General features: G+C 41.2%; 2 protein-coding genes and 1 non-coding gene across 5 annotated transcripts; 2 read left to right on the top strand and 1 right to left on the bottom strand.

The window, feature by feature from the left end:
- The first annotated feature begins 18,977 nt into the window (after window positions 1-18,977).
- LOC141463548 (solute carrier family 12 member 7-like) lies at window positions 18,978-85,532 on the top strand. 3 transcript variants are annotated; one of them, XM_074146025.1, is made up of 26 exons: window positions 18,978-19,104; window positions 35,416-35,510; window positions 37,784-37,906; window positions 40,441-40,587; window positions 41,307-41,361; window positions 43,237-43,367; window positions 46,881-47,122; window positions 49,582-49,793; window positions 54,518-54,685; window positions 56,079-56,177; window positions 56,864-56,921; window positions 57,909-58,083; window positions 61,300-61,418; window positions 62,064-62,162; window positions 64,375-64,494; window positions 66,545-66,649; window positions 68,876-69,044; window positions 71,913-72,108; window positions 72,428-72,597; window positions 72,746-72,877; window positions 74,490-74,597; window positions 77,530-77,646; window positions 79,955-80,136; window positions 81,293-81,307; window positions 83,957-84,090; window positions 84,566-85,526. In XM_074146025.1, exons 1-26 carry the CDS (start codon window positions 18,978-18,980, stop codon window positions 84,655-84,657), a joined length of 3,390 nt encoding a protein of 1,129 aa, XP_074002126.1. In that variant the 3' UTR covers window positions 84,658-85,526. The 3 variants fall into 3 exon arrangements, with proteins under 3 accessions (XP_074002126.1, XP_074002125.1, XP_074002127.1); XM_074146024.1 differs by having other exon boundaries at window positions 18,978-19,143; XM_074146026.1 differs by lacking the exons at window positions 77,530-77,646; window positions 81,293-81,307 and having other exon boundaries at window positions 84,566-85,532.
- Window positions 85,533-190,926: 105,394 nt separating this feature from the next.
- TNS3 (tensin 3) lies at window positions 190,927-454,000 on the top strand. Its single transcript, XM_074145629.1, has 32 exons — window positions 190,927-191,022; window positions 270,463-270,574; window positions 288,026-288,063; window positions 303,403-303,441; window positions 314,518-314,559; window positions 324,522-324,574; window positions 325,431-325,602; window positions 333,369-333,419; window positions 334,705-334,827; window positions 336,394-336,458; window positions 339,381-339,464; window positions 340,845-340,957; window positions 342,096-342,156; window positions 342,316-342,391; window positions 344,470-344,599; window positions 345,719-345,784; window positions 349,774-349,878; window positions 377,197-378,456; window positions 393,565-393,743; window positions 394,078-394,195; window positions 394,295-394,378; window positions 428,340-428,511; window positions 430,874-431,508; window positions 432,144-432,230; window positions 434,490-434,621; window positions 437,037-437,132; window positions 439,529-439,606; window positions 441,316-441,393; window positions 445,017-445,185; window positions 446,439-446,507; window positions 446,640-446,666; window positions 447,643-454,000. The coding sequence occupies exons 1-32, from the start codon at window positions 190,927-190,929 to the stop codon at window positions 447,785-447,787; spliced, it is 4,755 nt and encodes a 1,584-aa protein (XP_074001730.1). The 3' UTR covers window positions 447,788-454,000.
- On the bottom strand, window positions 250,861-250,967 carry LOC141463582 (U6 spliceosomal RNA). Its single transcript, XR_012463232.1, has one exon. It is a non-coding gene; the product is annotated as a U6 spliceosomal RNA (small nuclear RNA).
- Window positions 454,001-571,043: the final 117,043 nt, after the last annotated feature.

Here is a 571,043-nt window from a genome sequence, read left to right as displayed (position 1 = left end):
AGTCTAGACTTACGTCTTGTTCTGCCACCCCAGGAGCTACTGTTTCCAGCACCTTTAATTATTTTAAGTCAGTGTATCCGATGTTACACTTTTATGGAAAATACAGGTCTCTCTCACAACAGAAGATGGGTTTTGCCACTGAAGGGGTCTTTTTCAGAGCACAGACCGGGGGCAACCCTCTGTAAATTGATTAAGCTCCATCATTTTATGACCTACTGTTACCTGCTCTGGAGCTCTTTTCAGTGAGGGGAAGGAAGAGTGAAATGTGTCTGTTGTGTGGAGATCTGCTTTGCTTGCCCCTCACAACTTTACTTTCTGTGAAATCATGTTCGGAAACTGCCACCTAGTAAATGGTTCAGCTTTCTACTGGATCCAGTATTCAGTCTTCTTGCTACATCCACATTTCTTCCCTTAAAGGGTAGGAAGTTTACTCTAGTCAGAGGACTGGAGGGCTTCATTCGTAAGGAGCTGTAACTAAACCAAATATCATGATCACTGTAAAGAAAAACCTACCTTAATAGAACACTTTTTATATAGTAGGTAGGAACCAAAGGGCTGTCTCTTTCAAAGTTGCATGTGTGGAGCAAGCTTACATCTCTTACTACGGAGCATTTTTTATAAATTTAAGTTCTAGGAAATAAAAGGCTGAGGTGAAACCTGAGCAGCGGGATGTGTTGGATAGCTGCCGATCAGACAGTACAGTCAGGAAGGTACGTTCTGTCCATTCAAGGCCTGGAGAGCTTATCTTTTTTTTTAACAAGCAATTTAAAGAATTTCTGCATTTACTGCTTACCCAGTAGGTTAGATACCTCTTAACAGATATTAATAAATTGTTTCAGGAAGCATTAATTAAAATCTTCAGTCAGAGCAGTAACTCCCAGGGTAAGTAATGACTTAGATTGGTGTTTAAATTCAGTCCGTTGGCATCAAATAAATAAGTGCCAAAGTTCCTAATTAAGTATGTGTCTGTGTGATTGCATAGGAAGGACAGTTCAGCTTCAATCAAAGGTTTATGCAATTCTAATTATATTCTATTGAAGTAGGCAGTGATTAAACAGGTATTGGATTCATGCCACTGAAATATCAATGAAATAACTCATGAATTTTTATTTAAGGTGTATTTCTGGTAACTTTATTAGACATTTGATTGGTACATCTTACCTGATAGCTGCCATCCAAGTACACACTAAGTAACGTAAGTAATGTATTTACTAAGAAGTAGCTGATAAACCCTCTCGGAAATCAATGAAATTTTTACCTCGTTGTTCTCCCTTTTTTTTTTTACCCTGTTCTGATTGAGAAATTATTTTAGCCTTCAGCCTAAATGTACACAAAGCCGTGCAGTGGGAATGGAATAAACCCAGGCAACTGTACTGTACAGGCTAGAGCCCGTTGTCTAGAGAGTAGCTCCGTGTACAAAGCCCTGGGGGCACGGCATTGTGGTGGACAGCAAGTTGAAGGTGCGTTGGCGGTGCTCTCTGCTGGCAAAGGCGGCCAGCCACCTATTGTGCTGACCTGTTCATGGTCAGCTTAACCTCTGCTCTTGACTCAGTTTTGTCCTGGAGCTTTAATGGTTCTTTTTCTACATACAATGTTGAGCTGTATTTCTAGAGATCAGTTAATCAGATTCTCGCCCAGCAAAGACATCTTGGCTGTCTTGATCTCCCCGAGTTTCCTTTTGAACAGGCTGTTGACTGTCATTATTATCTTAGTCTGGTCCATTCATCTTTCTGACCATTGTATGCAGTTTCCAGAAGTCGTGAGCAATTCTATTAATACGCTAACCTCTGCGCTATATTTTGTCTTTTTCAAAAAGACTGCGATTGGTTAATTTTTAAAAGGTATAATTCTGCAGCCACATTGAAGTGTTGGATTCTGATGGTTGGTTTGTTCCAAATTTGATAGTTGTTAATCTGTTGTTGTTGTTTATCCTGTTACAGCTTTTTTACTTTTCTAATGTCTACCATTCAGTAGGTTTTACAAACTTACAGGTAGAATTCTTCTAGAACAGAATGGATTGAATCAAAGGAAATATAATTTTCGTGGTTTCCTAGGAGCCTATAAACTGTATGTGCAATTTTGTAACTCACTTATGATAAGGCTGTAATCCTTCAGTTACTACAGTGTTTGCAGATTCGAAGATGCTTATACTTAAATATTAATTTTGGGGATAATAATGTTAAGAGCGGCAGATTTTTAACCGGAGATTTATTTTAAGTGAATGAAAAAATTACTTATTTCAGTACTTCATAATAGGTTTCTTTTAGAATGTCTAAAAATAAAATAATTTAGAAAGGCATTGGCTTTTTCTTGCAACCCTTGAAGAGAGAGCTCTTCTTATTCTGAGATTAATAAAGCATTCTTTAAATATTACATGACGTTCAATTCCTTAACGATGCAAATACTTTCAATGGCCACACAGCTTCTATGCTCAGAAACTCATCAGAGCAGTCAGTCGCTTCTGTGGAATGGGCATCTTACCAGCTACATCAAGAAGTTACAGAAAACATTTGTTTTCAGAAGCAGAAGGATTTGCAAAACATACATGAAAGATTCAGGTGAGCAGTGGCAGATGTGTTACTCTTCAAGCGAATATAAGCTAAAACCAGTCACCCTGTAAAATATTTTTTCAAAACATTAGCCAGGTCTATAAATTGAAAGTGTTAATGTGAAAGAAATTAATATCCATAAAAACTACTTTAGAATTATGCACATTTAGAGTTAGGACTTCCCCTTTTTCCCACCAAGAAACACAGCTGAAGAGTGCAATTTTGGATTTACCCCCGAGCTCGCTGACTCAAATCAGGGGCTGATCCCTGTTTGGTTGTTCAGTTCAAATTCACTCCTCCAGCCAAGTCTTTCCCCTCCCTAGGTACTAATGCCCAGGCTGTGACTAGATGGGAGGTTTGGCCATTCCAGGTGCCTCTGTCCTGGGCACTGGTGAGGCCTCACCTCGAGTGCTGTGTTCGGTTCTGGGCCCCTCACTACAGGAAGGACATTGAGCTGCTGGAGCGTGTCCAGAGGAGAGCCACCAAGCTGGTGGGGGGTCTGGAGAACAAGTCATAGGAGGAGAGGCTGAGGGAACTGGGCATGTTTAGTTTGGAGAAGAGGAGGCTGAGGGGGGACCTCATTGCCCTCTACAACTCCCTGAAAGGAAACTGTAGAGAGGTGGGTGTTGGCCTCTTCTCCCAAGGGAATAATGACAGGACCAGAGGAAATGGTCTGAAGTTGGGGCAGGGGAGGTTTAGATTAGATATTAGGAAGAATTACTTTACTGAGAGGGTGGTCAGGCACTGGAACAGCCTGCCCAGGGAGGTGGTGGAGTCGCCATCCCTGGAGGTATTTAAGAAACGTGTAGATGTGGCAGTTCAGGGCATGCTCTCGTGCCAGGGATTGTGGGGGTCTTTTGTGTGTGTGTATGGTTGGAGTCGGTGATCTCAGAGGTCCTTTCCAACCATGACGATTCCGTGTAGAGTGGGCATGTGGCCCCATACGAATCCATGACAGGAGGAGTTTTAGGAAAAGCAGATTGGGTAGGAGAGAGAAAAAGGCATGGACTCAGGTAATGACTGGGGATTTTCATCGCAGAGTTCCTGATACCGTATTATAGCTGGCAGTTTTTTGTTATAAGGGTGCCAAACGGATGGAGAACACTGGAAGGGAAGGATTTATTTCTTCATGCTTGAAGATATGAAGGTAGCAAGGAAGGCAGCATACCTCTGCCACTGCAGATGAATGACACTGGAAACTGGGCTGGAACCATATACCTTGTGCTGTTGAGCTTGGCCTCCCAAGGACAGGCACAGTAGTTGCTCAACAGCTCGTGCAGTCTTCAGAGCAGATGAGCCCAATGCTAGAATGAGCGAAATCAAGAGACTGCTCATGTCGCACGTTGTCCTAATGACTTTTTATTGGTTGTGCAGCATAGTAGGATTGTGGCTGAACTCCTGACATTTACAGGGCAGCAGATTCCTGCTAGCGGAAAAGACGACAGCTGTATTGTTTGAATACACAGGGAGCCCCAGGACAAATTCCTCACTCTTGGTACTGGAATTAGAGAAGAGAGATGGCTGCACTCAACTAGCAATCCTGCCAAATGCTTTAGTTTTGCTGCCAAGGGTAGTAACGCTTGGCAGAGTAACTGCTACTACAGTGGTCTGAGCCTTCTCAGGGCTTAAAAAGCCAGACGGTCACAGGAGAACCTTAGGTTGTACGGAAGTCCTTAAGAGACGCTTGCGGGCAGTCTAAGCCCGAAGGGCTGCTTGTGAAAGACCACACGAGCCGGGGCTGTGAACTGAAGTCAGGGTAGATTTCACTCAGAGAATGTGGGTTGTGGGGAAGCAGCTTTTACCCACAGCTGTGGTGGAGCTCACAACTTGTAATACTACTCATAGTTGGGTTGGAAGCATGTGTTTCCTTATACTTAGGTTGATGGTGCAAATGAAAAGCACAAGACAGAATCAAATGAAGACTCTGCTGTTAGACCATGGTTACTGTGGAAGCAGCAAGACTCAGGCTTTGGGATGCAGTCTGTAGACACAGGTCAGAGACCACAGCTATGGCTGAAAGACCAAGGGTGCAGAAAACAAAACAGTCTGGGTTTCGCAGATCTGAAGACTGTGGTTATCGTTGGGTATAGAGGAGTAGCAGGCAAGGCAGAGGGTATGAAAATGCTGGTGTTGCAGATAATTCTTGGCCCAGCAAAACAGAAAACACTCTTAAAACAAAGACTGCTCATTAGTAAAGCTAAACAATTTCTGCATTATTGTGAGCATCTTGCTAGAGAGTGTTTATGGCAACCACAAGTCCTGCAAGTGCAGGAGTCTGCTGGGCGGTGGATGCGTGTCCTGCTAGGGCAGAAGAGCATCCCATGGAAGGGACTTCCTTGACAGTGCACTCACCCTATAGAATGAGGAGCTGTACCCATTGTGAACAAGTTCACAATGAGGATGTCTACCAGGAGGAGACCCTGGCAGCGCACCCAGGTTCTGAGGGGGGCGTTTGAAAGTGCAGTGTCACCTCTGCACCCAAATGCAGCAGAGGAGGTTGAGCGGGAGGCATTCATGGAGGATGGCAATGGTAATGGCACATCCAGGGTTTTGGAGCCAGGCACTGTGTAGACGAATACAGATTTGTTAATTTAGGCCAGGTATCACTACAAGAACTGTATGAAATGTTTGTTTTAACCACTCACACCAACTGTGAACCTAGTGATTATGCTCAGTTCCATCTCGAAGCTGGGAGAATGCACAACTCTTTATAGTCTCCCACTACTAATTTAAGCAATAAGAAAGAGAGAATTTTTGACTGCACCAGTACTCTCCTACAGAGTAAATGAGAGCTGTGGTTTTGATCAGACTTTCCTATTGGCTGTCATTACTATAAAGGCAGTTGGGAGCACAGGAGACAGAACCCTACAGTCTATTCTAAAATCATAGATAAAAAGTGGTACTATTTAATTGATCTTAATAATGGTAACAATAACCTCTGTTTTGCTGGGAGTCTCACAGGGCTTGAAGTAGTGAGGGATCTGACAGATGCACAATTATTAATAGGTGCAAAAGGGATGCCTCGCAAGCTGGAGTGATCTGTGCACAAGAAGGTCATACTGAGTGAGATCACCTTGCCTGAAGACCTGCTGCATGTTAAATATGCACCATCTTCCTGTCTGAGGGGAGAAAATTTGGGGGTATTTTTAAGCCAAGCAATCACCAGATACTCCAGTACCTCCTTCCTCCTTTCACACAGTGCGAAAGTGCTGTATTTGTCACAGGTGGTATAATCACTTCTGTAACTATTCTGTAAATATTGTCAGCTCTGCTTGTCACACGCCTGTGCAGTCATATGGACATGAGAGTAAGGTGCCCCAGCTGCAGACTGATGCGCAGGTCTGGGAATGTTTGCAGAAGCACAGGTTTGTTAAAAAACAAACTGTTTATTTGGCTGTGAATTATTTTTTGTGTGTGTGAGAAGTGCAAAGCCTGCATGGAAAGCATCACGGATGGGAAAGCTGGAAGAGTGGAATGTGCTATGGATGGATCTGTGGTCCTAACAAGCACCTGTACTTCATGCCCATGTTCAAAAATCTAGAGGCAGGGAAGAGCTATGCTTTTGGTGATGTAAAGTGTATGCAGAAAACAGGGATATATGTCCCAAATGGCATTTTTGCCGTGGAGTTACCAGCAGAACCACAGTAGGATGCTGCTCACTCCCAGCTTCTAGTCTGCTAAGAAGCTGCTGGACCTCTTAGCCAGCACCAAACTGCCCACACTTATGGTCCCCACAAACATTCTGGTTTTCCATTTTGGTGTGCAATGTTGCCTGTATCTTGCAGCACAGTGCAAAGCCCAAATGCTGCCCCAGGAACCACCATGGTCATCCTGACAGCTCGGCTCAGGGCACGGGGGTCTCTTGGTCAGACTCACAGGATTAGCCTCTTTGCGTACAGCAGGGCTTGCTTTGGGATCTCTTGGTGGCCTTCTAAGACTGGGACATAGCCCTCCTGCATGTTCTAATTTGTTGGTGTTCTCCTCTGCTTTTAAGGTTAGGGGACCACCCTCTTCGATTGCTGTTATTACTGCTAATACTACATCTACTAGACAGTGGGCAGGCTTGCAGTGGTCTTGCAGCGGTGTCACACAGCAATCGGTAAGGACGAATGGGAAACGTGTACACAGTTCAGTGGTTTAGGAAGGAAGAGGACGGCAGCGTGTTAGCTTACTCTAGCAGCTAGAATGAGGTCAGACATGAGCCAGACATGGATAAAGCCCAGCCAGAGGAGACAAAACAAAACAAAACAAAACAAGATGGACAGAGATATGATTTTTTCAGTTACAACCAAGAATACATTTGGTGAAGCTGGCATGTTCCAGTGAAACTAGCCTGGTAAAGGAGTGGGGGTTTGGCTGTGGGAGCGTTAAATAGAAACAGCAAAGATGGTACGGGACTGGCCTGGCAGACTACAGAAAACGAGCGAGCGATATGTCTGTGTTGAGTTGTGATGAAGCACTGGCATGCAGTGGGCTGTTATATAAGCAGATTTGAATAGAGAATACGCTAGCAAAAAGAGAAAGCGGCAGGTCACACAAGTGGCTGTGGGCAGTGAAGCCTTCTGGTTGCAGCTGTGCGTACTCTATGGACGTCCTCTACTGCTTGGTTTTGATCAAAATTCAGCCCTGTGAAGGAGTCGTATAAAGAAACAAGGTCCAGAGCGTGAGCTGTGACTAAGGGTCAAATGACACTGAGGAGAACTGAAAATCAGGAGCTTTTAGTCTTGCAAAAAAAGTGGTGGAATCTACGTGTTTCAGAAGTGCCAGAGGAAGGGCAGAGGTGTAGCCCTGCACTGGACTCGGCAGGAACAACGCGATGGTCACAGCTGCAACTCTTCTTCTTTTCCCTGCCCTCACTTAAATCAAGGCTGAATCTATTCCCTGGCTTTTGTAGGTTTCCCATTCTCTCAAACTAGACAGGAACTCACCCATTTCTGTGCAATTCAAGCCCAAACACAGTGTATACAACTATGACAATTAATTCCTCCCAGTCTCTTCTATGTAATCTTTCTCCTGGGCAGTTTATTCCACCTATGTTCCTTTTCTCTCTTGTCCAATTGTGAGGACCGGTCTTCTTCACACAGTCTGTATTTAAAGGGGAGACCTTATAACAGCCTTCCAGTACCTGAAGGGGGCTACAGGAGAGATGGGGAGGGACTCTTCATGAGGGAGTGTAGTGACAGGACAAGGGGTAATGGTTTTAAATTAAAAGAGGGGAGATTTAGATTAAGCCCCATCCCTGGAGGGGTTCAAGGCCAGGCTGGATGGGGCTTTGAGCAACCTGGTCTGGTGGGAGTTGTCCCTGCCCAGGGCAGGGGGGTTGGAACTCGATCTTTAAGGTCCCTTCCAACTCTAACCATTCTATGAATCATAGGATAATGAAAAGGAAGAAAGATTAACTAAAATCTAGGGGTTTTAATTTCAGCATTTGGAAGCAATTTATATATATATTATTAATCCTCTAGTTATTATCATCTACAGAAGATGTAAGATGGATAGATTTACTGTGTCAGTCCTAACCATGCCTGTGAAGTCTCTGTATAGGTGAAATATTCTCAGTTGATAGTGATGGACACATTACAAGATAGAATAATGTTTGGGTAAGATGAATCCTTGGTATTATTTAAAAAAAAAAAAAAGTAAATTGGCATAATTTATGGAGGGAGAAGGAAAATTGCCACCAGCTGATTCCGACAAATGATCCAATCTTTTAAAGAGACGATTATAAACAATAATGAACTATATTAAGGCCTTGTTCCTTGGCATTTTATACAACACGTGGGAGATATTCAGGTGCCTGTGTTCAAGATGGCAATAGAGAAGACATACTTCCCCGCTAACGCGAGAAGTGCTTTGCTTGATTCAATCAACATCTGATTTTCAATTTGAAAAAATTCCTTAACGCTGGTATTTGAGCACCTTCACATATGAAGAATCAAATCAGCCTGTTTGCATAGATTCACTGCCATTCAGACAAAGAAGAGAAACACCTAATTTTGCCCATGTCCTCTGAGGGGTCTCATCCAGCAGCTGTATTGAATATAGCGTGTAACAGTCAAAAGTTAGTTAATTAAAAACAGGAAGAGAAAGACCTACTTTTAGCGTAATAACCTGTTATTTGGGGTTCTCCTCCAGGTAGATTCTAAACATTTCTTGCCTGAGGGGATTCAACTGTGCTATTCCCTTAAAAGAATATCCTTAATGAGGAAGCAAGTAGCTACTCCCTGCCCGTTCTATTGAAAGCACAGCACTGTCCGGCAGGAAACTCACTCTTCTGAGGGAGTGCACATCAGACAGTGCTGCTGCTCCGTGAAGAGGGGTTCCCACTGGACAGAAGGGACTCCCAGCATTGAGTTGAGCATAGTTTCCCTTCAGAAGAAAAGCGGTGCAATTGGATTATGTAGGGGTTTTTTTCTGCCAAGTACTCTGTCAGCAGAATAATAAAACACAGTTAAAACCAAGTAGTGTTAAAGCAAAGGTACTATTAACTTCTATTGTATTAACTTAATGTTTGTACCTGCCGCTCATTTGACAAGGTATTGCTCTTTAAGAATTCTTTACATTTTTTCTAATATGTTTCTATGTTCTCCTCACTTAGTTGGCATTATGAAACTTGTTTCACAATTCATTTAAAGCTTGGCAATGATTAACATGCAACGTTAATGCAAGTCAGCATCACTGCATCTGCTAGCAGATGCCATTGGGAGGGCAGAAAGGCTATTCATTTTGGCAGAGGATGAGTTCATGAGGCACAATTGCTTTAAATACTTCCACGATGAGTGAAGTTTTCCTTCCCCCAGCGCAGTGGTTTAGCAATGACAGAGAGGAATGGGCGCGTGTGAAAGGTATGCTAGTGTAGGAAGCAAACACGTTGGTGTTCCTACCTTCATCCTGCAGAGAGGTTTGCACTGCAGGGTTTTTCTGCCAGTAAGGGTGGTTTATTTCACCACTGGCTTATTTCAAAACCAGCTCCAGCAGGCACATACTGTGCAGACAGAAAAATCTACTATGCATCTTCTAAGGGTGCATCTCTGCAGTTTTGGCATCTTTTCCCCACCACAATCTCTCCTCTCAAGGTATACGTGAAACACTACATCAAGTGGACAAGGAGCAAAATCACCCTAGTGCTATAATGAATTGAACTGCTGTCTTTTGAAAGAACAAGCCCTCTGTGGATGGATCAATATTTAACGCAGAGGCCAAAGAAGACCTACTTTCCATTAGGAATTTTGGCATTGTCTCAAAACGGTCTATCTGTAGCTGCTTGCAAACATGTGAAAGTGGTGTGCCAAACAAGCTAGAAGATGCAAAGCCATAGTTTTGTGCCTTTCATTTCTGAAATCAAACAAAATCAAACAAAACCAACAAATTATACGGTTGCACATTAATGGTTGTAGGAGCTTAACTGTCCAAGGAGGCATCCATGTCCTAACCCACTGAGCCATGCAAGCCGAGCATGAGTCAACAACTATTAACAGCTTCACAGAGTTGTAGCAGAGAGATAAAAGAATTTCAAGATGCACTGCATGCATTAGCTTCTCTTAAGAAGAAAAGCTACCTAGAGAGTAAATAGAAGTACAAACAATAGTATGAAAAATGCAATGAGACAAGCTGAGGAGATAGTGTGTTTATTCTGTGACGTATTGTTAAAGAAAGCACAGAGAGAGAAAGGATTGGAAAGTTAATTCTGCAAGTGGTATTGAACAATGCAATAAGGACCAAAAGAGATTGGAGGTCGTAGAGCTCTAAGACAGCGGTGTTGTTATGTGCACTGTCACACAGGCTTGGCCTTTTTCATCAGGGGAGATGGCTCTCGTTTTATTTTATCACCAGAAAAGATAGGACCTGTTGCAATTAATATTCCTTTAGTGTTTCCTATATAGCATGGCAAACCACAGGAGCTAAGTCTCATGATGTCTGCACACCACAAAATACTGACAAGGAGAGGCAAAAGTAGAAAGGAGAGAGCAGATGTAGAGGTTGAAGGCAACAGATAATATACCAAGCTTTCTAGTTCCCTTCAATTTTTCTGTTCTGTTAAAAAGCAAATTCTGTTGTGCCCCGTTAATGTGGGCTCGTGGTTGCATTTGTGTGGAATCAGAACGAACTGGTTTGTGAATGACCTCTGGAGATCATTTAGTGCAGCCAATCTTACACTAAAGGCAAACTTCAAGGGTAGACCAAGTTACTTAGGGCCTCATCCAGACACACATCAAGGAACCGTCAAGACTGTCTGCTCCCTTCAGGAGAGAAGCCAAGCACGGTGATAGGACTAGAAGGGCAGGAGCTCCACCAGTTGGGAACTGGTTCCACAGTACCCAAGTGAGGCAAGCGAGCCAGGCTCTGGATCAACAAAGCCTACAGTGAAGCATAGCTGCAATAGAACTGGAGGCAAGTATGCCTCTGGCATAGACCAGACAGGGACAGAAGGCCCAGGCCTGAACTTCAATGGAGCCCCTCAGCCCAGGGACAGAGGGAGTGCAGGTAGAAATGTCTCAGGTAAGACTGGTCAGTTCAATTAAGGCCTATTAGTGCACTCAGGGTCCTGACAGCAAGTTGTAGATATCAGTAAGGATGGAAGCAATAGCTGCCTTTGCTAACTTTCTTCATAAATGAGGATACCAAGCTAGAATAAGCACTCTCCAAATAGAGGAATTTCGGCTCTGCTGGTTGGAACAAATTAATCTGAAGTCCCAAAAGAAATTTCCGTCGTGTGACCTTTTCAACAATCCTGTTGGACAATTCAGAAACTTTATATGGCATTCCTGGAGTTAAAACACATCATGTAGTTTCTTTGCATCTATTTCTTCCATAACTTCTAATCATTGACCAATGGTACTGCTCCCTGTGATAATCGGATCCCCTTATCTTTTGGGAGTTTCTCAGCAAATGGCTTCTCCTTGTGGGCCTGCTATGTCTTCCACTTTGAAAACTTTTCTGTCTTGACCAGTCTCAGTTACTGTCTAGAAAGGCAGACTCCCTATTCCAGGCTCCAGTGTCAGAGAGGTCCATGTGAAAAATACTGCATTGGCTAAGCCAGGTAAACACACATCTGGCTGACAGATTGACACATTGACAGGCTGAGAGAGCTGGGGTTGTTCAGCCTGGAGAAGAGAAGGCTCCGGGGAGACCTCATAGCAGCCTTCCAATATCTGAAGGGAGCTACAGGAGAGCCGGAGAGGGACTCTTTGTCAGGAAGTGTAGTGACAGGGCAAGGGGTAATGGTTTTAAATTGGAAGAGGGGAGATTTAGATTAGATACCTGAAAGAAATTCTTTCCTGTGAGGGTGGTGAGACACTGGAACAGGTTGCCCAGGGAAGCTGTGGATGCCCCATCGCTGGAGGGGTTCAAGACCAGGCTGGATGGGGCTTTGAGCAACCTGCTCTGGTGGAGGTGTCCCTGCCCATGGCAGGGGGGTTGGAACTCGATGATCTTTAAGGTCCCTTCCAACTCTAACCATTCTATGATTCTATGATTCTATGATCTTTTTGCTTTGCTGCTTATTCATCTGATCTTTTCAACAAAATAGACAATATGCAGGTTTTCATACAGTAAACTGAAGACACAAATTGAAGAAATGCTGTGTTCTGTCATAGCACCTGAGGAGTCTGCCCAGCCTCACGGACTAAAAAGCATCATAAACTATCACTATGTAAACTAATGATAGGATAAAGTGGCCCATCTCATTCTGAGGATTTCTACAAATCTCAGCCATGGAAAACTTTATCAAACCAATAAACTCTTGAGTTTTGCTCTTATTACAGAAGCCACAGGAGTTTACTGAAGGATAAAATTATGTCATGTAAAGCCTGCCCATGAGCCAACAGCATCGCTCTGCTAACAATGCACATAGAATCAAGAGATGCGTGTTCATTTAATGCAAACAGACTCATTACAGGATTACAAAGCAAATCTCAGTCCTGTTAGAAACCTATGTTCTGATATCAGCACATGCTCCAGCATATCGTTACTGAGTAAGTATGCTGGCATTTTAACCGTATGTGACACCCCTCATTTCCCCAGCCTTCGGTCAGCTAAAATTCTTATATATTCTGAATGGAGAAATAGTTGTTGAATCCAGTTGTGTTCTGAGCCTTTTATAAAATATTTGCCACTATTTTTGCACATACTGTTCAATAATTATGCATACCCATTTTTTTTGTGACAGTATTGTAATATGCTCATACTGTGGTGGATACAGTTTCCTAAATCATTCCAGGAAAGGATGTCCCAGAATGTTCTCTATCAATGATTTTGTTATTTAGAAAGAATGAGGAATCAACCGTGCTGCCAGATGCCATATTTCAGCAGCACTCCGCTTTCATACCAGTATGTGCTCTTCTAGCAGCGTGCTCTGACCCTGGAAAACTGTAGCCAACTTCTTTCATAACAGAGAAGTCATACAGGATTTCTGGAGCTGCTGCTGGATATTCCATATCCACAGAACAGTGTGATTACAGCACTGTGGTCTTGTTTAGCCTGCCTAAAAAGCGCCAGTTCACTACTTGCATTGACTCTGTTGGTGAGGACTAATGTCATCAGGTTTTCATGGGCTTCCATTTCTATGTACTCTGAATGCCAGATAGACACACAATCTGGCACTTTGCTTCAGGTGTGTCTTAATGGATCACCATAGATGTGAACAGCTACTGCAGGACCTCTGGGGAAATGCCCTGGGTGTGAGCACTTGGGCGAAGGAAACTCTCTGGCTCTCACAAAGTTAGAGCGATGAGTCCAGTCCCTTGTGATGGGCTAACCTGAACTGTGTTCTAGAGGACAGTGACAACAGACTGTACGGAATCAGGTGACGGCAGGTTGTGATGCCCCTCTCCTCTCCTCGAGGAGAGACAAGTAGTCAACAAACTTAAGTCTGAGAACAGTACCACTTGGCATGGGACTCTAGGAAACACTTGTTTGTACCCAGGAAATAAAAATCACTGTACCTGGCTTGCATTTTCCTCACAGTATGAGACAGAATTATTTGAAGAGTCAGGAAGGTCTGGCAAAGGTCAGATTGGGAAGGTGTCACTCTCAACTTGGGTTACAGTATGGAGTCAACGCTTCAAATAAACGTTCACTTCCCACAGTCCTGATCCTCAGGTGTATTTATGGCTGCATTAGAATGCCTTTATCTGTTTGATTCAGATTACAAACATTTCCCCCCGTTACTTATTATTGCAATAATTGTCATCCACAGACAACTAGAGAATCTAAATGGCTGATGAAAAAAGAATCAGAGCAAATCCTAATTTTCCTTGCTTCCTGTCTTACACTTCATTGTCTTTCTGCCTCTGCTAACACCTTGAGATCTGCCAGGAAGCAGTTTTGAAATATATGGAAAGTATATGGAGTTAATTCCGTAGAAATTTCCAACCAAATTTCAGCTGGGACCAAATCAAATGCCTTGGCTACTTTCATGTGGGCTGTAAAACTAGAACAACTTTAACTGTTCAGACACGTCATCTTGTTCCCCTGAATTTATATATCACGATCATCTTTCCTCAAAACAAAATTGTCATTGAGCCGGTTATCTCAACTTTCCTGAGTCACTCTTTTTCCTCTTTTTAGGTATTCATGACTTGATATTGATAAGAACAATCATCCACTCGTTTTGAATTTTCCTAGTTTTTCAAGATATCTAAAAATTTAACATTCCCGAGTCCAAAAAGTCACTGACTAGCTTATTTCTGTTTCATGTACACAGACTGCATTAGTCCTGATGACTTGAAAATGTGTAATTTTAAGTAACATTTTTATTGTCAGTCTCATAGATTATGGTCTGGATATATTAAGCATTTTTCTTTCCTTCTTTGCTATTTCTGATTTTGCTTTTTTTCCCTGTGATAATAACTGTATTTTTTTATTACTTATAGTGATTTATTTCTAATAACTCAGTAACATCAAAGACAATACAAGTGTATAACGTATTGGTGTCTTAGTGACATCATTAATTTTCTTAGGCAAATGTCTTGTTTTAAATCGTAACATACTCATCGTTAGCATTAGTTTAATCCTTTTTCTATTCTCAATATGTAAACTAGCTTCATTATACTTTCACATCTCTTCACGTGTTCTGTTTTTTTGGAGGGAGGATGGGGTGAGCACTCAGTAGAATATTCATGCCCCAAATCAATTTTTGTTAACAAGAAGACTGCCTTCTACAGGTCCACCTGCACGTATCTGGTTGAATTGCTGATGTATCTGCTGCATTTCTATCATGCCAAACAAAAAGATGGCGATGGTCCAGGCTCTGTGTTTTCAGTGAACTTTCTGTCACAAACAGAAAGGTTTGTTTGGGGGTTTTTTGTTGTTGTTGGGTTTGGGGTTTTTTTTCAGGAAAACACTTATGTTATGAATCCAGCACTGTGCTCTTTAGACACAGATTTATGTAATGTCTTAACCTTACTCTACTTTTGTCCTTTTTTTATTTCTCATTCCTAGAAGGGTACCATCAGAGCAGTTTGTTGTTAAACCTGGCATGTAGCACAATGCTACTTACCTCATGCTATTTGAAGGGAAATGTCAGTAAATCAACGTAAGAAGTGAGTTGTTAATTTTCCCAGTCCCAAGCCCTCATTGTGCAAAAACTTTTAAAGGGCTCACAAATCATAGTTCGTAATGGGGGACAACCCACAACACCCTATGAATTGACCATCCTTGCTCCACAGAGCTGTACCTATTTTTCATCAGATGGTTACAACAGAGTGTCCTGGTTTGGCCTCAGAGGGCACCAAAGAACCAGCTGCAGCTGCTCCTTTGGAGGGGAGAATCGGAAGGAAAAGGCAAAACTCATGGGTTGAGACCGCTGCCCCCCCCCCCCCCCCCCCCCCCCCCCCCCCGGCACAGCTCCCAAGGGATGGGATACCTGTGTCCCTGCTAGAGCCTGGGGAGAATTAACCCTGTCCCTGCTGGACCCAGGACACAGAGGAAACAGAAGAGAGTTGGAAGAGGAAGTGCTGCCTCTGTTCATTAAAAAGTTGTTTGGTCCAAAGCTTCTCTTTCTTTGGCTCTTAGCTATTTCAGACAAAAAAATTTGTATCAGGTTGAAGTAAAATTGAAGGCTGCTGTCCTAATCTCTCCCCAGTCAACCTTCTGTTTAAGCGGTATGATAGCTTCCATCTTCATCACACATTAGTTTCTTTCAATAGACTTCTACAGGCACCAGATGGATGGTACTTAAAAAATGACTATTTAAAATTTTCTTCTCAATGCTCCTATGTGATCCCATGCCATACACATTGCATGCTGTTCAGTCCTCGTTTTGAAGAGGGAATAGTGATATTTTTTGTATATGTTTTAAAATTATATTCACTATTCTCATTTATCATTGTATCTAGTTCATTAATACCATTAATTTTGACAATAGTCTGTACCACGGCAAAATGTGCTTTAACATTAGAAGTGCCCCAAAATATGCATGTTGCATTAAAGGGTAAAGGAGTTTGGCAGAAAATAAACTCCTTTGCATTCCAGCTTGTCCTCGGATACCAGAGGGGCTGGGGGCGGCTGGGCTTAGATTCCGAGTGATGCCCAATTCAGCACTCCAGGTCCGGTCACGTTCAATGTGTTGAACTACTGTGATTACAGACGCACGATAGCACAGGGCATTTTCAGTCTAACCACATTCAATGAACTAGCATGGCCAGATTTAAGGAGTTTGGTCACGTTCAATGAGAGCTCTCACGGCCAGATTAACGAATAGTGCAGTTTATTGAGGCAACAGATTCCAGATTCTTTTGGATTGCTGGTGATAATACACTGTCTGCAAAGCATGTGCAAGTAATACAGCAGCATAAAACAACTCTATATAGAGATTTCTGTTCCCCAGTGAAGCACTCAGTATAAGCCAAGTGTTCGAATCTCACCCAATATGTGTCCCTATCGGGGAGAAGAGAGGCTCAGCCCGTCGACTGGTCCCAGAAGTCAGCGATGCTTCGTGATGGTGTCATCCTGACTTGTCTGCAATGGTATCTTCCCTAACATCCCTCCATTCTTAATCTATTTTTATACTATTTTTTACCTTTCAGGTGGAGCTCGAGTGACTCAAGTCATAGATAGCTTTGTTATGATCGGTGTAAAATGTCCTTGCTTCATGTTTAAAGGTATAGACTAGCAGAAAATCAGAGTGCAGACTCAGTGAGGGCTGGTCGCACCTTGGAGGCGGGTAGCTTTTGGGATGGAGGTGTGTTTTGGTATTATAATGACATTATAATGAGCAAAGTTCAACCTAAGGACATGACTTTTACAAAAAAATAAGAAACTGCTGGCTCATGGTAACAACTATGCAGCTTATTAGTCTTCATAATACCATAAGTTCCCATTCCCTGCACTGATGCACAGAGTTTGGCTACGGTATCTTCACACCACCCCACTCTCCATGCTGGGTTTTTCCCACCTTAGAATCTGCTGACTCCAAGGTCGCAGGTTCTGTGGCCTAGGGAACTACAGTATTCCACTCATATCAGCTGCACTCCACCCTGGAAGTTTCTTCAACACTGTACCTTTTCTTAAAATGTGAATATAACCTTAGTTTCTAAGTCACCTCCAGCAGTTATCCCACGTAGCCTCTACAGGTAACATCATTAACATATTGGAAATCTGCTATCACTAGCAAAGACACCATTCCAGTCACTTTCTTGAGCTAGGGAAAAGGCAGGGGGAGGATGAAGAAACATACCCCCAACACAGAAATTCCTTTTTCATGCAGCCACCATTCTCATTATCGTAGTTACACCACGGTTTGAATGGGGGATGGAACTGGAAGCCCATGTGACCGTTCCTCTCACCCTCTTCTCTTCTTGCTGCCCTGCCACCTCCACATCTGCCACTTCACTGCCGCCTTTGATGGCCAGAATCACTTTCCCCACCCCCTTCTTTGAAGGCCTCTACACAGTGGGACAGACTGTAGTGTTAGGTAGGCACCTTCCATCCCACTGAGGTACGGGACCCACAAACCCGCCAGAGTCCCCTTCCAAAAGCCTGACATGAATAGAGTCTTTCTGCTCTATTCTAGCACTTTGCTGTGAAGGTAGAATAGCAGGAGACAAGAAAAAGGTTTCTGGCTTCCAAGTTTGTTTTCTCCACTTTAGGAGTGGAGATGATACAACCTTCTCTGGGAAGGAAGTTTAAGGTAACCAAGAGGTACAGCTCATCACTAGTGCTACATCATTAATATTTAATTTGGTACACTGCCCATCCACTGATTCATTGAATCTGCTTCACTTTGGTCAGAGCTTACATGCTGACTCCAACCTGAATCACAGGGCCTTCAGCTGTCCCATGCAACCCATGGCTGATGAGTAGGACAGCAGATTTCTGGGAACCATCTTCATTTCACAGAATCACAGAATGGTTTGGGTTGGAAGGGACCTTAAAGATCATCGAGTTCCAACCCCCCTGCCATGGGCAGGGACACGTCCCACCAGACCAGGTTGCTCAAAGCCCCATCCAGCCTGGCCTTGAACCCCTCCAGGGATGGGGCATCCACAGCTTCTCTGGGCAACCTGTTCCAGTGTCTCACCACCCTCACAGGAAATAATTTCTTTCTGGTATCTAATCTAAATCTCCCCTCTTCCAATTTAAAACCGTTACCCCTTGTCCTGTCACTACATTTCCTGGTAGTCCAACAGGTACACTCATACGAGGTACACTCATCCAACAGCTGAACCGCAAAGCTCCTGCCATCTGGATGCTGCCATCCCTTTTGAGACCTAGAAGATCAGGGCTTTACAGTCTGGTTCTGGTTTCCTTTGGAAGACAGTTTCTGTCTGCTGGGACCTGAGGAGAGGCAGACTGGTGGTCCTACTGCTGCAAGGATATCTGCGAGGCAAGGTCTGAGAACGAGAGGATGCATTTTTTTTGTGCCCAACAGCCACAGCTGAAACCCCATAAAACAACCCAGGGCGGTTCTGATGCATTCAGACACCCGCGCACCGCTTCCCGGGCTGTTTTCCCAATGGCACCAGCCCCACTCACGGCGGAGGCTTCTTCCTGCCCGTGGCCCTCCTCTCCCCCGCCGGTGGAGGGCAAAACCTCCCCCCGACCTGTCTCGGTCCCGAGCTGGGAAGTTGCGTGTATGTGAATCACAGCTAGTCACAGCACCCCTGCCCTGCCCTTGTCCTTGTCCTTCCCTTCCCTTCCCTTCCCTTCCCTTCCCTTCCCTTCCCTTCCCTTCCCTTCCCTTCCCTTCCCTTCCCTTCCCTTCCCTTCCCTTCCCTTCCCTTCCCTTCCCTTCCCTTCCCTTCCCTTCCCTTCCCTTCCCTCCTCCCCCCCCCGCAGCGCCGTCACTCGGGCGCCGAAGGGGCGGGGGCTGGGGCCGCCCCCCGCCGGGTGAGGAAATGGCTCTCACGTGAGGAGGCGGCAGCGCCGGGCTCACCCTGCTCCCTGCCCTGGGAGGAGGCGCCAGCGGGTCCCGGGGCCGGCCGCGCCATGCCGACCAGCTTCACGGTGGTGCCGGTGGAGGCGCAGGGCGAGGAGCGGGGACCGGCGGAGCGGGATGGGCAGCGGCAGGAGAAGGAGGAAGAGGAAGAGGACGACGAGAGGGACCGGCGCTCCGGTGAGAGAGAGGGGAGCGGGGAGGTGCGGGGATGCGGGGGTGCGGGCAGCGCCCGAAGGCGCCGCCGGCGCTTTGTCTGTGGGGGAGCGGGGCCGCCGCCGGCAGCGGGCGGGCTCGCCCCTGCAGGGCTCCGGTCGCCGGCGGAGGGGCCGCATCGCCCCCGCCCGGCGGGCGGCGCCGGGGCTACCTGCCCAGGTGGAGAAGCGCCTTCGGGAGAGGGCGAAAGTCCGGCGCCCGGGGTGGCGGGGCGCCCGTCTCTCTTTGTTTCCGCAAGGCACCGCCGCCGGCCGAGAGGAGGAAGTGCCGCGGAGCGGAGCCGCCCGCGGGCCGGGGCGGTCGGGCTGCCTCTCGCTTGCAAGAAGGAGCTGGAGTAACCAGTGCCGCTGGTAGTTCACCAGGCAGATATAAGAGCCCTGTTGGAAAGCCGAGTCCTGCTGGAGCTCACCAGAGAGAGGAAGGAGAGCGCTGACCCAGGCTGTGGGGAAGAGCACAGCCGCACCGGCTCGCTCCAGGCCAGCCCTGTGCTTTTGCACCAGCGACCGTGTCTTGGGTTAATCAGGTGTTTGGTACCTGGCGGCGGGACGTGAGGAGCCTTGCCTCCTGCTAGGCCTCTCCCCTGAAGCTGCCTGGAGGAGCCAAATGAAGCCCGAGGTGAAGCTCGGGCATCAGGAGCGAGGGTCCGGTCAGGGCAGCGGGATGAGTATCTGTCTGCAAGCCGTGGTGGGGAAATAAGTTGCTTTTATCACTCGGATGACACGGCACTGCTCGGGTAGCAATAACTCTTTCTTCCTTTGGCTCAGAAGCCCTTACTTAATGCTTCCTCTTTCTGAAGTGTGTTGCGGCGGCAGTACCAAGTATGGTGCTTGAGTCACCGCTAGCGCTCCGGGAGCTAGTTGGGTCTTGCTCCTGATTTTGGACGCAGTGTTACAATCAGTACCCGTTCTTAACGGATTGGGTTTTGTTTTTTTTTTCCGCTAGGTGATCACGGGTGAGAAGATGGGCTTTTGTAAAAGGCACCTCATAACGGTGTCTTCTTTTTGTGGTGTAGATCACAGCTAAATAAAGCTAACACCACGTGATGCGGGATGTGAATGTAAAGAGATGGAAACATGTTTGATAAACTTAAATGTATTTACATTATTTTTATTTCTTTTTGCATAAAGATTCTTTAGGAAGATGATCCAGTAAAACACTAAGCTGCCAAACTTGAGTGGTTTTCTCCCAGAGCCAGAGCTTTCCCCCTCAAACCCCTACCTACCTGTAAGATACACGCTACATGTAGTTGCGTTTCTTTTGGTATATTCAAGCAGTGAGAAAGTGTGCTAATAACTGCCACTTTTTTTTTTTTTTTCCCCAAACTAAATGAAATAGAAAAAAACAAAATAGGAAAAAACCCCTGTTGCCACAGTGTATGCTGTACTGGATGGATGACAGCAGTACAGCATTAATCTCTTTGGGTAGTTTTCCTTATGGTAGAAGAGCTAGTCAGAAAGGCATGGAGTGTTGTGTTTGGTCAGATGGCATCTCAAAATACTGAAAATAAATACAGGCATAGTTAGGCAGGAGTTATTAGGCCATGCATAGCATCTGGAAGGCTTGGAACATTTGGAAATCTTGGGAGGGTGAGGGAAAGAGTGGAACTGGCACTCCCTTAGTGGCTTATTTGGCTTATTTCTAACTTTTAGGGATGTGACTGAAAAAAAAAAAAAAAAAGAAAAGGAATAATTCTTCATGCAATTAAATAGAATTTGTGTGGACTAGCAGTTACATTTGCAAAATGTTTAAATTTTCTGAATCTGTGTCACTTGAGCAGATGAATTTAGTTATGACTTTTCCTGTTAATGTGCCTGTGAAATAGGAAGTAGAGAGGAAAAACACTGAAAAGGGAAGGCTTGACTTGTAAGCAAGATGTAGTCAGGGAGCTCTGACTTCATTAAGAGATTAAATACTGTACTCGGATACAGAGGTTTGGGAAGTGAACGGCATGCTTAGTGTTGCCTCAGGTATTATACGGATGGTTGTGGTATGTAAACCTGTAATGCATAAAATTAACTTAATGCTGTGTAATCAAATAATTTTCCTTGACTTGTTCTTCTGAAAAATTTAGAGAATTATAAAATATAGGTACAGTTAAATGCTGTTGTAGTTAAATCCATCTAAAAGCCTGCTGCCGTGAGAAAAAGGCTAGGGCGTAAATATTTTCTTTCCTGCCCTTCTCCGCATCCCTGGGTTCCCTTCTGTTTTCCTGTACTTGTCCTTGGTGCTCATCGGACGCTTCACTGGGCTGGTTCAACGTGCTAAACTGGCAGAAAACTAAACTCCTCCAGAGAGAAAAATATGCTTCCCCTCTTTTGGAGTTAAAGTGAGCGAGTGCTACAAAAAGTCTATAGAGTTGTGTCAAGGTGGGAGGAGGGTAAAGCTGAGAGCAGGGATGGAATTAAAAAAACCAGGGAGAATGGGAACTTCCCCTTTGGCTCACCCTTAGCCTATATAGCTCGATATAAATTTGTTCCAGTTTTTTTGGAATCTAGAATTTTAGCAGTTTTGATTGACTTGTATGGCTTAAAAACCAAGTAGGTGTTCTGGAACTCTTGACTGTACTAGTACCCTGTTTAAAAAACAAACAAAATCCCCCCCAAACCAAACAAACCCCAACTGAACAAAAAACCCAAACTAGTAAAGTAATTCTGCTATCTTGTAAGCAAGGCGCATGTCAATTATTCTGTGCGTTTATCTCTTTTCACGCATTCTTATCTGATGCTCTTGTATGTAATAATGGACTACGCTGGGATGTTCTTCCTCTATTCTATACTCTATGAACTCCTTCATAGTCACCTGAAATTCTATAGCCTTGTATTTTCTTGGTTACGCGACACTCTCACATGTGTGAGGAAGGGGAAGGCTTGGGTGAGCGGCCCTTTGGCTGGATTATAGCATCAGCCAAAGTGGTCCTTGAGAAGAGTAGGGTGGTAGGCTGAAAATTAATCCTTGGATTGAACAGTATAGTTGAGGGTTGGAGCCTGCTGACCCACGTAATGGACAAAGTAGCAGAAAGCATATGTGCCTGTACAGAAACATATGTCTGTGTCTCTTAATGTGTTTATAGTACGCTACAAGGGAAGGGTAGTCAGGAAACAGTAACTGATTGAAGAAGGAGAGGAAACAAGGAGCCTGTTGTAGGCAGTAATGGGTGAAATTTTAAGAGAAATTCTGGCTCTGATTTGTGTTGGTTTTTTTGTTTGTTTTCATCACACATATCAGTAAGTGACTGTCTATTAGATAGACCTGTCAAAACTTTGTAAAGTTGATCTCTGTTTCGTTAGCAGCTCTGCATGTCAGGTGTTTCAAAGCATAACTTTTATTTTGAGCATCCCATAGCATTATTTACCTAGCCACTGCAGTGTCTTATTTAGAAACCAATGTGAGAACCAACTCCTACAAAATCTTTTTAAACTGAAGACAAAGAAAACCAGGTTTGTCATTGATACTCCTTGTAATCTATCAAGAAGTCATCATATAACTAATGAAGCACAAATGCTGTGAATTTCTGTAGAATGCTAATTCTTGAGAAGAGTGATCCAGAGAGGGACACACGCATAGTTTTTTATAAAACTTGTTTAGTCTTAACTCTATCACATTTTTCCCTCCCCTAACTGAATATTCTTATTTAGTCATTGGTCATTCTTCACACAGAAGGTGTTCCATACTTCTTGTTCTACTTTCTGTCTTTCTCTGAACTTTTTCCACTTCCGCCCTGATGTTCAGGCTGTGGTTTGAAAAAGTGTTTATTGAACTGGTGTTTTTATGAAGCAGTGATAACCAAAGTATCCCATTCATGAGAGGTGATGATCAGTTGGAGCCCAGCTGGTTTAGGATTGTTTTCCATTGTGTATGTATCTACTCTTAAATTCTACATCAGATTTTGCTTGTTGGTTTAACATTCATTTAGTATTGGAGATCTGCAGCTCTCTGCAGTTGGCCTGTGCCTTGATTATCCTAAATAACTTCAAATAGTTTCAAACTGTCACATCTTTGATCATCTCATGTTTTTTACTTCCGTTGCTGTTTATTAATGTGATAGAGCGTGTGTCCCAGCAGAACTTCAGTGACCATCTCCATTTCTGAAACCAGACCGCATTTGTCTTCTATTTTATTTTCTTACTCAATTATTTACCTATGGCTTATCTAATATCTTCTCTTTTATTCTATGGCTGCTTTATTTCCTTAAATATGTTCAGAGAAGGACTTCATCAGAAGTCTTTTGGAGATCTCAGTAGACTGTATAAATTAGGTTTCCATTATCCATGTGCTTTTTGATTACTTTTTTTAATTTTTTTTTTTTTTCCAAAGAACTCTTTTAGGCACGTGAGACAGAATCTCCCTTTACAGAAGCCACATTGGTTGTTCTTCCTTGTCACCCCAGTGTCATATTGTATAACACAATGTTGGGATGGAAAAATACTATTCCTGTTGCAGATAGATGCGTATCTGATGTTTGCTTGTAGTTGTGGGAGTTACACGCAGGGATTGTCTTTGCTCTGAGGGGCACTGGCTGTCCGGGTCAACTCCTGGTGGATGCCCCGCTCTGCTGGGTGCTCTGGCTGTTCCCTTCACTGTTTGACATGGCTACATGTATTGCTGTGCATATAGGTGTTCCTCTGAGCTATTGATAGCTCCCAGGGAAATGAGGCCAAATAAAGGAGCAGAGTATGGCTAATAAACTAAGTAACTTCACTGCAGAGTAAGTAGTCACTTAGCATTCTGTAACTGTTTAAACATTTCTTTTAGACTGTTGCAGTTTTGACCTTTTTTTGTGAAGGAGAGGATCTTCATGCTTGAAATGAAAAGAAGTTATTGTTTTTATTCCATTGTGTTAATTTCCTGTAAAGGAAATGCTGACGTTCTCTTACTGTACTGATTGCCTAAGAGCGAAATGTGAATAATTCTAGTCATAAAACAACTTTGAAAGTAGAATATTTCAGGAGTTTGATGAGAACATCAAACATAATGATATCAACCCTTATAATTTTAATTTCTCTGATCCTGTAATGAAAATATTATTACTGAACTTTTTAATCTCTTATTGCTGATTTTTCTTTTCATGATAATACTTTTGCAGCCATCAGAATATGGGTGAGTAAAGGTCTTTGGGTGTAACTGTTTTTTACTGTTTTTCATAATGGAACTCTTGCTTGTAATGTTTTGTTATTTTATATTTTTAAGGTGACCATTGTTGAGCTGAGAGCTCACAGGTAAGCGCTGTGAAGGCTGCCTTTGGTAAGGGACACAGTTCGTTACTGCACAGCAGATCTTATTAGCTGCTGCTGGGAAAAAAGGTATTTCTGTTTTTTCCAGTGCTACTGCTTATGGACTGTTTTAGGGAGCCAAACTGTCAGAAAACCAGCTATGACAGAAAAACAGTTGTCTGTAAAAAGTTGTTTTAAGAGGATTTATTTCCTTGAACTAGCTAATTGTGGAGTAAGTGTTGTTCCACCCCCACGCAGAAAACCACCCCTTTGGGCAGCACTAACCTGATTAATTTTTTCCTGTATCTTTGAACTGTGTTTTACACAAAAATAAATGCTTTACATAAAAATAGATACTAAAGCATGGGGAACGAAACAATTGGCACTGTTTTTATTTGCTCTCTAGACTAATGAACTATAGCGTGTTATCACAGGGGACTTATTTTCTGAATCCTAGTAGAAATATTAAAGCTTGATGGTGTCCCATCCATCATCCCTCTACTCTTCCCCCCCCCCCCCCCCCCCCCCCCCCCAAATGTTGCTTGGTTTAAATGAATTCTCCTACCAGTTTAAATGAATTCTCCTACCGGTTTTATTTTTTTTCTCCACACAATCCTTTTGTGACTTATGTGGTATTTTTTACATAATCAGATAAATTTCTTTTCCTACTTGATTCAATGTACCAGTTGAACAAGGAGCATTTCTGGTACAGACTATAATTTGTATAACTGGAATTATTTGTATGCCGTGGCTTTGTGAACTGACCAGAGAGTAGCTAGCAGAATTTTAATTTGGCTAATAGTGTATCTTATCTTGTCAGGTTTCTGTTTACCTTCCCCTACCCCAAGGTAATAAGAGCAGGTTTGGAATATGTTTTCCTTGGCTCTTTGCACCTTTGACACAGCACAGCAAAGACAAATTCAGTGGAGAAGGTGTCATAGCTCTCAGCAAATGGTTGTGAACGTTTCTTCCTTCCTTGCTGAAAGAAAAATACATGGTGAAGCACATTGGGTTTATGTGGCAAGGTTCTGGTAGAAGGGGGCTGCAGGGGTGGTGGTGAGAAGCTGCCAGGAGCTGCCCCTGTGTCAGACAGAGCCAGTTCCAGCCAGCTCCAAGATGGATCTGCCGCTGGCCAAAGCTGAGGCCATCAGTGATGTTGGTAAGAAGGGGTTAAAAAAAAAAAAAAAAAGACTGCAGCAGCAGTTAAGAGATAGGAGTGAGAATATGTGAGAGAAACAACTCTGCAGACAGTAAGATCAGTGAAGGAGGAGGGGGAGGAAGTGCTCCAGGTGCTGGAGCAGAGACTCCCCTGCAGTCTGTGGTGAAGATCGTGGGATGCAAGTTGTCTCCTTGCAGCCCATGGAACAGATATCCACCCAGCAGCTTGTGGAGGACCCCATGCTGGAGCAGGTGGATGTGCCGTGAAGAAAACTGTGACCTGTGGAGAGCCCACACTGGAGCAGGCTCCAGGAATTGAGCCCATGGAGAGGAATCCGTGCTGGAGCAGGTTTTCTGGCAGGACCTGTGACGCCTTGAGGAGACCCATGCTGGGGCAGTCTGTTTGTGAAGGATGGTACCCCATAGAAAGGACCATGCTGGAGCAGTATTTGAAAAACTGCAGCCCATAGGAAAGACCCTATATCAAAGAAGGTCATAAAGGACTGTCTCCTGTGGGTGGGACCTCATGCTAGAGCAGGGGAAGAGCATGCGGAGGAAGGAGCAGCACAGACAGCATGTAACGAACTGACTGTGACCCCCTGTTCCCCGATCCCTTGTGCTGCTTGTGGGGGGGAATGTAGATGAGTTGGGGGTGAAGTTGAGCCTGGGAAGAAGGTAGGGATGGGGGGGAAAGGTGTTTCTAGATTTGCTTTTATTTCTCATTACTGTCAATTAAGAGAGTAGGATAAATGAAATTAATTTTCTCAAGTAGAGTCTGTTTTGCCCCTGATGGTAATTGCTGAGTTATCTTGCTGTCCTTTTCTCAACCCACAAGCTTTTTTAATCTTACTTTCTCCCCCTGTCCTGTTGAGAAGGGGGAGTGATAGAGAGGCTTGGTGGGCACCTGATCAAGGTTGACCTAGCCAAGGTCAACCCACGGCTTGAAGTCTGTGGAAACTGCAGTCTCTCTGATTTCATATGCAAATTTTCAAGTAGTTGCAAAATTGGATGTAGTTTGATGCACTAGGTTGTGCAACACTAGGGTTTTGCTATGCTGCCGTGACTCTGCTTTACAAGAGGTATAACTCTTTCGCAGCTTCTCAACCCTCAAAACTGCTGTCCTCAAGTTTTAGGGCATCAAAAGTGTTACCTACTTAGTTTTAAAGGTCTGATGATAATCTTCAGAAATGGATTCATGAGCAATTAGTAGTATACAAAATTAAAGATGATCCCTTAATAACTTTGCTCTTGTATCAGAGCTATAGGAAAGCAATGGCTTTGCCATAAAATAAAGGCTTAATAATGTCTGTGTCAGTTGGACAGTATTTGTTATCCCCTTCTTGATTTCAACAGACTTCAATAATTCTTAATTAGGTACCTTAATTAGCTGTATTCTTTAGCTAACTCATAACAATCAAAAATAAGCAGCACTCAACCTGTTTAGGAAACCATTCTGGGAGCTTCTAGGAGATGAGGTGTTGAGTGGTAACTGCTTTGCAAAAATGGGTATTTTTTCTTTTTAAAGCTGTGTGTCTTCTTAAAAAAAAAAAAATCCGCTCTTTCTGGAGGAAGAAATAAAAAAAAAAAAAAAACCACCCACAACTTTTTCTGTTTCTTGCATTCTGACAAGGAGCACACAAGTTTGAAACTTTAAAATCTTCCTGAAAGCTTACTTTTTAAAAGAGAATAAAAACTTTTAGCACATTAATTCCAATCTTGAAGAATGGGAAGCTTGAGTATTTTTTTTCTAGCTTCAGAAAGGAAAGTTTAGAACATCCTTGAAAATATGTCGGAACTTTGCTTTGTTACCTGTAGGATGGTCCTGATAGAAACTTCCCAGGAGAGGATGTGCACACAATAGCTTGCTGCCATTGATTAGAGACCAGTCCTATCTCTAGCCCTCTACTGGCCCTTCTTGTTTTGTGGAACATGTGCTGAGGACTTGCACAAGCTGCTTTATTTTGCTAGTGAGGAACAAGAAGCAGTCCTTGGGGGGGGGGGGGGGGGGGAAGAAAATAAAATTCAAAATGGTGAGATACAGGAGGCAGGCTTTTTGCAGCATCGGTGAGCTAAAGCAGCCCTTTTAGGGGCCTAGTAAGCGCTAGAGCTGGTTCTAGGAAGGCAGAACTTTGGGAAATAAATGGGTTTGGAAGGAGCCTTCGACCCTTCCAGCCTTTCCACAGTTGACCATGCATTGTGGCATAGGTGTTAGGATCACAGAGAAGAGTAGATTTCGGATGCAATGTAAAGATTTGACCACAGGAACTAGTCCATCCGAAGCATAACATCCATTTAATAGAATTGAAACAGTTTGTATGGAGCTGTTTAAAGTATAGAATGTATGAAGATAGTGATATATCTAATATCTAAGACAGTTAACAGATTATGCAGCCAGTCTTAAAGAGGACCTATTTAATTTCAAAACACTTGTTTTTAGAAAGTGTTTGCAGTTACTAGAGTTATATTTAAGTGTTTTTTATCTGCTATGTCTTAAGTACAATTAATGCAAGCTCTATGTAAAATCAATGTTTAGCAACTATACTTATGGTTAATTTGCTTAAGATCTGCTAATATGTACTTGATGCACAAAACTGACTTATTTAATACATAGGTCTTTGGAATAGGCTGATACTGCTTGTTGCTGATGAATGCTGATCTGCTTAGTGCAAGTATTTTTAAAGTGCATTTATTTTATGGAAAGAAAACTTTAAATGTATTTATTATTAGAGGGAGACATAGGATGTTTTAATAACTTGACCCTGCCCGTTTCACTAAGCATGGTGTTTGTTGCTGACGGAAATCCTCAAGCTTAATTCTCTTTAGAGAGTTCTGGCTGTCAAGCAGTTTGGCTGTGTCATGTGCGTGCTTCACACTGCATGAAGCCTTAATGACTTGTTTCAGGATTAATCCAATACTAGTAAGAAACAGGATTTGAAGTCTTAAACAAAGCTGGGAGGAAGCAACTGTCAGTTTCCTATTTCAATTCTTGATACGTGAAGAATCAGCAGAGGGGAATAACTTGACTTTCCTTAATCATGAGCGAACAAGATTATGAAGAAAGTGGGCCAAATCCAAGTGAGTCTCTTTAAAAGACAATACCGTAGTTCTAATGCCTCTTACTGAAATAGCAGGTTCTGTTCTTCCAGCTATGCTGTAAAGAATTTATAAAGAGCTTTCGCAGTGCCTTTTCATTAGGAGTAGGCTGTGCTTAATCATAATAGTAGCCTAAGTAAAGGAAAACTAAAATTTAGTGACGTTGATAAGGTAAGTGATGGATGTAGTACTAGAGTCCTCCATTATGTAAAGGGGTTTAGAAGGACCTTAAGTATATCTTGTTCTTTTCAATATAACTTGCATAAATTGTGCTAGTCATTGATAAAAATAATGCAATAAATTGGTGATATAGTAAATATAATTAGACATTTCTTTACTAAAAAACCCTAACTTTGTAACTTTGAAGTAGATTGCACTGAATTCTTAAACCCATCTGATGCAAAAATTCAGAGGCAAGATGTATTCAAACAAGGTTATTGATGCCTTTTATAATTTGAACTAAAGCAAGGTAGTGGCTTTTGAAAACTTGAGTTTGTGTTAGAGCTCTAAAGAATACTTCTATATGTCTTTGGATTAGGAGTGGTAAGAAATTAAATTTTTAAGATTGTCTGAGTTCTCTTTAGTTGTCAATCCAAAATTTGGACCTATAGAAAGTAAATATGCATGATAGAGAAAATAAAATTACAGTTTTTGCCCCAGGCAGCTTTCTTGGATGTGACACTTCTATACGTTGGTTCTAGTGACTTTTAAACTTTATGTATTTTTACCTTAAAATTTATTTATATTAACAGTAAATGCTGCTTTACCCTTGTGCAGACAGGACCTCATCTTCATATTCTTAGTTTGTAATGGTTTGTTCTTAATGTGACTGAATACTAACTTCAAGAAAATGTTACCATAGTTTTTATTTTAAAACTGTTATTTTTCACCTATAATTGGAACCTTAAAGGTACATGGACTGTGACTGAGTTGCCCTTTGGAAACTATGAAAGGTTAGGACTTTTCTGTGAAGTATTATTCTTCAACTGTGTTCTGCTTTAGACAGTAGCATATAAAGTTAGAAATTTCTAGTGGGAAGCAAAACTTTCTGGTTTTACACATGTATTTGTTTAGAGAACAGCTATACCTTATCATAGTCAAGCTGTCTTATTTCAGGCCATGTTTTTCAAAAGTTTAGATCATTTCACTTCTTTGAACACCACCTGTATTCTTTTGCTATAAAAAAAGAATCTGCTTTTATTTTTCAGATAGATGTTAAACTCTTACATGACAGGAGACATAGATGCTTGCTTTTTTGGACAAAAAGTGTGGTTGAATATAAAGGCAAATAGGAACATTTCTTGAATGTGAACAATAACGACAGACACAGCGCAGGACAGCAAGGAAGCAGTGAATTTGGAAAGGATTTAGGGGTCAGACTGGAATAGAATAGCATGAGCTTGGTTTAATGCTGTGGTAAAGAGGGCTAGCCTGATCCCTGGAGCAGAGAGGTGATGATTAGACTTCTGTAAATAGCAGGATTGAGACTGGTGTTAGAAGGCTGTATTTGATTTTTAAAGTTTGATTTTTTTTATTTTTTTTTTCCCCTCCCATAACTTAAACTGGAGAGAATGTTGCCACAAAAACGATGAAAGTTTAGGAAAATGTCTTATGAATTTAACTGTTCCAATTTTTCAAAAGAAAGCTTGAGATGGTTTGATAAGTATAGTTACCTTCACAGACAGAAAATACTAAGTGCGAGTGGTTAAACTTGGAAGGTGTACTAGGGTCTTACAGGTAAAGTTTGAAAAGAGTCAAATTTAAATAGAAATAAGGAAAAACTTGTTTGGAATATTCCCACTAATTGAAAAAAATAATGTTTATAAAGGTAGTCTTTTTCCTTATTTCAGTTCTGAAAACATCAAGAGATAGACTGGTCAAATCTCAGTACGTGTTTTTTTTCAAAGTTGTAGAGCCTAATGCAGAAATGAAATTCTGCAAGTTGTGGAAAGACAGGAAATCAGATTAGATGGTCTAATATTTTTGTCCTTAATCTCTTGAACGGGCATCCTAGGATCACTTAAATGATCATTTCCTTCTACCCCAAGCCCTGCTCTACCACTTGCCTGAAGACAATACACCCATAACACTTTTTTTTTTTTTTTTTTTTTCCCCCCATGCTCTGCCTCTTTTGATTTGGGGAGGAAAAGGAGAAACCAACCACTATAGTTCTATGGTTTAGTAATATTGGCATCAATGCTAAGGAAGTGGTTCTGCTGACACCGATAGCTCATTCCTACATTGGTGGTGTCTCTAGTCACAACAGAAGCATTTGTGTAGTGAACACAAAAACTCGGTTGGATTAAAAGTAGCAGCAAGAATAAAAACAAAAGCAAAATGACTCTCTCCCAACTCAGCATTAAGCACACACCACTGTTAGATTTACAATATATGGTTGTGTTTGTGTGAGATACAGGGACGCGAATGGGTGAGTAGTATGTGTGAGAGGGGAATGACAGGGCCACCTCTTTGGTAGCAAAGGTGGCTTCTGCCTGTTTAACTTGTGCTGTTCAGTTCTGTTTTACACTGTATAAAATGGAATGATTTGAATCAGCTTAGAAATTGTTAACTGCTAACATGCCTTAAAATTTTCTACCTGTCAGTATTTGTGAGGGTTGCTGCTCTGAAACTTCTGAGGAATAGGAGTTTGAACAAAGTCTGTTGTGTCTATGACCAACACTTTGAATTGTGCTATTGCAGACATGTTTCTGGTGTAGGTTTTTTATGGTGTGTGGAAATGGTAATGAGAAATCACCTGTGGCATTGACAGCTCTAAACTTAAGGCTAGCACAACTCTGGGATGGTTTGTGATGACCTGTGTGGGTTATGCTGCGTTTGACAGTTGGGGGGCTGGGGTGTATGGGAGTACACATTGTGATCATCTGCACAAACACTCTGAATATTACCTTCCAGACTTAAGATGTCTCATACTTTCTCTGCTTGCAGCTGTTTATCTCGCATAGAAAAGAAATGTAATTTGATGCAGCTAATTTCCATGTAAATATAGCTACAACCATCACAGCGCTTGAGTATCTGTAGAAATCATGAGTAGGAGTTTTTGCATGTCCCGTCAACATGGAAAATGCCAGTCAGGCTTCTAGGAAAGGTACGTTAGTTATGGCTTTAGTTTGTCTACTGGTCCATCAGTAAGCACAGAGTTGTGCTATGGTGTTTGAATTTTCCATAGCAGATCAAAAATAGTAGTAATTTTTAAATTACTTTTAATTTAAAATTTTAAATTTGTACTTGGGGGGAGGGGAAACACTTATGGAGCTTAGGCTTTGATCATGTCATATTGGGTGGAATGGAGTGTCACATCAACAGGTGAGCTTTTTTGTGTGTGTCGTAAGACAGAGGAAGCCTTATACCATAATCAAGCCCATAGATGATTTTTGTTGTTTTATTTTTCCTGTCTTTTGGTTCTTTTAATTTTTCTTTTCTTATGGGTCTTTGGTGGTCCAAGATGAAATACTGACTCAGATGGACTACTAATCTAGTCCAGATCTAATATTTTTTGCCCATAAACCCTGATAACTTGAATTACTTTCAGAAATCAAATAACACTAAGTATAGATTTTTTTGGAGTGGTTTAATTGGATTCCAGAAGACATGTGCAGCTTAGAAGAATGTCTAAAACTACGTTGGAAGCTATCACTTTTATTGTATGTTTAACTTGCCTGTACGCCTTAGAGGAGTTTGAGTTGGTGCAATTTCAAAGAAGCCTGAGGGAAAGAGAGGTGATTTCCTTGTCAATCACTGGAACAGGCTGCTCGAGAAAGTGGTTGAGTCACCATCCCCAGAGTTATTTAAAAGACGTGTAGATGTGGTGCTGAGGGACATGGTTTAGTGTTGGACTTGGTAGTGTTACATTTACAGTTGGACTCTGATCTTAAGGGTCTCTTCCGACATAAATGATTCTATGATTTGATTATCTTTATGCTTCTTCATAGAATTCAAGGAAATAGGGTTAAAACACAAAGCTGTAAATGGATTGAGACTTGCTAGTGGAGTGGCATACCTACTTCTATATTCCACGTTACCTCAGGGGAAGCAGCTGAAATAGAAAAAACTATTTGCTCTATTTCACTTGATGCTTCAGTGGTGATGTTTACAGCATTTGTGAATATGTAAATCCTGTCTGTCTGTTTTTTAAGTTCTGTTTTTTCTAATGAATCCCTTATTTTGAAGAAAAGATGAGCTAAAGATTGGGATAGTAGCTTATTTTGTTGACCTCATTATAGTTGTTGACTGTGTGTTGAGATCCTAAAACTAGTTCTTTCTACTGGATTCTACTGTATTTCTGAGCATATTAGAAAAGCATTCTCCCAAAGGTGGCATTTTTAATTTACAGGCAATGTGATTTTGTTGACTGAAAACTCAAAGGAGCTTGTTCAAAGGTGTTCATAATTGTAGGATTGCTCAAAAAACTGCAGATGAGAGAGTACTAGTCAGTACATTTTTGTGGTCACTTTTTCAGCATTGATCCTCTTTCAAACAGAGCTGAAATAGATAACGCTGATCGTGTTAAATACTGTACCAAACATTTACAAAATATGAAGAGACAACTGTATTAAAGAAACAGGAGACTTCTATAGTCTGGTAGTGACAGGCTATTTTGAAGAGTAGCACTGGAAAGCTTTAAAATAGGTAGAACATTGGTTGGAAACGCTGATAAAGGATTTGAAGAATCAAAACCCCAAGTTCTGTGTTTTTTGCCATTCGAAGTCTGTTGGGTGTATTTGACTAGATTTGTTAAAGACAGTGTGCCCTGAGCTTTTTTTTTCTATTGGAGCGACACCAAGTAACTTTGTTTAGAAACACAAGCATATAAAGGAAGACTTCACAATTCACCTACCCACAGTTTAAAAGACTTAATGTACAATGCTGAGATGCTGATTTTTTTTTTTTTTTTTTTTTTTTTTTTTTTTTTTACCTCCAGAACTGGTAAGACAAAACTACATTCTTTAACCTCAGAATTGCAAATGCTGATTCACATTATTTGTTTGGCTACCCTTTTGATTAGTCTCATGATACCCACTCCAGTGACTTTACACTCCTATGGATGCAAAACAGTACTTGAAATTCCCCAGCTTACTTGAAGAATAACCCTTTCTGAAGGGATTGGAAGTACCCTGAAGGGAGTACTAATATTTAGCTAGTAAGTACAGCTACCAGCTGTCGGTAGGCAAGAAAATCAATAGGACTGTGGTCTTATCAATACAAATATCAAGCAACCTCCTTTTTATTTTAACTTGGGAGTTTGCCTTGTAACGAATGCATTGTGAAAACTTTAGCAAAAATAACATGGTCACTTCAAGGAATGGATATAAAGAAAAACAATGTTCCAACAATATTGGGAAGAAAGTGCAATGTCTTAACTAAGAAGTTCTAGTGCTTGTTGCTCTACACTCTAGTTGCTCAATGCTTTAGCAAGAAGATGAGAGGAATCAGCACGTATTTGCTTGGGGACAGAGTTGCTCTTTGTTGTCTATGGAAAAGCTAACTGAACCTTTCTCTAAGTACCGTGGCTGATTAAAGAATAAATGCCAATTTCTCAGACGGTCTTCTGCCAAACCAGTGTGTTCCATGCACTGGAAAACATCTTGAGGTGCTGTTCCATGAGGGAGAGTCTTTTGTGTTCACAGTGCTTCTTCTGCTGGCCTTGCATTAAGCATTGTTGGAAGAAGGGCACCAAGCCAGGCTGTAGGACTTGAAGCAATAGGGGACCAATTATAGTCTGTAGAAAACCCGAAAAACGAAAGCTGGAGGATATGGATACATTGGAGAAGAACAGTAGTTGTGGATGAACTCATCAACAGTTCTTCTCTGAATCATGGAATTAATTCTAGAGCCCTAATGAACAATAGCTGCCTTCCAAGTCTCTTATGATAGTATGTGGCTTCTATGTCATGATATAGTGATACTTTGGAGAGTCTGTCGGACAAGGGAGCTTGTAGAGCATGGTAGGGAATTTGTCAGGGATGTAGTCTCTCGTCTGCTTGAGGAACTGAGATCTATTTCTGTCTTTATTACAACAAAAATAATACTTTGTTCTGAAACGGGTGCCCATGTTTGAAAGAGCTTTGTTCAGGGACTTCATGTGGAGAGAAGTGTCCTAAAGGGACAGGAGTGGAGGGCACAGGGAAAAGAATACAACTTGTTCTCCAGATGTTCCTTAGTTTTGTAGAGAAGAGACTGTGTAGGTGCTGTTGCTGCAACTGGTGAATATAAAGGCAAAAGTGGCGTAGGCAAGGACTTGAGACTACTTGGAAACGTCAATGTTGTGACAGTATTGGCATGTAATAGCTTTTGTGTTACTTGGGCTGGAAGGCAGTGAAAGTGATGCTATATTTTTTTGAGGTATGCCAGAGGAGGTATGGGGAGCTACAGTTTAATGAGATTAATGAGATTTATTCTATTCCTTATTGAAATATCAATGTAGCATGTCATGGAGGAGGCTCCACAACCTTTGCAAAATAATTCCTTTTACATTGTGGTGTTTTTGTTTGTTTTTTTTTCATAAATTCCTGCCTCAACTACTGCATTTTTTTTTTGAGTGAGTCAGTAAAGTAATGAAAAGGTAGGTTGGGGTTTTCTGTTGCTAATGTGAAATTCTACTATCAAGTGCTTTTAAGTAAACTGAAGAGATGGGGCAGGGGAGAGATCAGCATACGTATTAAAGAATAGTAAGTAATAGTTAAGAGGCAGCCACTGCCAGTGTTATTTAGAACCAGCATTTTCTACTATTCCTTTTATTGTATACCTTGTCTTTTTTTTTTCCCTTTTTTTTCTGATTGTTGCACTTTTCCACCAGGGGATGGGATTGCCAGGGAGAGTAGTCCGTTTATTAACAGTGCAGAGATGGACAGAGGAAACATGTATGAAGGAAAGAATATGGCTCTCTTTGAGGTAAGTTAAATACTCCAAAAACATGTTTTACCTTCGATTGAGTCTCTGGTAGTAAAATGAAAACAAGTAAATCTCTGGGTTTTTTTTCTCTTGAAATTTAGGGGTGGGGGAGATCAATTTTAATAACTCTTCAGTAGTTTAGTTCCTGCTGACATTACATTTCAGTGGATTTGAATGATGTAATAATAAAAAAAGTGCTACAACCTTTTTTCTTCTATATTTCAGTTTATCTGTGTAGGCAAGAATGGTACCTTTGTTATACATTGATATGAAGATATGAAATAAGCCTTCTTGCATTTAAAATTTTTGGACTAAGATCTAGAAATTGTTGTCAGAGAAAGCTTCTGAAAGTGGGGGTTTAGCAAAGTAGTATCCAGCTTTAAAAGGATTAGAAAATATAAGTTGAACAGGAGAAATACAGACTTCTCTTAAAGCAGCAAAACTATAAAACTGGCTGTAATAGCTTATGACATATATCATATGTAATATTGTCCAATTACAGCGTAGAGCATACCATAGCTAATTCCACTTTCCAATATAAACATCTACTTTATGATACAAGTTTAATACCTGTTTAATTCCCTGAATGACTGCAAACCTTTTCAGAAAAGAAAAATATATTTATATGGTACATCTAAGTGCCACTTTTGCAATGAAATAGTACTTTTAGTAAAGTTCAACCTAATTTCTTCTGCTCTAAGCAACGTCAACTGGTCTTGCTTTGATGCTTGCTATTAACAATGACCAAGATCCTTCCAACATTTTCTGCTTAGCCATCTTGCTGTTGCATTCCACCCACTATTTTCTTGTCATCCTCTTGTGCTCATCTCTTCTTCCTTTCAAATATCTTTGCATAGAGGACATGATCTTTCAGTTCGCTCTTTCTGCATGACCCAAATAAGGAGTGAAAAATAGTATTTTTACTATTTTTCACTAAGTTTTAGAGAAGATTGTGCTAAGGATCAAAGTAATGTTGGTCACTGATTGTCTTTGTCATGTATGGAATTTCTTATGATTTTTTGGAAAGAAACCATGGCAGTGGAGTTCTGTCACTGAATTTCTCTCCTTCAAGCTCTGTTCTATAAAGCAATGACCACAACGCCCTGTTGTTCAAACTAGCTGTCATATACCTCAGTGTTGATAAATTTGCCATAGCTGCTTTTTGTCCCTAATCTCCTTTAAATATATGCTTGCATCAGTTATTTTGAATAGTGGCTAACGTTAAATCCTCAGCTGATGATATAATGATGACTATCTTTTACATATCTGGGATTATAGATCATGCTGTTACAGTGTTGCCCTGAAAGCCTTCTAATGACTTCATCACCATTGCTGTTGCAGTGGTGAATCTTTTTGGTAGTATATATGTTTCATAGTATGTTTCCTACAATCTAATTCTTCTCATGTTTTCAGCTGACTTGTGTTTGAGTTTTTGTATAAACTGTTACAAAGAAGTTTGGCTATTATAACCATGATTATCATGACCTAATGCCTCAGGCAGAGATGCCTTAGTTCTTGTCTCTGTTTGCAATCCTGATATCTTGTCTTCCTTCCAATATTTGATGTTGCATACTTGATTGAATTCTCTGGTTCTGCTTTTCTCAAATACTTTTATTATATATGCTTCTCCTGGATTTTATTGTTAGCATGTTTTTGTGTTGTAGAGGATATTTGGCTAAAGGAGGATGAGCTGACTTCTGTGTCAAGTAATATTACAAATTATATGTGTATGTGCCTGTGTTTTCAACAAATTAATACTTTGGAAGTAGTATCCATGGTTTAAGATAAAATATGTCAGCCTGCAACAGTAGGCTTGAGAGTGATCCTTAAATATTTTGAAGCTTGAGAGAATTATTTGAGACCACTCTAGACATAAGCAAGATGTTAGAAAAACACCCTAATGATTCGATCCTGCCAGTACAATCCCTAAAAACCCTATTGTGATAGGAATAGATTTTTATAATTAACAATGTCCCTTCTCTAGATTTCCCTTTCTATTGCAGCTCTACAAGCTGCATATTGTAAGGCAGTGTAAAAAAGTGAAAGAAATATTGCAAGATAGCCTCATAGTGTTAAACTTCTAGAAAGATGTGGAACTATTGTTTGTTGAAAGCTGACTGGTTTTGTCATGTTAATTTTTGGATTTAGGTGAATTGGGTGAATCAAATGGTGAATTGAATACCCTGTTGAGTATGTGTCTGAAGAAGTATCATAAAATCATGACTTTTGAAGAAAATTATTTAATAAATGCAGTATTCTTAAAATCCCAACAGGAAGAAATGGATAGTAATCCTATGGTGTCATCTCTTCTTAATAAACTAGCAAACTACACTAATCTGACTCAAGGTGTGGTGGAACATGAAGCAGATGAAGACAGCAAGCGAAAGGAAGTCAAGGTATTTAAACTTCTAATAAGTCATTGAGACAAATCTAGCCACAAAGAGGAACATTTTTTCAACCTAAAAAGAAAATATGTGGATGCCCAAAAAGAGGAGTGAGACTTGTAATATTTAATTTAAAAATGAAGTGCTTATAGTAGGGCTTGTGTTGGTTCAGTGTTCTCGTTAGCATGTCTTAGTGAGACCTTGCTGTGAAAGCCCTAGATAAAAGGCATGCAAAGCCAGGACCTGAAACACACAGTGCACCCAGTTTCCTTTTCGTTTCTTTTCTTCTTCCTTCAGTCCTTGTATGAGTGTCAGTACTTTTTGTCTACCTCTAGTGAGGATACAGTATGACTTTTTTTTTTGTCTGGTTTATTAATGCATTTTAATTGGCTGGATTTTTACCTAAAGTTGAAATTTAAGGAAAACTTGAGATGAAACGGATCACTCCTAAATCCATAAGGATATTTGCTTCTGTTAACATGGTAGCAGCTTTTCTGAATAGCTCTCTTGTGTCTGTGTGTCGGAGTAAGTATTTTTAAAACCTAATGGACACATTCCAGTAAAACATTTTGTTGCATACCTCAAAAATATGATATTTCATGGGGGGTGGGAGAGAAGGAAGGAAAGTCAAAGGGTCTTTTTGGCACATCCCAAAACACACTTGCTAGGTGACAGCAACTGAATTCTTCAAGGGTTATCTACTGGATAGCTGAAGTGCCTATCCAGGCCTCTGTAGAAATGGAACGTATGCAACAGTCAGTCTGCAACGAGGTGTTGGATTGATCCCTCTGTGAGCAGGGAGCTGTTTCGTAAGGAAGAAGCTTGGATCAAAAACATGTGACCTGACAGAGTAGAAAAGCTCCCAGGCAAGGAGGGATGATGAGCTGGAACTGGTTGAGCGTGGTGTCTGAAACTAAGAAATTTACAGTGGATACTGGGAAAACGAGAGTACTAGGAGTCACTTATCTTTGTGTATAGGAGAAGGGGTGCTGTTACTGAGTTTGTATGCTGAGCTATGGAGAAAGGAGAAGCACATAAGAGTGAATGAAAGGAAATAAACATATAGCAAAAGAGACAGATATGAAAAGGTGCTTGAAAGTAAGGTTACGACTGGAGCTCGTTTGACTGGAAGAGAGACTTATGGTATGGTAACTGAATATTTGCAGTAGAACTGTTCGCGTTACTGCAGGAAGTTGGTACCAGGACAATGGACAAGGGTGAGGAATAAAGTCCAGCTGTTTGTTTTAGCTTTTTGCTTACCCTGCACTTGTTTGTATGTGGTGTTTCTTTTTGTCTTATTGTGCTTGTTCTTTTTTTTTTGTTTTGTTTTTCTATTTGTTTTTTCTCATCTGAAGATACAGCTTGAGATAAGTGAAAAAGAACACTGATTAACTCACACTTTCGTTAGTGTGATCCCTGTCCTCCATTCAGCTGTTGTGCAGAGGTTTTTGTTAATGCAGCACAGTGGTGGTCCCTCTGGAACCGACTAGCCAAACGAATGCTGCATCCTCACTTGCATTTCATCTCCTTTGAGCACCATCTGGTGGCCTGAAAACATGCCTGTGTCTTTTTTCAGCCTCATGTCTGAAATTAAGTAATGGTTAAGCAGTAGCTGGGCAGAGTACCGTTTTTGTAGTGCAATTGAGACAGTATCATTGATGCTGCACATGAATATTGCCCAAGAAGCTAAAAATAAGATTATAGTCTAAATGGCATTCCATGTTTCCTTATAAGTACTTGGGAACTTGGTGTTTCCTTACTAATTTTTTTAATTTACAAAGCTTGCTTATTTATTTAAATTGATAACCTTTTTTCACAGCTTGAATTGTGATTTAAGAAGAGCTTCTGTATTCTATTCTTCTATTGCTTCTCAGTTGAGTATTTCAAGGCCTCATTTCTTCATAAGTGTAGAAGCCTGGAACTTAAATGATGAAGCCTGAATGCTTTTGTGTGTCCTGATGATGATCACCAGCAAATAAAAATCATAAACAAGTATACTAAGTTGTGGCAGGTTTTACAACTTTTGCAAAAATAATTTGTAGTTGGCTCTGCATTTTTTCTGGCCTTTTCATAATATCTTGTCTGTTTGTTTTTTTTTTTTTTTTTAAAAAACTGAAAACACTTATTGTTGAATATCATTTTGTGGGCCAGCTGCAGGGCAACTAGTGGTCAACTTTTTGCAGAATATATTTCGTATTTTGATTATGGCAGTTACTTCTCTTCCACGGTAGTCTATAACTGGTATTTCGGAAGAAAGTTTGTAAAGCTTTGCAATCAACAGATAAAGGGGCTTCCTACTCTATCAAGGTTTCATCCTAATTCCTATGGAGCAAGAAGGTTTGCTATGACAAATAGCTTTCTGTCTTTTCAGGGACCTTTCTGCATAAATAGCCTACAAATGTTTGTGAAGCTGGACACTCTGAAGCTATCCTTCAATTTCACTTGGCATTTGTTCACGAGGCATTTGTGATGTGTTTGTGGAAGAGAGTGCTTATGGACTTAAATTGTTTAGTGCAAATGAATTAATGTTCTGTTTTTGTTTCCAGGTTCCACGTATGGGCACTTTTATTGGTGTGTACCTGCCCTGCTTGCAAAACATCTTGGGAGTCATCCTTTTCCTACGTTTAACATGGATTGTGGGAACAGCTGGAGTTCTCGAGTCTTTCATCATTGTGTTCATGTGTTGTGCTTGTGTAAGTTGAACTTTTTCTTTTGTTGGCCAAGCTGTCTGTTACAAGAGTACTGCTGCCTTCTAATATATGATCAGCAGAGAAATAGTTCTCCCTAATGGCTAAGCATTAGTGCAATTGAGAGACGTGGAATATATATATATATATGCACTGAGTGTCATGTGTCATTCTAGCCTCTATGGAGTTTCTTTGAGCTGATCGCAGTAAGCTTTTGTATAAAGTATTGTATTGATTTTATAAAATCAGCTTTTAGCAAATATTTCATGATTTATAATGAATTTGAACTGTTCTGCTTTTCACAACTTAAAACAAACTGAGATAAACTACAAATCAATCCACAGCACTATGTCCGTAAATTAATATTTTGAAATGTAAGACTACTATTAGATGATATTGTCATAACAATGACACTTGATCAGTTTGTCACCTGCTATTTAATTGGAAGAATGAACTTCTTATTTTAAGTGTATTCAGTGGTCTGTACTCTTCCAGTTCTTTTTAAAGACTGTCTCGAACATCTAAATTAACTGAATCTTCTGCTGAAAAATGTAGTATTTAATTTACATGAATATCCCTAAGCAAAGACATGATAATTTTTGGTTGTTGTAACATCTTAATTTAAAAAAAAATAAATTCCTAGTTTCATGTAATCACTTTTTCTTGCCCTATCTTTCAAAAAAAGTTTCAGTATTTGAAATTTCCTCTATTTCATCTTTCCACAGACTATGCTAACTGCAATTTCAATGAGTGCAATAGCAACAAATGGTGTAGTTCCAGGTAATGAATAATTTTCTCTTAAATAGTGAATAGTCAAATGATGGAAGTTTAAAGTTGGGATAAGACATCACTCTAGCTTGAAGTATCAGAAGTCATGTTTTTGTGTCAAGTGCATATTTCCTTTTATCTGATTTGCAAATGACTTAAGGTGAAATGCAATCTCTTTACTGGACCTTCTAGGAATTATGAACTGTAGCACACTTTTGTCATCAATCATTTGATTCTGTTTGAATGAATGATCAGATGTTATAATTTGAACTAATAGAGACTTGTCTTCAGGAGAAGCAGGTTTCTTTATAAACTTACAAACAAGGCTGCTCTTTTTTTTTTTTTTTTTTTGGCTGAATTTGCCTGGACTCCATTTCTAAACACTAGAGCTAGTCATGTTGTTTTGTGCAAGAATAGCACCCAGTCTGCTGGCAGAAATCTCTTTCTAGATAAGTGCTCTAGGTTATGATCATCTCCTTAAATTTTCAGGATAAACAGATGAACTTGTACCTCTTTAATTATGAACCTGATTTTTATTTTTTTTTACACAAAATCAGTTAGCCTTTGAAGCTCTTATCCCTTTCAGTTTCTCAAAACATTAATTGATAATACCAGTGTTTAGATGTTGTTGTGAAATCTGAAGAGCTCACCTAATTAAGTTAGAATTCTTCACTTGCATAGCTTCTCTAGCTTAATAAGGGTTTCCAGAACTGATGCATAAGTCGTTGGGCAAAAGTAAACACTACGACTTGTGCGGAGTGTAGAATAATCACATTTCATGGATACAGTACCATATATGAAATATAAATACAACAGAAAGTTGTTTCAAATACTTATATTTTATAATGAAACGTAGTTATTCTAATTGGTGTTCAGATAACTAAAACGTTCTGCTCTTTTCCCTCTCATATTTTTCAAGTTCATTGAAAAGGTTTTGCTTAACATCTGAGTGTAACAGAAATCTTTGGAGTTGGTGGGTCTTACACTAGACAGGTCTTCATTTTCACTTTTTTTTGTTGGTGCCAGTTTCTTAGAGAAATACTGCTTATGCTGGAACATACGGAGAAGGCAGGAAGCACAGACAGGAATCTAGGATTGAAAGAGACCCGAGCAGCAGGATCATGTTTCTTGCTGTTATATGCAGCAGCATTATGTTTAGTTAAAGGATTGGTGATGCATCATGAACTTTGTGGTTAGTTTCTCATTTGTTCATATTGAAAAGCAGTTTCTTATTTGCAGAGTAATTTTATACAAGGTTGGTGTATGTTTATTTAAAGTAAAGCACTTCCTTTCTCTGTCTCCTCTTTCTTCCTCAGTTGTCATGAGTGGGAAAAGCATCATGAATTTAAGAGAAGATTGAGAGGGAACTGGAAAGGAGCATGCCTTTTGGTGGGGGATTAGGGGGAAGTTGAGATAAAGAGATTGAAACTTAGAACCTTATTGAAAGGGAAATGGTACAGTGGAAATAAGGGGGAGGAGGAGGAGGAGGGTGTTACGTTCTGGGGCATTACTATTAGTATGTTAGTGAGACAAATTCTATTTTGTCTGTATCTCATAAAGACATTATTCTGGAAGTTTGTTTGTGAACAGTTTGAGGTTAGAAACTAAAGATTGATTCACATCTAGTTATACCTGTATATCCTCTTCTTAATTTACTTTTAGATTGTTTAGCTTGTGGATTTTTTCCTCTTTTTCCTTGGTGTTTATTTTCTGTTCCTCAGAAAAATGGACATGAAGATATTCACTATGAAATGTACATTTGAACTGCCTAGGTGGTATAGACACTGAATACAGTTTTGGTATGAACATTTCAATGAGAATGCATGCAGTAGTTATCTTGATTATGTTGATTGAATGGTTCTCTACTAATTTTTGTTAAATTCACAGCTGGAGGCTCTTACTACATGATTTCAAGATCTTTAGGGCCAGAGTTTGGTGGAGCAGTGGGACTTTGTTTCTACTTGGGTACAACTTTTGCAGGAGCTATGTACATTCTTGGCACCATTGAAATTTTATTGGTAAGTACCAATAAAAGTACTTAAGATTAAATGTATTTGGGCTGGTTTGGGAGATTGCTGAGGAAAGCACTTGGCCTAAAATTCATTCTAGTTTGGTGACTTTTAATATTTTGATACTATATTTCCAGTATGTCACTACTTATTCTTACTCTACTTGTGACTATTTGAAAAAATTCAAAAAATTCTGATCAGCAATGCAAAAATAAATTAAAGTCTGTTTAATGTTGTCCTGGTTAAAGTAGTAACCAAACAGAATTAGGTAACTGACACTTATTAATTCATACTAGATATATCTGTTGTCACTGGTTTATAACATGTTCTGAATACCAGATGTCTCATAAATTGTGCCTGTGCTACTGTACACCTACAGAGTTGCAAGTAAAGCTGTATTTATTTTAGTAAGGCATATCTAAAATTCCAAAACTAAAGCTATAGGACCAAACTGGAGACATAAACAGGAGATGAAAAATAAATAGGAAATATTTCAATAAATTATGCAGAAAAAACCCATCATATCAACAGGTAGACTTTGTAGACTTAAGATTTAATTCAATGATTTTTGTACCAACTTAAAACTACAACTTCTGTATCAAAAATGAAAAAAATACTACAAGAAATAATACAGTCCCTAGTGAAATGTCACATTAGGTTGCAGATTAAATCATAGTTGACATTGCATATTTTCAGGGCCTCTGAAATGTCGTTTGGATTTAGTGACACTTAGCTATTCTAGGTTAAAAATAATTTATTTACAAACGTGAAGGAATTAATTTCTTCTTTAAATCTTTGTCTGCATATGTTCATGGTGCATCACAGCAAACTTACAAAAAGTTTGACCCATATATTATGCTGCTTTTATTTTCCAAACACCAATGAGCAGATGCATATAGTACTTCCTTTAGGTCACCTTAGACTTGGAAGCTAAAGATGCCATCTTTATAGTCTATCTTTTTTGCTTTAGCTTTTCCCTTCAAGTCTGAATGATGTCTTACTCTTCCCATCCCCCCCCCCTTCTTTCATGTAACACAAGAAGGTTTTGGTTCCTTTCCTTGTGACTCAAGTTTTAACAAGGATGTGGATTTCATGGTATTACCTATCCTTTGTCTTTTCAGCATCTCTTTTTTTTTGTCTTCTTGCTGTAACTTCCCAATATATATCTTGTTTCATTTTTCCCAGGCTTTGAGCTCTGAATTCTTTAGTGAGCTCTTCAGGGGAGCTTCCGCTTACTTTGTATCTACTGGAATTAATTTTCCATTTTACTGTACTAGTTTTGAGATCATGACTAAAAGATTTTAAATCTTACTTTATAGTAAGCAGTGACTCTACATTTCTGTTGGAAGAGCTGCTTACTCTAGGTAAGTATGGCATAAGTCCTTTTAAGCCATAGGCATAAACCAAGGCATAAACCTTGAGGTTTAAGAGGATTCCTTCCAGATGAAAGTCTTTGGACTCGGCATCAGACAAGCATTCCCGATATAACTCACAGAAACTTTTCACCTTCTACAATTCTTGATACTGCCACGTGCACTGGGGAAAGCTGCTGCCCAGTGAAAAGTTATGGAGAACATGAAGGGCATATCTTCCATGAGGCAGGAATTAACAACCTGTCCCAATTCTTCCTTTTCAGACTACTAGCTTTGAAATGTCTTATTCCTGTAAAGATGCTGTTGAAGACTGCCTCTATGGCAATGGCCTGTTTACTGTGGCTTTGCCTCATCCAGGAAGGGCCAGACAGTTACTGACCATCGGATCAGAGACTGTGCAGATATGCACAGGAGGTAGTTCAGAATTCCTCCTACTACTTATTTGCTGTGACCCATGTCATAAATTCAAAAAAGTGTGGATTTGAAATTAGAGATAGCAGTAGTGAGTGAAGACTACCTTGTGAGGTCTGATCTATATTAACAACACCAGCACCATGTGACATTGTGCGTTGGATTTAGTGCACTCTTCTCCCTACTTAAGAGGCGTGTATTGCTAATAAATGTTTTGTGTATTGCTAATAAACATGTATGGAGTTCAGCTATGCAATTTAACCTCCCAGGATGTCATATCTGGCAGACCTTAGAACAGAACCCTGTCATAGCTGCAAGGCAAAAGTACTGATTTTTTAATATTATTTTTTTTTTTCCTCCACTGGGACATGAATTATTTGGAGGGGCAGGAATCAGTCATCTGCATGTGGCTTTCCCCAGCAAAAGCTGTTAACAGCAGGGCAAAAAAGCACACCTTCTGGAGTACCTCTGTACTGAGACTGATACTTCTGCAACATCACAATGGAGAGGATTTTTTTAATAATGATATGTAAATACTCTGTCTGTAATGAGTTTTTCATTTTGCTTTTTTGTTTTCTTTCATGGTGATGTGATGATTTTCATCTCTTATTGCATTCTAGTAAATATTAATTTACTAGATTTAATTTTAATTTAAAAATTAATTTAATTTAAATTAAGTTAAATTAAAAAAAATTAGCAAGGAATTGCCTATGTCTAGTATTGGATTTTGGTTCTGAACACGCCAGGATAGCCTCCTGCTCAAAGCTTCTTCCTGCCTTTAGAAGGATAGTCAGTTTAGCAGTTGTGTTAAAGGAGCAGAATTGCATCAAGCCCCAGTACTCTCCTAAAAGCTGAGCAGAGATTTTTTTGTAAAGGTGTTAGAAGAAGGAGTAAAGATATCTTTACCTTGTGGTGTAATACAGAAATGTCTCTCAACTATAGGTCAGAGTTTGTCTTTTCATTTGCACCAGTGTAAGTCCTATAACTGTGCTTCCAACTTCTTTTAGGGTAGAACACAGGACAAAATTATATAAAATTGAGATCTGTAAGAGAATACTGTTTGAAATTACGGTTGTTTAAAACATCTATTTTACCCCAGGACTAAGCTCTGTCACACTAATCTGTAATTGTGCAGTTGCAACTTCAGATTAATAATAAGGTAAATTCACCATAAAACATTTTTCAAGGTACAATGTTTAAGGTATCTTTCTTGGAATTTTATTGAATATAGAGCAGGGACTATAGTACTGAAAACATTTTTAGTTTATTATTATGGTTTTGTTTGCCTGTTCATATTTTGTTTCAATCAACAGAATTATTAATCAGCAAATGCTTCAATTGAGTCTAAGGATATATCTGGCTTGAGCTGAGTCTTTGACCTAGTTTTTTGTTGTGGTTTGGTTTTTTTCTTTTATTTTTTGTCAGTAGCCCCTGCTGCCCAGGTCCTTAGTGTTTTTTTCCTGTCTGGTAGTGACATGACTTTGAGGAGCAGAAACTCTTAAAGGGGAGAGAAGCTGGATCAAAAGCAGTGCTTTATTCTCAAAACCTGTTTCTCTTCATCCCTGCCTCCTCCTTCCGTTTACCTCTATGCTTTCTAAATGTCTATGTCATCTGGTTGAACTGGTCTGTGAAAGAATAAAACTGATACTGTAATAGAACTTTAGATTTTGAAGTTCAAGTAAATGATTTCTTAATAAAATGTTATTACATGTATGATAGTTTGTCATATCTTTTGCAGACCTACATTTCTCCAAGTGCTGCTATATTTAAAGCAGAAGAGGTCGGTGAAGAAACAGAGGCTATGCTGAACAACATGAGAGTTTATGGAACATGCATTATCATTCTGATGGCCATAGTGGTTTTTGTGGGAGTAAAGTATGTCAACAAACTTGCGTTGGTCTTCCTTGCCTGTGTGATTCTTTCCATCATTGCCATATATGCTGGAGTTATTAAGACTGCTTTTGACCCACCTCACTTTCCGTAAGTGCAATATCTTAAGTAGTATGGGTAATTTAAACAAAAAAAAAATTAGGGGAGGGAATAGCTACTGTAACCATTTCATGTTTTAAGTTAAACTTCAAAATAGAAGCACTTTGGCTTTAATGTTGTTTTATGAGTTTTAGGCAATTATATGCTCATATGTTGTTCTGAGTTATCTATCTGAATCTTTCATTGCTGATAAATGATACTCTGGAAAATGTTCTTTGGTACTTAACAGTTACTGACTATTAATCCATCCGCACCTAAAGAACGGGAAGGTTTTGCTGACAGGAAATATAGCTGCTTTATCTAAAGAATTAAACTAAAACCCCATAGAATAAAGTGAAAACTTCAAGAAAACATTCTAGCTGTGACCCATAGTTATGAAAGAAACATACTTTCAAACTTTCTTTGTCATGAGGAATCTTGAAACTTCCATTTCTCCCTACTTAAAATGGAGACATTTCCATGTTAAATTAAATTGTATTTGTGAAGGTTTTCTACCTCCTTGTTAATAAATTTTATTTTTGTCACACACTGCATATTGCTTCTCAGCACCTTTAGCTCTTATCTTTCTTAGCTCACTAAGAATTATTTTTGTCCTATTTATTTGGTCTATTTATTGATCTGTGAGTTGCGTTTTTGTGCATCTTTTTCTGTTTGGAGAGAAAACAAAATGATACCGTTTAACACGTTAACAAAAGTTAGCAGGCTATTCTGCTATGAAGTGCCATCTGTTAGGCAGGACCAAAGTTATCCTTTGCTGCATGATTGTTACAGATTCTATAGTACTTTGAAGTGTTGATGGTTGTGTTACAAATGGAGCATTAAAGCAGTATTTGTGGACAGTACTGTAAAATGATATCAAGTATTCTATTGAAAAAATTAGTGTGTTCAAAACTGACATTTTTTCTGAAGAAAACTTGAATTTCTAAGAAACTGTAACTTCTAGCAGGGAAGTACTTAAATTTTTCAGTTACCTATATAGGTAAAAAAGGGTTTATCTGGATATGTAGGATAGGTGAACCTTATTAGCAAGTTTCTGGAAACCTTGTCTATAGAAACTGCTTTGATATATTATTGTTTGGGACAGGGCGGGAGAAAGGTTATCTTCCAATAAATGTAGTTGTTCACATTTTGGCCAATCTGCCTCAAGTGTGGTTTTATATTATGGCAAAGCTGATCTGGTGGTAAGCTGGTCACAAAAAAAACCCCCAAAAACCAGCTTCCACGTAGCTGGTTAGTTAAGTTGGCATCAGTAACCTCTGTTAGCTTTGGCCATTGTATAGATGGTAAAATACTTACCTCATCATCTCCCAGTTGAATCAAACTGGAAGAAGTTTCCATGAGTTGAATCCACTCACCCTGCTGCTGTAGGGTCACCAGATCAATAGCGATTAAAAAGAAAAATGAGCAAGGCAAGTGGCAAGATGATCTTTTTCACAGCAACTTTCTGTTAAATCTGTTTGACTTCCGTGTGATGCCATACCCTGAAGCTGTACTGGTGTCCTGTACTCTTCTTGAGGCATCTATTCTTAATTGCTATCAGAAATGGGATATCGTGCTAGGTCAATATTCTACTTGGCTTAGTATACTCATTCTAATGCCAAAGTGGTATGTTCTTACTTTTTGTTATCAGCTTCTTCACTGAGCTCCTTCAGAAGTATTAGATGTGTATTAAGTGTTCTTTGTCTTATCTGCCTAACATGAATGTTTTATTTCATCTTCCTCCTTTCGTCTTCATAGATACTATATATCACTTCATTATTAAGCAAGCCTGGAGTAGGTATCTCCTCAACATCTTTTGTGTAGCACAGCGAAGAAACTTTCCTAGATCCTTAGTATCCTTTCTGTTAGGAATCTTCTTTTTGCAGGCTGTTCTGAGTTCTCTAATTTTCTTTCGTTTCTGAGTGTTTTAATTGCTTCCTGCTATGTGACTCTTTAATTTGTACTCCCATCAATGTTTTTAAATTTTGCTGTTTAACCCTCCTGGCTTATTTCCTACCTTTTGGATTTTAATATTTTTGAGGGCCATCTAAGATATGTCATGCCCTTTTCTAGCAAATAAATACTTCCTTAACCTTACTTTTGTATTTTCTTGGTCAGGCTCATTGTTACATTAAGTATTACTTAATTTCAGTTCTGTCATGTAGGACCGAATGAATCATGATCTCTTTTAGTTAGCAGCCCAGCTGCTTCAGTTGACTGTATTTTCCAAAGAATAAATCAGAAGGCAAAATAGCTATTAATACCTTAAAGTAGAAACGTTTGATTGGTGTTTTAAAGATTATTTATGATCGTTAAGTATGCAGAGACTCTATACTGTTTTAGTAGGTGTAGTATAGGCCATAAGATAGGTACTGTAAGTAATGGGTTTCTGAAGAAGTCTAATGGACAAAAAATAGTTTAATACACAACACTATACTGAGGATCTCTGTTTTTATTCTTTTTGTTCATAGTATCTGTCTCCTTGGAAACCGTACATTGTCAAAACGCAGCTTTGATGTCTGTGCCAAATTTACTGAAAGCAATAATGAAACAAGGACTACAACTTTGTGGCGCCTATTCTGTGATAGTCCTTTGCCTAATGCTACGTGTGATGACTACTTCAGTCTCAATAATGTAACAGAAATTCAAGGGATTCCAGGAATAATGAGTGGAGTCCTAACTGGTAAGTTGGAAAGCACAGTGATTTAAAAGTTTTTGGACACTGTTAATTTGGTCCGTAGCTATCCAGTAACGTAATGGTCTAGCCTGTTACTATTCCTTTAGCTCTAATATGTTTTTGTGAAAGATTGCTTTCTCCTATGAAGTTTCCATCTGCTTTTAGAAGCTTAGTATCAAATACTTTAATTTGCGGGTCGTTAGAGTTTTATAGGCACTCTTTCAAAAGCCATTGTTCTAACAAAAAATAAAAGAGGAAAGCGTTTATCACAGCTAATGTTTTGCAAAGTGTTTAGCTCTTTTGTATGCCAAATACACTTATTTCAACAAGCTCTTCATTAAACAAGCTCTTCATTAATACATTCTCAAAATCTCCAGAAGGAGAACTTATTTCCAATTTACAGGTTGTGCATTGAGAAATGAAGTCCTATGTCTTGTCCAATATGATACAGCAAATTAGTGATGGGTTTGGAGAAAAGCAGTCTTTCTAGCTTCCAGGCTAGCATTTGGACAGATGTTCTATGAAGCGTATAGGTTTTCTTCAGTTTACATTCCTGCACAGTTGTGGCAGCTTGGGATTCCAATTGCACTGGCTCATAGATTCATGTTGAGCATGTAATGGATCGTGTTGTATACAAACAAAGAATATTTCTAGGGATGAAATGGATGTTCTGATACCTCTCCCCCACTTCACCTTAAAATAAAGTTTGATTTATATAAATATGCAACTCTACATAGGGACACTAGGCACTCACTACTACCATAGTAATTCAGTTTAAAATATAAAATATATAAATGAAGCATAGGCTTTTCTGAAAATAAATTTGTATGTTTAAAAAAAATAAATCAGTCAATTTCCTCAATGACAAATGAAATTTTCTTTGATTGGAATGATTGTTACAAGAAATGTGACTTAGGGTTTGTTCAATGCATTTTATATCTTACCACATATATATCTACATTTTTTTCTTGAATAGTTTTACATTTCCTACCCCAGCTCAGAAGACAACTGTATGTTGTCTCTTTGAACTAGCACTACTAGTACTAAAAGTGCATTTCACTATTCTACTGTCACATAATGCTAAAATCTCCAACAACCATTGAGAGTCTGCTGAAAGCTCAGTGTGAGGGATACGCGTTCTGGTGTTCATTGCTCGATGCTTACCTACAGTGAATTTCATCGATTGTATTTGGTTCAGTCACAGAGTCTGATACCTTTTTTTTTCTTTTTTTTTTTTTTTTTTAGTTCTTTACAGTTTTTGCTTCTACAACTTTGATAACTGAGTAGTACCAGTAAGCTTTCTCATCTTGCTACTAGCTGCTTTTTCCAGGCTGTTTGAGTGTACTGGAAAGAACTGGTTACGTCCTGCTATTGATTCTTGTGGAACTTAGAGGTGGCTTTGCTGCATTATAAAACTGTATTTACATTTACTCTTACCTGTTGCTTTCTGTCTTTGAACCATTTCTTCTCCATGTGAGTTCTCCTCTTATCCCGTGGCTACTATAGATTCCTTAGGTGAGGAATCTCTCAAAAACATGAGAAATCCAGGTGGACTGAATTAAGTGGATTACCTTGGTTTATATTCCCCTTAAGGAACTTGAATACTTCTGACAACTTTCGTTTACAAAAGCTATGCTGAGACTTCCCCAGTTCCTTGAAACTCAAGAAGAAACTGTGGATAGGTGCTGGTTTTGTCAGAACTCAAAAGATAACACCCCCATGTTTACTACCTCTCTCTGTTGCTAATGTTGCTATCAGCTGTTGATGTCCAGATGCTATTTGTGGGCCTTTAGTTTCCTGATCTCTCTGAAACTCGCTTTAAAAGTTGGCCTTATGTTTGTCACGTTTGAGTGCTTGGATAGCAATACGATTTCAGGTAAACTCACAGTTATCACCTCGGGTCTTTCAGTATTCTTGGAGGTTTCAGGCTGAGTACTAAATTTTCTGCTTTTGGAAAAGTGTGCTCTGGTTCTGTTCCCTGATTAACATTTCTTTGAATTAGCACTACTGTATAAAAGTGCATGTCACTATCCTAGTGTCATGTAATGTTAAGACTAAATAAAGTGGGTCACCTGCCCCGCTTGCTGTCACATGTTCTGATATCTAATGTAAGTTTGAAGTTGACTTGCAAAGATTTCTCAAGGAGGATTGTCCTCCACTGATGGTGTATGTTCTGCTTTGTGTGAAGGCTTTGCAACTGCAGACTCTGCACATCTAAGTTTCTTGAGCTGTGGCTGGGAATACTCAGTTATCATTCCTGGGTGTCTCAGGAAGTGTGTGCTAAGTCCTCACACCATTTACTGGGTACTTACATACAGTAAGTACGCATCTCTTAGGACAACATTCATGGAAAGTGTGTAACAACAATAAATCATTTTACAAATAGCTTGTGAATGTGGCCCTAACAATAATGAAATAATTCTGGCAATAGCTTTCATCGACATCATTCTGCTTCATGGTAGCACGTTGTTGGGCTAAATAAGTTGTACCAGATCTTGTTTATGTGTCCCCAAATGTTGCTAGAGGAGCCTCAGCAACTCATGAATGGTCCTGAAAGGAAAACCTGCCTCCTCACAGATGTCTGGACTCCTGAAAAGTGACCCTTTTTCCCTACCCTAACTTTCAAGTCTGCTTGGATTATCACTTTTGGGAAAATGAGCATGGGAAGTTAGTGTAACAAAGCTCTGCGTGACAGATTTCTGTTTTACAAGATCTCTAAGCTGATTGTACCCACTCGTGCTGCATGCACACTTCCACAGTGAGAGCTGTATGCATTGGAATGCTCAGGCCACTGTCACTTCTGTGTCATACTGAATAAAGGACACGGGCTATTGAGTCCTCATTAAATATTTAGTCCTTTTGATTGGCAATTGCAAAGTGATTTTTGGACTCTAGCATCCACTCCCCATGGAGCATAAAAAGAATGTGGAGATCTTGCCTTGCTTTATGTTACTCCTCAAATCTTTGCTAAAATTCCTGAAGTTTACAACCCTCTTGTTTCCTTTATGCTTTTTTTGTGTGGCTTTGGTGTTATCTCTAGGCCAGTTTGGTATTCTTCATTCAAATGAACTAATACACAGCATTCTGTAGCAACTCATACTTACTGTCCCTCTAATCTTTGTTCTGCTGTCTCTTATGTTTCTCATGCATGCTTCTATATGCACTTACAGATTGTAAGATTTCTGGTACAAATTTGGATATGAGTACCCTGTCTTTGGCGAGATTCAGAGAGAGATTATGGAGATTCAGAGTCAATCTCCTATTGTGCTTAAGGTAACCTTTTGCTGTTGTGAAGGCAGAAGTACAGAGTGTACAGAGAATACTGTACTTAAGGGAATTAAGTTGTACTGGCTGGCTGATGATTGGTTAACAGATCGATCAACCTGATGGCCCATGGGAATTGTCTAGTTCCCTGGTGTAAAATCCTTTGGCTCTTTGACAGAGCAGGAGAGTATCTACTTTGTTTCCTCACATGTAATAAGACAACTTGTCTCATTTTAAAATAAGAATCAGTGTTGAATGTTCTTGCCATCTTGCCAAGGGGCACCACCAGTGTTTCCACCAATGTAAGCTCTCAAAAGCTACTGGTTCTTTGACCTGTCAATTTTCATAGAACAAGCGTCCTAATTTGTTGGGGAATTTGAGCCACATTTTGCTTGCTTTTGTTTTTTGCTTATCGGTTCTCTTTTGGAGTCTGGTTAGTCTGCTTTTTGTCAACATATGGAATACCTTCGCCATGAACAGTTGAGTCCTGAACTGTTGTACAGGGTTACTCTGTATAGCGGGCCTCAAAGAACTCAAGTTACTGCTAAGCAGGATTTCTTTTTGACCTGCTCCTCAAAATTTAAGAATGAGAAATATGAATATATGCTAAGAGTTGTCTGAACCTGGAGATAGTTATTTATTCACAATACATCCTGATAACGCATCCATATGTCTGTGCAATGTAAATGGAGATTCCACAAATATAATACAGCTTTATTCTATGACTAAATCTTTTTTTAATCACAGAATGGTTTGAGTTGGAAGGGACCTTAAAGATCATCCAGTTCCAACCCCCCTGCCCTGGGCAGGGACACCTCCCACCAGACCAGGTTGCTCAAAGCCCCATCCAGCCTGGCCTTGAACCCCTCCAGGGATGGGGCATCCACAGCTTCTCTGGGCAACCTGTTCCAGTGTCTCTCCACCCTCACAGGAAAGAATTTCTTCCTAATATCTAATCTAAATCTCCCCTCTTTCAGTTTAAAACTGTTACCTTTCATCCTATCACTACAGGCCCCCTTTAGGTACTGGAAGGCTGCTGTAAGGTCTCCCCAGAGCCTTCTCTTCTCCAGGCTGAACATCCCCAACTCTCTCAGCCTATCTTCATAGGAGAGGTGCTCCAGCCCTCTGATCATTTTTTTGGGCCTCCTCTGGACTCGGTCCAACAGATCCATGTCCTTCTTATGTTGGGGGCTGGCTCCAGAGCTGGATGCAGTACTCCAGGTGGGAAGAGGATGGAAGAGAAAATCTTGTATGACACATCCCATATTCTGCTGCATTTCTCCTGGCATACAGTGTGAATGTCCACCTGTTCCAATTGGTAGTAATATTATTGCTGCTGCGTTGTTGGAAATGTTGGGAAATACCATGTTTTTTGTGTAAGAAAAGCCAGCTGACTCTTAAGATGCTCACTGCTTAATATCATGAAACAGAGATGACGCTGGCCTTTGTTTTTTTCCTTCTTGTAGATAATCTGTGGAGTACTTATTCAGAAAAAGGATCAATAGTTGAGAAAAAAGGTCAGCCATCAGTTGCTGGATCAGAAGAGATTAAAATGGGTGGACTCCCTTATGTTTTTACAGACATCATGACCTACTTCACAATGCTTGTAGGGATTTATTTCCCGTCTGTGACAGGTAGGTACAACTGTTTTTATTGAGTGAGGATGTGTACTTACGGCTGAAAAAAGATTAATTTTGTGTGTGTGTGAATGCTTATTGATGATACATGGTATTTCTGGTGCTAGGGAGACATAGCTGGTGGCTGATTATTTAAGGGGGTTATAGGACTTAAACAAGGAATCAATTTAAGTGCTATTTTCTATGTCTGGAAGGAATACAAAAGCTCCATGTGTTACTAAATGCTTATTCAAAATAAGATACGTATCTGTATAATACTTTAATCCTCAAATGTATGAGAGAACAGTTGAGAATTAAGATGATGATTTCAGGTGTTCAAGCCATGAACTGCCTGTGATTTGTGTAAATGTCCAATATTTTTTTTTGTATCTCTAATAGAGATGTTTTTGTCAAGCTTAAAGGTTACATTAGTTGTATATAACTTTCCTCAGGTCACATTAAACTGAAATAACAAGAAACATTTTTCCTCAAAAGTCCTAGCTCAAGCAATTGTAATATCAAGTAAAAAAACAAAACTTTGACATGAAGTTGCAGTGGTGTTTGCTAGTAGAATTACCCAATGAAGGTGTCTCTGTGTTCTTGTCTTCCACTGTTCCCATGTCTCTACTTCAGGCTGTTTTATTAACATTTCATCATATCTGAGCCCCTGGTTAGGGTTTCAATGCATGGAGTTTGACAATGTTTTTGCACTGAAATGTCTTTATATTAACTTCCACGTATTTTTTTTTTTTCCTCCAATAGTGGTCAGGGCAATTCTAGAAAAGATGATAGAATTAGTCAGTTATTGTATGATTTTTTTTTTTTGCCTTCTATCACTATCACAGTACGTGCTAGAAAATATTTTTGTTCTCTTGTTAGATTCAAACAGGGATGTGTACATGTGATTTCCTAAACATTCTTCTTGTAGTTCTGTCTGCTTCTTTCTTTTTTGTTTAGATATTTTTATTACTTAGCTTATTGATTTGCTTGAATATCTTATGTATGGTGTGTTTAGTGGAAAGTTGGTGCGTTTGGTCACACTGGCTAAAATTGCTAAATTCCCATTAGTTTATAACATCCATCACTAACATTTTGCTGCTCCTCTATATTTCCACATTTTAAAACCTATATGAAATTGTATTTGAAAAATAACTTTTTCAGTTACTTTATGTGTATCTTTCCTGAGCTTTCCAGAATTTTTCAGTCAACAATGGGTGGTAACACAAATTTCTGAATAAAATTAAGGTATAAATTGAGGAGTTGTGCAGTACTATAATACATTTCTGTAGCCTGCTGCATTGGTAATGATGTGTTAAATCAGGCTTAAAGTTAAATGTTTCTATTCTGTTAGATTTTTACATGAAGCTAGTATTAATTGTTTTTATGACATAATAATTGGTCTCTCTTTAAGGCATTATGGCAGGTTCAAACAGGTCTGGAGATCTTAAGGATGCTCAGAAATCTATTCCTACTGGAACAATTTTGGCTATTTCAACTACGTCTTTTATTTGTATCCTTTATGCTGTGACTTTTTTCATAGTGCACATTCTGTAGGTATGACAGTATAGTTTTTTTCATTGAAAAGTCATTAGAGTTGCCTGAGTATAAAATTAATCAAACTGAAAAGAAATATTTTATAATTGTCTAAAATATAAGTGTTATTTATAAATAGTATTTATAAATATCAAAATTTATCTGTATATATAAATATTTCTCTATATTCTATTTGTGCTTCAAATTCCAAGATATAATTGATGGTTTCAGTTAAGTGATGCTGAGGCTTTTAGCATCATGCTTGAGTTGGCAGATTGCTTTGTTCTTATACTCAGTATATCAAGTGAAAACGTTAGAGCAAGCTACCAGCAACAGAAATTGTTAGTCCTTCAGCACCTAGAAGACATAAATGCTTGCTTGTATTAGAAAATATCTGTTCTGTTGCATGATGTATAAACTGGCTACTTCCAATACTTCACAGATCAACTGTGCATCGAATGCAGTTGTTGAGAAGATAAACTGAAAAGTTGTAGCAGGGAAGAGTTAAAAAAACCAACCACAAAACAATAAACACCCCCCCCCCCCATCTCCCCACTTCATTGTCATGGATGCTTTCACTTCATCCCTAACTGAAAAATCGTGTGTTTTCTCATTGTGTATATGATTACTTATACTGTAATCTTCCTTCAGTCTCAGTAATAGATCTCTCCTGTATAGTGTTGTTTGGTGCCTGTATAGAAGGTGTGATATTAAGAGATAAGTAAGTCATATTCAACTTCTAATTTTACAGGGAGTATGTATGATCGTGATTACGTTAATAGGACTTATTAATGGCTCTTCTGGAAAATATCTGATATATTTTTCTTTTGCTTACGTAAAAACTGGAGGGAAAATCTATCAATTAACCTGACCTGTTTCTGCAGCCACCTCAGTTTATCAGGCTGCATCCCTTCAAGAAGTAGAAGCAAAATATAAGATTAATGTTTGAAGTGCAACTGTCCATAGTAAAATGATCTTGAGAAAGAAAATAGTATTTGTGGAGCTGATGGGTAGGGGTAAGGGGAGCGTTAGTACTTTGGGAGAAGCAGCTCCTGAGGAAGAAAGACAGAAAAAGAATTTTGACAGTTACTAGACAAGGAGAGCTCATGAGAGAGACTGCAATGTACCATCAGGCCTATAATCTCCACTGGCTGTATGACTATTGTTTGCTTTTAGAATATCAATTGTAGATCAGGAGTCGTGCCAGTTTTCATCCATGTGAATATCCTAGGGATATTTGAGGCAGAATATGAAGCATGAAGGGAATAAATGTAGTGGAGAGAAGCATGAACAAAACCTCCAAATTTTGGTAGATTTCTCCCTTAGGAGAAGTTGAGTTGGCCAAGATTAATCTGTTGGCAGGTTCCAGTTTTGTTTCCTTGCTCGTGTCCATTTCTATCTTCTAAGGCCCAAGTTAGCTTTTGGTGATGAAGCAGTTAATTCTGTAAAGTTTGCCAAGATCCAGATAACTGCTGCATGTCTGCTTAGAGGCAGCAGTTAAAATGAATCAATTATAATATGTTTTCTTTAAAACAGCAGAATAAAGAGAAACTGGTTGGGAAATCATATAGATCATATCACTGTGATACAGTGTGTGTTGTTGAAAAGTGCCGTTGTCCAAAAAGATTGAAGTGTGGGTGTTGAAGCTATAGTAAAACTTATTTTAATGCTTACTAACTATTTTTAATTTTTCCCCCCCTTCTCTAAGGTTTGGAGAAGCAGTTAATGGGAATCTAGTGGTTGGAACGCTGGCCTGGCCTTCTCCATGGGTTATCGTGATTGGTTCATTCTTTTCAACATGTGGTGCTGGTCTACAAAGTCTCACTGGTGCACCCCGTCTGTTGCAGGCCATTGCAAGAGATGGGATTGTACCGTTTATTCAAGTGAGGTTTTGTTTTTCTTTCTTTACAGTACTTCAAATGAGGCTTATATTCTGACAAAAAAAATAAGGCATTATTTCTGCTATTCCTGTAGAACTGTGAGGAAAAGATTTGGAGCTCAGCTCGAATTGTGTACAACGATAGATCAAGCTATTGTAGCACATATTTTGAACTTGAATTTCTGTGCAATTTCATTGTTTTTGTTCTTACACATAAAAGTTAGTGGCTCAAAACTGAGAATGTTAATCTTCTATAAATGGAAATAAACAAACTGAGAAGCAACTAACAACTGAACACCTTGACTCCAGGCTGTGTTTACAACTTGTATTTGTGAACAGAGTTGATTTAATCTCACTGTGAAACTGCATGATATTGCTTATATCATAGAGATACAATTCTAATTTTTATTCATTTTTGTAAGCTAAATGAAGTCAAAGATGTAGCATGTCACAATAGGATTCTATTCTAGTCCCATGACTCCAAATATTAAGATTGTTCTGACATCCCTGTGCATGTTTTTAAAATAAATAAATGAGATTTTTCTCAAAGGAAGTGAGTAAGGGAGCTGGCAAACAGAAGAAAAGAGAACTCTTGCTGGAAAATATTTAATTATACAATTGCTGGCTGGGCTGCATCTGTAAAAACTAGGCAACTAGACTTGACTTAAAAATAAAGAAATAAAAATCCAAAAGATGATAATGTCTAGAGAGCAAAGCTGTGATTTCTGTGGTGAAGTCTGGAGTTTGAAAGCTTACCTCAAATTGCCAAGAACAGCCAACAGTTGCACAGCACAATGATAACCTACCAAGAACAGGTTCAAGTATAAAAACCAGGTTTATGTCGGAGTAACTATGAATATTTTGGGAACAGAGTTAAGGGACAGTTGTCAAATTTGGAACACAGAAAGAAATTGCAGATAGCACAGACACTGAAGGGTTGAATTTAGGAGAATAGGCTGTTCTGTATGGAGAGAGTCCTGAGGATGATTTGGAACACTTGCTTGTTTTTATATATCTCTCTGGGATTGTGATACCTAAGTTATGTGACCAAACTTATGTTTGGGTAAAGTGGGGAATACTCATGCTTACCTCTGGAGTATTGATCGAGTACATGCTGTAGATCAGTGTCTCTCGTCTGAGGTTGGTGTAGGATACGTTATTAAAAATGGGATATTACTCTTGATGAATAAGCTCTGTTCAGAGGTACCTGTAATCTGTCTTCAGTGAAGGCTGAGTATAGAACAGCAGCTTGGTTTAGTTCCTGAGTTTGGGGAAAGCCTACAATGAGTCAACACGTGGATATGTGAATAGAGGAGAAAATTCCTCAGCTAGGATGTGCCTAGGAGAATTTGAGTGGGTTTGCGGGGGAAACATCTGAGGAGGAGGGAGATGTGCAGAATATGTGGTAATAGAGAAATAAGGGAGGAAAGCACTTCTGTGAAGAGGGGGAAGGAGTGTACAGGGTATGAGGAGATGGTTGGAAAGGCTGAGAAGCAAAGCAAAATGGAAGAGCTAATGGCTTGGGGCTAGTAGCTTGTCTTTTGTGTGTTGTGGGTTTGGTTTTGTGTGGGTTTTTTTTCTGTGTGTTGGTTTTTTGTTTGTTTTAAAGGCAGATCATACTGCTGTTGCCAACTTTTTTTCTCTTCAATCACTTGGTTCCATTCCACTGCTGTTGCTTCCCTGGTCTGTCTGCTAGTGCCTAGGCTCAGTAGGGCTATATCCTTGAGATTTTGTCTTGGGTCCTTCTTTTCTCTTGGGCTGGAGGGAAGACTGGTCACTGGAAATGTATGCTAGTATTGCTGCCGGGAGTTAAAAAGACAGCAGTTGCCACTTCTGCAGCCCCTCTGCTGCCTGAATGTTCTCCAGGAGGAAATGCAACTGCTGCATCTCTAATTCTACTGGCTTGAACTGCTGTGCACCTACACTATTGGCAACTTGTTCATTGAGAAAGTTATACCATTGTTCCCCTGGTGTGATGGAAGAGCATCTCTTCTACCAGGGGTGGAAAAGGTGATGAGGATGTACAAGGATGTGGATGTACCGCTGCTGCTTACTTTCATAGTTGAGAGCAGTGACATGTTCCCTGACTTGCAAGACCTATATCTGTAAATGGAAGTAAATACACTGAGTGTGCCTGGGTCGGGGGGCAGAATTATGGAGTTTGACTTGTGAGAGGGAAGGGGCTGTAATGCAATAAATTGTAAATGTTGGGTTGTATTGAGAGAGACAAATGAAAAGTCTTACTTTTATCTCAAGTAAAAACTTGGCACTTGGTGAGAGGCTGGCAGTATGATTGCTTCTTATCGGGGTTAGATTTGAAATGAGTGAAGAATTGGAAGAAAAAAAAAATTACATGGCCTAGGAAGTGAGGGAAAGGGAATCCAGGGGAAGCAGGATGTTTGAAGAGGGATTTGAGACTTGAAAATTGCTTGCAGTTTTGGAATGATATACCTGCTGCGTGGACAATCAAGGAAATGAAGGCAAGGAGATTAACGTAGGGGCAAGAATATGACATATTTAATAAAAAAACAAAAGACTGAAAACATTAGCAGAAAAAAATGGCATTTTAATGTAAGAGAAGGAAGATTGATGGAAAACAAGAAGCTAAGGGAAGAATACAGTATGGAGAATGAGTGAGGTGAAGAACCTAGATGTTTGGAAAGGAAGCCGTTGTGGCAAATGGGAGTGAGGGTTTGTCTTTATAATTGTATGGAGGAGAATAAATATGACTGGAGCTTCAGGCGAGGCATTTTGCCATCTATCACCAGTACAGATGGCTAGGATTCTTTACCACGTGCAAAATGATTTTTAGTAGGGCTCTGTGCAGGATCATATGCTTAGCTAAGTTCTCTTTAAAGATCAATATTTATGTTCATAAGTACTGAGTTGATGCCTACTTTGTTACAAAAAATACTGCCCTCAACTATATTAGTTTTTTATAGACTAAGCATAAAGCTCCAATGCATGTGGATTTGAAGCAACTGCAATAGTATTCTAATGTTATATAGTCGTTGTTTATTTTAGTTAACATTTTTCTTATTGGAAATGGGTGGTTTTGAAATTTGTTTGTAGCTTTTTCTAGTATAGATCGCTTCATTTTCCTTTGTAACTAGTGACTATTTTTGGTTCCAGTTAGAGTTAGATATGGTGCAGATTGCAAACTCGTAACTGTATGATGAACAACTTTCCCTAATCTTACTGTTTACTTCAATTGAACTAGGTATTTGGTCATGGAAAAGCAAATGGAGAACCAACTTGGGCTCTGCTCCTCACTGCTGGTATTTGTGAAATCGGAATTTTGATAGCCTCATTGGACAGCGTAGCACCAATTCTTTCAATGTAAGTTTGAATGTGATGTGTTATTAAGTTAAATAGAATTTTATTCTTAAATTAACTAGGTAATGATTTCTCTTTTTGAAACAATGCATGCTAGACTTTGTCTTCTAACAGGTTGTATTCCTATTTGATCCTGGAGATGATATGAAACAACAAAATGTTTTGGCTGAAACTTATTTCTAGGCATAAATGACCTTTTCTAGGACAGAGTTCTTGAATGCTATTAATAAAACGTTGAAAGAAAAACAGGGAAGGCCTCAATGCTGTGTAAGCACTGCTCAGCAACAGTTTAAACATACTTGTGTTATCAACACTGTTTAGGTTACAAATCTAGAACATAGCACCATATGAGCTACTACAAAGAAAACTAACTCTGTTCCAGCCAATGGGATACACTGTGGTTGTCAGTTGTTTGCTACATTTTTTCTGAAATCTTTGTTTGAGGCTCTACATTATGCTAATACCATGTTTTGAGGCCTAATACTCTACAAGTATTAATTTAATTGATGTCTTGTGTTCTGTTGGCTACTGTGAACATGGTGTACAAAGTTCCTATGGCTTTTGGATTGTGTTCAGCCTTTTAATGCAAATTTGTCTAGTTAATTTCCTATTGGAAAATGCTCTTTTTTCTTTTTTTTTTCTTAACAGGTTTTTCCTTATGTGCTATATGTTTGTAAATCTGGCTTGTGCAGTTCAGACACTCTTACGGACTCCCAACTGGAGACCTCGTTTCAAGTATTATCATTGGTAGGGAACGTCCCTTCATTCAGAAGAGTTAAAACTAATTATGCAGCCCTAAATTGTTGATTTTCTTACAATAGTAGAACAAAATCTCCCTTCTGATTTAAATGAGTTTTATTAGATGATGTATGCACTGAATATTCTAACAACAATGTTTGTTTTGATGTGTTTAGAATAGGGCTAGTAATAGCTGTGATCAAGAAGGTGTGGCTAATGTAGAGGATTTGGGAAGGGGCTACAGTAGGACATTTAACGTTGCTTATAAGCAGAGATATCTGAATATGTGAGACAAAGATAAAAAAATATAATCTGTCTTTTATGTATAGATAAGGAGAACTGGTAAAAATTTTCAGGAAGGTTGATAAGGTTTTCACTGCAGTTATGTGAAAAAAAAAAAAAAAACCCAAACAAAAAACAAACCCAAAACTTGTACAGGAAAAGACTCCCTCATTTAATATAAGTCAGTTGGCTCTTTAATGATATAATCACTGTTTTTAAGATTTGTCATGCTTTAGACATCGCGTTTGATAACTGCAGCAGATGAGTGGATATTGACGAAGTCAGTAAAGGTCAAATATACAAAAAATAGGGTGTGGCTTTTTGTTTAGATTTTTTTTAATGGCCTAAGAGTTCAAATATTAGGAAACTTTTATTTTCTACCACATGTTAAAAATACATATACTTACTTAAAAAAATATATACACAGTAATTCTATTGAGAAGCTTTTAGTGCTGAAATGCCTTGAAGACTAGAGAGTTTAGGATACAAGCTGGCCTGATTCTAGGATATAAGAGTTGCTTATTGTTTTTGCTTTTAAAGAACTGAGTGAAAAGGAAGCATCACAATTCTAGCCCTGAAAAATCTTTTTGAATATGCTCACTAGGTGCTTACTAGTTTGGCACCTAAACCTCCAAATACATCAGTGCCTGTCTCCCAGTCTTATCACTGCAAACACCTAGCAGTATTTGCAACATGAAGAAGGAAAACAGGGGTTTTCTGTCTTTTGGGGGCTTTTTGTTCTACCACCCATGAATAATCTGATTGTGGAAGAAGTATAGTAGGAGGTACGAAGTAGCTTAAAAGCTAAGGCAGGTGGATAAGATGGAGGGTAGCAAGAGGTACAGGATGGATGATGGTGAAGAAGAAAAAGCAAAGGGTTGTGACATAGCAGCAGCAGAGTTTGTAACCGTTTGGAAATAATTCTTTTTTTATATTCTTCCTAGAGAGATCAGGGAGCCAACTGACTCACTGTGTACCTTCGCAATCACTTCTAGCCAAAGCAGGTATCAGAATGCTTGGCCGGAACTGGGATGGAACTTTATTTTTTGAGTGAAAGTAGTCAGCTACGTTGGTAGAGTTGGCTAAGTCAGGCATGAAAGAGCAGCTGTTGTTCTTTTAGACAAATTACATTTAGATTCATGTCCTTATAACAGGTAGAAAGCATTTCTTTGGTTTAAAACTTGGATGCATTTGGACTCAAATAATTGAATGGTACTGAAGAAGCAAACTAAAGGTACCAAGTGAAAATTGAGTCTGCTGACACTCTTCATCAGTACAGTGAAAGCTAGCTCTAATTTGGAAATCTAAGGTGTTGTGACTAAAAGTAGTTGCAAAACTCTGCAGTTCTGAGCTGACTTGCACCTATCTTGAATAATGTGGGCAAACCAGACATAAACTTTAATTTGTAAATGCTTCTGTAACATTTTCAGCTCACAGTAATTCTTTCTTTGTAGCCTTTGAAAGACTGTTGTCTGTATTCTCGTCTGCTGTCGTGTGCTCTTGCCTAAGAGACAGGACACAATGGAAGTGGAGAATAGAATTGATGAGTAGAATTTATTTAAACTAATCAACTATTTTTGCTGGAAGTAACATAATGTTGTTTAGTATTGTTGGAGTTTGGTTAAATGCAAATCAACAGTGAGAGATAGCAATGTATTTTGAAACTGACCTTACATGGAGGTACTGATAGAGTTTCAGAACTGACGTGTGTAGTGTCTGCTGTTAATATCTAGTTCAATTGTATTATGTCACACACAGATTTAGAATGTAATTTTTTTTATAAACTAAAACTAGGACAATGTATTTCTATTTATGTAGTAGCTATGAAGTGGCCTTTGAAGAAGAAAGGCCTTTCTGGAAGTTAACTGAAATAAGAAATTGACTTTGTAGAACGTTTGCATGCCTATTTAAAAAAATGGAAAAACATGGTTTCTTTTAGGACTCTTTCATTCCTGGGGATGAGTTTATGTCTTGCCTTGATGTTCATTTGCTCTTGGTACTATGCTTTGATTGCCATGCTAATCGCAGGATGTATATACAAATACATAGAATATAGAGGGTAAGACCATATATCTTATTTATTCTATATTTAATATCTTTAATGTTAAGCAAAAAGCACTTTTATATAAAAAAGACGCAACTGAAAATAGAATTAAGAGAGTTCCTTGAAACAAGGTAAGATCTCATCTCTGTTAAGGGTTGTAAATTTTCAGGTTCTAATTTCTCTGGAAGCTCTGTTCCAAAATTCTCCACAGCCAGAACTGATTAAAATGTGAACCAATAAGGTTGGGAAACTTTAATTTGAGCAGAGATTATGGTGTAAAGTTTTGGTACTTCAGGAACATCGCCTTTTAATAGCAAGCAGCAACTATTACAAATCTGTTACCTTATTATGCACTTGTGCTAAAGCCCAAAACCTCTATTCTTTTATGTGGACTTTAGCACTTTTACACATGAATCTTACTAAACAATCCAGAGAACCCACTGGAAACTATCTATTTTCTGAAGGCTTAGATAATTTTTAAATTGCAACATACTTTGCACTGTACACATTTGACAAGAGACACTATATATAGAGCCACACCTGTAAGAAAAGCTGTGCAAGTAGGAGACTTAAAGAGCATGCTGAGTTTATTTAAAAACAACCAACCAACCAACCTCACCCAGCAACAACAACAAAAATAACCCAAACCCAAAACCCAACCAAAAAAATCCCCAACTGAACAACCTATCCGAACGCTAGAGATGCTTGTGATCAGTAGCATGTGTCTTTCCCTTTCTAAAGAAAGATACCCAATGCTGAAAGAGTCTAGTCAAGACAAATTGTCAAGCAGGGAATTGAAGTGAGGCCAGTTGTTTTGATGAGTGATTAAGCACAGGTCTTAAGTGGATCAGCTGGTATAAACTGCTCCACGTTGTGGGTTCTCCATCTTTTAATATCTCCATTTCCAGATTAGATGCTTTCCTGGATTGTAACAGCTCCATTTACTGGATTAATTATAAGGAAATTAATGCGCCTATTTTAGCCAGGAAGTCAGGTCAGATGATAACAGTTCTGCTTGCGTGTGTGTATGTAAGTATGCACGTACATCCAAATCCACATACAGACTGTACAAATGTTGGCACATAGCCAGCACATCTACCCTGGATGAAGAGATTTTTTTTTTTTTCTGAAACTTCTTTTCCCCCTGCCTTTACAAATTCAGGGGCTGATTTGGCAGTGGGGCAAAACTCATCCCGAAGTGTTCTAAAAAGTGCTGTGTGGAGAAAACCTCAGTTTTTATTTTAATTTGTTGATAATTAAGTAAAAGAAACTTCCATGACTATGCTGCCTGTTAGGATACATTTTAATTGCCACATTGTTCTTCATTAGCTTTCGAATTCAGTTTAGCTTATTTAATCTCAATTTTGAACAAAGGCTAAAGGTAACAAGTTCAGTGAGAATTCATGAATAGAAATAAGAGGGAGGGAGGGTGGGAGAGCAAGGGAGATGGACCCCTTGCAGTAGTAGAATCCCCGCAGAGGAAAATAACGTGTTAGCCTAACGGTTGTTTCTTATTTGGTTGGCCACCTGGCATATAGTGTAGCTTTGTATTGGGAGAAAGAGGAGTGGGAAATGTAGGGTTGAAAGTGGTTGGGAGGGTGGATAAAGCTTTAGGCTCATCTGGGAGAGAAGCTGGGAAAGAAAGGAAGTGGAGAAAGCTGGATTGTGGTGTTGGGGGAAAACTTATAACACACTAATTCATAGGAAGTCGTCTCACTTATTCATTCTGCTGCTTTAAAACAGTTTCTTTTAAGTAGCCCTCACTCATTCTAGTGCTTAAAAGAAACTTAAGTAACTCTCAGGATTACAAAAAAAGCTTTTGAAGTATGAATAAAATAAACATAATGAATATTTTCAAATACTTAATAAATAGTTCTCTTGAAGGGACTTGAGACTGCTTCAACTTGGTTAGTCTTCATTCTTGATTTAAATCTGCGAGATGAGTTTTTTCATGCATTCATGCAAAAAGCATTCATTTTTTTTATGCCCTTTATCCCTCACACGAGAAAATGTACTTTATAAATAAATGGGACCCTGTTAACTGAATCTCTTGTACACCCCGAAGAGCGGAAAAAGAATGGGGTGATGGAATCCGAGGACTGTCCCTGAATGCAGCTCGCTATGCTTTGCTTCGTGTTGAAGATGGTCCTCCTCACACCAAGAACTGGAGGTAAGCCCTATGCCTTCCAAGGTCACGTAATTCTTGAAATATGTAAATCTCTTGCAAATACTGCTGGTATAGCTAATGGCCAAAGTGGAATTCACTGTTAAAATAACATTTTACCTTGGGCATGGCAATGTTGTTATTACAATAGTATTATTTTACTGCAATAGACTGCAAGTTATGGTTAGTCAGTAACCAACTTTGCTGGGAATATGGGCAAACTAACTTGAACTTAAATCCATGTGGTATTGTCACAGTTTTCCAAAGTGCAGAAGAATTTTAATATTTGATTACTTAAAGATTTTTGGATTCAAAAGAACTGTTATCATTGAATCCCACTGTCTCTATGGAGGAAATGCTGCAATTCCTTAAGGGGGGGATTGTGCTTCTATATATGTTCCTCCTGAAATACATTGTATAAATATATAGAGGATCCATTACTTGTTTAAATTCATTTTCTGGCGGTTTTTTAAATATAGCTTCATTTAATCATAATACTTTCTAAATTGCTTAGATATCATTAAAACAAAAATCTTGCATTTGCTGTCCATTTATAAGTAATGAGGTTAGATGTCTGCTACTATTTTTGAAATGTATTCTCTTTACTTGTTAAACTACTGATTTTTCTCAAAGCAAACACAAAAAATTACTTAGCATTTAAAAAAGGGCATTTGCACGCTGTCGCTTCTGATGAATGTAATGCAAATCAGTGGAACACACCAAAAAGAAATTGTCACTAAATGTGGTACTGTCACACAGCAGTGACTATAATTAAAGTATCCCCGAGTGCATGCACATGCGATGTTTTGTTGCCCTTCGGTGTCATGGCATTATTTTACCATTTGTCATGGGTCTGATGCACAGAAGCAGTTACTTGGAATACATGAGCCACTGCCAGCTGTCGGAACACAGCATCTCAGAGACACCAGTGTGATGTAATGTTGACTAAGAGAATTCCTGTTAAATGTCTGACATCGCTTCAGTTCTGGACAAGTTATTCTGCTGTTGTGTCAAGTAGTTGCTAGAACTGGGCCTTCTTGTTAAGTCTTAGACTGTGTTGTTTTTGAGACAGGATGTATGCTCCAACTCTTCGTCGTTTTGAATTTGTAGTAATGACAGGAAAACTATGAAATGTTGGTTTGGGAAAAGTAATCAGGTTGGATATTGATTAAAGGAATCAATGCATCCTCATCAAATATTCAGTTGAAACTGAATTTGGCGTGCTATCAGTATGGCTAAGGGTATGACTATCCTTTTGGAAGGACCTATGCAGGTAGAGCAATGGGTTGACAAGAACATCATGATAATCCAGAAGGACAAGTCCAGCACCTGGGCTGGGAATTTCCCAAGGCTGGGAACCTGCTTTGGTGAAAAGGACCTGTGGTTCCCAGTAGATAGTAAGCCAACAGTGTGCCTTGGCAGTGACATGCTGGACTGCATCAACAGGAGCATAGCTGGTATATTGAGAAGTAAATATACTGGAAAATAATATTCCTGTTTGCTTAGTACTTATTAGAATACATCTAGAATATTTCATCCAGTTTTGGGCACCCTAATGTAGGAAAGAGTTCAATAAGCTGGAGTGAGTTCAGCAGGGGGCTGCTGAGATGGTGGTGGAGGCACAGGAGTGTATCTCCTGTGGGGAGAGGCTGAGGGAGCAATGATTATTCAGCTTGAGGAGGCTTAAGGGGAGCTTTAAGTTGTAAGCATCCAATACCTAAAAGAAGATTACTGAGAAGATGGAGTCAAAACTCCTTACAGCAGTATATGGTAGAAGAATATGAGAACAGGATAAAAATGAGAAGGAGAGATGATGGTAATTAAGCATTGAAGCCATTACCCAACAGTGGTAATACCTCTGTCTCTGGAGATCTTCAAAATCCAGCTGGATGGAGCTGTAAACAATCTGCTGTGTGTTTAGTGTTTACCCACTTGAAGCAGCAAATTGCACTAGATGACCTTGGAAGGGTGATAGTGTTGATTCAATAATTTTCTTGGTAAAACTGTTCTTTAAGGTAGCTTTTCTGAAGATGTTATGGTGGCTCATGTAGGAATTCTGTACCTAAAGTCTTGCTGCTATTGCAAATTATGACTGACTTGCTTGATAGGTGAATGTTTTCCATTTAATTAAACACTTTATCTGCATTTTATTAATAGTTAATTTTAATTTTTGAATTCTTTCTAGCTTTTCTATATGTATATGTGTGTGTTTAACTCTTCTTTTATTGGCAGACCTCAACTTTTGGTCTTGTTAAACTTGGATAGTGAGCAGTTGGTGAAACATCCTAGATTGCTTTCTTTCACCTCTCAGTTGAAGGCTGGTAAAGGACTGACTATTGTGGGCTCTGTGCTTCAGGGAATCTACTTGGATAAATGTACAGAAACGCAGAAAGCTGAAGAGGTATGTAAAAGTTTACATACACTTGTAATTTCCATTAGTATTTAAGTGTTGAATCTGGATAACTCATATAATGAATTAGAACAGACTGTTGTAAAAATTGATTCAATACCTTACTATATGCACAGTGATTATATATATATATATATAAAGAAGAGGTTGGTGTGTCTAGGAAAACGTTTATAACACTTCCCAATAGGATGAGACAATGCTGATATTTCATAGCTTTTTTTTAATATTGAGAGCCCTGGACTCACAATCAAATTTACATCTTGAAAAAGGCAAGTGCTAAAGTTGTTTTAGTTTTTTTTTTTTTTAAATAAATTACATTACAAAGACAACAGAATTATTTAACAGAAATTTTAACATTTATCTAACAAATGCAAATGCATTTGGCATAATTTCACCCTCTGGATGTATACACAGTATTTTCTGCATTGTCTTAGATATATGTAGCGGAGCCAGGATTAGGAGCAGTCTTTGCTGGAATCCTACTCTGTTGCTTAACTGTGAACAGCATACTTCTTGAGATCCCTTTCTTTCTCTTTTTTTCTTTCCTGTTTATCCCATATCTTCAGAGAAGGTAGGATGAGGTAGAAAAAATAGTAATTTGTCAGTAGTTTAAGATGACATCTAACTGTGCTTACAAACACAAGTGAATTTAATTGGAATATTTTTCTTTGTTTTCCTGGCAATTTGTCAGTATTTGACTGTGCTACCTGACTGGAAATACATCAACGTTTTTGTGGGAAGCCCTTGAAAACACCTGAACTTAATTTTGAATTGTCCCCTGAAGGAAAAGGGGAAGTTAATAATAGACTGAGCTTCTGAAGATCCATTGTTTGTACAGCTTGGGCTTTCAGTGCAAAGCAAGTTTCCCTTTTTGTTTGCTCTTAAGCAACTTGTGTACTTCTTTGTTTATTCCAGTATTGGGATAACTCCATATAGACAATTTGCTTATAATATTTGCTTACCTATGCACACTTTCCTACTCCTAGCTTTACAGAGTGGGGAAACATTTTTATAAAATACTGTTTCATGTATACTATTGAATGCTATTGAAAAATCTGTTATCTTTAGAAAACTACTGTAAAGTCTACTCCAAAAGTAGGATATGATTGCCATTATAACTTTCAAAATTGGTTAATATCTTCAGTGTTGTTGAAAAGAGTATCAGTTGAAATGTCTAACATTTTGATCTAGGTTGTCTTCAAAGCTGTGTAAAAATGTCTGTGACTTATTCAGATTTGGTATCTTTAAAATAGATGAGTATTCAAGATGTTGAAATGCACTTAAAGCTAACTACCCTTTTTCTCACATCTTTCTTTTTTGTTTTTCTCTCTCGGTATTCAGACTTGTCCCTAGTGGTTTTTAAAATAACAAAGTATGAAGCCAGGTGGCCTAGCTGTTATCACATGAAAAGTCTCCAAGAGAGCAATTAGCTTGAAAACGCGGCTGAAAAAGTCTAGCAATGATCTATTGTGAAAATGATTGTTATTAGGCTGTTATTATCAACACATGTGAGTAGGAAACAAGGCCAACAATACAATCAGGCCTTGATATAAAGCAAAGAAAACCTTTAAACAGAAATTATTTACCCATGAGGATTTGAAACGTTACCTATAGTTGGCTTAACTTGAAGTCAACTACATTTTTGAGATGCAACAGGAATTAATTTAAGGGAAAGAAAAGAGGTCTGACTAGAAAGTCAGACCTAGTGTTAAGATTGGGGGAAGTGTTGCTTTTAAAATGGAAATGAAGATGAATTGTAAAAGTTTGAGCATCTGAAGGCCTCATTGGTTTTCGAAAAATTCAACTAGAAAATGTTTCTAGAAGATTTGTAGGAAATCAAGATTTCTCCTGTCTGTATTTTTAAAAGGGAAAAGCATCTATTTAAACTGATGTGCCCCCGCAGATACTGGTTGTACAGTGACAGACTTGTTGGCTCTGCTACCAAATTCTCTGAAGATTTTCTTTTTCTCTACTAAACAGAATTTCTTATGTGAGGCCACACTGAGCCAGTGCCAGCCATTCTGAGATCAAATCTGTTCCTGGTGGTTTTTGATAAGAATTTTGGTGCTTCTGAAATTCCAAATTTTGATATGCTGGTTCTTCCTTGTGTAACCATGCTGATCTCCCACACAAGTCAGTGAGAATGATGGGATTTTTAAAGTCATGCCATCAAAACATAGTAAATACCAAAGCTGATGTTCCCTAGTCAACCTTAATAGCATTTTGAATGCTACTTTTAAACTACTTAGTTATGTGTCTGTGTGTTTTTTCAGTGTTTAAAGGAAAGGGAGCCATCTTGAAATTAACAGGGTGTGGGAGATTTAATCTAGTCGGTTTATCTTGTCATTTTTCAGGCAGTGACTACAGTTGTCTTCTACACATCTATTTTTCCATTTGGGGAGCTGATAAATAAAGAATCAGCTTCTTAATGTCAAAGTTGTTTGAGGAGCTTTGGCAGCCTCTTCTGAAGTCCTTGTCATGTTTTTTCAAACCCTTCCAATTCCAAAAGAAAGGACTTGTCATTCCAAACATATGATGCTTTGTCAGTCAGCAGTTTTGACTTTAACTGAAGCAGTGTTACTTTGTCAATGTGGTTTTGCTCATATCTTGTTCATTCTTCTTTGGAAATAAATGGCTGAATAATTAAGGTAATGAAAAGCTTGTGTGTGATGTCTTTTGGGGAGGTGCGTGGTTTAGGTTTTGGTTTGTATAGAATCATGTTCACTGTTTGGGAATTTGTGGTTTCTTGATGTTGGTTGTACATTGTAGCTAATGTTTTGCTCTTATTTAGTGCTCCTTATGGTGTTTATTACCAGTGTTGATGATTGTATTTCCCCATGTGTAATCTTCCTTTCGCAGAATGTTAAGGCCTTAATGGGAGTAGAAAAGACTAAAGGCTTTTGCCAGATTGTGGTGTCTCCAAATTTCAGAGATGGAATATCCTGTTTGATTCAGTCAGCTGGTCTGGGAGGGATGAAGCACAACACAGTCCTGATGGCATGGCCAGAGTCATGGAAGCAGACAGAAAATCGTTTCTCATGGAAAAATTTTGTTGGTATGTGTTTATTGACTTTCTCCTATGCATTTGTAATACAATTATGTATTTGCTGTGTGGAGGAAATATGATGCTGAGCATCCAGTGGACAACTGAGTACTTCCCCACATGTGGTTTCATGTGGAGTGTGTTTTCTCAGCCCTCAGTCTCTTCAATCATGGCTTGTCTTGTTCTCCTAAGCAGTTGAGTCACTAAACCCAGGATGTTCCTCTTTTGCCTCAGCAGAATCTGAGAGGATTAAGCTTTTGAATTTAAAACAAAACCAGAAGCTGTGATTGAAAACTAGAAGTCCTTGATCAAATCCTGCTTTCCCTTGCAGACACTGTTCGAGAAACAACAGCAGCTCAGCAAGCACTGTTGGTGGCTAAAAACATTGACTTATTCCCAACAAATCAAGAACGTTTTACTGAAGGAAACATAGATGTGTGGTGGATTGTTCATGATGGTGGTATGCTGATGTTACTGCCTTTTCTCCTACGACAGCACAAGGCAAGGACAACAAAAAATGGCTGGGATTTCATTTTCTAGCAATTAATAGTTCTAAGATTTTCTAACGAAATATTATTTCACATTGATAGTTATGCATGGTGATAACAATCACTGTGTTATGGATTGTTATAATGTATCTTTTTGTTAGGTTTGGAGAAAATGTAAAATGCGTATCTTCACTGTCGCTCAAATGGATGATAATAGCATTCAAATGAAGAAGGATCTTCAGATGTTTTTATATCATCTTAGACTGAATGCTGAAGTGGAAGTTGTTGAAATGGTATGTTACTGCATATGTTTCTATTGGTGCCATTGAGGCTAAACATTTCTGAAACTAGAGATGTTAGCCCAAATAGAAAAATGGAAACTTCACAGTCCCACCAAGAACAAGAAGGTTTTTTTTAAAGCAGCATTATCTCACCATATCACAATGCTAGTGTATGTGGTAGTGAGTTTAATGATTTTGTCAAGTATAATTGAGCCATTCTGATGTGTTAATGCCTACTTTATTTGTGAGGACTAGTCCATAGTGACAGTTCATTCAGGAAGGGGAAAAAAAAAAAGGAAGGCTGAATGTGGTTAATCTAATAAGCCATGGCATCCAGCATGGAGAGGATGAAGGTGTCCATCTCTCCAACTGCTGTTTGAATACCTCTCTGGAATAAGGAATCCATACGCCCTGTGAAAGTATGTCAGTTTGTTTTTGGCATTGCAAGCCTCTTTGGCACTGAATGGCAAGATGATATAGCTACAGACTTACAAGTGAAATAGTGACAAAACGAATTTTTTTTTTCCCTTTTTATATACTGGTCATAAACTGCTAAAGAGCGAGGACTGAAACTGTAGTCTGTCTAGACCTGGTTTTTTTGGCAACTAAGGAAAAACTTAATTTCCAGCACTTAAGGTGACCAGCAAAAATGCCTGACATAAGCCAGAAAAACCCCCCAAAAACCTTTTAAACTCCTGAAGTGAGATGAAGATGGGTCAACTGGTTCAAAACTTCTACCACCACCAGTTCCTGGAATGAACAAAACCTATCAAAAAGATTTATCGTGCTAATCAGTCATAAAGCAAGTGTTAAGAATGGTTTAAATTATTTATGGAAAAAAATTACTTATGAAAAATTTGGTTAGCATTTTGAACTAGGAAGTAAGATAAATCTATTTCTTTTTAGTTTTGTTTAGAATATTGAATATGAAAGGCTAAAATGCTGTGGCATGTGCAGGTGAAAGAGGGCAAGCAGTGCCATAAAAAAAGGCTCAGCCTTGGTTGGATTTTGAGCAGAAAATGCTATACGAAGCACAACTTATTCTTTGTGGATCATATTTTATCCCGAGAATCTTCCAAAAGATAAGAGACAAGAATACGAATCTGTGACAATGCAGATGGCTGCTGTAGACTTCTATGTTGTATTTTAGCTTTGAGCTAATGTCAGAATATATGCCGGAGTTTCTTCATAAATGCTTCGAACTGTTGAAAGGACAATGTCTTATTTTGTGGCTCTAAACAGTTTTTAAGGAAACAAGTGTACACACGTGCTCAGGAGGCAGCAATGCAGACCCAGTTTAAATAAGTGCTTTCAGCCCTTTCTTGTTTCTGCAGCCTAGTTGGAACAGAACAATGGAAAGTCTGTCCCAAGCACCTCAAATTTAGATAAAAATCACACTGATATTGATGTAGTAGGATAGTTCATTGCACAAGGTTGCGGTTTGAAGGTGAAGTTTTAAGAATGAAGGCAGAAATGATGGATCAATTATATGCTTGGGAATACTCTAATGCCATAAATTCATCCAGGACTGAATGAATGCAGGAATGAACGCTGCATGCTGTGTAAACGTTATTCTCTTGAGTAGTACTTTTCTTCTGATGTTTCTAATGCCAATCTCTTGCAGTTTGAAAATGATATTTCTGCGTTCACGTATGAGAAGACACTTATGATGGAACAGCGATCTCAGATGTTAAAACAGATGCAGCTATCAAAGAACGAAAGGGAGAGAGAGGTAGGGACCTTGGCTTGACAGAATGCTCTGTGAAAAATCTGAAAGTAGTATTTCTTGTCCGGGGCTTCTAATCGGCTTCTGACTAGTCAGAAGCTTTTACAACTGCATTCTGTGTTAGTTTCTCTACAGCAGGTATCACTTGCAAGGTTAAAATAACGTGGAAAAAAATTTTTATTTGAATAGCTGTTTAGAGTTTTTCTGTTCTTCTTAAGATTAGTGCAAGTATTCACTAGCAGAACATTTGAGCATCAGTGTGGAATATGTCCAGAGTATTCTGAAATTTGACATATATAAGTAGCTAAGGTTTGTGATTATTCAGCTGGGATGATTAGCTTTGTTTGTGACTTGGTCTTGTTCAATTCACACTGACTATTTTTTAGTTTCTGCATTATTTTGAGTGTTTTATATATCAACTAATTATTGTTTCTGGAGCCAAAATTAAACTGACTAACCTATAATCCTATGATATCCACATGGGAATGCAACATTTGCTACTTCCCTACCCTTACTAGTCCCTGGTGGTATTTTGCATGATGTAGTGATGAGATGAGCATTTTTGTGAATGTTTGTAACTTTTCAATCTTTTACTTTCTTTTTTTTTTTTTGGCTTCTACCTCCTCATTTATTCTGTTAACTATCCCATTATTATCAACACTTCTTAGTGATGTAAAAGGAATTCGATGCTTTGGCTTTGCTATCACTTGTAGTGATTTCTCTCCCATGCCAAATAAGAGATCTCCACTGTGTTTAATTACTCCCATTCATAAAATAACCAGAATTTTTTTTTCTTGTGGCTTTTTTTGTCTACTGATAATTGTAACTCATTTTATGCCTAAGACTTGCTGCTGTTAATCATACAAGTTTCTTTTTTTTTTAATCTCTCCTTATTTATTCTTTTTTCCATTTCTCAGGAATTTTTTTAAGGTTCCTAAAGATGCCTTGTATTGCTACAATAATGTCCTGCTCAAAATCCTCTTTCTTCTCGTCTGTGTCATGGTAGTTTTCTTTTGATTTGAGTCTGCCTAACATCTTTTCAGTAAAAAACAAGCTCTCCTGTACTCCTTAGTGTTTTAGCTTTTTCGTAATTATTTATTGAACACTAGTATTTTTCCAGTGAAGTTTGAGTGATTAATCAATCTACAGTAGGCTTTAAAGGATTTAACTTACTCAGAAATGCTTTATAAGTAGCCAAAGAACATAAGGCTATAGCATGTAAATTGTAGTGGAGCCAAAAGAATTTATTTTCAGCTCATTGAGTTGGCTGGAATCTGCACTACTTCAGAGCGTTGTTTGCTTGGAAGTTTTTAATTTCCTTCTTCTCCCTCCCATGACTTGGGTTTTTTTTATTACTTGCTTTTATCTGAATGTAACCATCGCCATTAGAGCTTCAGTTTTTTCCTTCATATCAGGCAGGTTAAATCTGAGGTGTTCAAAATACCATTGAATTTATTTCATGGTTAGAAGTAAAATCCTTTAATTTCAAGAACATCTAGTACGTACTTCCTGCATTGTCCAAGAATAAAAGCCATATTCATCTGTTGTTTCTGGTCAGGATATCTTAATTTACATTGTTGTTTTGTGTTTTCATCAAAACACATTGTTTAGTTACGCCTTCACTTCCTCTGGAGCTACATGTTGAGTATATGCGCTCAGTGTGCCAGGCCCTTTTGCAATCTGATCATCTGCTCTTAAAAGAGCTGAACCATCCCCTCTGGTTTTATGACGAACTCCAAATGTTTCTCTTGCTAGCATCACTAATTTAAATTAGCATTGATTTTGCTTTCATTATCTATCTCCAGACATTCAAGTATAACCCTAATATTCCGACTTTGAATGGTGCTTGTAGTTTTGTTTCCTGTTACCACCAAGACTAGTATTTTAACCTCACTTCTGTGGTTTACCTCTTCAAATGAGGTTCAGACATTTGCAAAGAGGAGTACTTGTCTTTGTACAGTGTTCTTTTGTTGTTTCCTTTGTAGGCATGCTGTTATGCCTTAGGAATCACCTTCACCTTCCCCTCTTCTGCCATTTTTTAAAATGGAACTTTATTTGATCTTGCCCCTGGGCTTTCTTGTGGAACTGGGGCACGGGGACTCGTCAGATTTTTGTTTTTTTTTTTTGAGAAACTTGGTTGATTTGCTTCTATTCAAGTGTAAATATGATACATTCCTGCAAAGTGTAAGCTCTGCAGACTTGGGTGCAACTGTCAAGCATTTATTTATTTGACTTGGACAACGGTGCTGCAAAGGTGAAAGAAAAAGTAGAGCCCTGTTTGCATCCTTGCTGCCCTTCCTGGTGGTTGTAGGTGTCCTTCTCTGGCTAGTCCTGAGCGATGACTTGGGCCAGGCCAAAGAATACTGCTGGAGCTGCAAGAAGGCAGTCGTCCATCCCACCACTACTTTGTGTTGGGTTGCAAAGCGCAAGTGCTGTTGCACAGATTGCGGCTGTGAGGTAAGATTGGCAGAAATATGGGTGCGTGTAGGTAAGGAGCAAAATTAGTTTCTGAATCATTGGGAAATAAATCAGTGTTTGGAGTTGGAAAGCAGCTTTCCCGTCTGCTTGATTTTTTTTTTTTTTATACTTTTGATTGTAACTGCCTAAAACAAATTCAACTGAATCATCACAGATATGAAGGGATGTTACCCTCATGAACAAGTGTATATGTGAGGTTCCCATGTAGACTGAAGAATTCCATTCACTTCATGTTTTCACAAATCTCTGTAAAGAAACTTCATAACTGCTAAACATTTCAAAAAGAGTCCCATAGTATATATAAACAAATGGCATGTTAGCAAACTAAGTTTATAACAAGCTACAATACAAAATCTCATTTATTTAAGTGAAGCCAATTTTTGTTTTGAATAATATGATCATCTGCTTCTTTCTGTAGACTAGTGGGCTTTTTTTGTCATTGCTAACCTTTTTGTCCCAGATTCAGAGCATCACTGATGAGTCTCGAGGCTCAATCAGAAGAAAAAGCTACTCCAGTCCACAGTCCATTGGCCAAGATGCTCAGGCACTGCTGACTAATGATTTTCGAGAAGAGGAGGTAGTTGGACGCAGTACTTGCTAGACATTTTCCCATTGCAACACTTGAAGTGCCACTATTGCAAACAACTACAAATGAACAACTTGATCATTCATTGCTATGGAACAGTTCTTCATAGATTTTAATTTTACTATTTTTTAAAATAATTCTCTTACCCTATATTATTTTTTCTCTAGATGACACTTCTGTGGCATGAACTGCATCCTATTTCTCACACTTAATTTCCATAAAAGAAACACTTATGTTTCTGAGAGTGCTTCTGGCTCTTAAGAAAAACTTGCAAAGATATTTCTCTGCCTTCTATCTCTTAAAAAGTCATAATACTGGGTGTTTCATTAATAAGTATATTTCAAGCTTTCACAAAGCATTGCCTTCCTTTATAGTTCTTATACTGAAGCTTCTCAGAGACCATATAGATATACTAGGGCTTTTTAAGGAGACTTCTATGCTTATTGACAAGCCATTATTAACCCGTGAGTGCCGTTTCCTTTCAAACTCACCATGTAGAAAGCAGGAATGAAATAATGCAATCAGTGGTTTTAGTGTGCACTTGAAGTGTTGCTCATGTGAAGGCTTGTAGCCTAGTTTGTAGAAATGCTGTATAACTTTGTGTTTCTCTTTCTTCGTGAAGTATGAGAAGAATGTGGGATTTTTCCATATAATCTATTTGGTATCAAAATAGCGCTAACAAAAATGTGCTTTTGCTGTCTTAGCATTTTTATAAGCATGTGCTATATATAGGTCCAGAATTTCTCTTGGCCTCACTGTCTTTCTAAAAGTAGTGAACTTTCTTACATTGAAGCATAGTTGTACTGAACTCACTTGACAATTGTTTGTTTGAAATTTTAGTTTGTTGGATACTGCTGTATGATACCTATAGTATCTGCATGTATTTATTAGCTTTTTCCATTCTCATGATAGAACTGTATTCACAGTTATGTCTGATTTGTAGTCTTGACTTGTGACTTAATCTTCTGGGAATATATGACGACTGTCAAACAAATAGATATTTATGTGAACCTCAGAACTGAACTCAAGGATTTGGGAATCCTGAAGGATAGGGACTAGGGAAATAATTTAGGAAAAATACAGAAGCTCTTAGGCATGTAAAACAAGCTGCAATTACAGTTTGTGAACCACTAGGGAAATTCCTATTCAGAGACAGAAAGTAGTTTTCTCATCTGCTTTGATTTTATCCATGCTTTTGGTTGACCTGAATGAAATGAATTCTTCTGAATCATCACATATATGGAGAGGAATGACCATCACTAACATGGGAATAATTGAGGTTCCCAAGTGGAACAGGAGCTTCAACTCATGATTTAACAAGTCTCTGAAGAGACTTCGTAACTGCTAAAGACTTAACAAAGAAACAAAAAATAGCAGCTAAAAAAAACCCTGGCAAAACAACAAATCCCCAAAACAACTAACCGTGTGCGCACACACACACATATATCTCAAAAGGAAAACCCAGCCCCCCCCAAAACCAGAACATGGCAAAATGCAAAAACAATCCTCCCCCCATACCAATTCTTTTATGATTTTAAGAGTCTTTGGTACTGTATTTGTGTTGCTTTTGATGGAAATACAGAAGCCTATAGACAAAGTTTTATGAGGGAGAGTAAGTAAATAATGTGTTAAATATTTCTTCCTTCTTTCCTCAAGAAGACCAAGGGGAATGGGAAATGGAAAACCCAGTATGCATGTGAAAACAACAATATTGGTTTCTTAAAGTTGTGATTTGGCTTTCTGCTGTTATAAGGGAAGAGAAGGCCCCTTCATGGTTAGATTGACTGACTTTTGTTATGTGAGATGCAATTGCATGCATAAATAATTTAATGGAACCATAGCTAGCCTTCAACGGGTCCAATTTTGTGTTACTAGGATCATGAGAGTCAGGCTGGTAGATCAGCTAAAGGCATGTGAAATGGGCAGTGCTTGTGACAGTATGTGAGAAAATAACCACGTACCTGATGAAGAATGAGAGCACTGCCTTTTAAATTTTTCGCTGGTGAAAATTCCTGGTGTTAATAAAGTACCTTAGGCTACCTTCAACTTCGGTTCATTACAAAAATAACATCCCAGCCCAGCTGTAATCCTGGAAATATAAACAAATGACTGTATTTTTACAAGCAGTTTCATTTCATGCTGAAGTCAAAACAGTTTGGTATTTGCTCATGAAGTAAGGTGCATTTTTCTGTATCTTCTTTTGTTTCACTGCTGTGATATTCCTTTTCAAAATTTTAATAACGTGCACTCTACAAATGCTCTTTTTGGCTGAATCTTGGGGTGATTGTTTTGTGGCCAGGCTCAGCTGATCCACGACAGAAACACTGCCTCGCGCTCAGCTCCCGCGGTCAAAGCCAGTGTGGCTGCTGCTGTGCCAGAAAAAGTGCAAATGACCTGGACTAAAGAAAAGTTTGTTGCTGAAAAGTATAAAAACAAGGATTCAAATGTGTCTGGCTTTAAAGATATTTTCAACATGAAGCCGTAAGTATACATGTGGTGTTTGGAGTTTTGTGTGATTGCGTGTTTTTTAGTGTGTGGTTTTTTGTTTGCTGTGGTGGTGCTGTTCTGGGTTTTATTTTTTAAGAGATTCTGGCTCATTTAAAATTGAGCACAAGCACGATCTTTCCATGCACTTCACTTAAATGCCATCCTTATGAAACTAGCATGGACTTGGGTGGAACAGCAACGACTGTGAAGAGTCATTTACAAGAATGCTGTGATGAAGCTTAAATGTGACAGACTTCAAGCTGTAAACTTAACTTCTGGATTGTACCAGGAAGCATATATGTTAAAATGCTTAATAATAACTTTTGTGTTTTCTCACTTCTGGTGGGTAACAAACTACTGTATATCATTTACCTGTCTCATTGTGTTTTCTTGGGGTAGAAGGTCTACCAAAAGCACGTAGACTCTTTCAAGACATTTAGTTTATGTTTTGTTTTTTTTTTTTTTTTTTCAAATGAACACTGGTCCCTCATCATTAAATCAATATAAAATTTGTGGTTATATATATGTCTTGTTATATTAAGTATTTCTTGTTGAAATATTCCTTAATGTCCTCACGCTGTGCTTCAAGCACACACATGTATCTCCTCTGAGTTCTGGAGGAACGCAATTATAAGCATGGCATAGACTATTTTCTGCACATGCCCAAAGCAAAACTGTGGATGTAAAGGGAAATTTTAATATCTAAAGGGAACATATTTTAAGTCTAGGACTTGTAGACAGTAGAGTTAGAAGGCAGTACAATTAAAATTGGTACCTTAAAATCCTAGGTTGTTTTGTGGATTTGCTCTGAGCTCTTCAGAAACAGTTTGCCTTCTGCAAATTCCAAACATCATCTTGCTCACGCTCTAAAGCACGGGTTTTGCTCCAGTCTGTATTATACTCTAAGAATTAGAGGTTTGTTGTTTTTTGGGGGTTTTTTTGTATCTTAAAAATATTTCCTATTACTTCTTTAGAATTGTGCAAGACACAGCCTTCAGGTATTATTATTTTAAAACTACTATATGTGGTTGGTCGGTGGAAATTACAGTTCAAACATAGTGCCTGTAGAATATGTTAACATCGTTGAATTTAAAATGTACTTGATGGCATAAATATTTTTTTTCTGTACATTTGCTTCCCTTCCATGTAGAGAGTGGGGAAATCTGTAAGTCTCAATTTCATTTTGCTTAAGCAACATAAGCTGTGTTCCCTGGTTCTTGTGGTCTTGTACATTGTATGTGTGTTTCCTAAATCATGATTTGTAGTGCATGTATTCTTTTGTACCTTGTTTTATATACTGTGATTTAGCATTTATCAGTGAAAAATATTCTTCATTGTGACTTGTTAATGTATTCTTCTAAATATTATCAACTTTCCATTCAAGGTAAGTCACAGAACATGCATTTTAGTTTCTGTAAGAATGTAAAACTTGGCAGTACTCCTCTGCACCAGTGTAATATTGAGTTTTCTAATTAACTGCATTAAAAAATGAATATATTTTTTGTTCTGGAAAAATAGCCCCCATTGTGATATAACTAATTGAGCAATAAGGATGAATTTGTTCACAAAGGGAACTTGCACATTTTATCAAATGCCAGTTCTTGTCTCCTTTCTACCAACCCATGCACGTGTAGAAATAATGTAAGTTCAGATATACATTGAGTATGACAACATATAAAAATGGGACACTGGTTTGCTTTTTTTCAGTGCCCACTATTGTCTTCATTATGTCTGTTTAACAAGTTGAGCTTCTTACGAAAACTTAGAAAGCTTACTTTGTGTGCCATGTATGATTTCAGTTCTACCGGTGCTTGAAGGTGAAATCGAACTTTTCAGTGCTGAATTCTTGCCCACTCCACCACAAACACACACCCTCCATATTGCCCTTGCATTTTGTCCTTGGTTTAACAATGTTTCTACTTCAGTGTTTATACACTTTTTGAGTGATACGCTATTGCCTCTCTCTTCATAGCTGTTCTTGGGTCTTCTCAAGCTGTTGTTCTGCTTCTGAAAAACTGACCTTCAAGTATTCTGTTGTTCCATATATGATTTTTTTTTTTTTTTACAGTTGGTTCTTAGGACAGATGGCTGCTGTGACAGAAAATCCCCCAGGAGGGACTGATAAACTCAGTCTTGAAAATATCTTGGGGGTGGGGGAGAAGAGAATCAATTTGAATTGATAGGGCTGGTCTGCACTGGCCACTAAACTTCAGGCAAAATGCCTTTTTTTTTTTTTTTTTTCTAATTGTCCCTGCAAAATCATGGATGAAAATACAACATGAAATATGCTACTTGTAATAGTATCCCGTTAATGGTTTTTCCCTTCATAGTAAAAAATGGGAACTTAGTAGAACGCAAGTACGTATGCTCCCAGCATTCTCCATCTTTCTTGGTCCCCTGTGTTTGAATGAACCTCTATCTGGCTGCTGTTCTCAACTCCTCATTTGTTTGTCATCTGAGGGCAGCCTCATGTTGCTAGAAGATTCTAGGAGTGTGTTGGTGTAGTCCCCGTGAAATGACCTCTGGTGCTACAAAGTTGTGTGTTTCCTTTTGTAAATTTTGGCCTCCTAAGTGTTTTTCTTTTGGGAAAAGAGGTCTCATTAATTTCTATTGTTTATTTGAGCTGATACAGTGCTGCGGTTTGTGCTGTAATTTTGATTGCTGTTAGTGGAATTCAAAAGATGCCAGATTGATCAAGCACTTCAGAAGATGCCTTCTGCCCTGCTGCTACTAACCTGCCAGTCCTCCCTCTGCCACGGGACAGTATGTGAGCCCAGATGAGCAGGATACAGTCGTGCTTTTACCGTGAGACCTAGTTGCAGTGCTAAGAACAATGCATGGGATGGAGCGATACAAGTGTCTCACATCAGCATGCCAGTATCTCCATTCTTGAGATGTGCTGTCACCCAGTATTTCCAAGATTCCCTTTGAAGTGACTCACTTCACTTGTAAAGAATCTACTTTGGGGCAGCAGGCCTTTTGGATAAAAGGGATTAGGTAGAGTCATACAACGTAGGGTATTACTCGTTTCCAGTCTTGGCTAGTTTTACACAGATGGCAGTTTCTCAGGAACTATAAGAAAGCTATTCTTTTGTTCTGTTCTGAAAAACAACTAAATCACCCAAGGTAGATCCTGAAATAAGGAAACCTCTGAAGTCCTAGCAGTTTCTTCCTCTCGTGCACAAATTTACAACAGTTATATTTGTGGACATAACAAGCAAAGCAGTAGTTAATTTTAATAATGTAAGGGGAGAGACTCAATTTCAGTTCATTGCTTGCTGCCTTACTCTTATGACATGAGAAACTAATAATTTTTTGATAAATTCTATGCTGTTTCCTAACTTTCTTCACCAGGCTTATAGTAATCTTGTAATGTTTCTAAAGGAGCATGAGGGAAATCTTGTACTGTACAACATAAATACTGTAATCTTTCCACTGCAGTCCTGTAATTCCTTTCTTTGGAATTTCTTATACAAATCCGTTTTTTTTATATAATTCAATACACTGGATTCTCAGCCTTTTTGACTAAACTTAAATTCTACTGAAACTAAATTTTTGCTTCATCTTTGTGAAAAATAACTGACAATTGGAATATTTGTGCATTGTTGGCAATCTCTTTAGAATTGCTTTAATTTCAGAGTTAAATGTTCTTTTCAAAGGGAGAAAAATCACATTTTCTCAAACTTTTATTTTGAATGTGTACAAATACTGGTGTCCATGAAAATAGCTTATTCTACCTACCTATAGATTAAACCTATAAATTCAAATACATAAGTATTGTGACAATACTTAAAAATGTTTGCTTGCATGCTAGGAACCAGTCAAACGTGAGAAGAATGCACACCGCTGTGAAGCTCAACGGAGTGGTGCTTAATAAATCACAGCATGCTCAGCTAGTTCTCCTGAATATGCCTGGACCTCCTAAAAACAGAAAAGGGGATGAAAACTGTATCCTCTACTGTATTGCTTCCATATTTCTTGAAATAGGGAGTTTGATTTTTTTTCTGATTGTGCCACTGTCTACTTGTTAGGATAATCATTTGTAACCATATTAAGCATAAGTTTGCCTTTAAGAAAACGACTTTTGATTCCACAGACAAAGTTTTAAGAAATGTTGATAGAGGTGGGTTTTTTATTGAATTGATGTAAAGCACTCCTGAATTTTGAACTTATTTTAACATCTCTATTTTTAGTTTTTCTGTAGGTGAGTAGGGCAGAACTAGAAATTTCTCACAAATTAGTCCACCCTTCCCCTTGAGCGAGCGGGTGGATTTCATAATGGGACGGCAAAGAGTGACACAAGAAAACTCCTTGATGAAATTGTTTAACTTGCTTTTTTTGCATTGTATGTCAGACCTTTTGAGAGATTAGTGGCTATTTTATTTCTTTTCTGAATAAATTCCTTGACTTAATGATATTTCAGACATGGAGTTTTTGGAAGTTCTCACGGAAGGTCTAGATAGAGTTCTCCTGGTCCGAGGCAGTGGACGTGAAGTGATCACCATTTATTCTTAAGCTGTTTGCACATTTTGTTTGACACACCCATCCCCACAATGAGAAAACAGTTATTTTTGCCATGATTTGAACAGCTTCCTTAAGAGCTCTAGCACATTGAAAATTACCTGCAAGCTGAATCTTCCCACAGTGTGTTCTGTTTTTTCTATAAAAAAGTTACATTTAAATTATATTTTAAGAAGATTTATGTAGAAAACATCTCTGTAGTGAATTAAGAAATGGTGGATGGGTTAGGATATTTATGTGTAGCACATTCTGACACTTGTTAAACTGTGGTGAAACGCAAGAAAAGAAATGTTAATGCAATGGTATTTTTAAACATGAGCAATTTCTGATTATTTTAATCTTTGTTCTGTATCTAAATAAAAGGGAAAGGGTTTAGGAAAAGTTGGCTTCCTCCCTTACCAAAATGCTGCAATGTTGCTTCTGTTGGGATTCGTTCTGATTTGGAAAACTTCATTCAGAAAAGTATACAACCATTCAGATTTGTAGATTATGTGCATAAAATGTTTCCATGAAGTTCATGATTTGCCACACTTGTTTGAAATAACATTTCTCTATTTAAAATACTTAGTCAGGTAGCTGAAGCCTCCAGGTGACAGTAGTATTAAACTGACAAGTTGTGTGGGTTTTTTTCATGAGCTATTAGCCGTTATAGCATATTGCACAATTATCCCAATGAAACCTAAGAGCATCCAACTCATAGGAAGGCTATGATGCAGTAACTCCACCTGGTTGCAAATACAGCTGTAACAATTGATAAACCACAGCAAGTTGGTTAATGAAGTGCAGTCTTTTGTTTTCAAATATGTATATTTTGAAAATGTTGTACGTATGTGCTGGTGTTTAAAATAAAATCTGCTTTTTCTGAACCACAGGAGTTCCTAAGTGTGTGTTTTTTTTTTTTTTTTTTTATGAAATTGTTGAGCCCCTTGTTGGACACTGCTTGGTTTTGTAAATATCATTTTAAGAGTTTTTGGGTATCAGAAGATTGATCTACTCTAAAAATAATGGTTTTATTTAAACATATATAAACTATTCTCTTACAATACAATCAACGTCTCTGTTGCTCAGACTGGGACGAGAGTGGTGCAAGGCCCAAATAGGGCTAAGGCCAGTGACCGTGGAGTCAAGGCAGTATCGTAGCACTCTCAGGCAAAACCAAAGAAAGTTAAACAGCAAAAACTAAAAGTAGCCATTACCAGTCCCTGCAGTTTGATGCACAGCAACAGAGGGAATGCAAAGATTAACAGATGACCCACTGAACTTCAGATGGCTCTTGGACACTGCTGGTGTGCACCAAAAGGCACCTGCGGAGCACTGGGTGTGGGTGTAGGCTTTGGATGAGGTTTATGTATAGGCACTCGGGTACCCTGGGGGTCCACCAATGGCACTCGAGGGGCCTTTAGGTACGAGGAAAGACACATGGAAGCCCTGTGGGCTGACCAGAAGGCATCTGAAGGTGCTAGATTTGCACAGCCTATCAAGAAGCGCATGAAAAAGCATTCTCAGATGACTGGGGAGAAGGCAAATGTAATTGCATGCCCCTGGTGAACTCCAAATGGTTTGGTTCCTGAGTTTGCAGGAAACTTACAATAAGTCAAAACATTGATGTGTGAATTTAAAAAAAAAAATGAGATTTTTCTCAAAGGAGATAAGGGAGCTGGCAAACAGAAGAAAAGAGAACTCTTGCTGGAGTTCACTTTTTGTGTGTTCCTGGTGGCTTTTTTCACTCTCCCCAAGGCCTGGTTAAAAAATATCAAACATCTGGAGCTTGCTTCCACACCCAAGGTGCCACAAAGGGAACAGTGTGCTTGATCTCACTGTCTCTGGGAACTGCTTTCATTGCACTACAAACCTTGCCGTTTTTTTCTTTCCTGGTGCCTTCATCCTCAAAACCACTGTTTTTCACTCGCTTCGGAACTGAGCTCAAAAATCTCAGACCTCTGGAGATTGCTCCCACACCCAGTGTGCCAGGAAGGGAAAGTGGTGCTTGTTTGCACTGTCTCTGGGAACTGCAGCATTGCCCAACCAACCTTGGCTTTTTGAGCTTTTCTGGTGTCTTCATCCTCAAAATCATCTTTTTTCACTCTCCCCAGGGCCAGGCTCAAAACCAGCAAAAGTCTGGAGATTGCTTCCACACTGAAGGTGCCAGGAGAGAAAAGCGTTTCTTGTTCTTACTGTCTCTGGGATCTGCTTTCATTGCCCCTGTCCTGGTGCTGGCAGGGATAGGGTTGATATTCCCCAGGCTCTGGTGAGGGACACAGGTATTCCGTTGCATATGATGCCATGCCCAGTCTATAGCCAGGAGCTGGCCGTAAGGGCAATAAGTTGCCACTCGGGAGCGGGCTGGGGTGCCTGGCTCTAGCTGGTGAGCAGTGGTATCATAGTCATGTTTGTACATCCCTTTCTCAGTGGTGGTGGTGTTCTTTTCCTGCTCCCTTTGCTGTTCTGTTAAACTGCCTTTGTCTCAACCCTTGAGTTCTGTGGGTTTTTTCCGATTCTCCCCGTGGTGGTGGGGCGCTGAAAGAGCAACTGTGGAGTTCTTTGTTGTCCTCTGAGGCTGAACCACGACAGGCCTTTTTGGTGCCAAATGTGGGGATCTGTGGTAACAGATCTGACCAGAGTGTCTTAAAACAAATTTGTTATGTGCATTTATTATATTAGTTAAATAGTCACTGGTCACAATGTTGCTTCGTTTATTCTCATGGCTGTATTATGTAAATTATTACACGCTCTATGTACCCACTGTGATGATGTTTATCACCTCTGGGAGAGGGATCAGGACCATAATTTTCCTGTCCTGTGTGGTATCAACTATGATACGATAGCATCACTGGTCAGATGGTTACGTTGGGGCGTTTATGCAGCACTGCTGTCCTGCCCATACCTCAGACACCATCTCTCAGAATTTATTAATAATCACAAAATAATATATGGGGGAGACAGATGGGGATACTTTCCCCACCTCTTTCACCTCCCTTTTCTCCTTCGGGCTAGGCATGACAGCTTTTGAGAATTCTGAATGCTCTTGGGACATGCAAACCAGCTTGGTCCTATTGCTAGGTCTCCTGAATGTGTTTCAGTTCTTGCTTAGGGTTAAGCAACTATTTAGGACTACCTCCCAGAGATCTGCCCCGAGGCTGGAGAATCATGGGTGACATGGGATGTGGGAGAACATGGGCAGGTATATCTCCGTGCTTCGGTCCTTCAGCTGTGAAACAAGAATCTTTGTACTGTACAGCTGGGTGCAATATGTGGCGATTAAATGTGTGAAGGATTTCTTGTGCATTTGCCTTCTCTGATAGAGGCTTAAATCTAAATTCTAGCCTTCTAATTTGTAGATATTTACTCGGGGACATCTTTATTCATGTGCATGTCTCAGTGAATAATCAAGGAAACAAATTGTATGAATGTCTGAGTTAGTGCCATAAATGTTTGGCTCTCCTTTCCTCGGGTGGGAGGACACATGTTCAATTCATAGTTAATTGATAATTAATCTCTTATTTCATGATGTACTATAGATGACAATCTGAAGCACAATTTATTATAGTTCACTAAAGGAATGTTGGACTTCCTCACTTTTTGTACCATGTTAATGAGCTTGGTTGATGAGTAGATATTTCTTACACTTAACCGATTTAAAGAGTGTGTTCTATGAACTTGTATGGTTTAGTCATGTCATATAACTGTGGAAGATGCCAAACTGAATCTCCGAGCAATGGACTCTATGGGATACTATATGTGATCAGTCAAATTCCAGGAGTCTTTTCCAAAAATGAATACAGGCAGGAAAAAAATGTCTGATGTTATACAAGCAAAAGTTAAATCACACTCAGATCTTAAAGCCTGTCTAATCCAGTGCTGTCACTTGTATAATTTGCAGCAAAACCCAGGAACAACTTTAGCCTTTGTTTCACTCAAAGTATCTGGCAATGTTAGTAATTGCTAGAAAAATTTTACCTGCCACTATCACTTTGGTGAATTTATTACTGCTCAAAGAACATAGAAGCAAACTAGCAAGTCAAGAAATTATCTCTAATTTTGTGAAATAGTATGGAATAACTTGTACATGGGTGTTAGACTTCTAAGCAGCTCATAAATATTTGTTAATTTACAGTGGCCAGCTCTCAGCTGGCATAAATTAGCTTAGTTCATTTGAATTTGGTAGTTATGCCAGTTTATGCCAGCTAAACAGTACAGCTCCGTGAAGCTTTCAGTAATTCGGATCGGACAGGTGGTCTACCTGGTGGCATGGGAACCCTCTTCATAGATCTCATATTGTGACATTTGTTTTGGAAGCTGAAAATAAATCCCAAATTCCATTCATGACACTTGAATTTCCAGAAGGTGCTGGCGTTTCTCATGAAGACACAGACATCGGTGTGCCATTGGCATGGGGTTTTGTTTTGATTTGGCTTGGCTTCTTACCCCGCAGTGGTAGCTATTTGATCTGTGGTGTTTGTGGGCCTGGATGGCTTCAGCACAAGACTGAATATTAACAGAATGGAGGGCACTTAGTTCTTCTAGAACAAAATTAATCCTCAGGGCATTTTTGGTAGACAAAAAGTCACAGAGCACCTGCCTCGGGTCCAGGCTAGTGTGCTGAACCTTGCTGGTTACCAAAGGTTTTTCCACTGCTCTGAGGCAGAGCTTCTTCTCAGGGGCTGGGACTTTGTGAAGTGCTCGTTTTTCAGGAGGTGGTACTGACCTTGTCTCCCTAGAGGTCATTTCCATTGACAGAGTCAGAGATTCAGGATGGCATTTTGGACAGGAGAGATGTGTTCAGTAATGTAGGAGTAGGAGACATGGGACATGCAACACATTCTTTGCTTCATTCTAGTATGGAGATGCTTCTTTGTAAGTAAGTAGGCAACCCATATTTAGGAAGTTGAAGTGTTTACCTTTAAAGAAGTGGAGATAAGGAAGAGCACTATGGTTCACTACATCTATACCATGGAGCCATGCTGTCTCCAAGTCTTTCCAGAAATAATTCTCAGAATTCTATTTTTTTGGCCTTCTTCATGTAATGTAGGCATCTGAGATCCAGCCCTCCAGGCAGAGGTGGTAGCATCGTCCAAAAATTTAGCTACAGCTTCAGTGCTTAAATCAGCCAGAGGATAAGAATGCAAAGTGTCCTGCATCTGTAACTGATGCTGTTAAAGGCAATTTCTGTATTGATTTTTGGATTCTTAGAGAACAAGAGTCATTACAGTGACCCTTTCCTGTCTGCCTTACAGTCTCTCTGTCTCTGGGAGGGGTTTTGAACTTACTCTATCATATCAGAGTGCCTTCAGGACAGTTTCTGTGAGTGAGCTTCCTTTCCAAGTCTTTGAACTTTTCCCTCATTTGCAAGTTCATGATCTGACTCTTTAAAGTTAAGGCCTCAGTGGGTGAAAACCTCTTAAGTTTCCATGAGAGAAATTACTGTTGGCATCAGATGGGCCCTTAAATACTACCACAGCACAGAAGATAGTAAGGGCAGATAAAAAATAGGCCCTTTAGGGGGCGAATGAGTGATTGTCTCAAGTATAGTATATGTTGCTACAGTTGCCAATATTTTAATAAGAGATGACCACAAAAGCTTACTTCATGTTGTGATTTAGATCTGTAGGGTATTGCTTTTTCAAAGGACTTCAACACAATGTTTTCTAGCCCAGTTCAAGCATATGTTTAGGAAGTCCACTGATTTTAATGAGTTAAGGAACACTTCGAGTTGAGGATGAATTTATTGCCAGGCTGAATGTTTTGCCAAATAAGGTCCTAAAATACTTCAGCATGGAAGTTCAACATCATCTTTGACATAACTTCCCTTGTTTTTTAAGTGTAAACCACACATTCAGACTGAAGGAATATTACCAGATCACAGAATCACATGGGGTTGGAAGGGACCTCTGGAGATCATCTAGCCCCTGCCAGAGCAGGTCCACCCAGAGCAGGTTGCACAGGAACGTGTCCAGGCAGGTTTTGAATGTCTCCAGAGAAGGAGACTCCACCACCTCTCTGGGCAGCCTCTTCCAGGGCTCTGCCACCCTCAAAGTAAAGAAGTTCCTCCTCATGTTTAGGTGGAACTTCTTATATTTCGCGTTTGTGCCCATTTCCTCTTGTCCTGTCACTGGGCACCACTGAAAAAGACCGGCCCCGTCCTCTTGACACCCTCCCTTGAAGTATTTATAAGCATTGATCAGATCCTCCCTCAGCCTTCTCTTCTCCAGACTAAAAAGACCCAAATCCCTCAGCCTTTCCTCATAAGAGAGATGCTCCAGGCCCCTCATCATCTTTGTAGCCCTCTGCTGTACCCTCTCCAGCAGTTGCCTGTCCTTGGTGATGTCACTTTTGATGGTGATGTTACTTTTGTAAAGAGCTTTCACAAGAATAAGAAAATACTGGAAATAGTTTTATTTTGTTTACTAAGATGTAGGAGGATTGTTGCTATAATGCCAAAGGAGAAAATCTCATGGATGTGGAAAGAAATCTGTTCTGCTGATGTCGTTCTCCAGCTTTATGCCAACATGTACATACTTTGAGATCCACCACAACTGTTTCCCTGCCAAATAAACCTGCAGCTTCTATACATCTGGAAAGTTTCATGTACTTGGTTTGTGCTATACTACAGCAATCCTGTCAGCGAATTATTCACAATTTTCTCGTTGTTAAATTAAATCAGAGAACTCTGTCACACAATGAATTAGAATGAGTGAATTTCATCTTCCTGTTGCTGGTAGTTGTTACATGTATTATACAAAAATGACAAGAATCTATTCATGGAAGGTTTGTAGGGACTGGACTTTGACAGTGACGCTGAGTTCTTGAATTTAGTAAGTCTTCTCTTTGACAACGGAAGGAAGAAGCTGTCAGAACCTGAGAGGAAACTAATTTTTTTATGCAATAACTGGTTTATGCTAGCAAGACCAAGCCAGCAGAGGAACTGTTTAAAACCTAATAATTTATATCTATCATCTAAGTTATAAAAAACAGGAGATAATTTATGCTCTGGTGGTGTAATTTGGTGCTGCTCTATTGAATTCAGTGCAGTTCAGTTGACTTGGACAGGTTTGATTTCTGATGAACTGTCCTTACCCTGAGAATTTCTTTATCGGATTTCCTTCTTTTTTTTTTTTTTTTTTCCTTCACTGTAGGCAGTAGCAGCGTAGTTAATAGGAGGAAAAAAAATTATTTGTGAAAAAATAACAGATTTCCCTCAGTTTTACATTCTGGTATCTCCTTTTCTTTAGCACCTCACCTCTCCTACTTCTATCTGATTTAAGAAAGCTAAAATGTCTGTCAGAGAATGTGCTCTGTGATAATTTACAATGTCAGTATTTACTATAACAATTCTTTCCACAGTTAATTGTCATGGTTTCAGAGACAAGATTTGTTTCTACTTGTGGTCTTAATTAGATTTCTCTGACATCTTTATACTCTTAAAAGTTACAATGACAGTAAGGACAGCTTTTGTTTTTTGTCTTTTCATTTATAAAGGCTAATCTGTTTCTGATGTCTGATGGATCCAATTGGTCCCCTTCATATAGTAATTTGTTGCGGGCAGAGGGATTAACTTCACTTGTAAGAGAGACGTAGTGAAATATTTATTAAGGTGAAACAGTGATTTAACAAAATTAATAACAAATGCGACTGTTTTATGAAATTCGATGGCAAGGTACACTCTGTTATTTCCTGCAGAGAGGAGAGGGTCAGACAAGCTGTCAGGGAGACCCTCCCGTTGAGTCACGAGGTTCAGAAAGGACCCCCTTGCTTTCTAAACTCCTTCTCAGAGAGGAGTCTGGGTGCGGCTGGATCCAGTCCTAGTCCCAGACTTGGTCAATGGTTTATGTCTGAAGGATTATATATGCGCAATCAACCCTTTATATTACTTAGCTAAGATTTCAAGGTTTAGCATGCTATTAGTTGCTTACCGAGAATCTGTTGTGGCAAGGAATCTCCCCCAGGGGTCAATACTTGGTCCAGTCCTGTTCAATATATTCATCAGTGACCTGGACGAGGGGACCGAGTGTATCCTCAGCAAGTTCGCTGATGATACCAAACTGGGAGGGGTGGCTGACACCCCGGAGGGCTGTGCTGCCATCCAGAGAGACCTGGACAGGCTGGAGAGCTGGGCAAGGAAGAACCTCATGAGGTTCAACAGGGAAAAGTGTAAGGTGCTACACCTGGGCAAGAAGAATGTTAGGCACCAATACAGGTTAGGCGTGGACCTGCTGGAGCCAAGCTCCGAAGAGAAAGATCTGGGGGTCCTGGTAGACACAAAATGACAATGAGCAAGCAATGTGCTCTTGTGGCCAGGAAGGCCAATGGAATCCTGGGCTGCATAGGGAAGAGTGTGGCTAGTAGGTCGAGGGAAGTCATTCTCCCCCTCTACTCTGCACTGGTGAGGCCACAACTGGAGTATTGCATCCAGTTCTGGGCTCCCCAATTCAAGAGGGATAGGGAACTACTGGAAAGAGTCCAGCGAAGGGCAACAAAGATGATTAAGGGATTGGAGCATCTCCCTTATGAAGAAAGGCTAAGAGAGCTGGGACTCTTTAGCCTGGAGAAGAGAAGGCTGAGGGGAGACCTTATCAATGCTTATAAGTATCTCAAGGGTGGGTTGAAGGAAGAGGGAGCCAGACTCTTTTCAGTGGTTCCCAGTGACAGGACAAGGGGCAACGGGCACAAGTTGGAACACAGGAGGTTCCACTCGAATATGAGAAAGAATTTCTTCACGGTGAGGGTGCCAGAGCCCTGGAACAGGCTGCCCAGGGAGGTTGTGGAGTCCCCTTCTTTGGAGATTTTCAAGACCCGCCTGGATGCAGTCCTGAGTAGCATTCTCTAAGCAATCCTGCTTCAGCAGGGGAGTTGGACTAGATGATCTATATGGTCCCTTCCACCTCTAAAAAAAATTCAGTGAAATTCAGTGAAACCTTGAGGAGTAGAACCTTAAGTGAGCATCCTCACAAAAGGGGAGATCCTTTTGTACAGCTGCTGCCGTGCAGGAGAGCTCCAAGGGCTCCTGGGCCGTCCACTATTTATGGAGTGAGATGATTGACCTATAGCCATATTGTCATGGGAACAAAATATCTAGGTCCCCACTCCAGACAGTGTTTTGGCTGCATTGCCAGCCATCCCCCAAAGTCCAGGTGCAACTTATCACAACTGATGTTGTGATGGCCGTGGTGGCCATGGCCAGAGCAGGAGCTGGGGGGGGGAAGAACCGCCACATAAGTAAATGTTCAGTTGCCTTGGTGTTGGGCCATGGGGAGGCTTACCTAAGCCCACTACCTAAGAAAAGTGTCCTGTGTACTAAACACTGCAATATCTGCAAGGGTTCTTTGGTACAGTATACTGACAGTATAGTCTGACACAAAACAGTGGTTAAGAAATGGGATATGTTAACTAGACTGGGAAAATCCTGAGGAAATTCATTGTAGCCATCTCAAATTCCTTAAAATTGTGAGCTTCAGTTTATACTTGGATTTTGCAGTTTATGGATTCTCCTGGTATTTAACATCTCCCAGGAAGCAACTGGCAATTCACAGAACCAAAAACCTAATAATAGACACTGGGTTTTGTTTAGTCTTGAAATATGCTGATTGTAACAAGTTAAATTTTGAATTCAGGTTGGTGTTTTTTTTTTTTTACAGTTCTCACAAATTTGACCTACTTTTTCCTGTTGTGTATTTTACATTTATAATGTTGATATGCTGTAAGTATTAATTGGCATATTGTCAATGCCTATTTTGTCAAGGTAAAAAACACGCAGCAGGTAAAACACATGGCGGTTAATACTTTAGTAATAGATTCATAGATTGGTCCAGGCCGGAAGGGACCTCCAAAGGTCATCTAGTCCGACCTCCCCGCAGTCAGCAGGGACACCCCCAACTAGACCAGGTTGCCCAGGGCCTCATCGAGCTTCACCTTGAATATCTCAAGGGAAGGGGCCTCAACCACCTCCCGGGGCAACCTGTTCCAGTGTTCCACCACCCTCATGGTAAAGAACTTTTTCCTAATATCCAATCTAAATCTCCCCTTCTCCAGCTTAAAACCATTGCCCCTCGTCCTGTCGCTGCAGGCCTTTATAAACAGACCCTCCCCAGCCTTCCTGTAGGCCCCCCTCAGGTACTGGAAGGCCGCTATGAGGTCTCCCCGGAGCCTCCTTTTCTCCAAGCTGAACAACCCCAGCTCCCTCAGTCTGTCCTCATAGGAGAGGTGCTCCAGCCCCCTGATCATTTTGGTGGCCCTCCTCTGGACCCGCTCCATCAGGTCCATGTCCTTTCTATATTGAGGGCTCCAGACCTGCACACAGTACTCCAGGTGAGGTCTCACCAGAGCAGAGTAAAGTGGCAGAATCCCCTCTCTGGATCTGCTGGCAACACTTCTTTTGATGCAGCCCAGGATGTGGTTGGCCTTCTGGGCTGCGAGAGCACATTGCCTGCACATGTCCAGCTTCTCGTCCATCAGCACCCCCAAGTCCCTTTCCTCAGGGCTGCTTTCTAATACCTCATCCCCCAGTCTGTATTTATACTGAGGATTGTTTCTTCCCAGGTGCAGAATCCTGCACTTGCTTTTGTTGAACCTCATGAGGTTCAACTGGGCCTGCCTCTCCAGCCTGTCCAGGTCCCTCTGAATGACATCCCATCCCTCTGGTGTATCGACAACACCACATATATATACACACACTAATAATGTAGCTTATCCCACCATACTTTTCTTATCCTTGACTTATTTCTTCTGATTAATTTAAGCTTCTAAATTAATCAGATTGTTCTTGATGTGTGTGTTTAGAGAAACACTCAAGTAATACCTTTGTTTATGGTTTTGTGATAGATCTCTGTTTGCCCTGAGAAAAGGGTCTTTTCTTTTAGAGAAAAGAGTCTCTAAAGTGTAAGTGATAATTGCTGGAGAACCTAAAATTGAAAGCTATGCTAACATGTCTTTTAATCATAAGAAAAGCCCTAATTTTAGTTGTACCTTGAAGGTCTTTCTTTCAAGAATATGGGAAAAAAGGGAGAGTGGAGGAGGTGTGGACGGGGTTGCAATTTCTTATAGGAAGCAAACCTTCTCCTAGTTTTCTGTGTCAGTAGTACATATGGTACTGACTGAGGTATTCCAGAAGTATAGAAACCCAAACACTTATTTGTGTCTAATTATTGTCTAAAATAGTGCTTAGCAGTTAAAAATAGACAGAGTGCAAGTGCACACATTTATGCAGCAAATCTGATTCCTGAATTCTGTTCAACTCTTATTAAGAGTTGAACATCTGGCTGCATCTGGCTGTGCACGGACAGCTGTGGCCAAAACCAGAACGAACAGAGCTGGGCTGTGAGGAAGCGGTACAATTGCAACTTCATGACATGTCCTGGGAAGCACAAGTTGCACAGCGAGCAGCGCTGACAAGAAAGAGGCACCAAACCTCCTTATAACATTACCTTCGTGCCAAGAGGTAGCATGTCCACCTTGAGAATTTGCTGGATGCCACTTGATGAAGCTAGCTCAGGTTTCATCACAACTGTGTTATCCTGTAAAACACATATTGAATGCTGTTAGTACTATGTAGTGCTTAACACCATACAGCTCAAAATTGAGTATTCTCACCCAGGGTTAAATTTCCTTGAGGTACACACTGAACTTCACCACTCTTCAGCATCACCCACCAAGTACATCCAGGTCCTTGAGTGAAATCAGCCACATGAATGGGTTTGCCTTTGTCCAAAGTAGGAAAAACCCAAACAGTTTTCCTTTCAGTATTTCTCAATGTTGCCCAAACAGCATTCCTTTCATGCACCACAGGGACTTTATCCCCTTCTAAAGCATGTAAAAGGTCTAATTGCAGAGGACCAGCTTGATTGATGGATCCCCTGGTGTTAACTAACCAGGTAGCTTGCACTAAATGCTTCTTCCAGTATTTAAAAGTTCCACCACCCATTGTTTTCAGGGTAGATTTTAACAGTCCATTGTATTGTTCAATTTTCCCAGAAGCTGGTGCATGATAGGGGATATGATATACCCACTCAATGCCATGTTCTTTGGCCCAAATAGTTACAAGTTTTTAAAATGAGTCCCATTGTCCAACTCAATTCTTTCTGGAGTGCCATGTTGCCACAAGACTTCCTTTTCAAGGCCCAGGATAGTATTCTGGGTGGTGTCAGGGGGCACAGCATAGGTTTCCAACCATCCAGTGCTTGCTTCCACCATTGTAAGTATGCAGCGCTTACCCTGGTGGGTTTGAGGGAGTGTGATACAGTAAATTTGCTGGACTTCCCCATACTTGTATTTCAGCCATCATCCCACAAAGGTCTTAACCATTTAGCTTGCTTGATTTCGGCACGTTTCACAATCGTGGATAACCTGTGCAATAGCATCCATAGTTAAGTCCACCCCTTGATCATGAGCCCATCTATATGTTGTACCCCTTGATGATCTGAAGTGTCATGGGCCCATCGAGCTAAAAATAGTTCACCCTTATGTTCCCAGTCCAAACTTATTTGGAAAATTTTAGCAGCCTGATCCACTTGTTGATTGTTTTGATGTTCCTCAGTGGCCCAACTTATGGATACGTGGGCATCTACATGATCTACCTTTTCAACTAGTTTCCCTAGCCAGTCAGCAATATCTTCCCACAATTCAGCAGCCCAGATGGGTTTACCTCTGTGCTGCCAGTTGCTCTGCTTCCACTGACCTGATCTCTTTTTACAGCAAAAAAACTGCTTTCAAAAGAATTCTAATTATTTTCTTACCTTTCTTAAAAACTACTTCTGCTGTGTTACCCCACACAATGATGTCACCAATGTATTGCAGGTGTTCCAGAGCTCCACCCTTCCCCAGTGAAGTCTGGATCAGGCCATGGCAAATGGTGGGGCTGTGTTTCCACCCCTGGGGCAGTCAGTTCCAGGTGTACTGGACACCTCTCCAAGTGAAAGCAAACTGGGATCTGCACTCTGCTGGTAAAGGAGTACAGAAAAATGCATTACCTATGTCAATTGTGGCATACCACTTGGCTGCCTTTGACCCCAGTTCATATCGATGTTCTAGCCCATCTGACACAGCAGCACTCAGTGGGGGTGTGACTTCATTCAGGCCACGATATCCTACTGTTAATCTCCAGCCTCCATCAGATTTTCACACTGGCCAAATAGGGCTGTTAACGAGTAAGTGAGTTGTGCTGATCACTCCTTGTCTCTCTATGAATGTCTGATGAATTTGGTTATGGATGGGAATCAGGGAGTCTCAGTTTGTGCAATATTGTCAATACACCGTTGTAGTAGTGATTGGCACCTGCTGTTCTTTAACCCTCAGCAGTCCTACAGCAGAAGGGTCATCTGAAAGATCGGGCAAGGTAGATAGCTGTCTAACACCCTCAGTCTCTGCAGCTGCTATACCAAAACCACACTGATACCCTTTCGGGTCCTTAAAATACCCTCTCATGATGTGGTCTATGCCAAGGATGCACAGAGCATCTGGGCCAGTCACAATTGGGTGCTTCTCCCGTTTATTCCCAGTTAGGCTCCCTTCAGCCTCCAATATAATCAGTTCTTAAGACAGCCACCACCCCCCATCACTCCAGAGATAGTGATGGATTCTGCTCCTTTACGATTACATGGCAATAGGGTGCAGTGTGCACCAGTGTCCACCAGGGCTTTATACTTTTGTGGCTCTAATGTGCCAGGCCATCAAATCCACAGTCTGATAAACTGTTTTTCTTCTCCTCCACCTGGCTGGAGGCAGGACCCATCTAATACTGTCTGTATTAACTGTATTATAACTATAAACATCAGACATAATCTGCTAGACACTCCCTCTTTGGAGATTATTTTAATTTTCATTACTTTCCCTTAAGTCACATTAAGTTAGTTATATCTCTTATCCTGCCTCACTACAACGCTGCCCGCTAAGACTGCTTAAAGCAGCATCTGTGTCCCTTTGTGAAAAAAGTAATCCGAATTTAAACTACAGCGATGAAAGAAGTTCCTACCTTCTGCCTCAGAAATGCTGGAAAACAAAGCGGTCAATGGCATTCCTTTATCTGCTGTACAAATGTGCAGTTTTTTCAGGCACTGGGAGACTGTTCCGGTTGTCCAGTCAGACCTGAAGTTTAACACAGGGTCTAGTGGGTCACCAAGTGCTTTCCATGCCAGCCCACAATGCATGTTCAAGCTATACAAATCTCTTGGAGACAGTCAGCCTGGAGCATTTAGACCAAAGAAAGCTAGAAGGCATTAAAATTCACTATTTATAAAACACTAACATACAATAAACAGAATGTATCTAGATTCACTAAAGACACAGAAGGAAAGGAGGATTTAGTTCATGTTTATATAGGTCTGGTTCCAATACAGCCTATGGGAAATATTCAAACATACCCAAAACCTGAGAATATGACATTATTATTGACCTTATGACATGGTATAGTGATTAGGAAGCTTTAGAATGGTTGGCAGGAGGAAGTCTTTTTACTATTCAATATCTGGCTAACTGCATTGGAGCATTTATGCTACAGAAGTTAAATTGATTATACTTTTTGTTTACCTTTTAAGTAGATCCTGTTTCTAGAGGGCAATTCAATATATCTTAATTCATTTACTCTCATTACAGACATGCAAACTAAGTATAAATGCTAAATTAGTGGAGTGGGGCTGGCTGGGGTTTTATAAACACAGTTATCACAGAGAAGCAGTGATGTCCAGCCCAATGGAAACAGCCGAGACTGAATCCAAGTTCCTGTAAGTTTGTTCTCCTTTCCTTAAAATGTACATTGTGTTTTGCATCAGAACGACCACACGCTTGAAGAATAATATGACTGCTTCAATGTGTGGATTGTTTCCACATTTTAAGAAATTCATTGTACTGATATAAATAAAAAGGTACTGTTCCTTTTGTTGATACTGAATATTTCAGGATGTCATGAAACTCAACTTATATACAAAACTTAATTGCACACAAATGTATTAAAAGTGTGAAATGTTGCCCATAAGTGATAAAGCATTCCACACTGTTCCCCTGTATCCTCTTCAATGAAAAAATGGGACTGGTAGATCAAAAGATTTTATAGGTGAACTTATTTAATCTCAGGTTTTAAGGTATTTTTGTTGCAGAATCAACAGCTACTGGTTCTTAGTTACATTAAATTCTTCCCAGGCAGACACAGCGGTAAGTGCCTTAAAAATCACAATCAGTACCTTTCCTGTGCAGAAATGTAACCAAAGGTCTTTGTGTCATGTACGTTCTCTACTTTCAAGAGATCAAAGGGATATCTTGAAAGACTCCATAAAGCTCATGAGCTGTATAACTATAGCAATTAATGTTTTACTGCAATTTTATTTTTGTTAGTCTTTCCCACAACAATTGCTTATCCACCACAACCAAATCATTTTAGGGCTGATTTTGGAGTCCTCTCTGTCTTCATCAAAGACATTTGTCTCTTAGACAGATTATGATTCTTCCTAAGGCTACAGGTCCTTGGCCATGGGGAATTTACAGACTGTTAATGAAGGAGCTCTGGTCTGCTATGTCTTTCACTGGGGTGATGGTATTTTCCTGTCTTCACTGGCTTCCGATGCTTTTTTTAAACTGCTGTATATGTCACATCTTCAGTTTTCATGACTTTAGCTTTCTGTTCACAGAGCAGCAGAGATTTCATTCTGATGGAGCTGGTTGAGTCGGTCAAACATTTTTTCAAAGAGCACTTCCCCAGAAAGTCCAGTCTGTTAAAATTAAAATTGTTCTTTTTAAACCTTATTTATGATAGAATTTTATTATACATATTTTAAGGGGAAGTCTTGACACTGTCCAATGGACTTCAAGAATTAGTAACAACTTTTTTGTTACCATTCCTACCCAAAGTAAATGCTACATGCCATTGCCAGTAGCTGGTTCAACTTCTCTTCAAAGACCTAAAGCCTTAGAAAGTTCCAGAAAGTCAGTTTCAGTTCTTTCCATGACCTAATCCTTTCATTCAAAAGACATTGTTTGTAACAGCTGCTAAAGTATTTCAGGAAAATAGCTGTTTCTACTGTGTTATATTATGTCTGATGCATCCACACAGCCACCCAAGAATGATTGCATTTACAAGAATAACAGTAATAAAGAGTTATAATCTGTGTTTGGATGGCAATGACATCATTTTTAAACAATTCCAGAAATTTCTTTTAATGCAATTTCTGCAGCATAAATTGGGGGCAGACTTAGAGGATTGGATGACTGTTCTACATCTGGTTTCTGTTACCGAGAAGCTGACAGACACCATTTGCTTGGGCCATCTGCAGAGAAAAAGGCTGGTTTTTTTCTTTTAAGACAGACCACTTTTGCTTTCAGCATTTCAGGCTTCAAGTAACACAAGGCACATGTTACTTCCTGATAAGTGTGGGAATGGTATTGTGTGGGAATGGTATTGTTAAAATTGTTCTGTGTAGCACTTAGCCGTATACTTGACATATGAGGGATACAGTCTTGAGAAACTGAACGTCTCTTTTTAAATATTTGGTGTGCATTAAGGGTATATATATATACACATATATATGATATAAAGCCTGCTGTAATTGGTGTGTGTCTCCCTGCTAGTAAAGCATGTATTGGATCCTCAGGCCTTTTTGATATTTGCTAATAGACCCAGATTCTGTGAAAATATTAATAATTTGTCTGCCTTTTCACTTGCATCACTCTAACTAGGTTAAAATATTAATGAAGGCTACAGAACTCTTTATCCTAGATAAGAAAGAAAGTTGCAGCAGTGACCCAGAGGCCAAAGCTCTTGCCACACGCCAGTTCTTGCCAGCAGAATGAGACCTCTAGATACCAATGTTGACTGCATCTTCCAAAGTTGGGCATGATGTTTGGGGCTGAAGTACACAAAAAGATTAAAAGATTATTGGTCCTTCCTGCAAGGGACTGTCAAAAAAATTTATCATCAGCCCCTGAAGACAGAGAACAAAATCTTCAGCCCCTGAAGACAGAGAACAAAATGCTGGGTAATAAACTCCACAAATACATGAATTCTGTTAGATTTGAGACCAAATTCAGAGAAAGCCACATCCAGTCCATGGACAGTCAAATGGATATGCTACAAAATTATAACTATTTTATTAATAAATTTATGAAACAGAAACCCTATCCCTCTTTCAACTGGTTTTCAGGGTCTGAAATAGAGTAAGTACCAGATTTACTTTTGCCACTTGATTACAAAGATTTTTTTTCCCCCCTTTTATTAAAGAGTCTTTCAGGAATATCTGATTTCTTTTTTAACAGTGTAATAATATCCCCCCTTACAGATGCAGTATACATTAGGGCAAAAGACATAAGCTATATGATAACCCTTCACACTTTGAGACACACTCCAATTACCAACAGCTTTGCTATTTGGATGACAGAGCTTGTTTGGGAGTATGCAGTGACCATGCTTGAAGCTGTATGCCGGCAACCAGCTACACCCACCTACGGCTGTGCTGTCACTTAGAGCACACCACTTAAATTTTTTATACAGCCTGCCCTTTGGTATTTTTTTTAGTCCTTGGGATAGGAGGTTGACATTGCTAGTTTTGGAGGCTGAAAGCCTGCTTCTTAGAATCATAGACTCATTCAGGTTGGAAAAGACCCATGTGATCATCAAGTCCAACCATTGACCCTACTTTACAAAGTTCTCCCCTACACCATATCCCCCAACACCACATCTAAGCGACTGTTAAACACATTCAGGGATGGTGACTCAACCACCTCCCTGGGCAGCCTCTTCCAGTGTCTGACCACTCTTTCTTCCTAAAAGTAATGAGAGAAGGCAGACAGTATTTCCTCCTGCAGAACAAGTGGTGGTAGAGGCAAACTTTCCCAGCTATCTCAGTCTTGTAGCTTAACGTCCATCCAGATGGACTAATTAGTAAATGACATGTACCTCAGCGCTTTCCACAGAGACAATCCACAGGATGTTTACTACTGTCAGTGATGGTAAGTTTTGCTGCACTGTATTATTCCTAAAGTAGTAATATATTTGAATGTTAGACACCTTCTTTCAATATAGGTTAGCTATTTACAGGTGAAGAAGAGCTAAGAACTGAAAAATGAGAATAAGCAGGAGGAATGCTATCCAGGGATGCAGAAAGTTTTTTGTGGCTCTCAGTGTCAGTTCAGTAAAGTGGAGACAAGTAGAACAGGTTTAAGACACATTAGGAAAAAGTATTTTAATTTTTTTGGCAGCAACACCTGTTTCTATTCTGTCTCATAGGAAAAATAACAACTGTCTACACATGGCAGTTGTTTTAGCAAGTGTTTTAAAACACTTGTTTTAAAGTGTTCAAAAAGTGTTTTAGCAAGTACTATTGCAACACACTGTGCTCTGAAAACCACTATTCCCTACTGCAGACATAAAGCGTAATTTTTTTTGCAGATAGTCTTCAGACGAGTTTCTGACTTCAAATATTTAATTTGACTGTTGTTAGAATAACATGGACAAAGCAGACCACCATCTACCAGATGGAATTCTCTTTACTTATTTGGTTAAGTACAGGAAATTCTGTGCTGCTTATTAAGAAGAAGAAGAACAAGCTCCTTTATCACTGTCTTATTTGGATTATAAATCTCCTCTCCCCAATCTGTTTTTTTTTCAGAAACATCACTATTATTGTCTGCTGTCACACCAGCTTGGGCTATAATGATCTCATATCCCAAGCAATGTTAAACCTTCTCTGGGACTGGCTGGGTGAATTCCAAGAAAAGTTTAAGGTGCCCCAGAAGCTGATTCTGATGTTTTCAATATGTGACCTTTGGCTGATCTTGAATTGTACCAATAACCCAGTCTGGTGGTAATGATATCCTCTTCTAAATCAGAAGTAAAACTCAGATTTTGATCTTAAGAGATAATGAGGGAGCCCATTACCTAGTTTTGACTTGACTTTTTGGCCTCCGTGTTTTCCAGCATCCCACCAGGGGCTTTGCACTCAGCCTACAGCATTTTACCCACAGCCTGCAGTACTGGAGGCTTTATATTTTAGCACATGTGCACACACACACACACAAATCAGTTTCATAGAACTCGGTCTTTGTGCTGTACAGCATCAGTCAGCAATGCACTGCTCCACTGTGACCAAATGGGACTGGATGATAGATTATTTGTTTTACTAAACAGACAAATAAAAGGTAAATCTATGCATCATGTTTATTTTGGTGTTTCAGCAATGTACTTTATATTTACTTACTTTGTATGTTTATATGTTACATACTTTATATACTTTACATACTTTATGCACCATGGTGTTTATAAAATAAATTCCTATAAAAATATAGTGATATTTAGTAAGGAGCGTTATTGAATTTTTGGCTAACAGTGGCTGAGAAATAATTTTTGTCTTCAAACAAAGCCCTTTCCAGAAGTATTACTAATACAGTTAAGACACCTGACCTTCCAAAACGCCAAGGGAGTGATGCGTACTGTGATTCTCTGAACATCTGTAATTACACAGAAAAATGAGTCTGCTTGCTTGGATCAGGAAGGTGCTCTCCATGTGAATCTCCTGGTAGCCTGCTTTTACAGCTCTTCAGTTCACATTGTGATATTGCCTTGGAGCACATCAACTGGATTCGTTCTGGATGAATCTAAGTAAGAAGACGAGCCTCAATTGCAAGTGGGCGTTTGGTCTTTGGGACTCCTCTGAAGCTGGTCCAAGAGTGGGGAATGCCCTGTCCCCAAATGCAATGTATTAAAAACTGCACAGTGAGGATGCCAGGTTCTCAACATCGACTGTTACACTGTTCAAATCTGCTCCTACTGCTCTACTCTGTCTGCTAAGATAGATGTACACTAGGGCACCACTTTGTAGTTGACAGCATGGGCGTGCTATGGGCTCTCTGTGCGCTGTGAGCCCTGTAACAGGCTTTGAAGCAAACAATCTTTGAAGCAAATTGCTTCCACATTTGGTTCTGCAGGCATGCTTTCCATCTGAAAGGAAGGGAGATTTTTTTCTGAAATGTTGAGGTTAACAGACAATTTCTTCCTGTGCTGTGATGTTTTTCAAATACCAGCTGCACCGTATTTTGGCATGATCCTGATTATAGTGTTCAAAGCCACCTCTCCAAATCTCTAGTTATAGACAATTCACATTTATTTATTCAGAAGACAAGATGAGGTGAGAACACTGTACTTATTCAGGTATTATTGGCTGCTGATCTGTTATTGCTGATCATGTTACTTCTGGTCTCAATGAACTTTACTTTTACAAAGTTCTTTCCAGTCTTTAGACCTCCAGCCTTTAGACCAGTCTGAGAAATATTTGGGACTCTACCCTGCTGTGAATCCTCAGACCTGTATCTTGAGTTGAAGCTCTCCGGTGCTTAGGAAGGCTAACATCAATGCTAGTTTTAATTACTATAAAACATATGTTATCAAATTACTGTTTTAATTACATATTCTGATAGTATCCAAAGCACTTGAGAGATTGAGCATTGATTTATCAACTGTCTCCTTTGAGGGTGTTCATGTATAGAAAAAGGAAAGTGTACTGCACTGAATCTGCACTTCAATTTTACTTTCTAAAGAGCTTTGCGGAGATCTTAAAAGCATTCAAAGTCTAGACTAATTGTGACTGTCAATTCATTAAAATACTACTACAGCAGAAAAAAAAAGTCACTACATTTTGAATAAATTGTCACATCATTGGTACTTGTCCGTAAAGAAATAAATCATTTGTGCTTTATTTCCCAATTATTTCTGAACAAGAAATATAACATATTTCAGGAGTGGTTTGCAATTTTTTTTCTTTGTTTGTTTTTAGTCAGCCATAATTTGGCCAAAGCAAATGTAAGTCAATTCCATAAAATATTTCTCGCAGATAATACCATCTTCTTTGTGCAGGATAAAGCACGCTGTTACTAATGGCGTGGGGGGTATTTCCAGTGCATCACCATGGCTTAACATGGTATCAACTTTTGCATACCCTGACAGCTTACCTTCCCTGTCCCTCAGCAATTCATAGGAATCTGGAAAGTGTGAAGGATTTGTACGTTTTTAGAAGAAATTGTGCCTGTAGTTACTTTTTTTTTGTAAAATGAAGGTTGGAAGTTTGAAAAAAAAAACACCTGAGCAACTACTTTGCCTTGTGCCCTGGCTTTGACATTAGGTGTTTGCCAAACTGTTGCAACAACTGTTGCAGAACTGCCATTAACACAACTTCCAGCCAAAGGAACAGTCGGAGTTTATTTTTCTGAAGGCAATTTAGTCTTATAAATCTCTGAAAGGAAAGAGTATAGAAATTCCCTTCTGCTTTGCAAACAGGCAGTCTAAAGATAAACTTGTCTCATGCTCCACAAAGGTTAAATTAAAAACCAGATGGCTAGAAGTTGTCCTGTGCCTGGCTGAGGAAACCATAGAAACCAGGGATGCTTACCCCTTTCTCTTCCTTGCCCACGGAATATCATCATATCCACTGAACCTCTAACTTTACCGGTGAAATAAATGGGATTAATAATGTTCTGAAAGAGGACTTTTCAATGGATTAATGTAGAGAAAAACCCTCCTCCAACACCTTAAAGCTATTGGTATAGAAAGCATTCTGTGTTTGTATTACCTGTTTCTATTCACTGAAAAAGCTTTTTCTCTTTCTTTTTACATTTGTTTTTACTTTTCTTTTTGGTTTTCCTTTTTATTTTTTCTTTTCTTTTTCTTTGTTTCATTTCCTCTTTTTCTTTTCATTCTTCTTCTTTGAACATGCAAAAACCCATGCAAAAAATCAGATTACAGCAGCATTACCAAGATCGAAAAATCCAGCCCACCTAAATTAGGCAATGTCAGACTTAGAGGTACTATACAAAACTGCTTTGTGTGCTTGTGCACATCTAGTATGATACAGTCAATAAATACATCACTGAGTTCCTGCCAGTACATGGACAGAAGTTGCTCACTCAAGGAGTAGTAAAGTACTTTTCTGGCCACCATCATTGTGCAGGGCCAAAATCCCTGCCTTATTTACCGCACAGCAGTTGCCCTTCAGCGCAGGGCTTGAATTATTTTGAATTATTTCAACATCTCATTTTATTTTTTTTTAAAAGCAGCCACAAGTATTTTGTAAAATGTTGTTGTTAGTGACAGCTTTTTATGCAGATATAAAAGCAAATGTAGAGATTCATGTTACAACGTTTTATTTTGGGCACCTAGTTAAGATCACTGAAAACCTGATTTTCCAAGGGAGTATGTGATAGCCATGCATATATTCAAAGTGTAGCTTCCAGAGTACTTAATACCATTTGGAAATTTTTCCACATCTTATACTGAAATAACTTCCATTAGATACTCAGCCAATAAGGATCACAATTAGTGACCACATGACGTAAGTTTGATTTACACAGCCTTGACTCCTTGCAGTTCCTTTGGTAGATGCTGAAGTGGAATAGTGTTTTTTCAAATAACCTATAAAATTATATAGTGCTTTCTCTTCATGCACTCCTCTGTCATTATTTTCATAACTTTGAGATTCCTATAGTCAAGTCATCTTCGTTGTATAACTTTGACTTGTGTCCAGCATTGTTCCAGCCCTTAATGGACAAAAAAAAAAAAAATCCCTACTTATCCTAAAACTGTCTTATTGTCAATCAATAGAGAAATTCTTGACAATATGACAAACCGACAGCATGCAAACTTCTTTTTGTTTTTCCTGTAAGGACTATAAAAGGCACATGCAAGACATTTTTTGTTTGAATGCCTCAAACAGGACCACTCACAGCTCTACAAAGAAAGTCGGTTTTAACAGGGGAGGAATGTGTTTTTCCTTCTCTAATTCTGCAAAATTGCAGAAAATTTTCAGGAAAGTTTAGTCTGGGGAGATAGAAAATACAAAAACGATCATCCCAAAAATTTAAACCTTGGGAAAAATTAAAAGCAACTTGTAAAAAATTATCAGCGGTCTTGACACTTAAGCCATAGTGTTAAATCAGCATAATGAATGTACTGTTTTCAAGGGAGATGGTGATAGCTGTATCCTGACTAACATGGGATGAAAGAACTCTTCACTGTTAAGAGATAATCATCTAAGTGTATTAACAAGTGCTTGTTTTGTTTTATAAAAAAAAAAAATTGAACTGTGTTCAAGATAATCTGGAAAAGTCTGAGAAGCAGGCTTAGCAATTGTACAACGATTGTACAACAAGAGGAAGTAGCAGAAAGAAGTTGACAAAGCCTGAAACAGAGACTAAAGTTTCTGTATACATATCTTTCAGTTGTGTTGTCAGGCTAATTGCTATGTTTTCAGGGATATAACCCATGGTGTTAAAAACAAACATTTTTTTCATCAGTGGTAGCCAAGGTTATAAATATGCATGATATATGCAAGGGGGAGATTCCTGAAGACCATCTCTTGTACAGGAGTGCTCACAAATGTCCTGGTCTTTGGTCCTCTCTAAATCCACCATTTGCCCTATCTTCAACTCTCCTTTGCCTCCACTGCAGCAATCTTCTAGGATTTCTAAGGAGGCATCTCCATCCACAGCTGCCTCCTCCAGGACAGCCTTACAGCTGCAACAGGTTATATATATATGTGACCACCTATCTTCAAGAAATGATATTTTAAAGGGCTGCAAGTTATCCATGTGAAAATACATTAAGTATGTGACAAACTTGAATATTAGCTGAAACAATAAATTATCCTCATAGGTCTTTCCAATCAGCAGCAACATCTGACACCTGACAGAGGAGAAAAAATTATCCACCTGTCCCTTAGGCAATTTACTCTTTAGGACTGTGTAAGTCTGAAGATAACTTAATCTGCAGACAAAGTTAAGGAAATATAGCCACAGCAAAAGTAAATATTACATAGGTTCTTTGTGCAAATTAGTGCAATCAATTATGGATTTAAAGTAAGGGAGGTAGCCTTTTGTCATTATTTTTGGAAATAGTTGTATATAAAATCCAGATAAAATCCAGATCTACCAGTGACTATCTTATGACTGTAATCGCTCTGTATGCGGTGTGCAATACACACAACGGACATTTCTCTGCCGAGTTCATTGCACACCAAGGCTTTCTCAGGAGTATCTGTCCTCAGCTCTTCATTTTGCTCTAAAGTTGCAGGCAATGTTTGAACCTATGGCTTTCCCTGGAAGCTGAAACGGTGCTGCTTACAAACACAGCCTCTCCTTTCAGGCTAGGGGTTGGCTGGACCTGACAAATATGGGTAATAATCAGGCCTCTGTGGATCTCCAGGCTAGATTACAACAGTTCGTACTTAAAAATAAAGTACTACAGTTAGTCACAGACAGTTTCTCACATCATTTTCCCCACAGCAGCTGGCATCTCAGTCTTTAGCTGGTAAGATTGGCTCTGCCACACAAGCTGGATTTCACTCAGTACCAGAATTTTCCAGGCAGATGGAAAGCATCCAGTCAACTTAGCCTGAATATTCCTAGGATGAATGTCCTTGGAATAGCTCCCTCTTTCTGCCGTTCTGATTCTCAGGAAACATAAGTGCTCATTAATTTGTGAGGTAACAGTAACTGTGAATCTCATACCCCCAAAATTAAATGTAATATTCACTGTATAAGTCTTGCTTTCCCACAGGAGGGAAAGGAAAGTTGAAGTCAAAGAATGGGTGAGAGTGAGACAGGGAGAAGGGATAGAAAAGGGAGACTGTGAGGAAAAAAATGGAAGTGAATCAATCATCAAAATAAAGATTTATTTAATTTTTGGTTGCCAGTGAGGGGAGCTCAGGTGGAAATCTCAAGCTATTGGTGGAGTGTTTTCAGATCTTTAAGAAGCACTGCATCTGGTTATAAGACTGATGGAGTCAATCTTATAAAACATGGATGGAGGATCTTCTCCACCTTGCTCAGAGCTGACATATTTTGCAGTCTCTCAGTAAATCACTTTCCTTTCACCATGCAGCCGCTCAGAACAACAGGCTGCTGGGGAAAGGCAGCTTTCGCCATTACTTGATGATCACTCTATGCTTCAAAGCACAGAAACTGGCATTGCTCATTATTGTTTTCCTTTGAACTCTGATTTAAGTGTAAATATTGTTTTTATGCCTCCTTGATTAGACAGTTGCTTCAATAGATCTGTTTGCACTCTTTACTTTCCTATATTGCCTTTCATACCTATGAGCAAACAGGTCTGATACCAGTAGAGTCATTTGGATAGAAAATCAAAGCAGGAGGTCTTCAGGGGTACTTGCTCAAGTGCAAGCATTCCTGTTACTGTGCTTCAAAGCCCCCATTTGACATACTCGGACATCACCACTGTGCAATGGCAGAGCTATGGGATGTGGCAGGCCTAGAGGGCAGCTAAACTGAAACAGAGCAAGTGCTTTTACATTAATGCCTGCGGAGGTAAAATTAATAGGCATACAGAGTATGTAACAGAACAGTTTTTCCCGAAAAGCCTTGGGGGTTAATACAGGCACTGCTGGGTTGGCAGTGGATTGTCACTGGAATAACATCCTTCCTTTTCACTGAGTGTTTGCTCTAAAAACCCAAACCTTGCTGTTTGCTCTGTGCCTCCAGAAAGGCTTTGGAAATCACAGTGTTGAGTGGAAGTGAAAAAGCAGGATGTTTTCTTTGTGAGAAGGTGCCCTGAGTACACAGCCTATCATCACTATTCAACTTTTAAAACAGGGGTGACACGGTGGGAGAGTGCCAGGGAAAGGTCTGGATGTTGCTGTCATCATCTGTCGTGGCTCAGCAGTGGTAGAAGCACCAGGCAGATGTGACCCTGGGCAGATACCCTGGGTGACTGGTGCAGCAGTGAGGTGGCAGGGTTCTCCAGAGCTCCAAGGAGGCTCTAAAGGCAAGTGCAAAGAGCAAGTCAATTCCTAATCAGAAAATTTCCCTCCGTTAAAAATACAATATTTTGTAATACACAGTAACTTCATTTTATTTTATTGTATCTTGTACTTTCCTGCATTCCAACTTCATTTCATTCATTATTACTGACATTACTGAATTACCTCCAGGTTAATATGCAAAACCAGGTGTGATTCTGGACCCACAAGTTTAAAAAAGCAGGCTTTACTTTGAAATAGCTCTACAGAATAATCTCATTTTCTTACACTGCCATCTACATGGCATATTCGCAGTTAGCAGCAAAAACGTTGTATGTGTTTTTACCTCTCTGTAGCACATAACAACAGTGGTTGTGGCAAAGTTTGCTGGAGCCTCTTCCGTGGCACTCACCAATGATGCAGTTATTGTATTTCATTCACCAGGCCAAAGCCTTACCTCACTTAGATGTGAGCAGTTCTATTGAGAAACTCAAATATGAATAAGAGAAATGCTGATCCTGCAGAACTTTCATTCCAAAAGCATTGCACCGCCTTACTTAAGGGTGACAACAGGGCTGACAGTTAAAACAGGTCCTTGTTTTGAGATTTGAGTACGTGTGCTAAAGAACCATGAGAAAAAAAAGTGTGGAATGCCAACCTGCTGTTGGAGCAAAGGTTGCCTCCTAAATTGCCTTGAAACAATGGCATACACAACAATAGAAAGTGTGTCCTGCCTCTCCTTTGAAATGTCACAACATCACAAAAAAGCGTAACATAAGTGTTGATTTGTGAGACAGATCTGGAATGTAAATTCAATAGTCCTTTTTTTCATCAGTATTTTTTTCATCATAGTTTTTTAATCTATTATAAATGCCACAGTAGACAATAGAATACGTGCCTGGGTGGTGCAAATGGTAAATCATTTAACCACCTTCCTTTCCACATCCTTGATTATTACATAGGACCTGTGAGGCATAATATTTGGAAGTGCTAGACAACGAGTTAAAAAGTATTCTTGTTTTGTTTGATCCTTTCCATTAACAGATGGAAATGAACATTCATAGAAAATGGTGGCTTGCCTAAAGTACATTGGACTAGAATTATCCACATAATTTACAGTATCTAGAAATTAGGATTGGATGATCTCAGTAGATGCATATTGATACATTTAGTAGTCTGGCAGATCACTCTGGGGAAAAGAGACAGGAACATAGTTATTTATCTCCTTGTTGAGAAGACTAAAGACAAAAATCTGCAAAACAAAGGTTCAAATTTGGATTTCAGGTCACATATTAACTGTTACGGAATAGCAAAATTAGTCACCTCTCCAGCATTAATCTAAGAGGTGTCATGGCACTGGCGTGCCAGAAAACTTCTGTTATTCAGAAATCTGAATATAGTTTAAGTAATCAACTTTAAAAATATGAACGTCAGCCCTCTCTCCCAAGGAGGAGGAGAATTATGAAGATATCCTTAAATGTGCATCTTTTTGCATTTGCACTGGAAAAAAGAACAAGGACTGTGATTAACCTCTTAGAGACTCCACATTCTGAACCTTTAAAAATACCCCAGTAGTTCAGCTGTCTCCACAGGTGTTTGCTTCTTATTTCTTCTTTTTTCTTTTTTTTTCTTTCTTTTTTTCCTGAAATGCTTTTTTCCCATGGAGATGGACTGGGGGCACAGCAGACAAAAAAAAAAAATCTATCTTGCTGCTCACACCAGCTTGACCATTGACTGCAGGGCAGAACCAAAGTAACTTGAGAAGCTGTCAGGGTTGCTCACAGCAGACAGCAGCAGGAAGACAAAAAAGGCTCCGCTTCTGAGGTCTGTTAATTATTAAAGTGCTTGCTAACAGGCTCAGCTCCTTCACTTGCTGTTGCTATGAGCCGCTTGCACAAGCTGTGTAGGTTAGTCTCTGCTGGAAGTATGTAGAAATTCAGTAAGCTTGGATACAGAATGACCACTGAAATGCAGAATAATAATTATTTAGCGCAGCCTCTGTCACATTGCACAGAAAATAGGGAGTGACACACTTTTAGTGTCAAGGTCCCTATGCTTTGCTGAACTTGTCACATCTAATGAAGTGAAGGCGCCCAGGAAGCCTGGTGGTTTCATTGGTTTTAACACAGGGTCTTAGTTTAGTGTTTTCAGAAGTTGTAAGAAGGGAGGGGAAAAAAGGAGATGACCTGAAGGCAGAGAAGTTAAGATTTTGAAGTCCAAACTCTGAAACTTTACTTTTCCTCTTTTCATGAGCTACATTTAATCAACTATTATTATCATAAAAATAAAACTAGTACAAATATAATGGAAATGTGTATTAGCATGTTAAACTTTATTTGTATTATGAAAGTGGTGTAAGAGTCTGGTTATGGACTTGGACCCCCTGAAATACACGTGTAGGTGCTGCAGTTTCTCTCCAGTTAATAATGCAGCTGAGAATAGTATTTTGCTCTATGAAAGACCTGCTGTGAGAGCTGCTTCTGAAGTGTAATGAAGATTACGTTTCATGTACTATAACTATTTCCTTCCAGGTGAGGACACCGTACTGCAGATTACCCCAAGAAAAAGGGCGCAAAACCAGTCTTGTGATGACTCAGCTACAACAGCTGCTTTGTTCTTTCTGTTAATGAAAAATATTTTTTTCACCTTAATTGAATCAATCTGTTCAAAAAATAACAAAAATTTCTAACAACTATCCGCATCTCATTCCGAGAGTGAGCTATTCCTGCAAACCACTCCGGCTTATAACACTGTTAAGAGTAATGACTGTTCCACCTGTAAACCCTTTACCTATTCTCTTTAAGGAGTATTTAATATTTTTATGCTGTAATTAACGTCTTCCAAACTTATAAAAAGCTAGCAATTAATACAAACTATGTGCTTGGAAGTTGCATAGTGCATCAATAGGACTCAAGCTTGAAATCAAGTCCACGTGGAAGTATTTCACAGGCTGAGTGTGTCAGATCAATTTTTATTATTATTTTTTGCAATATGGCAGGACACTTGGAATAATCTATTTTATTTTGCAGTAGCTTTTCTTTGAAACATATTTGACATCAGCAGGCAAAGGGAAGAGAGAAATACCAGGGCAGAGCTTTAGTCATCAGCCTCTCCGAGTCAGCATGGATCGGCAGCTCCCTGAAGCAAGGACCGGCTCTGGTGTGTTTATATAGCGCCTTAAACAAACGAGCTCTGCTCTCTGGCAGAGGCCCCAAAAAGCCACTTTAATACAACCAGTAGTAAGTTACTATGGTGTGGTATTTCCATTCTAAAGATAAGAAATATTTCAAATGGGGTGGAGGTTTAACTGGGTGGAATACTGCCCCACCGCTGATTTACTGGAGGAGAGTGACGTGTTAGGATAAATGGTGTGGGAACGCAAGTTTTAGAGCCAAGTTGCTTTTGGGTGCTGTATGGAGCAAAACAGTGCTGGTGTCAGTGTACCACAGGCATATCTGTGTAACGCTGGCTGTTTTCCAAACATCTCACCGCTAAAGAATCATACTGCATACATGTATTTATTTTTAGAGGTGAATATTGTTCTACTTTCTTCTACCATTTTCTCTCCGCGGTTTCCTTGGTTTCTTTGGTTTCTCGGGTTGTTTGATTACTTTCAGGCCATACTGTCAGGGTAACTTAGTGCAGAAACGTCTGTTATGCCCTGTATACATCACATGGCATTTCATGTAACGCTTCCTTTTGACACCATGTCAAAATGACCTTTACTTCTCCAGCATGGGGACTGACATGAAAGAGAGGTTTTAAAGCTAAACATGGAGATTATCCGGTAATGAAACTTGCGTTGATCTCTGTGTTACTGTACTCCTCCCACCCTCCTCAAGCCTGAGCTACGTTGCACAATTTGCAGCTAGGATTACCCACACGTGGCCACGTGAACTAGCCAAAAGGGTGTTTCTGCCTTTGAATTAACACCAAGATGGGCTTGCTCCTGGTGTGTGCAATGCTGACAGATGCTCACTGTTGACAACGTTGTCCCCGCTCGTTACCGCATGCCTTATAGCAGCCCTCAGTCTGTCTCACAGCACTGACCGCTCTTGAAACGGTTTGGAAACTTAATGACACTATGTGCCAATATGAAGGTCTGTTTTTTCCCCACTTTGAAAATCTCTCTTTACTTCCTAATACATGTTTGTTGACAGAAGGGTCTGGTTTCACATTAAAAGAGCCGATTGCTTAATAGTCTGCTCCTGCCTGATCTGCCCATAGAGATGCTGCTGGGTGTTTGGGTGGCAGTGGGAAGAGCCTGGTGGTCCGGTAGAACAGCTATGGGGTTAGCAGAGAAACAGGGAAGCAGAACAAGGGTTTGAAAGCAGCAGTCGCCAAAACAAGAGTACCTGTAGCAGGCTGACCATTGGGCAAGTCTCTAAAGCAGGAGATGTGAAGCTGCCTCCAAGACATACTCTGCTTATGATGGGCTGCATAGCAGACATGGATTCCAGACATGATGGGAAACGCACCTTTTCCTTGCTCTTTTCCATGAGCGCTCAATTAGTATCTCTCTGTGAGAATACTTAATAGGCATGATGCCAGGAAAATGCAATTGGTGTTTCAAAGAACAACTTGCTTTCACGGGAACCAAGATGAGAAAAGCAGGGAAGGGAATGGAGGGGAAACTCAGTTAATTTCAACCATGCATTTCCTGACACATGTATTTTTAATTCATGTCAGCATCCCAACCCTTTCCTCTTTATTTTAAAGTGCTACTTTTACATGTAGTCACAGAGCAAAAGGATAGGCGATTCTAAAGAAAGGATTTTATCTTATAAAAATATATTGGCAATGAAATAAAGTAATACTACAGAATCACAGAATCACATGGGGTTGGAAGGGACCTCTGGAGATCATCTAGACCAACCCCCCTGCCAGAGCAGGTCCACCCAGAGCAGGTTGCACAGGAACTTGTCCAGGCGGCTTTTGAATGTCTCCAGAGAAGGAGACTCCACCACCTCCCTAGGCAGCCTCTTCCAGGGCTCTGCCACCCTCAAAGTAAAGAAGTTCCTCCTCATGTTTAGGTGGAACTTCCTATATTCAGGGCTGTGTGGTAGAACTGAATCTGCTACAAAACAGCATCATCCCAGAAAGCTGTTACATTGCTAAGGGAGAGCAAGGAAAGTACCTTTACACTATACACTGGCTATTACAGGAGCATAATTCATGTAGGTAGATGAACTCCTGTGTCTAATACTGATTCCGTTGCTTCTTCTCCATTTTTTCTTTAAAAGGAGAAAAATGTAAATGTGTTAAAGACCATGTCCCATTCACAAATTAATGCTCTCAGACAGCACTATGGTGCTCCTTCTGGTAGACCTGGGCCAAGCCAACCCAGCCCCATTTTGCCTTTGCCAGTGAGGACAAGGAAAGCTCTTATCACACACAGATACAGACCAATCTTTGAGTATTTGGCTCCAGGAATGAAAGCAGTAAAATATTTTCTTAAATCACAGCAAATTATTTTTATTTCTAGCCAAGTATTGGTACTGTGCTAAACCATATTTTCTGTGTTTTAAGAAAAAAAAAAAATTCTGGCTCAGTAGCAACATTTTTACAATATGATCTTTCATATATTCAGCAGTATTCATACTGACCCACAATGGATGGTTGCATATAACTCCTTATTTTAATTCCAAAATTTTGTAAGTTAAAACATTAGTGCAAAATTCATCTTGCCAAACTCTTCCCTGGCAGAAATACAGACAGTTTAAATACAGCCATTTATCATACTACAATGAATATAGATAAAATATTATAGTTATAACCCAGCAAGAGTCATATAACTGTTTGCTTTACAGAAATCTGTTTAAATGATGGGGCATTACATGGCAGTTTGCAGTCAGCCAAAACCATCCTGCATCTATTTAAATGGCAGCTGTATCCTTTCTAGCAGCTGCCTTTTTTTTCTTTTTCGGTTAGCCCAAGCAGACATGTGTGGGCAGGGGCCCTGGAATCATTGAGGCCATCTCCTCATCCCTAGTGAGGACCTCTGCAGGCAGCCTTTCCAGAAACTTAAGGTTCATCATAAGAGATTTATGTTTTTTCTTTAGCCAGCCAATGTTCCTGGCCTCCAAAGTTCTCTGCAGTTCATCAACAGCTGCATACCACAGAACACTCATCTTTTCTGTTTGTGCATCTGAAATAGGATACTTAAAATCTCTCTCTTATTTCCTGTGCACTGACTGGGTCACTGCTCAGCTAGACACAGTATTGCTCAACAGGCCGTGTTTACCCTTGTAGCCATTGCCTCATTCTGACTTTCCCCAGACCGAGAGGTCTTGTCATAAGCTCTTGGGACTCTTTGGTTCCAGAAGCTGGCTGGAAACTCCCTTTTTCAGTATCAAAGCAACACTTTCTGGTGACTTTAGGTTGAAGGGCTGGAGTTAGCACACTTGCAGTTAGGCTCCTTCTATCTATTGTGCCCTTCTCGGGCTCCCCACATGGTTCCTGCCTGAGGTATGCACCAGTAAGCACCTAGGGCAATTTGGGACGTTTAAGCATTTACTGTCCTGCTTCTTCAAGTGTCCAGGAGCAGTGCCTTCCTGTTGGAAGTCCATGGCACTGCACACTAGAGTCTGTGCTTCAGAGAGCCCTAGCCAGGGGTATGCTCCTTGCAGCACATGGCCATGGAGAGGGCATGTGAATGGTTCCTCTACTGAACAGTGCTCTATAACAACAAAAAACTCCTCAAAGTGAATCACTGTCCTGGGTGGCCAAGAAGGCCAACGGCATCCTGGCCTGCGTCAGGAACAGCGTGGCCAGCAGGAGTAGGGAAGTGATGGTGCCTCTGTACTGGGCACTGGTGAGGCCTCACCTCAAGCGCTGTGTTCAGTTCTGGGCCCCTCACCACAGGAAGGACATTGAGCTGCTGGAGCGTGTCCAGAGGAGAGCCACCAAGCTGGTGAGGGGTCTAGAGAACAAGTCATACAAGGAGAGGCTGAGGGAACTGGGCATGTTTAGTTTGAGGCAGAGGAGGCTGAGGGGGGACCTCATTGCCCTCTACAACTCCCTGAAAGGAGGGTGTAGAGAGGGGGGTGTTGGCCTCTTCTCCCAAGGGAAAAATGACGGGACCAGAGGAAATGGTCTGAAGTTGCGGCAGGGGAGGTTTAGATTAGATATTAGGAAGAATTACTTTACTGAGAGGGTGGTCAGGCACTGGAACAGCCTGCCCAGGGAGGTGGTGGAGTCGCCATCCCTGAAGGTATTTAAGAAACGTGTAGATGTGGCACTTCAGGGCATGCTCTGGTGCCTCAGATTGTCGGTTTGCGTCTGTTTGTGGGTGGGTGTGCTGCGTGGTTGTGGGTGTTTTGTTTTTGTTTTGGTTTTGGTGTTTGGTGGTTTTTTTTGTTTTGTTTTTTTTGTTGGTTGGACTCGATGATCTCAAAGGTCCCTTCCAACCAAGAAGATTCTGTAATTCTGGGTCATCTGCACTACACCCTTGCTTGTTGTGGTAGTAGACATTTTAATTCCACAAGTGAGTGGAAATCCACCACTTACCTGCAAAGCAAAACTGGCAAGAGAAAGTAAGTCAGGAAACAATAGCACAGCTTGCAAATGTAGACAAAGGCCTAGGCTCCTTGGGAATGATATCTTTAAATTTTCATTATGTTTCATCACTAAAAGCCTACTGAGAGGAACAAAAAGTCTAGATAAATGAACAAAGAACACCTTCCCGATCTAACTGTGCCAGAGAAGGATGTTTCAGCCAAGAGCACTATGTCATCGTTTTCTGCCAGAGCTACTGGCAAAGCTGTGAGAGTAAGAGCACCAACCCATACTTGCTCACCAAGTCCATCCATGCCAAGATTGACTATGTCAGCTGTTCCAGGTAATGCAGGTTTGTTTGGTTTTGGTTTTGCTGTTGTTGTCGTCGCTTTTTAAAATAAACTGGCCAATTAAAGGGTTTATATCCTTTGGTGGTATCAACTGTGATGCTGAGCAGGGAGCCACAACCAGCAAGAGTAGTGTGCAGGGACTGTGCTTATTGACAGCCTGGTTAATGGATGATGCAAAAGAAGCAAAGAGGACTTGGATAAAGATGTGTCCTGTCCGCAGCTAAAGTGGAGCAGAGCAACAACTGAACTCATGCCGTGCTTGTGCCTGGGAGCATCAACAGCATCCAGCAGCGCTGTGACCCCACTGCAACAGGGAGAGCAAGCATCTGCACACATGCCATCCTAAATGAACAGCTGTTGGCTCCTTGTCTTCAGAGAAAGGAGGCATGGGAAAGTTAAGAACAACATCTGCTTTTCTGTTCACCTATAATCAAGGTTAAACTATAGAACAAGAGAACATATTACTGTAGGTTTTTTATTAAAATTTTCTTTTTAACTCAATACTTTTAACAAGGAATGGCAAAAATAGTGTTAGAAATATTCAGTCCAGTACTGACTAGTTTAAATCACTTAGTGTATTTTAGTGTACAAAGCCAGCATAAATTTTATCATGAAATCAAACAATGTCATAGCAGTACAGCTACACATATTCTTAAGTATTTTCATGATGACAGCCTAACAATCCATTGCATATAGCCAACCACAATATTTTAACAGCAATATCCAATACAAAATTTGGCCACTTTCCAGGAGCGGGGGGAAAAGCTTACCAGCCATGTCTGTATTAGTTTCTACTGCTCTGGATTTGGTTATAGTATATAAATACTACTGTACCTCTATTATCCTGATGTGTTAATAACTGTCTGAATATTATCAATTATTACCATATATGAATTATATAATTAATTATTAATATACTAATAATAGTAATAAGTATGTTAATTGACCGATTCTACATTTAGAGGTAGAACGACACAATCATACTTTGTCCAAAAGGTGGAGCCAATGACACTCTGAGGTCTCAGCTTTGTTACAGGTTGTGGTTCGATATCGAAGTCCCTCCGGCAGCTGGGAGATTCTGACTCCCTGGGCACCACAGCTGCCTTGGAGGAAAGATGCAGCTTCATCACACTGACTTGTTTCCAGTTTTTTCTAACAAACGGTGGGAGATCTGCATTAAAGTATGTGTGCGTTTATGTAGTCTGTCTCTTTAGTGGGATAAATCAGATCTGATCCTTAACTTACACTTTCAAAATGTATAAAAGCATGTAACTAAATGTGTGTAGACAGTCTGAGTCACGCCATCTATAGCAGAAAGTTAGGTGAAGTAAAATGGCGTGCAATTTGAAGTTAATTATATTATTATTATTAATAATTATTAATATTAAACATAATTATATATGTTTGTGTATTGTATATGTTGACTACAAGTCATACTAATCTTTATTTCCTCTTGTACTGTATATCTTACTTGAGTCACCTTCACTTACCTGTAGGGAAAAACATAATCTTCTGAGCAATCACCTAATGGTGGCATGATCTTAAAATAAAGAAGGCGGAATATATAATAAATAAGACCACGCGGAGAGCGACAGCAGCACCGGTGAGTGCTGCGACATTAAATTTGATTTAGATCGAGGCGGAGAGGGGGCTTCCCGGAGCCGGAGAAGCCGAAGGAGAGCGGAGAGACCCGAAGCGAGTCGGGAATCTCGCGAGGGAGCCGAGAGGCTGACGTAGCTGGGGGCGGGCCGGGCGAGCCGCGGCAAATTTAGAAGCGGCTACGGCCGTAGCAGGGGCAGAGCGCGTGCTGGGAGTGCGTGAGCGCAGGGGCGGGTGCATTAGCGCGCGGGCGCACGTGCGCAGAGCGTGTGGGGCTCGTGCGCAGGAGAAAGAGGGAGAGTCTGAGGGCGAACGGTCCGTTCGGGCTCAGGAGAGGAAATGGCGACGAAACGCCCCAAAGCCCCCGTGAAGGAGAATGTGGGAACTCAGACCGAGCTCCCGCGCCAGGACGCGGCCGTACAGGGCCCCGGCTGCACCGAATGCCTGAGCCTGGCTGTGGTACCACAGGGACCCAGGGACACCCATTGTGTGCCATGCGAGCAGAGAAACGACCTGCTCAGGCAGGTGGTGGAACTGAGAGAAGAGGTGGAAAGGTTAAGGAGCATTAGAGAATGCGAAAGTGAAATAGACTGGTGGAGCCGTACCCTGAGGCAAAGGCAGCAAGAAGAGGCTCTAATAAAAGTAGATGATCCCTCCCACCCTGTCACCGGGCAGAGAGAGGGGACTTGATAGAAAGTGGGGAATGGAGGCTGGTCCTTCCTCGGAGAGGCAAGCGGAACCCCCAACAGCCTCCCTCACCTTCCCAGTTACATCTGCATAATAGGTTTGGAGTTCTGGATTTTGGGGATGAGGTAAATGAGAACGAAGAGGACGATCTACCCAGTGAGGCACCCAGGACTGGTCACCCACCCCCATGCCTCAGGACCTCATCAACCAAGAAAAAAAGAAGGGAGTCACCTATTACAATCACCTTTCTGAGTGGGACAGAGGGCCCAATCTGTAGACCAGACCCGTCCCACAGGGAAGTCACCTGCCTCCCTGGGGCCAGGATTAAGGATATACAGAGGGAAATTCACTCTCTGGTTCAGCCCTCAGATTATTACCCACTACTGATATTTCAAGTGGGCAATGATGAGGTAGCCACCAGAAGCCTAAAGGCAATGAAAAGGGACTTCAGAGTGCTGGGACGACTGGTCAAGGGATCAGGAGCACGAGTGGTGTTCTCTTCTATCCCACCAGTCACAGGGATGGATGGGGGGATAAATAGGAAGAATCAAAAGATGAACTCGTGGCTGAAAGACTGGTGTAAATGGCAGGACATTGGATTCTTTGATCACGGGCAGATCTACAGGTCACCAGGCATACTGGCAGCAGGTGGGGGAAGCCTAACCCAAAGGGGAAAAAGGATATTGGGACAAGAATTAGCAGGGCTCATTGAGAGAGCTTTAAACTAGTTTTGAAGGGGGATGGGGTTGGAACCAGGGTTACTAAAGTGGTGCCCGGGAATAGCGTGCCAGTGCTGGTAGGTAAAGGTGCCAGCAAGGCCTTGCAGCCTGTTGTGGCAGTTGATGAGGGAGAGAAGGACACATGTGGCGGTGAAGACATGAGTAGTGGTAAGATGGTAACTGCAGAAATGTCTGCACATGAACAGGTGGGAATTAGTGCTTGCCCTCCCAGAAAAATAGTGGGACGATTAGCCCAGCTGAAGTGTATCTACATGAATGCACGCAGCATGGGCAACAAACAGGAGGAGCTGGAGGCCGTCGTACAGCAAGAAAACTATGATCTGGTTGCCATCACAGAAACGTGGTGGGAGGATTCGCATAACTGGAGCGCTGTGATTGATGGTTACCAACTTTTCAGAAGGGACAGGCAAGGAAAGAGAGGTGGTGGGGTGGCCCTTTATGTTAAGAGCGGTATTGTATGCCTCGAACTTAGCAATACGCACGATGACAGCGTTGAGTGTCTATGGATAAGAATTAAGGGGAAGACCAATAAGGCAGACATCGTGGTGGGAATTTGTTATAGACCCCCAAACCAGGATATAAAGGCAGATGAAATATTGTATAAGCAGCTGGCAGAGGCCTCACGATCACTCCCCCTTGTACTCATGGGGGACTTAAACTTCCCAGATATCTGCTGGAAATATAACACAGCAGAGAGGCAACAGTCCTGGAGATTCTTAGAGTGCATGGAAGACAACTTCCTAACGCAGCTGGTGAGGGAACCGACTAGGGAAAGTGCCCTACTGGACCTGCTGATAGTTAACTCAGAAGGTCTTGTGGGGGATGTAAACGTTGGAGGTCGTCTTGGACAGAGTGATTGTGAAATGATACAATTTTCAATTCTTGCTGAAGCAAGGAGGGGGGCCAGCAAAACTGCCACCTTGGACTTCCGAAGGGCAGACTTTGGCCTCTTCAGGAGCATGGTTGAAAGTGTCCCTTGGGAGACAGTCCTGAAGGGCAAAGGTGCCCAGGAAGGCTGGTCGTACTTCAAGGAGGCACTCTGAAAAGCCCAGGAAAGAGCCATACCCAAATCCCAAAAAACAAGCAGGAAGGGAAGAAGACCAGCCTGGCTAAATAGGGAGCTTTGGCTGGAGCTCAGGAACAAAAAGAAGGTTTATGATCTTTGGAAAAGGGGCCTGGCAGGCAAGGAGAAATACCAGGAAGCGGTGAAGATATGCAGGGGGAAAATTAGAAGGGCCGAGGCTCAAGCCGAGCTCATCTTGGCCGCTACAGTTAAGAATAACAAAAAGGGTTTTTTTCGGTATGTAAACAGTAAAAGGAAGATTAGGGATAATGTGGGCCCACTGATGAATGAGATGGGCACCCTAGTGGTGGAAGACACGGAGAAAGCAGAGTTGCTGAATGCCTTCTTTTCTTCAGTCTTCACTGCTAAGGCTGTCCCTCATGAATCTCTGGCCTTGGAGGCAAGGGGGAGGGTATGGAGAGAGGAAGTTTTTCCTCCAGTAGAGGAGGACCAGGTTCGGGACCACTTGGCCAAACTGGACATCCGTAAGTCCATGGGCCCTGATGGGATGCACCCACGAGTGCTGAGAGAGCTGGCAGATGTTATCGCTGGGCCACTCTCTATCATCTTTGAAAGGTCATGGAGAACAGGAGAGGTGCCTGAAGACTGGAGGAAGGCCAACATCACTCCAGTCTTCAAAAAGGGCAAGAAGGAGGACCCTGGGAACTACAGACCAGTTAGTCTCACCTCCATCCCTGGGAAGGTAATGGAGAGACTCATTCTAGATGTCATCTCCAAACAAGTTGAAGAGCGGGGGGTTATTGGAAGTGGGCAACATGGGTTTAGCAAGGGTAAATCATGTTTGACCAATCTGATAGCTTTCTACGATGCTATAACTGGTTGGTTGGATGAGGGGAGGGCAGCAGATGTCACCTACCTTGACTTCAGCAAGGCTTTTGACACTGTCTCCCATAGCATCCTCATTGGGAAACTAAGGAAGTGTGGGCTGGATGAGGGGACAGTGAGGTGGATTGAGAACTGGCTGTGTGACAGGACCCAAAGGGTAATGATTAATGGAGCAGGTTCAAGCTGGAGGCCTGTAACCAGTGGTGTCCCCCAGGGGTCAATACTTGGTCCAGTCCTGTTCAACATATTCATCAGCGACCTGGACGAGGGGACCGAGTGTATCCTCAGCAAGTTCGCTGATGATACCAAACTGGGAGGGGTGGCTGACACCCCGGAGGGCCGTGCTGCCATCCAGAGAGACCTGGACAGGCTGGAGAGCTGGGCAAGGAAGAACCTCATGAGGTTCAACAGGGAAAAGTGTAAGGTCCTGCACCTGGGGAAGAAGAATGTTAGGCACCAATACAGGTTAGGTGTGGACCTGCTGGAGATGAGTTCTAAAGAGAAAGATCTGGGGGTCCTGGTAGACAGAAAAATGACAATGAGCAAACAGTGTGCTCTTGTGGCCAGGAAGGCCAATGGAATCCTGGGCTGCATAGGGAAGAGTGTGGCCAGTAGGTCGAGGGAAGTCATTCTCCCCCTCTCCTCTGCACTGGTGAGGCCACAACTGGAATACTGCATCCAGTTCTGGGCTCCCCAATTCAAGAGGGATAGGGAACTACTGGAAAGAGTCCAGCGAAGGGCAATGAGGATGATTCAAGGATTGGAGCATCTCCCTGATGAGGAGAGGCTGAGAGAGCTGGGGCTCTTTAGCCTGGAGAAGAGAAGGCTGAGAGGAGACCTTATTAATGCTTATATGTATCTGAAGGGTGGGTTGAAGGAGGAAGGAGCCAGACTCTTTTCAGTGGTTGCCAGTGAGAGGACGAGGGGCAACGGGCACAGGCTGGAACATAGGAGGTTCCACTCAAATACGAGAAGAAACTTCTTCACAATGAGGGTGACAGAGCGCTGGAACAGGCTGCCCAGGGAAGTTGTGGAGTCCCCTTCTTTGGAGATTTTCAAGACCCGCCTGGATGCAGTCCTGAGTAACATGCTCTGACATGCTCTGGGCAATCCTGCTTCGGCAGGGGAGTTGGACTAGATGATCTTTATGGTCCCTTCCAACTCTAAAAATTCAGTGAAATTCAGTGAAAAGTTCCTATGGGCAAGGCATATCTACTTGTTTGCCTGTGTCAGCAAAATTCATACAGAATAACTGATGTATGTCAAATTTACAGACCACCTGATCTTCCTGATCTCGCTTTATATCAAAAGCAGCACCACTGAAATGAGGTGTGTACAATGGTTTTCTCTCTTCAATATGAATAACAGAATTAAGCCTAAAATAAGGGACATTATCTCACACTGAAATTTCTTGTGCAATAAGGGAATTTCTCTTTCAAACTCCATCAAGCTTATGGCTATAGTGTATAATGTATCATTCCTATGCCTACTGCAATGGCAGACAACTGTGCAGTGGTAGCCTAAGTGCATGACCCCTTCCCCTCCAACACTCACTAGAGCAATGCTTAATGCCTTTAGTGCAGGAGAGAGGGTCTAGAAAAGGAAAGGTGGTAGGCTTATAAAGTTCTATTTTAAAAAGCCCCCATAAAAATATACAAAACTCAAACAACTTGAAACACACCAAAAGCTGTGTTTTGAGATCACAGTGTTGTGTTTATAACTTCACAGAACATCTGAAGCCAAGGTATCAGGCCACCATGATGCATGCTAGGATTAAGTGACAATATGAGCAGCAAACATGTCTTAAGATACGTTACTTAGCACCTTAACAAACTTCAGAGGACCTTTCAGTCACATTCGGATAACTTATCTGAGTGAACATAGCTCAGAAAGCATAATTCTGCAGCTCCTCAGAAGGCAGCCTCTTAATACTGGCTCAGCAACAAGGCAACTGTTGACCTTTAACAATTTATTCATATTTCTGCCTGGGGATAAATTGTGGGTATATATTTACACACACAAACACACACACTCTTATAATCCTTGTACCATTTAACCAGATTACACAAAAAATGTTCCCCAAGGGAAACGAGATAAAAACACAACATTTATTGTTTGCAAATGTGGCCACAGAAACCTCAACTGTGTGCACCGTGCAGCCTCAACTCTTGTGCCCTGAGGAATGCTACTATTGCTCTGTAATTTATAGGTATAGGAGTGCAGAGGGATTGCATGTTCAACATTTGGTAATGATATATCTGAAACTAAACTCAAGTAAAGAAAGGGAATGCCCTTGTCCAAAGGAAGGCTACTGTCTTTGCCTTGATTTAGATCCCAGGGCCAGGTTTAGTCAGCAGTGAAGCACGAGTACCCTACTGCCGTTCTGCCCAGGTACTTCCAGCAGCAAAAGCTACTCAATAGGGAAGGTTATTTCTTCCATCAAAATCTCAGCCCATTCAACCTCATCTCACCATTTGGATGAAATAGCTGAAACACCAAAAATGGTAAAGAAGCACCATTTCAGTTTGAGTTTTCAATAATCACTCAAAGCAGCCACCTGTTCACTAAGAACTGTATGAAGGTTATTTTGCATAGATGACAGAGCAGTGCTGATCAGAAAACAGCATTTGCTTACAGCTAATCACAATACCAGTGACTTGAGGTAGAATTAAATCCATGTCTTTATTCTTACATCCAAAGCATCCTGACATTTTCCAGTGAGTTATCACGGAAAGTGATATACAGTGAAGTAGACTGACTTCACAACTGCATACAATTTTTTCTAGCACAATATTAACCCATGCCACGTCTTGTAAGACCCATCCTGTCAGCCACGTATTCATTTTAGGATTAAAATACTTTCAAAAATTTTGGAGAGAGGAGTTTTTGTCCCTTTTTCAGAACATCCTTGACACGGATAGAGAACTCAGGGAATCATATAAAGAACTAGTTTGAAGCGACTGACTCATTGATCAATTCTGAAGAGTGCTATGGTTTGAAATAAGGTTTACCCAACAGTGACTGTTTCATTTCTAATGGAATTTCCTGTTATGCTTTTTGTGTTTTCCACCATGAATATGCTTTGGACTCAATACTGGTTCTTATTTCTTCTGTATTTACTTTGTTTCCTTTCTTTATGTCACCTTTTAATTATCTTCAGCTTTGATCACTACGTATCATGGGTAGTATGCACAAAACAACAAGTAGGACTGAAACCTTGGATTTCAGGAGGGCTAACTTTGACCTCTTCAAGAAACTGCCTGGAGAAATCCCATGGGTTAGGGCCCTGGAAGGCAGAGGGGCTCAAGAGAGCTGGTCAATATTCAAATATCGCTTTCTCCAAGCTCAGGATCGGTGCATCCCTAAAAGCAAAAAATCAGGCCAGGGAAGCAGGAGACCTGCGCGGTTGAGCAGAGAGTTTCTGAAAAAGCTCAAGTGGAAGAAGGAAGTTTACAGTGCGTGGAAGAAGGGACTGACCACTGGGGAAGATTACAGGAATGCTGCCAAAGTATGCAGGGATGAAACGAGGAAAGCCAAGGCCTCTTTGGAATTAAACCTGGCAAGGGACATCAAGGTCAATAGGAAGGGTTTCTTCAAGTATATTGGAGGCAAAAGGAAAACGAGAGAAAGCATGCGCCCGCTGTTGAATGGGACGGGTGCCATGGTGACAGAGGATGCAGAGAAGGTAGAGTTGCTGATTGCCTTCTTTGCTTCAGTCTTTACAGCTCAGGCCAGCCCTCAGGAGCCACAGACTTTGGAGGATCAGAGAAAGTCTGGAAGAAGGAAGACTTCCCCTTGGTTGAGGAAGATCAAGCTAGAGAACAAGTTAAATAAACAGGATATCTGCAAGTCCATGGGTCCTGATGGGATGCACCCACGAGTGCTGAGGGAGCTGACAGAAGTCATTGCTGGGCCACTCTCCATCATCTTTGAAAGGTCCTGGAGAACAAGTGAGGTGCCCGAGGACTGGAGGAAAGCTAATGTCACTCCAGTCTTCAAAAAGGGCAAGAAGGAGGACCCAGGAAACTACAGGACGGTCAGCCTCACCTCCATCCCTGGAAAAATGAAAGAGTCCAGCGAAGGGCAACGAGGATGATTCGAGGATTGGAGCATCTCCCTGATGAGGAAAGGCTGAGAGAGCTGGGACTCTTTAGCCTGGAGAAGAGAAGGCTGAGGGGAGACCTTATTAATGCTTATAAGTATCTGAAGGGTGGGTTGAAGGAGGAGGGAGCCAGACTCTTTTCAGTGGTTGCCAGTGAGAGGACGAGGGGCAACGGGCACAAGCTGGAACATAGGAGGTTCCACTCAAATATGAGAAGAAACTTCTTTACGGTGAGGGTGACAGAGCGCTGGAACAGGCTGCCCAGGGAGGTTGTGGAGTCCCTGTCTCTGGAGATTTTCAAGACCCGCCTGGATGCAGTCCTGAGCATGCTCTGAAATGGGAGCTCTTGATGGGACTTAAGGAAAAAAGGAAGGTTTACCACCTTTGGAAGAGGGGACAGGCAACTCAGGAGGAGTACAGAGATTGTGTTAGGTCATACAGAGAAAAAATTAGGAAGGCAAAAGCCCAGCTGGAACTCAACCTGGCAATTAATATAAGGGACAACAAAAAATAGTTTCTATAAATACATCAACAAAAAGAGAGTGACAGAGAATGTCCATCCCTTACTGGATGCGGGGGGAAACCTTGCAACCAAGGATGAGGAGAAGGCTGAGATAGTTAATGCCTTCTTTACCTCTGTCTTTAATAGTCAGACCAGCTACCCCCAGGGTGTTCAGCTTCTTGGGCTGGAAGATAAGAATGGAGAACAGAACAACTCCCCTGTAATCCAGGAGGAAGTAGTTAATGATTTGCTTATGCACCTGGACACGCATAAGTCTATGGGGCCGGATGGCATTCACCCAAGGGTACTCAGGGAGCTGGCAGGAGAGCTCACCAAGCCTCTCTCCATTATCTATCAACAATCCTGGTCAACAGGAGAGGTACCAGATGACTGGAGGGTGGCCAATGTGACGCCCATCTACAAGAAGGGCCGGAAGGAGGATCCCGGAAACTACAGGCCTGTCAGCCTGACCTCGGTACCGGGAAAGATCATGGAGAGGATCATCCTGAGTGAGCTCTCAAGGCAAGTGCAGGGCAGCCAAGGGATCAGGGCCAGCCAGCATGGGTTTATGAGAGGGAGGTCCTGCCTGACCAACTTGATCTCTTTCTATGACCATGTGACCCGCTTTCTCGATGAGGGGAAGGCTGTGGATGTTGTCTACCTGGACTTTGGTAAGGCCTTCAACACCGTCCCTCACGGCATTCTCCTGGAGAAACTGGAGAATCATGGCATAGACAAGTGTACCCTCCGCTGGATAAAAAACTGGCTGGATGGCCGTGCCCAGAGAGTTGTGATTAATGGAGCAAAATCTGGTTGGCGGCCGGTCATCAGTGGTGTCCCTCAGGGCTCAGTTTTGGGGCCAGTCTTGTTCAATATCTTCATTGATGATCTAGAAAAGGGGATTGAATGCACCCTCAGTAAGTTTGCAGATGACACCAAGCTGGGTGGGAGTGTTGATCTGCTTGAGGGTTGGAAGGCCTTACAGAGGGATCTGGACAGGTTGGATCAATGGGCCAAGGCCAATGGGATGAGGTTTAATAAGGCCAAGTGCCGGGTCCTGCATTTTGGTCACAACAACCCCAAGCAACGCTACAGGCTTGGGGCTGAGTGGCTGGAAAGCTGCCCGGCAGAAAAGGACCTGGGAGTGTTAGTGGACAGCCGGCTGAACATGAGCCAGCAGTGTGCCCAGGTGGCCAAGAAGGCCAATAGCATCCTGGCTTGTATCAGGAATAGTGTGGCCAGCAGGAGCAGGGAAGTCATCGTGCCTCTGTACTGGGCACTGGTGAGGCCTCACCTCGAGTACTGTGTTCAGCTCTGGGCCCCTCACTACAGGAAAGACATTGAAGTGCTGGAGCGTGTCCAGAGGAGAGCCACCAAGCTGGTGAGGGGTCTGGAGAACAAGTCCTATGAGGAGAGGCTGAGGGAACTGGGCGTGTTTAGTTTGGAGAAGAGGAGGCTGAGGGGAGACCTCATTGCCCTCTACAACTCCCTGAAAGGAAACTGTAGAGAGGCGGGGGTTGGCCTCTTCTCCCAAGGGAATAACGACAGGACCAGAGGAAATGGTATGAAGCTGTGGCAAGGGAGGTTTAGATTAGATATTAGGAAGAATTACTTTACTGAAAGAGTGGTCAGGCACTGGCACAGCCTGCCCAGGGAGGTGGTGGAGTCACCATCCCTGGAGGTATTTAAGAAACGTGTAGACATGGCACTTCAGGGCATGCTCTAGTGCCCGGGATTGTTGGTTTGTGGTGGGGTGTTGTGTGTGAGGTTGTGGGTGTGGGGTTTAGTTGGTGGGTGCTTTTTTTTTTTTTTTGGTGTGGGTTTTTTTTGTTGCTGTGGGTTTTTTTGTTTGTTTGCTTGTTTGTTTGGTTTTGTGTGTTGTGGTTTTTTTTTGTTTGTTTGTTTGTTTTTAATGTGGTTGGACTCAATGATCTCAAAGGTCCCTTCCAACCACTAAGATTCTGTGATTCTGTGAAATGCTCTGGGCAATCCTGCTTCGGCAGGGGAGTTGGACTAGATGATCTTTATGGTCCCTTCCAACTCTAAAAAATTCGGTGAATTCAGTGAAATTCAGTAAACTTAGGACTAATGTAGACTTGAACATAGGCTGAAAGAGAGATTAAGACTTCGGCATTTTAGTCCTTTAACTAAATTACTTTTGCCTGAAAACTTCCTTCTGTTTGGATTTTAAAGATGCATCCTCTGATATGATAAAGCTCTGGCTCTCCTAAATATCCCTCAGCTCTCTTCCTGTTGTGTTCTGCAGGTTGAGAACCGGCATGAGCATGTTATTGCAAAGGTCAAGCTGGAGAGAGGCCATGGAAGAGGAGTACCAGTCCCACTGACCCCACAGTGAGGCCATTTCAGTATTTTCAGGGACCTTAAGAATCTTTGTAAAACGGCTGTTAGAAAGAAAAGGAGATTAGTATGGGTGCAATCCTGAATCCCAGGTAGCAAAAGAGTTCTAATTGTGGTGGATATTCTGCAGGAGCAGAATAAAAATATAGCTAAAGAGAAAGAGTAGTTGTTTATACATAAGAATATAAATAGAATGTATCAGTGCTATCAATGTGACAAGTACAGAGAGGTGTATCACATAATGCTGTATACAAAATATGTATGTCCTTCCATGCTCCTCAATTCATTCCAGTACACCTAAGGAAGGTACTTGTTTTGCATTTGTTTGGCTACCTACATCTATTTATATATGTTGATTTTTAAAAGTGGTAGAGTTGTCACTTGAAATCCTTCTGTCTCCATCTCTTCAATAAAGATGGGCAGTGCAGATTAAATATCCTGGTTTTACTTAACTTTGGCCCTTAGGCAGCATCTCCTGCCTGGAAGCTCTCCTTTCAATAAATACATAAAATACATCTGTGAATATCATGCAGACTGCTCAATCAACAGAAGGTGAAAAGAGCAGTGTGGATGTTAGTCCTAAACCAAGCAACCTTGTGGGGTACAGGCAGCCAGTATACCCTGGTGATTATGGTGACATAAGGCAGTTTGACAGCCTCAATGAAGGAAATAATGGATTTCCCAAGTAGATGTCAAGACTGGCATCTTGCAGTATTTCAAACTCAAAAATGCCTTGCATCTACACAGGAAAGCTTCCATCTCACTGCAAGCTTAAGCCTCAGGAGTCCTGAGGCTCATGTACAGTATCTAAATCCACATGAACACAAAGCGTGTGCAGGACTCAGGCTTGAGCAGGTTCACTAGCTCTGTAGATCTCTGCCAGGTGTGTAAAGGGATCTCTAATATGTCTGTCTCATTAGTGATCCCCAAGAAGACTTTCTGAAATTATAAGCAGTAGTGTACAGTAAAAAGAGTATGCATTGTATATAAATAAGCAAGCAGAATTAATACTTAAAGTTGTTAGAAAACTCATAGTGTATGATTGCTGCAGAAAATATTTCCTGGTTTTGGCATTTTTGCACCAGCTAAATTTAATATAAGACTATGCATATTAGCTATGTAGACATAGCTATGTTCCTCAGGGCTCAGTGTTGGGACCATTTCTGTTTAACACCTTTATTGATGATCTTTGTAAGGACATAGAGTGTATCATCAGTAAGTTCGCAGACGACACCAAGTTAAGCAGGAGTGTTGATCTGCATGAGGACAGGGAGGCTCTACAGAGAGACTTAGATAAGTTGGATCGATGGGCCAACGTTAACGGTATGAGCTTCAACAAGGCCGAGTGCCGGGTCCTGCACTTGAGCTACAACAGCCCATGCATCGCTACAGGCTTGGGGAAGTGTGGCTGGAGCTGCCTGGCAGAAAAGGACCTGGGGGTTCTAATTGACAAGTGGCTGAATATGAGCTGGAAGTGTGCCCAGGTGGCCAAGAAAGCCAATGGCATCCTGGCTTGTATTAGAAACACTGTGACCAGCAGAAGGAGGGAGGTGATTGTGCCCCTGTGCTCAGCACTGGTGAGGCCACACCTGGAGTATTGTGTCCAGTTTTGGGCACCTCAATCCAAGAGAGATATCGAGGTGCTGGAGCGGGTGCAGAGGAGGGCAACGAAGCTGGTGAAGGGCCTGGAGAATAAATCATATGAAGAGCGATTGAAGGAGCTGGGACTGTTTAGTTTGAGGCAGAGGAGGCTGAGGGGAGACCTCATCGCTCTCTACAACTACTTGAAAGGACATTGTAGAGAGGTTGGTGCTGGTCTCTTCTCACAGGTAATCAGCGATAGAACAAGAGGGAATGGCTTCAAGCTGCAACAGGGTGGGTTTAGACTGGACATTAGGAAACAATTCTTCACAGAAAGAGTGGTCAGACACTGGAAGAGGCTGCCCAGGGAGGTGGTTGAGTCACCATCCCTGGATGTGTTTAAGAGTCGGTCATGGGTTGAGAGACACAGGACTAGCTTTTCTTCTACTGCTGGGGAAAATTGCACTTTTAGAAGACTCTAGTGTCTGAATTTGTGACAATATTTACTTTATAGCCAGCCAGGCTCTGTGGGATTCAAGGTCTCAGTGTTTTCGAGCCTTGCCAGGGGCAGGGACAAGGAGGAGCAAGGCCTGGGCATTTGACCCAGGCTGGCCAACAGGATTATTTCATACCATGAACGTCACATCCAATATAAATTAGAAGAGTTTGCTGCGTAGCTCTCTCTCTCCCTGATGGCGGTGGGTTCAGGCAACTCCTTGCCCCGGTGCCGGAGCCCTGAGGCCTTCCCTTCCTCCTGAAGCCATTGCGCTCCCAGTGTCCGCCATTTGCTGTCCCTGCTGGGAGTGCACAGCTTCTGCTGAGAGAATGGGCTGAGTATAACTCCTGTATATCTTATATCAGTATCGGGGTTAATACTGGTTCTTTAGTGTTATTGTTAATTATTTAGTCTTAGTCTATTACATCTATTTATATTTCAACCCTTGTGTTTCTTTGTGTTCCCCGATTCCCCTTTCCAGGTGGGGAGGGGTCATCGGGTGATAGGATAATTGTCTAACGACAATAGATTGTTATGGGTTCTCTCAAACCATAACAGAGTCGCTTAGATGTGGTGTTGGGGGATGTGGTGTTGGGGGATATGGTGTAGGGGAGAACTTTGTAGTGTAGGGTTGATGGTTGGACTCGATGATCCCAAGGGTCTTTTCCAACCTGAATGATTCTATGATTCTATGAATAGTTGCTAGCACTGATAGTGACTGCTTATATGGACAGATTCCTCATGTAGCTGTATGGGGGGATCTAAACTTAGCAGTCATGAAAGAGTTGTCAAGCACTGGGACAGGCTGCCCAGAGAAATAAGTGAGTCACCATCCCTGGAAGTATTTAAAAGGAGGTGTAGATGTGGTGCTTTGGGACATGGTTTAGTGGTGGACTTGGTAGTATTAGGTTAATGGTTGGACTCGATGATTTTAAGGGTCTTTTCCAACCTAAATGAGTCTATGATTCTATGAAATTGAAATGAGAATAACAGAAACAATATGCTATCTTTAAGCTGATGCATATAGCTGGCTGAAGCTACATTAATTTCAGTGAGAAAAAAATGTGTGGAAATAGGCAAGTTTGGAAAGGTAAAAAATCGCTACAACATTGTTGAGAGTCTCCAGCAAGAATCTTGGTTTATTCTCTAGATCTGAAGGGGGTGGGTGGAGGTTTTTTTTTCCACAGGGAACAGCACAGGTGCAAATGTCCCTACGTCACAGAAAATAAGCAAGCAATTGTCTGAAAGGCCATTTATGCCAAATGGTTTGTGAAAAGGTGTGCTACATAACTAATGCAAAAAATATACATAGTAAAATAACTAATTATATAATACATGAGCAATTTAATAACAATTAAAATAAAATGATTGCATAAAATTAAAGGCTTAGTTGCACTATGAAGACAAATTTAGAAAATCAGAATCCATACATATTAGAGATACTTGAAATTCACATGTATTATTCAATATATGTTCTGACATAGATTGACTGCCAGTCTGACTGGGTGTTCAAAGCCTGACTGCCAGTTGGGGCTGTGTTCCCTTTGAATGTATGAGGCTGAACAGAAACCATTGACTCCAACACATTTTCATTTTGGAGTGTAAGTATTTGTTTCTGAACCTGTCTCAACTGTAAGGGGTTACGAGGCACTCAAACTTACACAAAAAAAAGAGGTAAAAAATACCTCTGTGTTTTTGAAGACTTACCAAACTAACCCCTTTCTGTTTTGACTATTTTTCATATTTCTGTTCCAGCTTGTGGTCTGCCTCGTAATTCCTTGTCTGGCTGTGAATGAATTAACCCTGTTAATACCCCTTTGACCTCTTATTAATCAAGAGGTGCACCTTCCACAGCTCTTTCCCCCACTGCCTTTACTGCTGATCTTCAGACTACCACAGGGACACCTCTCAGGATGCCTGAGCATCACGAAGATGGGAACAGCTCCATAACTATCTGCTCCTCCCAAGGCAGCATGTCCTGAGCCAGCAGCAAATGGCAGTTTCTAGCAGGCAAAGTGTTGCTGTTGGTTATTTTTCTTTCCTCCACATATGCAACTGCTGCCCTTCCCACTTGAATAGAAAAACAAATCCCTTTTAATCCTCTCTTTTGCTTTGTCTTGTGGAAATAGAGATAAATGTATTAGCAACGACCTCCAAGAAGATTCACATGATGTATGTATCAGCATCATCTCATACTAGTCCTTTTCTCTGCATTTACAAAGATGCTGCTGGCTGCTGGTTGTAAATATTGGCAAGTGGCATGTTACATGCTTTGTTTGTGATGAGCAGGAGAAAACCTGAATTTGTGTATCCCACTGTAATTCATGGCATATATTTTATACCATTTTAATTAAGGTTCTGATTTTCTTCCAAAGTTTGGACTGACAACACAGTAACACTGAGCAGGTGCATTGGTCCTGCACACTCCAGCGAGGTACCTCCCTTCTTTGCAGTAACACCAAGTGATGGAGGTTTTGCTGAGTGGGAATACAAAAAGACCTCCTGCATAATACATGCAGATGAGTGAACCTGAGAATGGTAAGCACATTTAAGATTATACTTAAAGGAAGTATAATCAGTATACAGGAAGCTGCCAAGCTCAACCAAAATAAAATGCTGAATAAAGGAGTACATAATAAATTGTCCTCCTTCCTGGTACACATGCATTAGAGTTAGATTCAAAGAGGTGCACCTGTTTGAACTGGTTTTCAGAGTACTTCCTTCTAGGGTTAGATGCTTTTACCATCTATTTCTCACTTGGTGCTGTTGAAGAGAAGGTGATTTTGCATCACCAAGAAAGATCTAACTACTCAGTCCCTCTTCTAGAAGCCATTTCAACTTCCAAAGGGTGCTATTAACCACTTCTCGAAACAGTTCACTGGTTATCGTACAGATTATAGGGGGAATACTTGCATTTCAGTCTTATCCAGTTCTTTATTAGCATAAAAAATTGCAATATATGAAGAAGCAGGGTCTGGATCCCAGGACCATCTATCTCAGGCAATGTGGAGTTTTTAAGAACAACCTGCAGTTACCTTTTACTGAAATCTAATGCGGTTTTGACTCAATTTTAATAAAAAGACTGTGAACTTTCCAAAGTCCCATCCAAAAAGTACCTCTGGATGTAGTCCAGTAAAATGTGATGCACTGTTGCTTAATATTTATTTACTGTCAGATATATTTGCCTACTACTTAATATAAGTATCCAGAGATTCTTCCAACAACTATTACTGCAAACCTCTATATGTGATTATTGCAGGGATTTTTTAAATCGAGTATCAAAATGATAAAGAATCTGGAAAGAGGAATAAAATAGATACTTTTTTGCTTTGTTTATCTTATTTTTAAGGCGGAATAAAATGGAAAGTGCCACTGCTTGGCAATGTTAACCATAGACAAACAACATCTGTATAAATTAAAAAAAGCTGTTATGAACTTATGCATATATGGCAGGAGATGTTTCATCTACTAGAGAATATAGATTAAAAGTACTACATGTTTACATTTTTTGCATGTGATTTTCCAAACTGCATTCAGGAAAGATAGCAGACCATAGCATCATAAACACAATGAATACTGGGACAGGCTTCCTGGAGAGGCTGTCAATGCCCCGTGCCTGTCAGTGTTTAAGAGGCCTTTGGAAAATTCTCTTAATAACACACTTTAACTTTTGGCCAGCCCTGGAGTGGTCAGACAGTTGGATTAGATGATCATTATAGGTCCCTTCCAACTCAACTATTCCCTCCTCTCCTCTCCTCTCCTCTCCTCTCCTCTCCTCTCCTCTCCTCTCCTCTCCTCTCCTCTCCTCTCCTCTCCTCTCCTCTCCTCTCCTCTCCTCTCCTCTCCTCTCCTCTTCTTCTCCTCTTCCTCTTCCTTCTTCAGGCTTTAAACTGAAGGACTTGGGGAGTGGGGTCCAGGGTGGCAACGCTCAAGCCAATTGGGGAATAAGCCAGGCCAACCACAGCAGTGACCAAGGTTCCTTAGCTGACTCCCAAGATGAGATCCAGAGGGCCAACCACCTCAAGGGTGTGAATGACTGTGGTGGATCCTCTTGCTCCCCTCCACGGATACCTGCATGCTCAGCTGTCTCTCTGAAATGCCTGTACGCCAACGTACAAAGCATGGGGCATAAACAGGAAGAACTGGAGATCTTGTGCGGTCACAGGGCCATGATCTCATTGCAATTACAGAGACACAGTGGGATAGCTTGCATAACTGGAATGCTGTCATGGATGGCTACGTCCTTTTTCAGAAAGACAGGCCAGCAGGGCATGGTGGTGGAGTTGCTCTCTGTGTGAGAGAGCAACTGGAATGTATTGAGTTCTGTCTAGGGGCAGATGAAGAACCTGTTGAGAGCTTATGGATAGGAATTAATGGGCAGGCTAGTATGGGAGACACTGTTGTGGGTGTTTACTATGGACTACCAGATCAGGAAGAGGAAGTCAATGAAGCCTTCTACAGACAGCCAGAAATAGCCTCATGATCACAGGCCCTGGTTCTCATGAGAGACTTCAACTACCCTGACGTTTGCTGGAAAGACAGCACAGCCAGGCACGCACAGTCCTGGAGGTTTCTGCAGAGGATAGATGATAACTTCTTGACACAGGTGGTAGAGAAACCAACGAGGAGGAGTGCTCTGCTGGACCTCGTGCTAACAAAGGAGGTCTGGTTGGGTATGTGAAAGTCAGGGCTAGCCTTGGCTGCAGTGACCAGGAGATGGTGGAGTTCAGGATCCTGTGTGGAAGAAGCAGGGGAAAAAGTAGAATTACAACCCTGAACTTCAGGAGAGCTGACTTGGGCCTCCTCAAAGACCTAATCTGAGGACTCCCATGGGCTAAGGCTCTAGAAGGAAGGTGGATGCAAGAGAGCTGATTAATACTTAGGCACTACTTCCTTCAAGCTCAAGATTGGTGCATTCCTAGGAGCAAGAAATCAAGCAAAGGAGGCAGGAAACCTGCATGGGTGAGCAAGGAGCTCCTGGAAAAACTCACATGGAAGAAGGAAGTTTACAGAATGTGGAAAAAAGGTCTTGGGAGAAGTATAGGAGCACTGTCAGAGTATGCAGAGATGCAACAAGGAAGGCTAAGGCCCGCTTGGAATTAAACCTGGCAAGTGATGTCAAGGACAATAAGAAGGGCTTCTTAAGTACCTCAGCAGTAAAAGGAAGACTAGGGAAAATGTGGGCCCACTGCTGAATGAGGTGGGTGTCCTGGTGATGAGGGATGCAGAGAAGACGGAGTTACTGAATGCTTTCTTTGCTTCAGTCTTTATTGCTAAGGTCAGCCCTCAGGAATCCCAGACCCTGAAGGTAGGAAAGAGAGCCTGGAAAAAGGAAGACTCTCCCTCAATCAAGAGGATCAGGTTAGAGATCATTTAAGCAAACTTGATTAAAACCCCAAAGTGATGCACCCATGACTGCTGAGGGAGCTGGCAGATGTTATTGTGAAGCCGCTGTCCATCATCTTTGAAAGATCATGGAAAACGGGAGAGGTTCCTGAGGACTGCAGGAAAGCCAATGTCACACCAGTCTTCAAAAAGGGCAAGAAGGAGGACCTGGGAAACTACAGGCCAGCCAGCCTCACCTCCATCCCTGGAAACGTGATGGAACAACTCATTCTGGATGTCATCTCTAAGCATGTAGAAGAAAAAAAAAGACAAGGGAGCGGTCAGCATGGATTCATGAAAGGGAAATCATGCTTGACCAATCTGATAGCCTTTTAATGACTGACTGGGTAGATGAGGGGAGAGCAGTGGATGTTGTCTACCTTGACTTCAGCAAGGCTTTTGACACTATCTCCCATAACATCCTCATCGGTAAGCTTAGGAAGTGTGGGTTAGGTGAGTGGACAGTGAGGTGGATAGAGACCTGGCTGAGTGGCAGAGCTCAGAGGGTTGTGATCAGAGGCACAGAGTCCACTTGGAGACCTGTAACTAGTGGTGTTCCCCAGGGGTCAGTACTGGGTCTGATCTTGTCCAATATACTCATCAACAACCTGGATGAGGGGACAGAGTGTACCCTCAGCAAGTTTGGTGATGATACTCCTCCCACACTGGGAGGGGTGGCTGACACACCAGAAGGCTGTGCTGCGATTCAGCAAGACCTGGACAGGCCAGAAAGTCGGTCAGAGAGGAAAATAATGAAATTCAACAAGGGCAATTGTAGGATCCTGCAGCTGGGGAGGAATAACCCCCTGCACCAGTACAAGTTAGGGCTTGACCTGCTGGAAAGCAGTTCTGTAAAGAGAAACCTGGGGGTCCTGGTGGACAACAAGTTGACCGTGAGCCAGCAATGTGCTCTTGTGGCCAGACAGGCCAATGGCATCCTGGGGTGCATCAGGAAGAGTGTGGCCAGCATGTCGAGGGAGGTCATCCTCCCGCTCTGCTCTGCCCTGGTGAGGCTCCGTCTGGAGCACTGTGTCCAGTTCTGGGCTCCCCAGTTCAAGAAAGACAGGGAACTGCTGGAGAGAGTCCAGCGGAGGGCTACAAAGATGATCATGGGAATGAAGCACCTCTCTTACGAGGAAAGATTGAGAGACCTGGGTCTGTTCAGCCTGGAGAAGACTGAGAGAGGATCTCATCAATGCTTATAAATATCTAAAGGGTTGGTGTCAAGAGGCTGGGGTCAAACTCTTCTCAGTGGTGCCTGGTGACAGGACAAGAGGCAACAGGCACAAACTGGAACACGGGAAATTCCATCTGAACGTGAGGAAGAACTTCTTTACTTTGAGGGTAACAGAGCACTGGAACCAGCTGCCCAACAGCAGCTCCTGATGGTGCAATAGGCCTGGAGCCCTTCCAAGCATAGGCTGTTTTGCACAAGCAAAAGCTCCTGGGGAAATACAGCCAAGCGAAGAGCAGAGCTCATTCCTGCTCCAAACTTGCAATGGGCAAGAGAGACCGAGAGAACCAGGGCATGAATGGTACCTTGGAGGTGCCAGAGCAGTGGGCAAGAACTGAGCCGAAAGGGCCCAGAGGACCCCTGACAAGGGGCTGTGTTCAGTGCTACAGAGGAAGAGAAAAAATCTCCAGGGACTGTTGCCAGCCTGCCCTGGGGGCAAAGAATATTTCCTTTCTACCAATGCAGGGTGCAAGGGTTACCTTCATGGAGCATATTAGCAGCCTGCACCTAACCAAAATGGCCCAGTGGAGCCCTGGGAAAAGGCCATGCTCAATGCAGTAGAGGAACGCCAAAAAACCCCGTGGACCAGTGCTGGCCAACCCTGCGGGGAAAAAAGTGTTCCTATCCCTGACTACAGGACATGAGAGGCCATCTTTGTGGTGCATGAGCAGCAGTAACCTAGCCAAAATGGAGCAGAGGAATCCTGACAAGTGGTCATGTTCAGTGCTGCAGAGGAAGCCAAAAAACCCCTGAGGACCGGTGCCAATCTGCCCTGGGGGAAAAATTCCTTCTATAAACCCAGCACTGGCAATCACCTACTCCCTGAGCATGTGAGCAAGACCTGCCTCTTTGTCCAACAGGGTGGTTTTGCCTCACAGGAGATGCCCAAGCTTTATTCTCTCTCAACCTGGAGCCATCTCAGGGGCTTCTGAGAGTATTAAAAGGCCCCCAGCCTGATTGAGCATGGGGGCAAGAATCCTTCCCACACCTGGCAGGGCACCAATGGCTGCTCCAAAGCGCTGGGACCCCTTGCAACAAAAGGATGTTAAGGTTACATTAGTGTGTCCTCAGAAGAACAACAAAGCTGCAGAAGAGGCTGGAAGGCATGTCCTCTGAGGAGCAACTGAGGGCACTAAGTTTGTCTAGTTTGGAGAGAAGGAGGCTGAGGGGTGACCTCATTGCTCTCTACAGCTTCCTGAGGAGGGAAGTGGAGAGGGAGGTACTGATCTCTTCTCCCTGGGATCCAGTGCCAGGACACGTGGAAATGGCTCAAAGCTGTGTCCGTTAGGGGAGGTTCGAACTTGACACGAGGAAACATTTCTTTACTGCAAGGATGGTCAAACCCTGGAACAGGCTTCCTGGAGGTGGTTGATGTCCCATGCCTGTCAGTGTTAAAGAGGCATTTGGACAATGTTCTTAATAACGTGCTTTAAGTTTTGGTTAGCCCTGCAGTTGTCACACAGTTGGAGTAAATGATCGTTGTCGGTCCCGGCCGGCTGAACTATTGTATACTAGTCTACTCTAATCTATCCAACGCTATGGCAAAGACTCATCTACCCTGCTTCAGTTTGACTTACCAAACTCCAGTTCTCAGGTAGGACATCATTCTTCATATCTGCTCTCTGCCCCTGTGCTACATTCATCACAGCCTTTGGGAATTACTGCAAAACTGAAAGCATCGGTTTTGACAAATGAAGAGCAGCTTGCCAGGAATAGTTTAAGCTTCCTCTCTCTTCTCAATTGATGTTACAAAAATGCTTGGAAACCTGCATTCTAGTGATTTCTAACCCAGATTCCCCCTGGTGTTAACTGTTGTTCTGAAGCTGAACACGCCAACATAGCACATTCACAATATCCACAAGCTGTCTACCTGCCCCCATCTAACATTATTGAGCCATGTATTTAAACAAACACACACATGCAAATAAAATGCATCACCAACACAAACTTTGTTGAACTATATGAAAAGCCAGAAAATACAAAAATATAACTGAATAATGTGTAGGTTCAGAGGGGGAAGATTTATAAAATACAGAAGTGAGTCTTTCTGAAGATTTTTTTTTTTTTTTTGGTAATTCTTTGGTCTCTACTAATTCTATTTATCTTTCTAAATGACTTGTTTTAATCCTATGCTCTCTTCTGTGATTGTTCCCTTAAAGATGACCAAGAAAGGCAGCTTCAGCTATTTTGTAAGGGCTTGCTTTTCATTCTTCTTTTCTGTGTAGTAGCTGCTATTTCTTAAAAAGAGGCAGTTTTTACAGTTCCTCATGTAAGATTGCTGCTCTACATGTATTTTGATTTTTCGCACATAGCCTGGACACTTCAAAACCATCTTCTTGAGCTGTTTCTCTCCCTGTTGTTCCCAGGGTTTTGAACTTACCGTTCTCATGAGATCTTAATTGTAGGAAGATGAGGTCAGTTTTTTTTTGTAGCATGTTTAGCCTACGTTAAGCATTTTCTGATCTGATTATTGCAGGAAAGAACAGGATATCTTGCAGTTTGGCAAAATGCATATGATTATCTCTCCTTGCACTTTATACCTACTGCAATTGCAGCAGCTGACAGTTTATGTGTCTAACACCACATCTGGGTTTTTAGCAAGCATCACACGTGCTTCAGTGGAGGAAATTACACAGTGATAGTCTGTCTCCAGCACACAGGCATTGAAGGTCTCCTGCCTCAAAATTTGCTGGTGAAGGTGGGAGGCCAAGTTTCTCTCTCCCATCATAAATCCAAATTACTTAAAATTAGAGCAGGAAATAAAAAAGCCCTTGATCCTTCCAATGCCTGAAAAGTGGTGTGCTTTCTTTCTGAAGTACCCCTTAAAGTAGTATCAATATATTTTGTGCATTTTCTCTCTTCTTTAAATGCCATTCATACAGAGAAACAACCTGGATTCACATTTCCTCTTTAGCATTTTAAGAAGTCTTCACAGGTGTCTAGAGTTTAATAGTTTCAGCTCAAGAACTAATATAAAAATAATATGTTTCTAGTCTGTTATGCAACATATGTGGATTTAAGGGTACTGCATCTTTGCCACATTAAATACTTTCAGGAAAAGATCGCAAATTTAGCTCCACTGAAATTAAATTTTTCTGTTGTTTTCTAGGGATGATAGATTTTTTTTACATACTGTAATACATCCTCATTTTCTTTTCTAAGAAGCCAGAATGTGTAAATTCTGTAAAAATGTCCTAAACTCTCTGGCAGCACTAGTATAGTGAATATTCCTTCACAGAGCAAGTTTCTCATCCTAAGCACTTAGTTTTATATTTTACTGCAACAGGAATTTTAAAAAATAATAAGCAGAGTGATAAAAATACACAGTATATTTAATTTAGAAGGATCAAATTTTAAGAGAATAACTTTTTTTTAAGCTATGCTATGCTTTTCTTTTTTTCTGTAACTTTCTGTCCAATTAAAAATGCAAGGTTATTTTTCCTTGACTCTGTTGTTACATATTTTGTCCAATCTCTTCTTTGTAAGACAAACCATTTTTATCTTAATCAGATATAGAAACTGGAGTCTGAAATTAAAAATGCAGGAAGTACAGAAGCATATATTGCTAATCTAGGTATTTGTGCCTTGTAAATAATGCCAAGTATGCTCCTTTCAGGAACAGAGTGCACACCAAGGCAAACTATTCTTTCTTAGATGATATGGTATGTTATTCACATCTGTTTTACTATGCTTCCTGAGCATGGAACAGACTGTTCAGTATAAAAACATTGCAGGAAAACAAGGACCCCTTCGCACCAGGTGGCCATATTCATAAAGGTATTTAGGTACCTATTGGGATTTAAACTAAATAAACTAGGCAGCTCCAACATCTATTCATCTGAGTGCTCAGACTTGCTGAGCTCAAACTCTAACAGTCTGAAATGCAGTATCTAACTTCCCAAACCTGAGGATTCCTCCAACCTCCATCCATGGGAACGAGCTCACAATTCAGCTCTTCACAGTTTCTCAAGGCAGACATTTTAGTTAGTTAGAGCAAATCTATCTAATATCAGTAATCAGCTAGAGCATGAATAATGCTGATTACATGGGTAGCCTCAGACTGACCCCCCTTGTCTGCGACTGCTCTGAACGGAGTCATTTGATGTCAGCCCAACAAATACCACCTTCAGGTTGCCTGGCGTTAATCTAGAGAATGACTCCACAGTGTTTCACTAATCCATCAAATTTATATGCTCAGGCACCACAAAAGGAGAGAATAGGACTCTGAGTTTTACGTTTTTATACCCCAGCTCCTGTGAGGTGGGGTAACCAATATATCCTAAGAGGAACTTGATAAATGTACATGTACCTGCCTGTGGCCCTTTTATAAATGGCAGAGAAGCACACACTATGGCATGTACAAAATTGATTAAGCTGCAAACTTCTCTATGGAATTTGAAAAACTCTGAACTCCTCCTTTCAAGGCACTAATATACTGGTACCATTTTAAAATAAAAGGGAAACATGTTTAGCTTACTAGTTCATTTGTGAAAAATACACAAGCTATCACTTGTTTTTTACAGATGAGGTCTCCATCTGCTCCTTATCTGGAACTGGACTTTAAAGTGTTCATTTCTACATAGCAGCCTAAGGCAAGAGCTCCTCTGTGAAGTTCTGACATCTGTTCAAACCCCAAGTGGTGGTAAATGGAGATCACATTACCTATTTGTGTCACTGTTTATAGTAGCCTTCGTGGTGCAGTCTCTCATGGTCTGTGAGGCTTTTCATGGTATATGCTATGATTCTTGTACTCAGAAAATGGCAATGGCATTTGTACAGTTCCTGGCAGGTTCTTTATCTGCAGTGGCATAGCCATAACTGAAGCTAGGTAAGTTCTGTTAAATTCATAAGTTCAAGAGCTTTGATAGGCAGTGAATAACTGCCAGTCAGACCACTGCAACCTACATTTCTTCAGAAATGTGAAAGGAAGGAAAAGGTAAAGGAAAAAGTTTCGCTGCTGCCACAATAGCATCTTTTGAGAAGGGACTTTAATGTGGTGTTTATGCTGCTTGTGAGAAGGGTGTTCGGTGTGGTGTTTATGCTGCTCTTGTCTTTGCATGCACACTCTGCATCCTTTAGTGATTTCTTTGCTGAAAAATGAAGCACTTCTGTGTGCGGTACCATGTGTACCTGAAACCCAGCACACATGTATCTGGCAGATGTTGACTATGAAAACCATAAAAATTTGTCAAACCCTTACAAAAAACAAAGCATAGTTTTAAAATTCCCAGTCTGGGAAGCAAGCACAAATAGTTATTCCCATTTTTTTCTACCATTTTCCAGAAAACAATGAGTATCTATAGGCTTCTTGAAAAGTAATATCACCAGTGGGAAAGTAAATCTTAAATTTTAAGCCCTCTTGCCTCATCTAAATAAACCCGGAGAATAACATGGGGTGATGAGGAGCTCAGGTGGACCCATGGATGGGGGCAAGCCGAACGCAGCTGGCAGGGCAGCTGTGGCAAAGGCACGCGTGGAGCTTTTCTCCACAAGTGGGTGCTCAGTGACATGTCGGAAATGCGTGGTGACATCTGAAATACCTCAGGCAGCCCCTGGGGTTAGGGAGCCAGCCAACCCCTGGGCAGAGTGGGTTAGGCTGGGTGGGCTGGGAGGGGTCCGTCAGCCCTTGGTTAGCTAGCAGAAAATGAGGCCACTGCCTTGCGCCACCCAGAATGGACTAGGAGGTTATGCTGGAAGGGTGGGTTTTCCTCAAGCCCCCAGCGTGCGAGATCTCCCCAGAGAAGATGCAAGGGGTGAGATTTCTTTGCTGCAGGAAGAGCAGCAGTAAGCTCCCCCTGGAGTGTTCTCTGCCTTTGCTGGAACACAGCCTGAAACAGGTACAGGGGAGACTGTCCACCGCAGCTTTGTGTGCAGGGCTCTGCCCATCTCTTCCCTTTTGTCAGCAAATATGACAAGCTTGACAATGAGGTTCCACCTGTATGTCTGTGTTGGGCTGTACTTTCCACGCATTCACATCGCAGCATTTTAAATGACGTTCAATAATCCTTTTTCTCTCCTTTTATATCTTGCAAGTTCACTCTCAAATAGTAAGGCTGCTGCTGTCTGTAACAACAGAGTAGATGCTGAATGAAAGATTTAACTCGTTGTTTTTCTCATGCCTGTGGAAGTGTTTGGAGAGAGAAAAGGTTGTGCAGAATAAGAAATGGGTTCTGGTTTGCTTTCAGCTAGTCACTGTTTTCTCAGAAGGCAATGTGACTGGCTGGTGGGATTTTATTGAGAGAATAATGTTGGAGTAGCCCTTTAAATTAAGATGCTTACAGTAAGGGCTGCAGTCCAGGCTGTTTGATTTTGCACTAGCAAATAAGCACTATAGCATATTTAGTCTCAGTAACAGTGCTGCTCATTGTGTCTCTAGCTGAAGGTCTATATTCGAGAATGGGGAGAAATGGTGGATCGCTTTCTCCTCTAATTTAGAGTATCAAACTTTATAACCTTTCTTGAAGTTTATTCGTGCTTCAGCTTTTACTAGTTCAGGATATTAGCAAACTAATACTGAAGGAAATGCCTGCAACTGGAGTCACATTACTGGAATACCTTCTGTATGCATATGAGTGTGTGTATAATATATATAGGATGTGCGTTTGTCTTCACAGAATTTTTTAACAGTATTTATATTTACGTCTCTTTATGATGACAATCACATGGGCACAGACATATACAGTATGTTGTCTTAAACTATTTATGTCTAAACTTAAACTACTACAGCAGTTTCTGCACAGCTTGCCTGATATTCCATCTGTTGGTCATCCCCTGTCACAAAGCTGTTGCTACACTGCAGGTTTTCTGGGTTTATTTTGGGTATGTTCCTTTGGTCTTCACCTAAAAGTTATATAGAAACTTACTCCATACAGCATAGATTCTATTTTTCTCTCTCCTTCTTCTCCTTTCTAAGAGTAAGCATCATTTACACATTTAACTAAACAGGATGCTTAGACATTATTATGGTTAAAAGCAGAGTTGGTAGCATTTCAAAGACATGTGTCTTCTAGGAATACATAGCTGTACATATGAAGTATGAATACATATGAGGTATTCTGATTTTTATTAACAAATCCTTATATAATGCAATACTTTGCACAGTTTCTGCTCTCCAAGATTTCCAAGTCCACTACTGTTATAATCAATAATATTTATTGTAAGGAAGTGACTCATTACAGCAAAATACAGAATCCTGTTTGATACTTTTTTTTTGAAGGATAACTATTTCTGAACTAGAAATCCTCCATAAGCATCTGTGCCTGCAAGTAAAGCTTTGATTTTGTGCAGCTATTGTTATGATTATTGCTTAACTGAACCACGTGGTGGGATCTTGAAAGGAAAGTTCCTGTCATCCGCAGATTTATATAATCTATTGAATACTCCACTCCGAAAGTGCACCCTATCTTTAACTGAATGACACATAACCTAAGCCTGTGTCTGCCTGTTCTGACTTTGGGTGGTGATGAGACAACATGTTTCCGTGAGCTGCACAAGTATTTCAGCATGCAGCTCCAGGGAATGCTTTGGAGCACCATACCTGGGATGGTAACTCACACATTTCTCAACTATCTTTTTCTGATCTCAAAATCACAAACATAATGTAAGAGGGCTCTCATGTGTTGTAAGGACAAAATGCAGGTATATGCCAGACTTGTGAAATGAGCTCTTTGGAAATATTCTACAAACTAACGTACCATCTGAAAAATGTGTTCTGTGAATTGGGATAGGTATGGATTTAAGAAAAATCATGGTGTATTTAAAAAAAAAAAAAAAAGCTGCATTTTTGGAGCTATGTTTTTAATAATATGATTTTTGAATATTTCTTCAATCTTTTTTCTCTGTTTCTTTTTAGTTCCTAATGCAACAGGGTCTTCACCCAAGATAGATAGTGATTCCTCTGCTGCACTACTAATTAAAATGATCCCACACTAATGAAAAAAGGAAGTGAAAGCTGTGGAATTAGAGGTGGCTTAGATTAATTCTAAAAACAAGCATCAGATACCCATGCTCCAGAAAGAGTGACATATACCTTAAATGAAGCTAGAGCTCTCCTCTTTGTCAATCGGGTGGAAAAGGTGTGAGTTAAAAGCGTGTATTCAAAGCTCCTAGTACAGCAAGTGGAAAGCAAATCTATTTGTATCTCAACTCAAAAAACCAACGTTTATAGCTTTTTTCTCCTAACTTTCCAGCTCATACCTTTAAACGTCAGTTGAGTTTTGTCCTTGACCTGAACAGGATTTCATTTTTGGTGTTATTGTGGAAAATAATGTTGTACAATCATTTGAGTTTTCTGAGAAATTATGCTGTTAATATATTTGTGAAACATTTTGAATGTCTAAACAGTGAATTTCACTGTCCACAATGTATCTAGATTTAGGTTTTTCTTCTAACATCTTCTCACTTGCTGTTAATTAGAAAGAGGTATTAGAAAGAAATATTACTATTTGGAAAAAAGTAGCAATGAAAAAATTAAATTTCCAGATTGAGATTTTTTTATGGACTATACGAAGAATTCTCCTAGGTCTGTTACATCTATTCATTCTTATGCACACCGATAAGCCGTGTTAACACTGGTGTTTGAGATTTGTGAAAATAATCTTTTTTTTTTTTCCTTTAAAGTAATATAGACATGGTTTATAGCCAATCTCATTCTACTATTAAAATGCATAGGAATCTTCTAAGATACTTACCATGTTGATGTTAAAAGTTAATTAAACACAGTAACATATGTTTTTATTTCTTTATCTTTCAGAAAAATAAGCTGTACATTTCCACCTATTGATAGGGTGTATCTTGGGGAAAAACTTTAGTGTTTGCAATTACTTCGTTACAATACAATTTCACTAGCAAAGAAACAGGGCATAACTAGCACAGATGGTTATTCATTATTACTTGCCTCATCAATCAAGTGAACAGTCCTACCAAAGGCAGTGTGCCATGTGAGGTTTGAGGCAAGCTTTTTTTGTTATATATTATGTGAATGACACAATTTGTAATAATAAAAGCATAAAAAATGGCCCACGGCACCCAAAATACCAAACAATGATTTCTAATAGAGAAGATAGGGAAAAAAACCCACATTTTTTTTTTTTTTTTGTAGAGAACTGTGCATATCTATTATTATTTCACAAAGTGACGGTGGGTTTCCTGAATCAACGTTTTTTTAAAAACACAACCACACTAATCCTTTTGCATATTAGTGTGAAAACATGTTCTGTGGTGCTTTATTATTTCATTGAATAAAAGTTAAAATATCTTCCTGCTTTTCGGAGTGCTACTTCATTACTGGAACTTTGAAATAGGTAGGATAAAATGGTACGAAGAAAGATGCTTTCAGGAGCATGATGCCACACAAGACAAAAAATGCATATTCGAAAGCATGTGGGTTGTGTCTCCTCAGAGAAGCTGTGACATTTCTTGGGACCCTTCCCTGAATATTTGGCTGTTTCCACTTGAAGGCTGGCACGGTGTTATGACCACATTCTTGATGAAATATCTATTTAAAAATGGCACCTCCTGACTTCCTGGGTCAAGACTCTTCATGCTAACAGCAACATTTTGTGGTAACTTCTTGACTCCTTTAGTATTACTTGACCTGTACACTTAAGAAAGCAGGAGCTGGAGTCCACTATACGCTTTGATATCTTCACTACAATTGCTGTGGCTAGTTACACATGTAACTAGGAACTGTACAGCAGTCTTCGGACATATTCTGAGAAAGAAAACTCTCTTTACTCAGTGATACATGAGAATGAATGAACACAACCTTGGCTTTTAGCTTCAGGCTGAATTTGCAAGGCTTGGCACTGGGAAAGACAGTTCTTCAGTTACAAGCTGTGCACACGCAGGACAAAATCCCCGTTGCAGTCACAAACATGAAATCCCACAGCATTTTTATTTACTTTTTGAAGTTAAACTCTACTTTTAAGAAGGAGTCTTAAACTGCAGCATGTACCATACTGTCTCTGATGTAGCCTCCTGAGGCCTCTGTGCCCTTTTATTTCAGGAAACCAGCATTTTGCATTGATGCAACTGTTATCACCTGGGTGATTTATTTATCCACTGTCTCAGCTTTCATTTATTTTTGGGACAAAGGAGGTGTTCTTAACATAACTTACATGTAATGCTGTACATCTACTTACATGTAGTATACTATTATAAATGCATTTATTGGATCTAGCACTTATATTGCAGGTACCTACGTAGCTGCTTCCTGTTGGGTTTTGTGCTAAGGTTGATGTATTATCTGAAATTTAACAAGTTTGTTATGAAACAGGCTAATGGGGATAATTCTTACCTCACTGTGATGCCTTATTAAAGCCATGAAGAGAGGTCAGTGGGAGGTATGACTTATTTCAAACAGCTATTCATAACGCCATAAACTGGTCTTCAGGAGTGCAGGTTTTCAAGCTGCAATTAAGGAGATTTTAATACTGGGTTTCTCTCCAGGGCAAATTTCCCTCTTTGCAAATGTACCTCAGAATGGTGTCTTTATGCAAGTTTTAAATGCAACTTGAATAATGAACTGGCTTTGCGTGGCTTCCACCCCAGAACTTGAATTTTCCTGTTTAACTACAGCTGCTTGCTGGTTAATAAAAATAACGTGATTATGAACAATAAAGTAATTGTCGGAAGTTCAAAAGGGACAATTCTGTTACTAGCAACACAACTGATACTGTCAACCACATAATGTTTCAGATGGAAGTCCTGTTCTCTCTTGATATTTTGGTGTAAATACAAATAGTAATCCTTTCTTATCATCGTGCCTTTTGTTATCTAAAATCTCTCTTATCTCCTTTAACTCACAGAACTTTACTCACAGAATTCAAATTTTTCATGACCCTGCCCTTTTGACTGTGTTGATCCCATCATGTTGATAACATGGTTGCTAGTGATTCTCTTAAACTCCTCGTGGGATTTATGTGAACATTTTGGCCAACTCTGAAAAAAAGTATGTTTGTGTTCTGTAGGGCAGTAGGAAAAATCTTGAGTAACTTGGAAAGAGCAGATAGAATAAACCAATGTTTTTTGTGTAGTGATAAAGAAAGTGGTGGTATGCCAGTGCTTTGATATCTTGTGGTTTCCTTGGTTTTTTCCAAAATTTAAGATGGCTAGTACCGGTTCCCCATATTGACTACCCCTATTTTCAAAAACAGATTAATGCTAAATCTCTTTCAGAGTTTCCTTCTTCTATTGTGTCTTAGTAATAAACTTCATATCCCCCTTTGCTCACAGTGCAGTAACAGGATGTTCTGCACTTCTCAGCATGAAAGGTACATCAAGATTAAGTGAGAATCACTAGGAAAATCAGAAACATGGGTGGCTATGAAACTGAATATCTGAGATAAACTTTAAGAACATCAGTATTGATACAACACAGTGCATCAAACTGAAAGATGGCCAAGTTTGAGGAAAAACAAAGAATGACTGCAGGGTCATCCTTTTGTACAAGAGGATTTGCATTGCTGTCTTGCAAGCTGGAGCTCCCTGGATGGAGAAATTCAGCCATTAATGATTTACAGATCAAAGTCAGTAGCAAGACAATCAAATAAAGTTATTTATACCATCAAACCTGGGAGAGGCTTAAATCTGACAGTCAGGCTGTTGGAGGTCAATCTGTTGTGTGACAATGATAAAATGATGCATTCAGTACTCAGGCATAGGTGTGCTAACATAGAAAATGGCTAGCAGTATTAAAAAAGCAAGATCTGGTGTGCTGCACAGAAGCGTGCCAGCCAGAAGCTGTAAGGCAGGGTCATATTTAGCTGGCTGTTGACCAACACCCTCAGCTCCTTTTCTGCTGGGCAGCTCTCCAGCCACTCCACCCCAAGGCTGTAGCACTGCATGGGGTTGGTGTGACCCAAGTGCAGGACCCGGCACTTGGGCTTTATGAGTCTCACATGATGGGCCTCGGCCCATCCATCCAGCCTGTCCGTCCTACCCTCAAGCAGATCAGCACTCCCGCCCAACTTGGTGTCATCTGCAAACTTACTGAGGGTGCACTCGATCCCCTTGTCCAGGTTATTGATAAAGATAGTAAAGGGAATTAGCCCCAATACTGAGACCTGAGGAACACCACTTGTGACCAGCCACCAACTGGATTTAACTCCATTCACCACCACCCTTTGGACCCAGCCATCCAGCCAGTTTTTTACCCAGCAAAGAGTATACCCACCCAAGCCATGAGCAGCCAGTTCCTCCAGGAGAATGCTGTGGGAAACAGTATCAAAGGCTTTACTAAAGTCCAAGTAAACAACATCCACAGCCTTTCCCTCATCCACTAAGTGGACCAGCTGGTCATAGAAGGAGATTAGGTTAGTCAAGCAGGACCTGCCTTTCATAAATCCATGCTGACTGGGCCTGATTGCCTGTTTGTTCTGTCTGTGTCACGTGATGGCACTCAAGATGATCTGCTCCATAACCTTCCCTGGCTCCTTCCAGCCCTTCTTGTAGACAGGTGTCACATTTACTTTCCTCCGGTAAACCGACACCTCCTGGATTAGCCAGGACTGCTGGTAAATGATGGAAAGTGGCTTGTTGAGAACTTCTGCCAGGTCCCTCAGTACCCTTGAGGGGATCCCATCCAGCCCCATAGACTTGTGTGTGTCTAAGTGGTGTAGCAGGTTGCTAACCATTTCCTGTTGGATTATGGAGGCTTTGCTTTGCTCTCTGTCTCTTTCTTCCAGCTAAGGGGGTTGGGTACCTCAAGAACAATTGGTTTTACTATTAAAGACTGAGGCAAAGAAGGCATTAAGTACCTCAGCCTTTTCCTCATCCTTTGTCACTATGTTCCCCCTGACATGGAATAAAGGATGGAGGTTCTCCTTAGCCTTCCTTTTGTTATTAATATATTTATAGAAACTTTTTTATTATCTTTTAACGCAGTAGCCAAATTAAGTTCCAAGTTCTCATGACATCTTTGTAGTATTCCCGAGTTGCCTGTCCAAGGCAAAGGTCTAGGCAGTCAAAACACTCCCTAACATACAGAGCCACCCTACTGCCTCTCCTTCCTTGCCTACCCTTTCTAAAGAGCTTATAGCCATCCGTTGCAGCACTCCAGTTTTGTGAGTCATCCCACCATGTTTCTGTGATTGTAATTATATCTTAGTTCTCCAGCTGTACAATGGCTTCCAACTCCTCCTGTTTGTTGCCCATGTTGCATGCATTGGTATAGATGCACTGCAGTTGGGCTATTGATCCTGCCACTTTTTCTGGGGGAGAAGCCCTAATTCCTATGTGACTGTTCTCAGGTGCTTCCATGGTTTCTAAAGCAACAACAACCATTGTGTCTTTGCTGCCTGATGGATCTCCATCCCCTGCCTCTCCTGAGGTGGCTAAGAAGTAACCATTGCTGCTCTGGTTTGCTTTTTACCCTGTTGCATTCAACCTCACATATGTCACCTCTATGGATCCCATCCCCCAGGCTTGTCAGCTAAAAGCTCACTTCATCAAGTTTGCCAGCCTGTTGGCAAAGATTCCTTTGCCTTTTCTAGTCAGGTGGATCCCATCTCTCCCTATCTGCTTATAGTCACTGAAGACTGTCCCATGACCATGAAAGCCAAAACCCTGGCAATAGTATCAGCCGCATAGCCAAGTGTTGATTTGCATGATGCCTCTGTTCCTGTCTGAACCCTTTCCTTTAACTGGTAAAACAGAGGAAAAGATAAGGTGAGCACCAAGCCCTTTCAAATCACACCTCAGAGCTTTGTAGTCTTGCTTGATTCTGCCCAGGTTCTGGTTTACCATGTCATTCGTGCCCACATGAAAGAGTAATAGTGGGTAACCATCTGTGTTTCTAACAAGTTGTGACATCCTCTCAGTAATATGCTAGACCTTAGCACCTCGAAGGCAGCAAACTTCATGTGATTCCCTGCTGGGCCAATAAATGGGTGCTTCAGTGCCCCTTAGCAGAGACCCAGCCCCTCTGAGTACTCATTGCTTCTTTTTGTGGTTTCTAGTGTGTGCTGCTGGGATGGTTTCTCCCTGCAGAGCTTGCTTATCAGTGTCTTCAGCTGTTAAGATATCGTATCTGTTCCAGGTTGTTATGCAGAAGGGTGGAAAGTGAAGCAGACTCCTACTCTTGTGGGTCATCAGGGTCCACAGTGCCTCGTTCTGAGTAACGTCAACTGTAACAGGCTGGTTGTGAAACCATTCATTTTTTCTTCTTCAGCTCCTCTAGCACCACACAGCCTTCTCACTGTCTCCTATAACTCTGCCACCTGGTGTGACAGACCCTCGGCCTGCTTGCATCTTTCACAGGTACTTGCTTGTGCCTCAGGAGGCACCCACAGCAACCTGAGGCCTGTACCTCAGTCTCCTTCCTGAGACAGTTCTGTCTGGGTGGAAGCATCGGACATTTTGGGCGTTGTTGCTGCAGAAACCTTCTCCTAAGAAGGGCAGATGAAGCCAACCAGTAACAGGAAGGAAATGCCACATGGCCCTCTGGTTGCTAGCACTCCCTAGGGCTGCCTGTTATGCTGTGGGGGTTTGGCCGTGGTTGCCCTGGTCTCACCAGCCTCCCTCATGGAAGCTGGCGGCTCATGGGTCCACTCGCTGAGTGTCTCCCCGGCCGAGGAAGCCCACCTGTACACTGCCTTTGGCTGCTCTGCTGCGGACCAAGCTGGCACCGGAGCTGATCGCCCTGATGAGTGTCTTCTGCAATTTCCCTGAAATTGCCCAGGAAATCATTCCTCCCTCAAATTTGGACGATCTCAGAGGATATTTAGGAGATCAAATGACCTGCATGAAGGTTTTGGTTCTTTGCAAGGCCCCTGCATCTCCTTAGCAGTGCACTAACAAAGCAGTTTCTTTTCTAGTCTCTGTCTAGAGGTGTTTAGCAGAGTTCTAATCTCTGAAGACAGAGGCATTTATGTTATGAACAGAAACAAAACCAATGTTACACACCTCAGGCTTTTGGAAAGGAAAAATGATAAAAAGTCCTAAACAAAGTCTCACTGCTTCTGCTCATGCGTTTTACTATACGCTATTATCAGGCACATCTAAATGTGGAATAATTGATTGGCTGCTTTTCCACATAGAGGCCCCGGGTGGTAGAAAACCCCACTGCTAGTGGAATACTAGAAAATGGAGCAAAGAAGCTTAGTTTGTTCAACTTAGTCCAAGTTATTGTCTGTCCCAATCCCAAGGCTTGACTTTTCCCTTGGCATAAGTGACTAGTCTTTCTTTGTACAGTCTCAAGGATGTGCAGCTCTGCCCATATCCCCCTGCCCAACAGGACCTGTGAGATGCAATAAAACTTGCAGTCCTCCAAGATCAAATTCCAGGGCACACGACAGCAAATGGTGGGCCTGCTAAGCAGTGCAATGAACTGGAGGAGATCCTCATTATCCTTCCCCCTCTCAGTTCTCATTTCAAACCTCCACACTGTTAGTTCGTATCTTTACCTTTTTTTTTTTTGACACAATAAAATAGTCTTGGAAGTTTCACTGGCAAGATTTTAGTTATAATATTTAATTCGTATTTTCTTTGCTTTGCCAGCAATCGTCTATAATCCTTTAAAAATTGTTTTCTGTTTAGAATTGCTTCAACGACTTTTTTTTTCAAACTGGATTTATTTCTTCATCTTTGCATTGAAAAGAGATCTGTGCCAGGCCCCTGTGTGTCTTGAGATTTGTTCTGAAGTATCCTACAGATGAATTAATGTGCCAGCCAGAAGCCTTCAGTGACTACATGGACATAGGAGCTTTTCTCAGCCAGCTGGCAGAAGAAAGAGAAACATTCCAGAAGAGCTTCTTGCCTCCAAATGTCCTGTGCTCCCACCCCCACTTCATCAAACAAATAGCTTTTGCAGCATGCCTGGAAATACATCAAATTGAGGCTATTTTGAACCAAGGGAAAGGAATAAATTCCAGACTCCTGGAGCCTCAGTTGAGAATATGCAGCTGCCAGTGCCCTTTCTCGTGGTAAGGGAGGGCTCCAGACCAAACTCTGCTACTGACCACAGCTGTAGCAATATTATATTTTGTGAATTTCTCTGCAGTATTTGCTTGGAGCAGTTTGTTCGGCATTCACTATTCAGAGGGTGGTATTCAGGCTGAATGAACTGGTCTCTTTTTCTACAGTAAAGATTATGCTTTGGCTGCAGCTATAGAGCCCAGCTTTAGAAGGAAGTCAGGTGCATCACACTGATGATAAGAGTTACAGATTAGCTCAAGAAATTCTGAACTGGAGTAGGTGTTGGCATTAACATTTTGTTTTCTTGTTGTCTAGTAGGAAGGAAATCTGCTTACATTCAAATAATTCCATGCTTTGACTGGACTGCGAAGGCTGTCTCTAGACCCATGTTCACTTAATTGCATGGACTGTGACCAGGGTGAAAGTCTGGCTCCTGCAGTTAACAGCAAACTTCCAATTGATTTTGAAAGAGATTGACCAAAGATCAAATTTACTCTGGCAGGGAAGGTAGAAGGGCTACTACTTACACAATTTTGCCTACCTAGTGGTGATATTGTGGCTGCATCTGACCTTTTCATTGTACTCCAAGACTAGGGTTACATTTCAGAAAGTACTCTACAACTACGAGATATATCATGCATAGCCCTTTTTTCCATATGAACACATTCAATGCACAGTTGTGTTTGATCTCCATTTTCTATGGCTGTTTCTTACAGCTATTCTTCCTATCCTTACAACCACTCTCATCAGCAGGCCAAATTCACAGAAACAGGGCTGGCTTCATTTGGATGTGGTACCATGTCTCACTAAAGTGTTGGTCGAGAGGAGAGTTGATAGCCAAGGCTAAGTCCAAATACTTAAAATATAATCACAGCCTTCACATCCTTCTAATATTTGAAAATTTCACTAATCAGAGGAGAGGGATGAGCTTGTGACTACAATTTAAGGAACCTAAGTGATTTTTTTAATCACTGGAATACTATTTTTAGTTCTGTATGTATACTGTCACTTCAGAAAGCAGATGCATAATGTTGTTCTTTTACTCCTAATGGGCTTTCTTGAAGAAAAAATCTAGGGGAAGAGGTAAGTGTCTTTGTAAAAATGGTGGCACTTTCGTCCTTCCTCAGTGCCTGTGCTGGAGCATTTGTGTGCCATGCATCATAGGGCCAGTTTGCTGAGATGGGCCAGTTGACCTGCAGGATATTGGTTTCCCCTGGTGATTACAGATACCATCTATCTTTTCTTGTTCACAATTTCCCTTTTCCCTTGGGGCACAATCAGATTCTAATTAATAGGGGTTAGAAAAAGCAGTGATTCAAAAAACACAGAGTGTGTGCCCAGATGTTCTTTTCTTTCAGGGCATCAGTGATCTAGGTTTCAAATATAGCTCGGCAATTCCTGCTATGTTTATTGCTTTCAGCTTTGTAACCACTTTACAGATAACATTGCTGCCACTGCAGTGGAGCTGCAATCTCCAAGGCTCTCTGTAACAGATCTAACTGGATCTTGACAGTGTAAACCTTTCAGAAAAATGATGCTACTGCACGATAACTTCAACACTTCATTATGATAGACTAAGAACTCAGATTTTCCGAAAGAACAGTATGTTTTAAGAGTTTGTACCCTGATGCTGCAATTCCAAGTTTTGCCTTCTCTCTACTTCACTTTTGGTTAGACCATGCTTTGGTTAGGCTGCACAAAACCTCATCCTTCCCAGGGTAAAATAGCTTCAAGCACCTACCTGATTCTGGCTACAGTACATGGAAAAGATTGTGAATTAAGCAATCGTATAGATTTACCAAATGCTAACTATAACTCTTGGGACCTTATCTCATCGTAACACATTGCAGCTTGGCTCACCTTCATTTGGGGTAAGTTGAGGGTAAGTTGCCGTGCAATCACCTTCAGGCAAGAGCAGTCACATGGACAGTTACAGTGCAATAAATAGTTCTCTGAGATATCCATACAGAAAATTTCTAAGGTAGCCATACTGTGTAGTACTGTTGTACTGTATGGTATGGCCATGTTGCATGGTACCAGTAGAGGAATTGTTCCACTATAGACAGTAGTGTTTCAACCACATGATTGCATGGCAGGAAATTTCCCTCATAAAATCTTTGGCTTCAAATACCCACTTGAGCTGGAGACAGGGATCTCTTTTATTAGGGCTTGGCCAACTGACATAGTTACTTGATTCAGAAGATGCACTGATCTTCAGTTGTTTAGCTGTTGTTTGTTCTCAGTTATTTCTGGTTTGTTTTGATTGCCTAAATATTTCTCACAGGACTGAAGCATTTCATTTTCACTTTACTGGGTAAAAACCTGGCTGGATGGCCAGACCCAAAGAGCTGTGGTGAAGAGAGTTAAATCTAGTTGGTGGCTGGTCACAAGTGGTGTTCCCCAGAGCTCAGCAGTGGGGCCAGTTCCATTTAAAATCTTTATCAACAACCTGAATGAGGGGATGGAGTGCACCCTCAGGAATTTTCTTGCTTGAGGGTGGCATGGTTCTACAGAGGGATCTGGACAGGCTGGACAGATGAGCCGAGGCCAACGGGATGAGGTTCAACAAGGCCAAGTGCCGGGTCCTGCCCTTGGGTCACACCAACCCCCTGCAGCGCTACAGGCTGGGGGCAGAGTGGCTGGAGCTGCCCGGCAGAAAAGGACCTGGGGGTGTTGGTGGACAGCCAGCTGAACATGAGCCAGCAGTGTGCCCAGGTGGCCAAGAAGGCCAACGGCATCTTGGCCTGTATCAGGAACAGGGTGGTGAGTAGGACTCGGGAGGTGATGGTCCCCCTGTACTGGGCACTGGTGAGGCCCCACCTCGAGGGCTGTGTCCAGTTTTGGGCCCCTCACCACAAAAAAGACATTGAGGGGCTGGAGCGGGTCCAGAGAAGGGCAACGGAGCTGGTGAGGGGTCTGGAGAACAATTCTTGTGAGGAGAGGCTGGGGCTGTTCAGCCTGGAGAAAAGGAGGCTGAGGGGAGACCTTCTCACTCTCTACAACTCCCTGAAAGGAGGGTGTAGCATGGCAGGGGGTTGGTCCCTTCTCCCAAGTAACATGTAACAAGAACAAGGGGAAATGGCTTCAAATTGTGCCAGAGGAGGTTTCAGATGGATATTAGGAAAAATTTCTTCAATGTAAGGGTTAACAAACATTGGAACAGGCTGCCCACGGAAGTGGTTGAATCACCATCCCTGGAGCTATTTAAAAGACAGGTAGAGTGGTGCTGAGGGACATGGTTTAGTGCTGGTTTTGTCAGTGTTAGGTTGATGGTTGGACTCAATGATCTGAAAGGTTCCTTCCAACCTAGATGATTCTATGATTCTGTGATTCTACGATAGCGAATGCTGATCTTTGTATGTGCATTCATGCAAATTTCTTCACAAAAATTATTCAAATTTCCTGGATTCAGAAAAAAATATAGGTATACAATTGTTCAAATGTTTGTTTGTAATGGAAATTAAAGCAAAGATTTTGTCTTAAGATTTTAGTTTTGGTTACCTGCCCTACAAACTAAGATCTGAAAAAAAAAAAAAAATTATTTGCAGGCTGCCTCTTTGGTAAGTGATAGAGATATCATTAGAATTGTTTAGGACTTAGACAGAAAGCTCTTTTCTTTTTCTGACACCTTCTTCCCCAAAGTCATATGCCACCACATACCACGATGCTTTGGTCAGTGAGGCCCATGTTCTGCTGTTGAGGGCACGTGTGTCCCTCACACTGGTGTCTCTGGGAGGGATTTAGACAAGATCTGTCCTGACTAGACTGTCTGGAGATGATGGAGACTCTCTCCCTCCCTGAGATCCCACCATCCAGCTGAATCGCAGCCTCACCCTCTTGCTCTGTGCAGGGGAGCCCACACTGACTTCAGCAGGCAACAGAGTCACTCCATGTCATGGTTTTGGCCAAATTTACCAAAACCGGACCGACAGATGGCCCTTCCCCTCCCCCCTTCTCCCCCCCCCAAAAAGAGGAGAGAGGAGGAGAAAGAGATAAAGGAGATTCAGAAGTTTAGAATGAATTAAACTACTTTAATGAAGAATTAATATTAAAATAAAAATAAAGAAGAAAATAATGAAATCGATACAATATATACAAAACTGTATCAAGCTCCCAGGATGACAGTCACGTCACCGGCAGGCACTGGGGAAGTCCCAGACTGGACTCAGTGACGAATGGGAACTGGATTCCAGCTCTGGAGTCAGGAACACACGGATCGGGATCAAAGGCAGATGAACAGACAGAGTCCTCTCTGGACGTCGGCCATCGCAGGAAGGGGCTGACCCTTTGATCCCTCAGCTTTTATACTGAGCATGGGGCAGATGGGATGGAATACCCCAGTTGGTCAGGTTTGGGTCACCTCTCCTGTCCCCTCCTCCCCACTGATGTGACCCCTCTACGTTTTTTCCGTTTCCGACCCTCTAAGGGGCAAATAACGAAATGGGCTGCCCTTGGTTGTTATAGCAATAAGTATAAGCAAGGGCCTCCCTGCACACCATCCCTTGGCATGGAGCACAAACATTGGGCTGATCATTCTGAGAACAAGCAGTTTTCTCCACAATATGCCGTTAATTTCAGAGAGTTAGAGGAGGCCCAGCTAGGATGTAAAGTTACAGAACAGAAAATTGGTTCTCTTTTACTTCAAACCGGGACACTCCACCATGGAGGTTGGCCAGGAGCATGCCTCTAGTTCCTTGTTTCCTTTGTTGCTGGAGGCAATGCAGCTGGCATGACATACAGCTGGCTTGATGCTTGTTTATAGGTACTGCCATAGCATCTGTACATTTCCCACTACTATTCCAAAGGGGATTTATGTGTCCCTGTGGATACTCTAAATGGCTTCATGACTCCATGATGACTGCCAGGTGTATTGGAGATCTACTGCAGGAGGAGCCTAAGGCATGAAAAAGTAGCATTTTGTCTAGTAAACATATGTGTTTAATAGAGGGCTTTGGGGAGATTGCTGCCTCCCGGATGTCAACACCACCCTAGATAGAATAACTGCGACAGTGGGGAGGCTTAGGTGGCTGGTACAGGTGAAAGTTACAGAGCTGTGGCTCAGGCTGGGAGGGAGGGAGCCACATGTGGGGTTAGGGGAGGAAGGACGAGGAAGCTAGTTTCTTCAAATAGTATTTTGTCAATGATTATTATTCCTATGTGGATGTTGGAGTGTTACTTTAGATTTGAAGCCCTAAGCATTTCAGATAGGATTCCAGCTGTACTGAATTCTTGTATTATTTGACTTCAGCTATAGGCAGTAATAGGAAAATTTGGATCTGCAGGATGAAACTCCAACACACGGTGTCCTAAGCCCTCTCATTGTATATTGTAAAAATTAAATTCCTGGACTATGCATGGCATTACCAAGAAAAGGAGCTACCTCTTGCACCTCCTCACCTGCTCTGGCAGCCCAGCTCTGTTCCCCATGCCTCTGATGTTATCCACAAATTCCTTTCTCTGTCTCTTTCCAAAATTACCTGCACCATCTTCTATTTTTTTTTTTTCCCTTTTCCTTTCCCAGAAGTTTTATACTATGCTCCGGCCTTCTGTGTGTAATTGTAAATGAGAAGGATTACTGTCAGTCTGTAAACTCAGTTCTGTGCTTGTGTTAGCACACAATTCATATTCTCCAGTTAAGACACGATTGATTTAAATATTTTCCCATATATTTAACACTAACAAATCACGGTTATGTGGCTGATGTCCATTAAAAACTTCCATACATTTTTGTCTAAATGATTAATATTGTCCAACCAGAGTACAATGACAGTTCAGTAAAATCTTGGTTCTCAGTCACACATTTAAGTTACATATTTTTCTGTGATTTTATTTCTTTTTCACTCTTTGTGATTGGGATGTTATTGAATCCAGCACAACAAAAACAAAATATAAATTAAGCGTGGTAATTTTCATTACATTCCTTTTCCAGATGGATTCTGAGAGGTTTTGGAAGACATTAATTCAGAATATATGAATAAAGCCTACAGAATGTAATAGTGATAGAACCAATACAGTTTGATAAACCTAAGGATAAAGACCGTATCTTTTGTGTTGGGATTTTTTGAACCAGCCTACTGAATTTGAGAGCAGGGATCAAATATTTTATTAAATTCTAAACATGCTAAATAAAAATCTATAAAAAGATATCACTTTATATTAAATTCTGAAATTTTTACAGAAAGGAAAATGAGATACCAGTTATCACAGGATTTATAATAAAAGCAAAGTGAAAAAAAATAAGCTAAAATCTTGAGAAACGTTTCTGTAGAAGGCAGAAAAATATTTTTATGCTGAGTTAATGTCAAAGTAACCCTTTTTATTTGCTTATGGAATGAAACACCATTAATCATTCATTGTTTGGTAGCTGCTTAATTAAATGTGGTGCTGACACAATTTCTTTTCAATGTGACTGGTGGAAAATGTCTGCAACACAGCAGAAATCAACATCTGTCATCCATCTTATTCTATACCTGTCCTTTCAATAATGTGCTTGCTTGTGCCACTTACTGTGTTGGGGCTTTTTTAATCTCCTTAGACTGTACATTGCAAAAAGAAAATGTCTGGTTTTCACTTTATGGATATATAGTGAGTATATCAATGGTTCTCTGGCAAATTTAAGATGCTATTGCAATAATAAGTGATGTTTTGAAATTAAAATTTTTCCTAATTTATTTTTACATCTTTTCTTCTTACAGATATATCTGGTGTCTTTAATCCTTTCTAAGTCTCATGTTGCACATAGTGTACAAAGGTGCAATATGGTAGGCATTAGTATGTTGGGCCACATATGAAGAGATACAAGTGTACATAGAGATCTCTCTGTGTAACCTTTTTCTTAGGAGATGGAATACTGGCAGTCCTAACTGCTCTTTTATTTGCTTTATAAATGTGTGTATTTTATTTTACTTTCTTCCCTGACTTCGGCAAGCAGCTGTCTCACTAATTTCCATTCAATGTGTTTAAATCTGCTTTGATATCTCATTAGGGTTTCCAGTAGACGTGAGAATGGGTGGGAAGTGGAGGCCACTGTCTGATACCATTTCCAACCTTATGTTAAGAAAGGCTGGGGCTAGATGAAGATGCAGATGTCCATTACCTCTCTAAGTGCAGGCTAAGATGGAAAGATGCAACATGAGGAGGAGGGGCAGGGTAAAGGATGATGCAGTACCCCTGGGGAGATCTCTCAAGGCATCAGGTCCCAACAGAGAAGGGCCTGTCTGCAACCCAGCCCACTGTGTACCTGAACACATGGCACCTTGCCACCCCCTCACTCCTTGTCTTTAAATGCAGAGGCCAGAGAAGTAAAGTAAATGCTTTGCATGGAAACTTTTAGCTGCTTCAGGGCACGAAAAGGAGACTTTCAATGAGCTTCCACCTCTCCCTGCCATATATTGCATTTACTGGGTGAAGATCTACTGAAGCTGCATTTACTGAGGGGACTTCTATACCAAACGCATCTACTGTGTGCATCAGAGTATCTGTGTTTTTCTAAGGATTTTTGTATAAGAATGAATATTTGTTTATTCTGTTGTCTCACCTGAAGCCTATCCATGGTAAAGTTTAACCATGTTCATGGTGATGGCAAGCCAAAAGGAAAGCATTTGCTTGGGAAGCTGCTAGGAAATGCTCCCAGAAGTGCTGTTCTTCATAAGCAATCAAGTCATAATTACTGAGAACGTGTTTCCATGTCCCCTGAAAAAGCAATCTCCACAGACAAGTGGTGTTCTTAATGAGCTGGCATTCAAATCCCCTATTTCTCACAATCATCCTAGAGGTGGGCCTGAGGTGCAATGTGACACTGAGAAATGGGGGAGCACCATTTTCCAAATGTAGCTCTAGATGCAGAAGTCGAAGTATTCCCTCTGCTCACCTCCTTCCACAGCCCAGATTTGATTTCCTCCATGTCCTTTCTCTCAGAGAACATCTGTAGCATGGAGGATACTCTTTGGTCAGGTGTCTGACACATTAAAGCCATGACCTTCAGTGAACAGAAAAGAAAACGTGGCAAGTGATTGCTCTAAAAACAAATCAAGAAAAACTAAGCCGTGTTAAGCTTATGCTGTTGATGTTCGACTCAAATGCTAGTCCTGTTTAGAAAGATATAGCAATTCTCACTAATTTGGTTTCCATACTTAGTTCAATATAATGAACTTGAAATAAATTTTGAAAGAAGTACAGAATTAATTTCCAAAGACAGCTATGGATCATTATTCCTTATGCCTTGCACTGTCCAGTATAAATGACCACTGGAGACCCAGGAAAGTGGTGAATCAATCCTATTTTACCCTGCAGTAATTACAACTACTAGTAAATGCTATAAGACGAATGAAGCAACTTGCCTCGAGAAAGACAGGGTGAATACATAGTGTTTGATACTTTACTTTTGGTATGTATATATGCATTTTTAATACTTCCTAGGTTTAGTCTCATACAATAATCAGGGCTAGGATGAGACCATGAAGAATGGTGGGCAGTGCAGGTGTTCCCTCCACACTGCTGGGGTGACCTAGGCTGCAAGTATGCCAGAATGTGACGGACTCAGATGCAGCATTTTTAAGCAGCGTAGTCTTCCAAACTTATAGTTAGAAAAATGCCAAAAGAAGTGTCAACATGACAGCCATGCAGGCCAATGGCCCTGTGCCTGCCTGTGTTGCCCTGGTTCACAGCACAGCAAGAGGGTAACACTGTGCACTCTCTACAGCGCATACATCTCCATACTATTATTGTCCTTGGGCTCTGCTGAGAAGGTGCTTGAGGCTGGGGGTTGTTATCTGGTATGGAAGAAAGGACATCATGGGGTCAGTATGTAGTATTGCTCATTGCTTTCTCAGAATAGAGCAAATCAAGCATTAATCAGCTCCAAGGGTAGATCAGCGGGTTTGTTTTTTTTTTCTGATTAAATTAGCAATTAGAGTTTAGACCATAGTTACTACCTTACTATTTATGTACATCTCTTATTTGATCTAGTCATGCTAAATCTTCATCTCTCAAATTTAACTCTCCTTCAGCCAGCCTAAGTAAACACTTTGCCCAGGAATTAAAAAACAGTGTCTGTATTACCATCCAGGGTTTTGATTTCAGTGCAAGATGATTAAAGTGAAATTGGACTGGAAAGAAGAGTTAGGAAAGCAGAAATACTTTTCATCATTAGAAAGAGCATTCCAAAAATAATTCCCTTCCTCCACTACCAGGCTCTTTCCTTCCAAATTTAGTTATGTGTTAAAATTTCCAAAGCTAAGGGGAAAACGGGGGAAGAAATGCATTTCCCAACACTTAAATAGTATCTCTGAGTACAGTAGTGCAAAGGAATGCTTTCACACAAAAATTCCACCATATTTATCTTTTTTTTCAGTACTTTCCTTCTCAGTGCAGACAAGTATTTAAATACTTGACATGGGCTTCAGTTTGCATGGCCAAAGATACACAGGGAAAAATAACAGCAAGAGACTTTTTATAACTTGTAGAAAAACACATGCTTATTTGCATGACAAAATACTGCGTGGAATAGTTTATTTGCTAAGAAAGCCCTAAACAACATCAGTATGGATGGCAATAGAATAAGAACACTTCAATGCATGGCAACACCAGATCAATAAATGTGTGCAGAGACATTGGGAGAATGTCAGCTTTTCAGCTGGCTGCTAATATAAAAAGGTATAGTTTATGCATTGGAATTCCTCAAAGGTCACATATAATAGCCCAAACACATAAATTAGAACCTCAGCTAATAAAGAAACTGTTTAGTTAAGGCAGAGGCCCAGTTCTCAGAGTTGAAAAATGCTTCTGGTTTCATTTATCATGAAAGGAATTTGGAGAGGACAGGGTAGGGCAGTTGACGATGGATAATGATACAGATACATGGAGGAGAAGGCAAAAAATATTTACACTGTAATAGGAGAATGGATTAAAAGAACAAGTTGTTGTTTTCCCTCTGCCTGTTGCAATATCAGAGCAAGATAAAGGTTTTATTAAAGCAGTACTGATCTAATTTTCCTTGCTTAGAAATCAAGCTCAGGAAAATATTGCTGAATACTGCATGGAGCATGAATATTGGATGAAAAGTGAGGAGGACTTGCAGTTGTAGAGTCAGGCTAGTCTCTGACTGGGTATATCACTCTAGTAGAAATTTTGCCCTAGAAGTCTCTGTGGCTGCAATTACTAACATAACTGCCCCCCTGAAGCTGGGCAATGTTACACGTAACATTTCTGATTTTAGTAATTTGTCGATTGGATGCTTTTACTGGCTATTATCACATAAAAGAAACATAGAAGTTAAATTGAATGCTTTTATATAAAAAAATTCCTCCCTCAATCGCTATGTACAGCACCTGGGAGGAGAGAAGAGAGAACTTTATGCTCAATGACTTCCTTTTCAGGGCTTCTTTTATATTGAGCTTAAACAAACCAAACAGTTATGCAACCTGGAAAGCATTACATTTCAGGAAGTCTGGAGTTCTCAAATTGTTACCCTGCCGTGAGGCACTGCAAAGCTATTTAAATGCTTCTCATGGGTCTCCTTTTATGGAGATCAGGCAGCACAGGCAGAAGTTAAAAAAACCCTCAATATAAAGCAAACCACCCCAAAATCAACACCTTTCCCTCCCCACCCCTTCCCCCCAAAAAAACCCCACCCAAAAAAACAGAAGAGCTATGGCAACATAAAGTAGTATTATGATAAACTGGTGGCTTTAAAGTAATCAAGCATATTCTTTAAAGCCTTGCAGACCTATACTTGTGAGCTTCAGACTTTTTTAAACATTTGATTACTGAGGAAAGGATACATACACATAGACTTATTATAGATATTGCGAATACCGTGAAGGAGGGATGATTCAGCTAGTATTTTAATATATTTAATCAGACTTTATTATATAAAAAATATAATTCTAGAAAGGGTAATAGAAATTGAATCCTAATGCACTACAGGAAGGAAAACACATTTTAAAAGATCTGAGTTGTAAGTTGATTAAGTTGAATGTAACTTTTGCTTTGTTGCATAACATGCGTGCAGCATCTTTCCATCAGACTGAACGCACGGTTTCAGACTGCCACGATCTCTTGTAGTGTCACCATTCCCAGCTATTTTGAAGCAGAGAATTCTTCCCCCCCCCCAAACCATGCACACATACGCTTGTACACCTGCTGCCTTCCAAGGAAAAATGGCTTCTGACTTGACATATCAGCCAGGATAAGGTATTTCGAATGCTTATCTGTAAGGAAATTGAAAAATCTTCTTGCTTTTAGTTTCTTAACAGGTTCGTCACAGCTCCAGATAGTCAGGACTACAAATCTGTGTTGTTTTTATCCAGAGACCTCTTTCGGGTGAGTTTAAAAAGTCTTTTAGGGGATTGTGCAATCCAAGCACAGAACAGTGTTAAGGCAATTTGATGAAATTCAATGACATCTCAGTTTAAATAACTCTTCATAGAGCAAGCACAGAATCAGTTGTCTTAAGGATCTGTACATGCTCCCTTCAGGGAAGGACTGCCTTGTCCAGAACTGTGTATGAACGCAGGAAAAAGAGGACACACCGCTTATAGCTGCAGGGGTCTCAGCTTTCTCAGTTTTCTTTCCATGATTTAAATATCTACTGAAACAGGTACCTTAACAGGGCCTTACATAGGCCTTACATGAATATATGGCTAAAAGAAGACACAGATTTCCCTGGCATTTAGAATGGTGGTATATATGTAAAGTAATATTTTTAAAGTCTGTTGTTCTAACCCTTATTACTGTGAGACCTTGTAACTGTTCAGAAACACGGCTAAAGAAAATACCACAGCTTTAACAGAGCTAATGAAAGAAAGTCAACGTACTGCTATCAGCAAAGCTCCCTAGCCATAAGCAAATATATCGCTTCTCTCTCTATTCTGATTTGGATACAGAGAGAGATACAAAATTGACCAAGAAGCGAGTACTCACAAAGCAGTCAAAGGTTTGGAAACTAAAATGAAAATAAAGTAATTTACAAAGCGAAATAATCAGGTCACCTTTAAGCAATCATTGCAGAATTAAGAAAAGATGGTGGTTAGGGGATTAGTGAATCTTGACCATTCTGTAGCTAGTTACTGTTTCAAGTACTTCCAAAATCCTGGAAGATAAACAAGGCATCAGGTTGGCTCAGGTGTGCATTTTCACTGGCACTGCCGGTGAAGGCACTCTCGGCCATTTCAGTGGCCACTCTGGCCCAAACCAGGAGACCCAGTGCACACAGTGCCCATGTGCACATAAATAGCTGTATTTGGGAAGATGGGAACACAAATAGAGAGTGCCCAGTCTCCTGCTGTTCCCAAGTCTTCCTCTTACTAATGGACCCGCACCTCACTATGCATTCTTGCCCTTTCAAAGTCCAGCATGTTTGATTAATCTTGCCACTTACTAGTTATTACCATCTTACCTTACAGAGTAGGATAATCCCCATCGTAATTGCCTGCTCCAGTGCCTTGCCCTAAATGATCCATTTAAGAGTTTTATCACCATTAATTGGTAAAGTACTTTGAATCTTCTTCAGACGAAAACTGATGCATAGAGCCTCAGTCTGTCGGCAGAAGGCCAGTCAGGTCAATCTTCTGCTCTGCGTGATAGGGCCCTGAAGCATTTTTCCTTTGAGCCTGACACTCGGTTTGGAGAGGAGGCTTTTGCACATAGTTGCCCTGGCTGGTTTTGCAGATCCTGTTTGCTCAGTAACATCAAGTTTAAGAAAATACAGATATTAAAACATGTTTCGTCAAAGAAAAATTAATTTCTTTTTCCAGAATACTTGGATTGCAATCATTAGTAGTTTCTGTAATTATAGCAAAAGAGTTCTTCACTGGTATGAACAAGGAAAAATTATCACAACTTGACTATCCAATAAGTCAAACAGTTAAGGGGCTGGGTGTGTGGTACTTTCACAGGCAGGGGGATACCAGCAGTGTTAATTGTGCCGCAACCAACACTGCCAAGCTATATTTGCAAACAGAGGGGTCCAGGGCCAGCTCTGGATGAGCAGCAAACCCTCTTGACAGTGTTGGAGATGGTATGACACTGCTCACGAAGACCCCAGGGATAGCACAGTTATTTCTATGTATCCCAGGGACAGGTTTCTGTTCAGTTGTTGCTTGTCCACAATTGACCTTTTTCTCTATTTTATGTCAACCTTAAATCTTTTCTTCGTTTTGATTTGGTTAAATACCACTTTCTTTCTACAGTGTTTTTGTCAAAATGGCACAGATATAATTCTTTGTCTAATAAACTGACTTTTTTCCCTTTAGCCTTCACCTTGTTCCCTAATATTTTCTCTGCACTCTTCCTTGCATATTCTGATTTCTGTTGCTTGCTGTAGGCTTTTACTATTCAGTCATGCTTCAGCCCTTGCATTTGCACAGTTCCTTATTTCTTTACTGCCAAACTTCTTCACAGTTCTCTTTCAGAAAGTTTAATCCAAATACATAAATCTTTCTCCTATGAGAAACTTAATTTTCATCTTTACAAACACCCTTTCCTTCCTGTACTCAGCTATATTATCTTTAGGATCAGGAGTATGTGAGAGATGGCTTTATGTACAATTAGTGTATGCAAGTGGGCCTTGCTAAGTTATACATTATATTCTGCTTAGTCTAGTTTGCTCTAAGAGATGGTTCATCATGGTGTGAGTGATTACTCGAGCAGACACAGATGAGGTTTAGGTTGTCATGAAGATGCTGCCTGTGTTTTCAGGCAGGCTGGGACCCACTGCCAATATGAGACCCACTGAGGAGGAGGATTGCACACAAACAGGAAGAGCAAAATCTGTTTGCCAAATGGTGGGTTTCTCAATAAAGAGTGATTTGCATTAGCAAAAATGCTTTGCTTTTCTTCTGCCAGTGAGATGCCACTGATAATTGGTCATTTGGCAAAGCTAATAACTGATAATAAGAGATATCAAGATTTGAAGCAAACTCCTGGGGAGGACACATGAGTTTTTGCCCTCTAATTATCTTAAGAGGATCCTTACTGACATCAGTTCACCTCTAAAGCATAATACTAAACAACATTTCTATGTAAATTCCTTCACTGTGCTTGATCAAGCTCTCTTTCATAGCATTGGTCTTTCTGAAAACCATGGCACCCTGGCTTTCCTCAAAAGTTCTGTAAATCTGGCTCTGATGTTGCACATTGACGAACTGCTACCATCATTTACATCACTCATTGCTCAGTAGAACCGGGCCATGTGGAAAGTACTTTGGATTTATTGTTCAACCGTAGACTACTGATCTATTTTAGCTTTAGAATAATATGAAACTTATTTCCTATGAAATGCAAATCCGAGAAGCCAAGAATTCTCTCTGACCAATCCAATCTGTGCACATAATTTACTTTATGCACATCCACATTCACAATCCTAATTGCTTCATTCCTTCTCTAATTTAAAGAGTAGTCTGGAGAGAAACCATGACACTTTCTCTCTATTGACAGGAGTCACAGACATGACTAAAGACTTCATATCTTAATTTTTTTTTTCCTTAACAGATCCATTTCGATGAAACATGCATGAAGCCATCTGGTTGTATTCCATTATGTTTCACTTCTGTTGGTTTTGATCTAGTGCATACATGTCATAAACTCTTAATGACAGCTTTTACTTATTCTTTAATGTGATAACTATTCACATAGTTCTGTACTTTGCCCGAGTGGAAGATTGTGCTTGGCAGCCTTACAGATGGTCAAGGAAGAAGTAAAGGAGGAGCTCTTCTCTGTGCTCTTGGAGAGTATTTCTGAGGGGGTTTAGTGAGAAACAGCCATCATTCCCAGTTGCTGCCAGGGGGGAGGACTAGGGACTCTCTTCTGAGCTTCCTTTCGGCATTGCAAACATGTCTCTTGTATCTTACCCAGGTCATCTTCTTGATATGTTAGGCATTAAAATAATTTTCAATCTGCTGGAGAGGCAGTGTTTGGTGGGCTAGCAGGTCATTTCAAGAGCTTATTTAGTCACAACCCTAGGCAGGGTCTTTAAGTGAGTCAGTTTTAAGCAAAGGCCTGGCCAGCATGTGGAATTCCAAATGGTGTAACTGCCCTTCCAGGTGCACGACTAGATTTTCTGAAACCAAGCCAACATCTACAACCAACATATAAGAGAGAGTATTTTCTGAATGGCTGTGCCACCCAGATGGTGCCCACCTAAACTGAGAACTTCCCCCATGCAAGAGCCCAAATCAGCAGGAGCAGCAGGGTGCTGGTGTAAGAGCTTTCCAGCAAAGTCATTAGAGCTCCTCAAAACAGATAAGCACCATGTTTGATATCAATGAGCATTAAAGGTCCAGCCCAAGGTCCATTACTTTGTTTAATGCATACCTTTAAGATTTTGCTTTGAAGCCATAACACACTTCAACTTTTTATTTCACATACAGGTAAGATGACTGGGAAGTAAATTTATATTTTGAGTATTTTACTTTCCGTAAAAGGACCTGGGAGTGTTAGTGGACAGCCGGCTGAACATGAGCCAGCAGTGTGCCCAGGTGGCCAAGAAGGCCAACGGCATCCTGGCCAGTATCAGGAACAGCGTGGCCAGCAGGAGCAGGGAAGTGATGGTGCCTCTGTCCTGGGCACTGGTGAGGCCTCACCTCGAGTGCTGTGTTCAGTTCTGGGCCCCTCACTACAGGAAGGACATTGAGCTGCTGGAGCGTGTCCAGAGGAGAGCCACCAAGCTGGTGAGGGGTCTGGAGAACAAGTCATGGAAGGAGAGGCTGAGGGAACTGGGCATGTTTAGTTTGGAGAAGAGGAGGCTGAGGGGAGACCTCATTGCCCTCTACAACTCCCTGAAAGGAAACTGTAGAGAGGTGGGTGTTGGCCTCTTCTCCCAAGGGAATAACGACAGGACCAGAGGAAATGGTCTGAAGTTGGGGCAGGGGAGGTTTAGATTAGATATTAGGAAGAATTACTTTACTGAAAGAGTGGTCAAGCACTGGAACAGCCTGCCCAGGGAGGTGGTGGAGTCACCATCCCTGGAGGTATTTAAGAAACGTGTAGACATGGCTCTTCAGGGCATGCTCTAGTGCCCGGGATTGTTGGTTTGTGGTGGGGTGTTGTGTGTGAGGTTGTGGGTGTGGGGTTTAGTTGGTGGGTGCTTTTTTTTTTTTTTTTTGGTGTGTTTTTTTGTTGTTGTTGTGGGGGTTTTTTTGTTTGTTTGCTTGTTTGTTTGTTTTTGTGTGTTGTGGGGTTTTTTTTTTGTTTGTTTGTTTGTTTTTAATGTGGTTGGACTCGATGATCTCAAAGGTCCCTTCCAACCACTAAGATTCTGTGATTCTGTGATTCTGTATCAATGCTTTGACTTTTCAAGCTGCTCTTAAACATTTCCTATTCTGTTCTCCTAAAGTGTTTACAGACATCTTTTGGACAGATCATTACAAGTCTTATCTGTCAAAAGAGTGGCTTATCTGTGAAGACAGAGAGAAAGGGGCCAGGCATTCTTGAGAGGGCAGCAGTAGGGGGTTATATTGGAGGTATTTAAAAACAAAAGGAAGAACCCTAATGCCTGCCTCTTTTCCACATCCCTTAAGCCCAAAGAAAAGTTGATGAATAGATAAAATTTCACTTGAATAAAATCCCAGATTCAATCAGGATTGTGCCTTTCTGTGGTTTCAACAGCAGTCTGGTTTAATTTTTCTGTTACAACGTTTCAACTTCAAGGAGGTTTTGCTATATATTCTTCTTTAGATTAATTGAATAATGATAACTCTCTTTACATGTTAGTAATATTTTAATTCAAACGGAGTGGAATTTTCACAACTTTATAAAAACAGAGAAAATATTCATTTGTTTTAATGTGCAAGTGGTGCAATAGCATACAATCCTTTAAGATGCAGATGGAAGGCAATAGGTCCCCAGAAGAGACCTGCCACATTCGTATGATATTTTAAACCGCACACAGTATAGGATGAGGCATTGTGCCTTGCCCTGCTTTATGAAGCATTTTTTAACAGTGAGTTCCTTTGTCCTTCTTAGTCATGAGATACACAGAAAAGTCCAAGGGATTAATCTGAACCTAGCTCTTTGACATCTTAGGCTCTTCTGCTGAGCATTAAGCCCTCTCTTTAGTCTGCGGGTCTGACTGTTTCCAGGGGAATTTATAAACAGCTGTAGCATTAGTCAAAAGATTTATTCTTCCAGTTCATTTCTCTTTAAGTGGACAAACATGAGCTCTAGCAGTGGAACCTTGTATGGCATACAACTCTCTCTCCACATGAGTATTTATCACTGATGACTAATAAGAAATGCATCTGGGAGCCTGAAATACACATTATATATTATAAGGATGATCTTATTGAATGACCTGCCAGGAACCTGTACAATGCAACTAGATAGAAAATATATTACTTGTGCAAGGGTGCCCAATGGTGAGAACAGGCTGCTCAGCAATCAGAGCAAGCTGAGAAACCTTTGGAAAAAGCTGCAGATTGTAACTTGGATTGAAGCAAATTTGCTGAAATCTGTGCATCTATATATATCAAAGGCTTTCCTTAGATGTCTAGTCTGTACGAGAACGAGCCTGCTGAATGGCTAAAATACATGTGAAAGTTGCTAAAGTCCCTTTAAAAATTTTAGCACTGTTTCTACTTTACTGTCTTGCCTTTGGTGGTTTTAAAGATTCTCTCCCTTTCTTGATTTCTCTGCCTATTTGCTAAATGCAAAGTAAACCAGCTTAGAACATAGAGAAACCAAGCACTGGTGGTGCCAAGGGGATTATTCCAAACCCCTTCTCCACTATCACTGACAGACGGTCCAATCTTTTTTGCTGCGAGTCACATCGTGACTCCTTTGTCTGGAAAGTGGAAAGTGAATGGTTCAGTAGTGATATTCAAAAGGGATATTTTAAGACACATGAAAGTTATGCTGCCTCATGGGACCACTAAGAAGTGCTGGGGAAGTGGGGCTGCCTGCTGGTTTGACAAGGCCCTACGTGTTATATTACAATGTGCCTTAATACAGAGGGTCACCGTCTGAACTAGATCTTGAGGAGCTTGTGAAGTCCCAGCTGTTACATCCCTTGTGCTCCTGTTGTGGCTGGCTGTAGCCAGGATAACTGCTGAGAGATATTTTCTGTCTCTCTGTGTACTCATTTTGCTGCTGAGCAGTAACTGGGAAAGAGAGAAGACTGGTTTTAACGGGCATTGAAAGAAGAACATAAAAACAGATTCAATGCTTGAAGCAAACTGGTCCATTTATAAAATTCAATGCTTTCAACTCTTTCTAATCTATAGACATGGATTCTTAAAAATTTAATAGTTTATTTTTGTAACAGATGAGAGGTCAAATGTATTCATTGTTGGCATAACTCTGCTGCTGTGGAAATCAGTAGTAAAAACTCCTGTTGACTTCATCTGGTCCAGAGGTAGAGCAGTAATAAATGCTGGTGGAAAAATTGTCTTGAAACTATTAATAATGAAAAATAGATGAAAGCAGAAAAGTTTGAGTACACATTTTTATTATAAGAAGTTTATTAGCTATGCGGCACCAGCAACTAGACAAAATAGGGAAAAAAATAGTTCACTGGTTTAAAGAGATAACATATTTGTGATCTTGACTTCCAAGCTGGCTTTGTAGCTTAAATTTCCAACCACAAAATCTCAGTGCGGAATTTTGAACAAGACTGACATGTTGGATGTGACCTTTGGTCTTACAAAAATCCAAGCAGTGAAATTTTATGGATGGGAGTGAATCTACTGCTGAATTCTTGCAGCTCGTTGGAGATTCCTACCAGACACTGGTGCCCAGGCCAAGAGAGGACCAAAGAAGTGAGCAGCTGAAGCACAATTCCTGTGTGCCAGTACATCACTGCAAAGTAATGTAGTTTAACACTGAAATAGCATGAAATAAAACACTTGTTAAGCAGAAATATTTCACTTTATGCCAAACCAGTCAAAAGCAAAATACTTTATTCCAAGCTACATAGCACTGGATAAAATCAGCAAAGCTAAAATACAGTTTTTCTATGAGGAAATAATCTGGCAGAAAATTTCTGACCTGTCCTCTCTCTTGTATCAGTATTCCTACCCTCTATAAAACCTGTTCTTAATATGTTAGGATACTGAGAACTCACAGGAAAAATTTGTAAGCACTTGGGAGGAGCCTTTGAAATGTTTTAAACATCATCCCTGTGGTTTGAAAAAGTTAAGGAGATTCTGTTTGCATCAGACCTCTTGTCCAGCAGCAGTTATGTTAGAGCAGGTTAGTTCCCCTCCTAGTTCTAGTTTCCCAGCCATGCACAAGATGACTCTGACAATCCTCAAGGCAGTCAAGGACTCATGGCCACTGAAGCATATTTTCTTCCAGTATGAGACAGATGGCACCACTCCCTGGTTTAGGCTGTTTTTCCATAGGCCATTGTTTGTGAAGCAAACATAGGAAACAGCGTGTGAAAGCTTAGATTCATCTGACTCCATACAGGTTGGCTAAGTCTTAATCTCTGTGTTGACATGTTTTTACAAATTTCTGGAAAACTTCCTATTTTACAGGGCAAGAAAAATAAAAATAAGGTAAATACCATGAAATATGTAACAGGAAGTGGACTTTGTTTCTAACTAACATGCAAGAAGAGGAAGCGGGAGATTAAGAATTCTGATCAGATTTCTGCTTTATCACTGACATTAGTAGAAGTAATCAAATGGGAAAATTGTCCAAGATCTGGAGCGTGATCCTGTTTTCAGTGCAGTCACTGGTAGCTTTATAACCCATTTCTGTGGATAAGATTCCTGGCCCTTAGCCCTTTCAGTTTTGTTGTACAGCAGTTTAGACCTGCAATTAATCATTCAATTATCCTTTTCTGAATTAGCTTTAATGTTCTTCCTATTAATTTGTACTAAAGTAATTACAACTATTCTTTCAAGTGCTTAAGTGGTGTCTGGATGGGTGGTCTTATTCTTCTTAAAAGACAAAAGCATTGAAAAAAACCATCAAGTCCTGACATTAATTAGCTATTTATGCCTTCTTACTAAATGTCAGTTTGTAATTTAGTGTAGCCTATATAGCTTAAAAAACTTTAGTTTGGGTTATAGACTCTGATTATATGGGACTTACCTTATCCTCCCTGAAATTATTTCTTTCTGTAGACAAATGGATGAAAGACCTCTTAGCTGTAATTTCTAGACATTATTTCAGTACTTTTCCATTTGTTTAAGTAAAAGAAGCCAAATAGTTCTAGGCAGAAAATCAAATTCCTGAAAAGATCACGGCTTACTGCATAGGCCTGCAGTGAGCCAAGGAGATACTCTGTTTCAAAAGGCTATAATTAGTAACTAATTAGATAAATTCAAAAAATAAACAGTTTAACATAAATATAAACTTTTGATGTTCAGAATATTGAACATGAAAATGTAAGGGTGAGATTCGGCTGCCAGCAACGGCAATCCAGAATGCACCAGAACTAGTGGAAGTAGTTCAGCTTCACACTTGCACAAAAATAGTATTATACTCAAAGATCCCATTGCAAATACATAAACTGGACTACAATGTAGCAGTATCTATTAACTTTTTTTTTCTTAGATATTAAAATGACTTAAAGGTTGCAGCGAAAGATTACCGTGCTATGTAATTTATTTATACATAAGGAAATGACAGGCTTTTCCCATAAACATTAGATTCTAAATATATATACACATACAAATACTTAAAATATTTTAAACTAGTTTTTAGTTTGGTACTTAAATTAAGCTGATACATTTGTTAAGTAAAACAGAATGTGAAAAAGCTTCAGAATAGTGTAGTATAACCTGCGGGACCCGCCGACTTTGTGAAATGACCTGTGGAGAAGAGGGCTGCAGCCTGGCTCCGCAGCGGGGCTCCAGGACTGACACGGGACTGTGACAGCTCCTTAGGAAGCAACTCATCTGCGTGAACACAGATGTTTAGTGCAGGTTCAGATGCACGCTCCCCCTCCTCCCCCAAACCAAAAGCAGAAAATGGGATATGGATGTGCCCCTGACCCTTTCTCTCCTTCAGGTAGAAAGAGAAGGGTTAGCTCACACCTCAAAGGTACAGAGGAGCAGTTCAGTTTCCTCAGTGGGGCACAGGAACATCCAGACCCACAGAATCAGTAGCTGATTGTAGACTCAGATGGAAACACGTTTTGTGCTGGTTTTCTAGGAGTCTTTGCAAGTGCCAGAATTCTTAATGCTGGCATCGAGGCATAACATAAGGTCCTATTTACATCCTTCTTATATAAGCATTTGTATATATTTCCTGTTACAAACCTGTGTTGATTGATCTGGTTCATCTTGTAATAGCCCTTGCCCAGTTATGTCAGCCATAGGTGAAAATAAAACTGGATCTTACAGTCCTTTGGTTACTTGACTGGCTCCCAGGCTTGGAGCTTGTTCTGAAGATTTCAGGAGCAATCTGTTTGTTCTTCTGATCGATGCTCATAAATACTTAAAGGGAGGGTGTCAGGAGGATGGGGCCGGTCTTTTTTCAGTGGTGCCCAGGGATAGGACAAGGGGAAATGGGCACAAACTTGAATATAAGAAGTTCCACCTAAACATGAGGAGGAACTTCTTCGCTTTGAGGGTGGCAGAGCCATGGAAGAGGCTGCCCAGGGAGGTGGTGGAGTCTCCTCCTCTGGAGACATTCAAAACCCGCCTGGACACGCTCCTGTGCAACCTGCTCTGGGTGGACCTGCTTTGGCAGGGGGTTGGACTAGATGATCTCCAGAGGTCCCTTCCAACCCCATATCATTCTGTGATTCTGTGATTCACAGAAGAAACTCTAATAGGCATTCTCTGTCAGCCTTCATTGTCCAGGTGAAGCCCATACCACCTGCTACACATTTACATAGGACTGAGATATACAATTGCAATAGGGTGGTTGAACCAAAACATTGCCTTTTGGCTGAGCTGGCATAACTGACTTTGCATGCTTTTTGATCAATGACAAGTGCAAAGCAAACACATTAACCTAAGTCTCAGTGTCTAAACGGCTAAAAGCTCAGACATAGGTGCAGACTTCTGGGATATAATATTAATAAAGATTGAAAACCCAAAGCATTTACTGAAAGCAAGAAACAGGGGATGACTCATAAAAGTAAAGAAGGTAACAAAAACATATCTATTTTTAAGGTGTGATTTCACTGGGTAAAAACCTGACTGGAGGGCCAGGTCTAAAGGGTTGTGGTGAATGGAGTTAAATCCAGTTGGCAGCTGATCACAGGTGGTGTTCCCCAGGACTCAATATTGTGGCCAGTTGATATCAATGATCTGATTGATGGGCTGAGAGCAATTGTATGTGCTTAATAGTTTCCTCCTCAAAGAGGACTCAATGGGAATCTCTTTTTAAATGCAGTCTTGTCTTACCCCCATCCCACCCCCCTCAAAAAAAAAAAAAAAAAAAAAAAAAAGCACCCAAACAAAACTTCCAGATGCACAATGTACAAAAGTATGTTTTTTCAATGTGCCAGGGTTGGGTCTGCTATGCCAAATATTGACATGTTTTTTTATTCTAAATGCTCTTCAAATAACATTTTGCAACAATTTTGGATGCAAGAAAAGAAAATAAATATGGATCAATAAATATAGTGGCTAATTAAGTTAGATACGATAGTGCAAAAATGCAGTTTCTTGTGCAGGCATTTTGACTGAACTTTAATCTACTAACTAAATCCATCTTAAATAACCACTAAAATAAAACAAAAAATTTGCTACCATAATCATGCCTTTTTATCCCATCCTTTACCCCACACCTCCTCTCTTTGTCAATTTGTATTGCAAGTTTGTGCGGACTAGCTACTTTGTAGGTTTGTCCAGTGCCTCGCACTAGCAGCCTTCATCCTGACTTGCTGCTTGGACATCATTTTAATGCACAGGATTAATAATGTGTGGTTATGAGAAAAGTGTCTCCTGAGCAAATTTTGCTATATTTAGATTTATTGTCATTCTGTCTAGGTACTTATATATGCTTTGCATTATCTATACCTTAACAATAATAAAGGTATGAATTCTTCATGCTCTTTAATAATGTTAAGCTGATAACATGACTTCTGCAGGCATGACAGTAAGATTGTACAAATGGAACCTCTTACAGCATAATCTCTGCTTGCAAAAGCATGGTATGTACTATCAGCTTCTGGCATTTCTTGTGGAAAAATTATGAAAGCACAAATTCCAATTTCATCTTCAGGAGAAAAATGTGCATAACAAAAATCAAAGTAAGCTGTCTTTGGTTGATGGTAAATGCAGCTCTGGAATAGTTGGTATGCTAAATAAATCTTCAGGAAGGGGTTCTGGATATTGCCTTCCATAATCTATAGAACCTCTTGGAACTTTGTTTCTTTCCTCCCTACGATATAGAAGAAAAAAGCCTGTCATAGACATTCCCTATGACCACAGTGCCTTAACTTCCATTCAAGCCATAGGATGCTTTATTTTTCCATCTTTAACTTCTGCATGGTAAAGTAGGGGAATTACATCTTCCCCCCTCCCTATTTTCTTCTATCTAAATTCCAGACCTAATCCCAGCTTGGACTGTAGGCAGTGCCCAGAAGGATGTGCAGGTCTACCATTCAGGAGGCAATATGTCAAAGCTTAGTGATCTTGTTCTCCCTGCCAGAGAATCCCACGGATTTTTCACTTAGGATAGAAAAGGTTGATGGTTTCACTTAGAAAAAATATCTACATGTGAGGAGAAAGGCAAGAACAGACATCGTTTTGAGTACTTAAACTCTCACTACTTCTTGTTTTGCTTAGGAGATTAAAAACTGTTTATAGTTTCTTGCAAATTAAGAACAGCTGCTTATAAGCATAAGGGTCTGTCCCGGTCCTAACCCTCCCTCTACAAGTTATTTAAAAGGTAACAATGAATTTTTGCATAGTTTAATGACCATTGTTTTTACGTGTCTGCTATAGTACATACTCTACTTGCTTCCTTTGAGATTTGACCTTGCAAAGCATTTATACAGATGAACACAAGTATGTAATTCATTATTAAACTTTTATGGTTAAGACTCAGGCCTTTGGAATATCTGTGCTTTGTGTACTAAAAAGGGAAAAGCGACAGCTTTAGTTTTGCCTGAAGAATCCAACAAAATAACGCGGATTCTCTCACTGGGTTCCAAGATACTCTTGCAAAAGTGCATCATTCTTTTGTGAATTTTTATTATCTCATATATTTCTTCCTCTCTGAAATCATTGCCACATTTATTACATGAATCTTTCATAACTTGTTTTTGCTCATTCTGGTTCTAGGAGCAAGGAGGGGAATGTCTCTTACGGTACTGCGTGTGTGTGGTCTGGAGCACGTAGCCGTACATCTTAGCTCTTTGTAAAGAAAAAAATGTCTGCAAGTAAATTTTGTTGCTGGTAGTATTGCAACATAGATCCGGTATGGCTATGCATCTGCAAAATGAGAGTCTTTCTGTGACCTACTGGAAATTGCATTCCAACGGAAGACCAGATGACATTGTCATTTTTATAAACCAGAAGCTCGCATGTCTTGTGTAGGTGTATCTCGAGTGTTGGCAGAGGGGTTTTTAAGCCTCTGCTGCCTGCTTTTTATCTTTTGCACTGGAATGAATTTAACCTCAGCTGAAGAAACAGCAGGAAAGGTCTTATTATTATGTGTATTATGGTACAGGCAACAGCCAAAATTGCTATCACCCGGGCTCCGAGAAAACTTATTATTGCACAGATATAGTGGCGGCTTTCCACACGTGGCCACACGTCCCCCCTTACTTCTCCAGCACACACTATACATATCTAAGAACAAAGTGGAAAGGAAGGAAAGAGAACATCACACAGGTTATTTTCTCTTCCTTTGTGCTGTTTTCTTCCTGTGCTCTTTGGTTGCATTTATCATTCTTCCCCTGGCGTGCTGTATCATCCTTTAGTTGCCCCCAAACGACTAACGTATTGTTCAATCCTACTATACTTACATACCTTCTGAACTGATGTACCAAAAATCTCTTTTCTGATTCTAGAGCTGCCAAGAGAGAAGAGCACAGTGAATGTTAAAGGCTATTTAGAGTAGCTTGTAGGAAAGGTACTGAGATGAAAAAATAATCAGTAATTTATTACTTTTCCAGTAGGGAAAAATCCAAGCGTTGGTATACTCTAATAAGAGTATATTTTGTCTACAGGAGATTCACCTTCTGCTTTTTGGTTTAGTGGTTTGGGGTGGGGGTTAAGTGGAATGCTCAGCCAAACTACACCATAAACAATCTCTACAGAGTGAATGTTGCCCAGTCTCAGCCAAACTACACCATAAACAATCTCTACAGAGTGAATGTTGCCCAGTCTATCTTATAATGACTTAACTAATGGTCAGCTAGACTGAACATTATATCTGCATGTCTCATGCTTATATTTTATGGAGAACAAAACTCTGTCCTTTTATGTTCAGACCTAAGTAGGAGAACTGGATGATGCTATCCTTACAAAGGTTATGTGGGGAGGGAATACTCTGTGTATCCCATCTTTCTAGAACTCCCTAAAACAGCATTTTGTGCAACCTGCAATAGGAGATGATGTGGGAGAGAGGGAACTCCTCTCTGAAGCAGGAATACCTGATCTGATGTGTTTCTAGAGACTTCCAGTCGCCTCCCTTTTCCTGACAATCTAATCCAGTCCAAGGTATTCTTACCAGTAGAAAATTTTCCCTAATGACTGGCATCAATTTATACTGCTTCTTGCTTAAACGCATTTCTTCACTGCTGTTGTCCATTAGGGACATGCAAAATGCACTATCCTCCTCTTTTGTCGTCAGATGTATATGTGTTTAAAAATGCATGTGCCCCCCCCAAACTGTAAACTGCACACATAGAAAATAGCAGAAGCTACGTTTTTTCAGCCGCTGAAGGCATGTAACCATGTGAACTAGATTCCTCGTTACACCGCTGAACAGTACACTAGCTCTTCTGTTTGATGCATTCACAGAAGCTTTAGTTCATAAGTATATACACTAATATTTACACACACTAATGATAGGAAGACTGAGGTCTTAAGGAATAAGAAACTAGCAAGAAATAAACCCTTCGAATCTCCTTCCCCTCATCCCCTCTCCACCTCACTTGGGGGACACAGTTTTAAAAACTACTTTCACATCCAGAAGGATGCATCTTAGTGGATTTGCAAGAACAACTAATTCTTTCTTTTTACAGACTATATTTTTTTCGTTTGGAATTTTCAAAGTGCTGTTGAAACACCGATTAAATCAACTTAACTGTATTTACTGTGTTGTTATGCCAACTGCACAAAATAGGAAATAAGCAGCTTCTGTGCAAAATTGAGGATGAACTAGACATCTTAACATGTGGTCCAATTTTCATAAGGACTAAGCCATCCTTAGTGGTACGAGTTTTACAAGTATCTACTTATGGCCACTGATAAAACTGCATTGGTCAACTCTTGAAAAGAAGAAAAGAAGAAAAGAGAAGAAAAGAAACAGAATAATTAAATACTTTTTTCTCATCTTTCACAATTAATCTTTTTGTGTACTATAATTATTTTACTATTTTCCAAAAACATTTTCAGAAGGTAGTGTAAGAAGAGATGCAGCAAGGCTATTTTCTGTAGACTTATTACGTTCTTTAATCCTTTTTACTTTGTTTAAATACAGGCATGCAGGAAAAACATAGTCTGTATTAACCATTGGAATGAACATAAGTCTTAGGTGGTTGACCCCAATCTATCTTTGATGACAACTGAACAAAGGAATACAAACTCACTTCCATATGTTGCTTACTATTTGCACTCAACCAGATATCTAAACATTCTGAGAATCTGGTCATTCAGCATTGCAGGGAAACTTCAATGAGTTTTTGGGGGAACAAGGGATGCACAACGTGACCCCTAATGTGAAGCTTCCCAGAATAAAAACAAATTAATTGAGGAATTTACATGGACACTTGCAACTAACTCTGCTTCTCAGATCACAGTGGCATTCAATAAAATTCGTCTCTATGTCTTAGACCAGCTGGGCAAAACCCCTAAATATTTCAAAATCTTAATTATTTCTTTGTTTTAGATCTAGACACAGTCTGGCTGCAAAAACTTAGTCTGCCTATAATCAATGATTTATAATCAGGCTTTTTACTCTTAAAATTCTAAGACAAACTATTCTGTATGAAGTTAGAAGGTAAAACTTTGACTAAGTCCTGTTGTGTAAGGACAAATGGTTACATTTTAAATTAAATGTTTAATAGAAGTAGGTAATTTTCTTTGGAAATTTGATTTGGGAACTACAGTTCTGACTTTGGACTTTTTTTTAGTTCAGCATTTTAACTTCTTATTCTTGGAGAGACTTTTCACTTTCATTGACTTTACCATTGGGGATTAAAACATTGAAACCAAAAGACAGTATTTGTTTCTGCTGAAGAAAACATACTTTGAGACCCAAGATTTATATTATAAAATATGGCTTTTCCTTTTTTTTTTTTTTGTGTGTGGAGATTTTTGAGCATGGTAGGGTTGGGGTTTTTTATTTGGAATTCAGGCAAATTTATAAATTATGGATAGCCTGCATGAGATAGAAACTTCATTCTTCACATAGCCTGATTCATATACATTTAGCATGTGCAAAAAGCCTAAACATTTTCTTATTTGTCAGTGTCCAAGTAGGGGAAATAATCACTTAACTTTTATCAAATGGAAATGTGAATTTTTCCTGGAAATTGCAATGGGATAGTTGGGAATAAAGTAACTAAAGAAACTAAACTTTAGTAACTTTAGTCACTAAAGTAACTAAAGAAATGTTGGCATTGCTTCTCTAGCACTGGTAAGTAAATGCTCCAGGCTGCAGTTACACAGTCAGATCAGTTCTGAGATTTTTGCAGCATTAAGATTAGGGGGGGATGAGGATGGGGGGGGTTGTTTATATGACTTTGAAGGATATCGCCATTTGTTTTCCTCATTTTTCTGCAAAACTTGTTTTCGACCATATTAGCTGCACTAGGAATTTATCAAAGTTGAAGCAGCTAAAAGGCATAGCCTGCTTTCAGCTCAGAGCATTCATCTTTAACCTAGCCCGCTATCGTCTCTCTTGATGCCCTTATGTCAGCTGGCTTTGAGGTTTTGTGTCTACAATGAAAGTTTTTTGACCTTGCATTTGGCAGGCAGGAGATCTGGGAGAATTCAGGAGCATAGAATTATAGGACGAGACAATGCAGCCACATTGGTTTGCAGAAGTTGAAGGGACGTAGATGCAAAACTACAAAGTTAGGAAAATACAAGGATAAAATTGGAGGGGGCAGAAGTTTCATCCCTTGAGCCAGCACATGCACATTCACATAAAAGCCAGTTAGTTTGCACATTGTGTGTTGTGTGGCTCGAGGCTCCAGGAGCAGTTGATTGAGGTGATGAGTGTACAGCCTTTGGTCTCGCGTGGGTCAGGCTCTCTTTCTTCCATCTCCCTTTCCAGGGAAGTGAAAGAGAAGTGAAGACTCGACATCAAGTCCGGATTTACTTGAAGGTGGCAAAGTGTGGAGAGGGCAAGGCCCCTCCTGGCCTCTCTTTGTTGTCACTCTTGAGAGGGGATTTGTGCTAAGAAAGAGTAACAGAGACAAACTTGCTGCTAGAGTCCAAGGTGACTGAAAGCAGAGGAACAGTGACTTCCAGAGGTTGCTGCCTTCACAATTAACCAGACTCCGTTGTTTGTGACCTTTCTGCCTTCCTCATCAAGGAGCGGGCCTCACAGCTTTGCAAAAGAGATACATGAATACACACACAAATTAAATTATGAGGATTGCTCACACTGGAATCTACTTCAAGAGCAGCATTATGCACACACGTAAGCGCTTGCAGTTCAGGGCCTGCAGTATAATGCTCATACTTTGTCTGTTGAAAGCTACTTTTGTTTTACTTGGAAATGTCACTTTTCTCTCCTTCCTCCTCCTGTATATTTATTCTCATACCTTTGTAAGACTTAATTAGCTGTGCTGCTCTGGACCTGCATGTCTTATCACCTGTTCAACAACCCATAAAAGCTAAATACCTTTGAGTAGAACCAAGTATTTTTTCCTGAAAAATAACAGCATAAACATATCAAACACAGCTTTTCTTTTTTCCTCTGGTATAAGCAAGCAAATGCCTTTGGAAGGAGTGTTTTTGATCATACGCTTAGGAGAAAGGGTGGTTTTGATGATATGTTTGGGAGTGGGGAGACAGCCTTGCAAGGGAAAGGCTTATTGGATACTTGGAGGGAGTAGCTTGTATAAACTGCCCGCGGTCCTGCAGAGCTGCTCTTCGCATGTGTTGTTTCAGTGGTGGGTTTCCTTCTCCGAAGGCAGCCTGCAGAGCTGAGTTTGGCCGTGAGCAACAAAAGCCTGGCAGAGAGCAAGCCCGAGTCACCTGCCTGTTCCTGGGACGCCAAAAGCAGCAGAAGGCTGGGGCAGGGGGGCTGGGGAGCAGCTCGAACGCTGGGGCAGTGGGCAAATGAAAGCATTTCTGCAGCTGAGGACCATTTCCTGGTATTTCACTGCTGGTTTTCAGCAAGTGAGGGTCGGAGGGGGAGGGTCTGGAAAACAGTAAATTGTCCCCAGAGGGCATTTTAAAAAAGAATCTGGAATTTTGCAGACATGAACTGTCTGTTGCATGGCTGTGTGTTTTTCTTGGAAATCCAGCACAGTTATGTAACATGTTTGGGCTTTTTAAACTTTCCTTTCTTTTAAAGGTACCACCAGAGCTTTTGGCTAATATTTTCAGCATTATAACAAAGTAAGTTTTAAGCATGTGGTTTTACTTTTCATGAATAGCTAAGCTGATTTAAGACAAACACGAAACCTGAACAATTCTCATTCAGATCGGCATTTATGCAGAAGTTTGCCTTTTTCTTTCTGCTCTGTGAGCCCCACTGTAAAGCAGCTTTTGACAAAAGATGATACTCTTACTTATTTAGTTTCAGGGTGAGGCTTTATTTGGGGTGGGAGAATTAAGGACATAACTATACAGGGAGCAGTTTAAATGGTTTAGCATAACCCCCTTTTCTTTCTAATCTTTCCAGGCACATACAGTGGGATTATAAAACACATGTCTTTTCATTATGTTTCCCAGACATAGCGAAGTTGTTAAGTCTGCCACATCTGTCTGTCCTTTCTCGACCTCCCACATTTTTGGCTTGGGGTGAAAGAGCAGTGTTTCCCCCATAATCAGATGGAAGAGCAGGAAAGGGGTGTTTCTGCAGCTGAATAGCAGAGCACGATAAATGGTATCTTTTCTGAAGCCTTTTAACACTGGTCCCTTTGAGGGGAAAATTCTTTTTGTTAAGTTTTATTTTTGGGGTAGCAAAAGGAGAGGTTAAGGGGGGGTAGTGGATAGAGATAAGAGAATGGCCAGAGTGTTTCTTTTTGACATGCAAAGTTTGTTCAGTTCTTTCTCCAAAACAATCCATAGGAATTAGTTTATTTGCATATGCTGGTCTCAGGTTTTGACCCAGGGTAGTTACAGGTCTCGGATAAGTGGATCATGGAAATTCAGTTCTTAGTTCTTAATGGGAATTATGTTCATACAGTTTTTTTCTAAACAAAGCTCTGAACAGTTTTAGAAGTATCTCAATAATGTTACTTATTAGAGGAACAGAGGAATTAGAGGAATTTTGACAACGTAAAGAAGCTATGCGTGTCTTGGGGAACTTTCCATTTCTGGCTTTAATGTATAGTTCACCCATATGTGTGTCAACATGAGATTAAATTTTATTCCAGCTCCCTCATACTCATGCTGTATTCAGATCTGGAACCTGATAAGAATAGTCAGGGTATCAGCTCCACCATGGCAAAGCTCTTTACTGCTATTGGCATACAATCTTGCTGGTACCAGAGCCAACCAGTGTACTGTATAGTAACTTCTATTGAGGTAAATCCAGGGCCCTTGATGGGAAGCACCCACAAATGCTGAGGGAGCTGGGAGATGTCATTGCAAGGCCACTGTCAACAATCTTTGCTCAATCGAGGTGGCTGGGAGAAGTGCCTGAAGACTGGAGGAAAGAAAATATCACTCCTATCCTCAAGACAGGCAAGAAGGAGGAGCCAGGGAACTACAAGCTGGTCAGTCTCGCCTTGATCCCTGGGAAGATTATGGAGCAGCTCATCCTGGAAACCATTTCCAGGCACACGAAGGACAAGAAACTCCTCAGGAGTAGTTAACATGGCTTCACCAAGGGGCACCAAGTTGGCATGGCTCGACCAACCTGACCAATCTTCTACAATGAACTGATGCACCTGGTAGATAAAGAGAGAGCAGTGGCTAGAGTCTACTGGGCCTTCAGTAAGACCCTGTCTCCCATAACAGCTTAATAGACCCTTGTGCTGTTGCTGTAGGGGCTGGCTGGGCAGTGCAGTGGATTGAAAACTGGCTGAATGGCTGGGCCCTGAGGGTCTATTTGGAGGCTGGCAAGTAGCAGTGTACCCCAGGAGTCAATACTGGGTCCAATCCTGTTTAATATCTTTGTTAGCCATCTGCTCAGTGGGGCAGTGTACCCTCAGTGAGTTTGCCGATGACACAAAGTTGGGAGGAGTGGCTGATAGTGGCCACAGGGTGTGCTGCCATGCAGCATGAGCTTGAGAGGCTGGAGAAACGGGCCGACAGAAACCTTGGGAAGTTCATCAAAGAGAAGTGCAAAGTCCTGCACCTGGTGAGGAACAACCCCACACACCAGTATGTGCTGTGGACCACTCAACAGGAAAGCAGCTTGGCGGAAAAAGACCTGGGGGTCCTGGTGGACACCAAGTCGAAAACGTGCCAGCAATGTGTCCTTGCAGCAGATAAGGCTAACAGTACCCTGGGCTGCATGAGGCAAAGTATTGCCAGGGGGCCGAGGGAGGTGATCCTTGCCCTCTACACAGCACTGGTGAGGCTACACCTGAAGTATTGTGTCCAGTTCTGAGCTCTGCAGTACAAGAGAGACATGGCCACACTGAACAGAGTCCAGTGAAGAGCCACGATGATGATTAAGGGACTGGAGCATCTCTCCATTGCGGAAAGGCTGAGAGAGTTGGGACTGTTCACTATGGAAAAAAGAAAGCTTAGGGGGCTCTCAGCAAGGTATATAAACACCTGAAGGGAGGGTGCAAAGAGGACAGCACCAGGCTCTTTTCCATGGTGCCCAGTGACAGGACCAGAGGCAATGGGCACAAACTGAAACACATGAAGTTCCCTCTTAACATCAGGAAACGCTTTTTTACTGTGGGGGTGACTAAGCACTGGCATGGGTTGTCCAGAGAGGTGGTGGAGTCTCCAACCTTGGAGATATTCAAAAGCTTCCTGGATGTGGTCCTAGGCAACTGGTGGTAGGTGGCCCTGGTTGATCAAGGGGGTTGGACCAGATGACCTCCAGAGGTTCTTTCCAATCTCAACCACTCTGTGATTCTGTGATAAGTTAGTATTTAATGCTTATTATACTGAGTCTGGAATTCACTCTGGAAATATTAAACTTGATAAACCTAATTTTCCCTCAACTCTGCAGGCTCATGTTCGTTCTCAGGAAAAAACAGTGTTTTGGAAAAATTAACAGCAGTGCTGCTCTTGCACAGATATCAGATGCAGGGCTTGTGACTGACACCAATGAATTACTCTCTCATTCCACTGGTGTCAGAGGGTCTAGGTACTGCTCTGCATAGCTGAGTTACCATTTCATCTCCTCCAGAAGAGAGCATTTAGTTTCTTCTTTTTAGATTGTGCCATTTAAAGCACTATGCATTAAATGCAATGTATTATTGCTCTCACAAAACACTGTTGATTGAGCTCTGTTAAAAACTGGCATAGATTGATCTATCCTATTTAATAATTATTTTCTGTCAGCCCAAGAAGGATGAGCTGGCTGACATCTTTGTTCTAAAAACATAATTTTTGTTTTGTCCAGATAATCTGAATAATAAGAAGCAGCCTGTTAACACATACTGCTAAGGCTAATGGGAGTCTTTTGGCAGCCATACACTGGAATAACAGAACTGTTCACTACAGAGGGGAGCTAAGTATTTGAAGAACAGAAGGCCGAGAATTGCACAACCCTGACAATATGCGCAAAATACAGGAGCTGTTCCTGTTTCCACTGCAACAATGCTAAAAATTCACCGAGCTTTTGAAAGAATTTCGAATAACTTCTGTGCAATTAATTTTTTTTCTCTGTAGATGGTCCAACACAGATGCAGGGTCATGAAATTAATATAATATTTGTGGTGCTCAGTAAAAATAATGGCACCACAAGGAAAGCGTTCCTCTTGCCTGACTAATCCCTCTCCCACCAAGTAACTGGCTATAATTTCATTAATGACTCCAGTGCATTTCCTGGAGAGTTAATGGCAGACTTGATGCTAATATGCCTGGCTTTGCCTCAGGCTGTGGTCATTGTTTTCTAGGAAGTGATCTATGTCTTAGCCACAGTTAGTTAATTTGAAATCACTACACATCTGTGCATTTTTTGTTATTTCTTTCCCCCCACTCCTCGGTACTCCCCAATTTCCCTCTGGTTTTGCTAGTGACAAGGCTGAAACCCATCTTTTTTAACTGCTAACAATGGTGGAGGAAGTAGGAGGGGGATGGAATAGTTAAGGAAACTCTTCCATTTCCATTTACTTAAATAATGATGGGTCATTAATGCTCGTGTGCCCCTCCTATAAAGAAAAACATATTTACTACTTTCTTTAAAGAGACACCCTTTTCATTACAGGTACTGCACTGGATCTGGTTGGTGGTAATGAGTTCCCTGAATTTCCAATTAAGGGAAGTTGAGGGCGTTTGATGTGTCAAGGATAGGGTCACCACCTTGCGGAACCCACAGATAAAATTCCCTTCTAATTATGAATAAATAACCACTGAATATTTTTGCATAAAGGTGTCAGAATCAAGGATAATCCGGAAGGCAACTTGGCATTTGAGTCCCAAAATGCTCTTGGTTACCTGTGTTAAACAAGTTGTAATAAAGTTCTGTGATCTCTTTTGCAAGGTTAGCTCACAAGCTGCCCAGCTGCATTTGAAGAATCTATATGCAAAGGGCAGTGGTAGCACTAGTCAAGAAAGCTATAACCTTAGTTATCTGCCAGCAGAATCACTCTCTCTCTCTGTCCCCTTCTAATTCGTGATTCTACTTTGGTTTTGAGAAAACAAATACTGTTTTTTAAAAAATACCAGAACAAGCAGCAGAACCACATGAAACATTGGCTTGATTAGTTACACTTGCAAACCCTTTTTCAACAAGTCATATTTAGAAGATGACAGAAATTAAAAGTAGGATCAAAGCACTAAAGCAATGGAAGTGATCATTCCAGTAAGGCAGAACAGTGAAAACGCTTTCAGAAGGGGGTGACATTTTCACATTTATACCATTTCATTTCTGCAGAGGGATTTCAAACTTGTCAATAGCCATTCCTGTACTGTCAAAGTGACAATACTGAATTCATGCCTTTTATTTGTGGATCAGTCAACAAGGACCAGATGAACTCCCCTTGGAGTGGATAAGCCAGTACAACTGCCAGTGGGAGAGGTTGCTTTTGTCTAGCTTGTAAAAGTCACCTTCACATACGTGTTCCCATGTTACGCCTCCAGTCCATTTGGGATGTTTCAACTACAGCTCATTAGTCATGTTTTGTGACTTCTCAAGGAAAAACTTACATGACAATATCAGACCTTCAAGTTATCTAAGAATAGCTCTTCCTGTACAATGACCCTTTCTCCCTTAATCTGTTCCTCGTCCTGCAGAAATAACCCATTTGTGCGTTCAGACCTTTTGAGCACAGTGTCCAGGCAATGGAAGGCGGGGTGAGAAACACAGGGAGATTTATGTGGTGAAAATAAGCTGACAGCCCAGAAACAACCTCATGTAGGCTACTCAGTGTATATCTGAACTCCTTCATGCACAAAATCAACTCATTTCATGAAGTAAAAGAACTTAAGTCACTTGAGTGCCTGGCATAATGGGGGCCAAGTACTCCATTAGAACATCCAAATGGTACAAACAAATAATAATAGTGTTAAAACCAAATTAATTAATTTTTCTTTTTAGCTGTATAAAAGACATATTGTTTTGACCTAAATCATAACATGGCAGATGTTCACAACACAGATACTCAGAAATTATTTCCCATCTCTTCTGTTCCTTGAGGAAAGACAAAATTGATCAGCCCAGCTCGTCCAGATCTATTTTAAGATGCCTCTGCTAGAACACTGTCATTCAAATATTTGGAAATGGGTAATGAACTCTCTTTGCTGTTCAGTTGCAGACAGCTTTTACAGCATGACAGTCAAGTAAATGTGTCTTGAACTTCTCAGGACATGTCAGAGGCAGGGAAGCACTGATATATACCATGTCCTTTTTTTTTTTTTTTGCAGAGGAGAAAACTTGGAAACCCAAAGAAAAGACAGCTTTTGCCCACGATCCCATAATTATAGTATCAAAAGTTATCCAGTGTTATGCCCTTAGGCGTGGGATTCTCAGCACTCTGGGTAAGGCAGCTGTGCCTTTCCTAGAGCTGGAGATACAAGAATTAAAACATGCAAAACTAGAGTAGTTTTCTGCAAACTTAAATTGCATGGGATAGTGAAGGTCCTTGGCAAAGAGGTAACCAGAGCCCCTGTCTCTAAGCTTACAGTCCCGTGCTTCCATCACATCATCTGCCGAATCACTGCCCCTTAGCAGTACACATCCTCTTGCAGGCAGGGAAGATAAGTTCTAGTTAAAAACTAAAGGGCATTAATTAACATACACAGGCAGGCAGATTACACAAAGAAGCAGGACATTCCTGTAGGTTCCCCCCTTCTGAAACTATTTTCCAAGTAATTCTTGGTGTCAACTTTAAATATCCAGTTTTCTCTCTCAAGTTACTCTGCTACTATCAGCTTGCTTTAAGTGACAGATTGCGGGAAAGCTCACTTCTGCCCAAAAGCAGCACACCCTCGGAAGCAGACTGTTTTCCAGTTACTGGTTTCGTTGTCATTGTATCCATACCACTCGGTGATCCAAAAACCCTCCCACCAGGACAGGGAAGGCTAAGTTTCCCCAGCTGTAGACAGAGCTTTCGGCACCGGCTCTCTGATTTGTCATCCCGGCCCCGGAGGGGGCACGGTGTGGTCAGCTCAGGAGCCCGCTAACAAAAGGGAAAACCTAGAGGGAAGGAGTCGGGGGGTGGCCGACGGCCCGAGGAGCTCGTACCGGCCGGGGAAGCCCAGCACCGGCCGCGCAGGGGCGGGGGGCTCATGGCCGCCGGCGGCGAGTGAGGAGCGGGCAGAGTCCTGGGGCTGCGCCGGGGGCAAAGAGCCCGCCGGGGTGCCCCATGGGCGGCCGGGCGAGCCTGGTGTGCCGCGGGAGGGAGCTGCCTCCCCTGCCCCGTCGCCGCTGGGCGCAAGAAGAGGCCGAGACGACGACTGAGGTAGGCGGGATGTGCTCCGCAGCCCCGGCGGCGCGGGGGCGGTGGGGCGGTTTGCGGCGCGGCCGGGGCCACCGCCGCCCGCCCCGGGCTCGGCGCCGCCGCCGCCGCAGGGCGGGCCGCGGGGAGGCGCCTGCGGCCGGCGCCGGGGAGCAGCGCCCGGCCCCGCCGGGCCGGGCCGCGGGGCGCCGGCGGCAGCGCCGCTCCTCAGCGCCCGGGGCGGCGGGGGCCGGGGGGGGGGCGCGGGGCGTCGGCGTCGGGCGCCCGTCTCTGCGGCGGTGAGAAGAGCAAAGGCGCGGGGGGAGCGGGGCGGCACCTCGGCGCCCTCCGTAACTCTTGCCAGGAGCTTCTTGGCGGCCGGGCCGAGCCCAGCGCTCCCCTCGCCCCCGCCGTGCCCGCTTTCCCCGCCGCGCCGGGCCGGTCGGGGGCGGTGGGCCGGCGAGGCTCGGTCAGCAGCGACCCCCGGAGCGTGCGTTCGCCTTCCGACTCCTGTAAATACTCCCTTGTAACCCCTGAATGCCTGCCTGACTCGCTTTTGGGGCAGTTATGGAAAAGAAATGTTCAAAACCGAGGGTGGGTTGATAATCCTGAAGTGTGCACGCCGACTTTTCACGGGTATGAAGGTTTGATCGACTTTAAACGATTCTGGTTTTAAACCCGTTCGATCCCAGCGATGGGTTCCCTTTGACTTTCTGACTGTGTGCAAAACCAGAGGAACTGCCAAAATACCGGCACAGCAGCAAATAGGAGGCACCAGAAACCTCTCTAGAGCCTTTGCCAAGAGTCTCGGAGCCACCCAACTCATTCCAGAGGCTCATTCAAGCATCTCTATTTGTGGTTTGTTAAGCAAACCTCTGGACCTTTGAAGTTTCATGCACTTCCTTCTGGGTTACCTCTGAGAGCTTTATTCAACAACAGCTTTTACTGAATTTTAAGCGTATGTTTCAATGTTTTTGCTGACCTGTTGGGCCCGCGGTAGCAGTCTCCCTCTCCTACTGCATGCTCAAGTGAGTAACCCCTTTCATTTCAAATCCCTTCTGAAAACATACCGTTTCTGTTGAAACCTTTTAGGATTAGTTTCCCAGAAATTAACGAATAATATACCACACAAGTGGTAAACTGTGGATATATGCAGTAGATAGTCTTTACTTTCAGTCTCCCTTTGACCATTCCATGTGCACTCTATCTGTGAAACCATCTCCATCACTCTCATGAGTCTAACGTTTCAAACCAAGCAGCTTCGAATAACCATTTCATTATCAAAAGCTGCCAAGAAAAAATCTGAGTGTATGTTTTTCTGCCAAAATTGCTTTCCTCTGAGGTCTGAGATGGCCAGCATTCAACTGTAGACAAGTGACTCATTAAAAGGGCTGAAATTTTTGCCTTCTCTCAGAATTAGAAGAAGGAGCTTTATGCCATTTAAAAGTGTATACAATGGTCTCCAGTGACTTCTTGCCAAAGAAACATTAGCTTGTGTCCTTAGGCATAATATTAAACCTGGAAATCATAATGTTACAATGGAAAGATAAATTATGCTAATGAGCTGGTTTTTTATAAATATCAAATTTCTAGTAACTCTTAGCTCCAGCATCATGAGTCCAGTTTTAGAATCTCAATGGAGCATGCTTTACTAGAGGGAAGATTACAAACTGGTCATTACACAGTGACTCAGGTGTCACTGCGCCCTCAATTTTCCTGGATGCTCTTGAAGCACATTAAGAAAATGTTCCACACTATGTGACTTTGGGAGAAAAAGCCATGCCTTGTTCTCTTTTGCATGCTATAACTTATTATAACTAGGACTTAATTAGGATGGGTAACCCTATTGATCAGAAACGGTGTCACACTGCTGTGGTACCTCTTCACTCTGACTGTTTTGCCTCACTGCATTTTGGTCCCTGCTTTTCTTTGTGCCTGCTAATTGAGAGTCTGGTGCTCAGAGGGCTCTCCAGCTAATTAATGTTGCTAATATTGCTTAAGAGTTACTCTTTTTAAGCTAGATTTTATTTTTAAGCTTGTTCTTGGCTCTTCCTTTCCTTGTTAAGATAATTTGAAGGGTCAAGTGAACCTGAGTGTTGAACCCAGGAGCAAGAGAACAAGCTAAATTATGTTAAACTCCTCTTTCTGTGACACCGAAAAGGACAGGGAGAGGGTGACACCGAGCAACAAGATAAAGAAATATGGTAGTTGCCTTAGCACCAGTCTGCAGCGACTGCTGGGGCTAAGCAGAGCTTCACCACCCTCGTACCAAGTTCCATGAAACTGATGGTCTACATTTTTCTCTTCTTATATATTAGTATAAATCAAGAATTTCTTCTCTGAAACCAATTGCATTTCATCAGTTTTAAATTAGTATGAGTGATAGGGGAAGCTGGACCAGTAATTCTCAAAATATTGGTTATAAAATGAGTTCAAATGATGGAGTAGTTTACAAAGCTGGCATAGGCTCCAATTTATGCTGCTATTACGGAACAGAGAACATGTGTGCAGGATGTATTAACATCAGTGGCTTTATTTTACATCTGGAACATGAAAAAGGCGGTAACAAGCAACAGCTTCTATATTGTTGAATTTCTATTGATCTTTCTCTTCCAGCAGGAAGATATATAGTTATACAATAGACCATCTGAATTTATACCACTGGGTGGTTGAAATAATTGTAATATTAGACATCCTGCCTCAGAACATGCCAAAAGGTCTTAGCACGATGTTTAGGGGAAAATAACATAAATTTGACTCTAGGAAGCTATTTTAAAGAGTGAGGGGGTTGGTTTGTTTTGTATTTTCAAGAGGAGAGGTAGATTTTTCTAGTATGAATACACTAGAAAAGTATTTTTCTCCTGGAGTCAATGGAATTAAGGTAACTTAAAAATCATCGCTAATGCCACAGGCTTGCAATTATGTTTTTTAGTTAGGCCTTGTCCTCAGGTGGTTTATCAGCTTCTGGTGAGGGGCTGCTGTGACAGTGACTATTGAATTCCCTGTTCAGCCTGGACTGGAGTCAGGACTTAATGCAATCACCAGCCCTGGCTCAGTTTCTCTAGGCAATCCTTCCTGAGCAGATCCCGGTGTTACCTGGGAACTCATTGTCTTAATCTTTTCTTTTTAACCGTGTATTTAAATTTCTTTTTCTTTGTGTATAATATTGTAAGGGAGGTCAGACTTCTTAGAAGAGGAATACTTGGGATGTGTTTTTTTTTCCTTGGAAGTCCAGTGTGAGAGATAGGAGCTTGTTTGCATATAGTTTCTGATAATGTCAGGTCAAGGACGGGTGTTTTTACAGCTCATAACCTTTTTATGGTAAAAACCACCTGTGTTTTGCATTGCTGATTTTCTCTTGAAAAAGGCAAAAGGTGTATGAGTCCTGCTGTCTTATATCAGCAAGCAAAAAAGCAATAGTGAAAACCAAAGTGCAAAGTAAAGTAAATTAAATAACTTTTTTCAGAGTTGCTCAGCAAATACATAAACCACTTCAGGTTTCCTGTTCCTCAGGGTAATGCTTTTCCACTGAAGCGTATTACTTTTTAAGTAATGAGTTGTCACTTGTCCAAAGCCAGGGAAAAGGACAGCCCAAATGCATCTCTGTACTGTTTTCTCTGTAAAGCAGGCTTCCAGATCATACCGTAGTACCTCTGACTCTGGGCAGAAATGTGAGGATGCTACATCAGAGAGTAGTCACCACTATTACACAGTCCATAATCCCCCTGTAGGAGTACTTGGGCTTCTGCTACTGGTGCCTTATTTGTACAGATGGAAAGAATAGCAAGAAAAGTAATTCTTCCAGGAAGAAAGATTTTAAAGGGTTTTTGGATTGAATACAAAGCAAATAGCAGTGTTGGCCCAAAACGCCCACAAGCTCAGAAGTCTTTAGCATTGTTTCCTCATATTGTGTTATGCACAGAAAAGTCAGAATAAAACAAGAAGAATCCTTCCTGAAGTGCAAGTTGTCTATCATATTTTTAATGACCAAGGAAAGGAAAAGGCTTTTCAGAAACGTCAAGTAAGTTTAGCTGCTGTATTAGTTAGGTTTCCAAGTGGTCACAGACAGGTGAAATACACTGAAACGCAATGGCTGTTACTGGAAAGAATTACATTTTTGCTATCCTGCCTCCTGTCTGACAGCTGTGATATGTCCTGTGGAAAATGGGCTGGATACTTTTCAGTTATTAGTTTATTATTCAGTTTTATAGTGGCTTTCAGCAAGAGGGAAGTAAAGATTTATTTTTTTTTTTTTTAGAAAAATAAATGCAGCTTTTTCAAAACTTAACAAAAATAATTTCTTAGAGGAACTGATAAGCAAAGAAGGACTTACACCACTTTTTCCTTCCAGAAGAATGTTAAGTGAATAGTAGGAAAGAGAAAGTTCCCCAAATGGCTCAGTTACTGCCCTCAAGTGATGTCGTGTAAGATGAGCAACTTTCCCATGAAACTTACAATAGAAAACAATTTTTTTTTAGAGTTTGTGGGTTACTTTGAGCATTGCTGCTGCTTTATAATTTCACTGTTTCTTCCCGCAGACTATGAATGTTAAATTGTATTATTCTAAAAGAAGATTAGTTGTTGGTTCTTTTCTTTTTTTAATTTAAATTGGGAAGTTTCCTGGATCTTGGACAGCCTTTGGTTATCCAGAAATCAATAGACTGAAAGTCTCAGAGAACAGTGAGGGGGAAATGAATGTGTTGAATACAAGCAGGAACAATCTGCTTCAAATCTAGCTGGTTAAAAGCAAGTAGGTTGCATAGTTTCAGTCACCTCACCATTTCATAAAGCTGTTTCTTTGCACAGACGGTTCAGATCACAATTCCATCACTGATACACATTGTTTAGTCATCCAAACGGATGATTAAATTATCAAAATTGTTATTCAAAACATGTGAGTTCTTTTATGGTATGTGGAATGAGAGTCATGCTCCTTTTCATGTTTGTCCTTCATGCCAGCTGGTCCTTCCCCCTGACCTCAGGGCTGATGCAGATCCCATGGCCCTCCAATGTCAGAGAGAGCTCCTGCTGATTTTAATAAATGCTTGAGTAGCACTGGTGCCTGGCCTCTCTCATGAAAAAGTAAAACGTTAGCAGCATTTTCCTTCCTCTTCCACCCTGCTCTACACATGTAAGAGGTTGAGGAATCATCATGAGTCTGCCGTGGTTGAATGTGCACTTAGCTCCTGTATCAGGGTTCTTCATTCAACAAAGCACTTGAATATTAAGCAATTTTTAAAGCCTGTTCCTATACAATAAAATACTTACAGGCTCATGTGATCTTGACATCTCTAGAAATTGAAAATGAATTTTAAAGGTGACTTACATATTTATGGAATTAAATTTCAGGAACTTTTAATCCCCTAGTGACCGTGTATGGTGCTGGTCATGATAAATTTCCCCCTCCTCCCCAAACATAACAAGAGTTATCATTATGCCTTCTTCTGAAGAGATAACTACTTGATATTTTCTTTTGCTTTGTTGCATCTTCTCAGATACCCTTACAAAAACAGCTCTCTTGCCCACTGCCCTCCTTTTTCCCCTAATGTGGGTGCATACGTCACAGGATGCTTGGGTGTGAAACTGCATCTGTGATGTGTCCTGGTATAGATTTCCACTTGATTAAGCCTGATATTTCATACTTCAACATGCTTAGTTGTTTATGTATACTACAGGCCCTGGCTTAAGTATCTGCAGCTGTCAAATGGGGGTCTGGTTCTACGGCTCTTACAGTAACAAAACTTTCAGTGCCCAACCCAGCTCTTTGTGGATCTCTTACAGCATTATAAAAGACTACTGGTGCAACATAAACCACATAAATAACATTTAAGAATCCTGATTCAGTCTCATACAAAACTGAAAATGGCTGCTCAAAAACTCCAGGCAAGTGAAAATACCTCTTACCCAGGAAATAATTTATACAGGATATAGTGCCCTGGCAGTTAAAATACAAATACCGTGCAGAAAATGAAACTTAGATTTCAGGGGGCTTTTTCATCTTTAGCAAAACCAATAACAATATTCTTATTGTTAACAATATTCTTCATGTTAACCTTCTTATGTATGGGCTGGATTGGAGAGGCATACGTGGGAGGGACCAAGGGAGGAAAAGGAGATTTAAGTGAGAAGCCAGCTAACAGCTTGCAAGAAACTCTGTAAGCTCATATGCTGTACTCCTGCTTTATTTATGTGAATTCCCACTATTTAGGTTTGACCATTAGAAAAGAGGCTACGGTACATTGTACGTGGTAGGACTGAGTCCCAGTGGCTGGATGTTGCAGCTACCATCATGTTGTGAACTCATTTTATGGGACCTGCTGCTTTCTATAGTTGATCGCTTCTGGGAAAAACACTTCCCCTCCACAAGGCCAAAACCACCTCAAATGTAAAGTGGCCGTCTCCTAAAAACAAATGAAGAGAAGACAGCTGTGCACTAACTTTTGTTTCTTTCCTCCTTCCAGCCTGCTCTGTTCTTATTACACAAAGAGCCAAAATAAGCGCGTTTAGATTTTCTGGGTAGACATGATTTTGCCATGCTAACTCAATTTAACGCAGTGGGAATGTAAGAAGTAACCATGTCCCCAGTGCTGAACGCGTGCTAGGTGTTTCTCAGTGTGTGAGGGGTTGAGATTACCTTTGACTTAGTTTGTGCCCTCTGTAGTTCCTTGCAAGATGATGGGGAGAGGCGTTTGACTCTGCTTTGTAACAACTGGAGGCATTATGAGGTGCTGTTTGGCACCTCACCCACTTGGGACTTGAATAATGTTTTTGTCCTTAGAAATAGCATTAAAATAGCCCAGGATTTCTTGCATTTGTTGCCCAGCATTCTATGCAGTCTCTGCCCTACTATCTCACCAATTTCTGAGTCAGAAATTACTATTCTGTTTAACTGGTACCTCATTTTTCTTGGGGAATTACTATGGGCAGTTTGTATGAAATCCTGTCGTCTTGTTCAATGACCTGCCAGTTGTTAAGATCAAATGGGAAAGGAAATGTGACCTAGATGGCACGGTGCAAATTTTATCACCATAGAAGGACAGAAAGAATCAGTACGAGAATCACCTGAAATGTGGTACCTACCCTTTATGCTTTATGTCTGAAACAATTACTATAATTGAAAGTTCTGTTTGAAATCTGTTCATTGAAAATGCCTCTACATTCAAAATTAGTACCATACCCAAAACAAAACTTGTATGTAAAGTCCTAGATGTTCCTTTTCAAATGAAGCAAATGACAACCTTAGATGTCACTTGTAAGAAGTATGGGAATTTTTAAGTAATCATTTTGATTCCAATTTTGAAGATTTTCTATTGTCTCTGTCACAACATGGCACTTTTTCATTGTGGCTGTAATGAAATGAATGGAATGGTGGAAAGACTTAACCAAAAAAACTTGGTAGCACAGTCTGTAACAGATCTTCTTACTTCTGTTTATCTGTGCTTTAACCATCAGTCAATACTGCTTTCTACAATAATGGGTTTCTGGGTATTTATTTTTATAACATCTTTGCAATTAAAGCCAAATACCTCTGCCTTGTGGATCCTCCCTTTTGGATTAAGGGCATAAATAGCTGGTCCTTTGCGCAAGAGTTGGCAGGCCTCATCAAAAGGTCTTTAAACTAAGTTTGAAGGGGGAAGGGGGAGAGCCCATCAGCAGAGATGCAAGGGTCATCGATGGATTAGGAGCTATGGCTGAGCCTGGGAATGGTCAGGTAGAAGTTAGGCCTTCCTACACCAAAAAGGTAGTGGGACTGGTAGCCCAGCTGAAGTGCTTTTACACTAATGCACGCAGCATGGGCAACAGACAGGAGGAGCTGGAAGCCATTGTGCAGCAGGAAAGCTATGATGTAGTCACCATCACGGAAACATGGTGGGATGACTCGCATGACTGGAGTGCTGCAATGGATGGCTACAAACCCTTCAGAAGCGACAGGCAAGGAAGGAGAGGAGGTGGGGTGGCTCTGTATGTTACGGAATTTTATGAATGTCAAGAGCTAATTGACGGTAATAGTAGAGTTGAGTGCCTGTGGGTAAGAATCAGAGGCAGGGCCAACAAGGCTGATATCGTGGTGGGAGTCTGTTACAGACCGCCCAACCAGGGTGTAGAGGTAGATGAAATATTCTACAAGCAGCTGGGAGAAATCTCGAAATCACTAGCCCTTGTCCTTGTGGGAGACTTCAACCCACCAGGTCTCAGCTGGGCACACAGTACGGCTGAGGGGGAACAGTCTGGGAGGTTCCTGGAGTGTGTTGGGGATAACTTCCTGACACAGCTGGGGAGGGAGCCAACTAGGGAGGGAGATCCTTGGATCTGTTGTTTGTGAATAGAGAAGGACTTGTGGAGGATGTGATGGCTGGAGGCCGTGTTGGGCACGGTGACCATGAAATGATACAGTTCTCAATTCTCAGGGAAGCAAGGAGGGGAGCCAGCAGGACTGCCATCATGGACTTCCAGAGGGCAGACTTTCGTCTTTTCAAGAGCCTGCTTGACAGAGTCCCTTGGGAGGCAGCCTGAAGGGGAAAGGAGTCCAGGAAGGCTGGATGTTTTTCAAGGAGGAAGTCTTAAAAGCGCAGGAGCAGGCCGTCCCTGTGTGCTGTAAAGTGAGCCACTGGGGGAAAAGACCAGCCTGGCTGAAGGTCACAGGGGAAAAAAGGAGAGTTTTTGGTCTTTGGAAAAAGGGGCAGGCCACTCAGGAAGTTTATAAAGGTGTTGTAAGGCTATGTAGGGAAAATATTAGAAAGGCCAAAGCCCAACTAGAACTTAACCTGGCCTTGCATGTTAAAAACAATGAAAAGAGTTTCTATAAATGTATTAGTAACAAGAGGAGGACTTGGGAGAATCTCCATCCTCTGTTGGATGCAGGAGGTAACATAGTGACAAAGGATGAGGAGAAGGCTGAGGTACTGAATGCCTTCTTTGTCTCCGTCTTCAGTAGTAGAGTTGGCTGTTCCCCAAGTACCCAGACCCCTGAGCCAGCAGACAGGGACGGGGAGCAGAATGGAGCCCCCGTAACACAAAGGCAGATGGTGAGGGACCTGCTCCAACACCTGGACATGCACAAGTCTATGGGGCGGGATGGGATCTACCCGAGGGCACCGAGGGAGCCAGTGGAAGTGCTCACTGAGCCACTTCCCATCATTTACCAGCAGTCCTGGCAAACTGGGGAGGTCCCAGCTGACTGGTGTCTGGCAAATGTGACGCCCATCCACAGGAAGGGCTGGAAGGATGATCCGGGCAACTACAGGCCTGTCGGTCTGACCTCGGTGCCTGGGAAGGTCATGAACAGATCATCCTGATTGCCATCATGCGGTACGTGAAGGACACCCAGGTGATCAGGCCCAGCCAGCACGGGTTCATGAGGGGCAGGTCCTGCTTGACAAACCTGATCTCCTTCTATGACAAAGTGACCCACTTGGTGGATGAGGGAAAGACTGTGGATGTTGTTTACCCGGACTTTAGCAAGGCCTTTGATACAGTCTCCCACAGTATCCTCCTGGAGAAACTGGCTGCCCATGGGTTGGATGGGAGGACTCTCCACTGGGTTAAAAACTGGCTGGAGGGCCAGGCATTAAATCCAGTTGGCGTCCGGTCATGAATGGTGTCCCCCAGGGCTGGGTATTGGGGCCGGTTCTCTTTAATATCTTCATCAATGAGTGCACCCTCAGTAAGTTTGCAGATGACACCAAGTTGGGTGGGAGTGTTGATCTGCTGGAGGGTAGGAAGGCTTTGCAGAGGGATCTGGACAGGCTGGATGGATGGGATGAGGTTCAACAAGGCCAAGTGCCGGGTCCTGCCCTTGGGTCACACCAACCCCCTGCAGCGCTACAGGCTGGGGGCAGAGTGGCTGGAGCTGCCTGGCAGAAAAGGACCTGGGGGTGTTGGTGGACAGCCGGCTGAACATGAGCCAGCAGTGTGCCCGGGTGGCCAAGAAGGCCAACAGCATCTTGGCCTGTGTCAGGAACAGCGTGGTGAGTAGGACTCGGGAGGTGATGGTCCCCCTGTCCTGGGCACTGGTGAGGCCCCACCTTGAGGACTGTGTCCAGTTTTGGGCCCCTCACCACAAAAAAGACATTGAGGGGCTGGAGCGGGTCCAGAGAAGGGCAACAGAGCTGGTGAGGGGTCTGGAGAACAAGTCTTGTGAGGAGAGGCTGGGGGTGTTCAGCCTGGAGAAAAGGAGGCTGAGGGGAGACCTTCTCACTCTCTACAACTCCCTGAAAGGAGGGTGTAGCCAGGGGGGGTCGGTCTCTTCTCCCAAGTCACAGGCGATAGGACAAGAGGAAATGGCCTCAAGTTGTGCTGGGAGAGGTTCAGATTGGGTATTAGGAAAAATTTTTACATGGAAAGGGTTATTAAGCATTGCAATGGGCTGCCCAGGGAAGTGGTTGAGGCACCATCCCTGGAGGTATTCGAAAGACGGGTTGACATAGTGCTTAGACATGCTTTAGTGATGAGTTGTGGGTGTGTTTTGTGGGTTTTTTTTGTTTTTTATTTTTTTTAATCAGAGTTAGGTTGATGGTTGGACTAGATGATCTTAAAGGTCCCTTCCAACCTAGACAATTCTATGATTTTATGGTTTCAACTATCACAGATAACATAGATGTGAAATGCTTTAGAGAATTGACTGCCACTATTATCAGACCTGTTCTAGATCTGAGGAGAAAAAAATTGAATGAAGCCAGAGCACCTTCACTAACTGGATAGGTGCTCTCATTCATTCCTGGCCTGTTTTGTTTTGTAACACATACATAAAACTAGAGGAAGAAGTCTTTAGGGTGATAGGGTAAAGTGAAGTTTATCTCAAAGTCCTTGAGATTCCTTCTTATAATCAGCCATCCAGTACATTGTCTTGTAAAGACTCTTATCAAACCTCAAGAGCTTGCTATGGCCAGGATGACCACTTCAAATCATGATGGTCAGGAGGTGGTTCAGTCTGGTATTTCTGAACTGGCTTTTGAAAACAGAGTTCATTCCAAAATCCCATGTGATGACCAGCTTTGAGCATGCCTTGCTCCCTGACAATGCTGCTGTTAATCCACAGATTTGTCATGCCACTGTACTTGGTTTGTAGATCTTCCCACTGGCCCTGGTCCATCTGGTCATGGAAGTTACTCCCTGTCTGGGGAAGGGCCAATCCCTATTCCATCTTAGTTTTTTCTGGCTTCCAGCCTCAGCCAGCTGGTAATATAAGGAGAGATGATAATACAAGTCATCTTGAAGTGACTTACTGTTTTCTAAAGCCCTTATAGACCCTGATGGCTTTAAGAAAAGTTGGTTTTTGCCCCAGATCTCCTTCAGAGTCACCGAAGCTAGGACTTCTCTGTCACTTCTTAGACACCTAATTTATAAAGATAATCCTAATTGCATCTTTACTGTCCGCATATGAATACGAGCAGTTTCTGTAGCATGAGTTTAGGCTTTAAAAAACCCTAATATATATATTTTTACAAAACACAGCACATAATCTGTGTGTGTGCATGTGAGAGTACAGGTGTGAATGTATTCACATGCCCACAGTGGTTGTTATTCATATCTCAGGTTACTTGTGAGCCCCAGAATGTAATTGACCACATGGCTAAACCACATGACAACATAAAGCAATAAGTCATGATCATGATGGATCTAGGGCACACCACAGAGCTATTCCTCTCCTTAGGTCATGATTTTTAACAGCTGAATTATGCCTTTATATATGCTGCCCTACACGTGGTGTGAAGTCAGTCATTTTCTCAGGAGCTGTGACACATTAGAGCAAGATGTATCTTTTTGGTTCCCATATAGATTTCTGGATGGAGGAACCAGGTTGGTTATGTTTTGACTGTGGGACTTGCAAGAACTCTATTATAAACTGCTGCTTCCTGTTCTCACAACTAGCCGGCCTTGGCCCTTTTGTACCTTCTGCCCTGAGAAGACTGTCATCCACAAACCTTCCCAGCTCTGACTTACCCCAAATGCATCTAACGCTGTGGAGGCATTAGCCCTTCATTACATGTCTGGCAGGAATGTGGAGCACAGCTGATGGAAAACAGGCTGGTGCTTTTGGATATCCACCGTTACCAATACTTCCCATACTGTTCGGCTGTGCCACCAGGAAGGTGGCTGTATGTGACATTCAGGGAGAAAACACATGGAGAGCATTGGGGCAATGTGTGGAAATACCATGTATTCTTTCCTTTCCGTTAATTGATGGATAGCTGCCAGTGACGAATTGGAGTTTGATGTCATAAGTCAGTTCTTATTTATCAGAAACAGTTGTAAGGGGGGCAGAGAGCGAATGTGCTGTTCAGCATCTTGTTTCTGTTGCTGCCTGTTCTCTGTCACCCAGCTATAGAGCGCTAACGAAGATCCTACTCCGAATGCTTTTTTTGTCGGTTATCCAAGCAATCGGAGCCAACAAATGCTTTTTTTAAAGTAATAGACTCTCAGAAACTAATGCAAGTTTGGGACTTGAAAGAGCAAAATGTTTTCATTATGTTTTTAAAGCAAATGTCAAACATAAACTCTTTTTCATGTCTGTATAAGCCCAAAGGGCATGGAATGCCTGCTTCCTGCCAAATCTGGTATTAACTATGGCTATCACTTAGAGGGAAATTAAAACCATTTGGGTCTTTGTCCTTGAAGGCTCCCTGTATGATTTATGAAGGCTCTGTGTAGATTTATTGCAGCTTCAGCTCGTGGGTTTTCAGTGCATGTGTTCAGTAGAGTGCTTCAGCGACGGGCCGGCCACGCTGTGATCTTGGATGCAGCGGTCCAAGGGCTTCATTTCAGTATATGCACAGTGGCACCAGGACCTAGAGGTGGGTGTGTGAGTGCACACACACACGTGCGAGAGAGAAAGAGATGATATGGAAGAGGAGTGAGTTCAATCTGGGGATTTTGACCTGGATTTCATACAGCTGTAACTTTGGACAGTTAAACAAAGGGTTGTATTTTCAGCCTGTCTTTAAGGTATTTGGAACAGTTTTTTTCTTGTCTTTGTGCTTGAGCAAGGGGAAGATGCTACTTTGTGCATGAGTGTGTTTGATGGGCACTGTAAAAAGAACTATATTCACATTAAAATAATTATTGTGAGTATAGCCCTTCACCCAGCTCTTCGGTGCTGTGGCACCAGTGGCAGTGCTAACTTGAGGGGGGCTGAAGTCACGCAGAAGGAAGTCTGGGGGCCCATCTGTTGCCTGAGGTCCTGTGGTTGTAACTTGCTTAAGTAGGAGGAAGCTGAGGTTCAGTTACTCTGACACAAAAGCGTGTCTTCTGTTAACTGCTTATGAGATACTTCATCCATAGCTTTTCCTGAGTCAGTCCTAACTTACTGCCCATTGACTTCTGGGTAGTTTTAGTTGCATCTAAAGTTACACTTGTCCCCACCTGGGAAAAGAGGAGACTCTGTTGGCTGAAAGAGAATAAAATCTGCAGGATTTTAGGGTTTGTCATTGTTAGGTCCCGGTGTTTTAAAAACAGTGACGTGAAGGGCAAAAGCTGTCGCGTTCCCCTCAAGATGTGAGGGTCTCTACAAAAGGAACGTTGACAGAACTCTCAAAAAGAGCGATGGGGCAGCCTCTGTGTCACCAAACCATGACACTGCTGTTTTCCCCACAGAAAAAGGAGCGTGTTTTTAATGTAGCAGCTGGGATCAATGAATTCACTGACCATCCACAAAAGGAGAAATGGAAGAATACGGTTTTGAAAGCAAAAAGATGTTTTCCGTATTCATCTTATTTCTCACTTGCAGTCCATCTTAAAAGGCTGGTGATGTTAAATGTTTATAATAAAATGTTGAATTAATTGACCAGAACCAAATACTTGGTTTCATTGTGGATGGCCCCCATCTTGAGAGGCAGAGGCCCTTCTAGAAGGGGAGAAGCTGAGCCTTAGGCAGCTCTGGTTGAGATTTCAGCAATGCTTGCTTATTCTTAGTTTTTGCAGCTCTGTTGAAGTTGTCAGTGTAACAGCATCTGAATGTCATTCAAAAACTTAGCAAACCTGAACTGGTTTCAGTAACGTCGGAGGGCATTAGATGGAAAAATGAAATTATGTGGAACATGCCAGAGAACAGTATTTTCGGTTTAAATTGTTTTAAACTCCTTTTAATTCTAATTTAGATAAAGTTAGTTGCAAAGGACTTGCTCACAAGAGTTAAAAATATAATCTTAACTTTTTGCCAAAACATGGCGAGAATGAGAAAACAGGATGAGAATGGTTAACCTTGCTACAGGAATGGGCACAAAATACTTTAAAGTGGTAGCTGTTATGAAATACACTGTGGATTTAATAATTTCCTTGTAAATATTCATATTCTCTCTGTTGCTTCCACATACTGTATACATTTTCATAAGAAATTTATATATATAATATAAGAAATATTATACTTTGTCACAAAAAATGAAAGCAAGGAATAAATAAATAGCAAGAATCCTTCTTAATACTACCACAGTTGCATTTCAGTGCTATCTTCAGTGTTTTGATCAGTTATCACCGTAACTTTTTAAAGCTAAATACGTGCTTAATTGAATTATTGCCTTCAACACTTTTGTATCTTGGATGTGACTACAAACTAAAACCTGGCTTACACCTGTAAAACACCAACAAGGCAAATATGAAAAGTGCATTTTCTGCCTGTGTTTACTGAGAAGAAAGATTTGGGTTGGGAGTTTTGTGGTATGAAGCTGGGATCCCAACTTGAATAAGCATCGGTTCACAGGGATTTGACACAGATGAATGGACTGCTGGCTGCTGAATTCTTGAAAATTCTTTGAACCTCCATTTTTGGCTAATGGTGGGGGGAGAATCGCATTTTGCCCTTTCTGTAATAAGTCTGAAAAAAATTGCCACAAGGCATTCCTCCTCTAAAATCATGTTGGCAGTCTGGGCCATTGTACAGAAACTGCGAGCCAGGAGTAAAGAGGAAGCCTTGCCAAGAAATGCTAAAAATAGAAAGCTGAAAAATATTACTGCTGTCACTGGAAGACTTACGCTTCTAATTACTTTCATATTGTGGCCTTAAACTCTATGAAAATAGAGTGCATTGAAAGCATTCTTCTGAAAATGCTTGTAGATTTTAAAAAAGCTTGTAAGCTGGACATGGAACTGTGAATCTCATTCTCCTAAATGCTAAGAAATCTGTCTGCCCTCAATATATAAGGTACAATTTAGAAATCATATTACACAGGTGGTTTCCCACCTCTGCTCCACCCCTTATCCCCTCAGCTAAAAGGACAGTATAATTGGATTCTGGAGTGCAGAGGAATTTATAGTTAAATCTCACTTGATCCAAATATTAATATTGTTTTCTTATTTGAAGGGGATAATATTGCTGTGAGCTACATTTAAAAAAAAAAAAACAAAAAACAATGCTGAAAAAAATTTTAATAAATAATTCAAATACTTTTTAAAGATTGGGCATTTGACTTTTGCCTGCTCTGTGTAAGCTATTTTTCATGTATGCTCTTGTAGACTAAATACTGAGCTAATAGAGCATAGGAGCTGCAGAAATGTTCAGGGTGTTCAAGACGACACGTAGCCACTATTTACTTCATCTTGCTTCCATTGAAGATAAGTTCTTAATCGATATAAAAGTCAAATTACTTAGGAAATGAGGGCCAGTAAAGTGTTACTGCTTTGTTAATAAGATGGGTTATTGGCTTTTTTCCTGAGGGTTTTTTTTTCTAATTTTATTTTCTCTAAACTTTAAACAAATGAAAACATTGTGATGTTTCAGAGCTTCAGTATAGAGAACAACTACTGAAGAGTCCTTATGGGTACCTGGTTTAGCCTCATATTGTGTCCTCCTTCTGTGCTGTCTCAGGCCTTTGCATGAAAAAACGCAGAGGTTGGCTGACTAATACAGTAGCAGTGATTGTAGCTTTTGGTAGTGACGAAAAGGGGATGTATCACTCAGTGGTAAAGGGAGATCTTTGCATTGAGCCTATATGCTTCCTTACATGTGCCCTAGATTTAGCTTAGCTACTTGTTTTCTGGAGTATATCCCAAATAGTGTGGGGTATAACGTCTATACTGAATGTCAGACTTACAAAGCGGAAACAGCATCAACATCTAGCATCAGGATGTCGGATTTTGTATCTTACTCTTCAGTGAAACTACAGGAGAACCCTATTCTGGCTCTCTCGGGGGGACGCAATGGATTAGAAATCCAAGTACCTTTACATGGTGAGTTGTTTTTGCTGCTGTTGTTGATAACAACAATTTTGAAACCCATCTACCCATCTTCTGGTCCTACAAGGTAAGAAAAACTTCATGCATGTGTGTGACCTGCAGATTAAAATGATACTTGCAGCATCAGATAATACTTCATCTGTCTACCTTGCTCGGCTTATAGCCAACTCTTTTGGGGAGACTCTTTAACTAATTTTCCAACCTCAGGTATTTAACTTAAGGAGCTGGGGTGCCAACATCCAAAACCGTTCCCAAAGAATCCTGCTAAAAGGCTGCCTTGCTGCTGGAGAGGGCTGGGCTCACTGAGGGCTTCCTTCACTGTTTTTGCAGTATGTCCAGCTTTGGCAGTGGCTAGATCAAATAGATCTGGTAGTGTCTAAACCACTAGTGGAATGCCTCTGTGGTACAGTCTTTGCTTACGTGGGTTACAAATTCTTGCAGGACCTTTTTGCCTAAGAGGGAGCTTCCTTTCTTTGGCTGCAGTCATGCAGTACCTTCATAAGAGGACACAGAGATTGGGGGACTGAGGAAAAATACCGTACCCAGTGTAACTGTGCGTCCTGGCTGTGATATTATGGTGACTGGAAGAGCACCTCAAAGTATTGATTATAATATAGTCCCATGGGCTGCTGGAGTATGTATACTTTGAGGCACGCTTACTCTGACTTCCACTGACTGACCTCTTTTTATTAACTAGAAAGATGTCACACAAGATAAACAAATGACGTTAGGACAAGGTACAAATTTGTCTATGGGATTACAACCTGTTTTGTTTTTCTTTTAAATAAATAACATATGAAAACGTTTAACTGGGACATAACATGTTGAGCTGTGGAATACTTGTGGGCCTAGTTCTCGGAGTTGAATACCCGTGCAGAGTGTGGGAAAAACGGAAGAGGCTTCTGAGCCAAATGGATGGCATCTGAGGCCTCGGATGAAAGTGCAAGAGGAGAAAAGAGTTGATAATTACAGCGTCAGAAACACACAACTCTAAGGACATAGCAGAAATCATAGGTTGCAAACATAACTGGCAGAGTGCACCCAGAAGTGAGTTCACAGGGACGTGTTTCCATTCTGTCTGTGCGGTGGGAGGCTAACTGGGTTTAGCTGCAGCGCTGACCGGGGATGGGGTTCAGGCTTTTGAGACAATATGGTACAGACTTAAGAAAAAAATAAAAATGGTGCAGCAGTTTGGTGGTGATTACTGCATTTATTGTATGTTCTTGAAACACTGTCCTTAGGAGCTAAATAATCAATGTCAGCAAAGAAATGCTCTGCCTTTTGCCCCCTGGCTTTTTCTGCCTCGGTGCAGGTTGCACATGTTCTCCTAGTGTTATGACCGTCGAGGTGCAAAATGATAAAGGTGCGAAAACAGTTTTCAAGGACGTGAGAATTATTTTATTTTTTAGCCTCTGTCAAAACTATCTAGAAGACAAGTACAAAGATCAAGGGAGGGAAATCCTGACTCCCCCAGAGTAGCAAGCCTCTGCGTGGGTTGCTAGAGCCAGAACATCAACCCCATACCTTTCATCAGGAAAGGATGAATTCTCTAGAATTGGTCCTTGCCTTTCTGATTGTTTCCACTGTTACTCATCTGGATATCCCTGAACAGCTGTGGTATCAATTCGCAACGTGCATTGCTGGTAGTGGAAGTTTTCCAGTGCTGGGAGGGAGGTATGGGTTGAGAATGTTGTGCTTTCCTTATGGAAGTGGGGGGTGCAGCAGCAGCCAGTGATCCTGACCAGCGTGGGTCCAGCACTAGGATGGAGTGGGAAGCCCCACGACCAACCATGGCCACGTAGGGCCATTTGGAATTACCATGCCTACTTGCACCTAGGCTACTTGCACCATGCATCTTATAAATGCTGTAGCCTCTTGCTATGTGATACAGAATTTATATTTTTTTTATTTCTTTGCTCCCCTTCCCCCCTCAAATTCCAGATAGACATAGCAGGGGGTGGTGCTTTGAGAGCCAGGTCAATGGGCATCCTTCTAGTTATAGTTATACTAGAAAGCGCCAGGAGAAAACAGAGCAAATGGAGTCTGAGAGACTGGCTCCTGGAGAAGTGGATGAAGGCAAATGAATCCTAAGAAGAGTTCAACGATTTGTTTTCCAGCACTTCATCTCGTGATTAAGCTGTCATAATTAAGGCTAATTACCAAAAGAAGAAAAGGGAACATCTGAGTTTCTCTGGGATAGGGCCACTGAAGTGAAACATTCCCCAGCATTTGCATGTGATGTGGTCTGCTTTACCCAAACCCTGTGGCGGTGACAGGTCAAGGGAAATAGCCGTGGAAACAAATATGGAAGTCTTCTGGATGCTTTAATTAGGTCTAGTACCTGGCTATGACAGTTTTGTCAGAGAAAAACAAAGAAGAGTCCCATTGCTGCCACCTTCCTCCTCTTCAGCCTTTCTCTCTCCTGCCCTGGCAATGCACACGCTGTTTGCTATGGAGATTGCTTGTTGTGATCTACAAATGAGCTGCTATGGGAAGTCAGAAGATACCCTCTGGGTATTGATTTGATTCTGATATTGATTTGATTTGATTAGATTCAATCTAGAATTGATTCTGGAGATCCTGAGAAGCGTTTCGCTGAAACTGTGAGCATTTACCCAAAGGCTGACTGTTGCTGTTTTAAGGATTTAATTTGTATTGAGGAAAAAAAAAAGGACCTTGAATTACAATATATTCATAAATTAGAAGGGATAAACAAATTCTGTTCTGTTTTTAACTAATTTCTAATTTTTATTGTAACTTTTTCTTTTTTGGCTTTAAAATTACATCCTGCTTGAGCAGACTTTAATTTTTAGTGAAAAAAATATTTAATCATTTCCTTCCTTTTCAGCTGTTGCTGTAACTGTACTCTGTGAGTTACTACAGGAAGAGTATCCTATTCCTGACTTCCTGATCTGCTTGCAAGCTGATATCTGGTGCCCTTCTGAAACACACAATTTTGATTGCTGGTCCACCCAGCCATGCCAGATTTATGTACACAAAGCTTATACATCTAAAGATGCCAGAGAAGCAGATGTTTTATGTTTACTCAGGATCTTTTCTCATCAGGAATTAGAGAACAAACCTAACACATCCAAAGCCACGTGCCTTCTTTAATTGCACCTATATTAGATTTGGTGAAGGATCACTGTTTTGTCAAGCAAGAGGTTTTACTGATTAAATTACTGGTTGGTAGCTGTGCAGACAGGCTCAGAACCGAGTCTCTTTGTGGCTCTCAACAGAAGGAGAAACGGATCTATAACAGATAGTGCTGTTCCCTTTGCTTTCTTCCTACCCCAGCTGTGTAACGAAGCTGCTGCTCGATCACTCTCTTGACCTTAAACCTTCAACCATTGGGAGAGTGGAATTAAAAAAAAAAAGAGGGTAGAGTAGGGGGGACTCTGAAGTAGGAGGCAGGGAGTGCATGGGTTTGTATGTGGAGATTCAAAAAGGAAGGGGGATGGCAAAGGAGATCTTGGACAGGAAGGCCCAGAAGTTGGAGATGAAAGCAAGAGCTGCAAAGAAAGTGGACGAGAAGTGAAACATAAAAGTAGCTGAGGAAGTTAGAGATGGGGTGGGGAAGAGACAGGGAGAGGGACCAAAAGATCTGAAACCAAAACAAGATAACTTACCACAAGCTGCATAAATCTCTGTACTATGTATGTATTGGCTTACATTAATATTTATCTAAAAGTTATGCATCTAAGCCATTAAGAATATAGGCTTCCTACTTAAGTATCCCAAAAGATGATTTATTCAACCATGTTAAAATTGACTGCTGCTGTTTGCCGACTACAGAGGGAGCTCAGGCAGTTTAAACTTGAAAGCCAGCTTTTAGCCGGCTAAAGTTTGGTAAAATGATTTCCACTTACTGTATTGGATATTATTGTTTTAAAAACTGTAAACGATGTGGCTTTCTTAGAAGAGCTGTTGGCCTTCTTGTCGGATCAGCAAGGATCATTCTTGCAGGTCAGCAGCCTTACTGGTGGAAAGGAAAAATTGTTTAGGTCAAAATAATCTAGCTTGATGCTTATGCTTTCTTTTCACCTGTGTGTGAAGAATATAATAAAGTTTGGTTTGTGTGTGCGCTTTGTATATCAACTCTAATAGCTTTTCAGAGGTCTTGCCAAATCGTGAGGGTGTAAATATAGGAAAGGTCTCTGAGCACAGCACCTTAGAATGAGGATTTTAAAAAAAAAAAAAAAAAGTAAAAAAAAAAGAAAGTTGTGATTACATAAGAAAACTAATTCTGTTAATAAGCTGTCCCAGTCTCCACACTGGCAATTATGATCTCCCAAAACTCTTAATTCCCATGACTGAGAATAGAAACCTTAGTTACTTTTATTCAATGTGAATTAAGGGATCTTAATACATTTCTGTGTCATCTGACTTCTAATTACTTGTCTAGCAGCCCTGAAAACTATGGGCTTATCTTCCAGTTAGCAGGGAGAAAGCATTGCTTTGAATTCAGTTGTGTTAACATGGGATGGTTGTGGAAAAAAACATCGCTAATTGTTCTTGAGGGGAGAAATGAAGAATTTTTCACACATGCATTCGCTACTGCAACGTTTAAATGCGTGTCTTCAGGGGCAGGTGCTTCTCAGTTTCTGTTGTTTTGAAGTAAAGTATTAGGAACTTTTCTTTTTGCTTCCCTGAAAAGCCTTGAGCCTCTGAGTGGGGACCCGCTAGATGTCTTTTTGCTGAAATGCTGCAAGTATTCTTGGGTGCTTCGGGTGGTCACAGGGTTTAGGTTCAATTGCCTCCCTTTGTGTACCTTCTCACTGGGAAAAGCCAGAAGTGTCTGGTGATGTTTGCCCTGGCTGTGCTGATACACACAGCAACCACGTTGCTTTTTTGTATGTGAAAGATTAAAACACCAAAAAAAAAAAGCAGAAGGATATAAAATATTTCTATGGGAAATAAAAGGCTCAAGTAGGCAAACAAAATTTTACATAGGAAAGAAGAATACTTACTGGAATATATGGCCTCGGATTAAATGTTGCGTTTTCCTCTCTACATCCCTGAAGACTGAATTGCACAGAAGAAAATAGCACAGTACAGCCTAGCAGACATCCTGACACAGGTTAGCCAAAAAGCCTTTTCCTGTAGGATTCCAGGCCTGTGTCTGGCAATTTTTATTATGAAGCGAAGTGCATGCATGTTGGCTGGATCCTCCATACTGAAGCTTTGTATAAACTGTTCTCTGGGCACGCACGCAGCGTGCTCTCGTAGCCCTTGTCCTGTGAGCCCCGTTCACACAGCCAGCACCCTCATCCTCACTGAAGCTGTGCCCGGGGGGTTGTTGCTCAGAACAGCATCACCTTGATGAATGAGCATCTGTCAGGTGCAGTGCTCTGACCTCATCCTGGAGGGAGTTGTTACAGTTTGAGAAACCCATAACAATTTATTGTCGTTCAGACAATTACTTGATCACCCGATGACCCCTCCTCACCCAGGAAGGGGAACTGAGGAAAACAAGGAAACACGAGGGTTGAAATATAAATAGATTTAATAGATTAAGACTAAATAATTAAAAATAATATTAGAGAAGCAGTATTGATCCCAATACTAATATAAAATAGGCAAGAATTATACTCAACCAATTCTACCAGCAGGAAGCCGTGCACTCCCAGCAGTGGATAACAAACGAGGGACACTGTGAGCACCATGGATTCGGGAGGAAGGGAAGGGCTCAGGGGTCCAGCACTGGGGCAGAGTTCTCTGGACTACCGCCATCAAGGGAGAGAGAGAACTATGCAGCAAAACTTCTAATTTATATTGGATGTGACGTTCATGGTATGAAACAATCCTGTTGGGCAGCCTGGGTCAATGCCCACACCTCGCTCCTCTTCATCCCTGCACCTGGCAAGGCTCGAAAACACTGAGACCTTGAATCCCACACAGCCTAATGGGCTATAAATTAAATATTTTCACAAATTCAGACACTAGAGTCTTGTAAAAGTGCAGTTTTCCCCAGCATTAGAAGATAAATTAGTCCTGTGTTGCTCAAACCAGGACAAGAGTAAAAATTGATCAGTTATTAGTTATTATTAATTATGAGTTATTAGCACCTCTGACCAACGTGCATATTTAGAAGAGAGCAGATGGTTTCTGCAAGGTTAGTGTATCAGCTGTCATCTGCTGCAGTGGCGGAGGTGGAAGGAGGAGAGGCCCTGAGAAGCCCAGAGCAGCCGGTCCCCCCCCCCGCTGGCCAGCCTCCCCTGCTGCCACCCCGCGCCACGGGCAATTCCCAGCCACGGCTTCATTTCTGGGAAACGCAGGGAAGTTGCAGGAGGAAGTGTGTATTTTTTTTCAAACCTCAAAACTCTAGCTCCTCCTCATTCTAGGACTAATTAAGGCAGCTCCCTTTTTAGTTGTATTCCAGTATTTACATGTCTATATGATTTCATAGTGGTTACTGGGACTTGATCTCCTTTCACTATTACTCCATCCTTTTCACCCTCCCTATTAACCATCACTGCCTTTTGTTTCCCTGTACATTCTTTTACATTCCTTTTTATCCTTATTTTGCAGGGTGACTGTGTATTGTTTTATTTTTCCTATACAAACCACCTGTATTTAAGCTAATGGTTATATAAATCAGGAAATGGCAATATTAAGGATGCCCATGCAAAGAACCCAAAGGATAGCAAAACCAAAACCCAAACTCGCTACCAAGAACAAATGCAAATATCTTTTTCTTAGGCCTATAAATAGCTCCTCTGTGACCTGTAGCTGTCCTAAATAAATTTGTAACCTGAAAAGTGTATATTTATTTAACTTGAAGATTTCTCTGCTGAAAATGGAACTGCTTAAAAGAGAAAGTCTGGGATCTATCAGACTGCAACCTGAACAGAAATTTTATGAATGTTTCCAGAAACAGAAACATTTGTGGTAATTATAGCTCTTGTAATCTACCCTACTTTTGGTTATCCTATGTGTATTTTTCTTCACATGTGATGGAAGCTGGCTGTACTGGGGAGAGAGATCTCCCTGGCTCGGATGCCACACGCCAAAGAGCCTGACTTTCATTTTTGTCAAACTTGGACCCATTTCAAACCGGACTGCAGCACTGCTGAAAGGTGGGGGGAGTGACTCGGACCGGCTTTCAAACACAGAGATATTCAGCATTACATGTCTGCTTTACTATTCCTTCCAGCTTGCTTACCTGCTGATCTTTAACTTGTGAGCAAGCTATCTCCATAAAACGTGTGGGCTGTCGAGCTGGCTCTGTTACACGTGAAGTGTGACATTTTCCAAGCCTCTATTCTGCAGTCTGAGGGAGCTGTTGCACACTGCCTTGGGCTACCACGGCCATCGCTTGATGCTAAACAAGTTAGTTTCCATCTGCTGGTTTCTGTACATCTCTGCTGTGGTTCATTTTGAAGCTTTCTGTGAGTTTGACTCGTCTTTGATTCCCCTGGCACTAGAAAAAGAGCAGCAAAACATTAGAGATGGCAAGATTCATTAGAGAGAATCTTGTCTCCAGTGTAATCCAGAGGAAATGAATGAGGGACAGGAAGGTTTCTCTTCCCTCAGGTGGGCTTGTAATTTTGCAATTTAAATACACAAACATAGGCAGTGAAGATTTGCTTCAAAGGTTGCTGTTTAATGCCAACTTCTGCTTAGAACATGAAGAAAAAGGGGAGAGTTTTCACTACCACAGAGTTCAATCAGAGGACTTCAGCTGTCTTTAAGATACTGTCCCAGGTTTTCCCCCAGTTTGCCATCATGCCTCTGGAGGGAGAGATAGAGAGGGGAAAGGAGCCCTTGTTGACCAGGAACAGGGGGAGTAAGGGAGCCTTGCCATGGTAAACAGCAACCAGCAGGAGGGAGGGGGGAGGCAGAGGCCACATTTTTGGCAGGTTTGTGAAAGGCAGAACTGTTCTGTTGATGCGTGGTGTCCTTCTTATCACCTAAGGACAATGTTAAGTTTGAATTCAGTTCTGGCAAACGCTGTTTTTCTCTTTTGTGCTCTAGATACTGAGGCTTGTGTTTCTTAACTGTGGTTTGGGCTGTGAAGAGGCAATTAAGTGAATGCTGTTTGGTTTGGGAAAGGAGGAAAGAGACGTAGTAAGTACATTTAAACCGAAGATTTCTATAAGCAGCAAAGTTAATTAAATCTATTTTCCTGTGCTTTAGTGTCTTGAGGTCAGTCTCCCGAGTGGACTCCTTGATGAGCAAGGATGTGGTCACATGATGGTGTTCTTTTGCTGGAGACATGAGTGTAGTTTGCATCTTCCAGATAAGTACCGTTTTCAAGAAATCTAAAGGAACTACCCACGATTGTAGTTACTGAGTTTAAAAACTGCTAGAGAAGACACTAAAGACAGAGATCTAAAGCAAGGTGATTTTTTTGTACTCAGAAGAAATAGTTATGAAACTAAGCTAAAAATAAAATAAAATAAAAAGACAAATGCATTGGTGCAAGGCCACCACAGCCTGCTTTCTCGCAGTTAGATGTTACGGGATCTGCAGCCTCTCACACTACACCCTGCTGTGAACTTTCAGCTTGTCATAAGCAATAAACAAGCACCTATTTTACAGTAAGCTGGAAGGCTTCTGGGAATAAGTGAACAGCTCCAGCCAAAGCTGAGTCAGAAAAGTCTGGCAAACTTGCATGAGGATGCTCTGTAATTGGCATGTTTAAAAACCTCAGGCAGTTCTGCTGCCCCTGAGAGGTACTTTTTAAGAGGTGTAAATATAAATTCAGCACGTTTACATTCTCTTTCATGATAATTAAACCTTTATTGCTGTTAAACATTTTTTATAAAATATATCCAGGGTACAGGCAAAAGTGCTACTGGAATCTTTATCTCACTATAAAATGTTAAGTAATTTTACTCTGATTTTACAGTTCTAGCTGATTATTAGAGACAGTAAATGATTCACCCGTTGAGGCAGGTGGCATTTGACCCATCTATCCCTCAGTGAGAAGAAAGCTGTTGACTGGCAAGCTTGAGACAGGAGTTGAAAACTTTTGCATTGTGTTCATTACAGCCTCAGAAATTAGGAGGATTTGGTTATGCATCTGAAATGGCCTTACTGGAATGGAAGAGAAGGGCCACAGCCACTGCAATTAACCTTTCCAAGGACATTTTTTTCTCAGGTGTCAGCCATAATTATCTGTATTTCCACTGTACGTGAATGCTTTGACACAATACACCGTTGATGGTGTCCTTCGTGTTACAGTCAGTGGTATATTGCCGTTGGTTTCCCGGTTTCCCATACAATCAGCTGAGGCATAGCTAGTCGGGCTCACAGTGTATTCCAGATGTCAGTGGCTAAATCCATGTTGCAAGTATGGGGGGTTTTATCACTAGTTGGTACTCCTTTTGTTATTTTGCTATTTATCTCCAGGATTTCTTGGTGAGAAAGATATCTGTGTGAATAGAATAAGAAAAGTGATTGACGTTTTACCTTTCTGTGTAATTTTAAATTCTTTTCCTTTCTCTCACTCTTTATTCACATTGATTTTGTTGTCCTATAGCACAGCGAAGCACATTTGTCTTGAATATGTCTTTCCCTGGTGACTGAAATGCAAAGGAGCATGGGGTATTCAGGCAACGCTATGTAGCCTGACATGGCTATGGAGCATGAGCCGAATGGCAGTAGGTCATTTAAGATACACAACTTGTAGATCTTAAGATACACCACTGCATACATTTAATAGCTGCCTATGGAGCTGCAGAAGGTGGTGTCACAAACTCTCTTGTGGAACACCCAGACCCTGCTGGCAGTGTTACAGCCGTCTGCCTGCAGCGCTGTGGATGCTGAAGTCTAAAGAGAGGTGGCATAAATACTTCAACACCAAAATGCTATCAAAATGTGTGCAAATTATTTAAACCATTGTAAAGACTTGCACTGAAGAAAGATGTTAGTGTTCAGGAAAGTTTCTAATCTGTTAGTTACTTTGTTACTTATACTAGATTCTTTAAACACTGGCAAAAAATTTTTATTTATCTAAAAACCCCACCAGACTAAACAGGAATTATCCTTGTTGCTAAAATAAAAGTTAGTTGACATTAAATATGAATTTAAATAAATCTTAATTAAATATGAAATCTGATAATCTGGAGATAGTGCTAAAAATTGAATGAAGAGCAAGAAGAGAAGAGCAAGATGAAGAGAAGAAAATTACAAACTTAGCAAAAGGGGGGTGAATTAAAATGACTGTGCAGATAGACATTTAGGGAAATACAAAGGCTTAAGCTAAGTAAAAGGGCAGATGTAAAAACAAAATAAATAGAAAATAATGTAATTCTGCTTTATGTACTGTATGTTTATAAACGTACCCACAGTTTATGTGCAAATACTCTGGTAGCAGGAAGGCTCTGAGGGCTACTAGTCTTGCAGGGCAGGAGGAAGCTAGGAGTGGATCCCAGTGAAGATGAACTGGGCGGTTCAGGATGGGCACATTCGTAATTGACAAAAAGGTGGACACCGACAGAAATAAATCAGGCACCTTATACATCAGCTCTAAAAGCAACAACATACAGAATTGCAGAATGATATGGGGTTGGAAGGGACCTCTGGAGATCATCTAGTCCAGCTCCCCTGCCAAAGCAGGTCCACCTAGAGCAGGTTGCACAGGAACGTGTCCATTGAATGTCTCCAGAGAAGGAGACTCCACCACCTCCCTGGGCAGCCTGTTCCAGTGCCCTGCCGCCCTCAAAGTGAAGGAGTTCCTCCTCATGTTTAGATGGAACTTCCTATGTTCATGTTTGTACCCGTTACCTCTTGTCCAGTCATTGGGCACCACTGAAAAAAGACCGGCCCCATCCTCTTGGCACCCACCCTTGAAGTATTTATAGACGTTGATCAGATCCTCCCTCAATCTTCTCTTCTCCAGACTAAAAAGACCCAAGTCCTTCAGCCTTTCCTCACAAGAGAGATGTTCTAGTCCCCTCATCATCTTTGTAGCCCTCTGCTGTACCCTCTCCAGCAGTTGCCTGTCCTTCTTGAACCGGGGAGCCCAGAACTGGACACAGTGCTCCAGATGGGGCCTCAGCAGGGCAGAGTAGAGGGGGAGGATGACCTCCTTTGACCTGCTGGCCACGCTCTTCTTGATGCACCCCAGGATGCCACTGGTTTTCTTGGCCACAAGGGCACATTGCTGGCTCATGGTCATCCTGTTGTCCACCAGGACTCCCAGGTCTTTTTCCTCAGAGCTGCTCTCCAGCAGGTCAGCCCCCAACCTGTACTGGTGCAGGGGGTTATTCCTCCCCAGGTGTAGCACCCTAAACTCGCCCTTGTTGAATTTCACCACGTTCCTCTCTGCCCAACTCTCCAGCCCGTCCAGGTCTCGCTGTGTGGTGGCACAGCCTTCTGGTGTGTCAGCCACCCCTCCCAGTTTTGTATCATCAGCGAACTTGCTGAGGGTACATTCCATCCCTTCATCCAGGTCATTGATGAATATATTGAAGAGGACTGGACCCAGTACTGATCCCTGGGGAACACCACTTGATATGGACCTCCAACTAGACTCTGTGCCACTAATCGTGACCCTCTGAGCTCTACTTTTCAGCTAATTCTCAACCCACCTCACTGTCCATTCATCTAACCCATACTTCCTAAGCTTACCTATGAGGATGCTGTCGAAAGCCTTGCTGAAGTCAAGGTAGACAACATCCACCACCCTCCAGTCATCTACCCATCCAGTCATGCCATCGTAGAAGGCTATCGGGTTAGTCAGACATGATTTCCCCTTGGTGAATCCGTGTTGACGACTACTGATAGCTTGCTTTTCCTCCAGATGCTTTGAGATGATGCCCAGAATGAGCCGTTGCATCATTTTTCCAGGGATGGAGGTGAGGCTGACCGTCCTGTATTTTCCTGGGTCCTCCTTCTTGCCCTTTTTGAAGACTGGAGTGACATTGGCTTTCCTCCAGTCCTCGGGCACCTCACCTGTTCTCCAGGACCTTTCAAAGATGATGGAGAGTGGCCCAGCAATGACTTCTGCCAGCTCCCTCAGCACTCGTGGGTGCATCCCATCAGGACCCATGGACTTGCAGATATCCAGTTTATTTAACTTGTTCTCTAGCTTGATCTTCCTCAACCAAGGGGAAGTCTTCCTTCTTCCAGACTTTCTCTGATCCTCCAAAGTCTGTGGCTCCTGAGGGCTGGCCTGAGCAGTAAAGACTGAAGCAAAGGCGGCAATCAGCAACTCTGCCTTCTCTGCATCCTCTGTCACCATGGCACCCGTCCCATTCAACAGCGGGTGCACGCTTTCTCTCGTTTTCCTTTTGCCTCCAATATACTTGAAGAAACCCTTCCTATTGACCTTGATGTCCCTTGCCAGGTTTAATTCCAAAGAGGCCTTGGCTTTCCTCGTTTCATCCCTGCATACTTTGGCAGCATTCCTGTAATCTTCCCCAGTGGTCAGTCCCTTCTTCCACGCACTGTAAACTTCCTTCTTCCACTTGAGCTTTTTCAGAAACTCTCTGCTCAACCGCGCAGGTCTCCTGCTTCCCTGGCCTGATATTTTGCTTTTAGGGATGCACCGATCCTGAGCTTGGAGAAAGCGATATTTGAATATTGACCAGCTCTCTTGAGCCCCTCTGCCTTCCAGGGCCCTAACCCATGGGATTTCTCCAGGCAGTTTCTTGAAGAGGTCAAAGTTAGCCCTCCTGAAATCCAAGGTTTCAGTCCTACTTGTTGTTTTGTGCATACTACCCATGATACGTAGTGATCAAAGCTTAAGATAATTAAAAGGTGACATAAAGAAAGGAAACAAAGTAAATAGAGAAGAAATAAGAACCAGTATTGAGTCCAAAGCATATTCATGGTGGAAAACACAAAAAGCATAACAGGAAATTCCATTAGAAATGAACCAGTCGCTGTTGGGTAAACCTTATTTCAAACCATAGCACTCTTCAGAATTGATCAATGAGTCAGTCGCTTCAAACTAGTTCTTTATATGATTCCCTGAGTTCTCTATCCGTGTCAAGGATGTTCTGAAAAAGGGACAAAAACTCCTCTCTCCAAAATTTTTGAAAGTATTTTAATCCTAAAATGAATACGTGGCTGACAGGATGGGTCTTACAAGACGTGGCATGGGTTAATATTGTGCTAGAAAAAATTGTATGCAGTTGTGAAGTCAGTCTACTTCACTGTATATCACTTTCTGTGATAACTCACTGGAAAATGTCAGGATGCTTTGGATGTAAGAATAAAGACATGGATTTAATTCTACCTCAAGTCACTGGTATTGTGATTAGTTGTAAGCAAATGCTGTTTTCTGATCAGCACTGCTCTGTCATCTATGCAAAATAACCTTCATACAGTTCTTAGTGAACAGGTGGCTGCTTTGAGTGATTATTGAAAACTCAAACTGAAATGGTGCTTCTTTACCATTTTTGGTGTTTCAGCTATTTCATCCAAATGGTGAGATGAGGTTGAATGGGCTGAGATTCCGATGGAAGAAATAACCTTCCCTATTGAGTAACTTTTGCTGCTGGAAGTACCTGGGCAGAACGGCAGTAGGGTACTTGTGCTTCACTGCTGACTAAACCTGGCCCTGGGATCTAAATCAAGGCAAAGACAGTAGCCTTCCTTTGGACAAGGGCATTCCCTTTCTTTACTTGAGTTTAGTTTCAGATATATCATTACCAAATGTTGAACATGCAATCCCTCTGCACTCCTATACCTATAAATTACAGAGCAATAGTAGCATTCCTCAGGGCACAAGAGTTGAGGCTGCACGGTGCACACAGTTGAGGTTTCTGTGGCCACATTTGCAAACAATAAATGTTGTGTTTTTATCTCGTTTCCCTTGGGGAACATTTTTTGTGTAATCTGGTTAAATGGTACAAGGATTATAAGAGTGTGTGTGTTTGTGTGTGCAAATATATACCCACAATTTATCCCCAGGCAGAAATATGAATAAATTGTTAAAGGTCAACAGTTGCCTTGTTGCTGAGCCAGTATTAAGAGGCTGCCTTCTGAGGAGCTGCAGAATTATGCTTTCTGAGCTATGTTCACTCAGATAAGTTATCCGAATGTGACTGAAAGGTCCTCTGAAGTTTGTTAAGGTGCTAAGTACCGTATCTTAAGACATGTTTGCTGCTCATATTGTCACTTAATCCTAGCATGCATCATGGTGGCCTGATACCTTGGCTTCAGATGTTCTGTGAAGTTATAAACACAACACTGTGATCTCAAAACACAGCTTTTGGTGTGTTTCAAGTTGTTTGAGTTTTGTATATTTTTATGGGGGCTTTTTAAAATAGAACTTTATAAGCCTACCACCTTTCCTTTTCTAGACCCTCTCTCCTGCACTAAAGGCATTAAGCATTGCTCTAGTGAGTGTTGGAGGGGAAGGGGTCATGCACTTAGGCTACCACTGCACAGTTGTCTGCCATTGCAGTAGGCATAGGAATGATACATTATACACTATAGCCATAAGCTTGATGGAGTTTGAAAGAGAAATTCCCTTATTGCACAAGAAATTTCAGTGTGAGATAATGTCCCTTATTTTAGGCTTAATTCTGTTATTCATATTGAAGAGAGAAAACCATTGTACACACCTCATTTCAGTGGTGCTGCTTTTGATATAAAGCGAGATCAGGAAGATCAGCTGGTCTGTAAATTTGACATACATCAGTTATTCTGTATGAATTTTGCTGACACAGGCAAACAAGTAGATATGCCTTGCCCATAGGAACTTTTCACTGAATTTCACTGAATTTTTAGAGTTGGAAGGGACCATAAAGATCATCTAGTCCAACTCCCCTGCCGAAGCAGGATTGCCCAGAGCATGTCAGAGCATGTTACTCAGGACTGCATCCAGGCGGGTCTTGAAAATCTCCAAAGAAGGGGACTCCACAACCTCCCTGGGCAGCCTGTTCCAGCGCTCTGTCACCCTCATTGTGAAGAAGTTTCTTCTCGTATTTGAGTGGAACCTCCTATGTTCCAACTTGTGCCCGTTGCCCCTCGTCCTCCCACTGGCAACCACTGGAAAGAGTCTGGCTCCCTCCTCCTTCAACCCACCCTTCAGATACTTATAAGCATTAATAAGGTCTCCCCTCAGCCTTCTCTTCTCCAGGCTAAAGAGTCCCAGCTCTCTCAGCCTTTCCTCATCAGGGAGATGCTCCAATCCTTGAATCATCCTCATTGCCCTTCGCTGGACTCTTTCCAGTAGTTCCCTATCCCTCTTGAATTGGGGAGCCCAGAACTGGATGCAGTATTCCAGTTGTGGCCTCACCAGTGCAGAGGAGAGGGGGAGAATGACTTCCCTCGACCCACTGGCCACACTCTTCCCTATGCAGCCCAGGATTCCATTGGCCTTCCTGGCCACAAGAGCACACTGTTTGCTCATTGTCATTTTTCTGTCTACCAGGACCCCCAGATCTTTCTCTTTAGAACTCGTCTCCAGCAGGTCCACACCTAACCTGTATTGGTGCCTAACATTCTTCTTCCCCAGGTGCAGGACCTTACACTTTTCCCTGTTGAACCTCATGAGGTTCTTCCTTGCCCAGCTCTCCAGCCTGTCCAGGTCTCTCTGGATGGCAGCACGGCCCTCCGGGGTGTCAGCCACCCCTCCCAGTTTGGTATCATCAGCGAACTTGCTGAGGATACACTCGGTCCCCTCGTCCAGGGCGCTGATGAATATGTTGAACAGGACTGGACCAAGTATTGACCCCTGGGGGACACCACTGGTTACAGGCCTCCAGCTTGAACCTGCTCCATTAATCATTACCCTTTGGGTCCTGTCACACAGCCAGTTCTCAATCCACCTCACTGCCCCCTCATCCAGCCCACACTTCCTTAGTTTCCCAATGAGGATGCTATGGGAGACAGTGTCAAAAGCCTTGCTGAAGTCAAGGTAGGTGACATCTGCTGCCCTCCCCTCATCCAACCAACCAGTTATAGCATCGTAGAAAGCTATCAGATTGGTCAAACATGATTTACCCTTGGTAAACCCATGTTGCCCACTTCCAATAACCCCCTGCTCTTCAACTTGTTTGGAGATGACATCTAGAATGAGTCTCTCCGTTATCTTCCCAGGGATGGAGGTGAGACTAACTGGTCTGTAGTTCCCAGGGTCCTCCTTCTTGCCCTTTTTGAAGACTGGAGTGATGTTGGCCTTCCTCCAGTCTTCAGGCACCTCTCCTGTTCTCCATGACCTTTCAAAGATGATAGAGAGTGGCCCAGCGATAACATCTGCCAGCTCTCTCAGCACTCGTGGGTGCATCCCATCAGGGCCCATGGACTTACGGATGTCCAGTTTGGCCAAGTGGTCCCGAACCTGGTCCTCCTCTACTGGAGGAAAAACTTCCTCTCTCCATACCCTCCCCCTTGCCTCCAAGGCCAGAGATTCATGAGGGACAGCCTTAGCAGTGAAGACTGAAGCAAAGAAGGCATTCAGCAACTCTGCTTTCTCCGTGTCTTCCACCACTAGGGTGCCCATCTCATTCATCAGTGGGCCCACATTATCCCTAATCTTCCTTTTACTGTTTACATACCAAAAAAAACCCTTTTTGTTATTCTTAACTGTAGCGGCCAAGATGAGCTCGGCTTGAGCCTTGGCCCTTCTAATTTTCCCCCTCATATCTTCACCGCTTCCTGGTATTTCTCCTTGCCTGCCAGGCCCCTTTTCCAAAGATCATAAACCTTCTTTTTGTTCCTGAGCTCCAGCCAAAGCTCCCTATTTAGCCAGGCTGGTCTTCTTCCCTTCCTGCTTGTTTTTTGGGATTTGGGTATGGCTCTTTCCTGGGCTTTTCAGAGTGCCTCCTTGAAGTACGACCAGCCTTCCTGGGCACCTTTGCCCTTCAGGACTGTCTCCCAAGGGACACTTTCAACCATGCTCCTGAAGAGGCCAAAGTCTGCCCTTCGGAAGTCCAAGGTGGCAGTTTTGCTGGCCCCCCTCCTTGCTTCAGCAAGAATTGAAAATTGTATCATTTCACAATCACTCTGTCCAAGACGACCTCCAACGTTTACATCCCCCACAAGACCTTCTGAGTTAACTATCAGCAGGTCCAGTAGGGCACTTTCCCTAGTCGGTTCCCTCACCAGCTGCGTTAGGAAGTTGTCTTCCATGCACTCTAAGAATCTCCAGGACTGTTGCCTCTCTGCTGTGTTATATTTCCAGCAGATATCTGGGAAGTTTAAGTCCCCCATGAGTACAAGGGGGAGTGATCGTGAGGCCTCTGCCAGCTGCTTATAGAATATTTCATCTGCCTTTATATCCTGGTTTGGGGGTCTATAACAAATTCCCACCACGATGTCTGCCTTATTGGTCTTCCCCTTAATTCTTATCCATAGACACTCAACGCTGTCATCGTGCGTATTGCTAAGTTCGAGGCATACAATACCGCTCTTAACATAAAGGGCCACCCCACCACCTCTCTTTCCTTGCCTGTCCCTTCTGAAAAGTTGGTAACCATCAATCACAGCGCTCCAGTTATGCGAGTCCTCCCACCACGTTTCTGTGATGGCAACCAGATCATAGTTTTCTTGCTGTACGATGGCCTCCAGCTCCTCCTGTTTGTTGCCCATGCTGCGTGCATTCATGTAGATACACTTCAGCTGGGCTAATCGTCCCACTATTTTTCTGGGAGGGCAAGCACTAATTCCCACCTGTTCATGTGCAGACATTTCTGCAGTTACCATCTTACCACTACTCATGTCTTCACTACCAGATGTGTCCTTCTCTCCCTCATCAACTGCCACAACAGGCTGCAAGGCCTTGCTGGCACCTTTACCTACCAGCACTGGCACGCTACTCCCGGGCACCACTTTAGTAACCCTGGTTCCAACCCCGTCCCCCTTCAAAACTAGTTTAAAGCTCTCTCAATGAGCCCTGCTCATTCTTGTCCCAATATCCTTTTTCCCCTTTGGGTTAGGCTTCCCCCACCTGCTGCCAGTATGCCTGGTGACCTGTAGATCTGCCCGTGATCAAAGAGTCCAATGTCCTGCCATTTACACCAGTCTTTCAGCCACGAGTTGATCTTTTGATTCTTCCTATTTCTCCCCCCATCCATCCCTGTGACTGGTGGGATAGAAGAGAACACCACTCGTGCTCCTGATCCCTTGACCAGTCGTCCCAGCACTCTGAAGTCCCTTTTCATTGCCTTTAGGCTTCTGGTGGCTACCTCATCATTGCCCACTTGAAATATCAGTAGTGGGTAATAATCTGAGGGCTGAACCAGGGAGTGAATTTCCCCCTGTATATCCTTAATCCTGGCCCCAGGGAGGCAGGTGACTTCCCTGTGGGACGGGTCTGGTCTACAGATTGGGCCCTCTGTCCCACTCAGACAGGTGATTGTAATAGGTGACTCCCTTCTTTTTTTCTTGGTTGATGAGGTCCTGAGGCATGGGGGTGGGTGACCAGTCCTGGGTGCCTCACTGGGTAGATCGTCCTCTTCGTTCTCATTTACCTCATCCCCAAAATCCAGAACTCCAAACCTACTATGCAGATGTAACTGGGAAGGTGAGGGAGGCTGTTGGGGGTTCCGCTTGCCTCTCCGAGGAAGGACCAGCCTCCATTCCCCCCTTTCTATCAAGTCCCCTCTCTCTGCCCGGTGACAGGGTGGGAGGGATCATCTACTTTTATTAGAGCCTCTTCTTGCTGCCTTTGCCTCAGGGTACGGCTCCACCAGTCTATTTCACTTTCGCATTCTCTAATGCTCCTTAACCTTTCCACCTCTTCTCTCAGTTCCACCACCTGCCTGAGCAGGTCGTTTCTCTGCTCGCATGGCACACAATGGGTGTCTCTGGGTCCCTGTGGTACCACAGCCAGGCTCAGGCATTCGGTGCAGCCGGGGCCCTGTACGGCCGCGTCCTGGCGCGGGAGCTCGGCCTGAGTTCCCACATTCTCCTTCACGGGGGCTTTGGGGCGTTTCGTCGCCATTTCCTCTCCTGAGCCCAAACGGACCGTTCCCCCTCAGACTCTCCCTCTTTGTCCTGCGCACGAGCCCCACACGCTCTGCGCACGTGCGCAGGAAGATCAGGTGGTCTGTAAATTTGACATACATCAGTTATTCTGTATGAATTTTGCTGACACAGGCAAACAAGTAGATATGCCTTGCCCACAGGAACTTTCTGTAGTTCTACACAACTACTTACCCTGCCTGTAGCTTTGAGAAAGTGGATGTGCTTAACTGTTCTGTTCATTTTATCATGAGTCTTGCAATAGTTTGGTGTTTTTGCAAAGTCCATGTTCTGAAGGTAAGTAAATAATACATTAATATCAGTTTTCTTTATGAGGAAAGTTCCTGGTTTTTGATAAAAGCTTGAAAAGGAGAACTCACCAGGCTTACAAAACAGATGGCAAAGGAAAGGAGTTAAAATGAAGGTTATTATGGATGAAGGGGGAATTAGTCTCAGAATTTTGTGTTGCTCTAGACTTGAAAGTTGTAAAGTTGGACTGGCACAGCCATGTCAACTGGGAGTCCTTTTAGGGAAGATCCCTTTTCTAAACTGATGGAGCACTGCTGACAAAGCCTCAGTAGAGATGGAGTCCTCCTGGCTAATTCTCTGTGTGTGGATCATATTGTTTGAGTAGGTGAGATGGCTGTAATGGCATTCTGGAGACCCTTTAGGCCACCACATAACTTAAGTCTGCGCTGGGAAGCTGTGTGGGCCAAAAGCGTGGACTAGTACCAATTAGTGGTTCCCAAGTTCTGCCCAAGAAGTTAAGAGTTTTCCCAGGTGTGTGAATAGACCTAGAAATAGCCCATGCCAGTGCTTCCTGCCACTTGCTATAAATAACTTATTTTTCTTGACTTGTGTAAGAGTGGCATAATCTAACAGGTAGGCAGAAAGCAACTTTTCAGAAACTTCTACTGGGAATGCTGAATTGTAAGAAGGTGTTTTTTGTCTTCATTGAGTACAATGAGACGATATGAGTACCAAAGATGTAGTGAAATTGTTAAAATGTTCTCCATCCCTATGACAGATTTCAATGAGAGAATTTTTTGTTTTCTATCCTAAACCTTTCTTGGCTGGTACTATGCTGAGATTTGGTATGCTCAAGTAGCTGATGTGATCCACTGTGCTTTATAATTGCTGCTATGCTAAAACTTGTCCTCCTTCTCATTCCATTCTCATAGTTTTGGTTTGCCTTGCAGAGTTGAATGAAGTCCTGGGATGATACATCAGGCTTTTGTTCACAGAGAGTAATGCTGTTCCTCTGTTCTATTTCGTTATAGCTAATTGAAGATATTTTCCTAATTCACTGTGGCTCCTGAAGTCATTGAACAACATAAGCCCACACCAGAATTGAAATTGGTGTCTTCCCCTCTTGTGATATCATTCAAAGTGGGGAGGAAAGGACTCTTTTGACTTATAAACTGTGGAGCATGGAGGGGAAAGGATACAGGAGTTTGAAACGGGATTTGGTGCCTGGTGTCTGCCCTGGAGGCAGACATCTGTCAACTCACAGGAAGATATTTCATTAAAAAGTTGGTCTTGTTGCATCTCTCTTTCATAATGTACATTTACAGGTTAGGTTCCACTCTTCTTTGAATCATGTAATTGTGAATTTGAAGGAAGACATCATATTCCTTGAGGAGAGCAACTACCAGCCCTAAAATCTAATTAAAAGACAGATGTGCCGTTGAAAACCTTAATACTTTCGTGCAGCTGACATTACAATGAAAGCTGAGGAAACTTCCTTAAACTGGAGATGGTATCTAGGGCTGTAAAAAGAAGAAAGGCAATAGTGGAGTCACTGGACAAAGATTTAGGCTCCTTGGGGCACAGGAGACTGGTTTTATGTATGTATGTATGTAGTTATATATGTATGTATGTATGTATGGCTTCACTGGTAATCGGTAACTGATACTACTGGGTCATAACTGGGAGGTAGGATGCTATGCACAGGCTTGGAGAAAGCTTGCTTTCTTGTTTGGTTTAAGGAAATCCACCCATCTCCACTAATTAATGTATATACATAGTAATGTTCATAAGCACACAGATTCTCAGAGCTGTTATCTCAAAAATAAAAAGTACTTTACACATTGTTCTGAGTTGGGTCCTGTTTCACTGTGTGAAGAACGGAGGTGGAGGAGGAGTGTATAATTTTGAAGCTCCCATGCCACCAAAAAAAAAGGCAGTCACCAGTGCTACGAGTACACAAGGAGCGATGCACTGAGATTTGATAAGGCATGTTACAACATTATGCTCTTGGTTCTCTGTTTTCTTGAACTTTGTGTAGCCAGTTGCTGCAATTTTGTGTACGCTCTGCACTAAATTTCCAGTCACGTTGCGCTGAGGATATGATACATGGCATTTGATTTGTCACTGCCTTCCCATCACAAGAGTTGAAGAATTACGCAACTGGTCCCTGTGTGTGGAACTTCTGTCCGAGGCCTATGAAAGGAACTGATTGAGTTCTGAGAAGAATAAAAAGCAGCACCTGTTTTACTTTTCATTTAGTTCTCTTTCCTACCAGTTTTCTCTGTATCAAGCAACACTTGACTTCCCTCACTCAGTACCACCAGACTTGTGTTGAAACCATCTTCTGGAGTTGGAGTTTTTTCTGGACTACAGTAGTGCTAGTATATGTTATACAAAGCATCATTTATACAATGCATTAGAGGCTTTTCTGCAGCCTTCACAATTTCACTTTTAAGCGTGCCAATTGCAGTGTTTCTCCCTAGTTTCTTCTTAACGCTTTTTTGTTCTTTCAAGAAAAACAAAAAGGTTCTAGGAAAGTGGAGAATAGCAAAATGCTTATTGGATAATATTAAGTACCCAGCATTTTTTTATTATATCGCAGGGCATTAAGTATTGGATGACATGAATAATTACACATACACTGCTCCTTGTATCATAATATAAATGAGCCTACCTTAAAACTGCATAATCCTACTTCTACTTTTCATGGTTATTTTCAGTGTGCCTATCCTATCCTGTAGTGGGTAACGTAGACGTGCCCTTACTTCTGCCTTGCAAGCTGATAACCTGCAAAAATGCATTCATTTATTAGGGAAATGTGGTAAATTAGTAGGAGGAGAAAATGTTGCAAATACCGTGCAAGTCTCTTGTCCATTTTTCATAAGGGATCAAGAGTACCAAATGAGAATCAGATTAATGATAGATTTTTGTGCAGCACACTGTAGGTGCAGACTGAAGTTATTCATATGGTTTAGAGACATTTTGTATTTCTGTTTTGGTTTTGTAGCAATTGAATATTTCAGAAAGCTAATGTAGGTTGATGTTTCATTGCTGCACCTGTAACACAACCACTGGTGTGTTTGATCAGTCAGCAGATTCGATGGGAGCTTTTTGACCACCACAGATAGCATGTTCCGTACCAGTAAGTCAATGATGGAAAACAGGTCATGTGGGTTGATTCCTGGAACATAGAACATGGGGTTAAATATGGTCAGTTGGTAATTGAGTAATTTTAAGATCTGAAGTTCAGGCTAAGTTTGACATTTTCTCACTATCTTTTGTTAAGATTAAGCTGTCATCTGAGTCAGATAGCTTCCTAGCGATCTTCTCCAAAACAGAGCAGTAGGTTCCGCAAACTGCCTAACTTGCAGATGCACAGAAAAGTGCTCCTGAAAGAAAACTTGGTAAACTGCTTATGTGGGAAACTAATGCACATTTTGGCCGTCCTCTGAGGTACTGATTATAATTTATTTTTGTATTAGCGGAGTAATCCATGAACCATTTCTTTTCTCCTGAGGGAACTGATTGTTTTGCTTTAGATCAGATTTAAGAATATCAGGGCCAATCAATTGAATATTCTCTTGTATCTGAAAGGTTTTTTTATATTGTTTTTTCTGTAAAGTACTTATTTTACAACTCTTTCATTATAAAATACTTTAGCAGAAAGATAAAACTTTACTGCCTTTGTTATCTTCGGAAGAGGCCTTACCAATGAAAGGTAAAATCATATTGCAGCAAAGTAAGTGTGGCATGAAGAGCAGTGAGCCTGTGGTACAGGCTGGGATTTAGTGGCTGTTGATGCCAGAAGACAGAGCTGCTGGGCAGACATTTATGAAAACCAGTCAATTCTTGTGCTGCTGTTTATGTTACACAGCTTTAAGTAGCTCCAAAGAAAGTATTATTATTTTGTGATCTCTGACACTGAAGTCAGATTACAAATTTGTATTAAGTGGCCTGCTTTGAAAGAGTGCACCAAGTTTTAGGAGCCTTCCTCAAGGAAAACTTGGTATCTGTCAGGTACTCTTGACACAAATGTCATGTGTATCTGTATACCTTATGAGTGGTTATAAATGTAGCATACATTATCACCATATATATTTTATGCTCATGAGAAAAATACTGTTTTGGTTTGGTTTTGTGTTATTTAAGCAAAATAGCAACAGGTAGATAGGACTGAAAACCACTTTTCTGTGCCCTGATTTCTGCATAACTTGCTTTAAAATGTCTTGCTTGCTGACAAGTGTGGATGGTTACTTTCAGCTCAGTGGTGATCAAATAAGCAGTCCCTCTTCATTCTGATTTAAAAGCTTTATGTATTTACCTGATACTTTACTCACATTTGGGTGCTTCTCTAGAAACCAGTAAGAATAAAGCACCATGCAAAATCAGGGGCAGGTGACTCCCAGCTTGTAAAAGGTGTGAGTCACTACCATCACTCCTCTTACTCCATTCTTTGGAGTTTTTAAAAATGTTTGTGGTGCCATTAAAGTAGAAAGCAAGACTATTTTGATTAGCAGGTTAGCTCAGCAATTCCTTTCACACAGCAGATTCCTTGATTCAGCAAGTGTGATTCTGAGATAAATGTTTAATTTGGTCATTAACTACACCTCTAGGCAGGTTCAAATGCATTTAAAGATCTTTAAAACACAGACATATATTTTCTTTCTCCCTTCCTATTCTTCCCCATTCCTAGGAAAAGCGAGGAGGGGAGGAATTCAGCATATAGAGGTGATAATTAGGGATGTGAACATATAAGAAGATATTGTTTGTCAAAGCTATGTGTTATAAAATTTAAAGAATGTGCAGTTACGCTAAGCTAACAGTGTGGCAGTAACCCTACCTACTGAACTTCCTGACATCGAGTCTTCCCATTGCATTGCAGGCGGTATGCAGAAATAAATGCGTTTTTCCTTTGGCTAGTGTCATTTATGTGTAAAAAATAAGTGCACCTGTGAGGTGATACCTGCATATATATGAAGTATTGCCAAACTACTGAAAATTGTGTCAGAGTGCTAAATAACACGATAGCTCAAATTTTAAAAAATATAATAATTCCATAAAATCATAGAATGGTTCAGGTTGGACAGGACCTTAAATATCATTGAGTTCCAATCCCCCCCGCCCTGGGCAGGGACACCTCCCACCAGACCAGGTTGCTCAAAGCCCCATCCAGCCTGGCCTTGAACCCCTCCAGGGATGGGGCATTTTCTGCCTTCTTTCCTTGGGTTTCAAGTTTTGAAACTTTTGCTTGAAAGCTAGAAGCTAATTGTAATTCTTTTTTTGTTTTGTTAGTGAAATTTTCAGGTAATCATGTGATACATGTGATGGGGCTTTAAGAAAATCACCAAATGTTGTGAGGCTTTGAAGGTGCTGATTGTGTGCACCTACGCGCTGCTGATTAAGAGCTTGATCCCATTCCCAAATTCTCTTGTCTTTATTTAGGGACACATTAAGTATTACTTAAATATGAGCCATAGAGTGGGGTTGTGCAGATGGCATTGATCCAGCAGGAAGCTTAAGAGAAGCTGTCCCAGAGAACAGTGAGGTGCACACATCTAAAGGGTTTGTAATCCACGTTCTCTTACTCTGTTTGGCACAAAGGGAGAGAAGAGGTTTAAAATGTGATGATGAATAAAGGATTTTGTTTATGTCTGGCTTCTAAATATGCTGGAGCTTTCCTAGCAATACAATATCGTCTTGTCCAAGTGAGACACTAAGCATGCCTGGGACCTAGTTTGTCTTCTGTTGGCTCGGTGTTCGCTATATTGCTATCTCTCGGTAAGTAACATACCTGTACTTGAATGTCATTGCCTTCCACGTGGTCACCTGTCTGCCTATTCCCATAATACGAAGCATTGCAAAGAACGGACTTAGGTTTGAACTTTGAAGCCCAGCTCTGGGATCTCTAGAGATCTCTCTTTCTTGGGGTCCTTCCTCCTCTGTGCAAAAGATTTGCAAATATTAAGCACTGTATTGACTGAATCAGCCAGGGGAAATGCCTAGTGCCAGAATGGGCTGGCTGTGAATCTTGCTTCTAGGAGTAACAGAGCAAGGTATCTATTTCTGCTTAGGGTTCATTTCCATGAGCTTGTTTCTGGATCAAGCTACCAAGAGGTCACATCGTTAATGGACGCTTACGTGGGGTCCTAGTCCTAAGAGGGATGTTCAAACCCTTTCCTTGTCTCCAGTGATACACATCTACCTCTCAGGTGAGGCCCCAGCTATAGCGTGATCCAGGTTACGTGTCTCAATCCTATTGCTTCAGTGAATATTTGATATATTTTAATGATTTTTAACACAAGGAAAGACCCTCAGGTTAAGCCTGTTTCAGCTAAGTTTCAGGATAACTTTAGGGATGAAATTCTTCACCACAGGAAGGACATGAGCTCTCATTTCTTGCATCTGGAGCGAGACCTCTGCTTTCTGAAAGGCTGAGCAAAAGGACAGTAGTACCCCTCCTTCCTGCTTGTCCTGCCCTTTGGCTGGTTTTCGTGCCAGGCGGTTACCCCGCTCCGCAAGGGGCAGCCGCGGGGATCCCGCGGGCCCGGAGGACAGTGCCTGGCTCAGGGATCCCGCTGGAACTCCAGGTGCGGGGCTGCCTTTTCTGGAGCTACCTCAGGGGAGAGCTAGTTCTCGGTGCGTAAACAGCCTACGTGTCAGCACGGTGAAGAACTCTACTTGCACAAACACGTGCGTGCAGCGAATAGATGGCCTCAGGCAGCGTCTGAGCTGCGATTCCGAGGATCATCCTGGCTCCTCAGATGCTGCGCTGAGAAACTCGGGCCGATGCACCCAACCGCTTACCGCGGCCGCTCGGCATGGGGCTGCCCTGCGCCGTTACCCTCGCTGCCCTGCCGGGAGCCATGGCTGCCCGTCCCAGAGGAAGGTAAGGGGTGGCGTTCCACGGACCGCGGTTCCCAGCCGTGCCCTTCGGCTCAAAGCCACCGGAGCACGGGCTGGGAAAGCCCAGCCTCGCAGGGCTCTGCGGGGTGGCGGCACTTCCCTCGTTTCGGAGACCCCTCCTCCCCCAAGCGACGATTCTCCTGGGCGGGGGGGCCAGGCCTGTCCCGGGGCGGCGGGGGAGCCGCGCAGGTAGCGGGGCCGGGGCTGGCGGCGTCAGGGCGAGAGCTGCGCCCCGCGGCCCGGCGGGGCTGCTCCGCGCGCCTCTCCCCTCCCCCTCCGCCGGGCGCGGTGCTACGCGCCTCTTCCCCGCCTCCTCCTCGGCCGAGGCGCTGGAGGTTTCTCCCCGGCCGGAGGGATCGTAGGAAATACAAACGAGTGCGTGCGGCGCGGGGCGGGGGGGGGGAATCGCCGCTCCCGCTCTCCAGCCGCGCTGCCCTGCTGCCGAGCCGGGGAAGCGAGGTAAAACTCGGGCGGCCGTCGGGAACCGCGGGAGCGCACCCGGGCGGTGCTGGGCTTTGTTCCTGGTGGGGCGGAGGAGGTCCGGCGGCGGGGAGGGAGGCCCTTCGGCGGGCCGCGCTGCCTCCGCGGCGGGGGCCGGGGGGAGGCGGCGGCGGCCGTGAGGCCGGGCGCTCGCCCCCGGGGCGCGTTAGGGTGGGGAGGGGCGTTGTTCCCGGCGCGGGCCGGAGCGCCCCCCCCGTCCTGGGCGGCCTGCCTCTGGCGCTGAGGGCCGCGCCGGGCCCGGGGCAGCAGGCGGGAGGGAGCGGGAACGGCGTCTGCTGGGGGAGCGTTGAGGCGTCGGGCTCGCAGGGAGCGCGGAGGTGGCGGAGCGCCGCCGCGGGGAGGGCGGGATGCGGCGGGCCGGGGGCGCTTTGCATGTGGCTGCCCGGGGGCGGGAGGGCGCTCCCGCGTCTCGGTGGCCGCGTTGGGTCTCTGCTGCCGAGCAGCTGAGCGGCAAGGCAGGCGCCGCTCTCCCGGAAAGTTGCCTAAACCCGCGCGCTCGTCAGGCAGTGGGAACCCTCGGCGCGGGGGCTGAGGGACGGGACCCGACCGGAGACACCCCCGCACTCGGTGTCTCGGCTCGCCGTCCGCCGCCCCGCCTCTGTTGGGATAAACGGTGCTGGTTTTGGTTCCCGTCCAGGTCTCTCCCGCTGCCCGGCTGTTGGCGGTGGTTTGGTGTCACTGGTTAAAACTGCCAGCTGTCATGCAGAAAGGTCAAAATCTCTAGTTGTTTACTGATGCTTTTCTTAAATAAGTTGTCCTTAGGAAGAACCGAGGCTCAGGACCTTTGTGTGTCTTCTGACAACTGCCTAGGTCGTAGGCAGCTTTTGGCATTGGCACTGATCAGGAGCTCAGGCTGCAGAGATCCTCCAGATCCTCCAGGTCAGAATGGTCTCCTGAGCAGCAGGGAGTTGTGCCTCAACAAGTGCCTCATTTCCGAGTTTAGGATTAGGTGATAATTATGGCATTTTGTGTAATTTGAAATGCCCCTTGAAATGCCCCTTTTTTTTCTTTTTGGATGCTGTTTACCTGTTACAGGGTGTAATATTTTGCGTGTGTGTGCGCTGAGGCGTGCCTGGTGGAAGTCGCTGCCTTTGCAGCAGCAGTGTTGGCATTTCACTAGGTATGGAACAGCCCACAAGGGCTGAAGCTGTGCAAATGAGACTTTGGGTCTATTTTATGTGATGTTTGATAGGAAACTTCTGGATGCTGTTCAACACCATGACTGATTACACATGTCTTAGGCTGGCTAATTTTTAAAAGAAACTGTTGCAGTTAGTTAGTCAAGTTTATTGTATAGAAGGCCAAGTGGGACTTCTGCTGAAACTAGAGATTCTTGATGACTTTGAAGCTGTGAAATAGAACCTCTGAAGTATTGGAAGTAGTAGCTTTTTCATCCTGTATACCCAAAAGGGTGTTTTTGATTGTCGTAATTAAATTGTTTGCTTCTAATAACTAATGTTTATCGGAAGGCTTAATTAGTCATTTAATTTGTTGTAAGTACAGGTGCTCACAAATCAGTGCTGCATTGTCAAGAGTTTTCCATGAGTTAAATTAAAACAATCCATTTCATTTCACTGTAGATGCAGCCACTGCTTTCTCTAAGTAATCGTTCCCTGTGGCACCTACGCAAGTGGTTTAATCAAGTGTTCCTTGCAATCTTCGACTTAATCCAGACTACTTTTCTGCAGTTCACACTTTGTTTTACTGAACAACTGTGGTATTTTGGGATATCGCTACAGTTGGTGTTACCTTCTTTGGCCTGCTCTTGTTTCCTGGTCATGCAGAAAATATTTATAGCTGGAACACAGAAAAAGATCCCCGTTGTGTGTTCTTTGGCTGTGCTGCTTGCAGAGTGGCCTGTGGGTCCGTCTCTTGTGTGAGGCTTCTCTCTCTGACCATCAGCTCTACGGCTGACAGAGATGTGGTATCACTGAGATAGTGATATAATGGTGCAGAAGACTAGAAGAATACAGCAATTTCTTCTGCATCTGACAAAGGTGATGGAAAGTTTCTTCATCTCTTTAGTGTCTGATTTTCCTTTTCTGGAAATGACCAAAATGACGGAGAATGAGGTAGTATTTTGGAGAGATCAGTGAGGCTTGAGTAAAACGTTATTAGTGTAATTACTTGTGTGTCTCCTAAACATGTTTTAACAAAAACAAAGATGGTAACCAAAACAGCAAGCAGTGTTAAAATTGCAGAACAAGTGTAACGAAGGAAAACCAAATGTGGTCAAACATTTGCAATACAAGGAAATTAATCTAGAAGTCACTAAACATGCTACAAGAAGTGTAATGGTTCGTTAGGCATTTAATTTTAGCGCTTAGAGTTCTGTTTAATTTTTAGTGAGAATTTCTAGTGGTGGTTTTCTGGCTGCCAGATGGAGAATGAAATTGTTAACTCATTCGCACTCTGGAAGAATATCTTGATCCTTACTATTGAGAATGCATGATTCCTACCATATTAATGAGGGTTGAATGTACCTTATCCATCTGCTTCACAAAACTTGTCAGAAATTTACAGCTTTGGTTTTTTGGGGTAAAGAAAAAAAAACCACTAAACCAGTTCGCACATTACTGTTTGTGGTTATGTTCTTGTGATATGAAATATGCTATGTATTTTTGTAAGTACAGCTTTGCCACGCTTTTGCCCTTTAAGTGAAACCTAAAATATTGCATGGGTAGTCTGATTCCTAATTCTGACACCGAGTCATTGACTAAAGCTGAGACGATCACAGTGGGAGTGTTTATTCAGATGCTGAGTAAGGTACTCATTTACCTCTTGTTGATGGTTTAAGAATAAAAATTAATTGCTTGAGTGAAATAACACTATGGAGCAATTCCTGTTGTTTATCATTCAGAAATGTCAGGCCTTTGTGGCACTGCAGTGGATTGATAGGCTAAGACTGACCAGCAACAAGGAAGTGAAGCCTAGGGAAGAGAACCTTTGCTGGTCAAGTTAAACCTCAGCTCCTGTGCCTTCCATGCAGAGGGCTCAAATACAGGACTAAAAGTAACTGGAATCACATAATCACGTGGGGTTGGAAGGGACCTCTGGAGATCATCTATTCCTGCCAAAGCAGGTCCACCCAGAGCAGGTTGCACAGGAACGTGTCCAGGCGGGTTTTGAATGTCTCCAGAGAAGGAGACTCCATCGCCTCTCTGGGCAGCCTCTTCCAGTGCTCTGCCACCCTCAAAGTGAAGAAGTTCCTCCTCCGTTTAGGTGGAACTTCTTATGTTCAGGTTTGTGCCCATTTCCTCTTGTCCTATCCCTGGGCACCACTGAAAAAAGACCGGCCCCATCCTCTTGACACCCTCCCTTTAAGTATTTATAGACGTTGATCAGATCCCCCCTCAGTCTTCTCTTCTCCAGACTGAAAAGATCCAAGTCCCTCAGCCTTTCCTCATAAGAGAGATGCTCCAGGCCCCTCATCATCTTTGTAGTCCTAGGAAGTTACCAAATCTTAATGAGAGTCTTTTATATATCAACTTCACACCTGAGCTGTTGCTGGAGAACCTTCTCTTGGAAAATCCCTCTTGATGGAGACTCTCCAACCACAAAGGAAGATGTGTGTGATAGGAGAGGTGGGGGTCAGGGAGTGAGTTAGTGCTTCAGGCTTTTTTTCCCTGTTGTTCTTGGGTGGGGTTTTTTGTTGGTTTTGGATATTGGGGTTTTTTTCCACCTTTGTGGCTGGAAGGCTAGAAGCACGCCAGGTGACTGTAGAGCCTCTGTGATAGTCGGTTTGGTCCCTGCTCTATTGTTTCTTACACAGTAGGCATCTACAGGTGTTTAGCAGCAAATTATTTTAGTGAGAGGTAGAGGATAAGGTGGGGGAGGCAAGCATCCTGGAAATGTCAAAGCTTGACAATATTAAAGTTTTGGCAAGCCAGTGTCCCCAAAGTGAGGCCTGCCATTTGATGATGAATGAAACCTGGGTTTCAGAGAAGCAGCCTGGAAGGCGGTATTTCGCACCTGGGGATAGAGCAGCCTGCCACATTGCGTCTTGCAACACCCCTAGCACTCTGATAGGAGTGTACTTCATTGTATTCCTTTTGGCTTCCAAAATTAATCCTTTAGTGCAGTGCTTGGAATGGCAGAATAAACATAATAAACTACATCTGATAAATGAGAGAGGGAGGAGGTTTTCTTACTATCTTTATGGTGGTGTGGGAGAATCTGCAGTGATAATGGAAAGGCACTTCATGCATGTAAGTGCTCCCTCTCCCTTTTTTCCCCATGTGATTTGGTAGTCTCCTGTAGCGATGTATTTCACCATGTAACTGTGCTTTTAAAGTTGCTTCCTCCCCCCTGCCCCCTAGTTTAAGAATATAACTGATATAACTGGACTTGCGCGCTCAGGACTCCTTAAGTTCAGGAAGGGGGTATAGCTGTTCTGTGCTTGATGTATTAAAGGCAGAATTTCCATAGCCTGCAGGGGCTGTTGTGGTGATCTGCCAGTGATAGGAAATTAACGTTGCCTTGCTTCATAGGGACTAGGTCTTCACCTTTCTTTTTTCTTTTTTCTTTTTCTTTTTTTTTTTCTTTTTTTTTTTTTCCTGCCCATGTTACTATCTGATTACCCTGTGGGTACAGACCTGTGTGATAACAGGATTGAGATAAAGAATTGCTTGAGGCATATGGTGACAGATTGATTTGCGGTAATGTAATGGACAGGTGTGGTGACACAGCCTGCTTCCAGTGCACCCCCACTGGAAAAGATCTGAGGAAGTTAAGCAGCCTTGGAGACAGAGGAAGAGAAGATGCCGTTATGTCTTTTTAGTTCCTTAAGCTATATAGACACTCTCTTAGCTTTGGGAGTGGCAGAAAGAGGATCTTAATCCGTTTAGGAATGCCTATATTTGATTTTTGGGGAATGAGAAAGACTGCTCTCCATACACCACCGTTCTCTATTAGGTTTACATATTCAGGAGGCACTTTTGGAGGTTAGCTTTTTTTATTTAATCTATCATTCTTGCATTGATTTACTGAATGATAAACATGTTGCAGATACCTTTTAAGCCTTAACCACAGAAACAAACAAAAAATGTAGAATTGAGATCATCTTTTTCCCTCACAGTTTGTCGAAAGCTGTATGCTTGTGGACAGAGTGAAAAAGGAGTGATTGTGATTTAACCTGCAGACTCAAGTTTTTACTTTCAATTAAAATGCTGTTCTTGAAGAAGATAATTTTAGGTGTGTGAACTGTGGAATCCTGCAATGTAAATGAATTTGCAATTCTTCCTTGTGTTGGAAAAAACTCATTAGACCATATATAAAACTTCAAAGGTACCATCCTGCCCTCTTGTCCTTTGCCTGCCATTTCTCAGTGTGTGTGTCCTGTAAGCTCTTTCCCACTGCTCAATGGAAGTGTATTTACAGCTGTCTTTTTATGCAAAGTAAAATGGGTTGGCTTCCTTCTTCCATAGGTCTTTCTATACTTGCCCTATTTCTGCAGCTAGTACTACGAAAATTCATTTGAGAAGGTAGGGTAAAAAAAGAAGCCACTAGGGTGTAATTTGATGAGGGTTATTTACATTTGCATAATATTATCCTGTTGGATATGAGGGTCTCTGCAGAACTATTTCCTCTAGCAGTGTTTTTTTGCACCAATAAAAAAACCTAAGCCTGTTGCACTTTCTGTCTTTCAGCATGAAAATATGGCAGAGAAAATCTTCATATTTTTTGCAAGGCTTCTTTGTTGCCAAATTTGGACATTTTTGTGTCCTAATCCCCTGCATTCATCCCCATTGATACATTTTGAGGCTTTTTTCTGCCCTCAGGTTTCTGTTTTAGCGATTCAGCAGGTGGCTGCAGTTGAAAGTGGCCCAGGAGACACTTCCATCTGGCTTGCCACCTTTTCTTTGGCAGGGATGAGGAGGGCCCAGACAGCTGTGTGCTGCCTTCTTCACCTCCCTCCAGCCTGCTGGTCAGTGTCAGGCTGCTGCTGGTGCTTCTTGTCCTTGCAGAAGTGTCTGCCTCCACTTCCTTCTGTCCTCTGGCAGCTACAGTGTCCGTAGCTCAGCCCGCGGTGCGGGCTGGCATAAGTCGTAGAATCATAGAATGGTTAGAGTTGGAAGGGACCTTAAAGATCATCGAGTTCCAACCCCCCTGCCATGGGCAGGGACACCTCCACTAGAGCAGGTTGCTCAAAGCCCCATCCAGCCTGGCCTTGAACACTTCCAGGGATGGGGCATCCACAGCTTCCCTGGGCAACCTGTTCCAGTGCCTCACCACCCTCACAGCAGAGAATTTCTTCCTAATATCTGATCTAAATCTACCCTTTTTCATTTTAAAATTGTCACCCCTTGTCCTACTGCTGCACTCTCTTGTAAAAAGTCCCTCCCCATCTCTCCAGTAGGCAACCTTTAGTTACTGGAAGGCTGCTATGAGGTCTCCCTGGAGCCTTCTCTTCTCCAGGCTGAACAACCCCAGCTCTCTCAGCCTGTCTTCATAGGGGAGGTGCTCCATCCCTTTGATCATCTTCGTGGCCCTCCGCTGGACCCCTTCCAACAGGTCCATGTCCTTCCTGTGTTTGAGGACTCCAAAGCTGGACACAGTACTCCAGGTGGGGTCTCACGAGCGCAGAGTAGAGGGGTAGAATCACCTCCCTCAACCTGCTGGCCACACTTCTCTTGATGCAGCCCAGGATGGGGTTGGCTTCTTGGGCTGCCAGTGCGCGGTGCCGGCTCATGTTGAGCTTCTCATCCACCAACACCCCCAAGTCCTTCTCCTCAGGGCTGCTCTCCAGCCATTCTCCTCTTGTTTCAGGACAGCAGCTGGGTTTGTAGTGGCCGGTGGAGGTGACTTGTTGCTGTCAGGCAGGGAAGTTGGTGGTTGGGAAGGTGGGGGGCAGTTGAGGGCATCCCACTGGGAAGGAGGGAGACAGAAAAGTTGGGTTTCAGATCTGAGGCTGGGCCGTTGTAGTAAATAATCCAGTATTCACGGAGCCAGGAGGAGGGAGATGCTGTAGCACTGTCTTTGGGGTGTTCATCTGCAATGTGGAAGCAAAGGAGAGCGGAAGCTTCAACCCAAGCCTTCCGCGTCACGGGAGAGTGTACTGGCTTAGAGGTCCTGTGGTCTTCCCTCTTTGTATGCTGTGCATGCAGACTCTCTCTCCCATTCCCACTTTGTTGCTTTAGTATGAAGTACCAGGAGAGACTGAGACGTGCTCTAGCCAGGCATAGCTCAAGCGTTCCATAGCTCAAGATTCCATTCAGTCTCCCTTTCTGGAGACATTTAAAACCCACCTGGACACGTTCCTGTGCAACCTGCTCTGGGTGGACCTGCTTTGGCAGGGGGTTGGACTAGATGATCTCCAGAGGTCCCTTCCAACCACATATCATTCTGTGATTCTGCGATTCCTGCCTGTTTGATACCAACCACAAGCCAATGGATTACTCGATTAGAGGTTTCTTCTGGAGATGGGTGCTTCGTAACACGTAGCACTACTGGGGTTAGACTCCGTACCACATTGTGGGCACCCTTCTGCCTTTCCTGGGGCTAGTGAAGAGGGAGACGTGGTCTCTGTTCCACAGCATAATGTGAGTTTTCCCCAAATAGTAAAGAAATTAGTCATGGAAACACAACTTGTGTGCCTCCAAGCTTTTGTTTTTTCTAGCTTCAGTGATTAATAGGCGATAGTGGCTTGTTACAGGATACTTTTCTGGCAGTTAGTGTCCTGAAAATAGTAACTATGAGAGCAAAGAATATATTTGTAGGTATTGTGTGCTTGTACGTCTGGGAACTTGTTATTTCCTGAACATATGTGTTAGGTTTTATTTACCTGGTCTGTCTGGGCCTTTCTATAGTGTTTGCAACCCAAATGTAATTTTTTATGAATTGTTGACATTGTACTTTTGCCAGGTTATGACTAATTTGTATTTTTAAAATTATATCTATATATAAATGAAGAAAGTTCAGCTGCCTGAATTTCAGTAACAGTCTGTTCCCTTTGGGTTTGATGAAGCAGTTATTATCTGATTTTAATTCATAAACACACAGCCTGTTGCTATGGTCAGGAGGTAAGAGTCTGGAACCTGACTAGTTTTATGGTTAAATTCATTGCTGTTGATTTTAGTGTGCAATCAATTTAATTTGTGTTTGAAAAAACTCCGAAAACATTTCCTTATGAACACAAGGTATCTCACTAATTAAAAATAAGCCTTTCCTGAGGTATGCTATCTTTTTTGCAGCCATTCACTTATTCTTGCAGCTATCAGTAACTCTCAGCCTTCAGAATTATTTTTATTTTCAGTTGAGACAGATTCGATTTGGAAGATGAAAAGTCAAGTACAATTTATAACCTATTATTGCAGCTTCTGGGAAACCTGGCATTTCCAGTGATACTTTCAATAGATTAGGGTGTTTAAGATCAAACTCTGGGGAGGATGTATGTTTTTAGTAATAGACTGGATTTTAAGTAAGAAATTTTTAGATTAGTAAATTTCAGTCAAAACACTAGGTTTGTTATTAGTATGGTTCTTAATTTTCCTCTCTGCTTTCTCTTGTCTAGTCCAAATACTGGATTTTTTTTGATCTGTAAAGTTCTAAGCGTCTAAAGAACTGCTATTCTGTCTTAGCTGCCCTTGTTCTTTGATTATGGTTTGTTAAAAGCAAAATTATATTTTTTAAATATCAGCAATACACCAGTTTTAGAAATTCATCTTCAGTCTGTAAGTAAAATATGACAAGTAAATATTGGCAAGCCTCATACGCTTTCTTTATAGGTTTCTACCCTGGAAAGAAGCAACTGACAATAATTTTGTAGTCATTTTCAAGGAAGTTCTATGTTTTGTTCTTTTTATAATCTTGCAGTTGTTCCTTTTCAGCAGATAGTCAGCAATGGCCTTGCTACAGCTTGAATCCTGCTGTCCTGCATTATTTGGAGAGCTTTTCATGTTCTGCAGGATTTTTATGGATGCCAATATTCCTTTACTTGTCTTACTTTTTCCTGTTTTGTATGCCGTGGTTACTTAAAATATTTTTGAGCTATCCTGTCATGCCTCTGTCTGCTGTACAAAAGCATGCACAAAAGCGTGTAGGCTCCAGTGTTAAGATTTGTCTGCCAATATTAAATTATATAGGTGTTTCAAGGTGCTTAATGATGGGATAGGAGAAGAAATAGGTTTAAGTCTGGCTGGAAACTTAATTTTCTTCCATAGAGTTCTTGCCTTTCGAGTCTTGGAAGTTTTGCATTTTCTATTCAGTATTGTGCTTCTGCTTCTGTGCTGCTCCATGGGACGTGCTTTGTTTGTGATTTTTTTTTTTTTTTCCTCTCTTGGTAAACCTGGACTCTTCTTCAAGCAGTGTCTTTCCTGAAGCACAAGAGTTTTATCGTTAGCATTGATGAAGTACATCATGGGATTTGTAGGTCTCTTTACAGAAACTAATCTCTAGAGGACTTATGCCAGAAGCCAGCTAGGGCTCCAGCCCCCGAGAAGCACAAGAGTAGCTTTTGTTGTGAGTATTATTTTGTGAAATACCTACTTTCTCTATTGTGCAAAGGTATTTTGAAGAAAACAGTAATTTTTAAAAATGCAGTTTTGACTTCTTATTTTTGTGTAACTGAAACACTTTGGCTGTCTCCAGTGTGGATGCATCCTGTTACTCTCAGTTTTATTTTGAAATGCAGGTGCTCATTCTGTCCTGAAGAGATAATAGCCATTCTTTTTGCATGTTAGGGGCATAAAGTTCCTTTGCAAACTGCTCTGGGTGGACCTGCTCTGGCAGGGGGCTGGACTGCGGGGTCTCCAGAGGTCCCTTCCAACCCCATATCATTCTGTGATTCTGCGACAGTGTGTCAACAAGCTGGCCTTTTGTGAAAGCTAGAGAGTAGGTCATGAGGCACCCCAACTTTGATTATGGCCTGCAGGAGATAGTGTGCTACTCCCCAAGAAACAAAATTGGGGAGCTAATTGGGAAAGAGTGGGTGAGTTCAGCTGTGACATCTGCAATTCATAGATTCATAGATTGGTCCAGGCTGGAAGGGACCTCCAAAGGTCATCTAGTCTGACCTCCCCGCAGTCAGCAGGGACACCCCCAACTAGACCAGGTTGCCCAGGGCCTTGTCGAGCTTCACCTTGAATATCTCAAGGGAAGGGGCCTCAACCACCTCCCTGGGCAACCTGTTCCAGTGTTCCACCACCCTCACGGTAAAGAATTTTTTCCTAATATCCAATCTAAATCTCCCCTTCTCCAGCTTAAAACCATTGCCCCTCGTCCTGTCGCTGCAGGCCTTTGTAAACAGACCCTCCCCAGCCTTCCTGTAGGCCCCCCTCAGGTACTGGAAGGCCGCTATGAGGTCTCCCCGGAGCCTCCTTTTCTCCAGGCTGAACAACCCCAGCTCCCTCAGCCTGTCCTCATAGCAGAGGTGCTCCAGCCCCCTGATCATTTTGGTGGCCCTCCTCTGGACCCGCTCCATCAGGTCCATGTCCTTTCTATATTGAGGGCTCCAGACCTGCACACAGTACTCCAGGTGAGATCTCACCAGAGCAGAGCAAAGTGGCAGAATCCCCTCTCTGGATCTGCTGGCAACACTTCTTTTGATGCAGCCCAGGATGTGATTGGCCTTCTGGGCTGCGAGAGCACATTGCCTGCTCATGTCCAGCTTCTCGTCCATCAGCACCCCCAAGTCCCTTTCCTCAGGGCTGCTTTCTAATACCTCATCCCCCAGTCTGTATTTATACTGAGGATTGTTTCTTCCCAGGTGCAGAATCCTGCACTTGCTTTTGTTGAACCTCATGAGGTTCATCTGGGCCCACCTCTCCAGCCTGTCCAGGTCCCTCTGAATGATATCCCGTCCCTCCGATGTATCGACACCACCACACAGCTTGGTGTCATCTGCAAACTTGCTGATGGTGCTCTCAATCCCTCTGTCTATGTCTTTGATAAAAATGTTAAACAGTACTGGTCCCAGGATGGACCCTTGAGGGACACCACTAGTCACTGCTCTCCATCTGGACTTCAAGCCATTGAGTACCACCCTCTGGGTGCGACCATTCAGCCAATTCCTTATCCACCGAACCGTCCACCCATCAAATCCGTATCCCTCCAATTTGGCAAGTAGAATTTGGCAAGTAGAGTATTTGGCAATCCGCGAGTGCAGAACAGAGTCCTGGGGAAAACCAGGACTTTCATCGTCTGGTTTAAGATAATAGTATCAAAATGGTCAGTGATCGTGTGGCTAAAGAAATGTGTTGCCAGAAAGACCTGATAAATAATCAAAAGTATCTTTGAGAATTGTCTTTTAATGGCTTGGGCTCATTTGAGGAGGGGAAAGCACCTTGTCATCCCTAATTTAATGAATTAACACTTCATGTAAGCACGAAATTGAGCTGGTTAGTGCCTTATCCATGTGCTTTTCAGTGAAACCGTGTTCTTTGCAGGTGTGAGATTCTATGAAAACATAATTATTCTGCTTAATAGAAAACAGAGCTCTGGTTAGGCTGATGTGATATGAAATGTGAGTAATGGCTTTTCTTCCTTTTAATAGATTTTTTTGATTGGGTTTTATTTTGTTTTTAAAGAATGGGGTGACTAATGCTTGCAGCACAGGACTGAAATTAAAGCAAAGCAGACTTTACTGTCACCTGTTCTCCATGTCACTGACTCACGCTGATACTGTCATCAGTAACATAGCTTGAAATGTAAAATGATACCCAGTGAGAGAGTTTCACACTTAGTCTCATTGAGATGCATTTTCTGTGTTTTTGAAGGTGATACTCATTTCTACCCCTTGCAGAGCAACTTCAGGTTCTCAGGTATCGTCTGCATGGCTATTCCTGTTGTTGCTTGACCAGGTGGAGTCGTGCATCCTGTGCTTGGAGCGGGGCTGCGGGTGTTGCTGCTGTGGGAAAAGAGGAAGGGAAGGGCTCTGCCTGCTGGGGTGGGCAAGCTCTTCAGGGGCAGGAAGCCCTCATGGTTCCTTTTAAGCTTGGAGTTTAGGAAAAGCTGAGAGCTGGAGGGCCTCGTCTCTCTTGAGAATCAGACTGCTGCCAGTAAGAAAATGCAGTTTCTCTTTCCTGATGGCACTTCTGAGCTCCGAGTCGCGTTCCTCTGCTTTGCCCTTCCATTCTGGGTATGAACGTCATACCTTTCCTGGGCATCCTGGAACAATTTCTTTCTTCAAGTCTTTCAGTGAAATGGATGCTTCTTTTACAGTTTGCTTGTAGAGGGAGCATTGCCTGTATTACTGGTTTTGGGTCATTCCGTTACTTGCTCTGGCTTACCTGTGTGGGTGCTGTTACAGTTATCTGTAGTTCCCTAATGAATAACTGCTCTGAAGACCTGTAGAGCTGAGAAGGTAAAAACATTTCAAAATAGAGTAGGAGTGTTCAAGCAGGGAGAATTTTTCGCTTTATTGTACTTGAAGTGGTGAGGGAAATGAAGCTTGTGTGCAGAGCAAATCAAGGTTTTCCTATGAGTCATTAACTATTTTTTGACAGCTCTCAAAAGAGTGGTGAGCTTGTTCTATTTATTTCTTAATGACTCCAAATCGTTTACTATGGCCATGAAATTTGCTGTACACGCTAATACATTTGGGAGTTTCAGTTCAAGCAACTCTGACTTAGTGTATTCAGAACTGAAGTTTTGCACTTTCTGAAAGAAAAGTGTTGTGCTCACACAAAGTGCAACTTCAGTGTTGCATGGCTGAAATAATGACGTATTTCAGGTGTAGTTGAATCCATTAGTTAATGAAGAAATGTAATGATTGGGAAAAGTGTTAATTCACCTGACTGAGATTATAAGAATACAAATTGGGGATTTCACAGATTTAGGGACGTTGTCTAGAGGCACAGGCAATTTCCTAGGTATTGTAATTATTGCTGAGCAGCATTCAGCAAGACAAAAGGTATTCAGGAGGGACACGGTCAGTGGGAAAGCAGAGGAAGAATGAAAATACTCCTGCTTAAAAGTGGTATGAAAAGGCCTGGAGAAGAATGAAAAGAGCATTTCTGGGGAGATATTTTCGACCTGCATAGGTTTTTGAATATAGAGTTCCTGGGAAATGCAATAGCTATGATCAATTTGGGGCCGCAGGGTCTAGGTATGCTGTTATGGCTTTGCATTGATGGAGATTAGGAATTGGCAGACCTGAGTTATGTGTTGTTTTAACCTAGACTGTTCTGTACTTCAGGAGCAAAAAGACCATTTCTTGGTTGTGTTTTGGCTCTTTTAGTTATTTGTCTCTTGCTAGGAACCAAGATTTTATTTTTAGGCTGATGCATTTTTAATGTATAAATTGGCGGGGGGGAGGAGGCAATGACAGATGAACTTTACACACACAGACTTCAGCAGGATACTCTGAAGAATAATACAGTCTTTGACTATAAGGTCTGTATCAGGTGGTGAAGTACTTCAAGATTCACTTTGTATTTCTCTTCATTATTTGTAGTTGAATATTATTTTTTTAAAGGTGTGCTGTGTTCTAGTAGTTACCTATGTTGTAGCAACAAGATTATTGATTAATCATGAATAGTTTACACATTTGTTTCCTTATCCAATGACTGAAACTTTCTAAAGGGGAAGAGAAATATACTAGCTCACTGAAGAAAAACCCAGACTTTTTTGTTTTATTAATTCTGGTGTTTGTATACACAGCAGTGCTTCCAAAATTGTGATGGAATTTTAGAGACCAGTCCTCTGAGTACCTCCTCCTTTATTGCTAACTTTCTGTTATAGGTGTAGTGAAACTGATTTGCTGGTGACATTTCAAGTATATTCATGCACAAATATATTCACCTTCCTTCCTGTCTGTTACATTATATGTTGCTGTGGTATCTGGACAGCTTGTGATCCTTCTCAAAGTCACTTAGCTGCATGTCATCCCAATCTTAAAAAAAACCTGGTATCTCAATTTTAGAGATGGTGCACAGCTGCATGAAAAAACTAAACCAAATGTCCATGTTGCCCCAGAGGCCTGCGGTGAGACAGGGAGCTTCTGACACTTCCAAGGTCCAGTTGGCAGGTTGGTAGCTGAAATGGTTTGTACCTTAGCTCCCTTTTATCTAATTTTATGTATAGCCTCTCTGCAAAGGAGGCAGTGGCAAACTTGTGAACACTAATGAAATGAGAGAACTTCAAAGCCCAAGGATGGATTTAGCAGATGGAATTCAGAAGTTAAGCCCCTGTTCCCAGTGCATCACTTCCTTCCTCTTAATGCTGCCTGGCACAGCTCGTGTTGGTTCATAAGTTGTTGGAGCAACTGATGTTGCTTGTCAGTGAGCCACGTCGTTCTGGATGTGGCAGGCTCCCAGATGACACACTCTTCAGGATAGCAGAGCTGATGGATGTGACATGGGTTACAGCAGGATAGATTCTCATGTAAACTCCCAGTAGCCTTGTAGCCCAGTAATCAACTCCAATTGCTTCCTTAATCCGGCCAGTATTCTGATTTGGTCAGAACTGGCTGAATTAATGTTACTGTTGTAGCTCTTGCCAACCCCATCAGCTACTAGATTTCCTGTTTCTAATGCTTTTTTGTGAAAAATGGGAATTTTGACGCTTCTGTAGGAATAAAACTGGGCTGTTTATGCTAATGAGCTGCTTCAGGCTTTTTTGGGAAGAATGTGGCTTTTTTTTTTTCCCATACTTTAGCAGAACAAGAATCTTTCTTCAGGCCCTCTCTAAATCACGATAGTTTTAAGCTTGCCTAAGAGACAGGTTTTAGAAGAGTTTGACATCACAGATGCCCTTTTGACATCTAACTAAGGTATTGTGTAAAATACTGTTGAGCAGTGGCAGCTCAAATGTGAATAACATCCTGGAAATACTAGAAGAACTACCTGTCATAATATGTATTTTTGTTTTTCCTAATATCTTTAGCTTCTCACATTGACTCTTTCCTGTTTATAAGGCAAATTTGAGTCAAAGAATCTGTATTACAGGTAATAAAAGTTACTTTTGCTGTTTTAGCATTTGGAAAAGACAGTCATATCTCTCTGTGATGCAGGTGTCATTTCTAACCTGAACCTTCAGTGAGTATTTTTGATGAAGCATAGTATCATGTTTGATAGACCATGGGGATAAAATGGTCTCAGCTATCTGCATGTGCATGGGATGGAGGGGGAAGGGTGAAGAATATAGTCTTTCAAAGAGAAAAGTAGGGTGTGTGTATTCTGGGGAGCATCATATTAATCTGAAAGAGCTAGATGCATTCCTTGAGCTTGACTTTTTGCTCTGGGAAGGACTGGGGGGACGTAGTGTCTGTATGTGTGTGGTGGGGGGAGGTGGTGAACATTCCTGGAGGGGATTAATTTTGAGGTGACTCAGACACTTTGATCCTTTCCATCTGCAAGTTGGCTTGTTTTAGCTTGTTAATATATGGATAGCAAATTCTCTCCTTCCTTTTATGTTTGGAAAATTGCTCATAGCCCACACATGGCTCTGTAATTGGGGAGAGATTGTTCATTCTTGCCTGCAGGAAACTTTTCTCTGTCTGCTGCGCTGGAGCTCCAAACTAGATAGAGGGAATGCAAGAGAAATGTAGATGGGTAGAAGGGCCACACAACCCTTATTTAAGCTATGGTTCTTGAAGAAATGACTGCTAATCCATCTGTGTTTGCATGCAGAACACCATGTATTCTGCAGGATGAGGGAAGTAAAATTGCTCAGTAGCGCTCTCAGCCTCCCTTGTGCCTCCGTGCATATTGATGTGGTTGTCTGTAGGACATGGGTAGTGCACAGAAACCTCAATGAGTTTAGGGAAGTTTTCTTTATTGATAATCCACAAGAGTTAAAGACTGTCGTGAACATCATTAGGTTCTCATGTTTATTTCAACTTCAGACATCTTAAATACAAGTGGGAGTTGTTATTTGTATTGAAGTGACCTGAAAGCACACAAGGGTTTGGGTGACATCAAAATATTATGCCCTGTTTCTCAACCACACTTCCTAAAGATTGCTGAACTTGTGTTCTGTTGAACTTGTATTGCCTGGCCTCTTCTCAGTTTGCTATTTTAAGTCAAGATTTTCTAAAAGCATCAGGATTTTCTTCACACTGGATTTTCTCAGTATTCTGTTTAGGTGCTTATCCTGCAGGTAAGATAGCACTGGACAGGTTACAGCACCCTTTGATCTCCTACCTCTTCCTGCACCCCAGAAGACGCTTTGGAAAGGTTTATGTGTGTGCGTGTGTTGTTTGGAACTTTTTGTCTCTGTGAGGGTATATCATGTCACAAGTGAAGATTTTATTTCTTGTTCAAGAAAGAAAATAGCAGCACGTAACAACAAGAGTTCTGGCATAAGCTTATAGTATTTATTTAGTGGAATTTTTCCCTGTGTTGCTTACATATCTACATCTAAAGATTTAGGGGCTTGCTTTGGCTTGGAGTGTGGCAGTTTTCTGTTTAGTTATTTTAAGGTTTCACAGCATCTTGTTCATAAATGTGATTGACCAAGGGGTCTGGCCGTGTTCCAGGATGCGTAATTGCAGTCTGTCCTCAGTTTTGATTAGATGCAACACTGTTTCCTTATTTCTCTGCTTTTGTAGTTGGTGGCTCACTCTGGCTGCCTTGGGCTCCTAAAGAAAAGAGTACTAGGACTCTTCTCACCCACCTCACAGAGACCTTTTTATAAGAAACTCTGGGGGCAATTTAATCCCCCTAAACTCAAGGTAACTTTTTGTCACGCACTGGTAGATGGGCCCCTGGTAGCAGGAGTTTGTGTATTTCAAGTTGAATTTGAGTAAACCAGAATCACAGAATTGTCATGGTTGGAAAGGACCTCTGAGATCACCGAGTCCAACCATGCGCGTGCACAACCCCGTACAATCTCGGCTACTAGAGCATGCCACTGGAGCATCTACACGTTTCTTAAATACCTCCAGGGATGGCGACTCCACCACCTCCCTGGGCAGGCTGTGCCAGTGCCTGACCACCCTCTCAGGAAAGTAATTCTTCCTAATATCTAATCTAAACCTCCCCTGCCCCAACTTCAGACCATTCCCTCTGGTCCTGTCATTATTCCCTTGGGAGAAGAGGCCAACCCCCGCCTCTCTACAGTTTCCTTTCAGGGAGTTGTAGAGGTCAATGAGGTCCCCCCTCAGCCTCCTCTTCTCCAAACTAAACATGCCCAGTTCCCTCAGCCTCTCCTCGTATGACTTGTTCTCCAGACCCCTCACCAGCTTGGTGGCTCTCCTCTGGACACGCTCCAGCACTTCAGTGTCCCTCAAAAAAAAATGTGAAATGCTTCACAAGTTTGTGTGTCATCCTTGCGTAGGGGCCATGCTAATCTTCTCTGTATAGTTCCAGTTTTAGTGTATGTGCTGCCAAAGCAAGCACAGTAAAGCATGTTTGGGTTTCTTTTTTAATGGCTGAGAGGTCTTGCATTTGACCTTTGTAGGTGATATGTTTGTGTTTAAAAAAAAAAAAAAAGAAAAAAAAAAAGGAAAAATCTACAAATCCCACCATTTTACAGGGCCATTAAGTGGTTCCTAATAATTGAATTCCTTTCTTAACAAATGTCTCTTGAACAGAAGCAGCTAATGCCTAAAGGAAGCTGAGTGAGTGAAAGAAAATCAACTGTGTAATAGCTGCAGAAATGAGTTTTTTGAGAACTGTATTAGCTATGGGGACTTATTACATGAGGATCTTTGGAGGTCCTTGGAGGATGATTGCATGTTGCTGTCTCTGTGGAAATAGCTTTAGATTAAATTCTAGATTTAGATCAGTCAACAGGGAAGAGGAAGTCATAGCATAAGGTCATGGTGTAAGCAACCACTGCTGTAGCTTATAGGGTACGCAAGCTCGTGTTGGCTGTAATACTTGGAAATTACGCTATTATTTATAGCTGCCATTAGTTGGACCACTGTAAGTGTAAGTCTAAATTCCAGGTGGTCTGATTCTGCTAGAAATTTTCACTTAAATGACCTTGTAGGATCACCTTTCCTGCTTGGGAACTGGGGTCACTGGAACACTGAGTTGCATGAATCAAATCTCAGTTTGGGGAATGCCTCACATAAACCAAGAAGTCTATAAGCAGTCCTTTTCATGGAGGATGCTTCTGTGACCACATTCAGTCACAGGAGGCAGTTAAACACAGCTGTACTCCAATGAGGCAGAGAAATAGAAAGATCTTAAGTTTTCTGCAAAATGTTATTTTGACAGGGCTTGTCATTTAGTCTGAAGGCATCTGCCTGTACATGCAGCACATGCAAGCAGTAAGAACAAAAAGGGCATCTATATCTTCTTGTACAGGCATTATACAATTAATATCTTGTGTGTATGTGTTTTGCATAGAAAATATTAATTTGTGTGCTTAAGTGTATAGAGTACAGTAGTTCAGATTGCTAAATCTCAGGGCTTGGTTTGCCTTAACTTTAAAGGATTTAATCACTTTTTCTAAGAAAAAAATACTAAGCTCCACCTTTTATTTGCTTGCAAAATGATATTTTTTTGTTTAAAAAGATCTGCACTAGTATTGATGTCTTACTACCTGTTCTGTCAGCAATAAATTTTGATTTTGATTTACTCAGTTTAAGTTGCCATCATGCGTAAACACAACATGCTGGGGGATGCGTGGGAATGGGCTGGGGTCTCATGGGTGTGTGGTGGTAGAATAATCAAACAGTTTCTAGAAAGTGAAAAGGTGGAAAATTAATGGAAGCCAGGGGAAGATGACAGCTACAGTCAGTAGAGTAATAAGCTGTGAATTGAACCGAACCTGAAATGAAAACTGGTTTGAACAGTCGTTTGCATTTTGCTTTCCTTTATGCATTTCCCCTCCTCATTAAGCTCAGTGCAGAGCTAGACTGGAAACACTTCAGTTGCACTGTGATCTGGAACAGGACTGAAATGAAATGTTGCCTTGATCCTCTGGTAATAACACTGGGAAGCCTTTTCAGATGCTTTGGGAAACATTTTTATTGCTTACTTAACTGTAGTTTGATGTGCAGAGGAGAAATGGATATACTTAGAGCACACCCATGTGGCCGTGTAGGGGTTAAAAGCTATTTAAGAATTGTTTTAATGGGGAGGAAAAACATTTCTAATTGTAGTGAAGTATTTTTGGAATTTGCCCAGTCAGTTAGTAATATTTCACTAATTAAAGCAACCCTTTGTTTAAACCAGGCTGACAACAGCTCATCTGGAGAGTTGGCTGGTGGACAAACCAAGGTATGTTCATTCCTCAGCGATTCAACCCATTTTATATGCCGATGTTTCTGAAGTAATGCTTCTAACTTGTAAGACGGTAATCACATCTGAGAATTCCTTGTGGTTTCTCTGCTGCTGAGGGTTGCAGCCTATAAACAATTACATTGCCTTGAAGCCTTGTGTGTAATGAAAATGAACAAATATAACAAGCATACAGGCGCTAGGCTCCTTATGGCTCGAGGCATCAGGTTTGTGTGAATGGCAAAATTAAAGGATTATAAATTTTTGCTGAAAGAATGTTAGCAAGAAGCAGTTCTTTTCTCTTGTTCCCTTTCTCTTGTGTATGCTTTTGCTCAGGAACAGGGGATGTTCTGATTGTGGTTTGGTCAATAAGGTTTTATGTGTGCGTGGAAAAGGGGGTTTTCTTTTGGAAACTGTACATTTGCTGTAAAGGAGAGGGAAAGGGCTACACCGATATATAGTATCAGGTTGAGCAACAAAGACTGAAAATTTTACAGGTTTTCCTGCCCTGAGCTGCATTATATGAAGAAAGCCTCATAATACTAAAAAGCCAACGTACAAATCTTGAATAGCTAACTGTAGGCAGGTTGTATTTGCCCGATGCTGTGGTATTGCTGGTTGCTCTTAGTTGCTTGGTTTTGTCAAATGGCTTGTAGCTTGTAAAGAAGCCTACTTTGCCAGATGAAAGATCCTGAAAAGTAAAACTTCTGATTGTCCTGGCATTTTGAGTGAAACCTGTTGAGTGATGAGTACCTGCTGACTAATACTTCTGGCTAGACTGAGACTCAGTAGCTTTCTTTTGAAAGATTACCTCTTCTTGATTAACAGATGTTCAGAGATACACCTCAAGTCTTGAAAACACAGCATTTGTGTTTTCTCTTTGCAACATTTATAAAAATAGCAGCCTGAGGATCTGCCTTGTCAGCAGGTCTGCGAACAAACATGTCAAGGCAGTGAAGATACTTCAGGAGTTTTGTTTTCAGTAGGAATATTGATACAGTACATGATGTGCAGTGAAAAACACACCAGAACAATTGGACATCAGAATCAGGATGAGCCTTTGAAACGAGGGTTCTCTAGTCTCACTTGTATTTTGTTGTACATTCCTATGAAATGATTTCAGGTTTTGGCGAGTGCACCATGGAACTGATCCTTCTGTAAATTTCTGTGATCTAGAAATTTTTGTTGAAATAATCTGCTCTAGGAATGTTTTATCTTTTTCTGTAGGGCAGAGGGAGCAGTAACTATTGTGATCATGAATTAAATCCTCTAAAAGTGCAAGAAAAGAAATCTAAGCTACAATAGAGTAAAAATTATGAATGCTTTTAAGGAAACTCTAATTATTCCCTTTTATTAAGGGGGAGAGAATGGAGTACTTTTCCAGCGTGCTAATATGAAACTACCTTTGGTGCATTGGAAACTGAAGAGTCCTGATGAAGTGATACTGATGAGGTTGGGGAGTATTTGATAAGAAGAGTATGGGTTTGTGGAGTTTCCTAGTCGTTAGGGGGAGGACTTTAGGGTTTAAAGTGGATTCTTTGGGCCTTTAAAAAGGATCATGAAAGTCAAATTCACCTTAAGTTTTATTGAGTTTTTATTTACTCATTGTGAGAAGAGATCCTGATTTTAGTGCCAGTGAAATATCTAGGATAGCTATTTGGAAATTTGAAGTGAATCGTTATTTTGAGCTACAAGGAAGGAGCAGATCAATTGAGTAACAGTTGTGTTTTATGTAATTGTTTTTCTCAACGTAATAGTTTAACTATTTGTCCTTGGGTGAGTGAGCAAGTTAATCAGCTACAGAGCAGGCACTGTATAATAACTTTATAAATGTCTATTGTGTTTGATTTCCATTTTCACAAAAGCTTTAGATCTTGTAGCTGAATGTGATCCTTGTGCTTAAGCCATTTTACATTATCCTGTTTCATTCACATGGCAGAGGAGAAGAATTGGAAGTTCCAAGCCTCAGGCCAGTAGCAACAAATTTTTTCCTGGCTGGGTGGGAGCACACAGGGCTCCCAGTTAGTAGCAGCCTGCAATAGTCAGTGACTGGAATTGATGTGATTTGTCAAGATGGCTATTTTCTTGCATTTCTGTCAGAGGTGAATGTTTGAATGAGAATAGCTAATCAGAAAGGTGGAGATCATCTGGAAGGGCAGGCAAGGGTGTTATCCTATCTTGAGGTTGTAATTAAAGTAGCTTTGAAAATAGATACAATAATAAGGTGGAGGTAAAAGTAACTTAATTCAAACTTTTTTAGGTATAAAAAATTTGCTGTTGAACAAAAGTAGGTATAATTATAACGATTAACTTGCTAAATACACATTGTTTTACTGTAACATGGTATGCTTTGCTGTTGATTTTTCTTATTCTCAGAGGTGCAGGCCAAACATCAGCATGTATATGTGAACTGAACATTGCATTAATACATCTACTGCGAGTCCCTCTCTCAAATAAAGGCAAAGCTTGAATCTGACATGACAAGTGCTTTCTGTTTGTGTGTGACACAATGTGACTGCATTTTGTGCTATGCATGTCTGCCAGAGCCTGAAGAGCCTGTTTTCTGTAGTACTGATTTTGGTACTAGAGTGGAAGGATGGTTAGAGCTGGAAGCAGTGTGAGGACCAGAAGAGGAGCCTTATTTTGCTGTTTGCCACAGTGAGCTATCAGCCTAACCTTGACTTCTCCTTGGCATTTTTTAAAATAGTTGTGCATCATGAAAGTGTTGTTGTAGTATGAATGATAGTTCTAACCAGGAAGTTTCGACACTGTTGGGTTGTTTTCTTTTTTTGCTTTTTATGTGTGGTTCACGTTCTTCAGTAAAAATACAAACCTACTTAGTACTAGCCTTTGCTCTCTCACGGTTTCCTCTGATTTGCCTGTTAGGACTTAGGTGAGTGCAGACTCTGTACAATATCATCTGTGGTTTGTAGCATTAAGGGAATATGATTGAGACTTTCTGATTTACTATACTGTTATTGCATGGTAAACACTTAGAGAGATGCGCTTGGTACAACTCATCTTGTAATATCAGAGGAAAATAAATTAAAGGTATGCAAAATGTACAGTTGCAAGTAGAGTGTTTTTCATCAGCTTGTGTTCCCATAGACTCACCTGACAAGACCACACAGGAGTATCGGGGAAGAATACGAAACAAATGGCTAACCACAAGTTGTCTGCTATCTGATGAAAGTAATGAAATTACATCCTGGAGCAGGATTGTTGAGTAATCATTTCTGATTTTTGGAGTGGCACTTACATTATCCTATAAAAAATTTTATAGAAATCTGTGTAATATTAGTTCGGTTCCGTTTCCTGAAAAAGGTTTGTTATAACTTGATGGAAAAAAAAAAAAGGCAAAGCTTCAGTAAAATAGCAGCAAAAAAGTGAAACTAGATGTTATGAAAAAAATGATGTTCTACCCAAAAAAGCGCGATGAAGATTCTCCCCCACTTCTTAAATAACTGAGTACAAAACTTTGTAAGCCGAAAATTTTGGATCCTCAGATTTAATGAAGTGCAGAAAATGTGCCTATTTTAAGTTACTATAAAAAGATATTGTTTTAGAATACTTATTGAAACAGTCTTAACTATAAGAATTAAGATAACTTCATAAAATGAGGAAATAGTTAAGGGCACAATTCTAGTCATACACACACACGCAGAGTGCTGTTTTCTAGGTGAGTTACTGTCACTAGCGCAGTGGTAATCTGGATGGGACTGCAAATTAAGATGGAGCCGTTTACATACTGAACCAGGACTGTTTGTAATACCATTGCTTCTGGCCTAGGGGAATAAATTAGAGTTTGTACTTTGGGTGGGGAGCATAGGTGTGGAGTGAAGATGTTCTGGCCACAGATGCTGGTCTGTACTCTGTTCCCTGCTTAGTGTAACTCTAGCCTTTCAAAGTACAGTGGCCAGGAAGATTTCATGCAATGATTAATGCTGTCTTGTGTCGGCAGGCCCCAAGAGCCTGGGTTAAAATAAAGTAGTTAAATAAGGATGCGTGTGGAGAGAGGAGGAAACTGAGCTGAGGTTGCCATTTTCCCATCCTGTTGAATCACCTTTAGTGAGATTATCCTGCAGACTTGGAAAGCATGTTATTTTCTGTGTATTGAAGATCTAACATGGTGATGTTACAGAAGGCAGATCCTGACTGATGGTAGTAATTTCAGCTGGGATGGAGTTAACTTTCTTGCTGGCGGTTGGTGTGGGGCTATGTTTTGGATTTGGGATGACAGTGATGTTGATAGTGCACTGATGTTTTGGTTGTTGCTAAGGAGTCAAGGCCTTTTCTGCTCCTCATACTGTGCTGCCAGTGAGTAGACTGGGAGTGCACAAAAAGTTGGAAGGAGAGACAGCCAGGAAGCTGAGCCCAGCTGACCAAAGGGCTATTCCGTACCATATGACATATATAAAGAAGAAGGAAGGGGAGGGCTCTTGGAGGGATGGTGTTTGTCTTCCCAAGTAACTGTGGTACATGATGGAGCTTTGTGGAAAGCTGATGGCTGAACACCTGCCTACCAATGGGAAGCAGTGAATGAATTCCTTATTTTGCTTTGCTTGTGTGCGCAGCTTTTGCTCTACCTATTAAACTGTCTTTATCTCAACCCATGAGGGTTTTTTCTCACTTTTCCGATTCCCTCCCCCATCCCAGCTGAGGGGAGAGAGCTGCGTGGTCCTAGCTGCTGGCTGGACTTAAACCATGACACCCTGGGTGGTGGTTTGGCCTCAAGAGGGCACCAAAGAACCATGGGGCAGCTGCTCTCTCAGACCGGACCCCCGCCTCGGCTGTGAGGGGAGAATCGGAAGAAAAAGGCAGAACTGGTGGGTTGGGACAAAGGTAGTTTAACAGAACAGCAAAGGGAACAAGAAACCAACAGCAACAACACTGAGGGAGGAATATAAAACCACGATGATGATACCACCACTCGCCCACCAGATCCGGGATGCCCCAGCCTGCTCAGCTAGATGCTGGGGAGAATTAACCCTGTCCCTGCCAGACCTGGGACATTATCCACCCCTTATTCCATACCATTCCATGCCATGTCCAGATATTACAGTTTCCGGTTAAATGCTATCAGTTTCCCCTGACATACACATATATATATATATATGTACATATGTGTCCATACAGAGATAATGTCCTTAGTCTGTGGGCCATCACTCTACAATGTCCGTTGAGTTCATTTAATCCATGACTTTGGGCTCCATCTGCTAGAACAGTCTCTCAGGGCACACAAGATGGTGTGTGGGGGGCTGGACTGTCGCATGCTGTGTTTCTGGGGCTTGCGGCTGACGTATCTTGGTGCAGCTCATGTCCATGGATTGAAGATGTCGATCTCAATGAAGTTGCTGGGTGCCAGCTGCTGAGGTCAGTTCTGATCCCTTCACTGCTGCATGTCATTCAGTTTTTCATCAGAGTCCATTTGTCATTAGTTTGGGTGATTCTTACTATAGTACAACCAATAGCAGTTACAGAAATGAGGATGTACAGTGGCAGGGTCATTTAGCACTTAACATCATACAGTTTCATTCACTGGCTATTCTCACCCAAAATCAGGTCCCCGTGTGGTACACATTGAACTTCCCCATCCTTCCACACCACCCACCAAGTGCACCCGGGTCCTTGAGCAAAGGCAATCCCATGGATGGGTTTGCCTTTGCCCAAGGCAGGACTGACCCAGACTGTCTTCCCTAACATATTCTTCATGTGCACTACAGGGACTTTATCTCCCTCCACAGTACGTGGAGGTTTTGATTGGGCAGGGCCAGCTCGGTTGGTAGACCCCCTGGTGTTAACTAGCCAGGTAGCCTTTGCCAAATGTGTATCCCAATGTTTTAAAGTCCCACCACCCATTGCTCTCAGTGCCGTTTTTAACAGTCCGTTGTACCGTTCAATCTTCCCAGAGGCTGGTGTGTGGTGAGGAATGTGATAGACCCATTCAATACCGTGCTCTTTGGCCCAGGTGTCAAAGAGGCTGTTTTGGAAATGAGTCCCGTTGTCCGACTCAGTTCTCTCTGGGGTGCCATGTCGCCACAGGACTTGCTTTTGAAGGCCCAGGGTGGTGTTCCGGGCGGTGGCATGGGGCACAGGGTATGTTTCCAACCATCCAGTGGTTGCTTCCACCATTGTGAGCACATGGCGCTTGCCTTGACGGGTTTGTGGGAGTGTAATATAATCGATCTGCCAGGCATCCCCATATTTGTATTTCAGCCATCGTCCTCCATACCAAAGAGGCTTTAATTGCTTGGCTTGCTTGATTGCAGCACATGTCTCACACTCATGGGTGACCTGTGCAACAGTGTCCATGGTCAAATCCACCCCTCGGTCACGAGCCCATCTATATGTGGCGTCTCTTCCCTGATGGCCTGGGGAGTCATGGGCCCATCGAGCTATGAATAATTCACCCTTATGTTGCCAGTCCAGATCCGCCTGAGACACTTCAGTCTTAGCAGACCGATCCACCTGCTGGTTATTGTGATGTTCCTCAGTGGCCCGGCTCTTGGGTACATGGGCATCTGCATGATGTACATTCACCACCAGATTCTCTACCCGGGCAGCAATATCTTGCCGCAGTTCAGCAGCCCAGGTAAGAAATTCTGAGAGATGGTGCCTGAGGTATGGGCAGGACAGCAGTGCTGCATAAACCTCACAACATAACCATCTGACCAGTGATGCTATCATATCATAGTTGATACCACACAGGACAGGAAAGTTATGGTCCTGATCCCTCTCCCAGAGGTGATAAACATCATCAGGGGGAGTACATAGAGCGTGTAATAATTTACATAACACAGCCGTGAAAACAAACGCAGCAACATTGTGCCCAGCAACTAATATAATAAATGCATATAACAAATTCCTTTTCACACGCTCTGGTCGGATCTGTCATTATCTCAACCCTCCAAGTGCCCCTCCTTGGGTGCCAAAAGGGACTGGGGTGGTTTGGCCTCAGAGGGTACCACAGAACCAGCTGCAGCTGCTCACTCAGACCGGACCCCCCCCGGCTGTGAGGGGAGAATTGGGAGAAAAAGGCAAAACTCATGAGTTGAGACAAAGGCAGTTTAACAGAACAGCAAAGGGAACAAGAAAACAACAACAATAACACCAAGGGAGGAATATACGACCATGGTTAGGATACCACCGCTTGCTGACCGGACCTGGGACCTCCCCGCCTGCTCCCCCCTGGGCACGGCTCCCATGGGATGGGAAGTGATGGTGCCTCTGTCCTGGGCACTGGTGAGGCCTCACCTCGAGTGCTGTGTTCAGTTCTGGGCCCCTCACCACAGGAAGGACATTGAGGGGCTGGAGCGTGTCCAGAGGAGAGCCACCAAGCTGGTGAGGGGTCTAGAGAGCAAGTCATACGAGGAGAGGCTGAGGGAACTGGGCATGTTTAGTTTGGAGAAGAGGAGGCTGAGGGGGGACCTCATTGCCCTCTACAACTCCCTGAAAGGAGGGTGTAGAGAGGTGGGTGTTGGCCTCTTCTCCCAAGGGAATAATGACGGGACCAGAGGAAATGGTCTGAAGTTGGGGCAGGGGAGGGTTAGATTAGATATCAGGAAGAATTACTTTACTGAGAGGGTGGTCAGGCACTGGTACAGCCTGCCCAGGGAGGTGGTGGAGTCGCCATCCCTGGAGGTATTTAAGAAACATGTAGACATGGCACTTCAGGGCATGCTCTAGTGCCCGAGATTGTTGGGTTGTGTCTGTTTGTGGGTGGGTGTGGGGTGTGGTTGTGGGTGGTTTTGTTTTGTTTTTGGTTTTTTTTGTGGTTGGACTCAATGATCTCAAAGGTCCCTTCCAACTATGAAGATTCTGTGATTCTGTGGGATACCTGTGTCCTGTTAGAGCCTGGGGAGAATCAACCCTGTCCCCGACAGACCCAGGACACCCTGATATATGTGCTTTCAGTGCACCTGTTTCCTCAGTACAGCAGCTGCTAAACGCACCTCTATACGAGGCATGCAACTATCAGCTTGGCTGCCTTTGTGTGATTCTAGCCTGGACGTTGACTTTCTCTGGAGGACAGGGGGAGCGAGGGCTATATCTGAAAGGTAGCAGTGCTGACAACAGAATACCTGCGTGAACTTAGAGCCACAGTGAGCATTGAGCACAGAAGGCTCAAGCTGTGTACCACAATACTCTATATGAAATGGCTAAAATTATTCACTGCATTAGTATTAATAGTATTTCTTCCGTTTCTCAGTGATTGATTTACTGACACGCATCTTCATCCCTCTCAGCTGGTTTTCCTGGTCAGTGTTCTGGCACACAGCTGCTGCTGTCTGTCCTCGTTCTGGCCCGGGTCTCACCTCCTCTTTTGCTTCTCCTCTCCCTTTTTCCACTTGCTTTGGAGATTTTGGTAACTTTCCTGCCTGTTTTCTTTGTGTATGTGTTTTGGTGGTGTTTTTTTTTCTTAATATCTACTTACTTCTTATCACACCAGAAATTGTTAATTAAGAGCTTTTGAGGTAGCTCTTTGGTATTTGGCCGTGTAACTAACTGATCCATGTCACAGGAGGGTTAGGTTGTACATTGCTGCAGTTGTTTGTACATTTGCTGCTTTTGTAAAGAGGTTCATTTGGGACTATCAAAACAGAGGGAGGAGATCTGCATAAAGCATGTGCTTTGCTTGATGTTTTTGTGTACCTGCAAGAATTCATCTCCAGTGGGAAGAAATTTGATCAGAGATTCTAGGTGAAGGTGATTTCAAAAAGAAATAAAATGTCAACACTTCAAGGGTAGACCTGATGTCTCTGAATTTTTACTTTTGTTATGCCCTTCAAATTTATTTTTTTCTGTGCACTGAAGATAAACTGGGTGTATTCAGAAATAGCCTTCCCCACTCCCCCCCCCCCCCGTTATTTAAAGACATGAATTCTAATCTTCAGATGTCTAGCTCTGAATATGTGGGAGTTCCTATCTTCGTGTAATAGAAGCAGTGTTGTAGTCTCAGAGATGTCGAGGCTAGTTCATTTAACAAAAAAAGAAAAAAGCCATTGACAAACTGAGCTTTCATGATGCGTGCAGTCCTTTGCTGCTTTCAGGCATTTTCCTTTGTACAGTATTTTCCCACACAGAACAAAGTGTTGGTTTGCCAAAGAGATGAGGATTAAAAAGACAAGTTTTCCAGTGTCTGGAGTAATAATTGTCTTAGTGGACTTTCCATGTGTCTCCTAAATGCTTTTCCACCAATACAGATTCATGTGCAGTGGAGAAATGAAGGTGTTGAAACAAAAATGCAAAGAACTGATGAAACAGAAAAATGTGAGAGCTGCTGCTATTTTACATTATGAGTCAGGAGTGACCACAGGCTCCCCTGTTTGTTCCTGCTGGGAGAAGAGGGGATGAATCACTGCTCTCTATAGGCGACTGATTCCTAGGGATACTGGGATGAAGGAGAGTGGTGCGGATTTTTTCAGTGGTGCCCAGGGATAAGACAAGAAGAAATGGGCACAAACTTGAATATAAGAAGTTCCTCCTCAACATGAGGAGGAACTTCCTTACTTTGAGGGTGGCAGAGCCCTGGAAGAGGCTGCCCAGGGAGGTGGTGGAGTCTCCTTCTCTGGAGACATTCAAACCCCACCTGGACACGTTCCTGTGCAACCTGCTCTGGGTGGACCTGCTTTGGCAGGGGGTTGGACTAGATTATCTCCAGAGGTCCCTTCCAACCCCATATCATTCTGTGATTCTGTGATTTGGCTGGAGAAAGGCAGCTGCCTTGCCTTTCAGGTCACCCACCTCCAGGCAGACCTGGACCTATTGTTTTCTGGACTGAAATCTCAGCCAGATCATGATGGGAAGGACTTGAAACTGTCTGGCAAAACAGCAAATATGAAAAAGTTCCTGTATGTTGTTTAAAGTTTGAGGTGGCCAACGTCAAACGTTAAAGTGGGGAGAGAGATTTATCTGATGATCAGTCTTTTCCAAACACTCGCTATATTACCTCTGCATCCCGTGGAAATGACCTTTCAAACAAAGCTGTTTATCGCTTTGTCTCAAGAATTTAAAACTTTGAGATGAGCACAAGCAACTCATGATCTAGATGAAGGACGTCATCCAAGGTGAACTGTCTGGCTTTTAACTTTTTAGTTTAGAGCCTTAGTTTAGAGGCTAAGGTGAAAAACTTTGTATGTGAGAGACAGTAAAATTTTTCTTTCAGCTCGTGAGCAATGTGTTTTTTTCTGGCAACTGGAATTAGAAGCAACTATACCTGGAAATCTAGGTCTGGAGACCCAAGTGCAAGGCTGTGTGAGTTGAACAGGCTGTGGAGCAATTACATCCTTTTCAGTTGTTAACTTGAAGCTTTGGAACATTATGTATCAGGTCCCAGAATGTATAAATGTGTATGGTAGGAGGAGGGCATGTCCGGAAAGGGATGACCAAAATGGTTGAGGGGATGGGACAGCTGCTTTTTTGGAAAGAGATGGAAAAGACTGGGACTCTTTTTGAAGACTGGGATTCTTTTTGGACTATTTTCGAAAATATAAAGTTTATAGGAGGAATATGATCAAGGTTTTACAAAAACATAAAGATGGTGGGTAGGTTGAACTAGGCAGAACTAGTCATGCAGTCCCACAGTGCAGAAACTAGTAAGTGTGACGCTGGTGGGGGTTTACTTTAAAATGAACAAATGAGGTTACTTTAAACAAGGGGCAGTATGAGCTTCTGGAACTTGCTGCTGCAGAAGGTTGTGGGGCAAACAGTACCAGTATGTTCAAAGCAGAGTTTGACAAAACTAGTGGGAAACAGGTCCATTGACAGATACTAAGGGGATGGGTCAGGGATGGGCCTTTCCTGGTCCAGCAGGACCGTGGAGGGAGCAGGACAAAGAAGAGACAGGGCTGGCTTGCCATGTTTGAATAGCGTCTCCCTTTGACGCGGCGATGAAGTGCTTGGATAGATGAGATAGGTGGACGTTGTGGTGACTCAGTAAGCCATACCTTATGTTTTGAGCCGTATTTTCTACAGCTGGCTGTTGATGCACTGAGTAAACCTCGAATGTAGGTGCTTTGCACATCTCTGACCTTTTTCTTTAAATCTGTGTAAGTCCTGCAAGGTCATTGGGGCAGAAACTTCCTTTTTAGTTTTGTTTTGGAAAAGTGTATGTCTTTGAAGTCACAGAATCACAGAATCACACAGGTTGGAAGGGACCTTTTAAGATCATCTAGTCCAACCAATGAAAAAAAAAAAAAAAAAAAACAAAAAAAAAACCACAACACAAAAAAACAAAAACAAAACCACCACACACGCAACCCACACATACACCACCACACCACCCAACACTAATCCATATTCGCAAGCACTATGTCAACTCCTCTCTTGAATACCTCCAGGGATGGTGCCTCAACCACCTCCCTGGGCAGCCCATTCCAATGCCTGACAACCCTTTCAGTAAAGAAATATTTCCTAATATCTAACCTGAACTTCCCCTGGCGTAACTTGAGGCCATTGCCTCTTGTCCTATCATCTGTAACTTGGGAGAAGAGACCGACCCCCGCCTCTCTACAGCCTCCTTTCAGGGAGTTGTAGAGAGCAATAAGGTCTCCCCTCAGCCTCCTCTTCCCCAGGCTGAACAGCCCCAGCTCCCTCAGCCTCTCTTCGTAAGACTTGTGCTCCAGACCCCTCACCAGCTTCGTTGCCCTTCTCTGGACCTGCTCCAGCACCTCAATAAAGTCCTGGCACCTAGGCACAATTTCTTACTAAAACAATGGAGACCCCTGATTTCTTCTGTCTGAGACAAAGGCTTCTCCTACTTAAAATTATAGCACCAGATATTTTAAATAAGGAGGAAAAAAGTACTCTTTTTTTTGGCCATTTTCTATTATTCTTTAGCCACTTATGCTCATACAGTAAAGGTAATTTTTTACTACCAAACCATAGGATTTTTTTCCTCTCAACACAAACCTTACTCAGTTGGTTCAGTGAGACAATTTTTTTCCTCACCAACATCTCTGTGTGCCCTCACTTAAGTCACAGGTCAGAAGCAGACTCCACCGGGAGGGATATTGCCAGGTCAGGCTGCATGATCCTAAGTCAGATCTCTCTAGCTTGGGCTGCTTGTCTGTCTGTCTGTGGAATGTCTCGAATGAATGGAGAGTAAATGGGGTATTTAACAAATACTCTCTTGTTTTTGCAATCCCTCTGAAGTTATTTGGTGGTAATAAATGGTAGTGACAGTAGTATAACTAGCTATTTGTGTATATTTTATTGTTTGTGTAAATATATATGTGCTATGTCTGTCACTGCAGAAGTAATCTCTGTATCTGAGCGAAACAGAGAGAAACGCCTTATTTCAGTCCCTGTAAAAATCTGTTGCTGTTTTTCTTTTTTTTTTTTTTTTTTCCACTGTACTGTATTCTTCTCATGTATGTGGGCTCTGCAAAACTTACATATTCACTGGTGGTAGTTATGCATGTACTTGTGTGATATGTTCAGTTAATGCCATTTTGCTAAAATATTGTGATACTTTTTAGTATGTTTTCCAAGAAATTATTCTCATATGGAAGAGCTACAGAGAATCTCACATATTACAGTGTTTGCTGTTTCTGGAAAATTCTTCATTGTATATTCATCTTGTCCTTGTGCCCCTTGTGCGAGTGAGACTTTTGACATAATCACTTTTTATAGTTACCAAAAATTTGTAGTCAGCCATGTTATTCTAAAAGCCATTTTAGAGGGTAGATGGATAGCAGCCCGTTACTTGGTCTGTGTGCACAGTAGACATTCTTATTTTTCTGGAAGTGAAACCTGCAAAAAACATGGAAAACTGGTTCAGGAGTAGAAAAGTTAAAAATGCTGTTTACTGCGGGAAGGAAAGAGAAAAGTTCTAAACTTTTTTGTGTTATTAGTTATAACCAACTGTTGTGTTCTGGGCAGTCCTGTCTCGTCAGTACTCGCTTCAGGAGTACTAGTTATGGGGCACTGCGGGTAACCTGATGGGATTTTATCTCTTGATTTTTCTATGGAAGCTCTAAGTAACTGTACAGAAATCATGGGACTTTTTCTGTGCAGACTTTATGCAAGAGATGGGAGGAGAGGAAGTAGAGAGGTGACAGAAATAACTGATGAGTAACCTTAACAGATAGGGCTGAAATGGGGTGAGTCGTCTGGCATTCCCCTCAGCTAGCTGTGCTGTTTTTTCCTTAGTCACGTGATTTATTTTTGGAGCAATCTTACAGAAGTAGATATATGGCTTGGTATTGGAAACGTTTTTTAACTGTGGCTTGGCCTTTTCATGAAAATTGCTTTCAGTCATCCCTTATTTGAACTTTCTTTTGGACATCCCCTGTGGGCATTTCCCTAGTCCATAAAAGGTGGTGAAGCACCTATTCTGCTAATACACTGCTGCCCTCTCCCTCCCATGTATTAAAATAATAGTCATAAGCATTATATCAGCCAGTGGATTTAAAGCTGTCTTGGAGAGTAGAAGAATGCACAAAGAGAGTCCCAGGAAATTGCAGTATTGGTTGGTAAGTTATTTAGAGAGAAGATAGGGAAGAGGGGTCATATTTACATGACCGTGGATGGGAAGTGAAGACAATGTATCTTTGCTTTATATGATTTTACTGCTGTGCTGAGAGGGGTTTTACGGGCCATATAAAATTTGTCAGGACTAGATTCTGACATAGGGAAAGCTTATGGGGCTTTGCATCTATGTTTATAATTTTCTCTTATCTGGAATATATGACATGGATTGTTGCATGTTTTGGAGATGGAGAAATAATGTGCAAAAAGGGTTTGGCTTTTTTTTCCCCTCCACACAGAGTAACATCTGGAATTAATGATTTTATTTAGAAAGTCTTACTGTTTTTGTTGAGATGTGTGTTTCCTCATAATTTAGTCCCTGCCTGCATGACTTTGGAGGGAACCGATTCTGTAGGAGTAATAAATAATCGACTAAGTTTGATCTTTTTTTTTTTTTTTTTTTTAATTGAGCATGTATGTATGTGAATATAGTTACATATTTTTCATGAAGATTATATGAACAGGTTTATTTTTACAGTATTTGCTTGATTCTTTGATGAAAGATCTAAGCCCTGTGACTATCTTTTTAAAGAAGGACCCATGATCACAATTGCAGTTTCCATGCTGGAAACATGGAGTTGAAATAAACAAACGTTGCTTGGTTCTGTTGTTCCTTGAATAATTAACCGTTATGAGGTAGTATGGTATTTGGGAATAACATTGTGAATCCCTCTTCCGTAGGTGTAATGAAGCAGTGTTAAGTTTCTGTCAAGGAGGAGTTGCTGTATCAGTGTTCCCAAAACCCAAGTTGTGTATCTCGAGTGCTTTAGTCTGTATTGGCTTAATTGAAATCTGGAGTGTGTTGTTTGTGTAAACTGCTTTTCCCTTCTCAAAATGTTATGTATTGCAAAAGTCTTTGACAGAGTTGCTGTGTATTTTTTATCTGCTGATGATCAGCATGTTGAGACGTAATGAAAATGCTCAGAGAAGAGTACTATTTGAAATTCATCATAGGTGAGAATGCCCGTGTAAATCTTTACACAGTCTGCTGTGTATCATTGATGTGAGTCTAGGATAAACTTTCAGCTTCATTAGATTTCTGTGTGCCTTAGAGAGCAGAGCAGGGCCAAACATATTTCCTTGTGTGGTAAACAAAAGAGTGTTTCATAATGCTAGCAATGGAGACCAGACATAATTACAGCCTCTTGCTCAGGCAAAAAAAAAATCAGTCTGTAACCTGTGGTTCTGCACTGGTTTCTTTTAGGTTTTGCTCCTAACTTGCATGCAGTTTGGATTCCAGTTTTGAGACTCACGGAAGTAGCGTTGCGTGCTGCCTGCCATGGTTGCTTTGCTTTTTGCTTTTTTTCCTTTTTTTTCTTTTTCCTTTTTTCTTTTCCTTTTTTCTCTTTGTTTTTCCTTTCCTCTTTGTTTTTCCTTTCCTCTTTGTTTTTCCTTTCCTCTTTGTTTTTCCTTTCCTCTTTGTTTTTCCTTTCCTCTTTGTTTTTCCTTTCCTCTTTGTTTTTCCTTTCCTCTTTGTTTTTCCTTTCCTCTTTGTTTTTCCTTTCCTCTTTGTTTTTCCTTTCCTCTTTGTTTTTCCTTTCCTCTTTGTTTTTCCTTTCCTCTTTGTTTTTCCTTTCCTCTTTGTTTTTCCTTTCCTCTTTGTTTTTCCTTTCCTCTTTGTTTTTCCTTTCCTCTTTGTTTTTCCTTTCCTCTTTGTTTTTCCTTTCCTCTTTGTTTTTCCTTTCCTCTTTGTTTTTCCTTTCCTCTTTGTTTTTCCTTTCCTCTTTGTTTTTCCTTTCCTCTTTGTTTTTCCTTTCCTCTTTGTTTTTCCTTTCCTCTTTGTTTTTCCTTTCCTCTTTGTTTTTTCTCTCTTTCCCCCTCTTCTCCCCCCTCCCCCCGCCCTCTGTGAAGTTTATCCATGAATTTCTTCAAAACTGCAAGCTCTGCAAAACTTTACTTTTCAGAGAGAGTCACAGACATGTCCTGTAAACTTCACCCACAAGTAGAAGTCTACAGGGAAGAAGAGTGGATAAAATCCAAAATGAGAATTCTGTGTTCTGTCTGTGTATCTATAAAGCCAAGAAACTGCAGCAGGTGGTGGAGATGATGTCATTGCTGATGTTTTTACACAGAAGAGGCTATGGAGATTGGGGACTCTCAGCTCTTTGGGCACAATTCCTGGACCTATTATGGCATAGAACCTCCTCACATCAGATTAGTGAAGTTACCTGGATGGAATGATGCTTTCCCTTCCTCCTAGACCTCTGTCTCTTCAAAAACATCTCCCATACTTTCAAACGCAAAAAACCCAACCATGACAGAGATTTTTTGAAAGTAATAACTTTGCTCTGTTTGCTATCCAGTATGATCCTACATAATGCTGGAGTTCAGCTGTTCTTTTTCTTTATGGTTTATTTTTAATATGAATCATAACTCTGACAACATCTTTCTATTTAACCTGAAGTAACATGATGTAGGTGTCAGCGGTGGGGAACACAGGGGAATTTGTGACTTCAGCTTCTACAGTGAGTGATGGAAGTGTCTAATGAAGCATTGTAGTTACAGTTCAAATTTATTTCTCAAGTGTTTCATTCCCGCTTCAGCCTTTTGAGGATGTGGGCTATTCTACTATTTCTCTCACTAATTTCTCCTCATTAATACACTTTACTGGTGGAAGAATTTTCCCGAGAGTCCAGCATGAGTTTTATTTCTTCAGCCTAAGTAATTTCTATCATGGTGTTTATGGAACTGTGTTAATTGTCTTGGCTTTACACTGTGGGTAGGACTAACAATGTTTCCTGAAGCTCTTCTTAAGGTCGTGCTGGCTCTGCACCCTTGGTCGGGAGCATAGCCCCGCACACCCAGGCCTGCTCAGGGTGGTCAGTGGCTGACGTTTGTGTTCCTCGGGGCTCCTCTGGACCTCTAGCTTGGCAGTGGAGGCAGTACTTGGAAGGTGACATGGATTTTTATGACTGTTGTGCTTGCTAAGCAGCCGTGTTGTAGATGATCTTGGAGATAGTAAACATGTTGCCTGTAGCTACATGTTGAATTGCCCAAAGCCACAAAGAAATCTCCCGTTACCTTATTGCCATAGGCTTGTGCATCGCACCATGCTGGGGAACTGTCTCATCAGACGTACGGGAGGAAGCCTGGCTGTGTGGTCGCCTGGCCTGGCTGCGTGTGAAAACATGGGTCTCTGCTCCTGGACACCTCTGCTGCTGAAGCTCTGTGCAGGGGCTGAGCGTTGAATGCCAAGCCTGTTGGCAGTGCTGATTTTATGGACAGTAGGGTGCAAACATGAAATGAAAATGAGGAACGTGAAGAACCACTGGGGGATTTTCATGGTCTGGTGAACATGGGATTTGTTTTTGAATAGGTAACCGGTATTTCCAAAAAGTCTGCCAATGAAAGTGAGGGGTTTTTTACCCTTCGAAAGGAGATGCTGACTCTGTCATAGGCTTTTGTTACCCCCTCAGTTTTGTTACTTAAATGTTTCCTAAATTATAGAAGCCACGTAATATCCATCACGTATATGCTATTGACTTTTGCAGTTCTGTCCCCAATTAGAAATGAATCATGGTTGTATTATATTTTAACATGACATTTCAGTTACTTGACACACTGTGGAAAAAAATGTTCCTTTAAACTACTGTACTTATGCAGGAAAGAAGCAAAAGTGATTTTAAAGTTAGTAATCTGTGCTGAAGTCAGCTTGCATGCAATCTTTTCATTTGTTAAATGAAAAGTCCAAGCTGTCTTCTGCACCAGATGAGTTAAACTGGCTACTGAGATAGAGCATTACTTAAGCTATTTTTAGCTAGTTTAAGCAGAACCAATGCAAGTTTTTATGTAGGTGAAACCTTAGGTCAGAAGGTCGTTGATTCATATAATGAAGATTATTCTGTATTTCCTCTTAAAAGATAAGTCATGGACTGGATTCTGAAGTCATGATATAAAATGCCTTGCAGTGTCTGCAAGAGGTTCCTATGCTGTTGCTTCCCACACTTGAGAGTGGAAAGCTCATGGTCTTGAATAAGAGTGAGGATAAGAGAGTGAGCAAGAGCGCTTTGACATACTACTGTTGTACTACTGACACATTACTGGTATATTTAATTTAACATTATCTGCATTTCACTTAAAAGTATGGCTCAAAAGCTGAAGGAGGGTCTGATGTTATTCCCCTTGTTTCCAGCCTCAAGAAACAGCTTCAAGGTCCCACATCTTCAAAAGCAAGTCTTTTAAGAAATCCAAAATTTGTGGAATCTGCAAACAAGTAATTGATAGCCAAGGCTTTTCCTGCAGAGGTGAGTAATGTATGATGTGCTGTTTACTTTCTTGTAAAGGAAATAAATTATATATTAAAGTTTCAAAGAATTCACATTTCTGGAATTCTCCCTGGACTAAGTATAAATGTTACCTTGGATTATTTCCTTCCTTTGTACAGTAATGTTCCCTGCTCTTGTCAGGGAGTGGGGTGCTGTAGTAGGTAATTGGACTGGTATAATGATGTGCTTTTATGACTGCTATTCAAGCAGGTTCCAGAATAAGGCAATGTCTGTGGAGGCTCTCCGAGGAGCATGTGAGCGATGTGCGCACACTGGGTGACTGATGTCTCTGGAATTCAGTTTCCAAATGAGGAAGAGTGTGACCCTCAGTCACTGAGGCATGAAGGCTTTCTCTGCATTAATTTGAAAAAAATCACAAGAGTGGCCATCTCTTTATTTACTTTAATTTTTCCAGTTGCGCTATACTCTGTCTAATCCTTAATCCTTCAGTCTCATCACTCACAGAAGCAATAGAGATCGTCCCCGAACACACAGACTGCAGGGACTCAGCTGCCTCTGACATTGCTGCCTACTCCTTACTGCTGTTTTCTGTCACTCTCTTCCCCGGCTGTGTAGAATTGAGCATACTTACCTCTTCTCCATGGGGTACCTGTGGTGGAATTAAATCTTGGGAAAGCTCCTTTTTGCAAGTTGTCCCGGGGCAGGGGTTTCAGTTCTCTGTACTGGTTTAGCCTGGTTAATGTTCAACCCCTGTTATTCATGTTAATAAACAGTCTCTTGTCGCATGCGTGGTTTACCTCCAAGTAAGAGAATGCCATTGTCTCTTCATCTGAAGTGTGGTCGCTGTTTTCACTTAGAGGTGTTTGCACCACTTCCCAGTTGGTGGGAAGATGGATCTCTTTCTCCCTCCTCTTCTCTCCCGTATACCTCAGACACCTTAGGATCCCTCTGAGGGCTTAAGAAGGAGGTGAGAGATTTGAATGTGGAAGGAATGTGACCATTTCCTGAGCTAAGGTGCAGACTTTGCAGATAAACAGTAAAATACCTCACTTTTTCAGCATTACTGCTATCAGCATAGGAGTGGTAGTTATATATGTATTTCTTTAACATGTTCTTCTGTCTGTCCTTCTGGAGGTTGGTTCCAAAGTTCTTAGGATTTAGTTGTTTTCACACTAGGCTTCCTTCCAACAATACTATTTCTGCTGCTTAGTGAAGGACTGCCTGAAGACCCTCTTGATCAGGTTCAGTGTAAAAAGCCAGGAGAGAATCGGTACTTTGGGGATGGAAATAGAAAAAAAAAATATTTGCCACTTTGCTCTGGATTTGAATTATCGCAGCCCAGAGCTGGAAGTCTCAGATTCACAACGGTGATGTCGGTGTGCATACCTACCAGAGGTGCCAAGAGCTTTACCATATGTCTTGTGAACAGGTCAGAGGTGACATTGAGTCTGAGTAAGTTTTCCTTTTGCCCCAACGTGTAACAGATTTTGTTCAAATACAGAAACTAACAGTGCATGCCAATGTAATTTAACACCTCTTTGGCCAGCGTTTATACGTGAATCAAAATATCCAGAAGAAAGCAAAATTCACATGGATTCAAACCATCAAGGTAAAAAGCTTTCAAGAAAAACCAAAAAAAAACCTGAGGAACTAAAATTCTACAAGCGCTTCTACTGGGTTCCCCCCAACACATTCCTCAAACCAATACATTCATGGCTATGATACCTCCATGTCGATCTCTAAGTCTGCCTGGGATAATTTTCACTAGGTTTCTGGGTGCAATTTTCCAAGAAGGAGCCCCCTGATAGTATCACATAGCTCCTTTTGTTGATGTGAGCACCAGGCAGACCCACCATCCTTCTTTGCCGGTGGTACGTTTTGATTGTTGGTTGCTTGATCCTTACCTGTGGGATGGGAGCAACAGGAGTTGCACGGCGTGAAGTAATGACTCCAAGTAGTTTCAATTTAATAAGAACCCATTTGTATTTTAACTTACAGCATGGGCTTTAAAAAGCAGAGTTTGGGAAAAGATAGAACTAAACATTGTCTGTTCCCTTGCCAACACTGCAGTACTTGAAATGTACCTTAGTACTGTGAAACTCTATTAATATGAAGAAAAATAAACCAGCTGTTTCAGAGCCAAACCCTGGTGGCTGCTGCTTCTGATAAATTCTCCCTGATGTTGCTGAATGAAAGTGAGCAAGTTGGCACTGGGGACAGGGGAGGGAGAAGAAAAGCCTTTTGTTAAGAAGAGATAAAGTTCCTTTGTGTATTAATGAGAAAATCTTGCTTTTAAACAGTTTCTCCTCAGAAAATAATAGCTCTTTGTACAGACTGCAGGTTCCTTTCAGACCATAATATCTTATCAGTTAAAGGAAAGTTATGTGTCAAGAGAAATGAGGGGAGGGGAAAGGCTCCGGATTGGTTACTACGTAGTGTTTATTGTTTGTCTAGCAATGAATCATCTACTTGTTGTAAGAAAAAAAAAAAGAAAGGGCCATAACTGGGTGTTGTGTTGGTTAGATAAGTTTTCATTAGTACGTGGCAGTCATTTGGGGGGGTGTGTTGTTTAGACCTGGCTTGCAAAACGTGTCCTTTGCCAGTAGGCAGGTCTGGATGCAGTGCCTAAAAGCTTTCTATGAAAAATGAATGATTGACTTAAAGGTATGCTTGAATGATGATGTCCCTTTGTCCTTGTATCCTTCAGTTCACCTCAGTAAAGCATACTCTGTTACAGTGAATTTATTTTTAACAAGCTCCACCAAAACAGTGACAAAAAGGAAAAGCAGATTTGAAGATGGAGAAGCTCCTGGCTCTCTCCCTCCCTGCTAAGCATGTTTGTAGCCGGGCTATGCCCCGGATGCAGCTTCTCGTGAAGAAAGGACAGCCAGCTGTTGGTTGATTTCTGCAGTACCTGCACGTTCAGGGAACTGAGGGCTGTTCAGAAAACCATGCAGGGACCCGAGGACCACAGGACTCCCCCTGTCTCTTTAGTGCTACCTCAAACTTCAATGCTTTTGAGCTCTGGTTTGATCTTCCCTGCGTTACAGTTCAATTTAATTCAGGGCTAAGCAGATACACATCCTGATCATGCACACTTCCGTACGTAGCCAAAGGGCTGGAGTGTTACAAAAGCCTTTTGATGGTTGTTTTCTTTTTAAGCTACTTACCCTAGATATTGAATATTCAATACTTTATTTGTAAACAAGCTGTCATAATGATAGAATTTGTGTTTCCCATGTGAATATCTATTTTATTATATTTCTTCTATATTTTATATGTGTAAAATATATTTATTGTTTATTTCTATTTCACTTTATTTTTCTTTGCTTTTTAAAATTATCATTTATCTTTGTTGTGTTGTGATCAAATGACTATTAGTGTAGAACAGAGAGCTTTTTAGATGCTCCGAATCTTCCCAATCTCTAGAACCTATTTTTCTGGTAATTTAAAAACTGGAGACCAGATCTGGGAAATTGGAGTAATTTTAACAATACAATATTATTTCCTAGTTACTAGAGCATTGATGGGTGAAACTCCCCTCCCCTCCAGTTGACAGTGAAGTTAGCGTGTATAGGTGTTGGTAGTGAGGCTTTACATGCGATGCAAAGCATTCCATAAACTAGATTTTGAACTTAAAGGAATTAATGGTAGTTTGAATGAACTGAGTATCTTTTTGTTAATCTAACCTAGCCAAGAACGTGTTGGTGTTGGGAATATGTGTTTGAGCAATCCCAGGAGGAGCGCTTGTAGAATTTTAGTTCCTCAGTTTTTTTTATTTTTCTCGAAAGCTTTTTTCCCTTGATGGTTTGACTACATGTGCGTTTTGAACCGTGTATAAATGCTAGCCAAAGAGGCGTTAAATTACATTGGCATGTACTGCTGGCTGTATTGTGAGCAGAGAAATGCTCACGGTGTTGTGTGCAAGCTGAGCGTAATAAAGAATACAATTCACCTTTTTTACTTAGAATTGGTCTGTATAATAACTTCTGTCTTTTAAGTCATGTTAACATATGGTCTCACAAGGGTTGATTGGCTTACAGCAGGCCCTGGACTGTTTCCTTGAGCATGTAGCATGCAGTGATGGTAGAAAGTACATTTTCTCATCAGCTTACGCTATCTGTGTATAATCGAGAGCTTCCAGCCACTTAGAGATGATATATGAGGATTTGAAGAAATTTGTAGCTCTTTAGCTTCTTAAAGAGGTTTGTTATTTTCCTTCGAAATTCACCTGCTTGTTTGTAATTGTGCTTGTGGTCAGGGCTAGCAATCCACTTAAAATCTCATTGTGTACTCAGTTTATATTGAGACTCATTTTGAGCTGACAAACTGTTCTTTAGGCTTGTTTGTGCATACTGTGTATATAAATATATGCATATTTAATCTTACATGAAATCAGGTGGTTTTATGTACTCTATCTTTCAGTAAGTGCTAAGTTCAGCAATAACATGTTAGTATTTTAATAATGGGCAAAGCATGTCGGTGGTTACAGTTCTGGCAGACACACTAGAAAGCTAGAAATGCCAAAGGAATTTGGGTCCTGCTGGGGCCAGTGGCGTTACAGTTGGCTCTACACGGTGAAAAATGTTGTGTGCATTTGTGGAGTGGGGGTGTTTGTGTCACTCCGGTTTCCATGGAGTGATCCTTGTGAAATAAGATCCTGTATTGCTATTACTAGGCACTTATATGGGTGTATTACGAAATCTATCCATCTATTGATCTTATAATACATTATATTTAAGATACATATTAACTGTAATTTCAACATAACTATAATCCTTTTATGGTTAATTTTGGCAGTAAGCATAGCCATATAATTATGTTAATATTATTATGTGGGAGATCTTAGCATAAAATACTTGCCAAATTAAAAGGGTTTTTCATCATATCACTCTTGCTTTCTCTCTGATATTTTTATGTACACTTACATGTTTTCCTGAGCACTGATCCAGCAAATTGTGTTGCCTTCCATGGGACTGTTTTAAGATTGTTTTAAGATAACTGTTTCAATTAATACTTTTAAGATTTATAATGATGTAATGATCTTGTATGTATGGCTCAGGCTCATCAAGAAAACCAGAAAACATTTCCTAAGCAATTAATTGCTAATGACCTCCAAATTTAAAAGGCGTATGGATTTGTGAGAAAGGAGACCTAGAATTTCTTTTTGCTAGCACTGTATTTTTTCAGTTGTGACCAACACATGATGATATGGTATACAGACAACTGTGTGTAAACCAGGCTATGCAGGCTGTAGGACCAAGGAGCGTAGTCTGTTGCTGTGCCTAGAGTGGATTAATAGCTTGTAGCTGCTGTGAACTCCAAGGAAGAGGGATTTATGGAATGCCCAAACAATGTTGGGTTAGGTATGGACCTAGGCTCATGCTATAAAACCTCATTTGACTGTTAGCCTTGTGTGTGAAATGCGTCTGGGAGGATTCCCAAGGGAGACTACGTGAACTGATCTAGTGGCAGTAAAGAAGTCTTTTTAGGAACCCCTCAGAAATGGGTGGGTGTTGACATGGACATGGGTGACACAGTGTACTGTTCTGGGGAGGAGGAGGCTGATAAAAGAAATGTGGATGGCAGCCCATCTGTGACACCAGAAGCCTGGGAAGGTCAGACCCTCTTCTCTAGACAAAAGATGCACAAAGTAAATAGCGACTTCCACCAGATTAGTAAAATGTACTCTAATTAACACAGCTGTACAAGCTATGCATTCGTATTTCATTGCTGAGCTTAGGTAGCCAAACATGGAATCTATGTGCATAACAACAGCAAAGGCATGAAAGGGGAGGATGAATAAAGACTTACTGGAGCATACAGAGATATAGAAGAAACAACTGTAATTAGCAGACATTACACAAGTGGTACATAAGCATCCTGACTGAACACAGACCTCTCTGGAGCTGAGAGAAGCTGTAAAATTGACATCCTTTGATGGCATGTTGCTGCCCTAGAGGGAGCTGTCGGAGGTAGGAGGAATTTTGGCAGAAATCTCTAAGTTCCTACTAATTTAAAAATAAAAAATACACAAGGCAAAAACCTCTAATAGGATGTTTAATGTTCATGGCAGCCAAGCTGCGTCACAGATAGTAGATGATGTTTCAGAAAGTTATCTTAGTGAAGACATGGCTACCCTATTTGTTTACCTTATAAGGACGGACTTAATCATGCCAGAATTTGATCTGTAGTTATAAAATTTATTTTAAAGTTAACGTTCAAACCAGTAAGGTTTCTAAAAAGCTGTAGCTTCTGTTCATTACAGCTAATAAATAAATAAAAAAAAAGGCACAAAATCAATGTGATCCTGTGTGGCCCCCTCTGCATATTTTTCCAGGAAAACCAATGACTGCTATTTATCTGGTATACCTGCAATTTTATAAACATAGTTCATTACCTGCAATTTTATAAACTTAGCCCACTTGAAGAGAACCCAAAATTCCTGAGGGTAAATTGAAGTTAGAATTATCTTCTCTGACCCAAAAATCAGAAATGAAATGCTGCCATCATTGGAGTGTATAATTTGAGTGTGATTAACTTGATAAGTCATGTGGGGAAAGGAACCTCAAAGTAAATCTTGATGCATTTGGCTAATTGGCTTCAAAGCAAGGGAGGGGGGGGGGCGGGGAAGAACTACCATTGGAGACAGAAAGAATTTATAGGAAGGTAAAATTTAAATAAAGAAGAGATAGTTGAAGAAATCTGTTGTAAGGAGTGCTGAAGACTTCTGGTACACAAAGAAAGGTTCAAGAAACAAAGCTGGACTACAGACATCACCCTGTAAATAGGTAAGAGGGGGAGTTGTTAGCTGATTTTATGCAGTGTCCCCATCTATTGTCATTAATGAGATTTAAAAAATACCATTGGAAAACATGCCTACAACTCTGTAAGTAGTTGAAGGATCATGTTGATGACTCCTTTGCATAGCCTGTGTTGTTTTCTCTTCTGGTGAAGGTCTTTGTCACTTAATGTTTTCTGTAGGAGCTTAAGAACAGCTGTGAATCAAAACTTCCAGGCCCGTTAGCTCGTATCCATGTAATAAACAAGTTTTTAACAACATTGGCTTTCTTATTTTGAATCACGGAATCACGGAATCAGGGAATTGTCAGAGTTGGAAGGGACCTCTAGAGATCATCCAGTCCAACTCCCCTGCCAAAGCAGGGTTGCCCAGAGCACATCACTCAGGACTGCATCCAGGCGGGGCTTGAAGATCTCCAGAGAAGGGGACTCCACCACCTCCCTGGGCAGCCTGTTCCAGGGCTCTGGCACCCTCACCGGAAAGAAGTTCTTCCTCATATTTGAATGGAACTTCCCATGTTCCAGCTTGAGCCCGTTGCCCCTCGTCCTATCGCTGGGAACCACTGAAAAGAGTCCGGCTCCATCCTCCTTCAACCCACCCTTTAGATACTTGTAAACACAGATAAGGTCTCCCCTCAGCCTTCTCTTCTCCAGGCTAAAGAGCCCCAGCTCTCTCAGCCTTTCCTCATCAGGGAGATGTTCCGATCCCTCAATCATCTTAGTTGCCCTACGCTGGACTCTCTCCAGTAGTTCCCTATCCCTCTTGAACTGGGGAGCCCAGAACTGGACGCAGTATTCCAGTTGTGTCCTCACCAGTGCAGAGGAGAGGGGGAGAATGACCTCCCTCGACCTACTGGCCACACTCTTCCCTATGCAGCCCAGGATTCCATTGGCCCTCTTGGCCACAAGGGCACATTGCTGGCTCATGGAAAGTTTACTATCTACCACGACCCCCAGATCCTTCTCCTCAGAACTGCTTTCCAGCAGGTCCACCCCTAACCTCTATTGGTGCCTGGGGTTCTTCCTCCCCAGGTGCAGGACCCTACATTTGCCCTTGTTGAACCTCATTAGGTTCTACTCTGCCCAGCTCTCCAGCCTGTCCAGGTCTCGCTGGATGGTGGCACAGCCCTCTGGAGTGTCGGCCAGCCCTCCCAGTTTGGTATCATCAGCGAACTTGCTGAGGATACACTCTGTCCCCTCGTCCAGTTCGTTGATGAATATGTTGAACAAGACTGGGCCAAGTATTGACCCCTGAGGGACACCGCTGGTTACAGGCCTCCAACTTGACCCTGCTCCATTAATCACAACCCTCTGAGTTCTGTCACACAGCCAGTTCTCAATCCGCCCCACTGCCCATACTTCCTTAATTTCCTAATGAGGATGTTATGGGAGACAGTGTCAAAAGCCTTGCTGAAGTCAAGGTAGATGACATCTGCTGCTCTCCCCTCCTCCAGCCATCCAGTTATAACGTCATAGAAGGCTATCAGATTGGTCGAGCATGATTTACCCTTGGTAAATCCGTGTTGACCACTTCCAATAACTTCTTGATCTTCAGTGTGTTTGGAGATGACATCCAGAATGAGTTGCTCCATTATTTTCATTTTCCCAGGGACAGAGGTGAGACTAATTGGCCTGTAGTTCCCTGGGTCCTCCTTCTTGCTCTTTTTGAAGACTGGTGTGATATTTGCCTTCCTCCAGTCCTCAGGCACTTCTCCTGTTTTCCATGACCTTTTAAAAGATGATGGAGAGTGGCCCAGCAATATCATCTGCCAGCTCTCTCAGCACTTGTGGGTGCATCCCGTCAGGGCCCATGGACTTATGGATGTCTAGTTTGGCCAAGTGGTCTCTAACCAGGTCCTCCCCAATGTAGGGAAGGTCTTCCTCTCTCTAGACCTTCCCCCTTGTCTCCAGGGTCTGGGATTCATGAGGGGCAGCTTTGGCAGTGAAGACCAAAGCAAAGAAGGCATTCAGCAACTCCGCCTTCGCTGTGTCTTCCACCATCAAGGCACCCACCTCATTCATCAGTGGGCCTACATTTTCCCTAGCCTTCCTTTTTTTATTGATATACTGAAAAAAATCTCTTCTTGTTATCTTTAACTGTGGTAGCCAAGTTAAATTCTGCTTGAAGATCATCTGTTTTAAGCCAATCTCTTATTTTTCTCTGATCCTTGCTCCCGGTATAATTTATGCACGATATGTTTTCAAGATCCATCACAGACATGGAAGCTTTTGAGATCTTGCAGTTCTTGCGCTGTCTGCAGCTGTGAGAAAAGCCTGGAGACATTCCAGCCGTTTTTTTTGGTTTCTTGTGGATTGCTGACCAGAGTAAACCATAGGCTGGTTGAAATGGCTTTGTGGATTGAATGTTGCAACACGGGGTTGTCTGCTCAGCTGGAGGGGGAGATCTAAAAATAACTTTTGGATTAAGGTTTAATCTTTTCCTACCTAACTTGCAAGTGTAGCTTAAAAAGTGGAGAAAAAGTTGCTGTATGAGTAATTTAAGTTTAAAAATGTGAAAACATTTTCAGTGTGCTAATGTTCTGCCTTTGTACCACCATCCCTGGGAAATTTAACAAAAACAAACAAAACTCACCCGGGAGTTCTCAGGTGCATCTCAGATGCAGTTAAAATGATAAAAGTTAGACTATAAATTCACAGGAAAAAAACAAAACCAACACAACCAAACCAAAAATCACCCCCCAAAAACCTTCATGGTCAAGATTCTTCCTCCCAGATAGAAAGAAGGTGGGAGTAAAGGAAAAGAACAGCCATACTATTGGAGCGGTAGTGCCAAAATGTATTTCTCTTAATAAAGATTTTCCACTGCTCTTGTCAGCAACGGTAAGTGGAATATTTCATCCGCAGGAAGACTCATTAACAACACACTTTACTGTAAAAAGTAAAAAATGCTCAAGTTTTGCACAAATTTCCCATAACTGTCTTTTAGCCTTCATCTTCAAAAACAATGTCTGCAGTCCCTGTCATGAAGTGCTGGAAGCAGTATTCAGAGGAAGAGACAATAGTTGGCTGAATATGAAAAAAGAGCCAAAGAAAATCTAAGAAAATGTTTGAGGCAGAGGAAATGCACCAGCAGATGTTGTTGCTGTAGTGTGGCTGTTAGACACGCTACAGCTTTGGCGTGTGACTCTGATAACTTCTTAAAAATAGGAGTGTTTACTTTTGCAGCTAAAGCCCAATATTTCCAGCTCGAAGTCTGTTCCCCCTCACTCCATCCGAAGGTATCTGCTCCTTGCAAAACTGCACGCCGTCTTACTTTAATGCTGCAGTTAATAATTTGCATGTGTCTGGTTTTCATACTGCTTTCATTTATTCTGGATCTTTGTTGCAGAGCTGGTAGGAACAGGTCAGCAGAAAAGTGTGTGTGTGTTGGGGAGAGGTTTTTCTAATAATCTGATCACAATTTTATTTAACTCTTGTCAAAATATAAATGGCCAGCAAGTTACACAGTTCTCTCTATTTGGGACGTGGATGTCTTTTTGTACTGAGCTCTGCCTGGAGAAGACCCTGTTGTGGTGGCCTTGCTATGCATTTGTTAAAACATCTTGATTTGGTTTCTCAAAAAGGAAAACATCTTTTCTTCAGAACCAATGACAGACCTGGGATTCTGTGCAGAGCACTCTCTGCAGGAGGGGGATGTTGCTCAGTAGTGGTGTCACTAGCCTGGCTACCAAAATGGCTGGTGTGTACCACTCCTGCGGCATGGACACCCCTCTCTCCCTGGTATTAAAAGAGAAGGCTGGAATCAGAAACTCTAAAAACTAAGCCTTGATTACACAAATCTTTTTACGTGCTTTGTTTAGATTACATTTTGTTGGGGATCATCAAGGGTCTTCCATTTTTGTCAAAAAATAACTACAATAGCGTGTGTCTGTTTTGGGGAAGCTGAGTTGGAGATGCTGAGGGAAAGAAAGCGTCTTTCAAGCAGCTAAGCCTGTGATTCAGTATCCAAATTTATTATTTGTCGGCAGGAACTTAAAAATTAATATCAAGAGTTGTATAGTATGTGCTTTTGGGGCAAGTGATCTTTTTTAGGGATTAATAAGGTATTAAACTGAGTTACATCTCTTAGATTCTCTATTTGTATGCAAGTTTCTGCCCTAAGAGGATTTCTGAATTACCTTGTTTGTACCCTTGTCATACATAGAGTTGTTTAAAAACAAACACCCATGGAGAGTTACTTGATAAAAGCTGTGGTTAAGTGTGAGGTTGTCCTTATAAACTACTTGTGTTTTAATATTCACTGAATGTACAGTGTGACAGAATATTTGTATGGAATATATTACTATACTGTATGTCCATTAAATGCTAAAATATGACAAAGCGAGTAGCTTTTACCACACAGAGAACAACTTCAGCTTTTTGTCCTGGTTAACCGTAAATCATTCCGTAGTTAGTTTATAAAAGTACTCTCTTACTTTGCAAGCACATTGCTCTTGGTTTGCAGAGAGCATCTAACGTGTGAATGTAAGAAGTAGGACTTTCATTTCATACAAATTTTGGGGTTTAAGTATGAAAAATATGATTCACTGTGCTTATCTTTCTGTCTTTAGCCTGTCAGCAGTATTGTTAACTTGCAGGAGTTAACACATCTTCATTTTGATGCAAAGAAATGTCTTTTATTTTATTTTTTCCCCCTTTCTCTCCTTTTTTTTAAAAAAAATAGATTCTCAGAGCTATTGTTTAGAAACTGTTTTGAAGTGTAGTAAATTGACTTAATGTGGCTTGGCCTCCATTTCATTGCCAGCCAGCTTGGGATAGTTGTTCTTGGAACTGATGCCAGAATCCTTAAACACAAATTTGGAAAGTCTGGTATTTGATGAGAGCTGATGTGTGGGATGCAGACATTCAGCTGTTCAGTTGAAAAACCGAAGTAACCTCGCTGAGTGTGACATTAAGTCCTCTGGACTGTTTCAGGCACACTTTTAAATTCAAATACACTTTGGCTGTAGCCCTGAAAAGAGCTGAGTGCTATTTCACTTGTAAGCTTTGCCTGAAGAATGCCAGCATTCAGTAGAAGCTGCTTGTTGAGATCTTTTAACTGTAAGTTGCATGTATGTGAGTATGCTCAATTTTTCGTATGTTTTTGCGTTGCGTGTTTGTTGCACTGAAAAGGCATTGCATGATTTTGGTATAATACTGCTTTTTTGGTCTTTAAAATTTTCTGAAAGTGCATCTCTATTATGCAAGGCTTTGCGTAAAAACAGCTGGCATATTGAAACGTGATTCCCTTTCTCTGGCAATCTGATGATTGAGTCAATCTATCTCGTTGCAAGTACTGGCTGAGGCAAACCAGCCTTGGGCTGAGCGTATAACCATGGGCAGGGTAGTTCTGTAAGGTAATAGCATTAGCTGTGGCAAGATTAATTCTAAGTAATGAAACATCAAGCAAATTGATTTTTCTGTGTGGATGAGTGGTTAATTTGATAGTGTCGGAGAAGAGATCTCTCACTGTTCATGATGTTAGCTGCTATGGAGTGGAGAAAACCGTATGAATTGCATTGTGAAAGGCTGCAGAAAGGCAGTGGTACACCTCTCCAGTCGCTCTTCTGTGCTCAGATACTTGGACAGTGTGGCTGCTGCAGCGTGGCCATTATTCCGTTCACTCTTTCTGTATGAGCCTGTGTGCTTCCTCATACCCGGTTTATGGTATTTTCTTGATACCTCCCTTTCTTTTAAATTATGCTGATGCTTATACTGGCCCCCTTCCTCTGTGTGTGTGTATATATATAGACATTTTTTTTCAATTTTTTTTATCCCTTCCTTCTGGAGAAGGGACGGAGGGTGTGGTAAATAGAGGATACAAGAAAACAGAAGGGCAAATTAGTTTAAAAATACTCTGACTTAACTCTGTACTTTAAAAACAACCTTGAAGTTTATTCTCATGACTCTACCACACTAGCACTAAAGTTGTTCCTAGGAGTTACCGTCTAGAGATTGATAATTGGCTTGCAGGTTAGTGATCCAAGGTAAGCTTTCTTCCAATCAGCTGTTAATTCCTGAGCAATGTTCTATGTTGACAGCCTTTTTCTTTTTTAATTTTTTTTCAGTTGCTTTTAGCAAGTGGTTTTATGTTTACTACAAACAAGACTTTGGTTTTTGGAGTGTGTGTGTATGTGTACATATGCACATATATATTTGTGTACATATGTTCACACGTGTATATATATTTGTAAATGTTTACACACACACATGCTTAAATAGATCTTTATATACATAAAAATAATAATGCAAATGAAAAAATGTGATACTTGCTGTACCTCAGTGGGACATACGTAGATTATACAAAATGCTTTGAACACTTGAGCATCTGGTAAATGCCAAGAACAGTCCCTCAAAATGGGCTTTCAGTCATTTTAAGTTTTGTTGTTCCAGGCAGAGATTTGGTCTGCTAGTGAAATTCAGACCTGCGAAGAAAAGGGAATTGGTGTTTGGATCTGTTATTCTTGGGGATCCGTTTCTGTTGTTGAGATGTAGCTAGTATGCCTTTTAGGAGCAACATATGCAATGAGCAGTTTGACATTCACTCGGGGGGAAGGCGGAGAATCTCCTTTCTGCTTCCGAGCACAAAGGACTGCTTTGTTTGCTCCCAACATCTGGACAGTCAGTGATCTCATTTCAGAGTGCTTATTCCTATCCAGTTCTATTATCATAATCAGCTTTATTAGACAGTGAGGGAGGAAAGGTAATGACTTAACTCAGTCTAATCCATCAAAGTGCTGGATTTAGATATAAATAGGGTATTTCTGGATCCTGAGGAGGAGCAAAGCTGTGTTTGTGAATGAATTAGATCTCTATCCTCAGAATGTTACAGATTTAAAAACCTGAAAAAAATACATGGTTTGTTTCAGTAAGAGCTTTGCCTGATGTGTATTTGGCTAGTTACCTTTTGAGGCTTTAGTCTTTGTTTCCTTTGAATCTCATAGCAATGCTTTGTTTGTAAAGTGTTTTCCCTTTAAGTATATATGGAGTTTGTATACCATATTTCTGTGTTGTTTATGAGTTTGAATGAGGTGCTGCTGCAAGACTCAGTCTTGTTTCTCTTCAGGCTAAACTCACATCTGACTTCAGTAATTTCTTTCCAGCAAAGACACTCCTGTTGTGTTACACGAAAGCAGCAAACAATGACTTTTCATGTACATGGAAAGTGAAAAAACCCAATGACTGCGTTTAGTGTTACCTACGTCTTTAATAAAGGTTTTGTGTATTGTTGGTGACATTTGTCGTTTGGTTTTGCACAAGCCAGTAGCAAAATAATGGAATTTGTCATGGAATTAAATCTATTTTTGTTTTATGTTTCGTGTTGCCCCCCTGAAATCTAGGCTTAAGCATTAGTAAAGAAGATGAGAACCCTATCTGTAATATGAGGGCTTCCTGACAGATTTACTGTTCTGTTCTTTACTTTTTGTGATTGTCTTTGCTTGTTTGTTTGTCTGTTTCACCATTTACAGGAGATCTCAAAGTAGCTTATAGAAGAAACACAGTATGTATGCATATTTTTAGAACATCTGTTAGCAGTTTGCAAAGTCAAAGCTAATCATTAAAATACAGCTTCTACTAAATGTGCAGTTTCATTGCATGAAATCACTTGACGAATTTAGGCATCCCCCAAGTTGTCACAGAAAAAAATTTTTCTGTGTCACAGAAAAAAGGTTTTCCCCATGGATTAAAAGTCATCTTCCATTTGCTTTAAGGTTGATAGCATTTGTAAGCGATATGTGGTTATTGATCATTATTAATGCTAATAGAGCAGTGTATTTGTGGGAACACTAATACATTTTTAAAATGAAGAATCTTGATCCTGTGAAGCACTATAAACAACTCATTCCTGACGTATACCTGGGGAAAATAAGTGAACAGAGCACCTGCAAGATTGCATAAGGAAAGGGGTCACTAAGCCTTGCTTTTTCTTTTTTCCTGAGAAGTGACTGGAGCATGAGTGTTTTTCATTCAGCAGTTGATGCACTTGAACCTGGAATGGGCATGGTCATGTCTTTTGCTGACCTCGCATCTTGGTAGTTGTATCTTTCCTGTTGGGTCAGGCTGTAGAATATCTTTCTCTTGGTAGAAGCACCAAGAAGAGCTGGAAGATAAGGATGGGGAGCAGACACCCCCCCACCCCCTCCCCCGCCATAATCCAGGAGGAAGTAGTTAATGATCTGCTTCTGCACCTAGACATGCATAAGTCTGTGGGGCTGGATGGGATTCACCCAAGGGTACTCAGGGAGCTGGCAAGAGAGCTCACCAAGCCCCTCTCCATCATCTGTCAACAATCCTGGTCAACAGGAGAGGTGCCAGATGACTGGAGAGTGGCCAATGTGACGCCCATCTACAAGAAGGGCCGGAAGGAGGATCCGGGGAACTACAGGCCTGTCAGCCTGACCTCGGTACCAGGAAAGATCATGGAGAGGATCATCCTGAGTGAGCTCTCATGGCAAGTGCTGAGGGATCAGGGCCAGCCAGCATGGGTTTAGGAGAGGGAGGTCCTGCCTGACCAACTTGATCTCTTTCTATGACCATGTGACCTGCCTTCTCGATGTGGGGAAGGCTGTGGACGTTGTCTGTCTGGACTTTGGTAAGGCCTTTGGCACCTTCCCCCACAGCGTTCTCCTGGAGAAACTGGTGAATCATGGCATAGACAAGTGTACTCTTCACTGGGTGAAAAACTGGCTGGATGGCCGTGCCCAGAGAGTTGTGATTAATGGGGTGAAATCTTGTTGGCGGCCGGTCACCAGTGGTGTCCCTCAGGGCTCAGTTTTGGGGCCAGTCTTGTTTAGTATCTTTATTGATGATCTGGATAAGGGGATTGAGTGCACCCTCAGTAAGTTTGCAGATGACACCAAACTAGGTGGGAGTGTTGATCTGCTTGAGGGTCGGAAGGCTCTACAGAAGGATCTGGACAGGTTGGATCAATGGGATGGGGATCAAGGCCAATGAGATGAGGTTTAATAAGGCCATGTGCTGGATCCTGCATTTCGGTCACAACAACCCCAGGCAACGCTACAGGCTTGGGGCAGAGTGGCTGGAAAGCTGCCCGGCAGAAAAGGACCCTGGGAGTGTTGGTGGACAGCCGGCTGAACATGAGCCAGCAGTGTGCCCAGGTGGCCAAGAAGGCCAACAGCATCCTGGCCTGTGTCAGGAACAGCGTGGGGAGTAGGACTCGGGAGGTGATGGTCCCCCTGTCCTGGGCACTGGTGAGGCCCCACCTCGAGGGCTGTGTCCAGTTTTGGGCTCCTCACCACAAAAAAGACATTGAGGGGCTGGAGCGTGTCCAGAGGAGAGCCACCAAGCTGGTGAGGGGTCTGGAGAACAAGTCTTATGAGGAGAGGCTGAGGGAACTGGGCATGTTTAGTTTGGAGAAGAGGAGGCTGAGGGGAGACCTCATTGCCCCCTACAGCTCCCTGAAAGGAGGGTGTAGAGAGGTGGGTGTTGGCCCCTTCTCCCAAGGGAATAACGACAGGACCAGAGGAAATGGTCTGAAGTTGTGGCAGGGGAGGTTTAGATTAGATATTAGGAAGAATTACTTTACTGAGAGGGTGGTCAGACACTGGCACAGCCTGCCCAGGGAGGTGGTGGAGTCGCCATCCCTGGATGTATTTAAGGAATGTGTAGATGTGGCAGTTCAGGGCATGTTCTGGTGCCCGGGATTGTGGGGTTCTTTTTGTGTGTGTGTATGGTTGGAGTCGGTGATCTCAGAGGTCCTTTCCAGCCATGACGATTCTGTGATTCTGTGAGAAATGGGCATGGCTTTCAGCTTCCGTGGTCAGAGGTTAGGCCTCAATTAATCTTTCAGCTAAATTGCTGTGGTATTCTGCGCCTTACTGCTTTTGGAGATTGAATAAAGAAATTTTTCCTGAATTTAACTGACATTTTAGCTCACGGTAACCCAAAGGATAGATATTGCATGGAAATAAAGCAAATTTGAGAGTAAAGAAGAAAGTGCGATATAAATGGAAAATCTATTAAAGCCTTTGTCAGATTCTAACTATATTATATTGTTGCGTCATAGTTACATCATTGCTCATCTGGCTACTTATTAAGTTAAGTGCTGTTTTCTGAATATAAACTTGCTAGTACGATTCATCCTTTCCTGCTCTTAGGTCAGCAGGAATTTAAAAGATACCAAGTGCTTACCTCTGGGAAGTAACGTTTGCAACACTGTCAACTGTATTTCACAATCAGAAATTAAAATCTGAACAGTCGTAGTTGCTTGTGATTTTTGAAGTGGCTTTTCTTAGGTCTCTGGAACTGCTGATATGAGTAAGAATCACAGGTTACATTGGGAAGAATATGATCTTAGTATATCTGTTATTTAGATGGTAACACTTCTGGTGCATGTGAAGCTGTAAAGGTAGGTGTCAAGATGAAGTTTATGTATATGTGTGTATATATATATGCCCATGAAGTTTAACCAGATATGCGTTATCATAAGCTGATGGAATGCACATGATAACGTTGTAATTGAGAGAAATGGGTGAAAACTAAATGCATTTCTTTATAGGGTTATTCATTTTGGTTTTAAGTATGTAAATACTTTTCTAGATACAGACTTGAGTTTGGCCAGATCTCTAGTAGAAAGCTGATCTAAAGAAATGGAGGGGAGAATCCACCTACTTTTTTCCTAATATATTTTATTTGCTTTTGTTTTAGCTTGCAAATATGCCTGCCATAGGAAATGTGAAGAAAAGGTAAGCATATTTATTTGCCTCCCTTCTTGCTGTTGATCCACACATATTTGAAGTTGAGAACACAAAAGCTTTATCAACTAATTAAGAATAAGATGATTATTAAAATCATATGCAGAACTGGAAGAAAATCTGAAGCTACAAAAAAGAAAGGAAGCAAAAGTTAGCTTGTGTTGATTTGGGCTGTTGCATTCAGTGGCATTGTAACAGCTGCAGAAAGATTATAACATTTGATACCAGGCAGCATAAACACACTAGATGGTGCGGATGGATAGCAGTGTGAAAACTGGGTGAGCTGTAAAAGAAAGTTACCCAAAAACCCAACAAAAAAAAGTGCCAAAAGCCCAAACTCTGCTATCTTGGAATTGTCTGTGAAAAGAAAATCAACCAACCAACCAAAAAAACCTCCAAAATCCAAAAAGTTAACATAGTGGTTGTCTGGATATAAAATCTTAAGAGATACATCCATTTTTGTCAGGTTACTGTTTGCAGTTTAGCCCTGAAGGGGTGGGTGTGGAGCTACAGGGAAGAATTAATGGAAATTAAGGATCCACGAATTCAGAACAGATGCCAGGAAGCAGTATTTCACACAGGGAGTAATGGATATGTGAACAGGTCTCCCAGGCAAGTTTGTTCAGATGAAAAGCAGTGAGGTTACTCCGGACTGAAGGGATCTAATTGTGTTTTGAGAGACAGAGCTCTGAGTGGGCTGTGACGTGAAGGGGCTGGTCCATCAGTCTGCTCTCAAGATGTCTCTCAACTCTGGTAGCCTGTGTGAACTCTCTGACCTATCTGTGAAACTGTCTACTGCATCCCCACCAGTGCAACATCAGAGATCTTGGTGTGCACAGGGGTCTGTAGAAGCATTTGATTTCAGTGTAGCCTCTCAGGACAGCTGTTTTGCCTGTGTACTTATCAGTGGACCCCTTCTGCATCCATCCGCATGGTGTGCATTGGCGGTGCTGAGCTAGGACAGGGCTATTGCTCTGACCTCAGAAACTTCGTACATGTTAATAGAAAGACATGTGGTTGTGTCTGTAATGTGACTTTTCTAGTTTTCTGACTGTACATACTCAGTGAGGTGTTGTCCTGCTGATATACGTGCGTGCTGGTCCGGGAGGCCTGACGAACCATGCTTCCCTGCATGTTGAGCCTAAAAAATGCCCTGCTTGAACGGTACCGGGGTATTTTTAACTTGCTGGACCATAGTGATGCCTCTTCTGATCATGGGGAGCCCTCATAAACTTGTCACTGACCTTGCATAGATTAAGCTATTGTAATATATTTGGGTTTGCAGCAGACTTGTTTAGAACTAAAGCCAACCTTTCAAATTGTTATGTTATACCAGCATATAATACTATTCCAATTTGCTATACAAATATATTTTTTTTGTGCTTTAGTCATCTGTGCTTTTTTTCTTTAAAGTGATGTGGGGCAGAAAACCACTCTAGAGGAAAGTGTTTGCTATTCCTGTATGTACTGTATTTTAGAACTGTCTCTATAAGGCGTTTTTGTTTTCACTTTGAAAAACATTGCAAGAAGGAATTCTTGAGAGAATTCTGTTTTGCTGTACAAATCCCAGTTCATACAGGTAATTACAAAGTTGTATTGCCTCAGTCCATGCGTGTTTAACTCAGAAATGTTTCTGTATAGCTACTTGTTCAGATGCATGTCTCTAATTAGTGTTCGCTAAGCTAAGTTCGCTAAGTTTCTGAAGCTACAGCACGTCTAGTGCCCGAGGGCTTTGCTCTGGATTTTGCACTGGGAACTTGAGTTCCCTTTGTTTTGTAGCTTTGTCTCAGGGCATGTCTCTCTGTGTATGATGTACGAATACTTGTTTGTCCCACCACAAGGCTTTCACTTAGCTCTCTGTCTTGAGATACCATTTTTTCCATCTTTTACTTTTACTCTGTCGGTTAGATATGAGGTATAGAGCTGGGGTATTGAAAGGCATCATCTCACGACTCTAGCCAAACCTTGAAGTCTGGCAACTTGAAAATTAGTTTCTATCTCCTGTCCTTTGGGAAGACTGAAAGTGGGACAGGGGACCTCTTGACCATATTTTCTTGACCTGTGTCTTGTATGCTAATTTTATTAACTTTGTAAGCAAATGCCTAAATTCTCTTACAATCAGTAAGCTTAAGTATTTGCTGAAGTCTTTTGCTGAATCAGGTGTAATCCAGGTTTATGCCTTTGCCTAGCAAGCATTGCATATATCCTTAATTCAACCTGGAAGGTATTTTTGCTATGCTTAAGCCAAAAAGACATTTTTCTTTATATAATACAATTTGATTCTTTGCTAACCTGAAATTATGTTTCAAAGAAACCAATATCTTAGGCAGATGGCTCTGTGGCTTTTTCCAGTTCCAGTAAGATTAATTTATTAATAGATCGGTTTGATTCAGCACGCTTCTTGCATCACCTTTCAAGAGGCTGCCTTAGACATCTCATTGGAGTGCAGGTTTAATCAAAGCGTTAGATTTTTGTATTAATGGTCTAAAATCTTTATTTAGAGTAGTTTCCTGAGCTGTAGTGTGCCACTTAAATGCTGGTAAAGTTAGACCAAGAAATTTATTACTTTCAAATTCTGTAGTTAATTTTTTTGTAGAGAAATAACAGATTTATAATACGTTTTTAGCATTTTATCATTTATAAAGCCATAAAAATTGTTTTGATCGTAACAGGCATAAACTCTGACATGATACTTTGTCCTGCTGCTTTTCTCAAAGGCTGTATTTTTTCTAATTCTTTTTTTCTAGGCATTTGTGTCTGAGAAAATGTAATACTTCCCTTGATCCTTGCTCTTCCTTCTTCTTTAAACTGTTTAAGATGTTGCTGGTTGAAGAGAATTGAAAGAAGGCTCCCCGTGCCCCCAAATCCATAGTCTCTTGTGATACCCTGATATGTTCTTTCTTAATCTGTCTAACAGTCTAGGAAATATGAGCGTGATTGTATACAAATGCATAGAAATAAACAAAAATTTAACTTGAGTTACTGTAAAAACATGACTAGCAGCAGTATAGAAGGGAGAGTGACGGTAATCATAGCAATAAAAATTAGCAAGGAGCGATAGTTTCGGTCCTGGGTTGCACATTCAACTTGTATTGTGAAAATAAAGAACTTCCTATCTACCTAGACATATATATGTGTGTGTGTATAGAGAGAGACTGATATTGGTCAGGTATTTCCAGTTTGGAAATTTAAAACACAAGCTGTATTGGTTCTTAAAAGGCTTTACTGACTTTTGTCACTTGGTTTTTCCACAAAGCAGTCCAAGAAGTACCCTTGTACTTACATGGGGCAGCCTTGGTAAGGTTGTAAGGCTGGGCTCTGGTTCTTGCAGTGGATGGGCATGGGCAGTTATTTTTACCCTGTGAAGATAATCAGTGGCCTTTGGCAGTCCAGTGGGACAGAGACTTATGAAAGAAACATATGGTGCACTGCCGCATGACAATTTCTCTTGTCTGTTTTTGGACCAAGAAGGAAAGATCCTTCCGCCTCTCCTCTGCACTGGTGAGGCCACAACTGGAATACTGCGTCCAGTTCTGGGCTCCCCAGTTCAAGAGAGACAGGGAACTACTGGAGAGGGTACAGCAGAGGGCAACTAAGATGATTGAGGGATCAGAGCATCTCCCTGATGAGGAAAGGCTGAGAGAGCTGGGACTCTTTAGCCTGGAGAAGAGAAGGCTGAGGGGAGACCTTATCTATGTTTACAAGTACCTAAAGGGTGGGTTGAAGGAGGATGGAGCCGGACTCTTTTCAGTGGTTCCCAGCGACAGGACGAGGGGCAACGGGCACAAGCTGGAACATGGGAAGTTCCATTCAAATATGAGGAAGAACTTCTTTCCGGTGAGGGTGCCAGAGCCCTGGAACAGGCTGCCCAGGGAGGGTGTGGAGTCCCCTTCTCTGGAGATCTTCAAGCCCGGCCTGGATGCAGTCCTGAGTGATGTGCTCTGGGCAACCCTGCTTTGGCAGGGGAGTTGGACTGGATGATCTCTAGAGGTCCCTTCCAACCCTGACAATTCCCTGATTCCGTGGTTCTCTCTGTTGTGTAAGGCTGAGGAAAAGAGAGAGCGTATTTTTTGTCATTCTTACCAAGAGTTCCAAGGCAAATCACATAGCATGTTACTTCATTTGCCTTCTTGAAATTTAGTTTGGACTCCTGAAATGATGTCTAATGTAATAGATCGACCAAGCGGCTGACACATGCTCGTGTTCCTTCTTTCATATGCCTTTGTCTACGTAACGTAGTTGCCTTGTTTGCATGTGTGTCTGTGTGAGATCCTCGCCACCTTCCAGTCTGGTTTCCCTATGAACAGAGGTCTAATGTAATGCCCTGTAATTCGTTGTAACTGGAATGTTCCCTGAACTTCATCAGAAATTCACCGTTATCTGAATTTAACATTAGTGCACCCTGGTCTGTCTTTTGAAAAGCTCAATTAACTGTTCATAATTGAGCTATGGACAATGCATTCTTATTAGTCCTATAACCAAAAGTGTATTTAATTTGTGATTGTGGATTACTTTCATGTTTTCCTGCCTCTTGTGTAAATAATGTCCAAATGGAAAAAAAACAAAACCAAAACCAAGCACCTCCCCAACCCAAATATTTTACCTTAAGTCCTTTTTTTTTTATCTTAAGAATAGTCAATCTGATTTTTGTTTTGCAGATTTTCCTCTCTGCTTCTGTTTTTACTTTTATGCCTCCTGTACCAGGAATTTAGTTTAAATCCTAATCTCAAATGCGCACACTTGGCTTTGATCTTTTTTAAAAGAAAGATTTGAAACAAGACTTTCTGTTTAAAAGTTCTTCATTTCTGGCTCCGCTGTCATTATGTGAACAGAAGGATGGTGAGTTCTCACTCTGTGTGCAGTGCACAGTATGTCCTGGTTGCAGGACACTCCTTATGGTTCATTGTTAAAGAGTAAAGCACGTAAAGGAGCACCTCTTGACTTCCACTGGCACTCTAACAATGAATTCTGACTTGCAGTCCCAGGCAAGGGGACTTGAAAAAAAACCCCTCTAAAATCAACTGAATTTAACGTAAGTGCACCCTAGTCCATCTGTTAGATTACTAGTTCCATAAATTAGGAAGGTGAAACCAGGGAAGAGACTGATAGCAGAAGTGAGTAAGTGGTGGACTGGACTCTTCAGAGTGGTGCTGAGGTACTTTCAGTGACTATTTTTTTTTTTTTTTCTCATTTGAAGAGAGGTTTCCGAGGTTACTGCGTTCCTGCTAATGTCTGATCTCTACTGCTGCTTCAGTTACTGCACTGAAGTTGATGTGAAGGTTGGCCCAGTAATGTTCACAGTGATACTTGGTCAGTTTGGAAAGGGAAACACCTATATCTTGGATGTTAGCATTTCTCAAACTTGTCAGTGTTCTCTCTTTTTGAGGGTGATAATTCTTTTCTCTATCTGATTTGCATCAGCTTGCTATTGAGGGAATTCAGCATGTGTATTCAGAAAGGTGGGAGAATTCCTCTTTGAAGGTTTATAACAATACAAAATTAGAGCAGAAGCCAGATTTGCAAGATGTCAAAATATGTATTACTTTTCAGAGAGATGGCTGCTACTTTGGTAATGACAGTTTAAACATAGTGTTTCTCTTGAACTTACTAACCTTGTTCCATACTTACACGCAGTTGCATTTCAAGCGCTGCAGATAATGTATCAAACTTTCTCAGAAAAATAAAGGCAGTTTTGGAGGAAGAGACACAAACAGAATACCACAAACTTTTCACGTGAATGCCCAGGGTTTGTCAATCATTACATTGTTATTTTAAAGTGATTTTTGAAGTAAAGGTGTTTTATTTTTAAAATAATTGAGCAACCTGGAAAAGATTTGCTTTAGTGAGATCAGCAGAACACTGGCAACTTTTACACCTTAGTTAACACGGCACTGTTGAAAGTATAGGTTAAATCTATCATGACCAGCAGTGGACCAAATGGTGGCAACTTTGCTTCTCATATGGGTTCATGTGAGTTTGTTTCTGCGTTGTGCTGGTCCTTATGTTTTGTTTTGTGGCTAGTTTGGGTTTTTTTGGTGGTGGGTTTTTTTAAATTTTTTTATTTTTTATTTTTTTTTATTTCAGTATGGGTTCTTCTTAACTCTCTGAGATTTTGGGCAGAGGGAATCAAGGACTTAAATGAAAACTTTTGTCGTGTTGTTTCCAGGAGACGACTGTATGAATGAACCTCTGTGGCTGACACATTTTTATGGGAGTCTATAAATCCAAACACATTCAATAAGGCTGAAGACTTCAAGGAATTTTTTTCTTCACAGGCGGTGTTTAGCATGTTATATCACCATGCATGCAACTCCTTCAGTGCTGCCTGGCATTGGGCTAGAATAAAAATGTTTGCAGTTGAAGTCCAAGAGGTTACTGTGTAAGTTTTGTACCTGACACTTGCAGCTCAAAGGAGTCTTCAGATTTGTCCTGATTGTATCCAGGAGCAGTATTTTGCAGATCCTTCTGTCTTCAAAATATTTTGCCCTCTGTTAGATAAAATATCACTGTAATGAACTGTGTAATGAATAAACCTTCAGATTCAACGAGAATTGTAAGCTGTTGAGGGACATGATGACTTGAAATTGCTTTTTATGGGCATAAACCTTGCATTACTTAAGTAGCAGAAGTGCTGTGATGGAGTGTTGTGTATTTGGCAGTTAATTTGCTGGGGCTTTCCAAAAATGAAAAAGTATTTTAATGTATGCTAGTGTTTTTAGATAAGAACTCTCATTTGTTGAGAGTTCACTCACCTCTCAGTGTTGAGTGTTTATGGGTAAGAATCAAGGGGAAGGCCAGTAAGGCAGACATCATGGTGGGAGTTTGTTAGAGACCCCCCAACCAAGATGGTAGAGGTTGATGAAATATTTTATAAGCAGCTGGCAGAGGTCTCAAGATCGCTCGCCCTTGTTCTCGTGGGGGACTTCAACTTCCCAGATGTCTGCTGGAAATATAACACAGCAGAGAGGGAACAGTCCCGGAGGTTCCTAGAGTGTGTGGAAGACAACTTCCTAACATAGCTGGTGAGGGAGCCAACCAGGGAAAGTGTGCTACTGGACCTGCTGCTTGTTAACAGAGAAGGTGTTGTGGGGGATGTAAAGGTTGGAGGTTGTCTTGGGCAGAGTGATCATGAGATGATAGGGTTCTCAATTCTTGGAGAAGCAAGGCAGGCAGCCAGCAAAACTGCCACCTTGGACTTCCGAAGGGCAATCTTTGGCCTGTTTAGGAGCATGGTTGAGAGTGTCCCTTGGGAGACAGTCCTGAAGGGCAAAGGTGCCCAGGAAGGCTGGTCATAATTCAAGGAGGAACTCTTAAAAACACAGGAGAAGGCCATCCCCAGGTTCCGTAAAACGAGCCAACGGGAAAGAAGACCAGCCTGGCTAAATAGAGAGCTTTGGCTGGACCTCAGGAACAAGGAAAGTTTACAATCTCTGGAAAAGGGGGTTGTCAACTTATGAGGAATACCAAGATGCAGTGAAGCTATGCAGGGGGAAAATTAGAAGGGCCAAAGCTCAAGCAGAACTTAACTTGGCCACTAGGGGTAAAGATAACAAGCAGAGGTTCTTTTCAGTATATCAGCAGAAAAAGGAAGGCTAGGGAAAATGTAGGCCCACTGATGAATGAGGTGGGTGCCTTAGTGGTGGAAGACACAGAGAAGGCGGAGTTACTGAATGCCTTCTTTGCTTTGGTCTTCACCGCTAAAGCTGTCCCTCATGAATCCCAGACCCTGGAGACAAGGGGGAAGGTCTAGAGAGAGGAAGATTTTCCCTCTGTAGAGGAGGACCTGGTTAGAGACCACTTGGCCAAACTAGACATCCATAAGTCCGTGGGCCCTGACGGGATGCCCCCGCAAATGCTGAGAGAGCTGGCAGATGTTATTGCTGGGCCACTCTCCATCATCTTTAAAAGGTCATGGAGAACAAGAGAGGTGCCTGAGGACTGGAGGAAGGCAAATATCACACCAGTCTTCAAAAAGAGCAAGAAGGAGGACCCAGGGAACTACAGGCCAATTAGTCTCGCCTCCATCCCTGGGAAGGTAATGGAGCGACTCATTCTGGATGTCATCTCCAACCACATTGAAGAACAGGAAGTTATTGGAAGGGCCTGCCCTGCCCTTGGGTCACACCAACCCCCTGCAGCGCTACAGGCTGGGGGCAGAGTGGCTGGAGCTGCCCGGCAGAAAAGGACCTGGGGGTGTTGGTGGACAGCCGGCTGAACATGAGCCAGCAGTGTGCCCAGGTGGCCAAGAAGGCCAACAGCGTCCTGGCCTGTGTCAGGAACAGCGTGGTGAGTAGGACTCGGGAGGTGATGGTCCCCCTGTCCTGGGCACTGGTGAGGCCCCACCTCGAGGGCTGTGTCCAGTTTTGGGCCCCTCACCACAAAAAAGACCTTGAGGGGCTGGAGCGGGTCCAGAGAAGGGCAACGGAGCTGGTGAGGGGTCTGGAGCACAAGTCTTATGAGGAGAGGCTGAGGGAGCTGGGGGTGTTCAGCCTGGAGAAAAGGAGGCTGAGGGGAGACCTTCTCGCTCTCTCCAACTCCCTGAAAGGAGGGTGTAGCCAGGGGGGGTCGGTCTCTGCTCCCACGTCACAGGCGATGGGACAAGAGGAAACGGCCTCAAGCTGCACCAGGGGAGGTTCAGATTGGGTATTAGGAAAAATTTTTGCACTGAAAGTGTTATTAAGCATTGCAATGGGCTTCCCAGGGAAGTGGTGGAATTGTCATCCCTGGAGGTATTCAAAAGACGGGTAGACATAGTGCTAATAGTTTAGTAGTGTTTTTTGTCAGGTTGATGGTTGGACTAGATGATCTTAAAGGTCCCTTCCAACCTAGACAATTTTGTGATTCAGTGGGCACCCGTGTTCCCCAGATGTTCCAGGCACACTGGGAGCAGTGAAACCTGTGGCTTGCAGTGACATCTGCAGTAAGTCTGCAGCTTGTCTCCACCTAAAACTTCTGATGCCATTGGCTGCGTGATGCCATTTGTGATCGAAGGAACCATAATGCCACTTGATTTTATCACCATTGCTCAGATGTCGGAAGCAGACTGAAACCCTGAGAAGTCACACCAACATATATGTTGAAGGTACAAAATTCTGAGGTACAACAGGCCTGTGCACAGCTTGTTTCAGCCCAAGAAAATCCAATCCATGCTGGTAGTTTGTTCCTTTGGGAGAGGACAGTGTCCGTGGAAGTGTATCCCTGTTGCTTGCTAGGGCCCTTCCTGTCAGGCAGTGTTGCAAGGTTTGTTTGGCTTTGCAAATGAAGCGTGTTTTCTGATAGGGATTATATCAAAATAAATAAGCTTGGAATGCTGAATGGATAACATAGTTCCCTTGGGAACGGGTACCTAATTAAGCTTGGAGAGGTCAGATCTGATACAAAGAAAGTGGAAGTCAAGTCTCTCAAAGATGTATGCAGTTGCCAAAATTAGGATTTATTTTTTTAAACTATTTTTTTACAGAAGCAGCAAGATGAAACATTTTGAATAAAGAAACTATGATTTTGCACCCATTTAGCTTCAAATCATTTCAAACTACTTTATAAACCTGAGGTTAAACAGATTAACTCAGGAGGGACAGTAGCTAGTGCTCCATTTACAGTTCAGATTGGCAAACTAAACCACGGTGCAGAGGGCTAGTGCAAAGTCCAGTAAAAATCTAGTTTTAGCATCTTGGCTTCCACTGGCTGGTTTAACCCGTTAGCTGTACCCAGCTTCTGACTGAGTTTTTTTGTCCTTTGCTTCTGAACTTTTTTGGAGCAAATTCAGTGATCTGATAAAGGACCCAATCTCTGGTTAGTGTTTTAAGTTATCAGGAGAAACTCACCCATTTTTGATCCTAGGAATATTCTGTTTCATTGGAGTTTTGAAGAGGTTCTTCTGTTTTATCCTTTTTCCAAATGACCGATGTACCACACGTCTTGCCCTGTATGTGTTCTTTGGACAGTTGGAGAACAGTTTTCACAGTGTAAGTTAGGACTATGACTTTGCAAGGTTAAATTTCACAGCATGGAAGAAAGCCACATTTTGAGGTGGCAAAGATATGTGAACAGTACATTTCTGTATCTTGGGATAACTGCGTTCCTAGTTACTTGTGCAAGGTAGTTGCTTGTCTACTCCCAAGCAGACAGAAGGGAGTTGCGCATGAGTCAGGACTGTAGGAACATGGCTTAGATGTTAGAGTACTCGATTACTCATGCGTTATTTCTAAGGAACTTCTGGAGAGTTTCTCAAACTTCAGCTGATTCTCTTTGCACCTCGATGAGGTTGGCTACGTGTAGTGTTAGCGTTATTTCAGCAAATAAAAAATACGGAAGCTGAGGAATTAATAAAATGGCGCTAAAACATCACTGTTGGAATTCTGTTTTGAATTCAGAGAGCTCCTGGCTGTGCGTGTTCTGTCTTTCCCTGTAGCAACTTTATCACAGAAGTAGGTGAGGGAAAAAATGTAATGTGTGAGGAAGCTTTTCTGGTGTTACTTGGCTTTTGCTTGCTGTGTGATAGCATTATATGGGAGTAAATATTTGTATTTTATTGACAGTCATGAGCCAAGCCCATTAACAGTTTCTCAACTGCAGTTGTCTTTGCGACTTACAATACAATTTTTTTGTTTGTTTCTTCTAAACTTAACTTCAAAACTGCCTTACACTAATCAAGTAGGAGGGTTGTTTCCATAGGGCAAAAAAAATTGTTCTGAAGGGAGAGTGGAAATGGTGTATAGGTGCACCGAATCTCAGTGCTGATTTTACTGTATCTATTCTCTTTTTTTTCTTTTTGGGAACACGATTATGTGTTGTTTATTAAATATTGTAGTGACTGCAGAGTGCTTGTTCAGTTTGCAAAAATGTTTAATTTGAAGAGGAAAATTCAGTGGATTTTGGGCACGCTTTAGAGTTGTTCATCTGGCACGGAGTGCTGAGGGTACTTGGTGTGTCCAGGACAAAAGTTGCAGGTAGATACTAATATCACACAACTGGAGATGTTCTATTTCAAATAAAAATAAAAGTTGTGTATTACTCTTGTAGGTTTCTAATCTGAAGTTAATATCCCAGTAACATCCCTTTGTGTTCTAGAATTTGGATTTACATTTTTAATTTTGTCATGTTACAAGCTGTATCTTTGAGAGCACAGATTTATTTGAAGATACACTGCACTCAGCGTCCTTCAGTCTGTTTGTCTCCTTACTGAGTAAGGGGGTTTATGATCTGAGTGTTTTGGGGGTGGGTTGGAGAAGGGGGATGGTAACTGACAGGCATGTCAAAAGAAGAAAATAAGCAGAGAAGTTTCTTGTTTTCAAGACTTAACTCCAAAGCTGTAGATTTAAATAAATAGATAAGTGTGTGTATATATAAAGACACATATTAAATATTTCTATGGGCTTACCAGTTGGGCTCCTGACATTTATTTGTGCAACAGTCACAAGGTCTCCTAACATCACTGTAACTTTACAGTGGCTTTACAGTGGCATGATCGCTTTGCAGAGGATATCAGTGACTTCATTTGGCTGCTCTTTTCACCCTTTCTCATAAATATTGTAACATGATTAGTAGTGAACTAGAATGAACGGATTTTTTAGCAGGTCACATTATGTGTTTGATGAACAATCCTCCACCTACACATCCTGTGTGTTACACATAAGCTGTTGCAGGCATGCCAGCATTTCTTACTTGACAAAACTGTACCTTGGAAGAAAGTGATTCATTATAGCCAAATGGTTAAATTGCTTTTGCAAAAGCAATATGATAGTGTTTGACATTTGGACTTCGAAGTGTACCTTTGGTAATATCGGGCCCATTCTTTGAAGATGGTTCTTCCTCTGAAAGATCACCTACTTCTTGCAAAAAGAAAATAAAAAGGAAGATAAAAATGAAAGATGCATTTAGGAATGAAAAAAAAAGCATTGAATTATAAATTCCAGATATTCTAGCAAATGACCTGTTCTGCAACGGTGGGGGGCACTGTTCTGTCTCTGTTACAACAAGTGGGGACAGATTTTATTTCCTTAGTGCCAGATATCCTGCCATTTGTTGACATTTTTTCCTGTTTGAGTTAACATTTATCTAATGTCGGTTGGTTACTCATTAACTGATGTGACTGGTGTTAAGTCATATCAAGGAAAATTACCTGCAGATTCACTGGAGTCAGAATTCTTCATCAGAGTAATTATTTTAAATCTTTCTGAAACTAAGGCTCTATTCAGGAAGTATCACACCAGGAGAGTGTTTCCATGTTACCTGTGTATGCCAGAACAGGTAGTTCTTCTTTCAAATATTTGCTTGGTTATTTGTGGGTAGGCTAATGTGTCTATTTGCATGTGTGTGTATGCATGGGGCATGGAAGACATAACTATTTTTGTAAATCAGAAAAGGCAGTCCCATATTTTGGTATTGCTTGTTAATATGTGAATGTGAATTCACAGAAATACAGAAGCTAAATGCACCTTGGTTGTGTGGAACTGTGAAATATTGCACTGATGCATATCCAGTATATTTCTCATAAGAATAAAGATACTATTAAAAGCTGAAAAAGCAGGTGATTGCAAATGTCTTTTTTTAAGATCAGCTGTAGCTTCAGTTGGGGGATCAGAAAAGTATTTCTGAAATGCATTGTTTTGTACGGTTGGTACACAGTGTGTGTAACCTTTTAAAGCAATGAATGAGACGTACTCCATTTTCTATCTCTGCATTGATAATGGGTTGAAGTCCCGCAATCTTGCTTTCTAGCTCTATACTTTTTCTCTAAATAATTTTTTTGAGCACGTCTCGGACCTTTGCAAACCAGGAGACAGAGTTGGAGCCACTCACGTATCCTTAGCTTAGGTTGTCTAGAACTTGTGATAGCCTTTCTGTTACCTGTGAACATGTCAGTTCTTTTGCTTTTAACCTGTGTCTGGATTAACAGTGGAAGAATTTGCTGCAACTGCTCATGAGAACTGAAGTTCAGATGCTTAGATATCTAGACTATTTTGCTTCAAAGAAATATATTATATGTGTATATGGAGTCAGAAGAAAAAATAGTCGGTGCACCTTGGTGATTCAATTAATTGAATTTTGTAGCTCGAAAACAGAATCTCAGAATGCTGTGGGGTTGGAAGGGACCTCTGGAGATCATCTAGTCCAACGCTCTGCCAGAGCAGTAGCAGTGCATCCAAGTCCTTGGCTGTGTGATGCATTTTGAGTGCTCTGCAGTTTAGTGACAGTTCCGTGTAGTGGTAAGTGGCAGTGTGCAAGGGCAAAGGGATTGCTGTGTATACCAAAAAGGGTATTATGTGACTCTGGTAGCCCTGCAACAGTGCCATCCAACGTGAGTGGTCATCTTTGTGAAAAGAAGGTGCTGAAGACACACAACGAGGGAAAGATGGAGCCTATCTGTAAATTCAGGTTGCTATGTATAGCCGTTGTAGGCAGAGTGAAGCTCAGAGAAGAAAAAAATCAAGCGTTACCTGTAATGTTAGCTCTCATCTTCTTACAGCCTTGAGTCTGAGTTGCCTGAATAAAGTGCCACACCAGACAAGGTCCGTAATTCTCTGCTGTGAAGTTCTGTTCCAGTGGATGTCCCCAGTGCAGTTGTGTTAGACTAACGGGGATTTTTCTTTTTCTTAGGAGTTATTTGTAATTATTGAGAAGGTTACAGCAGAGTTGTGTTTTGGTTAGCCAAGGGGAAAGGAGAAGCAGGATTCCTTGAGGGTTTTTAACAGTGGAGGGAAGGGAGAGATGATACTTAACGTGCATGGTATGTGGTGCAGGGTGCACATGGCTTTGTTTCTTCCTGCTCTGCCTGGTGGTTTGCCACTTTGGCTTGGAAGGAGAATCGGTGGTTGTAATTGAAGGTGGCATGTGAAGTTTTATATGCTGTGTCAGGCAAGAGGTCACAGACGCAGATGTTGTCTTTGCTTTCAGCAGCAGAATTGCTCTCATGACAGCTTAGTTAACATCTTCCACACGTTTAGTATGGGTGTTCAGTTGGATAGACTAGTGAATCATGAGTGTCAGTCATGAAATGAGCTGCAGAAATGCAGCTGGCTAAGACTTTGGACTTGTAAACCCACTGAGGAGTCAGAGGGTGCAGTAGACAAACCTCAAGGGCTCGTATCTGTCCTGTTTTCTTTAGGGATAGTGCGGAGGTTGTGAGGAGGCTAGGAGTTGAAAGTCAATGTGCTACTTTTTATTTTTTATAAGTACTTTGTGATTTAAGAATCAGAGATACGTCTTTTTCACAGGCGGTTATGGAGGGAAATGCCCATCCCTTCCATGCTGGTGGTTAAAAGCTGATCCTGAGAGTTAAGACCAGCGTGGTTGTGGTGGTGTAGTCAGTTCTGTCCCATTGTCCATGCTGCCTACAGGACTGATGTTTCTTTTTGTTCGTAAGAACAAGCTTGCTCTGTTGCACGGACCGCATCTTATTGTTATTATTCTAAGGATTATAAATGAGACATCACGCCCCTTGTGCTCAGTGACCCGCTCTGTATACCGTGACTTGAGTTCACCGGTAGCTCCCAAGGGAATGTTCCACGTTTGTAGTCCAGGTGCCGCTGTGGAGTTTCTGGTGCAGAAACTGCTCTGCTGGCCGAGAGGCAAGTCTGTCCTGGGGAGCCCTAACTGTGAAGGCGGACACATTAAATGAAACAATTTTCACAGGGGTTAACCTCAAGGTACTTGTTAAGGTGAAGGTACCTGATGACTATTACTGAAGCTCAGCTCAGTGGCTTAAATCGATGAACCACAGTCTGTTGACTGTGTGAGGTCTGAGGGTGCCTGCGGTATGGGACTGTAGGAAGAAGCTAACACTTGCTTTTCCCTAGATCATCACATAATCCAAGTTAGTCATGCTTTTCCTGGCTTTTTTGTGTGTTTTGATTTTGACTATTTAAACAAGGTTGGTTGGGGTTTTTTTGGTGTGATGTCTACAGAACATGCTCTCCATAGGAAGCCTCTTAACTTGGAGCCAGGTCTCTGAAGCTGTGTGAATCCATGGAATATGTTTTCTGCTTGCTCTGCTCATGTGGTAACCCATAAAATCCAGACCAAGGATAGGGTATTGGGAACCGCTGAAGTTCTAGGTTACTTGAAAAGCGGAATGCTTTTCTATTAACTAAAACCGAGATGATAATAGAATATCAGATATTCTGCAAAGTATTGAGGAGGGGGGAGGAGGTGGGGAAAAGCTGCTGCAGCTGGGAGCAGCTGTGGACACTCGGATTCTGCACCTGGTCTGGTTGGTGCCCCTTTGACTCTGCCTGGATTTCACAGTGTTTGAGAGAGCTCAGCCAACTGGATTGGATCATTTCCAAAGGAAGTATCTTTTTTTCCTTATTTTATTATTTTTAATTCCAGGTGGTGACACCCTGCTTTTTTCCAAGCAACTACAAACCGGTAAGTATTTTTGGCACTACTGATACCATCAGGTTTTATTAGGTTATAGGTTAGGTTATTCCTGTAGCCTCTTACAATCTCTTGTTACTTCAGTACTGTGCCATCACCTTTCCCCTGTGAGGCCTTGGCAAATCAAGGAGCTATTCCTGGAGCTTGTTACTGTGTCCTGTCACATACAGGAATCTAGTGGTTTTATTGAGCGTTTTGCAAGGCTGAGGATTAACTGGGTGAAATGTTTTCTGCTGTTTAGGATTCATCTTAAACTGGACTGAACAACCTGCCTGTGATGCAGCAACCATGTGCAGTTGTCCATATTACATTATCTGCTTTTGTTTGTGTGCTTTAAATAAAAAGTAAAAAAAAGACATTAATTGTTTCAACATACCAATGTCTCGTGTGAGCTTGAAAGTACAAGTAGTGGATGATTCGGTTGGGGCCTGTTATTTTTTGTTGATGGTGGAAGAGAGCAAGTTAGCTTATTCAGAATAGGAAAATGATAAAACTTTTTTGGCTTGCATGACTGGATTTGGTTATTTTAGCTCCAAAGGTAATATGAATGGTGCCTAGAGGGTGGAGTGTAACAGTTACTGAACCAGCACTGCCGCCTGCTAGTGTCATTACTGGGACTGATCAGCCAACAGCTGATGCCCAAGTGTCAGCCAAGAACTCTGTGCATTGTAAGTATGTGATGCAGCCACAGCAATTAAGAATCCTACATCTCACTTCTGCCTTGCTATGTGAAGTGGCCAAGTCACTTGGCATATTTCTGTGTCTTGATTTCCCTGCTGGAAAAATACAGGTATTGGTACTTACCTATTATGAACCGCAGAAGTAAAAAGATGCTATGGAAGTGTTGGTTTGTGCTTTTCTTAATTACTATCCTTTAAAAGAAAGACTGGAAACCTAAATCAGTGATTCATGGTATTATGAGGAATGTGACTCACAGGAGGTCTCTCCTAATTTTGACCCAGCAATTTTATGAATTAACCCATGTCAGAGTCTGAGGATCCTGTACGGCATTACTGCTAAAATTATAAATAGAAAAGAAACCCTTTCTTATGTCTGCAGTTCACAGTATTAGATTTATACTGGCAACCACAGTTACTGTTTTTTTTTGTTGTGCACACAACCTGAATATTGAATTTGACATGGAAAATTTGTCATTGGGATTCAGTAACAATTTTAAACATAGAGGAACCTGCGGCATGTGCTCCCAGTCATTACTGTTCATGGTTGAAGTTGGTTTATGTGAACTGTGAATATGCTGATGATCTGGGCCCAAGTGACTCCGTGACCTGCGGATAGTTGAACAGTATGGATGGCAAAAGTGGCATAACCTGTTTTAGTTTACTAGCAGGGATGTAGCCAGAGGTCTGTTCAGTCCCCGAATAAAATGTTTACTAGTTTTAGGCAGAAGAAAGGGTGGAATTATATTTAGATTTTTTGCAGGGAAAGCTGTAGGTGAGGTATTTTCAGTACATATTGTGCGGTATGTTCTTATTACTGGGAGTGAGACTGAACAATGTGATTTGCTTTTGATGAGAAATGTGACATTTTTAGATTAGGAGTCTGCCTTGTGCACAAATAGATTTTACTCGTTTAGTTCTTTTGTTCTGAAGGAGGATAACCTGTGACCATATTAGCGTAAGCAACTTCTTTTTACAACTAATTTGAGTGTAAAATTTTGAGAACATCAAGAATAAGCAGTTCAGATCTTTAGATAATAGGGAGGGCAGTACTCTGTCCAAATTAACCAAAACTTTGTTGCTTTGCAATTTGCTGCTGAACCATGGATTTGTCCCTGTTCATTCCAGCCAAGGAATTCCAACGTTTTAGTTCTCACATAATAAACCATGCATACGCCTGCTCTAAATTAGTGCTACATATATTTAGCCAATGTAATGGTTGCCTGTATTGCTCTCCCAAATGTGGCTTCTAGCGAGAACTGTAGTTAAACTTTCAGTGGCATGTTTGTTGGAATACTGTTGAAGCCTGATGAAACTCACAGATCCTCTTTTTTTTTAAGAATGTGGGTTTCATTGATTATTTTCAGCTTAGATAATCTGTTTCCAAATAAGCCCTTTCTTCCAATTTCTCATGAGCCATGAGAAGCTTTGTAATAACATCAGGACCCTCATATATCAACCGAGTGCAGCTGTTAGGAGTTTCAGGTGCTAAAATATAAACCAGCTGCTGTTAAGTGTTCTAATACTACCTAATGTTGTCATACACGTTTATCTGGCCGGAGAAAGGGGCATGATGTTAGTCCAGCTCTGTTAAGTCAAATGTTTGGTGCACTTAATTTTATTATATGAAGAGGCAATAGGTTGTTTGTGGCAATGGGCTTTCATTGCAAGACGTATAGCATGACCTAAAGATTTTAAAAAAGGGCAAAAAAGTGGGGGGAAAAAAGGTGCCATGGTCATTGGTTTGTTTGTTTTTTTTTTTTTTATTCTAAGACCTGACTTAGGCTATATAACAGTTCTCCTAAAATTTGATAAAAATCAAATGTGACAAGGTCTGTTTAAACAGCCTTTTCTGGAATTGTTGAATCTTATTTTGAAAGACTGACAAATACTCAGTTGATCTTATTTTTTAAAATCAGTATTTTTAATTAAAAAAAAAATTGCTTACGAGTGCGCACATTTTTCTTAAACAAGTCTCTTGCTCTAGTGGTGCAAAAAGACAAGAAGGTTTATGCCCTAGCCTTAAAGCTCCAAATACTTTTCACTTCATCTGTTACTTTGATAAGATAAAAATAAAAGTAAAATCGAGGGAAGGATATTATTTTTGAGATTCTAGGACAGTTTAAGAGGCTTCAAGGGGGCAGTAAGTTTGTCTCCTTCACTGATTTTTTTCCCCATGCTTCATGATAGTGCATCTTTGAAAAGAATAAAGGAAATGAAATCTTAATGTCTCAGAGGCCCCTCCCATGGCGGCGGGGGAGCAAAAATGACACACAAATTTCTTGAGGTTATGAAATGAAGCATAAAGGCATGAACCTCTTACCATACATGGATTCTTACCTTAAAATTACCCCATTGGTTGGAGTAACAGATCAAAACTAATGGTGGGGGAAAAGGGGCTTTTTTTATGTAGGTCAGATTTTTGGCTTTTTTTGAGGGATGTGTGTGTTTTTTCATTTGTTTTTTTAAAGGAGTGTGAGAATACCTTGGAAAAAATTGATGAAGAAATGAGTGGTGGGGTCACAAAGCCCTCATGCTAATTGCTTATCTCATTTTGTCTTGAAATCTATGGTAGTTAACGCATACCTTCATGTATCCAGCCTATTGCCAACATTTTCTCAGAAGAAACTAAAAGTGAATTTTTGTGAAAATATATTATGATACAAAGAAAAACAAAAACAAAACCCCAAGTATATATGGGGAAGAGGAAGAGAACAGAAAACCTTAAGAAAACTCAGTACTGTAACAGTGTTTGAAAGAACATGAGTCCTTTTTAGCAAAAGAAACGGTCTCATTCCTTTTTTAAATGGTGCCTGGTGAATGCAATCCTCCCCAGATGCTTTGGCTGAGAAAGATTAGTAGATACGACAATGTGTATTTTTATCCTTACTGCATTCATTAACTTTTTAAACACATCTTCCCAGAAAAAAAATAAAGCGGTTTGTTGTTCCCATGGAGCACAGTCCATCTGTTTTTAATGTGAGCCTGCAAGAGATTTCTTTGAGAAATCTCAGGTTGAATTACTGTTTGTGCTGTTGGGAAGGCCTGAGCATGTAGATGAAGGATTGTATTCTCCAGTTTCAATTTAAGTGGGGCCTCAGCACTAGAAGACATAAGATTGTTAACTTGGATTAATCACGTATTACCTCCAAATACCCTGGAGGATGGTGACAGTGACTGAGCTGAATTAGGAACTGACACACACCACGATTTCCCTCTGACAGCTACGATTTTGGTTTCCAGCTTATATTGGTAAAAGCTTTGCTGGAAAATTGCATCAAGTGGGTTTGATCTGTAATAAATTTCTGTGACTTACAGCTAAATAATTTCTGGGTTTTCCTTTTTTCTTTCTTCTTTCAAGGAATAGCATGGAAATCTTTCAGAAACCTAGGAAAATACCCAACTCTGTTATTTACAAGGACTTAGTTTTTCCTTATTTGCCATATCCAAACTGTAGCTCACAGGACCTGTGAAATGCATAAAAAGCAAGTATTATACACACACAGCAAGCATGATTTGGCGGAGGTAAAAGTCTGCCAGATCTCCCCATTGCTGTGATCTTCCCTGCCTCCTTTCCTCAGTCTCACCGGAGCGGTTCTGGCAGGGAGTGCTGCGTCTGTGGCTGCCTGTCTCGGGAACCTGCCTGCACGTCATGGGAAGAGAAACACGGCAGGGCTGTGCTGTTGCTAGTTTGTTTGCAAAGGGTGGGAATATCTACCAGCAGTTTATATTTGCCTGTTCAATTCCTGCTTTGTCACCATCCACAGAGCCATAGTTCCTGTGTTTCCACGTGAAGAAATCTTTGGGCTTTGGAGAAGCCTTTATGGAGCTGATGTTTCTCTGCTTCTGGTTCATACAGCTTTCCTGAACAGATGAGGAAGCAAAGGTGCCTTGAATCCCCCCCTGCCACCACTTTTTTTTAAAGCTGGCCCTTTCTTGCTACTCAGTTTTGCTTCATTAAACTTTGAGCTGCACTCTTTTCTCTCTTTCCTTTTTTTTCCCCAGCTTCATCAACAATATTTCTACTTTTCTTGATTTCTTGGTTTGTTAGTGCCTCACTCCCCCAGTGCCATAGATAGCAGAAGCATGGGCTGATGAGACACCTTCTTGACAAAACCTGTGAGCTGCTGCCTGAGTTGAAACACTTGACTCAATTATTTTTCAAACTTTTTTGGATTTGTGGATCCCCAGACAGGGGTTGATGTGTGCCTCTATGTAATTCATTTCTATGGGGTTTGTTTTTTATGTTCCAAGTGCTTACCAGAGTAAGGCCATGGACCCCACAGGTGTTTGGAGTAGAGGTTCAAAAATGCTATTTTAAGGTGCAGTTAGTGCCTTGTTCATAAGTATCTCTGACTTAGCCATAAAAGAGAACAGAGAATCAAACTGAGTGAATATGGACACGTGAGTATGGACACATTAATATGGACTCCTCCAAATTAATGAAATACAGTGATCCTGATTTGAGCTGTGCAGTGTATACTAAATTCAAAAGCCAGTCATTACATTTGCCAGGAGGGAGGACTTACTTTTGTTTCTAGGAAAATTAGAGAATTTAATGAAAGTTTAAGGGTTAATGAAAGTTTAAATATGAAGTTTCGTTATAATGCACTGTGTTCAGTCCCTGGTGTTCATCCAAAATGAAATGAAAATCTGACTTTCTTTGAACAAAAACGATCTGCAAAATTAAGGGATCAATGAGAGGGAAAGCTTTGGTAGTTTCCAGAGATGGATTTGCCTGCTTGTTTGTTTATTTTCTCCCAAGTTGACTCCTTTCCACCCAGTGTGGTACTGTTGTGGGGCAGAAATGTGACACTATTTACTGCAGCAGCCACATCCAGCAGTGTGATGTTCTTGCAAGGTATAGCCTGCTTCTTTCTGCTGTCTCAGCTTTCTTTTATCTAAGGGGAAATTAGCCATATTTCAGACTCCTCGGTATCACTAGTTTTCAGTTGGCAGAGAAGCTTTTCATGTATGTTTGACTTCACTAAACAGCAAATGGGCTTGCATAGATTCTGCTTGACAGCTCACACTGGAAAAGGGAAATACACGCTCCAGGGTAGGTTTCTTCTGCTTTTCCGCATAATTTTCTGTTCTTTCATAACTTATCCTGAGAGTGACAGATCTTATGTCCCTTGTGATCGTGCTTTTAGTTTGCTGAGAAAGCATTTTTTTCATAGACTGTGGAATGTGTAAAAGGAAAGAACAATACCAATCCCATCTCTATAAAATGTCTGCCAGCCAAAGTGTTTAAAAAAAATAATTATGTAGCACTAAGTATTACAGTGTCATGAAGGACTGCTGCCTGCCTTTCCAAAGGAAAAAAATCCTTTACTGTTAATTTAAAAATCAGCTTTTCCTATAGTGAGTATTCATTGTAATAAGCACAGGTATCCATGTGGACCTCTGTCTTCAGACAGAGCTGTGAAGCAAATGTGATTCCTTAGATTAAATTCTGATTTTTTGTCTGACATATAATGGTGGATCATGTTTGCTCATTGCTTAACTAATCATCAGTCCCTGGCATCCCATTCAGTTTTAGTTCAATGCCGTGTCAAAATGCCCTATTCAGCCTGGGCTCGAACACTTCAAGGGATGGGGCACCCAGAACTTGTCTGGGCAACCTGTTCCGGTGTCTCACCACCCTCACAGTGAAGAATTTCTTCCTAATATCTAATCTAAATCTACTCTCTTTCAGTTTAAAACAGTCACCCCTTGTGCTATCGCTATACTCTCCATGAAGGAGTCCCTCTCTGCTTTTCCTGTAGCTCCCTTCAGATATTGGAAGGCTGCTATGAGGTCTCCCTGGAGCCTTCTCTTCTCCAGGCTGAACAACCACAGCCCTCTCAGCCTGTCCTCATAGGGGAGGTGCTCCAGACCACCCTGCCCATAGCAGGGGTTGGAACTGGATCTGTAAGGTCCTTTCCAACCCAAACCATTCTATGAAATAATGGTGGTTTAATTTGCTTTAGGTTAATGTTTTTCACACTGGCTCAGAAATGTAGTACTTGTGTGTAAGTAACAAAGTGTGTGTGGCAGACGTGTTAGGTATGAACTTGCTTTTGATTCTTCTCACTTAATGTCATTAAATGCTGGAGAGGTTGAAGCTCAAGTGTGTTTCTTGGAGAAATGTCACAGCACTCCCTGGTAAATCTGGGGACGGGAGGGAGGGAAGCTAGAGTTCATTGGGTTTTGGGTGCCTTTAAAGTGGGATTCAAATGAGAAAAAGATGTTAACAAAGGTGGATAAACTGTCTGTCTTGAATGAATGGAAGTGGCAGAGCATCTCCTCTTGCATTCATTTAAGGGCTGATGTGTGTTCCTTGTTTGTAATTACTAAAAGAAGTATAACTTTCTTTTTTGAAGTAACAGTGTCATTTTATCTTTTTTGCTTTACTGTTTTGATATTTCTTTTCCTTCAGAGAGGCTTTTTTAGGGAGCCATTAGCAGGAATCTGTGATGGTTTTCTTCTGTGATGGCAGGAGCGGGGAGGTGGGACAGGTTTTTTTTTTAATGATTTTTCCTTGCTCCATATGAAAGTGGGTTTTATTTCTAACCATGAGAGTCTAATTTCCCTTGAGCTGATTTTATGGGAGGCTGCAGACAAGAAAGTTTTGCTATGTTTGATATTCTTGAAATATGATGATTGATGAGGTGCACAACTGTTGCACGTTAGCTATAATGCACTGTCATCACAATGATCAGTACCTTATTTTGGGTCAAAGTATAATGGATGCGCATGGGGCTAATGACATGTGAGAGATGTCTAATCTCCTATTCTCTCTAATTTCTAGTTTTACACTGGGAAAGTAATTCTCTCAATATAGGTCACAATTTCCCCATGCAGAATAGTAGTGTTTCTTTTCCTTTTACAGGTAGTATTAGGAAAAAACACCCCCAAAATGAGGTGTGATGAGATACTGTAACGTGCAGTGATGTCTTCCATGTGAGGTAGCAGGTCTTTTGCCTAAATCACCGTGTCCTCTGACTGGGAGAGACAGTGGGAGAGAACTCAATAGCTGGAAACATCATCCATGCAGTGAATATGATTGATGTCCCAGTAGAAGTAGGGAAGGAGGGAGGGGGAGGGTTTTCGCAGTTTTGTTACGGAGTTTGTAAGATCAGTATCAGTAAATTTAGCTATTCTGGTTAGAATTTTCTGTTTGCTTTACTTTTTTTCACCTGGATGTCCCATAGACTTATGTCAGTCTGGCTTCTTTGCCATCTCTTTTCCTTTTTCTCTTTTAGGAATTAAAGACAGGAGGATTTGTAATCAGCAAAGCTATGTCTTAGAGTGGTCACCCCATACCAATGTAGAAAGTAAGGACAAAGTTTCAAGAAGAAATGTCAAGCTTTCACTAAAACCTTTAGAAATTTGAGATGTGGCTGATAGTCTTGGTTAAGATCTTTAGCTTGGATATTAGAATAGACTTTCAAAGCCCCTCTTCATTTATGTCCAGTCAGGGACTTGAACTTGGATCTTCCACATCTCAAATAGGTGTACCACAGTAGTTAGCCACTGAAGAGTTTTATTTGTAATTTTAATCATGGTGTTGATGAATAAGCAGCAGGAGTTAGCAGTATTTGGCTCAAGGGGAACCATTTTAAAGCCGTGCTGGGAGCACGTGGAGACTTGAGTCCTTAGGTGGACCAGTTTTGAAAGAAAGGGGTTAGATGCTGGCCATCTGCTTAACCTCTGTGTGTGTGTATATATATGTGTGTGTGTATACAAACATGTAAATATAAACACATATATTTGCTTGAGATGTTTTTTTCACCACGACTTATTTCAGCACTCTTCCCCTTAAGTCAGAAGAAAAAGGGATCAGTGTGATCCTGCTGAGACAGTTGTGGTAGGCCCTTTGCTTCTCACGCTCTTGTGCTCCCTCTTTGTGGTACGGTGGAGAGCTGTTGCTTCTAGCAGAGTGAGAGAACACAGCACACGTCAGGAGGGGCTTCATAGAATCACAGAACGCTATGGGTTGGAAGGGACCTCTGGAGATCATCTAGTCCAACCCCCCTGCCAAAGCAGGTCCGCCCAGAGCAGGTTGCGCAGGAACGTGTCCAGGTGGGTTTGGAATGTCTCCAGAGAAGGAGACCCCACCACCTCCCTGGGCAGCCTCTTCCAGTGCTCTGCCACCCTCAAAGTAAAGAAGTTCCTCCTCATGTTTAGGTGGAACTTCTTATATTCTTACCCATAAACACTCAACACTGTCATTCACATTGTTAAGTTCTAGGCATTCAAAACCACCCCACTGCCTCTCCTTCCTTGCCTATCCCTTCTGAAAAGGTGGTGGCCATCAATTGCAGCACTCTAGTTGTGTGAGTTTCTGTGATGGCATCTATATCATAATTTTCCTGCTGTACAGTGGCCTCCAGCTCCTCCTGTTTGTTGCCCATGCTGCGTGCATTTGTGTAGATGCACTGCAGCTGGGCTAATTGCACTGCCAGTTTTTTTGTGGGACAAGCACTAATTCCCACCTGACTGCGCTCAGACACTTCTGTAGTTACCAACCTATCACTACCCCTCATGCCTTTGCTACCACGTGGATCACCATCCCCCACCTCCACAGACTGCAAGACCTTGCTAACACTTTAACCCACCAGCACTGGCATGCTGCTCCCAGGCTCCTCATCCCCCTTCAAACCTAGTTTAAAGCCCTTTCAACTGGGATTCTTGTCCCAGGATCCTTCTTCCCCTTCAGGTTAGGCTTTCCCCACCTGTTGCCAGCAGGCCTGGTGTCCTGTAGATCCTCCCACGATCAAAAAACCAAAGTCCTGCTGGTTGTACCAGTCTCAGAGCCAGCAGATTAACTCCTGGCTCTTCCTGTTTACTCCCTCATCAATCCCTGCAACTGGTGGGAAGTTGCAGGAGAATCCAGCTCTGGTCAACAAAGCGATTCAACAGGAAGAGCTGGGTTTTCTTTTTACTGTCTGTGCCATTTGAAGATGGTCTGGTTGTTCACCCAGAATCAGAAAGCAGTTCGCCGAGACTTTTTCCCTCCTTTGGGTGTGCTCTCCAAGTAAGTAGGGTTCAATACCAGATATCTCTTACCTGTTGTTTGGTCCATGTGTGGTTGTGTGCCAGTGAAAATGATGAAGAGGAAAAGCATGTTTCGTTGTGCATTTTTACGTTTTCCTTTCCTGCCTCTTTTAGTGTATGCTTTAAATGTACAAGATAAATATTAAGTTTGATTTGCAGAAGGTTTGCGCTTTTCCTAAATTCTTGCAAAGTGTTGCAGAGTGCTGTTTTAATTGCTGTTTTCTTCCAGAGGTGTCTGTATTTCAGTGGGGGATATATTTCAGCAATTCTTGTGCCGTAGAAAGTTTGCACGCAAGATTTTCTGGATTGTGGAATGATTTTGCATTCTGCAGGGTAAAGATGCAGATGGGGTAGCTTGCTACAATTTAGCTTTAATGTTTTCTGAGCAAAACCTTGTTGATTTTTGCACAGAATGTGAAATTTTCTTTTGAGGCAGTATTTTGATGCGGTTGACCGTTAGGTATGGCTCGGTACACAACAGGCTCTTTGCAGACTTGCAAAGCAGGGGACATCGAAGCGCGGCGCAGTCCTGCCTCACCTACAGCACTGACTGACTTCTGATGTTACTTAGTTTTCTCCTTTTGAGTGTGTTTCAAGGTGATATACTTCTGTTATTCTCCCATAATAATTTCACATGGTGAAGTCCTTAATCTAGGGTACCTTTTGTGAAATGCCAAATCTTGACCTTGTTGAAGCCTTAAGCAAACATCTTGAGGGTTTTTTTTTTCTACCCAGTTTTACCACTGTCCTTCCCCATTACTTTGCCTGGATTTCATGCTGATTGGAGTCATCAGTAGCAAAGCATGTGCTGATGAAATGTTGTGCTTCTGGTGATTCATGTTAGGTTTCTGTAGTAATGGATTGGCTCATTTATTTTAAAGGGCTTATTTTAAACCTCCACAGATACAACTTAGCATGTTTTAAAGCCTTGAACAGAGATTTTTACACAGTGCTTAAAGAAAATCCGAAGCAGTTCACTTTATCACTACCCATGCTAGTGTCTATTTTCATGGAAAAGCATAAAATGAGAGATTGGGGGAAAATGCAAAAGGGTTAAGAGCATGATTAACAGCATAAGTCTCCGTATATGTTGTGTCTGGGATTAAGGACCCTCAATAGCCGAATGCTAGTTCACAAGACCTGAATACCCAGGATGATAATGTAAAATCAATTTGTTTTCTGTATCTGTTTTAAGGATAGTTTTGTTATTAGTACCGTAGCACGTGTGCGTACTTCTGAATGATTTATTTTATTTGTTGCGTGTGTGTGTTAGGAGGGGATTTCTTAGAATATAGTTAAAGTATTTGGAAAATTAAAGTCAGTTTTGTTAACTTTTCTCCTTTTGCAGGCTAATAACTCTGAGGCCATTAAAAATCATGTAACCAGAACTGTAAGTAATTCCATTTTATTGATTTCTTTTTCCTTTACTTGGCCTGATTTATTTTCCTGTCTGTGGATGCTTATTTTTATTACATCTTCCCAAAGCGTTTGTTGCTAGCCATTTTCAAAGCACACACATTACTTTCTATACTGTGTGAAATTAGCCTTTGATTAGATAATTAATGGTCTGTGTCCCCCTCATGCCCCCTGCCCCCCCGAGTTTAACCAGAAACAATGACATGAACTCTGTTCTTTATTTCTAAACCAAGCAGGGGAGTAGTAAAGAGAAATATTGACATCTTCATAGATTGATTATATTCAGAGGAGTTAGAAATTCAAGAGATATTTTTTTTCAGCAGGAAGAATATTAGTTCTTGTATTATGGTCAATATGCAGTTGATCTTTTAGCCTTTATTTGTTCAAGTTACTGTGTCACGCTATTTACAAAACAAATTAAATGTCCTTTCCCAACCCTTTATTGTTACTGCTACTGTAGTACTACTGGTACAAGTAGCATTAAATACATTTATCGAAGTGGAGTAGAACCCAGTCTTCTAAGTGATGTAGGAATTTCTGGATAGTGGAGGTATTGCACGTTTCAATACTGAAAGCACGAATGAGTATACTTTTAGAACAATTTCTGTGAAATAAGTGAGATGAAAAGACTTTTTGAAGTCCTCTGCAATTTCCTTTTATTAGAGATACCAAGTTTCTTTGATTTCTAAATAAATCTTGGGACGTGCCTATAGTTAACTATATGTTAGTAGGCAACTGTGATGCATGTATTTGATTCACCACTGTAAAGATGGAGTTAACATTTAAAAAGGGGCAGAGGGAAGGACTTGCAAGATGCATATGGTCTTTGCTGATTCATTGTTCGATTCCAGAGCAGCTTTCTGTTGCAATAAAGGAGCATCACTGTGTTGGTCTTGTGCGTGTTGCGTTTGTGTTGTGATGATGTCCGTGTTCAGTGCTGCATGCTTCTGCTGGTGCCACTCTTTGCAGGATGGGAACAGTTCTGATCCCTGAGTACCGATATAGGCAGGAGACCAGAGGCTGCATTTGTATTAGCAGTATAGTTTGCTTACTTGAGGTGCTAATAAATGTTTTTGTACGGCCAAGGTCAGCTCTGTGGTTGCATCCGTGTGTTGGTATCTACCCTGTTCCAGTAAAATTATAATTATTTCTGAATTGCTAGAATATATTTGATATTGTAGCCAGCTAAAATGACTAGTGAAAAGATTGTTTCTCCCTTTACTTCACTCTTCTCTTCCTTAATGAGACAAATGAACTAAAATTAAAAAATGAGAATAAACGACTTAGTTATCTGCATGTGAATAATTGGTTTCGACAGCTGCTTCTAGTACAACAAATGTGAAGCAAAATAATGAGATACATTGTGAGAAAAGTAATTGCAGGTTGTTTTCTGTTGTCAGTTGAAAGGTTTTAGCTTCCTTGTGTTACATCTGAAACTTCAGAGGGTTTTCTGTTTGTACTGGTTGCTTATTACCCCAGCCAAGGTCATGTGTTTCGGGGTTTTTTTTCTGCACACATAGTAGCTCATGCACAGCCATTTTGAAGGCAGCTTTAATGGCAAGCAATGCTTTTTCAGCTCTGCCTTTTGTCATATTATATTTTGCATTGGTTTTATTTGATCACTAGCAAGTTTCCTGCAATTTTTGGTAGTTCCTTTCCATGGACCAGTATACCCCAGGAGCCAAAGGTGACATGGATGAGGGGCAGGGGCTCATTGGGAAATAGAAGAGAGTTCTGAATTGAAACACAGTGGTTGAAATACCTGTTCCTATTTGGGAAAGAGAGGAGGTGTAAAGCTGCAGGGCTGGGAGATTCGTAAGGAAGTGGTGTCTCCAGGCAGTGGGACCAGATGCAGCCATTGCCTGGGTGAGGCTTTTGCAGCTCTGGTTCTGTGACCCACGACGCAGCACACATCCTGTCTGTGTAGTGCTGGCAGGAGGTGTGTTCCTTGTCTTCCTGCCTTCTCTTTATTCCACATTTGTGTCACACTTGTTCTCCTTTTGGTTCATTAACTGAATTGGAAGAGACTGCTTTAACTGCCTGACTCTTTTATTTGGCTCTGTGATTTCCTCTCCCTTCCTCTCCCTCTTGCTTCTCGTTCCATGGCATCTGGTCCAGAAAAGAAAAGCTCTCTTGCTTTTTCTCAGCAGTTTGGCTGTTAATGGAATATTTCTAGTGTCAGCCCTTACCACTTTACAGGGAAGCTGTGTAAACATAAACAAAGAGAGTTTGGCTTGAACTCTAGGTAGTGTCAGAACCAAAATTTTGTTAGCTTATTTCTAATGTTTGGGATAGCTCTGAGGCATGAATAACACTTTCTTCCTCAGGAAGTCAGAAGTGCATTTTCTTACACATAGAGGGGCTTCCTTGTACCCCTGTGAACTGGAATCTTATTTGATTCTTATTAACATATTAAAAACAAGTAAATGAGGCTTCTTTTTTCAACTAAAGGCTGACAAAAGTGATTCTGTCACTTTCTATCCAAGAATTGCATGCACATAATTTCCTGTTAGTTAATAGGGTGCTAAATTTGTGATGACAGTTGGCTTCGGTTTTGATGTCTGGCACCTTAACTAGGTCAGAGAGAAGCTTGGTAGACCTGCTCCACTAGTCTTTCCCTCTGCCACAGTGTTTTTTCTTTCCACTGTGGACATCACCGTATCTTTTTACAGAGTTAGGAGGTAACTCCTAGGTTAGGTGCTTCTGAGTCGTGCTGTGCAGGGCTTCTGCAAAGCCTCATCATGTGGTAGGTGTGAATTAATACAGAAATGTTTGTGCTCTGCTATTTCTGTTGTGCTAAATTGCATTGCCTGTGGATAGTATTCATTCAAGACCTGTTTCAAAGTTGTGGAGTAATTATGAAACTGTGCTACAACTGGAGCTGGAGCACATGTATTATTTTAGGTAGTTGAGGCAAACTTGCCTAACACTTAACATGGTAATACTTAAATAGACAGTAAGTTTCCCCATAGGTTTGCAGTGGAACACAGTCGTTCAAGTGTTGACATGACTCTAAGTCACCCAGGCAGGTGTGTTCCTGTTCCATGCGTGCAAGAGCCAGTGTTCCACAGCACTGGTTGGGTGTCGTGGTTTCAGCCAAATTTACCAAAACCAGAGAGATGGCCCTTCCTGCCACCGCCACCACCACCACCCCCTCCGCCCCCCACCAAAAAAGAGAGGAGAGGAAGAGATAAGGAGATTTACAAGTTTAGAATGAACTAAACTACTTTAATGAAGAATTAATATTAAAATTAAAAAAAAAAAAAGAAGAAAATATGAAATAGATACAATATATACAAAACCGTATCAAGCTCCCAGGATGACAGTCACGTCACCGGCAGGCACTGGGGAAGTCCCAGACTGGACTCAGTGATGGATGGGAACTGGGTTCCAGCTCTGGAGTCAGGAACACACGGATCGGGATCAAAGGCAGATGAACAGAGTCCTCTTGGGACGTTGGCCATCGAAGAAAGATAGCTGACCCTTTGATCCCTCGGCTTTTATGCTGAGCATGGGGCAGATGGGATGGAATACCCTGTTGGTCAGGTTTGGGTCACCTCTCCTGTCCCCTCCTCCCCACAGCTGGGACCCCTCTACGCTTTTCTGTTTCTGACCCTCCAATGGGGCAAATAATGAAAGTGGCTGCCCTTGGTTGTTACAGCAATAAGGACAAGCAAGGGCCTCTCTGCATGTTCCTTGGCATGAAGCACAAACATTGGTCTTATCGCTCTGAGAACGAGCAGTTTTCTGCAGAATATGCTGTTAATTTCAGAGAGTTAGAAGAGCCCTGGCTAAGATGTAAAATTACTGAACAGAAAGTTGGTTCTGTTTTACCTCAGACCGGGACACGGGGGCTGGGTGCCAGCCTTACGAAGGTTGGTGTGAACTCCCAGTCTTGAGACACATCTGTAAAATTGTATATGAAGTAAAACATCAATTGTGCCTCATTCTCCTTTGGAGATAGACTTTACATGCATTCAGTATTCTCTCCTAAAGAGTCCTTAGTACCAAAAATTTGCTATGTGCCTTTTCTCTTATGAATTTCAATTTTTTAAAAGAGGAGAAAAAGATGGGTAGAAGACCCAGCTGTACCAGGAACTTTCAGGCTGTGAACGGGGCTGCTGCTCTGCATCTAATTGAGCTGGAAAATGATCTTCCTGCCCCTGTTAGTTCCGTGTTGACCTGGCAGATTGGAAGATGGAACTCCATATGCAAGTGCCCCCCAAGCTTGATAAAGATGAGCTGGATGAAAAGCCCTACAGTTAACTTGTTGAGGGGAGCCTGTCTGTCTTGGCTGAAGTGTTACAGGGAAGAATCGTGGGAGCAGCTTGGCCAACGGCTCAGGGTAGTTTTTTTGGCAGGGAGACAGCAACCTGGGATTTATAACTTCTGCAGACACTGCTACTTGCAAGGGGCACATCTGTCTGGACTCTTGCTGTTACACTACTTTATTTTTATGGAACACAGTATACAGAACAAAAATGAAATGTACAGCCAAACAAATAGCTGTTTGCAGTAGAAATAATGATAAATCTCTTCTGCAGAGTCAACTCCAAAAAAATTTTTTTTTAATTAATTTTCTAATACTTCCTGCAGGAATGGACACTAACATAGAAACATTTGTATTCACAAGGCATGAATCTTTGTTTTCCACATCAGGAATCATTCTAAAGCCAGAGGCCAAAAGATTATGCAAATTTTGGTTCTCATCCAAGACTTTCAAACATGTGTGTCACTGTAGCTTCTAAAAGCAACTACTGTGTCAATGAGAATTATCATGGTGGAGCAGTCCAACGATCAGTGTAGTTCATTGTCCTGTCGTCAGTACCCTAGAGTGTATAAAACTGTTACACTGTGCCTTAGAATAGGTTAGAGAATTTCTTCTGATTCCTATCCATGGCTTGGGGAATGAAAATGCCATCACAAATTTAGCTAAAATGCATTCAGGTCTCCTGCTGCTCAGTCTCTCTATTCATATTTTTATTTGTGGCTGTTTGAATGGCGAACAGTTGCGTGGAAAAAAGTTTCATAAGCTAATTAAAAGCTGTGTAAGATGCATGTAATTTTGTGACAAATTAACTCATCAAGTTTTCTGATGCTTGTATCAACATTAAAAATAGGCACAAATAAAATATTTATATCCCAAATAGATCAGCGTCATTCTTTCAAAATATGTCCCGATACCTTTAAGTCACAGATTACTCATTGATTTACATTTCTGATAGGTGTAGTGTCTACTTACTCATTGATCCTTACACTTGTTAATGCTCCTGTTTCAGAAGGAGCCCAGGAGAAAAACAGATGAGCTGTGTGAATGCACCTCAGGTTCTGCAGCCATGAGGTTTCAGGGGTGCTGTTCCTCGGAGGAGCGTACAGTTGATGTACAGCTGGCTCAACAGTTTAAAACAAGCGGGTCCTTGAAACCGGTAGTTCTTACATTCTGCTGAGATAGCTTTTAAGCAGATACTGTATTATTATATTATAGTTCAATGACAGGAAGAGGTCCTTGGGGAAGGCTACTGAATGATTTTTTTATTTGGCTTCGTTAGCTGACCTTTGATTCTAGTCTCAAAAGGGGTAAGTTGTTATCCCACCTGCTATTTCTACCCCATGTGTGACCCACGTGTCTGGTTTTACTTTGGTATTGGAAACTGGCAGTTTACATACTAGGTTTCTGATTCTCTTTTTTTTTTTCCCCCAGAGCTGTCCTATAAAAGATAATTAATCAGTGTACTGAAAAAATGTCAATGAATTTATCTGGGGCAAAACTGATCCCCCTTCCCCCTCTGTCCCTGCCGTGGTATTTCTGGTCTCTGAAGCTCTCCTACAGAGGACTGCAGCCCATGAAGCGTTTTAAGCCTACTAGCTGTAACCCAAGTTCCCCTTTTCAGTTCTTGGAAAGGTTGAGGATAATCATCTTGCTGAGAGACGTATTTTTTTTTACAGATATCGTTTATTTTGATTTTTTTTCACAGGCATTATTTTTCACTTGTCATCTCCATCTCTTTCCTTGAGAGGCGATAGGGTGCAGGCTTAGCAGAGAGGTTTCTTCTTACTCCTTCTGTTTCTGGACGAGTGCAGAAGGTGTTGCGGTGCTGCCTCCGTGCCACGCTGTGTGAGATGGCCTGTCCTGTACTGGTGCCATGACTTTGCTCTGAGGCTGTGGAGAGACTGGAAGAGAGATTGTAGAGATACGAGATTCAGCCTGCTGACAGCACAGGGTTGCTATCGGAGGTAGACCAGGTAATCCATAAGCAGGTTCACCCTCTTTGGTGTCAGAGGAAGGGGAATAAACAGAACCGATCTCAAAAGCCTCTTTTGTCCAAGCTATGCTTTAATCGCTGGCTTGGCCGCTTCCTACACTGCCGGCTGTGCTGGGAAACTTACCTTCTAGTGATTGTTGTGACCTGGTGAAAACGATGCAGAATTAAATATGGGTGTGTTTCTTAGCTTCTGTATCATGCCTAGGCTCTACTGCTCTCTGAGATGGTCTCCTCTTGAGGATTGCATTTTTGAGAAAGTTGGGATAGCAAGCTCTGCAACGCGCCCAGGGCCAGAGGCAGGAGCTAAAGGTGGTGAAAGAAGCAGTAAGGAGGATGTCAAAGGAAAAAGTTGCATGACTTGAGTTTTCACAGGAAAAAGGCAATTGAGGCAGTACCTTGGATGCAGTGAATTTGCTTGTTAATACCATTCTGTGGCCAGAGAGAGGACAGTTGTCTTCTGAGAAGCAATTGCTTCCCCTGCTGGTTTCCTTACAACATCTGCAGCTAAATTTGTCTGACCAAAAGGCTCTCTGCCCTTGTTTACATAGAGATAACCTTTATGTGTTATTGTTTGGGATTGATCTGTTTGAGAGAGAAAAAATTTAAAACTGAATAATAGGTAAATGGGTAAATTAAAAAAAAATGGATAAATTAAAAAAACTGAATAATAGGTAAATGGGTAAATTTCTTGCAAATTCTGCTTCTCAAATGACAGGTTATACTGTCTGTGTTGCTAGACTGCCCCAGGGAAGAAGGGGAACAAGAATCGTGAGAAGCTCAAGGAAGAATAATCTCAGGGTGGTCTGTCCTACTGGCAACACATCAAGCGCTAGTTCCACTGGATCTATCCTAGTTGCAACTCTAAATTTTTAGCCAGCTGTGGTTAAATACCCCATTTTGAGCCATTATTTTTCATTCTGCTGCTGTTGGTTGACAGGACATGAAAATCATATCTAGCTTTGAAAGATTTTTCAGTGCAATTGTCCATCCTGGGAGATGCCAGATAGCGTTTGCTGTCTTGGAAGATCAGCCAAATGTTTTGCTGTTATCCCTCCAGTGTGCAACAAGGCAGAAAATAGTAGGGTTTTTTTGGTGGTTTGGTTTTTTTTGTTTGTTTTTTAACTTGGATGGAGATGATTTGCCTTTATGGATAGTCTGCCCTGTGCTGTTGAATCCTGTGCTTGGCGAAACTCAGAGTCTGATGGTATATGTGTATGATGTGTATGACTTGATCCAGAAGAAGAATCCCTTTCTTATCAGTGAAATGACCCTTAAAACCACACGGAGATATTAGAACAAAGAGAGGCAGTCACAGAAGTTCAAGCCTCTGTAGTAAATCATGTATTATATCTGTTTGATTTTGCTAAATATTTTAGCTGTGAGGGGAAATGTGGTGTGGTCACTGATAATTAGTAAACAAAACAAATAGTGAAAAGAAAAACCTGAAGAAAAAGAAAGCATCACTGGCTACAAGATAATTAAGCTATGGAATAGAGGAGGAAGTGACTATAACCTAGAGGACATGCAGAAAAATGGAGATGTGTCCTTGACTTTGTTCCATTGACTGCAGTCATCGTATAATATACAAGGTGATCTTGACATTATGAAGGGTTAAGTAAAATTTAGTAGTTTGGTGCACCATAAATAAGCAATGAGAAGTTCCATGGTCTGAATCAAAGTCTTTTGTGACGATGTCAGGGTTCTGTTGATTTTGGGAGGTTTCCAGAATTTGTATAAAAGCGTAGCCATAATGAGAGACTGAAAAGTACTACAGCTATTCGGGACCATGCGATGAAATGTGAGACCCAGCTGAGATGTCAGAAGAAGAGTCCTTTTACACTGATATATTTTCCTATGTGTAACCAGTCAGCTACAGTTCTAAACTATGTTATAGGTACTTCAAACAGCACCGGCAGTTTAAGTTATACCAGCTGGTGAATTGTGAAAGTTGTCAGGATTATCTGTTTTTATACCCAGAGCAGGAAAGGTTACGCAGTACTATGTGTTTCAGTAGGTGGACATGGCATGCATACAGTAAATATAGATCTCACTAGCAGGTTTTTTTCTGCATTATGTTTGCATTATGTTATTGTTCATATGCTTATGTGCTGCATGCTACTAGGTTATATGCTAATCTATATGCTACAACAGTGTGCAATAGAGAATGGTTTTATCATTTAGCAGCTTCCTGTGGTAAGAAAATAAGTGACTGATTATTCAGGTTACATGGAAGTTTAGTCATAAAATTTATTTTAAAATGGTGGAAGTACTTCTTAAGCAATAGATACATCCCTGTGACCAAGAGAGACCGAGGAGGGGGAGTGAGAGGCGTGTTTCACTGGTTGCTTTCTAGTTACCAAAACAAAGCATTCTAAAAGCGTTTTCTTGACTTTCAGTTTATTAGTTATTTACTTGTTTTGGCACCCATGGTGTATTACCTACAGCCTTTAAAATCACAAGAAAGGACTGAGTAAAAAGAAGCTGAAAATCCCATGGTTTCCTCATTTTCTGTTGCCTAAGTAAAGATAGGAACTAGTGAACTGGGACCAAGCACTTAGGTGAGGTACACCTTATGCCAGCAGGTGTGCTTTAAGATTTGCCAGAACAGCTCATTTCCAGAAATTTTGCAAGGAAGTGAGCCGCTTTTATATGTCCTAGCTGTCTTAGATTTTGGTATAGTGTCACTGTATGGAAAGTTCTAGGCCCTCTTCCATTTGAACACAGCTTATGTTTTGTCATATGTGTACCCAAATTAGATAGGGTTTATCAGCTTTCCAGCTCTTACCCTTCATCTAAATAAGCTTTTCTGTGCATTTTTCTGTATAGTAAGTGTGAATCCAGGGCAGGAAGGCGAGTGAATACTCTTTCTCTTATGGAGTTACTGATACATGATATTAAATTGAACTTCTGATTTTCTGTATAAAAAGATATACCTAAATGTAAAGTAAATTTTTTTTTAAATTTTTATTTAATGTTATTATAGCAATAGCTGTCTTTTTCCACAAGCCTATCCTGGAGAGAAGGGATACTGCCCCTTCCAGGTGGCTCTGTTTCTCTCCATTACATACAGAGAGCTTGGGTGATTATCACACTGGAGCTTAATTCTAAGACAGCTAAAATTAGGTGAGAAAAATTCTATTACTAAGGTTCATGAGGGAGAACATTTTGACAATTTTTAATGCATAGTTACTACTACTGAACAAATGGAACTACAAAACTCATAAAGCAAAACCAGTGCAGCTCAGGCTTCTCTTCAAACTCCCAGAACTCTGATACTGCAATAAATTGAGTATATTTTTCAGTGTTATCATGAGAGAATGACTTGAGAGGAACTTAATTTTGCAGGTTTACACAGAGATTCAAGCTTCATCTTCTCAGAAGTCCATTGAATGTTTCTTAGTACAGTTACGAAGAAGAGCACAAGACAGCCAGTCCTTCTCTGATGGTAGTGAGTTGGAAGAGGGAGTAGTGAGTCCGTATGAAGAGCTGGACATATACTGGCCATAACCACAGTGTTTGCGGTCAAAACATAAGGCAATGATACTCTCTTATCCTATTGTGGCTATAATTTTCCACAGTATGGACGTAATAAATGAGGGAAAAAGGCAGGAACAGTGACATCAGTGATGACAAGGAAGGTGCCTGACTGACTGCTCTGCTTTCTTTGTTCCAGAATTCCAATAGTGCTTTGAAGAACTCCTCTTTCAGTTGTGACAAAGGATCACGGCAAGTATTTCATATTTTGTGTAGTAGTGTTACATAATGCCGTGGTGGTTCAGGTTTTGTTGTTTGTGGTTGTAATTTCTGTGAGTTCAGTCTTCTGCAAGACATGTCCCGCTATGCAAGTACCATTTTTACAATCCCTGTCTAAGAAAACAACTGAGCGTATTTGCTGAGCTTACTTTTAACTTAAGAGCTTACTTTTAATGACATTTAATGGAATAATCTTTTGATTATTGTATTAAAAAGGACAAGGTAAGGTGCCTGGTTGTGCCTTCAATCTGGAAACAAAGGAGAAGAGTAAACAGTATCTGGAGACTAACTTGTGAGATGAATTGGTTTACATTGGTGTCTGTTGCAGTTTGAGGACTGGTTTTGGATTCACTTCACTGTTACTCAGCGCAGATTTCAAGACTGTTATCTATCTGCAGTGTTTTACAGATCACTGGTGAATCTACCAATTTGTAAAGCATTCTACAGAATGCAGAAGGCAATTCTACAGAAAAAGAAATTTGTGCGGACGTAAATACCAATATGTTTTCTGCTTAACTCCCAAATTTTTTGCAGTAGCATTTGTCAAAGTTGCTTCGTTTTACTGCTTTTCTACATTATTAGTTGCAGAGATTTTTTTTCACTATAGTTTTGATGTGAAGAACTCTTGATGTTTGGCTAACTCCCTTTGTGTACTCAACTGAATAATTTGAGCTCTGTAGGCATTTAATAAGTTGTAACTGTAATGAAAATATTGGAAACATCAGATGCTTTTACTGTATGAGTCCCAAGTTGCAGTTTCTTCTCATTAGTGTGTTGTGTGTGTTCTCGTCTGCTTTGCTCTGAATTTCCACATCATATTTCTTCACAGAAGTGCAGACTTTGATCACATTATGGAGGAAGGCTATCAACTTGACCTCACTTACATCACGGAGCGGATCATCGCTGTATCCTTCCCTGCTAGCTGTTCTGAGGAAACTTATCTCCACAATCTACAAGACGTAACCCACATGCTCAAATCCAAACATGGGGATAATTACTTGGTATGTGTAGGATCAATCTTTTGTGATACCTCATTTTCTGTCCTGCAAGAAGATCACTTTTAGGTCCACATACACCATTCTAAAGTAAAAGTCACTCATCTAAAAGCTCCTTTGTCTACCTTTACAGCTTTGCAGGCATGAGCAAGATTTTCAGTAGTGTTTTAAGCTGTTAGGCAAGGACAGATATTAAAAGCACTTTTCTGCTAGTGACACTGCAGCCTCTGTTGTGATAGCAAATGCAGTAGAATAATTGCGGTGACTATTTTCATTGCCCAAAGCATGCTTTTAAAAAAGATACATGCCCTGCAGTGAGGAGTACATTCTTTTTTTTTTTTATAGCAGTCAGCTACATGTGGGTCCTCAGCTGGGTATGACAGTGATGGTCTCTAACTGTCTACTATATATTGTGAAACAACATATAAAAGGAGGGTTGCTGTCCAGGTGTTTGCATGTTCTGTCCAGCTTTTTCTCATTAACTTGATTTAGATACTTTTTTTCCTGCTGTTTATTTTTCTATAGGAAATTAGGTTGTAAGCAAATCTATAATGAGCTCTGTGTGTGGAATGTATTTATTTATTTATTTAAATGATGACCCAAGCTATTTGTCTCCTGTGCTGTTTTCTGGCAAGTGCATCTAAACCTTATGGCATGTATTGTCTCAGCTTGGTATATAAAGGTGAATTGAAAACAGGGACAATGTTTTGTAAACTTTTTTCTTCTACTGTCTTTTTAATTAGCGTGTGTAAACTACTAGTATCAAATCCACAGCTTCAGGAGCATGAACTTGACTCATGGTGGAGATCAGTTTCTGGAGAGCTTCCACCTAATGATTTAAATACATTATCTTTCATTCTCAAACCAAGGTGTCATAAATGCATTATGAACCAGCTATGGTCCTCAAGATGCACTTGTAATACTTGTAATGTGGTCTGATGTCCTCAATTATTGCCTTTTTCCCCTTGACTTTCCCTTCCATCAGGAGATAGTAGCTTGTCAGGCACAAGATAGTAATAGTTTGAAGGTGACCTGTACGTAAAGCTTTACTGGTTCAAATTCACCTGTTCTCAGTGGCCTTTCCCATGCAACAGTAGTGTTTTGGTATTTGTGAAATAAGCTTATAATCTCAGTCTGGTTAAATCTCACTAAATACCTGTTTGTATTACAAAAAAATCTGGTATATGTGAAATATCTAAGTATTGTTTGTGATGCCCTCTTTCTAAGTGGGATTGCAGTTAGTTTCTCTTTCAAAGTTTGGATCTGTGGGGGTTTTTGGTTTTGTTTAAGTTTTGTTCTATTTATTTATTTATTTATATTCTAATGAGTCCTTTGGAAATTGGTCAAAAGAAAGTTTGGTGCCATCTGCTCCAAGTTTCTGCAAAATTGCAAGATAACCTGGCAAACCACAGCCAGGTTGTAGATCCAGAGACCTCTTTTTAATTTTGTTTCTCGTGTTTCAAGGACTCTTCAGTCTGCTCAAGAGGCATGTGTATTGGAGGAACTCCTCTCTTCCATCCATACCCCCCCTGCAGTGAGCGGTTCTGCTGAAGTTGATGAGAACCGTTTCACTCTTTCATTGGGTCAGGGTCTCAGCTAGCAGAATGTATACTACAAATCAGCATTCTTCATTTCTTATCTAGCTGTTCTCCTTCCATGTTTTTATATATGTTAAACTGTTGCCACTACAGTTGGTAGTGAGGACAGAGAAGGGGTATGATAGACCCAAAGAACTGGGTGAGTGTATTGTTTCCTGCTTGAGTCTGTCTGTTATGAAGAGTGTGAACAAAAAATTATAGGTATCTCATTTGCTCTGACAGTAGAGGATTATTCTTTGACAGTCTAAGACCAGAGTCCTTTATGGAGAGATGGAAGCCTGTCCATAGCTTACAGTAGAATTTTTTCTGCTTTGTTGTCCTAAAAAAAACCCAACAAAAACACTTCCCAGAAGGCTTTGGTTCCTAGAAGAAACATGAGTTTTCTCCAACAGAGAAAAACTTCAAAACTGAATTTTTGTAGTATCTGTATAGTACTTTCATCAATTTATTCTGATTGTATGCATGTGGCCTTGGTCAACAAGAGGGAGGTCACCTTATATTGAAAAATTAAAGATGATGTTACTCTAAAAGAATCCAGTGATGTGTTGAAATTCATAGAATCATAGAATTGTCTAGGTTAGAAGGGACCTTTCAGATCATTGAGTCAACCGTCAACCTACCACTGATAAAAAACCATCACTAAGTCATGTCACTGAGTACTATGTCAACCCATCTTTTAAATACCTCCAGGGATGGTGCCTCAGGCACTGCCCTGGGCAGCCCATTCCAAGGCTTGATAACACTTTCAGCGTAAAATTTTTTCCTAATATCCAATCTGAACCTCCCCTGGCACAACTTGAGGCCATTTCCTCTTGTCCTGTCACCTGTGACTTGGGAGAAGAGACCGACCCCCCCTGGCTCCTTTCAGGGAGTTGTAGAGAGCGAGAAGGTCTCCCCTCAGCCTCCTTTTCTCCAGGCTGAACACCCCCAGCTCCCTCAGCCGCTCCTCACAAGACTTGTTCTCCAGACCCCTCACCAGCTCCATTGCCCTTCTCTGGACCCGCTCCAGCCCCTCAATGTCTTTTTTGTGGTGAGGGGCCCAAAACTGGACACAGTCCTCGAGGTGGGGCCTCACCAGTGCCCAGGACAGGGGGACCATCACCTCCCGAGTCCTACTCACCACGCTGCTCCTGACACAGGCCAGGACGCTGTTGGCCTTCTTGGCCACCTGGGCACACTGCTGGCTCATGTTCAGCCGGCTGTCCACCAACACCCCCAGGTCCTTTTCTGCCGGGCAGCTCCAGCCACTCTGCCCCCAGCCTGTAGCGCTGCAGGGGGTTGGTGTGACCCAAGGGCAGGACCCGGCACTTGGCCTTGTTGAATCTCATCCCGTTGGCCTCGGCCCATCCATCCAGCCTGTCCAGATCCCTCTGCAAAGCCTTCCTACCCTCCAGCAGATCAACACTCCCACCCAACTTGGTGTCATCTGCAAACTTACTGAGGGTGCACTCGATCCCCTCATCCAGATCATTGATAAAGATGTTAAAGAGAACCGGCCCCAGTACCCAGCCCTGGGGGACACCACACGTGACTGGCCGCCAACTGCATTTAACTCCATTCACCACCACTCTCTGGGCCTGGCCCTCCAGCCAGTTTTTAACCCAGCGGAGAGTCCTCCCATCCAACCCATGGGCAGCCAGTTTCTCCAGGAGGATACTGTGGGAGACTGTATCAAAGGCCTTACTAAAGTCCGGGTAAACAACATCCACAGTCTTTCCCTCATCCACCAAGTGGGTCACTTTGTCATAGAAGGAGATCAGGTTTGTCAAGCAGGACCTGCCCCTCATGAACCCGTGCTGGCTGGGCCTGATCACCTGGGTGTCCTTCACGTGCCGCATGATGGCACTCAGGATGATCTGTTCATGACCTTCCCAGGCACCGAGGTCAGACCGACAGGCCTGGAGTTCCCTGGATCATCCTTCCAGCCCTTCCTGTGGATGGCCATCACATTTGCCAGACACCAGTCAGCTGGGACCTCCCCAGTTTGCCAGGACTGCTGGTAAATGATGGGAAGTGGCTCAGTGAGCACTTCCACTGGCTCCCTCGGTGCCCTCGGGTGGATCCCATCCTGCCCCATAGACTTGTGCGTGTCCAGGTGTTGGAGCAGGTCCCTCACCATCTGCCTTTGTGTTACGGGGGCTCCATTCTGCTCCCCGTCCCTGTCTGCTGGCTCAGGGGTCTGGGTACTTGGGGAACAGCCAACTCTACTACTGAAGACGGAGGCAAAGAAGGCATTCAGTACCTCAGACTTCTCCTCATCCTTTGTCACTATGTTACCTCCCACATCCTATAGAGGATGGAGATTCTCCCGAGAATCTGAATTTCACTGAATTTTTTTTAGAGTTGGAAGGGACCATATAGATCATCTAGTCCAACTCCCCTGCTGAAGCAGGATTGCTTAGAGAATGCTACTCAGGACTGCATCCAGGCAGGTCTTGAAAATCTCCAGAGACGGGGACTCCACAACCTCCCTGGGCAGCCTGTTCCAGGGCTCTGTCACCCTCACCGTGAAGAAATTCTTCCTCATATTCAAGTGGAACCTCCTATGTTCCAACTTGTGCCCGTTGCCCCTTGTCCTGTCACTGGGAACCACTGAAAAGAGTGGAGTTTTACAACATGTAGAGTTGTAAAAGCCTGTTCTTCAAATGCTGATAACCTTTAGAAATTGGCTGTTATAACAAGCAAGCTTTTATGTGGAAAATACCAAAAGACTTTTTCAATCATAGAAAGCAATCATAGAATCATTTAGGTTGGAAAAGACTCTTAGTATCATCAAGTCGAACCATTAACCTAACACTACCAAGTCCACCAGTAAACCATGTCCCTAAGCACCATGACTACACATCTTTTAAATACCTCCAGGGATGGTGATTCAGTTGCTTCCTGGGAAGCCTGTTCGAATGCTTGACAACCCTGTCAGTGATGAAACTTTTCCTGATATCCAATCTAGACCTCCCCCAGTGCAACTTGAGGCCGTTCCCTCTCATCCTTAAGTTCTTGTTATTTTATAGTAATCATGAATTAATAACCTCTGGATTAGACAGAGGAAAGAAAGAAATGAGACAGTTAAAATATTCCGTAATATGTTGGTTAAAAAATAGTTTTTAAAGTGGCCAAGGAACAGTAGTGTATTGGTATGTTTGCTTTCATGCAGCATATCTTCATTGACAGATTCCTTCAGCAACAAATTTTTAAATAAAAAACCTAAACCTTTCATAGTAAGGAGGTTTACAGGGTAGACTGAAGCATCCTTTTATTTCCTAATAAAATTATCTTGTGGTTAAAAAGGGATACTTATGTTATTGCAAGATTCAAAGGCTTTGGTTCCAAGTGAATGCTGTTTTACACCAGTACTTTCAAAATACACAAAGTGTAAACATCTGTCAGAAAGCTAAAAACAGTTTAAATGACACAATTGCTGTGTCCATGAAAAACTCAGTTTGTAAAAATAAATTCACCATCATGTTACCATTTTGATCAACTTCAGTAATATATTTGTCGTGCTATTTTGACAAAAAGTTTGTCATGCATTGCACTTGTAGGAGAGGAGTAATGCTCAATTGCTAGATATTTTGAGCTTTTAACCAAAAAAAATAATAAATTCATTGTAAGCTTGTCTGTATGCTTTTCTGATTTTATGCTCATTTCCTAAACCTGGATGTTTGGTGTTTAAAATGCATAAATATGCATGTTTTTTTCAGTGTCTCTAACAGGTTTTATTGCAGTATTCATTACTTATGGTTGTCAAAGCAGTTCTCTTGATGTTGACTTAAAGCAGTAATAAATGAGCAAGTTGCCTTATTTTTGTGTGCTGCTGTATTAGTGTGCTCCAGTTCCGTATTTGCGGCCATAGTGCCTGAATGGTAATCGAGTTTCTTTTGAGTAAGGTGTTTTAAATTAGCTCACTAGTTAGAGAGATATCTACCTGGGGACATACAGAGCAGCTGATGAATAGTAACTCGTTTATGTCAAAGGCATTAGGAATCTGACAGTAAATCCTATTGCCTAAATTCACGGTCAGTTCTTTTTTAAAAGTGAAACAAGCCCCAAATGCGCTACTAGAATTTAAAAAAAAAATTCAGTGGTTACACTGGAGTCTTAGCATATACATGTTTGTACTAGGTTAGACTGATTTAACTGCTGTGCATTTTCTTAGTCTTGCATATGTAAATTATATGGTAATGCTTGTGTGTTACCGTTGCTTTACTAGTTGGAACTGCTTGTTAATTTTAGCTTATGTCATGTTTTGGCCACCTTCCTTCTTGCCCTGCTCTTTGCTCAACACAAGGCTACCACTGCTTTCAGCAAGCAAGTTTGGTCCCACCTGGTAGAAGGGTTTTGCCTGCCTGCTCTCCCAGCGTCATCTCCTTAATGGAACAGGCTGTAGGCTGGTGGATTGTTCCCCAGTCAGTACTTTGTGTTGTCTGACCACAGTACATCTTTTGCTTTCCAAAATTGCCAGCTACGTGATACTTGTTTCTGTTCTTTGGCATGAGATTCGGTATTTCTGGTCATCTAATTAAGGAGCAGATCAAATCTAAAACCCTTTAGTACCTTCCTAAAGGTCTCTTCTCCAGCTAAAATAACTCATTTTTGTGCTGTGGCGTTGCTGAGCATTCAGCAGAGTGAGAGAATTCATATTATCTTAATAATGCAAGTTACTCACCAGTTGAGGATTAAATCATATGGGAAGGGGAATGTCTCTTCTCAGCTGTGCAGAAGGAGGAAAGGTTTCTTTTTCCCCATTGTTTTATCTTTCTTCATTTCTATTCTTTAGATGTGGCCCTAAATTTTAGGGCGAAGTCATTTAAGTTTCATAGAGCTAAAGACTAACATTCCTCTTTCTTGTACAAAAATACAAGTAGGTAGACCTAGGATATACCAAAAAGGGCCTGAAAAGGATGCAGTTAATCTGCCGCTGACATCTGCTCCAGCAGTGACAAATACCCATCATGAGCAGGGCTGTATCCTGACACAGAGGAGTTTTAAACTGCTCATACATTTATATGTATGATATACTTATATGTAAGATATGTATATATTATAGAACAAGAAAGACGAATAAAAAAGTTCTCACCAACCAGCACTTCAACAGTAATTTTAAGAATTCTGTACTGAGGGATGCAACTCTCCACTAAATTGTTTTGCAAATGTTAAGACTGATAGAAAATTACAGAAATATTTGTGAGTCATTTGTATAAGACTCTTCTGTTTTCATTCCTGTTAAATTACATTTGGTATTTCTGGAGGGATACCTAGCCTTAATTATAAACATTGATCTATCTTCCTGAGCCAAAATAATGTGACCAGTGAACATAGGAGTTTTTGGTTGCCGTTTAGCTCTTCAGCAGTAATCTGTTTAAAATGCAAACATTGCATTGGAATAAAGACCACGTTCGTCATCATGTAAAGATGTTTTATGCTTTCTTTTGGGGTTTGAGGTCAATGCCAGTGGTGTGTACCCGTTACGGTCAATGTCACGGGTGATTCCAGAACCTCATGCAGCTTCAAACAGAAGCTGTTGTACCTTGTTAATTTGGGGGTTTCTTTCTCTGGCTGAGTTTCTTGTTCAAAAAGTGTACTTTTTACTAAAGGTGGTATAATGTCTTCCTGCTTCACCGTGTCCATGATGACGTTGCACATTAAACTTATTTAAGTACCACATCAGCAATCATCAGCTTCTAGAAGCAAAATGATGTAGTTTCTTTAGCCTGTTCACTTCTGCGCTTCTTTACTGAGACTGCTGCTGGGAGTGCTGATTAATGCTGGATGGGATGATACAATTTAGAAAAGAGGTTCCTAAATTATCTTTGGGTAGTAGTAAACTGTAGAAGGGACTTATCTCATATGTACTGTTTCTCATATTTATGGTCCTATTCTGGCAATGTAATGAGAGTTTTAAAATGAGTATGATTATCATTTATACTTTAATCATTGGGATGTGAAATAGCTACGGTATTGAAGACAATCTGCCTCAGTAGCATTGTTTCAGTTGTTGAGTATTGATATTTCAGCTTTTTATTATTGATTGATACTGATTTAAAGTAATTCCTAATGAAAGTCAGATATACTTGTCTACACTGCTTTATTTCTGTTTATGTTCATTTATTTTTATTTGTGTCCATTTATGAAGTCTTGATGGTTGATTTTTTTTTTTTCTTTCTTTCTGAACAGGTGCTGAACCTCTCTGAAAAGAGATATGACCTTGCCAAGCTTAACCCAAAGGTACTGTTGCCTTCCGTAACATCGCTCTCTTTCCAGTGTTAAATACTACTTAAATGGCCTGAGAAGCCCTGCAGCTACGCAAGTGTTGATATACAGAATAAGAAGAACTTATTATAAGAAGAACTTCCAGAACTTCTGGAAGATGATAAAAAAACCCCACATGCATCCCTCTAAAAAGGGATTTTTTTTCCCCGGTCCTGTTTTGGGTCTGTTAGCTCTGTGCTTTACTCTTCCTGTTGTCTTCTTTAGACTTTGCACACAGGACTCGAAGCCTGTTGTGACTAGTGAAAAATTCCTCTTGAGGGATACGAATGTTGCTGGAAGTGTACTTTCTTTCTGCAGTTACGGGTTACTGGGGGCTGTACACTGTAATGTACAGTCTGACAGCTGAAGCTAGGGAACAGTTCAGATACAGACTTCCCTTTTGTTACTGTCTTTCTATAGTTGCTTCTCTGCACAATACAGCCGTAAGGAAGGGAGCTATTGATGTGTGTCTTTTTTTCCTCCTCCGCAATTGTTGTATTTGTTTGTTGCAAAAAAATGATATGCAGGTTCTCTTCAGCAGCTGTTACACAGCCGGGGAAGCAGAGTTGTATATTTACAGCAGTAGATTTGCAGGGATATACGCTACCTGAGAAAAAAATTGAAAGAACTCTTAATTTTGACCTTTTGAATGCGTTATTGATCATGAAGGATTTAAGCCGTTCATGGTTACTGGTTTTGTTAGGGTTAAAAAATAAGCATATAACAATAATGGGCTTGAGTAAATAGTATTATATAGTGACTGAAGTTGAACAGAAACTGTGAACAGAATTTTGACGTGTCAGATCTGTTGCTCGTGAAGGAAAGAAATTGCAAATTAAATAAAAACAATCATAAAATACCGGACTAGGCCAGTTAACTTCTGTGTTCTAATTTTGACCACCTAAATATTTTACCATTATAAAATACCTGAATTTCTAATTGAAAATTCTTTCAGAAATCAAGATCTTCAGAAGTGTTGTCACTTGTGAATGGTTGGTGGGGTTTGGGGGGAGTTTTTTGTTTGTTTGTTTTTATAAAAGCACCAGTGTCTTAAAAACCCCACAGAACCGCAAACAAATCCCCTTCTTCGCTTAAGAGACTTGTAAGCGTATTTTAGTTACATCATGGCATTCAAATGACATGATTATCTGGTGTTGGGAAAAAATGTGGAGACTCTTCACTATCGCAATTATTTGAAGACAGAATTTAATATGTAACATTAGGGTCAAGTCTCTTGTGAATGTTACTTGTTTAACTGCAGATTATGGACGTGGGGTGGCCTGATCTCCATGCTCCGCCTCTTGATAAGGTGTGCACCGTCTGCAAGGCCATGGAGTCGTGGCTGAACAATGATCCTCAGCATGTGGTGGTGATCCATTGCAGGGTAAGTGAGCTTTGTGTATACACATCGCCTGTCAGTTTATATTAGTTGTCAAAAACCTTGTCCTTTATTCTCAGTCATTTAAAAAAAAACAAAAAAAAAGGAAGTTTGATCTAGTTTTGATGTTGGAAACCATATGCCAAATCTTCCGTTGATTTAAGTGAGCTTAAATCCGCTGACCTTGCACGCTTGTTATATATTGCTTTTCATGATAAATAAGGTTCTACCCTCTGCTCTGGGTATTGCATGCAGTGATGTTGGTTTGCTTCCTTCAGAGGTCAGTGATACTTCTGTACTTAGAAGCGTGAGGTTTTCCCAGCTCAATAGCAAACTCTTTAGACGCTCTTCATGCTCTGTGACATTCCTGGATTTTGTTGCAGAATAAGGATAGGCAACATATCACAGATCATCCCTTTAAACTGTCATGTGGTTGTAGGAAATGACAGCATTGAGTACCTCCTGGGGACTTCCAACTGCCAGAACCATTGCAGTGCCTTCAAGCAAAGCTTCCATTACACAGTGTTGCTTCTTGCTTGCTCACAATGAAGAGAAATAAAGAGAAGCCTTAATTAAATACAGATAGAATTAATTCAGAACTAAGCCGGTAGCTGTGCTGGTGACACTTGAGGCAACTCTGTCGCTGTATCACTGGGAGACGTTACTCTGAACAGAATGAGGGTGATAGTGGAACGAAAACTCTTCGAGTCAGGTTGGATAGTCCCCAGTTTTGAATTGCTTGCAGGCAGCATGCCATGGGTGTGTGAAACAGTACTGAATTCCTACTAGTTGCAGGACTGCAGCTAGGAGAATGGCCCATATGTGGGACAAAAGACAAGGGGGCAAAGTATTCCTAGGTATTTTATACACAAATTGGTAATGTTGTAATTGCGTATTGTTGATTAATGCCTTTCAGTAATGACTTTAAAAGTTCCGACCACGAAGACATACATAGTTACTTGCATCAGCTGAGAGACTGAGATTGTTTTGAAATCTGTGAGAATTACTGCTTGGTAAATTGTACTGAATTTATGTCATGTAAATTATTTAATAATCTTTTGAAATATTTTTTAAATTATCCATAGAAAAATAAGTAGTAGTTGTTATAAATCTCAGGTGCTGGGGAGGTCAAAAAGCCCAAACCTGTCAGAAGCTTGTATGCTTTCCAAAATAGGTATTTCATAGCATTCCATGCCAAAAATCGCAACATTGCCTAGACTTGTCTTGAATAATGTCTGGAAAAAGTAATATAAAATTAGAACATTTGATACACTGTTTCTACTACTGGTCAAGATTTTTTTTTTTTAAATAATTTCCTCCCTGTTAGTAAGACTTGGCAGTCAAACACATAGGAATCCTACTTAGTGCTTTTTATGTCACTGTCAGCCAGCTTGCATAGACAGACAAGCTGCCACCCATCATTACCATCTCTCCAGCAACATAGGAAGATGTATGAGCAAAAGGACTCTCTGAATCTCGTCTTAAAAGTTTTGTTTAGCATAGGTCTTAAATAAAAATAATACCCAATAATGTAATAAATTAAACGTTATCATTCCCTTTTTCCTAATACAGGGAGGAAAAGGGAGGATAGGCGTAGTCATATCATCATATATGCACTTCACCAATGTTTCTGCAAGGTAAGTTGTGAATAATGCATATTGTGTGTTTTTTACAATTAAGGAAACATCAGAAAAAAGATGCCTTTTAATTGTAGTACCGTTTGTCAGCTTACTGTTTGTCAGTTAAATTTTGTTAGGTTTTCTTCTTGAAGAGTCTTGGAGCATGTCTTAAAACAAAGACAAGCTTAAAAACCTGCTTCCGTGGCAGAGTTTTCTTGTGGTCCTGCTTTCAGCAGGAGGTTGGACTAGGTGACACTCTCAGGTCCCTTCTAATCTGAGATATTCAATGATTCTGCGGGAAAATTCTCTAAAGGGTCTTTTGAGATGAATGAAGAAATGTGCAAGAAACCATTTTAATATAATGATACCTTCTTTATTCTGTTAAGCCCATTTATTTGCTACATCCATCAGGTTGTCTCTTTTTAATCAATGATAAACTATTCCTGAAGAAGTTAAGGAAAACTGTTTTTCGAATCTGGAATCAGTATATTACAGAATTCCTAGGTGTTGATCAAAGTGCAGAATGAAGTTTAAGAAATAATCTAGGCTTTATGTTGCAGTCAGCTCAAACAACAGGTGTCTGATTACCTGCTTTCAATTGTTTCTTTTAGAGTGCTCAAATTATGAAATTACGATCGACAATTTATGTCAACAACATTAAAATTTTATTAAAAGGATGAAATGTGGGGGTTTTAGGTTTTTTTTTGGTTGGTTTTTAATCAAATTGTTTTCCCTTGATCTCTTTTATATAAACATGTATAAATGTATTAAAATAAAAATGCACTGTAAAGGCCATGGTAAAATCAAATTTGGTTCTGAATCCACAGCAGTCTAACAGTACTAGATTTAATCCAATACTGTATCGCGTAAAGTCCTGACTCACTGTAGGCTGACATCAAATTACTCATGGCTTTCAGTAAAACCAGCATCTCAGAATATAATCTGTAGTCACTCTGGTAACCCTGATTGATAGGTAGACTGAAAAATTAAGTGCATTATACACACCAGTATCAGCTGAAAAAATAAATGCATATAACTTCAAGTAGTAATTGGGACAATGATTGCCACAATTTTATAATATTTTTGTTGAGAAGTATTGTGAACGACAAAATCTGTCAAGTGAGGATAGTACAGCACTGTGTTGTGATTTCAGTGTTGCAATATTGTGTCATCCTTAAAGGTGGCACCTGGATATAAATACATTTTAATAGTGCCATAACGGAGCAACACCTGTATGTGATTGTAAAGCCCAGCGATGAAAGGTGTCATCTTTTACCCCCAAACAAATTCAGGATTCCTTCAGTGAGGTTGCAGGAGAGGAGCGAGTTTGAAAGCCCTCCTTTAAATTTCGGTTTGTGTGTCAGCTCCTATCCAAAACTTAACTTTTCTGTGTAAGAATGAGGTTGGGGAAGTTTCCAGCTAGGATTTTGTATACCCCTAGCATTAACGAGGCTCTTCAAAATGGTACACAGCAACCTCGCAGAAGCAGGAATTCCTGCTGGTGCTGCTGAGGGTGCCAGCTGCTGGGTCAGAAATGGCGCTTGGAAGGCTTTGAGGCTTTTCACACTAAATGAAGTTCCTAGTTGTCCACATGCACATGCCAAAAAATCTAGGCTTAGTGAAGAAGCCTTATTATGCAAACCCCTTTTGGTTATAAATATCTGTTTTTCTAATTTACGAAGGAATACTGTGCCATCAAATACAATGAGAGTAAAGAGAGCTCTTTGTAATAGTTGGTAAACTCTGTTTTAACAAGTACTAGCAGCCTTTGGCCAGTTACGAATGGGTTGCCTAAGTTCTGTTCAATGTATGGTGGGTTGGGTGAAGAAGAGAATTTTTGGGTCAAGGATATTGTCAGTACTGACTATGCGATCTTTAACATCCATGAAAAAAAGGCATGACTTAACAGCCTGACCCAGTTTTAGCCTGATATGTGTATGCATGCTTTTGCACATCTTTTTTCCTTGGAAGTAATTTACATTTAATTAGATGTGGAATTTAAAATTTGAGATTCCAGAGTCTAATTATTTTGAAACTTCTGCTTTTTTATGTCCTGATGTTAATTATCACTGTCAGCTACATCTGTTAAGAAATGCATTGTTTTCATCTGGTATAGCTGCAACAGAATCAGCATAGCATGTTAATTGGAGTTTGTGATTAACAGCATTCTTACTAATTTTTGGCACTTCTATTTCTTTTTTCTATACCCTCTTGCCTTTTTCCACACAGATGCAGAAGACCCACATAAGAGCCATTCTAGACAGAGAACAGAAGGAAATGTATTTTCTGAATGCATTGCTCCTTAATTGTGCATTTGAAGAGTTTGTGTTTGTCTGATGTAAAACATTTCTTTTTCAAAGATTGACACCTTTAGTTTAAACGTTCTTACCCTTGGTGACTCAGGGCACAGGAAACAAAGACTGAATGAGTTATTTGACTGCTTAAACGATCCTCTAGCCTGGGATCCTTTGTACCTCATGTACTGTACCACAGTCAGTGGTTTTCATCTCCATAATGTTGTTTCTGCTTCTTTAAAAAGAGAATACATTTGTATTTTGCAGAGAACACTCCCCAGTGGCACTCTCAGGGAATTATGGCAAGTGTCTTTCTTTTGCAGCCTGAGCTGCTTGGCTTTGCTAAAGTTTATTGTGTTACGAATTTAACATATTCACGTTGAAAATATGCATTCCAGTTAATTGAATGAGGGAGTAGGTGCTTTGCCTCAGGAAGGAAACTGCCTTGAGGTATGGAATGAGAAGGTGTCAGTGGAAAAAACATTCCTGTCTGAGCTGTAAGTGCCAAAGGTGCTAGTAAGGTGCTTTTTTGTTTTTCCTTCCTTTCCCTTCCAAATATTTTGGCATATTTCAAGCAGTGTTCTGCTGAATTTCTGAGATAACCCCAAACTGGAATAACATGGTATTTGTGTCTCTGTTTTGGCAGTGCTGATCAGGCCCTAGACAGATTTGCTATGAAGAAATTCTTTGATGATAAAGTTTCAGCTTTAATGCAGCCATCCCAAAGAAGGTATTTAAATTGTTTCTAATTCATACAAATAAGAAATGTCATTGTTACCTTCTGCCCCCGTCCCTTACTCCCTCCCCAGCTCTACGAAGGATATTTCCGCAAGATCCTCCAGTGATTCCTGAACTCCGAGGACTTTATCTTGTATTAATATTCCTTGATTGATGAGATCTCTCCTTCAGTTCCTGCACGTAGCCCAAGATAGCTAAGACCTTTTGTACCACACTGTTATCTACATGCGTTCTTACTGAATTGCTTGTTAACAAAAAGAGATGTCACAATCTGTTTCTTGATTGCTTGAGGATAATAATAAACTCATTTTTCTATGGCATAAATGATGTATATGGAATGTGTATTGATTAGTGTGCAATAAAGATCTTATTACCACTTGTTTGGAGTTTCTGCAGATTATGCATCTGCCCCATGTCCATGCGAGTGAATGTTTGTCACAGCACGCATTATTCATTCTCTCCATCTGGATGTCTTACCTTTTCAGTCTGTCATTTGGGCTTTTCGTGTATGAAATATTTTTAGGAAGACTGAAGGAGGAAAGGAAAAAGCTTTCAAAATAAAGAGAGCTGTGCTAGCTGTCTATAAAATGAAATGGATTTTTAAGCACCACAACCTCCATTCTGGGGTAGTAAAAACTGTCATTGGGCAGGATGTCTTGAGTTGTGGTGTTACCAGGAGCATGCAGAAAGGGATTGGTTAATGTGGTGTGTGCATAAAAGGGTAAAAAGAGGTGATTTTCTTTTGTTCTGTACATTCCTGAGACTGAAGTTAAGTGAAGGTCGTGTCATGGGCATGGAAGAAAAAGGGCCTTAAAGCCAGTAGAAGAATTAAAGATGGCTGATTTAAATAGCAGAAATACAATGATTTTCAAGTTGCTATCATAGTTTTCCTCTGTTTGGTGCTGAATGAGATCACTTCTTACGAAGATGTTACTTGCCTGCCTTGGCCTTAATGCTAAGATTTCTGACAAGGACACTTCTTGCTCTTGTTTTAGTGAAGTGCACTTCACTGTAAACGGAGTGGGACGCATGTCATGCTGCTGTGAAAGTCAATTGAGGCCTTCAGTTGCAACTAGAAATTTATACCAAAATGATTGACTTTACCATCTCTGCTAATTCCTTTCTTATTTAGAGTAGTGATATAAATAAATAAAATGAAGACATCAACAATAGCAGTGTAACAGCCATGGAGTTAATGAAGTGGTAAATTAAAGTGTTTCTTCATGCTATTTTATGAAGATTGTTCTTCTGGAGTTCTGTGTAATGTGACAATGCTATTCAATACCCATAGCTTAGAAATACTAATGTGTAAAGAATGTATTTCCCTGATATGGTTGCATTTATTTAATTCAGATAAATTTTGTCTTTTTAGATATGTGCAGTTCTTAAGTGGCCTTTTATCTGGATCTGTGAAAATGAATGCAGCTCCTCTTTTCCTGCACTATGTTATCCTTCATGGCATCCCAAGCTTCGATGCTGGGGGAGGTAAATTACGTAACTTTTCCTATCCAAGTCTATGCTGAAAGTCTTGTTTCATTTTGGAGCTTTCTAGAAAGCCTGCGTGAATCTCAAAGTAGAGTTGATGCTCCTTTATTTGAATCCAAATATTCCCAATGAAAGAACCGGGAGAAGAGAAATATCCTAAGAGTAAAAATTACAGCAGGTGAAATATACTTCTTGTTTATTTATCTATTTTTATTTATCTATTTATTATTATCTATTTTTTATTTATCTATTCATGTCTACCTGGTGTCTGAACAGTTCTGATCCCATTCCCTGCAAAAGAGCCGAGAACCTGGTCAGGTTTCACAGTAATTTCCTCCCTGTTTAGCGAATAAGCATAATGATAAATATAATCTCTGTTTTGAGATTGGAGTTTCTGTAGAAAAGCCATTTGGATATGGTATGCTTCTAAGGTGGCCTGCTATAATAAGTGGCTTTAAAATGAAAATTCTAGACCAAAATATTGTACTAGAGCATAGTAAAGCAGTATAACCCTATTTTTATCATCTGAGAGTTAAATAGCACCTGTATTTTGAAATGTTGTCAGCATGAATTTGCAGTGCTCCGTTGTCGTTGTTTAGTCTGGTTTTATTTCTAAAATAACTATTTCAATAAAGACAAGGTATTGTTTGTTGTAGTAAGAAATTTAAGGGACTTCCTAGTTTTGAAACAAAACTGTAGATCAAATATTTGTTTAATTTTGGAAACGCTTTTTATTTTCTTTTGGAGGTTGGTTTTGGTTTTTTGTTTTGGCCATTCTCTTTCTTCCCTTTAATAATTTTGGTTTCCTGCAGAAAAAGTGGGAAGGAAGGAAGATAGGCATCTAATAAGGAGCAGAGTGTTCCCGCTTTCTTTCCTTACTGGAATCCCTTAAAATCCCCTCCTCTGTAGTTCAGAACTGGCCTGAAGTCAGGAAAAAGTGGATTTTTTCATAAAATTTACAGAAATACCTTTTGGGGAGAAAATTAATCTGTCAAAGCCAATTTTGCTTTGAAAGATATTTTGACAGTCAGCATTGTGCCACTTTGCTCAGTCTGGATGTGCATGAAGCTTCCTAGTTGTAATATTTACATAAAGGAAAATAATTACAAAATAGTCTTTTCTGTTAACTTCTTTTCAGCTTGCCGACCTTTTCTGAAGTTATACCAGGCTATGCAACCAGTTTATACATCTGGAATATAGTAAGTCATAAGCGTTTTCCTTTATGTTTGGATCCAGGTTTTAATTCTCATAATCGCAGAATTACATAGTCGTCTGTTGGTTTTTTTTGTTTGTTTGTTTGTTTTTTGTTTTCGTTTCTTTAATTCATAAATTTTATTTTTCTTTTCTCTCCTGTAAAGTAGCCTAGGGCCAGATAGTCAAAGTCGAATCTGCATTGCTATAGACCCTGCCCAGCTTTTGAAGGGAGATATTATGGTAAGTTATTTGTATGGAATGGAAATCCACTGCACTGCCATTTAGTTTACAGTCTCTGACCTGTTTTGTCTTCTTGTAAAAAAAAATAGTAATTGAGCAAAATAAGCTGCAGAGATACTACAGAATAGGTTAATTTAATTTAGTCATCATCTTTGAGTCTTACAAGAATAAAAATTCCTATAAAACTCAAACTAGGAGCCGAAACCATCACTCCCAGCCTTCCCATTTCATAGCATCACCAAGTGCAGTAAAGCCTGTATCACTATTTTCTTCATAAAAAATGCTTTGGGGAGTATTTGTAACTTGGCATTAAAATACCTTTGTCCTGTAACTTGGCAGGCAACGTGCTCAACTGTAAAATTATACACTGTAAAGAAAATATCTAGATGTGATACCAAATAAGAGCTTTCTGATTCTACAAGCACATGGTGGTGTTTAAAAAGGAATTTATGTGCGCTAATACAGTGAATGTAATTCCCTGTGTGCAAAGCATAACTATGGTGGAATCCACCACTATAATTTTAAAACTCTCTGCTTTCTCTCTTGCTTGTCTTACACAGTTATGCACAGAGAGAGTAAAGATAGTTGCTGCGCCTTTCAGTTTGTTAAACTAAGAGGACAGAAGAACACGTGGAATGAATGGGGGGAAGTATTGTCAGAAAGCATTCCTGGTCTATTGCTAGTAGGAATGTTTTGTTGGACTAGAAGGAAATAGATCCCTTCAATAGGTAGGGGTTCATATGCTACGTTAACTTTAGTGGGTGTAAAGCACTGTTAAAAATAAGAAGCAAATACTGTTTTACCTGGTGCTACCACTATGCTGTAGGGGATTCTCTTTTAAAAAACTAATAAACAAACAACCCTAAATCCTCACTTTCAGAAAATGTAATGCTTACTTGCGTAGAGAATCTCGGAGCTGTTAGAAAGGGTTAGGAATATGGGATTTGCATAGAGAACACCTGAAAAAACCCTTCTCCTGTACATGGGCTGGGATATTTCAGCAGTTATCCTATGCACTATGGTCAGCACTGATTAACTTCTGGAATTTAAGGTATCATGAGGTTACTATAATGAAGGGAAGAGACCAAGAGCTTATGTTAGATTTTTCAAGTCCTGTAGTGAGGAGAATTTCATGTTTTAATCCCAACTTTCAGAAGCATCCACCTTAATTCCCTACATCTTTCTTGTGTTACTTCAGTTTGAATGACTGTTCTTCAGTTATTCAGTATTTTCTATCTACAACACTTTTTTGAGTCTGTCTTAAAAAAAAAAAAAAGGTGATTTTTGATCTTACTGAAATACATTAAAAAGATATCTGCTTCATCATAAAATCCTGATATCATCAGGATAATATCATAAAATTTTCAGTCCTGTGACTAAGGTTACCAAAATCTTTATGTATTCTTGTAAGAAAGTTGTATGGCTCTGTGTTAGAGTTGACTCAGAGAATTAGTAGGTAAAATACCCATAGTTCTAGTCTAGGGAAGGTGGTGTTAGAGAGTAAGTGTATTGTGTTCACCTTTGGCTGCCGAAATTCATACTGTTATTTTTACAGAGTTCTGTGTTGTTCTAGCCAAGGTGTCAAAACTACTGTCAACTTCCCACAGTAACATAAAACAAGATTCAGTCATCACTAGAGTAGGTTTTTAAAAAGTCCTAAAATAGATGTAATCAGCTTGCAGACTTGCTTCTAAAAACTCTGCGTATTCTTCAGTTATTTTGAAATGTGTGTGCTATATTACAGTTTTATGTTAATTTGTTACTGTGAAGAAGTGTGGATACAAATCAGCATTCCAACATTGTACTGACAAATATTGTGATTCTGAATCATAATCTACTGATTACTGACTGATAGTGATGAAAATAGTAATTATTATTTTTACACATGCAGAAATATCTTGCCTTGGGCTTGTATAATTTGAAACAATTGAATAATGCATTCCCTTCTTGTTACAACATCGGAGGTGTCTGCAGTGAATTGTACTGTGGCTGCTTTACTTAGCAACGAGTGCATATACACACCTTTGTTCAGATTTGTAAGAAATTGCTTCCTGACATGCTTCTCTCTCTCTTTTTAGCTGAAGTGTTATCACAAAAAGTACCGGTCAGCTACTCGTGATGTGATCTTTCGCCTTCAGCTTCATACTGGAGCTATTCAAGGACATGGCCTGGTGTTTGGCAAAGAGGATTTGGACAATGCCAACAAAGGTACTTGCCTTCTGTGGTTGGTTGGATGCGTATGTGTGCGGGGGTGCATATGTGTGCCTGTGCATGTGATCGTCTTCAGGACCTGTTTTCAAAAGGATTCTTGCTTTTTTTCCATCACTATATTTAGGGAAAGGGAAACTGCTTTGTGTTAGTTAACTCCTAGCATGTAACATAGGTAAACTCCTAATGAGAAGAAAAGCTCTTCAAGTGAGTTAACTTATCAACATAATTCAGATACTCATATATAGTGCTTATTGCCTCCTCTCACCTTTGTGAAAACAACAGACATTCGTGCAAAATGGTGACTCTGTTAGTCACCATTACAGAAAATAAGATGAACTAAGCCAATCCCCTTTTTGGCTGATGAAAGCAGTCACAAAGTCTGATGCTGTGTTTGTGACCTAGTCCACTTGAGTATGGAGATCTTTTAAGATCACAGAATCATAGAATGGTTAGAGTTGGAAGGGACCTTAAAGATCATCGAGTTCCAACCCCCCTGCCATGGGCAGGGACACCCCCCACCAGATCAGGTTGCTCAAAGCCCCATCCAGCCTGGCCTTAAAGACTTCCAGGGATGGGGCATCCACAAGATGCTTCAGAATATCCAGAAATGGAGGTAAAGTTTTCAGACATATTTGAAAATGTCTGGTGCTAGTCTTTGTACTTTCCAAATTATTACTTCAGTTTTATTTTGTATGCAGGATTGCAACTCCCTCACCCTATGCTACTGGCAAACTAAAATCAAATGTTTTCCTGCAATGTATGGCTACACAAAAGCTTTGTGGTGAAGTATTGCGGTTTAGCCAATATAGAGAACAATTTAATTTTCTCCTGGGCATGTTTTCCTTTAAAAGCTAAAGCCAGCCATGTCTGTCTAGAGAGGTTTGGGAACTGTACATATCTTCTACTTTTGACTGTTCTTGGAAGTAACCAAAACTCCGACTGACACTGGTCTTTTCTGGAGAATGTGTGGGGCAAAGAATGTGGCTTTTTTAGAAGCAAATCGCTAAAGAGTGATAGGGTGCATATATTAATAGCTATAGACAATCCTGATTTCGGAGTGCATTGGGACTGCTTTGCTAGGAAATAACTTGCTGAAATGCTACCCTTTGTTTTCAGATGACCGTTTCCCTGATTATGGCAAAGTCGAATTGGTGTTTTCAGGAACTCCAGAGAAAATTCAAGGTGAGCATATCTGTGTAAAACATGCATTGTATAGGTAGCTTGGCCTGGCATAAGTGACAGCAGTGGCCTGTCCCATAACCTTTTTTGGATGCTCTCATAACTGATTATATTTGCAGTGGTGAAGTTTGAATTGTATTCTGTTTAGCATAAAGCGATACAGCTATAGTTTTGTTGGAAATGCTTCTGCTCTGAAGTTGGCTTGTAGGGTATATCCTGTATGCCTCCAGAATTCTGCTGTAATATGTCTAAGATCATAGATAACTATGATCTGCAATAAGAACTTGAGATCATACTTTATATTGCAGTTTGATTCTGTTAATGGATGTGTTCTTACTCATGTTACTTGTCCTGAAAAGTATGGATTTTGCCTCAGACTGAATGAAACCGAAATATTGTTAAACTATCTGTCTCTACATATTCCCACTCAGTGTCCTGTGAATTACATGGCCCTTCCCTTCCCTTCCCTTCCCTTCCCTTCCCTTCCCTTCCCTTCCCTTCCCTTCCCTTCCCTTCCCTTCCCTTCCCTTCCCTTCCCTTCCCTTCCCTTCCCTTCCCTTCCCTTCCCTTCCCTTCCCTTCCCTTCCCTTCCCTTCCCTTCCCTTCCCTTCCCTTCCCTTCCCTTCCCTTCCCTTCCCTTCCCTTCCCTTCCCTTCCCTTCCCTTCCCTTCCCTTCCCTTCCCTTCCCTTCCCTTCCCTTCCCTTCCCTTCCCTTCCCTTCCCTTCCCTTCCCTTCCCTTCCCTTCCCTTCCCTTCCCTTCCCTTCCCTTCCCTTCCCTTCCCTTCCCTTCCCTTCCCTTCCCTTCCCTTCCCTTCCCTTCCCTTCCCTTCCCTTCCCTTCCCTTCCCTTCCCTTCCCTTCCCTTCCCTTCCCTTCCCTTCCCTTCCCTTCCCTTCCCTTCCCTTCCCTTCCCTTCCCTTCCCTTCCCTTCCCTTCCCTTCCCTTCCCTTCCCTTCCCTTCCCTTCCCTTCCCTTCCCTTCCCTTCCCTTCCCTTCCCTTCCCTTCCCTTCCCTTCCCTTCCCTTCCCTTCCCTTCCCTTCCCTTCCCTTCCCTTCCCTTCCCTTCCCTTCCCTTCCCTTCCCTTCCCTTCCCTTCCCTTCCCTTCCCTTCCCTTCCCTTCCCTTCCCTTCCCTTCCCTTCCCTTCCCTTCCCTTCCCTTCCCTTCCCTTCCCTTCCCTTCCCTTCCCTTCCCTTCCCTTCCCTTCCCTTCCCTTCCCTTCCCTTCCCTTCCCTTCCCTTCCCTTCCCTTCCCTTCCCTTCCCTTCCCTTCCCTTCCCTTCCCTTCCCTTCCCTTCCCTTCCCTTCCCTTCCCTTCCCTTCCCTTCCCTTCCCTTCCCTTCCCTTCCCTTCCCTTCCCTTCCCTTCCCTTCCCTTCCCTTCCCTTCCCTTCCCTTCCCTTCCCTTCCCTTCCCTTCCCTTCCCTTCCCTTCCCTTCCCTTCCCTTCCCTTCCCTTCCCTTCCCTTCCCTTCCCTTCCCTTCCCTTCCCTTCCCTTCCCTTCCCTTCCCTTCCCTTCCCTTCCCTTCCCTTCCCTTCCCTTCCCTTCCCTTCCCTTCCCTTCCCTTCCCTTCCCTTCCCTTCCCTTCCCTTCCCTTCCCTTCCCTTCCCTTCCCTTCCCTTCCCTTCCCTTCCCTTCCCTTCCCTTCCCTTCCCTTCCCTTCCCTTCCCTTCCCTTCCCTTCCCTTCCCTTCCCTTCCCTTCCCTTCCCTTCCCTTCCCTTCCCTTCCCTTCCCTTCCCTTCCCTTCCCTTCCCTTCCCTTCCCTTCCCTTCCCTTCCCTTCCCTTCCCTTCCCTTCCCTTCCCTTCCCTTCCCTTCCCTTCCCTTCCCTTCCCTTCCCTTCCCTTCCCTTCCCTTCCCTTCCCTTCCCTTCCCTTCCCTTCCCTTCCCTTCCCTTCCCTTCCCTTCCCTTCCCTTCCCTTCCCTTCCCTTCCCTTCCCTTCCCTTCCCTTCCCTTCCCTTCCCTTCCCTTCCCTTCCCTTCCCTTCCCTTCCCTTCCCTTCCCTTCCCTTCCCTTTTTCCCCACCAGTTTGGTCACTTAGAAACCTGTAGTATCAGCCAGTAAGAAGCTGGATTCTGTCCAGCTGAAAAGATCTCTCTTAGCTTGTTGGAAAGCCACATAAGAAAAACAGTTTTGTGAATGAATTTGTCCAGCTTGTTCTAAACACTTCTGGATGGTAAATGCTTGAGGAGGGGCCAGTTGATGTGTCTGAAAAAGGATCACAATTTTGTCAAGTCTCCCTTCCTTAGATGGCAAATCAGAGATGTGTTTTTTACCAAGGTCCAAGTTGTCAGAAAGTAAGTTTCTAAGTAATTGGAAATTTGTATTCAATTGCTATCCAAGGGATTAACTTCTTAGGAAGAAGAGTTCACCTTGAAATATATATTTACAATTTCTGCAAAAATAGCTTTTACATATCTGAAAATATTACAGAATCGTAGACTAACTGCAGGGTATCTCTAGTCCATCCTCCTGCTTAAAGCAGGGTCCTCTGTGAGATTGGACCAGGGGGCCCAGAGATTTGTTCAATCAGATCTTGAAAACCTCCAAGGATGGAGACTTCACAACCTCAATGGGCGGACTGTTTCAATGTCTGACTGTCCTCACAGTGGATTTATTTTTTCTTACATTGATTCTAAACTTCTCTAGATTCAATTTATGCCTGTTACTTGTAGTCCTTCTGCCTTGCTCCCAGCTGGCTCTGTCTATTCCACAGCCTTTGGGGAGCTGCTGTCATATCCCCCGCCAAAACCATCTCATCTCTGGACTGAAGAAGCCCTTGTCCCTCAGCCTTTCCTCACAGGGCAAGTCCTTCAGTCCTGACCACCCTGGTTGCTCTCCCCTGAACTTGCTTTACTGTATTCATATCTTTCTTGTATTGTGTAGCTTGAAACTGGACACAGTATTCTAGAAAATAACTGACTGTGATACAGTTTTTAAGAATGAATGTGCTTGCAAGAAGATGAGACACCTAAATAGTTAGGTAACAAGCTTCATAAATCTGCCTTGTGGCAAACGTCATCACAGAAACTCTCTACATATGGCTTTTTTCTGCCTGCATATAAAGGTACAAGACCATAACATTCTTGTCCTTCTAATTTTAAGTAATTTGAAAGTCACAGCATATGCATAACACTCTGCTGCTTTAGAACAATTTACAACAGGGCTTGCTTCTCCAGACACAGCCGAGGAGTTGATAACTGAGGATTTCTTTGTTGCCTAATCTAGATAGAGGAGTAAAGGCAGATTTGATTTGTATCGGTGTCAAAGCCAAATCCAAGGTCATGAGTCTTGATGTCTGTGCTTTGCTTTTGAATCACTGGACCACACCTAAATTCCTCATGGTATACACTTAAGAGCTGAATATTATCTTATGCCTTGTTAAGGGCACAAAAGCGTGGGTTGCTGCTGAAAATTCCAGGTATGTTTTGCAGATCCTGCTTAAGTGCAGTGAAACACGTGGAAGGAAAGCCACCCAATCTCAGGCTCTGCCAGGATGTTGGAGAATGGGTGAAACAGTATAGCTGGCACCCTGGGGGAACTGGGGCAGACATGGAGTGGCAGTTTTCAGCTCTCTCTATTCATTTTTAGTGATAAGTTGTTTTGGTATCAGAATGATAATCTGTAACAAAGTCGTATTTTATCATTCCTTTAGTACCATCTCTTTATAGATGCTTGTGGTTTCATTCTGAAAAGCTATTTGTTTTATCGTGCCTGCCTGTAGGGCTGGGTGGATCATCTGTGTTAGTTCTGTTTAGGGGCTGATTCAAGTTATCAGAGCTACATCATGATCAAGAAGCTTGAGATAAAATTCTCTGCTTGTACCTTCTGTAATGAAACATAAATTAAGTTTTTTTAGCTGGTTTATATAACCTTTCTTCCCCTATTGCTGCTGCTTACATTTCAGAATGTAACATATGTAATATGTGCTTGTGTATCACTACAAATGTGGCTATGGTAATTTTTGGTCTCAAACAGATTTTTATGTTTTAGGATATGAACACCTTCAGAATGAGCATGGAGTGCTAGTTGATTACAATACCTCAGACCCGCTAATACGCTGGGATTCCTATGAAAACATGAGCCCCGAGGGGGAAGGTGAGTAATTCGGTCATGTGAGACCAAGGCAAAACCTCTCACAACTGTGCCAGAGCTTTTGAAAGGGAGGAAGGAGAGCTTATTTGCTTGAACGTAATGCCACTTCACTGATATATTAAGTAGCTTTTTAGTCTTCCTTATTTAGCTTTAGTGGCTCTAATGCAAAGAAAGCTGTAGTGGTTGTTCAAGAGAGATTCTCGTTAATGCACTGAATTGGACTGAGACACAACTGGTTGATATGAGTGACTTTATTATTTGTAAATTTGCTTTCTTTTTTTTGTTGTTGTTGTTCTAAAGCTTCTAGTTGGAATCCCAATATAGAATTTTAAGAACAACAAAATGATGTGGTGAGTTTTTAGGCTTCAGTACTTAGTACATTATCTGGAATGTTGCAGGAGGTGTGCTAGGCTGTAAAGTTATGTATAAACAAACAGCAAAGGATGTGCATATTTGCATATTTCCCCTCATAAATTTACCTGCTTCCAAATTGCCCTTTTACTTCTCAGATTTTTCTTCTGTAATCTGCTGATACATGCAGAAGATGAAGGCCTCGAGTAGCTCCCTTCCGATTCTGACTCCAGTGTGGGTGCTTTCCTGATGCTTTGCTTGAGTGAGTGTTGTGCTTTTAATAATGGATGTAGTTCTCCTGTAAGGACTCAGAATGTCACACCTGTGTCTGCAGCATAGACGCCATCGTTTCCGTGATGGCGAATATGTCATAGCTGTCCTGCTGCACAATGGCTTCCAGCTCATCCTGTTTGTTGCCCGTGCTACGTGCAGTAGCGTAGATGCACTTGAGCTGGGCTCCTGATTTCACCCCCATCCTTGGCCCTTTACCCCCAGGCTCGTTACCAGTGGGCCTGGTTTTATCCCCTTCCCCCTCCACCTCTAGTTTAAAGCTCTGTCCGTGAGCTTTGTTAACTCCTGGCCTAGTACCCTTTTCCCCTTTCGGGATAGGGTTTTCCCATTGTTCGCAATCAGAAATTTCTAAACGTCTATCCCTTTTCTCAAATTAAATGACAGAGTGAGAGTCCTCGCTAATCCAGCATGCTTCAAGCCCTGGCGTGCTTCCCTTGGGCTTAATCCTGACAGGCCCAGTTAGTTCCCCTTCCCCCCTCATATCTAGTTTAAAGCCCCACCAATGAGCCCTGCTAACTCCTGCGGCAAAATTCTTTTCCCCCTCTGGGACAGGTGCATCCCACCTGCCCCCAGCAGGCCGGGTGTCTCGTATAGCTGCCTATGCTCAAAAAACCCAAAGCCCTGCCGATAACACCAGTCCTGGAGCCACGAGCTGACCTGTTGCCTCTTCCTATTAATTTCCTCATTCATAGTTGCCACTGAAGGGATAGAGAACACAACTTGCGTTCCTGATCCCTTAAGCAGCCGTCCTAAGGCTTTAAAATCTTTTAATTGATTTTGGCCTCCTCCTACCCACTTCATCACTACCCACCTGAAATACTAACAGGGGGTAATAATCAGAGTGGTTTACCAGGGCAGGAAGTTTGTCCAACATGTCTCTAACCTGTGCCCCAGGGAGGCAGCAGACTTCCCTGTGAAGTGGGTCAGGGCGGCATATTGGTCCCCCTGCCCCCCTCAGTAGAGAGTCACCCACAACGATGACCCATCTGCTTTTCCTTTTGGAGCTAGTAGTGATTCCGGGTCTATGGTGACTTGTTCTTTCCGACTTCTCCAGCCTGGGTGTACCGTCCTCCTCTCCAACAGCCAGTTCCTCCTGCAGGACTCCATACCTGTTCCTCAAGGGTAACTGGGAATCATTCCAGATGAAGGTGGCCAGGAAGAGCAGTAGAGCTTTGTAAAATGAACAGGATTTGCCTTGTAGGTGTACGACAGGAATGGCTATTTCCAAGCTGATGTGTTAAAATGGAAAATTAGAAGTGAACAAGAAAGCAGTATGTCTCTCTTGAAATCCTACATTTATTTGGCCTTGTTACCAAAAGAACGAAAGATTAAATGACAAGATAAAAGAAAAATGTACCCAAAGTATCTTGGTTTGTTGGCATGATACAGTGTTGCAGACAGAAGCAATTGCCTTTTAAATGATCTTGAACCCTTTGATGGTAATAAGGTTGTGTGCATTTGTGTTTAATATAGCCAGGCTTTGGACAGTTTTCTCTCTGGATTTAGTTCCTTATCCCTCATTCTTAACAGTATAGGAATTTTGACAACTGGAAAGCAATAAATGATTTGAATTTCTTCTCATAAATACTATTTCTCTTCAGATCCCTTGGGAAGTGCCTCTTGTATAGAGGAGGACTAGTGGTCCTCCATAATAGAAGGAAGATTTTATTAAGTTTCTTGAGCAGTACATTAGCACGGAGACTTCTGTTAAACTAATTTAAAACTATGCAGTCAAATGTAGGATTTGGAACCACAAGAATCAGGTAGTCTTCCTACTGTCATGGAGAAGTCTTAGATGCCATTGGTTTTCTTGCGGTTTTAAAGTCATGGTACTCATCAAGTCATGTGTGTGTTTTGTTGGCAGGAAGGAACAGAAATGACTTTTGATCTTGCTGAGTACTCTTTTTTTTTTTTTTTTTCTTAAGGCATCAGCATACAATGGAATCATAGAATGGTTCGGGTTAGAAGGGACCTTAAAGATCATCAAGTTCCAACCCCCCTGCCATGGGCAGGGACACCTCCCTCTAAATGAGGTTGCTCAAAGCCCCATCCAGCCTGGCCTTGAACACTTCCAGGGATGGGGCATCCATAGTTTCTCTGGGCAACCTGTTCCAGTGCCTCACCACCCCCACAGTAAAGAATTTCTTCCTAACATCTAGCCTAATTCTACCCTCTCTTTCAGTTTAAAACCATTACCCCTCGTCCAGTCGCTACACTCCCTGATAAAAGAGTCCCTCCCCATCTCTCCTGTAGGCCCCCTTCAGGTACTGGAAGGCTGCTATAAGGTCTCCCTGGAGCCTTCTCCAGGCTGAACAACGCCAGCCTGTCCTCATAGCAGAGGTGCTCCTGCCCTCTGATCATCTTCGTGGCCCTCCACTAGACCCATTTGAGCAGGTCCATGTCCTTTCTATGCTGAGGACTCCAGAGCTGGACACAGTACTCCAGGTGGGGTCTCACCAGAACAGAGTAGAGGGGTAGAATCACCTCCCTCGACCTGCTGGCCACACTAATTTTGATGCAGCCTAGGATGCGGTTGGCTTTCTGGGCTGCCAGTGCACATTGCCAGCTCATGTTGAGCTTCTCATCCACGAGCACTCCCAAGTCCTCTTCAGGGCTGCTCTCAATCCATTCTCCACCCAACCTGTGTTTGTTCCTGGGGTTGCTGTGACCCAGGTGCAGGCCCTTGCACTTGGCCTGGCTGAACTTCATGAGGCTGGCATGAGCCCATCTCTCAAGCCCGTCCAGGTCCCTCTGGATGGCATCCCTTCCCTCCAGCGTGTCGACTGTACCACACAGCTTGGTGTTGCTGGCAAACTTGCTGAGGGTGCACTCAATCCCACTGTCCATGTCTCCCACAAAGATGTTAAACAGCACTGGTCCCAGTACTGACCCCTGAGGAACGCCACTCGTCATTGGCTTCCACTTCGACATTGAACTGTTGACTGTAACCCTTTGAGTGCGGCCACCCAGCCAGTTCCTGATCCACCGAGTGGTCCATCCATCCAATCCATGACTTTCCAATTTTGAGACCAGGATGTCATGCTGGACAATGTTAAACACTTCACATAAGTCTGGGTAAATGGCATCTGTTTTTCTCCTCTTATCTACCAAGGCTGTAGCAACATCGTGGAAGGACACCATATTTGTGAGGCATGACTTGCCCTTGGTGAAGTCATATTGACTGTCTCCTATCACATCCTTATTTTCCATGTGCCTTAGCAGAGATTGCAGGAGGATCTGCTCCATGATCTTGCTGGGCACAGAGGTCAGACTGATCAGCCTGTAGTTCCCCGAGTCTTCCTTTTTTCCCTTTTTGAAAATGGGCGTTCTGTTTCCCCTTTTCCAGTCAGTGGGAACTTCACCAGACTGTCAGACTTTTCAAATATAATGGAAAGCACCTTAGTAACTTCATCCACCAGCTTGCTCAGGACCCATGTATGGATTTCATTAGGTCCCATGGACTTATGTACCTTCAGGTTCCTTAGAAGGTCTCGAACCTGGTCTTCTACAGTGGGCAGTTCTTCATTCTCATAGACCCTATTTCTGCCTGGTCCTTCAACTCGGGAGGTGTGAGGAGAGAGGTCAGCAGTGAAGGGTGAGGCAAAAAAGTTTTTGAGACCTCAGCCTTCTGTTCTGTTGTTACCAGTTTGCCATTCTTGCTCATCAGCAGGGGTACGCTTTCTTTAACCTTCCTTTTCTGGTTGACATACCTGTGGAAGCCCTTCTTGTTACTCTTAGCATCCCTTGCCAAGTTCAGCTCCAGCCATGCCTTGACATTCCTGACCTCGTCCCTACATAACCGGGCAGCGTCCCTTTACTCTTCCCAGGATACCTGGTCCTGCCTGAACTGCCTGTGCAGTTCCTTCTTGGCTTTTAGTTTGACCAGCAGGTCCTGACTCAGCCATGCTGGTCTCTTGCCTTTCTTGCTTGATTTCTTACACCTGGGAATCGAGAGCTCTTGTGCTCTATGGAAAGCATCCTTAAAGATCTGCCAGCTCTGCTCTGCCCCCTTGTCCCTGAGGATCGTTTCCCAGGGGGGCTTTTTGACTAACTCCTTGAAGAGCTGGAGGTTTGCTTTCCTAAAATTCAGGGTCTTGACTATGCTCCTTGTCTGACACGTATCCCTTAGGACTGTGAACTCCACCAGGGCATGATCGCTGCAGCCCAGGCTGCCTCCGATCTGGACATCTCTGATGAGCTCACTTGCATTAGTGACTGTCAGGTCCAGTATCCCATCCCTTGGGTAGGGCTGTTTCCTGTCTTAGGAAGTTATCATCGAGGCACTCCAGGAACCTCCTGGGTTGTCTACAGCTCGCCGTGTTGCTTTTCCAGCAGATCTTGGGATGGTTGAAAAGATGTGTATGGATTTATAAAAAGTTGCTCATTTGCTGCAAAATAGCAAGTTGACCACAAAGATACACCACCCGTGGCCACAAAGGAATAGTAACTTCTGTTATGTCAATAGATTTAAATGTGTCCCAATTCGTCTTGATAATCATGTTTTTAATTTTATCATTTGGATATTGTAGCTCACATACTTTCAGCAGCACCTCCCTTTCTGTCTTCCTTTTGATTACTAAGGTCATATGTGTTTCCTTTACATTTAGACCGATTTGGGGATTGGGATTGTTCATAATAATATTTTGGGAGGAGTCTGAAGTGAAGTGATGGACTAAATGAATGTGGGCTTAGCAGCTATTGTTATCATTAAAACTAGTAAAAACAATTACTGCTTGTAATTATGGCATTTGGGGCAGGGAGAGGGGGAGTAGTGGTAAATAAGTATTTTCTATGGGAACAGAAAGCTGAAAGAAACAAGTAACCCCTTACTCCTTCCCCCTCCCTGAAAAGCTCCTCGTATGCTTTACACTTACTAATATTTCTGTCTCTCTCTCAAATACTAAGTGACAACTAGTTTTGAAAAAAGCTCTCCCTCCGACCAGAAGGAAGAGGTAAATGGAAAGGGTTTGACTTTGGCTTTTGTTGAGGTGGGGGTTTTTTTGGTGGTTTTTTCTTGGGTTTTTTTTTTTAGTTCTCAATGGTAATTTTCAGGATTATTACTTGGCACAGTGAGTAAGAGGTACTACTGTTAAAACAAACACTTCCCTCCTCCTGAAAATGCAAGTCCCCTTTTGGATAGGAACCATCAGTTTGTCTGGAACCCACTGGTGGATCCTGGTACAAGGCTGAGCTCTGAGGTTTTCCGAAAATAAAATCGGAAATATTAAAATAAAAATGAAATGTATTACCAAAGAGCAGAAACTGATTTTGATAGAGAAGATAAATAATTGGAAGAAAAGACGGCTGCTGTTGTTCCTTTTGCACTGCTTTATCTCAGGTTTATTCTAAGTACCCTGACAGCATGCTAAGATTATTCTAGAGAGAGAATGACTCTCCATGAAGAAACAACTCTGTCTTAAGACGATGGCTACTGGATGTGTGTGACTGGTGTGCTGTACTGCCATTGTCTGTGCAGCTTTCAGTTAGTCAAGTTACGGGATTTTTTTGGTTTGGTTTGGTTTTTTTTTTCATAAAGAAAACTGGTAAGCATCAAAAGTTATAGTTGGCCAAAACAGTATTTGATGTAGTTTGACTGGATTAGGTGGATTGGCAACAGAAACGCACCTGTTTCTTGTTCAGTGTTCCATTTTAAGACATTTCACTTACTTTAACAACCAGTAAATCCCTCTGCACACTCTTCTCTGCCAGCTCTACAATCTGTGGAAAGAAAAGAACATGTGCAGGTGTTAGAAATTGTGTACAATGAAAAGAGAAGGACTTTCACCAGTCTTTACCCGGCAGGAAGTTCAGTGTCCTTCTCAGCAGAACCTCGCTGTTTCGTTCCTAGCAAAGTGGGTTTGCTTACTTAACAGTGTTTGATAATCAGAAAAGAAACAACCTTGGAAACAAAAGGATGTTTTTAATTTAAGCCAAATAGGGTAGGGCTGAGTGAATCCAAATTCCTATATTTCAAGAGTGTTGCTTTACAGATTTTCTAGCCTTTTGTAACTGTAATCAACACCAATTAGTCAAAAATTGCTAAATATTTATAAACTGGTTTGCTCCTGCTCTTTGTCTTTTCATAAAGGAAAGTATCTGAGAAGTGTCTCCAGGCAGGCAATAACCAACATTCTGGTATGCACCCGTGTCATATGATTAGATGGGATGTTTGACTTATATTGAAATTTTTTCTCTTCTTCAACCAAAGTAAATAGCTATTCAATAGGGAGGTGCCCTCTCATGTAGTTAAACACTTGTTTTCCCAGAGGGCCCCTTCAGTATTGCAAAACTCAAGGGCTGAGGCAAAACTGCTTGGCTTAGGTACCTTAACAGGAATGCAGATGCTTACCAAAGAAAACAGCAGATTTGATACCATTTCTGGTGAGTGAAACTGAAGGATAAATTGATAGTGAATAAATGGTAATTCCAGCTTTTAGTCACCAGCTGGATACAGTTTTCTTTGAGACAAAGAAGAATTTGTTAGAAGGTAGGGATGAAAAGGTGTCCTGCAACAATTTCCCCTCTTTCTATTTAACAGTCAAAGTAGAATCATCTCTAGAAAATAGAAAAAATTACCCTATAAAATGCTGCCTGCTTGAAACAGTGTCTGAAATGCTTTGGAGTGTCTGCCTTTAATAGTTTTCTCTGAGGAAACTTGTCTTCTATTTCTGGAAGTTTTGTATGTTCATATTTTGAATATCTATAATTTAAATCTGGTTAGTCGTCTTAATCATGAAGCTCACAATGAGTTGGAGATAAATTAATATGAAATGGTTTATTTTCTATGTCGGTAATATTGAATGGAAACAGAGGTTTACAAGATTTCTACTTGTGCAGCAATAGGCAATTCTCTCTCCTGCTCCTTTAATACAGCAATGATTGTAACAGTCCTGTGGCCTAAATATTTTTTTTTTTTAGCTCAATATGTTAGGGTCTAAATGTAGGTTCACACAGGTGTTTTCAAGATTGTGCTTGATTAGCTAAGATGAGTCTGGGCTGTAATCTCTTATTTTCATGTTGGGGGGGGCTGTTAACCAAGAAAGCCCCACTACTAGAGTGTGTTGGATAGGTGAGTTAGGAGCTGACAGTTAAGTGCAGTCAGGGGCCAGACTTTCAAAGCATTTACTGATCCAAAGTGACTTTTTTGGTGCATTTTTAAAGAGTATTTCGTAAGATATACTGAACACCTTTTTGAAAGTCTTGAGTGTTTACTGAAGTGCTAAGCTGAACTCCAGAACTTGGCCCGTCAAGTACTATTAAAAAATATTTTTTTCCTCTTAGCCAAACATGTGAACATATTGATAAGGCAGTGTCTGAAGTGAGGAATTATGTGCATTTTACTTAGTGCACTGGGACATTGATTTTGCTAGGTACCATTTGTCAGTTCTGCTGAGTTTAAATTTAATCTCAAATGAAACTAGAAACCCCCCCAAAATGCTAAGTGCCAGAGAGGGACAGTTATACCTAAGATAAATACAGAAAGTCTTTTGTCTGAATGTGTTGTGGTTTTGGCCAGATTGGCCAATCAGACTGACAGATGGCCCTTCCCCCCCCCCTCGAAAGAGAGGAGAGGAAGAGATAAAGAGATTTACAAGTTTAGAATGAACTGAACTACTTTAATGAAGTATTAATATTAAAATCAGAAAGGAAATAATGAAATAGATACATTATATACAAAACCGTATCAAGCTCCCAGGATGACAGTCACGTCACCGGCAGGCACGGGGGAGGTCCCAGACTGGACTCAGTGATGGATGGGAACTGGGTTCCAGCTCTGGAGTCAGGAACACACAGATCGGGATCAAAGGCAGATGAACAGAGTCCTCTTGGGACGTTGGCCATCGAAGAAAGATAGCTGACCCTTTGATCCCTCGGCTTTTATGCTGAGCATGGGGCAGATGGGATGGAATACCCTGTTGGTCAGGTTTGGGTCACCTCTCCTGTCCCCTCCTCCCCACAGCTGGGACCCCTCTACGCTTTTCTGTTTCTGACCTTCCAATGGGGCAAATAATGAAAGTGGCTGCCCTTGGTTGTTACAGCAATAAGGACAAGCAAGAGCCTCTCTGCATGTTCCTTGGCATGAAGCACAAACATTGGTCTTATCGCTCTGAGAACAAGCAGTTTTCTGCAGAATATGCTGTTGATTTCAGAGAGTTAGAAGAGCCCTGGCTAAGATGTAAAATTACTGAACAGATAGTTGGTTCTGTTTTACCTCAAACCGGGACATTCCACCCCTTATTCCATACCATTGCATCATGCTCAGATCACTAATCTATACACACACACATAGATAGATAGATAGATAGATGTAGGTAACTCAGTTATGATTTATCTTAATATACAAAAGTTTAAGTCTGTTTCACAGCAGATCAGATTCTCAGGGTAGGAAAGATGGTGAAATTCATTGTGGTTCTTGCCCATGGGTAGCATGTCCATCTTGGAGAAGTTTTGCTGGACACCACTTGATGAATGTGGTTTAGGTTTCGTCATTGCAGTGTTATCCTGAAAAACACCTATAGGACACTGTTAGTATTATAAACAATTAACATCATACTCGGAATTAAGTATTCTCACCCAGAGGTACACATTGAACTTCTCCATTCTTCAGCATTACCCACCAAGTACATCCAGGTCCTTGAGCAAACACAGTCCCATGAATGGGTTTGCCTTTGCCTGAAGTAGGAAAAATCCAAACAGTTTTCCCCACCGTATTCCTGTCATGCACCACAGGGACTTCACCCCCTTCTACAGCATGTAAAAGCTCTGATTGAGCAGGACCAGCTCAATTAATGGATCCTCTGGTGTTAACTAGCCAGGTAGCTTGTGCTAAATGCTTGTCCCAATTTTTAAAGGTTCCACCCCCCGTTGCTTTCAGGGTGGTTTTCAATAGTCCATTGTATTGCTCAGTTTTCCCAGAAGCTGGTGCATGATAGGGGATATGATATACCCACTCAATACCATGTTCTTTTGCTCAAGTACTTATAAGATTGTTTTTGAAATGACTCCCATTTTCTGGCTCGATTCTTTCTGGAGTACCATGTTGCCACAAGACTTGCTTTTCAAGGCTAGGATAGTATTCTGGGCGGTGGCATGGGGTAAGGCAGAGGTTTCCAACCATCCGGTGCTTCCTTCCCCCATTGCATCTGCCTGATGAGGAAAGGCTGAGAGAGCTGGGACTCTTTAGCCTGGAGAAGGGAAGGCTGAGGGGAGCCCTTATCTATGTTTACAAGTACCTAAAGGGTGGGTTGAAGGAGGATGGAGCCGGACTCTTTTCAGTGGTTCCCAGCGATAGGACGAGGGGCAACAGGCACAAGCTGGAACATGGGAAGTTCCATTCAAATAGGAGGAAGAACTTCTTTCCGGTGAGGGTGCCAGAGCCCTGGAACAGGCTGCCCAGGGAGGGTGTGGAGTCCCCTTCTCTGGAGATCTTCAAGCCCCGCCTGGATGCAGTCCTGAGTGATGTGCTCTGGGCAACCCTGCTTTGGCAGGGGAGTTGGACTGGATGATCTCTAGAGGTCCCTTCCAACTCTGACAATTCCATGATTCCGTAAGCACATAACGCTTACCCTGGCAGGTTTGAGGGAGTGTGATACAGTCAATTTGCCAGGCCTCCCCATACTTATATTTTAACCATAATCCTCCATGCCACAAGGTTTTTAAACTTCTAGCTTGATTGATTTCGGCGCATGTTTCACAATCATGGATAACCTGCGCGATAGCATCCATGGTTAAATCCACCCCTCGGTCCCGGGCCCATTTGTATGTTGCATCCCTTCCTTGATGACCTGAAGTCTCATGGGCCCACTGAGCTAAAAACAGTTCACCTTTATGTTTCCAGTCCAAATCTGTCTGGAAGATCTCAGCAGCCTGGTCCACTCGCTGATTGTTTTGATGTTCCTCAGTGACTTGACTCATGGGTACGTGGGCATCTACATGGCGTACCTTCATGACTAGTTTCCCTAGCCGGTCAGCAATATTTTGCCGCAATTCAGCAGCCCAGATGGGTTTACCTTTGCGCTGCCAGTTGCTCTGTTTCCATTGTTTTAACCATCCCCACAGAGCATTTGCCACCATCCATGAGTCACTATAGAGATAGAGTATGGGCCACTTTTCTCGTTCAGCAATGTCTAGGGCCAGCTCGACAGCTTTTCCCTCTGCAAATTGACTCGATTCACCTTCTCCTTCAGTAGCTTCTGTGGCTTGTCGTGTAGGACTCCATACAGCCGCTTTCCACCTTTGATGTTTCCCTACAATACGACAAGATCCATCACTGAACAGAGCATACTGTTTCTCATTATCTGAGAGTTCATTATATGGTGGGGCTTCCTCAGCACAAGTCATCGCCTCCTCTGGTGGCATTCCAGAATCTTTGCCTTCGGGCCAGTTTGTGATCTCGCCTACAATTCCTGGATGATTTGGGTTTCCTATTCGAGCTCGCTGTGTGATTAAGGCAACCCACTTACTCCAGGTAGCATCGGTGGCATGATGAGTAGAAGGAACTCTACCCTTGAACATTCCAGCCCAGCACTGGTAATCGGGGCGCCAGGAGGAGCTGGGCTTCAGTACCAATTACCTCTGAAGCAGCTTGAACTCCTTCATACGCTGCCAAGGTCTCTTTCTCAGTTGGGCTATAGTTGGCCTCGGAGCCTTTATACCTTTGACTCCAGAATCCCGGGGGTCGACCTCAAGTCTCCCCTGGTGCTTTCTGCTAGAGGCTCCAGGTAGGACCATTGTCTCCAGCTGCTGTGTAGAGCACATTTTTAATGTCCTGCCCTGTTTGGACTGATCCAAGCGCTACTGCACGCACAATCTCTTGTTTAATTTGCTCAAAAGCCTGTCGTTGCTCAGGACCCCATGCAAACTCATTTTTCTTTCGAGTCATTTCATAGAGGGGTTTCACAAACCAAGAACGGATTAGAAGCAGGGGTCCCCAGGCATTTACCCCAGACCCCTGCTTTTTTCCATTAGCCTCCTGCCTCTGACTGCCTGTACTTCCCTTTCTCTTTCCTATGAATTTCTTTGCCCTTAATTCTGTGTCAGCTCCTGCTTATATATAATACCTATAATAATATAATATGCCATTATATCGTGGCTGTGTAACACTGCTATTTCAAGCAAGTCCTGTCTCTGTATCGGCACCCAGGCATGCATGCAGTGGGCCACCTTGTGCATCATGCTTTCTATGTAAGTGTTCAGTCCAGTAACCAATGAAGTTGGAATAGAGGGCATCATCAGCCATGATGCCATTTGCACATGATGCAGGAGGTCATGCTGTCTCTTAAATGAATGCATGTACATGAATGAACTCATGATTCATTATATCGAATTCATGATAATCCCCAAATGGCAATCTCTGGGAAGACTTACAAAACAAAAGACAGACTTCAGCATGAAAGTTGTTGGAGTTTCTTGGGTATTTAGGCCACCATGAAGCAATAGGAGTCATTTTTCCGGTAAATCTCTGAAGTAATCAGATTGTTCTGAGGGGACTATTCCTGGGTTTGGATATAATTACTGCCCATTTTGCTGGTCTTTTAACATCACGCACCTTGCCTTTTTTGGCTGGATTCATTTTCAATGACTGTCTTCCCGATTCTGCTTCAGGGTTTCAACTAGCCCCTACACCACTCCCTTCATAAGAAGACTAATGAATTTGTGGTGCGGTGTTCACCTTTTTCGCCCCATCAGCAAGCATGTTTTGTTGTTTAAAAAGGCATGATGAGTTTCTGCTTACAGCTCGTGCAAAATGTTTTGTTTTGTCATGGAGATGCTTTGGTCAGGAAGGCTTGATGCTATAATAAGTGTCAGGTTTTGAAGGAGGGCTCTTCCAGCAAATTGGGCATGCGTTACTTTTGGGATTATCCTTGAACCATCGGTTTGGTTGTGAGTCTGGCATGCTGGTTAATGAAACGTACATGGCAGATTCCTCCATCGAGTATGTACAGCAGGTACTAAAGAACTGAGAACTTCTGGAAAGGTTTCTGCAGGAAGCATCTTCTGCAAATAGTGCATCTCTTTAGTGAACCACAGAAAGCTATAAAGAGAAGTTTTTTTCCCCCTTGCCTGTCTTTCGGAAGTGGTGTTAATACTTGCACAACCACTTCATGTATGTGCTGGTGTGGGTTTTTTTTCTTGGCTTTGGAGGAGAGCAGAATGAAAGACTAGCCCTCCTGAGTCCCACAACTTTTGATTTCAATGTCTCATTTTTAAGAGCTACCTGTTATATTCAATAATCTGTACAGAATGAAGTATACCACTCTGTAAGTGTCCTTTTACCACTATAAACCACAGGCACTTCTGAAAGTAAAATGTGGTTGAATAAATTCCTCCAAACCATGAGATAATACATTTTCTTGAGTGACCAACAGCGGGATTTTAGCTGTACTAATAACAGTAGCAGCCTTTAGTACAGTCAGCTGTAGTGTTTTGCTAGCTTTTCAGTAGTACCTAGTATTTAAAAGTGAAGCTTTGCTAAAGACAGTACACTTGTTATTCATGGTTTGATCCCAGAAAGCTGTCCTGGGAGTCTCTAACCCTGCTGCAGCAGTTTCACTTGTTAAGTGTTAAAAGATTACCCGTGATCTCTTCTATTTAAGGCTTGAGTTCTTTGCAAAGATTTCAATGAACATCAGGGAGCTTTGGGTCAGACTGCTAAGCAATAAGGGGAAATTGAGAGATGGGGCAGGCTTCAGGTCTGCCTGCATATTGATGATACCTCCTCTAGATTCTGTTTTCAAACATGGACAGTATCTGAATGCTGAGGAAGAGCAGCTAGTTCAAACTCCTTCCAGACAGAACAGAAGGAGGCAACTTCCAGTAAGCAGAGGGAAGGATTTTTTTGTCACAACGCTGGCCTGCTTCTTATTGTGGGCATCTTCTCTCCAACTGTGAAAGCACAAGTTACATTACTAGAGCTCTTTTATATTGTTCTGTCTGTATCTGGAGTCTATCAGTAGTAAACATGTTGCCTGCTGAAAGGGCAAATCTTTTTTTCTTACTAGGCACAGATGAAGGGTTATGCCACAGTGCTTCCATCTGAGCAGTTTTCTGACATGGCTCTGGGCACAGACCTAGTTCCCAGTAATACAGGCTAGACGATGCCTCTGGGTTCTTTGTGTTTGATATTGTTTCTCTATCATATTCTGGACCTGGAAGAATGTTTCCTAATCTGTTACCCATTTAGGAGACTTGCTAAACTTCTGAAGCTCGTCTTACGTTTCTGGCATCAAGCTATTCCTGGTGTTCCTTTCAGTAAAGACACATAAAATATTCTTTGTAGGAAGAACTGTTGTTTCTAAGTCATTCAGGCACATTAGAAACTTTCCACCAAAACTACATATTTTATTATAGTATATGCTTGTAACATTGAGCATATGCAGATTGTCTTCGAATACTCTTTTTGAGAAAGGTAAATGCTATAATTATTATCATATAAGGTTACTATATATTACTTCTACTATTGCTCTAATACCTGAAAATAAGCCGCAAGCCTCTGGAGTCCCAGTGCAAAACCCTCTAAGTTTAATTAGTAACTCAGGAAATCAAAGAGCTCTGCTAAATATATCTGTGCCTTACTTTCCCTTTCCAGTATCATGGAATCGTAGAATGGTTGAGGTTCAAAGGGACTTTAAAGATCATCTAGTCCCAACCCCCCTGCCCTGGGCAGGGACACCTCCCACCAGACCAGGTTGCTCAAAGCCCCATCCAGCCTGGTCTTGAACCCCTCCAGGGATGGGGCATCCACAACTTCTCTGGGCAACCTGTTCCATGGTCTCACAACCCTCAGTGTGAAAACTTTCTTCCTAATATCTAATCTAAATCTACTCTCTTCCAGTTTGAAGCCATTACCCCTCGTCCTATCACTACATGCCTTTGTAAAAAGTTTCTCTCCAGCTCTCCTGTAGCCCCCTTCAGGTACTGGAAGGCTGCTAGAAGGTCTCCCCAGAGTTGCCTCTTCTCCAGGTTGAACAACCTCAAGTCTCTCAGCCTGTCCTCATAGGAGACGTGCTCCAGCCCTCGGATCATCTTCGTGGCCCTCTGCTGGACCCGTTCCAACAGGCCCGTGTCCTTCTTGTGCTGAGGACTCCAGAGCTGGACGCAGTAGTCCGGGTGGGATCTCGCTCTGGTGACAAAGATATTGAACAGCACCAGTCCCAGCTGAAAACCTTATGGTGGTCTTCCAGTATTTTGAAGGGCTCCTACAACAAAGGGACTTTTTACAAGCGTATGTAGTGATAGGACGAGGGGTGATGGCTTCACACTGAAGGAGGGTAGATTTAGATTAGATATCAGAAAGAAATTCTTTACTGTGAGAGTGGTGAGGCACTGGAACAGATTGCCTGTGGAAGTGGTGGAGGCCCCATCCCTGGAGGGGTTCAAGGCCAGGCTGGATGGGCCTTGGAGCCATCTGGTCTAGTGGGAGTGGCAGGCTCATGGCAGGAGGGTTGGAACTAGATGATCTCTATGGTCCCTTCCAACCAAAAACATTCTATGATTCTGTTATCAGTGTTTTTCTGTTGCTTCACATTTAATGACCCTAACTAATTTTTGCTGGAATCCTAACAGGGTAGTAAAAGAAAAGCCATAACTTAGGTGAGTGTGCTGTTCCAGCTGTAAGAATAATTGTGACTTCTGAAGCTCAGCATTTGGAGTACACACTTGTAAATTAATGGAGTGTTCCTAAAGGTGGGCTTTGTTTTTGAATGAATGAAAGCAAAATAGTTTTACGTAGATCAGTGACTTTGTAATGCCCTTAAACTTTACTTAGTGTTTTGTACTTGTGGCTTTTTGTACCATGACTTTTTGTTTTTGTTTTGCTAGTTACGCAAGCACAAGCTACTTCAAGTTAAATCTGTGCTTAAATGACTGAGAAAAGTTTGCAGAAGTAGAATCAAAACAACACAATTGATGCTAGCTTCTGTATATGGGGTTGCAGTAATAAATATATGTCTATTGTTTGTACTTTGGATCATGACACAAGTATTATTTTCTTTTGATCCCAGGTGGGCAAAACTGGGACAATACAGTAGTGTTCTAATGGTGAGTCTGTGCTGGCTGGCTCTGCCTGTGTTGCATGGTGGTCAGACCAGAAGCTTCTGGTTTAGAAGCTGTGCTTTGTGAAGCATTTTTTCTTACTCCAGAGTACTTGTAAAATTATTAAAGTACAAAAGTGATCTTTTGAATGGCTGGGAAATACACATTAGTATTTGCACAGCATTAAGATTCTGTAGGGTCTTGGATGCTCTCTCCTTTGCTTCTCAAAGGAATCAAGGTTAAGCACCAGGTGAGACTGAGGGTCATGCTTGTTAGCATTTTGCTAGCAGCAACGTGCTCGGTTGGTTTCCTGTCAGTGTTTGTTCACTTTTTGCTTTTGTGATACAAGCCTTGCTTTCATAGAATCATAGAATGGTTTGGTTGGAAGGGGCCTTGAAGATTATCGAGTTCCAACCCCCTGCCCTGGGCAGGGACACCTCCCACCAGACCAGGTTGCTCAAAGCCCCATCCAGCCTGGCCTTGAACCCCTCCAGGGATGGGGCATCCACAGCTTCTCTGGGCAACCTGTTCCAGTGCCTCACCACCCCCACAGCAAAGAATTTCTTCCTAATATCTAGCCTAATTCTACCCTCTTTCAGTTTAAAACCATTACCCCTTGTCCTATCACTACACTCCCTGACAAAGAGTCCCTCCCCATCTCTCCTGTAGCTCCCTTCAGATATTGGAAGGCTGCTATAAGGTCTCCCCGGAGCCTTCTCTTCTCCAGGCTGAACAACCCCAGCCCTCTCAGCCTGTCCTCATAGGAGACGTGCTCCAGCCCTCGGATAATTTTTGTGGCCCTCCGCTGGACCCGTTCCAACAGGTCCATGTCCTTTCTGTGCTGAGGACTAAAGCTGGAAGAAGTTTTCTTCAGCTTCCTTTATTTTTCTGTTAAGAGTCAGCGTCTTGAGAAGCACAGCAAAACAAACAGCTTCCTGATGACTTAGCTACTGCTATTTCATGTTGGAAAACAAGTTCTTTAAAATGGGACATGTATATTAACATCAGCATTCGGTTGGCTGTTTTGGATAGTCAGGGGAAGGAAAAGCAGTGGCAGAAGATGACTTCATAACTTTTTCCTTTCTTTCCAGTCCATTCTGTTATCTTCAAATTGTAATTCTCTAAAAACTCTCTAAAAATCTATTAAAGGATTGCCAGATGAGTGTTTATGGACTGGGAATTGATCTTGCATCTTTGGACCAGTTTACCAAATCAGGACCTACATTTTACATCACAGTTTGAGAGTTGCACTAAATGCATTTTTAGGTCTCCAAATTGTAGTAAGCCCCACAGTTGGGCAATGCAAAAGTCTAAGATGATTAGGATTCACAATGCCGATCCATATCTTTTTCCCAAAACTTTTGATCAGTCATTGTGATCAGTTCATTTGCTTTGCTCTGAGCCAGACCAGGTATCACCTGTACTCACAACAGTCAGCATAAAAGCTTTGGAGAGTTATATATTGTAGCCTAGTTCACAGAATTTAAATATTCCGTACCTAAACTGGACCAGACTGGCACACTCAGTAATCCAGTTGTCCTCAGATGTGGGAACATGCACGTGACCCATAGTTATATAGGGCTTGCTTGAGTTCCAAAAGCATTCTTGGGATGATTGTGTGGAGCACCACTAAGGCTGTCTAGAACAATAACATTTCAGCAGCATGGTGATCTGTCTGAAACAGTCTGTTGCGGGTAAACTATCTACAGGGTAAGTTAATTTATGCAGAGCTGCTATTATCTTGTCCAGATTTCTTCTGGGAATCTAGCTAGGGCAGGTGTTGGTGTTGAGACTCAACCTGTGTTCAAGCATGCTGAGTGCTAACGGTCCAAGATCACCAGCACGCGTGTGCACTGCAGGGTTATGAACGAGCAGAAGAGCCCTGCAACTGAAGCAGGAGATACAGCTGGGGTTTGTTCTACACAGAGAATCAAAACGCAGTGAGACCAAAACTAAATTTGCACCTTAAATGAGATTCATCAGTTTGCATCCAGAGTTTTGAGTATACCTTTTTGTTTCTTTTCCTATCTTCAAGGCAGATGATGGAAGTTTCCAGCTTATGAGCAATTCTGCATTGTCCCAGAGGAGAGTGCCAGTTCTGGTTCCGTGGAAGTGCTGCTGGCATAGCTTGTGTTGTGTGGGTTATGTCTTTTATCAGTCCTGGCTGGTTTCATGTGCAGCCATTTACTGATTTGCAAGAACAGCAACATTTGAACAGAAAAGTGTGTACTTTCTGAATTGGGTTTGAACTTAACTTCTCACTTTTTCATAAGCAATGAACAGGTAGATGTATTTTGTGGATGCAAGAGCCATGTTTATCCTTTGTTCAACTGAGAAGTTGTTAAAATGTTGATGGACTCTGAAATAGAAAATTAATGTTGTCTGAGGATGGTGGTGACACATACATACATTTGTAATAATGTTTAGAGCAAAAGTTTGGTGGCTGCCCTGTGGGGAGGTACAGCTGTTATTAAAGGAGGAACTAAGAGGCTCACTCCCCCTAGTTTGAGCTGATTCACTCCAGGGACAGAGGAGTCGGAGCCTGCTGGGGTTTGGGAGCTTGAGAGCAGCAGCTGCTGAAAATAAGCGTTACTGCTGCAGGACTTCCAGAAAGCTTTTCTTGCCTGAGAACTCAGTAATATAGAATCTATATATCTATAATATAGAATATAGAATCTATGAATCTATGATATGCAAATTCTTGAAGACGTGGATGAGGGTGTCTGACCTGATCATTCAGTGTGGAAGAACAACATTTTCTAAAAGCTGTTTGTTTTAGGAAAAAGACATCAAAAGCAATTGTAAGTGTGTGGCTAAATGATCTGGGAGCTGAAACTCGCTGGGTTTCATTTGGATATTGAAACAGACTGAGAAAAGAACCACTGTAAGGAAATAGCTTGTAGCCTGAGTTACCTTTTCAGCCAACACATTTCCACTCCTCCTTGGCTCCAGGAGTTCAGATTTCATTGAACCTGATTGTCCCCTCAGGCTCCTCCCTCGTGTTTACATTTTCATTTGCTTTTTCTGGCTGATACAGGACTCATGCTTCCTTAGCAAGACCATTTACCTCCAGGAGCAGGAACAGCAGCTGCAGCTCCGACAGCAGGAGTAGAGACGCTGCTTGCCTTTTTAAGATGGGGCTTTTGCCCTGACGCTGGCTTTCCTCCGTGCAGGGTTTTGCTTAGAGAATATTAGTTGATTTAAATGAGCCAAAGACTGACTATTGCAGAAAGCTCCTGGCTGTGCCTAGTAAAGAGGTAAGAAGCTTTGTTGTGGTTCAAGAGCTGGAATTGCAAACCACGTGTATTTCTGTATAGAATTTATAGGAATTATATGGGAAGAGTTTGCAAGGCATGAAGGCCTGTGTGTGTCGGGGAGGGAGAAAGAAAAAGACAAGCACACATAAAAAGATATAACTTTGAAGGAATGCAGCTCTGGACTTGTCCAAGTTTGCCTGAAGGTAGAAATATTTATTTATGAGGTTGAAAAAAATAATCCAGATCTCCTGTAATGTTTCCTGCTGCAACATGAACAAGGGCACGGCGTGCAAAGGTTTGTGTATTTGCAACTTTCTTCTTTTTGTTCAGGTGGACTGGGTCAGAACGGCTCTTGCTGAATGTGTGGTGTATGTGTTTACCTAGCTGGCTTGCATTTATATGTGTTTTCACAAGTGGTGAATGGAAAGAGGGTAGCTGGGGGGGGGCAAGTCAAAAGGCTGAAAGACTGAAAACTTTTTAACTCACAAGCCTGCCTTTGGGTGTTTGGATTTCAAGGAGGGAAGTGCCAGGAAACGCAGGCTTGGAAGGAAGCCACTGAATTTGGTATGTGTTGGTATTTCAGCTCCTAATTTTTCTGTAAGTTGTTCTTTGTGCATTAGGTATGAGAGTGAAAATACACACGTACCCTTTGCTCTGAGTCTTTCATTTATAAGAGAGTTCCTGGTGCTGGTATGTGTGTGTTATTCAGATTCAATGTGGGAATTTTGTCAGGCTTCAGCCTGGGCGGTTCAGAGAGTTGGAACCACTCCTGAGAAGAGAGGTCAGACTGAAAGAAAGTGGGCCCCTTCACTTTGGTTAACTAAATCCCAGCATTACTCCGGTCTCCACTGTTGTAAACTTCCCTTGGTTTTTGACAGCTGTGTTACTCCTGCATTTTACAGTGTTACTTCCTCGGAAGAAATGAGAGCGGGTGTTGAGTTGTGCATTGAGATGAGGAATTGAACGCGTGAGACCTCTGCAGTGTTAGCAAGGTGCACAGAATAAAAATTTGCATTGCTTTTACATTTTCTCACTTGCTTTGGTCAAAAAGTGTTCTCTACCTACACGAATTACTTCAGTTTTGCAATTAAGTTGGTTATTACTTTTGGGGACGAAAGGTGGATGAAGACGGGAGTAAAGTGAAATCCAGAAGTCTTAGTGCAGAGGTATTCCAAAATTACGATTTAGAAAAAGGTAGAATGTGAAATGAAGGTGTTCTGTAATATGAGAAAAACTTCAAAACCTTGTGTTTTGAAGGTGTATAGTATTTGAATAGTGCATGTCTTCTGGTTTTATGAACAAATAAACCATATATATGTAGGTTTTATATATAGTTTATATAGAGAGGTTATATATATAAAATACTGTACGTATATGTATTTTACATGTCTGTACGTACATAAAATCTAAATCTTGTATTTCTTTTGACTATTTGCATGTTCTCTACTATGATACTACGATACCATTGAACCTTTGGAGATAGATTTGTGGTGGTTGTTTCCATTTAAAATAAGTCATATCTAAGTATTCTCTGCGTTACTCTGGTTCAGAAACATATCTTGGTTTAAATTTGGGTAAAACCACTGATGCATACACGTTCTCTATAAATGCAGATTCTGCTGTCAACAGTGTATGATACCATATATTTAATTCCTTCCTTACAGAAATTCTGTATTTTAAAATTATGATTTTTGCCTCATACAGCATTTTATATTCCTTTTAAACCAAGTTAGGAGGGAAAAAAGTCTAGGTGGAATTGATCTTTTTATTTTTTTAAGCTCGACTAAGTTCTGTTCTTTCCACTGGACTTGCAGTGACAAATCTTACACAAGTCTGAGGTAAAACTAAATTCGTAATGCTGTCCAGCATCACGCACCAGTTCTTTATTTTAATCATTACTGGATATTATATGTAAGCACTTGTCATATTTACAAAAAAACCCAACCAACCAACCCACCAAAAGTTAATCTAAGAATGCTTCCCTACACCGGTGCATATTTGAAAATAATTTAAATTTGTTATGTGTGGTAACCATTGTGTTTTCATGATCAGGAGCTGCAAGTTTAGATATCCAGACTCCTCAGGAGCAACTGGATTTTTGTTTAGCTGTGGGTCTTATTCTTTCTCATCTGTTTATAATGCAAAATGATAACTTTTTGGTGACTATTTGAAGCTTCGAAAAAGGTAGCTAGCTACTAGAGCAAAATGGTCTAGTTGCAAATAAATTGTTTTATGCCCCCTTATCGCAGGTGTTTCCTCATGAAGTCTAACAATATTGTATTCATTTTTAAGTTCACAGCCAAAAGGCAGCAGGTCTCAAACGTGTCTGTTTCTCACTTCACTTACAGATGGATAACACGATACGACTCCTCAGCATAAGTATCAAAAGTAGTGGCTGTTGGGTTTGCCATCCTACTTGTGGCTGGTGTGACCTCTGTTTGGGGAGCTGCTGCTTGGAGGAATTGCCTTAGGGATTTTTGAACTTTGGCAGTGGGCCAGGTTTTCCGAAATGGATACTTAAGTAGGGCATCCACGTCCCATGCTTTACTGATTACATTTTCTTGTGTATCTTAAATGCTTTTTTTATATAGCTGAGTGCTCACTTTCAATCACAGAATCACAGAATCGTCATGGCTGGAAAGGACCTCTGAGATCACCGAGTCCAACCATACACACATACAGAAGACCCCTGCAATCTCGGGCACTAGAGCATGCCCTGAACTGCCATGTCTACACGTTTCTTAAATACCTCCAGGGATGGCGACTCCACCACCTCCCTGGGCAGGCTGTTCCAGTGCCTGACCTGCACTCAGTAAAGTAATTCTTCCTGATATCTAATCTAAACCTCCCCTGCCCCAACTTCAGACCATTTCCTCTGGTTCTGTCATTATTCCCTTGGGAGAAGAGGCCAACACCCCCCCTCTCTACAGTTTCCTTTCAGGTAGTTGTAGAGGGCAATGAGGTCTCCCCTCAGCCTCCTCTTCTCCAAACTAAACATGCCCAGTTCCCTCAGCCTCTCCTCGTATGACTTGTTCTCTAGACCCCTCACCAGCTTGGTGGCTCTCCTCTGGACACGCTCCAGCACTTAATGCAGGACTGGGAATCCTGGTAAATTGCTTGTTTAGTCAAGTTGAGTTCTCAGTTCTCCTCTCATGTATATGCATTTCCTACTAATTTAGATAATCTACATTTCTCAGATAATAATGCAGGGTGTATAAAATATCTCAAGCTGTTAGATTCTTTCATTGTGAAGTTCTTCTTAATGAGTATACCTAGACTTGTTGTCTTGGATATGAACAGTTAGGCTGACGCTGAGTAAGAAGTACTCGTGTCCACAGCTGTACAGGCTTCTTAAGCCACTGGCTTTCCACGTACTGCCAATCTTGACGTATGAATGCCAGAAAACCTAGTTGCCAGTTTTATGGAGCCGAAATACTTCACAGAGATGCTGGTGTGCAGACATCATCCCTTCTGCCTTGGCATTCACTTTTGAGAGGGCTGTGTGATTATTAGCACACGTAATAATTGGGAAGCCCAGACAGCCCACAGTTGTCAGTTACTGATACAAAGTTGTTGTAGTCATCCTAAGAGAATCTCAAATTTCAGGGATTTTATCTTCAAGAGAGAGAATACCGTAGCAAAAGTATGGTTACTACTGCTGAAGGTTCAGATCAGATTTACTGAGTTTCCCCATAAAAATGAGATGTTTTCATATACAGACTTGTGAAACATATACAGACTCATATGTGCAAGTTGTCCTCTCCTGGCCATCAACCTTTCAGTCTCTTATTTTTGCTCCCTCTGTTCTAACCAAATTTTGTGTTGGGCCATCCTGAGCCAAACCTTATGAGAAATCCCAGAAAGACTCTTAATTGTCCTCAGTAGTATCTCTCTATCAGTTAGGCTGCTCATGAGTATAGATGCCATGCTTCAGTGTAATAGAGATATATTCTTCTTCTAAGTATTTTTAAAAAGCTCTGTTTACAAAAGAGACATTTTTATTCATCTACATGACGGGTTAGGGGAGGGAGAAATTCCTCTAGCAAAATTTTTCCTCCTTTCATCTGAGGTACTTGTCATTCCTGCTCCCTTCCTTGATGCTTACTGGTTAATACTAACTATTCAGAGAAACATGAAACTTTTTATGATCTTTTCTTAATGTTCACTATGAACGATAGCTTGGATTAAAACTGGAATTTGAGTAGTAATAAATTAAATGTCTTAGCCAGCAATGAGAGTTCAAAGATAGCCATTTAACTTCTACATTTATTAGAAAAAGATGCTTTTAAATTTACTTAAAGGACATCTCAGAGTCCTGTAGTAGTTTAAGTCCAAGCTTTGTACTGACACATAAATGCAGTATGAAAAGGAACAATCTCTAAGAAATGTAAATTGTTCAGAATTTGAAAAAAAACCCAAAAACTCCTGAATATTGTGAAGCTGGTGTATCCAATCCAAAATCCAAAAGAAGCAACTGAGTGTTCTGGTTTGCATACTTAATAGGTAGAGAGGAAACAAAGATCCTAAGCAACGAAAATGCCATCCTTGCTGAAGGCTGTTGTGCTAATTCTTAACACCATTAAAAACACATTGAGGTATTATATTTGCACATTTCCAAATTTGTGTGTAGCAATACTGTACAGATGTTTAAAAAAAACCGAACAACTTTCTAAAAAAGCTTTGTTTCAAATGGAAACATAAAGAGGGTAGATGAACAGTTCTTGAGATTTATAATCCACTTACATGACTGTAGGTTTATTGTTTGTATTTCATTTTCTGGGTTTTTTTTCAAGTGAAATGGCATAATTTTAAGTAGAGATGCTAATGGTAAGCTGAACTCTAGTCTCTTCTTTGGAAGAGGAGCTGTAGGGTTCACAGTTGGGAGACCCCCACGCGGTTTGTGGTTGCTCAGCTTTCTGGGCAACATGCAGAATAAATTTGATAATTTTGTACTAGTGGAAGAAGTACCGGGCAGAGTTATCTGAACCTTGAAGAGCGCACATGTGCAAGACCCCTGGGTCAGTAGTCCACTGACAGTCCGTCCATCTTCTTGTCTGAGCTCCTGTTGCTATGCTTGGATGGCTCTGTGTGATGGTACGGGGAGGGCTAATGGAGGGAAACGCACCGAGGTTTTCCATTGCTGCCATGGCTGTACTTGAGAATTTGACAGATTTTGTACTTAACGTTTCTGTATGGTGAACCAAATCTGCATGCTAGAATGCTCCATCTGGTACGAGTTATTTATGGCTGACTAGCACGTTTGAAGGATTTACAGCGCTGTGCTTAGTTTTGGGTAACAGAAGAGTCAGACAGGAAGACTTCTTACTGGTTCAAGCGTACTAGTCCTGTATTTACTTAATTGTGTTACAGTTCAGACCTGTAACCTCTTCAAGTCTATCTTGTGTCAGGATATTCAACTATTTAAAGCAAAGCAGTTTTGTATTGTTTTCTAGTTTTTAAACTCAAAACTAAGCACACAGAAAAGAAAAAAATAAATCACCTAATAGTTACTCAGTGTTGGTTTGGTTTTTTTTTTTTTTTAATTTTTGCAATTTATTGTGGTAACTGTATTAAATAATTCCACATGAAGCAACAAGTGTGCTTCATTGTCCTAGGAGTAGTGAGAGCTTACGAGAAATCACAGCATGAAAGCGGTTGAGAAACCGTCAGTTGGCTGTATTTTGCTTAGATATGGTATTTTTTTCATTAATACTGTTTTCAAATATCTGTACACAGACCTTTTAACCTCATGCATAGCAGCTTTTTTCACCCATGGGCTTTACACATTATAAACTTCATCAAACTTCTAACAGTTTGCCTGTAGAGAAATTCTACAGCAAAGGGAATTGCTTCCTTTTTTCCCTAGCCTGATGACTTGCTCTGAAAAGGAATATTTTGGTCTTTGGCATGTGATGTCTTTAAAATCAACATCAGGCAAGTAATAGTACCTAGTCCTTAAAAAGTAAAAAGTTGTTCTTTAATTTTTAGGTAAAATCTATTAAATCTATCATATAACCTCCAGTGTGTAAGTATTTTATCTGATGGAAACTTGGCAGTGTGTCCTGTAGTGAAGGCTTTTTCCAACCAGACCACTTTTCTTGCCATTATAAACTGATGAATTCATTGCCATTGTTGGTACAATATCTGAATAATGCTTTTTCTAAAATGGTATTGCCTAGAAAAGCTTTGTAGTTCAGGAGCTTCGTGATCATGATGTCATTTTAATTTTATTTTGAAAATGTGGGGTGGAGTTGATGTTGAAATGCATTGGGTTCTTCATGGCTCTGATTCTGCAACTGCCATAGATGTAGAGTAAGCTGTTGGTTACCTTTGACAAAAATCTGCCTGTTCCTGAATTTTAGTGGTCTAATTTTCTTATTATCAAACAATTCTCAAACTATTGGTAGGAAAAGTTACTCAGAAATTTCTGCTTGCTATAAGTGTTTTGGTAAATGAGCATTAAATCCATTGAAAGTAGAACCACTCACTTCACTTTCTTGGCTTGGCAACAGTAGAAATATTTACTCCTAAGGTTTTCATAAGAAACAGAATTAATTGTGTTCATTTTCAACACTGGTTAAGAGCCCAGTAGCCGTAATCTACCTCAGGTTGGTCTAACTTGTGTGATGTGTGTGGGAGTTGGACAAACCAGCCCAATAAAAGATCATAAGAATGTGCCTCCCATAGCTTTGTTTCTTCTCCTTGGTCTGTAACGCCAAGGAGAGCTTTAAAAAGCCCTGACAGGCAGAGGTAGGAAGAAGTGGTTTGGATAAAATAAGCTGGATTCAAATGAAGTCTTGAGCTTTTAAAATGTTCCAGAGGGAAATCCCTGTATTCAGTGCTCTGTGGTTTTATCTATTGCCAGTGTTGGTAGTTCTGAAATAACATGGAAGAGATTATTCTCACAGTAGTGTTTTTAACTCAAATAGATTTTTTTACTTCCTTATACACTTACATAAAAATCTGCTAAAGTTTGGTGGTTTTTTTTTTTTTTCTGGGAAGCAAAAAGAGATTTTTTTTCAACAACTTTAATTACCCATTTTGTGTGTATTTCGTATTTGTTATTCTTGAGTATATACTTACGTGATTCCTGGTAACAGTAAAGCATAATATCTAAAATATTATGTATGTGGTACAACATGTAGAGGTATGTACATAGGAGAATTCTAAAGCTGAGATTTTAGTCTCTAACTTGTGATTCTCTTCACTTTCTACTGTATGCTTTGCATTGATCTTTTTTGGTTGTTGATGATTATTGAAAAGAAGTAATTAAGATGGGCTGGTGGCTGCAGCATGAAAGAAAATCAGTATATCAGATTAAAAAATACAGGATGCGTGCCTCGAGATCACAAGCAGCAGCAGGATTCACAGATGCCAGTAGCAGTTCTGGGATCAAAAGCAATGTAATCACTTCAGCCAAGCCCTCTGCTAGAGTTCATTAGTCCTGTAAGCGGGTAAAATTTGGCTGACCCAGTTCTGTGCATAGCTGATGTCAGTGAAGCATGCTAAGTTCTGCTCATGCAACTGGAAGCAGGAATTTGTCTGTTCCCAGCACCCAGCCTTATTAAAATTAGTAGATGCATTTTCCTGCAAAATTGTTGTATTTTCTAACAGTTCTAAACAGAAAGCAAAGTTCTAGCCTGTATTTATTATGAATGGTTATTCATAAACTTTAGGTGAGTGAGTACCTCAGAGATCAGAAATAAAGTTAGATTATTCCCATCATTGATGAGGCAGGAGTAACATTTTTGACTTTAAGGGATTATGGTCTTGCTTATTAAAAGTGAAACATGAAATGCATGCCTTTGCATGCATTTAAGGAATGCATGCATAAGGAATATGCCTTACATATATTCCAAGGACTGCAGGTCTGATTGAAAGCCTGTTTTTACCTTGCACCACCAAGAAAAGGAGCAAATGATTCTCTGTAGTGTAATTAGACCATCTAGTAGAAATAGATGAACTGGTAATTGCATAATATATTACAAATGTTGCTGATAGTTCTTGCCATTCTTGCGCTGAAAGGAATGCGTGGTAGCTGCCTCTCAAATTTCTACCTCTGTAATAGTGTTATTCTTCAAATTAGTATGAAGAGTTTGTGGAGCCATAAACATGCATTCAAAACAGCATAAAAAAAGAGAACTGTATTTCATCTTGAGCTATGAATGTCATGTTATATTTCTATCAAGAAAGCTGGTATAAGTTGAAATGTAAAATGAAAGAAAATAATGCAACTGGTTGATGCTGTATTTTAGAGCCAGTTTAGTTGTGCAGAAACAATACCATTAATTTTAGCAGTACTTCTGTTGTGTGGTACATCACCAGCCAAAGCCCTTGTATAATGCCTTGTCCTTTTCTCTCCCTTTCTCTGTTCCTTATCGCTCCACAGTGTTGCACACCCAAGGTCCCATTGATGGCAGCCTGTATGCAAAAGTGAGAAAGAAGAGCTCTTCAGACGGCAGCATCCCTGGTGTTGCTCAGGGTGTTCCTGTGACTGGCAGTCCTGATCACAGTGATCACACCCTGTCTGTCAGCAGTGATTCAGGACACTCAACAGCTTCCATCAGGACAGACAAGACTGAGGAGCGCCTTGTGCCAGGTGTCAAACGTGGTCTGAGCCCACAAGAGAAAGCAGAACTGGACGAGCTACTTAGTGGCTTTGGTCTGGAGGATTCTGTCAACGCCACCAAGGATATGACTGATGCTCAAAGCAAGTACAGTGGGACTCGCCACATTGTGCCAGCTCAAGTTCATGTGAACGGAGACACCAAACTGAAGGACAGGGAGACTGATATTTTGGATGACGAAGTGCCTAATCATGACCTTCACAGTGTGGACAGCATTGGGACTTTGTCTTCCTCAGAAGGGCAGCACTCCACCCACCTAGGGAACTTTAGTTGTCACAAGAGCAGTCAGAACTCACTTCTTTCAGATGGCTTTGGAAGTAACACTGGGGAAGAGCACCACAATGCTTTTGCCCCAGACCTGGGAATTGGGGTGGATCACCTCTATGAGAGATCATTTGGAAGCACTGAGCCAAAGTCAGCTCAGCAACTGCAACGGAATCCTTCTGTCTCACCCCAGCCTCAAGCCTATGGCCCAAGTAACTACTCTACTCAGACCTGGGTACGCCAGCAGCAGATGGTCACTGCTCACCAATATGGTTTTGCCCCAGAGAATGAAATTAGGATTGGCATTCATAACACCGTGGAGAATTTGGACAGTGTCCAGAGCCAGTCCCGAATCCCAGACACCCCGACACGTGGCTCCAGCAGCAGAGATGCTGTGCAGAGGGGACTAGGAGGCATGCCAGGTGCTGCTGAAGCTGCAGAACATACCAGTGCTGAGAGTTTTAAGTCAAGGCCAGTGCCTCAGAGGGACACAAATGGCCTGGATGTAGGACGGAGTGCTGGGGACTTGCCAGCTTCTCCAACTTTGGATATTGATCAGTCCATTGAACAACTGAACAGGCTGATCTTGGAACTAGACCCTACATTTGAACCCATCCCGACGCGCGTTAACACTGTCACCAGGGACAGAAATCAAGTAAATGGCTTCACCAGCCTTGATGTAGATGTGGAAGGGCTTGCCAGGAGTCCTGGTTTCCATGACGAATTAGAGGTCACAAACAGGAATCCCTCCCGGCATGGTAAGCTGTTCTAATACTTTCTGAGTATAATGCTTTTCCTAGCACTTGTGTGTTCTTCATATGGTACATCAGGACCTCAGGTGATGGTTTACAACTTTCAGGATACTTATCAAGTTGTTATTTCTGATACCCTCTTTACATAACTGTCCAAGAAATTATGGAATCAAACTCGTGACATAAGTGAGTTTTTGCAAGTACTTGTTTTTTGCTTGAAGAACGTACTGTTCAGCAAATCCTTACCTGTTACGGATTATCAGTTGGGATTTTTTGGTGCTGTAAGTTTAAGTGCTAAGAGAGCAGAATTTCTACAATTGCTACATTGGGACGTTTTTAGAAGGCATCTGTAGTGAAATGGTTTATGATTTAGGGCCCAAAATAAATGAATGAACTGCATCTAGAGTTCAAGCACTGCGGAAAATAGCCTAAAATGTTTGGAATCCAGGATACAGGATGCAAGACTGGAGGCCTCTACTCTTGGCTTACGTCATAGAGATTTATGGATCTCATTCCAGTCATACTTGTAGTGACTTAGGATGTTTAGGAAAATTTCCTTTAAAAGTTTAAACCTTAAAGTGCATTCTCTTAATTTTACCTTCTGTTTTTCAGGGCGTTATGCTGCCGGTGCTGTTTAGGTTGGTTAGCATCTTCTAGCCTTAGTAGTCTATTTGAAACAGGATGCTAGTATAAAAAAATGTTTGAGATTCTCAGCTGAAATCTGTTTGTGGTTGTCCTTGTTGAGAGATTATAGTTCATCTCATCAAAGGCAGCAAAACTGAGTGGGTGCTCCAGCTCCTAATTTGGTGGGGTGTGGAGAGACGTTATTAGTTTACATTTCTTGGGGTGTAAGCTAAAGCGCCATCATTTTCAACAACTGCTACTTCAGAGGATGGCATCTTCTGGTAGAAAAGGCAGAGAGTAGGAATAGTAAGGATTTAGACGTTTTAATCGAGTCAGGGCCTTTAGGCAGCTGAGTGCATTTGAGTACTCTAAAGTTTAAGACTTCTGCTTGTGGTTAATGTAGGTAGTGTCTTGAGGAGTTGCCCTTGCGTAAGGATCATGTGCCTTGCTCTTGAGTGATAAGCAGCAATTTTAGATGTGTATTGAGTCCCTTGTCTGCCCTTTGAATCCTTTGAATATATATATCAAGTAAATTCAGTATTTTAGGGCATTAGCTCCAAGGCTAAGGCTGGAGATGGCAGGATTCACCTGTCGTTTTCTGCATGTGCATCAGCATGTGATACTGAAGTAACATAAGAATAGCATTTAATTAAAAAAAAGATTTTTTTTGAAAGAAATATTCTTTTATATAGTTTTAACACAATAATTATGAATTTTTGTCTGTGTCAAGTGCTAAAATGTTCTGTTTCTGACTTTTGCAAGTATAGTTCAGTTTATCTTAGTAAGAGCTTGATTTTGAAAGTATCCATGATTCCAAAGGGAAAACAATATGTATATGTGGCATGCTGCCTCCTCTGCTTGAGACTAGAACGTCACCAGCATAGACTGATTTTCCAGATGGTGTAGGATTTATTTATTTACGTATCTGGAGTTGCCCTGCTGCTGTATACAGAATCATTTATGCATGGTGTGCACAAAACAACAAGGGAAAAAAAAGCAGTTTGACCAAATGAATGTTAAGAATTAGGAAGACCTGGAATGTTTTTCCCTTGATATGTCATCTGATGGAAAGGTAGCATTCTTAGCTGCAAGGAGAAATTGTGAATTGGGATGGTCAGATGGAAGCAACAGGACTACAGTTCCTTGTCTCGTCTGAATCCAGATGATGGCCATCGTTCTCAGCATAAAACACAGTTGTTCTGATATGTTCTTTCAAACTCTGTATAGCACTTGAAAGGAGTAAATCTAGAAGTGTAGTCTAAACATCACGATACTCTGCTAGGCAGATAACTGAATATTGGAAAAGTAACCGACTGTTTGCAGGATCCCCTACCACCTCCCAAGCCTCAGCTGCATGAGAAAATAGGTAGATAAATTGAAACAGCAAAATTACTCTATTTTGACTGTGGGAGGGAAAAGGAGCAGTGAGGCTAAAGTTTGAGAAACAAGGAAATACTCTTTATTAGCTCTGTTCCTTTTTCGAGCATGCTTGACAGTTCAGTTGTCTGTGGGCACCAGAGGTGTGCAATATCTATGTGTGGAGAGGTAGCCAAAGTGGCATTGGTGTATGCAGGTCTGTCAAACGCTCTATAGAGTTTCAGTGTACAAACCCAAGCCCTTAAAAAGTCTGTTGGCTTTCATACTCCTACTGAGAATTAGGACTTTTGTGCAAGGATTAATAAATAACAAGAAATATCCTCTGTACTCACTGGGATAAATGGCAAGTGTTAAACTAAGTGGGTTTTTTTTCTAAAAAAAAACCCAACAGATAACCAAGCCCAGTGAGTTATGGTTTTACTCCTGCATGCATGGGAACAAGCTAGTGTATAATGTCATGGAAAGTTCCTCTCCAGACTTGAAACGTTGCTTTCCCTCTGCAGTGCACAGCTGAAGCATTACTTTAGCCTGACTCTGTCCCCCTGCGCGTGCGCATCCCCGCAGTGAAGCTGGAGACTCTGCGTGCTTGCAGTGACAGGCTGTAAACAAGTGCTGCTCTAGAAAGAAAAGAAAATCTTATCATATAAACTAAATAATCCCTTAAAATATCAATAATACATTGTTGTTCATTGCCAGTTTGTGGTAACAGAGCACAGGCCTGCTGGATGTAGTTTACCTGACCTTGGAGTAGACTCACAGAATTAGGATAAGCAGGGGATTCACCAAGGCAATTAATTAGCTGTTGAAACTACTGCGGCATAGGAGGAGATGTAATTGGTAGCACAGAGAAATGCTGGCTCCCGTGGTGATGAGGAAGTAGCCATGAATAAAGGATAACCAAACCAGCAGTTGTTCGCTGGTAAGTAATGGTTGGTCTTGCACAGTAAGGTTTTAGGGGGAACTCTAAACCCTGTGGCTTAAACAATCCTTGACCTAACAGATACATCAAGGGAATGGATTGGCCTGTGATGGAAGGAGTTGGATCGGGACTGAATGGCTCTGAGTGAAGTTTAATAGAGGCATGAGGCGTTCTGAGTGGGTGGGAGCAAACAGTGCTGGATGTGAACGAGATTGACGTAATGCACTGTGTTTGTGCCTAGTGTGAGGGTTGGATTCCGAGAGGATTGTGGGGTTATCTGTTTTCCTGCATGAGTGGGCAGAAAATGCATGCCTTAAGAAGGTATGTGCGTGTTCCCAGTGCCCTCCAAAGCTGGAAGAATGAGCTTAAGAATGAAAGATCTATGTATCAGCTGGGATGTACATTACGGTGCATTCTTACCTCTCTTTGCGTGGATGTTTCTGCACGGATTGACAGATAGGCAGCTACCTCTCCTTCCACACTTCTTCCTAGAGATTTTATACACATATACCCTTAGCCTAGGTTAGCATAGCACAAACTGCTGACTGCAGTAGTAGTCAGAGCAGAATTCTAGGTTCTGTCTGAAATAATGTCTTGGGTTAAGTGCTCAGTGTTCTTGAGAATAGGAGGAAGCCAGCAGTTATCCTTGAATTTTTTTGCTGGATGTGTCTTTATGAACCACGTGGAACGGTGGCTGATAACCTCTTTTCTCTTTCAGTGCTATGAGCGTGGCTTATCAGAGGTGAATTAGTGCACTGTATATTAAGATTTTCCAATTTTTTTGCTTTTGTATGAGCTGAGTTACATGGAGATGAGTTTCTGGTAGTAAACGAAGCTGCTGTTTACTAGTAACACAGTGCTGCAGTAGTTCTTAATTTCAAATAACAGGAAAGTTTGTAGCCTGAGAAAGTGTTGATGTGTATGTAAGCTTGACTCCGCAGCCTCATGTTCCCCCTTAACTTCGCTCTCTGTATATTCATTCATGCATAATAACTCATGACCTCAGTCTACTGTTAATGATCATTTTTAAGACTTATTTCCTCAAACCAGACTTCTTTTATCACCAAGCTTATGCTTATTGAGTAGAGAGGGAAAGCTAAAAAAATATTTTGCTTCTACCTAGAAAACCGTAAAAGCAAGAATCTGTTAATAAATGTAGAGAAAAGAAAGATTTTATGCATTTTCAGTAAAATCTACCATTACTCACCCCTGTCTCATGCCCACTCCCCACCTTCTCGCTCTTAAAATCTTACAATTCGCATCCTTAGAAAAATGTTAGAAGCAATTCAAGAATTATGTGATCAAACTAAGGCAAAGCACGTGAACACATGCGTTCAGCATTTGGGGGCGGCCTGTTTCCGTTGCCGTGTCTATCTAAACCAGCCAGCGTGATGAAGAGGGGGACTGTATTTTCCATAAGGTTGAAATTACATTGTTGCTCTCAGCTAATTCTAATTCTTCTTCATGCGTGAGTTACTCTGAAAATATCATCTTAAAGCAACCTTAGGTCAGCTAATGTGGTGAGGACAACACAGGTATACAGTTCACACAGCCTTACATTTTGTGTTGAGTTTATACGGTTTATCAGCTGAGTAAAGAATTGAGCATTAAACAAAGCCATCTTCCCTCCCTCAAAAAAATCCCAACATGCAAAATGAATAAATATGAGGAGGCAAAACATCTGATTACAAGTGTCTGGAACATCTTCAGAGATTTTTTCCTCTACTGAAAATAAATCTTTGAAGATGGTCCAAATTACAGTATCATAAATCATGCTACAGTATATCTGCAGACAAAGATGAGGGGAAGAAGTCCTTTTTGCATGCTTTAATTTTTAAAAGCATTGAACTGTTCCAGATGTTCCCATTCACTCTGATAATTTGTGGGAGAGCAAACCCAGTCTATATGAAATAAGGTGTAAAGTGACAGGGGAACAAAGCCTGTTCAAATCCTCATGTGCCTAATAATACAAAAGCCTGTTGTAGTTTCCATCGCACAGGAATATTTTGGTACCTGACTTGGAGTTAATTTTACAACGGTTAACAGTAAAATTAAATGGAGTTTTTAGCTAAACTAAATTTAAAAGTGGAGTTCTAAAGTTATAACTGGAATTTTTAACTAAATTCAATTTTTTAAACTCAATTAAATTTAGTTAATTTTTAAGCTAAAGTTGAAAATGGAATTTTAGTTACATTTAGCATCAGAGTAATTTTTAATTTAACTTATTTCATGTACTTTTTCCACAATTTTTTTTCAATCCTGTAACTTTCAGGATGTGGGCACTTCAGTCATAATGTCACCACGATGACATCCCTGTACAGCTTTGGAGATGGCAGTTTGGGTGTTGCAGCAGGCTTGCTTGGCACAGCCTAAAAGGGCTAAGATTCTAAAGTGGCCGGAGCTGCGAAGCTGCTGTCCCCTACACGGACAGGTTTAATGGCCTATTTAGATTTGGGGTGGAGTTTGACCTTTTCATTTGCTTGTTAGAGTAATGGGTTATAAGGAGTTTGGACTCCTAGTCTGCTAATCATTCTAGATAGGACAAAAAAGAATAGTTTACTTGTGAATCGTTGCTAAACATTGGATATTTTTTCAAGGACAAGGACTCCTACTACATTTTAGAAAGATTAAGGCGCTGAAGGTATCACAGACAGAGCTCAGTTGGCTTTTGTTGTGATTAATCACTTTGGAACAGCGTTCCTACAGTGCTGCGAATCTGAGAATTTGAACATAACAAGACACTCTGTTAGGACTTGCATCAGAAATCCATTATTTTATTTCAACTGGGTATACGTCCTTGTCCTTTTTCCACCACAACAATGTTTAGATCAAGTTTTGTCTTGCTGCCTTTGAAGATGTTATTTTCCTTTAAATTTGTAACATTGATCGTAAAGCTGAAGGAATCGCTTTAGTGTGAGCATAAAGCTGTCTCGAAAGCTTGGTCATTAAATGCCTTCTGCAAAAATCTTAAACTTTGTAGAAGATAAATGGTGCCAGAGGAGGAAATCACTTCTGATCTGGATAGTGTGGTAACATTTTTTAGTATGTGGGGCAGTCCCTGAAGGCTCTGCTGTTAGAAGTTAACGGGGTTTATTTTTAACTTGATGAATTGTTAAGCCTCCTGTTGGACTGAACCCCCGTGTTTCACAGTAATGGGTAGTCAGAGTTACGCAGGTCTTTTAAAACTGCTGTAGAGGCAGCAGTGCTGGGAATTCCTGCAGTGCTAACGTAATTCTCCCGAGAGCCTTATTTCAGCCTTCGGGACTATGCTGGGGTCTGTGGGCACTATGCAGTGAAGGGGGCACTGGAAAAACAGCCTTGTGGGACCTTTCACTGTAAATTTCTTGAGAGCACCCTGAGTTTTATTGATCACAGAATCGTCATGGTTGGAAGGGACCTCTGAGATCACCGACTCCAACCATACACACACACAAAAGACCCCCAACAGTCTCGGGCACTAGAACATGCCCTGAAGTGCCACGTCCACACGTTTCTTAAATACCTCCAGGGATGGCGACTCCACCACCTCCCTGGGCAGGCTGTGCCAGTGCCTGACCACCCTCTCAGTAAAGTAATTCTTCCTAATATCTAATCTAAACCTCCCCTGCCCCAACTTCAGACCATTTCCTCTGGTCCCGTCATTAATTCCCTTGGGAGAAGAGGCCAACACCCACTGATCTGTAAGTTGAGCTGGTTGAGCCTCTTTTATGTCACGGTAACTTTTCACACGGGTTGGAGCTATGGTGAGAATCTCACTTTAAGTGCATCTGCTTTGTCTGGTCCTCTCTGTGATCCTCTGTGTGTGACAGACTCGTATACAGCGATGATTTCCAAGTTGTCCATCTGCAGAGCCTGTTATTTGTTGTGTGTGTTATTTTTCTAATGATATTATCTGTTGAGTTATATTGGTTGGTTGGTTGATTAAATATACATCCTAGTAAGTTTTCCTTTTGTCGCTTCCAAACACATGTGGTTTGCTTAAACCACGTACATGTGGTTTGTGTACGTGGTTGTCGGATTTCCTTAAATGTATAGACGTTACCTTTTGTCTCTTGTGAAGGGGATAGTGTTGAAATGAATCCATTTTACATTTATACACAAGATCACTCATTTAGCTATAAAATTACAAATAAAATCTAACAATCTAAGACATCTTCATTAAGCATTGAAGCTGATAAAGATCTTTGCTAATTTCCAAAAATACCCTAAATGAAAATGTGTTTGGTCTTACATTTAAATGTGAAAAATTTACCATTTATGGCTCCAGTATGAAGTTAATTCTTAGTGATTTGATATCATCTGACATTCTCTAAACTGCTCTGCAGTTGATCAAAAGCAGTCTTGTCAAATTAAACTGCTTTATAAGGTCATTATCCTGCTGTCCTTAGTGCTGGTGTGGCCTCACCTTAAGTATTGTGTGTGGTTCCGGGCCCCACAATTTAAGAAGGATGTTAAGGTACTCGAATGTGTGCAGAGGGCAACAAAGCTGGTGAAAGGGCTGGAAGGCATGTCCTCTGAGGAGCAGCGAAGGACTTCAGGGTTTTCTAGTTTGGAGAGAAGGAGGCTGAGGGGCGACCTCATTGCTCTCTACAGCTTCCTGAGGAGGGGAAGTGGAGAGGGAGGTACTGGTCTCTTCTCCCTGGGATCCAGTGCCAGGACCTCTGAGAATGCCTCAAAGCTGCATCAGGGAAGTTTAGACTTGACATTAGGAACCATTTCTTTACTGAGAGGATGGTCAAACAGTGGAATAAGCTTCCTAGAGAGGTGGTCAGTGCCTCATGCATGTCAGCGTTAAAGAGGCATTTGGACAATGCCTTTAATATGCTTTAACTTTTGGTCAGCCCTGAATCATAGAATGGTTAGAGTTGGAAGGGGCCTTGAAGATCATTGAGTTCTGACCGCCCTGCCCTGGGCAGGGACACCTCCCACCGGATCAGGTTGCTCAAAGCCCCATCCAGCCTGGTCATGAACACCTCCGTGGATGGGGCATCCATAGTTTCTCTGAGCAACCTGTTCCAGTGCCTCACCACCCTCACAGCAAAGAATTTCTTCCTAACATCTAGCCTAATTCTACCCTCTCTTTCAGTTTAAAACCATTACCCCTTGTCCTATTGCTCCACTCCCCGGTAAATAGTCCCTCCCCATCTCTCCTGCAGGCCCCCTTCAGGTACTGGGAGGACATTATAAGGTCTCCCCAGAGTCTTCTCCAGGCTGAACAATCCCAACTCTTTCAGCCTGTCCTCACAGCAGGGGTGCTCCAGCCGTCGGATCATCTTCGTGGCCCTCTGCTGGACCTGTTCCAACAGGTCCATGTCCTTCTTGTGCTGAGGACTTCAGAGCTGGACACAGTACTCCAGGTGGGGTCTCACCAGAACAGAGTAGAGGGGTAGAATCACCTCCCTCGACCTGCTGGCCACACTAATTTTGATGCAGCCCAGGATGCGGTTGGCTTTCTGGGCTGCCAGTGCACATTGCCAGCTCACGTTGAGCTTCTCATCCACGAGCACTCCCAAGTCCTCTTCAGGGCTGCTCTCAATCCATTCTCCACCCAACCTGTGTTTGTTCCTGGGGTTGCTGTGACCCAGGTGCAGGACACTGCACTTGGCCTGGCTGAACTTCATGAGGCTGGCACGAGCCCATCTCTCAAGCCCGTCCAGGTCCCCCTGGATGGCATCCCTTCCCTCCAGCGTGTCGACTGCACCACACAGCTTGGTGTTGCTGGCAAACTTGCTGAGGGTGCACTCAATCCCACTGTCCATGTCTCCCACAAAGATGTTAAACAGCACTGGTCCCAGTACTGACCCCTGAGGAACGCCACTCGTCATTGGCTTCCACTTCGACATTGAACCGTTGACTGTAACCCTTTGAGTGCGGCCACCCAGCCAGTTCCTGATCCACCGAGTGGTCCATCCATCCAATCCATGACTTTCCAATTTTGAGACCAGGATGTCATGTGGGGACGGTGTCAAACACTTTACATAAGTCCAGGTAGATGATGTCTGTTGCTCTCCAGTTGTTCTACCAATGGAAGTGGTCAGGCCACTGGACTTGGTGATCATTGTAGGTTCCTTCCAACTGGAATGTTCTCTTCTGATTCATTAATACTAAAGGATAGCAATTTTTATTTTGATAATTTGAAGTACATTATGGAGCCTGCATTTTATTCAAGGGACAAGTAACTTCTAAATATGTTTTTTACTTATTTGTAGTGATAACAAGGATATCATGTGAATCTGGAGACTCTAAGGCATTTTTATCTTGTTGTGATTCAATGTATCATAATCTTCCCCGCCCCCTCAAACCAGTTTGAATGTCTATTTATAAGGTTTATGTAACTCTTCTCTATAATACATTGCTTTTGTTTAAAAAGTGAAAAAAACCCTCTATCAAGAAAAATGACGTAGACGAATAGAAGGGCAGTTGAGTGGCCTGAAGTAATCTATAAACAGCGACTGCACCTCTTCATGCACAGTCATAGTGTTATTTAGAGCCCCCTATAGAGAGGGGTAAACAGCAAGATGCTGAAAGTTCTTATGAACTTCTTTTATAATTTTCTGTTGTAAGGGGTTTCCAGTTTGACTGTAACTTGCACAGTTGGCTGTGATACAAACTAGGTGGAAGTTAAGTGAAGGTCTTAGATGGACTATGCCGACTTTTGGGAAAGACTGATAGTTCTATTGCACAAATTATAAGGACTTCCATAATAGGCAGAAGGGATGTCAGTCCAACTTGTTTTTCCACCTCCACAAGAAAAGTTCTTCCCAAAGAGTCCCACCACGTGTGCTGTGCTTGCCACACTCTCACATAAAGCTGGTTTTGAGGCTAGCCCCAAAGCCTTATGAATTAAGTGGAAGCACATAATTCATCATCTTACTGGTTGTGGCAACTGAAAGTAAATGTGGACCTTTTTAATGGTGTGCCTTGTGCACTTGGTAAGTACAAACATGTATAACACTTGAAGAGTTAACATAATAGTTTCTGAAGTTTAGCTGGGACAACTGCTAATATGTGAGATAAGGCACTGTTGTTGGCATGCCACTGCAGACAAGATTTTTAGCTTAGTATTGTTTTCTTTCTAACAGTTATAAATACTTCTCAGTAGTACTCCAGGAAAGGTAAGCAGCTAAAGAAACCAAACAAACCACTGGCCATGCTCTGTTAGCTGTAGCACTGGCATGGTGATAACCATCTGACAAGACAAATGCCTGATGTGGTTCTGATGCCAATCTGTTGGAATGTTGTTATTTGTTCTTCAGGGAAAACAAAATTATTTTTGTAGTTCACAAGGGAAAAAAGAGAAATGAGAGTATACAAAATGCTTTCAAAGAAATAAATATGTGTTCATGGGATATTTATGAAGCTCTGCCAAAACTTTAAGCTAAACGACAAATAAAACCGAATGATGTGACTTCACAGGCCTTGGTTCTCGTGGGGACTTCAATCATCCTGATATCTGCTGGGAAGGCTACGCAGCCAGGCATATACAGTCCAGGAGGTTCCTCCAGTGTATTGATGATAACCTCTTGACTCAGGTGGTGGAGGAGCCAACAAGGAGATGCACTACTGATAAAGCTCAAGTGGAAGAAGGAGGTTTACAGTGTGTGGAAGAAGGGACTGACCACTTGGGAAGATTACAGGAATGCTGTCAGAGTATGCAGGGATCAAATGAGGAAAGCCAAGGCCTCCTTGGAATTAAAATTGGCAAGGGATGTGAAAGTCAATAACAAGGATTTTTTCAAGTATATTGGAGGCAAAAGGAAAACGAGAGAAAGCATGCGCCCGCTGTTGAATGGGACGGGTGCCATGGTGACAGAGGATGCAGAGAAGGTAGAGTTGCTGAATGCCGCCTTTGCTTCAGTCTTTACTGCTCAGGCCAGCCCTCAGGAGCCACAGACTTTGGAGGAAACAGAAAGTCTGGAAGAAGGAAGACTTCCCCTTGGTTGAGGAAGATCAAGTTAGAGAACAAGTTAAATAAACAGGATATCTGCAAGTCCATGGGTCCTGATGGGATGCACCCACGAGTGCTGAGGGAGCTGGCAGAAGTCATTGCTGGGCCACTCTCCATCATCTTTGAAAGGTCCTGGAGAAGAGGTGAGGTGCCCGAGGACTGGAGGAAAGCCAATGTCACTCCAGTCTTCAAAAAGGGCAAGAAGGAGGACCCAGGAAACTACAGGACGGTCAGCCTCACCTCCATCCCTGCAAAGATGACAGAACAGCTCATTCTGGGCGTCATGTCAAAGCATCTGGAGGAAAAGCAAGCTATCAGTAGTCGTCAACACGGATTCACCAAGGGGAAATCATGTCTGACTAACCCGATAGCCTTTTACGATGGCATGACTGGATGGATAGTTGACTGGAGGGTGGTGGATGTTGTTTACCTTGACTTCAGCAAGCCTTTTGACACAGTCTCCCACAGCATCCTCATAGGGAAGCTTAGGAAGTGTGGGTCAGATGACCAGACAGTGAGGTGGATTGAAAGCCGACTGAAAGACAGAGCTCAGAGGGTCATGATTAGTGACACACAATCTAGTTGGAGGTCCATAACAAGTGGTGTTCCCCAGGGATCAGTACTGGGTCCAGTCCTCTTCAATATATTCATCAATGACCTGGATGAGGGGACAGAGTGTACCCTCAGCAAGTTCGCTGATGATACAAAACTGGGAGGGGTGGCTGACACACCAGAAGGCTGTGCTGCCATTCAGTGAGACCTGGACAGGCTGGAGAATTGGGCAGAGGGGAACCTGTTGAAATTTAACAAGGGCAAGTGTAGGGTGCTGCACCTGGGGAGGAATAACCCCGCAGACCAGTACAGGTTTGGGGCTGACCTGCTGGAGAGCAGCTCTAAGGAAAAAGACCTGGGAGTCCTGGTGGACAACAGGATGACCATGAGCCAGCAATGGGCCACTATGGCCAAGAAGGCCAATGGCATCCTGGGGTTCAGCAGGAAGAGTGTGGCCAGCAGGTCGAGAGAGGTCATCTTGCCCCTCTACTCTGCCTGAGTCCCTCTGACTGAGGGACTTGGGTCTTTTTAGTCTGGAGAAGTGAAGGCTGAGGGGGGGGATCTGATCAATGCCTATAAATACTTCAAGGGTGGGTGTCAAGAGGATGGGGCTGGTCTTTTTTCAGTGGTTCCCAGTGACAGGACAAGAAGAAATGGGCACAAACTTGTACATAATAAGTTCCATCTAAACATGAGGAGGAACTTCTTTACTTTGAGGGTGGCAGAGCCCTGGAAGAGGCTGCCCAGGGAGGTGGTGGAGTCTCCTCCTCTGGAGACATTCCAAACCCACCTGGACACATTCCTGTGCAACCTGCTCTGGGTGGACCTGCTTTGGCAGGGGGGTTGGACTAGATGATCTCCAGAGGTCCCTTCCAACCCCATATCATTCTGTGATTCTAGGAAGTCTTGGCTCCTGACAGTTTATACTGTAAAAGATGCCTTTTAAATTAGTAACTCTATACATGTTACATTAAGCGAGGCAACTCTGAAGTACTTTCACGAAACTAATAAACAAAGTAGAAGTCAATTTTTGCTGATGACTTTGCTTAATTTTCATTTTTTTGATTCGAGTTCTTTGCTTTAAGATTTATTGCAATATGACAGCTCAACTTCTCCCCTCTGTTGTCCAGCATCTGCTGGGAACTTGATACGTAAAGCACTTCCAGCCTATTTAAGGAAAATACACAGTTTCCTTGAGATACCTCTTTGCAGCTTTCTGAGGGCTATATTAAATTCATAGAAATTACAAGCTGCATGAGTGTATGAATACTAATGACAGGAGTGTATGAATATCATTGATGATGAAGCTGTCATTAGCATGACCAGTAAAATCTGTGCTAAATTTTAAGGTCCATTTTGACCCATTGAAAAGGCAGATGTTCTCTTTCATAAAGGAATCTACATGGCTGTGTTAAGTAGGAGAGGCACATTCAGAAAAAACTGCCTATACCTTAATAACTTGGTTACAAATGGAGTGAAACTCTCAGGTGTTTTTCCTGGCTCCCATTCCCTCCTGCGGAGGAGTGGTGGGGCTGGGAGTGCCTGGTCTCAGATGGATTCTTCGAATTCTGAGATTCTGTGTGGTGATTCCCACTCATTTTTTCTTTACAGAAATTACAAATAAAAAAAGAATTCCAATGCAAAAAGTTGGTAAATTCTGGAGTAGTATGAAGTCTGTCTACCTTGCTAAGTGTCTTCAATTTCAGTAGAAATCTTCATGATTTTTTAGCATCACTTAAAAAAGTTCAGAAGATACTTGTGATTTTGTGTCCTTTTCTGGCTTCAAAGATCTTGTTTGATGCATCTGCTTTGCTCACAGTATCTTCAGAAGATACTCTTTCCACCTGAAAGACCACACATAAGTTTCTAGTCAGGGGAAAAAGGGTTAAATAAGTGTTTAAAATATGGGTGCTTAAAAAATTCAGAGCTGTACCATAAAAACAGAATCTCAGCTGTGTCGTTTCCACGATGTGCTAGGTATATTTATATTGACTTGATAAAATAAATAACTGACTAAATTTGGACCCTGAAATTCAATCCTATTGGTGGAATTTTCAGAAGTGACTAACGGGATTTTATTTATTTATTTGCTTTAGTAGTTGTTATATCACACTGGCTTTGATGGTAGCAGAACTGGATTTTTGAAAGTGTCTTAATTCTGTAGTTTTACAAGAGATCTATTAATATTTTTAGGATAAGCTACTACTTGCCAGCAAGTTATTCAGGTTGATGCATATGTACCTCCATGCAGAACCACTTAAGTACCATGGATTTTAGTCTGAAATCTCTGTCTATATTTTAATCTTGTATAGAAGCTGTTCTCTTATACAGAAACCTATGTTGTGTATTTATGCTCTATAATTGTGCTATATAATCAAGGCGAAATGTCTACAATACAGACACTTCTGCTGCATGTCAGTTTTACAATTTGGCTTCTGTCAGCTACTTCAGATTAGGAAATAGGTGTGTGGAAGGTGTACACTAATTCTCTCTCTCTTACCAAAGTGGCTGGTTCAGCCCTCCTGCTGGTTTAGATGAAGAGCATGCTCTGGATTCCTACTGTTACGGCTCCGTGATCAAGGTCTGTAGGGGATGTGCTCCGTCACAGAGTCACAGGATGGCAGGGGTTGGCAGGGACCTTCAGAGATCATCTAGTCCAACCCCCCTGCCAAAGCAGGTTCACCTGCTGTTAATCAACACATACTTACAGTTGGAAATGATTGTAAGAGTCTAAAGGACACCGAGCAATGAAAATAAGTTCTTTTAGTAATCCTCAGCTTCTTTAAAGAAAAATAGCTAGTTCTCAATGATGTTTTTGCATATATAGACAATAAAAATTCTCAGAGGATTTTCAGAAAAGTTGCTATGCATATGGTTATTTTTGTACTGTGCTGTGACTACACAGTAAGGAGCGCTGCGGGATCCTTATTGTTGACTTAATCTTACGAAGAAGGGTAGAAAAAGCAATTGCTGCAGGAATATTCTGAAAGTGCCTGTTGGTGGGAGTAGATGACTGAGTATAAAGTTCTGCTAATCATAAAGCTGTATCTAATGACAGTCTCTTAATAGTGACTTTGGAAACAAATACTGCTTTATGCCCTTGAATATCCTGGATTGTTCTGCTGGCTCAGTTTGCTCTTGTGCTCCGTTCCTCAGACTCCAGAAGGTCACAGCTCCTCCTGTGTATCTAATACCTATTTTTTATGATTCAGTGTGATTGCCATGTGTGTCACAACAAGTGTACAGTGAGCTGGGTTGATAAGGGCCAGGGTCTGTGTTAGCTAAAGAGAAGCTGTTTTTTCGGGGGCAATGCAGTGCTGGAAGGCAGCACTGGTTTTCCTGCCGGGTGCTGCTCTGCCTTAGGGACAGAGAGAGATTTCCCATCCCCTGCCCGCCGCGGCCCCTGCTGGCAGGCTCTTCCTCTTCCAAAAATGAGCATCAGCTGAAGTGTGCTGCTGCACTTCTGTGGTACAGGTGTCCTGCAGGTATGTTCCAGCTTGTGTTAACAAGGCTAACTACAACTAATTTTAATTTTTTTTACCCACCTGTGTGGTTTTGTAAAGCAGTTATAAAACCAGTTATTTCATGAGCCTTCTCAAACAGAATCAGTTAAGGCACAGTAGTGAAGTTTGTTTTAACATCTCTAACTGAAAAAAGAAATAGTTTCTTAATCAGTTTACCTTTTTGTTTTCAGCAACAGGTATGCAAGATAGTGATGCAACAGGGGGAAGGATGAGAAAGTTAAGCGTTGGGCAGTATGACAATAATGTCTCTGGGCAGCCATCGTATAACAGGTGTGGATGGGTGATGTCTCCTGCCACTGACCAGACTGGAAATCCAGGATCGCTGGTTCCTGCAGGGGAGACCAAGGAGGTAAACAATGAAGAATTTTTTAAGATGTATTTATTGAAGTGAATGGCCGAAGTTCTATGTTCATGTTCAGTGTCCAGAATCAAAGGGAAGCAGTTGAGTGGTTGCTTTGTGGCAATAAGAACAACAAATGACTGTAGTTATATCAGAAATGCAATTCAGTGTTTAATGGTGTCCTGCTCTTGTCCTCTCTGTGTGGGTGCATGTTTTCAGTGTTCCGAGATCTCTCGGCTGGAACAGTGAATGAGATTATATGAAACCTTCTATAATCTGATGAGAAATGTCCCACTGTGTTGTAGGGTTAAGTGGGAACTTTGCTTTTCTGTGCCCTTTCTAGATGGCTGTTGCATGTTACCAAGATGAAATAGATGGGGGAATCTGCTCCCCAACAAAAAATGGAAACGAAGCTGTCCCATCCACACCAGCTTTTCCACTGTCACCAGAGACATCATATGGTAAGGAAATGTCTGTCTCTATTTATTTATTTATTTTAATACCACTATCAACATTTTAGCTGTTACTGAAGAGGAGTTGTACTTTTTCTTCTCTCCTAGTGAAAACACCTCCACTATACCATCACTGCATTCCCTCCTGCCAAAAGGTCAGCAGCCCGTCTGAGCTGTACAGAACCAGTCCTGGTAAGACAACCTACTTAAATAATTTGAAACTGAACTGTATAGGAAGGCAAGTAACACAACAGTGGTTATTCCTTTATAAACAGGACATATACCTGCTGATTTTAGACATGTGCAAGTTGGAGAAATAGAATTTAGCAGTACTGTTTTAATCATATCAAAAAGAAGTAAGCAATGAAGCAATCCAAGAAAAAATTAATGCCATTAATTACCAACAGGGAGTCCTGTGTTCATGTTCAGAATCTAAAATCAGTGTGGAGCGACTAGGCAGTTGTGTCCTGGCAATAAGAGAAAATGCAGTTCAGTGTTTGAGGCTATTCTGCTCTTGTTCTCTGTATATGCTTGCATGGTTTCAGTGTTCCATGATCTCTCTGCTGATACTTGATAATATCAAAATAGTACTTTCAGGAGACTTGAGTTCCTTGTGATTTTTAGTAGGTTTTGTCTCCATCTGAGGAAAGAGGGATGATAGCCATGTTGCCATCTTGCCAGGCAAGTGAAGCTGACAATAGAGCTTGGCGGTGGCTATGCTCAAGTCAAGGAGATCCATAATCAAAGGAATGAATGTTCTGGTGGGTTTTTTGCCACAATACAGTTTGTAAATGTGCAAGCACAGAAAATGGTTGGTAATAGATGATTACACAGTTAAAGATTTAATGTGATCTAGCTATGAATTTTATTAATAAAGGGTTCTTCTTTGAGGCCTTAACTCTTTTTCGCTAAGAACAGCAGCAAAGTTATTGTTAGCTGTCACCTTTTCTGTGCAAAATAATTTCACATTGCTGCATGAGAAAGTGCCTTAACATAGAAGGAAGCCAACATAATTTATTAAAAAACTGAATAAAAATCACAGACTTTAATTTGAATTGTATGCATTAGAAGATCTTCAGGTGGTAATTCCTGTGTATATATAGTTTTATTGCTTAGGCTATGACTGTCTTCTCAAGCAGGTTCTTGATAGTAGTTTCCTATGAATTTGAGTGTGGATTTTGCTGCAATAATAGTTACAGTATTGTGTTTTTAACTTTGGGAAAAAACACCTTCCTGTTCTATTTGCCTCATTTAATAGTTATCAAAAGCAAATAACCTCAAACATCAACACAGAATAAAATTGTCTTTAGTAATAAAGCAATCTTCTACCCAGTTCAAGACATCTCTTTATGGTTCAGTTGCTGTGGCTTTGCCCTTTATACTCTCAACTCTTAAACAATTAGTAGTAGATCCTCCTGAGGGGCAGCTTCAGCAAATCAATTGCAGGTTGCTTACGTTAAGTTACTCTACTGAACACTTGGTTGTTAAATGGTTGCCATCACTGTTGCTAAGAGTTAGGACTTGCCCTGGAAAATTTTGTGGCTTTCAGTGTATTTCTCTATTTTGTTGGTGATTCTCCAGCTTAGTTCCAAATGCTGTCATCTCTCAAATGCTGGGTTTAGGTACTCAGTTAATGGGACACTGAAAATAATTACTCTAGCTTAGACCAAAGGAGGTAATTCTCCCTTTGAATGCCCCTTTAAAAATGATGCTCCAGGTGTACTGAATGCTACAGGTTAAGCGCTCAGCTCCCTATGGCTTTGCTTTTAGCCGCAAACATAATGTACTTTGACAAAGGTTAAAGGTGTATGAGGTGGTCAGCTAGAAAACATGTAATAAACCATTAGGAAGCACCACAAAGAAATGTTAGCTCCCACCAGAGCACAGAAACGTCTATTGCCAAAGGCAGCATTAGAATCCCACTGTAAATATATTTTTTTCTTTTTTTTTCTTTTCCCTTTACTATTCTACTTTATTTATTGCCTGTATCTCCAGTAAATATCTAGTTACTGCATTTGCTTGCTTGTGCATCTTCCTGACTTTGGCAAGAAGTGAAGATGTGTTCTCATTGCTTTTGCTACCAATCCCTAATTCACGGCCAGAGCAAGAGAGTTGCGTTTTGTGTGTTGAATGAGGCCAAGGATCTGAAGGGAACAGAAGTAGCTGTTCCTGTGTTTGAGACTGTGCTCGAATGCACATGGGATAAAGATGACTCTAACAGTATGCACTTTGCAAGAAGTCTCACAGCCCCAATTTTCAGTACTTTCCTTTGCAGCCTTGCACTTCTTTTAAATTCTTTCATGGCTTTTATTTTGGTAGAAGTTGGGAAATATACTGACTTCTCCAGATATTTTCAACAGACTGAGGCCTTTGGAGTCATGGACTCTGGAGTCTTAATTTCTGCTGTTAAGATACTGCCCCTTTTCTCTCAGTTAAGATCACCTTTGAATTCAAAGTTGTTTTGTTCTGCATCTCAGCTTCACTGCTTACCTCCGTTCAAAGTTAGTAGTGAGGATTCTGTAACATCTGGCTACCAGTAATCTAGATATATTACTGTCTTATTTACTCCCCGCTTCCTCGTAGAGAATAGCTATCAGTGTAGTTAACACTTACCGTATCAAGGCAGAACTACTGTGGTTTTAGAAAACTATAGAAGCATACATTTGAAAAGAACAATGCATGGGTTTTGTATTCTGTATTCAAGAATTACAGTGACATCCAGTCTTTATGTATACAAAATGGTAAAATTAGCTGTTCTTTTGCAAGTTATTCTTCTTGTAAACTGTGTACCTTATCTTGAATGGATCTAATTCTGATTCTCGAACTATTTACTGAAGGGCACAATCTTCACTGAAGCCTGACAAAACCCCGTATAAAATGGTGCTCTATTAGCCCTAGAAATCTTAATTTTCTTTCCAGGTGAAACCACTTTGTTAGGGAAAGTCAGTCCAGTGGTGTTACGTATCTGTCTCCCTTTCATCAGCTCTGCCCTACCTCCTCTTTCTCCCTACACATCTATTTACGATGCTGTGCCTGGGCCAGCTAGAAAGAGCAAGATTCTTTTCCAGAGCCTTATTCTTTCTGAGATGGGAGCAAGTTTAACCTCCCTCAGTGTGTGTTCAGGTATGTGTCACTTGTGTTCAAGTGTCCTTGGCAGTGCTGCTCCAGTGATCACTCGCTGCCGTGGGTTCATTGCCCTTTTCCTGACTTTCCATAACTTGCAAGTAATACCGCGCCCACAGAGCTCATTCTGAATTATCTTTTGAAAGACACTTTGTTTCTTAAGATAAACTTGAGCCGTCTATAAATTGGCTAGTTTTATAAATACTCCACAAAAAAAGTAGGCTCCAGATAGAACCCAGATGAAGCTGTCTGAGTAACACCATAGCCCATGGGGGAGTCCCACACATCAGTGAAGGAACAGAAGCACTATTTTTAGGCCGTCTTGAAGCTTATAAAGGCTGTCTTGTCTCAGCCAGCATACGGCTAATTGAAGTTCCTTTGTGTGTAGAAGTAACAAATAAAAGCATAGCAAGCTCTTTGCCAGAGGACTGAACTCTGGCTAACCACCCCTGCCACTCCACCCCTCGGGCTGGCATGAGGAGCTGCCCCTTCTCCAGCCCTGGCCAAAGCATTGGCAGAGCTGCATTCACAAACAGGCACTGTCTTGGAGCTGAAGGCAGGGATCTGAGGAACAAGGGAAGATTGTCTATAATCCTTTATCCATGTACTGACAAAAAGAAGACATAATGTCCTATGTTTCCATCTTTTCTGAACAGCCTGGGTAAACTTGCGTAGTTCAAGCAGTGCTTATGGTGGAATGATAGCACTGCTGCTGGTACGAGGAATCTCAGAGCCTTCAGGTGTGTGTGTGGCTTTGCCTTCTCATACCCGCCACGGAGCTTAGCACAGGTGCTGGGCTCAAAGCTTGTGTTATGCATACAAGCCGCATCTTTTCTAAAAATTGTCAAAAGGTCATTTCTGCTGTCATGGAACTCTTCAAGACCAGACAGTGGTGTATTTCCACGTTTTTTCTCATACAGACTCTGTTTTCGTCAGACAGAGACATCGTAATTCTAAATTCCCCCAACTGACTAAGGTAGGCTTACTCTGTTACACTGCTCAGTAGTGGTGGGTGTTTCATAAATCTCTTGGGAGATAAACCCACAACCTAACAGGTATCATCATTACTGCATAATTCTATTACTGATTATAATTTTATACTGTTGTAATTTAATACTGTTATTTCAGGATTTTAATTTTTTCCAGTCACTGAGTTGCAAGGGGAGAGAGACATACTGCTTAATTGTACAATAAAAATATTCAAGGTTCTGAACTGAAAACCTTTTCTGTGCGTCAGGAGGGTTAGCAGCATAGGGAATAAAAGCAATACTAATTTGTGAGAAGGAAAAATTCCCAGTTTATGATGTGCAAAATCTTTCTTCACAATATGAAAAGGCTTCATATAATATTTATTTATAACTGCCTTCCTCTCATTCTCTTAACTGTTTCTATAAGGTATACATGTCCAAAGCAAGAGATAGGTATGGAACTTCTCCAGACCTGTGTTTATTTGCTTAGAACATCAGTTCATCCACTTCAGTGGATGGATATCATAAGCTCTGTCCTCCTGGAAACAAAGGTTCGTTTTGGTTTATGCTGCTGTTGTGATTTTGGGTTTGGGGTTTTTTGGGTCGTTTTCTTTTGATACTTCTGTGGTTGGTTTGTTTGTTTGTTTGAAGCATTGAGGCTATTAACCAGCAATAAAAATACAAGTAGAGACAAGAAATTTATGATGGTTACTACAAGGCAGATAGACAAGGTCTGTGTTATGTTTTTCATTGTCCTGCAATTGACCTTGACACATTTATCTCGTGGCTAAATACAGTGCTCATCTCCATAATATTTTTATAATGAAACAGCTAATGTGTCTCAGTTACGATAAAATATACCATGGACTAGTGCATATGAAGCCTCTATAGGCTTCAGGAGGAAGCAGGAAAGGACTTGGTTTTCCTCTTTGAATTCTACCAACATGAACTTAATCAGATCTTCCAGAAAGAGCAAGTGGAATGCTGTAAAGTGTAGTCAGTAAAGTGGAGTTATAAATGTTCAGAGGCCAGTTTTTGGCCATTGTAAACACTGAAATCAATATAAGGTGCTTTGGTCTGTGTCATGCTTTTTCCTCCCTGGATTGCTTTCACTGACACATTCAGCTCAGTAGAACTAACCTTCATAAAAACTTTTTATTGCACGAAGTTTGGAGATGACTTGATGTGTTTTCGAGTCTTTATTGTCACAGACCTCCTTCTCTTTGCGACACGGATTATAATACAGTTCTTAATGTACCTTTCAAATTCAATTGTATCTTGTCTGGGCTGCGGAGAGGAGAGCAATGCTTATTATCAGCAATTTCAGTCTGGTAATGCAAATTCACAGCAAAGCTAATAACGTTCCATCTTGTGTGGTGAATAGACTAATGATTTCGTTTAGTTCACATCAATCTGAATGGTGGAAAATAAGTTGTAACAGAAGAACCAAAGTGAAACTGGAAATAACTTGAAATACTTGTAGTCTGTGCCTGCTTTTAGTGAGCAATATTAATCAAAATGCTTATCATTTAAGTGTCTACAACTGAGCTGTTCGGTAATCAGCTTTAATTGAGCTTCCCCCCCCCCCCCCCCCCCCCCAGTTTGGCTAAGATTTTCACGGGATGCATTCTCCCAGTGCACACTGATTAACTTTTCAAAGCTTTATTGTCTGGCTTAGAGATATGAAATGATTTAGAGATTCATCCATTTAGCTAACTAGATATAGACTGGTCTTGTTTATAGCCATGTTATGTGTTTCTACATAAAACTTACCCAAATTTGTACATATTTTAGCCACTCATTAAAAATTCTAACATGTCATTGATTCAGAGGAGTAAGGAATACAAATATGTATACTTCAGTATAAAAAGCTAGGGATTGCCAACTCCATGGAAGATAGTATGTGATGAAGAAGCAGTGGGACAATAGAAATGTGTTTTTCTTTGGCTGATACTGTAAAGCTGAGAAAAGATGCCATTCTTGTTACTGAATTTTCATAAGAAACCTCGTTGTCTAAAGCATACTCTGTCTTGCATTGGTTCTTGGATACTGTAGTTTGATAAAATATTCTGGAATATGAATATATTTTGGTTTGTAGCCAAGCTTGTATCTGATCACAGAATCAAAAAGTCTTTAAATCTGGTGCTTATGTCAAAACAAAGGTATTTCATGGTAAAATGTTCTTATGGCCTCATGAGCTAAACTTCTGCAAGCGATGAGGTTTGGTGTGACCTACAGGTTGAACATCACATTGAACATGAGACAAATTCATGTGCTACAGATAGTCACGGAAAATATATTGACTTTGAGTGCGAGCAGAATGCATAAGCGAGTACACGTACATGTAATTCCATGTGCAGCTCCTCTATAGTCCTGCAGAATTTAAAAAAAAAAAAAAAAAGGAGAGGATGCCTAGATGCTTCAGCCATTACGTTGAAGAGATGATAAGTAAAGTTAGTCACTGTCTCCTCTTGATTTTCATTTGGACAGAAACACTGTGATCGCAAATCAGAATGAGCTTTAAGCTGTATCTTGCCCTGTTAAAATTGTGTTGGAGAATGAATTTGAATATATACTGATTTGGAAAGACTTTCTGGTTTATCCTGTGTATTTCACCTTCTGTGAAAGTATTCACACTGCTCTTTTTTATTTTACTGGCTGACTTTTCATTCCATGCAGGGAAAGCGCTGATTGATAAGTGAATATGAGAAGTGAGACTGTCCCTCTAAAAAGGGAAAGTTAATAGCCCTCTCAGAGGCAGTTGGCCCCGTCTGCATTATCCATTTGAACCAAGACACTGCTGAAAAGTTACATTAAGTCTTCTGCCTAAAATAGCAAGTGTGAATTAACTTTCTCGGAAGGAAATGAGTATCCAAGTGGTGGGGACCCTAAACACAGAAACAAGTTCCCCACTTTCTCACCCACTCAATTTGTCCTCAAGTCAAGTGTTGAACTGTGTTGAAGAAATGGTAGATCTTGTGACAAAAATGCTGTCCTACAGGAATTCATATGTACTAAGGTTTTTAGCTCAGGACATCTTTAAAGTCTCTTACATGTTGTAAGTCTTCCATCAATGGTAGCTTCACAGGTCTGACTGCTCCTTGAACCTACCATTAAAGCAAATAACTGGTGATAGGTTCTCCTCGAAGACCCACCCTGGAGACTTCATCCTTTATTTGAGGCATCTCACTTTAATCCAGTCAGTCTGCTATTTGTTTGGTCTTGACTCACTTTTTATAATACTAAATCTAAAATGAAACAACTGTCTTTTTTCAAAAGGAGTTATTAACTGAGAAAAACCTGGAACCAGAGAAAACAGCACCTACGTGCTTGGTAGCACAGTCCACTAGAAACTCTATTCACTGTGTATCTCGGCAGTTGACAGCCACACAATAGTAAGGCTGGGTTCCTTCTTCAAACCCTGTGTTTCAGGTCCTCCCAAGCTCTTCAGACCGTGTCTGGCCATCAGTGGCCTTGAATGCCCCACATGGCTGTCCTGTGCTGCAACAGTGGAAGCACCTCTTACCAAAGTAAGGCTAGTGAATATTTAGGACAGACACGTTTCAACAGATGGGCCACAGGTGCAGAAGTTAGTTGCAGTCCGTGACAGAACCACAAACCTTGTGGCATTTTTTCAACAAATTATAAAGCAGACTACTTCTATGTGATTTTCCTGCATAACAAAACATCTGAGGGAGAAAACCCAAGAACATAAGGGAAATCGCAGCAGTGGGACCTGAGCTTTGTGCGTTTCGTCTAATGCATTTATGTGGTAAAATGCTTCACTGGTGACTGCAAAATAAACAAGAGATAGACCAATGAACCCTCATAATTTGAATTAGCTCATAATTAGAAACATGGGCAGTTTGAGGACTTACCACCATTTCAAAATGACACACAAAAAAGCTTGTGACTTGTATAAAAGGCTGTGTCGCGTTAATCTCTGTTCATTGTGCATTGTCAGCATTACCAGTTGAAGCACACAGATACACTAGTAATAAATGTACTAAATATACAGATGAGTTACAGTAACAGCTTGGAAAAATAAGTGGCCCACCATTTTTTGACATTTCAGGAAGTGAATAAAACCCAGTGTGCTGGTGAAGGGGACAGGACCACAAGTAGTGTTCTCCTCGGTCGTTCCAGTCACAGGGAAGGATGAGGGAATCAACAAGAAGAGTCAACAGACCAATACCTGGCTCTGAGCCTGGTGTCAGCAGCAGGACTTTGGTTTTTTTGATCACAGGATGGTTTACATGCTACCGGGTCTGCTGGAGGTGGATGGGGTACACCTGTCTCGAAGTGGGAAAAGGATCTTTGCACAGGAGTTGGCAGGGCTCATCAAAAGGGTTTTAAACTAGATTTGGAAGGAGGAAGGGGATGAAGCCGGGTTTTTAGACGCAAGCCTGGGAGTGGTGCGCCACTCTCTGTGGGATGGGATGCTGGTGAGGTCCCTTGGTCTGCTGACTCAGTGGAAGCAGGAGATGGAGATTCATGCAGCAGCAGAGATGCAAGGATCAATGATGGGTTAGAAACTATGGCTTTGCCTGGGAATGGACACATAGGAGTTAAGGCTTCTGCCAGAAAAAGGTGGTGGGATCAATAGCCCAGCTGAAGTGCTCCTACACTAAAGCACACAGCATGGGCAACAGACAGGAGGAGCTGGAAGCCGTTGTGTGGCAGGAAAACTATGATGTATCTGCCATCATGGAAACATGGTGGGATGACTCGCATGACTGGAGTGCTGCATTAGGTGGCTATAAACTCTTCAGAAGGGACAGGCAAGGCAGGAGAGGAGGTGGAGTAACTCTGTGTGTTCGGAATTTTATGAATGTCAAGAACTCAATGATGGGGACAACAGGATTGAGTGTTTATGGGTAAGAATCAGGGGGAGGGCCAACAAGGCTGATGTCATGGTGGGAGTCTGTTACAGACTGCCCAACCAGGGTGTAGAGGTATATTCTACATATTCTACAAGCAGCTGGGAGAGGTCTCAAGATCGCTTGCCCTTGTCCTTGTGGGAAACTTCAACCCACCAGATATCGGCTGGGCACACAGTACGGCTGACGGGGAACAGCCTGGGAGGTTCCTGGAGTGTGTTGGGGATAACTTCCTGACACAGCTGGGGAGGGAGCCAACTAGGGAAGGAGCCCTGCAGGACCTGCTGTTTGTGTACAGAGAAGGACTTGGGGATGTGACAGTGGGAGGCCGTCTTGGGCACAGTGATCATGAAATGACCGAATTTTTGATCCTCATAGAAGCAAGGAGGGGGGTCAGCAGAACTGCCGCCATGGACTTCCAGAGGGCAGACTTTGGTCTTCTCAGGAGCCTGCTTGACAGAGTCCCTTGGGAGGCAGTCCTGAAGCGCAAAGGTGTCCAGAAAGGCTGCATGTTTTTCAAGAAGGAAGTCTGTCGTGGTTTAGTCTCAGATGACAAAAAGATGTGGCAGCCACCTCTCTCAAGCACCCCCCATGGCCGTGAGGGGACAATGGGAAGAAAAAGGCAAAACTGGTGGGTTGGGACAAAGGCAGTTTAACAGAACAACAAAGGGAACAAGAAAACAATAACAGTAACACAGATAGAGGAATATACAAACACGATTACGATACCACCACGGCGGCGCCAACTGCAAATTCCTCTCCCCCCCTCTTCCCCGCAGCTCCTGGGTAGCCCTGGGCAGGGCTCCCATGGGATGGGATATCTGTGTCCCTGCTGGAACCTGGGGAGAATTAACCCTATCCCTGCCAGAACCTAGATAAAGTCTTAAAGGCACCGAAAAATGAGCCATCGGGGCGGGAGGGACCGGCCTGCCTGAACAGAGAGACATGGTTACAACTCAGGGGAAAAAGGAGGGTTTATGGCCTTTGGAAGAAGGCTACAACGATGTTGTAAGGCTATGTAGAGAGAAAATTCCAAGGGTCGAAGCCCAACTAGAACTTAGCCTAGCTTTGGATATTACAAACAATAAAAAGAGTTTCTATAAATGTATTAGTAACAAAAGGAGGACTAAGGAGGATCTCCATCCTTTAACAGATGAAGGCAGTAACACATTGACAAAGGGTGAGGAGAAGGCTGAGGTACTGAATGCCTTCTTTGTCTCCGTCTTCAGTAGTAGAGTTGGCTGTTCCCCAAGTACCCAGACCCCTGAGCCAGCAGACAGGGACGGGGAGCAGAATGGAGCCCCCGTAACACAAAGGCAGATGGTGAGGGACCTGCTCCAACACCTGGACATGCACAAGTCTATGGGGCGGGATGGGATCTACCCGAGGGCACCGAGGGAGCCAGTGGAAGTGCTCACTGAGCCACTTCCCATCATTTACCAGCAGTCCTGGCAAACTGGGGAGGTCCCAGCTGACTGGTGTCTGGCAAATGTGATGGCCATCCACAGGAAGGGCTGGAAGGATGACCCGGGGAACTCCAGGCCTGTCAGTCTGACCTCGGTGCCTGGGAAGGTCATGAACAGATCATCCTGAGTGCCATCATGCGGCACGTGAAGGACACCCAGGTGATCAGGCCCAGCCAGCACGGGTTCATGAGGGGCAGGTCCTGCTTGACAAACCTGATCTCCTTCTATGACAAAGTGACCCACTTGGTGGATGAGGGAAAGACTGTGGATGTTGTTTACCTGGACTTTAGCAAGGCCTTTGATACAGTCTCCCACAGTATCCTCCTGGAGAAACTGGCTGCCCATGGGTTGGATGGGAGGACTCTCCACTGGGTTAAAAACTGGCTGGAGGGCCAGGCCCAGAGAGTGGTGGTGAATGGAGTTAAATGCAGTTGGCGGCCAGTCGCGTGTGGTGTCCCCCAGGGCTGGGTATTGGGGCCGGTTCTCTTTAACATCTTTATCAATGATCTGGACGAGGGGATGGAGTGCACCCTCAGTAAGTTTGCAGATGACACCAAGTTGGGTGGGAGTGTTGATCTGCTGGAGGGTAGGAAGGCTTTGCAGAGGGACCTGGACAGGCTGGATGGATGGGCCGAGGCCAACAGGATGAGGTTCAACAAGGCCAAGTGCCGGGTCCTGCCCTTGGGTCACACCAACCCCCTGCAGCGCTACAGGCTGGGGGCAGAGTGGCTGGAGCTGCTTGGCAGAAAAGGACCTGGGGGTGTTGGTGGACAGCCGGCTGAACATGAGCCAGCAGTGTGCCCGGGTGGCCAAGAAGGCCAACAGCGTCCTGGCCTGTGTCAGGAGCAGCGTGGTGAGTAGGACTCGGGAGGTGATGGTCCCCCTGTCCTGGGCACTGGTGAGGCCCCACCTCGAGTGCTGTGTCCAGTTTTGGGCTCCTCACCACAAAAAAGACATTGAGGGGCTGGAGCGGGTCCAGAGAAGGGCAATGGAGCTGGTGAGGGGTCTGGAGCACAAGTCTTGTGAGGAGCGGCTGAGGGAGCTGGGGGTGTTCAGCCTGGAGAAAAGGAGGCTGAGAGGAGACCTTCTCGCTCTCTACAACTCCCTGAAAGGAGCCAGGGGGGGTCGGTCTCTTCTCCCAAGTCACAGGCGATGGGACAAGAGGAAATGGCCTCAAGTTGTGCCAGGGGAGGTTCAGATTGGATATTAGGAAAAAATTTTTACACAGAAAGGGTTATTAAGCCTTGGAACAGGAAGTGGATTCACCATCCTTGGCAGTATTTAAAAGACGGGTAGAGATAGTGTTTAGAGATACGGTTTGGTAGTGATTTTTGTCAGCGTTAGGTTGATGGTTGGACTCAATGATCTGAAAGGTCCCTTCCAACCTAGGTAATTCTATGATTCTGTGATAATTTGTTTAAATGTACCCACCAATATCAGAAAGTTGAATCATATAAATAACAGTAAAATTTATATTGCGTTTGTTTTGTTAAAACTGTTTAATGTGACAAATTTGAATAAATGATGTCAAGAAAAGGTTTGTGTTTCCTGAGCACTCAAGAACCACTCTGTGTTGAGGGTAGAGAATAGGTGCTGGTCCTAGTTTCCTAAAATGGAATGCATTAGGTTATAAAACCATTCTACACTAGGTCACAGCAAAATGTTATCTGAAGATTGGCAAAATATCTTTTGTTTTGGAAAACAGTGGAGTATTTTGAAAATAGCTTGAAATTACACTAGGTTGTGGCTTTCTTTTTTCACTGTTGTTATTTTGATGCTTTCATGTCTGGTCACGAGAAAGTGTATTAATACCTTTCACTCAGGTGCCTGTTGGTTGTAATTCTGTGAAGAGTGCCTTTTGGTTGTAATTCTGTGCAAACTGGTTTGATGCCCAGTTGGAAGATGACAGTTGATAAAATGGCTTAGTACTAAGGTATGCATAAACTGTGCATTTTAATGAAAGCTGAGACCTGCATAAGTAGGAGGCACCTTGTATTGTGCTTACATCCCTTGACATTATAGGGTCAAGCTCAAACTCTATGTGAAATAGCGAAGTATAATGTTAATGAAAATGCTCGTGCTGTGCTTAGATTTTGGTTTTTTTTATCTTGCCATTTATTTCTACGTTTGTGTGGCAGCCTAGCAGTTTGAAAACTCTGCCTGCCTATGTTCAATTGCCACAAATATTTTGGCAATGAATTAAATCTAGCCGGAAACATCAAGGACAACAAAAAAACCTTCTGTAAGTATGTCAGGGATAAGGATAAGACTAGGGAAGTTGTGGGCCCTCTCCAGAAGGAAACAGGAGACCTGGTCACCCAGGATATGGAAAAGGCTGATGTACTGAATGACTTTTTTGCCTTGGTCTTTACCGGCAAGGGCTCTAACCACACTGCCCAAGTTGCAGAAGGCAAAACCAGGGGCTATGAGATTGAAGAACTGCCCCTATAGAAGATCAGGCTTGAGACCATCTAAGGAACCTGAAGGTACATAAGTCCATGAGGCCTGATGAAATTCTTCCTTGGGCCCTGAGGGGGCTGATGGATGAAGTTGCTAAGCCACTTTCCATTATATTTGAAAAGTTGTGGCAGTCTGGTGAAGTTCCCACTGACTGGAAAAGGGACCCATAACCACTGTTTTCAAAAAGGGAAAAAGGAGGACCTGGAGAACTACAGGTTGGTCAGTCTCACCTCTGTGCCCAGCAAGATCATGGAGCAGATCCTCTTGCAATCTCTGCTAAGGCACATGGAAAATAAGGATGTGATAGGAGACAGCCAATATGACTTCACCAAGGGCAAGTCATGGCTCACGAATTTGGTAACCACCTACGATGGCATTACAGCATTAGTAGATAAGTGGAGAGCAACAGACATCATCTACCTGGACTTATGTAAAGTGTTTGACACCGTCCCCACATGACATCCTGGTCTCAAAATTGGAAAGTCATGGATTGGATGGATGGACCACTCGGTGGATCAGGAACTGGCTGGGTGGCCGCACTCAAAGGGTTACAGTCAACGGTTCAATGTCGAAGTGGAAGCCAATGACGAGTGGCGTTCCTCAGGGGTCAGTACTGGGACCAGTGCTGTTTAACATCTTTGTGGGAGACATGGACAGTGGGATTGAGTGCACCCTCAGCAAGTTTGCCAGCAACACCAAGCTGTGTGGTGCAGTCGACACGCTGGAGGGAAGGGATGCCATCCAGAGGGACCTGGACGGGCTTGAGAGATGGGCTCATGCCAGCCTCATGAAGTTCAGCCAGGCCAAGTGCAGTGTCCTGCACCTGGGTCACAGCAACCCCAGGAACAAACACAGGTTGGGTGGAGAATGGATTGAGAGCAGCCCTGAAGAGGACTTGGCAGTGCTCGTGGATGAGAAGCTCAACATGAGCTGGCAATGTGCACTGGCAGCCCAGAAAGCCAACCGCATCCTGGGCTGCATCAAAAGAAGTGTGGCCAGCAGGTCGAGGGAGGTGATTCTACCCCTCTACTCTGTTCTGGTGAGACCCCACCTGGAGTACTGTGTCCAGCTCTGAAGTCCTCAGCACAAGAAGGACATGGACCTGTTGGAACAGGTCCAGCAGAGGGCCACGAAGATGATCCGACGGCTGGAGCACCTCTGCTGTGAGGACAGGCTGAAAGAGTTGGGGTTGTTCAGCCTGGAGAAGAGAAGACTCTGGGGAGACCTTATAGCAGCCTTCCAGTACCTGAAGGGGGCCTGCAGGAGAGATGGGGAGGGACTCTTTATCGGGGAGTGTAACAATAGGACAAGGGGTAATGATTTTAAATCAAAAGATGGGAAATTTAGATATTAGGAAGAAATTCTTTGCTGTGGGGGTGGTGAGGCACTGGAAGAGGTTGCCCAGGAAAGTTGTGGCCGCCCCATCCCTGGAGGGGTTCAAGGCCAGGTTGGAGGGGGCTTGGAGCAACCTGGTCTGGTGGGAGGTGTCCCTGCCCAGGGCAGGGGTTTGGAACTCGATGATCTTTAAGGTCCCTTCCAACCCAAACCATTCTATGATTCTATGATTATAAAGAATGTTTGAAAAAGAAGACAAAGTTTAAAAAAAAAAAAAGAAAAAAAAAAAAGAGAATTTTGAATATGTTCAAAATACATTATCTGCATGCAATATTTGTTCTAGAAATTTCATTTCAATTTAGATTTGCTCTGTCAGGGAGCATACTGTGTGAACAGTCTGTTTAGATCATTGCTGAGCACCGGAGTGAGCTTACCAAGTACGCAGACTAAGAGACTTAAATATCTGCATGTCAAAGAACTGTTTGCAGATGTCATTGAGGAAATTGATGCATTTTGGAAACTTCAGGTAGAATTACTCTTGAGAGGAAAAGCAGGTCAGAAAAGACCCATGAAGTCACCAGAAGAGTATACCGAAGCAAGGGAGTGTTAGCACTGACAGTTGCAGCTCTGGCCCTTTACAGTCTGAGGGATCCCGCTCCTCCTCCCTCTGTCCAGTGTGAGGGACAGCTGGGGGCTGTGAGTTCAGAGTTCAGTCGGTATCAGCATTGCAAACAGTGAAATAAATACTGGGGTTTCAATGTAGTGACATTCTTTGTGATCACTCAGGTCTTGACAGGTCTGTACAGTTGTGCTGTTTAAGCCAGTGGCATTTACAAGCGTGATTATCTTCCCCATTTCCCACCGGCCGAACCTAAATCTTAGGCATTTTCTAAATCTCATTTAGAAGGAGGAGGAGCTTTCTCCATGCAAATCTAATAGGCAGTTAGAGTATTCATGTGTCCTGGGAGACATGTACATGATTATCAGTAGGACTTAAGCAGGCATTCCTACAGGAGTCTGGAAACTATGATGCTTTTGAGCCAAATTTCTTTTTTGGCTTAGTTGGTTCCCAGTACTATTTAATACAAGTTCGAATAATGGTAGAGCAGGTTTCTCACAGGAGGAAAGCTTGGATTCAAATCCATGGCTTGAATTAGAGGAGGTCCTCTGAATAGGATAAAGGGCTAACTGTACTAGACTACCTGAAGTCTGTCAGTGTGAAACTCATGTAAAAATATTCCTTTGGTCTGGAATTGTCAGCTTTCAACAGTAGCATAAAACCTCCCTTGTGCAGTGTTTGTTACCTAGCCTTAGGTGACCAATGGACACGGCTCTTCCAAAGCTCTCGTTTCCCATCTCTTACATGGCAAATGCAGGCTTGTGCCCAGGGGCTTTGAATTCCATTCAGCAGCAGTACATCTGAAAGTTTTAGTGGTGCAGCGTGCAGCTCACATCCTTCCTGCAGCTCTAGTCCAAAGGCGTTTTCTCTTAAGAGAAAGCAGAATCATTATCTGGTATGTATTTATTTATTCAAGGGTTTTTTATCTTTGCTGTCCAAGATAACTGACTGTACCTGGAATATGCACTTATTAGCTGAAGAGATGTGGGCATTTCCAAAGGTGCTGAACACAGGTTTTTGTCATCTTCACTGGTATCTGTGAGAGCTCCTCATTTCTAAAATTCATGCGATAAAATAGTCTAATTCTGAAGTTGTAAATGCTAAAAAAAATGTTGTTTACACAAGCAAATTATTACACAGGAAAAAATGTGTTTATACAAAATTCAGCGTTGTAACTTTTGACCACAGTCTTAAAGCAGATGTGCGTATTTAGTTAAACTTGAAATACACCCTGATAATACACTGGTGAGGGAGGTGTTTTTTTCATTTTTATTTTTTTCCAGTCTAAGAACTGGTGAAAAATTGATTGCATGAGAGGTTTCCAAAGCACTAAGCTTTAGGGAGTTTGGTTTCTATTTTCCCCTTTCAGTGGGAAAAAGTGATGCATTTCCCCACATAATTCTGTCATTTGACCAGTAACTATCTATGTGTCTATTCATTGAAGTATATATGAGTAATATCTTACACATATATAAAAAAAAGAATCTGAAGCTGAGAAGTCCACCCCTATTTTTTGCTTGTTCTGAAGATGCAAGAGAGAAGCCATTGGCAGAATGATCTGTGGAAGAAATGAAACGTCTAATTAGTTTACCAGTACTCATCTCTATAATCAAGCCAATTCGTGTATTTTAAAGCTATCAAAAGGGTTAAGTACACACATTCAAAATATGTTCCTCTTCAAAATTTGAAAGCAATTGCGTAATTCATTACAGGAAAGCTTTAAATGGTCATATTTGTTTCTGTCCGTATCAAGTAATTTCCTATAGTCATCCTTTCAGAAAATCTGGTGCCCTGGGGCACTGAAGAACAATCTGAGGCGGAAATGTTCTGCCCATGGCGGCACCGCAGTGTTTCCATTCGTCTTCCTGTGACTGGTAAATAAGACCAGCTCTGACAATGAGGGGGTGATGCTGAATGCACCGCGGGAGCCTTGCACATGGTGGCTGGGGGAAGAAATCTGGGGAAGCGAGTCAAGCTTTATTCAGAGCTCTGGATGCTAAATGTATTGGAGAGTATTGAGCCAGTTTGGCATTCTAGAGCAGCTGGGCTGCCATCCACATTAAAAAGCGCTTATATGTAGTTCCTGTTTCGTGTCCTGCATCTCTATGAAAGAAACAAATCTGTGAGGTCGGATGGGGGGGAGGGGGGATCTGGGTGTCTGCTAAAAAAAAACCAAAACCACCCAAAACCAACACCACCACCCCAAAACGCAAACGCTACGGCGTGTGTGCTCGAGGTCAGAGGAAGGCAGTGAGCTTTTAATCCGCGAGATGCCCCCGCGGTTCCCGCGGAGCGGGGCGGAGGATGCGCAGGGAGCGACGCTGTGCTGCCAGAGGCGGTGTGAGCCGCTGCCGGAGCCGGGCGGGGTAGAGGGGGCAGGAAAAAAGTCAAATTCAAATGAGGTGGAGTCAGCAGAGCAGGGACGCCCTGAACGGGGAGTCTGCCCGGGGAGCGAGCGGCAGAGCCGGCCCGGCAGCGGCCGGGGGGTTGTTTCCGCCTGGACGGAGCGAGCCCCGGCTGCCTGCGGCCGAGCGGCTGTGCCCGGGGCGGGAGCCTGGTTTTCTTTCGCCGCGGACGCCGGAATCCTCTTTGCTGTGAATTTGTACCGCGTGGGGGAGAGCGGACGGTGTTGGAGCTGGCAGATGCGGGCAGCGGCTTTTCCCGGGGCTCTGCCTGGCGCGGCCGCTCGCCCGCCCGCTGGGCTCCCCGCGGCCGCCCGCAGCCTGCGGCCCGGCGGGAGGGAACAAAGGCCTCGCACAGCCTGTGCTCCGCGAGAGGGCTTCTGTCACGATGGCTTCCGTAGGTAGGTTCTTGCTTTCCTCCCCCTCCCTCTCGTTTGTGCGCGTTCCTCGGTGTGAGAACCCGTTCTGCGGGGCCGGTGTCTGGCTGGCCGCGGCCCCGGCAGGGGCAGGGGATGGGGCTGCGACCCCCGGCGCGCCTGGGGCGGGGGGGGGGGGGGTTCAATAAAGCACAGGGGGAGCCGCTGGGGCAGAGCGGGGCGAGGGGGGAGCGCTCCCGGGGCGTGCGGTGTGCTCCTGTGGTCTTTGCAGAAGCAGAGGAGAGAGTCGTGCCCCGTGTGGTTGCGCAGCAGCGTTCGGAGCCCGGAGGGGAATGGACAAGCTTTGCGGAGAGGAGTCCTGTCAGTATGGGCTTTGTTTCCTGCCGTCGCTAACGGAGCGAGGGAGGGCATGAGGCGGGGGTCGTGAGCTTCGTGGAGTTATTTTTCTGCTGAGGAAGACTTCTGATTTGTTGTGTGTGGTGGTGGTTTAAGACATGGGGGCTGCCTGGAACAGAGAGAATTGCTGACTACGTACAAAAACTTTGTCCAGACTGATTCTTTTTCCTCCCCCAAGGAGTTCCTAGTAATGTTACAGCAGCATTAACTTTCCTTTCAAAAGCATGAAAAATGAACTGACTTTGTAAACGTCAGCCTTTCCTGAACAAGGAGTATCACATAGTTTTCCTGCTTTCTTGCTTAATGAGAAAAACATCATATTGTGCCACGAGCACTGGCAGAGTAACTCTTCTAATTCAGGCAGTACGTGTAAAATACTCTCACTTTCTTACTCCAGATCTGAATTTTCCATCAAAATATAATACAGTCTTAGAGCAGCCAACTATTACATGTTATGATGTGTAGGATGCACCATAATACTTCTCAAGAGTCTGATTCTTACGGCCTTAATGCAAACAATTTTTCTATTCTGTCAGTAACAGCAGATGCTGTTGTAAGAACTGCAGCCCTAAAAGGAGAGTTACTGAATTACGGTTCCTAAGAGACAGACCCAGAAAACACCTAATAGCTTCAGTTCTCAGTCCTGTACGCGATACTGAACAGATTGAAGATCAACTGAACCGAGTTTGGTTTTACCTGTTTCAATTCCAGATTATTAGAAGCAGCTTCTGAAAAATCAGTTCCTTTTCTGGTTCTAAAATGAAAATGGTTTAGGTATACTACTTCAAAACTAAAAAACAGCGCTCGCTTTTGGTGTTCAGGCTGTAGTGAGCTGGGTTCAGCCATTTGTTACTGGCCAAGTGGCTCCAGGTTGAAGTGGGTCACATTTAGGCAGAATTTTTCTGACAGTAGAAGAGCAGGAACAAAGTGAGACTTTTGGTAGAAGTTCCAAACATCAGTTTGATTGCTTTCATTTGTACTCCCCGGACATCAAAAGCTGCATACTCATACCTCTCTGGTGCCTGCTGGCACTAGGGAACTGGACTGAGATAGGAAAAGGGGAGGTCAAACTCTCTCTTTCCCTCTTTTTTTGCCTCAGGACGAGTAGGTAGGATCATACCACAAAATTGAAAATGTCACTGACAGGTCTTGTTGCTTGCTTTCCAGGAATGCCAGAAAGTCAGTCCCACCCGAGTTCGGTCCCTTCTGCATTCGCTGGGTGTTTGCTGCAGTTCACTCTGCCCGCGTCCACCTCTGCACCCCTCGCCTGCGCCGTGGGTCTGTCGGGAGACCTGAGTTACATTTTTCTGTTCAGCACAGGCAGGCCAGCATTTCCCACATCTTAAGCAATTTTTAATAGCTGATGGACTTTGGAGCACAGGGCAGACATTTTACTCTTTTCTTGAAAGGTGCTTGGTCCTTCAGGGCATTCTGCCTGAAAAAGTATTACTCTTCGTTTTGAAGGCACCAGTTGGTACACTCCTGATTCCTAGCAGTTTTTTCCCCTCTAAGACTATTGCAATTTAATTTTACAATTTGATTAAAATTGTTGTATTCGGCAATGTGAACATCTGAAACTGCATTACGTGATAAACCATGGTAAGAATGGAATTGGCTCTCTAAAGCCACTTAATTAATTTGCTGTGAAAACTTAGCATGGGCTTGTTAATAATTATATTCTAATTGTTTTGTTGGATTTGTTTTTGTTCATCACTAATGATCTGCTGTACTTAAACGCAGGACAGTAGTGCTCTTGTTTCTGCATTATGGACTGACAGTGGCTCTCTCCTCAAGGCTGTTTTAATAAATGTTGTATTTTATGTTTGCATGTGACACGGGTGGCTTGAGGAAATGCCTCTGCAGCTGATTTGCATTTCTAAGACAGCAAATCTATGCTTAAAGTTAACAGCAGAGCATCTGCAAGATCTTTTAAAATATACGAGAAGACATGTGCAACTGATTGCTTTAGTCCCTGGGGAAGTTTCTTTTTTTTTCTTTTTTTTTTTTTTTCTGGTATTATTTGGGAAAATAAATCAATATAAGAAAGTCCTTCAGAAAGACATGATAAGAATTTTGCAGCTTCAAAGATGCTGTATTACAAATTCAACAAATATAAGTTGTTTGTATTTTGGTATTTTCGAATGCATGTATGATACCAAGTGTCTGTAAGACGGTATAAGGGTCTGTCAACGGAATGGCTATTTCCTCAGTAGAAAAAAAAATCGGATAGTAAGATCTTCAGAGCAGAGACTGTGGGTGGGGGAAAGTGGTGTACGGTAGGTAAATCATCCTTCTGATGCTTATCCCTGTGCAAGCAGGGGTGGAGGGTAAGTGCAGTTGACTCCCTGATCCGAGGGTTGGGTGGAGGTAAGCTAACCCTTGGCACAGCTTCAAAGGCTGCATTGGTTTGTTACTGGCAGGAGCCCCCATGGGCCCCTGTGGGAGCTGGAAGTTGGAACACGGGAATGCCCCAGTGTGTACCCGCTGTTGTCGTGCGTCTTGCCCGCAGGCCAGAATCGCCCTTGGAGGTGGCGAAGCGCCAGCCTTGCTCACCCAGCACTGGCTGGGGAGAGCCGCCGTGCCAAGGAGGGAGCAGCACAGGTGATTTGCAGCCCTCTTTAGGTGTAAGGCAAAAATAAATTTTTTTTTTGTTTTGTTCTAAATACATTTGAAATGTTCCCAAAACACAGTGATCACTTTCTAAATGGACACAATAAATAATCTTGTGTACCGTACTGCAGTGTAGCTTAGCTTTGATTACCAGCAGCTTGTGTTCTAGCTGTTGAATGTGTTATTTCTTCCACTAAATAAATGTCTCTGAGACATCTGAGGCGGTCTTTACCACCTCTCCAGATACGCTGGTTTACTCCCAGGTTGTCAGGCACCACATTGTTGTGTTTTATGTAAGAGCCAAGCACGTAATACACTGCGATCTTTCTCAGTACTGTTTAATAAAGCAATTGAAGCTGACCTTTTAGTGCAGAGAGGTTAGTGTGTGGATGCTAGAGCCACCGTCTTCATAGCTCTTTCAGGTTCAGCCCCACTGATTTGGTTACTTGCAAAGAGAGTTGATCCACTCAGAACAGGCATTAGCAAAATCTCCAACGATAGTAACTTTGTCTTTTCCTTTACAAGCATGAAAAAAAAAACCTGTTATGTTGTATCTGTTTGCTATTGGTGGGTTTTTAAAAAGTGGGAGAACTGCAGATGTTCTGTGATGATTTTGGCTCATGACGTTGTCCTTCTGAACATAGGCAGTTGTGAAGAAGAGTTTATGGCTGTGCATAAAACACAGGAGATTCCAGGTCAACAGAGAAACGGCCCCTGTTCCATGCATTAAAAAAAAAAAAAAAAAAAAAACACAAAATACCCCAAACCCCCCAAAAAACTAAACCCCCCTCTTTTTATCCCTTAATTGCATGCCCTTTTTTTCTGTCAGTGTGTTAGACCAGTGGTCTCCAAAGTGGGGTGTGTGCACCCCAGGTGATGAATAGGACAATCCTTGGGGTGTAGGAAGAAAATACTAGAACTTCAGTAGTTCATGTATATGATTAATAATTGAATACATATATTTAATATATACATATATCTATTATTTATTAATTCATTTATTATATTAAATGCATATACTGGAGGTGCATGTTCAAAAATTTCTTATTGATGGGTTATGCAACTAAAATTTTGGAAATGACTGTGTTAGACTATTCTGCATGAGGAAATTAGTATTACCATAGAAAGATAGAAATGATGTTTAGGAAGCACCTCCAGAGGTGTGTGTCGTCCAACCTGTGACTCAGAACAGGACCATCATACACACTAGATCCTGTTTTGTCTGAGTCAGGAAAACCCTTCCTGATAGAGGTTCCACCACTACGCTGGTTAACCTCTTCCAGCGTTGCACTGCCCATAGTGACAACGCTCTTCTTGATTTCTAGTGAGAATTTCCCAAGACCTTTCTGTCTGTCACTACCGAGAAGAATTTGGCTCTGTTGTCTCTTCTGGTAGAGAGGGGACCTTCTTGTAGTAGTTTTAGGCTGCTTTTAGATTCCCCACCTAGCTGCTTTTCCTCTCCAAACTAAACAATGCCAGCTTCATCATCCTGTCATCTTGGGTTGTGTGAGCAAGGCCCCTGGGTTATCTTGGTAGCCTTCCAGTGCATCACTTCCAGCTTCTCGTCTTCCTGAATTGGTGGCCTAAAACTGAGTTTAGTATTCCAGGTGAAGCTTTCCCAGCATCAAATACAGAGGGATAATAATGAACTTCCCTTGATCTGCTGGCCATGTTCCTCCTGAATGTAAGGCTCAGTATGCCTTGTTTGGGATGAGAGCAAAGTAAAGGCTCTCTTTCAGTCCGTTACCCACTGCAACTCCTGATTCTTTTCAGCAGGGCTGCTAATTACCAGTTGAATCCCAGCCTGTAGTGTTGCAAGGTCTTGTTCTGTACCAGGTGCAGTTTTGGGTTTTTTTATTTCACGTTGGTCTTAAATAAGATTTCTGTTGGTCCAGTCTGGAGTTCACCAAGTTACCAATACTCATTATTACCATTCTTAAAGATGGGCTTAATATTATCCCTTTTCTAGTTACCAGTGTGGTTCACTGAAGTGGAATCATTGGTATGGACATTAACCCTTATTTTTAGTTCTCAGATTTTCTTAAGAAAATTTAAAAGGTAGATTTCCAAATTTCTTGTGAATCAATGATAGTCAGTTGTAGGAGGGCAAGTTAATCCGAGCAGCACAGGGTCTTTATAGTTGTACTTGGTATGTCTTTGTTTTTGCTGTCTAAGGTGAAGTAAAAAGCAAAAAACCCAGGAAGATAAAAACTGTTAGTATTCTAGATTTATTTATTTTTTTCTAAATAAATTTGAGTTTTGAAAAAATACCGGGAAAATCGGGGGTTCTGGTGCTATAGTCAAAATCAGTAAAATAGCTGACTAATCTTAGAGTATAAAATCCAGTTTATTTATAAAACACACTTGTAGAAAATGTTGCAGATTTTCATGCTTCCTCAGAGCTCCATGGCAGTGGAGACTTTATATAGTTTGGTGAGTACAGTGGACCAAATAACAAGATGCTGATTCAGCATTTGATTGCTGCAGGTTCTGGGGGGAGATCGCCAGAACGGAAAGTAAGCAAGCAATGACAGTCATTATCTCACTCTGCAAGTTGTTATTTGGAAAGTTTCTTAACACATACCTGTTTTCTAAAATATAAACCCTTTAAATCTATCCTATCAGAAATGTGAATAGCATAAAGCTCCTCTTCTTTTTTGGCGATGGTGAACAGGAAGGTGTTCTGATGCTGTGCCAGGGCTTGTTAGGGGTTTTGCTTTCAGTGTGTATGGCTTAGGTCAGCTTAGTTGTGTTTTAACTCTTCTCAACCAAAAGAAACAGTAATATGGTAAATTAGCTGTTATTCTCAGACCTCCTTGTTTGAAACACTTAAGAAATAATGGCGGAATCTCACTAGCAGCAATAGGTTGGGGGAATTTAGCCCTAATTTGAGAAGTAGAACAGCTTGTGTTGGAAACGATAGCATATACTTTGCAAAAGAGGTAATAAAATTGTTCCCTTCCCTGGCAGCTGAAATTTTAAAAGACAAGATCTTAAGTACCTTTCACTGATTTTCATTGATTTCCACATGTTCTATGAAGAGGAAGGAACAGTGGGACCAAAGTTGATGGGTTTCATGGAAGGGAATAATTTGGTTCACTGTACTTTTGTGAAACTGAAATCAGAATGTAGCAAGTATGAAAGGTCAAAGTTTCAGTGAAGGCAATAGCTTGCAGACTGATTGAAAGCAAGAGAGAGTCTCAGCTGTATCTCGCTCTCTCTTAGCAATTTTGGCACCTTAGCATTTGAAAAAGCAGGAGAGAGAGTGAAAGGGAAGATGGCTCTCCCATAAGAACCTTACAATGCTAGTGGACTTGGAAAGGTGTTAGTTTGTAAACTGGTTCAAGTGGGTGATCTTGCCTGTCTCTTTTGTCCGTATGCAGAGGTTTTAATTCTGGCCTTCCCTGTGAGCTCTGTAGGGCTTAGTAAAGGACCTCTTTCACTCGTGCCAATTCTGTTAGCACTCTTGTCAGCTGCTGGAGGGACTCTTTTTCCAGGAAGCCAGATCCTTTTGCCATGAATTCACTGTTTTCAGGGTTTCTGGCTTTACATAGTAGCGTAAGCCTCTGCTACTCATTACTCACACTGTGTATTGGGATTGTGCATTCCTTTTCACTTCATCCAGTCCAGTTAGCTGTCACTGGATGTTGCATGTCCATACCTCCATTCCACTGAAGTTCTCTTCCTTGCCCCAATTTTTTCCAGTTTTCCAAACTGTGATTTTTCCAACTAATCTCTATGTCAACATTTTCCTTACTGAAGTATTGGCAAAATGTCTTAGAACTAAAATTGTGCCTACTCGGTGTCATTAGCTCTGTACTTTGTTGATGGTTTTGCTTTTATTGATTGTTTCCCTGATAAAGCTTTCTCCACTTTTTTTCTTTTGTAGATGTTAAGGTTTGCATAGAAACATATCTAAACAAACCTCTTTCATAAAATGTCCTTAAGATCTTCATCCATTACTTTTTGTCTTACTGATATATTTCAAGGCCTGGAGCTATCCACTTTGTCTCTAGATGGGGTGTTCTGATGCTTAATACTAAAAGCTAGGGTTTTCTTCAGTCCTTGCTATACCTTTCCTTGTACGTGTAACATCTCAGCTCTGAGATGAGCCTGAATCTTCTGCAAGACACCCAAGTGAATGGTGGAGTAACTTGCTTATGAGTAATAAAATTTAATACTGGGAAAGAGAAGTGACCATCTTTTGATCCTGGGTCTCCTGGATGAAATAAAGTTGTATCAGCAAAGACTATTGCCATAGCAGCTGTTACAGTTCCCCAGATGTGGGAAGGAGAGATCAGCAGCTTAGCGCTATAGTGGAGGTTACATTGGCAGTAATGTGAACTCCAAATGGTAGTTGGAGGCAACTGGATGCCAAGCTGCAAAGTGTTGTGGAGTCTTGGGGAATGCTGGGGAGTACTGTCTGCTTTTTTTTAGAGGCGTTTCAAAGGGAGGAAGATCTTGAGAATTCTTGTCTGGTAGGACCAGTCCAAAGTGAGTCCTGGGAGAACGAGAAATATCAAATGCCTAGTGGGATGCAGCCATCCAAAGCCAAAAAAAAAATACTTCTACTGTGTAGAGAAGATACCGAACACTCTTCCATTATATTCCTAGATGCCTTCAGTTCTGTCTTTGTAGATGAGTTTGTCAGGAAATTTGCTAAAAGGGATGGGCTTATCAGCTGTTCCTGTGGACAGTGAGAGGTGGAAGCGGAGGGACCTCTGAATGAGAGTGTTGATACTAGGAATGATCCGTAGCCACACAGCTACCTGATGTAGCTTCTTGCAAGTCTTCCATTAGGCTGGTTTTTTTCATCATCGCTGAAGCCATCAAAACGTGGATCAAGATTAGACTGTGAAATTAAAAAGTATTGCGCAAAGCTTCTTATCCTTCTGCTGCTCCTCAGGGCTACTTTAGAGCAATACGCTTTTCTGTGTCCATTCAACTTCTAGGCTGGTCTGAGATAATTTGGGGGTGGTCAGCTCAGGGTTTTGGGAGCAGAACAGTGACTTAGAGCTCCCTTTCCCCAAAAGATGTAACTGAGGATCTTGACTGGAGTTTTCAAGCTCATGCAATGCAGGTTAGCTGTCACCTTCTCACAAAAAGAATTACAAAGATGGGAATGAATGAGAAGCTGCTAAAATAAAAGTTATGAAGTGGAATTACTGTTCCTTTCACTTCCCCATTGTCTCCAAAGCTATGAGGTGATTTTGCTGTTCAGCTGTTATAAGAAAGAGGAAAAGGAACATTTTAATGTATCTTTTACCTGGACCATGGTGTGGGTTAAGCCCCGGGGGGCGGTTTCTGGATTTTTTTCAGGGTTCCTTTTTTGTTGTTGTTTTAACAGATTTAGTAGATTAAAATACAAATTAATCTATAACATCTTACTTTATATAGCTGTGTCTAGACCCATCCAGGAATTTCTACTTATAATTGAAAGAGGCCTGCAACTTTTACAAGTATTTGCCCTTTGCTGCCAAGTGGGACAGTAGAAGACTGAGCTGGATATTTTTCTGTCTTGCATATGGGCACGATAGTATTAGTTTTCTTCCTGAATGTCACTGTTCAGTAGTGCAAGAAGTCCAGTACTTTCTGCCTGTAAAGTTGATGATCAGTGATACTAAGTATAGATACGCAGGTCTGACCTGGGTGCATGAGGAGACATGAGCATGAATGATCCTGTTTTTTTCATGTCACTTTTTTAAGTAGGAAGCTGCACTTTTACATTGTTAGTGTCCTCACAAATATAATAGTGGAGATTTAGTAGAGGCCTGCGGAAAGAAGTGCTGATGCTTTGCAGCAAACATGCCAGGGGAATCCATACCATGTATACAGAAATCCTGTAGAAGCTATGAGATCGCACTGAGTTAATGATTCCATGAAATAAAGGGTTAACAGCTGACTGGTAGGTGTGGGCTCTGCATCAGATAATAGAGAGGACATAGCTGAAATACTCAGCAAGCTTGTTTTTAACTGAAATGTAAACAAAGCTGCTTTCTTGGGAAGTGCCTTTAAGATACACTTGTTTCTAGCCTGGGAAGAGTTGTACAGTTTTCCTTTTAACTGCAGATTACATGCCTGACTGCCAGTGGCTTTTCACTCTTAGTTTAGTATTCCACACCTGTGAAATTTGGGTATGAAAAGAAATGCTGCCTCTGCTGACGGGTCAGCAGTCCTTCCCCCACACAGTGTCCGATGCTCTAAAGTTAATAGCAACAGTCTAAGGCCTGAAACAGGGAAGAAGTAAGTCTGGGTCTGTTTCTTCAAGGAAATGCTGTTATTGGTGGGAAAAGGAGACAGCTTTGCTGTGTAAATGCTTTAGATTAACGTGAATGCATGTAGTCAAGGTAGCATTAGGGTGGGAGAAGATTTTTAAGCCATTTCAGAAGGAGTGCCACCCCCCTTCCTGCCTGCAGGAACTTGGTGACTGGGGTCCAGTGACTCCCCTATAGGGGAGTAGTCTGCTGGCAGGAAAATAGACACAGAGGCATGAAAACAAGCGAGCATACTGAGTTAAGCTTGTCATCGTATTTGCCATGCCTGCAGGGAATGCATCAACCTCTCCCCTACAGTAGCAGTCATCTCAACCTACAGTATAATTGGGAAGCATCTGCAGCTTCATGTACAGAGATGAGATGTCTGTTGCACTTAGATATTTTGTCTTACAGATGCTGCTCTCAGGTAGATTCATCTGCTTTTAGCCTGTGTTTCTGGAGAGGCTGTAGTAGTCTTCAGATTTACGACATTAATTTGACCAAACCACCTTCAACTAATCGGCTTTTTCTCAGATAGTAGTTCAGACAAAGTAATATTTTCTCTCTGTAGAGGAGGACCGGGTTAGACACCGCTTGGCCAAACTGGACATCCATGAGTCCATGGGCCCTGACGGGATGCACCTACGAGTGCTGAGAGAGCTGGCAGATGATATTGCTGGGCCACTCTCCATCATCTTTTAAAAGGTCATGGAGAACAGGAGAAGTGCCTGAGGACTGGAGAAAGGCAAATATCACACCAGTCTTCAAAAAGGGCAAGAAGGAGGACCCAGGGAACTATAGGCCGACTAGTCTCACCTCCGTCCTGGGAAGGTAATGGAGTGACTTGTTCTGGATGTCGTCTTAAAGAACAGGAAGTTATTGGAAGTGGTCAACACGGATTTACCAAGGGTAAATCATGCTTGACCAATCTGATAGCCTTCTATGACGTTATAACTGGATGGCTGGAGGAGGGGAGAGCAGCAGATGTCATCTACCTTGACTTCAGCAAGGCTTTTGACACTGTCTCCCATAACATCCTCATTAGGAAATTAAGGAAGTGTGGGCAGTGGGGCGGATTGAGAACTGGCTGTGTGACAGAACTCAGAGGGTTGTGATTAATGGAGCAGGGTCAAGTTGGAGGCCTGTAACCAGCGGTGTCCCTCAGGGGTCAATACTTGGCCCAGTCTTGTTCAACATATTCATCAACGAACTGGACGAGGGGACAGAGTGTATCCTCAGCAAGTTCGCTGATGATACGAAACTGGGAGGGCTGGCCGACACTCCAGAGGGCTGTGCCACCATCCAGCGTGGCCTGGACAGGCTGGAGAGCTGGGCAGAGAAGAACCTAATGAGGTTCAACAAGGGCAAGTGTAGGGTCCTGCACCTGGGGAGGAAGAACCCCAGGCACCAATAGAGGTTAGGGGTGGACCTGCTGGAAAGCAGTTCTGAGGAGAAGGATCTGGGGGTCGTGGTAGATAGTAAACTTTCCATGAGCCAGCAATGTGCCCTTGTGGCCAAGAGGGCCAATGGAATCCTGGGCTGCCTAGGGAAGAGTGTGGCCAGTAGGTGGAGGGAGGTCATTCTCCCCCTCTCCTCTGCACTGGTGAGGACACAACTGGAATACTGCGTCCAGTTCTGGGCTCCCCAATTCAAGAGAGACAGGGAACTACTGGAGAGGGTACAGCAGAGGGCAACTAAGATGATTGAGGGATTGGAGCATCTCCCTGATGAGGAAGGGCTGAGAGAGCTGGGACTCTTTAGCCTGGAGAAGAGAAGGCTGAGGGGAGACCTTATCTATGTTTACAAGTACCTAAAGGGTGGCTTGAGGGAGGATGGAGCCGGACTCTTTTCAGTGGTTCCCAGTGACAGGACGAGGGGCAACGGGCACAAGCTGGAACATGGGAAGTTCCATTCAAATAGGAGGAAGAACTTCTTTCCGGTGAGGGTGCCAGAGCCCTGGAACAGGCTGCCCAGGGAGGGTGTGGAGTCCCCTTCTCTGGAGATCTTCAAGCCCCGCCTGGATGCAGTCCTGAGTGATGTGCTCTGGGCAACCCTGCTTTAGCAGGGGAGTTGGACTGGATGAGCTCTAGAGGTCCCTTCCAACTCTGACAATTCCATGATTCCGTGAATATTGCTTTGTTGAAATAATTGTTCAAGGCTTAACATCAGTCTTCATAATGCTTAGCTAAACAGTCAATCTTTGTAATACCTGCGTACACAAGCACCACTGATTTCAGTAGCAATATGGCCTAAATAATGGGTTTATGCAGCCAGCTTTTTCTGACAGTGTTTGCACCAGTATGAGAATGACTGTAACATATCTGATCTATTAGATAGATAGAAGTTCAGAATTTTCTAGCTTTTCCACACCACACACATTTCTGCAGTATTTCCTTAAAGTTCACTTTTATGGCTGGCGTGGATATAGTTAAAGTAATGGATATAGTTAAAAGACAGTATTGCAGTTTTCTAATGCTTCCCTCATGCAATTAAATGTTTGCTCTGTACAGTATGTGTGCTATGTGAGGAATTCAAAGGGTTTTCATTCAGGGCACTGATCTGCAGATTTTCTTATCTCAGGCATTTCTTTTAAGTGCCTTGCACCCTCCTCATTCAAATAATAGCTGAGCCAGGCTCTGCCATGGATTGAAGGGAAAAGAATTTATTTAGACTTATTTAGACTTAAGATTTATTTAGACTTATTTCAGTGACACTCACAGAAATGGTGAGAACCTTCCTTCTTTTTACATTAGAAAGATTTCGTTATGGAGAAGATGCATTAATATGATCTTCACTCTTTGTAGGACTGAAATTGTTCCGTAACTTTCTTGTATATTTTTTCTGCCTCAAACTTTTGAAATGTATTTACTCAAAGGACAGTAATTAGAGATTGTTTCATCTGAGATCGTCTTACTGCCTTCCAGTCCTGCAAGTGTTGAGGTCGGTGGTGTATGAAGCTATTCAAACGTGCAGGCATTTGCAGTATCTTAGTGCATGGCCCTTTCTGTGGTAGAAAATGGTGCCGTTTAACGTGGGTTTATGTGAATAGGTGTTGGATTGCTTTAGACTATACCAGAATAATTAAATGTTATCCTCATTAGAGCTTGACTGGTTATATAAAGCTGTATAAAGCTCTTGAGTAATGGCATCCACATTGTTCCTCATTCAAATGCATCTGTTATAGCTATGTCCCATAGTATTTGTCAAGTATAATTAAGTTGAACATAATTCAGACTTGAATCAGAAACCAATTGCTCCCATACTATCTGCAAGCTACTAGGAAATAAAACTTTACAGTTGCTTTACTTTTTTGTCTGTATGGTGTAAACAAAATCACACCTGGAATCTGTACCTGTACTGGTAATTAAACCTGGTGCTGCTCTTTGCTGCTCAAATGGCTTTCAACACCAGTTCTGTCCTTTTCTCCTCATGTAAGCAGAACAGTGAGAGAATCACGGAATCACAGAATTGTAGGGGTTGGAAGGGACCTTTGGAGATCATCTAGTCCAACCTCCCTGACAAAGGTGGTCCACCTAGAGCAGGCCGTACCGGAATGGAACCAGGCAGGTTTTGAATATCTCCAGAGAAGGAGACTCCACCACCTCTCTGGGCACGCTGTTCCACTGCTCTGTCACCCTCAAAGTAAGGAAGTTTTTCTTCATGTTCAGACAGAACTTCCTGCGTTTCAGCTTGTGTTCATTGCCCCTTGTCCTGACACCAGGCACCACTGAGAAGAACCTGACCCCATCCTCTTCACACCGGCCCTTTAGATATTTATAAGCATTGATGAGAACCCCTCTCAGTCTTCTCTTTTCCAGGCTAAACAGACCCAGGTCTCTCAGCCTTTCCTCATCAAAGAGATGCTCCATTCCCTTGATCATCTTCATCACCCTCTGCTGGACTCTCTCCAGCAGTTCCCTTTCTTTCTTGAACTAGGGAGCCCAGAACTGGACGCAGTACTCCAGATCTGGCATAACCAGGGCAGAGTAGAAGGGGAGGATGACCTCCCTCGACATGCTGGCCATGCTCTTTTTAATGCATCCCAGAAGACCATTGGCCTTCTTGGCCACAAGGACACATTGCTGCCTCATGGTCAATTTGTTGTCCACTAGGACTCCCAGGTCCTTTTCCTTAGAGCTGCTCTCCAGCAGGTCAGCCCCCAACCTGTATGGGTGCATGTGGTTAGTCCTACCCAGGTGCAGCACCCTAAACTTGCCCTTGTTGAATTTCATCAGGTTCTTCTAGGCCCGACTCTTCAGCCTGTCCAGGTCTCATTGGATGGCAGCACAGCCTTCTGGTGTGTCAGCCACCCCTCTCAGTTTTGCATCATCAGCGAACTTGCTGAGGGTACACTCTGTCCCCTCATCCAAGTCATTGGTGAATATATTGAAGAGGACTGGACCTCGTACTGACCCTTGGGGAACACCACTAGTTACAGGTCTCCAAGTGGACGCTGTGCTGCTGATCACAACCCTCTGAGCTTTGCCACTCAGCCAGTTCTCAGTCCACCTCACTGTCCATTCTTCTAATCCGCACTTCCTAAGCTTACCTATGAGGATGTTACGGGAGACAGTGTCAAAAGCCTTGCTGAAGTCAAGGTAGACAATATTCACTGCTCTCCCCTCATCTACCCAGTCAGTCATTCCATCATAAAAGGCTATCAGATTGGTCAGGCATGATTTCCCCTGAGTGAATCCATGCTGACCACTCTTGATGACCTTTTTTTCTTTTACATTCTCAGAGATGACATCCAGGATGAGCTGTTCCATCACCTTTCCAGGGATGGAGGTGAGACTGGCTGGCCTGTAGTTTCCTGGATCCTCCTTCTTGCCCTTTTTGAAGACTGGAGTGACATTAGCTTTCCTCCAGTCCTCAGGCACCTGTCCTGTTCTCCATGACTTCTCAGAAGATGATGGAGAGTGGCTTCACAATATCATCTACCAGCTCCCTCAGCACTCGTGGGTGCATCCCCTCAGGGCCCATGGATTTGTGGGTGTCAAGTTTGCTTAAATGATCTTTATTCTGATCCTTCAAGATTGAGGGAGAGTCATCATACTTACTCCAGGCTCTCTCTTCTACCTCCAGGGTCTGGGATTCCTGAGGGCTGACCTTAGCAATAAAGACTGAAGCAAAGAAAGCATTCAGTAACTCCGTCTTCTCTGCATCCCTCATCACCAGGACACCCACCTCATTCAGCAGTGGGCCCACATTTTCCCTAGTCTTCCTTTTACTGCTGATGTACTTGAAGAAGCCCTTCTTATTGTCCTTGACATCACTTGCCAGGTTTAATTCCAAGCGGGCCTTAGCCTTCCTTGTTGCATCTCTGCATACTCTGACAGTGCTCCTATACTTCTCCCAAGCAGCCAGTCCTTTTTTCCACATTATATAAACTTTTTTTCATCTGAGTTTTTCCAGAAGCTAAAAGAGAGAGAAGACTGCCTCCCTCATCTTCATTCCCTCTCTTCGTTTTTTTGCACACAGTGATACTGTATCCCTGAACCTTCTCTTCTCCAGGCTGAGCAATACCAGCTCTCTCAGACCCTGCTCCTATCCCAGTGATGCCCCAGACATTTTTGTGGCCTTGCGCTGATTGCACGTCTCTCTTGTACTGATGAGCCCAGAAATGGGCGCAGAGCTCCAAATGTGTCCTCACTAGTGCTGAGCAGAGAGGAAGGATCACCTCCCTTGACCTGCTGGAAACTCTGATACAGCCCAGGATACCGTTGACTGCCTTTACCATGAGGTTGCATTGCTGGCTCATGGTCCTTTTTTGCAGAGCTGTCTGCCAGCTGGTCAGCCTCCACCATGTACTGGTGTGTGGGATTATTCCTTCCCAGGTGCAGGAGTTTGCTTTTCCCCTTGTTGAACTTCTTGAGTTTCCTCTTGGCCCATTTCTTCCACTTCTCAATGGCAGCACAACCATCTGGTTTATCAATCACTCCTCACAGTTTTGTATTGCCTGAAAACTTGCTGATGAAACTTTATCACATCATCAAGGTTATTAAAGAAGGTCTTGAACAGTATTGGCCCTAGTATCAACCCCTGGGATATAATGCCCATGGCTTGCCTCCTAGTGGACTTGGTGCAGCTGATCACAAGCCTCTGGGCCCAGGCATTCAGCCAGTTTTCAGTCCACCTCACTGTCCGCTTACCTTACACGTGCTTTGTCAGCTTGTTTATGAGGATGTTATGGGAGACTATGATTAAAAAAAAAAAAAAAAAGCCTTACTAATGTCAAAATAATCAACATCCACTGCTCTTCCCTTAACACTAAGCTAGTCAGTTCACTGAAGAAGGCTATCAGGGTGAATAAGCATGATTTCCCCTTCCATGTTGGCAGCTCTCCATCATCTTCTTTTCCTTCATGTGATTGGAAATGGTTTCCAGGGTTAGTTGCTCCATCAGCTTTGCAGAGACTGAGGTTAGGCTAGCCAAGTTTGCAGTTCCTTGGATCATCCTTCATGTCATTCTTGAACACAGGAGCAACGCTTGTTTCCTTCCAGTCTTCGGGATTCTCTCCCAGTTGTTGTGACCTCTTAAAGATTACCCAGCGTGGCACTGCAGTGGTATCAGCCAGCTCCCTCAGCTCTTGTGGGTGCAACCTGACAGGCTCCAATGGACTTACATATGTGCAGTTTGTTTAAGTGCTCCTTTGCTTGGCCCTCCTCCGCTGAGGGTAAGTCCTCCTTGATCCAGATTTTTTTCTTTGGTCTCAGGGGCTTGAGATTCCCAAAGGCCTGTCTTAGTGGTAAAGACTGAGGTGAAGAAGGTTTTGAATGCTTCAACATTTTTCATGTCATTTTCCAGGTCCCCTGCCCTGTTCAGGAGTGAGCTGAATACATAACGCCAGTTTTGTATCGCTTTGGTGTTGAAGGGCACACTGACAGTGTGTATAGTCACACAGGACACTTGACTAGACCTATCTGATTAACACTGTGGACTGTGGAATGCAAAACAACTTGGAGCAGATGGGTCTCTTGTCATTTTTAGGGCTAGAGAATGTACCCTGGAGAGCTAATCAAATAGTTTGAGTAGTGTAATTCTGTAATCTTTATTCCTTCTGCCCTTTGTCCTGCTGGATGTTTTCTGCAATCAACATAATGTTGCAAAATAAAATGTTACTGCTCAAACAAGTAAAATCTCTTCTTCATAGTCCTAATAATAGAAAACCAGATTGTTTTATAAACACTTTTTTTAGTACAAGTTCCATAAAAATGTGAGTCATTTTTTAACTTGCCTTTCACTTTGTTTCTTTCCCTGCAGAATCTCGAGGTTACACAGAAGCCATTAACCACTCTCTGGTGATGTCTGACAGCAAGGTGGGCACTAACCCTGCTTTACCGAGGGCCAACATGCAGACGGATCCCTCCTTTCAGCGCTGTTTTGCATCTTCATGTACTGTTTCAAGTAACAGTCCTATCCCAGGGGGAGAAAGGTAGGAAAAGATTCTCCTTACTGTTTAGTTCTCATAAATACAGTTTCCAGACAAGACGTTATGGTTTCATCTTCAATGCAGAGGATTTGTTCAAGGACTTCAGGTTTGGATGTGACATTTAATGATGATGTTGTCCAGCTGGAATTCACTAGATACACAGATGTTATTTATATTTCAGGGACACAATTAGCTTTGAAGATAAGTAGGAATACAAAAATAATTAGGAATTTATAGCTCAGTTACTTCATTTTGTGGTAGCGCAAGCTCATACATATTTTCCTGTGTGCTTAAGCAGCTTCTGTAATGCTTTACTGAAAAACATTTAATGAAATTTCATATTGGAATAAGTTGTATATGAGAGAGGGAGCATTCTTCTCACTGCAGTACATGCTTTTCTTGCCAGTCAAATGTCAGAGGATTTGGTTTTGGTAGCGAATAGCCAAGTCCCTTTCAACTGCTCAGCAGGCCAAGAGATTTTATTATTTCATATCTGTATTGTGGTAAACATGTAGAGCCTGGACCAGAGCTTGAATAATATAAATTTACAAAATAGTCCTTGTCCCAAGGAGCTTACAGCTTTAGATGAGAAATAGCAGGAAACATAGCAAAGAAACATAGCGAATAAACAAGGAGTCCCAGGTTACTGTTAGAAGGTTCAGAAGACCATGACAATGAATTGTCAGTCATTAGCTGTGTCCAGTATTTACTTAATAGATGAGGTGTTACATTACAGCTGATTAGGTTTCCTTCTCTACCACACTGCAACAACATTCCTTTGTGGCTAATTATCTCATTCTTGTTCTTGGATAATTGGCTTCATTTTCAGAGTAAGTGTTTGGAATGCTGTTGGTTGGTGTAAGTCCTCTTAGTGAAGACTTCAAGTGTGTTGATACCTATTTATCTTTTATTTATCTTCCCATCTAATTGATTTCATTTTCAGTCAGTACTTGGACTGTGAAAGAGTGTTTTCATTTTGTGATTATGAATGTGAATCATAAGACTGAACAAAGTATGTTAGTATTTTCTGAGGAGGAGGCAATGTAACATTTCATTATAAGTGGATATGAATTAAAAGCTTATCAGGCAATGCAGTCATTACCCAAGTTTACATTCCTACTTCAAACTTTATCTAGAAAATTTTGTTCCCTTCTTTCTAAATGTGCTATTCTACAACTATGATGGTTTTTTTCTTCCGGTGATGTCTTCTTCCGTTTGCTTCCCTTCCATTTCTCTATGGTCCTTCTGCTTTGAGCTGTTCAAATCTACTCGTATCCATTTCCACAGTTCCCTTTTAATTAAAAATCCTGTCCTTTTATGTATCTTAGGTCAGCTCTTTTTCTTCTGCATCTAACAAAGTTTGTTCTCTCTATATTGCTGGTAATGTTTTCTAGCTGCAGTCTAAGGGCATTTCACTTCTATAAGCAAAGAGACAATTTAAACTTTTATCAGATGATTTTATCAGAAGCTTAGTTTGTCTTGTTTAGAAGGTTACTTCTTATTCTTCACTTAAGCAGGTGGAATTGCAACCCAGTAGAAAATGTAATATTTACTGTTGAAATATTTAATTCTGTCAATTAAAATGATTCCATCATCAAATTATCCACTGGACCTGCCTCCCTTTTTAAATATAAATTCTATTAAAAGGAACCTGGGCCTAAGAGTTGGGTCTTGGGAAATGTGTTCTTATCATAGTTATTCAATTTTTGTGGTATGATGCACAACTACCTCCTTAGCCCATTTCTTTCCTTTTTTCTTTCATTTTTGTTTGTTTGTTTTAAATGAGCATAAGGGGTCAGCATGTAAGAACTGCTGTGGCAGTGTCAGTTTTCTTCCATAAACGTCCGCCTTTGATGGCAGCCTTAGCTTAAGAAATTCTTGCCTCCTACTGCTTTTTTTCAAGTAGCACTTCAGCTCACCATGTAGACATCTCCAGGACCACTGTATGTGAAGCAGCCACTGTGCTGTGAACAACCTTATTAAATTGATTCAAATTAAAAGTAACCCTCTCAAACAGGGGGCAGGAAGAGTATTTTTAACTGTGATTAGTTTGATGGCCTGGTTTACAGTTTACAGTGCAAATTCAGAAACTGTCGCATCATCCTAGGTGGAGGGTGAGATGAGGCAGAAAGTAATGACCTACACTGAAGAAATGAGTGAGTGATCAGAGTGGGGCTGCAATCTCTTGATCCAGCTACATCACCAGGTCTAGCGTGTTGTCAAAGAGCACCCTCGGGTGTTGTCCTGGGTGAAGTGATTCATTGCTTCCAATGATCGCTGCAGTATGGCTTGTACACTGATGTTTTAAGGGGATGATTTGGCTGGTTTTTATTTTTGTGTTCAATTTTTGGTTTTTTTTTGACAGCTCTTCTGCCACAGAACATGCTTGGCTTGAAAGCAGCCCCAAAGCTTCCCCGTTGCTCCAGCATTCAATGGGAAACAGCCGGCCACTGGGAGGTTACCTTGTGCCCTCTGAATTTTCGAACGCCGTGCAAGATGTCTCTCTCTTGTCTGATTTCCAAACTCCAGGACTGCAAATGGTTACCTTGAACAGCCTGGAGAACTCACCAGCAGAGACACAACAAGAACCTGCTGCCAGCAGCAGTGCCCGGGCCTACCTGAGCTGCGGCAGGGGCAGCAGCTCCCCCCGAGAGGAGACACAAGCTACTTTCATGGCCAATACCAGCATCTCTCCTAAAACCATGAGCTCATCAGTGGCAAGTGCTGAGGACAATGGCTTTTTGACACAAAACTTTCTTACAGTGGCCTCTGGACACAATAGCCAGAACAGTGCTGTTCAGCAGCACCATGAAGGGAACCTAAATGCTCAACCGCCTCTTCCGGAGAAAAAGAGGTCCTCTGAAGGAGACCGTTCCTTTGCCTCTGTGTCACCTTCTTCAAGTGGCTTCTCTAGCCCCCACAGTGGAAGCACAATCAGCATCCCCTTCCCAAACGTCCTCCCAGATTTCTCAAAAATGTTAAGCACTTCCCCAGTGCCAGGTAGGTTCTGCATCAGAGAAATGCAAAATACATTAGATTTTAAATAAGTTTATAAAAAGCATTGAGGGAATTTAAAAAGTGGGAGGGGGGGGGAAGCAATGGAATGAAAATGGCACAGAGAATTGCAGTGTTTGCAGTAAGTGATGCCAGTTCACTGGCTTTGGATGAGAACAAGGCTGCAAAATTCTTCCTGTGCTGGTTTTCTGCTTCTGTCAGCCATGGGCAGCCTACCTTTACAAGTGCCAAACCACAAGCAAGCGGTTTGGAGTCTAACTTCTTCTAATAAGGGCTGGCTTCTCTCTGCATGCTTCTAGACTTGTCAAGAATGGTTAAAAATGTAGACGTATAGTCACTGGACTCCAGTGAGAAGCTTTGTATTTAATACAGCTTTATAAATATAAGAGGTTTTCATCCTTTAGGGGTTTTCCAAAATGAAACTTTAAGAATGTGTACAGAATCTTAGTGTACATTATTATATTTGCTGGTTCTACAACAGATCAGAGTTTCTCTAAGTTGTCTTTCTAATCATGAGTTTTTTTGAATAATTTAGGTGATCAGAAGTTGTAAAGAAAAGTAAAAAATACTTCTGTATTTAAAAAAAAAAAATTACATTTTTTTTCCCTTTTATTTCACAGAAAACACTACTGAGAAACATGTGACAGTAAAATTTGTCCAGGACACATCCAAGTTCTGGTATAAGCCAGATATTTCAAGAGAACAAGGTATATCACCTGATACGCGTTCTGACATATCTATTCCCAGAAAAGCTAGTTGGTGAATTCCGCTTAAATTTTTTTGATGCATACCTGATGTCTAAGAGAAATACAAGAAGAAATATAAAACCTAGAAGGACCACAGACAACCTCACTTAATTTCTTTTGTCCAAAGGCAGAATTGGAGAGTGGAGGGAAGTCAAGTAGTCCTTGAAAAATATTCAGTTGATCAGAGAAATTATTAGCCTAACTGAACTAACTACAAAGTTAATTTAAATCTGCCTGTGGTAGCTGATGCAAATGCACTTCACTGAAAGCTCCAGGTTTTGGAATAGCAGATACATGTGATGCCGTTGCAAACAGCTGTCTGCTCTCAGAAACCTTTCGAGTACAAGTGTGCTGCTCTGGCCTGATCTCAGCCATGTGTGTTTCTCTGCACAGATAATAGGCTGAGAGATGCTAAATATCAGAGAACAATACATCAGCTAGAAGTCATCCTTATTTACCTGTCATTCTGTAGCCTGAATTCCATTGTCAGCTGCAAGTGACATAGATTATTTCTTAAAAATAGCACTCCCATGGAACAACATCTTTATGATGTAAAATACAGATATAATGCATCTATATGTAGATGTATAATAAAAGCTTTCTCCATCTCGTTCAATACATCTGTATGTAGATGTATTATTGAACGAGATGGAGAAAGCTTTTATTATGTATATGAAAATGTATACATACAAACTTACATCTTGTCCTTGCAACAATGCATAAATAAAGCATGCTGGGTGTTTTGCATATGCAGTTGGTCTGATCTGCATTGTAATACTCACCTATACTGAACTGTATTTAACGAGTTATGCCAGGACTTTAAACTGCAATTCTGAAAATGCGATTTTCAAAAAGGAAAAATTACAAATTAGTTCTGCATTGGGAAGGAAGTTCACAGTAAACCAAAATAGCCTTCAGCTATTGGCTGATGAATTGCTATGCCTGTCTAGTTCATAGTTTCATGGTGAGGAGGGGGAGCACTTGTTCTTTTTTCCTGTGCTTAATGAGCGGCTCCTGTGACAAATGATTACTGTCCCCCTGCGGATTTACAGGTGTTACACAAGTACTGCTGAATTGCAGGGTTTTATTTATTTATTCTCTTCCTCTCAACACATGACAGGTTATTGGGAAAATAGTTGTTTTCTTTACCATCTGACAGATGAATAGAGCAGAATATAAACTAATTTGCTTTACTTAGTTAAACAAGAGAGACAATTATATCTGCATTTTCCTGGTTATCTGTTATTATTCTTTTTTTCATGGGAAAAAGAAAAGGTGTGTTTGTGTATTTATGATGTAATCATTGCTCAGGCCTTGCAAAATATGGCTTCATGCCCCATATGCATTATTTCCATGTCTGTATACAGACAGTTAAGGACTCCAGGATCAAAGTTGGGCTTTTTCCAGGGTTTCTTTGAAGGCTTGTGGAAACAAACAATAGTATTTCCCAAAAGTTTAAGGAAAAAGAAGCAAAGTACTAAGGTTTTTTTAAGATTAATCATTAGATGAGCCTTTTGTCTTTTTTTCAAAGTGAGTTTAAGATTTTGGCTACTAAATTTCAAAGTCTGCTGCAGGCTCATGCAAAGCAAGAGCAGTTTCCCTGCAAATGGTTCCTCACGGGGAGGAGTTCACATCACACTTCAGCAGAGATTACAGAATATGTATGTAAAATATTTCAGTGCTTGGATAGTCAAAGAACAAATACTCATTTACCCCCCTTCCCTTGCTTTAAAACTAGTAAGGGAGTGAGACTGCTTTGCAGGGACAGAAACTTGGTGGTGGATGAAAACAGATCTGCTCTGCCTATTGAAGCTGCATAGGAAAAGAAAAGCAGTGCTGTGTAGTCAGCCTGGGAATTACAGGCTGTGCTCTCCGTCATGCTTCTAACGAGTTGACAAAATATAAGCAGGACTCAGCTTGCTCTTGCACGGGTTGTAGGAATGCTGGTGGGACCTGCACGTACTTCTTAGTTTAAAAATCAGTAGGGATCTGTACTTCAGACTTCTCTTGAAGTAAGTATCTGTGAGCTTTGCACAAGGTGTTTGCACTCAGATGCCCCAAATATGCTTGATTGTATTCTGTTCTACAGCAATGGAGACAGAGTAAAGGATCTTACTTCCTTTAGTCTCCTATTAGTTATAGATTTGCACTTTGGTACTTTTTGGATGTGTGCATTATTCTGGAACTATTTTTCTCACTCTTTCCTGGAATCCCTTGCAGCCATTGCTGTTCTCAAGGACAAGGAACCTGGGTCATTTATTGTTCGAGACAGTCATTCTTTCCGTGGTGCCTATGGGCTCGCAATGAAAGTTGCTACACCACCTCCTTCTGTGCTGCAGTTAAACAAGAGAGGTACTGTATGCCTTCTGTCTATTACTCAACAAGCCATACATAGTAGGAAGTCCTTATCACTGGGTAATGGTCTAGAGGAATCTCCCCTCTTCTAGTAAGTGCAACCTGAATTACAGGCTCCATTTGGTACATTGTTAAATGAGACTGGATGTCTGTTGTACTTTACATTTCACCATGTTTTGTAAATGTATGTTCATAGTGGCTGTATACATGTATTGTACCTTATCGACGTAATAGAAAACCAGTGTCATATCAGTAATGGGTCCTCCCTAGCAGTCAGAAGTCTGCATTTGATCCACATACCACCATGTAAAGCTTTTGCTTGACTGGGAGGTTGAATATTTTTGACCCCAGGATTTTCTTTTGAGCCAGTTCTACGTTAGATATAAATCTGAGGAGGTTCCCTAAGGAAAGATGATAGTTGTTTAAAAGAAGTGATGAAATACATCTGCTCTCCCAGCTCCAGTGCCTCCACCTATAATTTGTGCCTGATAGTTGTGAAGGGTAAAATGAGAAGAATTAATCCAGAAGGCATTAGTCAATGCATGGAAACAGCAGCCAGTATCTGTAGTGGTCTTGGCTCCATTTGTGCTACTGCAAGGGTGGTGGGGTGGTTTTCATTGCTGCTGTTTCCCTTTTACAAAGCTTATTATGTTTCATTAGTACATGCTGCCTGGTGAGGTAAGCAGCTGAGAACACAGGAAAGCAGTGGTTCATGTTTATGGAAGTGTGGTTTTGTCTGGTGTTGGTTGGCTGTTGGTTGGTTGAGGTTGTTTTTTAAGATTTCATGCTTACTCTGGGGCAACGTTAGCAGCCCACCTCTATTACAGTAACACTTACAAATTCTGTACACTTAATCTGGTATCTTGAGCCAATTTCTAATAAAAATTTGCCATGTAATCCTTCTTTTTGATTGCCAAGTAGCATCAGCAGAACCACTGCAATGTCCTTTTTGATGGAGACAGCAGGGGTGCACTGGGGTGGTCGTAGCAACAACAAGGAGGCAAATGGGGAGTGGCTGTAGGCATTTTTACTAATCTTTATTTTATCATCGGACCAATGAAGACTAGGAAGCCATGAAAGTTCAAACTCTACTAACCTTTAAGAGCCAGTTTATGTTAGTTGTACCACAGACAAGTGCTAGTAAGAGAAAATTTTAGCTGAGACTGTAGCATTCTTCCACTTCTTACTCTGTGATATTTAGCTTTTTTGATTCCCACTGTTTCATCCCAGAAGGCACTGATTTGTTCAGTCTCCCACAGGGTTTCTTGTTCCAGGCTTCCCCTTTCCACATACCCTTGCAGTCATTTATTTTTAATGTTGTGGGAGCGTAATGGCAGACAGTAAGTTGTTTGAAAAGGTGATCTTTGCAATATTTGCTTGCATAGAAGCTTCCGCTCTCCAGATTAATGTGTTAATCTGTATTAGCCTGAAAGGCAGCCCTTAATGTCATGTGTTTCCTGGACTGTGGCTGATGGATCACAGTCGAAGGAAGCAGTTGTGTTTGTGTCTCTTTTATTAGGGTTTGAATGATTGGGTAGCTTTGTCCCATTGCTGTGAAATGACCCTCTAATTACTTGGAGAGAGATTCAGTTTGTAGTCAGGTGTCAAATGCTGTGAATCAGTCTTTCAAGAAATGAAGTTGTCTTAATTATACGCGTGCATATGTATGTATAAGTTTAAAAGAATGCTAAATCTCAAGGGAATTTTTATATGGTCTTTCAATTTCCACATTACATCCAACTTAACAATTTTGATTTTTCCTAGATTCCTGAGAGATAAAATCTAAAAAAAAATATAATAATCCAGTGATCTAAAATCTCTTTGAAAATCTAGTGAAGCCCGAGTGTTTCATGTAATTGTTTGTTTTCAGGAGCAAAGACTTAGCGTAAAACTGCAAACATTTTAAAACTTAAAAATTCACCGAGAGACTGGCATCATTACCTTTGTGTAGTTAAATTTTCTATTGTTTTAACCTGCAAAAATTCTGCTTACAGAACTGTCACTAGAAATCTGAACATTCCCTTGTCACATTGGATGTAAGTTTTTCCAATGGGCAAGTGCATCAGAATTTCTAACCATTTGTTTTCCGAAGTCGTGTTCCTGTCTGTAGTTGGGGCTATGCTTTGGACATTCTGGACACCAGTGTATATTTGGATGTTAGTCACATATATATAAAACCTTTTCCTCTGGTTGTCTAAAATGAGCTATTTGCTTGTTTGTTTTTTGCAAAATGGCCTTTTTACTACAGTTTGTAACATAGCAGCAATGCAGATCTAATGTATTCTTTGCATGCTGTATATAAAACATTTGGTGGTAATGTGGAAAATTGCTTCATAAAGACCTGCTAATTTGTGACACTGTTATCAGATCATTGCTTCTCTTCATGAGGTTTCTTTTTCTTTTTCCACGCAGTTGGAGATTTGTCAAATGAACTTGTGAGACATTTTCTGATTGAATGGACTCACAAGGGGGTGCGCTTGAAAGGATGCCCAAATGAACCATATTTTGGTAAGTACTGTGCATCACAGGGACACAGAAAATGCAAACAGTTTGCATTTGCCAGAGCTGTTTTATAGACTTGCATAGAGCGCAAATGAGAGAATGCTTTGGTCACGTCCTGATGATTTCTGTAGGAAATCTTAAGGTTATAGGAGCCTTGTACACATTTACCTTAAGTGTATGTGCAGGGCAGTCTAGCGCAGATACACGTCACCAAGCTTCAAGTGGTCAAGCTTGTCTACCAGTACCAGTGCTGCTGCAGAGAGCTGTGCTAGATAACTTTTACAGGCCTTATTGATTCAAGACCTTTGCCTTATTTTGTCCTGTGCTATATTTATACTGTACACTAGCTGGCTAAAATGACACCGGAGGCAGACATTCACAGAGTACATTGTGCTGCATCAGCCTACCTAATGTACTGTGATGAGAGCACATTACCTGTTGTGGCAAACAGCCAAACACCTACCTAGCTGCTTGTTCGTTTGCCCTCCTCACTGGGGCAGGAGGGAAGAAAGGATGAGAAAGCTTCTGGGTTGAGGCAAAGACAGAGGTTGCTAACCAGTTACTACCATGGGCAAAAGAGACTCAACTTGGGGAAAATTAATTTAAATTTTGCCAATGAAAATCGATATTCAGGTAGTGAGAAACAAAGACAGACATCAGAATGATACTTTTCCTTCCCCTTTTCCCAAGCTCAACTTCACTGCCTCCCCCTGCCAAACTCTTCACCCTCCTCACCCAGGGTGGGAGGGGATGGGGTGTGTATGGTCATTACAGAACAGATCCTCTCTGCTGCTCCATCCCTCTCCTGCTTTTTCTCTGCTGAGGTGTGGGCGTTCCCCGTGGCTGCCATCCTTCAGGAAAAAAATTCTGCTCCAGCATGCACTCTCTGCGGGCCACAGTTCCTTCAGGATATGTGATGTCAGCTTGAGTGTCTGGAGCACCTCCTTCTCCTCCTCCCCTGACTATGGTGTTCCCTCTGCTATACTCTTTTTATTCCCTTGTCTCTGTGCAGCCTTTTCTGCCCTTTCTTAGATATGCCTTCCCAGAGGCATCCCACCCGTGGCTCAGCAGTGCCCTGCAATGGGTCTGCTGGAGCTGATTGTGTCTGGCACATGGCAGCCCCTGGCCTCTTCCCACAGAGGTCGCACCGCAGCCCTCCCACCCTCTGCTACCAGCCTTTTCACGTGCACCCAATACATCCGTGAAAGGGTCATCTACCGTAAAATGAACAAGTGTAAAATGACAAATGCTATTTGAAGTAAAGGTGGACAGAATTTTGTCAGTGTTTGGCATTAGACTTATTTCAAATCAGAATTTTTAGGCCAGTCCTACCTTGATCTTGAAGTACCTGTTTATGGCACATATGTAGCCCTACTAATCATTTGGTTTGAGCATCTCCTAATCTTTCAATGTGTACAGCCTCAAAACTACTTCACAAGGTAGGTGGGCATGCACTATCACATGCTTGTATGGATAAGTCAATGAAGGACTAATAGTATCAACTCGTCATCGTGTTTCTATAAGACCCTGGCAGAATAGGGTCATCTTTCCATTTCAAAGAAATTTTTGATGGGCTCTAAAATGAGGTGAGCTGTGATTTTTCTCAAGCACATGATTATAAGGTTCATTGTTTGTTAGTAAACAAGATCGAAGGATGGCTTTTTTGTACAAACAGACTGATGAATATTATACCTTCCTCTCACTCCCTACAGTCTCACATGCTAATGTTAAGGATGACTAATGTTAAATTATTTTAATTAAGTCAAGTCCAAATGACTTGAATAATAATTTATGACTCCAAATGACTTGAAGAAGAATAATTTAATAGAGAATGCAATGTGCATCACTGCTGCATTGAATGCAGAAGGTTTTATCTAGTCCATCTTTTATACTTTAGAAGCAGAAGTATGTGTAGACAAAGCACTAGACAGAGGAGACTAAGTGGATCAGAGGCAGAACTCCTTGCTCTTTCTCTGCCTCAACACATAGTGTTGACCCCTTGTGCTCTTACCAACTTCGTAAGATTTTACTACATTTAATGTAGCAGAAGTTAAGAGCATTGAAAGGAATTTACTGACTTCCATATGTTAATGTTTTTGTCATTTTTGTGCTTTCTCCATTTGAAGCAAAGCGATTTAGGTTAGAATTTAGTCAAGAAAAGGGAGTATATGATTGTGATTAATGAGTTCAAGTACATCAAACTGGTACAGTGCTGGGAAACATGAACACATTAATGTTGACCAAAGACAGTCTTGGCTCAGGTGCCAAGAGAATTTTTTTTTTAAAGGGTAGGGCGAGGAGGCCTCCTGGTCTATACAGTACCTTAGAGCCAACATAACTATTAAGCATTCTTGTTGTCCAGCAAATTAACTGTGCATGTCTTGTTACTCTTCTGACCGCAGGGAGTTTGACAGCTCTGGTGTATCAGCATTCCATCACTCCACTGGCATTGCCCTGCAAGCTGCTCATCCCAGACAGAGGTATGCTCGTTAAAGTACGGAAGAGATATACCCAGCCAAGCTCTGCTTCAAAGTGCCAGTGTCTGAAGGCAGGTGAACATGTCACAAGTTGAGGTCTAAGCAAGAACGCACAGGGAAGGAAGCTGTGTTTTAAAACTGATTCTTCAGTACTGCTGACACGTTATCCAAGCTGTAGTTGTGAGCAGAGTAGTACTGTGATATTCCAGTCATAAGCACGTATGCATTATGGAAATCCACGCAGTAATCTAGCATGTAGGAAGACAAATGCAATTCTCAGACGTGAAATTACGCCCATGTGTGGTTAGATGTAACCACTCATTCAGGTCTGGGTGGAAAAAGGGCTTTTGGTAAGGCAAGTAGGTAAGGAATAGACCGTGCCCGAGTGTGACACCAGCAGGAAAGAAGTAGCAACTTACACAGGTCCAAATACTGTTTAAGTAAATGATCAAAAAAGCCTGTGTTGCATCATGGGATTGTGATTCAATTTTGGTTATGGTGATTTCATAAACCACTCTAAGACAACAGCAAAGTGTAGCTATGTTTGCCCCATAATTCAGTTGTCTGTTACTCTCCCACATGAAGTTAACACCAGATGTATTACTGAAATGTTAAACATTCTTGTGGTTTTTTACTGAACTCTTTAAACTTTTGTTAAAGGCCATATGTCAGTGTTCAAACATAGCATTTGAATTATGCAAATACATGAATGAAACCATTTTAGCACAAAAACAAGCTGTGGTAGATGTGACCAGAGATCTCTTTATATGGCAAACCAGTGTGGTAGGTGGGCTTGTTCTCCTTATCTTCCTCACCTGAAATGGAAAGCTTCTTTTGTTCTGGCAAAGGTGCGAGACTGAAACATTTGCTTTGTCCTGAATAAACATACCACAGTGAGATTTTATTTTGAATTTATTTTTGAATCTGATATGATCACACATTTTAAGATGATCGTCTGTCGTTAATGATTCTAGACACAGTGCATGGACTATTTAAAGCATATGAATAACTCTAAACATGTGAATAGTATTACACATGGCATTATTGTCTCTTCCTCATTTGGATGTATTCAAAGACAGCATGCATCGTGTTAAATACAACATCAAGTGAAATCTTTTTACATGCATTTATATAACTGTGAAATAGCATGCTGATGTACAGTTTTCTCACTAGTTTTAACAGAAGATAGGGAAACAAAGATTCCACTGCTGTCTTAATAATTCAGATGTTTGTTTTCTACATAAGTATGAAGAAAGGACTATGTTGTCATCTCCTGAATCAAAATATAATTAATTGATTTCATTGTAGAAATGCAAAGTCTTTGTGCCTAAATTAATGTAAATTATGCAAGTTAAATGAGATAATTAAAATTGCACTATTTAAAAAAATTTGAGGCTGTAGTGAGGGAATTGGTGTTGTTTTAATGTGACATCATGTGTGTCCCAGCAGCATATGCTATGTAGTTATGTCTTTTACTGTCAGAAAGTAAAGGTTGAGCATCCCTTCTGCAGCAATGGAGGTAAAAAACCTGATGCGGCACAAAACCCACACGAATGGTTATAGTTGCAGATACAATATTGTTTCATGTTTCTGGCCAAGAGTTGTCCAATAGATGAGATCACAATTACAAAAGCTAAACTTATACTTGACCATGTGCATTGATTTGTCGATTCAAATCCAGCCAAGACATGGACAGTGTTTTCTATTTGCAGATCCCTTGGAGGAGATAGCAGAGACTTCTCCACAAACTGCTGCCAACTCAGCAGCGGAGCTTCTCAAACAGGGTGCAGGTCTGTTAAACTTTTTCCTTGCATTTGACTGTCACCAAATTTTATATCTTACAGGCTGGGAGAAGCTGAAGCTTAGACTGGACTGAAGGATGTTTAAAGGGAGCAGTTAAGTTTAGAGTGCTGTGTAGAAGTGTAAAGGGGACTGTGAGGATATACGTACCATGTTCTTTCTGTTTTCTGCAGCCAGCTCCTACAGCCCTGTGTTTGCTTTCCAGTTGTGTCTCCCATGAGAAGGTACACACATGAGGTACACAGGCGTTGGTTCAAGCACAGCAAATTTTAAGCGGTGACACTGCTTTCATAATTTCATAAAACTTAGGAGAAGGTATTTTCAACCTGTGGTTGCAGAGGTTCATGAACTATGTCTGAGGTCTGCAAAAGGCAACTAAGGAAAGTGTTTAGTAGGGTTAATTCTCAGCATAGGTGTAAACAATACCACTGGAAAATGCTCACTGTCCCATCAACATGAAAAAAAAATAATAAAAATGCCCAGTTGTGGAAATGTCCAGTGTCTTTTCCATTGGATGCTGTTTTATAGATTCTCATGCATACTTGCAGCACCTGTTCTGGCAATTTAAGTTGTGTTACTGTGAACTCATTGATGTGACAGAAGACCCCTTACAGTATTACCTCCAAATGATGTGATGCTGTGCATTGGTACCATCTGTATTGCCCTCAAATAGACGTATTTGCAGCAGCTGTGTAGAGATGTGCTCTGCTTCTCATCTGCTTTGTTTGTGTGCAGCTGCCCCGGAGACAGCTAGTGGAATAGCCTGTCTGAAAAAGTGTGGTGGTGTCCTAACTATCCGACCTTGTATGATCACCTGCAGTTCAGTCAAAGCAGATGGACTTTTTGCCTGCCCTGCTTTACCCCACCGTTCTCCCACTCCACAAGGAAAAAAAAGATGTGTTTTCCTAGAACGATCATTTTTATAGCTGTCTGAAAAACCTAATGAGCATTTAGTCATTATCTAAATGGAGAAGCTGACCGGAAATCCTTTGCTTCCTAGAGAGTGACAATTGAAGACTAGAAACTATACAAAGAAGTGCTTTTCCCTAGAACAGACCCTGCTTTATTAACCTTCCTGTTTGGCAGCAAAAATTTCTGCCCCAAATACATCCCCGTTCTTCATGGCTGTTTCCACGAATACAGTCAAGGAACTAAGCATTCTGAACAAAGCACGTTCCCAGTCTGAAAGCAGCAGGGTTTGCTTGAACTGGCCACATTGTGTAGCTTCTGGTGGTAGCATGGACATGACTCCAAAATGCCACCTGTGGAAGATGAGAGCAGCAACGTTGCAGGGATTGCACAGAAGGCACAGATGTCTTCCTTTTGTTCAGGCCTTGAGTGTGGTTTATGTGGAATTGCTGTCATTGAGACCATGCATGTTCTTAAATGAGAACTTTTTCAGCTTTTCTCATTACCTTTCCTTTCCTGTAATCATCTTTTTAAGCTGCCATTTTTGCACTTTCCAACACTTGTGAAAAAGGTTCCATATGTTATTTGTTGTGCTACAGAAGTAAAGGAATCTGCTGTATTTGGTGACTGCTTTTGAACTATCACACTGAGGGCAATCTAGACAAAATGTTTGGCTGTTTCATTTAGAAACAAAACCTGAACGCAGACTGTTGACACCAATACAGTGTGTGGCAGAAGAGGAAGGAACACCCTTCATCTGGGTCTCAGAAGTGGTGAGGAGTGTGACTGAAACAAGGCAAGCTTACTGTGGTGGGAAAGGCTCACAGGATAATGAAGAGCTTTAGATCTGTACCAAATATACACAGTAATAATGTGAGAAGAGGAGGGCTTATGGCCTGGAATCATAGAATGGTTTGGGTTGGAGGGGACCTTAAAGATCATCTTGTTCCAACCAATGTTATTTACAATTAATGTTATTGAGAATTTTGGATAGACATTTGCCTTTGGATAGGCAAAGAAGGCCTCGTTGAACTTGCCATTCGTCGTCTTAAATCCTGCTCTGCATTTGTATAGTAATTGATTCAATAACCTTGAAGTTTTCGAATGGTTATTGAAAATACCACACCAGTGTGCAAATACATTTGGGAAATTTTACACTTACAAACCAAACAAATCAAATCTGTGGATCCCTTCTTTCACTGACACACACTCCAGAGCTGGAAGTTACAGGGCTGATCATCATGCTGGCATCAAACTCACGCTTATGCAGGCTTCACCTGTATGATTGCTTGGTTGGTTTGAAAGTGCCAGTGTGTAGCTGTGTATTTTATGTAAACAGTCATAGGATAAAGCTGTAGTCAGATTACAGAATAACCATATGAAAAGAGGATAAATAAGAAATCATAAATTAATTAGATTTATCTTTGCTTTCATAGGAAGGCTGGCAAACCAACCTGAACTGCTAAACAAATGAAATATTAGCATAGTAATTTGCACGCGTCAGCTGCTGGAATTGTAAATTCTGTCCTACAGAATTTGTGGGTACCCACACAAATGTTTTTACCAAAACAAAGTCTTTTGGTACCGGTGTTTAGCTATGGATGTGTTTAATCATTTTTGCTTGCTCTGTAGAATTAAGACTAAGAGGGCTTTTCAGTTTCAAAAATGTTCTTAATCTGCTTGTAAATTTGACTTGATACCACAATCCCAAAGTATTTAAGCATGTGAATAATTTTATTAATACTACTTAAAAATAATAATAACTAATACAATATAGTGTTATCGGCACTGTTACCATGTTACTATGCAGTAGTACACAGTACTATAGTATTACTATATAACGCTACATAATATTAATACTTCTTTTGCTAATGCTCACTGCAGATTTGATCTGAGACCAGGTAAAAAAAGTTGTCTGTTCTGTAGCCTTAGAAACCAATGAGCTTCTATTTTATAGAGATACTTCAGAAGTTACTAATATTTCTAGGAGAGGAATAGGGCTTTTAAAAGTTAAGTGCATCCCGAGGTAAAGAATAGACCTAAAAATACGTAAGTCAGTAATTTTTCTTAATGTGGAAGTTGTTTTGTTTGCCCTAAAATCACTAAACATGCAAACCACTACGGAATTAATGAGAAGTGAGATTTGCAGCAACCCTCAATTCTTTATGGGGTGAAAATGTTCCTGTCTTGCCAAACAAGTGAATGGTTTCCTTTGAATATAGTTTAAATACCATTTGAAAGTGTAAAATGTGTGAGAATATTCTGCAAAAACGTGTGCTTTCTGATTGGCTACTGTAATTGAACTTAAAAGCAAAATATCCCCATTCTTTCCCCTCAGGAATAACTTTGCTGTGGTAGTGCCTATGACTGGTCTCTCTCTCTCTGCTGTCTTATATTTATTTAAATTTCAGGGTCTTTGGTAATAGATAAATACAGTCATTATTATAACAGGCTTATCCATGAAGGTATTAAAAACAAAGGGACAGCAAAAGGCTTATGACCTCCAAAATTATAGTGTTAAACTCTGAAACAACAGTGGGACAAGGTGAGGCACACGTAGAACACTTGGCGGTTTACTGCCGGTCTTCCCTGTTTACTCTACAAAGGTGGAAAATCTACATTTTGTTTGGTTTTGTTCAGAAGATAACCATTTGCTTGCTGTTGTGTAATGACTTCTCAAAGTCTTCCCCCTCTTTCATTACAGCATGTAATGTTTGGTACCTGAGTTCAGTGGAGATGGAGTCACTTACGGGCTACCAGGCAGTACAGAAAGCCTTGAGCCTAACGCTGACGCAAGATCCTCCTCCTATCTCAACCATTGTCCATTTCAAGGTGTCTGCACAGGGAATCACGTTGACAGATAACCAAAGAAAGTAAGCAAAAGAGGGATCACAGGATGATATGGGGTTGGAAGGGACCTTTGGAGATCATCTAGTCCAACCCCCCTGCCAAAGCAGGACCCAGTACTGGCCCCTGGGGAGCACCACTTGTTATGGACCTCCAACTAGACTCTGTGCCCCTAATCACGACCCTCTGAGCTCTGTCTTTCAGCCAGTTTTCAATCCACCTCACTGTCCATTCATCTCACCTACACTTCCTAAGCTTCCCTATGAGGATGCTGTGGGAGACTGTGTCAAAAGCCGTGGTGGATGGGAAGAGAATATCCAGCCTTGTCCCCAACAAGCGTCGGCTGCTGTTGATTTGATTTTTCTAGTTGTGTTCTGCAGCCGCTGTCTCAGAGGATAATAGGATTGTCTAAAGAATGAGAGTGACAGTGTCAGCTGTCTGCGGTACTGGAGAATGAATGTTTTAAGCAATGGACATTACTTCCACATGGCAGCTTTTACCTCTGGAAAGTCACTTTGCCATGGCATTTTTTTCCATTGTTGTTATTTCTTACAAAAAGGAAAAGTAATGGCTTTACCATCATTTGGTATTCAACCTATTTAGTGGCATAATTTATCTTCGCACCGTCTTTCACTAGTATCACTAACAGAGCTGGCCTAAGTAGACACTGTGTATCTCCAATAGTTGAAATAGTGTCTGTAAAATACTATGTTAAAAAGTTAGTTTATATTTACTTTGTACTGCATGCTATTAAGGATACCACAAAGTTCTTAGATTTGAGAACTGACAGTAACAAAGGAGGGACAACAGGGATTCATTATAGGTTTGAGAAAAAAAAAAGTGCCAGACTTCTTAATTCCAGGGGGTCTGCAACTGTTTATAGCAGAACAAGAACAAAACCTTAAGTTATAATGCCTAGGAGTGCTTATATTTTGAAACTTGATATGATTAAATTATTCACAAGTTCCAAGAAGTTGCATTTCCCACTGACATAGTATCTAAGTGGCCAGTTTTTAGAAAAAATGCGTTTTATTCTTCTAGTTCTTTTTCTTAGCTTGAGGGTCAGTTTTGGTTCTAAAGCTTAATGTTACTATTCTAAATATGGATTTATTTGCTTGGAGCAGTTCAAGTGGCTTTCAAAGTCACTTAGATAGCAAAGAGAACATATAGTCATTATTAAATTTAGATTAAATAGGATTTATTTTTCAGATCTGTTAATTGTTTAGAATTTTAAGCATCTTAACTATTCCTAAAACTTGTTTTATTTCTTCTTATCCAGGCTCTTTTTTCGACGACATTATCCAGTCAACACTGTTATTTTCTGTGCTTTGGATCCACAGGACAGAAAGTAAGGAAGACAAGCAGTATTTCTAATAGGTTGTTTGTATTGTTGATCTACAAAGAAAGCTAATGTATGTTTCATTTTTATTTCTCCATTCCTTTATTATTTTTTTTAAATACTTTCTTAATGGACAACAAGATGGATGAAAGATGGCCTTTCTGCAAAGTAAGTGGACACCTCTGAGTCTCTTTTAACTGAATGTTTTGGGAATATCATTACAGCGATCAGTTTCTCAGTGTTCTAAATTTTCTTTGTCAGAGATGCAGAAGGGAAGGCAGCTGCTCAGAGACAAAAGTCTCTTTGCCCACTTTGTCTGGGCCTCTGAAAATCAGGGCCTAATTATGTGGTGGTGGGATGTCTGGAGCTGGGGCTGACTTGGTTTATTTAGATTGCAGGTCTGTGATTTGACTGAAGTTTCAGAAATGAAAACAGAGCCATTTGCTATGCAGTTTTATTTCCACTTGTCCAGCAACACTACCACAAGCTTACTTGTCTCGCTCGGACTGATAGCTTTTAAAAAAAAAAAATCCCCCCCCCGGCATATAGATGCAAACACTCCTAGTAATACTAGTCTGTGGTGTAGATATATAATTACCAGTGGATTACAAAGTGTTTTCTGTTGAAGGCAAATGTCATTGTCCCCCTTTTACCAAAAGAAAAAAGCCAAACAGAGACTGCTCAGACCCTGGTTTCTGGAAAAGAACAGAAAGGCCTAAGTCCCGTTTCCAGTACTCTGTCCACTGAGATGTGTGGCCTTCAGAACCTTTCCGGAGGCAATTCCTGACACACCACACCACACACCCCCCGAGGCAGGTACGAGAACAGCAGTATTGAACCAGATGAAATATATCCCCAGGGTCACCAGTACGTCTCTGACAGCAAACAGTACAGGATTCAATATAGACAGAGTAGAAGGAAGGGGAAAATCTCCTTCCCCAATTCTGGCCATCCCGAGCCACAGAGGAGCTCCTAAGTTGACTGATGCGTCTGCACTACTGTTTACCAGTCACACAGGACCTTGTCCATCAGAAAAGATGAAACCTGATTTGTGCTTTTGGTTTCTACAGTATCTCTTCTGCTTTATGAAACAAGGCAGCCTGTCTGTCTTTTCTCTGATGTACTGTGATTGTTGCCCTTGCAGAGTGTTTGGGTTCGTTGCCAGGAAGCAAGGCAGTGCCACAGACAACGTATGCCACCTCTTTGCAGAGCACGATCCAGAGCAACCTGCCAGCGCCATTGTGAACTTTGTGTCAAAGGTCATGATCGGATCCCAGAAGAAGATCTGATGCCTCTCCTTCCTTGACTTGGAGCGCTTCACTGAAGGAAAGCACTGTGAGAGGGAGAAAGCCTATTCAGCAGCAATGTCTGAACCTTGTCATTCCCAAGAAGGAAAGCAGAGAATGGTCTATCTGCATTGTGTTTGCAAGAGTTCAGCCTTTTAATTGAAGACTCCTGTGACTTAACAAAGCATTATTTCTTTGTTTTTATATCAAAGGACAAAACAAAAGAAACCAGATGCCACCCAAGCCCATGTAGCCCATACCTGAATGAAGCATAAATTAAAAACTTTTCTCCTGAAGGGTTTCTAATATATTTTCATATGCTGTTTCTCATCATTTATTGGAGCAGAAATACTCATTAGGCTGCACTACATTCTTGTGCAGAAAATTTTTTTATATAACCTCCTCAAAGACACTTGCTGTAGTTGCATCAATGGTAGCTATAGGCTTTGCAAATACGCTCTTAAGAGAATGATGGTCTGAGGAAGACTTATTTGCTCTTCCCTTCACCTTTATGTGCTCAGTGATGGCAACTGAATGGAGAAGGGGGAAGATGTACGTGAAGAGAAGGTTTGTGCAAGTTGATTTCTGGTAAGAAAGGAGCAGCAATGTGGAATATTCAGGGAGATTGCTCTGTATTTAGTATTAAGAAGGCTGGGCTGTTCTAGTTTGAAAAATTTTAAATAAAGGGCAGGTAGCTGAAGAAAATAAAAAGGTTGCATGGAAATCTGTTCCGTAATTGGGTTTTTTTTTGTATTACTTTTTTTTAATATAGAGAACTAAGCAGAGAAGATTCTGTATTTTAATAATTACAGGAAAAAAGTGAGGTAAAAGAAAAGAAGAAAATTTTATAATTTATGTATTTTTACCTGTGCCTGTTTATTTATAGTAGATCCCAGATGTTGATATGTCATATGGATATTCTTAAACCAGACCATTGTTGAGCTTTGCCTCTTTAGCACTATTTTGCATAAGTAAAAGTGTATATAGCCCGTGCCTTGCTATAGGCAGTAGAGTCTTATATTTTGACTTTTGTCTTACAGTGAAAAGGTACTTCCCATTTCCTGTCTCTGCAATACTGTTTTGGTAGTAACATTTGTTTCCCTATTTAATACATAATCATATTTGTGGATTCTTTTGGCCCCCTTTTTGTTGGAGTTTGGGAGATTTTTTGGCTTTTTTTTACCTGTAGGAACTATTTTTGGTTTATAATGTGGTGTTTTGTTTTTTTTTTAAATAATTCCTTGAGTCAGGAAATCCAAAAGGGAGTCAAATTGATTTTGTTACTGTCCCATTTCTTGAGAGCATTTATGTCATGATTTTTACAGCCGTCACACTTGTACATATCCCTGTATCTTTCTAAACACATCATTAATGTAAATGCATAACAAAGTGCCAGTTAGCTTTACAGAAAGTGGCTATGGATTGTTACAGTGGAAGCCTTCACTTGGTGAGTGAGCTGCTGAGGTCTACTGTGTAATTCCCATTCACTCCAAAAAGAACAGTACTAGACCCCCATATCAGAACTGATAGTAATAAAGCAGCTTGAGTGTGACAGTGCTGAAAATTTTCATTGCCTCTGTTTGATGTGTGGCTGTCAACATTATATTAACCCGAGGAATAAAATAACACGTTGAATTCGGTATGCTGATGCATGATGCACTGGATTAACTAGTAACTGTAGCCACTTCGAGGATTTAATTCTTTTATCCCCTTTTACTAAATAATGGTTAAATGGAATAGGAAACTCTGTTTGGGCTACATGGTAAGAAGGTTCCACCAATTTGAACTATGTTTGTCCTGTATAAATTATGATCTATTTTTTATTAACAGCTCTCTTCCTATTTCCTAAAGTATTAGGACCATAAACCTTATTCAGTGTCTATAGCCGAAGTGTTACCAAATTATTTGTGTAACTATGAATTTTGTATAAATAATTCTAGACTTTTCCAAAGGAAGGGGGTGGGGAAGGGAGGGAGAAAGAAGAAAGATTTGAAGTTGAATGTGTTTGGAGCGGGAAGTGGTGTATTAGTAGCAGTTGGCATTGGATGTGTGTGGAAGGGTGAAGCATTCCAAAGCATAGTAGCTACCGTTGAAGCAACAAAGGCAAGTGCCCCTGATTTGTACCAAATAATTCTGTTCTTCTGACACAGAGGTATGCTACTTACACAGTGCTTATGTACCATCCAAAAACAAATGCAGTTCTTACTTTTAGGAGCTTTGATCTTTTTGAAACATGAGAGAACAAGTTTCCTTTTAATATTCTTTTGATGCACCAAGAACCCAGTTGCCTGATCTAGTCAGCCAGTTGGAGCCCAGTGAATTTATTCTGCTGACATTTTAATTAGATTTGTCTCAATTAGAATTAAATCTGATGTGTTTTGAGCATTGAAACGAGGAAGAATTTTTTATTATATTTTTTCACTTCTGTAGATGATACTTAAATTTTAGTGTGTCTTGATAGGCACCAAGTGTTGGCCTTTGGGCTGAAAAGAAAGTCTCTTCCCCCCCCCCATGTATTACCGTTTCTATTTAGGGCCTTATTTTTTTATTCCTTGTGCTTTCTCAAGGCCTGCTGAAGTCAAGAGCATGAGGAATTGAATGCTGGCACTCCTGGTGGTGCTTCCTGGGAGTTCAGCTGTACTTGGTAAGTGGGGAGAAAGGAAGTTGCCCTGTTTCTAAGGGAGGTTTTCTATTACGCATTCATTTGGATGGTATATTGCAACAAGCTTTTGCTTTTTAATTAATTAAAAAATGTACAAAGCAAAATAGTTCAGTATGTACCATTGTGTAGTGTATGTAGAAAGATATTCACAAAACTTATTTTCATGGCAAATACAAGACTAAATGGTTAATACAGCACTTTCTTTAAATGTTTTTGGTAGATGTGTATATGCAGTTTCATATCTAACGGCAGCAAGTTGACACATGTATTTAGCCAGACTCCTATTAACCTGCTTAGTAAATTTACTACTATAATTATACAGTGTTAAACTACAAAAATGCTAAAAGCCATGTTTTTAATTAAATGGTTTCCATGTATCCAACAGTATCATTAAAAATTTAATGTTTCCTTCTTGGATTTACCTGCTAGTGAAAATTTTTGCCTTTTTTTTTGAAACTGTAAAGAAGCATCAAAAGGTCTCCAGTATGTAAATGAATGTTCTATAAATTCTTTGTATAGTCATTTTCTCTGCTTTCCAGATACTGCCTCTATTCCGATTATAATAAAATTATGAATGTGAAATTTCACAACATAATGTTACAGGGCAGTCTGTTCTGAAAGCAAATTACCTTCTGGCATTGAAAACCAGCTGATGAGCAAAACCTTGGTGAAGTAAGAATACGTTGCGTGCTGAAATGGGTTTAGTTTTCTTTCTTAAAGATTTCTTTTCAAGCACTTAACTTCCCATGAGTCTGTGTTAGTGGTTCAAGTCTAGTTAAAGCATATGATTTTCCTAGTTCATTCGTGGTTATAATGATATAAAAGTGCCTTTTGCCTGCATTGCGTATTTCAGTGTAAGTAGGAAGAGTAGCTGATGTCTGTACCCATTTAACTGTACCTCCACAGTGACTACATTGAAAAAGCTTCCAGAGGAGCATGAGGGGGGTGAGAAATCTAACCCCTCGCTCTCTGATTACAAAATCTGTGCGTCAGCCACACACTGAAGGTTGAATAATATACGTGCTTTATTGGGATTATTTCTGAGACTGATAAACTCTGGTATGTCATATGGATGCCTTTTCCATGAGGCATAGGCTGGCAGGAATTTTTCAGTGTCCTTGACATTCATCACTAGGGGCCATGGTGAGGTTTATGCGTGGATGGAACAGGCAAGAGAACTGTTAATGAAAAGTATTCATCTTTTATCAGAATGAATTATAATGTGGAACAGATGATAAGGATGCAACACTCAAATGGATCTTCTGTGTCAGAGTGCAGTCTCCTGTTAAATTCTTGTTCTTGAACTCGGGTGCCATTGTGCGTGTGTGCTGCTCTTGCTCCTCTTTGGAGGCTGCTCTGGGATCGCTTTGCTCCACTGGATGAAAATCTGCTTTCAGTATTCATCCTAAATGTATTCACAGCTAGTTTATATGCAGTTGTTCTTCTGCCAGCATTGTCTCTTAGCATGAATAACTTGTTTTCTCCCTGAAGTATTTATAGCAAAAGATCTGACCCCCCTTGTGTCCCTCTTCCAGTCTTCCTCTGGCAAGGCTCAACAAGTCAGCGCTCAGCCCTTACATTTTTGTCTTTCAAGGGGTACAGAGGCCTGGGTTTTTTTAACTCTTTGCCAGTTTAATCATTTATTTGGAGGGACCCTAAAGTGAACAGCCAGAGTTTAAAAGGGGCACAAGCTTCTGCCTTGTGATTTTTTAAATATTTGTATTAGAAAACTCTTGAAACAAGAAAGCTTGGCCCGCCAGGTGGGCAGAGTAAGCCCCTACTCAGCTTCTGCTGTTGACAACGTAGCGCAAGGGTTACAGTAGCATGAACTACATCAGGCAGTGTGCACAAAGGCAATTAAGAAGGCAGATAGCTAAAGAAGTTCTCAAAAGCATAAGTCAGAAACAGGAAGCTTGCAGGGGACTTAGCAAGTCTGGCAGACTACCAAGAGGGCAAAGGGGAGGTATTGGGCAGTTCAAGGATCTTGCTGAATAACTGAGAAGGGATTTGCATTACATGTCACTACAAGGGATATCAAACCAGGACTGTTCCCTACCTTTGAAGACATTTAGTGTCTTGCATAAAGCACAAATGTTTGTACCAATTTTAATATTTTAATATTTGCAGAATCACAGAGTGGTTGAGGTTGGAAGGGACCTCTGGAGGTCATGTAGTACAACTCCCCTGTTCTAACGGCCATCTAGAGCCAGTTGCCCAGGACTATGTCCAGATGGGTTTTGAGTATCTCCAAGGTTGGAGACTCCACAGTCCCCCTGGGCAACCTGTGCCAGTGCTCAATCACCCTCACAGTAAAAAAACGTTTCCTGATGTTCAGAGGGAACCTCCTGTGTTTCAGTTTGTGCTCATTGCCTCTGGTCCTGTCACTGGGCACCACGGAAAAGAGCCTGGCTCCCTCTTCTTTGTCACCCTCCCTTCAGGTTTTTATACATTTTGATAAGATTCCCCCTCCAAGCCTTCTCTTTTCCAGACTGAACAGTCCCAACTCTCTCAGCCTTTCCGCAATGGAGAGATGCTCCAGTCCCTTAATCATCATGGCCCTTCACTGGACTGTCTCCAGCATGTGGGTTTTTCAGGCTGGAGAAGAGAGGGCTCCGGGGAGACCAGTACTTCCAGTACTTAAAGGGGACTGACAGCAAAGATGAGGAGGGAGTCTTAATCAGGGAGTGTAGGGATAGGACAAGAGGTAAAGGTTTTAAACTGAAAGAAGGTTGATTTAGATTAGATATTGGGAAGAAATTCTTTACTGTGAGGGTGGTGAGACACTGGAAGGTGTCCACTGCCCAGGGAAGTTGTGGATGCCCCATCCCTGGAGGTGTTCAAAGCCAGGCTGGATGGGGCTTTGAGCAATGTAGTCTAGTGACAGGTGTCCCTGCCCAGGGCAGGGGTTTGGAACTAGATGATCTTTAAGGTCCCTTCCAACCCAAACCATTCTATGATTCTGTGATCCACAAACAGCTGGGGCTTTGACCCATAAAGATTTCTTCTTAGGTACGCAATTCTGGCAGTTATATGGAAACTGTTCAGGGTTGCAAACAACTGCTTGTGCCCTCCCAGTAATCTAAGCAGTCTTAAGAAATTGATTCACCTAAAATTCCTGCATGACCTTTTAAAAAACTAGGCCTTTAAAATCATTGAAGTACATTCTCATCATTGTGAAAATCTTTGGCAGAGTTATTTCAGGAGTTCTTGAAAAAGCAGAATTAGCTTATTACACAACAATGATATTTTTTTTTTGGTATTGTGTACATACTGTCCTCAAACTTTTTTTTTAATCTACAGCTATTCATATCCCGCCTAATTAAATTTGACTTTTGAGCTTTCTCCTCTTACCAACTGTATTATATTACACGTTGTGATTTGACTTTAAAGCAGATGGCAGGTGTGAAAGAAAATACTGAAAAACAAACTTAAATGAAATGCACTATGGCTGGGGAATGTGGGATGGAATTGGTCCAGGAAATAAATTTACTTGCTTCTGTTTACTGCAGTAAAATAATCCAACTGTAAAAATAAACAGAACTAATTTGATTTGTTTGTTGAAGTGCTAGTTTCCAGTCTTCTCATTCACGAGCTAATGTGAAACTCCCATTGAAGTAGATGATAGCTGTTCAAAGCTGGAATATGCAAGTGATGAGAAGAGGCCCTCAGACCTCAGCAGGAAGCTTCCCAGGACACAAACTTCTCTCTGTATATATATGAAAATAGCTTAAATAGATTCACATAACTGAGTGCTACAGCTAACTCACAGCCGTATTTTCAAATATAAGCCTGTTTTGCTCCGAGTGACAAGTTGTCCCAAGAAGGGCAACAAGCCCCAAAAGTAACCGCTAGATGAAATCATTGTCCTTGTGGGAGCACTCAGACAACTTTTGACCACTTTAGTCTCTTTCCGTAGAAAGTGCCAGGCATTTGACATAGCACTTAGAAGCCTATGGAGGATTTCTGTGAGGAAATCGGGCTTAACATGGGTCAGTCTGTTTCCTCAGAAGGCAATTACCTTTTGGGATATTTTAGGTGGTGTTGATAGTGTAGTGATAAACCAACAGTATGTGGTATATACATGCACCAAGACTTGTGAATATGCATTTGTTCCTGTCATATATTTGATCTCACATTGTCTAGTTAATTGGAGAACATCCAGATTTGATACTTGATTTTATTTGTTCTTGGTTATTTCTTGGAACCACCCGTATCTGTTCCTTAGAAGTGGAACAAATGTGATTTTTATCTCTGCAGTGGTAATATTTAGTCACAATTCCTGATAACTAAGGACTCCTATGACTCATTTTGTTAGAATAACTTGTTGAAGAGCTCAGAATTTTGTTTGCTCTTATGTCCGATAAATTTTTTAGATTTGGGATACCTTTACATTCGTACCTGAACCTCAGTCCAGTTCACCGTGCAACATACAGCCTGTGCATACATTTTCCTCTGTGTGTAGTCACACGAAGGCCTTTTGCAAGGATTCCGTTCTCAGTAAGGTTATCCGAGTGCGTGTGTACTTTCAGACTAAAGCAATATCTTGCTGAGATGTAATAATAGGTAAGACTTTTAGCAAGTGCTGGAGATATAAAAATCCCATGTGAATTTGAAATTGCTGAAATCACTGTAAAAGAGAAACTGTAAAGTGTCTCACAAGATTTTGTTTGGCGATCATTTTTTTCTTTTTAGGGGAGATGATTAATCATGTATAAAACTAGATACCTGCGTAGAAAAATCCAGTCTCAAGTTGCTGTCTATAAACTAGATATGCTAGATGTTGTTGGCAAAGTGCCTTGAGTGGCAGGCCTGCAAACGCTAATGCTGTGTTAAATTTATTAATTGTTCTCGTGGTTGCTGAGGTGGTAGTAAAGCTGTAGGGGTGTACAACTAAAAAATCAGGACCTTGGCCTGTCTTTACCCATTCCTCCTATGTTTAATGGCAGTAGCTGAGGTTGACTTAGTATCTCTGGAGCTGATCTATCTCTGTTTGTACGTGATGGGTAGGTTCCAGAGCTGTTTAAAGATGATGGGATTTAACCATTTTTTTTAAGCAGTCATGGATTGTATACCGTCCAGTTTCACTCATACAGTGCAAGTGAATGTGTGTGTGTGTGCTACTCGGATCAGGAATAGGAGAAATAATTTATCAAAACTTTCTGAAAAACCCAGCTTGCCTAATATTTCCAGACACATTTCCAGGATATACCCCAGAAAAATGGATTTACCACTTTTTGCCCTTTCTGAGGACTGGCAGGATTCTCTGGTGGTTTGAGCTAGCTAAGAAGGCCTGTGCTGCAACGGGTGTTGGGAAGGAATATATGCACCCCCTGACCCAGTGCAGGAGGGCACTAAAATAAAAGCTGTTTCATGGGGAGAAAAAAAAAAGGAAACAGGGAAAGGAGAGAAGAGGAACTTGGGCTTCCTGCTGCATTTGTGTCAGACCAGAAGAAATGGGGCATTAGAGAGGTTGTAGCCCAGATCAGTAATACTGCTGCATTGTGTCCATGATCAAAACACTCTTCACATAACATCTGCTCTTTCAGTTGAGGTCCAGGCTCCTCCCAAGACCAGGCTGTGCATCAATATTGGATGCCCTGGCTGAGCACCCAGCCCAGCCAAAGGGTACAGAGACAGGAGAGTCTAGGTACCATTAATGGCTGAAAGCTTCACTGGGGCTAGACAGCACCAGGGAAGGGAGTACAGCTTGGTCTGCCCAAGGCTTGCCCAAGTCCCAGGCATGGTGCTTTTAAACCAAGCTGCAACCCACAGTGTTAAGTGTGTGGGCTTATGGGGCTTTGTGCCCTTAAACCCGTGTGGAAACACGGCCACTATCCACAAGGTCCTTTAGGCTGTGCTGAGGGAGAAAGAGCAGCATGCCTAGAGAGGGAGCTAGCAACACAGTATGCTGTGGAAAAACACGTTAACTTGAGCCTTGGAAAGAAGAGGGCTACGGAACTAGGCATGAGGTTTTTGGAAAGTGGGGTGTGGTGAAAAGGAGAATATGTGGGGATTTAACCCTTTTTTTTTAATGCCATCAACATTACTAGTTCTACTCTAGTAAAAGTATGGTGGTTTCTACTCTAGTAAAAGTATGGATGGTTTAAGACTTGCATTTGCCTTACATTTAGGTCAACACAATATCAGTAATATAGGAAAAAATTGAAAATACTTTTGAAAATACAGTGGAAGATCTAGATGTAACAGGTCATTAAGAAAAATAGAAAAGACTTTCATTGTTTACAAAAAATGCTGACCTTGAGACCTGCAAAATTATGAAGCTTCAGCTGATGGGGTGATACAGCTAAAGAGCAGCTCTCAGTAGCACAGCCCCATGGAGGAGAAGGAGGATGATGCCTGAGCAGCTCCCAGGGAGCTGTTATTGTGTTACACACCTGGACAGACAGACACTGGAGCAAAGAGGGGGTGTTCCCTGACCAACGGACCTGCTGGTTGGACTAGACAGCAAGGGGCAGAGCCTGCGTGTGGCCACGTGGGAGATTTAAACAGGTGAAGACATTCAGCCCAGCTGATTACAACTGACAAGCACATATATTTCCCAGAGGGCAGGCTCCTGGCAAAAATCACAGAATCATCATGGTTGGAAAGGACCTCTGAGATCACCGACTCCAACCATACACACACACAAAAGACCCCCACAATCTCAGGCACTAGAGCATGCCCTGAACTGCCACATCTACACATTCCTTAAATACATCCAGGGATGGCGACTCCACCACCTCCCTGGGCAGGCTGTTCCAGTGCCTGACCACCCTCTCAGTAAAGTAATTCTTCTTGATATCTAATCTAAACCTCCCCTGCCCCAACTTCAGACCATTTCCTCTGGTCCTGTCATTATTCCCTTGGGAGAAGAGGCCAACACCCCCCTCTCTACAGTTTCCTTTCAGGTAGTTGTAGAGGGCAATGAGGTCTCCCCTCAGCCTCCTCTTCTCCAAACTAAACATGCCCAGTTCCCTCAGCCTCTCCTCATAGGACTTGTTCTCCAGACCCCTCACCAGCTTGGTGGCTCTCCTCTGGACACGCTCCAGCACTTCAGTGTCCTTCCTGTAGTGAGGGGCCCAGAACTGAACACAGCACTCGAGGTGAGACCTCACCAGTGCCCAGTACAGAGGCACCATCGCTGCTGTACTCCTGCTGGCCACGCTGTTCCTGATACAAGCCAGGATGCTGTTGGCTTTCTTGGCCACCTGGGCACACTGCTGGCTCATGCTAAGCCATCTGTCCACGAACACCCCTAGGTCCCTTTCTGCTGGGCAGCTTTCCAGCCACTCTTCCCCGAAGAGTGTCTTTTGCTTCACCTGACCTTCTAGTACCTGGTAGAACCAGTGCAGCCACACAGACAGAGCTTCTGATCAAGCATATGACTGCGCAGGTTTCCACTGTGGGATGTGTGAAGAGGTGTTCCTAGAGGTGGAAAGTGATTGCAAGCAAGTCTGTGGGAGGCGTGACAGATTGATGAACTGCTCTGCTTGGCAGCCAAGCTCCAGGAGAAGGTGGGCAAACTGAGGAGTATGGTTTGTGAAGCACTGAAACAGATTGCCCAGAGGAGATGTGGATGCCCCATCCCTGGAGTGTTCAAGGCCAGGCTGGACGGGGCTTTGAGTAATCTGGTCTAATGGAAAGTGTCCCTTTGGAAAGCAGGGGGTTTGGAACTTTAAGGTCCTTTCCAACCCTTACCATCCTATGATTCTATGAGATTGATCAATGCAGCTGTACTCTGCTGTCTATGATGTGTGCAAGCTAACTAAGCATGGCCACTATGGAGGCAGATCCTGGATCTGCTTTGTGTCAGGAGGAAGGCAGTGTAACAAGGGATAAGAAGAGGTTAAAGAACATCACAGCATGGAGTGGTAAGAGAAACCTCTCCTTACCCTCTAAGATACCCTTACAGAGCAGTATGAGGCCCCAAGTACAGTAGATGAAGCATATAATGAGGAAGAGGAGGAACCTGTGCAAGTAGTCTTGCCAAGGTCAGAGAGACCAACCTCTTGCAAAAAAACCCTGCATTACCACCAGCACCAGGAAGAAAAAATGGCAAGTTATGGTCATTGATGATTCCCTCCTGTGGAGAATGGAAGCGCCCATTTGCAGACTGAACCCTTTTCTCAGGTGGGTTTGCTGCCTCCCTGGGGCAGAATTAGGGACATCACCACAAGACTGAAGAGCCTAGTACAACCTTCAGATTACTATCCATTCCTGCTCTTTCACACTGATACTAATGATGTGACAATAAAATGTCTGAAGTTGATAAAAATTTATTTCAGAACCCTGGGAAGAATGCTAAATGGTAAGCTGGAGCCGTCACACTGTATGCAAGGGAGAGGTTTGATTGTGCAGCCCTTAAAGTTAGTGATGATGTGGTTGAGAGCCTCTGGGAGAGTATTGGGGGGATGGAAAACAAAGGAGGTCTTGTAGTGAGTGCCTACTACCAATTGCCCAGCCAGGATGTAAGAACTAATAAGTTATTCTGCAGGTGATTAGAAGAAATAGCTCTTGTTCTTATGGGAGATTTCAACTTCCCAGACATTAACTGGAAATATCATAATGCTGTGACAAGTAGGTCTTGGAAATTCTTGAAGACTGTAGGAGATATAACTTCTTGTCACAAATACTCAGTAAGCCAACGAGGAAAGTGGCGGGAGAAGAGACCGACCCCTGCCTCTCTACACCCTCCTTTCAGGGAGTTGTAGAGAGCGATAAGGTCTCCCCTCAGTCTCCTCTTCCCCAGACTGAACACCCCCAGCTCCCTCAGCCTCTCCTCGTAAGACTTGTGCTCCAGACCCCTCACCAGCTTCATTGCCCTTCTCTGGACCTGCTCCAGCACCTCAATGTCTTTCCTGTGGTAGGGGGCCCAAAACTGGACACAGTACTCGAGGTGGGGTCTCACCAGTGCCGAGTACAGGGGAACGATCACCTCTTGGGTCCTACTCACCACACTGTTCTTGATACAGGCCAGGATGCCTCTCCCAAGTTACAGATGATAGGACAAGGGGTAATGGCCTCAAGTTACGCCAGGGGAAGTTCAGGTTAAATATTAGGAAATATTTCTTTACTGAAAGGGTTATCAGGCATTGGAATGGGCTGCCCAGGGAGGTGGTTGAGGCACCATCCCTGGAGGTATTCAAGAGAGGAGTTGACATGGTGCTCGGGGATATGGATTAGTGCTGGGTGGTGTGGGTGGTGTGGTGGTGTGTGTGTGGGTTGTGTGTGGTGTGTTGTGTGTGTGGTTTTTTTTTTTTTTTTTTTTTTTTTGGTTGGACTAGATGATCTTAAAGGGTCCCTTCCAACCTAGGTGATTGTGTGATTCTGTAAATGACAGCCCTCTCCTAAAATGGCCTGTGTGGCTGGACAAGCTTTACCATCAAACAAGCATTGGAGTGCTTATGATGCAAGGTTATGTTTTGGGGACTGCTCCTCGCTCAGCAGCTGCCTGGCACACAGCACACCTCACCTTTACTGTCACTTGGTCAGGTGCTTGCATGATTGCTGCTGTTGAGGGACACCCATCCAGCTCCCCTCCCCCCAAAGCTGCCAGCCCAAGTGCTTGTGGGGTCCTTGCCTGAATGGCAAGGAGGACAGCATGAGCACTAGGATGCAAGATAGTAAACCTCCAAGGACAGAGCTGACAGCTCCCAGACGATCTCAGAATCATGCAGTGACACACATAGCTCCCAGACTGACTCAGCTACTGTATTTCATAGAATCATAGAATGGTTAGAGTTGGAAGGGACCTTAAAGATCATCGAGTTTGAAACCCCATGCCATGGGCAGGGATACCTCCCACCAGACCAGGTTGCTCAGAGCCCCATCCAGCCTGGTCTTGAACACCTCCAGGAATGGGGCATCCACAACTTCCCTGGGCAACCTGTTTCAGTGCTTCACCACCCTCACAGGAAAGAATTTCCTCCTAATATCTAATCTAAATCTCCCCTTTTTCAATTTAAAACCATTATCCCTTGTCCTGTCACTATATCTCCTGACAAAGAGTCCCTCTCCGGCTCTCCTGTAGGCTCCCTTCAGATAGTGGAAGGCTGCTATGAGGTCTCCCCGGAGCCTTCTCTTCTCCAGGCTGAACAACCCCAGCTCTCTCAGCCTGTCTTCATAGGGGAGGTGCTCCAGCCCTCTGATCAGTTTAGTGGCCCTCCGCTGGACCAGTTCCAACAGGTTCATATCCTTCCTGTGTTGAGGATTCCAAAGCTGGACGCAGTGCTCCAGGTGAGGTCTCACCAGAGCAGAGTAGAGGGGTAGAATCACCTCCCTTGACCTGCTGGCCACACTTCTTTTGATGCAGCCCAGGATGTGATTGGCTTTCTGGGCTGTGAGCACACGTCACCGACTCATGTTGAGCTTCTCATCCACGAGCACTCCCAAGTCCTTCTCCTCAGGGCTGCTCTCAATCCATTTCCACCCAGCCTGTATTTGTGCCTGGGGTTGCTGTGACCCAGGTGCAGGACACTGCACTTGGCTTGGTTGAACTTCATGAGGTTTGCACAGGCCCATCTCTTGAGCCTGTCCTCTGGATGGCACCCCTTCCCAGCAGCATGTAGACCGCACCACACAGCTTGGTGTCGTCAGCAAACTTGCTGAGGGTGCACTCAATCCCACTGTCCATGTCTCCCACAAAGATGTTAAACAGCACTGGTCCCAGTACCAACCCCTGAGGAACACTCACTGGCTTCCACTTGGACATTGAGCCATTGACTGTAACCCTTTGAGTGAAGCCATCCAGCCAGTTCCTGATCCACCAAGTGGTCCATCCATCGAATCCATGACTTTCCAATTTTGAGACCAGGATGCTGTACAGGACAGCATCGAATGCTTTGCATAGGTCCAGGTAAATGACATCTGTTGCTCTGCCGTTGTCTAACAAGGCTGTGGCAGTATCGTAAAAGGTCACCAAACGTCAGGCATGATTTGCCCTTGGTGAAGCCATGTTGGCTGTCACCAATCACCTCCTTATTTTCCATATGCCCTTGCAGGAGGATCTGCTCCATGATCTTGCTGGGCACAGAGGTGAGACTGACTGGCCTATAGTTCCCCGGGTCTTCCCTTTTTCCCTTTTTGAAAATGGGGGTTATGTTTCCCCTTTTCCAGTCAGCAGGAACTTCGCCAAATTGCCACAAGTTCTCAAATATGATGGAAAGCAGCTTAGCAACTTGATCCACCAGCTCCATCAGGACCCATGGATGGATTTTTGTCAGGTCCCATGGACTTATGCATCTTCAGGTTTCTTAGATGATCTCAAACCTCATCTTCTCCTACTGTGGGCAGTTCTTCATTCTCAGAGCCCCTGTTTTGGCCTTCTGTGACTTGGGCAGCGTGGTTAGAGCCCTTGCTGGTGAAGATCAAGGCAAAAAAGTCATTCAGTAACTCAGCCTTCTCTATATCCTGGGTGACCAGGTCTCCTGTTCCCTTCTGGAGAAGGCCCACATCTAACCTAATCTTGTATTTATCCCTGACATACTTACAGAAGTTTTTCTTTCTATCCTTGATGCCCCTGGCCAGATTTAATTCTATCTGGGCTTTAGCTTGCCTAACCTGGTAGCTGGCCACTTGGACAGTTTCTCTGTATTCCACACAGTCTATCTGTCCTTGCTTCCACCCTGTGTAGACCTCCTTTTTGTTATTGAGCTTATGCGGGAGCTCCTCGATTATCCGTGCAGGCCTCCTGGCTTTTTTGCCTGACTTACTTCTTTCTTGGGATGCACTGCTCCTGAGCTCAGAGGAGGCCATCCTTGAATACTAACCACAAATGGAAGTCATTGTTCCCACAGCCGTGGTCCTCCAACTCAGAGGATGGCACAGTCCAAGATCTGTCAGTATTATTAAAGACTGAGGCAAAAAAAGACATTGAATGTGTCTGCTTTTTCTTTATCCCTATTAGTCAGGTGACCATCTTCAACAGGTATCAGACCAATGTTTTCTTTAGACCTCCTCTTGCCATTAATGTACTGTGATTCTTGTTATCTGACACAACTCTGGCAAGTGTCAAGTCTGAGCTTTTACCTTTCTCATCTTCTCCCTGCATACGCAAACCATAGCTCTGTATGTTTCCTGTATGTTTCCTGAGAAGCCTGACCTTGCTTCCAGAGATCATACTTTTTTTTTTCCCTTGAAGAGGGAAACTCCATGAAGAGTTCCCTTTTCAGCCAAGCTGGTCTTCAGTCCTGCTTGCTTGACTTATGACACAATGGAATTGCCTGGTCCTGTGCTTCTAAAAGGTGGTTCTTAAAGATTGACCAGCACTCATTAACTCCTAAGCCCTCAAAAGCAGACTCCCTGCAGCTACACTGCTGTTCTTTTGTCTCATTACACTGTAAATTTTAAACTGAACCTTTTTACGATCACTGTGGAGCCACCTACATCTCCCACAAGTCCTTCTCTATTCACAACAGCAAGTCTAGGAGGTCATCTTTCCTCGTTGGCTTACTGAGTATTTGTGACAAGAAGTTATATCTCCTACAGTCTTCAAGAATTTCCAAGACCTACTTGTCACAGCATTATGATATTTCCAGTTCCTTCCCTGTCTTCCTGCATCCACTAAGTCATCACACGGTCCCGCCTGGGGAGGCAGTAAAGGTGCTGAGTCCTGCCATTACCTGGCAGGTGGAAGGCAACTATTGCCAGACTCTTTGTTCAGCAAACAGATCTTGGTCAAGCAGGCACACAGCGCAGTGGTTCCCAAGGTCTCTTGCAGCAGTGACTGACCCTGCTGGCTGTGGGACACGCTCCTTACCACCATGAGAGCTAGGGAAGGATTTGGGAAGGAGGAAGATGCAAATCTGCCAGCCCTGGGTAGCTGAGCGAGGCAGGGAGAGTAAAAAGTAACACCTGCAAGAGGCAAGGGATGCCATGGAGGAGGAGCTTGCTAAAGCCTGGAAGTTTGTTTGCTGTTTATCACCTTGCCTGTTTTGGGAAGAGGGACCTAACTTGTTTCACTCCTGCAGAAAGTTTGCCTATCAAAATCAGGACCAGAGGGGCTGTTGGGATGGACTGCCTAGATAAGACTAGAAATCAGAGGCCTAAGAGGTTGCTAATAGTTCCCAATCTCCTGCAAGTAGAGGGAAGGGAACAAATAAAGGAATTAATATAATCTTTTTTTTTTTTTTTTCTTTTCTACGCTAAGCAGCCTGCATTAGCTTGTTATGGCACTCAGGATGCTGTGTAAACTGAGGACATTGCTTTGGAGTTTGTTTTTTCCATGGTCAGAAGAGGCTTACAAGACTGTATGATTCCTGTTTGTCTGGAGATTGCTCATAGCATAATGTGAACCCTGATGCTAGGGCTGTAGCATTGTTGTGGCAGCAGGTGACATGACTGTGCTTTAGGCATTGGTAGGCTGGCATAGACACATGCCTTTTTTTTTTTTTTTTTCCCCTTTTTTATCTTATTCCTGTCTAGGAAGGGAGTAAACTGGAACCTTCTCAGGGATATGGTAGAGAGTTTCAAGATGGATTGGACAGGGTGCTAGATAATCTCATCTAGGCTTCCTTTACAATGAAACATTGGACCAGATCATCTTTCGAGGTCCTTTCCAACCTTGGCTGTTCTATGATTCTATATTCTACCATGTTCTAAAACTGTAAAGCACACTTACACCTTCCTTGGAATCTCCTCCACTGGAGGGTTAAATTCACCTACACGAATGTGTGAGCTTAAATGCCATAATAGCTTTGCAATAATGTCATCTGTGATGCTATTACTGTGGAGTAAGAAAGTGGACACATATATAAACCAGGAAAGAGATGGCTTTTATTTGTTTGTCCTGAGTTGGGCGACACAGGACTAACTTTTCTTCTAATGCTGGGGAAAACTGCACTTTTAGAAGACTCTGGTGTCTGAATTTGTGAAAATATTTACTGTATAGCCCATTAGGCTGTGTGGGATTCAAGGTCTCAGCGTTTTCGAGCCTTGCCAGGGGCAGGGATGAGGAGGAGCGAGGTGTGGGCATTGACCCAGGCTGCCCAACAGGATTGTTTCATACCATGAACGTCACATTCAATATAAATTAGACGTTTGCTGCGTAGCTCTCTCTCTCCCTTGATGGCAGCGTGTCCAGACAACTCCTTGCCCTGGTGCCGGACCCCTGAGCCCTTCCCTTCCTCCCGAATCCATGGTGCTCACAGTGTCCCACATTTGTTATCTACTGCTGGGAGTGCACGGCTTCCTGCTGATACAAGTGGCTGAGTATAATTCTTGTATATCTTATATTAGTATTGGGATTAATACTGGTTCTTTAGTACTATTGTTGATTATTTAGTTTTATTCTATTAAGTATATTTATATTTCAACCCTCGTGTTTCCTTGCTTTCCCTGATTCAGCTTTCTGGGTGGGGAGAGGTCATCAGATGATAGAATAATTGTCTAAATGACAATAAATTGTCAAGGGTTTTCTAAAACCATAACATTGTTATAACCAAATCTGCTTATCTCTAGTTGTCTCATTGTCAGCTGTTTGAAGACGCGCTGCAGGCATCTTTGTTGCCATTCTTGGTAACTCTTATTGTGAGCTTTAAGTAGAGGTTCCCTGCATGAGGGATGCATGTAACCCTATAGAAAGAATTTATCTGGTAAGGTATAGAGATAAATTTTTTTGGCTTAACTGATGACTTGCTTGAATATATCACAGAAAGGCATCTGAACACCTTTAATACGTATGCATATATATTTTGTTTATATGTACGTGTGTCTAATTCAAAACTACACTTAGACTGAAGGTCTTCCAGACAGCAGCTGATTGTACTTTAGATACTCCATCAGTGGCATGCTCATCAGCGCTTAACAATGTGACACTGACAATACAGCTATAGTGTGACAGCTGTAAGTTATCCAGAGGAATGAAGAATTTTGGTTACAACTTGGACAGCTTGGTGGTTGAAAAATGTGAGAACAGAGAGGAACTATTGTTTCAGTGACATAGATATAAAACATTTTTTTATAAAAACAGGTCTTAGATGACATTTGCTTTCCTGCATTCTCACAGACAAGAACACATCAGTTATCTGATAGTCCAGCTCAGTTTGGCAATTTTTACATAGCTGCTTCTTTCATTAGAATTTATCTTCTCTTATACAAATGATACTGTGTACTAACTCACAGGAGCTTGACTTTCAAAAGCTATGCATTTTAATGCAAGCAAAATGGAGATTCAAGAGTTAAGTGCTGGGTGCTGGTCTGTTCAGTGGAGAGTCTGAGTGGTGGGGAGAATGGACAGGTGTTTCAGGAGAATGGAAATACAATGGGTGCTGTTACCTCCCACTGGTTTCTTGCTGACTGATGTGATGATTTCTAAATATGGGGAAAAGGTTGGCAGCATTTAAGTAGGTCTATGAGGAGAGCAGAAGTAATTTTGCCTAACTTGTATATATGGTTTTCCTTATGTAACCAAAATGCTAACCAAAGACTTCCAGAGACAAAGTTGTCAAGCATGGACTAATTGTGTTGTATTTTTTATATTTACATATATGTGCATTGTATTATATTTTTGTATATACTGAGATGGAGGGAAATTGAAGGAGTCTGGCCGTGCTATACGACGACAAAGCCAAAACCAAAGCTTAACTTCAGAGCCCATCAAATTACTCCTGTGCCCAAGTTTATTTCAGCTTATTTCCTCAGGAGCCTCTGTCTTTATTGCTGAGAGAACACAGTAGGAAGAGGATGGTTGGGGTGTGTTATGGTTTGGGAGAACCCATAACAATCTATTGTCGTTAGACAATTATTCTATCACCCAATGACCCCCTCCCCACCCAGAAAGGGGAATCAGGGAACACAAAGAAACACAAGGGTTGAAATATAAATAGATTTAATAGACTAAGACTAAATAATTAACAATAATACTAAAGAACCAGTATTAATCCTGATACTGATATAAGATATACAGGAATTATACTCAGCGAATTATATCTGTAGGAAGCTGTGCACTCCCAGCAGGGACAGCAAATGACGGACACTGGGAGCGCAATGGCTTCAGGAGGAAGGGAAGGCCTCAGGGCTCCGGCACCGGGGCAAGGAGTTGTTTGGACCCGCTACCATCAGGGAGAGAGAGAGCTACGCAGCAAACTTTTCTAATTTATATTGGATGTGACGGTCATGATATGAAATAATCCTGTTGGGCAGCCTGGGTCAAATGCCCAGGCCTTGCTCCTCCTTGTCCCTGTCCCTGGCAAGGCTCGAAAACACTGAGACCTTGAATCCCACAGAGCCTGGCTGGCTATAAAGTAAATACTTTCACAAATTCAGACACCAGAGTCTTCTAAAAGTGCAATTTTCCCCAGCAGTAGAAGAAAAGCTAGTCCTGTGTCTCTCAACCCAGGACAGGGTGGAAGCTGAACCATTTATTTGGAAATTTTTTGCATTTAATTTACTATTTATACTTGACTGTACTTGGAAGTGTACTTAAGTGTTTTAAAGCCACTGATTGTTGTTTAGGGGCCCTCAGCCTTTGGAATTAACCAGTCATGAAAAAAGGCTTGGCAGTGGGGTCAGGCTGGTTGACTGGGTGTCCCTTAGGTACCAGCACTGTCACCATTTCCATTTCCAGCAGTGGCAGTGACACCTGGTGATACTTTTCTTCTGACACTCACACACACAAGTTGTAAAAATTCAGTGGCCGGGTCTACAGTATGCTTTCCAAAATATTGCCCAGGTTCCTCAAGAGTTTTTGCTGCTAGTTAAAAATTTCTGCCCAGCAGATGGCATGATTGTACAGTGCCCGAGACCTACTTGGGAATGTAAAACTGTAAGTCTTAAACTGGGCTTTTCTCGGTGCTGTTCAGGGACTCATCTATGAAGATGGATTCAGAGTGTAAATGTAGACATGAGAGGAGCTTCTCCAATTTTGTCACATCTGAAGAAATCTACCAGAGCAATGTAGCCTGAGCCACATCCCTACAATTTTTATAGCTCTCTCATGGAAGATGTCTGTAGAATCCGTGATTAAATTTAAGGAGGAAAAAACAGTGCAGTTGCTACATAACATTTCTTACTGAACGGTCCAAAAGAGAGTATTTATGCAGACACTGCAAGTCTGTGATTGATAATTCTGATTGTCTTATGTGCTCAATGTCACTTAAATCCCACAATCCGGCTTGTCCCAGAATTCATTCTAATCAAATGTTATTGCAAGTCTTATCTAAAAGTATGAACTCTGTCAGAAACTGAAACAATTCTATTACTTAGCAGTATTTGCTACTATCACTACTGACAATGGTTGTGGGAGCCATTTCATAACTCTGAAATTTGAAAAGACATAAAGATGGCACCTGGATATACCCTGATGAAAAGCTATCAAACATCCTTGTTGCAGGTGAGTACTTAGAAGTCTTTGATTTTGCCTATACTGATACACTGCAGACCAGAGTACAGCAGAAGTACAGAAGGGGTGTTGCACTGGGAGAGAATTTGCTTAGTGAAAAAATAGCTGCACAGTGCACATCAAAAAATTATCATCATTTGCAGCTGTCCAATGGCGCCTCATAAGCTGAATTAATTTTTATACATTTACATTGCCAGGTTTTAGGTTAAAATAACTTAGCTTCTATTAATCTTTTTAATAGACCCGTACAGATCCACTTCAAAGCTGCCTGATCTTGTTCTCCTTTTCCATTAAATCCATGGAAATGTCTCTAGAGGATATTTTGCTAATCCTCTTCTGGATTTGAACTGTGTTTTCTTTGTACTGTACTGAGCTCCCAGTTGGAGAAGAATTGCTGTGATTTGCTTGATGAGCTACTCATCTGTCAGGAAGCTCCTTGAAGCCGGATCACTTTCTCCTATATTTACTCACTCTGCCATGCATAGAAGCTGAGTCTTGACATCATGTCATCAGCTACAAGGACATAGAAATAGTATTTTGTATAACTTCTAGAATAGTTTAATAAATAATTTGCAAAGACTGGATAGGCCAAAGCACTATTACTAGAAGTTTTTATGCCAATAAAACTTTATAAAAGGACCACACAGGGCTGGAAGCTATAGCCAGCAATTTGTGTGTTTAGATGAGATGTTACAGCTGGTATCCCTACGAGGAAACTTTGGCTGACTTGGATTTGTTCTAGAATGGAGATCACTAGAATTTAAAAACCAGTTAGTGTGGTTGTCCAGCCTGCAGCAGCTCTGCTGATTGATACAGGTCTGCTGACATTGGGTGCAGCCTTTTTCTTGAAATACTTTGCCCCTTTGGGAGATTGAGACCCTTTGCCAGGTGTTAATTTTCTCCATCCGTCCTTGCTAGTGCTATGTGCCATTCAGACTTACAGACCAGAAAAGGACATTTACCTGTCAGTGGCCAACTTTGCTAGTTTTTGTGCTTTTTATATTTTCTATGAGGATCAAATGCACAATTCTAAGATTTTCTTTGTATTCTGCATAGGCTTATCCCTAAATACCTTGCTTGTTCTTCCAGAAGAAGCACAGGAACAAGTGTTAGGATCCAAAAGGCAATTTGGCAAGCTGCCACCTCAGAGATTTTATCCCTTCCCATCTAGATAGATCTGCATCCAATTGCTGTTTGAATAGCCCTGTTGTTTCTGCCCCAGAAAACTTGCCCGGTGGTGATATAATCAGCGGATGTTTCTGTGACAACCAGGCTGCACAGCTTCTGCTGCTGGAACTGTTCCAGCTTTTCCCATTCACTGTGGCTGCCGGCACTTTTCTCAAACTGTCCTTTCCAGTTAGGACTGTAGTGGAAGTATTCATTTCAGGGCACAATGGATCAGACCTTAACAAATAACAAAAAGGCTACAGCAACAGATATATGCATTTTCAGGAAAATTTTGATGTAAAAGGTTTCTAACGTTGTTACTGAGCCTTGCTCTTCTCTCATTTCAGGTGCATTAAGTAAATTCTTTGATGTAGCTTGCTCATCTAGAAGGTAGTGGTGTGAGATATATGTTTATAGACTGTATTGAAGTTGAAGAAGGCTAATTAGACTGACTTAATAGTTCTTTCTCTTGAGACCTAAGGAAAATCAGTTCTTTAAAATATATGTCTTCGAAGCTATTAAATATTTTTTTTGGCAGCAGCATGGACATATCTTTGTGAAGACTTGGCATAAAAGAAACTACAAGCTGCATCAAGAAGCCTGAACTGTTTTTTATAGGTAATAAAGTATTATTCTCTTCCTATTCTGCCTACAAGTTAAGATCTAATAATCTCAAAACCAACTGTCCATTTCAGCTTAGAAATGGTATCAACCTGTGAGTATCATTTTTATTAAACTCTTTCTCTCCAAAGAGAAAACATATTGGGAGTGTAAGACACATGAAAATGAAGTACTTTATTTGTACAAAATTTTTGGAAAATGTTAAGGGTTTAGATAAATACTGATCACTTAGTGAAATTAGTTACAATGCACCAGCAAAGGAAATCACAGAAAATGATTTTACTTTTCACATTGAGTTTTCACTCGTATGTGCCTAATGGAAGAATGGTGTTACAGCCTAGTGTTTTCTCCAGTGATATGTTAAATTTGATGCAGAAAGGAAGTTGTTACAACCTCCAGAGAAAAGTTTTGGCTGATCAGTTTTGGATAGGCTGTAAATGTTGTCTGAGTGCACGTAGTTGTGGCGTCCTATAAGCAGGCCAGTGGAAGGAGCCGCTCAATGTACAACAGCAGTCAGAAATGGCAGTTTGTAAAGTGGTGCAATGAAGGAATTATAGAACCCTTATGGACTTAAAGAATTGGCTATTCCATCTTGAATACAGGATTGGAAATCTAATTTTCAAAGGGATGTAGCAGAAGCTGAAGAGTTTCAATAAAAAAGCAGTGAGATGACAACAGACATTCAAATTTTGCCCTTACTTTTTTTCCCAGAGATGACTAAGAGGTGTAAGAGAAGAAAAGCACTAAACAATAGGAAGACGGTTGTCATTCAAAATGATGTTTTGATAATGAGTGGTTTTATTTTATAAAACATTGCACAAGTGGTGCTTTAAAATTTTTATTTTTTTTGCTTTTTTTTTTGCTTGAATATCCCCTTGTATACAGAGGAACAAACTCTGTGATAAAGTGAAGTGTCTAGAGGGCTCACAAACATTTAATGTTTCGATGAGATTTTTCAGTTATACAATAGTGAGTAGAATGCAATTGTGAGGGATATCAGCTTTCATCTTTTATTGTGAACTGGGTCAGCATTGTCTATAGCAATTATTATTATTGTAAAATGTTTCTTTATTTTAAGTAACAGAGTTGGTCTTGTGCTGGTTACTTATAAACAGAAAGTATAATGCCTCCTAACTTCTTAAAATTAATTCAGTCACATCCTCTCTTTTCCCCAAAAATACTGTTTTACTAGATAAGTCATAGCTCTGTGCAAATGTGCTTTGCATTGGGGTAAGAACACTGAACATGGTATTAATCAAACTTTTAACTCAGTCAAATACTCAGCTGAATATAAACTGTCTGAGGTCCACTGGAGATCTGCCAATGTGCAGATCTGGCCCAGAACATTTGATGAAGCTAAACCAATACTGAATGCATTCTTCAAATGGTGCCCTTCCCCAAGGTTGCATATTAGGTGGAATTCATGAGAGACTAGAACAGATTAACAACTTATAATAATAGCAAACTCCAAAAAACCAAACAAACACCACCATCCTCAACCAAGTCACATGTTTTCCTGTTATATTCCTTTTCAGTGCAAATCATCTCCTCTCCTGCTCCCGATTAGGTTGGCTATAATAACAAAAGTTCACTACAATAATTTCTTTTAAAGATCGTTGGTTTTGCAAGAATAATGTGCCTCCGTTGCTGTGTGTATATTGGCACTAGGACCTTCCACCTCCTCCCAAGGTCACTTGAAAGCAGCTGTGAGAACATGGACTCTCATTTGTAAGTACCTCATTAGAAATGAGTGAAGTGCAGGGATGGTGGAGACAAGCCCAACGCTACGTCTCCCAGGCATTACCACAGGAAAACCAATAAAAGGTAGTTTAATTAAAGGTGCTCAGCTTTGCGTTTGCTTGACAAACTTATAAAATGGAATCCCCCCTCACCCTTCTTTTCCCTATTGCAAGGTAACTACTTAATCTTTTTTAAAGTGCTATTCTGACAATTTGTCACAGTCCTTAATTCCTTCTGTCTCTTACATCTTATTTGCACAAAGAAAGAATTGAACAGTATATACCACCACAAATGTGGCATCATGGGATGTTTACGTCAACTTTGTAATTAAAGAAGAATGGTAAATGCAGCATGTCAGTGTAATAAATTAATTAGAATTGCTAGGGGAAAAAAAGTCTCACTTTCATTGTTTCTTCCACAATGGCCTGGGAAAGGTAAAATTTGTTCTTAGCTGTATGTTGAAACACTTTTTTTTTGGCAGGGTCTGTATGAACGTCAGTTTTAGGGATATATATCAAAAGCAAGACAAGAAAGCCAACAGAGTTTCTGAAAGCAGCATTCAAGCTGCAAAGTAAATATCAAGAAGGAGATGAAGTAACTTGGAGAGAGTTGACCTGGAAACCAGTAAAGATATCAGGACCCAAATAGCCTTGATCTCAGATACAAATTCTTCTGCTGATCCAATATGTGGCAGACACAATTCTGTGACATGGGTGATTTCAGTTGAAAAATAGGCACCAAGTCCTCAGGGCTGGCTACAGTTATGGTGGAAACGGTGGGTTTACCTTTACATACAAATGCTAAAGAAGAGCAATCCAGGTCTCAACTAATATGTGGTTGGGACTGTGATTTTTCAGAAGAGCCTCAATTTCTGAGTTTTGGTTTCAAATTAGTAAGCCCATCTATATATCATTTTTATGCACCAGTTTCTTAGTATCTGCTGTTGTCCTCCATCCACCCCTCTAGCTTTTACCATCATATTTACCACTCTTTGCTAATATATTGTGGGAGAGATTTCCAGTTGCACAGTTACTGCTGGAGGAGAATTAAATCTTAATGCTAGCGCACTACAACATCAATAGAAAGATCAGCTTTCCAGTTTGAGAGACCCATGTCATCATAGACTTTTTTTTCATCTCATCCTTGTTGGCCTTTTTGTGCTTTTAGCTTTACACAGAAATACTAAATGATCCACTGGCGTACAGCTCAAACAAAATGGCATTAACTTCCTTCTGCAGCTTCTCTATGTTTACATACCACCAATGCCCAATGTGTGCTGAAAGCTGAAATGGTGTGATATCAAGAGTGAGTCTCCTTCCTGTTCAGTCCTGCCATAAGCAGAATGTCATTATTTCTCTTTTGTGATGGAGAATGCTGGCTCCATCCTTAACAAATTTGCCTTCAGTCCAGTCCCACCCACCTACCCCTTCCTTGCCTCAGGTGACTGTGGCAGAGCAGGTACCTGTTCTTTTTCCAGACTGATAACCAAAATCACGTGTATCTGCTTGCTTCTAACAGCTAGAAAAAATAACCCCATCAAAACCAAATAAAAAAACCCATTTCATCATGGACAAAAAGGCTAAAATACTCCCATATACACCTACCCCTTAATGAAGTGTGAGCAAACTGAGCTTTTGTCTTTCTGTCAGCAGTGTTTTCCCTTCAGAGAAGGAAAGCAACCATGAGGATGGGATACCTGTGACGGTCATGCACGGGCTGGGGCAGTCCCGCTTCCACTGGGCCAGCACTGCCACCTCACTGACAAGCAGCAGAAAACCAGTGATTTCTGTATGGTGCCATCCGTGCCACATGATCATGTTCACCGTCCTATTGCATTATTAACATAGTATGAATCGTAATTCTGTCTCAGGGGATGCTTACAGTATTTTATTTAAACTTTTTTACCAGTTATGTAAATCTAAGAAAAATCTAGAAGGACATGAAGACCTGTGATATTCAAGCAAAAAAGCACCTTTGTGTTTCCCATCTATCTAAATGCACCCCTCATGTCTGACTAAAGCTTGATGCTGCAGTGAAACACAGGAGAAATCCTTTGGAGGGAGTTAAGACACATTTTCTTTCTACCACCTGATTTTTAGCCTTTTACAACCTATTAAAGAAACTCCTTTCCATGGTGAATATAGGTTTTTATAACAGCCTGTTCAACTGAACTTCATGGTGAACACAAGGGGCAAGTCTCTGCAGGACATGAATGCCTATTGCATTGCTTTGTATTTGCCTGTGCCTTCTAACTGTTGATTTAAAGAGCTTACATACACTGTAGTGTAAGGGTTGCCTGCAGGCTCAAACAGAGAATGCTGCTAACTTACATGGCTGGCAGCTATACCAGGGAAGGGGCAGAAATTAGTTATTTCTAGCTGTTCATCCTCTGCCAGAAGTCTAAGTTTGGGAAAGTGCAATGGTAGAAAATGTTGCAGAGGGATATATCACAGCTGCTGACACTTCCCTTTCCATCCCAGTTGTCCTCAGGACACTCTGTCCCATGCCCCATGACATGGAGACCCTACCCTTGCACCTCATCTCAGGCAGCAGAGGAGCACTCAGCTGCAACGCTCACTAAACAGTCTTTGCTAATCTTGACAGTAAATGTATTCCTTAGGCAAGGGCATGGAGTGTATTTCCTCTGCCATCAAAAGCAGTGATATGGGTCTTGTCCCAGGTTTGTGCATAGAAAAAATATGGGCATACAACAGTGAAAAACAATGTCATGCTTATTATAGGACTGTGTAGACACAAACAAAAGAAGGCTGCATTGTGCAAAGTGCTATCCCTGGTTAGTGAGGCTGTGTTCATACCCAGCCTATAAACTCACTTGAATGAAGTAGAGGAGTCATTTTGCCCTTTTCTCTGTTTACTACAGAAAAAGACACACACAAGCATTCTCACAGGCAGATACAGCCCAGTCTATAAAGCAGCAGGAGTACCACAACAACATGTAAAGGGTTGGGGATGATGGCTGGATTTTGCTAAAAAGGGAGTTAAGCTTCTATAGAGAAAGGTGAAGGAGAAGCAGGAAGACAGTGGGAGGTGAGGCAAGAACAGAAACCAGGCGAAATGATTTTGTGCAGGAAGAAAGATGCAGACACATGGATAGGCTGCAGCTGAGAAAGGTAAGCCCCAACACCATGAAAAGCCTTTAGGTGTCTTCCCTTTGTATTACTCAGGTGGCTCTAAACCTACACAAACACCTGTATGCCAATCATGTAAGTATGCATTCCAAGGACAGTACACAAAAAGTAAGTGTGTATGGAAGTGTGTGGAAGGGCAGGGAGAAGAGGAAGGGTAAGACCATAATGAGAATTACTGACAAAGTTTGAGTGTTATTTAAGTATAAAACAATTTTTTCAGTGTTATCTAGAGACTTACCTAAGCCTGTATCTATATCTTTTGGTGTCTAAGCATCTGCAAGAGTATGGTTTGAAGATTCAGTTCCTTTTGTATACGGCTCTTATCCACAGCTACTCTAAAATAAATAGATCAATGCTGCTGCTAACTGACGGTGCCTTTTCATAGTATGGAACTGATGGTCTTGAACCTCATTGCATAGTGCTGCTTCTGGAAAAAAGAACTTGAAAAAAAAAAGGTTGCAGTCTACTTCACTGCGATAATCCTTGGCCCGTGTGTGCAGAGGGTAACCTTGTGGCTGGTGCTTGCAGTGCCCTGTAGGGGAGGGCTGAGGCTGACCCTAGCTCTAGCTCAGCAGTTTTTAACAAACTTCCTGATACTTCTCAAATACTTCCTGATGCTTCTCTTGACTCAAAGTCAAGACCACAACAACAAAGTAATTGTTTTCCTGTGGTGACATTAGGATAAGTTTTGCCATATTTCTTGTTAAGCATTTGAATAAAAATAGTTCCTGGTTGTGTTATAAATAAATGCCCAATACACTTAGCACGTGATGGTGGCAGTAGAGGATATACTGGAAAGGGAAATGACCTGTTTTCCATCTGATTGTTTAAAAGCAAGTCTAAAATTCAGGATTATCAGTCCTGTTCATATTAAGTTAGCTCATATTAGTTCATTAGTTCATATTAAGTTAGCTTAAGAGAAACAAATGTTGTGCATGCATGTTGTGAAAGATGTTAAATGGTCGCAGGTTTTGGACTCAACAGTAAAATCTGTCAATAGATGGGATTCTGTAAAGCACAAATTAACCTACAGTTATTGAGGTGACATGTAAATATTTTAAAGGCTTGTGTATTGTAGGGCATAGCCTGCTGTGATTCATTAAGAAGACATGAAAAAATATAGAAAATATATTCATTCTTCTGATGTCCCAGCGTAGGAAGAAAAAGCCTCAGTGCAGCCCCAAGGAAAGTCTACTCCAGTACCAGCTTAGCCCCAGTCATACCAAGTATAAGGTGGAGTTTTTCAAGGCTTCACCTGTCTCTGTTCTGTCTTGCTGTTTATGTCGTGTAATAAAACTTATTGCTTAGCTCTTGTCCTGATCTGGCTGGTCAATATATATGGCATATAATATAATATTATTTGCTTTATCCTGAGTTCAATTACTCCTTATCTTTCCATTGGGTTTATGAAGAAGCTAGGGCCAATTGATTTTTTTTCCCAAAATATGTATTTCAAGGTAGGCAACCAAAGAATAAAATTATATTTTATAAACAGGATCAATTGGACAGTATTAGAACCACATAAACATAACAGGACAAAGTTAGAAACAGGTCTGGTATGTGTTTCTGGATAAACCTGAGATACTGAAAATACAGTCTTTCCAAAGTGAGCTTCTTCAGAGGAAGTATAAAACCTGTGAAAAACTTGTTGCAGGTGTGGGTACTTAGTGTTGAAATATGAACTGTAGCAATATATTAGCGATAATACTTATGAACAGAACAAAACCAGCTTAATTATGATTAATTATGAAGTGAAAAGTGCTCTTGTTAGGCGGAGTTACTTCTGAAGTCAGTTAAGACAACTTCACTGAAGCCAGACCCTCCTATTTCTGTGAAAAATACTGTTAATATGGCATGCTGTCCAAGTCCATGAGTTCATTATAAAATTGTAGCTCTATAGCTAATAAAAATAAAAAAATGCAATATACTTCAAAAAGGGAGTACTAGACATGAAAGAGCAAATACCACTAAGTATATGAGTATGAGTGGGTGGAAGAAGACCCCTTTTTTTTTGTCATAAAAGTAGTTCCAAACAGCGCAAATATTTGAATTCACGACCTCTGACTTTCAGCAAAATACAGTAGAGGTGAAATGGCACATTTCACTGTTGAGCTGCTGTTATGTGCAGGATGGAGAACAGCAAGGAAGTGAGGGAAAAGTGAGCTGAGTAGACAAGCTTTTCAAGTGGTGCAAATAACAGTTGAAACTTTAGGACGAGGTACAAAAATCTGTAAAATGTAGAAAAATCCAAGACAGTGGTTAAAAGTTGTATACAGCCGAAGTCCCTTGTGGCTGGGGATGACAGCACCAACTAGGTACTGTCAGTGAGTCAGACAGATAAAATCTTTACAACAAAACATTAGAAGGAGTGTAAGCATTTAATGTTTCTAAACAGCAGGGTTCTGAGACTGATGGAAGGCAACAGGGGGAGAACTTTGAACTCTTCAGATGTTTCAGCTGTTTTATGTATTTATGCTTTGTATAATTCAGATATGTATTTGGCAGAACAAAGATTTTTAGACATGGTTGTTACTAGTTAAGCTGATTGATACTAACATACACAATTCTTCATATATCATTTGCAATTTTGACTATCTTGCACATACTGACAATCAATAAAAACAAGCAGTACTTTGATATGTAAACCTAATCTGCCTTTATTAAATGGGGGTGAAACCACTTCAATGATACAAAAATACTAAAATGCATCTTTTAATGTTATTTCAGTGAGTTCAGACCATAGGAATGCTTTCTCCCCTCTAACACCACTGCAAAATTAGGTTTATAAATATTTTTGTGATATGGCCTTTGGTGCCAAGGAATTTTAGCTGTGGATCAGGAACCTGGTATCCAGGCTTTGCATTCCACAAAACATGGGTCCAACAGTATATGAGAGCAAATATAAAGGAGCTGGCAGGGCAAAGCAGTAAACCAATGGAGAAAGATTGTAAACAACATAGTAGGTTGTAAGATCTAGACTATTGGTTCACAATTTATGTTGAAGGTTGGCTATATGTTATTTTTTGAGGGATAATGGAAAAGGAAATGTTTAAGATCAGCCTTCTGTGTTTACACGCAGTTTCTTTGCTCAGAACAAACACAACAGTGCAGCGTAAGCTATGAAGGCTTCATTGGCCTCCCCAAACAAAGAATTAAATCCCAGTAATGGAATGAGAGATGGTGTGGGTGGTGAAGGACAGCTTCAATTTGATATTACAGAGAAGGAGAAAAAATAAAGAATAGCTGGGGAAGAACCGTGGACTAGGAAAGTCAATGTCTAAATGAATGTAAGCTGTTTAAGCTTTTATTTGTCAAGGCTAGAGAATAGACTGGAACAATGTAGTGGTGCAACATGAGAATCTTCACCAACTTGATGGCTAAAGAAGAGTTTATTGGAGAGTCTGTAAGTTTAACAATTTTTACTGAAGTTTATTAGCAGGGTCGGAGTGACAGTGTACTTCTGCACCTCTACTTCTGTACCTCTGTCATACAGTGTGCTTAAAAATCATCTAGAAAAGCAGGTGAGTAGCAAGATGAAAATTATTTGCTTATACCAGTAAGTTTCTATGGGTAGCTTCCTTTTAAGGGATGACTGAATTAGGTTTCTTCATCCTGGAAAAGATGTGAGGAAGGATATGATAGACGTGGGAAAAAAACACTAGTGGCTTGGAAAGGGACTAATTGTGTTAGATGAGGCTGTAATTGAGAATTGGGGTATAATCGGAAGCTAGAGAGAGGCAGGTTCAAGGCAAACAGAAGGTGGTAATTCTTCAAACAACATGCAGTTAAGCTGTGGCAATTCTTGCATTCACAACTGTTGCGTGAAGAGGCAAAATAGTTTTGGCAGAAAATAAACCCCCTTGCATTCTAACACTCCTCACCGAGGTGGGAGGCTAGGGGTGGCTGGGTTTAAATTCTGAGTGATGCCCAACTCACCACTATCAGTCCAGTCACGTTTAATATATTAAACTATCACAATTCTGGATGCACTCACAGTGGACTGCACCTTCAGTCTAGTCGTGCTCACGAACTAGCACGGCCACACTTTAGTGTCTGGTCGCATTCAGTGAAAAACCGAAACGGCTAGCTACTTAAACAGTGCAGTTTATTTCAGCAACAGATATAAAGGTTCTTTTGGTTTGCCGGTGATAAGTACACTGTCTGCAAAGCACGTGCAAGTAAAAGAAAAAATGTTAATGGTACAAAGCGCGTGACAAAGTTACAAACAATACAGCCTGGCTATAAATGTAACAGGTAACCCTCTAGAGAGATTTCTAAATTCCCCGAGGAAGCACTCGGCACAGTCTAAGTCTGACCCACAGGCGTCCCTATGGGGGGGAAGAAAGGCTCAGCCGCTCGACTGGTCCCGGCAGTCAGAGGCAGTCTGTGATGGGGTCCTCCCTGACTTGTTTATGATGGTGTCTTCCCTAGCATCCCCTCTTTCTTGGGTTATTTTTACATTATTTTTTACCTTCAAGGTGGAGTTTGAGTGACTCTAGTCATAAATGCCTTCATTATGATTGGTGTAAAATTCTCTCGCCTCGCATTTAAAGGTAGAGTTTACGAAAAATTCAGGGCGCAAACTCAAGGAGGAGTGGTCGCACCTTGGAGGCGGGCAGCCTTTGGGCTGGAGGCGTGTTTTGGTATTATAATGACATTATAATGAGCAAAGTTCGCACAAAGGACAGCATTTCATCAAAATTTGACAGACTGTTGGCTCAGGGTAGCAAGCATGCCGCTTATCACTTCCATAGGATCACCTTGTTCCCATTCTGCTGTGTAATCACAGAGCTTGGCCGTGGAATCTTCACTCCACTCCATCCTCCGTGTTGCTTTTGCAAGCAATATTGTTCAGGGAGTCATAGATGTAGCGGATTCCTCGCACACCAGCTGCTGCTGCTGCTCCACCCTGGAAATGTTTGGATTTTATACCTTTCCTTAATGTGTGAACAATGCTATATATTTCTAATAAAAATTATATTTTAGAAATTATTCCACAACAACATCCTGTGGCTAAAGGTTATGTGGGAGGCAAGATTATTGTATGTCACTTAGGCATACAATATGAGGGCTACTCCAACACCCTCATATCCAATGAGGGCTACTAAACGCACAGGAAATGCGCCTAGGTCCTCAAGTTGCAAATGGGTGAATTGGTCAGAGGAAGGGTTAAAATATCCTTCTTTATTATTACTCCTTATTGCATTTATTTATTTATTTATTTATTTTCTGTGTTCAGCTGTTGTTGGAGATGAGGAACAGGATTTCATGAACTTGTGGTATGGATTCCTTTAGGGTTGTGATCTGGAAAGACAACAGAGTTGAATTAATGACATTGTCTTGAAGTCCATTTGAGAAGGTGAAGGTAAATGAAAAAATCCTCCAAAAATCACATGAAAGAAATAGACAATGAGAACAGCCAAAAATCAAGGTAGGATAAGACTTTAAAGGTAATAGGCATGGTTGTCACCTATGCTAAAGTTGAATAAAGAAGGATATTTTCATCACTCTGATTAATAGAATTTCAAATGTTTTCATAATTGAAAATATATCTTAGACAAAGGTGAATGCAGTCTTTACACTTTCTCTTCCAGACAAACAAAATATTCTCATTGAAATACTGATTTCACAATGTGAAACAGATGTATGATTTTTTATGGGGATCATAAACTGTTTGGCTAATAAGTACAAAATATAATAAAATTATTTATTCCAGATCTATTTCCAGCCAACAGCCAGTTGAAAAGTTGTTAAAAATGTTCAATGAAACAATATTCTGTCCTGAAAAACATATAAGTTGGTATTTGCGAAAACAGAAATGTCAATCTTCAGGTCACTGTTTCAAAATATAATGAAATTAGTTTCATGTTTTGTCATTGGCTGTGTCTTCAAAGGGTCTAACATGATACAAAGTGTGCCATGCAAAGAGTAAGCAATATCCTAAAGGTAGCTGAAGAAAAGATTGCACATACAGATGGGGGGACAAAGGTGGGGTAGTGCAGAGAGGAAGGAAAGAAAGGAAACAGGTCTGAAACTTACATACAAAAAAGTTAGATTTTCATAACTATATAAGTAATATTATGTAGTAAGTTTTTTACTATTGAGATGGTTTTCATGGCTATACATGGGCACCTAAATACTTTTGGAAATCTGGATCTGCTCATCTTTAAGGTCCTTTCCAACTCTAGCCATTCTATGATTCTATGATTCTATGATCTTAAATTACATGTGCAAAAACACATCTATATTACACACATTCTTCTCCCTTCCAGCTGCTTCACTTTTTTCTCTCCAAAAATTTTAGGCAAAAGAAAATAATCATAACCAAAGCCTGACATTAATAAGAGAGAAAATACACTTTCTGAGTGAAAACTTATTGGAGAAAATAAGTGAATAATTGAGTTCACAGGTAAATCACTATGGACACAAACTAGTAATGAATAGAAATAACTGGCTATATTCTATTGCACATTATTACTTAAATACTGTTACCACTTTTAACCTGAATTACTAGTTCTAAACTTGCAGATTTTTCTACAGAGCAGGAGTAAATGATAAAGGAGATGCATATCTTTGATATATTTCTCTTTGATTGCAAATGCAAATAGTCTGGAGGAACAAAGAGAAAACTAACAAATTGGACCAGTTTCCTCTGCTGCATTTCCAAGATCTGTTGGGTGAGATAAAGTCTTTTTTCACATGCGCTCTGAGAAAATAGAGCACTCGTGCTCTATTGAACCTACTTTCCCTTTTCTTTTTTCTTCCATCTATTTTTTTTCAGTTCATAGCTTTCTCTTTTAGTGCGGCATGAGAACTAGTGTACGTAGAAGACCCTGTAGATCCCAGTAATTCAAACTCTTGTATACAAATAAAATCTCTTTATATTTGTTACAAATGAGTCCATATAGCCCTTATGTTTTTACATACATGGGACTTTGGAGATTAACTTTTGACTCTGTGGTATAGCTGGTCTTAAATGGAAAATATAAGCAAGAAGAATATCTTGACTGAGGTCATGGAAATCCTGTGATGAAGGTGTGCATTTTATCCTGACTTTCCTCTAGCAAGTTCCACCAAGTCTTTTCTTAGGCATTTGATCTTTCGGAGGTTTATAGTATTCCCATAGGTCTAAAAAACTGTATATGTTGAATACAGTTTTCTATTCAGTACATAATACCTAGGAGCAGGTGTCCTAGGAGACACTGATTTATCAAGGTTAGGTTATTAGGTTAATACTCTTCACCATACAGACACAAAATAGTTTATAACATGTCAGAAATGATGCGGTCATCTCATCCTTTGTATGAGGTCAGAGACGGTCACTAGGCAGAATCACAGACTGGTTTAGGTTCAAAGGGAGACCTTAAAGATCATTTAGTTCCAAACCCCTTTCATGGGCAGGGACACCTCCCGCTACACCAGACTGCTCAAAGACCCATCCAGCCTGGCCTTAAACACTTCTAGTGATGGGGCATCCGAAATTCCCCTGAGCAACCTGTGCCCAGTGCCTCTCCACTCTCATACCTTTCTCCATATCTCATATCACCATATCTCTTTCTGATACCTAATCTAAATCTGCTTTCTTCCAGTTTGAAGCCATTACTCCTTGTCCTATCACTACATGCCTTTGTAAAAAGTCCCTCCCCCGCTTTCTTGTAGGCTCCCTTTAGGTACTGGAAGGCTGCTATAAGGTCTCCCCGGAGTCTTCTCTTCTCCAGCCTGAACAACCCCAACTCTCTCAGCCTGTCTTCATAGGAGAGGTGCTCCAGCCCTCTGATCATCTTTGTGGGCCTCCTCTGGACCCATTCCAACAATCCATGTCCTTCCTGTGTTGAGGACTCCAAAACTGGCTGCAGTACTCCAGGTGGGGTCTCACCAGAGCGGAGCAGACAGAGAGAATTACCTCCCTCAACCTGCTGGCCACACTTCTTTTGATTCAGCCCAGGATGCGGTTGGCTTTTGAGCTTTTGATCAACCAACACTCTCAAGTCCTTCTCCTCAGGGCTGCTCTCAGTCCAGAAGCGTCAAACATTAACTGTTAAGTGATGCTGTGAGTAGTATAAATATTTATGATATGTTTTAAAGAAACTATTCTGTAGATTATATTAATGATGACATTGCAGGCATTAGACATTCACATTGAAGAAATGGCTACTGCAGCTGATTAGATCAAGCAGAAAAAAGTCCTTGAGTTACTTGCACCTATCAAGGACTTATCTTGAATTTTCTCCAAATTCTTACAAAATGTCTTCTAAGTGATGCCAAGTGATTCCCTTCCCTTCCCTTCCCTTCCCTTCCCTTCCCTTCCCTTCCCTTCCCTTCCCTTCCCTTCCCTTCCCTTCCCTTCCCTTCCCTTCCCTTCCCTTCCCTTCCCTTCCCTTCCCTTCCCTTCCCTTCCCTTCCCTTCCCTTCCCTTCCCTTCCCTTCCCTTCCCTTCCCTTCCCTTCCCTTCCCTTCCCTTCCCTTCCCTTCCCTTCCCTTCCCTTCCCTTCCCTTCCCTTCCCTTCCCTTCCCTTCCCTTCCCTTCCCTTCCCTCTTTTTTTTTTTTAAGTAACTTGTGGGAAACCAGGAAAAATCAGGTTTACTGTAGATGTTTTCCTAATGCTGACTATGAAGTTACTAGAAGAGTTTTCCAATTTCCTTTTGAGTATAGCCTATGTTTCACTTTTTGTAAGGTGATGAAAGTAAGTTTGAAATTAGAATATACATACTACTGAGTTTTGAGAAGTTTTTAGTGACTGTGTCAGTATTCAGAAGTAAGTTACCAGTTGTATTGTCAGATCAGGATCATAACTGCATGCTCTTAAAGTCAGGTCGTTAATTAACTATGCACTAAGATTATCTGTCTCATCGCTTAGATTGAGCTACCTGACCCCTTGAGGTCCCTTCCAGATTTATCCACTGATTCTTGATCACTTATCACACTTTACCCAAACATTGCTGGGATTCTCTTTAGAGCATCTCACTAAGTAAGAATAACATTATCTCTTTTTTTAATAGAGGGGTAGCTGAGGCATGAAGCAGATTCAGTTCTTTCATAGGTGGAACTTGGAATTGAATTTCTTCATTGTCAGTGCTGGAAAGTTACTTTGGTAAGTCAGTGTGTGAATTAACAGCATGTTAGCTATTTCTCCTGAAGTTGTTACTGCTCATGACCTCCTATACATCCCATCTTCCACTACACTTTTCCACCCCAAAATTACACACATTCAACCCCTTCACAGCCTAGTTCCTAAACTGGGGGAGCCCAGCACATCAAGTTAATCTCTTAGCTGCTGGTTGAACTTAATGCTCTATGCTAAATTTTTTTTTTGCTTTAAGGATTTGACAACAGCGAGGTCTGACAAGCCACGGTATTTACCATCAGCAAGAGATTTAGCCAGCTCATTTTAATTCACTGACAAATGTCTGTCAAAGGCCTGTGAATATCCACATATGGCACTACTGCCAAACAGCTAGTGACCCCTAAATTAATTCCCAATGTTACTTTGTAGTGTTTCAGAGTAAACAAACTTCTTGTCTCCTGAATGTGTGTGTAGGGCTCTGTCCTCTAGACTACCCCTCCTGTTATGTGCATGTGGCTGCTACAGGACAGTGTACATGAAAACATCCAAAGTCTTTATTTATATATATAATTAATATCAGCTGGGAATAGATTTTTGAGGGACCAATTTCTTCATTTTGCCAAAAGTCTGGTTCAGCACACAGAAGGGATGTTTCCAGGACACTACAAATGGGTCAGAGAATGAAAAATAGCACTGACTACTTTTCCAAAAATCAAAAAGTGAATTAAACTGAAAAAAAAATGTTTAATGTTTTACTGAAAATATTTTTCCATGGCACATATTTTTGCCAGCTGAACTCCTCCCATTCCACCTCCACTTTCTGACAGTTAGCAGACTGAAGCACTTAGGAGAGCAGCAGTAAGGTTTTTTTACAGACAATTCCCTAGCAAGTTACCCTTAAAAAAGCATTTTGAAAACAGCAAAGAATATTTTAAATTAATCCAAGCAGGCAACCCCCTCCCCACAGCCCCACCTGCTTTTCTTACTACCTGCTTCCATGAGTTTGATAGCATCAGAATTTGAGATGAAAAGAAACAGCTAATCAAAGCAATGGCAGTAGAGTAGATGAGAGGCATGAGAGCTTTTTAGTCCAGGCAAAACTCCTACAAAGAATTCTGTGGAGCAAGAAATGGATCCCTTGGACAAGACTGTGGACTCTGACAACAGCTCAGAGGACATTCTCATGCTGGTCAGCAAGAAACCGTGGGAAGAGTAAAGTCAGCAGATAGATAGCGTATAATCTCTTGAGAAGGAAACATCTCCAAGAGAGCTGTGAATAGAGAACTGTCTCTTAGAGAACTGTCTCTTTGTGCTTTGTAGCAAACTTGTAGCTTAACAGTTAGCAAACCTATGCAAGATGCATGAACAGTGAACAATTACTGACTTGTGGCAACAGGCTATAAAAGCACCTGAATCTTATAATAAACGTCTTTGCTTCACCCTCCGGCGGAGTCCGTGTTCTCAATTGCCACAGAATTCTGTTGTGTGAGTAATTGGACATCATATTATTCCTATGGCAGCCTTTATGTGTAATTTGATTACAGAGAAAAAACAATTTGGAAATGAGGCATTTTCCTTTTTTATCAGAAATCTTTCTAATACTTCACTTTTTTGTTTCAAATTAATTCCTACAATGTGAGGGCCAAGCTCTCCATTTCAAAGAGGGAAGTGACAGTTTCTATTCCTCACGACATGCATAACATTTCATTTCATTTATGGGGATATTCTGGAAGTGCAAAAAACTAGAAAACTCCAGGTATTTTTCAGGGTTAGGTACTCCCAATCTACCATATGGCAATGTATAGTTTTAACTCCCTGTTCTAGCTGAACATAACCGGCTGCTGCTACTTTAAATTAGTGTTTAGCTAATTTAGTAAATTAGCTCTACCATAGGAATCATGTACAATCCTGTGTGAATAAGTAAGTAGGACAGAAAAAGAATTGTGGCAACTTTTTTAGAAATCTCTAATTGCCCAATAGAGCAAATGTATATCCAATGGGCATGTGTCACCTTTTGCTCCTTAGAACAGGTGCATGCCAAAGCAAATTGGAGTGGACGTGGTTTCATCTTTCCACATAGACAGAGTCCACTGGAGCAAGTTAGAAGCACAGTCACTTATGGCATTTCTTAATTTGGCTTAATCTAACAAACATTTTGTCCCTGTTTGTGTGGTCATGGCAGCATAAGTGGGGAGAACTGTGGCTGGGATCAAGCTCAACTATTATAAATGCCAACTATGTAAATAGACTATACTTTTGACTATAAATGGGAAGCTGAAAGGATGCTTATGAGGTTCAGGCTCAGAACAGTGGCTTGGCAGAAAGCCAGGCTTAAGCTTTAAACTCTACCATAAACTTCCTGTGTAAAACAGTGCTTTCTTTGGGTTTCTTTTTCCTGACTGTGTGTAAGAAATAATCAGATTTTGTTTCTTTTAAGAGTCTTATGAAAATAATATCACTGCATTATTCAAAGAACTTTGGTTATCAGATACGGTAGATAGACTTCATAGGTCTGAAATGGTTAACCTCAGGGATCAACCAAAGGGAGATAAAATTGATATCATATTATTTAGCACGTCAGAAAACACAGCTATATCATACAGATGTTCCCAGAGTATAAGGTGTAGTTGGGAGAAATGGGGATCACATAATAGAAAGAAAACATTCTAGCTTTTCTCATCTCTGGGATCAGATTCAGTTTGAATTAATCCATCACGCAAGCGTATCTTGCATAGTGATACCATTGACTCATGACTGAATATCTGTGGGTTTTTTAAAATCTACTTCTGTCTTTTTTGTTGTCAATGAACCAACATTCTTTTTCTCCTGTAGAAGTTTGGTGAAATGCCTTAACCTTTTATTAGTGAGTACTGGTTGGCTTAATGGGGTGCCAGAGAGAGAACCGGCTTCAGGTCTGACTGATTTCAGGCATGAAACAAATGTTTTTCAAGGAGTAGTTATGCCAGGCACAAACCATAAAATATGACTTAGTAAGTTGGCAAACTGGCTGGATCTAATAAGGTACAGCTTGTGGAGCTGCTGTCCGTGCTGTGAGCATATGTGAACAAGCATAGCACCCAGCAGTCACAGCTTCAATGTGGTGTACACCAGGAATATTATTCCTGGAATAAGTGACTGAAGTTCTTAGAAATCTGTGATTCTGGGCATACTTTTCCCCTGTGCTACACTTAATGTGATATCCTCCATCTGGCAGTAGACAGGTCACTACTTGAATTTTCTGTCCCAAAACAAAAAGATCTGGGAAAGAAGAGATGACAACTGCTTCAGAAACCTCTGTAGGAAAACACATTTCCAGAAAAACATAAACAAAGTGAAAACAAAGTTTTGCAGACTTCTAAGAAGCGTTTGGTACAATAAAAGGAAAAAACAAACAAACAAATCTTCAACAGCTGATAAATGAGTCAGAAGTCAGTGATCTCTTGTTGCAAAAATAAGGGTGAGACAAGGCCAACGGTGGCTTGTTTTTCATACATGAGTCTGAGACTTCACCTCACATGGAAGGGTCAGTAGCTGCACATATAAAGACTTACATTCTCTGGGATAGAACCCTGGCAACCTTGTTTACAGTGATTAAAACAACAAGTGTCAACAGGCACTAGGGAAGTCATGACCAAATCATTTAGAGCCATCAGAAGAACAAGCTGTGAAGAAGTTTTTGATGTTTTGGAAAGTATAAGGAAAACTTAATAGATTATACAGAGAATAATGTATTTTCCACCTTTAATTTGTGGTACCTCCAGTAAAATAATAAATTAAAAACCACTAGTGGAAGAGAATAAATGTATAAATATTGGACACTATTTCCACTCTAAAAAAGTGAAAATAGACAATAAAGTTAATATTAATTGCTCTATGACTTCCCATCTACCCTGTTGCCAGTGAAGAATGAATCATATTTCTTTTTTAATAGCATATGAGGTGTGTTGCTATAAATCTCAACCAAGGGGATGTTTAGTGTTTCCTTCCCAAATATTAGGAAATGAAAGCATTTTAGGTACTCTTACTCTTCCTTTCCAATTGTTTAAAAAATTGCTTTTTCAGCTGAGATATACAGTGAGACTCTCTGCTATCCTGCTCTGTGACCTGAAGTAGAGTAGGAATCCCCAAAATTGATTGTTTATTGCGGGTGCTTCACGTCTCCTCTACCAAACACATCTAATACAGATTAGCTGTTTTTATGCTAAACGCTTCTTTTATTACTATCTTTTTTTCCCAACTCACATTTCTTTGTTTAAGCCCCTCTGCCTGCCTGACAAGGCAATTGCAAACCTCCTGAGGTTTGGACTCCTGTGTCTGTAGTTGTCTGTCTAGCATCTAGGACATTCCACTCGTCACTTTTGACCAGAGGCTTAGGAAATGCTCTTCATGTAATTAATCTCTATGTTTTTCTGGATTTTTCCCCATCACGTCCCTTTCTGGGTTTCTTCTTCCCAATTCAAACTGTTTCATTTTCCCTTCTCAGAAGTAATTTATGATTCCATATAATTGGATTATTTTGTGTCTATTTTTACCACAGGCATTTTCTTCATTCTAGTTTTGAAACATTTGCCTGTCTTTACAGCATCTTCATTTAAGAATATAACAGCTAACTCTTCCTCCTGGTTATTACAGAACAAGTGCGTTAGGGCTGACTATTAGCTAGCTCTATACTGCATTTCATTCCACAAGCAGAGAGCTTTCTTGCTTTGCTTCAGTTAGTTTGCAATGTATTTGGTAGCTAGTATTTGTATTCCAGCCAATCTGAATTAGTTATACAGGTTATGCAGTGTGAAGTTGCCTCAGATATTTAATTTTAAAAGAAAATCAGGTATTCTTTGTTACACCACCTTTTTTGTCTAGAGTCTTATACATATATTCTTGCTGATCGTAGTTCTTGAAGCATAGACCTAACAGCTGTGTTGTCAGAGGCCTGGAAGACATTAGCGTCACATGAGGCATTCTTCTTTAATCTGATTAAGTGTGAATGTAATTGCACATGTGTCTGCAGAGCACGGGTATAAAAGAATGACTTTCCTTTCTAACATGAGTTCCCCAGTTAGACTTATGATTTGGTAACTGTTGGTGTCAATCCTCCTCTTATTCTGAAGACTGATAGGGTACTTCCCTTTCCTTTTACTTCAATAGCTTCTACTTTTTGCTACTTTTTGCTTTTTTGCTACCCATCATTTAAAAACCAAGTAGTTCTATCAGCAACCCTGGCACCATGTTATCTATACCCATTGATCTGTTTCTATTTGTACATGTATTCTAGCACTGGCTTTCTATTAAATAATCAGTTTATTAGATGCTCAGTCTTTCCAATAGACATTTGTGGTGGGTTGACTTTGGCTGACTGCCAAATTCCCACCCAGCTGCTCTTTAGCTCAGCGTCCTTGACAGAAGGGAAGAAAACAAGATTAAAAAGCTTATGGGACAAGACAAAGATAAAGACAGTGAGGTCACATAAGAATTACCATCATGGGAAAAACAGACTTGTCTTGTGGAAAATTCATTTAAGGGCTGTTCCTCACACTTTTCCCCTTGCCCCTCACTGCAGGGCAGGTTTCTGCCCATTCTTAGTGGCGCTTTCCCCAGGGCGCGTGCCCGTGGCTGAGGGGCTCCTCTGCACCTGGTGCCAGTAAGAGAATTGCAAGTCATGAAGCAGATAGTGGGACTTTAATCATACTGAAAACATATGTAAATTTACCCATCATTTCTATACAGGCCATGATTTACTTTCTGGGCCAATTAAAAGGCCTTGAAGTCTCTGTGCTTCTATTGCTTTTCTCCTGTTTCCTTTCACAAGTTGTTTACTTATATACAACAACTAGTGGACTTCCAAAGAAAAATGGATTTTCATATAGGTTTTTTTTTTCTTTTCACATTGGCACATTTTTTTTGACTCAAGATTTTTTTTTATAATTAATATGATGGATCACAAGGTCCAGACTCTGACCTCTGATGTGGTTGAAATTCCTGGATCGAGTTGAGTTTCTGAGAAGTATACAGTCAAGAAAAATTAGACTGAGTGATTTATTACAACAGTGATCAAATTATTTGTCTTTTCCAATGAGTATATCTTGATGTAAATTGGTTATTATAATCAGTTTTTTGAAGTTACATGACTTAGCCACGGTTTTCTGAGGAGTTAAAAACAAATTGGTGTCTTTCCAGCCCTAATAAATTACCTTAACTGAAACATCAGTCCTTGTCTTTAATGTATTACTGAAGAAGGGAATCTGAATGACAAATCACTGGACATATTTTGTGACTTAGAGACATTGTAAATTGCTATTAAGTTGGAATCTATTTTTTCTGTCTTGTTTGTAACTCTTACCATTTATATTAACTTTGGCCTCAAACCATACTGACTTTGATGTAGGTTTATTTCACTTATATTTAGGCAAATTTAACTGAGATAGATGTAAAAGAAAGGAGATTCTTGATTCTGGTGTCAGTGGGTTGCTTGAGAGAGAAAGGAGTGTACGTTGCTCTTGCAGTTGGTTGTACCATGATTCTGTGAGGCAGAATGTGGAGATGAGCTGAACAAAATTATTGGGCTCTCACGTTAAAATTCCTTCATCAAATTGAAGTGAGGGAGTAGAAATTATTATCTTCTGGAGTTCTCTCTGGATAGAGTTAAACTCCCTGTGCCAGATAGAACTGATCCCTTAAGGTTAATAAAAATACTTAGGAGCATTTCTTCTTTTTCCCTTTGGAAGGACCTTGCAGAAACTGGCAAGTATTTAAAAATATGCTGTGGGAAGATGTCCCACGTATCTTCATAAAATCCTAACTCCTCCTCTAACCAAAGTATTGTGGCTGTAAAGAGCACTCTGATAATTCTACGCACAGCTTCATTTTTCAGGAGTATAATCTTAGCCATAAGGTGCCACCTCCTTTCTGTTTAATTTTCACAGGTGAATTTTTGGGACAATTGACCTTGAAGAAATGGGCTTCTACTGACTGATATCCAGTTGGTGGTAGAAGACTCTGAAACAGAGGAGTTCTTATTCCCTTAAAAAGAAATACCAAGTTGTTTTTTTTTCCCCCCAAGGAAATGCAGAAGTAGCCGTTTACTTATTTGTTATTTCTACTAAGAAAGATCCTGTAATTCAAGTACTACCTTATAATAACTGTTGTTGGAGTCCAGGAAACAGATGATTTTATGTAGATGAAGAGAGGAAAAGCCTTAGAGAGGAAATATCTCCACTTTGGTACTTCAAATTGCCCCTGAGGAGAATACATTCCTGGTGTGAATAAATACAGTGCAGTCTTTTTTGAAGAGTTTAATTTAGTCACATAAGTTCAATAGTATAAATGTTCCCTGTAGATTGTAATGATACCAAAGATGATGATATTTTGATGTGGAGTCCTTCATTACAAAAATTAATTCAAACTTTTTTAGCAAATCTTCCTTTTGAAACACATTATATGATAATTTTTTGATTATGAGACACTATATTAATCTTCTACCAAATCCAACCTTGTATTGCAATTCATGTGGTTTTTTTAAAGGATCCAGTACAGGTTACAGTGTGGACAGCAGTCTGTTTTTTATTTCTGCCACCTCTGCTGATAGTTTTTTATAACCTCAGTCATTTGACTTCTCACTCTTTGTTGGTTTTATATGTTTGAATAATAAATCCACTGAATCTTCTATGATTTTCTACTGTCCCTGTCCTAATGGCATTCCCATAACTGGATGAAGGCTCCTGGGTATTCATATACCTAACAATAGCAGGCCTACAAGAATAACATTCAGAACTTGTATTCCAATTTTAGCTGAGTGTTTCATTTTAGTTAGTACTGCAGTTGAATGTTCTGTAGGCCTGTTTAGGAAAAGAGAGGGGTGGAGTATCAATGACACTATTAGTTGGGATAAAGAGAGTGCTCCCAGTAAATGCTTCCCAGCTGGCAGTTTATTGTATTCACACTGTCAGACGCTGACATTAAGTAAGTTTCAACATGATCAAGCATTTGAAGTGTGTTGAAGAAATGAAGAGCTGCATTTTATATTCAATATTTATTACAAATACTCAATAGGTGTAAGAAGAGATTTCATACATTCCATGATTCCTAAAAAAAATGAACATAAAATGAAGTATTTGGTAAGAAATGAGAATGTTAGTGCACAGTCAGTCCAGGAAGTATGATGATTTTCTTGATGTGGGGACAGTGAAAAAGGAATGGAAGAAGAGACTTCAAAAGATCTTTACTGGCTCTAAGGAACAACTGTGAGAAAGCTAAGCAAGTCCTTTTTGTTGGCATCTCTAGCTGGCAACATGGTCGTTAAGATGAAGTAGCTCAAAATTCACTGCATGTCGGGAACAATTTACTCACGATCATTAACCAATTGATTTATAGGTTTCCAACCTCCCTGCTTTCAAGCGTGTTTTATAATTCCACTGGCTTGCTCTGTTTGCAGGCTGTACTGCAAGAATTAATAATAGTAGAAGACCTGATTTAAGATAGCGACCTTCCTATGTGTCAAAATTTGAAATTGGAATTGGAAAGTTTTTGTGTTCTGTAAGTATTAAAGATTGTGCTGGATTAGTCAGATGTAACAGACTTTTAGGGAGCCATGTAAAAAGTAAAACATAAGAAAATGTTTTTTCCCCTCAGTGAGCACATTTCTTTGGTGATAGAGCTAAAATTATGAAAGTCTTTAAAATTTTGCTGAGGGTACTACTGGTGGAATGAGGACTAATCCAGTTAAATTTGGAGATAAAGACCTGTAACTAAAATCTAACACTCAGGGTTACTAGAAGTAATCACAAAAAATATTTATCCCAAAACAAAAAATCAAAAAGTCCTATTATAACTAGGGTGTCATTCCTATCTCTTGGTTTTAGTTTGTTTTTGTTTTGAAGTCCCATGTTTCAAAAAGGATGGAGCCCTTACCCTATTGGCTACAGTTCAGAGAAGAGTGACAAGGATGACCACACATTTACTGCAACGTTCACAGAAGGAGTGAAAAGTAGTCTTAATGCGTGCAAAAACCTTGTGCAAAGAGAAAGGAATTTCAAAACCATGGCGAATTAGACTACTTCTAGTAGAATGAAATTGCAACAATGAAGATTCAGGTTAGGTATCTGGGAAAACTTGAAAATACAAATGACAGTAAAGCAGTAAACTGGACTAATGAGTTTGTAATCTGACATAAAATTCCATGATGTTTTTCTCCAAATGTGTGTGAGAACTTCAAGTTCAAAAATCTACTCTTAATATATGCCTTTTCACTGCTGCTGATGTGCAGTTGCTAACTATTCTCCTCTGTCTTCTAAGCAGGGACAACTGACAGTCTTTATCGCCCTACTGATTCCTTTCTATTTTTATTTTCTATTTCTTTCCCAAGAAATAAAGGGAATGGTTCTTTGAAGGAAGACATATCTGCTTTCCTCTGCATTATATTCTCCCCACCTCACATGGCTGTTCCTCTGTGGGAACACCTGCAATTTTTATTAACTCAAGAAAATAACTTCTGACGTGCAGTCAAATCCCATCCACCACACATGCATATTTTTAAAATATAAGGGCAGCCAAATTTACAGTATTACAGAACTGGGAATAGTATATATATTTAACTGCATTAGGGAATTTTCCCTTGCAAGCCCTGCCTATTAAGAGTCCCTTGTACCTTGTAGTTTTTGTCAGCCAAGGAGCCAGTAGCACTTTTTCCTGAATGCTTTTCCCCCCAGGTCCTGACATCTGTATCACTTGTCTGTCTCCAGACCCAAAAGACTTACACTTACATCTCTCCTCCTCACTAAATTCCCTCTAATCTTATCTTTTCCTCCATCTGTGCTTCTGCTGCCTCAGGAGCATAACTGGCAGGAATAACCTGCTCCAGGGCCTTGTGGCAGAGCCAATCTGTGGTTTGTAGCTTAGACATGCGCAATAGCAACTAGCCCTGTTTTTTCATAGCTAACAATTGACATTAACTTGGAAATCCCAGCAAGGCGTCATGTTCTGTGAAGCAACAGGGTTTTTAAGGCACTTAACAGCTTTGCAGCAGTTTTGCTGCAGAGAGGAGGGGTTGCACAACAGCAGTAATTGGGATATTGATATAGTGGCCATCACTGAAACCGGGTGGTATGAATCCTATGACTGGAGTGTGGCTATTGAGGGCTACAAGCTGTTCAGAAGGGACAAGCAAGGAAGGAGGGGCGGAGGTGTTGCCCTCTGTGTTAAGGAATGGATAGAGAGTGAGGAGGTGTCCCTAAAGCTCTCCCTGGGGTCAGATGAAGAGAGAGTTGAGAGCTTGTGGGTGAGGATTAAGGGGCAGGCCAATATGAGGGACACTGTTGTGGGTGTTTATTACAGGCCACCGGATCAGGATGGGGAAGTTGATGAGGCCTTTTACATTCAGCTGAAAGTAGCCTCACAACCGCAGGCCTTGGTTCTCATGGGGGACTTCAATCACCCTGATATCTGCAGGGAAGGCTACACAGCCAGGCATGTACAGTCCAGGAGGTTCCTCCAGTGTACTGATGATAACTTCTTGACTCATGTGGTGCAGGAGCCAACAAGGAGAGGTGTACTACAGGACATACTCCTGAAAAACAAAGAGGGACTGGTGGAGGACATTAAGGTTGGGGGCAGGCTTGGCTGCAGTGACCATGAAAAGATAAAGTTCAGGATCGTGAGTAGTATGCGCAAAACAAGTAGGACTGAAACCTTGGACTTCAGAAGGGCTAACTTTGACCTCTTCAAGAAACTGCCTGGAGAAAGCCCATGGGTTAGGGTTCTGGAAGGTAGGGGGGCTCAAGAGAGCTGGACAATATTCAAATATCTCTTTCTTCAAGCTCAGGATCGGTGCATCCCTAAAAGCAAAAAATCAGGCCAGGGAAGCAGGAGACCTGCATAGTTGAGCAGAGAGTTTCTGAAAAAGCTCAAGTGGAAGAAGGAAGTTTACCGTGTGTGGAAAAAGGGACTGACCACTTGGGAAGATTACAGGAATGCTGTCAGAGTATGCAGGGATGAAACGAGGAAAGCCAAGGCCTCTTTGGAATTAAAATTGAAACGGGATGTCAAGGTGAACAAGAAGGATTTCTTCAGAACAAGAAAGATTTCTTTGGCTCTCTTTGGAGGCAAAAGGAAAACAAGAGAAAATGCGGACCTGCTGTTGAATGTAATGGGTGCCATGGCGACAGAGGATGCAGAGAAGGTAGAGTTGCTGATTGCCGCCTTTGCTTCAGTCTTTACTGCTCAGGCCAGTCCTCAGGAGCCACAGACTTTGGAGGAATCAGAGAAAGTCTGGAAGAAGGAAGACTTCCCCTTGGTTGAGGAAGATCAAGTTAGAGAACAAGTTAAATAAACTGGATATCTGCAAGTCCATGGGTCCTGATGGGATGCACCCACAAGTGCTGAGGGAGCTGGCAGAAGTCATTGCTGGGCCACTCTCCACCATCTTTGAAAGGTTCTGGAGAACAGGTGAGGTGCCCAAGGACTGGAGGAAAGCCAATGTCACTCCAGTCTTCAAAAAGGGCAAGAAGGAGGACCCGGGAAAATACAGGCCGGTCAGCCTCACCTCCATCCCTGGAAAAATGATGGAACGGCTCATTCTGGGCATCATCTCAAAGCATCTGGAGGAAAAGCAAGCTATCAGTAGTCGTCAACACGGATTCACCAAGGGGAAATCATGTCTGACTAACCTGATAGCCTTCTACGATGGCATGACTGGATGGATAGATGACTGGAGGGTGGTGGATGTTGTCTACTTTGACTTCAGCAAGCCTTTTGACACAGTCTCCCACAGCATCCTCATAGCGAAGCTTAGGAAGTATGGGTCAGATGAATGGACAGTGAGGTGGATTGAAAACTGGCTGAAAGACAGAGCTCAGAGGGTCATGATTAGTGACACACAATCTAGTTGGAGGTCCGTAACAAGTGGGGTCCCCCAGGGGTCAGTACTGGGTCCAGTCCTCTTCAATATATTCATCAATGACCTGGATGAGGGGATGGAATGTACCCTCAAGCAAGTTTGCTGATGATGCAAAACTGGGAGGGGTGGCTGACACACCAGAAGGCCGTGCTGCCATTCAGCAAGACCTGGACAGGCTGGAGAGCTGGGCAGAGAGGAAGCTGGTGAACTTCAACAAGGGCAAGTGTAGGGTGCTGCACCTGGGGAGGAATAACCCCGCAGACCAGTACAGGTTTGGGGCTGACCTGCTGGAGAGCAGCTCTGAGGAGAAAGACCTGGGAGTCCTGGTGGACAACAGGATGACCATGAGCCAGCAATGTGCCCTTGTGGCCAAGAAAACCAATGGCATCCTGGGGTTCATCAAGAAGAGCGTGGCCAGCAGGTTGAGGGAGGTTATCCTCCCCCTCTGCTCTGCCCTGCCCTGGTGAGGCCCCATCTGGAGTAGTGTCCAGTTCTGGGCTCCCCAGCTCAAGGACTGGAGAGGGTGCAGCAGAGAAACACAAAGATGATTAGGGGCCTGGAGCATCTCTCTTATGAGGAGAGGCTGAGGGACTTGGTTCCTTTTAGTCTGGAGAAGAGATAGAAGAGATGACGGAGGGGCGATGTGGTTGTTTCGGCCGAATTGACCAAAAACCAGAATGCCAGATGGTCCTTCCTCTTCCCCGCCCTGGCACCCCCTCTCCCCAAAGAGAGGAGAGGAAGAGATAAGGAGATTTCGAAGTTTAGAATGAACTAACCACGAATGTTGGTCTTATCACTCTGAGAACGAGCAGTTTTCTCCACAATATGCCGTTAATTTCAGAGAGTTAGAAGAGGCCTAGCTAAGATGTAAAATTACTGAACAGAAAGTTGGTTCTGTTTTACTTCAAACCAGGACACGGGTTCTGATCAATGTGTATAATAAATACTTATAGGGTGGGTGTCAAGAGGATGGGGCCAGTCTTTTTTCAGTGGTGCCCGGTGACAGGACAAGAGGTAATGGGCACAGACTTGAACATAAGAAGTTCTATCTAAATATGAGGAGGAACTTCTTTACTTTGAGGGTGGCAGAGCCCTGGAAGAGGCTGCCCAGAGAGGTGGTAGAGTCTCCATCTCCGGAGATGTTCCAAACCCACCTGGACACGTTCCTGTGCAACCTGCTCTAGGTGGACCTGATTTGACAAGGGTGTTAGACTAGATGATCTCCAGACGCCCCTTCCAACCCCATATCATTCTGTGATTCTGTGATATTTTGCTTCACTTAAAAATGCTTATTCATAGTGGTTATTATTTGGCAGACCATTTCATATGATAAAGAAGTTATTGTGAATGCCAAACATTGGAACACGTTGCCCACGGAAGTGACTGTTATTATCATGCAAAATTATACAACATCAGTGACAACGCTTTAGCACTGTGAAAATACAGCCACAATGCCTCCATTGGGATGTGATAACTGTCATGTGAGAGATCTATTTTGTACTACAGACTTTTTCATACATGTTTCCAGGTTCTTTGTATATAATTGTTTAGCATAGAGAAAAGGTGGCTGAGTGGAGACCTTAACACTCTCTACAACTACTAGAAAGGAGGTTGTAGAGAAGCAGGGATTGATCTCTTCTCATAGGTGACAGGACAAGAGGAAATGGCCTCAAGTTGTGGCAGGGGAGGTTCAGATTGGGTATTAGGAAAAATTTTTACACTGAAAGTGTTATTAAGCCTTGGAATGGGCTGCCCAGGGAAGTGGTTGAGGCACCATCCCTGGAGGTTTTCAAAAGATGGGTTGACATAGTGCTTAGAGACATAGTTTAGTAATGTGGGTTTTCTTTTGTTTGTTTATCAGAGTTAGGTTGATGGTTGGACTAGATAATCTTAAAGGTCCCTTCCAACCTAGATGATTCTATGATTCTATAAAAGAGGGAAGAAAATGATGGTTACTTTACCTTTTACTTTATTAACAAGTCATAATATTCCATTTAAAATACATCTCCTAAATACTTTTAAAAAACTGTTTGATGACATGCTTCCTGCGGAAGTCTGCAACTTACTGCCTTAACAGGAACAAAGCTTAACTAAATACATATTTGACAGCTGCTTCACAGAAATTGTCTGTGCAATTAATACCATACAACAGCTTGTCAATAATGTCTGCAAACATTCTGAAGGATATTCAAATCCTACTGAACCTTGATGGTATAGGTTTTTTTTCCTCTGTATCTTTTCCTCAGCACAGATAGGATGTGATATGTCCATATTTTTCTACCTTTTTAATTGACTATAAGGCTCTTCACACATCTCAAAAAGAGTCAAGATAGACAAAAGCCCTTTTTTGTTTGCTTAGTTTCTTAAGGGTTACTGTTTCCCTTAAAATATTTTCTGTATAAATATTTGCACTTCACAAATGAATTTATTTCTCTTCAGTTCAAATATAGCTGTTATCATTGACAAACACAGCAAAATTCAATGTATTCAAGTTTTCTATGAATCTGAGGAAACAAGATTTTTTGGTGGTTTTTGGGTTTTTTTTGGTGGTGTGGTTTTTTTGGTTTGTTTGTTTGTTTGTTTTTAAGACCAAAAGAGTTCACTGGTATGAAGAGTAGCATTTCCTTAGTGTAGTTATAGGAATACTGTTGTATACAATTCATTGCAGCACAAGTGGTCCGAGAGAAAGGTGAGAACCACAATTACTGCCTTAATCATTTTATTGTGAAACAAACATGGTTTGGGAATCTTGACACAGACTTTACCCAGGTCCTAAATGGAGTCTGAAAACCTGTGTTTTCTACATTACAATGACTATAAAAGGTTCTTTCATATGGAATAAAGCCCAGAAGGTCTGCAATGACATTCTAACACTTCAGTTGTGTAGCCACAAAGTGGTAAATTCAATGAGTTCAAGGAATTGTACATTCGATTTGCTTGGTTCTCCATTTGGGCTGTATTTTTGTAGAAGAAAGAGGTTATGCAGACCCTCCTGGAGGAAAAGGGAGCTATTTATTCTGTCTTTGAAGGCTGTGCTGTGGGAGAGGAGGTTGACAAGTCTGCACAATAGAGTGCTCAAGATTTATAGGAGGAAGCTCCAGTCCCCTACTTATGTGGAAAAACTGGCAATCTGCTGTGAAGAGAAGAGAGTTCAGGGAACTAGCCCTAGTGAAACAAGGCTCTTGTGAGTATTTATTAACTTACCAGATATTGTTTCATGTTCATTTATTACACAGCACAGATATAATGGCAATGATATAAAATCTGTAGTTAAGTGGGTAAAAATTGTGAGGGGAAAATTAAAATAAGAAAATGAAGGCTGAAATGGCAATTTGAGGTTTATACTGAGGATCACTGACAGGTAGTCAGTCTTTTAGAGAAAAAATCTTATCTAACTCAAGCTTAGAGTTATTGGTATTGGCTTATTGTCCTGGTTTGAGGCAAAACAGAACTAGTTTTCAGTTCAGTAATTTTACTTTTTTAGCTGGGCCTCTTCTAACTAGCTAAACTCCGAAATTACCAGCATATTGTTCAGAAACTCTTCACTCTCACAGTGATAAGAAAGGCCCTTGCTTATACTAATTGCTATAACAACTAAGGTCAGGTAACTTTGTTATTTGCCCCATTGGAGGGTCGGAAGCAGAAAAACGTAGAGGGGTCACACCTGCAGGGAGGAGCGGACAGGACAGGTGACCCAAAACTGACCACCAGGGTATTCCATCCCATCTGCATCATGCTGAGTATAAAAGCTGAGGGATCAAAGGGTCATCTCTGTTTCCTCAATGGCCAATGTCTGAGGAGGACCCTGTCCATCTGCCTTTGATCCCGATCTGAGCATTACTGAATCCAGAGCCGGAATCCAGGTCCTGTCCATCACCAAGTCCATTCTGAGACTTTTCCCTGTGCCTGCTAATGACGTGATTGTCACCCTGGGAGCTAGATAGGGTTTTGTATACACTGTATATTTTTTTCTTTTTTTTTTTCAAATTGTCTTATTATTATTTATTATTTCATTATTTATTAATATTTTCATTAAAGTAGTTTAGTTTTTTTTCTAAACTCATAAATCTTTTTATCTCTTCTCTCCTCAGTTTTTCTTAGAGGGGGGAGGAGAGGCCATCTATCATTCTGATTGGTCAATCCGGTCAAAACCATGAGAGCTATGCATAAGCATGTTCACTGGCAGCTTAGAGTTAATGAGCCATTATGTTCCACTAATAAACTACCACAAAGGTTAACTGCATGTTATTGTTGTATATGTGGATGGGACAGATGGGGGTTTGTTCTGTTCATGGGTCTTTTTTGTGATATTTCTCTGGGAGGGAGGGTGGACAGGCAGGAAGAGAGTTCTTTACCATGCTCTGGTTGCTGTCTGGAGGGCCTTGGAAGGCTCTGCCTGGGAGCCATTTGAATAAGTGGGAACCAAGTCCCTTCATGAGTTTGAGTTGGTGCCAGCAAGGATGACCAGAGTGGTTGGGGAGCCAGGGACTTGGAAGGGTTGTGGTGAATTGGGAGTAGCCAAAGTAACCAGGCCTTGCTGGAAGACGTTCAACGTAAAGATCAATGGAAAGCAGCACAGGGTTTCCTGGGATTCCGAAAATTGCTGACTTGTTATATGGAGAACGTACCTGGAAGGCTTTTTGCAAGCCTACTGCAAAGACGCAGTGGGCTGTGTGAGATCTATTTATGACCTCCTTTTATTTCTCTCCTGGCTTGTACTGAATGTGTTCTCCTTTGAGAGGTGACCCTAGAAGATAGTAAACCTTTCCAATACTTATGGTCCCTGTATTCTGGTTTTTTTTTGTTTGGAACTTTACAAAGCTACTTAACAAATAGAAAGAAGATTCAAGATTCTCCCCAAAAGGTGAAGTGGACAATATCTTATTTTTGCCCATAGACCTCACTTACTTGAAAAATTAAATTTCTGTCATTCATTTCTCTGACATATTCAGTTTCCCCTACTCTCGCATTAGTATTGGGCAGGAGAGAAGCACAGTGGTGTTGGGGCAAAATCCTTCTCCCACCTCCTTTGCTTACTCTGGGTCTTTCTGTACTCTGGAGGCTGTGATGACCTTGGATTGTCTTTTTCCCCCCCTCTTTCTACAACTGAAAAAAATTATGTTTGTCTATAATCTACTTTGACTCCACCTGGGCCATGCCAGCTTCATACTCACAAAGAAAGGTTTCTGAAGCCCTCTCCTCTTAGGCATCCCCTTTTGGCTCAAATTATCTTCCCTCAGGACTTTGATTTTCTTGCTAGGGCTGCAAAATTCAGCTCCAAAGAGTGGCCGCGTGGTTCTTTGTTCCCAGCTGAGGCTTAAACCATGACACTGGTTTTAGTAAAAATACTTGAAAAAACCTGCAGCAGTAAAATTTACCTCTGTATTTAATGCTGTTTTCTTAAAATCATAGGAACTGTCATTTCATGTTCTTTAGGAATTATTTTACATAAAATGAATAATATTTTAGTTTATTCTCTGACATGAAACATTTGAAATAGAAATAATCACAGAATCACAGAATCTTAGTGGTTGGAAGGGACCTTTGAGATCATCGAGTCCAACCACATTAAAAAAAAAAAAACAAAAACACACAAACAAACAAAAAACCACAACACAAAACCAAACAAACAACAACACCCCCCCCAAAAAAAAAAAAAAAAAAAAAAAAAAAAAAAGCAGCATCCATCAACTAAACCCCACACACAACACCCCACCACAAACCAACAATCCCGGGCACTAGAGCATGCCCTGAAGAGCCACGTCTACATGTTTCTTAAATACCTCCAGGGATGGTGACTCCACCACCTCCCTGGGCAGGCTGTTCCAGTGCTTGACCACTCTCTCAGTAAAGTAATTCTTCCTAATATCTAATCTAAACCTCCCTTGCCGCAGCTTCATACCATTTCCTCTGGTCCTGTCATTATTCCCTTGGGAGAAGAGGCCAACCCCCGCCTCTCTACAGTTTCCTTTCAGGTAGTTGTAGAGGGCAATGAGGTCTCCCCTCAGCCTCCTCTTCTCCAAACTAAACATGCCCAGTTCCCTCAGCCTCTCCTCATAGGACTTGTTCTCCAGACCCCTCACCAGCTTGGTGGCTCTCCTCTGGACACGCTCCAGCACTTCAATGTCTTTCCTGTAGTGAGGGGCCCAAAACTGAACACAGTACTCGAGGTGAGGCCTCACCAGTGCCGAGTACAGAGGCACGATGACTTCCCTGCTCCTGCTGGCCACGCTATTCCTGATACAGGCCAGGATGCCGTTGGCCTTCTTGGCTGCCTGGGCAGACTGCTGGCTCATGTTAAGCCGGCTGTTCACTAACACTCCCAGGTCCTTTTCTGCCGGGCAGCTTTCCAGCCACTCAGCCCCAAGCCTGTAGCGTTGCTTGGGGTTGTTGTGGCCGAAATGCAGAACCCGGCACTTGGCCTTATTAAACCTCATCCCATTGGCCTTGGCCCATTGGTCCAACCTGTCCAGGTCCCTCTGTAGAGCCTGCCGACCCTCAAGCAGATCAACACTCCCACCTAGCTTGGTGTCATCCGCAAACTTACTGAGGGTGCACTCAATCCCCTTATCTAGATCATCAGTGAAGATATTGAACAAGACTGGCCCCAAAACTGAGCCCTGAGGGACACCACTGATGACCGGCCGCCAACCAGATTTTGCTCCATTAATCACAACTCGCTGAGCACGGCCATCCAGCCAGTTTTTTATCCAGCGGAGGGTACACTTGTCTATGCCATGATTCTCCAGTTTCTCCAGGAGAATGCCGTGAGGGACGGTGTCAAAGGCCTTACCAAAGTCCAGGTAGACAACATCCACAGCCTTCCCCTCATCGAGAAAGCGGGTCACATGGTCATAGAAAGAGATCAAGTTGGTCAGGCAGGACCTCCCTTTGATAAACCCATGCTGGCTGGCCCTGATCCCTTGGCTGCCCTGCACGTGCCTTGAGAGCTCACTCAGGATGATCCTCTCCATGATCTTTCCTGGTACCGAGGTCAGGCTGACAGGCCTGTAGTTTCCGGGATCCTCCTTCCGGCCCTTCTTGTAGATGGGCGTCACATTGGCCACCCTCCAGTCATCTGGCACCTCTCCTGTTGACCAGGATTGTTGATAAATAATGGAGAGAGGCTTGGTGAGCTCTCTTGCCAGCTCCCTGAGAACCTTTGGGTGAATGCCATCCGGCCCCATAGACTTATGCGTGTCCAGGTGCATAAGCAAATCATTAACTACTTCCTCATGGATTACAGGGGAGTTGTTCTGTTCTCCATTCTTATCTTCCAGCCCAAGAAGCTGAACTCCCTGGGGGTAGCTGGTCTGACTATTAAAGACAGAGGTAAAGAAGGCATTAAGTATCTCAGCCTTCTCCTCATCCTTGGTTGCAAGGTTTCCCCCCGCATCCAGTAAGGGATGGACATTCTCTGTCACTCTCTTTTTGTTGATGTATTTATAGAAACTTTTTTTGTTGTCCCTTATATTAATGGCCAGGTTGAGTTCTAGCTGGGCTTTTGCCTTCCTGATTTTTTCTCTGTATGACCTAACACAATCTCTGTACTCCTCCCGAGTTGCCAGTCCCCTCTTCCAAAGGTGGTAAACCTTCCTTTTTTCCTTAAGTCCCATCAAGAGCTCTTTGTTCATCCAGGCCGGCCATTTTCCCCGCCCTTTAATTTTGCGCCTCATGGGGACAGCCTGCTCCTGGGCCTTTAGGATTTCCCTCTTGAAGAGCATCCAGCCTTCCTGGGCTCCTTTGTCTCTCAGGACTACCTCCCACGGGACTCTCCCAACCAGGGTTCTGAACAGGTTAAAGTCTGCCCACCGGAAGTCCAAGATGGAGGTTTTGTTAATCCCCTTCCTTACCTCACTATGAATGGAAAACTTAACCATTTCATGATCACTAAGCCCAAGACTGTCTCCGACCTCCACGTCCCCAACTAGCCCTTCTTTATTTGTGAACAGTAGGTCTAGCAAGGCACCTCCCCTGGTAGGCTTACCTACCATTTGTGTCAGGAAGTTATCCTCCATACACTCGAGGAACCTCCTAGCCTGCCTGCTCTCTGCTGTGTTATATTTCCAGCAGATGTCTGGTAAGTTGAAGTCCCCGACTAGAACAAGGGCTGGCGTTTGCGAGACTGCAGCCAGCCGCTTATAGAATACCTCATCAGCCTGCTCATCCTGGTTGGGTGGTCTATAGCAGACTCCCAGCACAAAATCACCTTTGTTAGCCTTCCCTTTCACCCTTATCCATAAACACTCCACTTCTTCATCACTGGAGTCTATCTCTATAGAGTCAAAAAAATCAATTAGTTTAATGTTGGAGGTGTAGATGTAATCAGAATGTAGCAATGAAGAGCCTACTGTAAGGTTAACACATTTGTTATTAATCACTTCAGTAGTTAATTTTGGTCATTTATTGACCATTTTTTTGTCACAAATATCTCTCTGATTTTGTCTGCTCGCAAATATCATGGCCGCCTTAGATTTCCATTTTATTGCTGGTGGCAGGGAGCTAGAGCCTACTACTGAAGCAGAGGGTTGTGCTTGTAAAGATTTCAATTTGCTAATATCAAGTCTCACCTCTCCCCATCCCCCTAACTCTCTGACTTCTCTCTTTTATGTCCCCCTCCAAAAAATTCTGTATTTTCCGTAATAACTTATTTCAATTCTGTCCAGTTGACAGGGAAAGCTGTATAGGGGTTTTGATCTGAACACTTGTCCAACTGGTGGACAGTCAGCTGCCTAGGAACTATATTTTGCTGCTTAGCCATCTAGCCTCTCCTTTCTAGCTGGCAGGTAGAACAAAGAGCCCTAGTCCCTTTTTACTATTTTGTAGGTTCTGGAAAGTGTGCATTGTGTCTTAGCAGCTAACAGAATGGGTAGCTTTGTACTGTCTTTTGCTAATCTTTAGTTACAGCTAATGCTTATGATTGCTCACCATTAAAGATAGGCCAGGAATAAAATTTATTATCTCAGAGTGATTTTTTTTCAATGATGAGATTTTCTTGTGTAGGTCATATTAATGCGGTAGAATCTTTACTATTGGGCTTTTTGTCATGAATTAATTACACCAAAAAATGGATGAAAAATGTGATGTCACTTACTTTTATGAGAGATTTTTATTTTATGCATGATTTGGTACACTGGTTGTACGTCACCAGTGTCATCTCTATCAACTTTCAAAAGCCAAAGCTACTTTACCTGTGAAACTCCTTGAAGCCAGCTGGGGTTAGCTTTGGTCTTTGGAAAACCTAGTGGTATGTGGTTTAATAATGGTGTATTCTCCTTTTGGAAAGAACTACTATACAGAAAGTGCCTGTTTAGAAGATGTATTTCTTCCCTTTATGACTGTATCAGCTGCTCCTGCTCCTGAAGAAAGTCAATGCAGAGCAAAGCTTTGAGACCTGATCTTTGCTATATTTGGGGAACAAGGAGTCCACACTTTCTTTCAGGTGGCTATCAAAAAAAAGACAAACCACCCCTAGATTTGATCGCCTTTTCTGACTTCTAAGCTCTGAGACAAACAAGAAGAGAAGTAACAGCAGACAGGACAAGAAAAGTCCAGCTGTTCTGATATATTTACTGTTCTTCTCTCATCACTGAGCCTCTGAAGTTTGTCATCAGAAATGTCATGGAGGCTGTTGAAATCTGAGACATCTCTAGAGTCAGGATTTTCAACTGTGCTGTGTGTAAAGCTGTGTTACTGCATCAGCTTTGACATTCACAATGAGTAGGCTGGGATTGTTCCTAAGATGTCTTGGAACTGCTGAGCAGACAGAACTCCTTTGTTTACTCTTAAGACCAGCATGCATTTATTAGGAATTACATATCTGTTCTGAAAAACAAAGTGCTGTTGCAATGAAATTACTTAAATTGAACTACTCTGAAGCAGGAAAGGAAGGGAAAAAACCACCCAAAAATGAGTAAAGGGTAACCAGATATTTCAGCTTTTCTAAAATATCTGGTGTGGAGGAGAACTTCTATGTAAAAAAAAATAAAAATAATCCTGCGGGCTCAGAAGAAATGTCTGTATAGTCCAGTACTCTGCCTCTGACTGTGACTAGTAGTAGGTGCTTAGGGAAAGCATAGCATTCAAGGTGAGTGGAATAATACTCCCTAGTATGGCCTGTCAGCTCTTCACACTATGGCTGAAGACATCCCAATGCCAGAGTTTCCATCTGTACCTTTGTGCTCAATGGTCTTTGATGGGTTTAATGGCAAATATATTTTTAATTTTTTTTTCTTTTTAACCATCTCTAAATGCCTATGACTTACAATATCCAGAGGCAGTAAATTCAACACTTTAGTTACTCATTTTGAAAAAGGAAAAGGGGCTTTTGATTCTCTGTAAACAGTATCTGATAGTTTTACTCAATAGTGCCTAGATATGAAGGAAGGAGCAAACAACTGTGTAAGCATCTCTACTGTTCATATTTCTGCAGATTTTTTTTTACTCCTTCTGTCACCTCTTTTTAAAGTCAGATTTTAATCTCAAATGCTTGCCACTTTTCTAGCTGTACTATACTCTTCTAAGAGACTGGAGAGGAGCCTACAGCAAGTTATGTGAAAAAAAAACAGCTATTGCATAATATTTTTTCTGTTAGTGTCTTTCACTTATGCAAGATGCCAGAATATTACTTACCTGCTCTGGATATGAACTCTGATTAACTGGCATCATGACACTTTTTGGATAGTATAATCAATGAAGATTTGCAATGTTCTGTATGAATAATTTGGGCATTAGAAATATACTTAATAGCCTGTGGACAGATAACAGACATCATCCAGACAGCACTAAGCAGGTAGTAATTCCCAGCTGTATGCCTAAGTGTGGACTTAAAAGTTTAACTAGTATTTTTTTTCTAAAAAACTCCACCAAAGAACTTTTTTGTTTATCTGTTTGGCTTAGAACTGATGTTGTGAAGGGCTTGCTTTCAAAGAAATGCATAAAGTTTAATTTTAGTAAGTATCTGCAAACAAAATAAATAAGCACTAATTTAATAAGACTAATTAGAGGTCTGGAACTTTTAAAATAGGTGAAACAAGTAAGACTTAGTATTAAAAATAGGTGTTTTAAGATATTCTGAATCAAATTACTTAATAGTAACTTGTAGTGAGTGAATTTCATAAAATCTTGATTATTAACAACAGTTTTATTAATGCCTGATCAGAAATTATTAATATTTGATTAATAATTATTAATAACCGGGAGGATTATTAATCGCTAATCCCCCTGAAACTCTGACATGCTTTGTATGAACCTTCAAATACTTTTTATGCAGCTTCAACTCTGCAAGTGACTGTATATATTGCAAATCGTATGAAAACAGGATTTTTCTTGAAATGTCCTTTAATATATTTTTGCTTTAATTACATTACAGCTGGAGTTAGGAAGTACATAGATTGGCAAAAGTGAATAACTAACGGGATTGATCCATTCTGGTGACATGGTTTAGAATCCTAGAATAATCAAGACCAAAAGTCTTGATTCAGTTTTTGGATGCAGAATAGGTTTTCTTCATTTCTTCATGTGTGTATTTGTACTTGAAATGGTTCATGGGATAGAAAAGTGAAAAAATAAGAGATGCCTTTGCATTTCATTGCTCAGAGCAGTAAGGAAAACATTGGTTCTCTTGATTTCTCTCTTGCTGTAGCAGCGTATAATTTGGCTACATGTTCATACTAAAGACCCCCCCTAGGGTCAAGGAATGGTATTTGGGGATGCTGGCCTACCAGTAGTTGTCTGTGTGATCTCTGAGCTTCTGCCCAACAGCCTTGTTTGGTAATGTTCGATCAAGGCCCCGCTACAGATCTGTCTTCTTTCCTTGCACTCCTGAGCTCTGATACTAGGTTGACAAAGGAGGAAAACATTCCTAGATGGTGTGCTGATTGGCCAGCAAAGCCCAGGAACAGCCTGGGGAAGGAGCAGTTTTGCTTTGTCTGATTTTTTTTTTTTTATTTTTTTCCCCCTCTGGTCCCTGAAAGCTGGTTGTTGAGCTGTGACTGAGTTTCATCCCACTTATGGTATTTAATAGAGATGACTTGACATCTGTGAGGTATTCAAGCCTGAGATCTAATCTGATTTTATGGTCAGTAGAAAGTGTTGTGGTGTGGTTCTGTGTATTGTGGTTTTTTTCTTTATCTAATAAATGCAGCTTATGGAACATGTGTGAGAACATGGTAACATCTTTCTGTTGTGAAAACTTTTTACACTATTTACAGAATACTTGGAAAGACTAGAAAAGCTACCTTTTTAGTCTTGAATGAGGTGCGGATTTAACTATTATTTAAGTATCTCCTTTACTTACTATAACATCATTATAATTTAAAATACCATTTTCTGCTTTGTGAAAAAGAAATGAACACTGACATGACAGAATTCCCAAGTGTTCGTACCAGTTGACTCAAGGTAGGAGTATGACTGAACTGATCATGTTGAGAAGGAAATGCTATAAAGAAGTTTTGACCGTTAAATCTTTATATAGAGTGCAACTACTGGTAGATTATGTTGGTTTAAAATTGTTAAGAGACTGCCGAATTCTTCACTGGCATTAGCTGAGGGGGGTGAGGTGGTGATGTAGGAAATGTAGGTGGCCACAAGATGGAGCACCAAACTCCTGGGTATCAACCTGACTTTTGTAAACGTGGGGTGAGGGAGACAAAAGTGGGGAGATGAAAAGACTGTACTGGCTCATAGGGGAAGGCTGTTTTCTGAGAAAGAAAATGTTCTTTGTGGCTTGTTCCCATGAACAACTGTTCTGTGATTGTAACCAATTTAGTTCCAGCACATCTTTCTACTGAGAAATGAAAAGTACAGAGAGAAGGATTTATATAGCTTTATTTCCAATTATTTAGAGAAGAATTTTATTTTTTAAAGTACAGTCAACATCTTCAATATTGGTTGCTGTTTGCAGCAATTCTCTTAATGAGAATTGCACTCTGGTATAGTTCTTTGGTAGAGATGTTCCTAGCTCCAGAGGTCAAGCTAGTACTTAGATTACTACCGCATCGCATACAGGTGCAGGAACTGATTTCTTGACTGCACTGCGTATGGGAGATGGATTGAGCAAAATAGATGATGCCTGTTAGAGGCTATGTTTTTCCAGATGTTCCCTTTTTGGATATTACATATTTACTTTGATCCCGGACACAAAAGTACTGCAAGTTTGTTTTTTTCTGTCTCTGCACTGTATGGTGAATATAAGTTCTCACTCAAAGTGTAGGTCGTCTTGAAAGGACAGTTTGGCTTATGCCTCACAAGTTCTTGCCTTTTTCACGTAGTATGTGTACATGTATATTTGGGTTTTTTGTTTTGGTTTGTTTTGGTTTGTTTTGTTTGTTTTTTTCTTTAAATACAGGTGTAGAGGTTCAGTCCATTTATTTGGCAAATAGTCCTCAGTAGTAAATTCTCAGGGCTGTTGACCAGTACACCGAGGAAAGGGGTTGTTGTGTCCTTAGATGAGCAATGGCTCTATGGCTGGGCTTATGTTTATTAACTATAGCATTGCTATAATTTAATAGAAAATAGATGTGGCTTCTCATTATAGGTGTGTCTTTTCATGTCTATTACTGCTTTATACGTCATTGGGCAGTGGAAAATGTCTATTCTCAGAATCTTTAACTAAATGATTAAAGACTTTTTCTGAAGAGGTAACAGATATTTTTTGGCTCATTGAAGTTCCCACCTCTATGTTCATTAAAGAAGTTAAGACAGCAAAGCATGCTTTTAAAGGGATAGTTACCTACGGAGATACAGGATATCATAGGGTTACTACTTGCTCTGTGTAGCAGACAGAGACAACTAACACAGATGTATCAGTTATCCAAGGACAAACACTGGGACCCCCGAAGCACTGATCAGCCCTGCATGGGACTGCCTGACACCGTGCAACTATGGTAGTGATATGCTATGGTTTCTGATGCCACTTGAAGCCACTGTCCCAGGGACATCAGAGACCTCAAGGGAGACAGGGTCCAGAGGGAACAGCCAGATCTGGGGACAAGGGAAGTACCTGGTCCCTCTCCCTGGCACTGGTGGTGAGCAAGACAAATAGTGGAGTTACAGTGCTGGACTTCAGGGCCGCAGATTTGAGTTTGTTCAATAAAGGAGAATGCAAAGTCCTGTGCATTAGTACGGGCCAGGCAGCTGGAAAGAGGCTTTGGAGGATCAGAGGTACTGGTGCAAAACAAGTTGAACTGCTTCTTAGAAATGCTAAAAATTGCAGTATTAGGCAATAGACAAATATTAATTATGTTAGTTACATATGGGAGATTAATGGATTTAAGAGGAAATTGTTGAGCAACCACAGATAGGACAGTAAATAATTTCTCTTCAGTCATTTATGTCCCAATTTGCTGACAGTACATGCCCAGGTAATAAATAAGGAACAGCCAGTGTATTTGGGGTAATTTGCCACACTGCCTAATCCCTTTGCTTTGGAAATCCTGGAAGAGGATAACGTGTCAAGATTATATTCTGAATGACAAAAGTATGTGATTTGTGATCTGATATGCATGTCCAGATGTTTTGGCATGTGCTGTTTGACTTGGAAACTTCTTATTGTTTCAAGTACCATGCTTGAATATCTGGCAAATGTTGTTCTTGGGGGTTTGCTGTTGCCATAGTATGGTTGTCAGAAGTCAAATCCAAAAGGGAAAGATTATTTTTTAAATCCTGGCCTGTTGGAGAAAATAAAATTATTGAAGTAGTTGCCTTACATTAAGGCCCTGAGGGCACTAATAGCCCCTAACAGCCCTGACCAGCCTGGCCTAGGGCCTCCATCCCATTGCTCGCCTGAGGTCCCACTTCATCTCAGTGACGGGTGCCCTGAGGGGGCCTGTATGTCAGCTTGGCCCAGCCCACCCCTACAGATGGCCCCATCTCCTGCTTCTCCTGGCTGGCACCTAGACCTGGTTCATCCACTGCAATGATAGGGCTGTTGATGGATCCCACTATGTGCTTGCAGCTCTGCCTGGGGAGATGATATCCCATCAGAGAGGCAGTCACCTTAGTGCCCAGCCCAGTTTGCTACTCACTGGCATTTCATGTGACACAAGGCTACCTTTAAAGGAAAAAAGCCAAAACACTGCAACCTCTCCGAAAACCCAGTTAGCTACTACTTCTGCATGTACTTAGTCCCTGAAAGGAGGTTAGGTTTATTCTTCTGCCTCCTCTAATCTGTGCTAGTGAAGATACCTGTCTCTTGATGTATTTGACTGGATCCTAGCCTGGCTGTTTTCTGTCAAAAGCAGTATTTTTCTCCATTTCAGGTCTTCCTCTACAGAGTTAGTCAGGGTTGTCTGCTGTGAACAGGTATGGCATTTTATTTTCTTCTTTTCTCTCTTCCAGGAAGAAATGACTCAATATGAATGAAACAGTACCTTCTACTAAGAGCTGAGTGTGGTCCTATCCATTATTTAAATAGGACATAGCTTTACTTCTCAAAAGTGAACATTAGAAAACAAAAATAAAAAAATATAAAGACTGCAACTGTGAGTAGCCATTATTCCAAAACATGTTTCAACAATGTTTCATATGTTTCATAAATGTCTATGAAATCTAACAGCAGAGCCATTTATCATCTTTATGGTAACTGAGTGGCCATAATTATCACCTGGGGAAAAATAGTTTTTCACTGAGACATGGTTAAACTACTCTAGTTTCAAACCTGAAAAATACTGTTTGTGGTTTTTCTTTCTTTTCTTTTTCTCTCCTTCCTACAGCCCCATCTCACTTTATATAACAGAGGTTAGTTAGGGAAGAAATATTCTGGGACATTGTGTTTTAAAACCGAATTGCTTGATCTGGGAATGAAACCCTGGTTCTTCAACACAACCTGCAGGTGGACAAGTAAAGCTGAGTGGCTAGAAGAATCTCGCTCACGGTAGGAATGAAATACCTGGAAGAACATCTCCCTTCCCTGGCCTTGTCATGTGCAATAACTAACATTTTCTTCCTAGTACCATTTGTGAAACTATCAAGAACAGAGCAAATGTTCTCAAATTGTTCTTTGCAGAGCACTGCTCTTTGTGAAGCAGTGGCTGAGAGGTCAAGGCTGGTCAGATCTTCTTGGACAATTGCATTTGGTGAATACATGAGTTAAATATTTTTCTATTTGAGCCATTACAATCATAGGAAAGGTGTACAATAGTAAAAACAAAGGGCTCATAGCACTACATCTATTGCTTAAGTCAGGACAGGATAAAAGAAAATTTGACGATCCTGGCCTGGGAAACATGAAATTAATAATGTCTTGAAAGAGAGATGAATGCAAAGGAAATCTTTTGTTTTGTAACTTCTTGAGAGAAAGGATTTCTTTTACTAGCTAGTTTGTATGACTCCAAATTTTGCTATGGAAACCACTGGGGAAATTTATTTTTGATTTTTGTCTCAGCAGAATTTTGTTTGTTGTTTTCATTGGGTTAACCTGAGTTTCCTCCACCTTACTGGAGGCTTCAGCTGCTCTTGTCTTACAGTGATATTATGACTGAAAGACTTGCTGTATACTTTACTTCTTTCTGACTGCCTTTAAGATAACATTATTCGAACATTTGTGAGGAAACTGGCTAGTACTCCTTCTTCTTTATTAATTTGCTAAATAGCTCCTATGACAGAAGACGAGTTCTGTTATAGAAAGAGATTTCTGAAGAGGCCATGATGCTTCACTGTAAAGCATGCATTGTTTTTTTTGTGCATTATTAATCCCTGACAATACATCATATGACAATCCCATACAATGACTTCCCTTGATATCCTTATCCACTGACTGGAAGGGAAGAGCGTCCCAAAAGCCTTTTGGCAATCCACACCCATATGTCAACCAGACGAATCATACTCACAAGCCTATTGACTCCTTCAGAGGGATTCAGTAGGTTCGTGAGGCAAGAGGTCCCTTTTCAAAAAATACTGTTTGTGTGTATGCACATATATTTTGACATGTGTTGGTTAATCGTATTCCTTTATTTTTCTTTTTCCAGTGCTTACTAGGCTTACAGATATAATGTCTCTTGGTGTCCACTGGAACCTTTCTAAATAATTGCTGAATCTTTTTTGCCATCTTCCTGTCCTTAGATACCAAAACAGTTTTAAACAAGAGATCAAACACCACATGATTTGGATATCTCTTGAGTCTGGTCAGCAATCTACTCCACAAGGAGTGGGATTGCAGGAGCTTCATTTCCTTAAGAAAGCAGGGCCAAGTAGTAGCTCAAAAATGTGCACTTTAATACTAATAAAAAGCCACACTGATAAAGAAACTATGTGCACAACATAATTCAGTCATAACAGATTGTCAGATTTGCTTTGGTACACAAGAACGCTAGTTGTTACTGTGTCTCAGGGATAGTAAACATAGTGTATATTATATATATGGATTGTTTTCTGTTTTTTTTCTGAGTCTCATTCAAAGAGCTTCAGACAATCAACTATAGATGCTGTATAATTGGACTTATTTGTTTTATTATTGATATGCCTAGTCCAATACAATTCTACTGGCAAGGATTGCTATGTTTTCCTGGGAAAAAACTGCTTGAAACCTGTGATTTACTTGTGATATTACTATGAAGGATTGTATAAGCAGTACAAAAGTGCTGATGCACTCAAAAAAAAAAAAGCTTAGGGGTCTGTGTGTAAAGTAGCCATTAGTTTTTTGGGTTATTCCTATTACAGGTCTTGGAGGACCCATACAGGGAAAGATTAAAAAAACTAAATAAATAATTCCTTGCCTAGAAAATTATTGAGGTGGATTCTAGGTAAAGTCCTTTGTGTTTCGATGAAATATCTTGAGGCTTGGTATGAATATGCTATGTATCTTTTTGGGGCACTGAGTATTATCACAGCATTCTTCAACTTGTTCTAGTGGGGAGGTTTGTAAAGGAAGACAGGAGTAGAAGTACTGTTTATAGAAGTAATAACCAATTTATATCAGCCAAAGACTTCATCCATGTATTCTGTAGTTGGTGATCTAGCTGCTCCTTAAAGTTGACTCCATATTAGGTTCTAATTGTTATTTCTTGGCATTAGTTACCTGACTGTAACTTCTGGCTTACTTTAGCACCTAAAGGGAAATAAAGAGAAATATTTTTTTTCCTTTTTTCTTTTTTTTTTTTTAATTTTTAAATTTTGTTACTTACTAGTTGTAGTGTCACTACTAGTGTCTACTAATGAGACTTGTACAACGGGTACATTTACTGCTTTGGGCTATAGGTATGAATGACCTGTTAATAAACCCCTCTTTTTGATGTGTATTATTGCTGTTGGAACATGCTAATTCTGCCAGTTATCTCCAGAAAACTGTTTAGGCTGATTTGAGGGTGGTTCAATGAACCAGGCAGAGTTCAGAAAGACCTTCCTAACTTTGCACCACCTCAGGCCTAGCTGTCTGGCAGTTTCTTTGCAGAACTGGACTGCTACCTTTTTCTTCCTTCCTCTTTTTTTCCTTTCTGGTTTGGCTTTTTTTTTTTTTCCCCTAATGAGATACATGCATTTCCGTTAAAAAAATTCAAGTAAGCAGACCCTGCCTGGAACCCACTATTGCCTCTCTTCCACAGCACCCTACCAGGCAACATGCACTGGCGGTGAGGCTCCTTTCTCTTTCCAAGAGAACTTTGAAAAAAAAAAACAAAACAAACCAGAAACTGAAATGAAACTATATTTGAAGACTTTGAACTTCCAGATAGAAAAATTAGGAGATTAATGTTGTGACAGCTCATGTGTTTTTAGCACAAACTTCATTTGATTTGACTTAGGATTTTGAAGGCAGAGACAATGTTTTGCTTTTTTTTTTTTTCCTAAGGAAGCTGTTGCTGTTAAGATCAATTTTCTAGTGTAATAAGATTATGGAACTACAGGGAGGTATTTTTTTAAAGGCCATTTGTCCACCAGGTGTCACTCATTCACAAAGAATCTTACATGGATTTTTCCAGTGCCAATCCTTAGATAAGCGAAAACAAAGCCTTCAGAAACAATTACCTGCCTTGTCACTTATATCCCCCTATTTAAAAGAAGGTACAGATTAGTATACCATATATCACTGAACTTCGAAATGAATTGACAAATAGTAACTCCTATTCTGACTCTTGTTCAATCTGAACAAAAACAATGGAAAGCATTGGAGCAAGAAGAGGCAGTTCTTACTCTGGGACCGCATGGTGGTGACTCAGCCATTAGGCCATTCTGACATGGTTTGAGCAAGGCTTCTTTGAGGAATGGTCACCTGACAACAGCTTTTGAAATGTTTTTGTATAGACTTCCTTTGATTTTTAAACAACACCCTGATTTTTAAACTAAACCCTTGTCTGCTCAGTGCCCTATAGAAAAACTACTCTTACTTTTACCTGAGCCAACTTTAACATTTTCCCATGGTGCTGGAGAAATTAGGTGAAAGTTTGACAGTATCAGAAACAGAGGCAGTATGTCTTTGGCTAACTATTGGCAGCTGTGCTTATAGCAAAAATGTTAGCAGATGGAAAAAGTAGTTATGCTTGCTAAAGTGCACTCAATTGCCTTTGCAACAGTTTTTTTCCTTTCTGAATTTAAAAGTTAAAAGCTATACGTTTTTACTGTAAGTGCAGGAGGAAGGAAAAATAACTACAATAACATAAATAAATAAATGCCATGATGACCGTACTGAGCTGATAAAGGTTTATGATTTGTAGGAAGCTATGGTTTCTACAAATACTTTTAGAAGAATAGTGATGTTTGGGTGATATGTTTTGATTGTAGTTAAAGAGTATTTACATCCTTAAGCTACATCTGATTGATTCAAGTAACTCCTAATCAACAACAGGTCTTCAATAAACCACATGGACAGCACACTCCAGTGATGCTTCAGCATTTGTTTTTGTGTATCTAGATAGAGCTAACTTGGTATAGACTGGTGCTTTTGATGGTAACAAGGTACTACATTACTGTAGTGCAAATTTCCTCTACATGTCTGGAATTTTAAATGGCTTTCAACATTAGGGAATCATATGGATGTAAGAATTCCCCTATTGTCTTCATGGAACTATAGAAGAGGCAGAAATTGGGTAGAAACACTGGAAGAGGTAGAGGGCAATGAACTCTGTTTCCTCTACACCAAAAACATGCTCACACTCTCAGTGCTTGTCTAAATAGTTGTCTATGGACAAATCTATCCTAGATGGATGAGATGCTGACTGAGTGAGGAGAGGAATGTTTTGGAGAATTTGTGTCCTACTGAGGTATTTTCCTATATGATAATTTCAGTGGTGTAGAGGCAGGAAACTGAATACATATTAAAAAGCTGCAGCTTAGTGAATTCTAACTAAAATTTCTATAAGTTTCACAAGTAGTGCGTGAGCCTCATTTTTCTGGAATTTGTTTTTTTTTTCCTAATGGTGTCACCTGCAACTTCCATATCCTTTCCAGGTTGGGTATCTGTACTTCAACTTTTTTGTTTTCTGGAGAAAATCACAGGAATGAATTGCAATTAAGGAGTGCCTGGTGAGGTTCTGTGGGAGGCAGCGACCTCCTACTTGCAGCCTTCTTGTCTTGCTCTTTCATCTCGTGTAACTTAACCTAGGGAGAGTACTTTCCTCCGCCTTTTTGAGACTCAGTGTGTGATGCTCCATAGAAGACAAAGACTGAAAGGTTCGTGTGAATTTTGTTTCCTTATTTAACATTTATATGCCAGATGAAGGCTCTGGCTGAGTGTCAAATTTATAGGTTCTGACTGAACACTTCATCTAACCACTCTATCCATGGTAAAGTTTCGATTGACTTCCAATTCGGTATGCTTGAAAACCTCAGTGTTTTATTATTCTTTTGAATCACATTATTAAATAACAGAAAAACTTCATGCTACATTCTCCATAATACACATATGAATATTTTTTCTTGCTCCTTGAAAACCTAGGTGTGCCAGAGAAAAATTAATTGCAAAATCTACTCAAGAGGGTGTAAAGACAGTTACTATGAGCTTATTTTAACTTGGACTCTAGATGCAAAGTAGAAACAATAACTCACAGGAAAAAGTAGTCTAAATTTCCTTGGATTATTCTATCCCTTATATTTTCACACATACACACATTTTATCAAAGCTCTGTAATTTGTTATATGTCAAGAGCCAGCCCTATCTTTTACATGTGAGTGAGAGGTTAGACCCTTTTTCCCCTGCTATCAGCCAGGAGAATCTTATGTTACCAACTACTTGGAATTTTTATAATTGTCCCTGGTGTGTTAGTGTTTCAAATTGGCTTCAAATTGCAATCATTTACCGCATAAATAATCTGAGCCATAGTCTTAGTTTAGAATGACTCAAGGTGTGTGAAGTAATAAAGAGTGACAAGATGTCCTCCTAATTTTAGGAAGCTGTCCTGAATCATGGCCTAAATTTTGCTTTGGTTTTTTGTTCAACCATTCATTCATTTTTAGTCAGTTTTAAAGGTTTAAAAGTTGCTTTGTGGCTTCATATTTCTAATTCTGCAATAAACTTAAGGAACATAAACCCCTGATTCTTCAGCGATCTTTATATTCTGTGATAAGAAACAGTGCATGGGTGCTCAGAGAGATGTGTGTGCATGACTGCCACCTTGGTTGACTTACTGGGAACTGGGATTGCTGGAGCAAAAGTATTAGCCTCTGCATGGTGAGTGGAGGCTTTTTAGGATTGTGTCTACCTCCCTCCCCTAAGGCATGGAGGGTTTCTAACGCACTCATTAGGGTCAGGTCCTAACACTTTCAAAGCCTGCAGTTTCCTAACCAAGTATGAAGCTGCATTGCCAACAGCAGTACAGCTTGTTGTTCAGGTCCAGTCACACGTGTGTATGTGTTTTTTAGAGGATGAAATGTAGGTGTGGTACCACCACACTCTTACTGAGGAAAAAAAAGAAAGGATTATAGTTCTTCTGCTTTCATCTTTTCTCTTCTCCCACTAATTCCTAAAGAAGATGTGTTAGAACATTTTTCTTTGAGTTTTCCCAACATAATGCTATTTTTATCTTCTTGTATTTATGTCTTACAGTTGCCAAGTTAGCTGACCCAGGAGCATATGTCTGGTCTGCTCCCTGAACAAATCACACTGCCATCTCTGCCAGGCAGGAAGTGGTGAATGCATATAAAGATTAGGGTAGGACCACTAGTAAACATTAGTAGCATATTTGTTAATCAACAGGAAATTACCAGTATGATATATAGCTGAAATGAAATATGGCCTCTCTGGGTTTTGAGCTCTAAGAGGTTAAGAAAGCAGAGCAAGTAATATGAAAAGGACATTGATTTGCTGCCATGAGTTCTAACAGAGAACTACCTAATCATGGCAAAAAAGAGTCCATGGACAGCAAATCCCAAGAATGTAGCCTGAAGCCTCAGGCTCTGGAGAGGGGCCAACTATAAAGCTCCCCTCCTTAACTTGAGTCCATTCACTAGGACACAGAGGCCATTTACAGATGCTAAATTTTACTTAGTGGCTATGTTGTAAAAGTCAAAAATAAATCAATTTGTTATTTAAACTCCAGAAATGTAGTTCACGTTTGTTTAAAGTTATGGTTCCCAGACCTGCCAGTGACTCCAAGGTAAAATGTTTTCAGAAATAGACTAATTATCTTTTCAGGCTTTTGTGTAACATATCTGTTGACACATGCAAATTATGGATACTATTGTATATTTTGGTGTATAATGGCTATACTAATCTTCTGTAAGCAATGAAGTGGTAAATTTTTATGAAAGAAGAGACAGCTGTGCTTTTAAGTGTCCCCTTTACTTTGAGTACAGGATGTCCATTATTTCAGCTTGCTGCATAATACAGGTATTTATTTTTTCTTTGCCTGAATGACTGTGGTTGGAAAATATTTAGTGAAACCAGTAATACCAGGCTATAGGAGGAATAAGCCATCCAGAAAGAAACCCAAAGACAAATCTTTGTATCTCTCAGAATGTATCATAGTTACTTAAATAATAGACATGATATTTTAACAATTTCCTTAATTTCCTATTGTAGAAAAATAGTTATTTTCAGACATCATGTGACTCAAATAACTACTTACCCATTTTAATGGGAGCTTGGATACGCTACAAAATAGAAGGGACCCAAATTACAGAATACACTGGGCTTTGTGACTTTAGGCATCGAGTATGATGTAGTGTGTGTGGTACAGAATGAAAGGGAAAGGATTTGTTAATGTATTTTATCTTAGATATTTTATAAAGTTAACTTTTGCGGAATTGCATATAAAGAAATAGAAACAGAACAGTATTCCTATTTTGTTGCAGGTATTTTTTTTTTCTTGGAATTCCTTTTCAATTTCTTTGAATAACTAACATCCATATTAAGACTGCATCAAGAATGCACTTTATTTCCCAATTGCTACCACTTACATTGGTTCATATCCTGAAACAGTCTCGGAGTGTATGAACTACTTCCACCCCCTTCCTGTAAAACTATATCAGAAAATGTGCTCCAGAAATGTACCTAATGCACTCTAACCACTAATAGGTGCTCAGTCTAGGTGGTCAGACTAAAGCTACTCCAAAGTAAGCCCTACAAATGCATGTGATGTGGAGATGGAGCGCTCAGCACTAAATACTGTGCTGTACAAACCTGCCCATACTGTGCTGTATTACTTGCTAATGCAGACAAAGACCGGGATGCCATGAAAAAGTAGAGTAGAATTGCAAAATATTTGGCTAAAATAATTTTACAACTATTGCGCATCTTAGTGGGGAGGGCACTGAATTTTAAGCTGATGAACTAAGCGGTGGTAAAGCACCTTCCTATTGTTTTAGCTAACAATTTCTAGGTTTCAGATCATTGTACATGCATAGCATCACCAGTGCATGCAAAGGAGTCCCATGTTAAGGTTGGGTACATCATTCTTGCTGTGGTATTTATTTAGTTACTTAGATTTCAGAGGTGTGACTGTAATGATGACTAAAGATGGAAGTCTTGGTGAACGGATTAGCCCAGTGTAGCTCCCTCTTACTAGTAGCAGAAGAAAATGTAAATATCACAGTGAAGCTAAACATGCTTATGACGTAATGTCACAATTTAGCCTCAGCTAACAGCAAAACTTCCACCCAGCTGCTCACTCATCTCTCCCTCCCCCAGGATGGGGGAAGAAAATAGGAAGAGCAGGAACAAGAAAGCTTGTGGATTGAGATAAAGATAAGGAGATTGCTTACCAGTTGCTGTTGCAGGTGAAACAGACTTGTCCTTAACTTAATTGTTTACCAATTAAAATAGAAATGCGATCACTAATTTGACTAGTGGGAAAAAAAAAACTAATAGTAAATGACACCTTTCCTTCCCACTTTCCTTGACTCAACTTCACTCCTTCACTCTAGTCTCCCACTACCCCCCCACCTCAAGTGGCACAGGAGGATGGGGAACGCTGCAGTCAGTCCATAACAGCTCCTTTCTGCTGCTCCTTCCTCCTCACACTTTTCCCCTGCTCCAGCGTGGGTCGTCTCCACAGGCTGCAGTTCCTGTCAAGAAAATCTGCTCTGGTGTGGGCTCCAGATTCCTTCAGAAATACAGGCTGCGATTCCTTCAGAAATACCCATCTGCTCCAGCATGGGGTTGTCCACAGACTGCAGTGACTATTTGCACTGGTGCAGGTCCTCCATGGGCTACAGAGAACCTCTTATCTGGCACCTGGAGCACCTCCTTATCGCTCTCTTCTTTCTCTGACCTTGGTGTTCCCTCTGTTGTTTCTCACTCTTTTTTTTGTTCTGTCTTCCTCTCTCTCTGTGGTGTTTTCTGTATTTTATTACATACATTTTTACAGATGTGCCACAAACTTTGCTGGTGGACTCGGCTTTGGCCTGTGATGGGTCTGGCTAGAACTGGCTGTGACTGGCCCAGGGCAGCTGCTTCCCACAGAAGCCATCACTGCAGCCTTCCTGCTTGCCAACACCTTGCCACCTACACCAAGTACACTTCTTCTTCATTCAAAAGCCTGTAGGGTGATGACAGGGTAAAATGGATAAATCTTGACTGACTTGTTTATTCTGACCCACAGAGTAGCAGCGCAGCAGCTGTCAGCCAGCAAGCAGGAAAGAAGCAAAAAGACATATGCATTATTGCATACAGGTTTCTTTAGCAATTATAGAAGATACCCATAGAATAAAAAAAAATAAATACAGTATCTTTACTAGCCTCTGTTTCTACTTTGCCTTTGAACATTTCACTTATACTAGGGTTAGGTTAGTAGTAAAGTTATGTTAATGGCATGTGACTGGAAAAGCCTTAGACTATATGAGATTTCTTAGAAAGACAGCAGGAATTTTTGTTCAGAAAACAGGAATACTGCTTTAGCCTGAGCCACTTTTAGAGTCTAAAGTGCAGACTACAATACCTAATATAGGTAAACATATATTAAATTAGTATCCATGTATAGAACAAAATGCACAAAAATGTAATGCACAAAACCAATGCCTTAGGCTGTACATGGAAAGCCTCATTCTGCGTTGGAATTTCACAGAATGTCGTCATTGCCAAGGGACTTTTCACTCAGACCATGTGTACTGTATATTTGGAAGGGGAATAATTTATTGTGAGTATATCTAAATTTGCAGAATCTGGTAGGAAATAAGACACTGCATTCCTGCAGAATAACTAACAGAAAGGAAGGAAAGAGTTTATCCATGATTTTTTAATTTACAATTATTCTCTCTGGTAGTTAGTCATTAATGTTTATTAGTGGTTCCACATGGACCTCTGTGCTTTAAATATTTGAGAAGAATAGAATCAAAGAAATACGGTCTATTGACAGTTACATATTAGTGTGCTCTATTTTAGGGGGGTCAGTGACCATGAAAGCTGATTTATAGCCTTAAAGAATGAAGATCTGTCTCTACTACTGTATAGTAAAATAAGTAGTGTAAATTTTATACTTTTTTTTTTTTTTTACATACCTCAGTTGAGCCTATTTTGCCCTTATTGATAGCTTGTGATTGTCTAGGCCCAGATCTACAAAAGCTTCGTAACCCGTAACTTCTCGACACTGAGAACTAAACATTAGAATTAAGCATCAAAATGTGTTAGGCATGTGAAACAGTAAATCTGCATGTTTGTGATTGTTTCATCTCTTTAAGCGCACTTGCCCTTATGCAAGGTAGTGTAGTCCTGGAACATCCAAACAAGAGACATTGTGAATTGTTTCAGGACTGTATATTACATATTTGTTACAGTACAAGCCTGACACACAACATACATTAGTTTAGGAACACCACATGGCTAGCCCAGTTGTTATGGGTTAACCTTGGTAGACAGTTAAGCCCCACACAGCTGCTCACTCACTCCCCAGCAGCGGAATGGGGGAGAGAATCAGAAGTGTAAAAGTGAGAAAAGTCATGACTTGAGATAAAGACATTTTAACAGGTAAAGCAAAAGCTGCACATGCAAGCGGAAGAAAATAAGGAGTTAATTTAGTTCTTCCCATAGACAGGCACATGTTTAGCTTTGCCAGGAAAGCAGGGCTTTATCATGCATAACAGTTACTTGGGAAGATAGTCTCCATAAGTCCAAATATCCCCTGCTTCCTCCTTTTCCCCCAGCTTTTATTACTGAGTATGACACCATATGGTGTGGGATATCCCTTTGGTCATCTGGGGACAGCTGTCCCAGTTGTGTCGCCTCCCAACCTCCTGTGCATCCTCAGCCTACTCACTCCTAGGGCAGTATAGAATCGGAGAAGTCCTTCATGCTGTGTGATCACTGCTCAGCAAGAACTAAAATATGGGTGCATTATCAACACTGTTTTGGTCACAAATCCAGAACATAACACTATATGAGCTACTATGAAGAAAATTAACTCCAACAGAACCAAAGTGAGTACACCAGCTTTTTGCTTATGTTTCCCCTCACTGACCTGTGCGGATGTTCTGAGCTGGAGCTGCTGAGACATTTAATACTTCATTGTCATACGTGACTTTCAATCACCAGAGAACATCTACTGAGTTGTTGCCATGGTACAGACCTTGGATGTACAGAAAACAGACTGGAAAGAACCTGGTAAAAGAACAAATGTCACTGGTCTAGATTTGAATTGGTTGTCTAGATTTTTTTCTCATATCTTAGTGGTCTCTTGCATCATCAAGTGGTGCTGTAAAGTGTTTCTAAATTATGTTCTTGTCTTTTCTAAAGTAAATACTTACTTTCTAACAAAATATCACTTTATTGTGTTCCTGTGGAGAAAGACTTTTCATTAGTCATCAGGACTTTTTCTTTTGATGACTAAAACTTAGAGGAGAAAGAAATGGAAAAAAAATTGGGTTTTTATGCTTAAAAAATAAAAGGTTGAGAGAACTTGGCTTGCTTCTTAGAATAATACACTTTAATTGGCAAAAATGGTGGAGGAAAAGTGTTACTTTCAGTTTATGTGCCCTGAAATACATAGAGAGAACTTTCATAATGCTTTATATAGCATGGTTTTGACTGCTAGGAATGTCCCCAACTATGCATAAATAGTTAATTTAAAACGTTTTTCATTAAATGTACTGACTGGTAATTGGGAAGGTATTCTGATTTCCTCTTGAAGGGTGAGTTCTTGTAATTGCACATCTGCACTCAAAATCCAAAAGCACATCCAGCTTCTGCCACTCAGTTTATGATGCAAGTTACTCCTGGTACAATACAATACTAGTGCAGTAATACTCACGCTTATTTGACTCCCATGAATTCAAGAGTCACACTGCATTTCTCTATGAGGTACATTTTATACTCAGAACAAGTGCCACAATATAATGTGTATCAATTAGAAATTGCAATTTAATAATGTCTCATATCTCATGCAGAAGCTTGGCAATTGTTATGCAGATACTGTTGCCAAATTCACCATTGCAAGAGCTCTTGTCCTCCCTTCATACCAGGTGGTCATTTTCAATTGATGTTTTTCTATTTCTGCTTTGCTGCCCTGTGGTTTGCAGTACATGCTGGTTTTCTCCTATTTGTCCACTTACTAAATCAAAGGTGTGGCTGAGATGTCGAAGACATAGCCACTGGACATAATTTACCTAATTAAGTAACAGATTCAGCTTTAAGAGGTTCAGCAAAAAGCATGCAATTGCTGTCCTTGCTTGGTTTTTAATCTGCTTGTTGGGCCAAACTGGAAGCTCTGTGTGGTGGGTTGACCTTTGCTAGCTGTCAGGTGCCCACCAAGTCACTCTATCACTCTGCTTCTTTAACAACACAGGGGGAGAAAATACAAAGAAAAGCTCATGGGTTGAGATAAGGACAGGGAGATCACTTAAGAATTACCATCATGGGCAAAACAAACTCAACTTGGGGTAATTAGTTTAATTTATTGCCAATCAGAATAAGATAATGAGAAAGAAGAACAAATCTAAAAACACCTTCCCTCCACTCCTCCCTCTGTCGCAGGCTCAACTTCACTCCTGCTTTTTCTACCTCCTCTCCTCAAGTGGTGCAGAGGGATGGGCAACGAGGGTTGTTGACAGTTCATAACATGTCTCTGCCACTCCTTCCTCCTCACATTCTTCCTCTGCTCCAATGTGGGGTCCTTAATGAGCTTCCCTAATGTGGGCTCTTCTCATGGGCTACAGCTCTTCAAGAACTTCTCCAACATGGTCCTGTCCATGGATTGCAGTCCTTCAGGCACAGACTGCTCCAATGTAGGTCCCCCACAGGGTCACAGGTCCTGCCAGAAAACCTGCTCCTGTGTGGGCTCCTCTTCATGGGCTGCTATTCCTGCCAGGAGCCTGCTCCAGCCTGGGCCATGGGCTGGAGCTTCCTTCAGGGTGTATCCGCTTGTTCCAGCATGGGATCCTCCACAGGATGCAGTATGGATATTTACTCCTCTGTGAACCTCCATGGACTGCAGGGGACAACCTACATCACTATGGACTTCACCACAGGCTGCAGGTGTGCACCACTCTGCTCTGGTGCCTGGAGCACCTCCTCCTCTTCCTTCTTCACCAACCTTGGTGCCTGCAGAGTTGTTTCTCTCACATATTCTAGCATTTCTCTCCACAAGCAGCTGTTGCACAGCTTTTCTACTCTTTCTGAAATATGTTATCACAGAGGCACTACCACCAACATCGCTGATTGACTCAGCTTTGGCCAGCATTGGGGTCCATCCTGGAGCCAGCTGGAACTGGCTCTGTCCAACAGCAGCTTCTGTCATCTTGCTTCTGCCAGCAGCTTCTGGCATCTTCTCACAGAGGTCACCCCTGCAACCCCCCTCTCTACCAAACTTTGCCACATAAACTCAATACACTGTGAAACACCACCACTATAATTGTTATGTATATTAGCTAGTTTGAAGTGTATGTATGTGTGTCTAAGTGGGCACTTCCATTTCAGAAAAGCTGACTGTTCTGAACAGTTTAGCCAATAAGAGGGATAATATAGGCTCGGCTAATTTTTTTGGTTCTAGTCAAGGGTAGGTAGGCTGTAACAGATGTTTCCTTGGCCTGTGTTGCTTTGTCTCCATGTAGGACAGGTTCTGGTTTTCTGGTGGTGATAGATGGATCTCTGTAGAACTTCTGAGTTCTTGAGAGGACTGTATGACAGACAACAGAGAAACAAAGTTTCTTGTCAGTCAGGTTATGTTAATTATAAAAGGGTCTGTACTTCCACTAGAAAGTTATGAAATGTTCATAAATTGTGAATGTGTTGAAAATCATAATGAAGCATAATGCATCATAGTGTTTAGGATGTACTTAAATTGATGGGCATAAAACCTATGGAGGCTTATATACTTTTTTTAAAAAGTAATATAGAAATAATGGGCCACAGTACCACTAGCAGATCCTAATAACATTGAGCAATAACTTCAAGGGTATTTATGACAAAGTCAATTCAATGTAGCTAATATTTCCAGAAATCTTATACATGTGGTACCTCTGTGAACTGGAGTTTGCATCAGGAAATCCTCAAAGTTGGTCCAGAAATGATGGACAAACTAAGTCACTTTTATTATGTAATCACTAACACACATGTTAGTTGACTAAATATCATTAGCAATCCTGTATGACACACACCAGTCTCAAGTTGGAATAAGATAAAAGGCCAGTGGATGGACTCAAAGATATAAGATCCATGATGATGTACATACACAATTTTCACAAAAGTTCTCAGCATGCTAACCATATTCTTTTTGTTTCTTTGTACTGAATGGCAATTTCCTACAAAACCCTGCTTTGCCCTACTTCTGCATGGCCTCTAATAGATTTTCTTTCTGATTCTGTACTTGCACTTTTGTCAGATTTTTGAAAGTATTTATTTATTCCAAGAACAAATTAAATGGCAATCTGAGTGTTTAGACAATAAAATATCTTAAAATCAGAGTTTGGAGGTGTTGGGAAAGTCACTAAACAAAATAAAATCTGACCAGTTAATAAATTTATAGTATAGCAGCTTTTGTGCAAAGGAAACTAAATGCATTGTGCATTCAATTAGATGCCACAGGAATTATAAGAATCACATTCTGAACAGAGGAGAAAATCAAGAAAACTTTGAAACAAGTTTTTTTTCCTAAACTAGAATGGCAGCAGAACGAAGTAGATGTGCTATTAGTACACACTTTTTGAAAAAATTCTGATCTTTCCTTTTTTTGTCTGGCAATAAATGTCTGGTTACTCTTCCAATCTGCTGTCATATTGCCTTCTTAACCAATCAGGGGACAGGTTTATTAGTGATTGAAAAGCTCATAGAAGTGATGTATAATATAAGAAAATACAGCTGGGCAAACATGTCTTGCAGTATTGATCCCAGAATGACATGTGTTAAGTGCTATAAATTGCCAACAGTATTATCTCTATTAAGTAAATCAATTTGAATCGACTACAGGATACTTCTTCTGTACTTGGAATAAAAAATTCGTACTGTTCTAAGCGTGCATATGTGTGTACACACATTTTTACCTCGGTGCTCCACCCAGCCAATGTAATTTGAGCAGGTCTTTCTGCCGGGCTCTTCAAGGTCCTGTTAATCCGCTTCAGATTTAGCTATTTATTTATTTATATGTTTGTTTTTAACCCTGCCCACCTGTATGCTGTACATACAGGAGTGCAAAATATTGAAACTACACTGTTCAGAAAATTTGGCTACTGGAACAATTAGGGAATTCCTTGATAAACTTTTAAAGAAAGAGGAAATAGCACACTACTTTGAAGACCCCCCAAAAAGTGGTAGTAGGGAATTGGACAGAATAACTTCTGAAATATTCCTGTAAAAAAGATAAGTATCTATTTGTGAGGACAACATCCAACAAGGATGTACAGATAATTGTTAATTAGCTGGTAATGAGAATGCAAGTTTACCTTTTAAACTCTGGCTTACTTTAACTGCCTGGAGGTTTGGAGATTCCTTTAGACCGATAGGGCTATTAATTCTAAATTAAAGCAAACTCATTAGAACTTCTTTGATATGGAAATTGGGTAGGAAATTTATTGAAAACAATATTTTTCATGTGCATTTCGGTATTTCCTAGATTTGACTGAGTTGGAAACTTATACAAGAATAGCCTTTCTTGTGATATTCAAACATTCCTTTCTGGCTGAAATAGAAAATCTAAATACACTATTTAAAATCAAATTTAAAAAAAAAAAAAAAAAAAGAGGTGTTGAACCTCTGAACCTAAAGAATTTCATATTACTGCTAAATACAGCAAGGGAAAGCTTTAAGGCAGTTCTGATTTCATTGTCCACAGGCTCTGGTTGATTTTCTTTTTTTGGGGTGGTATGGGAGAAAGTGGAGAATTCATGGATTTTAAGACCTGTTTAATTTGATCTCAGAGAAAGATTTAAGAGAGATCATGTGAACTTCCCAATACTTCATATGAAGGCTGTGACAGAAGACTGGTATTCCTGGGATGTAACTCAATGCCTTAACAACATGGCTATTTTTTTTACATCATATGCCTCTGTTGTCTCCTCAAGTAAAAAAGCTATGTGATTCTGAGCCAAATTCAACCTAATGCAATGTCTACTCTCACTTGGCTGAGTTGATTATAGACATAAACTGTGGTGTAAACTACCAGTTGGATATATCTTGGTTAGAAAATTAGCCAAGTTCTGTGGCCATCACCTTCTACAATCACATTATTGAATATTTGGAATAACTGTAATCAAGTTAAAATAATAAGAAAGGAAAAAATAACATTTCTTAGCAATAAGTAAATGGGAAGTTTTAAAAGACTGGTAGATTTAGTCTGCATTTACATTGCTACTGAAGAGGAACGACACTAAAAAGTCCTTTATTTTTAACTAGCTTAAAACTTGCATCAAGTGACCTGAAAATTATGATGGCAGCTCCCGTAGCACTGTTTCTTGCAGAACAATTACTAGTATTTTTTGGTTTTGTTCTTAATTCAGATACCTACTAAGATGGAAAAGTAATGTTTTACAATAAATTTATCTACCTATATATTAAAGAAACCTCATTAAAATGATGGAATAAAGTAAAAGCTTTGTCAGACATTCATAATAGAATGTTTCCCACCAACTGTAGTACATTAAAAATAACGTAATTTTAGCTTTGATTGGTGTACTAAAGGAAGGGAGGACAGAAGAAACAAGGGTCTAGTGGCTTGAAGGTATGCATTTCAAAAGCATCTAGGGGATTTCAGTACAAAACTTCAAGTGCCAAAATCAATGGGATTTGTGTGTCCTTAATCATCTTTAACAAATCTGCCTTACTTCACGTTCAAGGCCTTACTTCCTAGAGAAGCCTAAGGAAATTTTAATGACTAATAAGAGTTGCTGTCTACTCTATTCTGGACATGAAAGCATTTTTTTATCTATCAAAGCCAAAACATAGTGTCCTTACTTAGGTATCAACATTTTGTTAAGGCCCAATAATTTCAGAGCATTTTCTTTAATGATCCACAAGAGGTAATGTGAGCAACCATGGTATTTTCTCCCATTCACCTTCATATAAAGATAAAAATATAGAAAAAGAAATAAAATAAAATAAAATGCAGCAATACATTGTTTTCCATATTTCTGGGTTTTAGAATACATCTGTGCTAATAGTATTTAATTTATGTCTTAATAATGCTGCCACTTTCTTATCCTCAAGGAAATACCATTTATTGAAGGCTTATCTTGATTCCCTTTATATTTTTTTGGCTGGATTTTTTTTTGTGTGTGACTTTTGTGGACATTGAGTATTTTCCTATTCAGTATTCACTGTGAAATCAGAGAATTATGTGGCCTTCTTCAGCATTTCAGTTTACAGACTCATCAGATAGATCCAGCTAGTCTGACTGTGAAGTTTTTGAGCAAATACATTTACAAGCTAATCAGGCTAGACTTTGAACAGTTCAAATGGGAAAAGTGTATCCCTTGTCTGCTTGGATTTTTCTGGTTTGTCAGGTGACACTTACCTGTTCTGATTGAAAATAGGGCTTTATATTTTTGAATGTGTTTGGTAAAAATTTATAGAAATTATATCTATACAAACTTTTCACCCAAAGATTCTCAAAGATTTGCGGGGTGGTTAGTAGATTCAAGTTGCAAGTTGGTTTTCATGGTTTTTTTCCTTTCCAGTTTCAGAAGCCAACAAGAAGGCAGATGTAGCCTGGGCTTTTTGAGGTTTATTTAAACTTAAAGTAAAAAAAGATAATTATCTCTTCTTAATTTCCCTTAAAGAACTTTACCATCTTTTTTTTTTTTTTTTTTCATGATGAATCAGCAAGAAAGAAAAAAAACCCAGCTTAGGCTCTTAAGCTAGCATTCTCTCTACTTTACCACACTGAATAAGGAGATGAAAGTTCTAATGCTGCATGTGTTGTACAGACAGTAAGGACACTCTGGTTTGCTAATCCAGAATGCCTCTGGGTGATATAGAGTACTATCTTTTGTAAGAGGGAGGCATACGTCAAGTTTGCCCAGTAGGCCAGACTTACTTCCATCTTACTAGTGTATTGAAGCCACTTCTGGTGCTAGACCACCCTGATTTCTGTGATATTTTTAAATTGCTAAGTGATAGTAAACATATTAAAATATGCTAATATGCTAATATGCAAAACAATATTAAAATATATTAAAATATATATTAGTATATATAATATACATAATAATATATAGTATATTGTACTATATATATTTACAGTATATATTAAAATATATATTACTAGTCAAACCCCCCTTAACAGGGAAAGTTTGGTCCTCCTTCCATGTGCATCCCTTAATCTGGACAAATCAGTGTTCAAACACTCTCTTTCTGCTTCAGAATATTTTGTTTATTTTTTTATTCCAGCCAGGCTTATATGCATTTTCCCATCTAAAATTCTTCCCCATATATCTCATGCTAATATTTACATTATGGTAGATTTTGTTTTTCAGGGGCTCTCCCTCCCACAGCAGCTGGATTCTGAGAGATGACTCCCTAAAGAATGCTACTGTGGAATTCTGTCATTTTTCTGTAAAAAGAAAGGCTCTTTTTTACCTAATGACCTTTCCAGCACATCAAGCCTTGGGATCTAAGCAGCAGCCTTTCTGGCTTGTGCTTCATCACAGATAGTGCAGATTCCACAACAGAAGCTTAGTAAGGAATTCTGTCAGTCATTCGAGAGACAGAATAACAACTCCTGTACATCCTGAGAAGGAAAAAGTATTTTCATGCCTATGTGGGAACATTTCACTTATGCTGGGCCTGAAATACTAAGAGCAAAAAGGTATTTGTACAAATTGATTTAGGCCAACGGGTCTGAGCCTATTGCTAGGGATTTTGATTTTGACAGACTAGCCCGTCCCCTGGATTTTTTGCACACAGGCATGCACTATATTCAGGAGTTCTTTTGCAAATTTAGGGAGTATGTTTGCAGGCCTACTCCCACTATAAAGGTTGGACAGAGGGCTGTGTGGAAGCCAACAGTGCTGTATACACACAGATATCCTCAGCTCATATTTTGCAAAGCACAACAAGCAGAAAGGGCAGACAGTGAACTCTTCATGCAATGTATAGCATACTTTGCTCTGCTTTTAATCTCCACAAGTAGAAATAATCCAGGTAATTTGTCTGGAGGTCACAGTGAGCAGCTGAGGCCAAACAGGGAATTTACCACAGTTTTCGATGTTATCCTAAATACTTATTATTCCAAATACATTACCTGGTTCACCCATTTAATTTTCCTTCTGTGTTTGAAAGGGTCAACTACACGTACGCCATGCAACATTGACAAGTGTAAAAGTATTTCTTTTTTGCTACAGAAATTAACAAAATGCTTTCATATATAGAGTGATCAACTCCATTTACTTGCCAAGCAAGTGCTGTTATTTAGTAATGGCTTTTCGTGTAGAACTGCTCTGTTAGTTGTGGATATTCTGTGGTTCCAGTTAGCTATGACTTTTAGTCAGAGCTTTAGTGTGCTGTGTTTCCCTTACACTGTGAATGAAAACACTGTGCACACAATGTTCAAAGATTTAATGGAACATATTTCCAGCTTAATTGCTGCACTGGACCTTGCCATTAAGAGTGTTATGTCATGTGACTGCTTATATTGCTATGTGAAGTGTGAGTAGTTAAGGTAAATGTCTCAACAGCATGGAGCCATTTTTATATTGGGTGTGTGGGACAGTGGTCGGAGAATAGAGGTCACATAGTTTATGTATTTTCCAGGTATTTGGTTTTCTGTCTAATTAATTTTATAACTGAAACACAGATTTGTGCTTTGAGCAGTTGCGATTCAGGAAAAAACGAGTTTTACTAAAATATGTTGTAACATATATATTAAGTGGACACAACTAAGCTTTTGGACAGTATATTTAAACAAGCAAAGAAAGGCAATTGAAAATATTCTCTTGTTTACTTTGCCATATATGAGTAATATGTTGATTCTGGCTTAACCCACAAATCAATGAAGAAATAATTCAAACTGTATTTATTGCTATTATTTTAAAAAATAAATAAAACATGTTTGGGGCCCTGACTTCCAGAGAAGCCTAAGAGAATTATGTTCCTAAATTTCGCCAAGTGATTGTCCCTTTTAAGCAATTTTAGACTATTTTGAAAATCCAGACCTTAATTGTTAGATTACTTAACAATAAGAGCCTGAATCTCACCTTCTTTTCTTGAGTTGTTCCAAGACTGGCCACGTGAGGCCAGTAGGTATTAGTAAGTATTATCTAGACTGAATACAGGGTACTAGGATCTGACCTTACACTTCTGATTGATGAAGCCTATTTCTGAAACAAGGTTATCAAGGGATAGATTTATGGAATTATGTAGACAAGGTCAAATCCTAAATGGATGTTGCAGATATGATTAACACCAGTCTTTCACTATTTGTGTTTTAATAACAATATTTGCCCAGAGAAGTTGTGGATGCCCCATCCTTGGAGGTGTTCAAGACCAGGCTGGATTGGGCTTTGAGCAACCTGGTCTAGTGGGACGTGTCCCTGCCAATGGCAGGGGGTGTTGGAAGGTTGGAACGTGATGATCTTTAACGTCCCTTCCAACTCTAACCATTTTATGATTCTATGATTTTTTCCAAACTTTTGATCAGACATACTGTTATGGTTTGAGAAAACCCATAACAATTTATTGTCGTTTAGACAATTATTCTATCATCTGATGACCTCTCCCCACCCAGAAAGCTGAATCAGGGAAAGTAAGGAAACACAAGGGTTGAAATATAAATATACTTAATAGACTAAGACTAAATAATTAACAATAGTACTAAAGAATCAGTATTAATCCCAATACTAATATAAGATATACAAGAATTATACTCAGCCACTTATATCAGCAGGAAGCTCTGCACTCCCAGCAGTGGACAACAAATGTTGGACACTGCAAGTGCAACGGCTTTGGGAGAAAGAGAAGGGCCCAGGGGTCTGGCACCTGGGCAAGGAGTTGTCTGGACACGCTACCATCAAGGGAGAGAGAGAACTATGCAGCAAACTTGTCTAATTTATATTGAATGTGACGTTCATGGTATGAAATAATCCTGTTGGGCAGCCTGGGTCAATGCCCACACCTCACTCCTCCTCATCCCTGCCCCTGGCAAGGCTTGAAAACGCTGAGACCTTGAATCCCACATAGCCTACCTAGCTGGCTATAAAGTAAATATGTTCATGAATTCAGACACCAGAGTCTTCTAAAAGTGCAGTTTTCCCCAGCATTAGAAGAAAAGTTAGTCCTGTGTCACTCAACCCAGGACACTTATTTATTTAGAAAGTGAACAAGGAAAGGTGTTTGACTATATAAGGTATGGCATGTCTTTGTACTTATGAGAATAGAAGTTGAGGAAGCCATGGAACAAATGGAGAAAGACAAAGACTTTTCACAGAAAAATACCATAGTACGTTGGGACACAGATTCTTGGTCATACAACCGTGTTATCAGTGTTTCTGTAGAATAGCCAAGAACTGGCTACAGCTGAACTGGATTGCCCCAAATTTAAATGTGCTACCATGGAACATTTGACAAGGATGTAAGGATTGTAACTGGTTACAGTACACCCAACTTACACAAGTACTACTTGTGGACTTCATGTTTGTGCAAACAGTAACTGTAGATTTAAATAAATACAGCAAAAAATGGAATTTATTCTCTATTTTGGGCTATAATGAATCACATACGATCATAGTGGTAACCATATCCAACACAGAAGCAACTGATTCTAATTTCTGTTTTAAAAAAAGTATTACACTGCATATGTAGATAGTGCTTTATTTATTTCCTCTGTTACAGCATTCTAATTTTAATGTCCTGACTCTCCTGTAATTACTAGGCCTGATTTAAATCTTCCTATTGTTTCAAAGAGAGCGAAGGGCAAGGAGACTAAATTTTTAACCAAGTTAAACTTCCTTTATTTTTATAGAACCAATACAACTTTTAATTGTAAGAAAACCCTATTGATTTATACTCTAAAACTGCGAAATTAAGAAAACTGAAAATCTGAAAATACATTCATTTCAGGTTCTTCTGTGTAGTCTGCGAGGAATTATAGCTTGTATGTTTCACAAAAGCAATGAATAAAAAGCTGGATTAAATACCATTGTAGGCCCCTCATCTCCCAGAAAAGGACTATGTTCCTTTTTACCCTTTAGCTCCAAAACGAAGGCAAAGTAGGGTACAGACCATTTAAACTCTACCATCTTCTCGATTCAGTTGCTATTTCTGAGAAATTTCCTTTCTGGCTATAAGGCGTTTTTAGTTGGCTTGTTTTTTCCCCCCAGTGACTGAATGGCCTGAACATAAAGCCAATGAGCACTTGTGACTATTCATTCAACTCCTGCTTAGATTTTAGCTAAGCTAGGTCATGCTAAGGCCTGATGTACGTTGGGAGGAGCACCACTAGGTCAAAGTCAGAACACCATATAGGCAGGACAGGTGGTCAGACATGCTATGATGCAGTGACCGTCTCCTGCAAAATTGCTATCTCCTGCAGAAATTATGTTTTGTCTGGCAGTTCCATCATAATTCACTAACTTGTGGAAATGGTCCAGACCAATCCTCCAAGCTGGAAGGTATAAAACAACAGTTTACTCAGAAAGCTTTGAAGTGGCTCCAACAGCAGCTGGACTACTGAGGCTTTCATGGTTCCCAGTGTGACCAAGGTGACAACCACATCATGATGGAGTCAGAAGGATGAGCATTCCCACCATCAGCTTTTTTTATTTTCCTCATAAGTGCATAATATTAAGATTTATGAGTTACAAGTTATGAAACCCTATGACTTGAATGGTGAATAAGTGAATTCATGTCCTAGACTGGTCTGGGGAAAAAGGGGATTGAGCCCCTGTTTATTGTGTTTGTCGCATTTCTTAATGAGCTCATGAAATAAAGTTTAAATCACAGTCCTGTAAATTGCAGAGATCCAAATGGACCGTTACAACACTTTCAAACAAATCATTCCCTTCCTGAAGGGAAGACACTTCCTATAGGATACTCTCATATTGACTCACTGCTCAATAAACAGTCTATGAATAAGAATGATTAATCTGATACTAATTACAATAGAACTCTGAATAAATTTAACACAACCTGAGGCATTGCTACAGTACTCCCACAGTTCCAGAAACAGTCAGTGTCTCTCTCTTTCTCTTTTTTTTTTTTTCTTCCCTTCAGTCTGTACTGATCTTAAACTGCTTTGGATCAATGGTGTGGTTCAACTCTAATTTGTCTCTCACTTGTGTTATTGTTACAGTTATTGTTACACTGAGCTGAAACCAAAAAAAAATTACAATAATTACATAAATGTGATTGTGGTTTTTTTTTCCTCCAACATACATGCTGATTAATCTAGGAGGAGAAAAAAATTGACCACTTAGTGCAGGAATATTTCTATTCTTGTAATCTAGTAATAATTAGCTTAATAGCACTGGAAAAATAGCAAAGAAATGTTTGCTCTTAGCTGCATGTCTTTCAGAACCAATTATTGACTAAAAGAATTAAAAAATAGAACTTGCTTAGAGAGTGTTGCTTTTGCACAACAAGAAAATTAAAGATTATGAGAAAGCCAATATAAAATATTTTTCCTATCATTCATTAGAAAATAATTGAGTTTGAACAGTTTTCTTCTGGAAAAAAATAACAAAATTGCATGCACCCTAAAGAAAGACATGTGAAATAAGTACTATAACCATTGCAAGGGTGCCAGAAATTTGTTAATTAAGTTTTTCTTTTTATGGCTATATTCTTCCAGTTTCAAGCTGGAAATGTAGAAAATCAAAGATACTAGGATTTCCTGTACTTTATTGAAGAAAAGGCTAAGTAGAGAATCAATTAATGGAGTAGCTGTTGATTTAAGGAGCCAAAGGGGAATTCAAACTATTTTCCTTGGTCATATTTTCAAAAGTGGTAAGTATATGAGGTAGTCATGTATGGGATTCAGAAGTACCAAACACGATTAGGAATCTAATTCACTTTAATTTCAGTGGAAATTATATGCCCAATCTGTTGAAAGACATTTGAAAATCCCTATGTTACATGTGCCAGAAAGATAATTTGAGAACCACAGGAAACCATTTGTACCTTTTCCCTGCTTCTGAGCCTCCATATACAAGGTGTAGCTGGTAAGGGCTCCCCAAATGGGCAACAAGGTACAGCCAGGATGGAGTACAGGGAGAGCCAAAACATCACAACTAAGATGCAGCAGTAGCTGCTGAAGAGAGTGAGAGGCAGAACTCACCTGCATGAATTGTGCTTTGTTGGGAAGACTTGACAAAGTTCTGTGGGAATTAAACTTATCACTCTTCTGTGTTTAGTTCATTCTAAAGTATTAGAGAAAAAAAACTCCTGATGTATTTTCTGCTGGCTAGTAGGTAGACAATGCATGTCCTACCACAAAAGTACTGTCTTCTATGAAGCCTCATGCTGTCTGGTTATGAATGATAAAATGATGCTTTGACATTTCTTCCACATATGAAGGGTGGGAATTTAGTTTATAAGGAGACTTGCTGTTACTATTTGAGCTCCTAGATAGCTTTCGGGAAAAAGAAAAAAAAGAAATAGTTTTGTCAGGAAACTGTTGTGAGTAAATTGCATAACCTTGTTACTTTTCTACAGAAAGGCTTCATTTCTTTTTTGCAATTAGTTTAATACAGAATAGCTCCATAAAGAATAGAACACTTGAGTTCATTTTTCCTTTTGTAATGTAAATGCTAATAGGTTCTGAAATAAAGTATTTTTAAAGTATATAAAGTAAAATAATTTGGTAGTTCTCATACATCTTTTCCTTCTGTGGGATGATCCCTCTGTCTTTCCTTGATGTAAATGGAAATAAATAGAGAAAGAATGCTCGTTATTATGGAGGTTGCCACTGTATCTGTAATTTTTCACTAGAAGCTGAGTAAACTTAATTATGTAATAATGTACCACGCTTGACTGTTAAAGTGACAATAATTTTTTATAAAGTACTATCATATCACTTAACACATTTGTATTTTAACATGATGTGTGCACATGTAATCCGATCATTAGGACTGAATAGTTCTTATTCTTTGTTTTCAAGGGAAGGCATGTTTTGCAAATAGCATATTTTCACATGCTGAGGTTAAATTATAGCTTGTTTCACCATCAAAAAAAAGATTTTTAAGACTTAGGGAGTTAACTGCAAATTCAACTGATATTGTTCACCTATTCAATAACCTAAATTCACTTAATGATTCGCTTTCATGAGAAAGGCATATTGGTAGGAGCCTGTGAGATGTATTAAGGTCTCACAAATGCAAATATTTGGGACAAAAATGATGTGATGATAATGTTTTCATTTGGATAACATATAACAGAAAATTTGCATATGTGGAGTTAAACGGATTTTTTGCTTTCTCTATTAGTTACATTTCCCAGAAGGAGCCCTGAGGGGTGAATTTTATGATTCAGAGAGTGATAGTTTCTGCCCTGTTCCTTGCTTGTTCCTGAAGAGAAATAATTTATGTCCTTATTTTCTCTTACTGCTTATTCACATTGAGCCAATAGAAATATTTGTGGCAAAATGTGCTTCCATCAAAGAATGCTATTTTGTCATAACATAAACATTTGATGTAATTCTCTTTTGGGAAAACATTCAAAAGTCTCTTTTTTCTGCTTCAGTGGAGAACACAATTCAAAAGTCAAAGTTTGTTGCAAAATAGAAGAGCCAGCTCTCCTCAGCAGCTTCTGATGTCACGCTTTTCTGTTTGTCTTTTTTCCCAGCCCATTCACTGTTTGCCTGCTTTGGATTGCGGAGGGATGGAGAGATAGTGGAGCTTTCTGTGAGTTGTCTGGTGCCCTCCTGGTACTTCATCCTGTGGCACTGAGAGCTCATTGCAGAAGTGTTGCTTCCAGAGAAAGAGAAATAAATTTCTTCCCTTTTAAATATTGATTTAGAAAAATCAGAGGGAGAAATAAGTTGCATTAAGTGCAGGAGGCTGGAAGAACTAGTCTTAAAGTCTTGACACTTCTCCAGGATTTAAAAAAGCTGTTTAATGAAAACTATATCTAGGGTATAGTGGGGTCCATTCTTGCCTCTGGAAGAAAAGTTTGAGAGAAGTCATATAGAAGTCTTGCTAATTAGGCTGTTGGAAATCATGATATAACCTGTAGTATGAGTACTGTGTGCAGCAGAATCTTAGAATAACCGTAGATGAACTTATAGATGAACCATAAAAGAGTAGAACCCAGACTTCTGTATAGAGTTTTCTTCCATGACTTTTAAATAGAAAATATTTTATTTGTATTTTGAGCCTTAAATCCAAACAATTGGTCTCACTGAATCTCTTAAAAACTCTGTCAGCTAACCTTCTCATTTGTTTCAGCCTTTTTGAATTTTTCTCTGGCCCTTGAGGATGCTTACTTTCTGACCTAAAACTTGTCTCTCAGTTGTTGAAAATCACCCAGAGTTTTTATTGGTTATCCTGACAAGTGTCTTCATACTAAGGCATAGTTTTCTGATTATAGATAGTCTCAAATCCCTGGGTGCAAAGTAGAAAATCTGAAAAATTGGTGTAAATTTTATGATTTGAACCTATATTTTTACAGTATGCATGTTGCACACCTGACCCAGATAAAAGCTGAGTTTATAATAGCATGCAGAGAAAGGTGTGGGCTATCGACAGGAAAATACCTGCACTTGGGTCACAACAATCCCATGCAACATTACAGGCTTGGGGAAGAGTGGCTGGAAAGCTGCCTGATGGAAAAAGACCTGAGAGTGTTGGTCAACATCTGCCTAAGTATGAGCCAGCAGTGTGCCCAGGTGGCCAAGGCGGCCAACAGCATCCTGGCCTGTATCAGGAATAGTGTGGCCAGCAGGACTAGTGAAGTGACTGACACCCTCTACTTGGCACTGGTGAGGCCACACCTCAAATATTGTGTTCAGTTTGGGCCCCTTACTGGAGGTGGGACATCGAGGTGCTGGAGAGTGTCCAAAGAAGAGCAATGACGCTAGTGAAGGGTCTGAATATGAGGAGAGGCTGAGGGAACTGGGGTTGTTCAGCTTGGAGAAAAGGAGGCTGAGAGGAGACCTTATCACTCACTACAACTACCTGAAAGGGAGTTGTAGAGAGGTGGGTGTTGGTCTTCTCCCAAGTAACAAGTGATAGAATGGGAGGAAATGACCTCAAGTTGCACCAGGGGAGGTTTAAGACGGATATTAGGAAAAATTTTGTTTTTCTAATAGCTGAAAGGATTATCAAACATCAAACAGGCTGCCCAGGGAAGCAGTTGACTCACTATCCCTGGAGGTATTTAAAAGATGTGTAGATGAGGCACTTAGGACATGGTAGTATTAGGTTAACAGTTGGACGTGATGATCTTAAAGGTATTTTCCAACCTAAATGATTCTATATAACCTCCCAAAGACGTTGTTAGTTCCTTCTTTAATGTATGCTCTCTGATCCTCTGTTTCTCTTCTAAAAGGCCTTTAAAATTAAGAACAAGCAAGTTGTATTGTATTCCATGACTAAGCAGATTTAATGCACCAAGACTGTTCACCAAGTTCTCATTACTTTTCTTCTGCATTAGCATTACCATGGAGATGAACGTTTGCTGCAGGGAACACTAAGCTGGATGCTAACTCTGTATCAGACAAAAATAAAATGGCCCTTGATTCGAGATGTGGTTGTTCAGCTAACAAATTTTCAGGAACGTTTTGGGGGCTTCATAGTTCGCTGCAGAAACTGTTTATTGGCTCAGTAAACCTATGGGACTTTTATATTTTCTACTCCACATTTGATCAGATTCTGATTTTATTTTGGAGGGACGAAGGGTGGAAGAGAGGGAAGTTGGTGTTTAGATTGATGCTTGGGTTGGAAAAGATCCATATGAATGGAGAAGTATTTTCAGTCTATTAGGGGAGTTGGACTAGATGATCTCTAGTGGTCCCTTCCAACTCTGAAAATTCCGTGATTCCATGATATTATATTAATTCCCAGGCTTACGCTATATGTCAAATTCTGTGCTTACTTGAGAGACAACTGGTTTCACATACTTAGAAGGTACTGTTTTGTCCTGTTGTAGCACACATGAAGCAAAGAATTGAATATATTAACTCCATAGGAAAGGCACATCATAGAGAAGTACCCTGTAATAACATGGGGAGATGTCCTGGCACTAGTTTGAGAAGAGAGAATGAAATATGCAGGTTTTGAAAGGTTCTAGCAAATATCACTGCTGTGCTGGGATGAGAGGCAACAGAGGAAGTGAGCAAGTTTTTGGGTCATTGCTATAATTCACTGAATGGTGCAGAATTGATGTTGCTCAGGGAGTGAGAAGCAGCATTGAGCTTCTTCCTTTTCAACATCAGAATTGTACTAGTTTAAGTTCATATTATTCAGTTTTATAGCTTTTTAAGAGAGAAAAGTTCTTAATTACTCAGCACCCCTCTACCTGTGCTAAACACAAAGACTTTCCATTTCTGCCCCACAACTTTTTTCTGTTTTCTACCTGATAGCAGGTTACATCACAGTTTGTTCTTTGGCCTTTTGATTTTAATTTCTTTTGTTAATTAAAATGCTGCTGTGTATGATTGAGAACCCTCATCAACTCTGAAGTTGTTTTTGTGTCACTAAGAGTGTATTCTCAAATTTTGAAGCTTTCTTTTTAGAAAGTGTCCAAGACCGTTGTTAGACCTTAATGCTCTTTTCTCTTTCGCACCCTGGCAGACAATAAAAGTAGTCATGCTTAATGAATTGCTACTAGTCAGCTGTGGAAACAGCACCAACTGGAAACTCTGTCTTTTTATGTCAGCTGTGATGTCTGTCTTCTCTGAGTCTCCTGAAATGAATGTGTCTTTTTTGGGGAGTAGGTGAGGTTTGCTCATTTGACACCTGAAATAAGCAATGCAGTTGGTTTCATATTTGCACAACAAGGGAGAAGAGGTCTTTTCATTCAAGTGGGCTGATGTCTTTGCCAAGAAGGTTAAATTCAGGAACCTTTAGTGGTGAACCTGCTGCATAGTCGTCACACTGAAAATGAGGCTTCAGGATTGTATTAGTTTCCAGTTCTGTTCCTAGGTACCCTGCCTCCTCCACTTCCAACTGTGTGCAGAAAGGACCCAGTATTTGCATGCTGATGTAACTTTAATGGAAAATGCCACACAAACAGGAGAGGAAGCATACCACAAAACACAAGATAGGGAACTGGAAATTTTGAGATTAATCATGGCTCTGATAGTGATTACATAGTCTGTTCCATCTGTGGACTATATAATTTATTTATTTTTTTTAAAGCACAACTCTAAGCACAGATAAGATTAATGCACATGGACTTGGCCAGAGGACAAATTTTATTTTGGTGAGTCCAGTAATTCTCTCACCTCTGTTAATAACCCACTTTGGATGTGCATACTGCCTTCACAGCAGAAGGTGGGCAATTGTATTAGTTAGGTTTTTTCCAATGTCTGGTTACTATTTGGCAGGCTCACTACAGTGAATGTTTGTTTTGACATCTTGCTACTAGAGTTGATGTTGCAGAGTTCATGTGTTGATGGAAGGAAATAGTGCTGATTATCCCCTCCCCAGATACCTGTTCCAAAGACAAATGAGGCTACAGTTCTGTAGTCAGAAAAAGCTAGACAACACAAACTGAAGCTAGAAGATTTCCCTCCCTGCCCTCTGCTCTGGATCTAGGAGTAGGGCATTGTGATAAAGCTGTTTTGCTTTTCTAGTAAATGCCAGCCCTTCATGGCTAACTAACAGGCTTCTTGGTGCAATGTGTTATTGTTCTGTCCCAAATGAAAACACACTGGATGGAATTAGGAATGTGGGGCTAAGTGCCAAGGAAAACATTTATCTGGCCTAAAAACCTGTCACACTCAGCACCTGTCCGGGCGTGAATTGGACATTGTAGCAGTTGATCCACTGCAGCCTTGACTGATAGATGTGTGAAATTCTTAGCTGTGCGTTCTCAGTATTTGAGCACCCTCCTGGGGAAAAAAAAAAAAAAGCATATGAAACTCATTAGCTTAACCCTTTTTGTGAAGAGCAGGCAGACTAGAGTGAGGGCTTGCTCACTTTCTTTCCCTGCTCTTGTTTGTGGAAAATGGGGAGAAGTAAGACACTTGCAAATCAATACAAATTCCTATTAGGTTAGAGGCACCGCAGGATAGTGTCAACTGGGGAAACAGGGAAAGAATGGGAGAGAGAGATGGACCCAACCTAGAAGTGCACAGTATATTCAGTTCAGGAAAAGATCTCGGATAGAATTTTCTTCTCAAGGGGAAATTCTAATTGTAACTGCTCAGTGGTAGTAATTTGTGGTCGAGGAATGGTCTGGCATGGAGGGCAAGGAGGCTCAGCTGCAAGAAGGGGTTAAACTGGTTGGAAGACAGAACAGACTCCTTGCAAAAAAAGTGAAGTTTCCCTTGGTGATGAGATAAGAAACAGCCTCAGCATTGTCTTGTAGACCATCCTGGAATGAGACCATTCAGGGGCCCAAGCCCAGGGGTCACCTTTTCGCAGCAGAGCTGGACTCTGGGATGGAGGATGGACCCAGGGCCAGGCTGATGTGCCCCATGCAACCACTCAGGGAATTGGTGCTGGTGCAAGTGTATATAAGAAATGTGCTTGTGATGCATCTTTGCAGACTCCATGTAGAACTTCGTATTGTGGTAGGACAGCCCGTAGCATTATTAATTATTTTTTTTTTTAATATTTAAGCACAAATGTGTGTTTAATTGACCTTGAGGGGTACCATAAAAATTCCCCAACTCCTCCAGAAGTTCCCTTCTCTATTTGATTCTTTCTGATACAGTTGCTCAGCAGTAAACATGAAATAGTTAATAAATAGTATGCAGGAAAATTCTAGAGTTGCAGACAGTGTAATTTCACCTGTCTGTTCCTACTTTAACACTCCTTTAACCTGAAATAAAAGCTCATGAAACCAGAAGCAGTTTTGAGAGGGGATATTGCTTTATTTGACATCGTGGACCAGGTGGAAATCCACAAATCTAGTCCACCTTATCGGGGATATTCACCCATTATTTATACACAAAAGATTCTCATAATTCCGCCTACCTAATCCATAACTCCACCATCTATTCATTAGGATAACCCAATAGCCTTTTTGCACAGGCGTATTAAATTTCAAACCTTCAGCAAAACACTCCTGTGCAGGCGTGAGCTCCTCGGTGGTCATTTGGGTAGGGACACCCTTCCTCACATTATCCTTTTAAGGTATTGAGTCATCTCAGGACAGTAAAAGTTTACTGTAAGTTAGCCAGCTTCTTGAGGATGATAAGGATGTTCCTTGAAGTAGACACAGCTCTGTCCTAATTGGTACAGGAGTACATACTTTGACATATGAGAGAACCTTGAGGTGATTAACTAAACTTCTTGTTATCCCATCTTTATTACTATCAGCTTGGTGACTATTTTCTCACAGAGTAAGAAGCTCAGTAATTAACTATTTTCTCACACAATAAGAAGGTTAGTAGGAAACAAACAACGTTTTAGTTAGAATATGGTTATAAACAAAACAGAGGCCTGTCTTTGATAACACTCCTAATGGACCTGAAATGATCTACAGGTGTCAGCCGTTCCCCATGGAAGTCTGGGTGAGAACCTATTTAAAGGAAACAGTTAAGTAAAATAGAAAACAAGTTAAGTAAGGGCTAAGACTCAGTGATGGGCAGATTGCTTGAGTTGCACAAGAATTCCCATCACTTTCTCCCCCCAAACATGATTTGAACTCTGAAACTTTAAAACTCAGTTTGACCAACTGATACACATACACATTCCTTTATATTTTTTATTTTCACTTCTTGAATTACTCTGAAAGCAGAACACAAGAAATACAGAACAAGATATTTTTCTATTTCTTAAGCAGCCTGAGGCAGGATATAAAAGAAATATGTGCAAAGCCTTATAAATCTTGAGATGAAATGGCACCTTCACAATAGATCTCTGGTCAGTTGTGCCACTTCAAAATTCAGACTTCATATTTTTGAGCTATATATGAGTCTGAATTTTAAAAAGTAGACTTTTCTGTGAACTTTGTGAGCTCATCATTGTGGCTGAAGCTTGACAAAACAACAGAGCTTTCCAGCTGTCTCAAGTCAGATATGAGCTCTCACTTGCCCTCTGGAGGAGCCTCTCTTTTCTAACTGACCAAAGACTGAATGTAATTAGCCTCCACAGGATAAAGTTTAGACTCTATGAAACCATCTTGCCCCGCCTTATTTTTGAGACATTTCTTTTGTTTGGAAGAGACCTTCTTGTTATCTACCTGGATGGTTTTGTGGTTAGTGTAGTGAAGAAAAACTACAAGACAGGAATATCAAAAAAGTAGAAAAACATAAGTTCTCCATATGTATTCCATTTTGCCACACATTACTATCATCCAGGATTTTTTTTTTCCCCGCAGTTCATCTCAGTTACAGAAATTCTAAAAAAACTGCAAGGGAATAATTTCGACACAGGTAGGAAATTTGCCCTGTGATGCCCAGAGCCTTTGCATCAAAACTTCACAACAGTAGGAAAAAGCTGCTCACACAGCTTGTACTTAGGGTGCAGCTGTTGCTGTATCCTGTGCTCTTATTGATCCTTTAAGCAAGGGCTTGATGAGACAATTAGCAATGGATAAGTTTCAGAAGTTCAGTCTGGATAAGCTTTCACAAGTTTCAGATGCTTACCCCAAGCTTATCTTGGGTCTCAAAATTTGTGCTGGAAAGGGCACAAACATAAACTCTCAAGATTTATGAGGATTTGAGCATCTGCTCTTAGCGGAAATATTATGAGAACAGCTTTTCTCAGAATCTAGAAGGTTAATGGATGTTTTAAAATGGATAGAAGATATTAAATAACATTGTCCTCTTAGTCAAGCTTTTTTGAGTTTTCTAGGTTCCTGTGTGGTTAAGTTTGTCAGCATGGTTATTCTTTCTTTACTCATCCATACTAATATTGGTTTCTGATGAGAAAATATTGTTGTGGGGTTTTTTGTTAAAAGGATAAATTATTAGTAACCTGTAACGTGGTACGTTCATTACAAGTAATAGGCACCTAGAGCCTGTTATATTACGTTCACAGCAGCTCTCCAGGAAACTTAATTCAGTGCTCTCTTAAAAAAACCCAAGGAAATAAGTTTTGAAAAATAAAAATTAATAAAAATTAATTCTCTACAGCCGAGTTGGAAACGTCACTGTTTTGGAAGAGCAGCCAAAGAAGTTGTGAGGAAGAAAAGGTAAGCAGAATTTACATAGAGATATTCCCACAATTATCTGAAATTTGTTGTGTATATGTTTCAGTTCTCACACTAACAGTATGATCTCTTGACTGAGTAGTCATAGCATATGGTGATATAAGAAGCTTGGTAGGCTGGAAGTTCACTTTCTCAGTGGAACAGAGATTGTGGGTACTGACTGGAGTCTATTTTTTTAAGAATAATTAACACTGTAAATATCAGTCTGAAGACTCGTTCTGAAGAAACATCCCTGGTATTCATGCAGTTCCCTGTGAGAGCCATAGTCACAAACACAGAATGTCGTTGGGCTGCTTAAAGAATCTCTTGTCAAGATAGCTAAAAGAAACATGGTATTCCTTTTCAGTGCTGAAGAGTATTTTGAACAGTCGTTGCATGATACTTATAATCCTGTCTATGGTACCAAATTCTCTAATTATCTTCATGTCTGCATAATATCAAACATAGAAAGACTTCCTCATTCTATTATATGCAGACATATGTTGAGAGGTAAGTTATTTGCATATTGAGGACTTGAGAAGAATAGAAAGGAAGAGATTTTTATAAAGTGAAAAATATAGATGAGTTGGCACAGTGCAAGCTACAGTTTCTGGAAACGTGTTTTTTAACAAAGCTATTTCACTGATGTGGTTGTCTTCCCTTTTGTCTTCTGGAACTAAAATAGTCTGGTTTTGGGACCTCTTCTTCTGAATTGTATGTTGGTATTGGACATTGTGCTGTCCTGCTGCAGGTATGTTATTTGGTCTAAAAAGGGGATGAGGTCGTACTCTAAAACTGCCCAAGCAGAAAATGGATGGAGCTATTTTCTCATATGTATAGTCCATTCCTCTAATTTCATAGAATGGTTAGAGTTGGAAGGGACCTTAAAGATCATCGAGTTCCAACCCCCCTGCCATAGGCAGGGACACCTCCACTAGACCAGGTTGCTCAAAGCCCCATCCAGCCTGGCCTTAAACACTTCCAGGGATGGGGCATCCACAGCTTCCCTGGGCAAGTTGTTAACTTATGAGAGTTAAACAAGTTATAACAAAGTTATAACAAGTTTCCCTTGTTAACTTTTATGAAAGAGTTTACCTTTCTGTGACAGTGAGTATGAAAGGCAGGTAGACTAACAGAACCTTTGTTCTCCTGTGGTAATTTTGCATAAGATGACAAAGGATGACATAATTTCCTTGGAACAAGTAGGTTCCTGTCTGCTTCAATTTCCAGTAACTGGTTCTGTCAATGCACCATAATGTACTGTTGATACAGTTACCACGTACTATGCAGTTTATATTCTGTGGTGTACAGAGGCAGACATATGATGTGCAAGTAATAAACCTTTATTTGTAGTTAACACTACTGAATTCTATTGTATGACTTCTTACATATATATTTCCAAATTAATAAATTCTGAATGCTATAGTCTTCAAATATCATTTGTTATTTGTTGGTGAAACAGAATTGGCATTGGTGCAATGTCTTTATGCTGGAGTATTTGTAGGACATGTAAGCTGGCACACAAAAGGAATATACCTCTGAAAGAAACTCAGTGACACTTGCTCCAGAGCTTTCGATCATTTGAAAATTTTAAAAGTCACATGGGTGTCCAAACCAACTAAAGTAGGTTGCATAGTAGAAAACATGATGTTGTGTGTCACTAATTTAATTTAGAATAAGGCACAATCTAGGAGGCTATGTCTTCCTGGGATAACTACAGAATGTCTTGTTCTTTTGAGGTCTATGGTGAGGGCGGTGTAAAGCATTCAAGAGTACCATAATGTATGTCCCGGTTTGAAGTAAAACTGAACCAATTTTCTGTTCTGTAATTTTACATCTTAGCTAGGCCTCTTCTACCTGTCTGAAATTAAAGGTATATTGTGGAGAAAACTGCTCGTTCTCAGAATGATAAGACCAATGTTTGTGCTTCATGCCAAGGAACGGTATGCAGAGAGGCCCTTGCTTATACTTATTGCTATAACAACCAAGGGCAGCCCCTTTAGAGGGTCAGAAAAGGAAAAACATAAAGGGGTCACATCTGTAGGGAGGAGCAGACAGGACAGGTGACCCAAACCTGACCAACTGGGGTATTCCATCCCATCTGCCCCATGCTCAGTATAAAAGCTGAGGGATCAAAGGGTCAACTCTCTTTCTTTGATGGCCGATGTCCGAAGAGGACCCTGTCTGTCCATCTGCCTTTGATCCCGATCCGTGTGTTTCTGACTCCAGAGCTGGAACCCAGTTCCCATTTGTCACTGAGTCCAGTCTGGGACTTCCCCAGTGCCTGCCCGTGACGTGATTGTCATTCTGGGAGCTTGACACGGTTTTGTATATATTGTATCTATTTCATTATTTTCTTTTTTTTAAAAATTTTAATATTAATTCTTCATTAAAGTAGTTTAGTTCATTCTAAACTTCTGAATCTCCTTATCTCTTTCTCTCCTCTCTCATTTGGGGAGGGAGAGGGGGGAAAGGGCCATCTGCCAGTCTGGTTTTGGTAAATTCGGCCAAAACCATGACAATGTACTATCTCAAGACCAGCTCTGGTAAAAGTCAGTAGACTGTAGCAAACAAAATATTGATTATTATTAAAAGATTTTTTTTTGGATCAAGCTTGTCTATGGTTCAAAATTTATTTTAAACATTCAAGTCTAACATAGACTTTCAGCTGTTTTTATGAATTACTCTCTTGATTAGCTTGTTGGCTCCCAAGGGAAAAATTAACCCTTTTATACTGAGGTATGTTGGATTTCAAAGTATTTGGCAGCACCTAAGAAAGACATTGTGAAAATTAAAATTAGGAGAGAGAACTACAGATGTTTTATCAGTCTTGAAATAAGCCTATGCTACAGCACCATATTCCAGAATCTCTCTGCTAACTGGTTCTTTAGACACTCCTGGCATTACTCAGAGGAAATAATTCTACTGGTGTGAGTAAGGATTGGCATTAGGTTCGAGAATGTAACACCAATATTTTGAAATTACAAAAATCTATTAGAGGACATTGGTTTAAAAATATTGCTTTTGTAATTCTGGATTCTGATTTATTATTATGTAAAAGCCCAAGGTTTTCCACGAGATTACTCGTGACTTTGCAAAGTTTGATTTCAGGAACATTTAATCACCTTACGTAGATTGGATATCTGATCTTTTTACTAAGGATAATTGTACTACTGTAATACTTGCTAGTACTACCACGAAAAGGTACCTGTGACACATCTTTATTAAATAACTGAGTGTAGCTCATTCCAGGGAGACAATGCTCTTCCTAATGCAGATTGGGATACTGTGGCCTTCTTTGCCATGAGGTTGCATTGCTGGCTCATGGTCAGCTTGAAGTCACCAGGACGTCAAGGTCTTTCTCCACAGAGCTGCTTTCTAAGCGTTCAGCCCCCCACATGTGCTGATGCCTGGGAATGTTCTTACCCAGGTGCTGGAGTTCGCATTTCAGTTTGTTGAACTTCATGAGATTCCTCTCAGCCCAATTCTCCAGCCTGTCCAGACCCCTTTGGATAGCAGCACAGCCAGCTGACGTATCAGCCAGTCTTCCCAGTTTTGTGTCACCTGCAGACTTGCTGAGAGTGTGCTCTATCCCATTGTTCAGGTTATTAATAAAGATGTTAAAGAATGGCCTCCAGTGTTGACCACTAGTGATTTGCTTCGTAGTACACTTTGTGCCATGCTTATGACTCCTTTGGCCTGGCCATTCAGCCAGCCATATCATGTCATATCATCTAAATGTTATTAGCAGTTAAGTAGTAAATTTCTTAAACACATTTCAGAATCTCATGATTGAAGTTCTAAGTGTATGGTACTGTTTATTTTTTTGGTTTTGGAACAGATTCTAACTTTTTAGGAGGGTATCACTCCCTGTAGTTACTGGAAAAAGAAGTTGGGTAGCTAGGTATAAGATACTAAAACTTAGCTCTGAGGTGCTAAGAAAAGCAGGAGGTAGTTTTCAGTGCCATACTTGCTTCCCCTGGAATTTGAAAAGCTTATTTCAGATCTTCAGGAAATGTCTTAAGGCATGTCATTTCCATCTGCTTATTCAATTAGGCTGTCTAGAATTCCTTTCTGGGAATGTTCAAACTCATAATTTCTTGACTCAGTGAAAATTTTTTGTTAATCTATTTCATGTCCTATGAAAAATTAGAACCGTCTTTATATGAAAGAAAAACAGAGCAGACTGTACTGAGAACCTAGATCTTCGTCATCTGAAAATCCATTGTTGTGACCCTAAAAGTGACATATGACTTGAGTAGCTTAAAGAAAACATTAATACCAGTGTTTTTAAAGGTGGGTTTGTTTTGGGGTTTTTTGGTACATAATATCTCATTATTTCAGATCACTAGAATTTTTTAGTGCTTTCTGTACCTGTATTTTCTGTGAAATAAATCAACTGAGAAATTTACTAAAAGTATTGGCTTAGACTGTGCAGGGCATCTAACTTCTGGTATCTGAATATATGCTAATATTACTCCATCTTTGGGAACTGGGATATCTAAGTACCTTTACAACTGAATCTTGTCCAAAAAACTAAGGTTGAGGGTGTCTTACTCTGTTTATGCTGTTTTGATAGTTACAGGCTAAAAGTCAGATGCTGCATTGGCTGTATTATATTGAGATTTTATTAATCTTATTGGAACATGTGGGATGTTTGAGACATGAATATTTTGTCTGAGATTCAGAAACTGAAACAGAATATCACTGTAATCCTTGGTAATCCTCTATAATTCTGGTAACAAAGGAAAAATAAACATGGTAAACTAATATAAAAATGTTTGTGAAGAAAAAAGTCAATATTTATGTTAATAGCCTTGTACAAATAGACGACTTTATACATAATAAAAAAATACAGGAGAATACTGTGTGAAGGTGATCATGGTGTACTAACATCATGCATTACATAAAATATGCATCTGTATTTGCATTTTGTATAACAGTATTTAACTTCATATCTAAATCATTGAACAGCTTATATAAACCAAAATGAAAATTACATATCTCTTGGAGAAGAATCTAAGTGTTGAGTACAAAGACCTAGGTGTTTAACTGTCACCTAAGCCATGCTGTAGGAAATTAAGTTCAAAATCATATAATCACAGAATCATAGAATGGTTAGAGTTGGAAAGGACCTTAAAGATCATCTAGTTTCAACCCCCCTGCCATGGGCAGGGACACCTCCACTAGACCAGGTTGCTCAAAGCCCCATCCAGCCTGGCCTTAAACACTTCCAGGGATGGGGCATCCACAACTTCCCTGGGCAACCTGTTCCAGTGCTTCACCACCCTCACAGTAAAGAATTTCTTCCTAATATCTAATCTAAATCTCCCCTCTTCCAATTTAAAACCATTACCCCTTGTCCTGTCACTACATCCCCTGACAAAGAGTCCCTCTCCGGCTCTCCTGTAGGCTCCCTTCAGATATTGGAAGGCTGCTATGAGGTCTCCCTGGAGCCTTCTCTTCTCCAGGCTGAACAACCCCAGCTCTCTCAGCCTGTCTTCATAGGGGAGGTGCTCCAACCCCCTGATCATCTTTGTGGCCCTCCACTGGACCCGTTCCAACAGGTCCATGTCCTTCCTGTGTTGAGGATTCCAAAGCTGGACACAGTATTCCAGGTGGGGTCTCACGAGCGCAGAGTAGAGGGGTAGAATCACCTCCCGCGACCTGCTGGCCACACTTCTCTTGATTCAGCCCAGGATGCAGTTGGCTTTCTGGGCTGCCAGTGCACATTGCCGGCTCATGTTGAGCTTCTCATCCACCAACACCCCCAATGTAAATTTAGTTGAAGTGTTCCGTGCTTCTAGTGAAATTTCAGATTTAAGGATTAGTTTTATGTGATGTTTTAAATGTTACAGTCTCTTGCCAATGCTGTTTTGTCTTTCTTTTGCATTAATAAATCATGCCATGCAGATAAGGAAATGGAATGTTGTCTTCCACATCTTGAATGGGTCCTGCAAGGAATGGATTAGAATAGTTGGTTTCATAGTATAACTCTATATGTGTTTTCAACAGATGAGTTGATTTAGATATTTACCTTAAGGAATTAATTCAGGGTTATGAATTCTGAACGTAAACAGACAATAATACTCCTTGCAAAGGCATGATTTCTGTCACATTTCTCTCTTTCTTGACTAATATTAATTGACTGTGTATCAAGTGTCCCACATGTTATGTATAGAGAAGTGTTTAAATGTGGGGTTTGGAGTCAATTGGAACAGGACACCACCAACCTTTGTTTCCCTTAATTCCCTTTGCTTAGCTGGTTCTGTTTGGGTGCTCTGATGTGTTCATGCTACACTCCGAAGAGAAAAAAAATACTCCATTGTGCTGGGATATTACAGCGTTCTGCAGAGAAGTAGGCTTCAAGTTGATAGTACTAGGAAAAGATCTTGTTGACTGAGGAAAGTGTGAAGCTTTTATGACTACCAATTGCTTCAGGGCTCAGAAGCGCAAGGCTGAAATTTGAGCACTCCTGTGACAAAGGTATGTGATAAAACTCCCTGGTACATACGTGTTTTCATGTGAGGTTGTAGTACGCAGTAATAGTGACAGATAACAAAACTAAGGAGTAAGCAAAGCACTCAGTTCCCAAAACAAATTTCAAAACACAATGCTTTAGTTGCAGAAATTATTATTGAATGATAGAGCTTGCTGATTTGGAAATTGTCTTCTGAGAAGCTGATGACAATGCGAAGTGCCTATCTTCATAACATCATATGCTTAAATCATCCTCTGGAAGGACTATTTAGTTCTTCTGCTACAGTTAATACAGAAGCTAAGTTTAGAAATGCATGACCAGTTATGTGAAAACTGCCCAGAACTGAAGTGAGATTAACTAAACTTGAACATTACAATTTGGCATACTTGATAGAAGAGGAAGTGTGAATAATGTGCAAGAGTAGTCACAAATCCTGTAGAAAGTGTGATCTTATTTCTGTCTAGGATTAGAGAAAGGTGGAGACAGAAACTCTGACTCTTAAGAGTATGGGAATAAATCCAGATAAGACATTGAACTTCAGCTTGTGATTTCATCATATCCAAATGATGCACCTTAATATATCACTGTAATCAAAGCCACATCTGGATGTTCTTTGACAGATCTCACAGAAAAATCTCAGGTAGGGGCTAGGGATTTATTTGGTAGCATCTGGAAGCTGCAGATGTTCTGCATGCTATAATGAGGCATTTTTTATATGGTTAAAGTACAACCTATAGAAAGGTTCTGTAGAGCCTGCAGTCTTTAGAAAAACTCACAGTTTGTCATGTCAGAGTATACTTAATGGTATTTCTTGGCAGGTTTTTGGTTGAAGGATGAACCTGCAATATCAAAGTGCTATAAAATAGACAAGTATGTGACTCAGATACTCAGCTGGTTGAAAGGACTGTTGGCTACAATGAAGTACCTGCTCTCGTTTCAGCTGAGAATGGGACCGTTAGTTTTCCTGAGGGATTCCTCAGAGTGTTAAATTTTGTCATTACATGAAGCTGTCTGCAGTAGAGGATGCTGGCCTCCCTCTGCTATATAACCTTCCTATCTTTATTTGTGTTGTCGTTTGGGCTGGGCTAGCCACTAAATGAACAACAAATACTCTCTTTAACTTCTCTCTCAAGGGAGAGAAATATGAGAGAGAGAGAGACTTATGGATTGAAAAAAGAAACTAAATTACTTTAATGAAACATTAATAGCAAAATAGTAATAATAAAACATAATAATATTCTTAAGAAAACAATGAAATGTATATACAATATATACAACCTGTATTGAGCTCCCAGGATGATGATCACATCAGCGGCAGGCACTGGGAAAGTCCCAGACTGGACTCAGTGACAGATGGGAACTGGATTCAGGAACACATGGATCAGGATCAAAGACAGATGAGCAGACAGAGTCCTCCTCAGATGTCAGCCATTGAAAAAAGAGAGGCTGACCCCTTTGATCCCTCAACTTTTATACTTTGTGTGATGCAGATGGGATGGAATACCCTGTTAGTCATGTTTGGGTCACCTGTCCTGCCCGCTCCTCCCCACAGGTGTGACCCTTCTATGCTTTTCTGCTTCTTACCCTCCAAAGGGGCACACAACAAAGTTAGCTGACTCTGGATATTATAGCAATAGGTATAAACAATAAGTATAGTTAATGCTGTTCCTTGATATTAACTATAAACATCAAGCCTTATCACACTGGTAGCAGACACTGTCTGAAGAATATGCCATTAATTGCAGAGAGTTAGAAGAGGCTTAACTGAAAAGTAAAGCTAGTGAAAAGTAAAACTAGTGAAAAGTAAATTGGTTCTGGTTTACCTCAAACCAGGACAGATTGGTTGGTTGGTTTGTTTGTTTGGGTGTTTTTTTTTGTTTTTTTTTTTTTTTTTTTTGCCTACTGCTTTGCTGGTTCTGTTTTGTATTTTAAATAATGTTTGTTTATAATTCTCTAAGTTTCACAATGTGTGAAGTAGCCTGGGTTCGGTAATGGGAGAGGGATGTAATGTTTCCACAAACATTACATCAGTGCATTATTCTTCCTTTCCCCTCTCCTTTTGTGTTGTACAGTCCTAAGACATATTCTTCTATTCTATCATGTGGTCAACTGAAAATGTTATATAGGAATTGGGGCTGGTTTGAAAGGCTTCTAGAAGGGAAAATTTTACTTATACACAAATAGTCAAAAAACTATCCAATAAGAAATGTTAAAATTATATAAGCAGCTGAACATACTTGTAAGTCTATAAATGATGCTTCTAGTAAATATTTTTTAGAGTTGAAAGTTCTAAAGAAAAAAGGTTTTAAATTAATTATATTTTTATTGGAATTATGTTTTTTCCTTTTTTTTTTTTTTTTTCCCCTTCTTCACTCCCTTAACCCCGTTTTGTGGTCCTTTCTTTTCATAATGAGTTTATACGTCTTTAATATATCTGGATTTTTAAGTGTATTTTAGACTTTCAAAGGACAAGTTAAAATTAACTGTAGAGAACCAAATCCTGTAAGTATTCCAGTCTTACATAAGTAAGAAGTTACATAACTTTCTCTGAAAATGGGGAAAACTTGCGTCTACATAGGTAAATATTGATGACAAATTGCTACTAAACTATCATTGCTGATATATTTCTGTAGCTATTAATTCAACAATGTGGACTTGAATAATTTAGGATTTTATATTCTGAAGACACATTAGAATAGAGAATAATTCAGGAGGTCTCTAGTCTACCTTCCTTCTCAAAGTAAAACACCAAGGATGGAGACTGCACAGCTTTGCTGGGCAACCTACTCACTCTGCAACTCTGTGGTGCAAATTCTTTCTTGAGTCACACTGGAACCTCGCATTTCTGTTTTTGATCACTACTTCTCATCCTTCCACCACACACCTTCAGAAAGAGCCTGGACTTGTCTCTTCAATGACATGCTTGTAGGTATTGGGGAACCGCCATCACATTCCCCTGAAGCTGTCTGTTCTCTAGGCTGAACCAGCTCTGGTCCCTCAGCCTCTCCTCACAAGGCAAGTGCTCCAGTCTCAATCATCCTGGTGGTCCTCCACTGAACTTGGCCCAGTTTATCAGCATCCTTCTTTTCATGGGGGCCCAAAACTGGATGGAGTATTCTGAGTGCTAAGTAAGGGAGAACAACTTATTCCCTCAGTCTATGGGCTACATTCCTCTCAATACAGTCCAGTGTGCTGTTGGTCTTCCATGCTGCCAGGATACGCTGTCAGAATTACTTAAAGAAGTTCTACAATAGTGTCTTAATTTTTTTACATCAGTGTAAAAAACTAAAGTTAATATTATTAAAAGTAATCCTATCTCTTCTCCCCAGAAACCTAGCTGCCAAAGTCATAAACAACCAGAAATTACACTTTTTTTTTTTTCCTACTGTGGACATCCTATCTAGATGCATATGTTTATATCAAATAGAAAGAAACAGTACCATTTTTGCTACTGATGGATCTTTGCTGTACTGTCCACTTCTTTGTATCTCCGTGTTATGAAGATATCCATTTATTTTACTTGATAATCAGGAAGTATGGTAGAACTTCTTCAGTGCTTAATTAAGCACCTGTATTTGATTGACCAGGATTGTAGCACTTTGATTCTTAAATAGGTTGTGATGGTTTGTGGTGTGTATTTTCTGTGCGAGTGTACAGAATTACTTAAAGAATTACAGTATTTTATAAATAAATAAATATAAATTAATAAATTAATAAATAAATTAATAATTAAATTAATAAATAATATTAATTAAATTAATAAATAAATATAAATTAAATGGGCAAAAGTGTTTTAACATATTAACACAAAAGTGTTTTAACAGCATTTCACAAAATCAGGGCTACGAAGGTGATCAAGGGAATGGAATACCTCTCTCATGAGGACAGGCTGAGAGACCTGGGTCTGTTTAGCCTGGAGAAGGGAAGACTGAGAGAGGACCTCATCAATGCTTATAAATATCTAAAGGGCGCGTGTCAAGAGGATGGGGTCAGGCTCTTCTCAGTGGTGCCTGGTGACAGGACAAGCAGCAACGGGCACAAACTGGAACACAGGAAATTCCCTCTTTTCCTGTTTTTCTGCAGAAAAACCTCTTTACTTTGAGGGTGACAGAGCACAGGAACAGGCTGCCCAGGGAGGTGGTGGAGCTTCCTTCTCTGGAGACATTCAAAACCCATCTGGTTGTGTTCCTGTCCAGCCTGCTCTAGCTGAACCTGTTTTGGCAGGAGGGTTGGACTAGATGATCTCTGAAGGTCCCTGCCAACCCCTACAATTCTGTGATTCTGTGAAAATACTATAATATTTTCATGTTATAATACATGTAACTAAATACAGGATATGTAATACATAACACTAGTATCAGATGCAGGATTAATAGATTTAATATCAAGTCTCTCCTGTATTTTTATCACCTTATTGCTGGTCAGAGAATTGAAGGGAACACCAAAAAAAAAAATATAAAAATCTCTAATTCCAGATTTTAGCTGCAAAATTAATGTATTCACTCTCAAAGACTAATTAATTACTTTATTTGCCATTTATAAATACATTTTAGAAAACAGTAAATAATTCGTTATGATACATATTAGAATTTTAATTGTGAACATATTATTACTATTTGTGAGTAATATGCTGTGTTGTGTGAAGTTATAAATCTGTATTTTTTCCTAATATTCTTTTGCTAATGTGTTGAAAAATTTCCTTGCATGTAGATAATCAATATGCAAAACTCCTTTCAGGACTGCACTTACAGCATGTCACAAGGGAGTGCAGAATACTTCAGAGTATAAAGCTGTGCTCCTGCAAGCATTTACTTCCCCACAAGTTTGAGCATGGTCCAAGTGATTTGAATGAGACTATTTGAAAACTTGTGTGTTTGAAGTTAAGTGTGTGTCCAGATGTTTGCAGATGTAGGGCTTGAATTAGACTTACTGCATTCAAACTCTACTTTTGTAAAAGAGACAACTGGAGAAGAAGCCCCAACTTATGCAGAAATGTCATGAAGTACTAAAAGTAACGGAAAACAAGGATGAATCTAGATCATGGCTCAGTGAGAGAAAGAACAAAGTGAGAGCTAAGGCCTTAGCACTTCTATATATAAAATTGATGTGTTTTTTTAAAAGGACTGCTGGTATATCACCTTGTCTGTGGTGACTTTTTGTTGTTCAGGTCTTCCTTTTAGAAATAAATCGGAATAAAAGGAATATTTTGCAACATATTCTGAAGCACTGGGGAAAAACACTTTAGAGAAAAGTACAGAAAGCTTTCTTATGCATCAGATAATGAAGGAAATGCTGTTTTAACACGATTTACGTTTTTATTCAGCTCTTAAGTTTAACATCCCTGCTAAGATCCAGCTCTACAATAACTAAACACTTCAGCATCTGCAACTTCTTAAAACACTGTTAAACAGATGTGATTCCTGGCATAACTTAGTTCTCGCCAGCACTTTTTGTTACATTCCACTAAGACCAAACAGGAAATATATTTCCTTCAGTCTAAAAGTTCAGGAAGAAAATGAGCCTCTCTTTGTAGCACAGAGCACAAGGAGACCTTCATTCCTTCATACCATCAATTAACATGTCAATGGTAAAGTAAATGGGCAGTACTCTTAGTGTGTCAAAGGTGAGTAAATTTATTGATGTTGATTCCTTTTAATTTGCATATTTAATTTTTTTCATTTCACAGGTTTTAGGCATGTAATCATTAGAACACTTTTTCTAGTGCCCTAATTATTTCTGTTCAGTGTATAGTCCCAGTCAATATCTCCAATGTACATTTTGTACGCAACTTAAATTTGGATTTTCATGGTATTTTTATTGGGTTTGAGCACCAAAAAAATGCAGAAGAATGCTTAGAAGACTGTTTAAAAGCACTTTATCTTTTAATGTTCAGTCAACATCAAATGCTACAGAAAAAACGTTTATGGATCTTACACACAGATCTTAATCACAGATCTTGTGCATGTTATTTTGGGTAAGAAAATTGACACTGAAGATTCTGAATGAACTTGTACCTTTGTGTAAACCTGAAATGGGACCCTTTTTATGGTTCAAAAAGTTCATTTGTATTTTATTTGTTTATTGTATTTAATTTCTTCTTGTGGCTCTGCCCTTCCTGGTTTGAACCAGGCCTGGAAACGGAAATACTGAAATATTTGCAGAAATGTTATTCTTTAGTCTATTTTTGGCTTGGTGAAACCACAAAGAACTGGAAATCCTAGGAGAAAACCAGCTCTTGCGAAGTGCTGTCAGCTATGTTTCCAGATGTAGAGATTAAAAAAAATAAATTAAAAAAAATCAGGATTTATCTGAATTTATGAACCCACTGAGTTTTAAGTACCAGTCGATCATTGAGTGGTTGTTGAATATTTCTTTTGGCTTACATAAATCAGTAAAAAGGATATGTTGCCACATGTTTTTACAGCTCTTGACGTACCACTAGACAACAACACTAATGCCCAAACTAAAATATGACAGAAGACTGCAGTAGATATTTTTGCATTAATTCAAAGCAGATCCAAAATTTAAATCTCCTTTGCAGAAACTTTCTAATCCAATTATCTTCAACAAATCCATTTTTTAAAAAGCTGGAGAATGAACAAGACTGTAAGTGTGTGTATGCATGTGTATAACTCAAATTAATTGAATATTATTATGGCATGCAAGTTTGGGCTTGATTTTTGATTAGCAAAGCTGAACTCTGTCTTTGATTTTTCTTAATCCAAGTTGGCAGAATTTAGAAATTTTTTTTTTTTTTGTGACCTAAGCAAATTCTTTCAATTACTCATTTGTATTTTTGTGCTATTTATCAAAAATACTGCTATATATAACCCATTTGAACATTGTTTTTTAATTAAGCAATCTGTCTAATCAAAACTACTACGTATTATATATTCCACCATTTTCTGTAGTAGATAGAAAGGATAACTGTTTTTGAATTTGATTAAGTATGTAATTTATTTTTTTTATAAACAAGTTCCTCTGAAAAGGATATTGCCTGTAAGCTTATCTATAATGCACATCATCTACTAAATGGATGTGTTGTCAGAATTTCTAGATTTATCTGTGATAAATACTTCCTCTGTAACTCAGTTCTCAAAATACTGCAGCATTTTGTTACAGTAGTTATTAATTCTAGCTAACTGTAGGCCATTTTAAACCATTTGACCCTTGTTTTACAGGACCACAGACCATTTTCTCTCTGACACTTTTGAAATATTTTTCATATATAGCAGTAGTTTACTTAGAATTGTATTTTTTAACATTTTGTTTTCATTGTTGTGGTGTTGGTTTGTAGTGAGTTGGTAAACTCTAAGAGTCTTTCCAGTTGCCTGTAATATTGTCTGTACATGCAATCAGGTATGCTAGTTACAACTATTATAACTGGTTATCTCTATAACTTATGCTTACTGCTTATTTCTATAGTATCAACATACTTCATGACCAAGAAAGAGCCCCACACTGAGAGATGAAATGAACTTGAAGCAGAGAGGATGAGTGGAGCAGAGCGTCAAGGTGCAGCATTCCAGCCCCACAGCAGCAGGCACAGTGGGATGTCATTGACTCTCCAAGGCGGGGAGCTGGGTGAGAGTGCCCCATAAGATTGCTGTGCTTTTGTATTCTGCCTCTGTGAGAATGCTCCCGGTCCAGTTCAACGCAAAATCAAAGAGTGAACTTAAATTACCTTTGGGACTGTTGTTTAAAATGATCATAAAACTGTGTACATTGGCTGTATAAGGCAAAGGGGTGTCAGTAGGCTGACGCCAGCTGCTGCTTGAGGCGAGATGGCTGATGCAGCTAGGGATGCTGTAAACTAATATCTGCCTTTTCACACTAGAAACATCTAGAAGTGTTCCTACTGTAAATTACAGATAAAAGACAGTTCTGAAGTGTGGTAGGAATATCACAGAGGCTTCCTGTAAATCTCTTAAGTGCCTGGAAACAGTCTGTGTATGAGATTTTCTTGACTGTATGTGATGTTCAGTTAGTATTTCCATTTATTTAATAACAATGTTAGACTTTCAAGTCCGGTCTGCTAATCTGGACCGATTAAATGATTTTTTTTTTTTGCTTTTTGTCCATAAGGTTCTAGTAAAGCTCCCTTGGGATTGAGACCGTTAAATCCATTTACCTTTTCCCATCACAGAATCACAGAATCACCTAGGTTGGAAGGGACCTTTTAAGATCATCTAGTCCAACCAATGAAAAAAAAACCAAACAAAAAACACCAAAAACAAACAAACAAACAAACCACACACACACCCCACCACACCACCCAACACTAATCCATATTCCCAAGCACCATGTCAACTCCTCTCTTGAATACCTCCAGGGATGGTGCCTCAACCACCTCCCTGGGCAGCCCATTCCAATGCCTGATAACCCTTTCAGTAAAGAAATATTTCCTAATATCTAACCTGAACTTCCCCTGGCGTAACTTGAGGCCATTACCCCTTGTCCTATCAACTGTAACTTGGGAGAAGAGACCGACCCCCGCCTCTCTACAGCCTCCATCATTAACATAATTGTAAAAAACAAACAAACAAAAAAGCAAGCAAAACTTACTGACCTTTATAGTCAAATGAAAGCTTGCATGGTAATCTTACAAGGCTAAGAGGGCCTGAATATTGGCTATTTAATTTTAATATATTACAAAAGTAGCTTTTGTTTCTGTGTAATTTTTCTTACTTGATTTGGATCAAAGCTCTCACTTTGTGCCTGGAAGGAGTGAAGAATTACCATCACCTCCTTGAAACAACCTGTCTTGGCTGGTATAAATTTAAGAATGTGATCTGACACATAACAGGATTGATGGGATTTCTTTTCAAGGGTTGTTTGTTTAATTCCTCTTTTCTCATGACCTATAATAAAAATGGATTCTGCAGTGGTAAAATGTGCATTTTCAGATATCATATGTGACTAATATAGTTATTAGTGCATATATTTACATACAGTTTGTACTGGTCCATCAATTTTGTAAATTCACTAAAGACACTGAACCGGTGTTGACTGAATGCTTCGTACTCTGTTTTTCCGGTCTGCGAAGTTGGTAGTATATTCTGCATTATTTTACTCTCTTGCGGTTTAATGAAATTTTTTAAAAACACATAATGAAATCTATCACGTAGTTAGTTCTTCAGTGAGTGGTATTCATAACAGCTCTGGCTTGTGTTTTTATTAACAATCTTGAACAAATATGCTGATGAAGTGCACTTTTTCACAAAGCTGGGAGGCATTTACATAAAAAGTAATGTATTTGGAATACAGCAGGAATGATTATGGTAAGATAAGGGATCATTAATTGGAAATAGCATCTAACATGGAAAGACTTGACTGTATGGTATGTGTCACTGTTGTTACCCACCATGAAAAAGGAAGGAGTCTTCAAATATTTTTCATGAGGTATTTCCAGTAAGGATAGGAAGGTAGATGTCATATTAAAACATATTGATCAAGTTTCATTTGAATATAATCTACCACATCAAATTGAAGCTTTTACAGAGAAGGATAAATGGGAGAATGGAAAACCTGCTTCACAAGAGAAGACAAAAAGATGTTGGCTTTTATAAATACTGTAATTTCTTTCAAACTGAAAGTTAGGAGAAACATTTCTATCAGCTAAGAATTGAGCTTTTCAAACATTTCTACAAATACAGAAAATAGAGGCAAGTTTTTGATGCTCACTGTATACATACAAATGTCAAACCCGTCAGTATTTAAAAGAGGGCTCAGTTCAGTGTTACATGGGAAGATATGAACTGACTTGGGTGTTAGGGGTGTGAACCTGAAGATCTGGGATTTCTTTACAACTTCTATATTTGTCCAGATGATTAGCCTCATTATGAGTGGTAAAGAATCAGTTTGAGAAGTTCAAATGACTTAACTTTCCAACATGCATGATCGGTTAATGGGCTGTGGCATTTCAGAATTTATTTTCACTAAGTTCTGGGAATATTTGGAATCAAATATTAATAACAAAAATTTATGCTATACTTTTCTATTTTTCACATACTTCAGAAAAAAGTCTTTGCATCTTCTGAATTCTAGAGGCTGCTAAAATTCTACCCTGAAGCAATCTGCTAATGTCAGTGCAAAGTTGATTTTAATTATGTAAAGTTGTAGTTTTTGGTACCCTGCAGGATAAATATCATAAATAAAGGAATTAATGCACATATTAAATGCACATTGTAGGGGGAAGAACTCTCCAAGGACAGACACATATCTCTTTCCATTGGAGCTTGCCTGTAATGCCAATGCCTTTACCATACAGCAATAGGCACTAAAATTACTCATGAAAAAATGTGACATCATTCTCAGTAATGAACATATAGCATGCACTGTAGTTCTAGGTTCATGATTGCAAACTTACAAAACCTTGTCAGCATTCTTCATTTTTAAAACACAATTAAAAACTGATACCAAATCACAGAATCACAGAATGATATGAGGTTGGAAAGGACCTCTGGAGATCATCTAGTCCAACCCCCCTGCCAAAGCAGGTCCACCTAGAGCAGGTTGCACAGGAATGTGTCCAGGCGGGTTTTGAATGTCTCCAGAGATGGAGACTCTACCACCTCTCTGGGCAGCCTGTTTCAGGGCTCTGCCACCCTCAAAGTAAAGAAGTTCCTCCTCATGTTTAGATGGAACTTCTTATATTCAAGTTTGTGCCCATTTCTTCTTGTCCTGTCGCTGGGCACCACTGAAAAAAGACTGGCCCCATCCTCTTGACACCCATCCTTTAAATATTTATAGGTGTTGATCAGATCCTCCCTTAGTCTTCTCTTCTCCAGACTAAAAAGACCCAAGTCCCTCAGCCTTTCCTCATAAGAGATATGTTCTAGTCTCCTAATCATCTTTGTGTTTCTCTGCTGCACCCTCTCCAGCAGTTCCCTGTCCTTCTTGAACTGGGGAGCCCAGAACTGGACACAATACTCCAGATGGGGCCTCACCAGGGCAGAGCAGAGGGGGAGGATAACCTCCCTCAACCTGCTGGCCACGCTCTTCTTGATGAACCCCAGGATGCCATTGGTTTTCTTGGCCACAAGGGCACATTGCTGGCTCATGGTCATCCTGTTGTCCACCAGGACTCCCAGGTCTTTCTCCTCAGAGCTGCTCTCCAGCAGGTCAGCCCCAAACCTGTACTGGTCTGCGGGGTTATTCCTCCCCAGGTGCAGCACCCTACACTTGCCCTTGTTGAAGTTCACCAGCTTCCTCTCTGCCCAGCTCTCCAGCCTGTCCAGGTCTCGCTGAATGGCAGCACGGCCTTCTGGTGTGTCAGCCACCCCTCCCAGTTTTGCATCATCAGCAAACTTGCTGAGGGTACATTCCATCCCCTCATCCAGGTCATTGATGAATATATTGAAGAGGACTGGACCCAGTACTGACCCCTGGGGGACCCCACTTGTTACGGACCTCCAACTAGATTGTGTGTCACTAATCACGACCCTCTGAGCTCTGTCTTTCAGCCAGTTTTCAATCCACCTCACTGTCCATTCATCTGACCCATACTTCCTAAGCTTCCCTATGAGGATGCTGTGGGAGACTGTGTCAAAAGGCTTGCTGAAGTCAAAGTAGACAACATCCACCACCCTCCAGTCATCTATCCATCCAGTCATGCCATCGTAGAAGGCTATCAGGTTAGTCAGACATGATTTCCCCTTGGTGAATCCGTGTTGACGACTACTGATAGCTTGCTTTTCCTCCAGATGCTTTGAGATGATGCCCAGAATGAGCCGTTCCATCATTTTTCCAGGGATGGAGGTGAGGCTGACCGGCCTGTATTTTCCCGGGTCCTCCTTCTTGCCCTTTTTGAAGACTGGAGTGACATTGGCTTTCCTCCAGTCCTTGGGCACCTCACCTGTTCTCCAGAACCTTTCAAAGATGGTGGAGAGCGGCCCAGCAATGACTTCTGCCAGCTCCCTCAGCACTCGTGGGTGCATCCCATCAGGACCCATGGACTTGCAGATATCCAGTTTATTTAACTTGTTCTCTAACTTGATCTTCCTCAACCAAGGGGAAGTCTTCCTTCTTCCAGACTTTCTCTGATTCCTCCAAAGTCTGTGGCTCCTGAGGACTGGCCTGAGCAGTAAAGACTGAAGCAAAGAAGGCAATCAGCAACTCTACCTTCTCTGCATCCTCTGTCGCCATGGCACCCATTACATTCAACAGCAGGTCCGCATTTTCTCTTGTTTTCCTTTTGCCTCCAAAGAGAGCCAAAGAAATCTTTCTTGTTCTGAAGAAATCCTTCTTGTTCACCTTGACATCCCGTTTCAATTTTAATTCCAAAGAGGCCTTGGCTTTCCTCGTTTCATCCCTGCATACTCTGACAGCATTCCTGTAATCTTCCCAAGTGGTCAGTCCCTTTTTCCACACACGGTAAACTTCCTTCTTCCACTTGAGCTTTTTCAGAAGCTCCCTGCTCAACCATGCAGGTCTCCTGCTTCCCTGGCCTGATTTTTTGCTTTTAGGGATGCACCGATCCTGAGCTTGAAGAAAGAGATATTTGAATATTGTCCAGCTCTCTTGAGCCCCCCTACCTTCCAGAACCCTAACCCATGGGCTTTCTCCAGGCAGTTTCTTGAAGAGGTCAAAGTTAGCCCTTCTGAAGTCCAAGGTTTCAGTCCTACTTGTTCTGCGCATACTACTCACGATCCTGAACTTTATCTTTTCATGGTCACTGCAGCCAAGCCTGCCCCCAACCTTAATGTCCTCCACCAGTCCCTCTTTGTTTTTCAGGAGTATGTCCTGTAGTACACCTCTCCTTGTTGGCTCCTCCACCACATGAGTCAAGAAGTTATCATCAGTACACTGGAGGAACCTCCTGGACTGTACATGCCTGGCTGTGTAGCCTTCCCAGCAGATATCAGGGTAATTGAAGTCCCCCATGAGAACCAAGGCCTGCGGTTGTGAGGCTACTTTCAGCTGAATGTAAAAGGCCTCATCAACTTCCCCATCCTGATCCGGTGGCCTGTAATAAACACCCACAACAGTGTCCCTCATATTGGCCTGCCCCTTAATCCTCACCCACAAGCTCTCAACTCTCTCTTCATCTGACCCCAGGGAGAGCTTTAGGGACACCTCCTCACTCTCTATCCATTCCTTAACACAGAGGGCAACACCTCCGCCCTCCTTCCTTGCTTGTCCCTTCTGAACAGCTTGTAGCCCTCAATAGCCACACTCCAGTCATAGGATTCATACCACCCGGTTTCAGTGATGGCCACTATATCATAGCTTTCCAGCAGCATGGTGGCTTCCAACTCCTCTTGTTTCTTGCCCCTGCTGCATGCATTCGTATAGAGGCACTTTAGCTGGGCTGTTGGCTGTGCCACCTTCTTAGGGGAACACCCTTTGAGGTATGTCGCAGGTGTTTCTCTGTTGACTTCAACTACCTCAGGGACTGCTGGCTCATTTCCATAAGACTTTGACTGCAGTGCAGTGTCACCAGCATGCCTCCGGGCAACAGCCTGAAGGCCCTTACTAGCACCCATCCCTCTAACCCTGATGTCACAGACAAGCCTGATATTATTACCCTCCTCCCCCTTCACATCTAGTCTAAAGCCCTGTCAATCAGCCCTGCAATCTTTTGGGCAAGAACCCTCTTCCACCTTTGAGAGAAGTGTTTCCCATTTGATGCCAACAGGCCCAGTGCTCTATAGGCCATTCCATTGTCAAAAAACCTTAAGTTATGGTGGTGACACCAGCCACGGACACACGTATTAATCGACTGTATTTGTCTGTTCCTCCCAGAATCATTGCCCACAACTGGATGGAGTGACAAAAAAATAACCTGTGCCCCAGATTCCCTTACCAACGCTCCCAACTCCCTGAAGTCTCTTTTTATTGGTCTGATCTGCAAGTCACAGATTCCTCCTCACCTACATGGAAAATCAATAATGGGTAATAGTCTGAGGACTGCACTAAGCCAGAAAGTTTCCTGGTGATGTCCTTAACCCAGACTCCAGGAAGACAGCAGACTTCCCTATGAGGAGGTTCCACCCAGCATATTGGGCCCTCCGTTCCTCTCAGGAAGGAGTCACCAACAACTATAACCCTTCTTTTCTTCCTTGTGGGTGTGGTGGTGATTAGGGGGGTATGCCTTTTTGACTGAGGAGGCATCTCTGATGTAGATTGCCCATCATCTACATCCTCACTTGACTGGCCTTCCTCAACCAGAATCTCGTATCTGTTCTTCAGAGGTACTGGGGGCGGGGGGAAGGTGGTGGGCAAGGGGAGAATATACACTAAAAGTTGGAGGGGTGGGGTGGGTGAGATATACCACATAGCAAAGCAAACATATAAAGTTTTACTCATTAAGTTTTTTGCCCATTGCTGTTTTCCTGCATGTCAAAGAAGGAGTTCACCTGTATTCCTTGAATGTCCTGTATTTAAGGACTATATTTAAAAATAGTACTGTCCTTAAAAAATATTCTCTGGTAAAAGAAAATGCTGTCAAATTATGTAGCATCCCTTAAGAGTTTTTAAACTTATCTGTCAAGCTTTATGTCAAATTTTTGTTACAATGAACAGAATGGCAATGTGCTTTTAATTATATTAGTATAAAACTGTGTGTGTTTGGGACAGGTTTGTTGGATATCCCTTGGAATCCTGCATTTCCTTTTTAATCCAATGTGGTGGTGTTTTTCCATGCCCTCTACAGTCATGAGGAACACTGCTGTTGCTGTAAAACTGAAGACTGGGAAAGGGAGGTATAGATTTCAGCAAATAAGAGAATGTAAGGATATACTTGTTTTGGTTTAAATCCAGCAGGATTTTTGGAGTAGCAATTGGAAGAATCTTCCTGAAAATAATTAATTAGATCCAAGTGGGGCATGTTTAGGCTCAAAACCTTAAATATATACTACCCTTGCATTTGGTGAGAAAGGCAAGCTATATGTTCTGCAGCAGCCAGACCTAGCAACTCCTAGAAGCATCAAGAACAAAAACTACTTTTTTTTTGTTCTCTTGTTTTCTTTTGGAAGCTAGGTATCTAAATGTATGAGGAATGTGCTTGTGTAAACTTTTTGGGGTATGTTCTTTTAGAAAAATTAGTAAAATAAACCTAGGCACCATAGAAAAGGTGTGTTGCTGAGTTTTTGCTTTGACCTGGGCAGAGTTTCTCTCTATCTGTAAAGTCCTTGGCTTTGCCACACACACATCCTTCAAAGGACAAATAATGTCTTTTTGGCTTCTATATGCGATAGGTCTTATGACTGGAGATGATTAGCAGAGGGCATGTGGACTAACTTTACTCTTGGATCTAGTTCCTCTCCTCAGTGTTGCCAGCCGTCACTTCCCTAAAGATGAAAATTCCAGTGTGCTCATTTAAGATTTCCAACTCAATAGGCAAGGAATCTAGTATCTATCTCTTGGTTTGGAACTGTGCTGCAGGCCCAGTCTTCAAAGAGGACTCAGCATTAGGCCATAACCAAGAATTTCGGAGACTGATGCCTATGTATTTATAAAATTATTTATGCACAAAAACTGACCTGGGAAGAAATTTTTTTTCCCAATTTTGTAACCCCAAACTAGTGAGACTCCAGAACATTTGATCCTGTATGATCCTGAAGCCTCACAGAGATCAGATATGCTCCCAATTTTGTTTATTTTTAATCACCATAAAACCTTTCACGTTTTGTTAGTGTTTTCCAAAACCATCTTGAAAGAGAGGATTTAAAAACCAGGGCAACATTTATTATTTAGGGATGTCGTCCCTGCTGTGAAAAAGAATTTAACCTTGATCTTGCTCAAATGAGACATTTTTACTTTAGTTAAAATTCACAGTCCAACTTCTCATGTGTTTCATATTTGTTATTTTCTAAGGATGTTGAAGTTCAATAGAAGGTATGTGGAAGTAATTGAAGTAGAAAAAATTTTTAGAATGTCTTAATACCCCACTAGAATATAAAACGTTAGAGATTTTGAATTATTTATTATATATTAGTTAGCCAAGTTAAAAATAGGAACCTTTTGGCGAAAAACACTTGTGGACAAATTAGTGTATTCATTATTACATTAAAATAGAAATTGAATTGTTAGAAAAATAATCTCTCTGGTTTGGATTTTCAATGTTTCTAAAACTAAGGCTTGAAGTGATTTGATTTGAAATCAGTTTCTGAAAATTAAAGGAATCCTTCATACTTTGAGAAAGAATAGGAAAAAAAAACTGACAATATATATGTGTGTATGCGTGTGTCTCTCTCCATATGTACACTCTAATATGAATAGGGAACACATATTGAAAAATGTATCTTCTCATTTTTTTCAAGTACTACATCTGATATATTAAGCTTACCCAGTTAGCATGAGAAGTTCCTGATTCCATCAACTTCTTGGAAGAGATGTAGTATATTTTAAGCAGCTGGTTATAGGAAGTGGACTTAAAAATGTTCTACGCTTATCTTGGCAAGTAACCATGTGCTTTGGCTTTAATTTGAGATCAGCTGATACTCAATTCTTTGGAATATTTAAGGAAAACCTGAACCATCATTAGTTACATTTACCCCATTTCTCTTTTTTTTATAATACAAAATGATCATTTACTGGTGGCTGTCACAACTACATTTTCCAAATTGCTTTTGTTTTCTGCAATATACCACTAAATGTTCTAAAATTGGTCTTACCACCAATTACTAAAAATTCAAGGGAAAATTTTGTGCAATAAACTCCTTTCTCACAACAGTGTATGAATGTCTCATTTACTGACATCTACTGCATCTGAAATACCATTGTATTTAAAGTTTTCTTCTGTAACAGTAATGAATAAAATCATTTGTTTTAGTTAGGAAGGAATACATGAACTGCAAGAACAACATAAAGCAATATTTTGTTTTCTCTCTCTCTCTTTTTTTCTTTTTTTTCCTGGACAATATTTCCAGCCCCAGTCCCTTGCCCTGAAAAGAAAAGCATTTCCTCTCTGCATCTGACCAAGAAAGTAAAACTCAATGGTTGTGCACAAGGATTTCTGTTCTCTTAAAGCTGGTTTTATAAGGCAGAAGGCTTTGAATTTTTGGGCTGCTGAGGTATGACATGTTTTGTAGAGAAAAACATGAACGATATTTATGGAAGAAAAGGTCTGATAGTGATTTACTTAGCAAATTATTATCTGCAATTTGTTTCTTCTTGTTTATGATCTAATTAATTAGGCTTCATGAAGAAAACCATACAAACCACAAAATAAATCTGTTTAATTAAAATATTATGTATATAAATATATCCTCCACACAACAATTTTAATAGAAGTTTTTCAGCTTTGACTGAAATTAAGAAGAAAATATTTATGTGGAGTTTATTTAAATAAAGACTACATGATGTGAAGTCAACTTAAAATCCAGTAATTTTTTTTCTAAGTCAGAATTAGATTTCAGTAATAGTACTTATACTAATACTACTAGCCAATTATTGTGGTTTTGAGAACAATTTTTCCCTATTTGTTAAATATAATCTTTCCTTTTTGCTCTTTTATACAATGCAAATCTACTCCCAAACAAAGGAAAAAATAGACATCTTGCAAAAACATAAACATCTTTCTGTTCATAGGAAACCCACCTTGTCTTTAGGCACTTAAAGAAATCCTTTTCAGAGCAGCCTCAGAAAGGCCGTCTTCCTTCAAATCTGCAATTCTCTTTTCTAAATTCCTAACCACAGTATAAATGTTGTTAGTTGTAACAGTGTTCCATTCTATGCAGTTTTGTAGGCTGGAGGGTAAACTTCAGACAGCATTATGTTTTACTTATTGACTCTCTGTTTCTCTTCTTATCAGCAATACTTATTGAATTAAATGTATTTTTTAAAATATTCTATATTGAGGATGATCTGTTCCGGAATAATTTTCTTGTGTGATCCTGTCACAATGTGTATGCTGGTCTGTTGTCTGTCTTAGGCAATAGAATTATTTCTGAATATGTATAGTTCTTTAACTTCATCACCTTAAACTTGCTGCTTTGACCATATTATGTACCAGCAAAGGATATAATAAACTTTCCCAGAAGAACCCATTAAAATATGTTTGTGGTAAAGAAGGTGAGAAGTTCAAAATGGCTGCTTATTTTAGGTTTTTGTTTTTTTCATTTGAAGACAAAATTATTGTGTATGCCTTTTTCTGAATGTTTGTAAAATTGGTTTTGAGAGGTACCTGATTTTGGTGAAAAAATATACACTGATGCCATAATCATGGGGCCCTAACCTTCTAATACCTTCACACAACTTGAATTATGAAAATATTTAACTGCTTTTCATATATGCTGTCTTTTCCATCATGTTGCCTTGCTTGACATTGAGGTGCTGGAGCGGGTTCAGAGAAGGGCAATGGAGCTGGTGAGGGGTCTGGAGAATAAGACTTACGGGAAGCGGCTGAGGGAGCTGGGGGTGTTCATCCTGGAGAAAAGGAGGCTGAGGGGAGACCTCGCTTTCTACAACTCCCTGAAAGGAGGGTGTAGGGAGGTGGGGGTCAGTCTCTTCTCCCAAGTCACAGGCGAGAGGACAAGAGGAACCGGCCTCAAGTTGTGCCAGGGAAGGTTCAGATTGGATATCAGGAAGAATTTTTACATGGAAAGGGTTATCAAGCTTTGGAATGGGCTGCCTAGGGAAGTGGTTGAGGCATCATCCCTGGAGGTATTTAAAAGACGGGTTGACATAGTGCTTAGAGACATGGTTTAGTGATGGGTTTTTTTATCAGAGTTAGGTTTTTGGGTGGACTAGATGATCTGAAAGGTCCCTTCCAACCTAGAAAATTCTATGATCTTCACTGTTATGTCTTCCTTTTTTGAGGATTGTCACTAGCATACTGACAAAATTAGGTCTTGCTGTAAATCAGCAATTAGTAAAGAAAAATAGTTTCTGTTGTTTATCCTTCAGAAGATAATCTGTCTCTCCATCTGAATCTCTGACAAAAAACATAAGCAATATAGTAATATACTCCTTAGCACCTTGAAACATTACATTGTCTCATTGGTTAGTTCTGAAACTATTATTACCCACCTTTTATCAAATTTTCCAGTGAAGATTTTTTTCCCCTTAAAAATTCTGAAAATACTTTTTGGCGTGATTTTTAAACTGATTGCGTGTTTCAGACACCTTCATGATATTGAAAAGGGAATCTATTGCAATGGTCACAGTAGGTGGCTAGATGGGAAAGCGGTCACCAGTAAAATCTTAGTCCTGTATGTTGCAGCATATCCTGAAATATCCAAAATACCCACCCTTATTCTCTCTCAAAAATATTTTTTCATGGAGATATTTACACTACTTAATTTTAGAATTCTCTAAATTAGGTGCCTGAATTTGAATCCTGGGCTCTCTTCCATAGTCAATGGGGCATGCTAAAGGTAGAACAGGGTAAAATACAGTATTTTTTCAACTTGCAAAAAACTTCTTTACATTTATAAATTAAGAATTAATTTAAAGGAACTTCTATACCTAATAATGTCCAGTGTGAAAAATAATCACCTTTCTATTGGATTTTGAAAAAAATAATTGCAGTTGGACAGGCTATGTAAAGATTCTTCCCTTCCCAGGACTTTCATTTTTCCACAGATTGCAGAAAAGATGGAGATTAATTACTTAGCCTTTAAACTGCCAAAGAAATTTGGGCACTAAACTTAAGAGAAGAACTAGATTTGCAAATAATTGGAAGATGGGATTTTTAGTTTTAACCAAGCCTATGGAAAGTTGCCAAACCAACAATGGCTTGTTTTTTTTTTTAAGGTAGAACCTACTTAGCTTATGGAGCAGTGTCCATAGAGGTAAACAAATATACATTGGGAAGCAAAGCTTTGTCAACAATAACCTCTTTTTGCATGCACCACTCCTTCCAACACTGTGGCACTTTCTCCAGAACTGTGGCACTTTCTTAAGCTGTATCTGTATCTGTAAACTGAAGGCTTTTCTTTTTTCTTTTTTTTTTTTTTTTTTTTTAAATAGAGATTGGTTTCCAAATCTTATTGTGGATTAATTCATAATATGGCCTGACAAGGAATGGGTATAGTAGAATAAGGGACCTGTTTGGTATATGAACAGGAATAAGAAGGTGGCAAGCAGACACTCTATGCAAGGCTTATTGCTGAAGCGATATGGCTAAAGCAATGCTGTGTCATTGAAATACTTCTTTAATAACTGTCAAATCCTTAAGCCA

This window comes from Numenius arquata, chromosome 3 (assembly GCF_964106895.1).
Source record: "Numenius arquata chromosome 3, bNumArq3.hap1.1, whole genome shotgun sequence".
NCBI classification, from domain to species: Eukaryota; Metazoa; Chordata; class Aves; order Charadriiformes; family Scolopacidae; genus Numenius; species Numenius arquata.
This window is presented reverse-complemented; position numbering and strand designations above follow the sequence as displayed.

Bases quoted from the DNA above. Each gene is read 5' to 3' on its own strand.
- TNS3 (XM_074145629.1), top strand. From the start codon at position 190,927: ATGGGCGGCCGGGCGAGCCTGGTGTGCCGCGGGAGGGAGCTGCCTCCC. The intron at 324,575-325,430 runs GCAAGTATTTCA...ATTTCTTCACAG, and splicing joins AGTTGTGACAAAGGATCACG to AAGTGCAGACTTTGATCACA. The intron at 428,512-430,873 runs GTAGGAAAAGAT...TTTTTTTGACAG, and splicing joins CCTATCCCAGGGGGAGAAAG to CTCTTCTGCCACAGAACATG.
- LOC141463548 (XM_074146024.1), top strand. From the start codon at position 18,978: ATGCCGACCAGCTTCACGGTGGTGCCGGTGGAGGCGCAGGGCGAGGAG. The intron at 40,588-41,306 runs GTAAGTTGAACT...ATCTTTCCACAG, and splicing joins TGTTCATGTGTTGTGCTTGT to ACTATGCTAACTGCAATTTC. The intron at 61,419-62,063 runs GTAAGTTTGAAT...TTTTCTTAACAG, and splicing joins GTAGCACCAATTCTTTCAAT to GTTTTTCCTTATGTGCTATA.